Source organism: Scyliorhinus torazame, chromosome 27 (assembly GCF_047496885.1).
Source record: "Scyliorhinus torazame isolate Kashiwa2021f chromosome 27, sScyTor2.1, whole genome shotgun sequence".
NCBI classification, from domain to species: Eukaryota; Metazoa; Chordata; class Chondrichthyes; order Carcharhiniformes; family Scyliorhinidae; genus Scyliorhinus; species Scyliorhinus torazame.
Window position 1 is genome coordinate 26845511 of NC_092733.1, and position 516335 is coordinate 27361845.

The 516335-nt window shown below is 50.4% G+C and overlaps 1 long non-coding RNA gene across 1 annotated transcript; it reads left to right on the forward strand.

Moving 5' to 3' along the window:
• Positions 1–217183: 217183 nt before the first annotated feature.
• On the forward strand, positions 217184–486948 carry LOC140403400 (uncharacterized). The gene is made up of 5 exons (XR_011938300.1): positions 217184–217490; positions 235941–236036; positions 238510–238657; positions 243984–244174; positions 486525–486948. It is a non-coding gene; the product is annotated as an uncharacterized lncRNA (long non-coding RNA).
• Positions 486949–516335: the final 29387 nt, after the last annotated feature.

The window sequence follows — 516335 nt, forward strand, 5'->3', positions numbered from 1 at the left end:
TGAGGGAGGGGACTTCCTTGTCCGTGGAGGATTCCTTTTTAATTTTTTTAATGTATCGGGGTGCCCAAAATGTCAGGAGCCAAGTTCGCTGGTGGACCCAGCCCCGCCCGCATCACGTCGTGGGACCCGCCTCTTCATTTCATTTCTCTTCAAAAGAACGACGGGAAAAGTCGACAAGGAGGCTGATGGGCTGCCCTCCCCTTTTCCCGCCTGAGCCAACACTTTGAAATCAGGTCAAAAATCTCCACCCACAAGGACAAAAAGAATGATTAAATCAAGAGGAAATGGGTGTGTCAAAATAATTCGTCTGGCAAACTAACCGTTTGGAGAACACATGTACGGCCTTCACGCACATTCATGTCCAATTTTACTGATACCTATTGTTTTATTTGACTGGTTAGGATGGGGCAGTCATCACACCACTGGGTTAAGAAGGCCAGCATTCTCAATCAATCATTAAACTAGGAGACCCACGGAGATGTCTGTAGAAAGGAAATTTTTTGTCCCTTATACTTATCCCTCAACCAGCACCATTATAATAATCTTTATTGGTGTCACAAGTAGGCTTACCTTAACACTGCAATGAAGTTACTGTGAGAATCCTCAAGTGGCCACATTCCGACGCCTGTTCGGGTACACTGAGGGAGAGTTCAGAATGTCCAATTCACCAAACAGCACGTCTTTCGGGGCTTGTGGGAGGAAACCGGAGCACCCGGAGGAAACCCACGCACACACGGGGAGAACGTGCAGACTCCGCACAGACAGTGACCCAAGCCAGGAATCGAACCCGGGACCCTGGAGCTGTGAAGCAACAGTGCTAGCCACTGTGCTACTGTGCCGCCCCTCTGAGCATTATCCCGCTATTATCGTATCGGTGTTTGTGGGATCTTTCTGTGTCCAGCTTGGCTGCCGCATTTCCTCCTGTACATCAGTGGCTATGAGTAGACTAGACTTCAAACAGCATTGAGGTCATGAGCAAGGCACGCCCCCCCCCCTCCCCTTCCCCCCCTCGCTTTCGCACCCTCCCCTCCGTCTCTATCGAGGTCTGGGTAAGTGGAAGGGAGTTAGTCGGGGCCGGTATCCACCACATTACTGCGATGCCTGGCTGGCGAATGCACTGAAGACTTGGACCAGACAGGTGAACCGGTGTGTAAAATTGAGATTTATAGCTTTATCTTAAAGATAATCGAGCACTTTGGTTGAGGGAGCACTCCCTGGGTATTATGCTGACAGACCATGTATTAAAGGCAAAAGATATTTGTATGAGAGCAGTTCAGTTCGTTCACAGCTTCTTAAGGATGGATTTAACATTTCAGCATTACACATAGATCAAGTCAATCCCCATTAAGAGACCCGACAGTAATAAGCTAATCATGAAAGTTCCAAGGCTGTTGGGATCAAACATTCTGCGGGATACGTGCAGCCCATTCATTCCGATAGTCAGCTGGAGAGGCCTGCGATCCTCACCTGGTGATTTACAGTGCGGAAGGAGGCCATTCGGCCCATCGGGTCTGCACCGGCCCTCGGAAAGAGCACCCCACCTAAGCCCCCACCTCCACCCCACCCCCGTAACCCAATAACCCCGCCTAACCTTTTTGGACACTAAGGGCAATTTAGCATGGCCAATCCACCTAACCTGCACGTCTTTGGACTGTGGGAGGAAACCGGAGCACCCGGAGGAAACCCACGCAGACACGGGGAGAACGTGCAGACTCCGCACAGCGACCCAGCGGGGAATCGAACCTGGGACCCTGGGCTGCGAAGCAACTGTGCTAACCACTGTGCTACCGTGCTGCCCGAAAGATACTCAGTGGCAGAGATTCCCGGTGCAGACTCGATGGGCTGAATGGCCTCCTTCGGCACTGTAAATTCTATGATTCCACAGATCCTTTGGGGTACAGGATTCCAGAGATTTACCACCCCTTGAGTGAAGAAATTCCTCCTCATCTGAGTCCTAAACGGCCTACACCTTATTCGGTGACTGTGTCCCCTGGTTCTAGAACCCCCGTTTTCACACTGAAACTGCCACCCCCCCCCCCCCACCCCCTACCAGGATAAATATCCTTTCTGCATCAGCCCTGTCGAACCCTGTAATAATTTTGTATCCTTCAGTTGGGTCACTTCCTATTCTTTTAATCGCTTAAGAGGGTGGCACGTTGGCACAGTCTTAGCACTGCTGTCTCACAACCCCAGGGACCCGGGTTCGATGCCAGCCTTGGGTGACTGTGTGGAGTTTTCACTTCTTCCCGTCTCTGCATGGGTTTCCTCCGGGTGCTCCGGTTTCCTCCCAAAGTCCAAAGATGTGCCGGTTAGGCGGATTGGCCATGATAAATTGCCCCTTAGTGACCAGGGATGTGCACGTTAGATGGGGCTATGGGTCTATGGGGATCGGGCGGGGCAGTGGGCGGAGCAATGGGCCGAGGTAGGGTGGTCGTTCGGAGTGTTGGTGCCGAATGGCCTCCTCCTGCACTGTTGGGATTCTATGGTTTTAATATCGGCCCAATCTCCTCAATCTCTCCTCAGAGGAATCCCAATGATCGGTCTGGTGACCATCCAATGCCCTCCCCCTATGGAAAGTATATCGTTCCTTAGATAAGGAGACCCAAACTGTGCACAATACGCCAGGTGTGGTCACACCAAAGCTCTATGCAATTGCAGCACGACATCTTTGCTCCTGTGCACGAGGATCTTGGCGAGAGCTTGGATGTCGTGGTCACCGAAGACTCTATTCCTTAGGCGTCCAAAGGAGGTGCTCGCGGATTGAATACGATACTGAATATCCGCATCCATGTCAGCCTTAGAGGAGAGCTGGCGCTCCAGCGATGGGGTATGTCCCACGTTTGATAGAGTTTCTCCGTTGATCTTGCTAGCGGGAGAGACTGGAAGACAAAGGAAGCACTTCAGAGACGCCCTGACTAAGTGTCAAGTTATCATATAACTTCATCATAGATTCCAGCATTTTCTCTACTGCTGATGTCAGGCTAACAGACCTGTGGTCCCACATTTCCTCAGGCAGTTGGATTACAGTTGCTACCTCCCAATCTACAGGAATCGTTCCAGAATCGATTGAATTTTGGAAGAATGCACCATCACATCCACTTTCCCTACAGCCTCATCTTTCAACAGTCTGGGATGTGGATCATCACATTCGGGCGATTTATCAGCTTTCAATTCTGTTCAATTCTCCAGTCGTACATGTTTCACAGTTACTCCCGATACAACATTACATTTTTACAATATCCCCCGGCTCATATTACATCTTGAGCAGGGTTTACTTCCGCGGAGAGAGAGAGACACACAAAAGCAGACACAGAAAATTCTGGAGAACCTCAATAGATCTGACAACATATGTGAAGAGAGGGAACAGAGCTAACGGTTTGGGTGAACCTTTGCCAGAGCTGGAGGGAACTGGAAATAGAATGGGATTTATACTGTTGTGTGTGTGTAGGGGAAGGGCCAGCGATAGGTGGAGGCAAGGGAGAGATTGACAAAGATGCCATGGACAAAACGGGAATGTAAATGGTGGTGATCGTTGCGAAGAAGGGTCCCGATAATAATCATTGTGTAAATGGACAAAAGGGTACGTGGAGCATTCCATGTTCCCGTCCTACTCTGGCCCCCTCCCACAACTCTTTTATCGGTAAGGGTTTCGATGCTGCTTCACGTCCTTGTCCAGACTTGGGAAAAGTCATTAATTTTGCCTCCAGTTTCAATGCCTCCATCACCTTCGCATGGTCCATATCCACCACTTTCCTTCCTTGGCCTCTCTATCTCCATTTCTGAGGATCGACTGCCCACTAGTATCCAGTACAAACCCACTGACACCCACAGCTACCTCGACTACAGCTCTGCACACCCCACACCCTGAAATGAATCCATTCCCATTCTCCCAGTTCCTTCACCTCTGTCGCCTCTGGTTCCGATGACGCCAGTTTCCAAAACGGTGCTGCTGACGTGTCTTCTTTCTTCCTGAATTGTGGTTTCCCCACACATTGTGGTCGACAGGGCTCTCAACCGTGTCCGACCCATCTCCCGCACCTCTGCTCTCACCCCTTCCCCTCCCTCCCAGAACCAGGATAGGGCCCCCCTTGTCCTAACTTTTCACCCCACCAGCCTCCGCATTCAAAGAATCATCCTCCGCCAGTTCCGCCAACTCCAGCATGATGCTGCCAACAAACACCTCTTCCCCTCACTCCCCCTGTCAGCACTCCCCCTACACTCACGTCCACATGTCCGTCCTTGGCTTGTTGCAATGTTCCAGTGAAGCACAACGCAAACTGGAGCAACAGCACCTCGGGCAGGATTTACCGCAATCGGCGCGATGTCCGCCGACCGGCGCCAAAAACGGCGCAAATCAGTCTGGCATCTCACCGCCCCAAAGGTGCGGAATCCTCCGCACCTTGAGGGGCCGAGCCCTCACCTTGAGGGGCTAGGCCCGCGCCGGACTGATTTCCGCCCCGCCAGCTGGCGGGAAAGGCTTTTGGTGCCCCGCCAGCTGGCGCGAAACTGACTTTGCCGTGCGGCGCATGTGCGGGAGCGTCAGCGGCCGCTCACGGCATCCCCGCGCATGCGCAGTGGAGGGGGTCTCTTCCACCTCCGCCATAGCGGAGACCATGGCGAAGGCGGAAGAAAAGGAGTGCCCCCACGGCACAGGCCCGCCCGCGGATCGGTGGGCCCCGATCGTGGGCCAGGCCACCGTGGGGGCACCCCCCCGGGGCCAGATCGCCCCGCGCCCCGCCCCCCCAGGGCCCCGGAGCCCGCCCGCGCCGCCTTGTCCCGCCGGTAAGAGAGATGGTTTGATTCTCGCCGGCGGGACAGGCATTCCAGCAGCGGGACTTCGGCCCATCGCGGGCCGGAGAATCGCCGGGGGGGGGGTGGGGGGGCCGCCAACCGGCGCGGCGTGATTCCCACCCCCGCCGAATATCCTGTGCCGGAGAATTCGGCAACCGGCGGGGGCGGGATTCACGCCAGCCCCCGGCGATTCTCCGACCCGGCGGGGGGGTCAGAGAATCCCGCCCCTCATCTTCCGATTCGACACGTTAGTTCGACACGAGTTCAACAACGTCAGACTGTGAACTCCCTCCTCCACCTTCACCCCATTTTTATTTTGACCCATTTATTTTCATTTGTTCCATTGATTCATTTTCCCATCCCCTTTTCAGCCCGCTTTCCATCTTGTTTTTCCCTTACCGCCGTTTCCCCTCTCCCTCCCACCCCCACCCCACTTGAGCCGCCTGTTCCTAGTTGCCCTTTGACACTCTGCTGACCATTGTTCAGCCAGTCACACATTCTGACCTCTGAATGTTCCACTAGCAGCCCCTTCTGAGCCTTGATCATCCCTTTGTTTTTTGTCCATGACGTCTTTGTCAATCTGCACCCAGCCTCCACCGATTGCTGGCCCTTTGACCAGCTGACGTCCCCTCACCGCCCTCCGCCATGAAGGGCTCTGGAAGATGACGTGCAATGTTTGGGTGACCCAGCCAAGTTCATTCATTCAGTTGGTTTGCCGGCTCCTTGGGAGTCTGTGAGCTGATGGACTTGGGGGGGAGGATGTCGGGTGTCACCAAGAAAGCTCCAACGGAAAAGAACAGCAGGGGAAGCGAACACAGCAATCACCTCAGCCAGCGCCCGAGGACGGCGTAGGCCTGGTTTCCAGAACCTTCTTGGCAGCTCACCAGGAAGGCTGCCAGCAGGTCGCCGTTCCTTGTGAAATCTGAGTCACACCCAGCAAGGTGTGAACTGATCAATGAAACTAATAAAAGTGCTGCAAGATCCTGAGGGAGCGGAGGGGGGGTGGTGTGGAGATGGTGAGGCCACGACCAGTTTATAATCATCATTAAATTGAGCTGTGTTCAGCTCCGCCAAACCCCTGCTGCTGGCTGGCTGAGGCCCAGACTTCAGAAGTACTAATTTTGCTTCAGGTGGACAGAAGTGTGACCTGCAAGCAAATTCGCAAGCAAGACCTTAAAAACCAGCTGACGCAAAACCCAAATAATAAAAATTACCCTGGCACAGAATAAGATGTGCAGTTGTGCTGAGGATTAATGGCACAGGCTGCATTGCAAGTGTCAAGGCAGGGGGAAATGTAATATTTCAAAATGCGAAGTTTACAAAGCGCTCGGACCTGTGTTTACGAGCTGATGGCTCTCTTAAAGGAGATGGCAATTGTATCCAGCAGCTTCATTAAGGCATGGGAACCAAGAATTCAGGGTTTGCAGGTTATTACGATCCCGGATCAGACCCCAACAGTTGCTAGGATACCGTACAGGAACCCCAATATTTTATTTATTTGTCAGACTGTAAGGAAAGGATATCTCCCTGCAGGAGTGATTCCATGCATAAATAGGGATTTGGGATATTAAAATAAACTTAATTACCAGCACAGTATTTCTAACTTTAAAATGAAAAAGAAAATAGCTTACGATTGCCAGTTATACAATTCTTATCAATGACAATGAAACACTAATTCCTAACTGCTACCTTTTATCTCCACTCAAGCAAAACCCGTCTCAGGTCACACTCCACTTTCAACTACAGTTAGCAGACGCAAGAATACTTGCTGTAAATAGATCTCTTGGATAAACCGCTTTGAGAAAGAGAGATCCTCCAGGAACACAGCTGGCAGATTCTTGTCTGCCAAACTACTGTTTAACCTGACAGCCTTTTTTTGAGTTCAGAGGCCAAGGGTGGGATTTACCGGGCTCGCCGTGTCCGACTTGGTGACGCGACGGGGCCACTGAGAGGCCTCTCGCGAGATTCGCGATGCTGGAGACGTCGCGAGAGATTCGACCGAACCTCACGAGACATCGCAATCTGGATCTCGCTCTTGCCAGGCGAGATCCAGATCAGCATATTTAATTGAGCCATCAACCTCATTTAAATATTAATTGATTGATTGATTTGATTTATTGTCACATGTACCGAAGTACAGTGAAATGTATTTTCCTGCGACCGAGGGAACGTACACAGTACGTACATAGTAGACACAAGAATAATCAACAGAGAACATTGACAAATGGTACATCGACAAACAGTGATTGGTTACAGTGCGGAACAAGGGGCCAAACAAAGCAAATACATGAGCAAGAGCAGCATAGGGCGTCGTGAATAGTGTTCTTACAGGGAAAATGTACACTCGCCATACTCTCCTGGCACCCGGGAACTAACGCCCTTCCCGACCAGGCCTCGCCTGAACGCCATTTAGTACTGGTCCACACAAACATGGGGGGGGGGGGGGGGATCTCCCAGGCCATTGGAGACCCCCTAGTGGTTGGGGACACACTGGCATCCAAGCATCTTGGCACTGCTAGCCTGGCGCCTGGCAGTGCCAAGGTGCAAGGAGGCCACGGTGGGGTTGCTGAGGGGGATCGAAAGATCGAGGTTACCTTTGAAAGGACGCAAGCTCACCAGTGCAGGAAATGACTAAAGTGAGGCCTCAACGGGGACTTCGGCGCCAAGGCCCAAAAAACTGGCAACGTGCCGTTGAAGAGCGGGATGGTCCTCTGTGCTGCAACCACAGAGAAACTCCCCACTAATCAAGCCCATAAACAGACTCTGTTTGTTTCCTGGTGAATCGCGTCCCAAATCTTTTAACTAAGCTGCTTTGAGAGGTGAAACTAGTCTATTCACAGATGGGTGAAAACTGGATTCCAATACCCAACACTCAACTGCTTCATCCACTGGTTCCTCCCATTAATGACATCTTACTGAGCTGAACACAATGGGTGGGTTTCTCCGTCCCGCCGCACCAGATTCGGCAGCTGGACAATGGGGGTTCCCATTTTGGGGCAGCCCCAGGACGTCGGGAAACCCCTCCCCCGGGCTGCCAGCAAAACGGAGGATCCCGACGGCGGAAAATTCAGCCCCACGTCTCCAATTATCCACTCCCCTGGAAACCTTCTTCACATGAACAAAGTTCCATTAGCCCAACTTTTACAATGTTTTAATTGCACCTCTCGTAGCCTCGAAGACTGGCTGTCTCGCAAATCAGGATTTTTAAAAACACTACTGCGGCAGACACACATACCCCCACCTCCACCACCACCCCTCCCCCCCCCCCCCCCCCCACACACACACACTAACCCAGACTTTCAGCCTTCACCGCATCAAATATGTCTCAAATCCCTACATTCACCACAGGATAACATCAGGAGCCGAGGCCAGTGTTTCCAAAATCCCAACATTGTGCTGGTGTCGGAATTTAAGCGAATCATCGAAGATGCTGCAGCGAGCAACACCCAGGATGAAAGTCACTGGCTAGTGCAGGGGCCAATTGCCCCATGTTTAATTATGTGCGTCTGTTTAGTGCTGATGCTCACTGTGATTGATTGGGCGAGCATATGTGTGGATTCAGAGAGCGAGAGTTGGAAGATGGAACCAGAAGGCATTTTAAAGCACTGTGAATAAATTCCTGTTACAACACATAGAAACTAGTGGCATCTCTGCGTAGCTCCAAGATATAAACTATGCAGTAGGCACTTAAAACTGGGGGAGGGGGGGAGGGTCTGTCTCCATTTTAAAAAAAAACTTTATTGCTTAGTCCTCGCAATGTTGGGAATGGGGGAAGGGAGGGCAGTTTGACTGAAGGTCAAGAGTCACCCAGTTGGTTAATGAAGAGACTGCTTTCCAAATTGATGGGTAAAAGTGGCACAGGGCAAGGGTGGCGATGCTGGCCACCCAACACTGGGAGGCCATCAAACAAAAGGATGGCGCGCGCCGTTCACAGCCACAGAACATCCCAAACCACTTCGGGCTCACTGCTGTGATGGAGGAAACATGGCAGTCACCTTCACCACAGCAAGATCCCGCACACAGACAAGTGGCAATATTGGTTCAAACGATGCCTATCGAGCGATAAGCATTGGCCAGGGCACTGACGAAGGTGCGCCCACTCCCCTTTCAAACAGCACGAAGGAATTTACATATGCGTTGTGGAGGTGGAAACAGTATCTCTAACAGTGCGGCACTCCCTCAGTGCTGCATTGGAAGTGCCAGTCCAGGTTTCATTGTGCGACGTCTTGGTGTGGGACTCGAACCCACTCTCAGAGAAGAACCTGCCCTTCATTTCTTCTCAGGCAGTCCCTCGGGATCGCGAATGACTTGTTTCCACTGTGATGGATTCCGGGGTGGGTGATGAGTCCAACGTGCGACTCTGCCATCTGCGGAGCAGGGGGTGCTCCAAGGAATGGGTCCGTGGATTGTTTGGAATGGGTGCGCTCCCTCCGACGCCAAGGGGGGATCCATGAGTAAAGGGCAAGAAGTGGAGAAGATTGATCTCTCCACCATCTCGGTCAACAGGCTTTCTTTTGGCCTTTTTTGGGATACTGGCTAAACTGACTTTTTCTCATCTCTAATTGTCCTCGATTTGATGGCGATACCTTAGAAACTAGAATCCCTACAGTGCAAAAGGAGGCCATTCATCGTGTCTGCACCAACCCTCTGAAAGAACACCCTACCTCGGCCTGCTACACCCTCCGACCTCTCCCTGCATCCCCACCTAATCTGACATCTTTGGTCACCAAGGGGCAATTTATCACGGCCAATCCACTTAAACCTGCACATCTTTGGACTGTGGGATGAAACCGGAGCACCCGGAGGAAACCCCACGCAGGTTCACCCCTCAACCCGCTCCAAGGCCACAGGCATTGTGCCTTCCTCAAGTGACCGATACCTTATTCGAGCCCATCGAGAGCGAGGCCTTGGCCATTGCAGCAAGGGCTCAGCGGCCAACAAGACGCACACCTCCGAGCGCTTGGCACCGCCAGAGGAAGCCAGTCCAACGCGCCACGTCGGAAAGAGGTAGGCTGCGACCTTCGTGACAGTCCGGGGCAAAACTCTGCAATGTGCTGAAGAACAGCCCTCACCATATCCCATGATGTTACCTGCCAAAGCTCCCTTTGATAAGCCACCTCTGGGGGTGGTGGTGGGGGGGATTGGAGAAAGAAACTCTTCCGTCCTAAACTGCAAATACCTTGCAATTATTCGCTGTACTTGCCAGGCAGAGAGGAAAAAGAAAATTCAAATTGGCCGTTTGAAAGCCTCTCTCGTTGACATTCCTGTGACAGTTTTAATCAACTTTCGCCCCCCCCCCCCCCCCTCCTCCTTCTTTACATTTCGGAAAACCTGTCAGAAACATTCAGAGTGGTGTTCAGCTGGCACATGCAGGATGCTTGCACGTCAGCCTGTGAGCTGATGTACTGCTGAAGTGTCTGTAACTTCTGAGGTACTCTGTCACATTGCCCTCCCTGCCTCTCTCTCTCTCTCTCGGCAATCGCTGTGTGTGTGTGTGTGTGTGTGTGAGCGTTCATCTGGAGATCTCGATTTGAATCCTCTCGTTCATTGAAATGCAACAGATAAAGAGACCCCAGTCAATTTCAATGTCTCTTGACAGGGTGTTTAAACCGACGCTGCTCTGTAATTGCATGAGTTCTGCGCACCCTGGGAGCGACCAATCCTTCCTGACACGTTTCGACTTTGCTTGGATTGGAAGCGATTGAATTCCTTTCAGTAACGCGCAGCAGGTGGAGTGTTGTGTGTCCTGGACTCCCGGTCCTGCGGCATTTATCCGGATTGCAAAATCTGGGCGAAGGGTTGTCCAATGACGCGGGTTCCTCAAATCGGCACTGAGGACTTCCAGCGGATCCCGGGGATTACTCCCATGCTCCCGCCACGTGTAGCTGCCTCGGCGTTTGTGCTGTGGCGGCCCGGTCCCCAAGATTCGAACCGCGCACCAAGGACCCAACAGCGTCGGCCACAGGGAGAGTTCCGGATGTCCCACTGTGGCGAGGCACATTAAACAATGTGGCAGCAATCTACAGCGCAAAACCCTCTTCGTTCCTCGGCCTGGAGGCAGGTCCGACTCACGGGGCCGCAACCTCCAACAAAATAGCATACAAAATGATCAGGGGGTTGGATAGGGTGGACAGTGAGAGCCTTCTCCCGCGGATGGATATGGCTGGCACGAGGGGACATAACTTTAAACTGAGGGGTAATAGATATATGACAGAGGTCAGAGGTCGGTTCTTTACGCAAAGAGTAGTGAGGCCGTGGAATGCCCTACCTGCTACAGTGGTGAACTCGCCAACATTGAGGGCATTTAAAAGTTTATTGGATAAACATATGGATGATAATGGCATAGTGTAGGTTGGATGGCTTTTGTTTCGGTGCAACATCGTGGGCCGAAGGGCCTGTACTGCGCTGTATTGTTCTATGTTCTATGTTCTAAAGGTAGGGCAAGGAGAAGGGTTCTGGGTCTACCCCAGCCAGAACGGAGGGATTGAACCCCGCGCTTGTTGACACCAATCAGATTTAGCCAACTAGGACAACCGGCCCCCAAGGAGTCTGATTTGCTGCTGCAACATGTCCTCTTACAGGAACGCTGATGTCCGGAGCTATGGGTAGCGATGGTAGAGGCTCAAACATTATGACTGTAGCGCAACAATTACTCACTCAAGTCAAGAAGTGATGAGGTCAATCGATGGCTTTATTATGCAGACTTGTCCCCAGCAGCTCAGTTACAGAATGTGGCTGCTGGGAGAACCCGGGCTCTTATACTCCGCCTAACTGGGCGGAGCCAGCAGGCGGCAGATCCAACCAGGACCCAGTGCCTGTCTGCCAATAGCCTCTCGGTTTCACAGGTATCATACTACCCCTAATACATACCACCACAATGTCCACCACATGACTGACCAGGAGTCTCTCCCGCTCTTTCTCCTGCCATTGACATGTGTTTGGAGAAATTTAGCACTTTGTACTCCATCTGTTTGGACGGGGAACGAAGGCACCTTCCTTGAACATCAAGGGGTGGGACTCACAGAATCATAGAATCCCTACAGTGCCGAAGGAGGCAATTCGGCCCATCGAGACTGTGTCGAACCTCCAAAAGAACATCCCACCTCAGCCCACTCCCCTGCCTCGTAACTATGTACCCCCACCTAACTTTTGGACAATACGGGGCAATTTAAGCATGGCCAATCCACCCAACCTTTCATGGGAGGAAACCGGAGCACCCGGAGGAAAGCCAGGCGGACACGGGGAGAACGTGCAAACTCCACACAGACTCACCCAAGGCCGGGTCCCGGGCGCTGTGAGGCAGCAGTGCTAACCGCTGTGTCGCCCTGCCGCCCGGACTTGGCTTTTGGTTCCAAGGCAGGGAGGTTACCCACTGCATCACAAGACCGCCAACAGCACAAATGAAGGACAAGGAGCGCGATGACAAAGGGAAAATACAGCGAAGCGCCAGCAATGGTGTTGCAGCTGTTACGGCATCCAAACGGATCACAGCCAATGGAGTGACCCTCTTAGACTCGGGTTCGTTCAGTTCCGCGATGGCTGCCAAGTCCGTGTACTTCGCGCAGACTCCGCCACATGCCGGGTGGCGGGGGGGGGGGCTGATGGTTGAAGGGTCGGACGAATGAGGGGCGTCATTCTCCGACCCCCCAGAGGGTCGGAGAATGGCCGTTGGCCGCCGTGAATCCCGCCCCCGGCCGGTTGCCGAAGTCTCCGAAGGGAGAAAAGTCGGCCGGGCGTTAATGTCGCCGCTGCCGCGGAGAATGTCACGGGTCTGCGCAAGGCAGCCGATTTTCGGCCTGCCGATATTCTCCCTTCCGGATGGGCCGAAGTCCCGTCGACGTGATGACCGTTCACGTCGACGTAAATTAAACATTCTTTTCATCGGCGTGACCCTGTGCTCCAGGTTCACGCCGACCAGCGTGGAGGTGAGTGACGGCCTGGGGGGTTGGCTCTGGGCAGGCGATGGCGTGGCCGCAGTCTGAATGCGTGAGGAGAGGTGTGTCTCGGGTTGTGTGTGTGTGTGTGCGGCGGGGGGGGGGGGGGGGGTGGTTGGGTAGGCTGGGCTCCGGGGCAGTGCCGGGAGGGGGTCCGTGCCGGGGTGGAGGTTGGGGGGGTCCGTGCCGGGGAGGGGGATGGGGGGTCTGTGCCGGGGTGGAGGTTGGGGGGGGGGGTCTCCGTGCCGGGGTGGAGGTTGGGGGGGGTCCGTGCCGGGGAGGGGGATGGGGGGTCCGTGCCGGGGTGGAGGTTGGGGGGGGGTCCGTGCCGGGGTGGAGGTTGGGGGGGTGTCCGTGCCGGGGTGGAGGTTGGGGGGGGTCCGTGCCGGGGAGGGGGATGGGGGGTCCGTGCCGGGATGGAGGTTGGGGGGGGGGTCCGTGCCGGGGAGGGGGATGGGGGGGGGGCCGGTGCCGGGGAGGGGGATGGGGGGGGGGTCCATGCCGGGGAGGGGGATGGGGGGTCCGTGCCGGGGTGGAGGTTGGGGGGGGGGTCCGTGCCGGGGTGGAGGTTGGGGGGGGGGGGCGGTCCGTGCCGGGAAGGGGGATGGGGGGTCCGTGCCGGGGTGGAGGTTGGGGGGGGGTCCGTGACGGGGAGGGGGATGGGGGGGGTCCGTGCCGGGGAGGGGTATGGGGGGGGTACGTGCCGGGGAGGGGGATGGGGGGGGTCCGTGCCGGGGAGGGGGATGGGGGGGGTCCGTGCCAGGGAGGGGGATGGGGGGGGTCCGTGCCGGGGAGGGGGATGGGGGGGTCCGTGTCGGGGAGGGGGATGGGGGGTCCGTGCCGGCGAGGGGGATGGGGGGGTCCGTGCCGGCGAGGGGGATGGGGGGTCCGTGCCGGGGTGGAGGTTGGGGGGGGGTCCGTGCCGGGGAGGGGGTTGGGGGGTCCATGCCTGGGTGGAGGTTGGGGGGGGGGTCCGTGCCGGGGTGGTGGTTGGGGGGGGGGGTCCGTGCCGGGGAGGGTGATGGGGGGGTCCGTGCCGGGGAGGGGGATGGGGGGGGGTCCGTGCCGGGGAGGGGGATGTGAGGGCAAGTGTGTTGGTCCACCTGGCCAGGTGCCAGCCTCCAACAGTTGGACCCATGCGGTCCATGCCACCTGGCTGGGGGGAGGAGGGGATATGGGCAATGATGACATGTCGTCGTTCCCCTCCCCCCCACCAGGCCGTCATGTTTTCCGATCATCCAGCGATGTTGGCTGTCGTGGCGGCAGCCGCTCATGTCTATGTTGCCCTGGATGAGGAGGAGGAGGAGGAGCGTGCCAGAGAGGCGGCGCAGGCTGCCGCAGAGGGACAGGCGGCATCCGCCCAGACTGGAGGGACACCTGACCGACAGGACGAGGAGGGGGAGGAGGACGTCGCGGCCCCACGGCAACGGAGGCACCCGAGGGCGCCCCGTGTGTACCGGCCCCGGCAGTCAGACCAGGACCTCACGGACCGGGAATGCAGGAGGAGACTCCGGATGAGGCAGGAAACCGTGGCACACATCTGCCACCTGCTGGCGCACCTGTCACCGCGTGGCACTGGCGGGGGACACCCTCTCCCCCTGTCCGTCAAGGTTACGGTGGCCCTGAACTTTTATGCAACGGGGTCATTTCAGGCACCGAGTGGGGACCTGTCCGGCATATCGCAGACATCGGTGCATCGGTGCATCCGGGCAGTGACAGATGCCCTATATGCCATGGCGCACCGCTACATCCGCTTCCCCGTGGACCGGGCCAGCCAAGATGCCCGGGCCGTGGGCTTCTCTGCCGTGGCCGGGTTCCCCATGGTCCAGGGCACGATCGATGGGATGCACGTCGCCGTGCGGCCACCTGCAGATAACAGGGCCGTGTTCACCAATAGGAAGGGGACCTATTCGATGAACATACAGGTGGTCTGCGACCACCGCATGATGATCCTGCACGTCTGCGCCCGTTACCCAGGCAGTGTACACGACTCATACGTGTTGTCGTGGTCATCCATCCCCGGCATGTACGAGGGATGCCATCCCCGGCTGAGGGGCTGGTTGCTGGGCGACAGGGGCTACCCATTGCGATTGTGGCTGATGACGCCTATACGGAGGCCACGCAATGAGGCGGAGAACCGCTACAATGATGCCCATGTAGCGACAAGGGGAGTGATAGAGAGGTGCTTTGGCGTGCTGAAGATGCGTTTCAGGTGCCTGGACCTCTCTGGGGGCGCCCTCCAGTATCGGTCAGATAGGGTCGGCCGCATCATTGTGGTGTGCTGCGTCCTGCACAACATAGCCCAGCAGAGGGGCGATGTGCCGCAGGCAGAGGAGGGCGGAGTGGAGGAGCAGCAGGAAGAGGCACAGTCCTCCCCAGATGAGGAGGATGGGGGTAATGGTCAGGGCAGACGGGGTAGACACAAGCGGGTGGCTGTCCACCGTTACCGGCTGGCCCAGCGGGCACGGGACAGACTGATAGCCGCCCGCTTCACTGACTAGATGGGCGTGGGAATCGGGTAGTATGGCCACAGACCGCACACCATGGCAACAGCCGACCACCCACACCCCCCACCCATCCACCCACCCAGCACCCTCACCCCCCTCCCCAACCCCACCCACCCCACCCGCATGCACACCAGCCCCCCCATTGCCGATCCACCTGCGGCACAACTGGACGCGTGTCTATTGCAGGCCATGGAGGATGATGACAACCCGCCCTGCGGTGAGCTCCTGGCTCTACATCGTTGGACTATGTCTGACCCATGGCCACAGTACCACCATCCACCCGGACCATCCCTGCATGCGGCTGTGACACTGCAGCGCACGGTCCCGTCCTCTGCCCGGGGGATGTTGATGGCGGCCCAGGGGGAAGGGGGCAGACTCACCTGGGGCTGAGGTAAGACCACCCCTCACACACACACTTGCGCTCAACGTACATGACACCCCCGCACGCTTTGGACAGAGCACAAAGGCAGCTTCTGTAGGTGTAACATTGACTTTAATAACCAAACGAGTTCATGCACGTGCCCTAGCCCCTAAAACTCATCTGTGCCCTTCACCCGTGCCAACTTACTCAGTGTCTAATTGTTTGGCCTTACGGGCCCTTTGACTACGTCTACGTGGTTCGCCAGACGGTACAGCAGAACTGGAGGTGGACTCCTGTGATTCCTGCCCTCTGACACTGGATCCCTTTGGCGGCCGTTTCCTGGGGCGTCCTGGCCTAGATGGGCCAGGACGGAAGGGGGGGAGTCCGAGGTGTCGCGGTGTACCGGGACCTCCCCTACAGGGTTAGCCGGGACGGACCACACCACCTCCTCCTCCCTCGGGGTGCCCGATGGCTCCCAGGCCTCTACATGGGTGGGGGATGCGAATGGACTGGCCATCCGACCCCCCCCGACATCTGGCGCTGCCAGTCCTGGAGGCCCGTGCTGGTATCGACAGGGGTCTGCAGGTTTGCAGCCATGGAGCCCAGGGGGTTGGCAAACCCTGTCTGTGATAGTGCGACGCCAGCTCGCACATGGCCACTGGTGCCGATGCCCTCAGCGATGGCCTGCAGAGACTGGGCCATGGCCTGCTGAGACTGGGCCATGGCCTGCAGAGACTGGGCTATGGCGTTGAGCGCCTCTGCCATCTGGCGCTGGCACTGGCTCATGGCCTCCTGTGAGAGGGCAGCCATTTCCTGGGCCACAGACGCCGCCTGCACGGAAAGCCCCAGGCCTCGCAAACCGTTCCCCATGTCTAACACCGTCGCACCCATTGCCTCCACCGCGGACGCCACCCGTGCGGTGTCAGCTTGGGTGGCACGTATGACCGGCACCACTCCCAGCTCCTGGACGCGGGTGGACTCTTCCACCTGTGACTGCAGCCGCCGCAAGCCACCCGTCACCCTCTTCGCTCGTCTCCGGGTCGGTGGTTGCATCGGATCTATGTGTGGGTGTGGTAACTCCAGGAACCCGGGTTCCATCTGGGCGGCAGATGTTCGCTTGGGCTGGGCTGCCCTCCGACCGCCCGGCCCCTCTGCTGCTCCTACCTCCACCTGCTGTACCGGGACGGCTGTGTTGTGCGCACCAGTGAGTGTACCAGACGCCTCGTCACTAAAGTGCCCAACCGAGGTGAGTGTTTCTGCGATGGTGGAGGGTGTTGGTGACAGCAGTGGCGTTGTGTCGTGCTCTTCGTCCCACTCTGAGTCCATGGCACTTTGGGGTGGGGGTTCGTCTCCACCCATCCACTCTGAGTCACTGTCCAGTATTTCGACTTCCTGGGTAGTGGTGTCCCGGTTAGGGGTGTCCTGGGCAGTGCTGTCCCGGGTAGTGGTGTCCCGGGTAGTGGTGTCCCGGGTAGGGGTGTCCTGGGCAGTGCTGTCCCGGGTAGTGGTGTCCCGGGTAGTGGTGTCCCGGGTAGGGGTGTCCTGGGTAGTGGTGTCCTGGCTCGGATGTGACGGGGGCCTGTGGCTGCCCCCCTCGTCGCTGGGTGGTCGCTCCCGCACGTGACGGGGGTGTCGTCTCCCTGTTGCTCCAGGTCTCTCCGTCTCCCGTGGTGTGCGAGGGGCATCCTGCGGGCGTCGCATGCTGGAGGGTGCGGGTCTCTCCGTCTCCCGTGGTGTGCGAGGGGCATCCTGCGGGCGTCGCATGCTGGAGGGTGCGGGGTCTCTCCGTCTCCCATGGTGTGTGAGGGGCATCCTGCGGGCATCGCATGCTGGAGGGCCCAGGTCTCTCCGTCTCCCGTGGCCTCCGAGGGGCATCCTGCGGGCGTCGCATGCTGGAGGGTCCGGGTCTCTCCGTCTCCCGTGGCCTCCGAGGGGCATCCTGCGGGCGTCGCATGCTGGAGGGTCCGGGACTCTCCGTCTCCCGTGGCCTCCGAGGGGCATCCTGCGGGCAGTCTGCATCTGCGGGGATGGGTGCCTGGATGTTTGGTCCTGCGATACACAATGAAGCATGCATGGTTAGACATCAGGCAGTGATCAGGTGATATGGGGGAGGGGGATATAGGGGAGGGGGATATGGGGACAGGCTGTCGGTGGCTCACTTGCTACTACGCCCCCGACCTCTGCATCAGCAACCTCCCGGTCGTCAGGTCCGCCAGCCAGTTACAGGGCCCTTTCCTCGTGTTCGGTCAGTGGCCTCTCATCAGCGGGGCCTCCTCCAGTCCTCACATGCTCCCTATTGTTGTGTGCGCGCTTATCCTGTGGGAGGGGGGGGGTGGCAGGGGTAAAAGGCAACACTGTTAGGCAGGTATATGAATGCACGCCATCGGTTGCGCGTGCATTGCAGAGGTTAAGGTTAGGGCTGGATTCACTTGGGGATTTGGGGGATATGGGGGAGGGGGATATGGGGGAGGGGGGGATATGGGGGCTGGGGGATATGGGGGAGGGGGGATATGGGGGAGGGGGGAGAAAGGGGATATGGGGAGGGGGGATATGGGGGAGGGAGGATATGGGGGATATGGGGGAGGGGGGATATGGGGGAGGGGGGATATGGGGGAGAAATGGGGAGGGGGGATATGGGGAGGGGGGATATGGGGGAGGGGGGATATGGGGAGGGGGGATATGGGGAGGGGGGGATATGGGGAGGCTCCCCCTGCCTGCTCTGACAAGGTTGTTCACCTTCTTGTGGCACTGGGTGCCTGTCCGTGGTGTCAGGGCTGCAGCGGTGACGGCCTCTGCCACTTCCCTCCACAGACGCCGTCTGTGGCGTGGGGCAACTCTGCGGCCGTGCCCGGGATACAGGGCGTCCCTCCTCTGCTCCACCGCGTCCAGGAGCGCCTCCACATCGCGTGACTCGAACCTCGGGGCTGAGCGACGGCCAGCCATCCAGTCGGGTGTTGCGGTCGGGTGGGGGGGAGCAGCGCGGCCTTATGAGCCGTCACGCCGTGCGGCGCGTATGACGCTGCACGGCGTGAAACACTGCGCAAGCGCGGATCCCGTTACGTCGCTGCTAGCCCATTTCGGGCCGGAGACTTTCGACCCATTTTTCCGACGTGACGCAAGTCGGATTTGCGCCGTTTATTGCGCCGATCGGCGGACTTTCCGCCGATAACGGAGAATTTCGCCCGAGGTGTGTGTAGATTTTGCCCGCTCCCGCCGACACTTCGACTCCCCCCGCCCCCCCACCCCAGCCCACCACCACCACCACCACCATCTCTGCACATTCACAACAGATTCGAGGCCTTAGCTGAATAAACCTCCTCCATTTCAGTCGGTCCCAACCCAGGGACTACCAGCAGACAGTGGAAATGTTTGACCTCTCCCAGGATGCTCAAAAAGGCATCCATGAAGCATTCCCACTGTCCTCTGTTGGCATCAACGGTGACATATAAAGGTTGAGGTCAGCCTTGGAAGTTGGAAAGATTTTTCATGTTGGTACTCAAGCTGTTTGGCCGCAGAAAGAACGCACCTCCGTTGACCATCCAGCCCTGGGGTGGGCCTCGGATCTGATGCTTTGGGCTCGACGGCCTTCAGTCGCAAAGACATCAGCCCTGCCACTGAGACAACACTGAGCCTGCAGGGGCGAAATTCTCCGATCCGCCAGCCCGTCGCTTGCCGATTGGATATTCCACTGAAGACGCCCCACCTCGCCGGGAAAAATCACAGGCCAGGGTGCACTGCTGGCGGGAACTGAGAATCTCAAAGGCCGGGGAACTTCACCCACTGACACCAGTTGCTGTGGAAAGTGACAGCGAAGACGTAGGAAGAGGCTCCATGGAGACTTTTCAATTCTCCACGGTTTCAGAGAGTGGAAAGGGGAGATTATTTAATCTCTTTCAGACCCAGTGCTGAAGGTCAGTAACCGTAAAATTGTCACGAAAACTGCGAGGTGAAGAAAAATGTTTAGTGGGCGATGATGGGAACATGGAACATGCTGCGAAACAGGCTACGAGCAAAGGAAAAGAAAAAACATTATTCATTGCAGCATCATTATTTCCAGGTGAGAACAATGACGGAGATTGGAAAGAGTATGGGATGAATTTCCAATTCCCCAAATAAAGAGCTTTGTATGGGCCAATTGGAGTCCTCCTCTGATCGAAAACCCGTGGCTGCAGAAAATGAAATGAGTGTCAGCACTGAAGAGACAGTGACCACTGGGAAGACCAGTGAATGAATATACAGTGACCACTAGGTATACCAGTGAATGAATACACACTGACCACTGGGAAGACCAGTGAATGAATATACAGTGCCACTGGGGATAGCAGTGAATGAATATACACTAACCACTGTGTATACCAGTGAATAAATATACACTGACCATTGGGAATACCAGTAAATGAATATACACTGACCACTGGGTTTACCAGTGAATGAATACACACTGAACATTGGGAATACCAGTGAATGAATATACACTGAGCACTGGGAATACCAGTGAATAAATATACACTGACCATTGGGAATACGAGTGAAAGAATATACAGTGACTATTGGGAATACCAGTGAATGAATATACACTGAACATTGGGAGTGCCAGTGAATGAATATACACTGACCACTGGGAATACGAGTGAAAGAATATACAGTGACTATTGGGAATACCAGTGAATGAACATACACTGAACATTGGGAGTACCAGTGAATGAATATACAGTGACCATTGGGAGTACCAGTGAAATAATATACAGTGACCATTGGGTATACCAGTGAATGAATATACAGAGACCATTGAGAATACCAGTGAATGAATATACACTGAACATTGGGAGTGCCAGTGAATGAATATACACTGACCACTGGGAATACGAGTGAAAGAATATACAGTGACTATTGGGAATACCAGTGAATGAACATACACTGAACATTGGGAGTACCAGTGAATGAATATACAGTGACCATTGGGAGTACCAGTGAAATAATATACAGTGACCATTGGGTATACCAGTGAATGAATATACAGAGACCATTGAGAATACCAGTGAATGAATATACATTGACCATTGGGAATACCAGTGAATGAATATACAGAGAACATTGAGAATGCCAGTGAATGAATATACAGTGACATTGGGAATACCAGTGAATGAATATACAGAGACCATTGAGAATACCAGTGAATGGATATACAGTGACCATTGGGAATACCAGTGAAAGAATATACATGACCACTGGGTATGCCAGTGAATGAATATACACTGACCAGTAGGTATACCAGTGAACGAATATACACTGACCACTGGGTATACCTGTGAATGAATATACAGTGACCACTGGGTATACCAGTGAATGAATATACAGTCACCACTGGGTATACCAGTGAACGAATGTACACTGACCACTGGGTATACCAGTGAATGAATATACAGTGACCACTGGGTATACCAGTGAATTAATATACAGTCACCACCGGGTATACCAGTGAACGAATATACACTGACCACTGGGTATACCAGTGAATGAATATACAGTGACCACTGGGTATACCAGTGAATGAATACACACTGACCACTGGGTATACCAGTGAATGAATATACACTGACCACTGGGTATACCAGTGAATGAATATACAGTGACCACTGGGTATACCAGTGAATGAATATACACTGACCATTGGGAATACCAGTGAATGAATACACACTGACCACTGGGTATACCAGTGAATGAATAAACACTGAATACTGGGTATACCAGTGAATGAATATACACTGAACACTGGGTATCCCAGTGAATGAATACACACTGACCACAGGGTATACCAGTGAATGAATACACACTGACCACTGGGTATACCAGTGAATGAATACACACTGACCACTGGGTATACCAGTGCATGGATATACACTGACCACTGGGTATACCAGTGAATGAATATACACTGACCACTGGGTATACCAGTGAATGAATATACACTGACCACTGGGCATACCAGTGAATGAATATACAGTGACCACTGGGTATACCAGTGAATGAATTTACACTGACCATTGGGAATACCAGTGAATGAATACACACTGACCACTGCGAATACCAGTGAATGAATACACACTGACCACTGGGTATACCAGTGAATGAATATACACTGACGACTGGGTATGCCAGTGAATGAATATACACTGACCACTGGGTATACCAATGAATGAATATGCACTGACCACTGGGTATACTAGTGAATGAATATACACAGACCACTGGGAAAACCAGTGAATGAATACACAGTGACCACTGGGAATACCAGAGAATGCATACACACTGACCATTGGAAATATCAGTGAATGAATATACACAGACCATTGTGGATACCAGTGAATAAATATACACTGACCATTAGGAATACCAGTGAATGAATATACACTGACCACTTGGTATACCAGTGAATGGACATACAGTGAGTATACCAGTGAATGAATATACACTGACCATTGGGAATACCAGTGAATGAATACACGCTGAACACTGGGTATACCAGTGAATGAATACACACTAACCACTGGGTATACCAGTGAATGAATACACACTGACCACTGGGTATACCAGTGAATGAATACACACTGACCACTGGGTATACCAGTGAATGAATACACACTGACCACTGGGTATACCAGTGAATGAATATACACTGACCACTGGTATACCAGTGAATGAATATACACTGACCACTGGGTATACCAGAGAATGAATATACACTGACCACTGGGTATACCAGTGAATGAATATACAGTGACCACTGGGTATACCAGTGAATGAATATACACTGACCATTGGGAGTACCAGTGAATGAATACACACTGACCACTGGGTATACCAATGAATGAATATACACTGACCACTGGGTATAGCAGTGAATGAAAATACGCTGGCCACAGGGTATACCAGTTAATGAATATACACTGACCACTGGGTATACATGTGAATGAATATACAGTGACCACTGGGTATACCAGTGAATGAATATACACTGACCATTGGGTATACCAATGAATGAATATACACTGACCACTGGGTATAGCAGTGAATGAAAATACGCTGACCACTGGGTATACCAGTGAATGAATACACACTGACCACTGGGTATACCAGTGAATGAATATACACTGACCACTGGGTATACCAGTGAATGAATATACAGTGACCACTGGGTATACCAGTGAATGAATATACACTGACCATTGGGAATACCAGTAAATGAATACACACTGACCACTGGGTATACCAGTGAATGAATAAACACTGAATACTGGGTATACCAGTGAATGAATATACACTGAACACTGGGTATCCCAGTGAATGAATACACACTGACCACAGGGTATACCAGTGAATGAATACACACTGACCACTGGGTATACCAGTGAATGAATACACACTGACCACTGGGTATACCAGTGCATGAATATACACTGACCACTGGGTATACCAGTGAATGAATATACACTGACCACTGGGTATACCAGTGAATGAATATACACTGACCACTGGGCATACCAGTGAATGAATATACAGTGACCACTGGGTATACCAGTGAATGAATTTACACTGACCATTGGGAATACCAGTGAATGAATACACACTGACCACTGCGAATACCAGTGAATGAATACACACTGACCACTGGGTATACCAGTGAATGAATATACACTGACGACTGGGTATGACAGTGAATGAATATACACTGACCACTGGGTATACCAATGAATGAATATGCACTGACCACTGGGTATACTAGTGAATGAATATACACAGACCACTGGGAAAACCAGTGAATGAATACACAGTGACCACTGGGAATACCAGAGACTGCATACACACTGACCATTGGAAATATCAGTGAATGAATATACACAGACCATTGTGGATACCAGTGAATAAATATACACTGACCATTAGGAATACCAGTGAATGAATATACACTGACCACTTGGTATACCAGTGAATGGATATACAGTGAGTATACCAGTGAATGAATATACACTGACCATTGGGAATACCAGTGAATGAATACACGCTGACCACTGGGTATACCAGTGAATGAATACACACTGACCACTGGGTATACCAGTGAATGAATACACACTGACCACTGGGTATACCAGTGAATGAATACACACTGACCACTGGGTATACCAGTGAATGAATACACACTGACCACTGGGTGTACCAGTGAATGAATATACACTGACCACTGGTATACCAGTGAATGAATATACACTGACCACTGGGTATACCAGAGAATGAATATACACTGACCACTGGGTATACCAGTGAATGAATATACAGTGACCACTGGGTATACCAGTGAATGAATATACACTGACCATTGGGAGTACCAGTGAATGAATACACACTGACCACTGGGTATATCAATGAATGAATATACACTGACCACTGGGTATAGCAGTGAATGAAAATACGCTGACCACTGGGTATACCAGTTAATGAATATACACTGACCACTGGGTATACATGTGAATGAATATACACTGACCATTGGGAGTACCAGTGAATGAATATACAGTGAATACTGGGTATACCAGTGAATGAATATACAGTCACCACTGGGTATACCAGTGAACGAATGTACACTGACCACTGGGTATACCAGTGAATGAATATACAGTGACCACTGGGTATACCAGTGAATTAATATACAGTCACCACTGGGTATACCAGTGAACGAATATACACTGACCACTGGGTATACCAGTGAATGAATATACAGTGACCACTGGGTATACCAGTGAATGAATACACACTGACCACTGGGTATACCAGTGAATGAATATACACTGACCACTGGGTATACCAGTGAATGAATATACAGTGACCACTGGGTATACCAGTGAATGAATATACACTGACCATTGGGAATACCAGTGAATGAATACACACTGACCACTGGGTATACCAGTGAATGAATAAACACTGAATACTGGGTATACCAGTGAATGAATATACACTGAACACTGGGTATCCCAGTGAATGAATACACACTGACCACAGGGTATACCAGTGAATGAATACACACTGACCACTGGGTATACCAGTGAATGAATACACACTGACCACTGGGTATACCAGTGCATGAATATACACTGACCACTGGGTATACCAGTGAATGAATATACACTGACCACTGGGCATACCAGTGAATGAATATACACTGACCACTGGGCATACCAGTGAATGAATATACAGTGACCACTGGGTATACCAGTGAATGAATTTACACTGACCATTGGGAATACCAGTGAATGAATACACACTGACCACTGCGAATACCAGTGAATGAATACACACTGACCACTGGGTATACCAGTGAATGAATATACACTGACGACTGGGTATGCCAGTGAATGAATATACACTGACCACTGGGTATACCAATGAATGAATATGCACTGACCACTGGGTATACTAGTGAATGAATATACACAGACCACTGGGAAAACCAGTGAATGAATACACAGTGACCACTGGGAATACCAGAGAATGCATACACACTGACCATTGGAAATATCAGTGAATGAATATACACAGACCATTGTGGATACCAGTGAATAAATATACACTGACCATTAGGAATACCAGTGAATGAATATACACTGACCACTTGGTATACCAGTGAATGGATATACAGTGAGTATACCAGTGAATGAATATACACTGACCATTGGGAATACCAGTGAATGAATACACGCTGACCACTGGGTATACCAGTGAATGAATACACACTGACCACTGGGTATACCAGTGAATGAATACACACTGACCACTGGGTATACCAGTGAATGAATACACACTGACCACTGGGTATACCAGTGAATGAATACACACTGACCACTGGGTATACCAGTGAATGAATATACACTGACCACTGGTATACCAGTGAATGAATATACACTGACCACTGGGTATACCAGAGAATGAATATACACTGACCACTGGGTATACCAGTGAATGAATATACAGTGACCACTGGGTATACCAGTGAATGAATATACACTGACCATTGGGAGTACCAGTGAATGAATACACACTGACCACTGGGTATACCAATGAATGAATATACACTGACCACTGGGTATAGCAGTGAATGAAAATACGCTGACCACTGGGTATACCAGTTAATGAATATACACTGACCACTGGGTATACATGTGAATGAATATACAGTGACCACTGGGTATACCAGTGAATGAATATACACTGACCATTGGGTATACCAATGAATGAATATACACTGACCACTGGGTATAGCAGTGAATGAAAATACGCTGACCACTGGGTATACCAGTGAATGAATACACACTGACCACTGGGTATACCAGTGAATGAATATACACTGACCACTGGGTATACCAGTGAATGAATACACACTGACCACTGGGTATACCAGTGAATGAATAAACACTGAATACTGGGTATACCAGTGAATGAATATACACTGAACACTGGGTATCCCAGTGAATGAATACACACTGACCACAGGGTATACCAGTGAATGAATACACACTGACCACTGGGTATACCAGTGAATGAATACACACTGACCACTGGGTATACCAGTGCATGAATATACACTGACCACTGGGTATACCAGTGAATGAATATACACTGACCACTGGGTATACCAGTGAATGAATATACACTGACCACTGGGCATACCAGTGAATGAATATACAGTGACCACTGGGTATACCAGTGAATGAATTTACACTGACCATTGGGAATACCAGTGAATGAATACACACTGACCACTGCGAATACCAGTGAATGAATACACACTGACCACTGGGTATACCAGTGAATGAATATACACTGACGACTGGGTATGACAGTGAATGAATATACACTGACCATTGGGTATACCAATGAATGAATATGCACTGACCACTGGGTATACTAGTGAATGAATATACACAGACCACTGGGAAAACCAGTGAATGAATACACAGTGACCACTGGGAATACCAGAGAATGCATACACACTGACCATTGGAAATATCAGTGAATGAATATACACAGACCATTGTGGATACCAGTGAATAAATATACACTGACCATTAGGAATACCAGTGAATGAATATACACTGACCACTTGGTATACCAGTGAATGGATATACAGTGAGTATACCAGTGAATGAATATACACTGACCATTGGGAATACCAGTGAATGAATACACGCTGACCACTGGGTATACCAGTGAATGAATACACACTGACCACTGGGTATACCAGTGAATGAATACACACTGACCACTGGGTATACCAGTGAATGAATACACACTGACCACTGGGTATACCAGTGAATGAATACACACTGACCACTGGGTATACCAGTGAATGAATATACACTGACCACTGGTATACCAGTGAATGAATATACACTGACCACTGGGTATACCAGAGAATGAATATACACTGACCACTGGGTATACCAGGGAATGAATATACAGTGACCACTGGGTATACCAGTGAATGAATATACACTGACCATTGGGAGTACCAGTGAATGAATACACACTGACCACTGGGTATACCAATGAATGAATATACACTGACCACTGGGTATAGCAGTGAATGAAAATATGCTGACCACTGGGTATACCAGTTAATGAATATACACTGACCACTGGGTATACATGTGAATGAATATACAGTGACCACTGGGCATACCAGTGAATGAATATACACTGACCATTGGGTATACCAATGAATGAATATACACTGACCACTGGGTATAGCAGTGAATGAAAATACGCTGACCACTGGGTATACCAGTTAATGAATATACACTGACCACTGGGTATACATGTGAATGAATATACACTGACCATTGGGAGTACCAGTGAATGAATATACAGTGACCATTGGGAATACCAGTGAAAGAATATACAGTGACCACTGGGGATAGCAGTGAATGAATATACACTGACCATTGGGTGTACCAGTGAATGAATATACACTAACCACTGTATATACCAGTGAATAAATATACACTGACCATTGGGAATACCAGTAAATGAATATACACTGACCACTGGGTTTACCAGTGAATGAATACACACTGAACATTGGGAATACCAGTGAATGAATATACACTGAGCACTGGGAATACCAGTGAATAAATATACACTGACCATTGGGAATACGAGTGAAAGACTATACAGTGACTATTGGGAATACCAGTGAATGAATATACACTGAACATTGGGAGTACCAGTGAATGAATATACACTGACCACTGGGAATACGAGTGAAAGAATATACAGTGACTATTGGGAATACCAGTGAATGAACTTACACTGAACATTGGGAGTACCAGTGAATGAATATACAGTGACCATTGGGAGTACCAGTGAAATAATATACAGTGACCATTGGGTATACCAGTGAAGGAATATACAGAGACCATTGAGAATACCAGTGAATGAATATACATTGACCATTGGGAATACCAGTGAATGAACATACAGAGACCATTGAGAATGCCAGTGAATGAATATACAGTGACATTGGGAATACCAGTGAATGAATATACAGAGACCATTGAGAATACCAGTGAATGAATATACAGTGACCACTGGGTATACCAGTGAATGAATACACACTGGCCACTGGGTATACCAGTGAATGAATATACACTGACCACTGGGTATACCAGTGAATGAATATACAGTGACCACTGGGTATACCAGTGAATGAATATACACTGACCATTGGGAATACCAGTGAATGAATACACACTGACCACTGGGTATAGCAGTGAATGAATATACACTGAATACTGGGTATACCAGTGAATGAATACACACTGACCACTGGGTATACCAGTGAATGAATACACACTGGCCATTGTGGGTACCAGTGCATGAATATATAATGAAAACTGGGTATACCAGTGAACAAATACACACTGACCATTGGGAATACACGTGAATGAATACACACTGACCACTGGGAATACCAGTGAATGAATACACACTGACCACTGGGAATACCAGAGCATGCATACACACTGACCACTGAGTATACCAGTGAATGAATATACACTGACTATTGGGAGCACCAGTGAAGAAATATACAGTGCCCATTTAGAAAACTAGTGAAAGAACATACAGTGGCCACTGTGTATACCAGTGATTGAATATCCAGTGACCAGCGGGAATAACAGTGAATGAATACACACTGACCATTGGGAATACCAGTGAATGTATATACACTGACCACTGGGTATACCAATGAATGAATATACACTGACCACTGTGTATACCAGTGAATGAATATACAGTGACCAGTGGGAATACCAGTGAATGCATACACACTGACCATTGGGAATATCAGTGAATGTATATCCACTGACCACTGGGTATACCAGTGAATGAATATACAGTGACCAGTGGGAATACCAGTGAATGAATATACAGTGACCATTGGCAATACCAGTGAATGAATACACACTGACCATTGGGAGTACCAGTGAATGAATATACAGTGACCATTGGGATTACCAGTGAATGAAGATACACTGACCACTGTGTATAGCAGTGAATGAATATAAAGCGACCATTGGGAGTGCCAGTGAATGAATATTCACTGACCACTGGGTATACCAGTGAATGAATACACTATGACCACTGGGTATAGCAGTGAAAGAATATACACTAACTATTGGCAATACCAGTGAATGAATACACACTGACCATTGGGAGTACCAGTGAATGAATACTCACTGACCGTTGGGAGTACCAGTGAATGAAGATACAGTGACCATTGGGAGTGCCACTGAATGAATATACACTGACCACTGTGAATACCAGTGAATAAATCAACACTGACCACTGTGTATACCAGTGAATAAATCTACACTGAACATTGGGAGTGCCAGTGAATAAATATACACTGACCATTGGGAATATCAGTGAATAAATATACACCGACCATTGGGAATACCTGTTAATGAATATACACTGACCACTGGTTATACCAGTGAATGAGTATACACTGACCACTGGGAGTGCCAATGAATGAATATACACTGACCATTGGAAATACCTGTGAATAAATATACACTGACCACTGGGTATAGCAGTGAATGAATAAAAAGTGACCATTGGGAGTGCCAGTGAATGAATATTCACTGACCACTGGGTATACCAGTGAATGAATACACTATGACCTCTGGGTATAGCAGTGAAAGAATATACACTGACCATTGGCAATACCAGTGAATGAATACACACTGACCATTGGGAGTGCCAGTGAATGAATATACACTGACCATTGGGAAAACCAGTGAATAAATATACACCGACCACTGTGTATAGCAGTGAATGTATATAAAGTGACCATTGGGAGTGACAGTGAATGAATATTCACTGACCACTGGGTATACCAGTGAATGATTACACAATGACCACGGGGTAGAGCAGTGAAAGAATATACAGTGAACATTGGCAATACCAGTGAATGAATACACACTGACCATTGGGAGTACGAGTGAATGAAGATGCAGTGACCATTGCGATTGCCAGTGAATGAATATACACTGACCACTGTGTATACCAGTGAATAAATCTACACTGACCACTGTGTATACCATTGAATAAATCTACACTGACAATTGGAAGTGCCAGTGAATGAATATACACTGACCATTGGGAATACCAGTGAATGAATACACACTGACCATTGGGAGTACCAGTGAATGAATATACAGTGACCATTGGGATTACCAGTGAATGAAGATACACTGACCACTGTGTATAGCAGCGAATGAATATAAAGCGACCATTGGGAGTGCCAGTGAATGAATATTCACTGACCACTGGGTATACCAGTGAATGAATACACTATGACCACTGGGTATAGCAGTGAAAGAATATACACTGACTATTGGCAATACCAGTGAATGAATACACACTGACCATTGGGAGTACCAGTGAATGAATACTCACTGACCATTGGGAGTACCAGTGAATGAAGATACAGTGACCATTGGGAGTGCCACTGAATGAATATACACTGACCACTGTGAATACCAGTGAATAAATCAACACTGACCACTGTGTATACCAGTGAATAAATCTACACTGAACATTGGGAGTGCCAGTGAATAAATATACACTGACCATTGGGAATATCAGTGAATAAATATACACCGACCATTGGGAATACCTGTTAATGAATATACACTGACCACTGGTTATACCAGTGAATGAGTATACACTGACCACTGGGAGTGCCAATGAATGAATATACACTGACCATTGGAAATACCTGTGAATAAATATACACTTACCACTGGGTATAGCAGTGAATGAATAAAAAGTGACCATTGGGAGTGCCAGTGAATGAATATTCACTGACCACTGGGTATACCAGTGAATGAATACACTATGACCACTGGGTATAGCAGTGAAAGAATATACACTGACCATTGGCAATACCAGTGAATGAATACACACTGACCATTGGGAGTGCCAGTGAATGAATATACACTGACCATTGGGAAAACCAGTGAATAAATATACACCGACCACTGTGTATAGCAGTGAATGTATATAAAGTGACCATTGGGAGTGACAGTGAATGAATATTCACTGACCACTGGGTATACCAGTGAATGATTACACAATGACCACGGGGTAGAGCAGTGAAAGAATATACAGTGAACATTGGCAATACCAGTAAATGAATACACACTGACCATTGGGAGTACGAGTGAATGAAGATACAGTGACCATTGCGATTGCCAGTGAATGAATATACACTGACCACTGTGTATACCAGTGAATAAATCTACACTGACCACTGAGTATACCATTGAATAAATCTACACTGACAATTGGAAGTGCCAGTGAATGAATATACACTGACCATTGGGAATACCAGTGAATGAATACACACTGACCATTGGGAATATCAGTGAATAAATATACACTGACCATTGGGAATACCAGTGAATGAATATACACTGACCACTGGGTATACCAGTGAATGAGTATACACTGACCACTGGGTATACCAGTCAATGAATATACAGTGACCACCGGGTATACCAGTGAATGAATACACAGTGACCACTGGGAATACCAGTGAATGAATGCACACAGACCAGTGGGAATACCAGTGAATGCATACACACTGACCATTGGGAATATCAGTGAATGTATATCCACTGACCACTGGGTGTACCAGTGAATGAATATACAGTGACCAGTGGGAATACCAGTGAATGAATATACAGTGACCATTGGCAATACCAGTGAATGAATACACACTGACCATTGGGTGTACCAGTGAATGAATATACAGTGACCATTGGGATTACCAGTGAATGAAGATACACTGACCACTGTGTACAGCAATGAATGAATATAAAGCGACCATTGGGAGTGCCAGTGAATGAATATTCACTGACCACTGGGTATACCAGTGAATGAATACACTATGACCACTGGGTATAGCAGTGAAAGAATAAACACTGACTATTGGCAATACCAGTGAATGAATACACACTGACCATTGGGAGTACCAGTGAATGAATACTCACTGACCATTGGGAGTACCAGTGAATGAATATACACTGACCACTGTGAATACCAGTGAATAAATCTACACTGACCACTGTGTATACCAGTGAATAAATCTACACTGACCATTGGGAGTGCCAGTGAATAAATATACACTGACCATTGGGAATATCAGTGAATAAATATACACTGACCATTGGGAATACCTGTTAATGAATATACACTGACCACTGGTTATACCAGTGAATGAGTATACACTGACCACTGGGAGTGCCAGTGAATGAATATACACTGACCATTGGAAATACCTGTGAATAAATATACACTGACCACTGGGTATAGCAGTGAATGAAAAAAAGTGACCATTGGGAGTGCCAGTGAATGAATATTCACTGACCACTTGGTATACCAGTGAATGAATACACTATGACCACTGGGTATAGCAGTGAAAGAATATACACTGACCATTGGCAATACCAGTGAATGAATACACACTGACCATTGGGAGTGCCAGTGAATGAATATACACTGACCATTGGGAATACCAGTGAATAAATATACACTGACCACTGTGTATAGCAGTGAATGAATATAAAGTGACGATTGGGATTGCCAGTGAATGCATATTCACTGACCACTGGGTATACCAGTGAATGAATACACAATGACCACGGGGTAGAGCAGTGAAAGAATATACAGTGAACATTGGCAATACCAGTGAATGAATACACACTGACCATTGGGAGTACGAGTGAATGAATATACAGTGACCATTGCGAGTGCCAGTGAATGAATATACACTGACCACTGTGTATACCAGTGAATAAATCTACACTGACCACTGTGTATACCATTGAATAAATCTACACTGACAATTGGAAGTGCCAGTGAATGAATATACACTGACCATTGGGAATACCAATGAATAAATATACACTGACGATTGGGAATACCAGTGAATGAATACACACTGACCATTGGGAATATCAGTGAATAAATATACACTGACCATTGGGAATACCAGTGAATGAATATACACTGACCACTGCATATACCAGTGAATGGATAGAAACTGACCACTGGGTATACCAGTCAATGAATATACAGTGACCATTGGGAATACCAGTGAATGAATACACACTGAACATTGGGGGTACCAGTGAATGAATATACAGTAACCATTGGGAGTGCCAGTGAATGAATATACACTGACCATTGGGAATGCCAGTTAATGAATATACAGTGACCATTGGGTGTGCCAGTGAATGAATATTCACTGACCACTGGGTATACCAGTGAATTAATATACACTGACCACTGGGTAAGCCAGTCAATGAATATACAGTGACCACTGGATATACCATTGAATGAAAATGCAGTGACCACTGAGTATACCAGTGAATGAATATACACTGACCACTGGGAATACCAGTGAATGAATACACACTGACCACTGGGTATATCACTGAATGAATATACACTGACCATTGTGGATACCAGTGAATAAATATACACTGAACATTGGGAATAACAGTGAATGAATATACAATGACCATTGGGAGTGGCGATGAATGAATACACACTGACCACTGGATATACCAGTGAATGAATACAGACTCACCACTGGGTATACCAGTGAATGAATATACAGTGACCACTGGGAATACCAGTGAATGAATACACACTGACCACTGGTTATATCAGTGAATGATTACACACTGACCACTGGGTATACCAATGATTGTACAGTGACCACTGGGTATACCAGTGAATGAATACACACTGACCACTGGGTATACCAGTGAATGAATATACACTGACCACTGGGTTTACCAGTGAATGAATATACACTGACCACTGGGTATACCAGTGAATGAATATACACTGACCATTGGGAATACCAGTGAATGAATATACAGTGACCAGTGGGAGCACCAGTGAATGAATACACACTGACCATTGGGAATGTCAGTGAATAAATATACATTGACCATTTGGAATACCAGAGAATGAATATACAATGACCATTGGGAGTGCCAGTGAATGAATATACACTGACCATTGGGAATACAAGTGAAAAAATGTACAGTGACCACTACTTATACCAGTGAATGAATACACACTGACCATTGGGAGTACCAGTGAATGAATATACAGTAACCATTGGGAATACCATTGAATGAATATACACTGACCAGTGGGAGTACTAGTGAATGAATATACACTGACCCTTGGGTATACCAGTGAATGAATATACACTGACCACTGTGTATACCAGTGAATGAATATATAGTGACCAGTGGGAATACCAGTGAATGCATACACACTGACCATTGGGAATATCAGTGAATGTATATACACTGACCACTGGGTATACCAGTGAATGAATATACACTGACCACTGTGTATACCAGTGAATGAATATACAGTGACCAGTGGGAATACCAGTGAATGCATACACACTGACCATTGGGAATATCAGTGAATTTATATCCACTGACCACTGGGTATACCAGTGAATGAATATACAGTGACCAGTGGGAATACCAGTGAATGAATATACAGTAACCATTGGCAATACCAGTGAATGAATATACACTGACCATTGGGAGTACCAGTGAATGAATATACAGTGACCACTGGGATTACCAGTGAATGAAGATACACTGACCACTGGGTATAGCAGTGAATGAATATAATGCGACCATTGGCAATACCAGTGAATGAATACACACTGACCATTGGGAGTACCAGTGAATGAATACTCACTGACCATTGGGAGTATCAGTGAATGAAGATACAGTGACCATTGGGAGTGCCACTGAATGAATATACACTGACCATTGGGAATATCAGTGAATAAATATACACTGACCATTGGGAATACCTGTTAATGACTATACACTGACCACTGGGAGTGCCAGTGAATGAATATTCACTGACCACTGGGTATACCAGTGAATGAATATACTATGACCACTGGGTATAGCAGTGAAAGAATATACACTGACCATTGGCAATACCAGTGAATAAATACACACTGACCATTGGGAGTACCAGTGAATGAAGATACAGTGACCATTGGGAGTGACAGGGAATGAATATACACTGACCACTGTCTATACCAGTGAATAAACCTACACTGACCACTGTGTATACCAGTGAATAAATCTACACTGACCATTGGGAGTGCCAGTGAATAAATACACACTGACCATTGGGAATATCAGTGAATAAATATACACTGACCATTGGAAATACCAGTGAATGAATATACACTGACCACTGGGTATACCTGTGAATGAGTATACACTGACCACTGGGAGTGCCAGTGAATGAATATACACTGAGCACTGGGAGTGCCAGTGAATAAATACACACTGACCATTGGGAATACCAGTGAATGAATATACAGAGACCATTGGGAATGCCAGTGAATGAATACACACTGACGATTGCGTATACCAGTGAATGAATATACACTGACCACTGGGTATACCAGTGAATGAATACACACTGACCACTGGGAATACCAGTGAATAAATCTACACTGACCATTGGGAGTGCCAGCGAATGAATATACACTGACCATTGGGAATACCAGTGAATAAATATACACTGACCACTGGGTATAGCAGAGAATGAATAGAAAGTGACCATTGGGAGTGCCAGTGAATGAATATTCACTGACCACTGGGTATACCAGTGAATTAATGCACAATGACCACTGGGTATAGCAGTGAAAGAATATACAGTGAACATTGGCAATACCAGTGAATGAATACACACTGACCATTGGGAGTACCAGTGAATGAATATACATTGACCATTGGGAGTGCCAGCGAATGAATATACACTGACCACTGCGTATACCAGTGAATGAATACTCAAGGACCACTGGGTATACCAGTGAATGAATATACAGTGAACATTGGGAATTCCAGTGAATGAATACACACTGAACATTGGGGGTACCAGTGAATGAATATACAGTGCCATTGGGTTTTCCAGTGAATAGATATACACTGACCATTGGGAATACCAGTGAATAATATTTACAATGACCATTGGGAATACCAGTGAATGAATATACAGTGACCATTGGGTGTGCCAGTGATGGAATATACACTGACCATTGGGTATACCGGTGAATGAATATACACTGACCACTGGGTATACCAGTGAATGAATATACAGTGACCACTGGATAAAGCAGTGAACGAATATGCAGTGACCACTGGCTATTCCAGTGAATGAATATACACGGACCACTGGGTATACCAGTGAATGAATATACACTGACCACTGGGTTTACCAACTAATGTATATATACTGACCACTGGGTATTGAAGTGAATTAATATATACTGACCACTGAGAATACCAGTGAATAAATATACACTGAACATTGGGAATACCAGTGAATGAATATACAGTGACCATTGGCAATACCAGTGAATGAATACACACTGACCATTGGGAGTACCAGTGAATGAAGATACAGTGACCATTGGGAGTGCCAGTGAATGAATATACACTGACCACTGTGTATACCAGTGAATAAATCTACACTGACCACTGTGAATACCAGTGAATAAATCTACACTGACCATTCGAAGTGCCAGTGAATGAATATACACTGACCATTGGGAATACCAGTGAATAAATATACACTGACGATTGGGAATACAAGTGAATGAATACACACTGACCATCGGAAATATGAGTGAATAAATATACACTGACCATTTGGAATACCAGTGAATGAATATACACTGACCACTGGGTGTACCAGTGAATGAGTATACACTTACCACTGGGTATACCAGTGAATGAATATACAGTGACCACCGGGTATACCAGTGAATGAATACACAGTGACCACTGGGAATACCAGTGAATGAATGCACACTGGCCACTGGGTATACCAGTGAATGAATACACATAGACAATTGGGAATATCAGTGAATGAAAACACACTGACCATTGGAAATACCAGTGAAAGAATATATAGTGACCACTGGGTATACCAGTGAATGAATACACACTGACCATTGGGAGTACTAGTGCATGAATATACACTGACCACTGAGTATACCAGTGAATGAATACACACTGACATTTGGGAATCCCAGTGAATGAATATAAACTGACAACTGAGTATACCAGTGAATGAATACACACTGACATTTGGGACTACCAGTGAATAAATATACACTGACCACTGGGTATACGAGTGAATGAATACATACTGACCACTGGGAATACCAGTGAATAAATATACACTGAGCATTGGGAATACCAGTGAATGAATATACAGTGACCATTGGGAATACAAGTCAATGAATATACATTGACCATTGGGAGTGCCAGTGAATGAATATACACTGACCACTGCGTATACCAGTGAATGAATACACAAGGACCACTGGGTATACCAGTGAATGAATATACAGTGAACATTGGGAATACCAGAGAATGAATACACACTGAACATTGGGGGTACCAGTGAATGAATATACAGTGCCATTGGGTTTTCCAGTGAATAGATATACACTGACCATTGGGAATACCAGTGAATAATATTTACAATGACCATTGGGAATACCAGTGAATGAATATACAGTGACCATTGGGTGTGCCAGTGATGGAATATACACTGACCACTGGGTATACCGGTGAATGAATATACACTGACCACTGTGTATACCAGTGAATGAATATACAGTGACCACTGGATAAAGCAGTGAACGAATATGCAGTGACCACTGGCTATACCAGTGAATGAATATACACGGACCACTGGGTATACCAGTGAATGAATATACACTGACCACTGGGTTTACAAATGAATGTATATATACTGACCACTGGGTATACGAGTGAATGAATATATACTGACCACTGGGAATACCAGTGAATATATATACACGGAACATTGAGAATACCAGAGAATGAATATACAGTGACCATTGGGAATGCCAGTGAATGAATATACACTGACCACTTGGTATACCAGTGAATAGATATACACTGACCATTGGGAATACCAGTGAATAATATTTACAATGACCATTGGGAATACCAGTGAATGAATATACAGTGACCATTGGGTGTGCCAGTGAAAGAATATACACTGACCACTGGGTATACCAGTGAATGAATATACACTGACCACTGGGTATACCAGTCAATGAATACAGTGACCACAGGATATACCAGTGAACGAATATGCAGTGACCACTGGGTATACCAGTGAATGAATATACACTGACCAGTGGGTAAACCAGTGAATGAATATACACTGACCACTGGGTATACCAATGAATGTATATACACTGACAACTGGGTATACCAGTGAATGAATATACACTGACCACTGGGAATAGCAGTGAATGAATATGCTGTGACCACTGGGTACACCAGTGAATGAATATACACTGACCACTGGGTAAACCAGTGAATGAATACACACTGAGCACTAGGTATACCAGTGAATCAATACACACTGACCATTGGTTGTACCAGTGAATGAATATACACTGACCATTGGTAATATCAGTGAATAAATATACACTGACCATTGGGAATAACAGTGAATGAATATACAATGACAATTGAGAGTGGCGGTGAATGAATACACACTGACCACTGGGAATACAAGTGAATGAATATACACTGAACATTGTGGATACCAGTGAATAAATATACACTGACCATTAGGAATATCAGTAAATGAATATACAGTGACCATTGGGAGTGCCAGTGAATGAATATGCACTGACCACTTGGTGTACCAGTGAATAGATACACACTGACCATTGGGAATACCAGTGAATAATATTTACAATGACCATTGGGAATACCAGTGAATGAATATACAGTGACCATTGGGTGTGCCAGTGAATGAATATACACTGACCACTGGGTATACATGTGAATGAATATATACTGACCACTGGGTGTACCAGTCAATGAATATACAGTGACCACTGGATATACCAGTGAACGAATATGCAGTGACAACTGGGTATACCAGTGAATGAATATACACTGACCACTGAGTATACCAGTGAATGGATATAACCTGACCACTGGGTATACCAATGAATGTATATACACTGACAACTGGGTATACCAGTGAATGAATATACATTGACCACTGGGAATAGCAGAGACTGAATATGCAGTGACCACTGGGTACACCAGTGAATGAATATACACTGACCACTGGGTAAACCAGTGAATGAATACACACTGAACACTAGGTATACCAGTGAATCAATACACACTGACCATTGGTTGTACCAGTGAATGAATATACACTGACCATTGATAATATCAGTGAATAAAGATACACTGACCATTGGGAATAACAGTGAATGAATATACACTGACCATTGGGAGTGGCGGTGAATGAATACACACTGACCACTGGGAATACCAGTGAATGAATACAGACACACCACTGGGAATAACAGTGAATGAATATACACTGACCATTGTGGCTACCAGTGAATAAATATACACTGACCATTAGGAATACCAGTAAATGAATATACAGTGACCATTGGGAGTGCAAGTGAATGAATATACACTGACCACTGGGTATACCAGTGAATGAATATACAGTGACCACTGGGAATACCAGTGAATGAATACACACTGACGACTGGGTATATCAGTGAATGAATATACACTGACCACTGGGTATACCAGTGAATGAATATACACTGACCACTGGTTATACCATTGAATGAATATACACTGACCACTGGTATACCAGTGAATGAATACACACTGACCACTGGGTATACCAGTCAATGAATATACACTGACCTCTGTGTATACTAGTGAAAGAATATACACTGACCACTGGGTCTTCCAGTGAATGAATATACAGTGACCACTGGGAATACCAGTGAATGAATACACACTGACGACTGGGTATATCAGTGAATGAATATACACTGACCACTGGGTATACCAGTGAATGAATATACACTGACCACTGGTTATACCTTTGAATGAATATACACTGACCACTGGTATACCAGTGAATGAATACACACTGACCACTGGGTATACCAGTCAATGAATATACACTGACCACTGGGTATACCAGTGAATGAATATACACTGACCACTGGTTATACCATTGAATGAATATACACTGACCACTGGTATACCAGTGAATGAATATACAGTGACCAGTGGGAGCACCAGTGAATGAATACACACTGACCATTGGGAATATCAGTGAATAAATATACCCTGACCATTGGGAATACCAGTGAATGAATATACAGTGACCATTGGGAGTGCCAGTGAATGAATATACACTGACTATTGGGAATACAAGTGAAAAAATATACAGTGACCACTGGTTATACCAGTGAATGAATACACACTGACCATGGGGAGTACCAGTGAATGAATATACAGTAACCATTGGCAATACCAGTGAATGAATATACACTGACCAGTGGGTGTACTAGTGAATGAATATACACTGACCCCTGGGTATACCAGTGAATGAATATACACTGACCATTGGGGGTACCAGTGCATGAATACACACTGACCACTGGGAATACCAGAGAATGCATACACACTGACCACTGAGTATACCAGTGAATGAATATACACTGACCATTGGGGGTACCAGTGCATGAATACACACTGACCACTGGGAATACCAGAGAATGCATACACACTGACCACTGAGTATACCAGTGAATGAATATACACTGACTTTTGGGAGCACCAGTGAATAAATATACAGTGCCCAATGAGAATACTAGTGAAAGAATATACAGTGGCCACTGGGTACACCAGTGATTGAATATACAGTGACCAGCGGGAATACCAGTGACTGAATAAACACTGACCATTGGGAATACCAGTGAATGTATATACACTGACCACTTTGTATACCAGTGAATGAATATACAGTGACCAGTGGGAATACCAGTGAATGAATATACAGTGACCAGCGGGAATACAAGGGAATGAATACACACTGACGATTGGGAATATCAGTGAATGTATATACACTGACCACTGGGTATACCAGTGAATGAATATACACTGACCACTGTGTATACCAGTAAATGAATATACAGTGACCAGTGGGAACACCAGTGAATGAATATACACTGACCATTGGAATACCAGTGAATGAATATACATTGACCACTGAGTATACCAGTGAATGTATACACACTGACATTTGGGAATCCCAGTGAATGAATATACACTGACAACTGAGTATACCAGTGAATGAATACACATTGACATTTGGGAATACCAGTGAATAAATATACAATGACAAATGAGTATACCAGTGAATGAATACACACTGACATTTGGGAATTCCAGTGAATGAGAACACACTGACCACTGGGTATACGAGTGAATGAATATATACTGACCACTGGGAATACCAGTGAATAAATATACACTGACCATTGGGAATACCAGTGAATGAATATACAGTGACCATTGGGAATACCAGTGAATGAATATACATTGACCATTGGGAGTGCCAGTGTATGAATATACACTGACCACTGCGTATACCAGTGAATGAATACACAAGGACCACTGGATAAACCAATGAATGAATATACACAGAACATTGGGGGTACCAGTGAATGAATATACAGTGACCATTGGGTATACCAGTGAATAGATATACACTGACCATTGGGAATACCAGTGAATAATATTTACAATGACCATTGGGAATACCAGTGAATGAATATACAGTGACCATTGGCTGTGCCAGTGATGGAATATACACTGACCACTGGGTATACCGGTGAATGAATATACACTGACCACTGGTTATACCAGTCAATGAATATACAGTGACCACTGGATATACCAGTGAACAAATATGCAGTGACCACTGGGTATACCAGTGAATGAATATACATTGACCACTGGGTATACCAGTGAATGAATATACACTGACCACTGGGTATACCAATGAATGTATATACACTGACCACTGGGTATACGAGTGAATGAATATATACTGACCACTGGGAATACCAGTGAATAAATATACACTGACCATTGGGAATACCAGTGAATGAATATACAGTGACCATAGGGAGTGCCAGTGAATGAATATACACTGACCACTAGGTATACCAGTGAATGAATATACACTGACCACTGGGTATACCAGTCAATGAATATACAGTGACCACTGGATATACCAGCGAACGAATATGCAGTGACCACTGGGTATACCAGTGAATGAATATACACTGACCACTGGGTATACCAGTGAATAGATATACACTGACCATTGGGAATACCAGTGAATAATATTTACAATGACCAATGGGAATACCAGTGAATGAATATACAGTGACCATTGGGTGTGCCAGTCAATTAATATACACTGAACACTGGGTATACCAGTGAATGAATATACACTGACCACTGGGTATAGCAGTCAATGAATATACAGTGACCACTGCATATACCAGTGAACGAATATGCAGTGACCACTGGGTATACCAGTGAATGAATATACACTGACCACTGGGTAGACCAGTGAATGAATATACAATGACCACTGGGTATACCAGTGAATGAATATACACTGACCACTGGGAATGGCAGTGAATGAATATGCAGTGACCACTGGGTACACCAGTGAATGAATATACACTGACCACTGGGTATACCAGTGAATGAATACACACTGAGCACTAGGTATACCAGTGAATCAATACACACTGACCATTGGTTGTACCAGTGAATGAATATACACTGACCATTGGTAATATCAGTGAATAAATATACACTGACCATTGGGAATAACAGTGAATGAATATACAATGACCATTGGGAGTGGCGGTGAATGAATACACACTGACCACTGGGAATACCAGTGAATGAATACAGACTCACCACTGGGAATAACAGTGAATGAATATACACTTACCATTGTGGCTACCAGTGAATAAATATACACTGGCTATTAGGAATATCAGTAAATGAATATACAGTGACCATTGGGAGTGCCAGTGAATGAATATACACTGACCTCTGTGTATACTAGTGAAAGAATATACACTGACCACTGGGTATACCAGTGAATGAATATACAGTGACCACTGGGAATACCAGTGAATGAATACACACTGACGACTGGGTATACCAGTGAACGAATATACACTGACCACTGGTTATACCAGTGAATGAATATACACTGACCACTGGTATACCAGTGAATGAATACACACTGACCACTGGGTATACCAGTCAATGAATATACACTGACCACTGGGTATACCAGTGAATGAATATACACTGACCACTGGTTATACCATTGAATGAATATACACTGACCACTGGTATACCAGTGAATGAATATACAGAGACCAGTGGGAGCACCAGTGAATGAATACACACTGACCATTGGGAATGTCAGTGAATAAATATACCCTGACCATTGGGAATACCAGTGAATGAATATACAGTGACCATTGGGAGTGCCAGTGAATGAATATACACTGACCATTGGGAATACAAGTGAAAAAATATACAGTGACCAATGGTTATACCAGTGAATGAATACACACTGACCATTGGGAGTACCAGTGAATGAATATACAGTAACCATTGGCAATACCAGTGAATGAATATACACTGACCAGTGGGTGTACTAGTGACTGAATATACACTGACACCTGGGTATACCAGTGAATGAATATACACTGACCATTGGGGGTACCAGTGCCTTAACATATACTGACCACTGGGTATACCAGTGAATGAATACACACTGACATTGGGAATACATGTGAATGAATACACACTGACCACTGGGAATACCAGTGAATGAATACACACTGACCACTGGGAATACCAGAGAATGCATACACGCTGACCACTGAGTATACCAGTGAATGAATATACACTGACTTTTGGGAGCACCAGTGAATAAATATACAGTGCCCAATGAGAATACTAGTGAAAGAATATACAGTGGCCACTGGGTACACCAGTGATTGAATATACAGTGACCAGCGGGAATACCAGTGACTGAATACACACTGACCATTGGGAATACCAGTGAATGTATATACACTGACCACTGTGTATACCAGTGAATGAATATACAGTGACCAGTGGGAATACCAGTGAATGAATATACAGTGACCAGCGGGAATACAAGTGAATGAATACACACTGACGATTGGGAATATCAGTGAATGTATATACACTGACCACTGGGTATACCAGTGAATGAATATACACTGACCACTGCATATACCAGTAAATGAATATACAGTGACCAGTGGGAACACCAGTGAATGAATATACACTGACCAGTGGGAATACCAGTGAATGAATATACATTGACCAGTGAGAATACCAGTGAACGAATATACCTTGACCAGTGGGAATACCAGTAAACAAATATGCAGTGACCACTGTGTATACCAATGAATGAATCTACACTGACCATTGGAGTACCAGTGAATGAATCTGCAGTGACTAGTGGGAATACCAGTGAATGAATATACAGTGACCATTCGGAGTACCTGTGACTGAATATACAGTGGCCACTGGGTATACCAGTGAATGAATCCACACTGACCACTGGGTATTCCAGTGAATGTACAGTGACCACTGGGTAAACCAGTGAATGATTACACACTGACCACTGGGTATACCATTGAATGAATATACAGTGACCACTCGGTATACCAGTGAATGATTATACACTGACCACTGGGAATACCAGTGAATGAATATACAGTGACCATTGGGAGTACCAGTGAATGAATACACTCTGACCAGTGGGTATACCAGTGAATGAATCTGCAGTGACCAGTGGGAATACCAGTGAATGAATATACACTGACCAGTGGGATTGCCAGTGAACAAATATGCAGTGACCAGTGAGGATACCAGTGAATGAATATATACTGACCAGTGGGAATACCAGTGAATGAATATACAGTGACCAATGGGTATACCGGTGAATGAATATATACTGACCAGTGGAATACCAGTGAATGAATATACAGTGACCACTGGGTATACCAGTGAATGAATATACAGTGACCACTGGGTATACCAGTGAATGAATATACAGTGACCAGTAGGAATACCAGTGAATGTATATACACTGACCCCTGGGTATACCAGTGAATGAATACACACTGACCAGTAGGAATACCAGTGAATGAATATACACTGACCACTGGGTATACCACTGAATGAATATACACTGACCAGTAGGAATACCAGTGAATGAATATACACTGACCAGTGTGAATACCAGTCAATGAATACACACTGACGAGTAGGAATACCAGTGAATGAATATACACTGACCATTGTGAATACCAGTGAATGAATATACAGTGACCAGTGGAAATACCAGTGAATGAATATACAGTGACCAGTAGGAATACCAGAGTATGAATATACACTGACCACTGGTATACCAGTGAATGAATATACAGTGACCAGTGGGAGCACCAGTGGATGAATACACACTGACCATTGGGAATGTCAGTGAATAAATATACACTGACCATTGGGAATACCAGTGAATGAATATACAGTGACCATTGGGAGTGCCAGTGAATGAATATACACTGACCATTGGGAATACAAGTGAAAAAATATACAGTGACCACTGGTTATACCAGTGAATGAATACACACTGACCATTGGGAGTACCAGTGAATGAATATACAGTAACCATTGGCAATACCAGTGAATGAATATACACTGACCAGTGGGAGTACTAGTGAATGGATATACACTGACCCCTCGGTATACCAGTGAATGAATATGCACTGACCATTGTGGGTACCAGTGCATGAATATATACTGACCACTGGGTATACCAGTGAATGAATACACACTGACCATTGGGAATACATGTGAATGAATACACACTGACCACTGGGAATACCAGAGAATGCATACACACTGACCACTGAGTATACCAGTGAATGAATATACACTGACTATTGGGAGCACCAGTGAATAAATATACAGTGCCAATTGAGAATACTAGTGAAAGAATATACAGTGGCCACTGTTTATACCAGTGATTGAATATACATTGACCAGTGGGAATACCAGTGAATGAATATACACTGACCAGTGGGAATACCAGTGAATGAATATACATTGACCAGTGGGAATACCAGTGAACGAATATACAGTGAACAAATATACAGTGACCACTGGGCATACCAGTGAATGAATATACAAAGACCAGTGGGAATACCAGTAAATGAATATGCAGTGACCACTGGGTATACCAATGCATGAATATACACTGACCATTGGAGTACCAGTGAATGAATCCGCAGTGACTAGTGGGAATACCAGTGAATGAATATACACTGACCAGTGGGAATACCAGTGAATGAATATACAGTGACCATTCGGATTACCAGTGAATAAATATACAGTGGCCACTGGGTATACCAGTGAATGAATCCACACTGACCACTGGGTATACCAGTGAATGTACAGTGACCACTGGGTAAACCAGTGAATGATTACACACTGACCACTGGGCATACTATTGAATGAATATACAGTGACCACTCGGTATGCCAGTGAATGATAATACACTGACCACTGGGAATACCAGTGAATGAATATACAGTGACCATTGGGAGTACCAGTGAATGAATACACTCTGACCAGTGGGTATACCAGTGAATGAATCTGCAGTGACCAGTGGGAATACCAGTGAACAAATATACAGTGACCACTGGGTATACCAGTGAATGAATATACAGTGACCACTGGGTTTACCAGTGAATTAATATACAGTGACCATTGGGAGCACCAGTGAATGAATACACTCTGACCAGTGGGTATACCAGTGAATGAATCTGCAGTGACCAGTGGGAATACCAGTGAACGAATATACAGTGACCACTGGGTATACCAGTGAATGAATCTGCAGTGACCAGTGGGAATACCAGTGAATGAATATACAGTGGCCACTGGGTATACCAGTGAATGAATCCACACTGACCACTGGGTATACCAGTGAATGAATATACACTGACCAGTAGGAATACCAGTGAATGAATATACACTGACCACTGGGTATACCAGTGAATGAATATACACTGACCAGTAGGAATACCAGTGAATGAATATACACTGACCAGTAGGAATACCAGTGAATGAATATACAGTGACCATAGGGAGTGCCAGTGAATGAATATACACTGACCACTAGGTATACCAGTGAATGAATCCACACTGACCACTGGGTATACCAGTGAATGAATATACACTGACCAGTAGGAATACCAGTGAATGAATATACACTGACCACTGGGTATACCAGTGAATGAATATACACTGACCAGTAGGAATACCAGTGAATGAATATACACTGACCAGTGGGAATACCAGTGAATGAATATACAGTGCCCACTGGGAAAACCAGTGAACACATATATTGGTCTATAATGGCGCTGCATTTATCCTCTGGCCCTCGTAGGTCCGGCTGTCTGCACCTCCGGATGTGAATGAAGGCCCCGAGCCTGTGCTGTATTCATCCTCCGTCCCAGTGGACGTGTTTCTCGCAGGTCTGGCTGTCTCCGCTCCTGGAAGGTGAGTCAAACAACTCCCATCAGAATGCATATTCTTATTAACTGGAGGAGCTTACACGATCAAACCTGTGAGTTATGAAAGAAATGCTTTCCCCCTTGGCCACTGTGCCTCACTGCGACAGAATGAACACAGACTGACCACGCAGAATACCACACAACGGTTAAACACTCAACACTGGGAATACCAGTGAAAGAATGCACGCTGACAATCGGAAAACTGCAGAATGAGTACATATTGACAGCTGGGAATACCGCAGAATGGACATATACTGATAACTCGGAACAGTCAACGGTCACGTGTGCACACACATCATCCCGTGCACAGGAATATACATAGTCACCCACATGGGCCCATGTAAATTCGCTCAAGTACACAGGGACGCCCCCTCTATAAATCCCCTTGGACATGCCTTTACCACATGGACTGCAGCTGTTCAAGAAGGAGGCCCCAGTTATATTTTCGCAGGGTAACTGGGGATGTTTGATTGTCCCGGCCTCGTCGCTGATTTCTATATTCGGAAAACCAAACGAGAAGCATTATGTAAGGGGGTGAGGGGCAGTACTTCTTGGATTGTCAGCTTAGAGCTATTCAGTATCTTGTCATGGTGTTATCCAGCTAGTGAATGAGACTCAACAGACTGGCAGCACAGAGAAAATTAACGTAGGACCGAGGTGTGTTCTTTGTTCTTGTGATTGGAAAACAGGAGAGGAGCATGCAAATTGCTCTCCTGAACCTATTGTGCAGCCTTCAATTGCTCACACGCTCCCCGAGACAAACACAATTATGCTCCGTATTGTTTAACACAGTCAGGTCACATCACATCTGCTTTGCGGCTTTCACGCTGGTACTTCTCGCGAGCGGCGTCTTGAGGGTTATCCCGAGCGTCTCTGCAATATCGCGACTCTGGCCGATGGGATGTGGGTTTCCTGGCATAAAGACCAACGTTGTTTCAATCATCGCCGATCGGGGCGGGGGGGCGGGGGAGAGTGGATGAGCCCGAGGATTAGCGGCAATGTTTTCATCGGTCTCTCAGTCTTGCTGCTTGGAAGCTGGAACGACCCTGTCTCCTCACTGCGTCCCTTAGTGCGGTGGCGTTGCCCTTTAAGGGGGCGGGTTCTCGGGGGGGGCGGGTGTCATGTGACGCTGTCGGGCCAATCGGACTGGAGCGTGCAAATCCTGGGGTTGAGCAAAGGTTTTCCTGTTCGCTCGGATATTGGGGCCGTGGAGTGTGGTAGCCTTCATCTCACTCTCTCTGAATAGTTATTTGCCTTAACAAAACCCTTTATTTGTCAGTCTATCCTGGGGGTTGTCAGTCTTTCCCATTCCACACTTGGTCTTCGTTTGCAGCATTCCACAATAAACCAAAGGAACAGCAAGATCCCAGAGCTGACCAGGTGGCTAGCAGCACGCCGATTCGGTAGAATTCCCTACAGTGCAGAAGGAGGCCATTCGGCCCCTCCGGGTCTGCACCGACCCTCTGAAAGAGCACCCTGCCCAGCTCCACAGGGGCTGACGTCCAACATAACCCCCCCAGTAATGGCATTCTGGTTTGGTTACACCATATGATCATAAGATGTCGGAGCAGAAATAGGCCCTTCGTCCCTTCGAGCCTGCTCCACCACTCATGATGATCAAGGCTAATCATCCAACTCAATAACCTAATCCCACCTTTCCCTCTCCATATCCTTTGATGCCTTTCGCCCCAAGTGCTATATCTAACTCCTTGTTGAAAATAAATGTTTTGGGATCAGCGACTATCAGTGGTTGCAAATTCGACAGGCCGACCCTCTCTGGTTCCCTCGATTCCCTCACCGATTAAAAATCTAGTCCACCTCAGCCTTGAACATACTTAACGACCCGGCCTCGACAGCTCTCTGCGGTAAAGAATCCCACAGATTCACTCCCCTCTGAGAGAAGAACTGTCTCGACCTCCTGCGTTGTTTCCTTTTGTTCAAGTTATGATGCCAGACGAGGGGCCATTATTGTGGGGCTGTTTAGCACACTGGGCTAAATCACTGGCTTTGAAGGCAGGCCAGCAGCACAGTTCGATTCCCATAACAGCCTCCCCGAACAGGTGCTGGAATGTGGCAACTAGGGGCTTTTCACAGTAACTTCATTTGAAGCCTACTTGTGACAATAAGCATTTTTCATTTCATTTCATCCCCTGTCTCTTTTCATTTAATTTACTGATTTTTCATTGTAATCAGAAGAGTATTTCTACGTGAACCACATCACCTCCTCAAAACGTCACTCCTTCATCATAGAATCACATCATTCTGAAAACACTGACCTCTTTGCTGGTCGTTGTTCCAGCTGGAGATTGACGAGGTTATCCTCAACTCAGAGACCCAGCATTGACTGGCTTCTAGATGGGTCACACATGGCCCTTGACCCCTATTTGCATATCGTAGATTCCTACAATGTAGAAGGAGGCCATTTGGCCCATCGGGTCTGCAATGGCCCTTAGAAAGAGCACCCTACCCATTCCCCCCCCCCCCACCCCCACCCCACCCCCACCGCCCCGACACCCATGACCCCACCATCCGTTGGACACTAAGGGCAATTTATCACAGCCAATCCACCTCACCTGCACACCTTTGGACAGTGGGAGGAAACCGGACCACCCGGAGGAAACCCGCGCAGACGCGGGGAGAACGTGCAGACTCCCGCACGGACAGTCATCCGAGGCCGGAATGGAACCCGGGTCCCTGGTGCTGTGAGGCAGCAGGGCTGAACACTGTACCACCGTGCCTCCCTGACATATAGGCCAAAGGCCTCAGGCCTGGTTAAGGTGCAGCCTTGGCTGCCGGCACCTCACCCTTTACCTAGATGATAGGTGGCGCAAATCCACCTTGGAATTGGCGCCTGCATGTCACCTGAGGCGCCCGTTTTGTGGCCTGTAAATTTCTAGGCTGGAGCCTTCAGTGGAGGGAGGATTCGGGGAGAATGTGCTGGCACACGGATTACAAAACTGTTGGCATTCACGAGCAGTTGTCAGTGAGAGCCAGAGGCAGCTGAGGCATCAGAATATGATGGTGTCTTAGTGAGAATTAATGGTGATCAGCCATGCTGATTACGGAGCGAAAACAGGCTAATGGGGCCTCCCGCTGTGCGACACTTTCCCTGAACCATATATTAAATGGCCTTTGTTTTCCTCTTTGTCGGAATTTGTATCCGCCTTTCTGAGGGCTCACCTCCTCGAGGGAGAGGACAAAAGAGAAGCAGCTGGGACCGGGGCGCGGGGCTGCGAGACAGGGATAAACGGGAGGAGGTTTCATAAAGGAATGGGGAAGTAGCCATCCTGGATTCATCCTGCATAACCTGGGCTTCATTAAATATGCCATCAGTTTTCCGTGAGCTTCCTAATGCTTTTGTCTGCCTTCGGAGCCAGCAGGAAAAATCAGTAATGTGATGTTTGCTCTCACTGACTGATGGGAGTTGTGTGCGGAATATTAATCCGCTACCTTCAAGGAATTTCAGCCTCAATTACTTCTTATCAATGCGTTTTAATACACTGTACTCACGGCTAACTGAGTAACTATTGGTATGACTTCTTAGAGCAGGGTTGCAGGCTGGCGTGCTGCAAGAGGGAAGCGCAGAAGGTTTTATTATGCAAAGCTACACCGCTCCAATTGTCTCCTCTCTGTGCATCCTCCCCCCACTCTTCGCAAGTCTCTGAGAGTTGTAGTTCCGCCAGTGCCTTCAGTTTCCTGTTCCTGATTGGATCTGGGGCAGCAGGGAGGGTTGCCTTTTTACTCTCTCGTCAATGGGGGACTGCGGACCGAGGGGCCCTCGCATGTTCCCCACCTGGCAGCGTTGTCAGCCTTCAGTGGGAGACGAAGGCCAGGTACGAGGCGATGACCTCGGGCCACGCTTGCTCCTCACTGCCCGAGGAGGCAGGTGGCATTGTCGCCACGGATAGCTGTTCTGCTGTTTCCTTTATTGACTTTATTCGGGTCGCGGGGTGATTGGTCGCGGAGCTCCCGAGGTGGTCCCGATAGCGGGAGAAGCAGTCAACGGTTGCTACCGGCATTTTTATTGAGATTGGCGGATGCTTCCGCCTTTTAAACAAGGAGGAATTGAAGCTGTTTGCAGTCTTCCGGCCAGAAGCGGCAGCAGTGAGCAGGTCACGCATCCTGCGCGTACACAAGACGTCAAGCACAAGACTGCATGTACTTCCCTTTGGTGCCAAATCGCGGAGGAGAGCTTCTTCCATTTTTTTAGCTGCTAGCAAGGCAAGTGGACTCTGAAGATGAATCATTTTGTTACAACTAAAAGATGAGACACAAATGAGCAGTGTACCTACTGGCCGGCATCTCACATCCGAGTCTGTTGGAGAGAGCTGCTCAGGAGAGTCCAGGCCAGGACAGAGCTGTGCTCGTGTTAGCTCTGTACAGAGCTCCACACCCACGTTCAAATGCATCGACCCCCAAAGTCTTTCTTCCTAGTTTCCGCGAGGTGACGGAATTAATCCTGGCGGGGTTTGCACTTGCTGAGTGAAGCTTGTGCTGCGCTTATAATTTTCCTCGAAGGAACGCAAGCGAGATGCGTGAGAGGAACGAGCCAACGCTGGGAGCCTGGTGAAACAAGGACAAGGGGTGGCAACACCAATTAAAACAAAGAACTTAGGTTTATTCACAATATCGGCTTTTACACTTCCAGGTTCGTACTCCGTGAGGGCCACAGGGAAGATAATCGTTCCTACTCCCTCGGTCCCGTGCGGGATATTACATTCCTCTCCCCCAGACCCGAAGACACCTACGACGACCGATGAGCAGGAGAAGGAGGAGCAGGTGGAGAATGTCAGACTCTCTTCGGTTCCGGCAAACCGTCATGCACCTGATGCGCCAGATCAGTCGGCGTATAACCCGTCGGTGAACATCGTCCGCGGCAGGAACGCCGTGTTGTATGATGGGTAGGAGTCGGCAGACTTGTTGAATTGGCGTCTGAGGCCTCAGATGTCTGCGTCTCCATTTCAGAATCGGAAGATACAACTTGGGGCATGTCGGCGTCGAGGCAGACTGGAGCTGGAGAATCCAGGACAGGCTTCTTCCGAGAAACTTCATGAGGGACCAACCTCCATGAGCGAATGTGATCCAAATGCCACCTCACCAGTTTCCACCGGGCCTGAACTTGGTAAAGGACTGGTCCTGTTTGACGGACAACAATCCATAGAACCATAGAATAGAACCATAGAATTCCCACAGTGCAAAAGGAGGCAATTCAGCCCATCAAGTTGGCACCGACCCTCTGACAGAACACCCTACCTAGGCCCAATCCCCTGCCCTATCCCCATGACCCCATGTATCTCTCGGACACAGCATTCCCTCCCTTGTATCACTCAGACATAGCATTCCCTCCCTTGTATCACTCGGACACAGCATTCCCTCCCTTGTATCACTCAGACATAGCATTCCCTCCCTTGTATCACTTGGACACAGCAATCCCTCCCTTGTATCACTCGGACACAGCATTCCCTCCCTTGTATCACTCGGACACAGCATTCCCTCCCTTGTATCTCTCGGACATAGCATTCCCTCCCTTGTATCACTCGGACACAGCATTCCCTCCCTTGTATCTCTCGGACACAGCATTCCCTCCCTTGCATCACTCGGACACAGCATTCCCTCCCTTGTATCTCTTGGACACAGCATTCCCTCCCTTGTATCTCTCGGACACAGCGTTCCCTCCCTTGTATCTCTCGGACACAGCGTTCCCTCCCTTGTATCTCTCGGACACAGCGTTCCCTCCCTTGTATCTCTCAGACACAGCATTCCCTCCCTTGTATCTCTCAGACAAGCATTCCCCCCCTTGTATCTCTCAGTCACAGCATTCCCTCCCTTGTATCTCTCAGACACAGCGTTCCCTCCCTTGTATCTCTCGGACACAGCGTTCCCTCCCTTGTATCTCTCAGACACAGCATTCCCTCCCTTGTATCTCTCAGACAAGCATTCCCCCCCTTGTATCTCTCAGTCACAGCATTCCCTCCCTTGTATCTCTCAGACACAGCGTTCCCTCCCTTGTATCTCTCAGACACAGCGTTCCCTCCCTTCTATCTCTTGGACACAGCGTTTCCTCCCTTGTATCTCTCAGACACAGCATTCCCTCCCTTGTATCTCTCGGACACAGCATTCCCTCCCTTGTATCTCTCAGACACAGCATTCCCTCCCTTGTATCTCTCAGACACAGCATTCCCTCCCTTGTATCTCTTGGACACAGCGTTTCCTCCCTTGTATCTCTCAGACACAGCATTCCCTCCCTTGTATCTCTCGGACACAGCATTCCCTCCCTTGTATCTCTCAGACACAGCATTCCCTCCCTTGTATCTCTCAGACACAGCATTCCCTCCCTTGTATCTCTTGGACACAGCATTCCCTCCCTTGTATCTCTCAGACACAGCATTCCCTCCCTTGTATCTCTCAGACACAGCATTCCCTCCCTTGTATCTCTTGGACACAGCAATCCCTCCCTTGTATCTCTCAGACACAGCATTCCCTCCCTTGTATCTCTCGGACACAGCATTCCCTCCCTTGTATCTCTCGGACACAGCATTCCCTCCCTTGTATCTCTCAGACACAGCATTCCCTCCCTTGTATCTCTTGGACACAGCATTCCCTCCCTTGTATCTCTCAGACACAGCATTCCCTCCCTTGTATCTCTCGGACACAGCATTCCCTCCCTTGTATCTCTCGGACACAGCATTCCCTCCCTTGTATCTCTCAGACACAGCATTCCCTCCCTTGTATCTCTTGGACACAGCATTCCCTCCCTTGTATCTCTCAGACACAGCATTCCCTCCCTTGTATCTCTCAGACACAGCATTCCCTCCCTTGTATCTCTTGGACACAGCATTCCCTCCCTTGTATCTCTCAGACACAGCATTCCCTCCCTTGTATCTCTCAGACACAGCATTCCCTCCCTTGTATCTCTTGGACACAGCATTCCCTCCCTTGTATCTCTCAGTCACAGCATTCCCTCCCTTGTATCACTTGGACACAGCAATACCTCCCTTGTATCACTCGGACACAGCATTCCCTCCCTTGTATCTCTCGGACATAGCATTCCCTCCCTTGTATCACTCGGACACAGCGTTCTGTGCTTTCCCGGGACAAAGAGATCTGCAGTGCCTGCTGAAAAGTCAGGGAGGGTTCGCCCAAACCTTTTATCTGTGTTTCCATATTATTTATAGCGCCGACCAAATGATCGGGGAGCATATCCGATAAAGCAGTTCCACACTCACGAAACTCGGCTGTCTTCCGTAGCCCTGATATGAACTCAGTGTCAGTCGCACCGAGGGCATCACTCCTCCATATCAAAACAATATCTTTGAACGATCACTGACGGGGTTGAGTTAAAGTGTTGGGCAACAAATGCCATGAGTTGGTCGAACGGGTGCATATCCGGTGGCGCCAGGTACGTGACACTCTGGATCACCCCGAACGTGTACACTCCGCAGGTCATCAACAGTATGGTCGCCTGGCCCTTGTTCTCTGTGATGTTGTTGGCCCAGCAGACGTAATGGATCCTCTCTGCATATTGGTTCCAGTCTTCAACACTGGCGTCAAATGCAACTAACCGCCCAAACAAAGGCTAGGCGGAGTCATTTACTCTAACCTGAGGTGGCTCAGCAAAGTAGGCCGCAGTGTCGACAACAAACCAGTTTACTCCTCGTCGCCAGGTTAATAAGGACACGGGAGTCCACATCGAGTAAAATAAAGACTTAATTTATTTACAATAATGGTACGTACATTCCCCAGTAGATTCTTAACAGGTTCCTTCCCTGCTCAGTGTCTTACTGGTCGACCCTTCATACAAAGGTTAATGGTGTTCCCCCGCCCCTCAACGGGAGAGCTCGTACTCCGCGAGGGCCATGGGGAAGATAGTAATTCCCACCCCGTAGGTCCCCGTGATGGATATTCCACCTGAGTTCACCGCTTGTCTCTCTGCTCCGCTGGGAGCTCAGCTCCGGACCGCCGGGTGTGCAGTGCACATTCCATTAAAGTTGCTGCCTGTTTGCTGAAAGCCATCTGGGTTTCCAGTTCTGTTGTCTGGTTAGGCCGGCTGACCCTGCCCACTGCTCATCCCGCGAAGCCGCCAAGGTACAGGGTGCCAGGGAGTCCCGGAGAGCTGGGAGGTGCAGGCAGTGAGATAGACACCGAGTAGGAGGGTCAGCGTGAGAGAGAGGCAGGGATGGAGGGGGAGGGAGAAGGAACTCGGATCTTACGAAGGGGGCTTTATGGTGCAGGTTTAGCAGGGGCCCTGAGCTGGCTGAGCATTATCTTGATGGTATCTGCGGTGCAAGTCACATGTCCAGAAACTTCGGAGACTAGACCGACATGAATTGGAGAGGGACTCCAGCAAGGAGACATGAACATGATTTTTTGCTTAGGGTTCAGCCTGTGTTTAGACTGGGGGGTTCAGCTTGTGTTTAGACTGGGAGGTTCAGGCTGTGTGTAGACTGTGGGGGGGTTCAGCCTGTGTTTAGACTGGGAGATTCAGCCTGTGTTTAGACTGGGGGGTTCAGCTTGTGTTGAGCCTGGGGGGTTCAGCCTGTGTTTAGACTGGGGGGGGGGGTTCTGCCTGTGTTTAGACTGGGGGGTTCAGCCTGTGATTAGACTGGGGGGGGTTCTGCCTGTGTTTAGACTGGGGGGTTCAGCCGGTGTTTAGACTGGGAGGTTCAGGCTGTGTGTAGACTGGGAGGTTCAGCCTGTGTTTAGACTGGGGGGGGGGGGTTCAGCCTGTGTTTAGACTGGGGGATTCAGCCTGTGTTTAGACTGGGGGATTCAGCCTGTGTTTAGACTGGGGGGTTCACCCGGTGTTTAGACTGGGGGGTTCAGGTTGTGTTTAGACTGGGAGGTTCACGCTGTGTTTAAACTGGGGGGTTCAGTCTGTGTTCAGGCTGTGGGGTTCAGGTTGTGTGTAGACTGGGAGGTTCAGGCTGTGTTTAGACTGGGGGGTTCAGCCTGTGTTTAGACTGGGGGGGGGGTTCAGCCTGTGTTTAGACTGGGGGATTCAGCCTGTGTTTAGACTGGGGGGTTCACCCGGTGTTTAGACTGGGGGGTTCAGGTTGTGTTTAGACTGGGAGGTTCACGCTGTGTTTAAACTGGGGGTTCAGTCTGTGTTCAGGCTGTGGGGTTCAGGTTGTGTGTAGACTGGGAGGTTCAGGCTGTGTTTAGACTGGGGGGTTCAGCCTGTGTTTAGACTGGGGGGGTTCAGGCTGTGTTTAGTCTGGGGGGGTTCAGCCTGTGTTTAGACTGGGGGGGCTCAGGCTGTGTTTAGACTGGGGGGTCAGCCTGTGTTTAGACTGGGTGGGGGTTCAGCCTGTGTTTAGACTGGGGGTTCAGGCTGTGTTTAGACTGGGGGGTTCAGGCTGTGTTTAGACTGGGGGTTCAGGCTGTGTTTAGACTGGGGGTTCAGGCTGTGTTTAGGCTGGGGGGGTTCAACCTGTGTTTAGACCGGGGGCGGGGGTTCAGACTGTGTTTAGGCTGGGGGGGTTCAGCTTGTGTTTAGACCAGAGGGGGGGTTCAGGCTGTGTTTAGACTGGGGGTTCATCCTGTGTTTAGACTGGGGTGAAGGTGTGTTCACATTGGGGGTTCAGCCTGTGTTTAGTCTGGCGATTCAGTCTGTGTTTAGACTGGGGGTTCAGTCTGTGTTTAGTCTGGGGGTTCAGCCTGTGTTTAGACTGGGGGTTCAGGCTGTAATTGATGTGTTAGGCAGGTTGGTTCGATGTGGACTGCACTCGATGCAGGGAAGTTAGAAACAGACATCTAACACTGGAGAAGATCCAACACTGTTTCATTCAACTAGATGAACCGTTGTACGTATTCAGCTGTGGGTCGACACTATACTGATCTGACTAGTTTAATGACCTTGTAGTAGCCTGACCAGACTTACTAACTACCGCATGGTGTTTGTACTTGCTAGCTCGTGGACTCTGACTGTCTCAGTGGCTGGGTCCCGAGAGAGCGGGAAACCTAGTGCCCTCTGGCTTTATAGTGGTAGTGTCCTGTCTGGTGATTGGCTGTGCTGTGCTGTGTGCTTACTGGTCATCCTGTGTGTCAATCACTGCCTGGCTGCATCTCATTATATACATGAGTGGATATTATGACATCTCCCCCCTTTTTTTTTCAGTTAAATAAATACTGAGGTGTGTATATATATATATATATATATATATATGTATATATATATATATGCCTGACTACATACAAACGGTGATTGAACAAAGTATATACATGGGAAGGTGTCGATAGTGCAGATACATGGCAAACTAAGCAATATTTACAAGAGTTAAGTCGATGGTTCAGTCACAAAAATTTACAGAAGTTAAGTCCACAGATTCATTCTCTGTGGCGGGCGACAAATTCTTGTCGATCGCTGCAGAGGTGGATCAGGAGCTGCCTGCACGTGGAGAGGTGGGATCGCTGCCATTGTGCTGGTCGCGTTGGCCGCAGGATCGCTGGTAGATCGGTGGCCTCGTGGCAGGGTACGTCCGGAGGAAGCATGACTGTCGGCGGAGCACTGCGGTCAGGTGGTGGGCGTGGAACTCTTCGCAATGCCCATCTGTTGCGCCGTAGCAGGAAGCCATCAGCCATGCGAACAATGAAAGACCTCGGGGCAACTTGTTTGACAACAACAGCTGTGGCTGACCAACCGCCCTCAGGCAACTGGACGCGAACATGATTAGTTAGGCCCCATTTAGAATACTGTGAACAATTTTGGGCCCCACACCTCAGGAAGGACATACTGGCACTGGAGCGGGTCCAGCGGAGATTCACACGGATGATCCCAGGAATGGTAGGCCTAATATACGATGAACGTGTGAGGATCCTGGGATTATATTCATTGGAGTTTAGGAGGTTGAGGGGAGATCTAATAGAAACTTACAAGATAATGAATGGCTTACATCGGGTGGACGTAGGGAAGTTGTTTCCATTAGCTGGGGAGACTAAGACCCGGGGGCACAGCCTTAGAATAAAAGGGAGTCACTTTAGAACAGGGATGAGGAGAAACTTCTTCAGCCAGAGAGTGGTGGGTCTGTGGAATTCATTGCCACAGAGGGCAGTGGAGGCTGGGACGTTGAGTGTCTTTAAGACAGAAGTTGATAAACTCTTGATTTCTCGAGGAATTAAGGGCTATGGAGAGAGAGCGGGTAAATGGAGTTGAAATCAGCCATGATTGAATGGCGGAGTGGACTCGATGGGCCGAATGGCCTTACCTCCGCTCCTATGTCTTATGGTCTTATGATCGGCTGGAGCCAGCTCAGGTAAAACCGTGGCATGAGCATCGTGTGTGGCCTTCTGTTGGGCCCAGGACTGCTGCATTTTCTGTAAGACCGTGAGGTGGTCAAGGTCTGGAACATGGATGGCTGGAACTGTGGTCCTCAGAGTGCGATTCATGAGCATCTGCGCTGGAGACAACCCAGTGGACAGTGGGGTTGCCCTGCATGCCAGCATCGCCAGGTTGAAATCAGAGCCTGAGTTTGCAGCTTTGCACAGCAACCGTTTTACAATATGGACCCCTTTCTCGGCCTTCCCGTTTGACTGCGGGTAGTGGGGACTGGAGGTTACGTGACGGAAGTTGTAGGACTGTGCAAAATCAGACCATTCTTGGCTGTATAAGCATGGACCGTTGTCGCTCATTACCGTGAGTGGTATCCCGTGCCTGGTGAACATTTCTTTGCAGGCTTTGATTACCGCCTTTGACGTGAGATTGGACAGTTTCACCACTTCTGGGTAACTGGAGAAGTAGTCAACCAGGAGTACGTAGTCACGCCCCTTGGCGTGGAAAAGGTCCACACCTACTTTGGACCACGGAGAGGTCACAATCTCGTGCTGATGCAGTGTTTCCTTGGGTTGAGCCGGTTGAAACTTCTGACAGGTAGGGCAGTTGAGGACCGTGTCGGCAATATCCTGGTTAATGCCCGGCCAGTAAACCGCCTCCCGAGCTCTGCGTCGGTATTTCTCGACTCCAAGGTGACCCTCATGGAGTTGACCCAGCACCATAGCCTGCATGCTCTGAGGAATAACAATCCTGTCGAGTTTCAGAAGGATTCCCTCCACAACTGTCAGGTCATCTTTAACATTAAAGAATTGGGGACATTGTCCCTTCTGCCAGCCATGGATAAGGTGCTGCATCACACGCTGCAGTAAAGGATCCTTGGCCGTTTCCTCACGAATTTGGACCACCCCTTCGTCAGAGGCTGGGAGGTTGGTGGCAAACAATTGCACTTGTGCCTCTATGTGGCAGATGAAGTCACTTTGTTCACACGGTGTGGTGATGGACCAGGATAGGGCATCTGCAATGATCAGCTCTTTGCCTGGCGTGTAGACAAGTTCGAAGTCATAGCGGCGGAGTCGAAGAAGAATTCGCTGCAACCGAGGTGTCATGTTATTCAAATCCTTCTGGATTATGTGGACTAGAGGCCTGTGGTCCGTTTCCACCGTGAATTTCGGCAGGCCGTAAACGTAGTCATGAAACTTGACTATCCCTGTCAGGAGACCCAGACACTCCTTTTCGATCTGGGCATACCGTTGCTCAGTGGGCGTCATGGCCCTGGAGGCATATGCCATTGGAGCCCAGGACGAGGAGTCATCTCGCTGGAGGAGCACCGTCCCAATGCCGTCCTGGCTTGCATCAGTCGATATCTTGGTTTCCTTGGTTGGGTCGAAGAATGCTAGAACTGGGGCTGGGGTGAGCTTTGCCTTCAGCTCACGCCATTCCGCCTCGTGTGGGCAGGCACTGGAATTCCGTCGACTTCTTGACGAGATGGCGGAGGGCCGTGGTGTGGGATGCCATATTGGGAATTAATTTCCCGAGAAAGTTGACCATCCCGAGGAAGCGGAGGACCGCCTTCTTGTCCTCCGGGGTCTTCATGGCGTTGATCGCCGAGACCTTGTCAGCGTCTGGCCGCACACCCTGCCGCGAGATGTGGTCGCCTAGAAACTTTATATCAGATTGACCAAATGAGCACTTGGCCCTGTTGAGCTGGAGACCATGTTCATGGATTCTCTGGAATACCTTCTTGAGGCGAGCGATGTGTTCCTGGGGCGTTGTGGACCAGGTAATTACGTCGTCAACGTACACTCGCACCCCCGCTATGCCCTCCATCATCTGCTCCATGATGCGATGAAACACTTTAAGGCAGATATGATACCGAAAGGCATGCGGTTGTAACAGAAGCGGCCGAACGGGGTGTTGACCGAGCACAGCTTGCGACAGGACACGTCCTGCTGTATTTGCCAAAAACCCCGGGAGGCGTCTAGCTGAGTGAAGAATTTGGCATGAGCAATCTCACTGGTTAACTCTTCACGCTTCGTGATCGGGTAATGCTCCCGCATGATGTTGCGGTTTAGATCCTTGGGATCAATGCAAATGCGAAGCTCCCCTGACGGCTTCTTTACGCAGACCATGGAGCTGACCCAGTCTGTTGGCTCTGTGACCTTCGAGGTGATGCCCTGGTCTTGGAGGTCCTGTAGTTGCTTTTTCAAACGATCCTTGAGGGGCGCCGGCACCCGGCGTGGTGCATGGATAAAGGGGTGGCGTTCGGCTTGAGCAGTATTTTGTATCGGTATGGGAGCGTGCCCATTCCATCGAATACACTGTGGTACTGCGTGATAATGTCGTCTATGTCAGCTTGCAAATTTCCATCGGGCGAGGGCGTCGCCGGTGATGATGACATGGTGTGGACTCGCTGAACCAGGTTCAGGAGCTTGCAGGCTCGAGCACCGAGCAGGGACGCCCTGTCAGGCCCGACGATTTCATAGAACATAGAACATAGAACAATACAGCGCAGTACAGGCCCTTCGGCCCATGATGTTGCACCGAAACAAAAGCCATCTAACCTACACTATGCCATTATCATCCATATGCTTATCCAATAAACTTGTAAATGCCCTCAATGTTGGCGAGTTCACTACTGTTGCAGGTAGGGCATTCCACGGCCTTACCATTCTTTGCGTAAAGAACCTACCTCTGACCTCTGTCCTATATCTATTACCACTCAGTTTAAAGCTATGTCCCCTCGTGCCAGCCATTTCCATCCGCGGGAGAAGGCTCTCACTGTCCACCCTATCTAACCCCCTGATCATTTTGTATGCCTCTATTAAGTCTCCTCTTAACCTTCTTCTCTCCAACGAAAACAACCTCAAGTCCATCAGCCTTTCCTCATAAGATTTTCCCTCCATACCAGGCAACATCCTGGTAAATCTCCTCTGCACCCGCTCCAAAGCCTCCACATCCTTCCTATAATGCGGTGACCAGAACTGTACGCAATACTCCAAATGCGGCCGTAACAGAGTTTTGTACAGCTGCAACATGACCTCCTCACTCCGGAACTCAATCCCTCTACCAATAAAAGTCAACACTCCATAGGCCTTCTTCACAACCCTATCAACCTGGGTGGCAACTTTCAGGGATCTATGTACATGGACACCTAGATCCCTCTGCTCATCCACACTTCCAAGAACATTACCATTAGCCAAATATTCCGCATTCCTGTTATTCCTTCCAAAGTGAATCACCTCACACTTCTCTACATTAAACTCCATTTGCCACCTCTCAGCCCAGCTCTGCAGCTTATCTATGTCCCTCTGTAACCTGCTACATCCTTCCACACTGTCGACAACACCACCGACTTTAGTGTCGTCTGCAAATTTACTCACCCACCCTTCTGCGCCTTCCTCTAGGTCATTGATAAAAATGACAAACAGCAACGGCCCCAGAACAGATCCTTGTGGTACGCCACTTGTAACTGAACTCCAGTCTGAACATTTCCCATCAACCACCACCCTCTGTCTTCTTTCAGCTAGCCAATTTCTGATCAACATCTCTAAATCACCCTCAATCCCCAGCCTCCGTATTTTCTGCAATAGCCTACCGTGGGGAACCTTATCAAACGCTTTACTGAAATCCATATACACCACATCAACTGCTCTACCCTCGTCTACCTGTTCAGTCACCTTCTCAAAGAACTCAATAAGGTTTGTGAGGCATGACCTACCCTTTACAAAGCCATGCTGACTATCCCTGATCATATTATTCCTATCTAGATGATTATAAATCTTGTCTCTTATAATCCCCTCCAAGACTTTACCCACTACAGACGTGAGGCTCACCGGTCTATAGTTGCCGGGGTTGTCTCTGCTCCCCTTTTTGAACAAAGGGACCACATCCAGTCCTCTGGCACTATTCCTGTAGCCAATGATGACATAAAAATCAAAGCCAAAGGTCCAGCAATCTCTTCCCTGGCCTCCCAGAGAATCCTAGGATAAATCCCATCAGGCCCCGGGGACTTATCTATTTTCATCCTGTCCAGAATTGCCAACACCTCTTCCCTACGTACCTCAATGCCATCTAGTCTAATAGCCTGGGTCTCAGCATTCTCCTCCACAACATTATCTTTTTCCCGAGTGAATACTGACGAAAAATATTCATTTTGTATCTCACCTATCTCTTCAGACTCCACAGACAACTTCCCATCCCTGTCCTTGACTGGTCCTACTCTTACCCTAGTCATTCGCTTATTCCTGACATACCTATAGAAAGCTTTTTGGTTTTCCTTGATCCTACCTGCCAAATACGTCTCATGTCCCCTCCTTGCTCGTCTTAGCTCTCTCTTTAGATACTTCCTCGCTACCTTGTAACTATCCATCGCCCCAACTGAAACTTCACACCTCATCTTCACATAGGCCTCCTTCTTCCTCTTAACAAGAGATTCCACTTCTTTGGTAAACCACAGTTCCCTCGCTCTACGCCTTCCTCCCTGCCTGACCGGTCCATACTTATCAAGAACACGCAGTAGCTGATCCTTGAACAAGGTCCACTTATCCAGTGTGCCCAACACTTGCAGCCTACTTCTCCAACCTATCCCCCCCAAGTCACGTCTAATGGCATCATAATTGCCCTTCTCCCAGCTATAACTCTTGCCCTGCAGTGTATACTTATCCCTTTCCATCACTAACGTAAACGTCACCGAATTGTGGTCACTGTCCCCAAAGTGCTCTCCTACCTCCAAATCCAACACATGGCCTGGTTCATTACCCAAAACCAAATCCAACGTGGCCTCGCCTCTCGTTGGCCTGTCAACATATTGTGTCAGGAAACCCTCCTGCACACACTGTACAAAAAACGACCCATCTAATGTACTCGAACTATATCTTTTCCAGTCAATATTTGGAAAGTTAAAGTCTCCCATAATAACTACCCTGTTACTTTCGCTCTTATCCAGGATCATCCTCGCCATCCTTTCCTCTACATCCCTAGAACTATTTGGAGGCCTATAGAAAACTCCCAACAGGGTGACCTCTCCTTTCCTGTTTCTAACCTCAGCCCATACTACCTCGGAAGATGAGTCCCCATCCAGCATCCTCTCCGCCACCGTAATACTGCTCTTGACTCGCAGCGCCACACCTCCCCCTCTTTTGCCTCCTTCTCTGAGCTTACTAAAACACCTAAACCCCGGAACCTGCAACATCCATTCCTGTCCCTGCTCTATCCATGTCTCCGAAATGGCCACAACATCGAAGTCCCAGGTACCAACCCATGCTGCCAGTTCCCCTACCTTATTTCGTATACGCCTGGCATTGAAGTAGACACACTTCAAACCACCTACCTGAACACTGGCCCCCTCCTGCGACGTCAAATCTGTGCTCCTGACCTCTATACTCTCATTCTCACTTACCCTAAAACTACAATCCAGGTTCCCATGCCCCTGCTGCATTAGTTTAAACCCCCCCAAAGAGCACTAACAAATCTCCCCCCCAGGATATTTGTGCCCCTCAGGTTCAGATGTAGACCATCCTGTCTGTAGAGGTCCCACCTTCCCCAGAAAGAGCCCCAGTTATCCAGAAATCTGAATCCCTCCCGCCTGCACCATCCCTGTAGCCACGTGTTTAATTGCTCTCTCTCCCTATTCCTCATCTCATTATCACGTGGCACGGGCAACAACCCAGAGATAACAACTCTGTTTGTTCTAGTTCTGAGCTTCCATCCTAGCTCCCTGAAAGCCTGCCTGACATCCTTGTCCCCTTTCCTACCTATGTCGTTAGTGCCAATGTGGACCACGACTTGGGGCTGCTCCCCCTCCCCCTTAAGGACCCGGAAAACACGATCCGAGACATCACGTACCCTTGCACCTGGGAGGCAACATACCAAACGTGAGTCTCTCATGCTCCCACAAAATCTCCTATCTGTGCCCCTGACTATCGAGTCCCCAATTACTAATGCTCTGCTCCTCTCCCCCCTTCCCTTCTGAAGGGAATTACGATTTCAAATCGTGACGTTGCCTTGATCGCCTTGTTGGATACACCTAGTTGACATGAGCCACTGGCAGCTATGGCATTGCCATTGTAGACAAGGAGCTGGCAGGCTGGTGGAAGAATGCTTGGTCGGACCCGGATGGTGTCGAGGTCGGATTGTGAGATGAGGTTCGCAGTTTGAATCGGATGCGAGCCTTGTTAACTGTGAGGACAGCACACCACTCGTCATCGGGATCCACACTGAGCTGTATAGAACCTTAGTTAGGCCACACTTGGAGTATAGTGTTCAATTCTGGTCGCCACACTACCAGAGGAATGTGGAGGCTTTAGAGAGGGTGCAGAAGAGATTTACCAGAATGTTGCCTGGTATGGAGGGCATAAGCTATGAGGAGCGATTGAATAAACTCGGTTTATTCTCACTGGAACGAAGGAGGTTGAGGGGCGACCTGATAGAGGTATACAAAATTATGAGGGGCATAGACAGAGTGGATAGTCAGAGGCTTTTCCCCAGGGTAGAGGGGTCAATTACTAGGGGGCATAGGTTTAAGGTGAGAGGGGCAAGGTTTAGAGTAGATGTACGAGGCAAGTTTTTTACGCAGAGGGTAGTGGGTGCCTGGAACTCACTACCGGAGGAGGTAGTGGAAGCAGGGACGATAGGGACATTCAAGGGGCATCTTGACAAATATATGAATAGGATGGGAATAGAAGAATACGGACCCAGGAAGTGTAGAAGATTGTAGTTTAGGCGGGCAGTATGGTCAGCACGGGCTTGGAGGGCCGAAGGGCCTGTTCCTGTGCTGTACATTTCTTTGTTCTTTGTTTGTTTGTTTATCACAGGTGGTTCCAGCCTGTGTTTAACTGGCAAGTTCAGACAGTGTTTAACTGAGGGGGGTTCAGCCCATATTTAGACTGGGGGGAGCAGGCTGTGTTTGGACCGGGGATGCAGCCTGTGTTTAACTGAGGGTTTCAGCCTGTATTTATATTGGGACATCAGGCTGTGTATAGGCATGGTATTCAGGCTGTGTTTAATTGGGCGGGGGGGTTCAGCCTGGTGTTTAACGGAATGGGTGATGGGGTTCAGCCTGTGTTTAACGGAATGGGTGATGGGGTTCAGCCTGTGTTTAACGGAATGGGTGATGGGGTTCAGCCTGTGTTTAACGGAGTGGGTGATGGGGTTCAGCCTGTGTTTAACGGAGTGGGTGATGGGGTTCAGCCTGTGCTTAACAGAGTGGGTGACGGGGTTCAGACTGTGTAACGGAGTGGCTGATGGGGTTCAGCCTGCGTTTAACGGAATGGGTGATGAGGTTCAGGCTGTGTTTAACAGAGTGGGTGATGGGGTTCAGCCTGTGTTTAATGGAGTGGGTGATGGGGTTCGGCCTGTGTTTAATGAAGTGGGTGGTGGGGTTCAGCCTGCGTTTAACGGAATGGGTGATGAGGTTCAGGCTGTGTTTAACAGAGTGGGTGATGGGGTTCAGCCTGTGTTTAACGGAGTGGGTGATGGGGTTTGGCCTGTGTTTAATGGAGTGGGTGATGGGGTTCAGCCTTTGTTTAACGGAGTGGGTGATGGAGTTCAGCCTGTGTTTAACGGAGTGGGTGATGTGGTTCAGCCTGTGTTTAACGGAGTGTCTGATGGGGTTCAGCCTGCGTTTAACGGAATGGGTGATGAGGTTCAGGCTGTGTTTAACAGAGTGGGTGATGGGGTTCAGCCTGTGTTTAACGGAGTGGGTGATGGGGTTTGGCCTGTGTTTAATGGAGTGGGTGATGGGGTTCAGCCTTTGTTTAACGGAGTGGGTGATGGAGTTCAGCCTGTGTTTAACGGAGTGGGTGATGGGGTTCAGCCTGTGTTTAACGGAGTGGGTGATGGGGTTCAGCCTGTGTTTAACGGAGAGGGTGATGGGGTTCAGCCTGTGTTTAACGGAGTGGGTGATGGGGTTCAGCCTGTGTTTAACAGAGTGGGTGATGGGGTTCAGCCTCTGTTTAACGGAGTGGGTGATGGGGTTCAGCCTGTGTTCAACGGAGTGGGTGATGGGGTTCAGCCTGTGTTTAACAGAATGGGTGATGGGGTTCAGCCTGTGTTTAACGGAGTGGGTGATGGGGTCCAGCCTGTGTTTAATGGAGTGGGTGATGGGGTTCAGCCTGTGTTTAACGAGGTGGGTGATGGGGTTCAGCCTGTGTTTAACAGAATGGGTGATGGGGTTCAGCCTGTGTTTAACGGAGTGGGTGATGGGGTCCAGCCTGTGTTTAATGGAGTGGGTGATGGGGTTCAGCCTGTGTTTCATGGAATGGGTGATGGGGTTCAGCCTGTGTTTAACGGAGTGGGTGATGTGGTTCAGTCTGTGTTTAACGGAGTGGGTGATGGGGTTCAGCCTGTGTTTAATGGAATGGATGATGAGGTTTAGCCTTTGTTTAACGGAGTGGGTGATGTGGTTCAGTCTGTGTTTAACGGAATGGGTGATAGGGTTCAGCCTGTGTTTAACGGAGTGGGTGATGGGGTCCAGCCTGTGTTTAACGGAGTAGGTGATGGGGTTCAGCCTGTGTTTTACGGAGTGGGTGATGGGGTTCAGCCTGTGTTTAACGGAGTGGGTGATGGGGTTCAGCCAGTGTTTAATGGAGTGGGTGATATGGTTCAGTCTGTGTTTAACGGAGTGGGTGATGAGGTTCAGCCTGTGTTTAACGGAGTGGGTGATGGGGGTCAGCCTGTGTTTAACGGAGTGGGTTATGGGGTTCAGCCTGCGTTTAACGGAATGGGTGATGAGGTTCAGGCTGTGTTTAACAGAGTGGGTGATGGGGTTCAGCCTTTGTTTAATGGAATGGGTGATGGGGTTCAGCCTGTGTTTAACGGAGTGGGTGATGGGGTTCAGCCTGTGTTTAACGGAGTGGGTGATGGGGTTCAGCCTGTGTTTAACGGAGTGGCTGATGGGGTTCAGCCTTTGTTTAATGAAATGGGTGATGAGGTTCAGCCTGTGTTTAATGAAATGGGTGATGGGGTTCAGCCTGTGTTTAACGGAGTGGGTGATGGGGTTCAGCCTTTGTTTAATGAAATGGGTGATGAGGTTCAGCCTGTGTTTAACGGAGTGGGTGATGGGGTTCAGCCTGTGTTTAACGGAGTGGGTGATGGGGTTCAGCCTGTGTTTAACGGAGTGGGTGATGGGGTTCAGCCTTTGTTTAATGAAATGGGTGATGAGGTTCAGCCTGTGTTTAACGGAGTGGGTGATGGGGTTCAGCCTGTGTTTAACGGCGTGGCTGATGGGGTTCAGCCTGTGTTTAATGAAATGGGTGATGAGGTTCAGCCTGTGTTTAATGAAATGGGTGATGAGGTTCAGCCTGTGTTTAATGGAGTGGGTGATGGGGTTCAGCCTGTGTTTAATGGAGTGGGTGATGGGGTTCAGCCTGCATTTTGGGCTCCAGACAACTGGAGCCTAAACTCTCCTTTAAACACTACCTGCCAGATACTCAGTGAGCACTGCCTCCGCTGATGGATGTATCTGCGGGATACTAACCATCTTGGCGACACATCTGAGCTCCGCCTCGTCTTGTAAAGTCCCGGGGACCTGGTGCCTCTTGCTTTCTGCTCTGACAGTGAGTCAGTTTTGATTAATGTTTACTCCTGCACCTCCATCCATACGTGCAGCTAAAAAAGAAACACACGTTTGGCGTTATCCCACCGGGGAATAATTGTTTACTGTTGTTTATGGAGCTCTTCAGCTGCAGGTTTGCGGTAATTAACATCCAATATTTCAGCGCGGCATCGCTAATTGCTGAAATGTTCGTATCTAATCAGAGCAAAGGTTCAAGATGTAAAATCAGGAGCAGGACACCTAATGGTTGTGGCGGGCAACTTGTTTGTGCTTCCAGCAGGTTGAGCAGTAAACATTCCCTGCCAGGCAACAAGGGATTGATTCACAACTTACGACCTGTATTTATATCGTGCCTTTCACGCCAAAAATACATCCCAACACATTTCACAGGAGGGCAGTGTATTCATTGAATATCTTTCAGGCTGCGTTAGATTGATCCTCCGTCAACAAGGGAGTCAAGGATTATGGGATTGGTGGGTGGATGCAGACAGGAAAGTGGATTTGAGCCGGTTGGGATTCCCTGATTCCCGCCGGCAGCCTCCCCACCCCCACCCCTTCCCTCCCCTCCCGCCCGCGGTTTTCCCAGCGACGTGGGATGGCTTCAATGGGAAATCCCATTGACAAGTGGCGGGAAGAGAGAATCCGGACTCGAGATGCACGCGGCCGGCTGGGGGGGATCGGAGGTTCCCGCCCCAGATCGTCCATGATCTTATCGGACGGTGGAGCGGGCTCGAGGCTCCGAATGATCGACACCTGCGCCGAAGTTCTTGCGTTCTTGCGATGGCAGCAGGGTGGCGCAGTGGGTTAGCACCGCTGCCTCACGGCGCCGAGGTCCCAGGTTCGATCCCGGCTCTGGGTCACTGTCCGTGTGGAGTTTGCACATTCTCCCCGTGTTTGCGTGGATTTCGCCCCCACAACCCAAAGATGTGCAGGGTAGGTGGATTGGCCACGCTGAATTGCCCCTTAATTGGAAAAAATGTACTCTAAATTTATTGAACATTTCTTGTGTTCTTGAGGTCAGACACTGAGCTAAACACAGGAATATTAGGATGTGTGGAAGAGGTTTTAAGAGGTGTTTTTAAAGAGGTTTAGGATGTAATTCCAGACTGTGGGACTCAGAAGACTGCAGACACATGGCCACCAATGGCGAAAGGGCCTGGTGAGGCTAGAGTTGGATACACACGGAGGTCTTGGTGTGTTGATGAAGACAGTTACCGTACAGCCCTTGTGGGTTTTCGGGTCAGCTATGAGGCACATCGGGTAAAAGGAAATCAATCACTCCCATCTCACCCTACACAGAAGTGGGGATGTTTGCGGATGACTGCACAATGTTCAGCACCATTCGCGACTCCTCAGACACTGAAGCAGTCCGTGTCCAAATGCAGCAAGACCTGGACAATATCCAGGCTTGGGCTGACAAGTGGTAAGTTACATTTGCACCACAAAAGTAACAGGCAATGACCATCAAGAACAAGATGGAATCCAATCTATGTCCCTTGACATTCGGTGGCAATACCATCACTGAACCCCCCCCACTATCAACATCCTGGGGTTAGCATTGACCAGAAACTAAACTGGACTCACCATACAATAACTGTGGCAACAAGAGCAGGTCAGAGGCTGGGAATCCTGCGGTGAGTAACTCACCTCCTGACTCGCCGAAGCCTGTCCACCGTCTACAAGGCACAAGTCAGGAGTGTGATGGAACACTCTCCACTTGCCTGGATGAGCGCAGCTCCAACAACACTCAAGAAGCTCGACACCATCCAGGACAAAGCAGTCCCGCTTGATTGGCACCCCATCCACAAACATTCACTCCCTCCACCACCGACGCACAGTAGCAGCCGTGTGCACCGTCTACAAGACGCACTGCCGGAACTCACCGAGGCTCCTGAGGCAGCACCTGCCTAACCCATGACTGCTACCATCTAGCAGTGTACCCACACCACACGGACTGCAGTGGTTTGAGAAGGCAGCTCATCACCACCTTCTCCAGGAGCACTTAGGGGCGGGTAATAAATGCTGGCCTAGACAGCGACGCCCACGTCCCGTCAATGAATAAAGAAAAAGCTTGTGTCTGACGGAAAGGAGGAAAGAAAAGAGTCATGTTTATATATAGATATAGCACCTTTCCCATCCTCAGGCCATTCTGAAGTGGTGTACGGCCAGTGCGACATCAAACATGTTTGGGAGCTCTCCTTTCTTCCCTTTAACCCGTTTCTGTAGCAGGGGGCATGCTGGGTAATGGGCTCCTCATAAGAGCATCCTGGGTAAAGCAGGAGTGGATCTAACCATGAAAGGGATGACGAGTCAAGCCAGTGGATTAACCCCGGCAGTAAGAGGTGACGCACACGGTTGCCTCTGTTCCGCCGGTATTGGAGGTTTCCAAGGCCAATCGAAAGTAGCTCAAGAGACTGTCAAGCATGCAAGAGTTCAGCCAAGAGTCTCCGAAACCAGTGGCGCAACTGACTTAGCTGCGGAGGGTTAGCAGAGGGAGAGCTGGTGTTATTTTTGATTGATTCGCTGAGCCTGGGATTAGCAGGGAATTAGATCCATATGTGCCAAGCGGCAGTAACCCTATCATTTGCATGCTGAAGTCAGAAGTTTCAATTAAAGCAGTCAGCATATACCTGGACTGAGCTAAGCCCCAGCTAATACCCACTTAATGCTTATTTCCATACACTCGCTGAGGAATGCAGCAATTGACCCTGAATTGCCTATCAAACACTTAGGATGACGGATTTTTTTTAAACTTGGAACAATTGGGCCCCAACATCCTTTAATCAACCCCACCCACCAACCCCCTGCGCAGCTGGATCCTCAACTTCCTCACCAACAGACCGCAATCTGTCAGGAGAGGTAACAGCGCCTCCTCCACAATAGTCCTCAACACCGGGGCCCCACAACGATGTGTGCTCCGTCCTCTACTGTACTCCCTAGACACACTCGACTGTGTGGCGAGATTCAACTCCAATTCAATCTATACGTTTGCGGACGATACGACTGTGGTGGGCCGTATCTCAAACAATGACGAATCAGACTACAGAATGGAGATAGATCACTTGGTTGCACGGTGTACCGAAAACAACCTCTCTCTAAATGCTGGAAAGACCAAGGAACTGATCATTGACTTCAAGAAGCGTAGCACGACACCCCCCCCTCCCCCCCCCCCCCACCCCCACACACACACCCCCCCGTCCACATCAATGGCTCCGAAGTGGAGATGGTCGATAGCTTTAAGCTCCTGGGGGGTCACCATCACCAACAGTCTGTCCTGGTCCACTCACGTTGATGCAACAGTCAAGAAAGCCCAATAACGTCTCTACTTCCTACGGAAGCTAAAGAAATTCGGCATGTCTGCATCGACTCTCACAAACCTCTACAGATGTGCCATAGAGAGCATCCTATCCGGCTGCATCACAGCCTGGTATGGCAACTGCTCGGCCCAAGATTGCAAGAAACTGCAGAATGTGATGAACTCAGCCCAACGCATCACACAAGCTTGCCACCCCCACATTGATTCTGTCTACACCTCCCGCTGCCTCAGGAAGGCAGACAGCATTATCAGAGACCCCTCCCACCCAGGCTTTGCCCTCTTCCAGACCCTCCCATCAGGCAGAAGGTACAGAAGTCTGAAGAGCCGCACACCCAGACATAGGAACAGCTTCTTCCCCACAGCTACTAGACTCCTCAACGACTCCCTTGGACTCCCAGGGAAAGGGTGGGCCCACTGAAGGACAGGCGAGGGAATCTATGTGTGGAGCCAAAGGAAATTGGGCGAGGTACTGAATGAATACTTTGCTTCAGTATTCACCAAAGAGAAGGAATTGGTGGATGTTGAGTTTGGAGAAGGGTGTGTAGCTAGCCTGGGTTACATTTAGATCCAAAAAGACGAGGTGTTGGGCGTCTGAAAAATATTAAGGTAGATAAGTCCACAGGGCCTGATGGGATCTACCCCAGAATACTGAACGAGGAAAGAGAGGAAATTTCTGAGGCCTTGACAGAAATCTTTGGATCCTCACTATCTTCAGGTCATGTCCCAGAGGACTGGAAAATAGCCAATGTTGTTTCTTTGTTTAAGAAGGGGAGCAAGGATAATCCAAGGAACTACAGGCCGGTGAGCCTTACGTCAGTGGTAGGGAAATTACTGGAGAGAATTCTTCGAGACAGGATCTACTCACATTTGGAAGCAAATGGACGTATTAGTGAGATGCAACACGGTTTTGTGAAGGGGAGTTTGTGTCTCACCAACTTGATAGAGTTTTTCGAGGAGGTCACAAAGATGATTGATGCAAGTGGGGCAATGGATGTTGTCTATCTCGACTTAAGTAAGGCCTTTGACAAGGTCCCTCATGGCAGCCTGGTACAAAAGGTGAAGTCACACGGGATCAGGGGTGAGCTGGCAAGGTGGATACAGAACTGGCTAGGTCATAGAAGGTAGAGAGTAGTAATGGAGGGATGCTTTTCTAATTGGAGGGCTGTGACTAGTGGTGTTCCGCAGGGATCAGTGTTGGGACCTTTGCTGTTCGTAGTATACATAAATGATTTGGAGAAAAATGTAACTGGTCTGATAAGTAAGTTTGCAGACGACACAAAGGTTGATGGAATTGCGGATAGCGATGAGGACTGTCAGAGGATACAGCAGGATTTAGATTGTTTGGAGACTTGGGCGGAGAGATGGCAGATGGAGTTTAATTCAGACAAATGTGAGGTAATGCATTTTGGAAGGTCTAATGCAGGTAGGGAATATACAGTGAATGGTAGAACCCTCAAGAGTATTGACAGTCAGAGAGATCTAGGTGTACAGGTCCACAGGTCACTGAAAGGGGCAACACAGGTGGAGAAGGTAGTCAAGAAGGCATACAGCATGCTTGCCTTCATTGGCCGGGGCATTGAGTATAATAATTGGCAAGTCATGTTGCAGCTGTACAGAACCTTAGTTAGGCCACACTTGGAGTATAGTGTTCAATTCTGGTCGCCACAGTACCAGAAGGATATGGAGGTTTCAGAGAGGGTGCAGAAGAGATTTACCAGGATATTGCCTGGTATGGAGGGCATTATGTATGAGGAGAGGTTGAATAAACTCGGTTTGTTCTCACTGGAACGATAGAGATTGAGGGGCGACCTGATAGAGGCCTACAAAACTATGAGGGGCATAGACAGAGTGGATAGTCAGAGACTTTTTCCCAGAATAGAGGGGTCAATTACTGGGGGGCATAGGTTTAAGGTGCGAGGGGCAAGATTTAGAGTAGATGTACAAGACAAGTTTTTTACACAGAGGATAGCGAGTGCCTGGAACTCGCTGCCGGAGGAGGTGGTGGAAGCAGGGACGATAGTGACATTTAAGGGGCATCTTGACAAATTCATAAATAGGATGGGAATAGAGGGATACGGACCCAGGAAGTGCAGACGATTTTAATTTAGACGGACAGCATGGTCGGCGCAGACTTGGAGGGCCGAAGGGCCTGTTCCTGTGCTGTACATTCCTTTGTTCTTTGACTGATCTGTTCCCTGTAAGAACACAATTCATGACATCCTGTGCTGCTCTTGTTTGGCCCCTTGTTCCGCACTGTAACCAATCGCTGTTTGTCGGTGTACCATTTGTCAATGTTCTCTGTTGATTATTCTTTTTGTCCACTATGTACGTACTGTGCACGTTCCCTCGGTCGCAGAAAAATACTTTTCACTGTACTTCGGTTCATGTGACAATACATGTCAATCAATCAATCACTGTGGTCAAGCGGTGTACTCTGCAGGGTGTACTTACTGACTCCCGAAATCTTTTGCAATATCTACAAGGCATAAGCCGGGGGTGTGAGGGATACTTCACTTGCCAGGGTGGGTGCAGCTCCGAGAACGCTCAGTAAACTCGGCACCATCCAGGACAAAGCAGCCCCGCTTGATCAGCACTCCTTCCACCAACTGAAGCATTCGCTCCCTCCATCACCGATGCACAGTGGCAGCCGCGACACAGGGGTTAGCACTGCTGCCTCACAGCGCCAGGGAGCCGGGTTCAATTCCAACCTCGGGTGACTGTCTGTGCGGAGTCTGCACATTCTCCCCGTGACTGCGTGGGTTTCCTCCGGGTGCTCCGGTTTCCTCCCACAGTCCAAAGACCTGCAGGTTAGGTGGATTGGCCACGATAAATTGCCTCTTAGTTGTGCAGTTTAGGTTACGGGGAGTGGGTCTATGTGGTGTGCTCTGTCGGAGGGTCGGCTCAGCTTCCATGGGCCGAATGGCCTCCTTCTGCTCTGTAGGAACTCTGTGGTCTACAAGATGCACTGCAGCAACTCGTCAAGGCTCCTTCGACGACACCTTCCAAATTTGCGACCTCTACCAGCCAGAAGGACCAGGGCAGCACCCAGAGGTTCCCATCCAAGCCGCTCCCTGTAGCCATTGAGTGAAAACCCTATGACACCTAAGCACACAACACTGTGCAAGCACTTTCAGAATCCCAGAACTTGGGGCCAAGGCAGCTGAAGGCACGTCCTCTAGCGATGGATTAAAGGAAATCCAGGGGTTCGCAAAAGGCCTAAATTTGGAGGAGGGCAAGCCTCTCAGAGGGTTCCAGGCCTCTCGAAGGGTTGCAGGCTTCTCTGAGGGTTACAGGCTTCTCGAACGGTTCCAGGCCTCTTGGAGTGTTGCAGGCCTCTCGAACGGTTCCAGGCCTCTTGGAGGGTTGCAGGCCTCTCGAACGGTTCCAAGCCTCTCAGAGGGTTTCAGGCCTCTCGAACTGTTCCAGGCCTCTTGGAGGGTTGCTGGCCTCTCGAACGGTTCCAGGCCTCTTGGAGGGTTGCAGGCCTCTCGAAAAGTTCTAGGCCTCTCGGAGGGTTGCAGGCCTCTCGAGCGGTTCCAGGCCTCTTGGAGGGGTGCAGGCCTCTCGAATGGTTCCAGGCCTCTCAGAGGGTTGCAGGCCTCTCGAGCGGTTCCAGGCCTCTTGGAGGGGTTGCAGGCCCCTCGAACGGTTTTAGGCCTCTCAGAGGGTTGCAGGCCTCTCGAATGGTTCCAGGCCCCTCGGAGGGTTGCAGGCCAGGAGGAGGTTATGGAATTATGGAATGGTGAGACTATTGGAAGGAGTGCCCGGGAGGCTGACAATTTTAAATTTGTGGGGTTGCTATGCACCAGGAGGCACAGTAGTTACGTGGGACATAGAAACACATAGCACTTCGGGACAGGACTATGTCATTCAACCCTTCGAGCCTGCTCCGCCATTCAATATGGTCATGGCTGACCTGGTTGTGATCCTAATTAAACTTTGCCATCAGCGTGACCACCACCTCGCCTTCCCACAATACCCCATGACTTCCATAGGAACAGTTCCAGGAGCAGGGGGATGTACGTAGGATTCCTGAAGCTGTACAGCACAGATACATGCCAATGGGCCCATTCAGTCGATGCCAGAGCCTATGTCCCACTCGAGCTTGCCCCTGCCGCCCCTCATCTAAGTTCAGCGGCATGACCCTCTCTTCCCTTCTCCCTCACCCGGCTTCACCCTAAACGCACCGGTGCTACTCACCTCGACCACCCCGCTGTGCTTGCGAGTCCCAATTTCTCACCCCCCCCCCCGGGCAAAGAGGTTTCTTCCGAATTCCCTTGCGGATTCCTTGGTCACCGCCTGACACTGAAGGTCTCCAGCCAGGCCCTTCCCCACAAGGGGGACGTTCCCTCTGCATCCACTCCACCAAAACCTTTCCCAGTTTCAAAGCCTCGATACCCCCCAGCCTTCCTCTTTCCTGGCGTCGTGCTGAAACACCTTTTTTTCTTGCCCATTCTCCTGTGCCTCTCACTCCTTTTATATGTTCAGCACAACATTTTGTACATTTTCAGTTCCATTCTCGGGGTGACGGGGCTCGGTGTTAATCACGGCAAGTAGGCAGCAGACGTTCGGATGCACATAATTGCCAGAGGTGACGCCTCTTTGGTTAAATGGTAAAGGTATGCAGCGGATTTCTCCATCGGCAGCGCCCCCACGCCTGCGAGTTTCCCGGCGGCGTGGGGTGGCCACAATGGCAAATCCCATTGGCCGGCTGCGGGAACGGAGGGTCCCGCTCTCAAGTGGGTGTCAAAGACACAATGCTGCTATTTGAAGGAGGAGACGGAGAGGTGCTCCCTGGTGCGATGGTCAACATTCATCCCGGAACAAAAACACCACTAAAACTGGCCACATTACCACATCGCTCGCCGTGGGATCTTGCTGTGCACATTTGGCTGGTGCGTCACAACCCTTGTGTAAAGTGCTTTGGGGCATTATGAGGTGGTGGAAGGTGCTATTCAAATGCGGGCTCTTTCGGTTTCTGTCTCTTTCACAGCGTTAGGGGGGGGCTGCAAGCCCGGTCTTTGTGAGCTATGCACAAGTGGCTGGTTTAGCACACTGGGCTAAATCGCTGGCTTTGAAAGCAGACCAAGGCAGGCCAGCAGCACGGTTCAATTCCCGTACCAGCCTCCCCGAACAGGCGCCGGAATGTGGCGACTAGGGGCTTTTCACAGCAACTTCATTTGAAGCCTACTTGTGACAATAAGCGATTTTCATTTCATTTCATTTCAAGTGATCCCATTGGTCTCACCGGCGCCATCTCTTTCTGCCCCCTGCTGGTTCATGCCCGCGTCCGCGTGCTGCTGAGACTGGGCAAAAGAGCGCCCAGCGTCTCAGAATTGATATCCGACATTGCCAAGCTGCCACGACGAGGCATCACCAGAAGGAGGTGCTCTCGTATCAAGTAGATAATGCTGCTTCAGCTCTGATGGTAAAGATAGCCTGCTGTGTGCAATGTGGAGCTGCCTTCCTAGGACCCTTTTACCTCGCTCTCTCACCTGCCTGCAACCTCCCTCTCTCTGACTGAGCCACCGGTCGCCGGCCCTAACATCTCCTTCCGTTGTTTCAGTGTTAAACTGCTGTCCGGTGAGTTTTTGGGCGGGATTCTTTGACCCCCCCCCCCCCGGCCGGGTCGGAGAATCGCCGGGGGTCGAGCGTGAATCCCACCCCCGCCGTCCTCCGAATTCTCCGGCCCCCCCAAAATCGCCCCGGCGTGAATCCCGCCGCCCGCCTCGGAGAATGGCGGGGACCGGCGCGACGCAGTGGGTCCCGGGGCCGCCCGAATTCTCCGGCCCGCCATGGGCCGAAGTCCCGCCCGTTTAATGAAGGTCCCGCCGGCGTCAATCAAGGTTGGTCCCCACCGGCGGGACCCAGCTCCGTGGGTGGCCTACGGGGTTCTCGGGGGTGGGGGGGGGGGGATCTGGCCCCGGGAGGTGCCCCCACCTCCCGGGGCCCACCGATCGGGGCCCACCGATCCGCGGGTGGGCCTGTGCCGTGGGGGCACTCTATTCCTCCGCATTGGCCACTGTGGTCCTCCGCCATGGCCGATGCAGAGACGAACCCTCCCGCGCCTGCGCCGGGATGACGCCAGCAGACGCTGGCGCTCCCGCGCATGTGCCAACTCGCGCCGGCTGGCGGAGGCCCTTTGGCGCCGGTTGGCATGGCGCCAAGCTCCTTCCCCGCCGGCTGGCGGGGCGCAAACTACTCTGGGGCGGGCTTAGCCCCCGGAAGTGCCGGAGTGGTTCACTCCACTCCTCGGCGCCTGGACCCCCCGCCCCGCCGGCTAGGGGAGAATCCCGCCCTCTCTGTTTCAAAATGCGACAGAATTTGTTTTTAATTCTAATTTGTTCATGGGACGTGAGCATCTGAGACCCCTGAGGCGGGAAGTTAAGAGTCAACCACATTGCTGTGGGTCTGGAGTCACCGGGAGGCCAGGTTAGATAAGGTTGGCGGATTTCCTTCCCTGAAGGACATTAGTGAACCAGATGGGTTTTTACGACAATGGTTTCATGGCCGTCATTAGATTTGAATCCCAGATATTTTTTGAAATTCCATCAACTGCCCTGGTCGGATTCGAACCCTGGTCCCCAGAACGTTATCCTGGGTTTCTTGTCCAGCGACAATACCACTCTGCCACAGCCTCCCCTACGTTGTTCACGAGAGGAGGAGGAGGCGGGGAAAGGGTTAAACCGAGCTGGATTGTATTCCCTGTTACTGAGCCACTGCGCTACAGAATCCCCCCCCCCCCTCACGCTCCGGCAACCGCCCCTCGCACGATGCACAGAGCGATTCATCAAATTCACATCCGCAGCTTTGCTGTACCTTCTCCCAGCCAGGAAGATTTGTCAGTGCTGTGTTTCAATGGTAATATTATTCACCTCATTTGGCTTCCTCGCGCTGCAGGAGCTGACAGTAATAATATGACGGCTCTCTCTTTCTTCCCCCTTTAACAACCTCCATTAGGTGTGAAATGTTATCACACTCGGCCTTGTTTGGCTGCACGTCACTGGGCCATTCAGCCATGAGGGCTTAACCCGCTCGTGCCCTGGCGCTTTTGAGCAGGCTCGCCCAGCTGATTACGCGAGCCCAGCACTTGGCTACAATGCTACCTCCAGGGGACACTGGCCGGCTATCCTACTAGAAGGGGCATCAGAGCTGATTCGTCCCACTCAGCAACGCGCTGCATTTACACAGCGCCTTCAACATCCCTTGTCATTCATGGCAGCATTGTCAAATCCCATTCGACCCCCCGCCCCTCGCCCCCCCAGCCACTTAAGCAGATTAGAATTAGAATTAGAACATTACAGCGCAGTACAGGCCCTTCGGCCCTCGATGTTGCACCGACCTGTGAAACCACTCTAAAGCCCATCTGCACTATTCCCTTATCGTCCATATGTCTATCCAATGACCATTTAAATGCCCTTAATGTTGGCGAGTCCACTACTGTTGCAGGCAGGGCATTCCACGCCCTTACTACTCTCTGAGTAAAGAACCTACCTCTGACATCTGTCCTATATCTATCTCCCCTCAATTTAGAGCTATGTCCCCTCGTGCTAGACATCACCATCCGAGGAAATCGGCTCTCACTGTCCACCCTATCCAATCCTCTGATCATCTTGTATGCCTCTATTAAGTCACCTCTTCACCTTCTTCTCTCTAACGGAAACAGCCTCAAGTCCCTCAGCCTTTCCTCATAAGATCTTCCCTCCATACCAGGCAACATCCTGGTAAATCTCCTCTGCACCCTTTCCAATGCTTCCACATATATGACGATGGAAAATCCCGCCCAAAGACCTTTGCACAAGATCAAGAAGCCAATGCAGAGCTAAGGAAGTCATCTTAAAGTGTAGCCATTTGTTCTAAGGTCAGAAGCCCAGGAGATGACATCAGGAAGGAGATCTCAAGCTTGGTCAAAGAGGCAGGTTTGAAGGGGGTGTCTTGAAGGCGGGGTAAGGGGTGGTGAGCCGAAGAGGTCTAAGGAGGGGCTTCTAGGGTTTAGAGTCTTGTCAGCTCACAACCCGACCGTCAGTGGTGGATTGAGGGCGTCAGTGACGCTCATGGGCCGGAGTTAGACTGCGGGTGTCAGGGAGGTTACGGCAAGAAGGAGATATGAGGCCATGGAGCGATTTTACCGGAGGATTGGCAATTTGGAATTTGAGGTCTTCTCACACCGGGGCTGAGGACAGGTCAAGAAATGCTGCTGGATGATTCGGAGGTGCAAGGAAGCTTATTGTGGGCCGGAGTTCTCCTGCGGGTTTCCTGGTGCCATGGGGTGGCTTCAATGGGAATTCCCGGTCCCCGTAACCCCACCTAAGCTGCACATCCCTGGACACCAAGGGGCGATTTTTAGCATGGCCAATCCACCTAACCCGCACATCGTTGGACTGTGGGGGGGGGGGGGGGAAACCGGAGCACCCGGAGGAAACCCACGGGGAGAACGTGCAAACTCCACACAGGCAGTCACCCAAGGCCGGAATCGAACCCGGGTCCCTGGCACCGTGAGGCAGCAGTGCTAACCACTGTGCCACCGTGCCGCGTATGCTGCTCACTTCAACCCTTACTGATGTTAGTGAGACCCGCATACTCACAGCTACTCGAGAGGCTTATTCTGGATCTACCTAATGGAATTCTTGGTGCTCTCTCTTGCAGAAGGCCTCGAGTCGCTCTTCCTCAAATATTCTCCACGTGATTCTCTTGGTCAACCCAAGAGTCACACGCTGGAGTGGAGTTCTATATAGTTTTCACTTCCTTTTGCTGTCTCCAGGGCATTAATTCCAGACTTTCCTTTGTGCTTATTGATTTTATTGTTCCCCAGCACAACCCCTCCCCTCTTGGATTTGTTGGCCGCGAATCTCCAGCCACGCCCGCCTGGCGACCGGAAATTCCCACCCGTGGTCAACGGACCTTCAGATGGTCCGTGGCCTCCCACGGCGATTTGGCGGCGGGCGGGGCAGCACGGTAGCATTGTGGATAGCACTATTGCTTCACAGCTCCAGGGTCCCAGGTTCGATTCCCGGCTTGGGTCACTGTCTGTGCGGAGTCTGCAAATCCTCCCCGTGTGTGCGTGGGTTTCCTCCGGGTGCTCCGGTTTCCTCCCACAGTCCAAAGATGTGCGGGTTAGGTGGATTGGCCGTGATAAATTGCCCCTTAGTGTCCAAAATTGCCCTTAGTGTTGGGTGGGGTTACTGGGTTATGGGGATAGGGTGGAGGTGTTGACCTTGGGTAGGGTGCTCTTTCTAAGAGCCGGTGCAGACTCAATGGGCCGAATGGCCTCCTTCTGCACTGTAAATTCTATGATAATCTATGAATCCAGCCCTTTGCCTCCTTGATGCTGTCCGTGGATATTGAAAAGCCTTTCGCTCGCTGGGATTTTCCAATCCAGCCGGACAACGATGGTAGCCACCGGAGCGGCTGAAAGGCTCCGCCCAATGTAACTGCCAGCCAAAGCCAGCTCCATCTCGATTGGCTCAGCATCAATTCACCAAATTAATGCAGGGCGAAAGGAGGCCATTTGGCCCATGGAGTCAGCCCCGGCTCTCCATTGCGGCTCAGTGCACAGGGCGACAGAACTGTTTGGAACCATGTCGGGAAAACTGGCTTGGTGGGTGTGGTGGTATGTATTAGGGGTAATACGCAACACCACGTGTCGACAGGCTATTGGCGGAGGGATGCCAGGTCCTGATAGGATCTGCCACCTACTGGACTCCACCCAGAAATGCCGGTATAAGAACCCAGTTTTTCGCTCTATTTCCCTTAGCAGTTGTATTCTGTAACCACGCTGCTGGGGATAAAGTTCTGCTTAATAAAGCCTTCAATTGACATTACCGCAACCTGACTCGCATCATATTGACGGTGCTACAATGGGCACTCCCTATTCCGTACATTTCCCATCTCTTTTTTTCCCCAGGCCGCATGCTCAGTTCCCCCACCTTCTCCCGGCCTCCTTTCTCTTTCTCTCGCTCTCTCTCTCTGCTTCAATATTGCTCCCTTCCATTTCATTATCCCTCACGTTCTTTGGGAAGAGCCTGGGGATTTCTTTGCGCCGTGAAGCCGCTGCATGTTGCTGTTGTTTAGCTCGTTCCTCTGCTGTTGCCATGTGCAATCTAAATTAATCAAAGGTCCCCGCTGGGCCAAATGGATATATGAGAGGAAAATCTCCGAACATGGCACCGAATTAACACGCCACTCGAGGGAGGAAGACTGAAAACTGGCTTCACATCACTTCTGAATTTAGTCAGAGATTTGTCGTCAGCCTTTGGGCGAGACTTGTGCGCTCTTGGGTGGAAATGCGAGAGCCCACCTATTTGCACGACTGCAAAGAAGGCGTTAGAGAAGAGTTATTTTCCCCAGTTCTTAAGTTAGATTTGGGGTTTTAACCATTTAGTAGGCTGCACTTATTGTTTAATAGCCTGCATTTATTGTTTAATAGACTGCACTTTTTGTTTAATAGCCCTCACCGATATATAAAGGGGGTGCGAGGGGCACTGTGGTGTTGGGGAAGTGATTGGAGTCGAAGAAATCAAGAGCTGCTTTCTAATTCTTATTATAGATTTACCATTGGAGTTTGACAGGACAGGGGAGATCTCCCTGACTAAATGACGTCAATAAAACAGATTATCATATTGCCACGTGTGAGATCTTGCTGTGCACTAATTGGTCACCACATTCCCTCCGACACGACAACACGGGATGTGAAAAGTGTTCTCTATTAAGTTTTTTTTTTCTCTGCACCGCAGCGCATTCCATAGCTCATTTTTCACCATGATCATGATACCCTGATTCGACCTTCCCTCCCATATCCCTTGATCCCTTTAGCCCCAAGAGCTAGATAGGGTATTGCTTGAGGGCTAGATCGTGACCAGGAGACACCTCTTCCCCCACCTACCCAAAACTCCCCTCGCCCCACCCACCCCACCTCCTGTTCTTCTTGGGAATAGAACATAGAACATTACAGCGCAGTACAGGCCCTTCGGCCCTCGATGTTGAGCCGACCTGTGAAACCACTCGAAAGTCCATCTACACTATTCCCTTATCGTCCATATGTCTATCCAATGACCATTTAAATACCCTTAGTGTTGGCGAGTCCACTACTGTTGCAGGCAGGGCATTCCACACCCTTACTACTCTCTGAGTAAAGAACATACCTCTGACATCTGTCTTATATCTATCTCCCCTCAATTTCCCCTCGTGCTAGACATCACCTTCCGAGGATAAAGGCTCTCACTGTCCACCCTATCCAATCCTCTGATCATCTTGTATGCCTCAATTAATAGCATCGCAGCCTTTTCCATCTCCATGCTAGAGGGGGGAAGGGTCTTCAGACTCATCCAAAAGACCACCCCCATGGCCTCTGACAGTGCAGCACTCCCTCACCGCTGCATTGGGACATCAGCCCAGGTTTCCGACTCTGGATCCCTGGACTAGGGTAGGGGCGCAGTCCAAAGTTTGTTGCCAACACAGAGCCGTCGCTAAGGCTCTGAGGGCTGGGTAATTAAGGTCCCGAGGCAAAGTACGTAGAGCATATTGAGAGCCTCCCGAATGCGACGGTTCATGTCACCGGTGCGGCCTCTCCCTCACTCTCTCTCCTCACGATTTCTCAAAATCGAACTCTCTCCCACCAAGATGTTACTGCCAGAGAACGCCGTGGTCCGGTACAGTTCCACTGCGCTCATCCACCAATCTAAAATGGTCGCCATTTTTACAGATCCCAGTTAACTCAGTCTCTGATTTACGATTTCTGGTCTCCCAAGTGGAAGGCCCGTGGTTCCGAAGGGTCGACACCCAGTGAGATTTCACGCAGTTGACTGCCCAGGAGTTAGGTTCCTCAGGTGAGCTTTGAAGCGGGGACGGGTTACGCACTTCCTCTGCTTTGATGACTCGGAGCAAGTTTCGGAGTGCGATTCTCAGGCGGATTGATGGCCGCTGGTCCTGGAAAAACAAAGGCGACGCAGCGCTTTGCAGGTGTCTTATTTTTCAGTGGTCCTTTTTCTGCAATCTTCCCAGAGTTCCTCTGGGCATCGGAAGCCAGTTTCGGTCACATGACCAGTCTGCGCTGAAGAAGCAAAGGTCACCGGACCCCTTGGCGGCCATTTTAACAGTTCACCGGTGTAAGGCAGTTTCACAAACTGCAGTATTTGCTTGCTCCATGTGGAAAGTTATGAATATAATCTGCCTTCACCGGGAGTTGCTGCATGCACTCAAATAAAATTCTTCTAATCTTGCTCTAGTCTCGGGCCTTAGATTACTGACCTCATTAGCTGTGAAAACAGTTCCTCCTTATTTAGTCCTTCATAATGTCGAACATTTCTGTTCAGTTGCCCGTAACCTTTTGTGGGGGAAGGAAAACGACCCTTGCTTCTCTATGAAGTAACTGAAGTCCCTGTTCCTTGGTAATATTCCAGTAAATCTACTCCGAACCCTTTCCAAGGCCTTGACGTCCACAGCAGGAAATGCGCGATGGCTGTTAATTTCCCTCCTCAGCCCCCCCCCCCCCTCCCCCCCCGGAGCAGATTTCCCCAAGGCGGAGGGGCCTCGCCATTGGCCGCCGGCCGGATCTTCCTGCCCCGCCCCAATCGGCGGCAATTTCCATCGGCTCGCCCGTCCCGCCATGGGGGAATGCTTGGGGTGAGGGTGTTGGGGGCGTGCGGTGGGGGGGGGGGGGATGGGGGAGGGATGGTCGGCTTTGGCAGGACCTGATGGAAAATCCTGCCACCCCACCGCCCCCCCCCCCCCCCCCCCCCCCCACCCCCGAAAGGTTGGAAAACATCCCTCGCAAAGGATCCCGGGCCAACCGCGCGGTTTCCGGCTCCCAATGGGGCCGGTTGAATTCCCAACTTTGTTGCTCGAACTGAGAAAGATGGCTGTGTTCTCTCTTGGGTTATGACCAGGTACCTTAACCTTTGACCTCTAACTTTAGTAGAATTTACAGTGTGGAAGGAGGCCAATTGGCCCATCGAGACTGCACCGGCCCTTGGAGAGAGCACCCCACTTAAGCTCACCCCATCCCTGTAACCCAGTCACCCCACCTAACATTTTTGGACACTAAGGGGCAATTTAGACCGGCTAGTCCACCTGACCTGCACATCTTTGGACTGTGGGAGGAAACCGGAGCACCCGGAGGAAACCCACGCAGACACGGGGAGAGCAGACTCCACACAGACAGTGACCCAAGCCGGGAATCTAACCTGGGACCCTGGAGCTGTGAAGCAACTGTGCTAACCACTGTGCTACCTGTGTGTGGTAATCAGCACTGTTGGATATATTAGGAGATGTGTGGTAAGGCCCCTGTACTACAGATACGGGGGCCGTCCCTGCATGCTGGCTCCGCCCAGTAGGCGGAGTATAAATATGTGTGCTCCCTGTACAGCAGCCATTTCGCCAGCTGCTGTAGGAGGCCACACATCTTAGAGTAATAAAGCCTCAGTTGTATTCAACTCTCGTCTCTGTGCAATTGATCGTGCATCACTGTGCCCCCCCCCCCAACTTTGTTGGCTCTGTGTCAACATTTTTTGCGAGCATCAGCTCTCTCCATATCAAACATCTCCTCCTTCGTTCCTATCACTACATTCCTTCCTTCCTTTCTCATTTATCTGTTCCAATATGATAGAAGCCGTCCTGACCAGCTTGAAACTGGGTTTCTGTCAATGCTGTTAAATCTCCATCCTCCCGTGACACAATTGCTTCTAATCCCATCAGTTTATTTCCCACATGCTGTATAATGCACGCACTTTATCTGTCTTCCTTTGCCTTCAAAGATACTCAGTGGGTTTTGAATATGTTTTAATCCAAGATTGCACCTTGTTCCTTTATGTCTCCTGCCATTCTCCCCATTTACAACTGGCCGTTTTGAAATCCCTCTGGGCCACTTTTGAAATTCATGTCATAGGAAATGTCAGAAGTAGGCAATTGAGTCCCTCGAGCCTGCTCCGACATTCAATCAGATCATGGCTGATCTCTTCCTGGTCTCAAATCCACCTCCCCACCTGTTTCCCATATCCTTTTCACCCATTTTTTAAATCAGAAATATATCTATCTCCTTCTTGAAACCATTGAATGATTCGGACTCCATCGCACTGCAGAGCAGCGAGTTCCACAAATTTACCACCCTCCACGAGAAGTAGCTCCTCCTCATCTCAGTTCTAAATCTACTGCCTCTCAACCTATATCCACGACCTTTGGTAATTTTGGCCACCTGGACCGACCTTCAATTTCTCACGGTTGTTTTTGTTCCTATTCGTTCCGCAGCCGTGGGCGTCGCTGGTTCGGACAGTCCTTATTGCCCATCCCTAATTGCCCTTCTTTTCCCAGAGGACCCGTCCGATCTACAACTGAAGCCCCCTCACCCCTGGGGGGCACTCTTGTCTGGGTTGCGCCCTGATCAAAGGCGATCAGAATCTCGAAGACCTCGATCAGCAGCCACCCCCTCTGCCTTGCTCCCCACCCCCCCCCCTCGTTCATCGAGAACAGCTCCCAACGTCACTGAGTACCGGCACACGGCAAAACCTGGGAATGGAAACCAACAGATGGGAGGAAAACCTGTGGTCGCTTAATGTTGTGCCTGAAACACGTCGGGGGGGTGGGGGGGTGGGGGGGTGGGGCGGGGGGTGCGGGGAGGGGGAACCGGACAATGCCCCAATACCTTTTCAATTTGTACTGTGAGGAAAGGAGAGTTCGCTGCAGGAGCGATTCCATTGACAACCAGGAATATTTTATATCAAAACAAACTTCATTATTAATACAGCATTAACCCCATTAAAATTCAAGGAAATCGACCAATGACTTGATTCCACCACACGATGGAGCCGCGAGTTCCCCAAATTCACCACCCTCTGCGAGAAGTAGTTCCTCCCCATCTCAGATCTAAATCTACTGCCCCTCAACCTCTGTGGCTTTTCATTCTAGATTCCCCCGCTCGGGGGAACGTTTGGTCTATGTTTACTTTATCAATCCCTCTTGAGCGGCATGGCAGCACAGTGGTTAGCACTGTTGCTTCACAGCACCAGGGTCCCGGATTCGATTCCCGGCTTGGTTCACTGTCTGTGCGGAGTCTGCACGTCCTCCCCGTGTCTGCGTGGGTTTCCTCCGGGTGCTCCGGTTTCCTCCCACAAGTCCTGAAAGACGTGCTGTTAGGTAACTTGGACATTCTGAATTGCCCCTCAGTGTACCCGAACAGGCGCCGGAATGTGGCGACTAGGGGATTTTCACAGTAACTTCATTGCAGTGTTAACGTAAGCCTACTTGTGACACTAATAAAGATTATTATCATTAATATTTTGTCCATCTCGATCAGATCCGCTCTCATCCTTCTAAACTCCTGCGAGTATGAGCCCAAACTGTTTCATCTCTCTTCCTACGTCAACACTTTTCATCCCCGGAATCAATCTGGTGAACCTTCTCTGAACTGCCTCCAATGCCACCACATCCTTCCTCAAATAAGAAGACCAGTTGGAAACAATACTCCAAATGTGGTTTCACTAACATCCCATAAAATTGCAACACTTCCCTGCTTTGATACTCCAGTCGTTTTGCAATAAACATTAAAATTCCATTTGCTTTTTTTAGCTGCACTTGAATACCAACTCTCTGCGATTCATGAATCAAGGCACATTATACAAGTCTGCAATATATATATCTCTGGTACTGGTGCTTGTACTAGCATCAATGGCCAATGGAAAGTCTCCATCTAAGCATTGGAGGAACTTAAAGGTTATATCTACGATGCTGATCTGTGCAATGCATTAATTAATTATTCGAATTACGCCTCATTTCCGAATGCTAATTCCTCTAATTAGAAAATAGACTTTTTCCTTCAGTGCAAATAAACAGTCATTCTGATAAACAAGCTTAGCTGGCAGCAGTCTCCACATTAAAACTGCCACTCTGTTTTGGTGGTGGAGGAGCAAAATGAAGAGACCACTTTGCAGAACATCGTCAAGGTTGAAAAAAACTGCACCGAAGCGGTGACGTTCGACAAACGACATGTCTGAAGACACTTGAAAGACAATCGGAGGGCAGCCAAACAGAAAATGGCCAGAGGGGGAATGACTCAGAAAATGAGGGGGAGGTACCAAAAGCACGGCTGCCAACGACTGGGAGACTGTCAGTGGAAGGCTGGAGCAGGGAAAGAAGGAAAGGGTGAATGGGGGAAAGGCTAAGGGAGGAAAGACTGAGAGAAGAAAGACGGAGGAAGGGAAGGTTGAGGAAAGAAAAACTGAGGGACAGAAAATTGAGGAAAGAAAGACTGAGGGAGGGAAGATTGAGATAGAAAAGACTGAGGAAACGAAGGCTGAGGAAAGAAAGACTGAGGAAGGGAAGATTGAGGAAGAGAAGACTGGGGAAGGGAAGATCGAGTGAGGGAAGATTGAGATAAAAAGACTGAGGAAGTGAAGCCTGAGGAAAGAAAGACTGAGGAAGGGAAGATTGAGTGAGTGAACATTGAGGAAAAAATGACTGAGGAAGGGAAGACTGAGGAAGGAAAGATGGAGGAAAGAAAGACTGAGGAAGGGAAGATTGAGGAAGAGAAGACTGAGGAAGGGAAGGTTGAGGAAGGGAATACTGAGGAAGGGAAGGTTGAGGAAGGGAATACTGAGGAAGGGAAGGTTGAGGAAGGGAAGCCTGGGATGAGAAGAATGAGGAAGGAAAGATTGAGGAAGGGAAGACTGAGGAAGGGAAGGTTGAGGAAGGGAAGACTGAGGAAGGGAAGGTTGAGGAAGAGAAGACTGGGGAAGGGAAGATCGAGTGAGGGAAGATTGAGATAAAAAGACTGAGGAAGTGAAGCCTGAGGAAAGAAAGACTGAGGAAGGGAAGATTGAGTGAGTGAACATTGAGGAAAAAATGACTGAGGAAGGGAAGACTGAGGAAGGAAAGATGGAGGAAAGAAAGACTGAGGAAGGGAAGATTGAGGAAGAGAAGACTGAGGAAGGGAAGGTTGAGGAAGGGAATACTGAGGAAGGGAAGGTTGAGGAAGGGAATACTGAGGAAGGGAAGGTTGAGGAAGGGAAGCCTGGGATGGGAAGAATGAGGAAGGGAAGATTGAGGAAGGGAAGACTGAGGAAGGGAAGGTTGAGGAAGGGAAGACTGAGGAAGGGAAGGTTGAGGAAGAGAAGACTGGGGAAGGGAAGATCGAGTGAGGGAAGATTGAGATAAAAAGACTGAGGAAGTGAAGTCTGAGGAAAGAAAGACTGAGGAAGGGAAGATTGAGTGAGTGAACATTGAGGAAAAAATGACTGAGGAAGGGAAGACTGAGGAAGGAAAGATGGAGGAAAGAAAGACTGAGGAAGGGAAGATTGAGGAAGGGAAGACTGAGGAAGGGAAGGTTGAGGAAGGGAATACTGAGGAAGGGAAGGTTGAGGAAGGGAAGATTGAGGAAGGGAAGGTTGAGGAAGGGAAGCCTGGGATGGGAAGAATGAGGAAGGGAAGATTGAGGAAGGGAAGACTGAGGAAGGGAAGGTTGAGGAAGGGAAGACTGAGGAAGTGAAGGTTGAGGAAGGGAAGATTGAGGAAGGAAAGGTTGAGGAAGGGAAGCCTGGGATGGGAAGAATGAGGAAGGGAAGATTGAGGAAGGGAAGACTGAGGAAGGGAAGGTTGAGGAAGGGAAGACTGAGGAATGGAAGGTTGAGGAAGGGAATATTGAGGAAGGGAAGGTTGAGGAAGAGAAGATTAAGGAAGGGAAGGTTGAGGAAGGGAAGCCTGGGATGGGAAGAATGAGGAAGGGAAGATTGAGGAAGGGAAGACTGAGGAAGGGAAGGTTGAGGAAGGGAAGACTGAGGAAGGGAAGACTGAGGAAGGGAAGACTGAGGAAGGGACGACTGAGGAAGGGAAGACTGGGAAAGGGAAGGTTGAGGAAGGGAGGACTGAGGAAGGGCAGACTGGGATGGGAAGACTATGGAAGGGAAGATTGAGGAAGGGACGACTGAGGAAGGGAAGGTTGAGGAAGGGAAGACTGAGGAATGGAAGGTTGAGGAAGGGAATACTGAGGAAGGGAAGGTTGAGGAAGGGAAGATTGAGGAAGGGAAGGTTGAGGAAGGGAAGCCTGGGATGGGAAGAATGAGGAAGGGAAGATTGAGGAAGGGAAGACTGAGGAAGGGAAGACTGAGGAAGGGAAGACTGAGAAAGGGAAGGCTGAGGAAGGGAAGACTGAAGAAGGGAAGACTGAGGAAGGGAAGACTGAGGAAGGGAAGATTGAGGAAGGGAAGACTGAGGAAGGGAAGACTGAGGAAGGGAAGACTGAGGAAGGGAAGACTGAGGAAGGGAAAGTTGAGGAAAGGAAGACTGAGGAAGGGATGACTGAGGAAGGGAAGACTGGGAAATGGAAGGTTGAGGAAGGGAAGACTGAGGAAGGGAAGACTGGGATGGGAAGACTGTGGAAGGGAAGATTGAGGAAGGGACGACTGAGGAAGGGAAGGTTGAGGAAGGGAAGACTGAGGAATGGAAGGTTGAGGAAGGGAGGACTGAGGAAGGGAAGGTTGAGGAAGGGAAGACTGAGTAAGGGAAGACTGAGGAAGGGAAGGCTGAGGAAGGGAAGACTGGGATGGGAAGACTGAGGAAGGGAAGGTTGAGGATGGGAAGACTGAGGAAGGGAAGTCTGAGGAAGGGAAGACTGGGAAGGGAGGACTGAGGAAGGGAAGACTGAGGAAGGGAAGACTGAGGAAGGTAAGACGGAGGAAAGGAAGATTGAGGAAAGACTGAGGGACAGAAAATTGGGGAAAGAAAGACTGAGGGAGGGAAGATTGAGATAGAAAAGACTGAGGAAATGAAGACTGAAGAAAGAAAGACTGAGGAAGGGAAGATTGAGGAAGAGAAGAAGAGAAGACTGAGGGAGGGAAGGTTGAGGAAGGGAAGGTTGAGGAAGGGAATACTGAGGAAGGGAAGGTTGAGGAAGGGAAGATTGAGGAAGAGAAAACTGTGATGGGAAGACTGAAGGAGGGAAGACTGGGATGGGAAGACTGAGGGAGGGAAGGTTGAGGAAGAGAAGACTGAGGAAGGGAAGACTGGGATGGGAAGACTGAGGGAGGGAAGATTGAGGAAGACAACTGTGCGTGCCATCCTGCAGGGTTAAGAAGCCACCGCATGCCAACTTCCATATGTGTCTTAACAGAACAAAACCCTGACCCAACAGCAAAGAAACCAAGACGGTTGCGGGTTATATCTACGATGCTGATCTGTGAAATGCATTAATGAATTATTCGAATTACGCCTCATTTCCGAATGCTAATTCCTCTAATTAGAAAATAGACATTTTCCTTCAGTGCAAATAAACAGTCATTCTGATAAACAAAGCTTAGCCCGCAGCAGTCCCAGTGTTTCAACAGATCAGTCTCCACATTAAAACTGCCACTCTGTTTTGGTGGTGGAGGAGCAAAATGAAGAGACCACTTTGCAGGACATCGTCAAGGTTGAAAGAAACTGCACCGAGGCGGTGACGTTCGACAAATGACATGTCCGAAGGCACTTGAAAGACAATCGGAGGGCAGCCAAGCAGAAAATGGCCAGAGGGGGAATAACTCAGAAAATGAGGGGGAGGTACCAAAAGCACGGCTGCCAACGGCTGGGAGACTGTCAGTGGAAGGCTGGAGCAGGGAAAGAAGGAAAGGGTGAATGGGGGAAAGGCTAAGGGAGGAAGGACTGAGAGATGAAAGATGGAGGAAGGGAAGATTGAGGAAAGAAAGACTGAGGGACAGAAAATTGAGGAAAGAAAGACTGAGGGAGGGAAGATTGAGATAGAAAAGACTGAGGAACTGAAGGCTGAGGAAAGAAAGACTGAGGAAGGGAAGTTTGAGGAAGAGAAGACTGAGGAAGGGAAGATTGAGTGAGGGAAGACTGAGATGAAAAGACTGAGGATGTAAAGGCTGAGGAAGAGAAGACTGGGATGGGAAGACTGAGGAAGAGAAGATGGAGGAAAGAAAGACTGAGGAAGGGAAGGATGAGGAAGGGAAGACTGAGGAAGGGAAGACTGAGGAAGGGAAGTTTGAGGAAGGGAAGACTGAGGAAGGAAAGAAGGAGGAGCGGAAGATTGAGGAAGGGAAGGTTGAGGAAGGGAAGACTGAGGAAGGGAGGTTTGAGGAAGGGAAGACTGAGGAAGGGATGGTTGAGGAAAGGAAGACTGAGGAAGGGAAGATTGAGGAAGGGAAGACTGAGGAAGGGAAGATTGAGGAAGGGAAGACTGAGGAAGGGAAGACTGGGGAAGGGAAGGTTGAGGAAGGGAAGACTGAGGAAGGGAAGAATGAGGAAGGGAAGACAGGGGAAGGGAAGGTTGAGGAAGGGATGGTTGAGGAAGGGAAGACTGAGGAAAGGAAGACTGAGGAAGGGAAGACTGAGGAAGGGAAGACTGAGGAAGGGAAGATTGAGGAAGCGAAGACTGTAATGGGAAGACTGAGGAAGGGAAGGTTGAGGAAAGGAAGACTGAGGAAGGGAAGGTTGAGGAAGGGAAGACTGAGGAAGGGAAAGTTGTGGAAGGGAAGACTGAGGAAGGGAAGATTGAGGAAGCAAAGACTGTAATGGGAAGACTGAGGAAGGGAAGACTGAAAAGGGAAGGTTGAGGAAGGGATGGTTGAGGAAGGGAAGACTGAGGAAGGAAGGTTGAGGAAAGGAAGACTGAGGAAGGGAAGACAGAGGAAGGGAAGGTCGAGGAAGGGAAGGTTGAGGAAGGGAAGGTTGAGGAAGGGAAGGTTGAGGAAGGGAAGACTGAGGAAGGGAAGGTTGAGGAAGGGAAGACTGAGGAAGGGAAGGTTGTGGAAGGGAAGACTGAAGAAGGGAAGATTGAGGAAGCAAAGACTGTAATGGGAAGACTGAGGAAGGGAAGACTGAAAAGGGAAGGTTGAGGAAGGGATGGCTGAGGAAGGGAAGACTGAAAAGGGAAGGTTGAGGAAGGGATGGCTGAGGAAGGGAAGACTGAAAAGGGAAGGTTGAGGAAGGGATGGCTGAGGAAGGGAAGACTGAGGAAGGGAAGGTTGGGGGAGGGATGACTGAGGAAGTGAAGACTGAGGAAGGGAAGCCTGAGGAAGGGAAGATTGAGGAAGTGAAGACTGTAATGGAGAGACTGAGGGAGGGAAGACTGGGATGGGATGACTGAGAGAGGGAAGATTGAGGAAGAGAAGTCTGAGGAAGGGAAGACTGGGATGGGATGACTGAGGGAGGGAAGATTGAGGAAGACAACTGTGCGTGCCATCCTGCAGGGTTAAGAAGCCATCGCATGCCAACTTCCATATGTGTCCTAACAGAACAAAACCCTGACCCAACACCAAAGAAACCAAGACGGTTGTGGATTTGGTTCCACCTCAGCCTTCGTCGCTAAGAACGGCCATTGAGACTTTCCAGATGACACATCTTCGTCTGTCTGGTCTGTTGTTGAGGACCTGTTTGCCAGAGCCCCATTTGCTGATGATTTCCCGGCTTCCTAACAGCCCTTCATCATGACCGAAATGAAAAAGGACACAAGGCGTCCCACCACACTTCACCCTATGTTGATCAATACTTTCTTACTCATTGCCCAGGTTCTGCTGCAAGGGTAAGGAGGTGGAATTTGGAACACAACTAGAAATATAATTAAGTTACAAATCACTGGCCATACTCATGGGAAAGGTTAGGATTGATAGAAGGCCGAGACTCAGGATAAATGGGTCTTTTTCTGGTTGGCAAGATGTAACAAATGGGGTACCACAGGATTAGGTGCCCCAGCTATTTACAATACATATTTTGGGCAGCACGGTGGCACAAGTGGCTAGCACTGTGGCTTCACAGCGCCAGGGTCCCAGGTTCGATTCCCCGCTGGGTCACTGTCTGTGCGGAGTCTGCACGTTCTCCCCGTGTCTGTGTGGGTTTCCTCCGGGTGCTCCGGTTTCCTCCCACAGTCCAAAGACGTGCAGGTTAGGTTGATTGGCCAGGATAAATTACCCCTAGTGACAAAAAAAAAGGTTAAGGAGGGGTTATTGGGTTACGGGGAAGGGTGGCAGTGAGGGCTTTCGTGGGTTGGTGCAGACTCGATGGGCCGAATGGCCTCCTTCTGCACTGTATGTTCTATGTACATATGAATGACTTGGATGTAGGGATAGAAGGTACTATAGCCAAATTTGCAGATGGCACTAAAATAGATGGGATAGTAAGTTGCAATGAGGAAATAGGAAATCAACAAATGGAAATGGATCGGGCGGCACGGTGGCACAGTGTGTCAGCACTGGTGCTTCGGGTTACTGGGATACGAGGAAAGGGGGGGGGGCTTGAGTAGGGTGCTCTTTCGAAGGGACAGTGCAGACTTGATGGGCCGAACGGCCTCCTTCTGCACTGTACATTCAATGATTCAATGATAGGTTAGGTGAGTGGGCCAAAATTTGGCAGATGGAGTTGAACGTGAGGAGAAATTACTTCTCGCAAAGGGTCATGTACCTGTGGAATTCACTGTCCCAACGTGAGGTGGATGCTGGGGCATTGAGTAAATTTAAGGAGGTGATAGACAGGTTTTAGTAATGGGTTGAAGGGTTATGGAGAACGGGCGGTAAAGTGGGGTTGAGGCCGAGAGGAGATCAGCCATGATCATAAGACCATAAGACATAGTTGGGCCACTCGGCCCATCGGGTTTTCTCCGCCATTCAATCATGGCTGATATTTTTCTCACCCCCATAACCCCTGATCCCCTGATCGTATTGGATGGGGGAGCGGGCCGGAGGGCTGAATTTCCCGCTCCTAGTTCTTACGTTCCTGTGGCAGAGTGGGTAGCATCCCCACCTCTGTACCTGAAGCGCTGGGTTCACGTCCAATGCCAGGACCTGTTGGCTGCAGAAGGAGTGCTTGTAATGAGGTTCAATGGAACGGTAATCAGCTCGAGAATCCACCTGCCACGTCCATACTATACCCCAAAGGGTTAAACGTGTGTGTGCGCAAAGACGTGCTCAGAAAAAGGGAAAGATTTGTGTTCCTATAGCACCCTTTCATTTGTAAAGAGTTTTGGAGTCAATAAATTAATTTTGAAGTGCCACCCGCTAGACAACCACAACACCTATTTCGATCGCAGCCAGATCTCATTAAACAGCAGCGAGACGTATGAACAATTAATCTATTCTCGGTTGAGGGGTTAATGATGGTGAGGCCACGGAGACAGCTCTGGCGATCTGCTTCAGAGAAAGCCCCGTGGGAGCTTTTTTCAGGACGCTGAATGAACTGACGGGTGGATCCTTGCCCCGTCGCCTTATCAAGAAGGTGGTCCCCTCTGCCCCGTCTGCACCAACATGTTCGCCAAGATTATACGCAAAATTCTTCGAGTGGGACAGAATCCTACAATCTTCTGACTCAGGAACGAGACTGAGCCAAGTTGTCACATTTTATGAAATTCCTCCTGGGAATAAAATGATTTATTGCACAGTCTCGGTCTCAAAAAAGTTTTTTTTTTTTGCTTGTTAAGGACTTGGTAAAGCAGCAATCAATAGAATCTTCAAATTTATTCATCACTGCCTTCATGAATACATTGTTCGAATGCCGCCAGTGTAAAATATGACATGAATACTGTGGTTGGGAAGCAGTCAGGAGCTCCTGTGGCTGAGTGGGTAGCATCGCTACCTCTAAACTTGCTGGCTCTGGGTTCCAGTCCCACTCCAGGAGTGGATGGTCAAAGAAGGCGGGTTGGATTCTCCGCTGTCGAGATTCTCCATCGGGCCACCAGTGCACCCAAGCCCGGGGATCTCCCGACGGCCTGGGGCTGCCCACAATGGGAAACCCCATTGGCCAGCCTGCGGGACGGAGAATCCCGCCCAGTGAACCCCCAGACGGCCAAGCAAGGTGACTGTCGACCTGCAAACCTTTCCGACGCATATACCATTGGCAGACGGTAAGAGTGGGAGAGATTCCTGGTCGGCTATGCGATGGAAAGAATGTCGGAGCGTTCGTCACCACAATCCACAGCTCCAGGCTGCAACACGCTCGTGGAGAAACAAACGGGTGTGTGTCATGGTGAGCTGGATTCCCGGAGTGAAGGGTGACATGCACCCGGCAGGTGCCTATGGTGGGTGGGAGACGTCAAAAGGAAGGTTGCGATTGCTTTGACCACACTGAGGGAGGAGATGGGGATGGAGCCCACGCGAGTGGCCTATGGGGCAACTTGAATAGGTGGGATGCGAAATTCCAATTTCCTGATTCCGGGGTGAAACGCAGCAATAATGTTTGGGGCGTGTCGAGCATCACGCTGGCCTGTGGCGAGTTTGGGCCTATAATACATTTGCTCGCCGTCAATATTCAATCGCTCAAGACCTCTCAAGATGATGTCTGACTTTCAGGGTCAAGTCACCTGCCACCCGCAACCTGGTGGCTCCCATTTCGCTGCCGCTTACGGGTGGCACACACTGGCCAGCTTTGCCAAGCGGTGTGTGTGAGGTCAGCGGTCTTCCCTTGTTTCGCTCCACGGCACAGGGGCGGGGAAGCGGGAGGATGGGCTCCTGTAGAGAGAATCGGGGCTGGCAAGGGTGAGTCTGTGGTGGGGTGGGAGGCATGAAGGAGTGAAGGGGGTGTCATGGTAGAGTGAGGTGGGGTGGTGCGGACAGTCGAGGTACGAGATCCCGTGGGGCCTAAAGACTTATGTCAGCAAATGTCCCCAACCCCTGTGTAACCGTCAACGCGTGCCAATCATGAGGCCCAACACCACATTTAGCTCTCTCACTGAGCCTTGTCTCAAGAAACATTGGTCGACACAGACATAAGTGAATTGAAACCAATGCAAAGTGAATCTTTGACAAGTCAACTTACATTTTGAAAAACCTTTGGTCCTCCCAATAAGTCTTGAGTTAATGGCAATGGAGTTGGGCGGGAAAGTTATAGCCAAGGTGCAGAGTCTCCCTGTTTTACCGGAAAACTCCTTGTTTTCCAGCCCGTACCTGATGCACTGTCAGCTGACAGCAGGGTTCACCAAAGCGAAGCTGAATCGCACGTGTTTGGCACGCGTGTCGCTCGCACTTAGAATTTTAAGCGTATACACGTGAGAAATGGAGGGAAAAAAGAGAGAGCGAGTGTGGAAGTGGTCACCATGGTTCTAGTTCCAGTTTGTGATGCACTGTTGGCATACTCAACTCCCGATACACACACGGCTGCGTGGCAAAATTTGGCTCCAACTCCATCGACACGATTGCTGGTGATACGACCGTAGTGGGTCAGATCTCAAACAACGATGAGTCAGAATGCAGGAGAAAGATAGAGAACCTAGTGGCAAGGTGCACCGACAACAATCTCTCCCTCAATGTCAGCAAAACTAAGTAGCTGGTCATTGACTTCAGGAAGCAAAGTATCGTACACACCCCTGTCTGCATCAATGATGCCGAGGTGGGGATGGTTGACAACTTCAAATTCCTAGGTACACATCACCAACAATCTGTCCTGGTCCACCCACGTCGACATTACATCTAAGAAAGCACAATTTTCTCAGGAAACTAAGGAAATTCGGCTTGTCCACATTAACCCTTACCAATTCTTACAGATGCACCACAGAAAGTAGTCTATCGGGTTGCATTACAGCCTGGTATGGCAACTGCTTGGCCCAAGACCGTAAGAAACTTCAGAGAATCATGAACATCGTCCAGTCCATCGCACAAACCTGCCTCCCATCCATTGACTCTGCCACTGCTGCCTGGGGAAAGCGGGTAGCATAATCAAAGATCCCTCCCACCCGAGTTATTTTCTCTTCCAACCTCTTCCATCGGGCAGGAGATACAAAAGTCTGAGAACACGCACTAACGGACTCAAAAACAGCTTCTTCCCCGCTGTCACCAGACTCCAGCATGACCCTCTTATGGACTGAACTGATCGCTTCCCACATCTTTTCTACTGAGTGATACTACACTCTGTATGCTTCACCCTATGCCGGTGCCTATGTATTTATCATAGAATTTCACAGAATTTACAGAGCAGAAGGAGGCCATTCGGCCCATCGAGTCTGCACCGGCTCTTGGAAAGAGCACCCTACCCAAGGTCAACACCGCCACCCTATCCCCATAACCCAGTAACCCCACCCAACACTAAGGGCAATTTTGGACACTAAGGGCAATTTATCATGGCCAATCCACCTAACCTGCACATCTTTGGACTGTGGGAGGAAACCGGAGCACCCGGAGGAAACCGACGCACACACGGGGAGAACGTGCAGACTCCGCACAGACAGTGACCCAAGCCGGAATCGAACCTGGGACCCTGGAGCTGTGAAGCAATTGTGCTATCCACAAGGCTACCGTGCTGCCGTACATTGTGTATTAATCGTTATTCCTACGTTTTTCATGTACGGAATGATCTGCCTGGCCTGTACGCAGAACAATACACTTCACTCGACCTCAGCAAGTCCTGGCTCTAGTTGGTGTTATCCAGTTGATTGAGAAATGAAGCGACCAGCTCTGATTGTGAAGAGGATGCTGAGCAAACTGTTGTTGCCTGGCCAAGGTGAATGAACCCTCCTGGAACTTGCCTTAAGACACAATGCCCACCCAGCCTGGAGGCTTTCTGGTCTCCTTCCCTTTGCTTGACGCCCGGCTCTGTGAGTCTGCGTGTGGAGTAGGGTTGGCGGGAGTGGTGGCAAAGTTGCATTCATTCTCACCCCACTCCAGCTCCCCCTGGCAGGTTGGGCGAAGGATGGGCGAAGGAGGGCCTCAAGATGTCTCAAAGCACTTGGCAAGCATTGACGGTGTGGCGTCCACCCTTTAACCTGGCTTCCTGGTGCTACCTCTGAGTTACTGACATTAGTCAGGAGGCAGGGCGGGCTTCTTCAAACAGCTCAATGGGATCTTCTTTTCCGTTTTATCGCTTATGTGAGGGCAGCTGCAGTTAGTGTCGCATCCAACGGGCAAAGGAAAGCCGAGGGTTGCATCCCTCAAGACGAGTGAGGGAACCCCACTCCGCTGAGGAGGAGAGTGAGGTCGAAAGACAGTCAACAATGGTAAACTCCGCTGCCCAGAACATGGCAATAATTTGGGCAGCGGGCGACTAGCAAGGCTCCGTGTGAGGAGGGTGGCCTTGCAGAATAGGCCTCCCTCCACCAGGCGGTGCTGAGTTGCTGCTTGAGAAACGGCCGAGTAACTGCCGAACCTGTCACAAGCCCCCTTTGCGGGGGATAGACTGAGGGTTAGGTTTCGGATTAGGGTCGCCAGGTGGCATCGAGGGCGTTCTGTCGCCAGCAGTAGCCTCAAAGCAGCAACTATCTCCTGATGGTCTTTTCCCAGAGGATTCATACCCTCACCCCCCCCCCCTCCCATCTCCCCATTCCCCACCTCCCTATCCCCCACCCTCCCTCCGCAACACTCAGTCACAGCAACTCCTCAACCCCCCCTGTACAACGGAGAGGCTTTACTGGCGCAGCCAATGCCTGGGATTATTGGATGTGGATTTGTTTATTGTCACGTGTACCGAGGTACGTGAAAAATATTGTTCTGCGTGCGGTCCCGACAGTCCCGTGCACGAACAAAAGAGGAGCGGCAAACTCACGTCTGCGGCGACGCGAGGCCAGTCACCGGCTAGTTAGACGGTCTCGCTGTCATTTGTCGGAAATGCCCGTGTACCACTACAGTCAGGTTGGCAGCTGCGATGACGACTGATTATGTAAAGCGGCTTCCTTTCTGTTTAAGCAAAGAGACAAGACAAGATTGATTGCCGGGATATAGGCCCTTTTAGAAAGTTACGCAAAAGTTTTATTAGTCTGTTTATCTTGGCAGAGACCTAGTTTTGGTCTCGTTGGCTGAAAGTATTCAGTCACATAATTTACTTTCTAGTGTCTTCTGGAAGCAGTGTACTTTGGTGTGTGTGTGTGTATCTGTTTGAGTGTGTGTGTGTATCTGTTTGAGTGTGTGTGTGTATCTGTGTGAGTGGGTATCTGTTTGAGTGTGTGTGTATCTGCTTGAGTGTGTGTGTGTGTGTATCTGTGTGAGTGTGTGTCTCTGCGTGTGTGTGTATCTGTATGTGTGTCTGTGTGTATGCATATCTGTGTGTGAGTGTGTGTTTCTGTGGGTGTGTGTGTATCTGTTTGAGTGTGTGTGTGTATCTGTGTGAGTGTGTATCTGTTTGAGTGTGTGTGTATCTGTTTGAGTGTGTGTGTGTATCTGTGTGTGTATCTGTGTGAGTGTGTGTGTGTGTCTCTGCGTGTGTGTGTATCTGTATGTGTGTCTGTGTGTATGCATATCTGTGTGTGAGTGTGTGTTTCTGTGGGTGTGTGTGTATCTGTTTGAGTGTGTGTGTGTATGTATCTGTGTGAGAGTGTGTACCTGTGTGAGTGTGTGTGTGTGTGTCTCTGCGTGTGTATCTGTGTGAGTGTGTGTGTATCTGTGTGTGTATCTGTGTGAGTGTGTGTGTGTGTCTGCGTGTGTGTGTATCTGTGTGTGTCTGCATGTGTGTGTATATGTTTGAGTGTGTGTGTGTGTGTCTCTGCGTGTGTATATCTGTGTGTGAGTGTGCGTGTTTCTGTGGGCGTATGTGTTTCTGTTTGAGTGTGTGTGTGCATGTGTATCTGTTTGAGTGCGTATCTCTGCATGTGTGTGTATCTGTGTGTGTGTCTGTGTGCGTGTATATCTGTGTGTGAGTGCGTGTTTCTGTGGGTGTATGTGTATCTGTTTGAGTGTGTGTGTGTGCATCTGTTTGAGTGTGTGTGTGTATGTATCTGTGTGAGAGTGTGTATCTGTGTGAGTGTGTATCTGTTTGAGTGTGTGTGTATCTGTGTGAGTGTGTATCTGTTTGAGTGTGTGTATCTGTGTGAGTGTGTATCTGTTTGAGTGTGTGTGTGTATGTATCTGTGTGAGAGTGTGTATCTGTGTGAGTGTGTATCTGTTTGAGTGTGTGTGTACCTGTGTGAGTGTGTATCTGTTTGAGTGTGTGTGTGTATGTGTCTGTGTGAGAGTGTGTATCTGTGTGAGTGTGTATCTGTTTGAGTGTGTGTGTGTATGTATCTGTGTGAGAGTGTGTATCTGTGTGAGTGTGTATCTGTTTGAGTGTGTGTGTACCTGTGTGAGTGTGTATCTGTTTGAGTGTGTGTGTGTATGTGTCTGTGTGAGAGTGTGTATCTGTGTGAGTGTGTATCTGTTTGAGTGTGTGTGTGTATGTATCTGTGTGAGAGTGTATATCTGTGTGAGTGTGTATCTGTTTGAGTGTGTGTGTGTGTGTATCTGTGTGTGTATCTGTGTGAGTGTGTGTGTGTATCTGCATGTGTGTGTATCTGTTTGAGTGTGTGTGTGTGTATCTGTGTGTGTATCTGTGTGAGTGTTTGTGTGTTTCTGTGGGTGGGTGTTTTTCTGTTTGAGTGTGTGTGTGCATGTGTATCTGTTTGAGTGTGTGTGTGTGCCTCTGCGTGTGTGTGTATCTGTGTGTGTCTGTGTGCGTGTATATCTGTGTGTGAGTGTGCGTGTTTCTGTGGGTGTATCTGTTCGGCCACTGAACATTCGAACCTGCTAATGAGAGACGCGTTCGTTACAGGCATAGGGTCTGACTACATCTGCCAGCGCCTCTTAGAAGGGGCCACGCTAGATCTCGCGGCGACCAAGAAACTAGCGCTCTCACTCACGGTCACCTCACGCAATGTACAGGCTTATGCCCCAGACCGCACGGCCCACCCCCCCTGCGCATCGTGGACCCGATCAGCGACCGCCCTCAGCCAACACCACGCCTGCGCCGCGCGGCAGCCAATCAATCCCGGGGGACCCAAGTGCTACTTCTGCGGACAGACAAAACACCCCCGGCAGCGCTGCTCGGTGCGGAGCGCGCTCTGCAAGGCCTGTGGCAAGAAGGGACATTTCGCTGCAGTGTGCCAGGCCCGCTCAATCGCCGCTATTGTCCCGGCACCCCCCACATGCGGCCAGTGGGAGCCGGCATCTTCCTCTCCTCAGACCACGTATGCCCCGTGGGTGCCGCCATCTTGCTCTCCTCAGACCACGTACGCCCCGTGAGTGCCGCCATCTTGCTTGCCTCAGAACGAATGGGCACCGCCATCTTGCCTGCCCCAGGACACGTGCGGCCCATGGGTGCCGCCATCTTACCCGCCTCAGGACCCCTGCCCATCGGGCATCTTTTCGGGCCGCTCATCGCCTGCAACTGCCGATGACCAGCCGAGTCTCGCCTCGGTCACGATCAACCAGTCTCGACCGCCCAATCTCGCAACCGCTTCGACAAAGGTGAAGGTCGACGGGCACGAGATAGCCTGCCTTCTGGACTCCGGGAGTACTGAGAGCTTCATACACCCCGATACGGTAAGGCGCTGCTCCCTCACGGTACACCCCACTAACCAAAGAGTCTCCTTGGCCTCCGGATCCCACTCCGTGGCGATCCGGGGGTACTGCATCACCTCCCTCACCGTCCAGGGCATAGAGTTCAGCGGCTTCCGGCTCTACGTCCTCCCCAACCTCTGCGCTGCCTTGCTACTCGGCCTGGACTTCCAGTGCCACCTCCAAAGTCTAACTCTAAAATTCGGCAGACCTCAGCACCCCTCACCGTATGCGGTCAACCTACCCTCCCTGTTTGCAAACCTCACCCCGGATTGCAAGCCCATTGCCACCAGCAGCAGACGGTACAGTGCCCAGGACAGGACCTTCATCAGGTTGGAGGTCCAGCGGCTACTGCGGGAAGGCATCATCGAGGCCAGCAACAGCCCCTGGAGAGCCCAAGTCTTCCAACGGGAGATGGACCGAATGGTTGACCGGTACGGGCTGCGGGCCACTTTCCCGTACCTGGACAATGCCACCATCTGCGGCCACGACCAGCAGGACCACGACGCTAACCTTTCCAAATTTCTCCACACCGCCACACTCCTCAACCTAACTTACAACAAGTAGAAGTGTGTGTTTAACATGAACCGATTAGCCATCCTCGGCTATATGGTTCAGAACGGAGTTCTAGGGCCCGACCCCGATCGTATACGCTCCCTCATGGAACCCCCCCCCCCCCCCACTGGCCAAGGCCCTCAAACGCTGCCTGGGGTTCTTTTCGTGTTACGCCCAGTGGGTCCCAAACTATGCGGACAAGGCCTGCTCACTCATTCAATCCACCGCTTTCCCACTGTCGGCCGAGGCTCACCAGGCCTTCAACCGTATCAAGGCCGACATCGCCAAGGCCGCGATGCACGCGGTCGACGAGACGCTCCCCATCCAAGTCGAGAGCGATGCACCAGACGTCGCTCTGGCCGCCACCCTCAACCAGGCAGTCAGGCCCGTGGCATTCTTTTCACGCATCCGCCATGCCTCCGAAATTTGGCACTCCTCCGTCGAAAAGGAGGCCCAAGCGATCGTTGAAGCTGTGCGACATTGGGGGCATTACTTGGCCGGCAGGAGATTCACTCTCCTCCCTGAGCAACTCGGTAGCCTTCATGTTTAACAACACACAGCGGGGCAAGATCAAAAATGATAAAATCTTGAGGTGGGGGATCGAGCTCTCCACCTACAATTACGAGATTTTGTATCGCCCCCGTAAGCTCAACGAGCCCCCTGGTGCCCTATCCCGTGGTACATGTGCCAGAGCACAAGTGGACCGACTCCGGACTCTGCACATCAACCTCTGTCACCCAGGGGTCTCCCGCTTTTACCACGTCATTAAGGCCCGCAATCTGCCCTACTCTATCGAGGAAGTCAAGGCTATCACCAAAGACTGCCTGGTCTGTGCGGAGTGTAAACCACACTTCTACCGGCCATACCGTGCGCGCTTGGTTGAACGCCTCAGCGTGGACTTCAAAGGGCCCCTCCCCTCCACCGACCGCAACACGTACTTTCTTAATGTGGTCGACGAGTATTCCCGATTCCCCTTCGCTGTCCCATGCCCCGATATGACGTCTGCCACCATCATCAAAGCCCTCAACACCATCCGCTCTGTTCGGTTTCCCCGCCTACGTCCACAGTGACCGGGGATCCTCATTTATGAGCGATGAGCTGGGCCAGTTCCTGCTCAACAGGGGCATTGCCTCAAGCAGGACAACCAGCTACAACCCCAGGGGAAACGGGCAGGTGCAGCGGGAGAATGGGACGGTCAGGAGGGCCGTCCAGCTGGCCTTACGGTCCATAAATCTCCCAGCCTCCCGCTGGCAGGAGGTCCTCCCCGACACACTTCACTCCATTCGGTTGCTCCTGTGCACCGCGATCAACGAAACCCCCATGAACGTCTCCTTCCCTTCCCCAGGAAGTCCACCTCCGGGGTTTCGCTCCCAACGTGGCTGGCAGCTCCAGGGCCCGTTCTCCTCCGCAGACACGTGCGGCTCCACAAGGCGGACCCGTTGGTTGAGAGAGTACAGCTACTCCATGCGAACCCGCAGTACGCCTACGTAGCGTACCCCGATGGCCGCCAAGACACAGTCTCCCTCAGGGAGCTGGCACCAGTTGGGTCCCCCCCCTGCCCCTGCGCCACCCTCCCCCGGCGCACCCCACCCCAGCCCCTGCTCCAGGACAATCCGTCCTCCCCTTGCTTCCACCTGGGGCTGAAGAGGATTTTGACACGCTCCCGGAGTCACCACCGAAGACCGAACCGACGCCTGAGTCACCACCAGCACTGCGGCACTCGCAACGACAGATCAAGGCGCCCGGTCATCTAAATTTGTAACCTTCTCTGTAATTTTAAAACCAATCTGTATGTAAATAGTTTTCTACCACCCCCGCTGGACTTATTTTTAACAGGGGGTGAATGTGGTAGTCACCACTGTTGTATTATATTGTATATATGGGTATTACGGTAAGGCCCCTGTACTACAGGTACGGGGGTAGATCCCTGCCTGCTGGCTCCGCCCAGGAGGCGGAGTATAAATATGTGTGCTCTCCGAGCTGCAGCCATTTCGCCAGCTGCTGTAGGAGGCCACACATCTCAGTGTAATAAAGCCTCGATTACATTCCACTCTCGTCTCGTCAGAATTGATAGTGCATCAATCTGTTTGAGTGTGTGTGTATGTATCTGTATGTGTGCATCTGTTTGAGTGTCTGTGTATCTGTTTGAGTGTGTGTGTGTGTATCTGTGTGTGTGTGTGCATGTGGCAGCAACAACCTCAGTACAGTGGGCACTGAGACCACTGCCTCATACAACACTGGCAATGCACCCGCCGCCATTTTGAAAATTGCCAATGGGTGGCTAAGGGAAGGCCTGTTTGAAACGATAGGCTACTTTTTAACACATAATTGGAGTCTGATGGTGTATATAGGCACTTGACTGCCATTTTAGGTAGGCAGTGTCAGGGCCTGCAGGCCCCAATGCGTTCCACGGGATGTGAGGAGGCTATAATTACGTTTTCAATTAAGTTTGTGGGCTCGCAACAATAATCAGGGCCACTGCCACCTGGGACCAACACTCCCCCATTGCAGTCCCTGCTTGTTAGTTCTCTGTTGGCTGTACAAACCCACTTCCCTTTGTCGAATTCAGAAATGTGCCAGACCACAGACAGTTCGGGATGGGGGAGGAATGTGGAGGGGGGGAGGGGTGTAATGTAGCTAAGGCTAGCCTCAAAATCCACAAGGGCAAATCAACCCTTGGAGCTCTGGAGCTGCGGATGGACTCACTTTGGAGCATCCGCGATGCTGAGGACGTCGTGAATAGCACATTCAGTGAGTTGGTCACACCGCAGATTAGGTATTGGTGATGGAGACAGGGAATGGGTGAAAAAAAGGCAGAGAAAGAGCAGGAAGGCAGCGCAGGTGTCCCCTGCGGTCATCTCCCTCCAAAACAGGATTTGGAAACTGTTGGGGGATATGACTCACCAGGGGAAGGCAGTAGTAGCCAGGCTCATGGCACCGTGGCTGGCTCTGCTGCACAGAAGGGCGGGAAAAAGACTGGCAGGGCTATCGTCATCGGGGATTCAATCGTAAGGGGAGTAGACAGGTGTTTCTGTGGTCGAAAACGAGACTCCCGAATGCTATATTGCCTCCCGGGTGCACGGGTCAGGGATGTCTCAGATCGGCTGCAGGACATACTGAAGGGGGAGGGTGAACAGCCAGTTGTCGTGGTGCATATAGGCACCAACGATATAGGTAAAAAACGGGATGAGGTCTTACAATCAGAATTGAGGGAGTTAGGAGATAAGTTAAAAAGTAGGACCTCAAAGATAGTAATCTCAGGATTGCTACCAGTGCCACGAGACAGTAAGAGTAGAAATTCAAGAATAGTCAGAATGAATATGTGGCTTGGGAGATGGTGCAGGAGGGAGGGGTTCAGATTTTTGGGACATTGGAACCGGTTCTGGGGGCAGTGGGACCATTACAAATCAGACGAGCTGCACCTGGGCAGGACTGGAACCAATGTCCTAGGGGTGCTTTTGCTAACGCTGTTGGGGAGGTTTTAAACTAATGTGGCAGGAGGATGGGAACCTGATTAGGAAGTTAGACGTCAGTAAAGAGGCAGCAAACTCAATGTGACTAAGGGGAAGAGTAGACAGGGAAGAGATGATGAACGCAAAGGGACAGGTGGTCTGAGGTGCATTTGTTTCAATGCGAGAAGTGTAGCAGGTAAGGCAGATGAATTTAGGGCTTGGATTAGTACCTGGGAGTATGATGTTATTGGTGTTACAGAGACTTGGTTGAGGGAAGGGCAAGACTGGCAACTAAATATCCCAGGGTATAGATGCTTCAGGAGGGATAGAGAGGGAGGTAAAATGGGTGGAGGAGTTGCATTACTGGTCAGAGATGATATCACAGCTATGATTAAGGAGGGCACGATGGAGGATTCGAGCACTGAGACAATATGGGTAGAGCTAAGAAATAGGAAGGGTGCACTAACATTGTTGGGACTTTACTACAGGCCTCCCAAAAGCGAGCGTGAAGGAGAGGTACAAATATGTAGACAGATTATAGAAAAATGTAGGAGCAATAGGGTGGTCGTGATGGGAGATTTTAACTTCCCCAACATTGAATGGGACTCATGTAGTGTTGGAGGCGTAGATGGAGCAAAATTTGTAAGGAGCATCCAGGAGAGTTTTGAATGAAATGAAATGAAAATCGCTTATTGTCACAAGTAGACTTCAAATGAAGTTACTGTGAAAAGCCCCTAGTCGCCACATTCCGACGCCTGTTCGGGGAGGCTGTTATGGGAATTGAACCGTGCTGCTGGCCTGCGTTGGTCTGCTTTCAAAGCCAGCGATTTAGCCCTGTGCTAAACAGCCCCTTTTAGAGCAGTATGTAAATAGTCGAACTCGGGAAGGGGCCATTCTGGACCTGGTATTGGGGAATGATCCCGACCAGGTGGTTGAAGTTTCAGTCGGTGATTACTTTGGGAATAGCGATCACAATTCCGTATTTTAGAATACTCATGGACAAAGACGAGAGTGGTCCTAAAGGAAGAGTGCTAAATTGGGGAAAGGCCAAGTAGAACAAAATTCGGCAGGAGCTAGGAAATGTGGATTGGGAGCAGCTGTTTAAGGGTAAATCCACATTTGAAATGTGGGAGTCTTTTAAGGAAAGGTTGATTAGAGTGCAGGACAGACATGTCCCTGTGAAAATGAGGGATAGAAATGGCAAGATTAGGGAACCATGGATGACGGGTGGAATTGTGAGACTAGCTAAGATGAAAAAGGAAGCATACATAAGATCTAGGCGACTTAAAACTGATGAAGCTTTGGAGGAATATCGGGAAAGTAGGACAAATCTCAAACGCGCAATAAAGAGGGCTAAAAGGAGTCATGAAATATCTTTGGCTAACAGGGTTAAGGAAAATCCCAAAGCCTTTTATTCGTATATAAGGAGCAAGAGGGTAACTGGAGAAAGGATTGGCCCACTCAAAAAAAAGGGGGGAATTTATGCGTGGAGTCAGAGGAAATGGGTGAGATTCTTAATGAGTACTTTGCATCGGTATTCACCAAGGAAAGGGACATGACGGATGTTGAGGCTAGGGATGGATGTTTAAATACTCTTGGTCAAGTCGGCATAAGGAAGGGGGAAGTTTTGGGTATTCTAAAAGGCATTAAGGTGGACAAGTCCCCAGATCCGGATGGGATCTATCCCAGGTTACTGAGGGAAGCGAGGGACGAAATAGCTGGGGCCTTAACAGATATCTTTGCAGCATCCTTGAGCACGGGTGACTCCCGGAGGACTGGAGAATTGCTAATGTTGTCCCTTTGTTTAAGAAGGGTAGCAGGGATAATCCAGGGAATTATAGACCTGTGAGCTTGACGTCAGTGGTAGGCAAACCGTTGGAGAAGTTACTGAGGGATAGAATCTATTCAAATTTGGAAGAAAATAGACTTATCAGTGATAGGCAGCATGGTTTTGTGCAGGGAAGATCATGTCTTACAAACCTAATAGAATTCTTTGAGGAAGTGACAAAGTTAATTGATGAGGGAAGGGTTGTAGATGTCAAATACATGGACTTCAGTAAGGCATTTGATAAAGTTTCCCATGGCAGGTTGATGGAAAAAGTGAAGTCGTATGGGGTTCAGGGTGTACTAGCTAGATGGATAAAGAACTGGCTGGGTAACAGGAGACAGAGAGTAGTGGTGGAAGGGAGTGTCTCAAAATGGAGAAAGGTGACTAGTGGTGTTCCACAGGGATCCGTGCTTGGACCACTGTTGTTTGTGATATACATAAATGATCTGGACGAAGGTATAGGTGGTCTGATTAGCAAGTTTGCAGATGATACTAAGATTGGTGGAGTTGCAGATAGCGAGGGGGACTGTCAGAGAATACAGCAAAATATAAATAGATTGGAGAGTTGAGCAGAGAAATGGCAGATGGAGTTCAATCCAGGCAAATGCGAGGTGATGCATTTTGGAAGATCTAATTCAAGAGCGGACTATACGGTCAATGGAAGATTCCTGGGGAAAATTGATGTACCAAGAGATCTGGGAGTTCAGGTCCATTGTACCCTGAAGGTGGCAAGGCAGGTCGATAGAGTGGTCAAGAAGGCATACAGCATGCTTGCCTTCATCGGACGGGGTATTGAGTACAAGAGTCGGCAGGTCATGTTACAATTGTGTCGGATTTTGGTTAGGCCACATTTGGAATACTGCGTGCAGTTCTGGTCGCCACATTACCAGAAGGATGTGGATGCTTTAGAGAGGGTGCAGAGGAGGTTCACCAGGATGTTGCCTGGTATGGAGGGTGCTAGCTATGAAGAAAGGTTGAGTAGATTAGGATTGTTTTCGTTGGAAAGACGGAGGTTGAGGGGGGACCTGATTGAGGTCTACAAAATTATGAGAGGTATGGACAGGGTGGATAGCAACAACCTTTTTCCAAGTGTGGGGATGTCAATTATAAGGGGTCACGATTTCAAGGTGAGAGGGGGAAAGTTTAAGGGAGATGTGCGTGGAAAGTTTTTTACGCAGAGGGTGGTGGGTGCCTGGAACGTTTTGCCAGCGGAGGTGGTCATCATTAAGCCCCCTCTACAGTGTCCTCTTCAAACACTCCCAGGACAGGAACGGCGCGGGGTTATATACAGAGTAAAGCTCCCTCTGCACTGTCCCCATCAAACACTCCCAGGACAGGTACAGCACGGGGTTAGATGCAGAGTAAAGCTCCCTCTACAGAGTCCTCATTAAACACTCCCAGGACAGGAATGGCGCAGGGTTATATACAGAGTAAAGCTCCCTCTGCACTGTCCCCATCAAACACTCCCAGGACAGATAAAGCACGGGGTACAGAGTAAAGATACAGAGTCACAGAGCACGGGGTTAGATACAGAGTAAAGCTCCCTCTGCACTGTCCCCATCAAACACTCCCAGGACAGGTAAAGCACGGGGTACAGAGTAAAGATACAGAGTTACAGAGCACGGGGTTAGATACAGAGTAAAGCTCTCTCTACATTGTCCCCATCAAACTCTCCCAGGACAGGTGCAGCACAGGGTTAGATACAGAGTAAAACTCCCTCTACATTGTCCCCATTAAACACTCCCAGGACAGGTACAGCACGAGGTACAGAGTAAAGATACAGAGTTACAGAGCACAGTGTATGTACAGAGTAAAGCTCCCTCTACACTGTCCTCACCAAACACTCCCAGGCCAAGAACAGCACGGGGTTAGTTACAGAGTGTAGTGAGATGCATCACTGTACATACACAAGGGTTTAATGTAAATACACTACAACTAAGTAACCACTACAGGGAGCACCAGAGATGTCATGACATGCAGACTCGCAACCAATGGGTCATTGGAACAGGACACAACCAATGGGCAACCAGGACACCCAGAGGTGGCATTACCACAAGGGGGCACTACACGACCCATATGAAAAGGACAAGGCACACAGGTTCTGCCTCTTCCACTGGCAGAAACCAAGGGAGCAGGATAGGGTTGATTATCAGCGACATCACACCCTAGCACATGGTCGAGAGCAAGCTTGTATAGTTAGCAGAATAGACTGAGTTACGAGATTCAGATTAGTAGAGTGTCAAACTCATTTAAGAGCATTGTTATCGTTCAATAAATACGTTAAACGTATCTCCGAGTCTGGAGTATCTTTCAGCAGAGCCTACATCAAGTGGCAGCTTATGTTACCGGCAATAACATAACACAACAGAAGTGACTGCTCAATCTCCCTAGTTCAACTCAGCAGGGGTAGAGACAACCAGCCACCGAATCCAGGCACGATGGACAAGATTCAGGCTCCTCATCAATTCAGGACCACCAGTAATCTTAGTGGTAGCTGGCGTTTGTTCAAACAAAAATTCCAACTATACATGGACGCATCCGACCTGAATGGTGCGACCGATGCTCGGAAGATAGCTCTTCAACTCACCATTGCGGGTGAACATGCGATAGAGACCTTCAACTCATTTCAATACTCAGAAGGGCAGGGCAAAACGAAATACCAGACCATCCTGGACAAATTCGACAGCCACTGCGAGGTGGACACGAATAAAATCGGTAAAAATGGCGCGAATACTCACAGAGGCAGAGGTAGAGTTGAAACAGAAGAAGACGGCAGTTTTGAATGTCAGCCACCTTGCGCGTGTGCAGTCTGACCAGTCCGCACGTGCGCACTTCCCTAAAAGACGCAAACCGGTGTTTTGCGCATGCGCGAGAAGCCGCAGATGTGCAGTTGCGAAAAGAGCGCACAGTAAAGGAACCTAGGCGGGCGCAATTGAGTCCTACGCATGACGTCACGAGCGGCATGACGTCACCTCGCCCACTTAAAGGGGAAATGTCTGAAAATTAAAAAGAGTTTTAAAGACACAAAACACAATTCTTTCACCTCAAAATACAGAAAAATGCCTGAACTTCTACCAGATGTTGAAAATAACCCCTGCAGCACCCTGGAACAAGCAGTTTGCGCCACCCAAAGTGAAGAGCTCAATGACAAATCCAAAACCGAAGAAGATGATTTGTTCATTGAACAAGAAGAAAACGATGCCACACAGCGAGTACTGAATGACTCCGTTGCCATCAGGTGTGTGCAACACCAAATGCATGACTCTGATCAAGGCAGTGCTACAGATCCAGACGAGGACTACCTGGATAACGCATACCGAGTGGGCATCATCACAAAGTGCGAATACGCCACACCGGGCACATTGCAAGCCCCGCCAATCCTTGCCGTGGTTTTCGAGGATGAATGGAATGCAGTGATGGATGTCAACCGATGCCCCATCCAGTTCAAACTGCACACAGGTGCCTCCGCCAACCTGATCTCGCATTCGGACTTCACGAGAATCAAGGAGGCTCCCAAGCTCCTTCCAGCTGCCTGCAAACTCCAGGACTACACTGGCAACGCAATTAAGGCACTGGAGTCCTGCTATCTGACAGTGTCCAACCGACACATACAGACAAGCCTACACTTCAAGATTGTTCAGCCAAACAGGGCGTCCCTGCTAGGTGCGCAGGCCTGCAAGCAACTGAACCTCATCTGATGGGTCTACACCATGACGCCGTCTCATCCGGATCCCCAGGCCAGCATCAACGCCATCCTGACCCAGCACCCAGATGTCTTCAGCGGGATGGGCACACTTCTGTACGAGTACAGGATTCTACTACGGCCTGACGCCAAACCAGTGGTCCACGCACCACGAAGAGTCCCTGACTCCACACAGAGAGCGGTGAAAGACTCCGCAGAGAGAGCGATACAAGCCTCCACAGCGAGCTCGTTGACAGACTCCACAAAAGAAGCAACTCAAGCCTCCATAGCGAAGTCCATGCATGAACAAGACCATGAAGGTCTAGCATCCTTACCTGAGCAACCAGCAGCAGACTATGAACGTCTACCTAGCTCATTTAACCACCATGAAGACACTGACTGTCTACCCACTGTATGTGAGACAAGAGACGAAGAAATTACAATTCCCAGACAAGATGTGCAAGATCACAACGAGACTGACAGATCTCAGCTCGTATGTACAGAGGCACTCAACAATCAAAGTGAAACTACTCTTGAGTCCCGTGAGACCACGTCAATTAAAGCCTCATCCACTCGAGCCTATCCACAAGAAAATGAAACCTTGAAGATTTTAACTCCAGACGAGGAGCATCAAGAAACCAATGATGATTCAAGTGAACCAGAAATGACTCCAGAAGAGGAGTACCAAGGAATCAAAGAGGAATCACAACAACCACAAAGGAGTGATGTCACCAAGATCAATGCGACATCCGGTCATTCTCACAATCCTCAGGAAGAAACGCTCAATGAAGCATCAGATACGACAAAGGACACTGACACAAGTAACTTTGAGAATGACTCGAATTATCCACACGGAATGGTCATTGAGTGCGACAAGAACAACAAGAACAACAAAAACAACAACAATAAAACAACAACTTGTACGACACGGTACAACTCTGCACATGAAGGACACTGTAACAGCACAGCTCAAAACAATGGCAAGAGTACAAACATGCCATGGCATGACAACGAATCTCACCAATTCACGTTTGCTCCACTACAAACAAGCAAACCAGCTTTCAAGAAAGATGACACACAGAATCACTACCACAAGCATAGGAAAAAAAAAAAAGTCTAAATCAGACAACGAAGTGATTGGACCATTCGAACACCTCATGATGACTTCTTGGTTACTTAACCACAAGAACACTGACGACGTTCACAAAGAAATGGCAACATCAACATCACCACTTCAACAACAGAATAACAAAGCAACTCAACCGTACAAATTCATGATGTGGAGATGCTGGCGTTGGACTGGGGTGAGCACAGTAAGAAGTCTTACAACACCAGGTTAAAGTCCAACAGGTTTGGGCTTTAACCTGGTGTTGTAAGACGTCTTCCTGTACAAATTCATAAGATTGGATTCATAGATATTAATTGGTATTGTATAATCATCAATATCATCACAACTTGTACATGTCATCATTCATCTACCTGTTTTCTACAATTACTTTAACAAAGTACAGAAAATATTTAACACGCAAAAAGGGGGGATGTAGTGATATGCATCACTGTATATACACAAGGGTCAATGTAAATACACTACACCTAAGTAACCACTAGAGGGAGCACCAGAGATGTCATGACATGCAGACACCCAATCAATGGGTCATTAGAACAGGACACAACCAATGGGCAATCAGGACACCCAGAGTTGGCATTACCACAAGGGGGCACTATGCGACCCATATAAAAAGGACAAAGTACACAGGCTCTGCCTCTTCCACCGGCAGAAACCAAGAGAGGAGGACAGGGTTGATTATCAGCAACGTCACACCCTAACACATGGTCGAGAGCAAGCTTGTATAGTTAGCAGAATAGACTGAATTACTAGATTCAGATTAGTAGAGTGTCAAACTCATTTAAGAGCATTATCGCTCAACAAATACGTTAAACTTATCTCCGAGTCTGGAGTATCTTTCAGCAGAGCCTACATCAAGTGGCAGCTTATGTTACCACCAATAACATAACACAACACAGAGTAAATCTCCCTCTATACTGTCCCTATCAAATACTCCCAGGATAGGTACAGCACGAGGTTAGATACACAGTAAAGCTCCCTCTACACTGTCCCCATCAAACACTCCCAGGACAGGTACAGCACAGGGTTAGATACAGAGTAAAGCTCCCTCTACACTGTCCCCATCAAACATATGGCGTTGGGGAGAGTTATAGAACAAAGAGACCTAGGAGTACAGGTTCATAGCTCCTTGAAGGTGGAGTCGCAGGTGGACAGGGTGTTGAAGAAGGCATTCGGCATGCTTGGTTTCATTGGTCAGAACATTGAATACAGGAGTTGGGACGTCTTGTTGAAGTTGTACAAAACATTGGTACGGCCACATTTGGAATATTGTGTGCAGTTCTGGTCACCCTATTATAGAAAGGATATTATTAAACAAGAAAGAGTGCAGAAAAGATTTACTAGGATGTTACCGGGACTTGATGGTTTGAGTTATAAGGAGAGGCTGGATAGACAGGGGCTTTTTTCCCTGGAGCGTAGGAGGCCTAGGGGTGATCTTATAGAGGTCTATAAAATAATGAGGGGCATAGATAAGGTAGATAGTCAACATCTTTTCCCAAAGGTAGGGGAGTCTAAAAGTAGAGGGCATAAGTTTAATGTGAGAGGGGAGAGATTCAGAAGGGCCCAGAGGGGCAATTTCTTCACTCAGAGGGTAGTGAGTGTCTGGAATGGGCTGCCAGAGGTAGTAGTAGAGGCGGGTACAATTGTGTCTTTTAAAAAGCATTTAGATAGTTACATGGGTAAGAAGGGTATAGAGGGTGATGGGCCAAGTGCGGGCAACTGGGACTAGCTTAATGGTAAAAACTGGGCGGCATGGACTGGTTGGGCCGAAGGGCCTGTTTCCATGCTGTAAACGTCTATGATTCTATGATTCCCAGGGCAGGCACAGCATGGGGTTAGACACAGAGTAAAGCTCCCTCTAAACGGTCCCCATCAAACACTCCCAGGATCGGTACAGCACGGGGTTAGATACAGAGTAAAGCTCCCTCTACACTGTCCCCCATCAAACACTCCCAGGACAGGTACAGCACGGGGTTAGACACAGAGTAAAGCTCCCTCTACACTGTCCCCATCAAACATTCCCAGGGCAGGCACAGCACGGGGTTAGATACAGAGTAAAGCTCCCTCGACACTGTCCCCATCAAACACTCCCAGGACAGGTACAGCACGAGGTTAGATACAGAGTAAAGCTCCCTCTACACTGTCCCCATCAAACACTCCCAGGACAGGTACAGCATAGGGTTAGATACAGAGTAAAGCTCCCTCTACACTGTCCCCATCAAACACTCCCAGGACAGGTACAGCACGGGGTTAGATACAGAGTAAAGCTCCCTCTACACTGTCCCCATCAAACACTCCCAGGACAGGTACAGCACGGGGTTAGATACAGAGTAAAGCTCCCTCTACACTGTCCCCATCAAACACTCCCAGGACAGGTACAGCACGGGGTTAGATACAGAGTAAAGCTCCCTCTACACTGTCCATCAAACCTTGCAGAGTTCAGACACTGTTAGCCAGAGGGAGATGGGTTTATACTAGGGCAATTGTATTTTTAACTTGAGATCTCTTCCGATGAAGAATCTGACAGGATTAACATTTCCTCTGTTTACTGCCGACTCTAAGCACCGTTGAACTATTTGGCAGCCAGTCAATAAACATGCTAAGGCCAGCAATTCCTTCAGATTGAGCTCGAAAGCCCTTCAGGATAAGCAAACTATTCGGAACTGACACCAATTCTTTTAAATGAAGCCTGCCTGCACAGATATTTTACTTTGAGGATGCCTTCAGCAAAACTATTTCTTTCCCGTATTATTTCTCTTCATCCCCCTTTTTCCACGGCCTCTGTTACCGTGGCTCCTCATATTCGGCTAGATTGCTACAGGCTCGCGCACTCCATGTCCCCCAACCTTCATTTGGGGCAGGTGTCAGGGGGCCTTCGCTCCTTCACTACGGCAACCGATCCTTATGCTCAGCCTTTCTGCCCCAGGTGTAACTCTCCCCTCAATGGCTGGGGCAGCCGGACCAGCTGGTGCCCCAATAGAAACCTGCCACCATCTAATTGAATGGCGGAACAGGTTTGAGGGGCCGAATGGACTCCTGTTGTCCATATATTAACCCTCCCCCCCCCCCCCCACATGGTATGGCGGCACAGTGGTTAGCACCGCTGCCTCACAGCTCCAGGGTCCCAGGTTCGAATCCCGGCTTGGGTCACTGGCTGTGCGGAGTCTGCACGTTCTCCCCGTGTGTGCGTGGGTTTCCTCCGGGTGCTCCGGTTTCCTCCCACAGTCAAAAGATGTGCGGGTTAGGTGGATTGGCCGTGATAAATCGCTCTGTTTTACGTCCGAAGGTTAGATGGGGTTACGGGGATAGGGCTGGGGATTGGGCACGGGTTAGGGTTCGGGTGCTCTTTCAGACGGTCAGTGCAGACTCGACGGCCGAATGGCCTCTTTCAGCACTGTAAGGATTCTATGGAACCTCCCAACCCAGCCCACCCCCCCCACACCCAGAACCCCCCAAGCCCACCTCCCCCAAGCCTCCCCCCAACCCAGCCCCCCTCAAGCCCACATCCCCCACCCAGCCCTCCCCACCCAGCCTAACCCCCCAAACACCCAGCCCCCCCAGCCCAGCCCCACCCGCCCACCCCCACCACCCCTCCCCCGCACACCCCCCCCCCACCCATCTCCACAGGTATGGTACAGCAGAAAATGGACCAGTGGTTTTTAAAACAAAACAATGTTTATTCTATGAACTCAAGTTAACCTTTCTAATACAAACAGTGAATATCTTAGCAACCAGTAAATCAAATACACCCCCCAAATAATACAACACTAAGTAACCTGTATGCCATCCTTTTAACATCCAAAAGACTTAACAAACCTCCAAACAGAAGCACATCAGGGTTTACATGAAATGAAATGAAAATCACTTATTGTCACAAGTAGGCTTCAAATGAAGTTACTGTGAAAAGCCCCTAGTCGCCACATTCCGGCGCCTGTCCGGGGAGGCTTTTACGGGAATTGAACCGTGCTGCTGGCCTGCCTTGGTCTGCTTTCAAAGCCAGCGATTTAGCCCTGTGCTAAACAGCCCCTCAAGACTGAAAACATTTATACTTCTTCTGAGTTCACCAAATGATTAAGAGATAGTCTTTGAATGGCAGAGATCAACAGCAGTGCCGCTCACAGACACACCCAAGCTTTCTCTCAAACTGAAACTAAAAAAGCAGAAGTAGAGCTCAGCTCCACCCACACTCTGATATCACCCCAGTAACATGAGCAGCTCCATTTCTTTAAGGTACATTTCTTAAACACCCATTTCTTAAAAGGTACTCTCACATGACACTCGGAGCAATTTCATCCTGTCTTCGTGTCCTCGCTTAACCCACCTTGCTCATATATATATTTCTCGGTGCTCTTGCTACCCTTATCCTCTGTGCTCAGAGATGCGAGCTGCTCGGCTAAAGACTGAGGTGCACTCTACTTCCTTTGACTCAGCTCGCTCAGCCCGCCTTTGATCCCCGACCCTTTCTGAAAAAGACGGCAAGTTGCATTGACATAACGCCTTTAACAGAATGAAAAAACTCAAAAGGGTTCCCAAATAATGTTTGGCACTGAGCCACAGATATTCCACCAGGTGAGCAAAGGCTTGTTTGCAAACACGCAGGGCGAGATTCCCCGTCCCGCCACACCCGTTTTCAACGCGCTACTCCCCGGCCGGCAGCGGGATTCTCCGTCCCGGCAGATGGCCAATGGGGTTGAGAAGTCCGTGGGTCCGTGAGTGGGTATCAGAAACATACCTGGCGACTCAAGAGCAAAGGTGACAGAATTAGAGCAATTAAACTAAGGCTAAAACGAGCAACACCCCACCGAACACTAAGGGCAATTTTGGACACTAAGGGCAATTTAGCACAGCCAGTCCACCTAACCTGCACATCTTTGGACTGTGGGAGGAAACTGGAGCACCCGGTGGAAACCCACGCAGACACGGGGAGAACGTGCAGACTCCGCACAGACAGTGACCCAAGCCGGGAATCAAACCTGGGACCCTGGAGCCGTGAAGCAATTGTGCTATCCACAATGCTACCGTGCTGCCCCAGCTTTGCCAGTCTAAAGCCCGGGCAGTGCCAACTGGTTGCAACCATAGAAGTTCCAGGGTGCCCAAGTGGCACAGCCTGGCTGGCAAGGACACTGCCAGTGTGCCAAGTTGGCAGTGCCAAGCTGTGGAGGAGGTATCATCCCCCTTGCTGGGGATCGAGCCTCAGGATGCCTTGCCCTTATCAGTAGGGATGCAGGGGGACTTGATGGCGGAGTTGGGGTGTTGCGGGGATCCGGAAGCTGCGGAGGGGTCTACCCATGTCTGTCAGGGTTTTCACCGGGTACTCCGATTTCCTCCCACAGCCCAAAGATATGCAGGTTAGGTAGATTAGCCATGCTAAAATTGCCCCTTAGTGTTCAACGGTTAGGCGGAGTCAATCCACGGGAATTTCTTAACCACTCCAACAACTTCTGGATCTGACACTAAATCACACTCCAATTGCACTTTATACAATGGAACTGGGATGCAACTTCCACCCATTCCATTCACAAATACCCCAGCTTTCATTGAGCTCTCTGGAGGAAAGGCCAAATCCTTCTCTAGCACAAGAGTTTGAGGGCAGCACGGTAGCATGGTGGATAGCACAATTGCTTCACAGCGCCAGGGTCCCAGGTTCGATTCCCGGCTTGGGTCACTGTCTGTGCGGAGTCTGCACGTTCTCCCTGTGGCTGCGTGGGTTTCCACCGGGTGCTCCAGTTTCCTCCCACAGTCCAAAGATGTGCGGGTTAGGTGGATTGGCCGTGATAAATTGCCCTTTGTGTCCAAAATTGCCCTTAGTGTTCGGTGGGGTGTTGCTCGTTTTAGCCTTAGTTTAATTGCTCTAATTCTGTCACCTTTGCTCTTGAGTCGCCAGGTATCTTTCTGATACCGCCACATGGTTCAAGTCCGAGTAATGATTAATAATCCAACACACCGCTTAGTAAGAGTTAAATCAATGCTCATTTATTACATACAGCAATTAATACTTATACATTAATTCTACTTCTAAGCTACTTCCTACAACTAACAGGCCAATACTTAACTTTGGAAATGGCCCACCAGGTCAGGGAAACGAATGGCCTTTCGTATGGGTTCTGAGCCTGCGGGATTCAAAGCTGGTACAGGTCGATAGTCAGGAGTGTCTTATCTTGTAGCGAGCGTTGGAGTAAGACTTACGTTTCTCGCGGCTGTTGCAGAGGGTCTTGAAGGGTGCGGAGAGGAGAAGAAGGGTTGATTTGAACTTGGCCCCTATTCTTATAGTCCCCAGGGGCTTCCCGCCTCTCGGGGCGGACCTTGTACCTGGTTCCAAGTGATTGGACTTGGTCCCAATCACTTGTTTCGATATTCTCCAATGCTGGAGCGATTCCTTGATCGAGGGGTGGTCGTTTACCTCTCTTTGTGTCAGCTCCTGCTGGCGCCAAAAAGTCTGGGTCGGCTATGTGTTATTAATTTGTAGCATATTGTTCCCGGGATTGCTACTTTATATGCAGATGGCTGAGGTGTTGTGTTGATGGCTGCAGGTATCGATTCGGTCTGGCTTCCCCAGAGGTGAATACACTGTTTTACCTGGAGCTGTCTGTTTGAGTCCTGTTGGCTGATTTTCCCATCAGCCTCTTCCGTTCGCCATTTTAATCGGGGTTTGGCCATTCTAATCGGGAGATAGCCATTTTAAGCGGCTACAGGGGTTACTGGGTTATGGGGATGGGGTGGAGGTGTTGAGCTTGGGTAGGGTGCTCTTTCCAAGAGCCGGTGCAGACTCAATGGCCTCCTTCTGCACTGTAAATTCTATGAAAGCTCTGGTGCCTGGATAGCATCAGGGGTGCCAAGGTACCACCCTGCCGAGAGCCCAACCACATAGGAGCCCCCCTATCCGGAACGCCCCCTCAGAACGCCTGGTCCACATTTGTGAAAACCAGTGCTGAACGGCACCCGCTCGGGGTCTCTGAGGCGAGGCCGTTAAGCCCCAGGCGCTGGGTGTAGATCTGATGTAGACACATTCAAGCGAGACTAACTGCTCACTTGAATATGCAAATCTGGTTCCCGACCTCAGTGGCCGGGGTCCAGATCGCGACGCCTCAGGAGATCTGGCGACGCGTGAAAAGGCCGGTAAATCCCTCGGGAGGCCTGTGTTGGGCACAGCAGGGCCGATTGATCGCGCCTCCCGCCTCAGTAAAAGGCGACCATGAGAAGGAACTATCATCGATTGCTGTAAAAAAAAAACATCTGCTTCACTAATGTCCTTGAGGGAAAGAAATCTGCCATCCTTACCCGGTCTGGCCTACATGTGACTCCAGACCCCACAGAGATGTGGTTGACTCTTAACTACCTTCTGAAATGGCCGAGCATGTCTCTGAGTTCAGGGGCAATTAGGATGGGCAACAAATGTTGGTCTTGACAGCGACACTCGCAAACCTTGAAAGAAGAAAGAAGATATTTAAGAGTCATATCTTAAACTGCCGTTCATCTCTGACCACCAGGATTTGGTATGCAGTTCCATGTGCTCCAGGGAGAGAAAGGCAGTAACAGTCCGATAGGTGTGGGGTCTAAATGGCCATTTTATGGGCAGTGTTGTTCATGATTATTCTACCTGTCCATGTTGCGTGATTGGTTTGTTCCCAATGAGCAGAAGAACATAACAGTGTTGGATGAGGCCTAAAATTAAGGTCCCGTCTGCCCACACAGCTGGTGAGGGAGGGAGTTCCCCCCCCCAACCTCCTGTACAGAGCTTTACTCTGTATCTAACTCCCTCAATTGAAATCGCCAGAAGGTGACCTGGGGCTTCGCCACATTGCTGTTTGCGCATGTTTTGCTTTTCCCGAATTAGCTGGCGCACGCACTTCAGTAGCACGACATTGGCTGCAAAAGTGCTCTGGGATATCCTGTGGCCGTGAAGACGCTGTGTTCTTTATTTATGTAATGGTGTCTCCAGCTCGTTAGGGAGGTTGACAGAGCAGGGCTGACTCACATCACTTCGGAACGAGAGTCCAGGAAGGCCATCAGAATAATCGTTTGGAATAAAAAGTTTACGAGCCGAGCAAAGAAATGCCCGGGCAGCGGAAAATGGTAATGTTTCAGATTTAAAAAAAAACATATTTACGAGAGTATAATTGGCAGCTTTTAGACTAGGTCCAGGGCTTCATTAAAACTGAATGAACAAGACAGCTATTTTCTCCACGATATATGCGCCAGTTAGCAATCTTCCACAGGTTCAGAGAGGTTCAGAGTGAATATGTAACAGGGTTACTGAATATTTTAAGTACAGCATCAGTGACCTCGGCATAAGAGTCCTCAATTTTCACAGCTACCTCGGGGTTACGAGGCACATGAAAAAGAGTAGAAAAAGTAATTTTCCATTCGACCCATTCCAACTGTATAGAGGGAGCTTTGCTCTATATTTAACCCTGTGCTGTACCTGTCCTGGGAGTGTTTGATGGGACAATGTAAAGGGAGCTTTACTCTGTATCTAACCCCATGCTGTACCTGTCCTGGGAGTGTTTGATAGGACAATGTAGAGGGAGCTTTACTCTGTATCTAACCCCGTGCTGTGCCTGTCCTGGAGTGTTTGAGGGGACAGTGTAGAGGGAGCTTTACTCTGAATCTAACCCCGTGCTGTACCTGTCTTGGGAGTGTTTGTTGGGGACAGAGTAGAGGGAGCTTTACTCTGTATCGAACCCCGTGCTGTACCTGCCCTGGGAGTGTTTGATCGGGACAGTGTGGAGGGGAGTTTTCCTCTGTATCTAACCCCGTGCTGTACCTGTCCTGGGAGTGTTTGATGGGGGACAGTGTAGAGGGAGCTTTACTCGGTATCTAACCATGTGCTGTACCTGTCTGGGAGTGTTTTATGGGGACAGTGTAGAGGGAGTTTTACTCTGTGTCTAACCCCGTGCTGTTCCTGTCCTGGAGTGTTTGATGGGGTCAGTGTAGAGGGAGCTTTATTCTGTATCTAACCCCGTGCTGTACCTGTCCTGGGAGTGTTTGATGGGGTCAGTGTAGAGGGAGCTTTAGTCTGTATCTAACCCCGTGCTGTACCTGTCCTGGGAGTATTTGATGGGGACAGTGTAGAGGGAGCGTTACTCTGTATCTAACCCCGTGCTGTACCTGTCCTGGGAGTGTTTGATGGGGACAGTGTAGATGAAGCTTTGCTCGGTATCTAACCATGTGCAGTACTTGTCCTGAGAGTGTTTGATGGGGACAGTGTAGAGGGAGCTTTACCTGTATCTAACCCCTGCTGTTCCTGTCCTGGGAGTGTTTGATGGGGACAGTGTAGAGGGAGCTTTACTCAGTATCTAACCCCGTGCTGTACCTGTCCTGGGAGTGTTTGATGGGGACAGTGTAGAGAGAGCTTTACTCGGTATCTAACCATGTGCTGTACCTGTCCTGGGAGTGTTTGTTGGGGACAGTGTAGAGGGAGCTTTACTCTGTATCTAACCCCGTGCTGTACCTGTCCTTGGAGTGTTTGATGGGGACAGGTATAGAGGGAGCTTTACTCTGTATCTAACCCCGTGCTGTACCTGTCCTGGGAGTGTTTGATGGGACAGTGTAATAGAATCATAGAATGTACAGTGCAGAAGGAGGCCATTCAGCCCATCGAGTCTGCACCAGCCTCTGGAAAGAGCACCCGACTTAAGCCCACACTTCCACCCTAGCCCCCTAATCCAATAACCCAACCTAATCTTTTTGGACTACATTGATACATAGATACATAGGAGGTAGGAGCAGGAAGAGGCCTTTTGGGCCTTCGAGCCTGCTCCGCCATTCATCACCATCATAGCTGATCATCCAACTCAATAGCCTAATCCTGCTTTCTCCCCATAGCCTTTGATCCATTCTCCCCAAGTGCTATATCCAGCCGCCTCTTGAATATATTCAATATTTTAGCATCAACTAATTCCTGTGATAATGAATTCCACAGGCTCACCACTCTTTGTGTGAAGAAATGTCTCCTCATCTCTGTCTGAAATTGTCTCCCTGAATCCTCCGACCATGGCCCCTGGTTCTGGACACACCCATCATTGGTAACATCTTCCCTGCATCTTCCCTGTCTAGTCCTGTTCGAATTTTATAAGTCTCCATGAGATCCCCCCTCATTCTTCTGAACTCCAGCGAGAAAAATCCCAATGGCAATTTAGCATGGCCAATCCACCTAACCTGCACATCTTTGGACCGTGGGAGGAAAACGGAGCACCCGGAGGAAACCCACGCAGACATGGAGAGAACGTGCAGACTCCGCACAGACAGTGACCCAAGCTGGGAATCGAACCTGGGACCCTGGAGCTGTGAAGCAACAGTGCTAATCACGGAGCTAGAGTGCTGCCCTGTCAAGGGAGCTTTACTCTGTATCTAACCCTGTTCTCCATCTGTCCTGAGAGTGTTTGCTGGGGACAGTGTAGAGGGAGCTTTAATCTGTATCTAACCCCGTGCTGTACCTGCCCTGGGAGTGTTTGATGGGGACAGTGTAGAGGGAGCTTTAATCTGTGTCTAACCCCGTGCTGTACCTGTCCAGGGAGTGTTTGATGGGGACAGTGTAGAGGGAGCTTTAATCTGTATCTAACCCCATGCTGTGCCTATCCTGGGAGTGTTTGATGGGGACAGTGTGGAGGGAGCTTTACTCTGTATCCAACCCCGTGCTGTACCTGTCCTGGGAGTGTATGATGGAGACAGCGGAGAGGGAGCTTTACTCTGTATCTAACCCCGTGCAGTACCTGTCCTGGGAGTGTTTGATGGGGACAGTGTAGAGGGAGCTTTACTCTGTATCTAACCCCGTGCTGTAACTTTCCTGGGAGTGTTTGATGGGGACAGTGTAGAGGGAGCTTTACTCTGTATCTAACCCCGTGCTGTACCTTTCCTGGGAGTGTTTGATGGGGACAGTGTCGAGAGAGCTTTACTCTGTATCCAACCCCGTGCTGTGCCTGCCCTGAGAGTGTTTGATGGGGACAGTGTCGAGGGAGCTTTACTCTCTATCTAACCCCGTGCTGTACCTGTCCTGGGAGTGTTTGATGGGGACAGTGCAGAGGGAGCTTTACTCTGTATCTAACCCCGTGCTGTACCTGTCCTGGGTGTGTTTGATGGGGACAGTGCAGAGGGAGATTTACTCTGTATCTAACCCCGTGCTGTACCTGTCCTGGGAGTGTTTGATGGGGACAGTGCAGAGGGAGCTTTACTCTGTATCTTACCTCGTGCTGTGCCTGTCCTGGGAGTGTTTGATGGGGACAGTGTAGAGGGAGCTTTACTCTGTATCTTACTCCGTCCTGTGCCTGTCCTGGGAGTGTTTGATGGGGACAGTGTAGAGGGAGCTTTACCCTGTATCTAACCCTGTGCTGTACCTGTCCTGGGAGTGTTTGATGGGGACAGTGTAGAGGAAGCATTACTCTCTATCTAACCCCGTGCTGTACCTGTCCTGGGATTGTTGATGGGGACAGTGTAGAGGGAGCTTTACTCTGTATCTAAACCCGTGCTGTACCTGTCCTGGGAGTGTTTGATGGGGACAGTGTTGAGAATGTGACGATTTATTGTTGTGGTTTGGAATGCATTGCCTGAAAGGTTGATGGACACAGATTTTATCGCTACTTTCATGAAGGAAATTGAATGAATGTTCGAAAAGGATAATTTTTCTGGTGCAAAGGGAGAGAATGAGGGGAGCGCCATTTTGTCTGTAGTTACCTGAAAGTTAAAATGGCTGAATGACCTACTATGATTCTTTGTAGTAAGAAAGAATTTTGTTAAACTTAATGATTGCTGCGTAACGAGTATATCGGAGGATGAAGTCCTCGTCAGTGCTTTTGTCCCTTCGAGGTTCGAAGTCTCCAATGTGCTGTTGGATTTTTCTCGGCCTGCCTCGCTTCATCCAAAATTCTCCCACTCGCACCTATTCTCGCCCCCTCACCCGCCGCATGTTGACCACCAACTGTTCACCGGCCGCGCGTCACACTCCAAAATCTACCGCCACCCTTTGGTGCTCGCCCCGAGTTCACACAACGTGGCCAAGCAGGTTGCTTATTGGCCTGCAAATCTTCCCACTATGCCTGACAGCGGCACAGTCTGCCCTTCTGCCCAACCTGAGTTTCCCCTCAGAAGCAGAGCCAACAACTACCCTGGCCTTTCTCCTACTCTGCAGCCGCTCGCTTCACCTGGCCACGTTGCTAGCTCAGTGGAGATGGTGGAACGGAGGAACATTTCGGGGAAAAACAGACAAAGCTGCCTCACCCGATGCTGGAGTTTTTTGACTTCCGTTTCGAACGATGGGCGACATTCTCCCCCCCCCCCCCCCCTCCGGGGCGGAGAATCGCCGGGGGCTGGCGTGAATCCCGCCCCCGCCGGTTGCCAAAGTCTCCGGTACCGGATATTCGGCGGGGGCGGGGCCGGATGGGCCGAAGACCCGCCGATAAATTGCCTGTCCCGCCGGCGTAAATTGAACCACCTACCTTACGGCGGGACAAGGCGGCGCGGGGCGATCTGGCCCCGGGGGGTGCCCCCACGGTGGCCTGGCCCGCGATCGGGGCCACCGATCCGCGGGCGGGCCTGTGCCGTGGGGGCACTCTTTCCCTTCCGCCTCCGCCACGGTCTCCACCATGGAGGAGGCGGAAGAGACTCCCTCCACTGCGCATGCGTGGGAAACTGTCAGCGGCCGCTGACGCTCCCGCGCATGCGCCGCCCGGAGATGTCATTTCTACTTAGTTAGTAGTGTAATAAATTTATAGTTTTGTTTGTTAACAAAGCTTTGTATTCTTTATTCAACACTACGCACCCAAGCCATCCAGATAAAGCAAAGTAGAGAACACAACATGCTACCAGGAGTGGGCAGCTTTAAAATAGTAAAGAACGCAACACCCTCCTGTTGTTTTTGGCTCACAAAGAGTTAAACCTGATTCACTGACAACCTTGACCTAGATTGATTTATATATATAATATAACTCTATCAGGACAGTGTCGAAATGCAGTGCCGTTCATTAAAGCTTTGACATGTGAGTTTTTATTGCTGCTATTTTTCTTGGCTGGGGACATGTCAAAGGTCACCCAAGGTGCTCTGGGATGGATAGATTACTCCGCAGAAAGTGGCCAAAGCTTTTCAATCCAATTACAAAAGAACTGGAGATCATCCGAAGGCCTTTGCTCCATTGGCAGCTCAGGACAAGCTTCAATTTCCTTTGTTGCGACATAACGTCAAAGGATATTAAGGGAATATTTTGTGATGTCTTTCTCTGGATCATTTGGCAGCATAGATGGGGGGGGGGGGGGGGGGGGGGGGGTTGCAGTCTGCAGACATTTAATAGCAGCAGCAAACCATGTGACAATAACAATAACTGGGAGATCTGTAGCGTTCCTACCCCTGGGTCAGAAACTATGGGTTATCATAGAATTTACAGTGCAGGAGGAGGCCATTCAGCCCACCGGATTTGCACCGGCCCTTGGAAAGAGCACCCTACTTAAGCCCACGCCTCCACCCTATCCCTGCAACCCAGTAACCCCCACGTAATCTTTTTGGACACTAAGGGCAATTTAGCATGGCCAATCCACCTCACCTGCACATCTTTGGGATACGGGAGGAAACCGGAGCACCCGGAGGAAACCCACGCACACACGGGGAGGATGTGCAGACTCGGCACAGACAGTGTCCCAAGCCGGGAATCGAACCTGGGACCCTGGCGCTGTGAAACAACCGTGCTAATCACTGTGCTACCGTGCCTACTTCAGGACCTGATCACTGGTGGATGTTGTGGGTTTCCCAAACCACCAAGCAACAAGGGCTTTCAACAAAGTTAGATCATTCCTAAGCTCTGATGCTGTGGACAATACTTGTACCATGCCAGGGATAAATCCTGCGCTCCCATCACTTGGCCTCTCATGTAGCCACGTCATCACATTCTCGTGTGACCACTCGATCTGCAATAGCCGTGGGTAGTGTGTTCATTTTTTGTTTTTACAAATGTAGAGTACCCAATTATTTTTCCCAATTAAGGGACAATTTAGCGTGGCCAATCCACCTAACTTGCACATCTTTGGGTTGTGGGGGTGAAACCCACGCAGACACAGGGAGAATGCGCAAACTCCACACGGACAGTGACCCAGGGACGGGATTCGAACCCGGGTCCTCAGCACCGTAGGCAGCAATGCTAACCACGATACCACCGTGCTGCCCTGATAGTGTGTTCATAACGTGGCCAAGCAGGCTGCTTATTGGCTTGCAAATCTTCCCGATATGCCTGATAGCAGAAAAGTGGCTGATGGAATTTAACCCTGAAAAGTGTGAGGTCATACACTATTGAAGAAAAGATTTGACAAGGATGCATTCAATGAATGGTCTGACACTGGGAAGTTCCGAGGAACAAGGGGACCTTGGCGTGTTGGTCCATCGATCTCTCAAGGCGGAAGGGCAGGTTAATAGGGAGGTGAAAAAGGCATTTGGGACACTTCTTTATCAATCGAGGCATAGATTACACAAGCAGGGAGGTCATGTTGGAGTTGTATAGAACTTTGGTGAGGCCACAGCTGGAGTACTGTGTGCAATTCTGGTCACCACATTATTGGAAGGATGTGATTGCACTGGAGGGGGTGCAGAGGAGATTCACCGGAATGTTGCCTGGGATGGAACATTTAAGTTCTGAAGAGAGGTTGGATAGGCTTGGGTTGTTTTCGTTGGAGCAGAGGAGACTGAGGGGCGGCCTGATCGAGGTGGACAAGATTCTGAGGGGCGTGGACAGGGTGGCGAGGGAGCAGCTGTTGCCCTTCGTTGAAGGGTCAGTCACGAGGGGAACACAAGTTCAAGGTGAGGGGGCAGGAGGTTTAGAGGGGATTAAAGGGAAAACCTTTTTACCCAGAGGGGGGGTGAGGGTCGGGAACGCACGGCCTGGGAGGGGGGTAGAGGCAGGTTACCTCACATCCTTTAAAAGAGTTCCTGGATGAGCACTGGGCACGTCTTAACATTCAAGGCTGTGGGCCAAGTGCTGGTAAATGGGATTAGGTGGGCAGGCCGGGTGTTTTTCATGTGCAGAGTCGATGGACCGAAGGGCCTCCTCTGTCCTGTATTATTCTGTGACTATCTCGAGGAGTTGCAATCAAGTGTATCATTAGTGTAAATTCCATGCTGTTCCTGCTGCCAATCAACGTATCTGTTGACTGTCCAATAAATCTGACAAGTAGTTAATCATTATTGCCGCGACACTTTCGTGGAAAGGACAGGACAGCCGGGGAAATATTCGGTGAGTTGAAATGAAGCCAGAAGTGTTCCTTCCCTCAAAAGAGGACGATGAAGGGGCTGACCGAATAGACCTCTTCGAAATTAGCAAAGTGTTTGAGAGAGAGCTTGTGGGGGAAGGCGAGAACTGGGGACCAGAAGTAAAAGGTCAGCGGTTATAAATCCAATGGGGAATTCTGGAACAACTCTGCGGAGGGAGTGGTTGGACCAGTAAACTCGCAGGCACCTGGAATGCTTCAGGCGATTTGCATATGGAGAATTAAAGGGGAGCTGAATAATCAGAAGAGGGAGAAAGGGGCAGAAGGAAATGCTGATACAGTGAGAGCAAGATGCAGCATGGATCGTTTGCGGCGAGTGGCCTGCTTTTCTGCTTTGCGATCGACACTTCCCGTACAGGTACAGCACGGGGTTAGATACAGAGTAAAGCTCCCTCTACACTGTCCCCATCAAACACTCCCAGGACAGGTACAGCACGGGGTTAGATACAGAGTAAAGCTCTCTCTACACTGTCCCCATCAAACATTCCCAGGACAGGTACAGCACGGGGTTAGATAAAGAGTAAAGCTCCCTCTACACTGTCCCCATCAAACACTCCCAGGACAGGTACAGCACGGGGTTAGATACAGAGTAAAGCTCCCTCTACACTGTCCCCATCAAACACACCCAGGACAGGTACAGCACGGGGTAAGATACAGAGTAAAGCTCCCTCTGCACTGTCCTCATCAAACACTCCCAGGACAGGTACAGCACGGGGTTAGATACAGAGTGAAGCTCCCTCTACACTGTCCCCATCAAACACTCCCAGGACAGGTACAGCATGGGGTTAGATACAGAGTGAAGCTCCCTCTACACTGTCCCCATCAAACACTTCCAGGACAGGTACAGCACGGGGTTAGATACAGAGTGAAGCTCCCTCTACACTGTCCCCATCAAACACTCCCGGGACAGGTACAGCATGGAGTTAGATACAGAGTAAAGCTTCCACTTCACTGTCCCCATGAAACACTCACAGGACAGATACGGCACGGGGTTAGATACAGAGTAAAGCTCCCTCTACACTGTCCCCATCAAACACTCCCAGGACAGGTACAGCACGGGGTTAGATACAGAGTAAAGCTCCCTCTACACTGTCCCCATCAAACACTCCCAGGACAGGTACAGCACGGAGTTAGATACAGAGTGAAGCTCCCTCTACACTGTCCCCATCAAACACTCCCGGGACAGGTACAGCACGGAGTTAGATACAGAGTGAATCTCCCTCTACACTGTCCCATCAAACACTCCCAGGACAGGAACAGCACGGGGTTAGATACAGAGTGAAGCTCCCTCTACACTGTCGCCATCAAACACTCCCAGGACAGGTACAGCACGGAGTTAGATACAGAATAAAGCTTCCTCTACACTGTCCCCATGAAACACTCTCAGGACAGATACGGCACGGGGTTAGATACAGAGTAAAGCTCCCTCCACACTGTCCCCATCAAACACTCCCAGGACACCAGGACAGGTACAGCACGGGGTGAGATACAGAGTAAAGCTCCCTCTACACTGTCCTAATCAAACACTCCCAGGACAGATATAGCACGGGGTTAGATGCAGAGTAAAGCGCCCTCCACACTGTCCCCATCAAACACTCCCAGGACAGGTACAGCACAGGGTTAGATACAGAGTAAAGCTCCCTCTACATTGTCCCCATCAAACACTCCCAGAACAGGTAAAGCACGGGGTTAGATACAGAGTAAAGCTCCCTCTACACTGTCCCCATCAAACACTCCCAGGACAGGTACAGCACGGAGTTAGATACAGAGTAAAGCTTCCTCTACACTTTCCCCATGAAACACTCCCAGGACAGGTACAGCACGGGGTTAGATACAGAGTAAAGCTCCCTCTACACTGTCCCCATCAATCACTCCCAGGACAGGTACAGCACGGGGTTAGATACAGAGTAAAGCTCCCTCTACACTGTCCCCATCAAACACTCCCAGGACAGGTACAGCACGGAGTTAGATACGGACTAAAGCTTCCTCTACACTGTCCCCATGAAACACTCACAGGACAGATACGGCACGGGGTTAGATACAGAGTAAAGCTCCCTCCACACTGTCCCCATCAAACACTCCCAGGACACCAGGACAGGTACAGCACGGGGTGAGATACAGAGTAAAGCTCCCTCTACACTGTCCCAATCAAACACTCCCAGGACAGTGTAGAGGGAGCTCTACTCTGTATCTCACCCCGTGCTCTACGGGGAAGTTCGACCCGCGGACCTCTGGGAAGTTTCCCCCCCCCCAACCAATAAATTCTGGTGGAGAGGAAACCCGAGACACTACACGTGTAGTGTCTCCCACCCGCCCTCCTCCTCTAACCTAATAATAAGACCCATTGGTGTAAGGTAAGTGCCATATTATATTATTATTATATTATTAGCATTGTGCAGGTCAAGGTTCGGAGGTGGAGGAGCAGTCTCTGTCAGCGAGAGAACCTGAGAACATCTAAGACACTCAGAAGGTAAGAAGGTAAGTAAGTGATTTTTACTTATTTTTACTTTTATACCTTTTTTCAAATTGTGTGTGTCGGGGGGAAACTGAAGTGACATCACAGAAAAGCTGTGGCCAGAGTGGCTGGTTGGGATTCTACCCTAAATTTAAAAAAAATTTGAGTATTTGGTAACTAATTAAATATAATAACTGAATTATAATTTAGAGGGATATCTAAGCCAGAGATCGGAGAGTATTATAGTTAGCTATCGCATTTCTATTAGAAATCTAGTGCTAGGAAACAGATAGTTGACAGTAACTTTGAAATTTTTATTAAAATATTTTTTTTAAAAAGACAAATTTTAATTTTAATTTTAATTAATTGATGCAATGTCAGTTAGAGGGGTGCTGTGCTCTGACTGTGAGATGTGGCAGGTCCGGGAGGCTTCCAGCGTCCCGGGTGGCTTCATCTGCAGAAAGTGCACCCAACTGGAGCTCCTCACAGACCGCATGGTTCGGTTGGAGCAGCAATTGGATGCACTTAGGAGCATGCAGGTGGCGGAAAGCGTCATAGATCGCAGTTATGTAAATGTGGTCACACCCAAGGTGCAGGCAGAGAAATGGGTGACCACCAGAAAGGGCAGGCAGTCAGTGCAGGAATCCCCTGTGGTTGTCCCCCTCTCGAACAGATATACCCCTTTGGATACTGTCGGGGGGGATAGCCTATCAGGGGAAAACAGCAGCAGCCAGAGCAGTGGCACCACGGCTGGCTCTGATGTTCAGAAGGGAGGGTCAAAGCGCAGAAGAGTAATAGTAATAGGGGACTCTATAGTCAGGGGCACAGATAGGTGCTTCTGTGGACGTGAAAGAGACTCCAGGATGGTATGTTGCCTCCCTGGTGCCAGGGTCCAGGATGTCTCCGAACGGGTAGAGGGAATCCTGAAGGGGGAGGGCAAACAGGCAGAGGTCGTTGTACATATTGGTACTAACGACATAGGCAGGAAGGGGCATGAGGTCCTGCAGCAGGAGTTCAGGGAGCTAGGCAGAAAGTTAAAAGACAGGACCTCGAGGGTTGTAATCTCGGGATTACTCCCTGTGCCACGTGCCAGTGAGGCTAGAAATAGGAAGATAGAGCAGATAAACACATGGCTAAACAGCTGGTGTAGGAGGGAGGGTTTCCATTATCTGGACCACTGGGAGCTCTTCCGGGGCAGGTGTGACCTGTATAAGAAGGACGGGTTGCATCTAAACCGGAGAGGCATAAATATCCTGGCCGCGAGGTTTGCTAGTGTCACATGGGAGGGTTTAAACTAGTATGGCAGGGGGGTGGGCACGGGAGCAATAGGTCAGAAGGTGAGAGCATTGAGGGAGAACTAGGGAATAGGGACAGTGTGGCTCTGAGGCAGAGCAGACGGGGAGAAGTTGCTGAACACAGCGGGTCTGGTGGCCTGAAGTACATATGTTTTAATGCAAGGAGCATTACGGGTAAGGCAGATGAACTTAGAGCTTGGATTAGTACTTGGAACTATGATGTTGTTGCCATTACAGAGAACTGGTTGAGGGAAGGGCAGGATTGGCAGCTAAACGTTCCAGGATTTAGATGTTTCAGGCGGGATAGAGGGGGATGTAAAAGGGGAGGCGGAGTTGCGCTACTTGTTCGAGAGAATATCACAGCTGTACTGCGAGAGGACACCTCAGAGGGCAGTGAGGCTATATGGGTAGAGATCAGGAATAAGAAGGGTGCAGTCACAATGTTGGGGGTATACTACAGGCCTCCCAACAGCCAGCGGGAGATAGAGGAGCAGATAGGTAGACAGATTTTGGAAAAGAGTAAAAACAACAGGGTTGTGGTGATGGGAGACTTCAACTTCCCCAATATTGACTGGGACTCACTTAGTGCCAGGGGCTCAGACGGGGCGGAGTTTGTAAGGAGCATCCAGGAGGGCTTCTTAAAACAATATGTAGACAGTCCAACTAGGGAAGGGGCGGTACTGGGCCTGGTATTGGGGAATGAGCCCGGCCAGGTGGTAGATGTTTCAGTAGGGGAGCATTTCGGTAACAGTGACCAAAATTCAGTAAGTTTTAAAGTACTGGTGGACAAGGATAAGAGTGGTCCGAGGATGAATGTGCTAAATTGGGGGAAGGCTAATTATAACAATATTAGGCGGGAACTGAAGAACATAGATGCCATTAGACGTGACTTGGGGGGCATAAGGTGGAGAAGTAGGCTGCAAGTGTTGGGCACACTGGATAAGTGGGGCTTGTTCAAGGATCAGCTACTGCGTGTTCTTGATAAGTATGTACCGGTCAGACAGGGAGGAAGGCGTCGAGTGAGGGAACCGTGGTTTACCAGGGAAGTGGAATCTCTTGTTAAGAGGAAGAAGGAGGCCTATGTGAAGATGAAGTGTGAAGTTTCGGTTGGGGCGATGGATAGTTACAAGGTAGCGAGGAAGGATCTAAAGAGAGAGCTAAGACGAGCAAGGAGGGGACATGAGAAGTATTTGGCAGGAAGGATCAAGGAAAACCCAAAAGCTTTCTATAGGTATGTCAGGAATAAGCGAATGACTAGGGAAAGAGTAGGACCAGTCAAGGACAGGGATGGGAAATTGTGTGTGGAGTCTGAAGAGATAGGCGAGATACTAAATGAATATTTTTCGTCAGTATTCACTCAGGAAAAAGATAATGTTGTGGAGGAGAATGCTGAGCCCCAGGCTAATAGAATAGATGGCATTGAGGTACGTAGGGAAGAGGTGTTGGCAATTCTGGACAGGCTGAAAATAGATAAGTCCCCGGGACCTGATGGGATTTATCCTAGGATTCTATGGGAGGCCAGGGAAGAGATTGCTGGACCTTTGGCTTTGATTTTTATGTCATCATTGGCTACAGGAATAGTACCAGAGGACTGGAGGACAGCAAATGTGGTCCCTTTGTTCAAAAAGGGGAGCAGAGACAACCCCGGCAACTATAGACCGGTGAGCCTCACGTCTGTAGTGGGTAAAGTCTTGGAGGGGATTATAAGGGACAAGATTTATAATCATCTAGATAGGAATGATATGATCAGGGATAGTCAGCATGGCTTTGTGAAGGGTAGGTCATGCCTCACAAACCTTATTGAGTTCTTTGAGAAGGTGACTGAACAGGTAGACGAGGGTAGAGCAGTTGATGTGGTGTATATGGATTTCAGCAAAGCGTTTGATAAGGTTCCCCACGGTAGGCTATTGCAAAAAATACGGAGGCTGGGGATTAAGGGTGATTTAGAGATGTGGATCAGAAATTGGCTAGCTGAAAGAAGACAGAGGGTGGTGGTTGATGGGAAATGTTCAGAATGGAGTACAGTCACAAGTGGAGTACCACAAGGATCTGTTCTGGGGCCGTTGCTGTTTGTCATTTTTATCAATGACCTAGAGGAAGGCACAGAAGGGTGGGTGAGTAAATTTGCAGATGATACTAAAGTCGGTGGTGTTGTCGATAGTGTGGAAGGATGTAGCAGGTTACAGAGGGATATAGATAAGCTGCAGAGCTGGGCTGAGAGGTGGCAAATGGAGTTTAATGTAGAGAAGTGTGAGGTGATTCACTTTGGAAGGAATAACAGGAATGCGGAATATTTGGCTAATGGTAAAGTTCTTGAAAGTGTGGCTGAGCAGAGGGATCTAGGTGTCCATGTACATAGATCCCTGAAAGTTGCCACCCAGGTTGATAGGGTTGTGAAGAAGGCCTATGGAGTGTTGGCCTTTATTGGTAGAGGGATTGAGTTCCGGAGTCGGGAGGTCATGTTGCAGCTGTACAGAACTCTGGTCCGGCCGCATTTGGAGTATTGCGTACAGTTCTGGTCACCGCATTATAGGAAGGACGTGGAGGCTTTGGAGCGGGTGCAGAGGAGATTTACCAGGATGTTGCCTGGTATGGAGGGAAAATCTTATGAGGAAAGGCTGATGGACTTGAGGTTGTTTTCGTTGGAGAGAAGAAGGTTAAGAGGAGACTTAATAGAGGCATACAAAATGATCAGGGGGTTGGATAGGGTGGACAGTGAGAGCCTTCTCCCGCGGATGGATATGGCTGGCACGAGGGGACATAACTTTAAACTGAGGGGTAATAGATATAGGACAGAGGTCAGAGGTAGGTTCTTTACGCAAAGAGTAGTGAGGCCGTGGAATGCCCTACCTGCTACAGTAGTGAACTCGCCAACATTGAGGGCATTTAAAAGTTTATTGGATAAACATATGGATGATAATGGCATAGTGTAGGTTAGATGGCTTTTGTTTCGGTGCAACATCGTGGGCCGAAGGGCCTGTACTGCGCTGTATTGTTCTATGTTCTATGTTCTATAGATTGGGGGCGGATGTTTGAGGGCAAATCAACATCTGACATGTGGGAGGCTTTCAAGTGGCAGTTGAAAGGAATACAGGACCGGCATGTTCCTGTGAGGAAGAAAGATAAATACGGCAATTTTCGGGAACCTTGGATGACGAGTGATATTGTAGGCCTCGTCAAAAAGAAAAAGGAGGCATTTGTCAGGGCTAAAAGGCTGGGAACAGACGAAGCCTGCGTGGAATATAAGGAAAGTAGGAAGGAACTTAAGCAAGGAGTCAGGAGGGCTAGAAGGGGTCACGAAAAGTCATTGGCAAATAGGGTTAAGGAAAATCCCAAGGCTTTTTACACGTACATAAAAAGCAAGAGGGTAGCCAGGGAAAGGGTTGGCCCACTGAAGGATAGGCAAGGGAATCTATGTGTGGAGCCAGAGGAAATGGGCGAGGTACTAAATGAATACTTTGCATCAGTATTCACCAAAGAGAAGGGGGTGTAGATAGCCTGGGTCACATTGTGATCCAAAAAGACGAGGTGTTGGGTGTCTTAAAAAATGTTAAGGTAGATAAGTCCCCAGGGCCTGATGGGATCTACCCCAGAATACTGAAGGAGGCTGGAGAGGAAATTGCTGAGGCCTTGACAGAAATCTTTGGATCCTCGCTGTCTTCAGGGGATGTCCCGGAGGACTGGAGAATAGCCAATGTTGTTCCTCTGTTTAAGAAGGGTAGCAAGGATAATCCCGGGAACTACAGGCCGGTGAGCCTTACTTCAGTGGTAGGGAAATTACTGGAGAGAATTCTTCGAGACAGGATCTACTCCAATTTGGAAGCAAATGGACGTATTAGTGAGAAGCAGCACGGTTTTGTGAAGGGGAGGTCGTGTCTCACTAACTTGATAGAGTTTTTCGAGGAGGTCACTAAGATGATTGATGCAGGTAAGGCAGTAGATGTTGTCTATATGGACTTCAGTAAGGCCTTTGACAAGGTCCCTCAAGGTAGACTAGTACAAAAGGTGAAGTCACACGGGATCAGGGGTGAGCTGGCAAGGTGGATACAGAACTGGCTAGGCCATAGAAGGCAGAGAGTAGCAATGGAGGGATGCTTTTCTAATTGGAGGGCTGTGACCAGTGGTGTTCCACAGGGATCAGTGCTGGGACCTTTGCTCTTTGTAGTATATATAAATGATTTGGAGGAAAATGTATCTGGTCTGATTAGTAAGTTTGCAGACGACACAAAGGTTGGTGGAATTGCGGATAGCGATGAGGACTGTCTGAGGATACAGCAGGATTTAGATTGTCTGGAGACTTGGGCGGAGAGATGGCAGATGGAGTTTAATCCGGACAAATGTGAGGTAATGCATTTTGGAAGGTGTAATGCAGGTAGGGAATATACAGTGAATGGTAGAACCCTCAAGAGTATTGAGAGTCAAAGAGATCTAGGAGTACAGGTCCACAGGTCATTGAAAGGGGCAACACAGGTGGAGAAGGTAGTCAAGAAGGCATACGGCATGATTGCCTTCATTGGCCGGGGCATTGAGTATAAGAATTGGCAAGTCATGTTGCAGCTGTATAGAACCTTAGTTAGGCCACACTTGGAGTATAGTGTTCAATTCTGGTCGCCACACTACCAGAAGGATGTGGAGGCTTTAGAGAGGGTGCAGAAGAGATTTACCAGAATGTTGCCTGGTATGGAGGGCATTAGCTATGAGGAGCGATTGAATAAACTCGGTTTGTTCTCACTGGAACGAAGGAGGTTGAGGGGAGACCTGATAGAGGTATACAAAATTATGAGGGGCATAGACAGAGTGGATAGTCAGAGGCTTTTCCCCAGGGTAGAGGGGTCAATTACTAGGGGGCATAGGTTTAAGGTGAGAGGGGCAAGGTTTAGAGTAGATGTACGAGGCAAGTTTTTTACGCAGAGGATAGTGGGTGCCTGGAACTCGCTACCGGAGGAGGTAGTGGAAGCAGAGACGATAGGGACATTTAAGGGGCATCTTGACAAATATATGAATAGGATGAGAATAGAAGGATACGGACCCAGGAAGTGTAGAAGATTGTAGTTTAGTCGGGCAGCATGGTCGGCACGGGCTTGGAGGGCCGAAGGGCCTGTTCCTGTGCTGTACATTTCTTTGTTCTTTGACAGATATAGCACGGGGTTAGATACAGAGTAAAGCGCCCTCCACACTGTCCCCATCAAACACTCCCAGGACAGGTACAGCACAGGGTTAGATACAGAGTAAAGCTCCCTCTACATTGTCCCCATCAAACACTCCCAGAAAAGGTACAGCACGGGGTTAGATACAGAGTAAAGCTCCCTCTACACTGTCCCCATCAAACACTCCCAGGACAGGTACAGCACGGGGTTAGATACAGAGTAAAGCTCCCTCTACACTGTCCCCATCAAACACTCCCAGGACAGCTACAGCACGGAGTTAGATACAGAGTAAAGCTTCCTCTACACTGTCCCCATGAAACACTCACAGGACAGATACGGCACAGGGTTAGATACAGAGTAAAGCTCCCTCTACACTGTCCCCATCAAACACTCCCAGGACAGGTACAGCACGGGGTTAGATACAGAGTAAAGCTCCCTCTACACTGTCCCCATCAAACACTCCCAGGACAGGTACAGCACGGAGTTAGATACAGAGTGAAGCTCCCTCTACACTGTCCCCATCAAACACTCCCAGGACAGGTACAGCACGGAGTTAGATACAGAGTGAAGCTCCCTCTACACTGTCCCCATGAAACACTCACAGGACAGATACGGCGCAGGGTTAGATACAGAGTAAAGCTCCCTCTACACTGTCTCCATCAAACACTCCCAGGACAGGTACAGCACGGGGTTAGATACAGAGTAAAGCTCCCTCTACACTGTCCCCATCAAACACTCCCAGGACAGGTACAGCACGGAGTTAGATACAGAGTGAAGCTCCCTCTACACTGTCCCCATCAAACACTCCCAGGACAGGTACAGCACGGAGTTAGATACAGAGTGAAGCTCCCTCTACACTGTCCCATCAAACACTCCCAGGACAGGTACAGCACGGGGTTAGATACAGAGTGAAGCTCCCTCTACACTGTCCCCATCAAACACTCCCAGGACAGGTACAGCACGGGGTTAGATACAGAGTGAAGCTCCCTCTACACTGTCCCCATCAAACACTCCCAGGACAGGTACAGCACGGGGTTAGATACAGAGTAAAGCTCCCTCTACACTGTCCCCATCAAACACTCCCAGGACAGGTAAAGCACGGGGTTAGATACAGAGTAAAGCTCCCTCTACACTCTCCCCATCAAATACTCCCAGGACAGGTACAGCACGGAGTTAGATACAGAGTAAAGCTTCCTCTACACTGTCCCCATGAAACACTCACAGGACAGATACGGCACGGGGTTAGATACAGAGAAAAGCTCCCTCCACACTGTCCCCATCAAACACTCCCAGGACACCAGGACAGGTACACCACGTGGTGAGATACAGAGTAAAGCTCCCTCTACACTGTCCCAATCAAACACTCCCAGGACAGGTATAGCACGGGGTCAGATACAGAGTAAAGCGCCCTCCACACTGTCCCCATCAAACACTCCCAGGACAGGTACAGCACAGGGTTAGATACAGAGTAATGCTCCCTCTACACTGTCCCCATTAAACATTCCCAGGAAAGGTACAGCACGGGGTTAGATATAGAGTAAAGCTCCCTCTACACTGTCCCCATCAGACACTCCCAGGACAGGTACAGCACGGGGTTAGATATAGAGTAAAGCTCCCTCTACACTGTCCCCATCAGACACTCCCAGGACAGGTACAGCACGGGGTTAGATATAGAGTAAAGCAGAGTAAAGTAACAGAATTTGAGATTGAACTCGTTTGAAACTATTTTCCCTGGTGCACAGAACAAGGGGGCATAACCTTACAATTAGAATCAGGCTATTCAGCGAAGGCTGTCAGGAATGTCTTCACAAAAAGGGTCATGGAAATCTGAAACTCGGTTCTGCAAAAAACTGCTGACGCTTGAGCTCGAACGGACGTTCCAAACTTAAATTGACAGATTCTTGTTGGTTCATAGAACATAGAACGATACAGTGCAGTACAGGCCCTTCGGCCCACGATGTTGCACCGAAACAAAAGCCATCTAACTTACACTATGCCATTATCATCCATATTCGTATCCAATAAATCTCTAAATGCCCTCAATGTTGGCGAGTTCACTACTGTTGCAGGTAGGGCATTCCACGGCCTCACCACTCTTTGCGTAAAGAACCTACCTCTGACCTCTGTCCTATATCTATTATCCCTCAGTTTAAAGCTATGTCCCTCGTGCCAGCCATTTCCATCCGCGGGAGAAGGCTCTCACTGTCCACCCTATCTAACCCCCTGATCATTTTGTATGCCTCTATTAAGTCTCCTCTTAACCTTCTTCTCTCCAACGAAAACAACCTCAAGTCCATCAGCCTTTCCTCATAAGATTTTCCCTCCATACCAGGCAACATCCTGGTAAATCTCCTCTGCACCCGCTCCAAAGCCTCCACGTCCTTCCTATAATGCGGTGACCAGAACTGTACGCAATACTCCAAATGCGGCCGTACCAGAGTTTTGTACAGCTGCAACATGACCTCCTGACTCCGGAACTCAATCCCTCTACCAATAAAGGCCAACACTCCATAGGCCTTCTTCACAACCCTGTCAACCTGGGTGGCAACTTTCAGGGATCTATGTACATGGACACCTAGATCCCTCTGCTCATCCACACTTCCAAGAACTTTACCATTAGCCAAATATTCCGCATTCCTGTTATTCCTTCCAAAGTGAATCACCTCACACTTCTCTACATTAAACTCCATTTGCCACCTCTCAGCCCAGCTCTGCAGCTTATCTATGTCCCTCTGTAATCTGCTACATCCTTCCACACTGTCGACAACACCACCGACTTTAGTGTCGTCTGCAAATTTACTCACTCACCCTTCTGCGCCTTCCTCTAGGTCATTGATAAAATGACAAACAGCAACGGCCCCAGAACAGATCCTTGTGGTACGCCACTTGTAACTGAACTCCATTCTGAACATTTCCCATCAACCACCACCCTCTGTCTTCTTTCAGCTAGCCAATTTCTGATCAACATCTCTAAATCACCCTCAATCCCCAGCCTCCGTATTTTCTGCAATAGCCTACCGTGGGGAACCGTATCAAACGCTTTACTGAAATCCATATACACCACATCAACTGCTCTACCCTCGTCTACCTGTTCAGTCACCTTCTCAAAGAACTCGATAAGGTTTTTGAGGCATGACCTACCCTTTACAAAGCCATGCTGACTATCCCTGATCATATTATTCCTATCTAGATGATTATAAATCTTGTCTCTTATAATCCCCTCCAAGACTTTACCCACTACAGACGTGAGGCTCACTGGTCTATAGTTGCCGGGGTCGTCTCTGCTCCCCTTTTTGAACAAAGGGACCACATTTGCTATCCTCCAGTCCTCTGGCACTATTCCTGTCGCCAATGATGACATAAAAATCAAAGCCAAAGGTCCAGCAATCTCTTCCCCGACCTCCCAGAGAATCCTAGGAAAAATCCCATCAGGCCCCGGGGACTTATCTATTTTCAGCCTGTCCAGAATTGCCAACACCTCTTCCCTACGTACCTCAATGCCATCTATTCTAATAGCCTGGGTCTCAGCATTCTCCTCCACAACATTATCTTCTTCCTGAGTGAATACTGACGAAAAATATTCATTTTGTATCTCGCCTATCTCTTCAGACTCCACACACAATCCCATCCCTGTCCTTGACTGGTCCTACTCTTACCCTAGTTATTCGCTTATTCCTGACATACCTATAGAAAGCTTTTTGGTTTTCCTTGATCCTACCTGCCAAATACTTCTCATGTCCCTTCCTTGCTCGTCTTAGCTCTCTCTTTAGATCCTTCCTCGCTACCCTGTAACTATCCAGCGCCCCAACTGAAACTTCACACCTCATCTTCACATAGGCCTCCTTCTTCCTCTTAACAAGAGATTCCACTTCTTTGGTAAACCATGGTTCCCTCGCTCTCCGCCTTCCTCCCTGCCTGACCGGTACGTACTTATCAAGAACACGCAGTAGCTGATCCTTGAACAAGCTCCACTTATCCAGTGTGCCCAACACTTGCAGCCTACTTCTCCAACCTATCCCCCCCCAAGTCACGCCTAATGGCATCATAATTGCCCTTCCCCCAGCTATAACTCTTACCCTGCGGTGTATACTTATCCCTTTCCATCACTAACGTAAACGTCACCGAATTGTGGTCACTGTCCCCAAAGTGCTCTCCTACCTCCAAATCCAACACCTGGCCAGGTTCATTACCCAAAACCAAATCCAACATGGCCTCTCCTCTTGTTGGCCTGTCAACATATTGTGTCAGGAAACCCTCCTGCACACACTGTACAAAAAAACGACCCATCTAATGTACTCGAACTATATCTTTTCCAGTCAATATTTGGAAAGTTAAAGTCTCCCATAATAACTACCCTGTTACTTTCGCTCTTATCCAGGATCATCCTCGCCATCCTTTCCTCTACATCCCTAGAACTATTTGGAGGCCTATAGAAAACTCCCAACAGGTTGACCTCTCCTTTCCTGATTCTAACCTCAGCCCATACTACCTCGGAAGATGAGTCCCCATCGAGCATCCTCTCCGCCACCGTAATACTGCTCTTGACTAGCAGCGCCACACCTCCCCCTCTTTTGCCTCCTTCTCTGAGCTTACTAAAACACCTAAACCCCGGAACCTGCAACATCCATTCCTGTCCCTGCTCTATCCATGTCTCCGAAATGGCCACAACATCGAAGTCCCAGGTATCAACCCATGCTGCCAGTTCCCCTACTTTATTTTGTATACTCCTGGCATTGAAGTAGACACACTTCAAACCACCTACCTGAACACTGGCCCCCTCCTGCGATGTCAAATCTGTGCTCCTGACCTCTATACTCTCATTCTCCCGTACCCTAAAACTACAATCCAGATTCCCATGCCCCTGCTGCATTAGTTTAAACCCCCCCCCAAAGAGCACTAATAAATCTGCCCCCCAGGATATTTGTGCCCCTCAGGTTCAGATGTAGACCATCCTGTCTGTAGAGGTCCCACCTTCCCCAGAAAGAGCCCCAGTTATCCAGAAATCTGAATCCCTCCTGCCTGCACCATCCCTGTAGCCACGTGTTTAATTGCTCTCTCTCCCTATTCCTCATCTCATTATCACGTGGCACGGGCAACAACCCAGAGATAACAACTATGTTTGTTCTAGTTCTGAGCTTCCATCCTAGCTCTCTGAAAGCCTGCCTGACATCCTTGTCCCCTTTCCTACCTATGTCGTTAGTGCCAATGTGGACCACGACTTGGGGCTGCTCCCCCTCCCCCTTAAGGACCCGGAAAACACGATCCGAGACATCACGTATGCTTGCACTTGGGAGGCAACATGCCAAACGTGAGTCTCTCACGCTCCCACAAAATCTCCTATCTGTGCCCCTGACTATCGAGTCCCCAATTACTAATGCTCTGCTCCTCTCCCCCCTTCCCTTCTGAGCAACAGGTACAGACTCCGTGCCAGAGGCCCGTACCCCATGGCTTAACCCTGGTAAGTGTCCCCCCCCCCACAAGTATCCAAAGCGGTATACTTGTTTCTCAGGGGAACGACCGCAGGGGATCCCTGCACTGACTGCTTCTTCCCAGTCCCTCTTACAGTTACCCATCTATCTCCAATCTTTGGTGTAACTAATTCCCTGAAGCTGCTATCTATGACCCCCTCTGCCTCCCGAATGATCCGAAGTTCTTCCAACTCTAGCTCCAGTTCCCTAACTCGGTCTTGGAGGAGCTGGAGATGGCAGCACTTCCTGCAGGTAAAACCAGCAGGGACACTAACGGCATCCCTCACCTCAAACATCCTGCAGGAGGAACATTGCACTCCCTTCCCTGCCATCCCTCTAACTTTCAACCAAGATCTGGCTGACAACTAAATTTAAAAAAAAATAATAATAATAATACAATATGGTACTTACCTCACACCAATGGGTTTTATTATTAGGTTAGAGGAGGAGGGCGGGTGGGAGACACTACACGTGTAGTGTCTCGTGTTTCCTCTCCACCAGAATTTATTGGTGAGGGACTTCCCAGACGTCCGCGGGTCGACTTCCTGTTCCCGCCTTAAAAAAAATGTTTTTAAAAAAAAATACAACAGCAGCAAAGAGGAACAGAAACGGGACCAGGTAAGTGTTTACTTAAATACTCACCCACCAGCAGCCCCCGCACTCCGCTCCTGCTGAAACTCCAAGAGATGCTCCTGCAAGGTAAGTTATTTTAAACTTCAATACTCACCCACCAGCAGCCCCCGCACTCCGCTCCCGCTGAAACTCCAAGAGATGCTCCTGCAAGGTAAGTTATTTTAAACTTCAATACTCACCCACCAGCAGCCTCTGCACTCCGCTCCCACTGAAACTCCAAGTCAGAGTAACTAAGGGCTACAGAAGCAAGCCGGGTAAGTGGAGTGAAGGTTCAAATCAGCCATCTCGTGGAGCCGGTGACGTCGTGGCCATGTCACTGCGCCAGGAAAATCAGAAATTTTGGCAAACTTGGGGACGGGAGTTTGAATCCCACGGATTCTGGAACACGAAGCCAGTCCCCATTTGAAACTATGATTGATTGTTGTTGAAACAAAACCAACTGGTTGACTATTGCTCTTTAGGGGAAGGAAATCTTCCACCTTGCCCGGTCTGGCCTATCTGTGACTCCAGATCCACAGCAATGTGGTCGACTCTTAACGGCCCCTCTGGAATGACCTCACACACCATTCAGTTCATGGGCAGTTCGGGATGGGCGACAAATGCTGACGCAGTGACGTCCACATCCCATGAAAGATCGAAGAAAAGGAGCCATGGCCGAATTGAATGGGGTAGCAGGTTGGCCGGGCTGAATGGCTCCCTAATGTCCAGCTAACATTGTGCCGTGAGGCATGATGGTTAAAGAGGCTCGCTTGCGTGAGAAACTGCAGCTCTCTGTGGCATGAATTTCGTGGGAACAGACAGAGTGACAGTTTACAACTGGACAGTTTGCTGATAGCACTTTGTTTTGGAACAGCGAGCACAACGTGCTCTCTCGAGGACAAATGATGCCTGTGGGCCACGGGATTGTGTACATGAACGAACTATAAACTAAGAGCGAAAACCTCATAAAATAGCAGGGACTTCCGAGGTTCAGCAGAGATAACCCTGGGATCAACTTTCGCTAGGCAGGGCCCTGAGTTTGGAAGCTTACAGCGCACACCCTCCGGAGCAAGCCTGGCCAAGTTCTCTCTAGCGGGTGGTATTTTAGTTCGAGTTGTGAGTCTTGAAACTTACGTAACTCTTTAGGTAAGCACGTAACTGATGTCTCAAGTGTATCGAATAAAGTTGTATTAAATCAAATTGTTGTGAGGGCTGATTTGCACCAATAAAAGCAACATACTGTGGAGGTTGGGAATCTTAAATCGTAACGGAAAACGCCAGGAAAACCCAGCGGGTGTGGCAACATCTGTGCAGGGAGAAATGAAGTGAAGGAGAGTCTTACTGGACTTGAAATGCTAACTCTGTTTTCCTCCCTCCACTGATGCTGCCAGACCGTGCTGAGGCTTTTCCAGCATTTTCTGTTTTGATTTGGAATTTGAGGTTAGGATTATCTCTCGATGGGCCGAGCGTCCACTGCTGAAAGCCATCCAGGAGAGGGCGAGGAAACCAGAGGGATGGACAAACTGCCTATCAGCTCGGTAGGGAAGGCAGTGGCAAAGTGCGACTGCCATTGGATTAGCGCGGTGTGGGCAGCACCACAGCACAGTGGTCAGCACTGTGGCTTCACAGCTCCAGGGTCTCAGGTTCGATTCCCGGCTTGGGCCACTGTCTGTGCGGAGTCTGCACGTTCTCCCCCGTGTCTGCGTGGGTTTCCTCCGGGTGCTCCGGTTTCCTCCCACAAGTCCCGAAAGACGTGCTTGTTAGGTGAATTGGACATTCTGAATTCTCCCTCCGTGTACCCGAACAGGCGCCGGAATGTGGCAACTAGGGGCTTTTCACAGTAACTTCATTGCAGTGCTAATGTAAGCCTACTTGTGACAATAAAGATTGTTGTTAATTCAGAGAGCCAAAGTAATGCTCATGGCAAATGCTGTAATTTAAATTCAATAAAAATCTGGAATTAAAAGTCTAATGGTGACCATGAAACCTTTGTTGATTGTTGTAAAAAACCATCTGGTTCACTAATACCCCTTTCAGGGAGGAAATCTGTTGCCCTTACCCGGTTCGACCTCCATGTGGCTCCAGACCCACAGCAATGTGGTTGGCTCTTCAATACTCTTCAATAAATGCTGGCCCAGCCAAGCAATGCCCAAATCATTGAATCATGGAATCCCTACAATGAAGAAGGAGGCCATTTGCCCCAGCGAGTCTGCACCGACCCATGCCCACCTCACCCTATCCCCATAACCCCGTAATCTAACCCACACATCTTTGGACTGTGGGAGGAAACGGGAGCACCCGGAGGAAACCCACCCCGACACGGGGGGGGGGAACGTGCAAACTCCGCACAGACAGTGACCCAAGGCCGGGAATCGAACCCGGATCCCTGGTGCAGTGAGACAGCAGTGCTAACCACTGTGCCGCCCTGAATGAATTTTAAAAAATTGTTTGAAGGGGGAAGTATTCAGAATTGAAGATCCCTTTTCATTCACGGATGTGGAGCTCTGCTATCAGCTGCGTTCAGCTTTCATCCCAGTTTCTGCTGAAGCAGTTAATATCCTGGGATCACTGCTGCCTGACAGCGTGAAGACTTCCCTCAGAAGTCCATTGCTTTGGCTCCCCTCGAGGTGATTACAAACTGTGCTGTCAAGCTCTGTTTTGGAGAGACAGAGGCAGCGAATCCCCAAGATCGATAACCAGCCAACTTCCAGCATCCCCCCCGCCCCCGGCTCGCTCCACAGACAGACTTCAGAGTTCTTCACTCCAAGTCAATACGAACAGAGCTGGGAATTCCAGAAACCCCCACAGACAAAGTCAGTGGTCATGGATGATGAATAATCGGTCTGTCTATTGACCTTCCAGTGAGATTTTGACAATTATTTACTGAGCTGGATTCAGCTCAGTGACTTCCCAAGAGCAAGTCAACTTGCTCACAACGGAATTGCATTTTGGGAATACTTAAAAAAAGACTTACGGGAAGGACTGGGGGGAAATCTCCAAACATTGCACTGGCGTCAATGAAAACTAATGGGTGATGCACTATCAATTACGACAAAGACGAGAGCAGTGAATAATCGAGGCTTTATTGAGCAAAGATGTGTGGCCTGTAGCTGCTGCCAGAATGGGAGCAGTACCGGGGAGCACACACATTTATACGCCACCTACTGGGCGGAGCCAGCAGGCAGGGATTTACCCATGTACCTCTAGTATACGTGTCTTACCGTACTCCATCTAATATATATCTAATACAGTTAGTGGTGACTACCACATTCACCCCCTGTTAAAAAAAAAGAGTCTGGCGGGGTTGGTGGAATTTACAAGTTTGGTCTGTCGGGGGCCTTGATCCTCCGCTGCGATCGCCTCGGTCCTGGTGGTGATGCAGGCGCCGACTTGGTCACCTGTGACTCCAGGAGCATGTTGTCCTCGTCTTCATCGCCCCCGAGTGGAACCAGTGGGAGGACGGATCTTCCTGGGGCGGGGCTGCGGTGAGGTGCGCTGGGGGGAGGGGGAGTGGCGCAGGGGCAACCGGAGGTGGGGGGGGGTTGGGTGTTGGCTCGTGGATGGGGATCCAACGGGTGCCAGGTCCCAGAGGGAGACTGTGTCCTGGCGCCCGTCGGGGTGCGTCATAAGAACATAAAAACTAGGAGCAGGAGTAGGCCATCTGGCCCCTCGAGCCTGCTCCGCCATTCAATGAGATCATGGCGGATCTTTTGTGGACTCAGCTCCACTTTCCGGCCCGAACACCATAACCCTTAATCCCTTTATTCTTCAAAAAACTATCTATCTTTATCTTAAAAACATTTAATGAAGGAGCCATATTGTAGGGATTCCATGATTCAATGATTTGGGCATTGCTTGGCTGGGCCAGCATTTATTGAAGAGTATTGAAGAGCCAACCACATTGTACATATTGGTACGAACGACATAGGCAGGAAGGGGCATGAGGTCCTGCAGCAGGAGTTCAGGGAGCTAGGCAGAAAGTTAAAAGACAGGACCTCGAGGGTTGTAATCTCGGGATTACTCCCTGTGCCACGTGCCAGTGAGACTAGAAATAGGAAGATAGAGCAGATAAACACGTGGCTAAATAGCTGGTGTAGGAGGGAGGGTTTCCATTATCTGGACCACTGGGAGCTCTTCCGGGGCAGGTGTGACCTGTATAAGAAGGACGGGTTGCATCTAAACCGGAGAGGCATAAATATCCTGGCCGTGAGGTTTGCTAGTGTCACACGGGAGGGTTTAAACTAGTATGGCAGGGGGGTGGGCACGGGAGCAATAGGTCAGAAGATGAGAGCATTGAGGGAGAACTAGGGAATAGGGACAGTGTGGCTCTGAGGCAGAGCAGACGGGGAGAAGTTGCTGAACACAGCGGGTCTGGTGGCCTGAAGTGCATATGTTTTAATGCAAGGAGCATTACGGGTAAGGCAGATGAACTTAGAGCTTGGATTAGTACTTGGAACTATGATGTTGTTGCCATTACAGAGACCTGGTTGAGGGAAGGGCAGGATTGGCAGCTAAACGTTCCAGGATTTAGATGTTTCAGGCGGGATAGAGGGGGATGTAAAAGGGGAGGCGGAGTTGCGCTACTTGTTCGGGAGAATATCACAGCTATACTGCGAGAGGACACCTCAGAGGGCAGTGAGGCTATATGGGTAGAGATCAGGAATAAGAAGGGTGCAGTCACAATGTTGGGGGTATACTACAGGCCTCCCAACAGCCAGCGGGAGATAGAGGAGCAGATAGGTAGACAGATTTTGGAAAAGAGTAAAAACAACAGGGTTGTGGTGATGGGAGACTTCAACTTCCCCAATATTGACTGGGACTCATTAGTGCCAGGGACTTAGACGGGGCGGAGTTTGTAAGGAGCATCCAGGAGGGCTTCTTAAAACAATATGTAAACAGTCCAACTCGGGAAGGGGCGGTACTGGACCTGCTATTGGGGAATGAGCCCGGCCAGGTGGTAGATGTTTCAGTAGGGGAGCATTTCGGTAACAGTGACCACAATTCAGTAAGTTTTAAAGTACTGGTGGACAAGGATAAGAGTGGTCCGAGGATGAATGTGCTAAATTGGGGGAAGGCTAATTATAACAATATTAGGCGGGAACTGAAGAACATAGATTGGGGGCGGATGTTTGAGGGCAAATCAACATCTGACATGTGGGAGGCTTTCAAGTGTCAGTTGAAAGGAATACAGGACCGGCATGTTCCTGTGAGGAAGAAAGATAAATACGGCAATTGTCGGGAACCTTGGATGACGAGTGATATTGTAGGCCTCGTCAAAAAGAAAAAGGAGGCATTTGTCAGGGCTAAAAGGCTGGGAACAGACGAAGCCTGTGTGGCATATAAGGAAAGTAGGAAGGAACTTAAGCAAGGAGTCAGGAGGACTAGAAGGGGTCACGAAAAGTCATTGGCAAATAGGGTTAAGGAAAATCCCAAGGCTTTTTACACGTACATAAAAAGCAAGAGGGTAGCCAGGGAAAGGGTTGGCCCACTGAAGGATAGGCAAGGGAATCTATGTGTGGAGCCAGAGGAAATGGGCGAGGTACTAAATGAATACTTTGCATCAGTATTCACCAAAGAGAAGGAATTGGTAGATGTGTCTGGAGAAGGGGGTGTAGATAGCCTGGGTCACATTGTGATCCAAAAAGGCGAGGTGTTGGGTGTCTTAAAAAATATTAAGGTAGATAAGTCCCCAGGGCCTGATGGGATCTACCCCAGAATACTGAAGGAGGCTGGAGAGGAAATTGCTGAGGCCTTGACAGAAATCTTTGGATCCTCGCTGTCTTCAGGGGATGTCCCGGAGGACTGGAGAATAGCCAATGTTGTTCCTCTGTTTAAGAAGGGTAGCAAGGATAATCCCGGGAACTACAGGCCGGTGAGCCTTACTTCAGTGGTAGGGAAATTACTGGAGAGAATTCTTCGAGACAGGATCTACTCCCATTTGGAAGCAAATGGACGTATTAGTGAGAGGCAGCACGGTTTTGTGAAGGGGAGGTCGTGTCTCACTAACTTGATAGAGTTTTTCGAGGAGGTCACTAAGATGATTGATGCTGGTAGGGCAGTAGATGTTGTCTATATGGACTTCAGTAAGGCCTTTGACAAGGTCCCTCATGGTAGACTTGTACAAAAGGTGAAGTCACACGGGATCAGGGGTGAACTGGCAAGGTGGATACAGAACTGGCTAGGCCATAGAAGGCAGAGGGTAGCAATGGATGGATGCTTTTCTAATTGGAGGGCTGTGACCAGTGGTGTTCCACAGGGATCAGTGCTGGGACCTTTGCTCTTTGTAGTATATATAAATGATTTGGAGGAAAATGTAACTGGTCTGATTAGTAAGTTTGCAGACGACACAAAGGTTGGTGGAATTGCGGATAGCGATGAGGACTGTCTGAGGATACAGCAGGATTTAGATTGTCTGGAGACTTGGGCGGAGAGATGGCAGATGGAGTTTAATCCGGACAAATGTGAGGTAATGCATTTTGGAAGGTCTAATGCAGGTAGGGCATATACAGTGAATGGTAGAACCCTCAAGAGTATTTAAAGTCAAAGAGATCTAGGAGTACAGGTCTACAGGTCATTGAAAGGGGCAACACAGGTGGAGAAGGTAGTCAAGAAGGCATACGGCATGCTTGCCTTCATTGGCCGGGGCATTGAGTATAAGAATTGGCAAGTCATGTTGCAGCTGTATAGAACATTAGTTAGGCCACACTTGGAGTATAGTGTTCAATTCTGGTCGCCACACTACCAGAAGGATGTGGAGGCTTTAGAGAGGGTGCAGAAGAGATTTACCAGAATGTTGCCTGGTATGGAGGGCATAAGCTATGAGGAGCGGTTGAATAAACTCGGTTTGTTCTCACTGGAACGAAGGAGGTTGAGGGGCGACCTAATAGAGGTATACAAAATTATGAGGGGCATAGACAGAGTGGATAGTCAGAGGCTTTTCCCCAGGGTAGAGGGGTCAATTACTAGGGGGCATAGGTTTAAGGTGAGAGGGGCAAGGTTTAGAGTAGATGTACGAGGCACGTTTTTTACGCAGAGGGTAGTGGGTGCCTGGAACTCACTGCCGGAGGAGGTAGTGGAAGCAGGGACGATAGGGACATTTAAGGGGCATCTTGACAAATATATGAATAGGATGGGAATAGAAGGATACGGACCCAGGAAGTGTAGAAGATTGTAGTTTAGTCGGGCAGTATGGCCGAAGGGCCTGTTCCTGTGCTGAACATTTCTTTGTTCTTTGTTCTTTGTTGAGCCTCTACTGCTTCACTGGGCAAGGAATTCCATAGATTCACAACCCTTTGGGTGAAGAAGTTCCTCCTAAACTCAGTCCTAAATCTACTTCCCCTTATTTTGAGGCTATGCCCCCTCGTTCTGCTTTCACCCGCCAGTGGAAACAACCTGCCCGCATCTATCCTATCTATTCCCTTCATAATCTTATTTGTTTCTATAAGATCCCCCCTCATCCTTCTAAATTCCAACGAGTACAGTCCCAGTCTACTCAACCTCCCCTCGTAATCCAACCCCTTCAGCTCTGGGATTAACCTAGTGAATCTCCTCTGCACACCCTTCAGTGCCAGTACGTCCTTTCTCAAGTAAGGAGACCAAAACTGAACACAATACTCCAGGTGTGGCCTCACTAACACCTTATACAATTGCAGCATAACCTCCCTAGTCTTAAACTCCATCCCTCTAGCAATGAAGGACAAAATTCCATTTGCCTTCTTAATCACCTGTTGCACCTGTAAACCAACTTTTTGCGACTCATGCATTAGCACACCCAGGTGTCTCTGCACAGCAGCATGTTTTAATATTTTATCATTTAAATAATAATCCCTTTTGCTGTTATTCCTACCAAAATGGATAATCTCACATTTGTCAACATTGTATTCCATCTGCCAGACCCTAGCCCATTCACTTAGCCTATCCAAATCCCTCTGCAGACTTCCAGTATCCTCTGCACTTTTTGCTTTACCACTTATCTTAGTGTCGTCTGCAAACTTGGACACATTGCCCTTGGTCCCCAACTCCAAATCATCCAACCACTAGCTACTGATTGCCAACGAGAGAAACACCCATTAATCCCCACTCTTTGCTTTCTATTAATTAACCAATCCTCTATCCATGCTACTACTTTCCCCTCAATGCCATGCATCTTTATCTTATGATGTGGAGATGCTGCCGTTGGACTGGGGTGAGCACAGTACGAAGTCTTACAACACCAGGTTAAAGTCCAACAGGTTTGTTTCGATGTCACTAGCTTTCGAGCGCTGCTCCTTCCTCAGGTGAATGAAGAGGTCTGTTCCAGAAACACATATATAGACAGATTCAAAGATGCCAAACAATGCTAGGAATGCGAGCATTAGCAGGTGATTAAATCTTTACAGATCCAGAGATGGGGTAACCCCAGGTTAAAGAGGTGTGAATTGTCTCAAGCCAGGACAGTTGGTAGGATTTCGCAGGCCAGATGGTGGGGGATGAATGTAATGTGACATGAATCCCAGGTCCCGGTTGAGGCCGCACTCATGTGTGCGGAACTTGGCTATAAGTTTCTACTCGGCAATTCTGCGTTGTCGCGGGTCCTGAAGGCCGCATTGGAGAACGCTTACCCGGAGATCAGAGGCTGAATGCCCTTGACTGCTGAAGTGTTCCCCGACTGGAAGGGAACATTCCTGCCTGATGATTGTTGCGCGATGTCCGTTCATTCGTTGTCGCAGCGTCTGCATGGTCTCGCCAATGTACCACGCTTCGGGGCATCCTTTCCTGCAGCGTATGAGGTAGACAACGTTGGCCGAGTCGCACGAGTATGTACCGCGTACCTGGTGGGTGGTGTTCTCACATGTAATAGTGGTATCCATGTCGATGATCTGGCACGTCTTGCAGAGATTGCCATGACAGGGTTGTGTGGTGTCGTGGTCACTGTTCTGAAGACTGGGTAGTTTGCTGCAAACAATGGTTCGTTTGAGGTTGCGCGGTTGTTTGAAGGCAAGTAGTGGGGGTGTGGGGATGACCTTGGCAAGATGTTCATCGTCATCAATGACGTGTTGAAGGCTGTGAAGAAGATGACGTAGTTTCTCCGCTCCGGGGAAGTACTGGACGACGAAGGGTATTCTGTCGGTTGTGTCCCATGTTTGTCTTCTGAGGAGGTCGGTCCGGTTTTTCGCTGTGGCGCGTTGGAACTGTCGATCGATGAGTCGAGTGCCATATCCCGTTCGTACGAGGGCATCTTTCAACGTCTGTAGATGTCTGTTACGCTCCTCCTCGTCTGAGCAGATCCTGTGTATACGGAGAGCTTGTCCATAGGGGATGGCTTCTTTAATGTGTTTAGGGTGGAAGCTGGAGAAGTGGAGCATCATGAGGTTATCCGTGGGTTTGCGGTAAAGCGAAGTGCTGAGGTGACCGTCCTTGATGGAGACGAGTGTGTCCAAGAATGCAACTGATTTTGGAGAGTAGTCCATGGTGAGTCTGATGGTTGGATGGAACTTATTAATGTCATAGTGGAGTCGTTTCAGTGATTCTTCGCCGTTGGTCCAAAGGAAAAAAATGTCATCGATGTATCTGGTGTATAACATCGGTTGAAGGTCCTGTGCGGTGAGTAGGTCCTGTTCAAACTTGTGCATGAAGATGTTGGCGTATTGGGGTGTGAATTTGGTCCCCATGGCTGTTCCGTGCGTCTGGATGAAGAACTTGTTGTCGAAGGTGAAGACGTTGTGATCCAGAATGAAGCGGATGAGTTGCAGAATTGCGTCTGGAGATTGGCAGTTGTCGGTGTTGAGTACTGAGGCTGTTGCAGCAATGCCGTCGTCATGGGGGATGCTGGTGTAGAGTGCCGAGACGTCCATTGTGACGAGGAATGTTCCTGGTTCAACTGGTCCATGGGTGCTGAGTTTCTGTAGGAAGTCCGTCGTGTCGCGACAGAAGCTGGGTGTACCTTGTACGATGGGTTTCAAGATGCCCTCGATGTAGCTAGAGAGGTTCTCACACAGGGTCCCATTGCCTGAAACGATAGGGCGGCCTGGTGTGTTGGCCTTATGTATTTTTGGGAGGCAGTAGAGATCTCCAATGCGGGGAGTACGTGTGGTGCTCTGAAGATCTGAAATCCAATCTTGATCAGTCTGTTAAGTTGGCGGATGTGTTCCTTGGTCGGATCTGCGGGTAACTGTCTGTAGTGTTCTTGGTTGTTCAGTTGTCGGTACACTTCTTTGCAGTAGTCCGTTCTGTTCAGTACGACAGTGGCCCCCCCTTTGTCTGCTGGTTTGATGACGATGCTGTGGTTGGTCTTGAGAGCGCGGATGGCATTGCGTTGTGCTTGGGTGACGTTCGGGGCTGTCTTGTGAATGCGACTGATGAATCTGGCATTGACGCGACTCCTGACGGCTTGAGCATACATGTCGAGCATACACGGATAACCTCATGATGCTCCGCTTCTCCAGCTTCCACCCTAAACACATTAAAGAAGCCATCCTCTATGGACAAGCGCTCCGTATACACAGGATCTGCTCAGATGAGGAGGAGCGTAACAGACATCTATAGACGTTGAAAGATGCCCTCGTACGAACGGGATATGGCACTCGACTCATCGATCGACAGTTCCAACGCGCCACAGCGAAAAACCGGACCAACCTCCTCAGAAGACAAACATGGGACACAACCGACAGAATACCCTTCGTCGTCCAGTACTTCCCCGGAGCGGAGAAACTACGTCATCTTCTTCACAGCCTTCAACACGTCATTGATGACGATGAACATCTTGCCAAGGTCACCCCCACACCCCCACTACTTGCCTTCAAACAACCGCGCAACCTCAAACGAACCATTGTTTGCAGCAAACTACCCAGTCTTCAGAACAGTGACCACGACACCACACAACACTGCCCTGGCAATCTCTGCAAGACGTGCCAGATCATCAACATGGATACCACTATTACACGTGAGAACACCACCCACCAGGTACGCGGTACATACTCGTGCGACTCGGCCAACGTTGTCTACCTCATACGCTGCAGGAAAGGATGCCCCGAAGCGTGGTACATTGGCGAGACCATGCAGACGCTGCGACAACGAATGAACGGACATCGCGCAACAATCACCAGGCAGGAATGTTCCCTTCCAGTCGGGGAACACTTCAGCAGTCAAGGGCATTCAGCCTCTGATCTCCGGGTAAGCGTTCTCCAAGGCGGCCTTCAGGACCCGCGACAACGCAGAATCGCCGAGCAGAAACTTATAGCCAAGTTCCGCACACATGAGTGCGGCCTCAACCGGGACCTGGGATTCATGTCACATTACATTCATCCCCCACCATCTGGCCTGCGAAATCCTACCAACTGTCCTGGCTTGAGACAATTCACACCTCTTTAACCTGGGGTTACCCCATCTCTGGATCTGTAAAGATTTAATCACCTGCTAATGCTCGCATTCCTAGCATTGTTTGGCATCTTTGAATTTGTCTATATATGTGTTTCTGGAACAGACCTCTTCATTCACCTGAGGAAGGAGCAGCGCTCCGAAAGCTAGTGACATCGAAACAAACCTATCTTTATCTTATGCAGTAACCTTTTGTGTGGCACCTTGTCAAAGGCTTTCTGGAAATCCAGATATACCACATCCATTGGCTCCCCGTTATCTACCGCACTGTTAATGTCCTCAAAAAATTCCACTAAATTAGTTAGGCACGACCTGCCCTTTATGAACCCATGCTGCATCTGCCCAATGGGACAATTTCCATCCAGATGCCTCGCTATTTCTTCCTTGATGATAGATTCCAGCGTCTTCCCTACTACCGAAGTTAAGCTCACTGGCCTATAATTCCCCGCTTTCTGCCTACCTCCTTTTTTAAACAGTGGTGTCACGTTTGCTAATTTCCAATCTGCCGGGACCACCCCAGAGTCTAGTGAATTTTGGTAAATTATCACTAGTGCATTTGCAATTTCCCTAGCCATCTCTTTTAGCACTCTGGGATGCATTCCATCAGGTCCAGGAGACTTGTCTACCTTTAGCCCCATTAGCTTGCCCATCACTACCTCCTTGGTGATAACAATCCTCTCAAGGTCCTCACCTGTCATAGCCTCATTTCCATCAGTCACTGGCATGTTATTTGTGTCTTCCACTGTGAAGACCGACCCAAATAACCTGTTCAGTTCCTTAGCCATTTCCTCATCTCCCATTGTTAAATCTCCCTTCTCATCCTCTAAAGGACCAATATTTACCTTAGCCACTCTTTTTTGTTTTATACATTTGTAGAAAATTTTACTATATGTTTTCATATTCTGAGCAAGTTTACTCTCATAATCTATCTTACTCTTCTTTATAGCTTTTTTAGTAGCTTTCTGTTGCCCCCTCTAGTCCTCTAGTCTCCCACTGATCTTTGCTACTTTGTATGTTTTTTCCTTCAATTTGATACTCTCCCTTATTTCCTTAGATATCCACGGTCGATTTTCCCTCTTTTTAGTGTCCTTCCTTTTTGTTGGTATAAACCTTTGCTGAGCACTGTGAAAAATCACTTGGAAGGTTCTCCACTGGTCCTCAACTGTTTCACCATAAAGTCTTTGCTCCCAGTCTACCTTAGCTAGTTCCTCTCTCATCCCATTGTAATCTCCTTTGTTTAAGCACAAAACACTAGTGCTTGATTTTACCTTCTCACCCTCCATCTGTATTTTAAATTCCACCATATTGTGATCGCTCCTTCCGAGAGGATCCCTAACTATGAGATCCTGAATCAATCCTGTCTCATTACACAGGACCAGATCTAGGACCGCTTGTTCCCTCGTAGGTTCCATTACATACTGTTCTTGGAAACTATCGCGGATACATTCTATAAACTCCTCCTCAAGGCTGCCTTGACCGACCTTGTTAAACCAATCGACATGTAGATTAAAATCCCCCATGATAACTACTGTACCATTTCTACATGCATCAGTTATTTCTTTGTTTATTGCCTACCCCACCATAATGTTACTATTTGGTGGCCTATAGACTACTCCTATCAGTGATTTTTTTGCCTTACTATTCTTGATTTCCACCCAAATGGATTCAACCTTATCCTCCATAGCACCGATGTCATCCCTTACTGTTGCCCGGATGTCATCCTTAAAGAACAGAGCTACACCACCTCCCTTACCATCCACTCTGTCCTTCCGAATAGTTTGATACCCTCGGATATTTAACTGCCAGTCGTGACCATCCTTTAACCATGTTTCAGTAATGGCCACTAAATCATAGTCATTCACGATGATTAGCGCCATCAACTCATTTACCTTATTCCAAATATTACGAGCATTCAGGTAAAGTACACTTATGTTGGCTTTTTTTACCTCTGTTCTGAATCTTATCACCTCGATCAGTAACCTCTCCTAAGTTATATTTCCTCTTGACCTTTCTCCTAATTTTCCTTGTCGTTGAACCCATATCTTCCTGTAACAACCTGCCGCGTCGCTTACCATTAATGTTTTCACTTCCCGTTTTATTCCTTTTAGTATTTTTGGTCCTATTCACTGAGCTCCCCTCAGTCACTGTACCTTGTACTGTCGCCCTTTTTGATTTTTGACTGTGGCTTCTCTGCCTTACACTTTCCCCCTTACTGCCTTTTGTTTCTGTCCCTGTTTTACTACCTTCCAACTTCCTGCATCGGTTCCCATCCCCCGCCACATTAGTTTAAACTCTCCCCAACAGCTCTAGCAAACGCCCCCCCTAGGACATCGGTTCCAGTCCTGCCCAGATGCAGACCGTCCGGTTTGTACTGGTCCCACCTCCCCCAGAACCGGTTCCAATGTCCCAGGAATTTGAATCCCTCCCTCTTGCACCATCTCTCGAGCCACGCATTCATCCTATCTATCCTGACATTCCTACTCTGACTAGCTCGTGGCACTGGTAGCAATCCTGAGATTACTACCTTTGAGGTCCTACTTTTTAGTTTAACTCCTAACTCCCTAAATTCAGCTTGTAGGACCTCATCCCGTTTTTAACCTATATCGTTGGTGCCTATGTGCACCACGACAGCTGGCTGTTCACCCTCCCCCCCCCCAGAATGTCCTGCAACTGCTCCGAGACATCCTTGACCCTTGCACCAGGGAGGCAACATACCATCCTGGAGTCTCGATTGCGTCCGCAGAACCGCCTGTCTATTCCCCTTACAATTGAGTCCCCTATCACTATAGCCCTGCCATTCTTCTTCCTGCCCAGCTGCGCAGCAGAGCCAGCCATGGTGCCATGAACCTGGCTGCTGCTGCCTTCCCCTGGTGAGCCATCTCCCTCAACAGTATCCAAAGCGGTATATCTGTTTTGCAGGGAGATGACTGCAGAGGACACCTGCACTGACTTCCTACTCTTGTTCTGTCTTAGGGTCACCGATTTTCTATCTCCCTCAGTACCTTTCACCTGCGGTGTGACCAACTCGCTAAACGTGCTATCCACGACGTCCTGAGCATCGCGTAGGCGTACTGCGGGTTCGCGGTGCAGAGGAGCGATCGGATGGAGTGGAGCGCGTCGGGGAGGACATCCTGCCAGCAGGAGACCGGGCAATTCTGAGACCGTAGGGCCAGCAGGACGGCCTTCCAGACCGTCCCGTTCTCCCTCTTCACCTGTCCGTTTCCCCGGGGGTTGTAGCTGGTCGGCCTGCTCGAGGCGATGCCCTTGCTGAGCAGGAACTGACGCAGCTCATCGTTCATAAAGGAAGATCCCCGATCGCTGTGGACGTAAGCGGGGAAACCGAACAGGGCGAAGATGCTGTGGAGGGCTTTAATGACCGTGGCAGAAGTCATATCGGGGCATGGGATGGCGAAGGGAAACTGCGAGTACTCATCGACCACGTTCAGAAAATACGTGTTGCGGTCGGTGGAGGGGAGGGGTCCTTTGAAGTCCATGCTGAGGCGCTCAAAGGGGTGGGAGGCCTTCACCAGGTGCGCATGATCTGGCCGGTAGAAGTGCGGCTTGCACTCCGCGCAGACCTGGCAGCCTCTGGTGACAGTCCTGACCTCCTCAATGCAGTAGGGCAGGTTGCGGGCCTTGATGAAATGGAAGAACCGGGTGACCCCCGGGTGACAGAGGCCATCGTGTAGAGCCCGGAGTCGGTCCACTTGTGCGCTGGCACATGTACCTCGGGATAGGGCATCCGGGGGCTCGTTGAGCTTCCTGGGGCGATACAAAATCTTGTAATTATAGGTGGAGAGCTCGATCCTCCACCTCAAGATCTTGTCGTTTTTGATCTTGCCCCACTGGGACCCACTGGGCATAATAGGAGAAGAACCCAGGTATGGTTTCAGGGCCTTGGGGCAGTGGGGGAGGGGGAATTCCATGAGGGGGCGCATGCGGTCGGGGTGGAGCCCTAGAACTCCATTTCCCACAACATAGCCAAGGATGGCTAAGTGGTTGGTGCGGAACATGCACTTAACCTTATTGTACGTGAGATTGAGGAGTTTGGCGGTGTGGAGAAATTTGAGAAGGTTAGCGTCGTGGTCCTGCTGATCGTGGCCACAGATGGTGACGTTGTCTAGGTACGGGAAGGTGGCCCGCAGTCCGTAACAGTCAACCATTCGGTCCATCTCACGTTGGAAGACCGAGGCCCCGTTAGTGACGCCGAAGGGAACCCTAAGGAAGTGATAGAGGCGGACATCTGCTTTGAAAGCAGTGTATTGGCGGATGGGGAGCTGGTGGTAGGCGGACTTCAGGTCCACTGTGGAAAAGACCCGGTACTGTACAATCTGATTGACCACATCAGACATGTGTGGGAGGGGGTACGCGTCGAACTGCGTGTACCGATTGATGGTCTGACTGTAGTCAATGACCATCCTGTGATTCTCCTACTACTACCACTTGGGCTCTCCAGGGGCTGTTGCTGGTCTCGATGATGCCTTCCCGCAGCAGCCGCTGGACCTCCGACCTGATGAAGGTCCTGTCCTGGGCACTGTACCGTCTGCAGCTGGTGGCGATGGGTTTGCAATCCGGGGTGAGGTTCGCAAACAGGGAAGGTGGGTCGGCCTTAAGGTTCGTGAGGCCGCATACGGTGAGGGGTGGTAGGGGTCCGCCGAATTTTAAAGTTAAGCTTTGGAGGTGGCATTGGAAGTCCAGGCCGAGTAACAGGGCAGCGCAGAGGTTGGGGAGGACGTAGAGCTGGAAGTTGCTGAACTCTACGCCCTGGATGGTGAGGGTCGCGATGCAGAACCCCCGGATTTCCACGGAATGGGATCCAGAGGCCAGAGAGATATTCTGGGTAACGGGGTGTACCGTGAGGGAGCTGCGCCTTACTGTCGTGGGGTGGATGAAGCTTTCCGTGCTCCCGGAGTCAAAAAGGCAGGTCGCCTCGTGCCCATCGATTTTCACTGTTGTCATTGCAGTTGCGAGGTTGTGGGGCCGGGACTGGTCGCGGGTAATCAAGGCGAGCTGTGGCTGATGCTGGGAGGCCCCGGGCTGGTCAGCGTCTGGCGATGAGTGGCCAGACGAGCGCACCTGGTGAAGGCCTCCCGCCCCTTTGAGCGCCTCAGTATGGACTTCAAAGGGCCCCTCCCCTCCACCGACCGAAACACGTACTTTCTGAACGTGGTCGACGAGTACTCGCAGTTTCCCTTTGCCATCCCATGCCCCGATATGACTTCTGCCACGGTCATTAAAGCCCTCCACAGCATCTTCACCCTGTTCGGTTTCCCCGCTTACGTCCACAGCGATCGGGGGTCCTCCTTTATGAGCGATGAGCTGCGTCAGTTCCTGCTCAGCAAGAGCATTGCCTCGAGCAGAACTGGACGTTATGGAGGCCACTGTTAACGAGTTCGCGAGCTGCCTGGCTCCCGCAAGATCAAGCGTACTCCCCTCGAACAGGCGCTGGTGGATGTACGCCGACCCCATGCCCATAACCAAAGTGTCTCTGATTAAAAGTTCTGCCTGCTTGACTGCCGAAACTGCCTGGCAGTCGCAGTTCCTCGCCAGGATGTGCAAGGCACGCCAGAAATGGTCTAGGGACTCACCGGGGAGTTGCTGTCTCATGGACAGGAGGTGCCTGGGGTAGAGTTTGTTAACCGACCGAACGTAATGTCCTTTCAGGAGCTCCATTGCTTCAGAGTAAGTGAGCGCATCCCGGATGAGAGGAAAAATGTCAGGGCTCACCCGTGAATAAAGGACTTGGAGCTTTTGCGCGTCCGAGGGTTCCTCAGCGGATGTTCGGAGGTAGCTTTCGAAGCAGGCTAGCCAGTGGTCAAAAAGCGGACGTAGCGTTGGCTGCTTGAGGGCTCAGCTGCAGGCGATCAGGTTTGATGCAAAGCTCCATCGTTTTAAATCTTTGCTCAATAAATTGATGCACTATCAATTACTACAAAGACGAGAGTAGTGAATAATCGAGGCTTTATTGAGCAAACTACAGGCCTCCTGTAGTTGCTACCAGAATGGCAGCAGCACCGGCGAGCACACACATTTATACCCCGCCTACTGGGCGGAGCCAGCAGGCAGGGATTTACCCATGTACCTCTAGTACAGGAGTCTTACCGTACTACATCTAATATACATCTAATCCAGTTAGTGGTGACTACCACAATGGGTTACAATTCACGATTTGAACCAGTTTGCGATTTCCTTTCAATTTGGGTTTGGTCATCCGTCGACCTTCGTCCCGGTTCTCCTCATTGCTTCCCATTGGCTTGTTCACCTCTGACCCCGGCCTCCATTTTCTTTTTTTTTTAGCCGTGCCTGTGCGTCAGCCTGAGTGGAGGGGGCCGGAAGTCTCTTCTGATCGTACGTGGAGTCGCACCCAACCGTTGAAATGGCGGAACAGACTGGAGGGGCCGAATTACGTCCTCCGAGTCCTGCATTCCATTGCCGGACGACCAATGGGTGGGAATATGACTGACCGTTGGTGGACTATTCCGCTGTACCATTATTCCGATCGTTATTTTCTGTTCATTCTGGTAGGGAAGGATAGGATTCTGGGCCCAGCAAGCATCCCCACCTTTAGCAGCTTTACAACACAGCCAAGTGTAGGATTTGTGCGAGCGCGTGATCATTGTCCTTCCCCAAGGCCTCCAGTCGCCATCTTCATTCCGTCTCTCCCCTGAGCTCTTCAAACGTAACTGAAATCGAAACAGATATCCCGGCAGGGAAGTGAATGATAATCTCGATGAGCGGAATGTAATAATTCAGATGTACCCATGGTGGAATTAATAACGCATGCCCAGGAGAAAGTTATAGGCTTTAATTTAATCATGGGATGACGACGTTGAGTGAAATGTTAGTGGAATGCCAATACTGAAGTGTCGAGGTTCAGTCGCTCTAGAGTACAGCCCTCAGCCGCTGTTCGGGCTGCATTTCCTATGGAAGGATATCGCGGCAATGGAGTTCAGGAGAGCATCCGAACATTCAGTTCCCACTTCAGGCCGCCAGCCCAGCGAGGGCGCCGTACGTCTTCGAAGGAATCCGCACAGGCAGGGCCGGCTGGAACACATCTGTGATCCCACCCTGTTTAGCAATCCATTCCATTCGATCGGACGCAAAGCGTTCTCGCAATGAAAGCTCGCTTTGCCACAAGAGGAGCCTGAGGCACAAAGGGTGGCCATTCTCCCCACTGAGTCCATGCTAGCTCTTTTCCCCGCGATTCGATTTTGGATGCTATTAGTGAATCTGCTTCTCCCATTCTATCGGGCATTCCTGTCCAGGTCAAAGCAATCCGTGGAAAGTAAAATATTGGTGGTTCCTTCATTCGTCATCTTAAATCTCTGTCCTCTGGTTTACCAATTCTTCAGCCACTCAAAATGGTTTCCCGTTATTTTGCTCTATCACAGCCTTTCCTGATTTTATACTCCTCTAAGTCGTCTCAGTTCCAAGCCGACTGATCCCAGATTTTGTAGCCTCTCGACATAACTGGAGTTCTTCATTCCTGGTACCGTTCTTGCAAACCTCTCTTTTTTCAATTGGTTCTTTCTCGCGAGGCCAGCTTTTAATGTCCATCCCTCATCGCCCTTGAGAAGGTGGTGGGGAGCCACCTTCTATTGAACCTGCGGTCCATGTGGGGTAGATCTCAGGAAGGCAGACAGCATTATCAGAGGCCCCTCCCACCCAGGCATTGCCCTCTTAGAACATAGAACATAGAACAATACAGCGCAGTACAGGCCCTTCGGCCCACGATGTTGCACCGAAACAAAAGCCATCTAACCTACACTATACCATTATCATCCATATGTTTATCCAATAAACTTTTAAATGCCCTCAATGTTGGCGAGTTCACCACTGTAGCAGGTATAGAACATAGAAATGAATGAAAATGAAAATCGCTTATTGTCACAAGTAGGCTTCAATGAAGTTACTGTGAAAAGCCCCTAGTCGCCACATTCCGGCACCTGTTCAGGGAGGCTGGTACGGGAATTGAACCGTGCTGCTGGCCTGCCTTGGTCTGCTTTAAAAGCCAGTGATTTAGCCCAGTGAGCTTCCAGACCCTTCCATCAGGCAGAAGGTACAGAAGTCTGAAGACCCGCACATTCAGACACAGGAATAGCTTCTTCCCCACAGCTACAAGACTCCTCAACGACTCCCCCTCGGACTGATCTGTTCCCTGTAAGAACACTATTCACGACGCCCTATGCTGCTCTTGCTCATGTATTTGCTTTGTTTGGCCCCTTGTTCCGCACTGTAACCAATCACTGTTTGTCGATATACCATTTGTCAATGTTCTCTGTTGATTATTCTTTTTGTCTACTATGTACGTACTGTGCACGTTCCCTCGGTCGCAGGAAAATACTTTTCACTGTACTTCGGTACATGTGACAATAAATCAAATCGAATCAAATTGTCGCCCGCCGCGATTTTGGCATCGGAACCTATTCTCCGCCCAATCGCGATTTGCGATTTCGGCATCGGCAAACAGAGAATCCAGACCCAAAGTTTTATTGAATTCAAAATTCACCATTTGCAGTGAGTTTCTGGGTCTCTGCGGTACTGGTCCAGCGACAATACCACTGCCTCCCCTTTGCAAGCTTTAAGACAAATTCCTTGTTTTAGCACTCTATTCCTCACTTAATCAAGTCAAGTTCCCCAGATGCTCTTATAAGAGTCTTCTCAACTCGATCAACCTCCTTCAAAGACATGTGTAAGTGCACACTGGTGTTTCTGACTTCCTGCACTGCTTTTAAAATTGTACCATTTAATTCGCATTTCTCCCTCCTCAACCTTCCTACTTCTCTGGTGCTGAGTATCATTCATAGCTTCTCTGCAGTTTAAGCTGCCACGCGTCTGCCCATTTTAGACCAGAACATAAGATGTCGGATCAGAAGTAGGCCATTCGGCCCATCGAGCCTGCTCCGCCATTCAATGAGATTGTGACTGATCTGGAATGATAATCCTCAACTCCACTTTCCCGCCTTCTCCCCATAACCTTCGATTCTTTCACTGGTTTTCCAGCCGGTGACCCTGCTGGAGTTTATCCCTGCCCTCTTCGCTTCGTATAATCATCAAGTTTTGTAATTCTGTCCAAGTCTAGGTCATTAATAGGTGTCGAAAAGTACAGCGGAACCACGAGCGACTCAACGGGAGGCACCATTGTATGCCTCGCTCTCCTCGGTTGAAATAACAACCAGTTACTTCTGCTCTCTACCAGCCTGTAACCAATTTTGTATCCACCACTGCTGTGCCTGAAAACCCATGGGCTTTGCTTTTGTTAACGAGATCGCAAATTAGGTTGGTGACAATGGGCAGTTGACTCGCCGTGATGCTGGACAGGGGAGTGGATGGAGCATCAGATGGTAGACAATTGGGTATCTTTCGTCCTTGGTTCATGAATGTTTAATGTTACAGGGATATTAGCAACCAGGAGCGTTGGAAGGGATTTCACCCATTGAAATTCTAGGCATCGTGAACAAATGTGAATGATTTGGTCAGTTGTAAATTCATGCTGGACTGTGGTGTGGAAAGATCCATTGACATTGTATCCAATGGGAATGAATGGGAAAGGCTTTATTCCATTAGCTTTCAGTAACTGCCTATCTTCTCCCACATCTCCATTCCCCCAATTTTGGTTGTCAACTCTGATTGGTCTCCCTCTTGGGTGTTAATGGCATGTTAATTATAATGTAAAGTTCACGGGTGAAGGGCATTGTTAATTAAGTACCTAGAGCATGTATAAAGAGAGACCATCGCTGTGGTGGTTACATGTTGCTGTGGTTCAGACATGAGCAATGGTCAGTGACTCAGTAAAGCCCTGGGGTCATTCACGAAACTTATTCAGAGCGCACTAGCCTCCAGAACTGGATTTCTTGCAGTTGTTGCTAACTCAACTGCGCTTGTGGTAAGTTCTAACGCCGCCCTGCTTAATGAATACCGGTAACGTGTTTTTATATCCATATGGCTGGCGATGTGGGTGGCGCGGGGGGGGGCGGTGGGGGGGCTATTCATTTGCTAATGTACTACATTGCTGAGAGTTTGATTACATAGGTCTTCAAACGCAGAGCCAGCCTTTAATCCAGGGCCTGCGTGAATGGAGTGACTTTGGTGTCGGCCTGCAAATCCAGAACAGTGGGCCATGAATCCTGTCGTATGCGACTGGCACAGGGAGGTGAGTTCATCTGAATCCGCCGAGCCCCTTGTGTTGCTCATCAGCTGGGCTGGCTAATGTGGTGAGGCTGGCATTGTGGGGGAGGCTGAATTAGCCTCAGGACCCCTGGGAAGGGGAGTGCATACCTAACTCAGCAGTTCTCTATTTGGGAAACGTGCTCAGCCAGGTATCTTGTGAAGAGGAATGGGAGCCGTACTCTGGGGGGGGTATCTATTTAAAACTATGTACAAAGGTGGGTTACTGAGGTGGCACATTCCCTCGCAGAGTTTCCTCTCTGATGTACCGGGCCTCTTCGCACGTGACTAATGAAGTCACAGGTGCGTCATGGTCTGCACAGCTCATTAGCATACACATTCTATTAACCCTTTACACTACAATGTCCTTGACAGGGCAACAGCAGACACCATGCTTCAGATGTCCCTTAATGAGGGAGGTGGCATAGTGGTATTGTCCCTGGGCTAGGAATCTAGAGACCCAGGGTGAAGCTCCGGGGCTTGCAGGTTCAAACCCCACCACGGCACATGGTGAAATTTGAATTCAATTAAAATCTGGAATTAAAAGTCTAATGGTGACCATGAGACGATTGTGGTAAAACCCCCCCCCGGGCAAACCCCCCCCCCCCCCCATCTGCTTCACTAATGCCCCTTTAGGGCAGGAAATCTGCCATCCTTACCCGGTCTGGCCTAGACGTCAATCCAGACCTACAGCAAGGTGTTTGACTCTGAACTGCCCCATCTGAAATGGCCGAGCAAATCACTCCGTTCAAGGGCAATTAGGGACGGGCAACAAATACTAGCCTTGCCAGTGACGCCCACCTGATGAAACTTCGGGAAAGGCTTGGTTTTATACAGCGACACTCATTCCCTCGGGGCCATCTCAGTGATGGGCATCCGTGTCATTGAGCGTAAAAAACACAGCAGCCAACTTGCACACACCAAGCTTCCAAAGGCCACAGTGTGACAATGACCGCAGGAACACAAGACAAGAATTGGGAGCGGGCACGCCTCGAGCCCACTCCGCCATTCGGTAAGACGCCGGCTGATCTGACCGCGGCCTCAGCACCATTTCGCTCCATCGGCCTCCTCAGCAAGTGGTCACGCTGGCGCCGATCGGCACTCCTTTTGAAAAACGCCAACCTGGTGGAAGGGCCTTCTGCAGGGGAGCCAAGGAGGTGAGCAGCCATCTTGGCTCGCAGGTGAAGAGCCCGGGGGACTGGGCTTGCTGCCTCAGCGTTCGGTGGGGGGGGGGGGGGGGGGGGGGGGGGGGGGGGGGGGGGGGGAGAGGGGGGGGGGGGGGGGAGGAGGGGGGGGGTCGCCACCCCCAGCAGTGTGGGCCTCGATGCCACGCATTGCCAGCGCCATCTCCTGCGCCCGTAGCCTCTGGGACTCCTCCAATCGGCTATGGGCCTGCTAGAGTGTGGCTGACATCTCCCTCTGAAAGTCCCGGCCTGCTCCCTAATGTCTCCATCAACTCCGGGTAGCCCTGTTCCACAGGCCCAGCATCAGGCTGGGGCCCAGCTGGGTCCTGGGATCCGGCAGACCTGCGACTGATGTCTTTCCTGGGGGCTGTTGCCTCCACCCGATGCGCATCATCAACGGTGTGGTGCTCACCAGATTGTACCCCCAAAGCCTGACCACCAACATCTCCCACCGAGGCGCGTGTATCTGCGCTGCTGGAGGGTGACAGGTCGAATGTGGCATCCTCGGAACTTTTCTCCGAGGCGGTCTCATGGGAGGGGGCCACCCCAGGTAGGCCGGTGGCTGGGGAACCTGAGGGAGAATGGACACGCGTGGGGGGGGGGGGGGGGAGAGGGGGGGGAGGGGGGGTGGGGGCGGGGGTCAGCCAGTACAGCAATAACAAATCACGTGTGCCAAGTCCTCCGGGTGGGGCCCAGTGGATTCTTACCTCTACGACGTGCGCCGACCTCCGCATTGGTGACCGTTCTGTCCTCACCCCCCCCCGGTGATCGCCAGAGTCCGTTCCTCGATGGTCGTCAGGACACTTATGTCCGGCACTCCTCCCTCAGTCTGTGCCCTCTCCCGACGAGAGGCCATTGTTAGCCGCACGTGCGGTTCACAGTGGTTGGAGGGGGGGGGGGGCAAGTTGAAGGAAGGGGGGGGGTAAGGGAGGAAGGGAGGGTTGGCGGGGCTGCGACCGTGGAGACAGGAAGTCCTCGGTGGAAGGGGGGGGGGGGGGGGGTGTCAACTCACCCCTGCTGCCCTGTGTAGGTCGCTGACCTTCTTGTGGAACTGGAGGCCACGCTGCCCGAGCTGACCACTGCCCCTTCATCCCGGGTGGCACCGGCTGCCCTGTGGCTTATCCTCCGGAGAATTATCGTTTTCCTCGATGATGCTGCCGTGAAGCAAGATGGGTTGCTTAACTCCGTGGAAGGGGCTATAAAAATGTAATCTTCCGGTTGTTGGCTGGTGGCGGGATTCTCTCGCCCCACTGGCAGGGCACCCCCACTGGGATTACCCACGGCACGGAGTGGCCTCAATGGGAATTCCCGTCACTGGCGAAGAGCGCGCCGCCTCCCGGCGCCGAGAAACGGGGCAGTTGGGATGCCGGAGAATCCCGCCCAAGGTGTTGTTCCTAATTAGAGCGGCTCTTCATTGCATGTCAAGACATTTCGCAAGCCCCCTCTCGCTGAGCTTCACTAAAGGGAAGGACATCAGAACATACGAATGAGGAGGAGGCCATTCGGCCCCTCGAACCTGCTGTGCCATTCAATCAGATCATGGCTCATCTGACTGTGGTCCCAGGTTCACTTGCCAGCCTACCCCAACTCCATTATCGCTCAGGCGAGGGGTCGAATCGTGCAGCGGGTGAGAACGAGGTGAATGATGTTGCGATCCTACAGATCTTGGTCAAGCTAAAGAAAGACAAACGATTAGCGCCCAACAGTTGAATTGCAAGTGGGGGGGTTGTGGGGAGGGGGGGGGGGGGGGGGCAAATGTCTGAGGCCTTCAAAATTATATTTGATTTTCTGTCGAGTTTGGATATGGGCACGATGACAGGGGAATAACTAATTTAATACCAATTTTGAAGAGAGACAGATGCCACGGGCGTATTTATAGTTTGAGTTACCTTCTACATGTGAGAGGAAGAAATGCTGCTTTCATTAAGGATGAAATTAATATGTATCTAGGTCCAAAGAGAATATTTATCAGTGACCGGCACAGATTACAAAAGAGATGATTGTACGGGACAAATCCCGGAGAAATAATAGAATCTCTACCCTGGAGAGGGGGGGCCATTCAAGCCATCAGATGTGCACCGACACTCTGAAAGCGCTCCCTACTTCGAACCACTTCCCCGCCCTATCCCTTTGCCCCACAACCCCACCTAACCTTCGGACACTGAGGGCAATTTAGCACGGTCAATCCCACCTAACCTACACATCTTGGGAGTGTGGGAGGAAGCCGGAGCCACCCGGGGGAAACCCGCGCAGACACGGGGGAGAAAGTGTAGACTCCGCACAGACAGTGACCCGAGGCTGGAATCGAACCTGGGACCCTGGCGCTGTGAGGCAGCAGTGCTAACCCACTGTGCCACCGTGCTGCTTTCCCACCCCCCCCCCCCTCCCCCCAAATGAAGTGGTGCATTGGGAAATGTGGATAACGGGCAAAATGAATTTGGGGGCACCTTTGAATCATGAATCTGCATTATGTGATTTAGAAAAGGATAGTTTTCAGAGTGGTTTGAAGTGGGTGTGTTTTTTCAAAGGATGTGGCCATCGCTGGGCTGGGCCCCCAGCTTTTATTACTCATGCCTAATTGCCCTTGAGGAGGTGGTGGTGAGCTGCCTTCTTGAACCGCAGCAGTCCGTGTGGTGTAGGTACACCCACAGTGCTGTTAGGGAGGGAGTTCCAGAATGTTGCCCCAGCGACAGTGAAGGAACGGCCGATACATTTCCAAGTCAGGGTGGTGAGTGACTCGGAGGGGAGCCTCCAGGTGGTGAGGTTCCCAGGTATCTGCTGCTCTTGTCCTTCTCGATGGCAGTAGCCGTGGGTTTGGAAGGTGCTGTCGAAGGAGCTTGGGGCCGAACATGTTCTCTGGAACATCCTCCACCCTTACAAACTCTGCATCCCATGAATCCCACTCTCTGGCATGCTCCCGTTTTGTTTTTTCCGGAATCCTCTCCCCCAAACCTCTCCGCTTCTCCCGCTTGCGTCCTGACTCTCCTTAAATCCAAGCTTTTGGTCACATGACCTCATATCTCGGTTTGTGACTCAATGTCGCATTGTGTTTCGCAATGCTCTCCTGAAGCACCTTGGGAAATATCTGGGGCAGAGGAGCAGGAATGGGCCATTCAGCCCCTCGAACATGTGTAGCCATTCAATAAGATCAAGGCTGATGTGGTTGAGGTCTCAACTCCACTTCCTTGTCTACTCACCCCCCCCCCCACCCCCCCGTAACTCTTGACCCCTTTGTCAGTCTAAACCCTGACTAACTCCACCTTGAATAAATTCAATGACTCAGCCCCCACTGCTCTCTGGGAAGAGAATTTCGCAGACTATCAACCCTTTAAGAGAAATAGAAATGTCTCCTCACCTCAGTCTTGCTATGATCAAGGTGCTGTATAAATTGTTGGCAGTATTTTAGTTCTGGGACCATTTCTGTGCTCTGTGTATGACTTTGAAGTAGGCCCCAAGATTTGGAGGTGACACCACAGCAGGAAGTATTGGACCAAAGGAAGCTGATATTCGGTGAAGAAGTAGAAGGAATTCAATGTCAGTTCCAGTGAGAACAAACCGAGTTTATTCAATCGCTCCTCATAGCTTATGCCCTCCATACCAGGCAACATTCTGGTAAATCTCTTCTGCACCCTCTCTAAAGCCTCCACATCCTTCTGGTAGTGTGGCGACCAGAATTGAACACTATACTCCAAGTGTGGCCTAACTAAGGTTCTATACAGCTGCAACATGACTTGCCAATTCTTATACTCAATGCCCCGGCCAATGAAGGCAAGCATGCCGTATGCCTTCTTGACTACCTTCTCCACCTGTGTTGCCCCTTTCAATGACCTGTGGACCTGTACTCCTAGATCTCTTTGACTTTCAATACTCTTGAGGGTTCTACCATTCACTGTATATTCCCTACCTGCATTAGCCCTTCCAAAATGCATTACCTCACATTTGTCCGGATTAAACTCCATCTGCCATCTCTCCGCCCAAGTCTCCAGACAATCTAAATCCTGCTGTATCCTCAGACAGTCCTCATCGCTACCCGCAATTCCACCAACCTTTGTGTCGTCTGCAAACTTACTAATCAGACCAGTTACATTTTCCTCCAAATCATTTATATATACTACAAAGAGCAAAGGTCCCAGCACTGATCCCTGTGGAACACCACTGGTCACAGCCCTCCAATTAGAAAAGCATCCCTCCATTGCTACCCTCTGCCTTCTATGGCCTAGCCAGTTCTGTATCCACCTTGCCAGTTCACCCCTGATCCCGTGTGACTTCACCTTTTGTACTAGTCTACCATGAGGGACCTTGTCAAAGGCCTTACTGAAGTCCATATAGACAACATCTACTGCCCTACCTGCATCAATCATCTTAGTGACCTCCTCGAAAAACTCTATCAAGTTAGTGAGACACGACCTCCCCTTCACAAAACCGTGCTGCCTCTCACTAATAGTCCATTTGCTTCCAAATGGGAGTAGATCCTGTCTCGAAGAATTCTCTCCAGTAATTTCCCTACCACTGAAGTAAGGCTCACCGGCCTGTAGTTCCCGGGATTATCCTTGCTACCCTCCTTGGATCCTGGCATGGATCGAGGATTGGCCGACTGGCAGAAGGCAGAGAGTAGGGATAAAGGGGTCTTTTTCAGGATGGCAGCCGGTGACTAGTGGTGTACCTCAGGGGTCTGTGCTGGGACCACAACTTTTCACAATATACATTAATGATCTGGAGGAAGCAACTGAAGGCACTGTTGCTAAGTTTACAGATGATACAAAGATCTGTAAAGGGACAGGTAGTATTGAGGAAGCAAGGGGGCTGCAGAAGGATTTGGACAGACTAGGAGAGTGGGCAATGAAGTGGCAGGTGGAATACAATGTGGAAAAGTGTGAGGTTTGCACTTTGGAAGGAGAAATGGAGGCATAGACTATTTTCTAAATGGGGAGATGCTTTGGAAATCAGAAGCACAAAGGGACTTGGGAGTCCTTGTTCACGATTCTCTTAAGGTTAACGCGAGCAGTTAGGAAGGCAAATGCAATGATAGCATTCACGTCGAGAGGGCTAGAATACAAGACCAGGGATGTACTTCTGAGGCTGTATAAGAGTCTGGTCAGATCCCATTTGGAGTATTGTGAGCAGTTTTTGGCCCTGCATCTAAGGAAGAATGTGTTGGCCTTGGAAAGGGTCCAGAGGAGGTTCACAAGAATGATCCCTGGAATGAAGAACTTGTTGTATGAGGAACGGTTGAGGACTCTGGGTCTGTACTCGTTGGAGTTCAGAAGGATGAGGGGGGATCTTATTGAAACTTGCGAGGCCTGGATAGAGTGGACGTGGAGAGGATGTTTCCACTTTTCAGAAAAACTAGAAGCAGAGGACACAATCTCAGACTAAAGGGACGATCCTTTAAAACAGAGATGAGGAGGAATTTCTTCAGCCAGAGGGTGGTGAATCTGTGGAACTCTTTGCCGCAGAAGGCTGTGGGGGCCCAAATCACTGAGTGTCTTTAAGACAGATATAGATAGGTTCTTGATTAATAAGGGGATCGGGGGTTATGGGGAGAAAGCAGGAGAATGGGGAGAAGAAAATTTCAGCCATGATTGAATGGCGGAGCAGACTCGATGGGCCGAGTGGCCTAATTCTGCTCCTGTGTCTGATGGTCTTATGACAAGCTGGGCCAAAGGGCCAGTTTCCATGCTATGACTCTATAACTCTAACTCTTTAAGGTTCCTTAGACAGAACCTGCCAAACCCACAACCGCTAGAATCTAGAAGGACAAGAGCAGCAGATACCTGGGAACCCCATCACCTGGAGGTTCCACTCCAAGTCACTCACCGCCCTGATTTGGAAATATATAATAATGATAATCTTTATTGTCACAAGTAGGCTTACATTAACACGGCAATGAGGTTACTGTGAAAAGCCCCTAGTCGCCACATTCCGGCGCCTGTTCGCGTATACAGAGGGAGATTTCAAAATGTCCGAATTACCTCACAGCACGTCTTTCGGGACTTGTGGGAGGAAACCGGAGGAAACCCACGCAGACACGGGGAGAACGTGCAGACTCCACACAGACAGTGGCCCAAGCCGGGAATCGAACCTGGGACCCAGGCGCTGTGAAGCAACAGTGCTAACCACTGTGCTGCCGTGCAGCCCTGGCCATTCCTGCCTTGTCGCTGGAAGTCCCTCCCTAACAGCACAGTGGGTGTACCTACACCTCAGGAACTGCAGCGGTTGAAGAAGGCGGCTCACCACCACCTTCACAAGGGACAACTAGGGATGGGCAATAAATGCTGGCCTCGCCAGCGAAGCCCACATCCCGTGAATCAGTTTGTAAAAGCGCCAACACACGGTGCTGTGGAAATGCAGAGTTATTTAGCAATATGGCTTCACAGGACATTGAAGGCAGCATCTTCAGTTGATAAAACTTTAAAAATGTTAATGAGAAAAAGATAATTTGGTTCTCGAATTTATCCCAAGAGACACAGAACACAAAGGCCATACAGAAATTAATATGTGTTCGGTTTTTCAGTCTGCAGTACATTGGCCTCCACGCTACCCAAAGGACATTGAGGCTTTAGCAAGGGTACAAAAAAGATTGACTCGCAGCAGGAGGTAAATGGAAAGGCTTGCATTTGCGCAACACCTTTCGCAGCCTCAGGATGTCGCTAGGGAGCCGTAAAAGTGCGTCACGCGGGAAATTCAGCAGCCGTTTGGTGCACCGTAAGCTCCCAGCGAACAGCCACGCGATACGGATCTGATTTGACGCCATCGGTCGAGGCAGGAATGTTGGCCAGGACAAGCGAGAGAACTTCTCTGCTACCCTTCAAAATACGGGGGGGGGTGTATTTTTTTCTTCCCGATGGAGCCTCGGGAGTGGGACCATCTGACCCTGCTGAAGGCCAACAGGCCTTTGGCCTGGTCGCCTGACCTCCCCCGGCGGGTCCCACCAGGGCGGGGCCGGGGAAACACTTGCCTCGGTTCTAACCTCCGGGCCAAAATGTAGCACCTCTGGCAATGCGGCACTCCTTCAGCACTGCGCGGGGAGGGTGCACAAGTGTCTGGAGTAGGGCTTGAACCCAGAGGTCCAGCTTCGACTGTACTACAGCTGGAAATTTATCAGGCAATATCTGTGGCCTCCCATAGTCACATATCCTCAATCTCTGCCACCACTCCACATTGTACTCTTTCCACCTCAAAACCTTCTGCCTATTCATAAGTTGCGAGTCTCTATCTGAAGTGAGAGTCAGGCAGCAGAATGATAAGCGAGAGGGAGCTTCTCTGAACCTCGTTCACATGGAGCAGGAGATTCTATTAATAGATTAGTCTCAGTGTTCTGATTTTCTAATACTCCAGCTGACAGCTCCGATTTGAATTGTAAAAATGGCTGAAAGCAGCAAAAAGAGCTCTTGTTGCTCATTGGGCCTGAGCCAATCCCGTCAGGAATTGGGATCGTTTGAGCCAGGAATGCCAGCTCTGTCGCAATGAAAATCTGGGACGCGGTCACCTTCACCGCTGACACCGACGTGTGCCAGCGCCAAAGGGTGCTGGCATCATGACTTAATTTCTGATGAGGCTTTGCTGCCGTTGGTACTTTCGCCGAGGCCGGCCTCAACTCTGCCTCAATAGGCAGCCACTCGCCTCCGAGTCAAAATATGTGGGTTCAAGGCCTGCATCAGTTTTTTCAAAATTCACTCGCGGGTTGTGATTAGGCCCAGCATTTATTGCCCATTCCTTGTTGTCCTTCAGAAAGTGGTGGTGAGCCGCCTTCTCGTACCGCTACAGTCCTCTGGTGCAGGTACGCCCACCGTGCTGCTAGGGAGGGAGTACCAGGATTTTGCCCCAAGTGACAGTGAGGGAACGGCCGATGTGTTTCCAAGTCAGGACGGAGAGTGGCTTGTCGGGGAACCTCCAGGTGGTGGAGTTCTGAAGGGTCTGCTGCCCTTGTCCTTCTAGATGGTGGTGGTGGTGGGTTTGGAAGGTGCTGTCTCAGGAACCTTGGCGAGTTCCTGCAGTGCATCTTGTAGATGGTACACACGGCTGCCACTGTTCGTCGGTGGTGGAGGGAGTGAATGTTTGTGGAAGAGGGAGTTCGTCGGGACTGCTTTGTCCTGGATGGTGTTGAGCTTTCATAGATTTCATAGAATTTACAGTGCAGAAGGAGGCCATTCGGCCCATCGAGTCTGCACCGGCTCTTGGAAAGAGCACCCTACCGAAGCCCACACCTCCATCCTGTCCCCATAACCCAGTAACCTCACCCAACACTAAGGGCAATTTTGGACACTAAGGACAATTTAACATGGCCAATCTACCTAACCTGCACATCTTTGGACTGTGGGAGGAAACCGGAGCACCCGGAGGAAACCCACGCAGACACGGGGAGAACGTGCAGACTCCGCACAGACAGTGACCCAAGCCGGGAATCGAACCTGGGACCCTGGAGCTGTGAAGCAATTGTGCTATCCACTATGCTACCGTGCTGCCATGCTTCTTGAGTGTTGTTGGAGCCCCATTCATCCAGGCATGTGGGGAGCATTCCATCACACTCCTGACTTGTCCCTTGTAGATGGTGAACAGGCTTTGGGGAGCCAGGAGGTGAGTTGCTCACCGGAACGTTCCCAGCCTTTGTCCTGCTCGGGTAGAGAGAGTATTTCTCTGGCTAGTCCAGTGCACCTTCTTGTCAATGATAACCCCCAGGACGTTGATGAACGCCCCTCGACTTTGAATACATAATCTCGGCTGATACTTCAGTGGGGTGATGCAGGAGTGCTGCATTGTTGGGCATGCTGCCTATTGGGTGAAACTTTAAGCCATAGCTCTGATGCTCTCTCAGATACTTGTTTAACAACCCCCTGATGGGGGAAGGTCACGTGTAGCCCAGTCCGACACATAACAAAGAGCTTTGCTCTGACTCCCTTCACATGTGTGGAGTTGAGGTAACATTGGCGCATTGCTATAATCTCAGGGTCTGGGGGGTGGGAGGTGGTGGGCGGAGTCAGGCACCTCTTCCTGGCCAATTGTCATAGGCACTTGGAACAAGGTATTGAGGGAGCACACGATTTGCTTCGAGCTTTCCGCCCCTCTCGGGACTCAATGTCAGTGACAAACGTTACCTCCGTGGACAAACCCAGAGGAATGAAAGATGGTGGACGGTGGTGAATGATCAACAAGATCCCAGCTCGACACTGGAAAAATGGCCCCCTCACTCGGTATATCTTTTCTAAACATGCCATATCCCTGAATATTAGAATAATTCTCATCGTATATTTCCATCACGTCATACTAGCCTCAGGCCACAACTGGCTCTAATTCCAGCATCTTATCTCTAATGCTCCGAATATCCCTGATCGTACATCTCATTATAGCTCAGTCTTCACTCCATTCTCCCTGTTCCTGGCAGCATGGTGGCACAGCGGTTAGCATTGCTGCCTCACAGCGCCAGGGACCCGGGTTCAATTCGGAGTCTGCATGTTCTCCCCGTGTGTGCGTGGGTTTCCTCCGGGTGCTCCGGTTTCCTCCCACAGTCCAAAGGTCTGCAGGTTAGGTGGATTGGTCACGCTAACTTGTCCCTTCGTGTCCATGGACGTGACAGTTTGGTGGAGTTACGAATATAGGACAGGGGAGTGGGCCTGTGTAGGGTCCTCTTTCAGAGGGTTGGTGCAGGTTCGATGGGCCAAATGGCCTCCTTCTGCACTGTCGGAATTCTATGGTTCATTCCCTGCGCGGCCACCTCTGAGTTCATGTCGATGAACCTGTTTGCGACCAGAATCGGACGGACCCATTCAAAGTCCTTCCTTTCCATGTTGCCTCATACCTCTTGGCTTAAGTATCGGGCCCTCAAATGTCACCTCCGTTTTTGAGATAGGGCATCTTCCTGGCAAGGGCCGCCATGCTCGATCTAAACAACCAGCTTTCCCAGCTACCCTCAAACTAACGATGAATCAAATGGGGATTGAACTGTTTAGCGAGCTTGGTGGGCGGAGGAGACGGGTTTAGGATAATTGGGAAGGCGGCCAAAGGGAGAGTTTGCGAGCTGCGACTTGGAATGAAGTGGCCTGCAAGGCTATTGGAAGTAGGTTGAGCAGCGACCTTCAAAAGGGAGCTGGATAAGATATCCTTGAAAAGGACCAAGAAAAGGTGAAAGACTGTGGGGAGCAGCAGAGTCGCGGGACAGCCCTTTCAAAGAGCCAGTATGGCAATGATGGGCCGTATGGCCTCCTTCTTCATTGAACGATGCCCTCTATTCTCCCCCACCCCCCCCTTCCTATTGTCCCTCTCCGCCTTGGGCAGAAGGCCTGACACGCAGAATGACGAGCTCACGGCCTCCATTTTGATTGTGGGCCTTGTTTTTTGGCCGAGCAGCAAGTTCCTGCCCAAAGTCAGGGGGCATTTGCCGCCACGGTTCCTGCTTCAGGCAGGATCAGAGAGTTTAGGCCACAATTTCTGCTTGACTTTCCTCTTATGTTTTTTTCCCACTGCTGTCTAATTGGTTTCACTTTTTATTCCATGGGTCCTCTATTGATATTTGTTTGGTGCCCCCCCCCCCCCCCCCTCCCCTCGATGACATTTTTAGTTTTGAGTTCCTGTTGGAGTTTTGCTTCCCGTTTTATCCCACCCCGCCCCTCCCCAGGTTTTTCTATTCATTTCCCCGGGCTTCAGCTATCGGAAGGGAATGGGTTCGAATCTCGGCCTGGGAACTGCAACACACGAGTTGAGTCTGACCCTTGCCATGCCGAAGGGGCATTGTCAGGGCGGCGACGGAGGGCTGTCCGTTTTGAACCAGGTGTTAACCCTGAGGCCCTCGCGGCTGGCTGCGGAAGAGCCAGCGGTAGGAGCAAGGGTATTCGCCCCGCCTTCGGGTATCTGGGCCCAGGCTTATCCGGCCGGCCAACATATTTGGAAAGCCGGCTGACTGCCTGGTCACATTGCCGTCTGTGGGATCTTGCCATGCACGAATCGGCAGCCACTTTCCTTACGTGGCGGCGTATTTCGGAAACGTATGTCGGCACGGTGGTTAGCACTGCTGCCTCACAGCGGCAGGGTCCCAAGGTTCGATTCCCGGCCTCGGGTGACTGTCTGTGCGGAGTTTGCACTTTCTCCCCCGTGTGTGCGTGAGTTTCCTCCGGGTGCTCCGGTTTTCTCCCACAGTCCAAAGGCGTTCAGGTTAGGTGGATTGGCCGTGATAAATTGTCCCGAAGTGTCCAGGGATGTGCAGGTTAGGTTACGGGGATAGATTGGGGTGGGCGAGGCAGTGTACCTGGGTACTGTGCTCTTTCCGAGGATCGGTGCAGACACGGTAGACCAAATGGCCTCCTTCTGCACTGTGGGGATTCCGTGATCAGTTACTTTACCCAAACCTTCCCTTCAGTCTTACTTCCTCACCATTTAGTTCTTAACCTCTCACAAACTCTCCATTCAAATCAGCACTGCTCTTGGAGGAAATACTTAATCAATCTTCTTTCTAGCTCCCCACTTATTGAACTGAATGTGAAATGTTGTCCCATTGAGCAGACCTTGGAGTTGTCTGACGCTTTCAGCTTTGTGGGGGTTCCCCTGAAGCCAGGTTTCCCCAATACATCTTCTTTATTTCGAGAAGCCGACACTCATAGTTCCCAACGGAGTCTGTCGTCCTTTTAATGCGTTGCTGTCAGCTCGCCAAGCCCATTGGCAAATGTTTGATGTTTATCACACGTATTCTTCAAGGTTTTCTCGATGCTGCGCATGTCCTTCGCAGCAGCCACCTTGCTGGCAGTCAACATGGGAAGGAGGAGGAGGCCGAGGAGGAATCTTGCGGATGATCCGTGGCCTCGCCGTCCGCCCCCCCCCCCCCCCAACCCCTCCCCCTCCCTCCCCGCCCGCCTCTGTGACCGTCCTACAACCCTCCAAGGCCTCCGGGCGTCGCCAACTCTGACCTCCTGCATTTATATAGGGCCGGGATTCTCCGTTACAAGTTTGACCCGCTTCGGGCAGCAGGGTACCACAAGTGGATAGCACCATGGCTTCGGTCCCAGGTTTGATTCCCCGCTGGGTCAACGTCGTTGCGAAGTCTGCACGGTCTCCCCGTGTCTGCGTGGGTTTCCTCTGGGTGCTCCGGTTTCCTCCCACAGTCCAAAGCCGTGCAGGTTAGGTGGATTGACCACTCTAAATTGCCCCCTTAGTGTCCAAAAAGGTTAGGAGGGGGTTATTGGGTTACGAGGATATGGTGGAAGTGAGGGCTTAAGTGGGTTGGTGCAGACTCGATGGGCCGAATGGCCTCCTTCGGCACTGTATGTTCTATGTACTGCTGCTAGCCAGGACAGAGAATGTGGCTGTGCCGTTCGCTGTTGGCGGGATCACATTGAAGCCTCCAGACCCCGCCAGGATACCCACGGGCGGGGTTGCGCTGCCAATGGGGGGTCAGAGAATCCCGCCGTGAGTAAATAGCCAGAGAATTCCGTCCCTAGCGTCCCTCACAAACATGGGGCATCGAAAAACAGCCGACGGTGTGGTTTTGGACTCAGCTAGCGCGGCACCCCCTCAGCACCGCGTCACGGGACCGCCTAGATTTTGTCTTGCAGTCAAGTCGCAGGCGGGGAACTTGGAGACACAACCTTCTGACACGTGTGGGCAAGAGTTCCACCAGCTGACGTTGCGCCTCGGCAAATGCGCTACGACAATGGAAGTTGTTGTTGTATCGAGATACCCAAAGATGGCAAAATATTGCTCAGTGCGGCAAATAGGAGATTTGGATATTTACTTTGGCTGAGCGAACAGAATTTCTTAAGCTGCAAAAGGCAATGAATTTCTAGAACAGTTTCCTGTGATAATATAACGGTGAGGGGGAAAGGCCGTGTTAAATTCAATAATGAGCACCGGGACAGAATTATTCCAACTGCAACGGAACACGTTGCAAATAGCAACCGTAAACTGCTTAAATTTGATACTCGGTTTGCGAGGGAGAAGGGAGTGCGGGCCAAGGCAAAAAAAAATTAATTTCATGAAGGCAATTTTTGACTGGATGGGAATTGAATTACTACAATAAACAAAACTCCACTGCTAATGGATGAAGCGACAGCGAAACTGTGTGAAATATTCAGAGGAGCTCTCAGTACAGCGCGAAGCATGTGGTTAAGCAACCACGCTCAACAAATGAGGTGAGGAACTGTATTAAGCTGCAACGTAAAACGACAAAGAAACATTGATGGGTTAGGGAAATGGGCAAAAAAATCTGTGGCAAGTGGATTTCAGTGCAGGCGAATGTCAGGTCACCCAATTTTGGACCTCAAGAAGATAGAAGAGTATATTTGTTCATGATGCTGTCATCACCCCCAGGAGGAGCACGGGGAAACAATCATTGATCTCCCCATGCGACCTGTAGAGTACGGGCTCCCGAGGTAGGGAGAGAGGCCAACCACCCGGGGCTTGTTATGAGCAGACCCCACTCAGGGCCTCCTGAGATAGATCCTCCCAGCTAAGATTGCACTGGGAGTGAGCTGCTGTGTAGAAACATAGAAGATAGGAGCAGGAGGAGGCCATTCGGCCCTTCGAGCCTGCTCCACCATTCATTATGATCATGGCTGATCATCAAATAAAATACCCTGATCCCGCCTTCCGCACATATCCCTTTATCCCTTTAACCCCAAGAGCTATATCTAAATCCTTCTTGAAATACACAACGTTTTGGCCTCAAGTACTTTCTGTGGTAGCGAATTCCACAGATTCACCACTCTCTGGGTGAAGACATTTCTCCTCACCTCAGTCCTAAAAGGTTTACCCCTTTTCCTCAAACAAGACCCTTACTTCTGGAATCCCCCACCATCGGGAACATTAGAACATAGAACATAGAAAAATACAGCACAGAACAGGCCCTTCGGCCCACAATGTTGTGCTGAACATTTGTCCTAGATTAAGAACAAATTAATCTACACCCCATCATTCTACCGTAATCCATGTACCTATCCAATAGCCGCTTGAACGTCCCTAATGTTTCCGGCTCAACTACTTCCACAGGCAGTGCATTCCATGCCCCCACTACTGTCTGGGTAAAGAACCTACCTCTGACATCCCCCCTCTATCTTCCAACATTCTTTCTGAATCTCCCATGTCTAATCCAGTTAGAATTTTGTAGGTTTCTAAGAGATCCCCTCTCACACTTCTAAACTCCAGTGAATATAATCCTAACCGATTTAGTCTCTCCTCAAATGACAGTCCCGCCGTCCCAGGAATCAGTCTGGTAAACCTTTGCTGCACTCCCTCCATAGAAAGAACATCCTTCCTCAGAAAAGGACACCAGAACTGCACACAATACTCCAGGTGTGGCCTCACAATGCCCTTTACAGTTGCAGTAAAACATTTCTATTCCTGGACTCAAGTCCTCTCGCTATGAAGGCCAACATACCATTTGCCTTCTTTACTGCCGGCTGTACCTGTGCGCTTACTTTCAGCAACTGATGCATGGGGACACCAAGGTCGATTTCAGCGGGAGCGGAGCAGGTTAGTCAATTTCAGCGGGAGCAGTGCGGAAGTGATTTCTGGGAGGTAAGTCTCTCCTTTAAAAACACTTGTCTTTGCAGGAGCAGGCCAGTCGATTTCAGCGGGAGCGGAGCAGGTTAGTCAATTTCAGCGGGAGCTGTGCGGAAGTGATTTCTGGGAGGTAAGTCTCGCCTTTAAAAACACTTACCTGGTCCCGTTTTCGGTCCCTCTTTGCTGTTTTTTTTTTTAATTTTAGTGTTTAAGGCGGGAACAGGAAGTTCGACCCGCGGACTTCTGGGAAGACCCTCACCAATAAATTCTGGTGGAGAGGAAACCCGAAACACTACACGTGTAGTGTCTCCCACCCGCCCTCCTCCTCTAACCTAACAATAAAACCCATTGGTGTGAGGTAAGTACCATATTTTATTATTATTATTATTTTTAAAAAAAATTTAATTTAGTTGTTAGCCAGATCTTGGTAGAAAGTTAGAGGGATGGCAGGGAAGGGAGTGCAATGTTCCTCCTGCAGGATGTTTGAGGTGAGGGATGCCGTTAGTGTCCCTGCTGATTTTACCTGCAGGAAGTGCTGCCATCTCCAGCTCCTCCAAGACCGAGTTAGGGAACTGGAGCTGGAGTTGGAAGAACTTCGGATCATTCGGGAGGCAGAGGGGGTCATAGATAGCAGCTTCAGGGAATTAGTAACACCAAAGATTGGAGATAGGTGGGTAACTGTAAGAGGGACTGGGAAAAAACAGTCAGTGCAGGGATCCCCTGCGGTCGTTCCCCTGAGAAACAAGTATACCGCTTTGGATACTTGTGGGGGGGGGGACTTACCAGGGGTAAGCCATGGGGTACGGGCCTCTGGCACGGAGTCTGTCCCTGTTGCTCAGAAGGGAAGGGGGGAGAGGAGCAGAGCATTAGTAATTGGGGACTCGATAGTCAGGGGCACAGATAGGAGATTTTGTGGGAGTGTGAGAGACTCACGTTTGGTATGTTGCCTCCCAGGTGCAAGGGTGCGTGATGTCTCGGATCGTGTTTTCCGGGTCCTTAGGGAGGAGGGGGAGCAGCCCCAAGTCGTGGTCCACATTGGCACTAACGACATAGGTAGGAAAGGGGACAAGGATGTCAAGCAGGCTTTCAGGGAGCTAGGATGGAAGCTCAGAACTAGAACAAACAGAGTTGTTATCTCTGGGTTGTTGCCCGTGCCACGTGATAGTGAGATGAGGAATAGGGAGAGAGAGCAATTAAACACGTGGCTTTCTGGGGAAGGTGGGATCTCTACAGACAGGATGGTCTACATCTGAACCTGAGGGGCACAAATATCCTGGGGGGGAGATTTGTTAGTGCTCTTTGGGGGTGTTTAAACTAATGCAGCAGGGGCATGGGAACCTGGATTGTAGTTTTAGGGTAAGGGAGAATGAGAGTATAGAGGTCAGGAGCACAGCTTTGACGTCGCAGGAGGGGGCCAGTGTTCAGGTAGGTGGTTTGAAGTGTGTCTACTTCAATGCCAGGAGTATACGAAATAAGGTAGGGGAACTGGCAGCATGGGTTGGTACCTGGGACTTCGATGTTGTGGCCAATACAGAGACATGGATAGAGCAGGGACAGGAATGGATGTTGCAGGTTCCGGGGTTTAGGTGTTTTAGTAAGATCAGAGAAGGAGGCAAAAGAGGGGGAGGTGTGGCGCTGCTTGTCAAGAGCAGTATTACGGTGGCGGAGAGGATGCTAGATGGGGACTCATCTTCCGAGGTAGTATGGGCTGAGGTTAGAAACATGAAAGGAGAGGTCACACTGTTGGGAGTCTTCTATAGGCCTCCAAATAGTTCTAGGGATGTAGAGGAAAGGATGACGAGGATGATCCTGGATAAGAGCGAAAGTAACAGGGTAGTTATTATGGGAGACTTTAACTTTCCAAATATTGACTGGAAAAGATATAGTTCGAGTACATTAGATGGGTCGTTTTTTGTACAGTGTGTGCAGGAGGGTTTCCTGACACAATATGTTGACAGGCCAACAAGAGGCGAGGCCACGTTGGATTTGGTTTTGGGTAATGAACCAGGCCAGGTGTTGGATTTGGAGGTAGCAGCTTTGGGGACAGTGACCACAATTCGGTGACGTTTACGTTAATGATGGAAAGGGATAAGTATACACCGCAGGGCAAGAGTTATAGCTGGGGGAAGGGCAATTATGATGCCATCAGACGTGACTTGGGGGGGGATAAGGTGGAGAAGTAGGCTGCAAGTGTTGGGCACACTGGATAAGTGGAGCTTGTTCAAGGATCAGCTACTGCGTGTTCTTGATAAGTATGTACCGGTCAGGCAGGGAGGAAGGCGTCGAGCGAGGGAACCGTGGTTTACCAAAGAAGTGGAATCTCTTGTTAAGAGGAAGAAGGAGGCCTATGTGAAGATGAGGTGTGAAGTTTCAGTTGGGGCGATGGATAGTTACAAGGTAGCGAGGAAGGATCTAAAGAGAGAGCTAAGACGAGCAAGGAGGGGACATGAGAAGTATTTGGCAGGTAGGATCAATGGAAACCCAAAAGCTTTCTATAGGTATGTCAGGAATAAGCGAATGACTAGGGAAAGAGTAGGACCAGTCAAGGACAGGGATGGGAAATTGTGTGTGGAGTCTGAAGAGATAGGCGAGATACAAAATGAATATTTTTCGTCAGTATTCACTCAGGAAAAAGATAATGTTGTGGAGGAGAATGCTGAGACCCAGGCTATTAGATTAGATGGCATTGAGGTACGTAGGGAAGAGGTGTTGGCAATTCTAGACAGGCTGAAAATAGATAAGTCCCCGGGACCTGATGGGATTTATCCTAGGATTCTCTGGGAGGCCAGGGAAGAGATTGCTGGACCTTTGGCTTTGATTTTTATGTCATCATTGGCTACAGGAATAGTGCCAGAGGACTGGAGGATAGCAAATGTGGTCCCTTTGTTCAAAAAGGGGAGCAGAGACGACCCCGGCAACTATAGACCAGTGAGCCTCACGTCTGTAGTGGGTAAAGTCTTGGAGGGGATTATAAGAGACAAGATTTATAATCATCTAGATAGGAATAATATGATCAGGGATAGTCAGCATGGCTTTGTAAAGGGTAGGTCATGCCTCACAAACCTTATCGAGTTCTTTGAGAAGGTGACTGAACAGGTAGACGAGGGTAGAGCAGTTGATGTGGTGTATATGGATTTCAGTAAAGCGTTTGATAAGGTTCCCCACGGTAGGCTATTGCAGAAAATACGGAGGCTGGGGATTGAGGGTGATTTAGAGATGTCGATCAGAAATTGGCTAGCTGAAAGAAGACAGAGGGTGGTGGTTGATGGGAAATGTTCAGAATGGAGTTCAGTTACAAGTGGAGTACCACAAGGATCTGTTCTGGGGCCGTTGCTGTTTGTCATTTTTATCAATGACCTAGAGGAAGGCGCAGAAGGGTGGGTGAGTAAATTTGCAGACGATACTGTCGGTGGTGTTGTCGATAGTGTGGAAGGATGTAGCAGGTTACAGAGGGATATAGATAAGCTGCAGAGCTGGGCTGAGAGGTGGCAAATGGAGTTTAATGTAGAGAAGTGTGAGGTGATTCACTTTGGAAGGAATAACAGGAATGTGGAATATTTGGCTAATGGTAAAGTTCTTGAAAGTGTGGATGAGCAGAGGGATCTAGGTGTCCATGTACATAGATCCCTGAAAGTTGCCACCTAGGTTGATAGGGTTGTGAAGAAGGCCTATGGAGTGTTGGCCTTTATTGGTAGAGGGATTGAGTTCCAGAGTCAGGAGGTCATGTTGCAGCTGTACAAAACTCTGGTACGGCCGCATTTGGAGTATTGCGTACAGTTCTGGTCACCGCATTATAGGAAGGACGTGGAGGCTTTGGAGCGGGTGCAGAGGAGATTTACCAGGATGTTGCCTGGTATGGAGGGAAAATCTAATGAGGAAAGGCTGATGGACTTGAGGTTGTTTTCGTTGGAGAGAAGAAGGTTAAGAGGAGACTTAATAGAGGCATACAAAATGATCATGGGGTTGGATAGGGTGGACAGTGAGAGCCTTCTCCCGTGGATGGAAATAGCTGGCACGAGGGGACATAGCTTTAAACTGAGGGGTAATAGATATAGGACAGAGGTCAGAGGTAGGTTCTTTACGCAAAGAGTGGTGAGGCCGTGGAATGCCCTACCTGCTACAGTAGTGAACTCGCCAACATTGAGGGCATTTAAAAGTTTATTGGATAAACATATGGATGATAATGGCATAGTGTAGGTTAGATGGCTTTTGTTTCGGTGCAACATCGTGGGCCGAAGGGCCTGTACTGCGCTGTATTGTTCTATGTTCTATGTTCTATAAGGTATCCACCTCTCTCATTTTACATCAATTCAAATAGCGATCTGCAGAGTATTGTAAAATTGGGTAAATCAATCTATCTTCGCTTACGTGGGCTTACTCTGAGTTACCACAGATATAAAACTGGGAAGCAGTGCAGGTCCAAAGGAGCCTTGGAAATCTGGTGGACACATCATTAAAATGTAATGAAGAGACGCAGAATGCAATCGAGAAGGGTATTGGAATGCTGCCCCTTATAGGAGGAGACAAGCAAACAACAGGCTCGAGGTCCTGGTCCAATTATACAAATCCCTGGTGAGACCACACATGAGGTGTTTGAGAGCGACGTTCTGGCTACCATGCCTGAGGGGAAATATATTGGCCTTGGAGCGAGTACGGTCATAGAATCATAGATAGAGTCATAGATGTTTACAGCATGGAAACAGGCCCTTCGGCCCAGCTTGTCTATGCCGCCTAGTTTCTATCACCAAGTTAGTCACACTTGCCCGCATTTGGCCCATATTCCTCTAGACCCATCCTACCCATGTAATGACCTAACTGCTTTTTAAAAGACAAAATCATACCCACCTCTACCACTGCCTCTGGTAGTCCGTTCCAGATGTTCACCGCCCTCTGTGTGAAGAAATGTCCCCTCTGGTCTCTTTTGTATCTCTCCCCTTTCACCTTAAACCTCTGCCCTCTAGTTCTAGACTCCCCTGCGTTTGGGAAAAGATGTTGACTATCTACCTTATCTACGCCCCTCATTATTTTATAGACCTCTATAAGATCACCCCTAAGCCTCCTACGCTCCAGGGAAACAAAGTCCCAGCCTATCCAACCTCTCCTTATAACTCCAACCATCAAGTCCTGGTAGAATCCTGTATTCTTTTGCGGGGTTGTGGGTGTCGCTGGCAAGGTCGTCATTTGTTGCCCGTCCCTAATTGCCCTTGAACCGAATGGCTCGCTTGGCCATTTCAGAGGGCAGCTAACATTGCTGCGGACCAGGAGTCACGTGGAGTCCAGACCGGGCAAGGACGGCAGATTTCCTTCCCTGAAGTGGCATTAGCGAACCTGTTTTGGTTGGATTCCCAGAAGTATTCGGCAAACTTCCCGTTCATTAATCATTACACAGAATTTGAGAGAACCTTAGGAATGAGAAGGATAGGTGATTAGTGAGTAGGGTAAAGGGTTCCTGTTCGATTGGTGCAGTGTGACAAGTGGTAACATAGGTATCGATACTGGGATCTCAGCTTCTCTCCCTCCATACCAATGATTTGAACGATGAGTTGCTTATCCAAGTGTACTGCTATCGCTGTGACAGGAAGCACAGGAAGTTGTCTAGATGGGAGTGGCAAGTTATGAAGGGACAGAGACAGGTCGGGTGAGTGGCAGATGTTGTGCATTACGGGTATGTGCAAATGTGTCCAATTTCTTTATTGACTTCAAATCCCCCCCCAATACCCTTGGCTCTTTTTAACTTTGTAGGTCTGGATCAAAGTCAAATCAAAGAATTCCCTAATATTTGCTCCACATCTTTTGTCATCAATGAAATCCCAACAAAAACCTGCCCAATTCAACCTTGGAAATTTCACTTGTCCCTGCACCTGGAGCCTTCTGCTGGAGAGAGTTCCATCCTTCCATGACCTTGTCGCCTGATAACGTATTATGCCCCTGAGCGGCCTGGTTTTAATTTTAAGACTGTGGCCCTTTCTTCTAGACTCTCCCATTTCTGCCCTTTGATCTAGACTCCCCCGTTTGTACCTCTTTGTTCTAGACTCTCCCATTTATGTCCCCTTTGTTCCAGACTCTCCCGTTTGTGTCCATTTGTTCTAGGCTCTCCCGCTTGTGTCCATTTGTTCTAGGCTCTCCCGTTTGTGTCCATTTGTTCTAGGCTCTCCCATTTGTGCCCCTTTGTTCTAGACTCTTCTGTTTGTGTCCATTTATTCTAGGCTCTCCCGTTTGTGTCCATTTGTTCTAGGCTCTACCGTTTGTGCCCCTTTGTTCTAGACTCTCCCGTTTGTGTACATTTGTTCTGGGCTCTCCCATTTGTGCCCCTTTGTTCTAGACTCTCCCGTTTGTGCCCCTTTGTTCTAGACTCTCCCATTTGTGCTTATTTGTTCTAGGCTCTCCCATTATGCCCCCTTTGTTCTAGACTCTCCCATTTGTGCCCCTTTGTTCTAGGCTCTCCTGTTTGTGTCCCTTTGTTCTAGCCACCCCTGTTTGTGTTCCTTTGTTGTAGACTGCCCTGTTTGTGTCCATTTGTTCTAGACTTGCCCATTTGTATCCCTTTGTTCTCGACTCCGTGTTTGTGCCCCTTTGTTCAATATGCTCCTATTTGTGCCCATTGTTTCAGACTCTCCTGCCTGTGCCCATTTGTTCTCAACTTCCCTGTTTGTGCCCCTTTGATCTAGACTCACTATCATGATCTTTGTTCTGGACTCTCCCATGTTTTCCCCATTTGTCCTAGACTCCATGCGTGTGCCCCTTTGCTCTAGACTCCCCTGTTTCTGCCATTTGTTCTAGATGCTCCCATTTTTGCCTCTTTGTTCTAGACTCCCCTGCTTGTGCCCCTTTGTTCCAGACTCCCTATCTGCACCCTTTGTTCTAGACTCTCTCATGTGTGCCCCTTTGTTCTAGACTTCCTGCTTGTGCCTCTTTGCTCTCGACTCCCCTGTTTATGCCAGTTGTTCCAGACTCTCCCATTTGTGCGCCTTTGCTCTAGCCCTTATTGTTTGTGCCCATTGTCCTAGATGCCCCCTGTTTTTGCTCCTTTGCTCTAGACTCCCCATTTAAGCCCTTTGTTCTAGACTCTCACATTTTTGCCCCTTTGTTCTAGACCCCCCTGTTTCTGCCCCTTTTTTCTAGGCTCCCCCGTTTGCGCCCCTCTTTTCCATACTCCTCCGCTCTCGGGAATTGTTGCCGACATATTTTGATTTCACAGATATTTGAAAGCTCTTGATAATGAACCTGTTACTTAGAAACAAACGTCTCCTTGGCACATGGGGGAGGAGAGGGATTTTGGTGTCCGCCTACACAAACCACTAAAAGCTAGAGTATGGGTCCAAAGGGTAATCAGAAAGGATAATGAAATGCTTGCCTTTGTCTCAATAGTGCTGGAATGCAAACAGAGGAAGTGATGCTTCAGTCATAGAGAGGCTAGGTTAGACCCCAGCTGCAGTGCCGTCTTTAGCTTTCCATGCCACACCATAGGGAGGGTGTATAGGCCTCAGGGGGATTATGGTGGAGATTTGTTATCATTGTGCCAGGACTTAAGGGTTCAATTTTGTGGGCAGGTTGCAGAAACCTGCTCTGCATTCCCTTGAGTTGAGAAAGTTGAATCAGAGAATCCATGCAGTGCAGAAGAAGGCCATTCAGCCTATCAAGTCGTGCACTGACCTGCTAAAAGAGCACCCCACCTAAGGCTACTCCCCTGCCCTATCCCTGTCGCTCCACCTAGCCTTTGGACACTAAGGGCAATTTATCATGGCCAATCCACTTAACCTGCGCATCTTGGACTGTGGGAGGAAACCGGAGCACCCGGAGGAAACCCACGCAGAGAACGTGCAAACTCCACACAAAAGGATGACCTAATGTAGGTTTTTGAAGCGATAAAAGAAATTGACAGTGTAAACGGCAAGGAACTATTGACTCTATTTTTGTTGGGTAAATATAACAATAGATGTGGGTGAACAGGTCAGCAATGATCTGTTTCAATGTGTCATGTGAGAGTACCCTTTAAGAAATGGGTGTTTAAGAAATGTACCTTTAAGAAATGGAGCTGCTCGTGTTACTGGAGTGATGTCAGAGTGTGGGTGGAGCTGAGTTCTACTTCTGCTTTTTTGAGTTTCAATTTGAAAGAGCTTGGCTGTGTCCGTGACCTGCACTGCTGCCGATCTATGCCATCCAAAGACTATTTATGGATCATTTGGAGAACTCAGAATTGTAAAAAAAAAGGTCTCAGTATTGAATATAAATGAAATGTGCTCCTGTTTGAAGGTTTGTTAAGTCTTTTGGATGGTAAAAGAACAGCATACAGATTACTTAGTGTTGTATTCTTTGGGGGGTGTATTTGATGTACTGGTTGCTAAGATGTTCCCTCTTTGTTTTAGAAAGGTTAACTTGAGTTCATAGAATAAACATTGTTTTGTTTTAAAAACCGCTGGTCCATTTTCTGCTGTACCACACCTGTAGAGTGGGCCGTGTGCTCCCCATACCACAATCTATTAAAAGTTGTGGGTCAGGTGAACTCCATGATACACTTTGGGATTCTCTAAACCCTGGCCCATAACAATTGGTAGAATAATCTGATGGGCCGAATGGCCTATTCCTGCTTCTGTATTCCTGTTCACGAGAACAGACGAGATCACAGATTTGGATTAGCTCAGAGAACACTTCAGACTGAAATCAGAAAATGGTTGGTGTCAAACCCTGGAAGGTGACTCACTGGTAGTGTTGTTGAGGTTGTCATGAGGCAATGCCCCCCTCATTATGGCTGGTTTAGCACAGGGCTAAATCGCTGGCGTTGAAAGCAGACCAAGGCAGGCCAGCAGCACGGTTCAATTCCCATACCAGCCTCGCTGAAGAAGGTGCCGGAATGTGACGACTAGGGGCTTTTCACAGTAACTTAATTTGAAGCCTACTTGTGACAATAAGCGATTTTCATTTCATTTCATTTTATTGAAACTTTAACCTGAAATCATACAGAACAAACGACTTGAAATTGCAAGGTCACTGCCATCCAACCTGAACGTGAGAAAGCAAGTATCGTCCCCTCAAGGGAATGTGGAGAGAGGAGTATTTCCTACAATTCAAAGACCCATCAAAACTCAGAACTGTCAAAGCAAAATAATATTTAAAACACAAAGTGCTGGGTATTGAAATGATGGCAGTCCCAGGCAGACACACCCAAAACCTCTTGAAAATACACAATGGGTGAAGTATAACAGGCCAAGCATGAACGGCACGGTGGCACAGTGGTCAGCGCTGCTGCCTCACAACTCCAGGGACCGGGGTTCGATTCTGGCCTTGGATGACGTTCTTCCCGTGTCTGCGTGGGTTTCCTCCGGGTGCATCGGTTTCCTCCCACAGTCCAAAGATGTGCAGGTTTGGTGGATTGCCCGTGCTAAATTGCCCCTTAATGTGCAGGTTAGGTGAGGTTGCACGGTTATGCGGATAGGACGGGGGAGTGGACCTAGCTAGAGTGCACTTTCAGAGGGTCGGTGCAGACTCAATGGGCTGAATGGCCCCCTTCTGCACTGTTTTATTCAATGAAGAAACATTTCAAGAAAGATCCTTTATTTCTAGAACCTGTATGCATTTGGCATTGCGCTTGTGTTAATTTTTTATTGAGGTTAGAGGTTAATAAATTTGCTCTTTCTCGGCCTCAAGAAAACCTTGTTTGATTGGCTCCTTATTGAATGGTTCAACACATTCTGATGCGGGAGAAAAGGGCTTATCCTCATGAAAAAGAAACTCAAACCTTGGTTGTGACCAAGGGAAGGGTTTGAGGAGAGGGGGAGGTCATAGCAGGGTGCAAGCCTAGGATTAGCTTCACGAACATGTGGCTTCTACAATGGAGGGCTGGGCGGGTTTTTCTGGAGGGGCGAACAAAAATGGGCTGAATGGTGTCATCTGTAACTACCTGGCGATCCAGTAATCTCAGGCAAGATTAATGTTAAAAATAGGAATGAGGTTCAGTCAGCTGAAGATAAAACTTCCTGCCAGTCCCATCTTGATGACCATATTTGGGCTGGCTGATCAAAGCTCTTGGAGGACTTCAAGTGGAACTAATGAAATCATTGATCCTTTGAAGGATAATTGGTATTTTATTCTTGCCAACTTGAAACAGGTATCAGGGACATTTTGTTCTTAAATGCCAGGTGCTGGAAATCTGAAATAAAAACAGGAAACGCTGGAGACAGCCTAGAAGAGAGAGAAAAAGGTAGATTTTTCTCAAAAATAAATGCTGCCTATCAGCTGTTTTTGAAGTCGGTAGGGGTGGGGTGGGGGGGGAGGGTAGAGTCATAAAGAAAAGGAACAGAATGGAAAAGAAGAATGGAGTGTGATTCGGTGGAGAACTGTGTTGATTCCTGCTCAACACTCTCTATTCTATAAGTGGTGGCTAAAAGGTACCCCACGGAGCAATTATCCTTTATTCTTTTGAACCTCATCGTCAAAATCAAAAAGGCGCAGCAACATTTTCAGCCTTTCTTATTGTTTGGGCCGGCTTATGTAACTGTAAATTCAAAATTTAAACCTTTGGTGTCTCACTCTATCTTCCTCTGCTTCTGTGTTATCTTACTTTTTCAATAAACTTGAACTTTAGCCTGCACAGAACAAGCGATATTTGCTGCCTTCCAGCTTGGGACAGTGGACAGCAGTGGACATGTGGCGTGGATTCTTCAACTGTCGACAAACCTGACGGCTAATTCCCACACTGGGGTTTCCTTGAACAAAGAGACGCACTGCCAAAGCGTTTCACTTTTTGCTGCAGTCTCCATGGCAACTCCTTGACCAATCCGAATCGACTGGCCCCACCAATTGACACCCTGTCCCTCGTGCGGTTGCTCCCTTCGAAACCCGGCATTCTCGCGCCTGTTCTGATGAGTGCGGGGCGGAAAGCTTTGACAGGATGTCTCTTTTCCCGGCAACGCTCACGCTACCCAGCAGCGACCCCAATATTTGCCGGACTCTCTGATTTCCAATGATCCCCATTTCCTTCAATGTCACCTTAAGTTTCCCTCACGGATTCGAGACTGTTCATTCCCCGGTGCTGGGACCCGATAACAAAGGCAATCTCCAACTTTCTGGTGGATTTGGATTCTGGCCGCAACCATCAATGGGGCGTAGCAGTGAGTCTTGGGGAGATTAAAGGGCCCTGTTATCTCTTTCATCCTGTGGTTGATTATTCTTCCCTCTCTCTCTCGTTCCACTGAAGTGCTTGATATCTGTAAATGTTCCCTTCCTGACAATCCATCAGCATTCTCTTGCTGATTTCCAGATAGGAATGGAACAGATTTCCTCATGCCCCAATCGGGGGAGGACAGCTGTCCATATGTAGCCTCCATCTGCGGCAGACAACTCAGTTCCTTGGTGGATCATCTGAGTTATCTTATTACGACACTTTCACTACTTGATCGCGTGCCATATGTTTCTTGCCTCACATCGAGAACAGATGTCACTTATTGAGATTTACTTCAGCTCCTCAAATCCTTGTCAACCCATTGTTGGTATCCTTGGCATAAATGGTAACCACAGCAACCTCAAAACCACAGGAGATTGCGACAGCTCCCTTCATTACTCTGCCAAGAAAGCAGAAAGCCCAGTCGCTGCCAACTTCCCGGCTCGGAATTCTGCAGCACCAATTCATGCACACGCCAAGCAAGGTGGTTCCGGAGAAAGTCTCCCGCCTCTGACTCCGGAGGCCGTCACTCCGGAGACTTGACAACAAAATGGCAGCCCCCCCCCCCCCCCCCAACTCCCTCCTCTGTGACCTCCTCCCCGGCCATTACTCACCTGCGGCCTGCATCACTTGACGATTCTGGGCCCCAGGTGGGTGCATTACCGGCGGCAGCCACTGTCTCCCGGGTGGCACCGCTGAGCAACGCATGGCTGCCAGCCACTGATTGGCCGGCTGCACTCGTGGGAGTGGGATTTCTTCCCTGGCGTCCTCGATCCCGGGAAAAGTCTGCCGCTGGCCATTTGAGTGCCTGATGGGCACCGAACGCGGTGGGACTTCCCGAAAGTAGGTTTTAAGCATGACCCATGTCACCTACATTAAATTGCACCGCGGATTTCACACTTTGCTCACTCTCACCTCACAACCAGACAATCGTGACTTCAAGCTTCACTCAACATATGCATTGACAGTGGAACACTTTGAGAAGCCCTGCGGATGTGGGCGGCACTACATAAATGCAAGCTGTTTCTACCACACAAACAGGTAAAGAGCCTTTGAGGATAACGCACATAACACGCACCCACTAACCTTTTTCAGAAGAGGCGCTAGATAATAAGCTGAAATTGGAACCCAGTACTGAGGCAAGTTATGATGCTTTGCTACCAATGTGAACGTGTGTGTGTGTATGTGTGAGGGGGGGGGGGGGGGCTGCATGTGTGGGTGAGTTGTGATTAATGTAAGGATTTTAGATATATCGTATTTTATGTATTTGGTGTAGTAAGGGTTAAAAATCTTGGCTAATGTGTGCGAGACTGCTGCAATCATGTTTATTTTAAGTTTGAAAGGCAGCAAGGCTTCGTGCCTGCAAAAGGTACAATTATAGCATCGTAAAAGTGAGGGTGAATGGAATTTTGTCTGCATAAAGAAGGTTCCCTGGGGAATAGATGATTAGAGGCATTTTGTGCAGCCTTAGTAAGATGATGTACTTAACGGGAGGAGCCAGGGATAAAAGCAGATAGGGCTTTGAGGTCCGTTAAAGGTTGGGATGTGAACAGACCAATAACTTCTCTCAAAACAGTTTAGATTTTGTCTGTGAATGAGATAGCAGTTCTCAAAGGCTGACAGGTTAAGCAGTGGGCGACACAGACAATAATCCACAAGCTGGTTCCTGACGGATCTCTCTCTCTCAAAGCGATTCATCCAAAACATATTTTACAGCAAGTATTCCTGGGTTGACTAACTGTATTTAAAAATGGATTTTGACCTGATATGGAGTTTGCTTGAGTGGAGATAAAAGATAAGTGTTAGGAGTTTGTGTTTCATTTTCATTGTTAAGTATTGTTTGACTGGTAATTATAAACTGTTTTCTTGTGTGATGTTGAAGTTATTTTAATTCCATGTTGTAATAAAGTTTGTTTTAAAATACCATATCCCTATTTCTTTGTGTGTAATTACTCCTGAAGCGAGGTATCCTCATAATCTTACAAATTGTGTCCGGTCTCCTAGAAACTGTTGGGGTCTGGTCCGGGATCGTAAAAGGGTGCGTGTTTGTTTACATCTGTGCATGTGCGTGAGTGTGTGTTCACGTGTGTGCATTTATGTGTGTGCATGCACATGCATGTGTGTACACCCAATTTGCACCTGACCTAGTTTGCATTAACTATGAAAAGTGGCCCATCTACATCAGACACCTGAAGGCATATGCATCTTTGCATCACCCATAAGTCTGCATCAGTCGCCGGTGAAAATAGATTGGGAGGGATAATCCTGCGCTGTCTTTGAAATCGTCAGCACATCTGCAAGATGCACTGTAGCAACTCACCAAGCCTCCTCGGACAGCAAACCCACGGCCTCTACCATGTAGAAGGACAAGGTAAGAAGTCTCACAACACCAGGTTAAAGTCCGACAGATTTGTTTCGAATCTCTAGCTTTCCGAGTGCAGCTCCTTCCTCAGGTGAGGACAAGGACAGCAGAGTCATGGGAACACAGATGCATTAGAATGAGAGGGCACAGGATTAGGTTGAGAAAGAGTAGATTTATAACTGAGATGAGGAGGAACTACTTCTCGCAGATGGTGATGAATTTGTGGAACTTGCTGCCCCATTGTGCGGTGCAATCTGAGTCATTAAATGGGATCCATTAAATGGGTTCAAGGAGGAGATAGATATATTTCTGATTAGAAAAAACAGGTTAAAGCGATATGGGGAACTCATAATTCCTGTGTTCCTATGTAACGTTGTTGTCTTTTTATAATGATATAAAGGCATTAATAATTATAAGTGATTGTGTTAATATGTTGTGTGTTCATTTATTGAGGCTAGGCACAAAGGAACGAACACATTGGTAGAAAGTGTGGAAACATCAGCAGCAGAGCTGTGTGTACTATGTCCTGCTCACAAGTCAAAGTGAAACTGAGACCGGATCACATGACATACTTAAATCAGGTTCCTAGGCATGCCAGACATCAGCAGCACAAATTGGCCTTCCTACCTTCCTGTTGATGGACCCAAAACTCATCATTTCTGTCAGGATCTTGAGGGACAGGAAACAGATACTGAAGGGAATATTGTCGAGGGAGAGGCAGAATGCCAAGTGTTGTAGTTACTGACCTGCTTGATGGCTCCTGGTTGTTCACAGATGCATCGCTCCTTTTTCCACAGAAATGGGCTGGAAGAAGCTCAATTATAAACAGAAAACATACGATAAACCCAGCAGGTGCGGCAGCGTCTGTGGAGAGAGAGTTACCGTCTCGAGTCCGTGCGGCCCTTCTTCAGAGCTGAAGAGGGGGAGAAATGTGATGGATTATATCGCTGGAGTCTTGGTGACTCTCTTAACTCTGCTCCTCTCACACGGAATCGAAGCGTGAACCCTGCTTTTCCTCTCTCCGCGGAGGCTGTCAGGCCCGCTGGGTTCATCCAGCATTTTATTTCAGATTTCCCACATCTGGGACATTTTATTTTTATTTCTGGAGGAAGAAGCTGGCCTTTGATTGGCCAACAGCGCTTGGCAGGTGGGAGGTTTGCCTCCCGGGGTCCTCAGCCTGGAGGAAGGCCCGAGGCCAGTCCTCGATGTGGCTCTTCAAACTTGCACATATCGCTCCTTCTCGAGCCGAGCTGAGCACCTTTCTGATGCTTCTCGAAAGCCTTTGAGAGTGGTCAAGGATTGAAATATTTTTGGTCAACACGAGCAAGCCACCTTTCAGGGTAACGATGGATTTGGAGGGCTCTTTTCGAGAGGGCTTCCCAGGAGTCGATAGCATCAGGCGACTACTGACCTTGACAAAGTTTCAAAGCAAGTCTTCAGCTGGTCTGATAATTCTGATCGTACTCCAATTTCAAAATCAGGTTGAGGAATGAGTCACATTAAATTAAAAGGAAATGAAATGTCAGAATGAATTGAGTGGAAACCACGGGCAGAATGTGTTGTTCTTTGCGGACATCTTGCGCGTTGCCTGAAAAACACGACAAGGTGCCAGCGCCGACTCCGAGGAAGAAGGCCTGCCGTATCTCCTACCCATCAGGCAATTAGGTGGACCGCCTCGGGCCTTCCACCAGACTGAGGACCCCGGGAGGCAAACCTCCCGCCTGCCAAGCGCTGTTGGCCAATCAGAGGCCGGAGGCTCTGGCGACAGAGGAGCCCATGGCTGCTGCCCGGACAACGTTTCCCAGAGTCCCGGGATTGCGGAACGACCCGGGAAAGTGCTAAGTGTTGTTTGGGGGGGGGGGGGCGCGATTATGGGGAGAGGGGTCCATAAGAGTCCGCATCAAGGGAATATCTATTCCCTTCATCACCCACATATTAGTGCAGATCGAGTGGTTATTTTTTTTACACTCATTCATGGAAAAAGAATAGAATCACTACAATGCTGAAGGAGGCCCACTCCCCTGCCCTATGCCCATGACCCCAAGTAAACTTTGGACACATTAACTTAGCATGGCTAAACGTTGCACATCTTTGGACTGAGCCTCCAGTTATTACTCATCCCTAATTGGCCTCGAACCACGGCATTTAAGCATCAACCACATCGTTTGTGGGTTCAGGAGCCACGTGTGGGCCAGACGAGGTAAGGCTGGCTGATTCCCTGACCCTAAAGGGACATTAGTGAATCAGATCGCGTTTTTTTGTTTATCAGCAATCGACCTTTAATTCCAGAATGTTATTGAATTCGAATTTCACCATCTGTCATGGCGGGGTTCGAACCAGGGATCCCCAGAGCATTAACCCTGGGTCTCTGTATGACTTAGCCCAGTGGCAATAGCAGGACACCACCGCCTGCCCGCACTTGGCCACTCCGGGGTTCAAGTGGAGATGGGGCGTAAAAGTCAACCATGGGCATTCCCGGCCAGAACTTAAAGCTGGTGGAGGCTGAAGGCAGAATTCCCCATTAAAAGTGTCCAGACCTTGTGAATATTAACAGAATCTTGATATTCCAGGCACGTGTCACATTCAACTCAAATTTCACCATCACAGTTGTTAAGAATTAATGGTCTATTCTATCGACTTAACATTGGTATTGTTCAGCTCGTAACAAGACATGCAAAGGATGGTCACGAAGTCTCCTGCAACGAAGCACCCCATCAAAATTGCTTTTCGAATAAATGTTAAGTACTGATCGGTTGCCCTTATCAGCGCGAGGACGACTGGATATTTTGTTTTATGAGCCCACCAAAAACCAAAGGAAGGAAAAAAGGGGGAGGAAAATGCCAGAAGGGAGCCAAAGCAGAGGGAGAAAGGGCACCAAAAGCAAACGGGGCAATACGCGAGCCCGTTCAGGTGAGCTAATCGGCGCACGAAGCGGGGGAACTGAAGCCTCACCGCAACAAAAAGAACTGGGTCAGACAGGAGTATTTGCCCCCTGGGCCAGAGGGGAACTGGAACTGGAGGGCAACCCTTGCTGAGGCGCTGAGGGAACATCAGCAGGAAAACAAGGCAGGGACCAGAGCGGACATAGAGGCCGCAGTACAGGGCAGCAATGGCCAAGGTCCTGGGGGAGGTGCAGCTCGCCCTGGGCAGAGCAGAGGGGAAACTGGAAGCCCAAGAGGTGACCATTCAGGAGTTGGAAAAAGCCACGACTGACGTGAGCGACCGGATCACGGCCCTGGAGAAAGAGGTGGCGAGACTGGGCACGACGCCGGGAGCCTGAAGGGCAGGGGGGACGATCAGGAAAACCGCTCAAGAAGACAAAATGTCAGGATAGTGGGCCTACCAGAGGGGATCGAGGGTAGAAACCCCACGGCATACATGGCCGAGATGCTGGGCAACTTAGTGGGGAGGGAAACTTTCCCCAACCCACCAGAAATGGACAGAGCACACCGGTCGCTGTGCTTGAAGCCCAGGGCAGGGGACCACCCGAGGGGAGTTATAGCTAAACTGCACCGGTACCAAGACAGGGAAACAATCCTGCACTGGGCCAGGAAAAACAGAACCAGCAAATGGAAAGGACACTTCATTAGAGTTTACAAGGACATTGGGGCAGATAGAGCAAAAGCAGCTCTTCACAAGAACAATGTGTGTTTTGGTACGCTGTACCCAGGGAAACTCTGGGTCACATACCAAGAAAGAGAATATTTCTTCACAGCCCCCGTCGAAGCAAACAAGTTTATCGAGGAACACGGGCTGGAAAACCAACAGCGAGGGTAGAAATACAGGGCCCCTGGCAAGGGGCAACAACACGTCGATGGGGGGTGGGGGGGAAGGGGGAGGCAACGCCAGGCCCCCCCCCAACCCCCACCCCCACCATGGCGAGCGCACCCTGAATAAAAAGCAAACCACGACCCGAGGGACCGCCACAGGTGGGGGGCCAGGCCCCAGCTCGAGGGGACGAGAGTAGCGGAGAAGGGAGAGCAAGCGAGGGAAGCGCAGGGTATGATGGGGGAAGAGCGGGCAGAAAAATGCAGAGGCCGGGCAAGGGAGAAGCGAGACAGTAACTCCCGAGAGGGGGGCCACCGCACTAGCAAGAAAGCTAGCGCCGGGGACATGCAACAAAGCAGGGCCGCAGCGCGCCCCCAACAGGGGGGGGCGGCGCCAGGCAGAGGGGGGGGGGGAAACCACTGTGGTGATACACCACTGTACCTCCCTACCATTGTACATAGTATATAATAGTTGTGCGTAACGTGGCCCTGTAATACTGTGTATTGTACTGTAACTCTGCAGACGTTCGGTCACTGGTAGGTAACCCGACCTGGCCACGGAGAGCTCCGCCTTAGCCACTCCCCCGGGAGTCAGTAGAAGAACCTCTTCTGGGACAGCCCCCATTCTGTCTGGGGTCGTCTGTGTCGGGTAAGCCTCCCATGTAGTATATTAAAGCCTGAGTTAAGTCTCTCATGTCTTTGTGGTTCTTGACGCTTAGCGCATCAATTTAATATACTACAGTTATAATGGAGGCTGCTCTGAAACCCGACAAGCTCTCGCTCGACCCCCACGCTCCACGCGCGGATCACCTTTTCAACTGCTGGCTCCGGTGTTTCGAGGCCTACCTGGAAGCATCCTCCGCCTTCGCCAAAACGGACGCCGACCGACTCAATCTCCTGTGCTCACGGCTCGACTACGGGCTTTTCGACCTCATCACGGGAACAACGACCTATGCCGATGCCATCGTGAAGCTCAAAAGCCGGTATGCACGAACTGCAATTCTACAAGCCAGACAAGGCGCACCTAATCAAGGCCACCCGCCCCTTTGAACGTCTCAGCATTAACTTCAAAGGGCCCCTCCCCACCCACAACCGCAACACGTACTTCCTCAACGTCATCGACGAGTACTCGCGGTTCCCCTTCGCCATTCCCTGCCCCGACACGACCTCCGCCACCGTCATCAAAGCGTTGCACGACCTCTTCATGCTGTTCGGTTATCCCAATTACGTTCACAGTGACCGGGGCTCCTCCTTCATGAGCGAGGAGCTGCGTCGGTACCTGCTCGCCAGGGGCGTTGCCTCGAGCAGGACGACCAGCTACAACCCCCGGGGGAACGGACAGGTGGAGAGGGAGAACGCGACTGTTTGGAAGGCCGTGCTGCTAGCCCTCAAGTCCAAAGGCCTACCAGTCTCCCGTTGGCAGGAGGCCCTCCCGTCCGCACTCCACTCCATCCGGTCTCTTTTGTGTACTGCAACGAATGCTACCCCTCATGAGCGGATGTTTCTCTTCTCCAGGATATCGGCATCCGTGACATCGCTTCCATCCTGGCTCCTGTCCCCGGGAGACGTCCTGCTCCGCAAGCACGTGCGGACCTCTAAGGCGGAGCCCCGGGCGTGAGGAGACCGTCTCCATCAAGGACCTGGCCCCCTCTGGGGCCCCTGCCGCCCTCGCACCGCAACCTCCACCCCACTCCCTCTCGGCTCCCGTCGATCCCTCGGCCTGTTACTACTCCGTGCCAGCCGCTGTCATCCCGCAGTTTCGCCTCGAGCCAGCCGAAGCGGTGGGGGAAGTCATGCCGCCTCGCGAACCAGCACCACCGACCGCACGGATACCGCCGGACACTACCTCAGCGCCGCAGCTCCGACGTTCAAAGAGATCGACCAAACCCATCGTTCGTCTCGACCTTTGACGACACGGAACCTCCTGATGGACTCTGTTCACTGCTCCAAATTTTCACCCCGGACTTCCTTCTAAACAAGGGGTGAATGTGGTGATACACCACTGTACCTCCCTACCATTGTACATAGTATATAATAGTTGTGCGTAACGTGGCCCTGTAATACTGTGTATTGTACTGTAACTCTGCAGAGGTTCGGTCACTGGTAGGTAACCCGACCTGGCCACGGAGAGCTCCGCCTTAGCCACTCCCCCGGGAGTCAGTATAAGAACCTCTTCTGGGACAGCCCCCATTCTTTCTGGGGTCGTCTGTGTCGGGTAAGCCTCCCATGTAGTATATTAAAGCCTGAGTTAAAGCCTCACATGTCTTTGTGGTTCTTGACGCTTAGCGCATCAACCACTCAACAGCAAACGGGGATGGGAACGGGGAAAGAGGGACAAAGGAGGGATATACGGGAGACGGGGAAAAAGGGAGGAAAGGGAGGAACCGCGGGGCGGCACAGGAAGGGAGGGACCGGGCAGTGGGGGAGGGGGGACGGGGCGGGGGACACACACAGGGACGGAGGGACAAACAAGGCTAGAAAAGGAACAGCAATAGGGCTACAAAGTGCCACAGCCAAGGGCTCGGAACAAGGAAATGCTGCAAGCATCCACCCAGTACGGACTCTGGGCGGAGGGAGACCCCAGAGTGCAGGGGGCTACCCGCGTGGCGGTCGCACAGTGGGCGGCCATGTCGGGTGCCCCCTGAACAAAGGGAAACCCCGGAGCGCAGCGACCCGACCGCATGGAGAGAGCAGTGACAGCGGCCATTCTGGACGGCCCCCTAACAAAGGGGAACCCCGGAGGGCAGGGGCGAGTCCACCAGATGAATATGGTTAATCCCACAGGAGCGAGGGGGCAGCAGCCCCCCCCACCAGGATAGTCACCTGGAACGTAAGGGGACGCAACGTCCCAGTGAAAAGATCCAGAGTCCTCAACCACCTAAGAAACATGAAGGCCGACATATTCTTCCTCCAAGAGACGCACCTGAGAGAGCAGGACCGACTGCGGGTAAGAAAGGGCTGAGTGGGACAGACCTACCATTCCTGCTATGGGACAAGGGCCAGGGGGTGGCAATACTGATCAGCAAGAGGACGATGTTTAGGGCGACAAAGACGGTTACGGACCCAGGGGGACGGTACGTCATGGTCAGCGGGGCCCTGGAAGGGGCACCGGTAGTACTAGTTAACGTGTACGCACCCAACTGGGACGGCAGGAGCTTCATCAAGAAGACCATGGCAGAAATCCCTGACATAGCGACGCACCGGATAATCATGAGGGGGGACTTCAACTGTGTACAGGATCCAACGACTGACAGATCAAACCCCAAAACAGGGAAAACCTCAAGCATGGCAAGGGAACTCAGTCACTTTATGGAACAGATGGGAGCGGTGGATCCCTGGAGGTTCGCCCACCCGGGGGAGAAGGAGTTTTCCTTCTTCTCCCCCGTACACAACGTATACACCAGAATTGACTTCTTGGTGGTGGGGAAAACGGTGTTTCCGGGGATAGACAAGTGGAATACTCCGCAATTGTGATATCAGACCACGCTCCACACTACATGGACGTGAGGCTGGAGACGGGCAGGGCCCAACGCCCCACATGGAGGTTGGACGTTGTCCTACTAGCGGACAAGGCCTTCAACAAAAAGATATCGCGGGCCATAGCAGAGTACACAGAGAACAACCAGAACGGGGAGGTCTCAACCTCCACGTTCTGGGAAGCGCTAAAGGCCGTACTAAGAGGGGAAATCATCGCTTTCAAAGCGTGAAGAGATAGGGCGGAAAGGGCAGTTAGGCAGCAGCTGGTCGACTCCATACTGGAGGTAGACTGTAAATACTCCGAGGCCCCGACCGTAGAGCTCCTGGCGGAGAGGAAAGAGCTACAAAGGAACGTTGATCTGCTCTCCACCAGGAAAGCAGTGCACCAACTCCGCCAGGCACGTGGGACCCTATACATACACGGAGACAAAGCCAGCCACCTGTTGGCACACCAGCTGAGAAAGCAGGCAGCCACCAGAGAAATTGCACAAATCAGGGATACCAGAGGCACGCTAGAAACAGAACCAGAAAAGATCAACAAAACCTTCAAGGCCTTCTACCAAGGGCTGTACACCTCAGAGCCCCCAATGGGGGAGTCCGGGATGAAATGGTTCCTTGATGGACTGGACATACCAGTCGTGGGGGAGGGCAGAAAACGGGGCTTGGAAGCACCACTAGCACCGGGAGAGATCATGGACAGCATTAGCTCCATGCAGGCGGGGAAGGCGCCGGGACCAGATGGGTTCCTGGCGGACTTCTACAAAACATTTGTGACAGCACTGGCCCCGCACCTGCGGGAGATGTTCATCGACTCGCTAGCGAGGGGCACACTGCCACCTACACTAGCACAGGCCTCAATCTCGCTGATACCTAAGAAAGACAAAGACCCAACGGAATATGGGTCATACAGACCCATCTCACTGCTGAACGCAGATGCCAAAATACTGGCCAAGATTCGAGCCAAAAGGCTAGAAGACTGCGTGCCAAAGGTGGGCGCAGAGGACGAGACGGGCTTTGTCAAAGGTAGACGGCTTACTTCGAACATTAGGTGCCTGCTAAACGTGATAATGACCCCATCCGGGGAGAGAACACCAGAGGTGATCGTCTCCCTGGACGCAGAAAAGGCCTTCGACAGAATCGACTGGAAATACCTCAGCGAGGTACTGGAGCGGTTCGGGTTTGGAACAGGGTTCACCTCCTGGGTAAAACTCCTATACAGCACTCCCATGGTGAGCGTACGGACAAACAATACCGACTCCCGATACTTCCAGCTGCACAGGGGCACCAGACAAGGATGCCCACTGTCCCCGCTGCTGTTCGCTCTAGCGATCGAACCATTAGCAATTGCGCTCAGAGCAGCAAAAAGCTGGAGGGGGATCCAAAGGGGCGGCAGAGAGCAGAGTCTCACTCTATGCAGATGACCTGCTCCTCTACATTTCGAACCCCCAAAACAGCGTGGACGGTACCTGCAACTCAAAAACTTCCCAAAAAGGAGACAAGGACGTATCCAGAACCGCCACGACAGACATTACTGGAAGAGTTACTGGACACCAGCATACTAGATAAAGGAAACTGTAGCGACTGGTAGAAAGGGCCGACACCGTACTGGACGCAACAAGAATGAAATGGGAGGAGGACCTGGGGATCGAAAAGGGTGGGGACTGTGGAGCGAAGCACTTCTTCGAGGCAATGTCCAAAGTGGTGGGGGTGAGGGTGGAGCCATGCCCGAAAGTGGCGGTCTTCGGGGTTTCGGACCAGCCAGATCTATTCCTGGGGAGGAAGGCGGACGCCCTTGCCTTTGCCTCCCTGATGGCCCGCCGGAGAATCTTGTTTGGCTGGCGGTCAGCAGCACCACCCAAAGCTGCAGACTGGCTGGCGGTCAGCAGCACCACCCAAAGCTGCAGACTGGCTGTCCGACCTCTCAGAATCTCTCCAAATGGAGAAAATCAAATTCGCCATCCCAGGGTCTGACGACGGCTTTCACAGAACGTGGGAGCCATTCACCCAATTGTTCCGGGGTCTGTTTGTGGCCAACAAACAAGCAGAAGAATAGCCAGGTAGCCAAGAAACAGGGGAAAGTAGCCAAAGCGTGAGAGGGTGACATAGACCGGGAGAGGGAGGTGATGGAGGGGGGGAGCGGAGCGGGGACAGCTAAATCTAAGAGGAAGGAAAGGCGAACCACAGGGGTGGGGGGGGGTGGGAAGAGGGAAGAGACAGGGAACAAAAGAGTAGAGCCAGGGAGGGGGAGGGGGGAGGTAGGAAAACGTTAACAAACTTGGCATCCACAGGAACAGAGAACACGGAGAATACAGGCGAAAGACGGGAGGAACAGCTGAAGCGGAGGTGAGCGCGAGACGACAACGGCGGCGAAACCCGTCCGGGAGAAGCAAGGGACAACAGCAGCACCAGACCCATTCGAGTATTGCCCTCCGGAATTGTCTCTGCGGCATCCAAATGTATATCTGCCCCCGTCCCCTGTCTCCAACTCCTCTCCCAAACAGATGGCTACTTATGTGTGTAAATAATTTTGCCAAGTGTACCGAGTTGCTGCTGTTGAGCGGGTGCATAATACCCGACCTGTAACTTTATTAGATTTTGCATTTCTCTCGTGTTGTTTACTTTTTTTCCCCCTTTGTGATTTGTGTGTGTGTTTGATATATATATACAGCATACCCTGTGTACATAACGGCAAATATACTTTATTCAAAAACCCAGTAAAAAACATTTATTAAAAAAACCCCAAAGGAACCACCATATACAAGTTTCACATTAGCAGGTTGGAGCCAAGACCTGGTTGAAACTTAGCAAGTGGTTCAGCAACGTTGTTGAGGGGCCGTCCAATTAACTCCTCAGTTGCGCACTGGTTGCACAATCAGTCCCTCTCCACAAGGGGGCGCACAAAATGAAAACAGGCGCAGAAGACACGCAGGATGGCAGCCCTCGCTGACAGCGGGGCGGCACGGCAGCGCAGTGGATAGCACTGTTGCTTCACAATACCAGGGTCCCAGGTTCGATTCCCGGCTTGGGTGACTGTCTGTGCGGAGTCTGCTCCTTCTCCCCGTGCCTGCGTGGGATTCCTCCGGGTGCTCCGGTTTCCTTCCACAAGTCCCGAAAGACGTGCTTATTAAGTGAATTGGAAGTTCTGAATTACAGTGGGCTAAACAGCTGGTTTGTAAAGCAGAACAAGGCCAGCAGCGCGGGTTCAATTCCCGTACCGGCCTCCCCGACCAGGCGCCGGAATGTGGCGCCTAGGGTCTTTTCACAGTAACTTCATTGCAGTGTTAATGTAAGCCTACTTGTGACACGAATGAAGATTATGAATTATTCCTATTATTAAACTTTCTCCGCTGCGCCCCAGGCACCAGCAGGCAGAGGTGTTTGTCACAACACCCACCAGATATCGGTGTTCCGCAGTAATACAAGGGTGCAGGGGAACTCTGTGGTTTGGGTGGGCCACTGCTCAGCTCTATCTGTCAGATGCATGGTGCAATGAAATGCCAATTGCCAAGTGTAGTGCTCTCCCACTCTACATTCCATCCTCCACCATGCACGTCAACTTAGCACAACCCATCCATCGGCATGGCAACAAAACCCTCCCATTCACCAACTGATCAGCACGTGCACCATTCTCCCAGTATGTTGAATACAACGTTCCTGCTTTCATCTATAAATCCTTCCGTGGTCTGCCTCAGATCTAAGCCCTCAATCCACTCCCCCTGCATCCCCCCCCCCCCCCCCCCCCCCCCCACCAGCCCTCAAAGAAGTACTTTATAGTTTTCAGTAACAATTTTTGATTCCTTGCTGAATTTCATGCCATTGACTTGTTGTTGTCAGTGGCCATTTCGGACTTGGCAGGAGAGATTTCCCTAACGCGCCCACTGGATAACCAATGGCGTTGGGTCTCTGGCGTTGGGATCACTGGAGCTTCACCGAGGATCTGGGTGTTTCGGTTCCCGAATCACCAAAAATGGTCCGGTGCAGCAAATGATTGGAATGTTGTTGTTTATTGTAAAGGAAATGGAACAGAAGAGTAGAGAAGACCACCGGACCATAAGGCTTGGGAGCAGAAGTAGGCCATTCGGCCCATCGGGTCTGCTGTGCCATTCAAAGAGATCATGACGAATCTGGTATGTTAACCATCGACTCCACTTTCCCACCATAACCCAAGAACCATAGAATTCCTACAGTGCAGCAGGAGGCCATTCGGCCCATCGAGTCACCACCCACCCTGTGAAAGAGCACCCGACCCAGGCCCACTCCCCCGCCCCATCCCCGTAACCCCACCTAACCTGCACATCCCTGGGCATCAATTGATCACGGCCATTCCACCTCACCCGCACATCTTTAGACCGTGGGAGGAAACTGGAGCACCCGGAGGGAAGCCCACGCAGACACGGGGAGAGCGTGCAAACTCCACAAAGATAGTCACCCAAGGCCGGATTGAACCCTAGGTCCTTGGCGCTGTGAGGCAGCAGTGCTAACCACTGTGCATCCGTGCCACCCCAAACATGCAAGTTTTGATAATGTTGCTGCGCCTGTGCTGAAGAGAGGGTTGTTTTGTGTCTATTGAATGTGATAGCCGCCACACTACTACAGATACTGCTGAAAAAGGTTCTGCTCAGTCTGGACCGGGGACGTCGATGCCAATGTGGTGACCACTACACTACAAGGGTACCTCATTAAACCCTTTACTTGTGTATCCACAGTGGCACATCTCAGCCCTTTTGCCACAGTTGCATGCCGCATTGTTGCAGATGTTGCAGGCCACATCTGGAGCAGTGCACACAATTTTGATCTTATTTAAGAAAGAATATAACGCATTAGAAGCAGGTTCATGCGACTGGTACCTGGGGTGGTGTGGCGTTGGGGTTATCCGAAGGGAAAAGATTGGAGAGGCGGTGTTACTGAAGCAAGATTGGGATGCTCCGATACAAATTCGCCCCCCCCCCCACCCCCCCAGCGCCTCGCCAGCAGTCAAAACGGAAAACTTGGCGCTCAGCAAAAATTCCATTCGCCTCAGCGGGAGCGGAGAATCCCGCCGGCAGGAACGGATGGAGAATTCCGGCCCATAATTCTTTGCACAGGACGTGGGCATCGCTGGCTGTGGGCCCAGCATTTATTGCCCATCCCTAATTGACCCTTGACAAGCTGGTGGTGAGCCACCTTCTTGAACCCACTGCAGCCCATGCGGTGCAGGTACACCCACTGTGCTGTTAGGGAGGGAGCTCCAGTATTTTTACCCAGTGTCGGTGAAGGAAAGTATAAATCCTGAGGGGACTTTGACAGTGTTGGACACTGAAAGGATATTGCCCCATGCGGGGGTGGCTAGAATTGGCGGACAGAGTTTTAATATCAGGGGCCTCCCATTGACAACAGAGGTGAGAGGACGTCTTTTCCATCAAAGGATGGCGAGTCTTTGGAACTCTCTTCCCCGGAGAGCGTTGGGGGTAGGGCGATTGAATCATTTTATAGTAGAGGAAGATTGTTGACTCATTAGGGAGTCAAAGGTTAACGGGGGCCGAGGGTGGTGGGGGCGGGGATGGGGGGAGCGGGGGGGCGGGGGGGGGGGTTGGCGGGAATATGGAGTCGAGGCCACAGTCAGGTCAGCCCTGATCTTGGCGAATGGTGGAGCAGGTTCGAGGGGCCGAGCGGCCTACCCCTGCCCCCGAATCAGGCATTTGTGCGTATTTCGCCGCGGTCGATGGGTAGGAGAATCAGAGTGGGATATAAACCTGACATCCCATATGATGCTTCCCCAGCCCCCCACCCCACGCACACACACAAACATGATAATGCCGAGAACTGAAATATGAAGAATTTGGGACGAGTTGCTCCGGAAGAGGATCGGTCCAATTAGACAATTGAAAGGCAGCTTTGAGGGGAAAAGGCCGGGCTTAACGGCTCAGAGGAGGCTGGCGGTAAACAAACATCGATTTATTTGCACTATTTATAAAGATCTGCATATCGCAGTGCATCGTTCCCAGTAACAATCCTAGCTGGGAGGATTAATCGCACCAGGCCCTGTTTGGGGCCTGCTTTTATGGTAACTCAATAAAAAAAAAATTTTTTTTTAATGTTTTTATTCTCCATTTGCACATTTTCCTTCAAAGTTCACACCCCACCCACAGACAGTAAACGGTAACAAATACAAAATCAATCCCCTTAACAATAACAACAATCCCATCCTCCCACCACCCCAAACAACAGCCCACCTGTCAATATATGCATCCAATAAAAGAAACCCTCCCACGGTGGAAACAAAAAACAAAGGAGAAAAAGAAAAAGGAGTCCGGGACCACCCATGGTCACCATTGACCTATAGAGTCCACTCCCCCTCCCCCCCCCCACTACACTCAACGCCATCCAACCTCTGAAAGAGTACCGTCCATGATACCCAAGAGTTGTAAACAGCCCCCCGCCCCCCCTCTCCAACTCCTCCCGTCCATTGACTCTTGTAAAACTCCTCCCCCCAACCGTGGTTCCTTCCCCCCAACTTTCCACCCCGGCTAGACCACTCGGACCCTGTTCTGCCAGGCTCCGATGGCCGCAGCCCCTCCCCCCACCTCACTCCCGTTCACTGGCCCGCTTAAACCGGCCAGCGTGGAGGCCCCCGCCCGGGTCCCTTTCCCCCTTGCCCCGCCCTAGGAAAGCCCAGATATCCCCTTCTAAGCACACAAACCCCGCATATCCATCTACACCCCAAAGAGCCCTCATTTCGAGTGAAAGTCCCATTACTTCCCTTGTCCAAATATATACAACATTGGCTCCTTTAGCCCATACACCCGCTGCTTCCGCCGTTCCAAAATAAAAGTCCCTGAGCTTGTAAGTCACCCTCAGCTTCACTGGATATACAATGCCGCACCGCACCTTGCTAATGTACAGTGCCCTCTTCACCCGGTTGAAGACAGCCCGCCTCCTTGCCAGCTCCACCATAAAGTCCTGGTATACACGTATACCAGCTCCAGCCCACTGCACCACCCGCTTCTGCTTGGCCCAGCTCAGGACCTTCTCCTTCACACTGTACTTACGGAAGCACAGAGTCACTACCCTTGGCGGCTCACTCGCCATTGGTACAGGCCTCCACGACCGATGAGCCCGATCCAGTTCATATCGGGAGGGATCCACCCCCTTCCCCAATAGTTTTGCCAGCATCGCGGCAAAATACTCAGTCGGCTTCGGTCCTTCAACTCCTTCGCGCAGCCCCACGACCCTCATATTCTGTCGCCTGGATCCGTTTTCCAGGTCTTCCATGTTTCCTCGTAGATCCTTGTTAATGTCCATCACCTTCCGCATCTCCTTCCCCATCGAGGCAAGTTGATCACCGTGTTGCAATAATGTCTCCTCTACTTCCTTCAGCGCCCCCCCTTGCTCCCGCACCTCTGCGACTGCGCTCGCCACCGCCATCGTCACCGGGGAAATCGCCTCAAAACCTCCCTCATCTCCTTCCTCATTGCCTCCATGTATTTTGTGAACTTCCTTTCGAAATCTGCAGCCATCACCTCAGTTATTTCTTCAGCCGTAAGCAATGTGGCCTCCCTTGGTGCCCCAGCCTCCATTTTCCTTGGTGACCCCGCGGTGACCTTTCCACTCCCCAACGGACCTTCAGCTGTTCTTTTTACGGCTGTTCTTTTGCTCACCCTCGACATTTTCCTTTACTGTGCCTTCACTGTGCCTCCTCTGTGCCTTCTCCCTGCTTTTGCCACCTCCGTGGATCCTGGCCCGGGTTTAAAGCCCCGAAAATGCCGTTCCCTAACGGGAGCCCTCCATTGTGCGGCTGCCTCCCGCCCGCCGTCACCAGAAGTTCGTGCCTTTATGTTAACTCATGACGGGCCCAGGCGGTTGGCCTGCGCTCCCCTAACTGGGGAGCTGATACCCCACGAGCGCCACGGGGACGTCAACAATGGTCCTATGACACCTGAGATTCCAACAGAAATTATTTCCAATCAATAAAGCCACGAGAGGCGAGGGGCTGGGTGGTGGAGGACGGGGGGGTGGGGGGTGGGGTGGGGGGAGGGGGGGGGATGTGCATGATCAGGCAGCAGGAAAGCCGGGCATTTCAGAGGAAATCTGGTCGAGCTCTCCAGCTGGGCCCGACCCAAATCAGGCTGAGAGAGGCAATCTGATTGGCCGAGGCTCTGAAGCGGCAGCCGATGGTCTCCCAGCAAAAGATGAGGCCGCGCCCCCCCCCCCCTCACCCCACAAAGCCATCCCTGTGTTAATGATGTGGAAAGCACGTTACAGATTTAAATAACATTTTGATTTCCCAAACGACAGTGGGGATGAAATTGACCTAATGATTGGTAACTGTTTGTGACTTCTGTAATTACAGAATGTTCTCCTCCTGTAACCCGACATCCACCGAGCTAAGGACCCTGTCACAACTTGTTATTATTAAGGAAATGGGCTCCGTTCTCAATCATGCAAACTGCTGGGTCACTCGAGTTCTCATTTTCATCATCTTCGCTGTCTCTCTTCATGCGTATTGTGTGCATGTATGTGCATGAGCGTGTGTGTGCGTGTGTGCATGTGCGTGTATGTGTGTGCATGTGCGTGTATGTGTGTGCATGTATGTGCATGAGTGTGTGTGTGCGTGTGTGCATGTGCGTGTATGTGTGTGCATGTGCATGTATGTGTGTGCATGTATGTGCATGAGCGTGTGTGTGCGTGTGCGCATGTGCGTGTATGTGTGTGCATGTGCGTGTGTGTGTGTGTGCATGCATGTGCGTGTGTGTGTGTGCATTTATGTGTATGTTTGCATGTAATAATAATCTTTATGAGTGTCACAAGTAGGCTTACATTAACATTGCAATGAGGTTACTGTGAAAATCCCCTAGTCGCCACATTCCGGCGCCTGTTCGGGTACGCTGAGGAGATTTCAGAATGTCCAATTCACCTAACAGCACGTCTTTCGGGGCTTGTGGGAGGAAACCGGAGCACCCGGAGGAAACCCACGCTGGCACGGTGAGAATGTGCAGAGACCGCACAGACAGTGACAGCACTGTGCTGCCATGCTGCCCGTGTGTGTGTGTGCTAACCACAGAAACACCAAACAGACAAAGGTATACAACAGTATCCTAACAGTGTGTGTGAGTGCGTGTGTGTGTGTGGGTATGTTGTTACGGCGGAATCACAGAAAAGACAAAGCTTTAACAATAGTATTCTAACAGTGTGTGCATGCGCGTGTGCATGTGTGTGCACGAGTACGTTTGTGTGTGTGTGCATGAGTGTGCGTGCAAGGGCAGCACGATGGCACAGTGGCTAGCACTGTTGCCTCACGGCGCCGAGGTCCCAGGTTCGATCCCGGCTCTGGGTCACTGTCCGTGTAGAGTTTGCACATTCTCCCCGTGTCTGCGTGGGTTTCACCCCCACAACCACGCTAAATTGCCCCTTAATTGAAAAAAATGAATTGGGTACTCTAAATTTATAGGAAAAAAAATGAGTGTGTGTGCAGGCGTGTTTGCGCATGTGTTTGCACACATCCCAGTGCAGGCACTCTGTGAAGCGGTCAGAGAGCAGGTAACACCTACATCAGGCACAGAACTACCTTTTCCAAGTAGTCAATAACTTTAACAATAAAAACAACCAGTTACATTAATAGAGCACCTATAACATAATAAAACACCCTGAGGTGCTTCACAGAAGCATTATAAAACAAAATATGACTCTTCGGGGGGCGTGCTAGCCTACTGATATTGTCACTGGGCTAGTAATCCAGTAAACCACGGGCAGCATGGTGGCACGGTGGTTAGCACTGCTGCCTCACGGCACCAGGGACCCGGGTTCAATTCCGGCCTCGGCTGGCTGTTTGTGCGGAGTCTGCACGTCCTCCCTGTGTGTGCGTGGGTTTCCTCCGGGTGCACCGGTTTCCTCCCACAGTCCAAAGATGTGCAGGTGAGGTGGATTGGTCGGGATAAATTGCTAATTAGCTTGTGGAAATGGGGAGAAGAAGTAGTGTGACCGATATTCCAATTCTCAGGCACGTCCTGTAATGGCTTACCAATAAATTGTGGACCATTGTCCACAATGATCTCTCTCGGCACAGCGAGTGAATGGGAAACAGCACTCAGAGTGTGTGTGTGACTGTCCTGCTTGGGGTATTGTGCAATTGTTGGATAGTGGGCTATTCGGCAAAGACGTCGACGGTGATAATGAAGTCAGTGCTGTGGGCGTGAAAGAGGTTGGACGCTTTCCTTGACCAATGGGTGGGAACCTCGGGCTGGATTCACTGCTTTGGAGACTAAGGGCCAACTCCGGTGTGGGAACTGTGACGTTCTGTGATGGCAGAATTGGCGGCGAATCCTCACCGATTCTGCGACCGGTGAGGGGCTAGCAGCCACGCCGAGTAAAACTCCCGGCTCCCACGATATAAATGCCTGGAGAATGGCCGCGCCGTAAAACATGGCAGTGGCCGTGCGCGGACCCGACCTGCAAAATAGTGCCTCCCCCCCGACCACCCCCTGGCCACCCCTCGCCAGTCTCCCCAGCCCTCGCGGAAGCCCACCCGGCCAGCAGCACGGCTCCCGGCCAACTGTGGCACCGCTGGACACAGTCCGCGGCCGCCACAGGGCGTCCCCGACCGCTGAGATCACACGTACCCCACGCGGTCGGGAACTCGGCCCATCGGGGGGGTGGAGCATCCGGGAGGGCCTTCCGATGATGCAACAATGGCGTTCCAATGGCGTGCTGCGCGGAGGATAGAAAACCGGCGTCAAACTGGCGCCACCCCCGATTTTGGCGTTGAAAGGATTTCTCCGCCCAATCGCCGATTACGATATTGGCGTCGGGGAACGGTGAATCCTGTCTACCATGAGGAATCGGTGGTGCATTTTGCTGACTTGGCACAAGCTAATTCCATAGATTGTTACCTGTGTGAGATCACGACCTACCGGTTGACCTGCAATTGCTGGGCCTTTGGTCTCCACACTGCAGGACTTTGGCACCCAGGAGGATTGATTGCACTTGCATACCAGTTCAACGGATCCTGTGCATGGAACAGGAATCATAGAATCATAGAATTTACAGTGCAGAAGGAGACCATCCTGCCCATCGAATCTGCACCGGCCCTTGGGAAGAGCACCCTACCCAAGCCCACACCTCCACCCAATCTCCGCAACCCAGTAACCTCACCTAACCTTTTGGGGCAATTTATCATGGCCAATCCATCTAACCCGCACATCTTTGGACTGTGGGAGGAAACCGGAGCACCCGGAGGAAACCCACGCACACACGGGGGAGAACGTGCAGACTCCGCACAGACAGTGACCCAAGCCGGGAATCGAACCTGGGACCCTGGAGCAGTGAAGCAACAGTGCTAACCACTGTGTTACCGTGCTACCTGAAACTGATATCTGCTGAATGTTTCACAGTCGTAGCTTTGGCCACATTTGTGGATGTAGGTCTTTTAGAATTCACTTGTCCCGGTGTCAATCTTGGTCAATCATGTACAGTTACCAACTATCTTTGGAAGGATGACTTGAAGCTTGAAAAACATCACGCACAGTGTGAATCCACAGGATTGATAGTGTCAAGCATGTGTTCATTGCTCCTCGACTTGCCATGCATAGTGTCATGTGAGTGTGCCTTGAAGAAAGGGTTTTTTTTGTCTTATCACATGGCTTCAGTGATGTCATTGTGTGGGTGGAGCTGGGCTGTGGCTCTGGGAGTTTTTACCTTCGCTTTGAGTTTGGACTAGGTTTGTGCTGCACAGGTGGAAAGAAGTATCTCTCTATCTTCATTTTAAAAGCTGTTTCCGACTGCTTGATAACTTAAAAGAGATAATTGCTTGCTGGAAGGAATGCAAACCTGCTGTTTGGAAAGAGGAACAGAGTATTAATAACAAGTCTTATACCAGTGAGAAGGCCGTGTGCTGGGCCAAGCCTTTGAAAAGGGGTTTCTGGTTTTACTTGAATTTTGTCATTGAATTGGAACAGTTAAGAGGGAATTAATTAAGGGTTATACATAGATTACTGTGTGTGTGGGGTCTTTATGTTTGTAGTCACTGCAAATTCTTACTGTGTGTGTTTATACAAATTTTACATAGAATATACAGTGCAGAAGGAGGCCATTCGGCCCATCGATTCTGCACCGGCTCTTGGAAAGAGCACCCCACCCAAGGTCAACACCTCCACCCTATCCCCATAACCCAGTAACCCCACCCAACACTAAGGGCAATTTTGGACACTAAGGGCAATTTATCATGGCCAATCCACCTAACCCGCACATCTTTGGACTGTGGGAGGAAACCGGAGCACCCGGAGGAAACCCACGCACACCCGGGGAGGACATGCAGACTCCGCACAGACGGTGACCCAAGCCGGGAATCGAACCTGGGTCCCTGGAGCTGTGAAGCAATTGTGCTATCCACTATGCTACCGTGCTGCCCACAATGGAGTTGATACTCATTAGTCACGTTCAACATCAAGGTATTTTTTCATATGGTTCAGAATATGATTGATCTTTTCTTTCTGTTCACTATGTTTTCAATTGGTGTTTCATTGTCAAATTCAATAAAGCATCAGCATCCAGCAGTTACTTGTATTCTCTCCCAACAATGTTAACTAACTTTGTGGAATAAAGCTTGTTTTTTGCTTAAAAGCACCTATGAACTTTTGAATAACAGCTGAAAGGCAGGGTCTTGTGCTCATCGTAACCAAAATCAATCAACAATTGTAGATCAGGGGAACTCAATAATATACTTTGGAGTTTTCTAAACCTTGGCCCATAACAATAATATCATCAATTATTGGCTTGTCAATCACTTCATGCATCTGATGGGATGCGAATGGTCATTCTGGTTGCTTGAAGGTACCCATCATGTACGGTCTGCTTCGAGGAGTTCAGACTCTTCTCAGTCTTCTCTCCAGAGCATTGCCTCTGCCAGTGGCTCTTTCTGCCGCATGCCCCCCTGCAGAATTGATATAAGTTGGGCATTTCCTTGGTCCTTGCAGGAAGCCACACCTCCCACATGTCTAGAAGGACAAGAGCAGCAGATACCTGGGGACACCACCACCTGGAGGTTCCCCTCCATGTCACCCACCACCCTGACTTGGACATGTATCGGCCGCTCCTTCACTGTCGCTGGGGCAAAATCCTGGGACTCCCTCTCTAACAGCACTGTGGGTGTATCTACACCTCAGGACTGCAGCAGTTCAAGAAGGCAGCTCACCACCACCTTCTGAAGTGCAACTAGGGATGGACAATATGGGCTGGCCTACCCAGTGTAGAATTACAAGGGAACAGCGTCTTACCGTGTCCGGGTGAATAAAACTCTCCGTGCTCCCCGAGTCGATCAAACACGGCGTTTCGTGGCCGTTCACCAGCACCTTTGTCGTTGTCGTCTGGAGCGTCCGGGGCCGCGACTGGTCGAGGGTCACCGATGCCAAACATGGTTGGTGTATCAGAACCTTGTCTTCAGGCAGTGTGGAGCCACCCACGCCGGAGTCCTTGCCTGTCAGCCAAGATGGCGGCGTCCATGGATCGCACGCGGTCGGGGGTGGACAAAATGGCCGCTCCCATGGGTCGCACGCGGTCGGGGGTGGACAAAATGGCCGCTCCCATGGATCGCACGTGGCCCGTGGGTAGGAAGATGGCGGCGCCCGTCCCCCCCTCGTGGTGTCCGGGGTCCAAAATGGCGGCACCCGTTGGCCGCTCGTGAGTCGCTGGGGGGGTGGAGCCCATGGTCCCATTTGTTCCCCGGAGATAGCGGCGACCCCACGGGACTGGCACACCGCTGCGTAGTGCCCCTTTTTACCACAGCTTTTGCAGGTGGCCGAGCGGGCCGGGCAGCGCTGGCGAGGGTGTTTTGACTGCCCGCAAAAGTAGCACCGGGTGGTCTGGGATTCTGGCTGCGCACGCTTGCGGAGGGGTTGGGGTTGCCGGGGGGTCGGTCGCGGCGGGGGTCCACGGAGCCCAAGGGGCTGCAGCGCGGTCGGGGGCATAGGCACGGGCATTTTGGGAGGCCACGTCGAGGGAGGCTGCAAGGGCCCGTGCCTCTGTGAGTCCGAGAGAGTCTTTCTCTAAAAGTCTCTGGCGAATTTGCGACGATGCCAAACCTGCTACGTAAGCGTCTCTGATCAGGAGTTCCGTATGTTTGTTCGCCGTAACCGCTGGGCAGTTGCAGTTTCGTCCCAGGATCGTTAGAGCGTTGAAGAAATCGTCTAGCGATTCCCCGGGGATTTGTCGTCTCGTCGCGAGCCGGTAGCGTGCGTAGACCTGGTTGACGGGCTTAATGTAGATCTCCGTCAGCAAGTTGATCGCCTCTGGGAATTCTTCCGCGCCCTCGATGAGTGAGTAGATTTCGGGACTCACCCTGGAATGCAGGACCTGCATCTTCTAGTCTTCCGTTGGTCTGCCGGGGGCCGTTCGGAGGTATCCCTCAAAGCACGCCAGCCAGTGTTTAAACGCCGATGTTGCGTTTGCTGCATGGGGGCTGATTCGCAGGCACTCCGGGGCGATACGGAGCTCCATATTCCTTTTTAAGTCTGCTCAATAAATTGTAGCACCATTGATCACACACGAGGCGAGACGTAAAGAACTTCAATCGAGGCTTTATTGAGCAGACTTGTTCAGACATGTTCCCCAGCAGCTCAGTCACAGAATGCAGCTGCGGGGATTAAACCCAGGTTCTTATACCCCTCCTATCTGGGTGGAGCCCAGTAGGTGGAGGAGCCAATCGGGATCCAGCATCTGTCCTCCAATAGCTCCTCGGCATTCCTGGTGTACCGCATTACCCCTAATACATACCACCACACCCAGCAATACCCACATCCAGTAAACGAACATTTAAAAAAAATGTCTGGCTAGATTTAGATGTTCGAGTGAGTGCGGCAACAATTGGGGTTGGGGTTAGGACCTGTAAACTCCGTTCTCCGGTGAGAATTGCCTCGTACTTTCGTCCACCGTTGAGTAGCTTGTCACTGCTATATGCTTGCCCAGCAGATCATTCCGGAATGCTTTCCATAGGAGCGGATGCCAATCAGCAACTGAATAATTCTGTCTGCCAGCTTTGCGTTTTGAAAAATCATGCGCGGGATTCTCCGTCCCGTCGCAGCAGAATTCTGGCGCGACGCGGCCCCGGGATTCTCCGTCTCGCCTGCGGGCCAATGGGGCTTCCCATTGTGGGCAGCCGCACGCCGCCAGGAAATCCCCGGGCTCCCAAAGCAACAGAGCATCCCGGCAGCGGAGATTCCCGACAGCGGAGAATCCACATGTTCATGCATCCTTTTCTCTGCATCGGCTGATGAAACTGTGGGCGGGATTCTCCCGAATTCTCCGATGGCCCGACGGGGGCGTAAACAAATGGCGCGAACCACTCCTGCATCAGGCCAACCGAAAGTTGCAGAGTCCTCCGTACTTCCGGGGACTAGGCCGTTGGCGGGGGGCCGGCGTGAGTTAGCGCATGCGCAGATCCACCGGTGTGGTTCCGCGCATGCGCAGATCGGCCGGCGTATTCTTGCGCATGCGCAGGGGGGGTGTCTCCTCAGTGTCTCCGATCGCGGGCCAGGCCAATCCCCCCCGCACGCCCCCCGAGGACCGCACCAGGTCCCGCCGTGTGGGACCATGTCCATTTCACGCCGGCAGGACTGGCCAGAAACCGACGGCCGCTCGGCCCATATGGGCCCGGAGAATTGCCGGTGGGGGGGGGGAGGCCGTTGCCAACGGCCCCTGACCGGCGCGGCCACCCCGCCTGAAAACCGGTGCCGGAGCGGCGGGGCGGGCTTCACGCCGCCCCCCCGGGGATTCTCTGACCCTGCGGGGAGTCGGAGAATCCCGCCCAATATATTGATTCTGTCGGCTAATCTTGTGACATAGAAATCCGGCCCATCGAGTCCGCAGCAACCCTCAAATGAGCACTCTGTCTCGGCACACTCCCCTGACCTATCCCCGCAAACCACCCCCCCCCCCCCCACCCCCCCCCTACATTGATTAAGGCCCACCCACGTCACCTGAACATCTTTGGACTGTGGGAGGAAACCGGAGCACCCGGAGCAAACCCACGCAGACACGGGGGAAGAACGTGCAGACTCCGCACCGACAGTCACCCGAGGCCGGAATCGAACCCGGGTCCCCGGTGCTGTGAGGCAGCAGTGGCAACCGCCGTGCCACCCTACTGCAGGTGAACACAGAGGGCAGGGTGTAACACTCTCTCTCTCTCTCTCCTCTGCACAGCTCCGTCGCCCAGAGCCTGGAGCCCCGTCTGCAGGCAGCAACAGAGAAGCAGGAATCAGGCGACGCAGTGGGTGGAACTAAATCTCCAGCTTTATTTTCGGTGCAAATTATTCACACGCTTGTTACCTGTCAGGGCATGTTGATCAGGGTGGTGGAACCGGGGCTCTCGTCGGATCGGTCGGAGCGGAGATGGATTGTAATTTAAACACCAATGAATGATTCAGTGGGCGGCGCGGAGATTAGCAGTCAGCCTCCTGACAGATTGTTCAGGTGTACGAGCTGCTCTTTCATTACCACAGCGCTGCTAATTTTCGAGATCTCTGACTGACATGGAGAGAGGTAAAAGCAAAAATATTAATAGCGTGTGAAATTGCATTAAGTTCCGCTGTTGGGGATGGGGGAAGATGCTCTTCTCATTGTGTTTTTTCTTTTCCTCGCTTTGCGGAGAGAGGGAGGTGTACTGTTGGGGCCCCCAAACACACACACCTGCTTCGGCTTGCTGAACCCACACACTTCTCAACAAGTTCAATCCTTCACGTGCCACTTGGGTCGAGAGTCAGAGCCCAGGGTTGCGGAGGGGTGGGGGCTGCGGGTCGGAGATCATGGGGGAGGGTGATCTCGCGGATGGTGACGCCGTTTGGACCCTGGTTTTTACGCCTGGCGCCGCCGCGTATTCTGGCGTACTCAGGTCTTCGGACACGCGGCGGCTGGACGCTCCCACGGGATGGTGGCGATCCGGAGTCGCTCCCGTTCCTTCGCCGCCTCCCCGTCGAGGCGTCCACGACTCAAAAGGGCAAGTTGCCGTCCATCCAGAATGATTGGCTGCCATCTCCAGTCGCTAACGACAACACCGCCTCGCTTCGAGGAGATCTCCCCCCCTCGACGCGGCGGAAAGGCTTGCGAATTCTGACTCAATCCCTCAGCCGATGCCATAGGAAGCTGCTTGCTCCTGGCACGGCCACCCATGGCTGCATGGCACTGGGGAGTGCCAGGAAAGGGGCATCCAAAACTCCCACAACGGCCGAGCAGGCAATGGAAGACTTCATCGCTATGTTACTTAAAGTTACGATCGAAACTGTTCATTCTTATGCTTCAGTTACCATGTCTAATCGTCCAATAGAATGTACGTTCAACCCCACGGTTGATATGTTTTCAATAAGCACACAACGAGTGATGAATGTAACTGAGGCTTTAATACACTAAACAGCTAGCCTCGTGGCCTCTGGTCCCGAACTGGGGCGGAGGCGGAGACTAGCCACCTTTATACTTGAGCCCGAGGGGAGGAGCCACAGGCGGAGCCAGCCGGGACAAGCCCAGGCATGTACAACACAGCACAATGCAACACAGTGGTTTACCACAATGGTCCACCTTCCAAGTGAATGGGCGAGCGAGACGGGCAGGGAGTGAGACACCTACCCCTCTGATTATATCAGCAACCTCTTCCTTTGGCCCGTTTCATGTCCTGGCCAGTTGTCAATCATCCACTGAGGGTTTTTTTTCCCCCTCATGCCCAGATTCCCACCTCAGTGTTGCTCCTTTCACAAAGTCCCCCTGCCAGCTAGAAACCATTGTCTTTGCTGCCTGGGGGGGGGGGGGGGGGGGGGCAATCTTCAGCGAAGTCCCCTGTTGATGGCAACCCTTGCAATGAGACACACTCTGTTTCGGCACACGTGTCAACCCACCATTCCAGGTCAGGAGAGTAGGGAGAATTAATCAAACCGTGGTTAGCACTGCTGCCTCACAGTGCCAAGGACCCGGGTTTGATTCCCGCCTTATGTGGAGTTTGCACGTTCTCCCCCGTGTCTGCGTGGGTTTCCTTTGGGTGCTCCGGTTTTCTCCCACGGTCCAAAGGTGTGCAGGTTAGGTGGATTGGCCTTGATAAATTGCCCCCTTAGTGTCCAGGGATGCCGAGGTTAGGTGGGGTTACAGGCTGGGGAATGGGCCTAGTTAGGATTTTACAGAAGGCCAAATGGCTTCCTTCTGCACTGTAGAAATTCAATGGATTCTATGGATATTAGGTTCTGGGCTTTAATAATAGAGGCATAGAGTACAAACGCAAGGACGTTATGCTGAACTTATACAATGATGTGGAGATGTCAGCATTGGACTGGGGCGAGCACAGTAAGAAGTCTTGCAACACCAGCTTACAGTCCAACAGGTTTGTTTCGAATCGCTAGCTTTCAGAGCTCACCTGAGGAAGGAGCAGCGCTCCGAAAGCTAGTGATTCGAAACAAACCTGTTGGACTTTAACCTGGTGTTGTAAGGCTTCTTACTGAACTTAGTTGGACACAAGTTGGACCTCATCTGGAAGATTGTGTACAATTCCGGGCCCCACACTAATGGAAGGATTTGAACGCGTTGGAGAGAGTTCAGACGTGGTTCACAAGAATGGTTCCAGGGGTGGGAAACTTCAGTTATAAGGGTAGATTGGAGAGGTTGGGACTGTTCTCCTTGGAGAGGAGAAGGCTGAGAGGAGATTGGATAGAGATGTTCAAAATCATGCGGGGGCTGGACAGAGTAGATAGGGAGAAATCAATGGGCGGCATGATTGCACAGTGGTTAGCACTGTTGCTTCACATTGCCAGGGTCCCAGGATCGATTCCCGGCTTGGGTCACTGTCTGTGCGGAATCTGCACGTTCCCCGCGTGTCAGCGTGGGCTTCCTCCGGGTGCTCCGGTTTCCTCCTACAAGTCCCGAAAGACGTGCTTGTTAGGTGAATTGGACATTCTGAATTCTCCCTCCGTGTACCCGAACAGGCGCCGGAGTGTGGCGACAAGGGGTTTTTCACAGTAACTTCATTGTAGTGATAATGTAAGCCTTGTGACGCGAATAAAGATTATTATTAAAAGAAGCAAATGTGATGTGAGAAAAATGTTTTCACACAGCGAGTGTTTGGGGGCCTGGAGTGCGCTGTCTGGACACCCGGTGGTGGAGGCTGGTTCAATCGAGACATTCAAGAGGGCGTTGGATGATTATTTGAATCAAAGCCTTGTGGCACAGTGGGTAACGCCCCTGCTGCTGGACCAGAAGAGCTGGGTTCGAGTCCAACGCCAGGACTTGTTGGTCACAGAAAGAGCGTTCAATGTTGTTCGGTGGGCTGACAATCAGCTTGGACATCCTTCCACCACCTCTCCCCACCATTCGCCAAAGGGTTAAAAGAAAACAGGCGACTGGTGCGAATGTGCGCCAACAACAATTTGAATAGAAACAGTGTGTAGGGGGCACGGGGAAAAGGCAGGGGAATGACACAAAGTCATGGAGCTCCTTTGGCGAGCTGGCACAGACACGATGAGCCGAACGGCCTGTTTTCGTGCCGTAACATATCCATGGTGCCAAGCCATCGACCCTCCCAACCGATGGGCAAATCAGACAGGGGCGCACGCACACAATGTGCTAACTGGGCGGCACGGTGGCACAGAGGTTAGCACAGCTGTCTCACAGTGCCAGGGATCCGGGTTCAATTCCGGCCTTGGGTGACTGTGTGGAGTTTGAACGTTCTCCCCGTGTGTGCGTGGGTTTCCTCCGGGTGTTCCGGTTTTCTCCTATGGTCAGGTTAGGGGGATTCACCATACTAAATTGCCCTTTAGTGTCCAATGATGTACAGGTTAAGTTACGGGTATAGGGTGGAGTGGATGGGTGCAGGCTGAATGGGCCGAATGGCCTCCTTCTACCCTGTAAGGATTCTATGAGCTTCTGTAAGTGTGTGTGTGTGTGTGTGTGTGTGTGTGTGACATTGCCAATCTGCTTCCGAGAGAAGAGAGTGCATCATAGAAGCTGGATGGCACGGTGCCAGAGCTTGAGGGATGCCTACATCTTTACTCCCCTTTACCCCTCGATGTTCACATAGGGGGTTTGTTTGAATACCCCTTTTCTAGGGGACCTCGGGATTATAGCGTTTGGAGTGTGTTATATTATATTGCCACTCCTGGTACCATGTTGTATTATTCAGTTAAAGTAATATCTGTCATTACTGGTTGCAGATGCTCTTGAAGAATACACGAGTCTTCGATGTTACATAAACAAATTTATTAAGTCACGATAAAACCAATAAATGAGTTTGACACTCTACTGAACTTACTCTCGAAATAAAGTAATGCGAAATAACTGTATCTGAACTACACGTGGTGGCTGGGCTGTGACCTGATTCTGCTACACAACTGCTATTGAACTACTCCTGTGTGGAAAGAGCCCAAGAGCCTTTGGGAGCTTGGTTATATCGTGTGGTTTAGTGGTGCCGTCTAGTGTTGGTGTCGCAGTTAAGTGTTGTGATTAACCCTTTAGTTACATGTCTGTCTACATATCATGACAGAGTGGTCCTCCAGTATTGGAATGCTCCTCCACTCGATGCTACCTTGTCACTGGGCCAGCCGAATAATCGTCACACACACAAAGTGGAAGGAGCCCAGGTTTGCAGTGACGCTGTGTGAACCAATGTTGCGTTAATCATGCACCATCCGGATAGGTTTGCGTAACACTGCTTTCACATGTGAAGCCTTTTGAAGCCATGCTTTCCACCGTGACACACGCCGAATGGGCGCACGAGGTCAACAGTGGAAGAAGTGCAAATTTCTCCAGAGTCTTCGCACAGGTTGGTGTTGACTGGGAGAGGGTTGAAAGGCAACAAGGACTGTTCATTGGAGCCATCGCCTTGGCGACTTCTTTAAGGTGCACCACCTCCTCCTGCATCTGGAGTACGCCTGTTGCACAACCAGTCCCGTCTCCAATTGTTCATTTGCCTACGCACACTGGAGAGGTTGCAGAGGAGATTCGTCGGATGTTCCCTGGGCTGGAGTGTTTCAGCGATGAAGAGAGGCTGACTAGGCTGGGGTTGATTTCCTTCGAGCGGAGAAGGCTGAGGGGGGACCTGATCGAGGTGTGCATAATTATGAGATAGACAGGGTCGATAGGAAGGAACTTTGCCCCTTCGACGAGGGGACCAGGGACATAGATTTAAGGTAAGGGGCAGGAGATTCTGAGGGGATTTGAGGCAAAACAATTTCACCCAGAGGGGGGAGGGAGTCTGGAACTCGCTGCCTGAAAGGGTGGGAGAGGAGGGAACCCTCAAACCATTAAAATACATTTAAATGAGCATTTGAAATGCCAGGACAGACAACATTATGGGCCAAGTGCAACGCACAGTGGCAGCCGTGCGCACCATCTACTAGACGCACTGCAGGAACTCACCAAGGTTCCTTAGGCAGCACCTTCCAAACTCACGACCACTGCTATCCTGAAGGACAAGAGCAGCAGATACCTGGTACCCCCACCACCTGGAGGTTCCCCTCCGAGTCACTCACCATCCCGACTTGGAAATATATCAGCCGTTCCTTCACTGTCGCTGGGCCAACACCCTGGAACTCGCTCCCTAACAGCACAGTGGGTGTACCTACACTTCAAGAAGACAACTCAACGCCACTCTCTGAAGGGCAACTAGGAATGGGCGATAAATGCTGGGCCTAACCAGCGACGCCCACATCCCGTCAATGAATGAGACAAAGTGCTGGGAAATGGGATTAGAATAGATAGGCGCTTGATAGCCGACACAGACAGGATGGGCCGAAGATCCTCTTTCTGTGCTGTGAAACCCTATGAGACCTGTTTCTATCACAACCAGGTTCTATTCCACAGAAAATCCCAGAGGATAAGGCCGGTCTCTAACCCACAACACAGTGCTAGCACACTTCAGTGGGTCACTTAATTCAGCCGAAAAGGGTGAGCTCTTGGCTTCTCGCCCCATCGCCCCACAGCAGTGATGTCGCTTCATAATGATAATAATAATAACAATCATCATCGTCATTATTTTGATTAGCGTCACAAGCAGGCTTACATTAACACCGCAATTAAGTTACTGTGAAAACCCCCTCGTCGCCACATTCCGGCGCCTGTTCGGGTACACCGAGGGAGAATTCAGAATGTCCAATTCACCCAACAAGCACGTCTTTCGGGACTTGTGGGAGGAAACCGGAGCACCCGGAGGAAACCCACACAGACACGGGGAGAATGTGAAGACTCCGCACAGACCCAAGCCGGGAATCGAACCTGGGACCCTGGCCAGGGAAGCGGCAGTGCTAACACCTGTGCTACCGTACCGCCCTTGTTCTGCCCAATCCTTGTTCTGCCCGGACGCGTCTCACGGTCTGCCTTCCGACTTTTCAAACGCTCGGTCACAGCCTCCACACAGACCAAAAGTGTTTTCCGATATGTTTTGCTGCAAACCCAGGATTTTTAAAACCAAATATTGCCGGCTCTTTGACAAAAGCAATTGCATTATTCTCGCTGCGCTCCACCCCGCTCGTTTCCCAGAGTCCTACACATTTCCCCCCCACTTTTGAGTATCTATCCAGTTCTTCTTTTGAAAGTCACTATTGAATCTGTTCCCCTTTAGTGTGAAAATAGATAAGTCCCCTGGGCCGGATGGGATTTATCCTAGGATTCTCTGGGAAGCTAGGGAGGAGATTTCTGAGCCTTTGGCTTTGATCTTTAAGTCATCTTTGTCTACAGGAATAGTGCCAGAAGACTGGAGGATAGCAAATGTTGTTCCCTTGTTCAAGAAGGGGAGTAGAGGCAACCCCGGTAACTATAGACCAGTGAGCCTTACTTCTGTTGTGGGCAAAATCTTGGAAAGGTTTATAAGAAATAGGATGTATAATCATCTGGAAAGGAATAATTTGATTAGAGATAGTCAACACGGTTCTGTGAAGGGTAGGTCGTGCCTCACAAATCTTATTGAGTTCTTTGAGAGGGTGACCAAACAGGTGGATGAGGGTAAAGCAGTTGATGTGGTGAATATGGATTTCAGTAAAGCGTTTGATAAGGTTCCCCACGGTAGGCTACTGCAGAAAATACGGAGGCATGGGATTCAGGGAGATTTAGCAGTTTGGATCAGAAATTGGCTAGCTGGAAGAAGACAAAGGGTGGTGGTTGATGGGAAATGTTCAGACTGGAGTCCAGTTACTAGTGGTGTACCACAAGGATCTGTTTTGGGGCCACTGCTGTTTGTCATTTTTATCCTGGAGGAGGGCGTAGAAGGATGGGTGAGTAAATTTGCAGATGACACTAAGTTGTGGACAGTGCAGAAGGATGTTACAAATTACAGAGGGACATAGATAAGCTGCAGCGCTGGGCTGAGAGGTGGCAAATGGAGTTTAATGCAGAAAAGTGTGAGGTGATTCATTTTGGAAGGACTAACAGGAAGACAGAGTACTGGGCTAATGGTAAGATTCTTGGCAGTGTGGATGAACAGAGAGATCTCGGTGTCCATGTACATAGATCCCTGAAAGTTGCCAACCAGGTTGAGAGGGTTGTTAAGAAGGCGTACGGTGTGTTAGCTTTTATTGGTAAAGGGATTGAGTTTCGGAGCCATGAGGTCATGTTGCAGCTGTACAAAACTCTGGTGTGGCCGCATTTGGAGTATTGCGTGCAATTTTGGTCGCCGCATTATAGGAAGGATGTGGAAGCATTGGAAAGGGTGCAGAGGAGATTTACCAGAATGTTGCCTGGTATGGAGGGAAGATCTTATGGGGAAAGGCCGAGGGACTTGAGGCTGTTTTCGTTAGAGAGAAGAAGGTTAAGAGGTGACTTAATTGAGGCATACAAGATGATCAGAGGATTGGATAGGGTGGACAGTGAGAGCCTTTTTCCTCAGATGGCGATGTCTAGCATGAGGGGACATAGCTGTAAATTGAGGGGAGATAGATATAGGACAGATGTCAGAGGTAGGTTCTTTACTCAGAGAGTAGTAAGGGTGTGGAATGCCCTGCCTGCAACAGTAGTGGACTCGCCAACACTAAGGGCATTCAAATGGTCATTGGATAGACATATGGACGATAAGGGAATAGTGTAGATGGGCTTTAGAGTGGTTTCACAGGTCGGCGCAACATTGAGGGCCGAAGGGCCTGTACTGCGCTGGAATGATCTATGTTCTATGTTCTCTCAGGCAGCACACTCCAGAGCAAACCACTGCGTGAATAATGGTCCTCTTACCCTCCACCCTGGTGCCTCTAATAATGATCTTCAATCGATGCCACTGGTGACTGAATCTCCTGAGGGTGGAAACATTTTCTCCCAAATTGACCAATCTCTTCCTATTTTAGGCGCAGCGATTAAATCTCGCCCTTAACCTTCTGTGCTCCAAGGTCAATAGTTCCAGCTTTGTCTGGCTTCGCTGTGTCGCCAAGTACTCTCACGTCCCTCCGTCCCCGGTGCAGGTCTGGCACTACCCCTCGACACTTCCTGATGCCTTGACGCACTTCCACGCAATGCCCAACTGGAGCCACGAGCAATGATTTAGAAAGGTCCAGAGAATTAAGGTGCAATGTGGTGGGGTGGGAGAGGGCATGGCGGAGTGCATTGAGGGGAACGACCCCTCGGGAAGTATCGGCAGTGTAGAAGGAAAGTTATGTGAGGAATTATTAGTTGCTTTGGACCGCTTAGAGAATATTAATATTAGTTGCTATTATAAAAAAGCACTTTCTAAAGCTGGGATTGCTTAGCTACATTTAACACTGTTTTTAGCCATATCTTAGAATGATGGGTATTTGTAAACAACGTTTAGATTAATCCTATTGTGCTGACAAGTTGTTCTGGCCAAGGACTGCAGAATGTTATTAGTTAAGAGATAATAAACCAAGAGTGCTCCCAAGGTTGTTTAACATAAACACGGCCAGACCTGAGATTGTTTTGCACGGAAAACTATTGATTTTGGTATAAAGATATGGGGCGGGATTCTCCGCAAACCGGCGGGACTGTCCACTCCGGCGGCGAGGAGTGGCGTGAACCACTCCGGCGTCGGGCCGCCCCGAAGGTGCGTAGTCCCCCGCACCTTCAGGGGCCAGGCTGGCGCCGGAGTGTTTGGCGCCGCGACAGCTGGCACGGAATGGCTTGGCGGCACGCCAACCAGCGCCGAAGGGCCTCCGGCGCGAGTTGCCGCATGCGCGAGAGTGCCAACGTGTGCTGGCGCCATCCCAGAGCATGCGCAGGGGGGTTCTTCTCCGCGCCGGCCATGGTGGAGGTTGACAGCAGCCGGTGTGGAGGGAAAGAGTGCCCCCACGGCACAGGCCCGCCCGCGGATCGGTGGGCCCCGATCGACACCCCCCCCCCCCCGAGGACTCTGCAGGCCACCCGCGGAGCCAGGTCCCGCCGGTAAGGATCTGCTGTGATTTACGCCGGCGGGACCGGCCGAAAACGGGCGGCCACTCGTCCCATCGCGGGCCGGAGAATTACCGGGGGGGGGGGCTGCCAGCAGCCATCGACTGGCGCTCCGCGATTTCCGCCCCCGCCAAAACCCCGGCACAGGAGAATTTCGGCAGCAGGCAGGGGCGGGACTCACACCGCTCCCCCCGCCGATTCTCCGACCCGGCGGGGTGTGGGAAAATCCCGCCCATGTTCTATTTCTGCTGCAACTCAGAATGCTGATGAATGGTCATTAACCGATGCAGCCTCTCCACGATGCCGTGTTAATAAATTCCTGAAACGAAGCTCGAAGTCTCCGTCTAATATTATTTCCAGGGCAGGGCAGGAAAAGCAAAGGCAATTGAAAATGAGTGGGGGTGTGGCTGGAGTGAGAGAGAGCGCCGAGTCCCTGAGAACCACTTGTAGACAGCACCTGGGCTTCCAGCCTGATTTCTCCTCTGATAACTAAAAAAAGGAAAGTTCGGTGATTGCCTGAGGGAATTCAAATAAATTGTGACAAGCTTCTCTAAAGTGTAAGTTCTGTGAAAGGGAATCATTCGGTTTGTTTGAAGACTGCCTCTGTTACTTGTCAGTCACTTTGCTATGGGTGAGGGTGAGATTGAAGGAGCCATGTTTCAGTTCTGTGGATTGATTCCATATCACTGGAATAGTCAGCATCGGGTTTCGACTCCTGATGTTCCATAATTAATAAGCCACCTGGATTCTGGTTTTATATCGGATTTCCAGTGAGTGCGGTTGAGTTTGGGATTGTCCTTCCACTCTCATACATGCAGGAGTAGCAATATTTCCCACATTCATGCAGATAATGAGTGCGACCAATTCTCTGACAAGCAACTCGCAAGATCAGAGGTGATTGTATGGTCCGTAGCTGAATCATTGTCTTTCAACTCAAAACGTTGCTCTCCACGCAGTTGTGGTGTAAGGATCCTCCTGTTTTATCCCCATCTTCTGCCTTTTCCGCCTTTCAATTTCTGTTGTTTTGCTATTTCAATTTTTGTACAAGGGCATTTAATGTGCCTCTGCCTTGAAGATGGACTTCACCTTTATTTCGAGTGGCTGGTAAACCATAGGATTTATTTAAAGCGCAGAAGGAGGCCATCGAATCTGCACCGGCCCTCCGAAAGAGCACCCCATCCAAGCCCACACCCCCAAGGCCATCCCCGTAACCCAGTAGCCCCACCCAACCTAACCTTTTTTGGACGTTAAGGGAAATTCAGCACGGCCAATCCACCTAACCTGTACGTCTTTGGACTGTGGGAGGAAACCGGAGCACCCGGAGGAAACCCACGCAGACACGGGGAGGACGTGCAGACACCGCACAGACAGTGACCCAAGCCGCGAATCGAAGCTGGGACCCTGGAGCTGTGAAGCAACTGTGCTAACCACTGTGCTACCCCGTGCCTCCCCACTGTGCTGCCGTGACGCCCCTGACGTATGACCTCATGCAAGGCAGGTTCCAAAGAGCTGTTCACACTGCGGATCAGCAGATTCAAGGGGGATCATTGCTGACACACCGTGATGGACTTGGCTGTCGGCCAATGGACTGTTTTAAGGGCCTTATCAATGGCCCCTGCTAATTGGTCAGGATGTTCCTTCCTCTGTGTGACTGTGGGGTTTTTTCCTTTCCATTTGGTGAAGCTTGAAGGTCATAGCTTTGACCTCTTTCTCTCATTTAATGGATTATTTCTGAAGATCTAAATTAAAGACCTTTCTCTCTCCACAGCCATACTGAACTGGAGGGAAATCCAATCCAGCCCAGCTCCAGCTGAAGGCAGGGTCAGTTGTTTAAAACCCTTTTACCACCTTGTGTGGGGTACTCTGTCCTTATCTCAACAAGGCTGTTGGTCATTCTGGTGGAGTTGGAAACAAACAAGAATTGAACAGGCCTGAGGCTGTTCCTCTGAGTGAAGGCCCAGGTTGATACAAGTTAAAGTGCCTCTCCAGAGGAGAACCTCGGAGTACTGACTGAATGCAGCTGCCAGACGATCTTTGGCATCCTGGGCGGACAGCCTGCTGCAATGACTTCAACATCAGAAACAAGGACACTCATCTTTCATTTCATTTTACTTCCAATGATTATCCCCTTCTCCTTCTGCTCCCTCTGTGTGTGCCTGTCCTGCGTGCATATGGGTAGAGGGTGGGGTGGTAAAAGTGTGATCAGCTGACCGTTATTCCATTACACCTACTGCATATTTCAACTTTGTTTCTGTTATGAACAGTTATTGTGTTCAACTTCCAAACCTGGTGGCTATAACTTATTGAGCAGTCAAGGGGCCAACGATTCTGCAAACTCTATGCGTATTATTAGTTAATTCATTTATGTTGGGGCTGTGGGGTCTGTGGGGCTGAAATTGACTGCACACTAGCCCATGGTGTCATAACAGCAGGATGTGTTGTGAGGTTCAACACCGTCTTTAGTGTGTCAGCATAGTATTTGGCCACCTGATGAAGAGAGCGTTTGAATACCAGGGGCTGGATTCTCCGTCCCGCCATGCCACATTTCTGCCCCGACCCGCTGTCGGGATTCTCCGTTACGCCGGCTGGTGAATGGGGTTTGCTATTGTGGGGAAACACCCGGACGCCGGCAAAACAGAGAATCCCGCCGGCGGGGAATCCCACCCCAAAACCTCAGACTCGGCACCAGGCTCACGGTCTACAGAGCAGTAGTGATACCCACTCTAGGTAAGTAAGTTAAGTCACCACATCCCAGATGTCCCCTTTGAGAGGGGGGGGGGAAGATCTGACTGGTGGTGATTTAACCTTAGGGTCACCACATCTCAGGCGAGGGGCAAGTTTGAGCCTTCGCGGATAACCCCAGCCAGTACGGGAATTGAACCCGTGCAGTTGGCTCGCTCCGCGTCACGAGCCAACTGTCCAACCAGCTGAGCTAAACCGACTCCCAACAACATAGTCCTGGCTGATTTACCTCTAAATGTTTCTCACTCCCGGTCAAGTTGGGTTTTAAAAAAAAGCAAGATCGTAGCAAACCCAGAAGGCCGATGCTGAAGGGCAGCACGGTAGCATAGTGGATAGCACAATTGCTTCACAGCTCCAGGGTCCCAGGTTCGATTCCCGGCTTGGGTCACTGTCTGTGCGGAGTCTGCACGTTCTCCCCGTGTGTGCGTGGGTTTCCTCCGGGTGCTCCGGTTTCCTCCCACAGCCCAAAGATGTACAGGTTAGGTGGATTGGCCATGGTAAATTGCCCTTAGTGTCCAAAATTGCCCTTAGTGTTGGGTGGGGTTACTGGGTTATGGGAATAGGGTGGAGGTGTGGGCTTGGGTAGGGTGCTCTTTCCAAGAGCCGGTGCAGACTCGATGGGCCAAATTGCCTCCTTCTGCACTGTAAATTCTATGATTCTCTCCTGAAAATCCTGCACTGTGGAATTCTCTCTTTGCCAGTTCTGTTCTACCACACCACGGCAGGACTATTGGACAGGACTGCAGGTTAAATGATGTCAAGCACGTGACCTGTGCCCTGCCCATTGTAATGGCTGCTTTTCTTTTTAATGTCACACATTCTGTCCGTTCGGCTTTCATCCGAAGAAACAGACCCAGGAGACGGAATGCCAGGTCCTGATCCCGAAGCTTCAATCAGTTTCTTCAAACCCAACATAATGCGAAGTATTTTGACTTATCCCTCAGCCTTGAAATGGTGGCGTCGGTCGATGGCCTTTTGTCAGAGAAGGTTGCCAGGTTTATGTTGTTTGTCGGCTGTCAGCTTATCTGCCGCATTGGATCACGTGGAATGTACAGCACAGAGAAAGGCCATTCGGCCCCATCTGCTGCTTGCCATTGTTCGAGCTCCACGAGATCTCCCCCCGCCTTATATTGTCAAACCCCGTCCGCATTGCCGTCCGTTACTGCGGAAAAAGAGAGGCCCCATTGCTGAAGTTTTTTCTTCACCACCTGGCGGTTCTCAGGACAAATCCAAGAATGCCAAATTTCAAACCAATCCCGACAATTTGTACGACACCAGAAGAAGGTGCCGATTGGTTGGAGAGTCGGCTCCGATTGGCCGAGGGGCTGCCACGGAGAGAGTGACAGGAAATTATAAGCTCCCAGGCAATTATAAAAAGGCGCAATAGGCTTGAAAATGTTCCATGTATTTGCAGAGAATGTGTCCCTGTTTACGAATGCACTAATTATAACTTTGCCCCTCATGACTTCCAATGACTTTGATCCAAGTTAAAATTATCAGGGATGTAGCACGGTGCCGAGTTTCATTATTCCCTGTTTTATATTATTGCAGAAAAGGAAAAATTTCCCTCATTGTCTCTTTCTTAATGCAGCCTTCTGCATCATTGTTATTCAATACCCAAATGCTTGAGAACCATGACAACCTATTCAGCTGAAGGACATGACTCGTGACTGGAGGGAGCTTGTTCATTTGGGGTTTTTTTTTTTTTTCCTTTGGTGACATTTTCGGGAATCAGGTTATTAAATATCCATTTAACCCCTAATTCCCTCAGTTTGCAGACTCTGGATGCGAGCCATCAGGAAAACCGGTGGGGGCTGGCGGAGGGGGGGAGGGTTTACGAAATGGCAAGGTCATGTTCCTTCCTTGACGAGCGCTGAGCGGGCGGAGACTCGCCCGGCCTGTCCCTCCAGGCCCGAATCCGATCGCTCACAATTGCCGATCGCCCGACAGTCCAGCCCTTGTCGAATTCCCGTTCACCCAGAATTATTTTGCGCCCGACGTGTTCCGCTCGTGTGAGCGTCTCCGCTCTCCCCCCCCCCCCCCCCCCCCTCCCCCCCAAGGATCACACTTTGGTACGTCTTGGTACTTGTTGAGGTGGCGGTTGCACCACATCTTTATGACCCCACCTCTTGGTCAGTGTACAGGCATCCCACACACCACTAACCATTCCATGGCGTCATCGTCTCAAGTACGTTCTGGCCAATATTTATCCCTCAACCGATGCTGAAGACAGACTGTTGCAAATATTGTGGGGGAGCCTCAAACTAGGACTCACAGTTAAACATTTAAGGGTCCCTCCCGCAAAAGACTGAAATGAGGAGTGCAATGAATGTAGAAATGTTTCCAGATTATATTTCGTATTTGCGGCAGCAATGTTATTAAAAGCCCTGGTTTAAAACACATACAGGCAGTCCACTGGATTCTCCGCCGGCGGGAGGCCCCATTTTGCCGGCACCCCGGGGGTTTCCCGACAGCGTGGGGCTGCCCCACAATGAGAAACCCCATTGACCAGCCGGCGTAACGGAGCATCCCGCCGGCGGGGTGAAACAGAAATGTGGCGGGGCGGGACACAGAATCCAGCCCAGTGTGTCTGCTAAAGCTGTAATTAAGGAGTTGTAAAAGGTGAAGTAATTATTTATTTTAACAATTTACTTTTTTTTTACACGGATGTGGCTAATGGAATATTGTATTGATTGCTGAAGATTACCTGGAGGGTAGATCATTGATGAGGGATCTCACATAGGCCTAGCTAAACAGGTGATGGGACACCTCAGTGGGATACAATAAATGTAATTAATGGGAGGAGCCAGGTCCGTCTGTAGTTTCCAGTTTTTGCCAGATGCTGTTAGGTTGAGCTGGCAGAGCAGTCTGACAAGAAAGAAGGATTTTCAGGTTGTTCCTGAAAAGGGTCTCTCTTTCTAAAGGTCTGCACAGATACGCAAGTAATCCTGATTGTTAACTTTATTTATGTGTGACATTTGAGCTGTATTGTGTTGCTTAATTCGATTGGGGGCTCACCCGGGATCCGAACAAAAGTGGGCGCTGGTCCGGTATCCTAAATATTTTCTCTCAGGTGGTGGTTAGTCTCCTGAATTCCCTTCCTCAGTGAGCAGTGGGGCTGGGTTGTTGAAATATATTCAAGGCTGATTTCTGATCGACAAGGGGGTCAAAGGCCATGGAGGGGCGGGGGGGGGGGGTCACCCTCGCGATCACGGACCTTTACCTCAGATTGATCCCGTTGCAAATAGACGTTAGTTGGTTCATACCCAGCTGGTGAGCCACAATTATTGCAGCCATGGTCTAATCCAATGGCGGAGCAAGCTCGTGAGCCTGAGTGGCCTATTCCTGCTCCTAATTTGAATTTCCGTATGAATTTTCTTTTTTTTTCCTAATACCTAGTCTGTTCTGAAAGTTACAAAGACAATGTGCAGAGTGGGACAGGTCAAGACCTTTATCCATCTGCTTGCTTGCTCCAAAAAACAATTCAAATTCAAATTGAATCCAATTCACGGTCTCCAGAAGTGGGCAGAACGCTGGCTCACTGGTTGCAGGCGGATGCGTGCAAAAAAAAAGAGTTCAATGACTCCTCACGAGTAGTGAAGGTCAGGGACTCTATCTTCACAATCACAGTGGCAGCCCCAGCAGCCCCTGCTTTTATGTCGCCCAGCACGGTGGTTAGCACAGTTGCTTCACAGCTCCAGGGTCCCAGGTTCGATTCCCGGCTTGGGTCACTGTCTGTGCGGAGTCTGCACGTCCTCCCCGTGTCTGCGTGGGTTTCCTCCGGGTGCTCCGGTTTCCACCCACGGTCCAAAGATGTGCAGGTTAGGTGGATGATAAATTGCTCTTAGTGTCCAAAACGATGAGGTGAGATTACGGGGATAGGGTGGAGGCGTGGTTTTAAGTAGGATGCTCTTTCCAAGGACCGGTGCAGACTCAATGGGCTAAAAGTCCTCCTTCTGCACCGTAAATTCTATGATCTTGCGATTGACCGCATTGCTGTCTGTGGGAGCTTGCTATGCGCAGTTTGGCTGCTGCATTTCGGACATTGCTACTGTGGCTACACTTCAAAAGTTCAGTTCACTGGTCGCAAATGCTTCGGGTCATCTTGAGATGGCGAAAGAGGCAAACTTTTGTTCTCTCTTTGGGGGCAGATATTGAGCAGTTAGTTGGAAGGTGAAAGGATTGGGACCGGGGACCGGGGGCATCTGTTGGTGCAATATATGTTTCTCGATTACCTCAGGCAGAGTAGACTCTTGCGGTCTGAATGAAGCCTTCCGGCAACAGTGCGCCGCCACCTGTGAACTTTGAACCGCCGCGGGTGCACAGCCCCGAGAGGCTCTGTGACCGGGGCTAATCTAAGGCGCATTTATTATGTTCTCGCGAACATGGAAAAATTGGAGCCACTTTTCTTGACCCGAAACATGTACGATGTCTGCTGTGCTTTTGCAACTTGAGTGGGAGGGGGAGGGCTGGGGAGGGGATGGCCTTGCCAATGTGGTGTGAAAGGCTGAGGGGGATGGGGGGGGTCATCAGATGTCAAAACTGCTCATTCAGCCGCCCAGCCTGTGAATTGTGTTCGAGCAGCTTTGGCAGAGAGTCTGTAATGAAGTATTATAGTCCTCACCCGGTTCCACGAGAGAAAAGTGGTCCAATTTGTCAGGCGGGGCCAGAGGTCAAGTCAGGCCTTTCATCGCCTAATCCCTTGGCTTTGAGCTGGTACCCAACAATGCTGCTGCAGAATACAGATAAGTTTATAAATGACTGGAGCTTTGTCGTGACCTCAATGTGCTTTCTCCGCAGGGAGGCAGGATTTAAAGCGTGCCTGTCGATCAGGCCCACAAGGGTTTTTCGAGCCTACACAGGATGGCTCCTTCACTAGGCCTGGCTCTTGTCGGAAGCATTTTCCCACTGAATGCTTCTTCGGAATAATTACTTTTCAAAGATTAATTTGAGGGATGTGGGCGTCGCTGATTAGGCCAGCCAATTTATTGCCCATCCCTAGTTGGCCTCGAGAAGGTGGTGGTGAGCTGCCTTCTTGGACCGCTGCTGCCCCTGAGGTGTAGGTACACCCACAGTGCTGTTAGGGAGGGAGTTCCAGGATTTTGACCCAGCGACAGTGAAGGAACGGCCGATATATTTCCAAGTCAGGACGGTGGGTGACTTGGAGGGGAACATAGAGGTGTGCTCTTCCCATGTTGTATCTGCTATTCTTATCCCTCTAGATGGTAGTGGTGGTGGGCTTGGAAAGTGCTGTCTAAGGAGCCTTGGTGAGTTACTCCAATGCATCTTGTAGATGGTACACACGGCTGTTCGTCGGTGGTGGAGGGAGTGAATGTTTGTGGAAGGGGGAGCAATCGAGCGAGGCTGTTTTGTCCAGGATGGTGTTGAGCTTCTTGAGTGTTGTTGGAGCTGAGTTCATCCAGGCAAGTGAAGAGTATTCCATCACACTCCTGACTTGTGCCTAATAGGTGTGCGGGTTTTGTGGATTTGCCATGCTCAAATTGCCCCTTAGTGTCCCGGGATGTGTAGGTTAGGTTACAAGGATAGGGCGGGTTGGGGTGGGGGTATGGACCTGAGACAGTGCAGAGTCGATGAGCTGAATGGCTTCCTTATGCATTGTCCGGATACTATAGGCAGGCTTTGGGGAGTCAGGAGGGGAGTTACTCACCGCAAGATTCCCAGCCTCTGACCTATTGTTGTAGCCACAGTATTTATATGGCTGGGTCCAGTTCAGTTTCCTAATGGTAACCCCAGGATGCTGATAGTGGGGGATTCAGCGATGCTAATGCCATTGAATGCCATTGAATGTGAAGATTATCCATTTGAATACTAATTGGTCCATGACGTAACCAAGTCTGCTTCATTCAGACTAGTGCAGGTGGCTCTCTTGACTGGTTTACTCATCGTATCTTAATTAGGGTCATGATAGATATTCCGGTGGTTTGACGGACGGAACCCTGGTCTCTGATTTTGATGGTTTTGGGTTTCAATCCTCGAGAGGTTTGAGCACCGATTCTGGACAGCCAATCGCGGCGCAGTATTGAGGGAGTGCAGCCATGTTGGGAGTGCTGTCTTGTGTGTGAGATGTTAGAGTGAGGCCTTCTCTGCTCTCTGAACGAGCGCCACTATTTGACGAGATGCTGGGGTCTTTTCCTTGCTGTCACTCAATGCAGCCCTGCAAAAGTTCCTAAAGGTGGTATAATGGAAGGTAATGAATGTGGTGCATACGAAAAGGTTCAATGAAGGTGAGTTGGGTGTTTAAGATTGAAAGGAAATTGTGTGTTTAGCATTGAAAGAGGCTTGAGACTTTTAAAAAAATAAATTTAGAGTACCTAATTCATTTTTCCCAATTAAGGGGCAATTTAGCGTGGCCAATCCACCTTCCCTGCACATCTTTGGGAGCGAAACTCACGCGGACACGGGGAGAATGTGCAAACTCCACACGGACAGTGACCCAGAGCCGGGGTCGAACCGGGGACCTCGGCGCCATGAGGCAGCAGTGCTACTCACTGCGCCACTGTGCTGCCCTGAGGCTTGAGACTTTAACAGTGATGTAGCCATCCCAGCACAGATAGCAGTCATTCGGACCATCGAGTCTTCAGAACTCGGTCTTTTCTCCTGAAGGGGATTGGGGCCTTTACTACCTTTAATGGAGGACCTGGGTCTGTGATGAATGTAGGAAATGTATATGTACATTGTATTATGTGTCTGCTGCACTAATATAATTAAAGAAGTTAGGCTAAGGTATTCAGATTACTGGATTGAAGCTGTGATTAAGGGGTTAACTGCTATACAGGGGTGATGTCACTCATGGGAGGGGGCTGGGTCTGTTTTATTTAGTTTCTTTTTCAGCCCTGCCTGTCTGTTGTTTTTTAGTTTCCTTTTTTAATTCTGCTCTAGATTCTCCGGAAAGGAGTTGTGTTTCTCAGACTGACTTCTGAAAGCTTCCCTTCCAAGGACTTTGCGAATCAGAGTGGGATTCTCCGCCCAACATCTGTAAGCCACTAAGTGTTAACTTTATTGCTAAGTGGTATTTGACCTGTGTGTGCGAATTTTGCTCAATTGAAAGTTTGGAAGTAGATGGGGAAGTAAGTTCAAAGAACTTTCTTTATTTTATAAAAGCTGTTTTTTCCTTTGAATGTTAATGGGGTTAATCCTGTGTTAATAATGAAGTTTGTTTGAGTATAAAAGATCTCTGGTTGTCAGTGGAATCACTCCTGGAGTGAAGTATCGTTTCAGCGCGGTTTACAGAATGGAAAAGTAATTGGGGTCTTGTCCGGTTTCCCAAAATAAATTAGGGTGGGGTCCGGGTGCTGTAACAGGTCTATCTGTCAGTTTGCACTTTTGTTCATCTTCCCTGTGTCACAATATGTGGATATTCGATTTTGATTTGATTTGATTTGATTTATTGTCACATGTACCAAAGTACAGTGAAAAGTATTTTTCTGCGACCGAGGGAACGTACACAGTACGTACATAGTAGACACAAGAATAATCAACAGGGAACATTGACAAATGGTACATCGACAAACAGTGATTGGTTACAGTGCGGAACAAGGGGCCAAACAAAGCAAATACAGGAGCAAGAGCAGCATAGGGCGTCATGAAGAGCATTTTACAGGGAACAGATCAGTCCAAGGGGGAGTCGTTGAGGAGTCTTGTAGCTGTGGGAAAGAAGCTGTTCCTATGACTGGATGTGTTCAGACTTCTGTACCTTCTGATGGGAGGGTCTAGAAGTAGGCAATGCCTGGGTGGGAGGGGTCTCTAATAATGCTGTCTGCCTTCCTGAGGCAGCGGGAGGTGTAGACAGAATCAATGTGAGGGTGGCAAGCTTTTGTGATGCGCTGGGCTGAGTTCACCACACTCTGTTGTTTCTTGAGATCTTGGACCGAGCAGTTGCCATACCAGGCTGTGATGCAGCTGGATAGGATGCTCTCTATCACACATCTGTAGAAGTTTGTGAGAGTCGATGCAGACATGCCAAATTTATTTAGCTTCCTTTGGGAATTGAGACTTTGGATTACATATTGGATATTGTTGTATTGGATATTGTAGAGTACATAAAGGGTTAATGTAATGTTACTACACTAGTCACTAGATGGGGCTCTAGAGTGGAACTGTGGCACAGTGGTTAGCACAGTTGCTTCACAGCACCATGGTCCCAGGTTCGATTCCCAGCTTGGGTCACTGTCTGTGCGGAGTCTGCACGTTCTCCCTGTGTCTGCGTAGGTTTCCTCCGGGTGCTCCGGTTTCCTCCCACAAGTCCCGAAAGAAGTGCTTGTTAGGTGAATTGGACATTCTGAATTCTCCCTCAGTGTCGCCGAACAGGCGCCGGAGTGTGGCGACTAGGGGATTTTTACAGCAACTTCATTGCAGTGTAAATGTCAGCCTACGTGTGACAATTAAGATTATTATAATATCACATGCCTCCTTGATTTCTGGGAGAGAGCTAGAGAGAGCAAGAGAAGTAGAGACAGAGTAGATGTGAGATAGCTTAACTGATAGCATAGTTTAGTATTGTAGATGTGCAGTGTTGCCTTTACTTAACTAACTCCTCAGCAATGTGTACGAATCTAATTCAGTGTAGTGTAATAAATTAGTTTTGTTTGTTCAACACTGCTTGCTGTTCTTTGTTAACACTGCGACTGTGGTGATATACATCATTGTAAGTATACAAAGGGTTAATGTACATACACTACACCTAGCTAGACACTAGAGGGAGCACCAGAGACCTGACACACAGACAGTCAACCAATAGGTCAGCAAGATAGGACACGACCAATGGGCATTCACGATACACACAGAGGTGACACTACCACAGGAGGGCATTACACCAACCCATATAAAAGGACACATCACACATGCTCAGTCTCTTTCCAGTGGAGACTCTCAGTGAGTACAGACACAGGGTTGATTGAACATCACACCCACCATGTGGATTGTAGCAGACTGGTTCATCAGTCTGAGTAGCTATAGCAGGATTAACAGTCACGTCGAATCCAAGTAGGAGAATTATTAATAGTTTAATAAACGTGTTGAAGCTATCCCCAAGTCTGAACCTTCCTTTGTCAGAGTGCACACCAAGGAAGCAGCTTATCCTACGTTAAGAGTATAACAAAACAGAGACCTTCACCGTCCTGAAAGAACAAAAGCAAAGAACACAACACTCTGGTCCTGAAGGGGTTACACAAATAATTCCAGCTCTGCTCAACACACAGATTGTGACAGAAAGCAATTCTGTGAAATACTCACCTAAAAGGGATAACAGCATTATGTTGTACTTTGAGCAGTGGCAAAGCAATGTTTGGACTCTCACACTGTTAGATTATGTTTTGCTCAGGCTATAGATATTTAAATGCCCTTTGCTCTCCATGGCAACAAGAAGCATTTCCTGACGGGCTGACTCCAGTGAAGAGAATTTTTGCGACTTTACATCCTTTTTTGATGCTCATACCATGTTCCATTGCAGTTTTTGACACGTCGACAGCTCATTCTCAGCAGAAGGTGCACCCAGGTGCTTGCAGACGAAGGCGGAGGGGCTCGCTGGGCCATCGTCGCGGCAGCTCAGAGCCAACCGCATTGTGGCGGGGCCTGAATTCACACATAGGCCAGACCAGGTAAGGGCGGCAGATTTCCTTCCCTAAAGGCTCATTAGTGAACCAGGTGGGTTTGTACGACAATCGATCATAGTTCCGCGGTCGACACCGTTGAGACTGGCTTCCAATTCCATATTTAATTCATCGAATTTCAATTCCACCAGCTGCCGGTGTGGGATTTGAACCCGTGTCACCAGGGCATTAGCCTGGGTTTCTGGACTACGATGCCACCATTCGGCCCATCGAATCTGCACCGACTCTCTGAAAGAGAACCCTACCTAGGCTCACTCCCCCCGCCCTATTGCCGTAACCCATAAACCTACCTAACCTGCACACTGTGGTATCTCTCTCTCTCTTCTATCTCTCCCCTTCTCTCTGTCCTTTCCATTTTGTGGGTGCTTTTAATTCCCGTTACACTTTGTTCCTCTGTAGATTTTTCCTGTCATAAAGCCAAAAGCGGTGGGTGGAGGAGGGTTGGGGGGTGGAGGAGGGTTGTTGGGGGGGGGGGGGGGCAGGCCATTGCGAATGGGCCTGATTTTAACTCCTATTGCGCTCCCTTCACTAAACCTGGTTTTGCTGGTTCACAAGAAGACCGACACAAATGAGTATTTCTGCCGAGCTGAGCAAGCCCGGTCACTGGTTTATAAGAAGCAAAAGGCTGCGAGGCGACCCGATCGACTTTCATAAGTTTGTGAAGAGGCTTGTTAGGATAAACGTTGGGAAGTAGTTTCCAGGTTACCTTCATCCTGGGATGGAATATGGGCGTCGCCAGCCGGGCCAGCGTTTGTCGCCCATCCCTAATTGCCCTTTGAACTAATTGCCCTTTGAACAGAGGGGGCTGTTAAGAGCCGACCACATTTGCTGTGGGTCTGGAGTCACATGTAGACCAGACCGGGTGAGGATGGCCGATTTCCTTCCCTAAAGGGCATTAGTGAACCAGACGCGACAATCAATGGTAGTTTTGTGGTCAACACTCAGGTTTAATGAATTCAATTTAAATTCCGCCAGCTGCCATTGTGGGATTTGAACTCGTGTCCCAGGAGCATTTGTCTGGGTTTCTGGATTAAAATGTCACCATCTCCACACTTTTGGGCTAGAGCTGAACTAGGGGCGATAGATATAAGTTGGTCACTAATCAATCCCAGAGGGAATTGAGGAGAATCTTCTTTATCCAGTTAGGAATAGTGACCTGTAATATCCGGCGAGCGATGGGAAGCACGGGCCGCTGTTTTTAATAGGGAAATGTGCGCAATTACCTGTGCGCAGATGATGCGTCCAGTGCCAGGCTCCAGCGCAGCACAAGAGGAGTGTCCTGCCGCCTTATGACGCGACCAGCTTGGGAACGCCCATTGAGGGCAGGTCAGCTTGGGAACGCCCATTGAGGGCAGGTCAGCTTGGGACCGCCCATTGAGGGCAGGTCAGCTTGGGAACACCCATTGAGGACAGGCCAGCTTGGGAACGCCCAATGAGGACAGGCCAGCTTGGGAACACCCATTGAGGACAGGCCAGCTTGGGAACGCCCATTGAGGGCAGGTCAGCTTGGGAACGCCCATTGAGGGCAGGTCAGCTTGGGAACGCCCATTGAGGGCAGGTCAGCTTGGGAACGCCCATTGAGGGCAGGTCAGCTTGGGAACGCCCATTGAGGGCAGGTCAGCTTGGGAACACCCATTGAGGGCAGGTCAGCTTGGGAACACCCATTGAGGGCAGGTCAGCTTGGGAACACCCATTGAGGGCAGGTCAGCTTGGGAACACCCATTGAGGACAGGCCAGCTTGGGAACGCCCATTGAGGGCAGGCATTTAAACAGATTTGAATTGAACACAACAGGCAACGTTTTTAACAACTATTTTAAAGGCATACAGAAGTTTTTTAACAGGCTTTGTTTGCTCTTTCTTTGAAACAGGCTTATTGTTGTTGATTCTTGTAAAGTAATTTTGATATTTTTTATGACTAAAGGTGATTATTTATGAGTGAACACATGTTTGGCTATTTGTTTCAAATCTGTGAGACTATATAAATCTGCACTATATTGTTGTATAATCTTAAGTGGGGCATGCTTAAAAATGTTTGTATGTTTTAATTTAGATTACGGTCAATAGATTTTAAACATGTGCAGACACGGAGAGAACGTGCAAACACCACACAGTCACCCAAGCTGCATTGAACACGGGTCCCTGGTGTTGTGAGGCAGCAGTGCTAACCACTGTGCCGCTGTGGCACTTCTCCTGCCTTGTTTACTTCATTTATTCATTTATAATGACCTCATTAATAAACGTGTTTCGCTGTTTCAGGGAGGCATTTGTAGAAGCTTGTAAATTTTAATGGGAACATTTATTAACAAAAATAATTTTCTAAATACAAAGCTTTGAAACCAGTTTGCATTTAACTTAACGTTTAACTTTATCAGCTGAACAATGACATAACACAACCTCAACCTTTACAGATGTTTGGGAATAAAATGTATTTTCTCACTTAAACACAACGGTCAATGAAATACATGTTTCCACAAAAACACAACGGTTCTGTCTATTTGTAAAGTGGAGGGGAGCGAAGCGGGGTCAAGGGGAGAGAAGGGGGCAAGGAAACGTTTTGATTTACCAAAGTGTTAATTTAACAAGCTTAACGTCCGAAAGCAGCAGCTGCCTGGCGATCCTGAACGGCCCTCGTGTCACAAGGAGCCTGGGCTTGCAGACCTGCACCCTGAGGTAGGCCTGCATCAGGCTCCACACCACCTTCCTCCAGCCCATCCATTTCTGATGACAAGACATCTTCCGGGTGAATGCTCCGTCCGTGCTGAATGGCAAAGTAGTGCGATGCACAACACACTAACAATCTTTGAGACTGTCTCTGGTGCACATTGTAACTTGCCCCCTGACCTGCCCAGACATCGAAAACATGATTTCAAAACTCCAATTGTCCTCTCCACTACCTGACGTGCGCACAGTTGTACCATTCCTGATCTTCATTGCTGATCCTCCGGAATGGTGTCCAAAGCCACATTCTCAATAGGTATCTCTTATCACCCAGTAACCATCCTTTAATTCCTGGTGGTGTTGTCATGGGCCGGTGTAACATTGAGCTTTCAAGGATAAATAGTCATGGGCAGTTCCCCGGTTGTTTGCATTTACAGTGAGGATCCTGACTTGTGCATCACATTCTATCATCACATTAAAAAATGGAACCCCTTCCTGTTGATGAATGAAACAGTGTCACTTCTTGGTGCCTTCAATGCAATATGTGTTCCATTGACAGCCCCGATTACTGTTGAGAAACCAGCAATCCTGTAGAATGCGATGGAGCCCGCCTTCATCTTCACAGGGGATGTGTCAAAGAAAATAAGCCCCGAAGACTAACAATCAATTGCATTCATTACTTGGTGAATGCAGATCCTCGCAGCATTCGGTGAAATGTTACATATGTCACTAATGCCATGTTGAAAGGACCCGGACGCGAAACGATTCAGCTCCGTCGTGAGTTTTATTTCCACTGTTAAGCCAGAGCGGCAGTTAGAGTTCAGCTTCAGGTCTTCCTTCAACATTTCATAAAATACCATTGCTTCCTTGCTGAAGCGCAGTCTCCTGGCACACATCTCGTCTGAGACCATTTCATACGCTGTCCTTTGTACACTATTATGGGTGGGTAATTCCTCGCCAGGCAGAGATACGCCTGACTCTTCTCTCATGATCCCTGTGCCGGCGTCGACGCATCATAAGAAGTTCAAGGACTTGCGGAGGTGAAGCCTGACTACAGATTTTGAATCTGCACTGGATTCTGCAATACCTGTCAGAGAGATAGTTCATATTAGCTGACAGGAAGCTTGTGTATGTCAACTAATGCAGTGTTAGTGTTAAAGCATTTGAAGTAATCACTGAGGCTTGTAAGGATGAACATTATATCAGGGAGACTCGTAAACAATACAGCTTAAAATACATTGCAAAATCCAAATGTACTTTAACTCTGAATCAGCTGGGAGGACAAGCGTGTTAACATTAATGTCCTTGAAGGAGTCAATAGCACCAATATCAAGGCCATAATCATCCAAAACCAACTCCGCTAGGCCGCCCATATGTTTAAGCTGTCAGAGTCCTGACTGCCAAAGCAAAGCTTCTTCACCCAGCTCAAGGAAGGATCCCGAACAAGAGGATCAGGGGTTATGGGGAGAAGGCAGGAGAATGGGTATGAGAAATATATCAGCCATGATTGAATGGCGGAGCAGACTCGATGGGCCAAGTGGTCTAATTCTGCTCCTATGTCTTATAGTCTTAGGGTCTTATGGAACAAGAAAAGGACAAGGGAAGCTCTTCAAAGGCACCTTGTAGGCTTACCTCAAGAAAGGGAACATAGACGCCAATGCCTGGGAGAGCCTTGCTCAGAAGAGACCTACTTGGAGGAACCTCCTGACTGACGGAACACTATTCTTCGAGACCACCCGACGGCAAGAGGAGGCCCGGAAATGGAACCCTAAGAAAGGAATACCTGAGACTTAGCGTCCAAGGACCTATCCCACCTTTTGGATACACCTGGCAAAGTGAGTGATTGAAGATGCAGCTCTAGGATTGGCTGCATCATCCACGTGAGGACCCACAGAGCCCGTGATCAGAAACACTGAGTGTGTTCAGTGGACAATGATACTCGTTAGCGAGTGATCACCACATTCTATCCATTGTAGTTCCTTTAATGGAATAAGACCGCCTCATAACAAACCAAAGTTTAAAATAAAAATCTTCTTTTCACTTTATTTCCTTTATTGGCATGGGTTCGGGGGGTGGGGGGGGGGGGGGGAGCTTCCTGCCTCCTTCCCTCCCCTCCTCCCTTTTTCCCCCATGTTTCTCTGTGTGCCGCCCTTGGGTTCCCTACTCACCTCCTCCCTCCTTCCCCCTTTGTACCCCCTCATTGTACGCGTTCCTGTCCGCTCTCCCCCGTCTCCCCCTCTCTCCCCAGGCGCTGTTGCCCTCGAACGGGCCTTGGAACAGGCCTCCGAATGACCCCACACTTTGTGGAAGCCCTCTGCCAACCCTCGGATGGTGTACTCAATCTTCTCTCGGTCTGCCAGCCTTAAGTATATAAATAAGAATTTGTACAACATGTAAATACCAGACACATCATCCATTAAACGTACCACTCCGTAAATTTGAAAAACGTCAATAAAAACATTTTGATAAAAAAGTTGTTAAAACTGACCAAACCCGGGACTTAAGTTGCTAAACAGAGCGGAAATTAGAAGCCAATGTATAATGTTTAAGTTGAACATATATATATATATACATGAAATACATATATAGTGCAATGTTAGAAACGACAGATATTGTAGGGGCAGTATTTCTGACACACACTCCTCCATTTTCTAGATCATGATCGTCCCCCACGCAACATGGCCACCGACTACAACCAGGCCTCACACAAGATGGCCACCAGCAACCCCAGAAATAATTGGTGACCTTCAAACCAGAAGTCCGTCCACGTCAATCTGAATGGCCATAGATTGAGGGAGGGGAATGTGCAGCAACACCTGGGTGTTCTCGTACACCAGTCACTGAAAGTAAGCATGTGCGTGCAGCAGGCGGTAAAGAAGGCAAATGGTATGTTGGCCTTCATAGTGAGAGGATTCGAGTACAGGGATGTCTTGCTGCAGTTAGACAGGGCCTTGGTGAGGCCACACCTCGGGTATTCAATGGCAGGGAAGGGAGTGCAATGTTCCTCCTGCAGGATGTTTGAGGTGAGGGATGCCGTTAGTGTCCCTGCTGATTTTACCTGCAGGAAGTGCTGCCATCTCCAGCTCCTCCAAGACCGAGTTAGGGAACTGGAGCTGGAGTTGGAAGAACTTCGGATCATTCGGGAGGCAGAGGGGGTCATAGATAGCAGCTTCAGGGAATTAGTTACACCAAAGATTGGAGATAGATGGGTAACTGTAAGAGGGACGGGGAAAAAGCAGTCAGTGCAGGGATCCCCTGCGGTCGTTCCCCTGAGAAACAAGTATACCGCTTTGGATACTTGTGGGGGGGGGACTTACCAGGGGTAAGCCATGGGGTACAGACCTCTGGCACAGAGTCTGTCCCTGTTGCTCAGAAGGGAAGGGGGGAGAGGAGCAGAGCATTAGTAATTGGGGACTCTATAGTCAGGGGCACAGATAGGAGATTTTGTGGGAGCGTGAGAGACTCACGTTTGGTATGTTGCCTCCCAGGTGCAAGGGTACGTGATGTCTCGGATCGTGTTTTCCGGGTCCTTAAGGGGGAGGGGGAGCAGCCCCAAGTCGTGGTCCACATTGGCACTAACGACATAGGTAGGAAAGGGGATAAGGATGTCAGGCAGGCTTTCAGGGAGCTAGGATGGAAGCTCAGAACTAGAACAAACAGAGTTGTTATCTCTGGGTTGTTGCCCGTGCCACGTGATAGTGAGATGAGGAATAGGGAGAGAGAGCAATTAAACACGTGGCTACAGGGATGGTGCAGGCGGGAGGGATTCAGATTTCTGGATAACTGGGGCTCTTCCTGGGGAAGGTGGGACCTCTACAGACAGGATGGTCTACATCTGAACCTGCGGGGCACAAATATCCTGGGGGGGAGATTTGTTAGTGCTCTTTGGGGGGGTTTAAACTAATGCAGCAGGGGCATGGGAACCTGGATTGTAGTTTTAGGGTAAGGGAGAATGAGAGTATAGAGGTCAGGAGCTCAGATTTGACGTCGCAGGAGGGGGCCAGTGTTCAGGTAGGTGGTTTGAAGTGTGTCTACTTCAATGCCAGGAGTATACGAAATAAGGTAGGGGAACTGGCAGCATGGGTTGGTACCTGGGACTTCGATGTTGTGGCCATTTCGGAGACATGGATAGAGCAGGGACAGGAATGGATGTTGCAGGTTCCGGGGTTTAGGTGTTTTAGTAAGCTCAGAGAAGGAGGCAAAAGAGGGGGAGGTGTGGCGCTGCTAGTCAAGAGCAGTATTACGGTGGCGGAGAGGATGCTAGATGGGGACTCATCTTCCGAGGTAGTATGGGCTGAGGTTAGAAACAGGAAAGGAGAGGTCACCCTGTTGGGAGTTTTCTATAGGCCTCCAAATAGTTCTAGGGATGTAGAGGAAAGGATGGCGAGGATGATCCTGGATAAGAGCGAAAGTAATAGGGTAGTTATTATGGGAGACTTTAACTTTCCAAATATTGACTGGAAAAGATATAGTTCGAGTACATTAGATGGGTCGTTTTTTGTTCAGTGTGTGCAGGAGGGTTTCCTGACACAGTTTGTTGACAGGCCAACAAGAGGCGAGGCCACATTGGATTTGGTTTTGGGTAATGAACCAGGCCAGGTGTTGGATTTGGAGGTAGGTGAGCACTTTGGGGACAGTGACCACAATTCGGTGACGTTTACGTTAAGGATGGAAAGGGATAAGTATACACCGCAGGGCAAGAGTTATAGCTGGGGGAAGGGAAATTATGATGCCATTAGACGTGACTTGGGGGGGATAAGGTGGAGAAGTAGGCTGCAAGTTTTGGACACACTGGATAAGTGGAGCTTGTTCAAGCATCAGCTACTGCGTGTTCTTGATAAGTATGTACCGGTCAGGCAGGGAGGAAGGTGCCGAGCGAGGGAACCGTGGTTTACCAAAGAAGTGGAATCTCTTGTTAAGAGGAAGAAGGAGGCCTATGTGAAGATGAGGTGTGAAGTTTCAGTTGGGGCGATGGATAGTTACAAGGTAGCGAGGAAGGATCTAAAGAGAGAGCTAAGACGAGCAAGGAGGGGACATGAGAAGTATTTGGCAGGAAGGATCAAGGAAAACCCAAAAGCTTTCTATAGGTATGTCAGGAATAAGCGAATGACTAGGGACAGAGTAGGTCCAGTCAAGGACAGGGATGGGAAGTTGTGTGTAGAGTCTGAAGAGATAGGCGAGATACTAAATGAATATTTTTCATCAGTATTCACTCAGGAAAAAGATAATGTTGTGGAGGAGAATGCTGAGCTCCAGGTAAATAGATTAGATGGCATTGAGGTACGTAGGGAAGAGGTGTTGGCAATTCTGGACAGGCTGAAAATAGATAAGTCCCCGGGACCTGATGGGATTTATCCTAGGATTCTCTGGGAGGCCAGGGAAGAGATTGCTGGACCATTGGCTTTGATTTTTATGTCATCATTGGATACAGGAATAGTGCCAGAGGACTGGAGGATAGCAAATGTGGTCCCTTTGTTCAAAAAGGGGAGCAGAGACAACCCCGGCAACTATAGACTGGTGAGCCTCACGTCTGTAGTGGGTAAAGTCTTGGAGGGGATTATAAGAGACAAGATTTATAATCATCTAGATAGGAATAATATGATCAGGGATAGTCAGCATGGCTTTGTGAAGGGTAGGTCATGCCTCACAAACCTTATCGAGTTCTTTGAGAAGGTGACTGAACAGGTAGACGAGGGTAGAGCAGTTGATGTGGTGTATATGGATTTCAGCAAAGCGTTTGATAAGGTTCCCCACGGTAGGCTATTGCAGAAAATACGGAGGCTGGGGATTGAGGGTGATTTAGAGATGTGGATCAGAAATTGGCTAGCTGAAAGAAGACAGAGGGTGGTGGTTGATGGGAAATGTTCAGAATGGAGTTCTGTCACAAGTGGAGTACCACAAGGATCTGTTCTGGGGCCGTTGCTGTTTGTCATTTTTATCAATGACCTAGAGGAAGGCGCAGAAGGGTGGGTGAGTAAATTTGCAGACGATACTAAAGTCGGTGGTGTTGTCGATAGTGTGGAAGGAAGTAGCAGGTTACAGAGGGATATAGATAAGCTGCAGTGCTGGGCTGAGAGGTGGCAAATGGAGTTTAATGTAGAGAAGTGTGAGGTGATTCACTTTGGAAGGAAAAACAGGAATGTGGAATATTTGGCTAATGGAAAAGTTCTTGAAAGTGTGGATGAGCAGAGGGATCTAGGTGTCCATGTACATAGATCCCTGAAAGTTGCCACCCAGGTTGATAGGGTGGTGAAGAAGGCCTATGGAGTGTTGGCCTTTATTGGTAGAGGGATTGAGTTCCGGAGTCGGGAGGTCATGTTGCAGCTGTACAGAACTCTGGTACGGCCGCATTTGGAGTATTGCGTACAGTTCTGGTCACCGCATTATAGGAAGGACGTGGAGGCTTTGGAACGGGTGCAGAGGAGATTTACCAGGACGTTGCCTGGTATGGAGGGAAAATCTTATGAGGAAAGGCTGATGGACTTGAGGTTGTTTTCGTTAGAGAGAAGAAGGTTAAGAGGAGACTTAATAGAGGCATACAAAATGATCAGAGGGTTAGATAGGGTGGACAGTGAGAGCCTTCTCCCGCGGATGGAAATGGCTAGCACGAGGGGACATAGCCTTAAACTGAGGGGTAATAGATATAGGACAGAGGTCAGAGGTAGGTTCTTTACGCAAAGAGTAGTGAGGCCGTGGAATGCCCTACCTGCTACAGTAGTGAACTCACCAACATTGAGGGCATTTAAAAGTTTATTGGATAAACATATGGATGAAAATGGTATAGTGTTGGTTAGATGGCTTTTGTTTCGGTGCAACATCGTGGGCCGAAGGGCCTGTACTCGCTGTATTGTTCTATGTTCTATGTATTGTGTGCAGTTTTGGGCTCCTTATCTGAGGAAGGATGTTCTTGCTCTAGAGGGAGTGCAGCGAAGGTTTACCAGGCTGATTCCTGGGATGGCGGGACGGACGTATGAGAAGAGATTGAGTCGGTTAGGATTGTATTCACTGGAGTTCAGAAGAATGAGGGGGGATCTCATAGAAACCTATAAAATTCTAACAGGATTAGACAGGGTAGATGCAGGAAGGATGTCCCCGATGGTGGGTGTGTCCAGAACCAGGGGTCACAGTCTGAGGATACGGGGTAAACCATTTAGGACTGAGATGAGGAGGAATTTCTTCACCCAGTGAGTGGTGAATCCTTTGCACAGAAAGCAGTTGAGGTCAAAACATTGCATGTTTTCAAGACGGAGTTAGATACAGCACTTGGGGTGAAAAGGATCAAAAGATATGGGGGAAAAGTGGGAACAAATTACTGAGTTGGATGATCAGCCATGACCATAATGAATGGCGGAGCAGGCTCGAAGGGCTGAATGGCCTCCTCCTGTCCTATTTTCTATGTTTCTGTGAATGCTACATGAGTAACTCACCTCCTAACTCCCCAAAGCCTGCCCACCATCTACAAGGCACAAGTCAGGAGTGTGATGGAATACTCTCCGCTTGCCTGGACGAGTGCAGCTCCAACAACACTCAAGGAGCTCGACACCATCCAGGACAAAGCGGCTCCGCTTGATTGGCACACCTTCCACAAACCTTCACTCCCTCCACCACCGACACACAATGGCAGCCACGTGTGCCCCCTGCAAGATGCACTGCAGGAACTCGTCAATGGTCCTTCGACAACACCTTCCAACCCCATGTCCGCTGACATCTGGAAGGACAAGAGCTGAAGACACATGGGAATCCCATCACCTGGAGGTCCTCCTCCAACTCACTCGCCACCCTGACTTGGAAATATATTGGCCGTACCTTCCCTGTCGCTGGATCAAAACACTAGAACCCCCTCCCTAACAGCGCGGCGGGTGCACCTACACCTCAAAGACTGCATCGTTTCAAGAGGGCGTCTCACCACTGCCTTCTCATGGGGCAATTAGGGACGGGCAACAAATGCTGGCCGAGCCAACGATACCCACATCGCGCGAGTGACCAAAACAAAAGCACATGAAGGAGGAAGGAACTGAATGATGGGATTGTGGAGGTGGATGAAGAGGGATAGGAGGACATAAGCACCAGCATAGTATCTGTCCAGCTGAATGGCCTGGCTCTGTTCTGTAAGTCTGGATTTGCAGAAAGGGAGCCAACTTGCATCTGCCTGGTGTCAGATGGGAAATTAATTTATATAGATAGCATCTAGTTCTCGGAACTGATTCCAATCATTCATTCCATATACTCTGTTGACAGTGATGGAAGAACAAAAATAGCACCATTTGGTTCAGAATTCACAGCAATTAAGAATCAGCATCTTTGACAAGCTCAGCACAGGAGCAATCCTTCAGAGGATTATTGTCAGATCTGCGCGTGAAAGTGAAGGTAACAAAATTTATAAACGCGAATGTCACCACAACTGGTTTCTGTTTTCTCATAAGAAGATTAAGGATTGAAGAATACTTGGTTGGTGCTTATCATTTTGCACCATCAGAGTGCTCATTCCCAACGCAGCGACGATAAGTTAATCGCATTTTGTACATTATTTTCTCCACAAAACACCTTGATTTCTTCAATCCAACTTCACACACAAACCTCCACCAACAAATAGTGCCACCTGTAACCCCTTTATATTATATTGGGCCGCACGGTAGCACAGTGGATAGCACTGTGGCTTCACAGCGCCAGGGTCCCAGGTTCGATTCCCCGCTGGGTCACTGTCTGTGCAGAGTCTGCACGTTCTCCCCGTGTCTGCGTGGGTTTCCTCCAGGTGCTCCGGTTTCCTCCAAAGACATGCAGGTTAGGTGGATTGGCCGCGCTAAATTGCCCTTAGTGTCCAAAAAAGGTTAGACGGGGTTATTGGGTTACGCAGATTGGGTGGAAGTGAGGGCTTAAAGTGGGTTGGTGCAGACTCGATGGGCCAAATGGCCTCCTTCTGCACTGTATGTTCTATGTTCTCTATCTCAGTGACTTCTATTAGATAATTGACGTCAAATTAGCATTTAATTGGAAGGTCTGTTAACCCATTCCTAACAGTAGGCACAGTGCCATAGCTAAACACGCACCACACGCAGATCAAAGAGCACCTAGGCACATTGACAAAAAGACTACCATTCCTATGGAGGCAAAAACAGAGTGTGTGTGTGAGTGAGAGAGTGAGTCTGAGAGTGTGAGGGTGCGAGGGTGAGAGAGTGAGCGTGAAAGAATGAGAGAGTGAGAGAGTGTGAGAGAGTGACAGTGAGAGAAAGAGAGAGACTGCCAGCCACCCCCCCTCACCCCCCACAAGCAACCATTACTACAGACTGTGATATTCTTGGAACAGTAACTGTTATGTGTTCAGTGAGCCAGAGTCATTTTGCTTAGAGTGGTGTGAGCTGTTAAACATCCTTTATCACCTCTTCTAAGCAGACCCCCTCTGCTGGTACATGTGCGCATGGTAGCCTCAAGAGGACAAAATGCACATTTTCAAAACACAACACCGTCCACTATCGCCATCAGTACTGACTGCATATTGCCAAATATGTGACATTGGCTGGAAGGAAAAGACCAGATAGTCCATCAGGAACTGTCCCACGCAGCATAATGACTGGAGCGTTGCTGCCAGACACGTCATAGGCATTCTGAGTGACACTGATATCAGAAGGTTTCTCCCCACCTCTCTGCTAATTAAGCTTGTTAATAGAACCATAGGGACAGAGATGGGTGATTCAAAGAGAAAATAAGGTTGGGATTCTCCATTATGAGTCTGCCCCATTATCGCTACGAGCGAGGACGGAGTATCTGGCGCTGAGCCAAATCTCCCGCCCATTGCAGCAGGGCCACCTAATCCCGCTGCCGTGAATGGACGAGGAATCCCGCTGTAAAATAATCTAGCTGTCTATTCTAACCTCACCTTCCAGCGCCTGCTCTGCAGCCTTGCGGGTCACAGCACCTCGGGTGCACATCCAGGTACCATGTTAACACGGATTCCCATTTTGTTCCTGGATCAGGGTTTCCCCACCAGCGACAGCCTCTACCCATTCTAGAAACATCCTCCAAACTGATCTTTCATTATTTGAGCAGTTTCTCCCACACGGATGGTAAGAAAGAGGTGACATTGCTTTGTTCCATTAAGATGTTCCAACCAAGGCCAAGGTAGCATTCATGGGATCCCATGCTGATGAAAACTGTCTGAGGCACAAGCACACATCTTCCAGGGGCAGCCAACCCACAGGTTTTACGCATCTAATTGCTGATGAAGCCTTAGCACAGAAGGTTTTATTGCAAAATGATCTTTGAACAACCACGCTCAAAGACCTGGATGATATTGAACTTAACTTGTGTCAGTTAAATGTTTTTGTATTATTCACAAGGCACAAGTCAGGAGTGTGATGGAATACTCTCCACTTGGGTGAGTGCAGCTCCAACAGTACTCAAGAAGCTCAACACCATCCAGGACAAAGCAGTCCACTCGATCAGCACTCCATGCATCACACCACCCACCATGCATGCACGGTGGCGCCCGTGTGCACCATCTACAAGATGCACTGCAGCAACTCACCAAGTTTCCTTCAACACAACCTCTACCCTCTACAAGGGCAAGAGCAGGATACCTGGCGACAGCACCAGCTGGAGGTTCCCCTCCAAGTCACTCACCATCCTGACTTGGAAATATATCGGCCGTTCCTTCACTGTCGCTGGGTCAAAATCCTGGAACTCCCTCCCTAACAGCGCTGGGGGTGTACCTACACCTCATGGACTGCAGCGGCTCAAGAAGACAGCTCACCGCCACCTTCTCGTGGGCAACTAGGAACGGGCAATAGATTTCAGCAACACACACACAGCCCATGAATGAATAAAAAATACCAGTTTCAAAGTTGGACTACGTCTCCTATGGTTATGTTCAAGCTAAAACTCAATTTTTAGTGACAAGCAGGGCAATTTCCCCAAAGTCTGCCTTTGATAATGTACAGAATGTTTTCCTACACAAATACTCAATGAGCCTAATGGCTCATATAAATATTGTAAAAGCCCTCCTGTTGGTTTCCTCTTTATTCCTTTATCTCCTCTTTCTTTTATTTGTGCGATTAGCATTTTGTTCCATGGATGGTTAATGGACCTGTGACTTTAACGCAGCCTGTATCTTTAAGGCAGAGCAGCTTGTAGGTGGCCTGTGCCTTTAAATTCAAGTAGAGGTTTGCAGCAGTAGGGGACAGCAGTGATGACTCGCTTTGATGGACTTGTCTGGTGGGCAATAGAACATAGAACATACAGTGCAGAAGGAGGCCATTCAGCCCATCGAGTCTGCACCAACCCACTTAAACCCTCACTTCCACCCTAGTCCCCGAACCCAATAACCCCTCCTAACCTTTTTGGTCACTAAGGGCAATTTCTCATGGCCAATCTACCTAACCTGCCCGTCTTTGGACTGTGGGAGGAAACCCACGCAGACACGGGGAGAACGTGCAGACTCCGCACCGACAGTGACCCAGCGGGGAATCGAACCTGGGACCCTGGAGCTGTGAAGCCACAGTGCTATCCACTTGTGCTGCCATGCTGCCCAATGAAGTGGCTCAAATGTCTGTGCCATGCCCGGTGGCCAGTGGTGATTGATTCTAGTCCCACTGACATGTGCCTCAGAGTCGCAAGGCTGGTTTGCTCATTTCACTTCTGACTTCGGGCTGGATGGAGGAATCTAACCAACTCACCCCAATAATATCCAACTAATTCTCACCGAAACAGATTCTCTCTCTACAAAACATATGATGTGAAGCAGAGACCAGAATCTGATAGCTCTCTAAGAACAGGCTATTTTGAAGTCAGAGGCCTTTCCTGGAAAAGCTATGAGTATGATTAATTGCTGAGCTACAAGAAAGATCATTACAAGCCATAGACCAGAGACTTTAACCTCCACACATACTGTGAAGAAAGTGCACTAAAGGACTCATCATCTGAAGCAAGGACTTTTATCTTTTCACCTTAATCCTTATTATTTTTCCACCTCTTGCCTCCCTTCTGTGTTTGTCTGTCTTGTGTGCGTGGGTGGAGGGTGGGGAAATTATAGGCGAGTCAGGTATTAGCTCGACATTAAGCTGCTCTGTTTACTGCATATTTCATATTTGTTCTAGTTATAAATAAACAGTAATCGTGTTTCAACTTACAAACCTAGTGACTGTGATCATCGAGGAACCAAAGGCCAAAGACTTTGGGTATTTTCATAAAACTGGTTGGCTAATTCACTTGTGTTGTGGCACGTGGGGCTGGAATTGACCGTGTACTCGCCCAAGGTGACATAACAATATGCTGATCTGGATCTGGCCCAGAGTGCCCACCAAGAACTCTACAATGGGTCCCGCCAAGCCTGAGCTTTACTCAGGACACTAAGTTGAACTGGATCGGCTCTTGAGCAACTTTTGACTATGTGTTACTTTGGTTTACTTTCTTCCTGAACTCTTCTTAACTGTGCCTGCCCTGGGAGTGTTTGATGGAACAGTGTAGAGGGAACTTTACTCTGTGTCTAACCCCATGCTGTACCTGTCCTGGGAGTGTTTGATGGCCACAGTGTAGAGGGAGCTTTACTCTCTATCTAACCCCGTGCTGTACCTGTCCTGGGAGTGTTTGATGGGGACAGTGTAGAGGGAGCTTTACTCTGTATCTAACCACATGCTGTACCTGTCCTGGGAGTGTTTGATGGGGACAGTGTAGAGGGAACTTTACTCTGTGTCTAACCCCATGCTGTACCTGTCCTGGGAGTGTTTGATGGGGACAGTGAAGAGGGAGCTTTACTCTGTATCTAACCCTGTGCTGTACCTGTCCTGGGAGTGTTTGATGGGGACAGTGTAGAGGGAGCTTTACTCTGTATCTAGCCCCGTGTTGTGCATGTCCTGGGAGTGATTAATGGGGGCAGTGTAGCGGGAGCTTTACTCTGTATCTAACCCCGTGCTGTACCTGTCCTGGAAGTGCTTGATGGCGACAGTGTCGAGGGAGCTTTACTCTGTGTTTAACCAAGCGAGCAGCACGGTAGCATATTGGTTAGCACTGTGGCTTCACAGCGCCAGGGTCCCAGGTTCGATTCCCGGCTTGGGTCACTGTCTGTGTGGAGTCTACACGTTCGCCCCGTGTGTCCGTGTGTTTCCTCCGGGTGCTCCGGTTCCTTCCCACAGTCCAAAGATGTGCAGGTTAGGTGGATTGGCCGTGATAAATTGCCCCTTAGTGTCCACAAATGTTAGGAGGGGCTATTGGGTTCGGGGAATAGGGTGGAAGTGAGGGCTGAAGTGGGTCGGTGCAGACTCGATGGGCCGAATGGCCTCCTTCTGCACTGCATGTTCTATGTGCTGCACATGCCGTATCACCATGGCCGGTAGTATCCCAGTATATCTCCTCTTCACATTCCCCAATACCTTGTCATCCTGTCTAATATATAGTGCCCGAATTGAGTACAATGGGAAGGTTGGTGGTTTAAAACATTTATTTCTTTTTGCCTCTCCCCCCTTCCCAAATACATCAGAGCACATTTCGGCGTGTTAAACATCCTCTGCCATGTGTCTACACATTTTCTCCAGTCTGTTGATGCCCTCCTGAAATCTGTTACTATCCTCAAACTGTTTACTGCACTTCCAAAAAGGCTTAAAATATGTTTATTTATTCCACATGATGTACTTCATCCAGCAACACCTTCATAAATCACTGACTGTCTGCATGCAGTCAACACTTTCCAGTCACAAGATCTGTTATTAATGTTGATTCAACGCCAAGAAACCTCTGAAGTCTCACTGCTGATTGCTTGGCTGAAGGAGGGAGGGTTGTTATGAAGAATATGAACTATTTGTCTGGAAGGATACTACCAGCAATTTGGAGCGCCTTGTTTTGTCGCTCCCACACCATCTAAATGGACGCAAATTCCTTAGTTTGTCAGAAAGGATACCTTTCGAATTACTTAGCTCCGCAATAGGCTCCTGGACCTCGTTACGATAGCCAAACTCCGAGAGGCGTGAGGAATTTTCGAGATTTTATTTTTTCCTTCCTTCCTTGAGTTTTTTTTTTTGTTGTATAAACCTATCCCCTTTTCCGCTCGGGAGAGATCACTTGACGCTTGGGTGGGATTGGGAGGTGTGCATACCGTGGTGGAAACATAGGAAATAGGAACAGTAGGACGCCATTCGGCCCTGCTCCGCCATTCGTCATTATCGGGGCTGGGGCTGGTTTAGCACACTGGGCTAAATAGCTGGCCTTTGAAAACAGACCAATGCAGGCCAGCAGCACGGTTCAATTTCCGTACCGGCCTCCCCGAATAGGCGCCGGAATGTGGCGACTAGGGGCTTTTCACAGTAACTTCATTTGAAGCCGACTTGTGACAATAAGCGATTTTCATTTCATTTTTCATTTCATTCGTGACAGATCGCCCAACTCGGTAACTTTATCCCGCTTTCCCTCCATGTCCTTTGGTCCCTTTCATCATTTGGGGCAGCACGGTGGCATAGTGGTTAGCACAATTGCTTCACAGCTCCAGGGTCCCAGGTTCGATTCCCGGCTTGGGTCACTGTCTGTGCGGAGTCTGCACGTTCTCCCCCGTGCGTGCGTGGGTTTCCTCCGGGTGCTCCAGTTTCCTCCCACAGTACAAAGATGTGCAGGTTAGGTGGATTGGCCATGCTAAATTGCCCTTGGTGTCCAAAACTGCCCTTAGTGCTGCGTGGGGTTGCTGGGTTATGGGGATAGGGTGGAGGTGTGGGCTTGGGTAGGGTGCTCTTTCCAAAGAGCCGGTGCAGACTCGATGGGCCAAATGGCCTCCTTCTGCACTGTAAATTCTATGATCTATGGTCCCAAGAGTGATCTCTCACTACTTATTGAAAACATACAACGATTTGGCCTCAGCTACTTTCTGTGATAGCGAATTCCACAGGCCCACCACTCTCTGGGTGAAGATATTTCTCCTCATCTCTACCCTAAATGGTTTACCCCCTATCTTCAAACTGTGACCCCTGGTTCTGGACTCCCCCGCCAGCGGGAACATCCTTCCAGCATCCACCCATCCAGTCCTGTTAGAATTTTATAGGTTTCTGTGAGATCTCCCTCATTCTTCTGAACTCCAGCGAACACAATGCTAACCGGCTCATTCTCTCCTCATGCGTCAATCCCGCCACCTCAGGAATCTGTCTGGTAATCCTTCGCTACGTAGGTCTTTGCCGCCCTGTCAGACAGTTTGGGTTGGGCCAAGCGGGGTTTTCCTATCTGCCATTGGCCGTACATCAGTTAGCTACGGAGAAACCCGTTCACTCAGCTTTTCCTTCATTCTGCCTTTTTTTGACAAGTACCCCTGCTTTTCACTAATCTCTCCAGCAGGAGGCTGCAGAAATCACACGGGGAGCGATTTTTAAAAATTCTTTCGTCTAATTTCTTTCGTTTCGATCCAACATTTGTTCCGCATCCCTCACTACCCTCGAACTGAGTGGACCCAGTTAAGAGTCAACCACATTGCTGGGGGTCTGGAGTCACATGTAGGCCAGACTGGGTAAGGACGGCAGATTTCCTCCTCCAAAGGGGCAATAGTGAACCAGATGCGATTAGATAACAATTGATAGTTTTACGGTCACCATCACTGAGACTAACTTTATATACCAGATTAATTATTGTTGAATTTGAGCTCTACCAACAGCTGTGTTCGGGATTTGAACCCTTGGCACCAGGGCAAAAGCCCAGGCCTCTGGATTACTAGCCCAGTGACACGACCACCATCTTTCCCTAATTTCAACAAACGTTTGCATTTGAACATCACTTTACGGAACCCTGGGCAGCTTCAAGGTGCGTTCCGCCAATGGAGCACTTTTCACGTTCTGTCGCCAGATTTTCCACTCACCCAACCCTCACCGTGTGCTTTCTGCCGGCAGAGGTGGCTTGCCATTGGTAAGATCTTTCAGTCCCGCCGATGGGGAAGGAGCGGAGTGGGCGGGGGGGAGGGGGGGTGGGGGGGGGGGGGTGCATTTCTGCTGTTATCACCTTCGGTGGAATCACAAGATTCCATCGGAGGAGAAATCCGGCCACTGGCAACATGGGAAACAAATAAGCTCCGAACAACAGGAATGTGACGATGGCCGTATATCCTGATCTCGATTGAGGGTCGAGTGTTGGCCGGGTCTGTAATATTCTCTGTATGCACGGATGGTGAGGTCTTTAGAGTGGAAGTGATCAGAGAACATCCAGCTTTGAAAATGAACAAAACTGTTTGTTAACTAACTAAAACATGAAAGGATTTCTATTATGTCTACTAAGATTACCATGATGTGGAGATGCCGGCGTTGGACTGGGGTGAGCACAGTAAGAATTCTTACAACACCAGGTTAAAGTCCAACAGGTTTGTTTCAAACACTAGCTTTCGGAGCACTGCTCCTTCCTCAGGTGAATCTGAAGAACGTGAGGAAGGAGCTGCGCTCTGAAAGCTAGTGTTTGAAACAAATCTGTTGGACTTTAACCTGATGTTGTAAGACTTCTTACTGTACTAAGATTACAGTTGGACACAACGGCTAAATACAAACAACTATGATTAACTATTAATAATTATTGTTGACTCAGGAGCTGCTCGATCTGTCACTCTGCTTTCTGTCTAGGTTGCACCTGTGCTCAGTTCTGTGTCACGTTTGTGTTCCAGTAATGTTCTCCTGTCACCACGCCACCTGTGGTCGGATGCTAGAATACATCCTCTCTCACCATGTGGGCGTCTTCCAGTGACATTCTCCTGTCACCACGCCACCTGTGGTCGGATGGTAGAATACATCCTCTCTCACCATGTGGGCGTCTTCCAGTGACATTCTCCTGTCACCATGCCACCTGTGGCCAGATGTTACAATGCGTCCTATCTCACACGCAGCTGTGTTCCAGTAACGTTCTCCTGTCGCCACACCACCTGTGGCCGGATGCTAAAATGCATCCTGTCTCACATGCAGCTGTGTTCCAGTAATGTTCTCCTGACGCCACACCACCTGTGGTCGGAAGCTAGAATACCAATTTATACACACAGGCACAAATGTTTACCAAATAGGTTTGGCTATTATGTTATATCGATCAATGATAGTTTACATATCATCACAGGGACAAACGGGGGAAAATTCCCCCTGAACCTTCTTCGAAACAGCACCTTACTCATCCACCTGAGAGAGCAAATCAGCTTCGGATTAAAATCCCAAAGATGGCACCGCTGACAGTGTGGCTCCCACCCCCACCGGCACCTGACTGGATTTTATGTCCGGAGCGGGGCTCGGACTCACCATCCCCCGACCGCGGGAGACGAGTGGGCCCCTCACTGTGCCGCAGGAGGGGATGCCCATGCAGCAAGGGCCCGTCAGCAGATGCTCCGTCTTCCCAGCCGGGCGTCGTCCGAATTCTTTGCTTTTTTTATTTGTCGCGCCGATAAAGAAAATGTTTTGAGGGGGGAAATAAGAAGATCTTTTACTTGTTCAAATCAAAAAAAAACTTCCTCTGAAGAAAATGAGAAAGAAATAGATGATATTTGTTATTTTCCAAGCCGTTGGGTGGAGGACCCGGGCAATAACACTGGATCGAATCGCTCCGGGTTACACCAAAGAACTATTCAGATTATTATCGATTTGTAACGCTGAGTGTAGTTTGTTGGTGAGTGACCCACAGCTAATTTTAAATAACTCTATTCGAATTGATCTGGCTGTGTTCGCAGAATCGAAGAATTCCATTTGTGTTGCGTTGAAGAGCAGGTTCATGAATCATTACACATACATCACAGGAGGCTTAGAAAACTGGAGTGAGAAAATGTTTTTTAATCAGGACTCAGTAGCCAGCCTGGTGCTGAAGGTGCGATATATCATTTTAAAACACTGCACAGCTCTCAGTCTCGCTTTAGAAACGCAGTTTATCATCGTTCCCTGTGAAAATCGATTGTGTAACATCAAATCGGGAGATCTGATACTTCATTTCCTCGAATGCAGATATATATCAATTAGGAGTGGCCCGGGCAAGCAGAAAAAATAACCAATTGCAGCTCCAGGCCTCCGCAGTCTCTGGGGTTTTTTTTTTGTGTTTTGCTCCGGGTTTCCCTTCCCTCCCCCACACCACTTATCCTCCTCGGCCTATACCTTCAGGGACTGCGTTTCCGGGTGTCCCCGCTGGCAACTCACTCACGCGGGCAGTCATTGTACCACCTGGTGTGTTGGGCGTCTGGGCTGGGGATACCTGGGTTACCCATCCCCCGCCGTGAGGCCCACCCCCCAAACGAGAAGTCCACGCCGGGTTGATGGGCAACCGAGGCGGGCGAGTGGGCCGCCCGAGTGGGCCTTTGCTCACCACGGCCACGCCAGTGAGACTAAATTTGTTCAACGCCTACCGGATATTCGATAGCGAGTTATAAAAAGTGCGCGATCGCTCGCGTATTAATAGAGCTGCCGTGAACCTCAAATGGGTACAGGCTAAGGAAACGGCACGGAGGCACGCCTGGGGCCTGGGAAGCGGTCAACGAAATGTCTCGCGGGCGGCATTCAGATCCCTGGTGGAAGGACAGTTGAAAAAAAAAATGAAAATCGCTTATTGTCACAAGTAGGCTTCAAATGAAGTTACTGTGAAAAGCCCCTAGTCGCCACATTCCGGCGCCTGTTCAGGGAGGATGCTACGGGAATTGAACCGTGCTGCTGGCCTTGGTCTGCTTTCAAAGCCAGCGATTTAGCCCTGTGCTAAACAGCCCACCATTGATCTACGGTGATCCTCCCAGGGCAGGACTGAGGGAGTGCTGTACTGTTGGAAGTGTTGCCTCACCGAGCATGGCAGGAAAGTGTCCGTCTGGTCTGCCCTCCCGGGTGGCTGCGAAACCAGAGAACCATAGAATGCGTACAGTGCAGAAGGAGGCCATTTGGCCCATCGAGCCAGCGCCGACCCTCTGAAAAAACACCTGACCTAGCCCCACCACTCCCGCCCTATTACCGTAACCCCAGCTAACCGACACATCTTTGCACACTGAGGGGCAATTTAGCGTGGCCAATCCACCTAACCTGCACATCTTTGGACTGTGGGAGGAAACCAGAGCACCCGGAGGAAACCCACGCACACACGGGGGAGAACATGCAGACTCCGCACAGACAGTCGCCCGAGGCCGGAATTGAACACGGGTCCCTGGCGCTCTGATAGTTTACATATAAATTGCTGACCGCCGTGCTGCCCTACGCAGCTGCTTGGAGGGGAGCAGGGGGGGTTCCCCCTTGTCAATACGTAATGTCAGGGAAAGAGGCTATCTGGCCACCATCACGTTGCCGCAATGTGGGATCTTGGCCATGTCCAGAAAAAGGCCGCTTGAATTTTCCAGCATCACAACAGGGAATACGCTTCAACGACACTTTATTAGCTCTCGTGTGCCGGGACATCCTGAGCTTACGAAAGGTGGGAAATGGATATGCATGTCCTCACTTCTCCTTGATTAATTGCCAGCTGCCATTCCACACCTCCAACGAGTTGGCTTGTTCAGTTCCTGTTTTGGAAATGAAATCGGCATCCATCTGGAATCTGTCTGACAGTTCACCATCGACTGCGCTCCCTCCGAACAACCCCTCACTGACTCTTCCACACCCAGCGTGTCGAAAGCTGTCACCAAACCAAACATTAAGTCCCAGTCTGCCACTTAGGCAGGGATTTCCAAATGTGCTTTTCTTTTTCTACCTCTCACTTCTCTCTCTGATTAAAGACGAGGAAAAGAGGGAAACTCGAGCAAATTACTTCTGCACCGAAGTGGGGAATTTCCTGAAGTAGGCTGTTTATCTCCATTCTCATTTTCCGGCTCGAACAAAAGGGTGGAAGAATGTAACACGTGCACTCGAATCCTCCCTCAGAGAAATAACGATATTTGGCCGGTTTTATTTTTTTACACTTTTTGCCAAAACAAATTTCTAAGGTCCTCAAAATGTTTGGTGTAGCGCAGGGCCAGGCACACCTTCACCATTCAAGAGGTTTTAAAATATATCTAACCCCGTGCTGTTCCGGTCCTGGGAGTGTTTGATGGGGACAGTGTAGAGGGAGCTTTACTCTGTATCTAACCCCGTGCTGTACCTGTCCTGGGAGTGTTTGATGGGGACAGTGTAGAGGGAGCTTTACTCTGTATCTAACCCCGTGCTGTACCTGTCCTGGGAGTGTTTGATGGGGACAGTGTAGAGGGAGCTTTACTCTGTATCTAACCCCGTGCTGTACCTGTCCTGGGAGTGTTTGATGGGGACAGTGTAGAGGGAGCTTTACTCTGGATCTAATCCCCGTGCTGTACCTGTCCTGGGAGTGTTTGATGGGGACAGTATAGAGGGAGCTTTACTCTGTAACTAACCCCGTGCTGTACCTGTCCTGGGAGTGTTGATGGGGACAGTGTAGAGGGAGCTTTACTCTGTATCTAACTCCGTGCTGTACCTGTCCGGGAGTATTTGATGGGGTCAGTGTAGGGGAGCTTTACTCTGTATCTAACCCCGTGCTGTACCTGTCCTGGGAGTGTTTGATGGGGACAGTGTGGACTGAGCTTTGTTGTATTAAAGGCTCTAGAAACATAAGTTGTTGTGGTCATAACTACAAACACACAAATTAGGATCAGGAGGAGGCCACTCGGCCCCTCGAGCCCTGCTCTGCCATTCAATGAGATCATGACGGATCTGACTGTAACCTCAACCCCACATTCCCGCCACCCCCCCCCCCCCGATAACCTTTCACCCCCTCGTTAATCAAGAATCTATCTCGCTCTGCCTTAAAAATAGTCAAAGATTCTGCTCCCACAGCCTTTTGCGGAAGAGAATTCTGCAGTTACTCTGCTTGGCGGTCATCACTCCTTCCAAATTAGTATCAATATTATCAGAAATAACCCTTGATTTCAGCACAGCGAAGATGGACGAGAGGTGGAGCAGCCATTTGGATCCTGGCAGACCAGGCCTCAACACACCTCCACCCCTGTCAGGAGGAGATTGCACATATTCCTCAGTCCCAGGGGCACTGCAAAAACTATTTGCGATTCATTGGGCGGGAAGATCTGATTCTTGTTCTGGATACTCCTTCATTGAGTGAGTCACCGGCTACCTGAGACCCCAGCCCACCACATCGCAGAGCAGTCCGAGGGCAATAAGAACAAGGCAGGAGTGCTGAGGGCAACAAGACACAAATTCAGTTCTTCGGAGAGACTGACCGCGAGTTTGCCATCAGGTTACGGGCTGCCACAGTCAGCAGTCACCTGCGGAATCGTGTCCAGCTCTTCGTTGCCAAGGGACACGGGAGGCCGTCCAGCGTTGGAGGCATGAGGCAACTCACAGGACTGACGCCAGGTGTTGAAGGCCTGATTCATAAAGGAAGAGTGGAAATACACAGGCTATTCAGCTGTGAAAGGTGGCACATGAAACGTGATCCGATATGGGGATATCCATATGGCCGGCACGGTAATACAGTGGTTAGCACTGTTGCTTCACAGCACCAGGGTCTTGGGTTCGATTCCCGGCTTGGGTCACTGTCTGTGCGGAGTCTGCACGTTCTCCCCGTGTCTTCGTGGGTTTCCTCCGGGTGCTCCGGTTTCCTCCCACAAGTCCCGAAAGACGTGTTTGTTGGGTGAATTGGACATTCTGAATTCTCCCTCTGTGTACCCGAACAGGTGCCGGAGTGTGGCGACTAGGGGATTTACACAGTAACTTCATTGCAGTGTTCATGTGAGCCTACTTGTGACACTAATAAAGATTATTATTATTCGAGAAATGCAACAACAACTTGAGCTTCAGCATCATTTAAAATAATCTTTCACGGGATGTTGGCGTCTCTGGCTTGGCCGGCATTTATTGCCCATCGCTAATTGCCCCTTGAGAAGGTGGTGGTGAGCTGCCTTCTTGAACTGCTGTAGTCCACGTGGTGTAGGTACACCCACTGTGCTGTTAGGGAGGGCGTTCCAGAGTTTTGACCCAGTGACAGTGAAGGAACGGCCGATATATCGTTGAGATATATATGACTTGGAGAGGGAACCTCCAGGTGGTGGGGTTCCCAGGTATCTGCTGCTCTTGTCCATCTAGATGGTAGTGGTCGTGGGTTTGGGAGGTGCTGCCTAAGGAACCTTGGTTACTTACTGCAGAACATCTTGTAGACATGGCTGCTACTGTGGCGGAGGGTGCGAATGCTTGTGGACGGGGTGCCAATCAAGCAGGGCTGTTTTGTCCTGGATGGTGTCGAGCTTCTTGAGTGTTGTTGGAGCTGCTCTCAGCCAGACAAGTGGAGAGTATTCCATCACACTCCTGACTTGTGGAAAGCATCCGAAGATGACTTCAACATAATTTGACACTATACCATCTGTTGCTCTGTTTACTTGCTATAAATATGGCGGTCAATATGGTCGCCTTCCTTAATCCTAATTATGTTTACTTTCAGAGTCGCCAGGTATCTCTCGATACCGCCACAAGGTTCAAACCCGAATACCGATCAAAGAGCCAATACACCAGTTAGTTCGTTCAAAGTCAATACTATTTATTTACACACACAGTAAGATCTACTCATGCACAACAGTACTACAAACTAAACTATCTCTAACGCAAACGCCGATACTTAACTTCGGGTGCCCATTTAGTCAGAGGAACAATGATGGCCGTTGTTCGAATCTGAGTCTGTTGGGTTCGAAGAGATACAGGAGAACAGCAAATTTTGTCCGTCTAGTAGCACGTGTCGACCTTGAGCTTACTTGCTCCTGGTGATGCTGGTGAGGCTGGTGGATGGGTCTCTCCGCTTGAAAGCCGAATCCAAGAGAGTGAATCTCTTGTGGAGGTTCCTTCTTATACTTGGAGGGGCTTTGCGCGCTTTTAGGCGGGCCTTAAAATTGGTCCCAATCAATTGGGCAGCTTCTCGATCATTGTTATCGATCTTAACCAATAAAGGGGCGGGTGCCCTGATGGCTGGGCGTGTCTTAGGTGGCCGTTGGCCTTGCTTTGTTTGTGTCTTTCTGTTGGGTTACTGGCGCCGGGATGTCTGAGACAGTATCAACTCCCTGAGTGTTAGTCCTTTGTTCCTCGGAGATGGGCCATCAATATGTTAACCTACCCAGAGTTTCGTTTCCGCCTGGGAGCTGCTTCCCAAATATACATTCAGGCACTGTGCCTGCTTGTTGTCTAGTATTGTCCACATTTCCCTACATTCTCTGTGAGCGTCCATTTTGTGTTCTGGAAGTGGCCATCCCAGGTGGCACAGGGGGATTGGGATGAAATCTCACACCAATACTATCATTTGTTTTGTTATGCTCTTGCCGTAGCATAAGCTGCTTCCTTGATGTGCACTCTGACAAAGGAAGGTTCAGATTTGGAGATAGCTTTAACACGTTTATTAAACTATTAACAATTCTCCTACTTGGATTCGACGCTACTGTTAATCCTTCTATAGCTACTCAGACTGACTAACCAGTCTGCTACAATCCACGTGGTGGGTGTGATGTTCAATCAACCCTGTGTCTGTACTCACTGAGTGACTCCACTGGAAAGAGACTGAGCATGTGTGATGTGTCCTTTTATATGGGTTGGTGTAATGCCCTCCTGTGGTAGTGTCATCTTTGTGTGTATTGTGACTGCCCATTGGTCGTGTCCTATCTTACCGACCTATTGGTTGACTGCCTGTGTGTCATGTCTCTGGTGTTCCCTCTAGTGTCTAGCTAGACATTTCTTTGTACATTTCTTTGTTCTGTACATTTCTTTGTTCTTTTAGAAGATTGTAGTTTAGTCGGGCAGTATGGTCGGCACGGGCTTGGAGGGCCGAAGGGCCTGTTCCTGTGCTGTACATTTCTTTGTTCTTTGTTCTTTTAGGTGTAGTGTATGTCCAGTAACCCTTTGTGTACTTACAGTGATGTATATCACCACATCCCCCCTTTTTCGTGTTACATATTTTCTGTACAGTGTTAAAGAAAATTGAACAAACTTGGTAGATGAGTGATACTCTGTACAAGTTCTGATAACAGTGATCACTAAACAATAAGTCCAAATCATATGCATGAGTCCAAAGTTCATTAATTGTTATGGTCGGGTGGCTTTCTTGTTTGGTTGGTGAGTTGGTGATGTTGATGGTGGCGTTGCATTGTAAACGCCCTCAATGTCCCTGTGCTGAAGGAACCGAGAAGTGGTCAACTCACTTCGTTGTCGGATTTGGAATCTTTTTTTTCTTTCGATGCTTGTGGTGGTAATTCTTGATGGCATCTGTCCTGAAAGCCAGGTTGCCTGTTGGTAGTGCAACATATATTGTTCTACAAGCTGGGTGGCTGTGAAGGATGAGGGAAAGATTTACATTTCTATAGCGCCTTTCAGGACGTCGCAAAGTGATTTCGCAATGTAGCCACTGATGTGATATCGATGCCTGTCGTTGATTTAGGCTCAGGCGAGGAGGGCCTGATCAAGAATTGGTTGCGTGGCCCATCTTGAGGAAGAGAGTGGGAGAGTATCCAAGGAATGCTTCGTTGGGGATTGAGTGTGAGATAATACATATGGGGAGGGTAAAACAAGGCGAGGGAGTGCACAATAAACAGAAGGATGCAGAGAATTGCCAATTAACAGAGTATAATAAATGAATTGCAAGGACCCTTCCTGTTGATTCCCTTCATAAGAACATAAGAACTAGGAGCAGGAGTAGGCCATCTGGCCCCTCGAGCCTATTCTTCTATTTTACCTTTATCATTTTTGATCCATAGATCGTTAATGGAGACATGCCTTAAAGTCTTGCAGAGGAACACTGTGGCACAGCGGTTAGCACTGCTGCCTCACGACGCCAGGGACCCGGGTTCAATTCTGACTTTGGGTGATTGCCTGTGCGGAGTCTGCACGTCCTCCCCGTGTCTGCATTGGTTTCCTCCGGGTGCTGCGGTTTCCTACCACAGTCCAAAGATGTGCAGGTTAGGTGGGGTTACGGGGAGAGGGCAGGGGAGTGGGCCTAGGTAGGCTGCTCTTTCAGAGAGGCGGTGCACACTCAATGGGCCGAATTGCCTCTTTACGCACTGTAGGGATTCTATGGAAGCAAAGAACTCAAAGTGTCAAAATAGTACACTGTGTTATAAAGTTTTGTATTTTAGGCAGGAAAACCCAGACTTTATGGCACCCAAGAGATTGCAGGGGTTCATCTTGATTATTTGGCTGGTGGGCAATGGATTGGTCAGGGACTGCATTCTGCTCGGCAACAGCCAACGATTGGTTCCTGTCTGCTGGGGTTTTACGGAGACAACCCATGAGAAGTCACCGGACCCTCAAGGTGGAAGCAGCTCTCTCTCTCTGCTCTGCTGCCCACTGTCTGAATGCAGAAGGTTCTAGACACTGAAAGAAGAAGTTCTCTCTCTCTCTCGAATGCTGGCTGCTCAAAGAAAAGATATTATCCATCAGAAAGCCGAGACTGAAGAAACAAACTAACTGGAAAATGTCCACCTGAAACAAAGACTTAGGTATTTTCCCACCCTTTTTCCCCTCTGTGTTTGTTTGTCTATGTGTGTGTGTGTGTGGGGGGGGGGGGGGGGGGGCAGGTTAAAAGGGGCGAAGGTTCAGAAATTGAATAGTAGTTAACTACTTGTAATGTTTGACGGTTTAATTATAATGACTGTTAATAACAAAAGGTTAATTGTGTTTAGAGTTACAAACCTGGGGACTGAAATTATTAGGCAGCTGGAGACCTCGGATATGTTCAACTGTGTTGTGATTCCAGGTCAAGTGGGGCTGGGATTGACCCCGCACCGGCTCAGGGTGTTGTGACAGCGCAAACCCCGAAAGGGGAGGAGGGAAGCTTAAAAAGGAAACTAAGCAAATTTAAGTTGAACTAATATTTTGAGTGGAGTGATGGGCTCCTGGGGCCCCCAGCACACCTCAAGCGTCACTGGCAGATAGCAAGTGCTCCTTCTCCAGCCACTCCCAGGCCAGGTCATAGCCGCAAAAGAGAGTCCCTTTTTATGCTCTTTTGAGTTTACAGAATAAAAAGGAACAAATTAAATAATTAATAAACAAGCAACTCGAGAGCCCCTCAAAGGGACACTGTAGCAAAAAACAAAAGCTCAACAGAAATTTATTTAGATTAAGATAATGTTGCAGTCGTGCACTCCAGCACCTGGGAGCGCCTAGCTCTCAAGGTAAGCAGCCCTCTCCGAGGGCACACCGGAGCGGACATCACCACGAAACAGAATCCCTTGTCTTACAAAATTACCTTATTTAGCGAACCGCCCCTTTAAAGAAAGCAAGACTTGAATCGACTATATTCAAATGTAACTATGGGCCGAGATGATGCTCCCAGCCCTCGCAGCCCCACCTGTTCTTTGTACAAGGCCTCCAACGAACCAAAGAACACCACCATTAGGGCAGCACGGTAGCACGGTGGTTAGCACTGTGGCTTCACTGCGCCAGGGTTCCAGGTTCGATTCCCAGCTTGGGTCCCTGTCTGTGCGGAGTCTGCACGTTCTCCCCCGTGTCTGCGTGGGTTTCCTCCGGGTGCTCCGGTTACCTCCCACAGTCCAAAGACGTGCAGGTTAGGTGGATTGGCCAGGATAAATTGCCCTTAGTCTCCAAAAAAGGTTAGGAGGGGTTATCGGGTTACAGGGATAGGGTGGAAGTGAGGGCTTGAATGGGCCGATGCAGACCCGATGGGCCGAATGGCCTCCTTCTGCGCTGTATGTTCTATGTTCTCATATTCTCCCTCTGCAGACACAAACACCAACATAACCCCGAGGATCCATTCCTAAATTATTTTCACAGATTCGCAGAATTGTTACAGTGCAGCCCATCGCGTCTGCTCGGCACCACCTCTCCAAATGAACATTTCGAGCAGCAATGAAATAGAACTAAACTAAAGAACCACCTTTATACGGGTGGTGACTGAACCAATGCAAAAGCGATGCTCAACGGTCGGGGAACGGCCTCCAGCGAACCGGCGGCCATCTTGTGTTCCCTCCATGACACCGAGGCACGGTTATAGCCGTTGGCGAGGCAGCCGGTCAAACGACCCACCTCAGCAGCCCACTTGCCTGGATCTGTCAATGGCCACCTTGGCCAGGCCTGGGAAGAGACCCACGAGGAGGCCCTCCAATCTGCCTGTACCTCCATTCTGCACCAGAGGTCGGGAGGGCAGGGCTGAAGTGGAACCAGAAATTGAGAAGCAACCCCTTCAAACAATCCAAAACAAAAAGGGGGGTCAGCAACCTCGCACGGTCCGGCCAGGGGAAATACAGACGGCCTGGGAGTCCGTGATCCATCTTCACGTCGTGGACTTCAGGAAGGCCTTTGACAAGGTCCCTCATGGTAGACTGTTACAAAAGGTGAAGTCACACGGGATCAGGGGTGAGCTGGCAAGATGGATACAGAACTGGCTAGGTCATAGAAGGCAGAGAGTAGCAAGGAAGGGTGCTTTTCTGATTGGAGGGTGTTCCGCCGGGATCAGTGCTGGGACCTTTGCTGTTCGTAGTATAAATAAATGATTTGGAGGAAAATGTAACTGGTCTGATTCGTAAGTTTGCGGACGACACAAAGGTTGGTGGAATTGTGGATAGCGATGAGGACTGTCAGAGGATACAGCAGGATTTAGATCGTTTGGAGACTTGGGCGGAGAGATGGCAGATGGAGTTTAATCCGGACAAATGTGAGGTAATGCATTTTGGAATGTCTAATGCAGGTAGGGAATATACAGTGAATGGTAGAACCCTCAAGAGTATTGAAAGTCAGAGAGATCTAGGAGTACAGGTCCACAGGTCACTGAAAGGGGCAGCCACGGGTGGAGAAGGTAGTCAAGAAGGCATACGGCATGCTTGCCTTCATTGGCCGGGGCATTGAGTATAAGAATTGGCAAGTCATGTTGCAGCTGTATAGAACCCTAGTGTTATAACCTGCCTGCTTACCACAGGCTGGGGACTAATGGCAATCCCACAATCCTTTGGGAGTATGAGGATGAGGTGGGCGGATAAATCATTAGCAGATTCCCTGCATAAATAAAGCTGGTCAGTTTGGAACCGGCTAGAGGAGAGTGAGCAACAAAAGAGTTGCTGCTGCTGTTGTATATATATGTTATTGTGAATAAATGTTATTTCTTTCTATTCTTCAACTCATGCTGGATTCTTCATGGCCCTCACAAAACCTAGTTAGGCCACACTTGGAGTATAGTGTTCAATTCTGGTCGCCACACTACCAGAAGGATGTGGAGGCTCTAGAGAGTGTGCAGAAGAGATTTACCAGAATGTTGCCTGGTATGGAGGGCATTAGCTATGAGTTGCGGTTGAATAAACTCGGTTTGTTCTCACTGGAACGACGGAGGTTGAGGAGCGACCTGATAGAGGTCTACAAAATTATGAGGGGCATAGACAGACTGGATAGTCAGAGGCTTTTTCCCCGGGGTAGAGGGGCCAATTACTAGGGGACATAGGTTTAAGGTGAGAGGGGCAAGGTTTGGAGGAGATGTACGAGGCAAGTTTTTTACAGAGAGGGTAGTGGGTGCCTGGAACTCGCTGCCGGAGGAGGTGGTGGAAGCAGGGACGATAGTGACGTTTAAGGGGCATCTTGACAAATACATGAATAGGATGGGAATAGAGGGATACGGATCCAGGAAGTGTAGAAGATTGTAGTTTAGTCGGGCAGCATGGTCGGCACCGGCTTGGAGGGCCGAAGGGCCTGTTCCTGTGCGGTACTTTTCTTTGTTCATTTGTTTGTTCGTGTTGCGCGGGACTGCTGCGTGCAACACCTTCCGTGCCGCATCCCCATTGGCAAAGGGAATGATTCCCGTGCAGAGAGTCCTTTAATTGCGGGGCTCTGTAATCTCTGGGTGACAGGACGCAATGTCACAGAGTGTCCTCATGGCCAAGAAGTGCAGGAAGTGATGGGTGTGCAGAAACAGTCTGTACAGGAAACACCTCCCCGCAGAATGGAAAGGCACGGAGGGAATTTCCACCAGATGGCCCAAATTGTGGGGTTAATGATCCCGAGGGGGCCGGGGCTGCGGTTTCAGGACCTGCTACCATAGTGGAATTCCGTCTGGATGGAGGTCAGTTCAGACTGGAGACCACTGTGTGCTTGAGCTGCATCGACAGCAGGGGTGCTGTCGGGGAATCCTATTTTCATACTCTTTAAATCAACAATAATCAATAAATTCAACAAAAAGTAACGGGGCTTGATAGACTCTGGTGGGACACCACAACTAAAACAAGGGGAGTGATTCTCCGGTGCCACTGCAGTGAATGGGAGTTCATTCCTACCTCCTTTATCTCCAATCAAGCAAAACCCATCACAGGTCAAAAACCACTTGTAAATAAGGTCGCCAACTCACTGATACTTGCTGTCATCTGGATAGAGATTTCTTGGACAGACTGCTTGGAGGGAGAGAACGAAATCCTTTCAGACAACAGTTGTCAGTCTTGATGTCTTTAGGAGAATAAAGACTAACCTGCCTACTACATCATCATTATCCATTTCAGATCCCCAGGCCTACTTAGCTAAGTCTAAATACAATGTCTGAATTAATCTACTCTCCAGGGAATCTCCAGCAATCATAGCAACATTCCATTGGGCCTGAAAGCACATCTTTTGATACCTGTGGGAGTAAAAACAAAGCACCTGGAGGAAACACACGCAGACCTGGGGCGGGAATCTCCGACCCCCCGCCGGGTCGGAGAATCGCCGGGGGCTGTCGTGAATCCCGCCCCCGCCGTGTCCCGAAGTCTCCGCCACCAGAGATTCGGCGGGGGCGGGAATCGTGCCGCACCAGTCGGCGGGGGGGGGAATCGCGCCACGCCGGTCAGCGGGCCCACCCCGCCGATTCTCCGGCCCGCGATGGGCCAAAGTCCCGCTGCTGGAATGCCTGTCCCGCCAGCGTGGAGTAAACTACCTTTTGAACGGTGGGACAAGGCGGCGCGGGCAGGCTCCGGTGTCCTGGGGGGGGGGGGGGTGGGGGGCGCGGGGCGATCTGGCCCCGGGGGGTGCCCCCGCGGTGGCCTGGCCCGCGATCGGGGCCCAGTGATCCGCGGGCGGGCCTGTGCCGTGGGGGCACTCTTTTTCTTCCGCCTTCGCCACGGTCTTCACTATGGCAGAGGCGGAAGAGACCCCCTTTCCTGCGCATGCGCGGGGTTGACGTCAGCGGCCGCTGACGCTCCCGCGCATGCGTCGCCCGGCGAAGACCTTTCGGCCCCGACTGGCGTGGCGCCAAAGGCCTTTCCCGCCAGCTGGCGGAGTGCAAACCACTCAAGGGGCAGCTCGATGCCGGAGTGGTTCCCGTCACTCCTTTACGCCGGAACCCCCCGCCCCGCCGGGGAGGGGAGAATCCCGCCCCCGATCTCACTTTTGTGACATCTTCAGCAGGATTCTCCCTTCTGGGGACCAAGTCCCCCACGCCGGCGAGAGAACCGGCGCCAACCACTCCGGCGTCTACAGCCCCTGAAATTGCAGAATTCTCCGCACTTTCGGGGGCTAGGTGGACGGAGGACGGGTTCGCGCCGCTCCAGCCGGCGCCGAAGGGACGCCGCAAGTTCACGCATGCGCCGAAGGGCCGGTTTGGTCTCGCGGATGCGTGGAACCGCCGGCGTGGTTCCGCACATGTGCAGACCGGCCGGCGTATTTTGCCGCATGCTCGGAGGGTTCTGTTCTCCGCGCCGGTTGTGGCTGAGCCCGGGCGCAGAAGGAAGAAGTGCCCCCACGGAACAGGCCATCCTGCAGATCGGTGGGCCCCGACCACGGGCCAGGCCACCGTGCCCCCCCCCCCCCCCCGCCAGCGTCGGATCCCCCCCCGGACCGCCCCCGCCGAATTACCTGCCAGGTCCCACAGTGTGGGACCATGCGTAACCCACGCCGGCGGGACTGGCTAAAAACGGACGGCCTTCTCTGTCCATCGGGGCCCGGAGAATTGCCAGACAGCCGCTGCCAACGGCCCCCGACCGGCGTGGCGTGAATCCCACCACCACCCCGAAAAGCGGCGGCGGAGAATACGGCAGCCGGAATCAGGACGGCGAGGCAGGATTCGCGCTACCCCCCACGGGGATCCTCCGTCCCGGCGGGGGGAGGAGAATCCCGCCCCTTAATTTTACCTTTTGCAGACAAGAGTCTGCTTGTATGTTAAACCAGGATTTTAAAAAATATATTAATGCAACAGATATGCAATACAATCTATATTTTGAACATTCTTACATTCATCTCACAGCAACCTCGGGCAATCTAAACGTGGAACACAGACCCCCCTTGGCCGCAGAAAAGACACGCGGCCTGGGAGTCTGTGAACCGCCTTCGTCTACCATTGTACGGTACTACTGTGTGCAAAACTCCCCAACGGCTGGTCCTACGATGGAGAAAGGGAGGAGACGCACGTAGAGAGCCCTCCAACGGGGACCTCCCCCACTGCTGGGTGGTAGAACAGAACGCCAAGGCGTGTGGCGGTGCTGGGGGAAGGTAGGAAGGTGAAGGGGTTGGGGTGTGGCGAGCTGCAGTGGGCCAGGCTGCAAACCCACTTTGCACCGATGGGAGAGGCACGGAAAGATGGTTTTCAGGGTCGAGGTTTGGGGGTTGCGGCTCCCGAGGGAGGCGCTGGACCAATGTGGGATTCCGTCTGAAGGGGGGGGAATCAGTTCGGACAGGAGTCCATCGCCCGTTTGAGCTGTCGCGACAGCGTGGGTACAATTGGCCCATCCTTCTTCCACACCTGTGCAAAATACTCCATCAATCAATGCCAACCTCCTCGAAGCTTTACATTAAAAGCAACATAACATTAACATGCAGGTAGATCCACACGCATTGACAGCAACCTCCTGCCTGTGGGCGTGCAGCCAATTCTTAATCCATTGCAGTAGGATTCCTACTAATTAGGCCAGATTCTATCATGTGGACTAATGACTGTGGGCAGGAACATTGTGGAAATCCATGAAGACAATATCTGCTGAGCTAACTTGGCGACTTCATTAAAAACAAATTTCGTCAAATTATTGTGACAAACCCCTCTCTTTCCATCGGACGATCGTGGGTGGTTGCTGGCGACTACATCCTTACAAGTGTCGGTGGCACCCCTTGTGGTCCCCTCCCAGCATGTCACCCACGACTAAACTCAAACTAATGGGTCTACATTTCTCCACATCTCTGTTCTAGTTTTAAATTAAATGCCACCAAAAATGTGCGGGTTAGGAGGATTGGCCATACCACCTTGCCCCTTCGTGTCCAAAAGGTTAGGTGTGGTTTAAGGGGATAAGGTGGGGGGGGTGGGCCGATGTTCTTCCAGACGGCCAGTGCAGGCTTGATGGGCCAAATGTCTATGAGCTATTTATTACAAGGAATAAGCTAGGTACCGAGCAGAAAAAATGTGTCACCGACCATTTTGATTCCAGTTGCATATTGGCTGGGAAAATCCACGATCAGCTCCAGGATTCGCTTTCTCTGGCCCAATTGCCCGATCGGGTCATATGCACATCCCCCCCCCCCCCAACCCCTCACTGAAACCTTGCCTCCGCGCCCCCCCCCCCTCAACAGCCCCCACTTCAGCGGGCTCAGTACTACAGTCCTGGAGCCCAATTCTGTTCTTCACCATCGATTCACCCACTTCTATTTGAAACAGAATGGTATATTGAGAATGTTTTTGATGCTGATGCTTGTTGTTGATGCTTATTTTGGTTCTCGGGTTTTGTTGATAATCACATGTCAGGCTCAGGAAGACCAGATGGTCTTGCTGCCTCGAACAAAAGACGGTCCCAGATTGAGCTGGTTTGTGTATATATCAAGCGAGCTCCTGGTGCAGTGCAAAATGTGCCCTCCCCTCTCCCTGGAACACTAAACGTGACACATTTGTTCCTGGTTGTGCATAATCTCATAGACTTCCTACAGTGGAGAAGGAGGTCATTCGGCCCATCGGGTCTGCACTGATCACAGCTCCAGCCCGCGATGGACCACAGCAACTCGGACTCGCTGAGCAAACTTTAACACAGGACCGCCAAACCAACCAGTCAGCTGTCGAAACGGGTTCAACGCCCCATGTAATGGTGATTAACATGCTGTCATGTGAGAGTACCTTTCAGAAATGAATGTTTAAGCAATGTACCTTTAAGAAAACTGTGATATCAGAGAGTGGGTGGAGCTGAGCTCAGTTCAGCCATTTTGAAGTTTCAGTTTTGAGGAAAAGAGCTTGGGTGTGTGCCTGTGTTTTGCAGTGAGCTGGATCTGCTGTGATCTCTGCCATGAAAGACTATCTCTGGATCATTTGGGTGATTTAAACTCATAACCTGATGTGTTTCTGTTTAAAGGTTTAAGTCTCATGGATTTTGAAAGGGATAACTGAAGGATTATTTAGTGTTGTAATATTTTTAGGGTTATCTTTGAAGTAAGGGGTGTTAAGGGATCCAATGTTTATTTAAAAGGTTAAGTTGATTTCATAGAATAAACATTGTTTTGTGTTAAAAACCACGTGTCCATAATTGGAATATCACACCTGGGGAACAAGCCGCGTGCTTCAAAAGCAACAATCCATTAAAGGGAAGGTTGGTTGAACTCCATGATACATTTTGGGGTTCTGAAAATACCTCGTCCATAACAATTGGGGGCTCGTCCGGGATCAAAGTCTATCTATTGGATTGGCTTTTGTGAACTTAAAGACAGTGAAGGATTGTTGCTTTTCCGGTGTGTTATGTTAGTTTAAGTGGGGAGAGTGTTGTGAACAATGGCTCTTTCGGAGGCTCAGAGGTTTTTGGGTTTGGACGCAGTGACACGTGATACCTTACGGACAGAGACTAAAGACAGACTGTAAGGTTTGGCGAAAGCATTGCAGTTAACACTGCCTAGCAAAATACGAAAAGATGAGGTACCTAACGTGGTATCTGCACATTTACGTTTGCCTGTGATACATTTTGACTCATTAGATATGACAAAGCTCCAGTTGCAGATTAAGCAATTTGAATTTGAAAAAGAATTAAAGCAACTTGAACATGAAAAAGAATTAAAGTGGCTTGAATATGCAATGATAGAAAAAGAAAGAGATAGAGACAGAGAGGAAAAAGAAAAAGAGAGAAGAAAGAAACAAAGAAAGAGATAGAGAGGAAAGGGGAAAAGAGAGAGAGTTTGAACTTCGGAAAATGGCTCTGAAACATGAAAATCAGTTAAAATTGGCAGATGCAAAGGGACACGTACAGTTGGAGGAGATGGATAAGGATAATGAGACAGAGCGTCATAGTCGAAGACGTGTGGGGATCTATTTAAATATGCCCAAGCATTGCCAAGGTTTGACGAGAAGGAGGTAGAAGCCTTTTTCATTTCATTTGAGAAGGTAGCTAAACAAATGAAATGGCCACAGGACATGTGGATATTACTGATTCAAACAAAGCTGGTAGGTAGGGCTAGTGAAGTGATTGCATCACTAACGGAGGAGGTATCTGGAATATATGAGGAGGTGAAGAAATCCATCTTAAGTGCATATGAGCTAGTGCCTGGAGCTTACAGACAAAGGTTTAGAAATTTAAGGAAAGAATTTGGTCAAACATACATGGCATTTGAAAGGCTCAAACAGAGTAATTTTGATAGGTGGATAAGGGCTTTGAAAATAGGCCAAACGTATGAAGCTCTCAGAGAAATTATACTTTGGAGGATTTAAAAAATTCAATTCCTGATGTAGTGAGAACTCATGTGGAAGGACAGAGGGTTAAAACTGCGAGGTTAGCAGCAGAAATAGCAGATGATTATGAATTAGTTCATAAATCAAAGATTGGTTTCCAACATCAGTTTCAGCCGGTGAGGGATAAAAACTGGGGACATGAGAAATACTCAAGTGGTAAAGGTAAAGGTGATCTGATGGGAGACAATAAAGAGAGTGTACCTCAGATTAAAAATAAAATCCAGGAGGGTGGAAAAGAGATGAAAAGTTTCAAATGTTTTCACTGTAATAAACTAGGCCATGTAAAGTCACAGTGTTGGTGGTTGAAGAAAAGCACTGGAAAGGCTGATGTGGTAAAACAGGATAAGACAGTGGGATTTGTTAAAGTGGTAAAGGAAAGCCCAAGGGAAGCGAAGGAGGTGCAAACGATTGTACAGCCTGTTCAAGAAGTTATTGTTGAGAAGGTGCCAGATGTCTTTAAAGAATTTACTTGTGTGGGTAAAGTTTACTCATGTGTATCAGGAGGAGCAGGTAAAGAAGTCACAATTTTAAGAGATACAGGGGCTAGTCAATCTTTAATGGTAAGAGATGAGGAATTATGTAGTTTGGGAAGAATGTTGCCAGAAAAGGTGGTGATTAGTGGAATTCAGGGTGAGAGGAGTAGCGTTCCATTATATAAGGTAAGGTTGGAAAGTCCAGTGAAGAGTGGTGAAGTGGTAGTAGGAGTAATAGGTAAACTATCTTGTCCAGGAGTACAGTTTATCTTGGGTAATGATATAGCTGGATCGCAGGTGGGAGTAATGCCTACTGTAGTTGATAAGCCAGTGGAAAATCAGACAACTGAAGTGTTGAAGGACGAATATCCTGGGATTTTTCCTGATTATGTAGTAACAAGGTCGCAAAGTCACAGGTTAAGACAAGAGGAGAATCAAAGAGTGACGATGGAGTTGAAGTGCAATTATCAGAAATGATTTTTGATCAGGTGGTTGAAAAAGAACAAGAACAGGTGGAGGATGAGGCGGATATTTTTAGTTCAGGAAAATTGGCGGAGTTACAACAGAAAGATGTAGAAATAAAATGGATATATCCGAAAGCATATATGGAAGAGGAATCTGAGAGTATACCAGAGTGTTATTACCGTAAAAGTGATGTCTTGATGAGAAAATGGAGACCTGTACATATGCAGGCGGATGAAAAGTGGGCAGAAGTTCATCAAGTAGTATTGCCGGAGGGTCTAGAAAGGAGATGTTGCGAGGTGCACATGAGGTACCAGTGGGAGGTCATTTGGGAATAAGGAAAACCCAAGCTAAAATCCAGAAACATTTTTATTGGCCTGGACTACATAAAGATGTAGTTCAATTTTGTCAATCATGTCACACATGTCAAGTGATAGGGAAACCTCAAGCAGTGATAAAACCAGCGCCCTTAATACCCATTCCAGCATTTGAGGAACCTTTTACAAGGGTCCTAATTGATTGTGTAGGACCGCTTCCTAAAACAAAAAGTGGGAATCAATACCTTTTGATGATAATGGATGTGTCTATTAGATTTCCAGAGGCCATTCCAGTACGTAATATTACAGCTAAAAAGATTGTGGAGGAGTTACTTAAATTCTTTACTAGATATGGACTACCCACAGAAATACAATCGGACCAAGGATCAAATTTTACCTCAAAGTTATTTAAAGAACTTATGGATAGCTTAGGAATAAAACAATTTAAATCAACTACGTGTCATCCAGAATCGCAGGGAGCGTTAGAAAGGTGGCATCAGACATTAAAGACAATGTTGAGGGCGTATTGTCAAGATTATCCAGAGGATTGGGGATAAAGGAATTCCATTCGTATTGTTTGCAATTAGGGATGCATCTAGTGAGTCTGCCAAATTTAGTCCTTTTGAACTAATTTTTGGTCATGAGGTAAGAGGACCACTTAAATTGATTAAGGAAAAATTGGTGGGTGAAAAATCGGAAATTACACTATTGGATTACGTGTCAAATTTTAGGGAACGATTAAATAGAGAAGGTGAATTGGCTAGGCAATATTTGAAAGTTGCACAAAATGTGATGAAACGGGTAGCGGACAAGAAAGCCAAAGTTTGTAGTTTTGCCAGTGGGGATGAAGTTTTAGTGTTGTTACCAGTGGTAGGGGAGCCTTTAAATGCAAGGTTTTGTGGACCGTATCAGATTGAAAGGAAATTAAGTGAGGTGAATTATGTGGTAAACACACCAGATCGAAGGAAGACTCACCGAGTGTGTCATGTAAATATGCTGAAAAGGTACTTTGAAAGGGAAGGAGAGAAAAAGGAGGTTTTAATGATTCTAACTCAAAGTGACGAACCAAATCCAGATGACTGTGAATTTGACATACCTCAAATTAAATTGGAAAATGTGGATGTTCTTAAAAATTGGGATGAATTGTTGAGTTACCTTCCAGAGGAAAAACAAACTGACCTGAAAGAGTTATTGATATCACATAGGCAAGTTTGTAGAGATAAATTGGGAAGTACTAAAATGGCTATACATGATGTAGATGTGGAAAATGCTGTTCCTATCAAACAACATCCATATAGACTTAATCCTTTAAAATTGGCACAGGTTAACAGAGAGATTGAGAGTATGCTTAAAAATGGCATAATTGAAGTGGGTTGCAGTCAATGGAGCTCACCCATAGTGATGGTACCTAAACCAGATGGTACCCAAAGGTTGTGTGTGGACTATCAAAAGGTGAATGCAGATACAAGACCGGACTCTTACCCTATCCCACGTTTGAAGGATTGCATGGAGAAAGTGGGACAATCTGCTTTTATTTCCAACTTCCAGACATGGAAAGAACATTTAAAACATCGTATGGAGTTCTTCGATCGACTTCAGGCGGCGTGTTTGGTGATGAACCCAGCCGAAAGTGAATTTGGAGAAGCCCGAATCACTTTCCTTGAGGAGTTTCCGATACCCTCAAGGCGAAGGGAGACAATGCGATCTCTTAACATGAATGAATTTGACCGAACCTTTGTGCAAAGGTTTTGTGGTGTGATTACTCCACTGATGGACTTGCTAAAGAAACGTCAAAAACTTCAATGGACAGCGGACTTTCAACAGGCATTTGACTGCCTGAAAGCTGTGATCAGCAATGTTCCTGTATTGGAGAATTGCAAGGGACTCTGTGGTCAGATTGAACTAAAGTATCTGATTCTATAGAGAAATGCCGAGGCGTAGATGGATCATGCAGAGACTTTCTTGTTCAAAGAGACTGTCAATCAAGAAGGATTTCGGTTGGAGGAAGAAGAACGGGAAAAATGGACTTTATTATTATGCCTGTTTGCGTGTGTTGTTTTGTTTAAAAAGGAAAAGGTATATTTACTGTGTACATTTCTTAATTGATGGTGCAAAGGTGAAAAATGAAACCATCTTGAAGTTGATGGGGTTTTTTTTTCTTGGGGGGAGGTGTCATGTGAGAAATGGATGTTTAAGCAATGTACCTTTAAGAAAACAGTGATGTCAGAGAGTGGGTAGAGCTGAGCTCAGTTCAGCCATCTTGAAGTTTCAGTTTTGAGGAAAAAAGCTTGGGTGTGTGCCTGTGTTTTGCAGTGAGCTGGATCTGCTGTGATCTCTGCCATGAAAGACTATCTCTGGATCACTTGGGTGATTTAAACTCATAATAGTAAAGCCTTTAACCTGATGTGTTTCTGTTTAAAGGTGTTAAGTGTCATGGATGTTGAAAGGGATAACTGAAGGATTATTTAGTGCTGTAATATTTTCAGGGTTATCTTTGAAGTAAGGGGTGTTAAGGGATACACTGTTTATTTAAAAGGTTAAGTTGATTTCATAGAATAAACATTGTTTTGTGTTAAAACCACGTGTCCATGATATCAAACCTGGAGAACAAGCGGTGTGCTTCAAAAGCAACAATCCATTAAAGGGAGTTGTTGGTTGAACTCTATGATACATTTTGGGGTTCTGAAAACACCTCGTCCATAACAATGCATTTGTGCGTCTCTCTCCTCCACCAGGCAGTGCCTCAAAGTACTTAAAAAAACAGGTGTGGGCAGCACGGTGGCGCAAGGCCCAAGTGGTTAGCACGGTTGCCTCACGGCGCTGAGATCCCAGGTGAACTGAGCGACTGCATGATTTGCGGGGAGCTAACTTCGCTGAATATTCGCCCAGCATCTCAACAACAGGATCAGCTGAACAGCTGCCTGGATTCACTCCGTAGAGATATCGGAATCTGCCCCCCCCCCCCCCCCCCCCCCCCCCCCGCCCTCCCCCGCAGACAAAGAAAGCTCCCGGCATTTGCAACACCGTTTTGCACAATTATTAGCCCCACAGGATAAGGGCAGCATTTTTACATAAACTAAACATCAGGATACCGCTCGCTCTCCGCACAGGGCGAAAGGTTAAAGCGGCGTATTTAAAAACTCTTTTGCGGAAAATTTAAGTCCCTTATCTTGGAAATTCCGAGTGGAGTGCCGGTTTTCAGAGCAAGCCTGTTTCAGGGATTACTAAATCATCGCTTTTCCTCCCAGTGCCTGAGACGTTCTAATCCCTGCGAGGCGAGTGCAGCAGATGTGGCCGATTTCATTTCGCTTCAGTATCCTGGGTAACGGGGGAAAAAGGACGCAGCCGCCTCTTTGGGCTGAAAGGTCCGGTCAGCCGGTCCTGACTGAGAGAAGTCCTTTGCTCCACTCCCAAAGTTTCAAATGTACCCACCAGCGGTGGTCAATGGCTTTACTGATCGTCCTGTTTGCGCAGGATCGGACACCTTGAAGCTGAACTCTGGAGGTATATCACCCCCCTCCCTCCCTCCCCAACCGTGCCCCCGCACCCATCCCCAAAGAATGCGCCAGGGGACCCCCTTGGATGTCCCAAGGCGCGATAGAACGGTGATTAGCACTGTTGTTTCACGGCGCCAGGGTCCCGGGTTCGATTCCTGGCTTGGGTCACTGTCTGTGCGGAGTCTGCACGTTCTCCCCGTGTCTGCGTGGGTTTCCTCCGGGTGCTCCAGTTTCCTCCAACAGTCCAAAGATGTGCAGGCTAGGTGGCCGCGCTAAATTGTCCCTTAGTGTCCAAAGGTGTGCAGGTTAGGTGGCGTTACGGGGGATTGGGTGAGGGAGTGGGCCTGGGTAGGTTTTGCTTTTGAGAGGGTCGGTGAGGACTCTGCACTGGAGGGATTCTATGAAAAGAAACTTATCTAATGCCCGGGTAACCATACAACTGACATCGCCTGACTCCCCCTTCTGACTGCGCGCCCGCCCGACATGGCGAGGCAGCCCCCGATGGTCCTGCACGATGAGGAAGGCCTCCCAGGTGCTGCACAGTTCTGAAGGGGCTCAGCTCACTCACCTGGGCCAGGAATGGTGCTGGGTAAAATAACTCGGAGGATTGTTCCAATCCGACATTAATCGCTACTCGACAGAGGATTCAGCCTGTCGGGTCACACAATACTGGAGGAGACCCTACAGCCCATCGCACCCATGCTGGGAAATAAGCAGGCCGACTTGTTTACGTGGCAGTTGAAGTGCTACAACTATTGGAATATTATTTATCGCAGTTAGAAAGTAACCGCTCAATTCTCGATGGAGACCTGGGAAGGGATTCTCCAACCCCCGCCGGGTCGGAGAATCGCCGGGGGGGGCGGTGTGAATCCCACTCCCGCCAGCTGCCGTATTCTCCGGCACCGGGGTTTTGGCGGGGGCGGGAATCGCGCCGCGCCGGTTGGCGGCGGCTAGCAGCGCCCCCCCCGGCGATTCTCCGGCCCGCGATGGGCCGAGTGGCCGCCCGTTTTCGGCGGACCCCGCCGGCGTAAGTCACAGAAGGTCCTTACCGGCGGGACCTGGCTCCACGGGCGGCCTGCAGAGTCCTCGGGCGGTGGGGGGGGGGGGGGGGGGGGCGGCGGGGGGGGGGGGGGGGGACACGCGGTGGGCTCTGGCCCCGCCGGGGGGTGTCCCCACGGTGCCCTGGCCCGCAATCGGGGCCCACCGATCCGTGGGCAGGCCTGTGCCGTAGGGGCACTCTTTCCCTCCGCGCCGGCCGCTGTCGACCACCGCCATGGCCGGTGCGGAGAAGAACCCCCCTGCGCATGCGCTGGGATGACGGCAGCGCACACTGGCGCTCCCGCGCATGCGCCAACTCGCTCTGGACGGCGGAGGCCCTTTGGCACCAGTTGGTGTGGCGCCAAACACCTTCAGGGCGGACCGACGCCAGAGTGGTTCACGCCACACTCGGCGCCGGAGCGGATTGCCTCGCCGGTTCGCGGAGAATCCCGCCCCTGTTTGCCGGTTCAATTTTAAAAGGATTTCTTTTTGACGTGCTGAACATTTACTGACAGTTAGAAAACCTGCGCATTTGTTTATCAAGCGCTTCCTGCCTCGTCTCCCTCCAGAGGGTAACAATACCATGCTGGGTATGATCCCACAGATTTCAATTCGAATGGCCAACCCTTACGCATTTGAGCAGCATGGTAGCACAGTGGTTAGCACTGTGGCTTCACAGTGCCAGGGTCCCAGGTTCGATTCCCCGCTGGGTCACTGCTCATGCGGAGTCTGCACGTTCTCCCCCGTGTCTGCGTGGGTTTCCTCTGGGTGCTCCGGTTTCCCCCCACTGTCCAAAGACGTGCAGGTTAGATGGATTGGCCGTGATAAACTGTCCCTTAGTGTCCAAAAAAGTTAGGAGGGGTTATGGGGTTACGGGGATAGGGTGGAAGTGAGGGCTTAAGTGGGTCGGTGCAGACTCGATGGGCCAAATGGCCTCCTTCTGCACTGTGCGTTCTATGCTATGTACTTATGTAAAATCACAGGAGCACCTTCCAGCTCCCAATTGCTGAACCTATCAATACCCATCAGTGACCTCTCGACAGCAGTGACCTCTCGACAGCAGTGACCAATCGACAGCAGTGACCAATCGACAGCAGTGACCAATCACCAGCAGTGACCAAGCGACAGCAGTGACCAATCGACAGCAGTGACCAATCACCAGCAGTGACCAAGCAACAGCAGTGACCAATCGACAGCATTGACCAATCGACAGCAGTGACCTCCCGAAGGCATTGACCAATCGACAGCAGTGACCAATCGACAGCAGTGACCCCCTCGACAGCAGTGACCAATCGACAGCAGTGACCCCCTCGACAGCAGTGACCAATCGACAGCAGTGACCAATCGACAGCAGTGACCCCCTCGACAGCAGTGACCAATCGACAGCAGTGACCCCCTCGACACCAGTGACCAATCGACAGCAGTGACCAATCGACAGCAGTGACCAATCGACACCAGTGACATCTCGACAGCAGTGACCAATCGACAGCAGTGACCTCTCGACAGCAGTGACCAATCGACAGCAGTGACCTCTCGACAGCAGTGACCAATCGACAGCAGTGACCAATTGACAGCAGTGACCTCTCGACAGCAGTGACCAATCGACCGCAGTGACCAATCGACAGCTGTGACCAATCGACAGCAGTGACCACTCGACAGCAGTGACCTCTCGACAGCAGTGACCCCTCGACAACAGTGACCAATCGACAGCAGTGACCTCTCGACAGCAGTGACCAATCGACAGCAGTGACCTCTCGACAGCAGTGACCTCTCGACAGCAGTGACCAATCGACAGCAGTGACCTCTCGACAGCAGTGACCAATCACCAGCAGTGACCTCTCGACAGCAGTGACCTCTCAACAGCAGTGACCTCTCGACAGCAGTAACCAATCGACAGCAGTGACCTCTCGACAGCAGTGACCAATCGACAACAGTGACCAATCGACAGCAGTGACCAATCGACAGCAGTGACCTCTTGACAGCAGTGACCAATAGACAGCAGTGACCTCTCGACAGCAGTGACCAATCGACATCTGTGACCTCTCGACAGCAGTGACCAATCGGCTGTTGTGACTTCTCGACAGCAGTGACCAATAGAGTTCACTGAAAGTACATAGGATGCTCCAATCACCTCCAGGTTCACTGGAGTGGGTGTGTGGGTTGGGTAGGTGGAACGGGTCTGGCCAGGGGCATCGCCATCGCATCCCCCCCCACCCACGCTTGCAACCTACTCCGTGATTCCTTCCTGCCTCATTATGGGGTGCGACCCTGGATTGTTAAAATATAAAAACATGCTGCTGGTCAGAGAGACCTGGGTGTGCTAGTGCATGAGTCGCAAAAAGTTTGTTTACAGGTGCAACATGTGATTAAGAAGGCAAATGGAATTTTGTCCTTCATTGCTAGAGGAATGGAGTTTAAAACTAGGGAGGTTATGCTGCAATTGTATGAGGTGTTAGTGAGGCCACATCTGGAGTATTGTGTTCAGTTTTGGTCTCCTTACCTGAGAAAGGACGTACTGGCACTGGAGGGTGTGCAGAGGAGATTCACTAGGTTAATCCCAGAGCTGAAGGGGTTGGATTACGAGGAGAGGTTGAGTAGACTGGGACTGTACTCGTTGGAATTTAGAAGGATGAGGGGGGATCTTACAGAAACATATAAAATTATGAAGGGAATAGATAGGATAGATGCGGGCAGGTTGTTTCCACTGGCGGGTGAAAGCAGAACTAGGGGGCATAGCCTCAAAATAAGGGGAAGTAGATTTAGGACCGAGTTTAGGAGGAACTTCTTCACCCAAAGGGTTGTGAATCTATGGAATTCCTTGCCCAGTGAAGCAGTAGAGGCCCCTTCATTAAATGTTTTTAAGATAAAGATAGATAGTTTTCTGAAGAATAAAGGGATTAAGGGTTATGGTGTTCGGGCCGGAAAGTGGAGCTGAGTCCACAAAAGATCAGCCATGATCTCATTGAATGGCGGAGCAGGCTCGAGGGGCCAGATGGCCTACTCCTGGTTCTTATGTTCTTGTCAGTAACAGTGGGTCTGGCCCATGGAATGGAGGATGATGACAATCTGTGATGAGATCTGGGACTGCCCGTTGTTTGACAACGTCCTGACTGCTGCCCACGGTCGCACTTTCCACCATCCACCTGGGTGATCCCTGGATGCGAACTGGCCGTTTTTTCACTCGGCCCCATAGACTCCCCGGGTTGACATGGTCAACCGCAACTCAGCGGGCTCTCACATCCTCGCCCCATGCTGCCCTCCGCCCTGGCGACTGCACTTGCCTCGGGCCGGCCGATCACGTCCAGTGTCCTCTGCTCTGCTGCGGCGAGGGGTCGCAGGTCTGGGGGTGTCGTCCTCCAGTCCTCCCCGCGCTTGGCAGTTGTGCGCGGCCTTCTCCTGCGGTTGGGTGGGGGGGGGGGTACAGAAAAGGCAGTGTTGGACAGTCCGACGCATGCAGCCCAGGGGGTGGGTAGCTGGTGGCTTCAGTGGCCATGGCACCCGGCCATGGTGGCCGGTATGGGTGCCGGCACATGGTGCAGGGTGGGGGCACTGCTGCCCTCCGGGTGGGGGTGGTTCCGGGTGTGTGGGACGGGGATGGGGACCAGTGCTGCCTACTCACCCTTGCCACCCTGGGGAAGTGGTGCAGTTTCCTTCAGCAAGACTGACCGGTCCGTACGGTGTTGCCGACAAGGCTGACGGGCTCTGCCACCTGCGTCCAGGCCCGGCGAACGGCGGCGGCTGGCAACATCCTTCCCACCCGGGGGTACAGAGTCTCCCACCTCTCCTCCACGGCGTCCTGCAGTGTCTCCAGTTCCGTGTTGGTAAATCTTGGTGCTGCCTGCCTTGCTACCATCTTGTTGGCGGGGATGGCGTGCGTGGAGAGTGCTGTATATATACGGCTGCAGCTTGCCAGCCTCCCGAGTGTCAATCACGGACCCGGCGAATCCCGCACCGTTTCTGATTGGAATTGCTCGTGTTCCACGAGGCGTCGGTGCTAGCCCCCCCCGCAGTCGCTGAATCGGTCCAGGTGCCGCGCCAGTTTTGATGTCGTCGACCTCCAGTAATCTTGCTCCGGCGTCAACACCTGGTCTCAGGAACGGAGAACCCAGCTGAACATCCTCAAGCAACACAGGAAAAGAATAATGCTTCAGGAGAAGGGCAGTGGAGATCACAATGGTGTCCAGACCCTAGTTTGCCCCTAACCCAACATCACCGCAATCAGGTTATCCGATCACTACCACATTGCTCGCCATTACAAAATGAAATTCAGCCTCCCTGTTTATTGTATCACGTCAGTGACTCCCCTCCCAAAGTGGTTCATCGTCCACAAGATGCCCTGGGCTGTCCTGCCCTTGTAAAAGGGGCCCACACAAATGCCAGCCTCATTTCCTCACAAGGTTTCAAACCCCCGGAGTGGCTCCAGATCCTGATTGCTGAGCGCCGAGCTCCCAAGAAAGAAAAACTCTCGAGTGGGGTAAAACGTGCCAACATTCGCCATTCGGCCCTCTCTAGCCTGCTCTAGAACATAGAACAGTACAGCACAGAACAGGCCCTTCGGCCCTCGATGTTGTGCCAATGTTGTACTTCAATAAGTTCATGGGTGGTCTATTTGTGTTGAGTTCCACATTCCCTGCCTAACCCCCCCCCCCCCCCGCCACACCATTCCCCACCAATAACCTTTGACCTCCTTGCCCAACAAGAATCTATCTGCCTCCACCTTAAAGAAGTTCAGTGAACCCCTCCCCCGCCTCCCGGCCTCCAACACCTTCTGGTGCCGGGAGTTCTAAAGTCACCTGAGAGAAATAACTTCTCCTCATCTCGCTCCCAAAATGGCGGCCCCTAATTTGAAAACACCGCCGCCCCCCCCCCCAGCACTGGACTCACCCACAAGAGGAAACATCCTTTTCCCCGTCCAACTTTCCAAGGCCGTTCAGGATCTCCTATCCTTCAATCAAGTCACCCCTCACTCTCCTAAACTCCAGTTTGTCCAACCTTTCCTCATAAGACAAGCCTCTCGCTCCAATGTCAGGGTCCTTCCAGTTGATTCCTTTATTTCCTCTTTCTTTTATTTTGCCGTTTTCCTTTTTGATCCACGGGTGATTAATGGACATGTGTCTTTAAGTCAAGCAGCAAAGAGAAATGAGGAATTCAGAAGTTACGGGAGAGAACACTCTGATAGTCTCTGCTGGTTTAAACAGGAGCTTCAGACTTTTTCGCAGCAGAGAGAGTAAGAGATGGGGTTGGACTCAGTTTGATTGATTGTCTGATGGCCAATGAATGGGCCAAATGGCCGTACTCCGCAAGTTAACATAGAACATTACAGCGCAGTCCAGGCCCTTCGGCCCTCGATGTTGCGCCGACCTGTGAAACCAATCTAAAGCCCATCTACACTATTCCCTTATCGTCCATATGTTTATCCAATGACCATTTGAATGCCCTTAGTGTTGGCGAGTCCACTACTGTTGCAGGCAGGGCATTCCACGCCCTTACTATTCTCTGAGTAAAGAACCTACCTCTGACATCTGTCCTATATCTATCTCCCCTCAATTTAAAGCTATGTCCCCTCGTGCTAGACATCACCATCCGAGGGAAAAGGCTCTCACTGTCCACCCTATCCAATCCTCTGATCATCTTGTATGCCTCTATTTAGTCACCTCTTAACCTTCTTCTCTCTAACGAAAACAGCCTCAAGTCCCTCAACCTTTCCTCATAAGATCCTCCCTCCATACCAGGCAACATTCTGGTAAATCTCCTCTGCACCCTTTCCAATGCTTCCGCATCCTTCCTATAATGCGGTGACCAGAACTGTACGCAATACTCCAAATGCGGCTGCACCAGAGTTTTGTACAGCTGCAACATGACCTCATGGCTCCGAAACTCAATCCCTCTACCAATAAAAGCTAACACACCATACGCCTTCTTAACAACCCTCTCAACCTGGTTGGCAACTTTCAGGGATCTATGTACATGGACACCAAGATCTCTCTGCTCACCACACTGCCAAGAATCTTACTATTAGCCCAGTACTCAGTCTTCCTATTACTCCTTCCAAAATGAATCACCTCACACAGGCGGTGATTGGATCATATCCCAGGGAAATGATTTTCCAAGTCCTGAGGAGTTTCAGCTTGGCTCCTGACAGCACAAGGACGCGATCCTACTCTCTCTCTCCTCCGTGATTTCTCCGGAAAGGTTGTATTCCCTTAACCTGCTGAGAAACTGAATGAATGAATCTTTCGGAGTACAATAACATGCTGCACACAAAGAGAGGAACCTTCTCTCTCTCTCTCTCTCTCTCTGTCTCTCTCTCTCCAGAAAGATTGTGAGTGCTGTACATCTGAAACTAGAGAGGCCTAAATGAGTCTACAGTAAAACCTTGTCCTGAGAGCAAAAGTTGAAGAGGAATAAGGTGCTAAAGACTCTTTTTTCCCTTTCATTTATGATTTTTACCCCTTTCTACCCCTCGGTGTTTGTTTGTCCTGTTTGTGCGTATGTGTGTACAGGGAGGGGGCAACTTAAAATGGACATTAGGTATTAGTTAATAGTTAACCAGTTGTATTTGCTGCATATTTAATTGTAGTACTTGTTATAAATAAAAAGTAATTGTGTTTAAATTTACAAACCTGGTGACTGTAATTGCTGGGCAACCAAGGGCCAAAGGTTTTGGGTATTTTTCTAAGAATTATTGGTTAATGCACTTGTGTTGTGACTTTGGGACCAGTTGGGGCTGGAATTGGCCGCGCTCCTGCCCAGAGTGTCGTAACTCCTGGAATCAATCTAGGAAACTCCTCTGAACCGTCTCCATTACATTTATACCTTTCTATCTGCTGAAGTCTGGCTGAGCACCTGAAGGAATACAGTTGCCCCCCCCCCCCACATCCTCTCCACACACATATACGCACACAAGACTGACACGTTGGAACCAGGACCAGTCACGACACTCACTGGGCAGAATATAAGCAGAGTTAAGAGTGTCTGGAAGCGGTGTCAGCGTCGAGCTGAACTGTTGGTCCACATCCTGCCAGGATCGTTCCAAGGCCAGGTTCAGGACCCCATGAGCACCAGTGCACCTCATTGGTCTGGGTCACAGAGAGGGAAAGGCCTTTGATTCCTGCAGTGACCCGAAGGCTGTGAGGCGCGCCTTCTTTGCGGGCCAGTGTTAAATTCCAACGGCAAGAATGGATCCTGCCTGCCAAACACTGAGCTCCCGATGTCTGCTGAGTGGGGATTATACAGGGGAAGCCAGGCAGAGCGAAGTGTACGGTAATATTTCAAGGTGGGTTGATGAGCAGACATGACGTGGGAGCCTGCAGGGAGGTTTTCTTTGTACAGATCCAGGCACCAGTCACACATAATGGATGAGTAAACATGGTGTGGGTTCATTTATTGAGACGAGACACATGAAAATATTACTTATACAAAGGTAGAAAACTTGAAGACCTCAGCATCAGAGCTGTGTGACTGTGCGCGAGTGTGTATATGTGTGTGTGTGTATGTGTGTGAGTGGGTGCGTGAGAGTGTGTACATGTGTGAATGTGAGTGGTGAGTGTGTGTGCGTATGAGTCTAAGAATGTGAGGGTGTGTATGTGACAATGATGCGACCATCAATTCACTCGAGACAAGAGTAAGAGTAAACCGTGGCTTTAATCAACTTAGAACAGTGCCTGCCTGCGACTGATCCAATACTTGTGCCATCTACAGGTCGACTGCTCTTTATACCCCCCCTGAAGGGGAGGAGCCATGGGCGGAGCCCATACGTGTCCCAACATGTTCCCCTATGGATGATGCCATACAATGGCCCATAGTTGGGGCCCACAAGGGCAACAGCATAGCATAGATGCAAATACAAGGGCAAAGCATGGTACTGATACAATGGTGGATTATTGGTATAATACATTCACCACAGACAATATGTGGTGTGTGAGAGTGTGTATGCATGTGTATGTGTATCTGTGTGTGTCTGTATGTGTGTGTGTACGTATGTGTGTGTGTACGTATGTGTGTATGTGTGCGCGTGTGGGTTTTTGTGTGCTCCGTGTGTGTGTCAGTGCATGCGAACGTGTGTGTGGTGCGTGTGAGTATGTGTGTGAGAGTGTATTTAGAGAGTGTGTGTTCATGTGTATGTATGCAAGAGTGTGTATGGGTATGCGAGTGTGTGCATATGAGTGTGAGCATGTGAGAGCGTGTGTGTGTGAGTTAGTGTGTGAGAGCATGTGTGAGAGTGTGTGAGTAAGTATTTGCATGTGTGTGAGTGTGTTTGTATGAGTATGACGTGTTTGTGTGTATGTGTGTGTAAGTGTGTTTGGATGAGTGTGGGTGTATTTGTATGTGTGTGTGCGTATGTGTGTGAGTGTGTTTGTATGTGTGCGTGCGTGCTTGTATGTGTGTGTGCGTATGTGTGAGTGTGTTTGTATGTGTGTGTGCGTGCTTGTATGTGTGTGTGCGTATGTGTGTGTGAGTGTGTTTGTATGTGTGTGTGTGTGCTTGTATGTGTGTGTGCGTATGTGTGAGTGTGTTTGTATGAGTGTGAGCATGCTTGTATGTGTGTGTGCGTATGTGTGTGTGTGTGTTTGTATGAGTGTGAGCATGCTTGTATGTGTGTGTGCGTATGTGTGTGTGTGAGTGTGTTTGTATGAGTGTGAGCATGCTTGTATGTGTCTGTGCGTATGTGTGTGTGTGAGTGTGTTTGTATGTGTGTCTGTGCTCTGCTCAAAACCAATGGTGAAACTGAGACTGGATCACGTGGCAAACTTCCTTTCTGGTGATGTCATGCCACTATCCCTTACAGTACAGGCATACAGTACAACCATTGGATGGGGAACATACCACAATTATTGGCCGAAGCAGAGATGGTCAATGGTGCTTTGGGGGAAGCTGTAACTGGGTAGCACGTGTTAAGAAAGCTAAGAAGAACCTACTAAACCTGAAGCCACTTTGAACACATTCAGCACCGACTAGATTTTCTCCTCCTGCTCAAAATGCATTCAGCTATGAATCGGGTACAGATTGAAGAAGTACCAAATTAGAGTTTTATAGCTGAAAGAGAACACTTCCTGCCAGTGTTTAACTCCACAGGACACACAGTAAAACAATTCAAGTACGTTTCAAATGCACGGATCCGCATTACGAAGTTCCTCTGGGTGTTTTTTTGTAATTAAAATGTTTTGCTTCAGAGATTTTTTTTTTTTTTTTCCCCAGGACCCCTTCGAAGGCGCAGACAGTTTGCCAGCGCTGCTGGGGCAAGGCCTGCTCGTTTTTAATTAAAGAAAATGTTTGGAAAGACGTTGTCAGTTGTCTAGCCGGGTGGGGCGGCAGATCACAGGCCTGCATTGGAACCCCAGCAGTCAGGGTTATTCAGCTCCCCGGGTTCAGGCTGGTTTGCTCCGACTCCGCAGGCCCCATCTGTCGTCATGGGGATGAAAAAGGGTCCGGGGTTCGGTGGGGTTCCTCCTTCCTGCAGGATCCTCTCAAGCTGACCGCCTGCCGCTATTTTCTTTGTTCTTTGCTGCTTTCAGGAATGAATTTCAAAGTGGATTTTCTGACGATTGGGCAGCACGGTAGCCTTGTGGTTAGCACAATTGCTTCACAGCTCCAGGGTCCCAGGTTCGATTCCCGGCTTGGGTCACTGTCTGTGCGGAGTCTGCACGTCCTCCCCGTGTGTGCGTGGGTTTCCTCCGGGTGCTCCGGTTTCCTCCCACAGTCCAAAGATGTGCAGGTTAGGTGGATTGGCCATGATAAATTGCCCTTAGTGACCAAAATTGCCCTTAGTGTTGGGTGGGGTTACTGGGTTGTGGAGATAGGGTGGATGTGTTGACCTTGGGTGGGGTGCTCTTTCCAAGAGCCGGTGCAGACTCGATGGGCCGAATGGCCTCCTTCTGCACTGTAAGTTCTATGAAAACCCGTTTACGAAAGACGTTTATCTCCCTTGATTTTGGGATGGATCTGCAGGCCCCCCCCCCCTTTGGGAGTCCCTGGTCCCACGACACACGATTCCCATAGAACCATATCTCTAGAGTGCAGGAGGCCATTCGGCCCATCGAGTCCGCACCGGCCCTGTGAAAGAGCACCCTACCCAGGCACACTCCCCTGCCTATCCCAGTAACCCCGACTAACCTTTGGACACTAAAGGGAACAATTATCATGGGCAATCCACCTAACCTGCACGTCTTTGGACTGTGGGAGGAAACCGGAGCACCCGGAGGAAACGCACGCAGGCACGGGGAGAGCGTGCAGACGCCGCACAGACAGTGACCCAAGCCGGGAATCGAACCTGGGGACGTGGAGCTGTGAGGCAGCAGTGCTAACCACTGTGCCACTGTGCTGTCCACCCTCCCCCGCCGCCCCATGACAAAGCGTTGTAGAAATTGGTGAGGACGGGAAGATCCCATGGTCAGCGTCTTCTGCCAGTGGAAAACACGTCCCTGTTCTCGATCACTCTGTTAGGTATATCCTTTAAAGCTGGCATTTTCCCCAGTCGCTTGATCGCTGACCTAACATCCCCCTTGCGTGCCTCGTGGCCAATTGTGTCACATAATACCTCTGTGAAGTGTCTTGGGGCATTTTACTACCCTGAGGGGTAAGTTTATAGGATGAACTCTGTAACAGCTCACATTTTGTATGTGACCAATTAAACGCTCTAAAATGGCGTCCTGGACCTGCCCAAACTGACAGCAAGTGAATCATACATTATCTTGCTAAAGATGTTTACACACACACTCACACCCCTCACACCCCACACACACTCACACCCCTCACACACTCACACCCCTCACACCCCACACACACTCACACCCCTCACACACTCGCACCCCTCACACCCCTCACACACTCACACCCCACACACACTCACACCCCTTACACACTCACACCCCACACACACTCACACCCCTCACACACTCACACCCCTCACACACTCACACCCCTCACACACTCACACTCACACCCCTCACACCCCACGCACACCCACACCCCTCACACACTCACACCCCACACACACTCACACCCCTCACACACTCACACCCCTCACACACTCACACCACATGCACACACTCACCACCACACACACTCACACCCCACACACACGCCACATATACACACATACACCATACTCACCACACTCATGCCCCACACTCACACCCCACAAACACACACACTCACACTCCCCACGCACACACTCACCCCCCCCTCACACGTACTCACACCCCCCACACACACCATCACACCCCACACACACACACACCCCACAAGCACACTCACCCCCCACACGCACAGGCACACACACTCACACCCACACACTCATGCCCCACACCCACACTCACACCCCATACACACGCACACACCACACATAAACGCCCATATACCCACACTCACCCTCCCATACATATATACACACAGTCACCGCCCCCCCCCAACCCCCACAAACACACACACACACACCACCAGATTTAACCTCCACAGCTGAACACATTGCTGGAAAATGCTGTGTAAGAGTATCATGAACCTTTACAGGTTAGCTGCTGATCTATTGCATGCTGGTACAATTGCACACATTTTTATAATGTTCCATCTGTTACCTGAAGCTGCAATTGTCTCCAGCTAGTGGACTGGCCAGTGCTAAAGAATATATTCTTTTTCATTTAAAAACTTGCGCTGGCAGACATTGATGGCTGGTAAAGTCTTCCTATTGAATAGGGAATGAAGGGAGGACACACAGAGCAGGAAAGGTTGCTAGAAGAGGGAGGAGGAGACAGGCTTTCAATGGAGGGGCCATGTCCGGCCGAGGTCTTCAGGAATCCCTTCCTTCACCTCAGTTTCACTGAGGGTTAATACTTGAGTTGTCCCTGAGGTTGTTGCCAAAACACGGCAGCTCGCGTAGCTCTCTCAAAGCAGGGGAAACCTTGTTTCCTTCGTTCTGTAGCAGTCCCCTGTGCCAGATGTTGGAACCATCATGGCTAAGCAAAAGCAGGCTACCGGGTGGCGAGAGTTATCCATTCATTACATGGCACCTGCCTCCCGTCCAGGACCCAAGCACACACGTGCATTCAAAGAGAACCGAGCAGCCACAAGGGACGTTGCAGAGCTCACCGCCGGAGCCCTCGACCAATGCGCATTGCAAGAGGAGTCCTGCAGCACTGAGCTGACCCTGGTGGCCGGATCCTGCACAACTGCGCCACTGTGAGAAAGCAGTTCTTGCTGCCGAGGTGGAAGACCCCGGGGAGTAGGAGGAGGAGGCGGAAGGAAGGATACAGCCGCGACATCTCTCTCTCTCTCGACCCAAGGTACGCCGGTGAAACCATGAGTGACGCCAGCCATCTCAATCACACCCTCATCACCAAACTGTCCCGCACTCCATGGCTATCTGTTGCCTCTGACTGCCACCACACTCTCTTTCCAATAGCACAAGAACGAGACGAACACACACAAAATGCCATCCTAATCCAAATTTACAAATTCAGCCATGACGTAACACAGGCAACAATGACCTTAATCGTCTGTGCATTCCCTTAGCGCCTGTCCAAGGGCTCCGACGCCGGGCTACCCCAGCGGCTGTAACATGGCTGACGGACAGGTCCGGTATTGTAACCAATGACTCTCTGCAGAGTGTGTCACATGATTACCCGGTGACATCATCAGGGACACTTGGGCCAGTTTCCCCTCTCTTCCACTTTAGGCTGTGAGCAAGCAACACCTCTGTCTATAAATTCTGACAACTGGCTCAGTTGCCTATGTTGTGGCAACCTGGTTGTACTTTGTTTGCATTGTGAGTGTGATCACCCTCGCCAGGCTCGCGGGGACACCTCAGTTGGTCTCTCTGTGGAACCCGTGGAATACCCCACTCGGGGGCGAAGGCCGGCCCTGCCGGGGCTCATAGATCCGCCTTCTAAAAGCCGGGTCGGACTGAGGCCGGGGCGGTCGGTAGTCGGCTGTCATCCTGAGAGCAAAGGACAGGTTCATGCCCCATGGAGGAGATGCCATTCTCCCGCCTGGGAGGGCGACAAGGCTGCACTCATAATCCTTTCACAGTGCTTTCAGTGGCTGCACATTTCTTAAGATCTTACATCCAACATCTTGTCATGAATGTGGGGAATGTTTATATATCTTGTGGTATGTGTCTGTTACGGTCATGTTATTAAAAGAACTGAGGTTAATGCGTCTGCAAACCCTGTGATTAAGGGGTTAACGTTCATGGGGGAGGACTTGTTCTGTTCTTTTGGTTTCGTTTTCAGTCCTGCCCTGTGTCTATTGTTTTTAGTTTCATTTTCAGCCCTGCCCTCTGTCTGTTGTTTTTAGTTTCATTTTCAGCCCTGCCCTCTGTCTGTTGTTTTTAGTTTCATTTTCAGCCCTGCCCCGTGTCTGTTGTCTTTAGTTTCATTTTCAGCCCTGCCCTCTGTCTGTTGTTTTTAGTTTCATTTTCAACCCTGCCCTCTGTCTGTTGTTTTTAGTTTCATTTTCAGCCCTGCCCCGTGTCTGTTGTCTTTAGTTTCATTTTCAGCCCTGCCCTCTGTCTGTTGTTTTTAGTTTCATTTTCAGCCCTGCCCTCATGTCTGTTGTTTTTAGTTTCGTTTTCAGCCCTGCCCCGTGCCTGTTGTCTTTAGTTTCATTTTCAGCCCTGCCCCATGTCTGTTGTTTTTAGTTTCATTTTCAGCCCTGCCCCGTGTCGGTTGTCTTTAGTTTCATTTTCAGCCCTGCCCTCTGTCTGTTGTTTTTAGTTTCATTTTCAGCCCTGCCCCGTGTCTGTTGTCTTTAGTTTCATTTTCAGCCCTGCCCTCTGTCTGTTGTTTTTAGTTTCATTTTCAACCCTGCCTCGTGTCTGTTGTTTTTAGTTTCGTTTTCAGCCCTGCCCTCGTGTCTGTTGCTTTTAGTTTCGTTTTCAGCCCTGCCCTGTGTCTGTTGTTTTTAGTTTCATTTTCAGAGTTCTGTTCTGGGTTCTGAGGAAAGAAGTTGTGTTTCTCAGATTCATGTCCGAAAGCTTCTCTCCCTAGGACTTTGTCAATAAATCTGTAAGCTACTGAGTGTTAATGGTATTCACAAGTGGCATTTGACCTGTCTGTGTGGAGTTTGCTTAATTGAAAGTTTGGACGCAGATGGCAAATTAAGATCAAAGGCGTTTCTTTATTTTATAAGAGCTGTTTAACTGTTGATTGAAAAACAGTTTTTTCCTTGGATGGCAATGAGGTTAATCCTGTGTTAAAAATAAAGTTTGTTTGAGTGTAAAAGACCCCTATTTGTCAGTGGATTCGCTCCTAAGGGTGAAGTATTCTTTCCTCATGGTTTACAAATCCAAAAATTGTTAGGGTCTCATCCAGTCTGCTAAAATAAATTGAGGTCTGGTCTGGATAGCGGAACAATCTACACTGGGAAGAACATAAAAAAGTGCAGCACAGAACAGGCCCTTCGGCCCACGATGCTGTGCCGAACTTTTGTCCTAGATTAAGAACAAATTAATCTACACCCCATCATTTTACTGTAATCCATGTACCTATCCAATAGCTGCTTGAAGGTCCCTGATGTTTCCGACTCAACTACTTCCACAGGCAATGCATTCCATGCCCCCACTACTCTCTGGGTAAAGAACCTACCTCTGACATCCCTCCTATATCTTCCACCATTCACCTTAATGTTTCTGACTCAACTACTTCCACAGGCAGTGCATTCCATGCCCCCACTACTCTCTGGGGAAAGAACCTACCTCTGACATCTCACCTATATCTTCCACCATTCACCTTAAATCTATGTCCCCTTGTAATGGTATGTTCCACCCGGGGAAAAAGTCTCTGACTGTCTACTCGATCTATTCCCCTGATCATCTTATGAACCTCTATCAAGTCGCCCCTCATCCTTCTCCGTTCTAATGAGAAAAGGCCTCGCACCCTCAACCTTTCCTCGTAAGACCTACTCTCCATTCCAGGCAACATCCTGGTAAATCTTCTTTGCACCTTTTCCAGAGCTTCCGCATCCTTCCTAAAATGAGGCGACCAGAACTGTACACTTGAATAACAAATGCAAGGATTCCAACAGCTTTCAGGGGAAATACTTTTGTATACATGCGTGCTGTTAATGTTGAAATTGTACTGCAGTAGAATATGTTTTAAGTTGGTAAACAAGCCTAGCCATCCCTCAGAAGGGAAAGATGAGGAAATAATTGCAAGATTATATAAAGCAATTCACTCTGGGAGGAACTGGGTGAGTCTGTGACTTTGTTGTCTTGGCAATCAACCTATTTTAATGTACAGGCTGGTCTCAAACTTATTCTATCCACAAAATACAATTATTTGTTTTATTTGTTCATGGGACTGGTCGTTGCAGACTGGGCCAGTACTTATTGCCCATCCCTAATTGCCCTTGAGGGGCAGCTAAGAGTCAACCACCTTGCTGTGGGGTCTGGATTCACATGTAGGCCAGACCGGGTAAGGGCGGCAGATTTCCTTCCCTAAAGGGCATGAGTGAACCAGGTGGGTTTTTACGACAATCGACAACGGTTTCATGATCATCATTGGACCTTTTTAATTCCAGATATTTCATTGAGTTTAAATTCCACCACCTACCGTGGTGGGATTCAAACCCAGATCCCCAGTTCATTATCCTGGGTCGCCGGATTGCTAGTCCAACGACTGTACCACTAGGGCCATTGCCTCCCCTCATTCATGGGGTTCCATTCTCCTGATCAATGGGGTCTGTCCTGCCTTTTGTTTCGTCTCCCACCCATTGCCCAGCTGACTGGGCGTCAGGTGTGATGCAGGGCATTAAAATGTTCATCAAATAACAATGAACAAACTCAGAACATAATCTCTGGAATGTAAGGTGTAATGACCTCCAATTGGCATTGGTGTGGTGACGGAACCCCTGCCTCCTGTGGATCATTACAGTGGCGACGAGGTAAACAAAGAACCTTGCGGAGACCAGCTGCCGCACTCGGAGGGTAAGCCTTGCTCTTTCAAAAATGCCTCTTTTTGGGAAGTTGGATGCATTCGACCCGACTATTGAGGACTGGTCCCAGTCTGCACGTTCTCCCCCTGTCTGCGTGGGTTTCCTCCGGGTGCTCCGGTTTCCTCCCACAGTCCAAAGATGTGCAGGTTAGGTGGATTGACCATGCAAAATTGCCCTTAGTGTCCAAAATTGCCCTTAGTGTTGAGTGGGGTAACTGGGTTATGGGGATAGGGTAGAGGTGTGTGGTTGGGAAGGGTGCTCTTTCCAAGAGCCGGTGCAGACTCGATGGGCCGAATGGCCTCCTTCTGCACTGCAAATTCTATATCCCCGTAACCCCACGCATTGATGTTGCCCAATCCAAATATTGCACATCTTTGGACTGTGGGAGGAAACCGGAGCACCCGGAGGAAACCCACGCAGACACGGGGAGAACGCGCGGACTCCGCACAGATAGTCGCCCGAGGTCGGAATCGAACCCGTGACCCTGGGGCTGTGAGGCAGCAGTGCTGATCACTGTGCCATCAAAAATATTGGTCCGGCCTGTTTTTAACCTTCTGGGTTGGATTTGGAAGTGACCGGTCCTCTTCCTCCTTCTCCTGCCTGCAGTGCCCACACCTCAATGTTGTCCGATTTCTATTGTGTCCCACTCACGTTATCGCACACCTGGCGTCAGGCATAGATTCAATTCACAGCCTGCTGGATCACCAGGTGTTGCATGATGGGTGCTTAGCTCGTCCCACTGTCCGTGCGTCATCACCTCTTCCATTCTTTCCAGGAGCTGATCGGGAATCATAATTGAGGTTAACCCATGGCGTTGTCCAGTTGCGAATGCCTGCAAAACCGATGGTGAGTCAAGGTTTCGGTTAACTCATTCCTTCTGTGCATCGAGGTTAACCGTTTCACATCCTTCAAAAGTCAGATGTGGTCCCGCTTTTGGACTGCACTGACTGAACAACCCAGAGTGTGCGAAGGGTTGCATGAGCCAAATTTAAGATGATCAGTCAGGCTCCTGATGGGACTCATTTACACTTGCCATAAGCTATGGATGCTCGTACACCGGGGTCTGCAAGCAAAAGGAACAGGTCCAGGCTTTGGTCCTTTTTTGAATTAAACAAAAACCTGCTGGGGGCGGGGGGGGCGCAAAATCATTCCTGGCAATTCTCCTAGACCAATCAGCACCCTGTTCCCATGCAGCATGAGATGGTGCTCCTTTTCAAATTTGGTATTCTTTTGACTGTGCTGATGAGTGCAAGATGAAAAGATTCGACAGCTTGTCTCTTTTTTTTCACAACAATGACAAATACCGATAAAATCCCAATGTTTACGATCTTAGGGCCTTGTGTGAGCTTTGGCTGTTTATTTTTCTTCCACACCCTGCACCTTCTCCCCTTAACCGCAGGCGATGTTCGCCACGGCGCAAATAAAACCTCATCCCTCACAGTTGGCCCAATATGGGTGGCAAGGTGGCACAGTGGTTAACACTGCTTGCCTCACAGCACCAGGGCCCGGGTTCGATTCCGACCCAGGGTGGCTGTCTGTCTGGAGTTTGCACGTTCTCCCCGGGTCTGCGTGGGTTTCCTCCAGGTGCTCCGGTTTCCTCCCACCGTCCAAAGATGTGCGGGTTAGGTGGATTGGCCATGATAAAAAATACCCCTTAGTGTCCAAAAAGGTTAGGTCGGGTTACTGGGTTACAAGATTAGGGCCGGGGCATGGGCCCAGGTAGGATACTCTTTCCAATGGTCGGTGCAGACCCGATGGGCTGAATGGCCTCCTTCTGCAGTGTAGGGATCCTATGATATTGGTGTCAGTGCGAGTCCCACAGTGTGTGTATGTATATTACGAGTTACCTCTTTCAGTATAAATTAACATTAGATTTATCCACATTACAATTTCTCGGCCTACTACCGGCCCACCTGATTAATTGGCCCAGATATTCCTCTTCCCAAGTAGTTTGCGGATAACTGAAGACAAAAAAAAAGGAGTCCCCTCCAGACCAGACCCCTCCGCTGCTATGTACCTCCCAGGTACAGTCAGTCTCTCCATTTAGAATTACCTTCTGTTTCGCCCTGCCAAGGCAATTTTCAATCCTGTTAACTGAATCCAGCATGAAATCTTTCGGAGGAGTGTGGACAAGGGACTGAATCCTGCACGGTTCTGTGCTCTTTGTCGGAAAGAATGGCGACAATGCAAAGCTCATCAGGCATGAGCGTTACGTCTTGAGGCAGTGCGAATAGAAGAATTGCCTTTTGTGACGTGCGGCCTATTCAGTGTGGTAAATCGCCCCAAGACACCAGGTGGGATCTGACGTCAAATCTGTCTCGGTGGGAGCAAAGGATGGTCGGCATCGAAGCAATGCAGCCTCCTAGGGAGATTGTAGGGCCGGTGGGAATGACAGAGATAGGGATGCGGCGAGATCTTGGAGGGATTTATGGACGAGGGTGAGAGGGGTTCGCTATGTCCGGATCCAATGCACAGAGGTGGTGAGACACCACAATCAGTCGCCGTTGGTGATGAGGTTGCATTTGGAATGCGGTGCGCGATTTTGGACATTCCAAATTCCTCGTGTTGCAGGACGATTGTTTTTTGTGGGTTCAGGAGGCGGATTGTGGGTGTCGTTCCGCAATCAAAAACTTCACCCCTCTCGGATTTCCGGTCGTGGACTTGTAAAGTGCCTCCGGACGGGATTTCGCGACCCCCCGCCCACAGCAGACGGGCCTTCGGTGATTGGCGCAGTTTCCAGTCCCGCCCGCCGTGATTTCCCCGCGGTGGGCGGGTCTGGAGAATGCCACCCTTTGGCCCCATGGGCGGAATTTGGCAGCGGTGGCTGGGGCGGGAATACCGATGAGCAGCTCGCCTGCCGCAGAGCCGAGCTTTGTCTCCAGGGTCTCTGGCACTCGGCTCACAGAGGGTCCGGGGCGCAGTTTCTGCGGTCACACTGGCGGGGTGCACAGTTCGGGTCCTATTATGAAAGGGCACCCCCGACCTGCGTTAGAACGAAACTTCCCCCCCCCCCCGCCCCCTCCCCCACTACCCAAAGGCTATGATGGACTCTTCCATAAGCAACGAGGCAACCAACAACCCCCTCCCCCTACACATAAGGGGGACACCCTCTTCAATGCAATTCCTCCCCCCCCCCCCCCCCCCCCCGCAGATGGCCTGCCCCTGACACACCGCCCTGTCACTGCCAGGTTGGCACTGCCAGGGTATCACTGCCAGGGGCATTGCCAGGGTACCGCACCACCGGCTGGACATGTCTGTCTTCCCGCAGGTACTATATTTATCATTGCTCCTCCCAGTGGGTTACCCTCGACTAATTCCTGTTTTTCAATACTTGTTGGAAATTTCAGCCAAGGGAGATTTTCTTACCTGGCCAAGGTGGGTGGAGGGAGAGGGTGGGGGGGGGGGGGGGGGGGGGAGTGAATGGTGGCGCATATACGAAAGGGAAGCCCTTTAAATACTGTTAAATCTATTTAAATGCTGTTCCCGCCCATCTTGGGTAAGCCTCATTCTGTTACCAGCGAGGGGGCGGGAGAAATCGGAAACCTAAATCTCGCTGATGAGAATTCTGTTTTCCGATACCCGTGAGATTTTGCACCCGCGTCGCCGTTTGTGCTCGCCCGGCGAACGAGGGCACAAAACCGTTCCCCGTGCATGTTCCGACAATGTTGCGAGCAAAGGGTGGGGGGGGGGTTCCAGTGTGACCCCATTGACCAACATTGCCAGGGGTCAATCCAGCAGACAGGCTGGCAGCGGTGCAATGGTAGTGTCACCAGACCAGTGATCCAGCAACGCAGGGTGACCCTCTGGGGACCCGGGTTCGAATGCCCCTTTCGGGAAGGAAATCTGCCGTCCATACCTGCTGTGGCCCACATGTGACTTGCAAGGAATGTTTATATATAGTGTGTTATATGTCTGTTGTGGTCATGTTATTTAAAGAACTGAGGTTAAGGTATCCAGATTATGTGTCTGCTCAAACTGTGATTAAGGGGTTGTGATGTCACTCACGGGAGAGGCTGGTTCTGATTTTTAGTTTTGTTTTCAGCCCTGCCCCGTGTCTGTTGTTTTTAGTTTCATTTGCAGCACTGCCCCATGTCTGTTGTTTTTAGTTTCATTTTCAGCCCTGCCCCATGTCTGTTGCTTTTAGTTTCATTTTCAGCCCTACCCTCTGTCTGTTGTTTTTAGTTTCATTTTCAGCCCTGCCCCGTGTCTATTGTTTTTAGTTTCATTTTCAGCCCTGCCCCTGTGTCTGTTGTTTTTAGTTTCATTTTCAGCCCTGCCCCTGTGTCTGTTGTTTTTAGTCTCATTGTTTAGCTCTCTGCCCTGGGTTCTGAGGAAAGGAGTTGAGTTTCTCAGGCTGACTTCTGAAAGCTTCTCTCCCAAGGTCCTTGTGAATAAATCTGTGAGCCGCTGACTCGATGGGCCGACTGGCCTCCCTCTTCACTGTAGGGGTTCTATGATCATCCGGTTTTTCATTTCAATGCCGTTTGTGGGAGCTTGCTCTGCATCCGCTCACCGTTTCATTTCCCTGCCTCAGAGTCGTGACTGCAGTGGCGTCATCGATTCCGAATCACCCTGGAGCTATGAAGGATGCTTTATAAACATTAATCTCCCCCCCCCCCCCCCCCCCCCCGCCCCCCCCCTCTCCCTGCGCCTCCTCTGACAAAGCAGTCCAGGTTCTATTCCTGGACTAGCTCCGAGAGTCTAATTCGATGGGAGTTGATCAGGTGAATGTGCCAAATTCAAAGGTTTGGCTACCGGGATTTGCATTGGGGATATTTTTGTAGCAGTAAAGAGTTAAAGATTTCTCGTGAGATAAGCTCCAACCACTGGCCTTGGTGCCCTTCTGTCGCCTGTTGTCTATTTCCACACTCTTGCCTTCAGATTTTGACATTGACATTACTGCAAGTATGAAATTGACTGTAAAAAATAACTAATTTTCTGGTGTGCGTTATGCCTCGACTGTTTGCAATTATCCCTTCAGAATCTGCTTGATGGCATTATCTTTGATTGCATTCTTTATAAAAGCTTCTGTCAGAGTATCCACAAACATGTTTTCTTGCTGGAATGATGGGATGTTTTTGGCCTCTTGCCTTGCCCTCCCCCAACCGCTGTCTGAGCGGCTTTTGGCCAAGGGCACGGCCATTAGCGTTGCGATTGCTTGCACAATTTAGAAAAAGGAGGCTATTCAGCCCCTCGAACCTGTTCTAAGTCAACTCGCCACAGTCCCAGATGACCGTAGGGCTGCTGCTGCTTTTCCCCTTTGAGGGGGTAGAGCTGACCGGTGGTGATTTAACCTGAGGGTCACCGCACCTCAGGCGGGGGGCAAGGCTGAGAAGGTGGGGCCTTGGTGAATAACCTCACCTGGGACGGGGATTAAGAACCCACGCTGCTGGCCTCACTCTGCATCACGAACCAGCCGTCCGGCCAACTGAGCTAAACCGGCCCTCCAGAACGTGCCGCACCCCTTGCCAAACTGTTCCAGCCACAGCTACAACACTGGCATCTACCTGGCAATGTGGGAAACAGGTGTGTCCTCATTAATTTACTCAGCAATAACCTCCGCAAGGACGCTCCGTTTTGTGTTCCTCCAGGGTCACTCAGCTCCTGACCTCATTACAGCCTTGGTTCAAATATGGACAAAAGAGCTGAATGCCAGAGGTGAGGAGAGAGTGACTGCCCTTGACATCAAGGCAGCATTTGACCGAGTGTGGCACCTAGGAGCCCTCGCTAAACTGGAGTCAATGGGAATCAGGGGGGAAACTCTCCGCTGGTTGGAGTCCTACCTGGCACAAAGGAAGATGGTTGCGGGGATTGGTGGTCAATCATCTCAACTCCAGGACATCACTGCAGGAGTTCCTCAGGGTAGTGTCCTCGGCCCAGCCATCTTCAGCTGCCTCATCAATGACCTCCCGTCCATCATAAGGTCAGAAGTGGGGATGTTTGCGGATGATGCAATGTTCAGCACCGTTCACGCCTCATCGGATACTGAAGCAGCCCATGTCCAAATGCAGCAAAACGGATAGCATCCAGGCTTGGGCTGACAAGTGGCAAGTAAAATTCATGCCACACAAGTGCCAGGCAATGACCATCTCCAACAAGAGAGAATCTAACCACCGTCCTTTGATATTCAATGGCATTACCATTGCTGAATCCCCCACGATCAACATCCTGGGGGTTACCATTGACCAGAAACTGAACAGGAGAACCCATATAAATACTGTGGTTAAAGAGCAGGTCAGAGGTGAGGAACCCTGTAGCGGGTAACTCACCTACTGACTCCCCAAAACCCGTCCACCATCTACAAGGCACAAGTCAGGAATGTGATGGAATACTCCCCTCCTGCCCAGGCAGTAAGATTCACCTGTCGCCCAGACAGGTTTCCTCTCTGAAAGAAAGTTTATGAATCAACTGGGCCTTTATCACAACCCAGCAGGTCTCAGCGTTAATTTTACTTGTCCCTGGCGCTGATTTATTGAACTGGGGGTTTACAGTTCACCACGATAAGGTCTGAACTCAACGGCGTGACTTTTCGAAGGTACTTAATTGGCAGCAAAGTGCTTTGCGAGTCCTGAAGTTGTGAAAAATTCAACACGGAAAGCCAGTCATTGCTTTATTTTCTTCTCTTCATCTGACTCCGAGACGGCGCAGGATTGTTGGTGTGAGGAACGGAAGATTGTCTTCCCTCCTGGAGCAGTGTGCACTCGCCTGAGTCCAGGCTGGACCCCCTGGACGAAAGGTAGGCTGAATTCTACGTCTGGTTTTTCGGCTCACTCCCAGCACTACAACCCCTCTCCCTGATCTGCGCAAATTAATTATGTTGGCTTCCTCCTCTCCTTAATGAGCATTGACACAGTCCCACAGAACACTATTGAACACTTTCTATCCTGTTTCCTTGATGTTGGGGTAATTGGCCTGTGAGTGTCTAATTCACGTTTCGCCCCCTTTTCGTATTGATGTCGGTCGCATGAGTCATTCCACATTCTACAATCCCCGACTGATGGACCAAAGAATTAACCAGTTGTTATTTGCGAGATCCTTCGGTGAATTTCTTGTTTTTCTTACATCTTTCATGTGGGCCTTGCTGGCTGAGCCCAGCGTTTGTTGCCCAGCCCTAATTGCCCTTGAACTGAGTGGCTGGCTTGGCCATTGCAGAGGGGGCAAATTAAGAGTCAACCACATTGCCGTGGGGTCTGGAGTCACATGTAGGCCAGACCGGGTAAGGATGGCAGATTTCCTTCCCTATAGGTGCCTCGCGGAAACAGATGTTTTTTTTTCACGGCCATCCGATGATAATTTGGGATCACCGTCGCGGAGGTTGGCTTTCTGTTCCAGATTTTTGCCGATTGAATTTAAATTCCGCCAACACCCGTGGCGGGATTTGAACCCATGTCCCCAAAGGCATTCACCTGAGCGTCTGGACTCCTGGTCCAGCGACGGTACCGTTAGGCCGCCGTCTCCCCGCTCTCTCGCTGCGTTAAGGTTTGCTTTGTGTTTTGTGGCATGGTGGCACAGTGGTTGGAACTGTTGCCTCACAGCGCCAGGGACCGGGTTCGAGTGCTCTTTCGGAGGGTCGGCGAGGACTCGATGGGCCGAATGACCTCATTCCGCACTGTGAGGATTCTATGGAATGATGTAGGTTTCTGCCAGATTGGAATGTGGTCCAGCTCCCAACTGTTGGAGAGGACTCCGGTGTAATCTTTTGACGTTCAATATGTGCAGCCGAATATATCTTCCAGTCATGTGATTATTCGAGCTTTCATCTTTGTGGTAAAAGGCGTTAACACCATAAGGCCTTAAGGGCCACATAGATCAATGTGGATGCCTGAAACTGTTGTTAGTAATACAGGGGACATCTGCCTGTTGCCCTGGCTAATGGATAACTGATGCACGATCAATTACACTCAAGACGAAGTGATTTGATAACTGAAGGCTTTAATCTACTAGAACTTGTTCCCCAGCAGCTTCGGTACAGAAAGTGAAGGCTGCTGGGACGGCACCAGTTCTTATACTCTGCCTGTCAGGGCGGAGCTACGTATCAACAGCCAATGGTAAACTCCTAGGTTTAACCAATGGTCATCAGCCTCTTAGGTACCGCAATACCTGATAATACCACATTCACCCCCTGTTAAAAAAATGAGTCCGGCGGGGGTGGTGGCCAGTGGTAACAGTCGCCTTTAACATGGTATGATCAGCTATGGAGGTACCATGATACCTCCTTACAGGGCTGTCGAGAATATTTACAAAGTGTTCGTTGACGGGTAAAGTCACAGTGAAGCAATCAGTCGATCGGGTGGCCTGGTCGTCCTTCTGGATCGTCTGGGCTTCGGTGGTGATTCTGGTGGGGGTCCAGGTGGTTGCGACTCCGGGAGCGTGGTTTCGGCCTCCGTGGCAGCTTCGTCAACCCTAAGCGGCGCTGTTGGGGTAAACGGTTGACACGGGGGGGGGGCGCCTGTAGGGGGCGTCGGTGGGTGGGCGGGCCTAGGCAGGAGCAGTGAGAGTACGGACCCTCCCGTGAGGTGCTGTGGGGGGGGGTGGAGGTGGGGGTAATGGTTCGGGTGCGTGTGGGGTTCTGGCGGGCGCCAGGTCCCGTAGGGAGACCGAATCTTGCCGGCCGTCAGGGAGCGCCACGTAGGCGTACTGGGGGTTAGCGTGCAGCAGGTGGACCCTCTCGGCCAACGGGTCCGACTTGTGCGCCCGCACGTGCTTCCGAAGCAGGATGGGTCCGGGTGTCGCTAGCCAGGTTGGGAGCGAGGTCCCGGAGGAGGACTTCCTCGGGAAAACAAGGAGACTTTCATGAGGTGTCTGATTGGTAGTTGTACAGAGCAGCGACCGGATGGAGTGGAGGGGCATCGGGAGGACTTCTTGCCAGCGGGAGACTGGGAGATTCCTTACCCGTAGGGCCAGTAGAACGGTCTTCCAGACCGTTCCGTTCTCCCTCTCAACCTGCCCGTTTCCCCGGGGGTTGTAACTGCTTGAGGCAATGCCCTTGCTGAGCAGGAATTGACGCAGTTCGTCGCTCATGAAGGAGGACCCCCTATCACTGTGTATGTACGCGGGGAAACCGAACAGTGTAAAGATACCCTGGAGGGCCTTGATGTCGGTGGTTGCGGTCATGTCGGGGCAGGGGATGGCGAATGGGAACCGGGAGTACTCGTCAATCACGTTCAGGAAGTACGTGTTGCGGTCGGTGGAGGGGAGGGGGCCTTTGAAATCCATGCTGAGGCATTCAAAGGGACGAGAAGCCTTTATCAGGTGCGTCCTCTCTGGCCGGTAGAAGTGCGGTTTGCACTCCGCGCAGATTTGGCAGTCCCTGGTGACTGTCCTGACCTCCTCGATGGAGTAGGGCAGGTTGCGGGTCTTGATGAAGTGGAAGCAACGAGTGACCCCCGGGTGGCAGAGGTCCTCGTGGAGGGCTCGGAGGCGGTCCACTTGTGCAGTGGTGCAAGTGCCGTGGGCAGGGCATCAGGAGGCTCGTTTAGCTTCACCGGACGGTACAAGATCTCGTAGTTGAAGGTGGAGAGTTCTATCCTCCACCGCAAGATCTTGTCATTTTTAATCTTGCCCCGCTGTGCATTATCGAACATGAAAGCAACCGACCGTTGGTCCGTGTGGAGAGTGAATCTCCTGCCGGCCAGGTAACGCCTCCAATGTCTCACAGCTTCAACTAGCTTGTGCCTCTTTTTCGACCGAGGAATGGCGAATTTCGGAAGCATGGAGGGTACGGGAGAAGAAGGCCACGGGCCTGCCCGCTTGGTTGAGGGTGGCCGCCAGAGCTACGTCGGACGCATCGCTCTCGACCTGGAAGGGGAGGGACTCGTCGATGGCGCGCATCGTGGCCTTTGCAATGCCTGCTTTGATGCGGCTGAAGGCCTGGCGGGCCTCCGTCGACAGGGGGAAGGTTGTGGACTGGATTTGGGGTTGGGCTTTGTCTGCGTAGTTAGGGACCCACTGGGCGTAATAACTGAAAAACCCGAGGCAGCGCTTCAGGGCCTTGGGGCAGTGAGGGAGGGGGAACTCCATAAGGGGGCGCATGCACTCAGGGTCGGGGCCTATAACTCCATTTCGCACTACATAGACTAGAATGACTAGACGGTCGGTGCTAAACACGCATTTATCCTTATTGTACGTTAAGTTAAGGATTTTCGCGGTCTGGAGAAATTTGCGGAGGTTGGTGTCGTGGTCCTGCTGGTCATGGCCACAGATGGTGACCTTATCCAGATACGGGAACGTTGTGCGGCCAACCATTCGGTCCATCTCTCGCTGGAAGACCGAGACCCCATCCGTGACACCAAAAGGAACTCTTAAAAATTGATAGAGCCGCCCATCCGCTTCGAAGGCAGTGTACTTGTGGTCACTAGAACGGAGGGGTAGCTGGTGGTAGGCGGACTTGAGATCCACCGTGGAGAAGACCTTGTATTGCGCGATCCTGTTTACCAGGTCGGCTATACGGGGGAGAGGGTACGCGTCCAGCTGCGTAAACCTGTTGATGGTCTGGCTGTAGTCAATGACCATCCTATGCTTCTCCCCGGTCTTTACCACCACTACTTGAGCTCTCCAGGGACTGTTGCTCGCTTCGATGACCCCTTCCCTCAGCAGTTTTTGGACCTCTGACCTGATGAAGGTCCGGTCCTGGGCGCTGTACCGCCTGCTCCTGGTGACGACGGGTTTGCAATCCGGGGTGAGGTTCGCAAACAGGGAAGGCGGGTCGACCTTCAGGGTCACCAGGCCGCAGACAGTAAGGGGGGGTATAGGGCCGCCAAATTTAAAGGTCAGGCTTTGCAAGTTACATTGGAAGTCCAACCCCAGGAGGTGCGGCAGGACATAAAGGCGGAAATTGTTGAATCTCCTGCCTTGGACAGTGAGGTTCGCTAGGCAGAACCCCTTTATCTCCACCGAGTGTGACCCGGAGGACAGGGAGATCCTTTGGTTTACAGGGTGGGTTACAAGTGACCAGCGCCTTACCGTGTCGGGGTGAACAAAGCTTTCCGTGCTCCCAGAGTCAATCAGGCACAACGTCTCGTGGCCGTTGATGAAGATCGTCGTTGTTGCTGTTGCGAGTGTCCGATGTCGACTTTGGTCCAGTGTCACAGAGGCCAGATGAAGCAGTTGCGAGTTCTGATCGGGCGTCTCCCATGGGTCGCACATGGTGGCCGGGGATGGACAAGATGGCGGCACCCACCCGTCCAGCGTGGTGTCCGGGGGACAAGATGGCCGCGCCCGTGGGTCGCACGTGGCCCTAGGATAAGGGGGTGGCGATGAGCGCTGGCCGGTCGGGGCCTGAAGGGGGGGTTGCCGTGGCGGTCCGGAGTCACTAGCGACCACAGCCACGGCGCGGGCCTGGCAGACCCCCACAAAGTGGCCCTTCTTGCCGCACCCTTTGCAGGTGGCGGTGCGGGCCGGGCAGCGCGGGCAGGGATGATTCGCCTGCCCGCAGAAGAAACAGCGGGGCCCGGCGGCGTTAGCGGGCCGTCTCACCGCGCAGGCCTGCGGGGTCAGGGGGAAGGTCTGTGGGGCTGTCGCTGCGGGGTGCCACGCAGCCCAGGGGGCCGCCGCGCAGTCGGGCACATAGGGCTGCGCGTTTTGGAAGGCTACGTCCATGGACCCTGCCAGGGCCCGTGTCTCTCTAAGTCCCAGGGTGTCCTTTTCTAGGAGTCTTTGGCGGATCACTGAGGAGCTCATACCTGCTACGAAGGCATCCCTGATTAAAATGTCCGTGTGCTCGCTCCCCGAAACGTGCGGGCAGCCACAGTTTCGGCCCAACACCAGTAGCGCCCGGTAGAAATCCTCCAACGATTCCCCGGGGCTTTGCCGTCTAGTTGCAAGCAGGTGACGTGCGTAGACCTGATTTACAGGGCGGATATAATGTCCTTTTAACAGTTTGATCGTGGCATCATAGTTCTCCGCCTCCTCGATAAGGGTGTAGATCCCAGGGCTGACCCTTGAGCACAGGAGATACATTTTCTGTCCCTCTGAGGGGGTGCCTCCGGCCGTCTCGAGGTAGCCTTTAAAGCACGCCAGCCAGTGTTTAAATATTGCAGCCGAGTTCTCCGCGTGGGGGCTGAGTTGTAGGCACGCCGGTTGGATTCGGAGATCCATCCTTCCAGCTTAAGTCTAGTCGATTAAATTGATGCGCGATCAATTCCACTCAAGACAAAGTGATTTCATAACTGAAGGCTTTAATCGACTAGAACTTGTTCCCCAGCAGCTTCGGTACAGAAAGTGAAGGCGGCTGGGACGGCACCGGTTCTTATACTCCGCCTGTCAGGGCGGAGCTACGTATCAACAGCCAATGGTAAACTCCTAGGTTTAACCAATGGTCATCAGCCTCTTAGGTACCGCAATACCTGAGAATACCACAATCCTCAATCAACATCACAAAAGCCTATTTCTGGGTCATTACTGGGTGGCACGGTGACATAGTGGTTAGCACTGCTGCCTCGTAGCACCCAGGACCCGGCTTCAATTCCAACCTTGGGTATGTGAAGTCTGCACGTACTGTCCGCGTCTGCGTGGGTTTCTTCTGGGTGCTCCGGTCTCCTCCCACAGCCCAATAATGTTCAGGTTAGTTGGGGGTTAAGGTGCCGTGGGGATAGGGCAGGGGAGTGGGCCTGGGTTAGGGTGCTCTTTCAGAGGGCCGGTGCGGACCAGATGGGCCACATGGCCTCCTACTGTGATAATGTCAGACTGCCACTCATGGGATCTTGCTCTGCAGATTAGCTGCCGCATTTTCCAACGCTGCACATGGTGACCGGGCCTCAGGAATATTCCATCAGCTGTAAAGAGCTCTGGGGTGCCTGAGGGCGCGGAGGCGCGCTAGAGGTATAGGCCTTTTTCTGTATTCTCGGCGTTATATATCAGGCCTCTGTGGTGAATGTATTAGTGCTACCATTCACCATTGTATTACACTACATTACATTGTGTTATGTGGGTGCCCTTGTGGGCTCCGCCTATGGCTCCGCCCCCTCGGGAGAGGTATATAGATCAGCAGCCTGTAGGCGGCACTCAGTACAGAGCAGTAGCAGGCAGGCACAGTTCTAGCTGACTTAAACCACTGTTCACTTCAACTCTCCGTCTCGTGTGAATTGATGGTCGCATCAGCGTTTGAGCCCACGGTGCGGGGAAACTCACTCTCCAAACTCCCGGGCCCGTGAAATACAAACTCTCAAATGAGAAACATGAATGAAGATGCAATTCAGTTCGGTGGGCAGTGAGGGTTGTTGGGAAAGTGCTTGGGATACGGTGCCACAGAGAAGGCACCTCCGCGAGAAGGAACCGACCTGACTTTTAATATTCCAAATCCTTTGGCGCATCCAGTGAATTAAATCTCTGAATCCCTGACTCTCCTTGTGTTCAATCTGCATTTCTCACAGCTCTCTGAATACCCATTCCCCAGCCGAGTTAGTTGGCTTTGCGAGCCTCCCAGCCCTTGCTGGGTTGCCTTGCACTGCTTTCCTGATTGACTCTTTCAAGGGAGAATTTGCATCTCCCTCGCGCCTTTCGCAACCCCCGCCACGACCCCGAGTGCTTCTGATGGATGGGCAACGTGGGAAAGGGTGGAAACCAGCCCCGTGCAAAGTCAGGTTTCCCTGAACAGCAAAAAGGGACGGAATTCTCCGGCCGCTTGGATCCCATGGGTCCCGCCGGCAGCGCCCCCCCCCCTTCTGGGTTTTCCCGGTGGCTTCAGTGGGAAATCCCATTGAGAAACACGCGGCTGGGGAATGGGAGAACCATCCCAAGATAAATAACCCAGAAATCTCCGCGTTGGCGACGTTGGTTGATGAGCTAATGGTGAACTGTCCCAGCTCCGAGTCAAATCAGGAGAAAGGGATAGGAGAAGGCCATTCAGCCCCCTCGAGCCTGTTCCACCTTTCAGTGAGATCACAGGTAATTCGCCTCAAAACCTCCATCCAACTGCCCTGGCTCCATGTCCTTTTATACTCTCCTCAAAGAAAGTCCATCGGCCTCAGACTTAATTTGAACCTGCTGATATTTGTGGGGGACGTCTCTCAGCCATTGTGTGAAAACATATTTCCAAACCCCTCTCCTCAATGGTCTGACTCTGATATTCGATTTATGAAGCCCCTCATCTAAAACTCACCCACCAATGGAAAACCGTCTGCCGGCCCGATCACATCCTTTAAAAGATCCTAAAAAATCTCAATCAAGTCATCCCGAAACCCCTTCTATATTCCAGAGTAAAGCCCAATATTGCTGACAGAGGCACATGCTGTTGAAGTTTTCCATCTTGCCCTCATCGGGACAGGCACAAGGGGCAGGTTTCTCCGACCCCCCACGCCCCCCCCCCCCCCCCCGCCCAGTCGGAGAACCGCCGGGAGCCGGCGTGAATCCCGCCCCCGCCGGCTGCCGAATTCTCCGGCCCCCCAAGTGTCCCGCTGACGTGAAATCGCCCCCGCCCGCCTGGGAGAATGGCGAGGACCGGCGCGACGCCATGGGCCGCGGGGCCAGCCGAATCCCCCAGCCCGCGATGGGCCGGGCGGACGCCCGTTTTAGGCCTGTCCCGCCGGCGTAAATTAGAGCTGGTACTTACCGGCGGGACCTGGCTCTGCGGGCGGCCTCCGGGGTCCTCGGGCGGGGGTGGGGGCACAGGGGGATCTGGCCCCGGGGAGCGCACCCACGGTGGCCTGGCCCGCGATCGGGGCCCACCGATCCGCGGGCGGGCCTGTGCCGTGGGGGCACTTTAGTCCGCCGCGCGAAGGAGTGGTTCACGCCACTCCTTCGCAACGGACTTACACGCCCCACTGGTTTCCGAAGAATCCCGCCCAAGAATACCAAATTTCATCGGGAGCATCAATGTCCCTGCATGAGGAGTGTTAGGATCGCGGATCAGACCCCCAATGTTTGTGAGGATACCGGACAAGAACCCAAACAATTATTTTTCATTTGTAAAACTGTGAGGAAAGGATACTTCACCCCAGGGGTGATGACTCTGCCCAATAGGCATCGTAGAAACATAGGATCATGGAAACCCTGCAGTGCAGAAGGAGGCCATTCGAGACAGTCAAGTCGACAATGAAACTCAGTATCCTGGGTCAGCTGGTGAATGCTTTCTGTATTCAGACAATACAACAGCAGCGAACAGGGCAGTCACTAATTGAGGCCACAAATTCATGCTGGTGGCGACTGCAAATGAGTGTTTCAACACATTTGATGTGAGATTCTTATTTTTAGGAGAAAAGGCTGGATGGAGGGCAATTGGCGGTAGTGGGATATATTTTCTTAACATTATTGATGTTGACAATCATTCCAAGAGATTTCGTAACCGTACAAAACGGAGGCATAAGGAGGAATGGATTTTGGATTGGATTTGATTTATTGTCACGTGTTCCGAGGTACAATGAAAAGGGTTGCTCTGCGTACTGTCTAGATAGATCGTTCTGTCTATGAAACAAAAACATAGAGCATGCATAAATACACAACGTAAATACACAGACACGGACATCGGGTGAAGCAGGCGGAGTGTGGTACTACTCAGTCGAGAAGATGTTGAAGAGATCAGTTCAGCCCATAAGATATGGTAAAGGGTTTCGTCCGCTAGGTTCAGAGAGGGTTTTCAGAGACTGGAAGGTTAGAACCATGGGGCAGGATTCTCCGAGCCCCCCCCCCCCCCCCGCCGGACCGGAGAATTTCCGGGCGGCGCTGTGACTCTCGCCCCGATGCCGGCTGCTGGATTCTTCGGCGGGGGCGGGAATCACGTTGCGTCGGTCGGGAGCCGTTGGCAGTGGCTCCCCCCTCCCCCCCCCCCCCCCCCTGCCCTCCGGCGATTCTCCGCTCCGTAAAGGGCTGAATGGCGGCCCGTTATCGGCCAGTCCCGCCGGCATAAATCAAACAAGGTTCTTACCGGCGGGACTTGGCTCAGTGGGCGGCCTGCGGAGTCCTCGGGTGGGGGGGGGGGATCTGGCTTCGGGGGGGGGGGCCCGATCGGGGCCCACCGATCTGCGGGCGGGCCTGTGCCGTGGGGGCATTCTTTCCCTCCGCGCTGGCCGCTGTAACGGTCCGCCATGGGCGGCGCGGAGAGGAACCCCCTGCGCGTGCGCTGAGATCTCGCCAGAACACGCTGGCACTCCCGCACCTGCGCCAACTCGCGCCGGCCGGCGAAGGCCCTGAAGGTGCGGAGGATTCCGCACCGTCCGGGTGGCCAGCGCCGGAGTGATTCACACCCCTCCTCGGCGCCGGTACGGCCCACCACGCCGGACAGCGGAGAATCCCGGCCTATGTTCCAGAGTCTGTAGCCGGGATTTTCCCTTCTGGGGACTAAGTCCACACGGCGACGGGAGAAACGGTGCTAACCACTCCATCGTCAACAGCCCCTGAAAGTGCAGGACGCTCCAACCGGCACTGAAGGGCCAGCGTGATCTCGCGCGTGGGCGGAACTGCCGCCGTGTTTTGCCGCATGCGTAGGGGAGTTTCTGTTCTCTGCGCTGGCCATGGCGGAGCACGACAGGGGCCGGCGCGGAAGGAAGGAGTGCCCCCACGGCACAGGCCCTCCTGCAGGTCAGTGGGCCCCGATTGCGGGCCAGGTCACCTTGGGGGGGCCCCCCCGCCTGAGACGTGTCCCCCCCCCACTCCCCGAGAACCGCCCCACCCGATAGGTCCCGCCGTGTGGGACCATGCGTGACCCACGCCGGCCGGTCTGGCCAAAAACGGACGGCCGCTCGGCCCGCGGGGGCCTGGAGAATTTCCGGGAGGCCGCTGCCAACGGCCCCCGACTGGCGTGGCGTGAACCCCGCCCCTGCCCGAAAAGCGTCGCCGGAGAATATGGCAGCCGGCGTTGGGGTGGCGTGGCGGAATTTGCGCCGCCCCCCGGGGATTCTCCGACCCGGCGGGGCTTCGGAGAATCCCGCTAGGCTCCCCCATACAATGTCCACCAGCCTCTCCCATGCAATGTCCACTATTTGCTGACATTGAATTCCCACCAATCAATTGTCTGTCCCCCCAAAAGGAAGGCTCTTGAATTGATCCCCCAATGGTCCGCTGTTACTTTCGTTGTTGCTTATCTCTTCCTTTGCTCACTTGACTCAACTATTTCAGTCGCTTCGATCCTGCTACATCTCCTCACTGAGTTTCTGTCTGGTTTTATATCAAAGGCTTTGCAAAGGCTTAGTTATGTTAAATGCACTTTGTTTTTGTTGTCAGCTGACGCAGTTACCACCCTTGAAGAGCTCAGGCAGCTTTGCTAAGCATAATGTACCAGCTGTAAATGTATGTTTACCAGCCTGGACCTTTGAGTCTTCACCATTCGCTCAGGCGGGACAGTTGGTGATATTTCCTCAGCCTTGAAGCTCCATCATCCACTGCACCTTCTACCTCTGAAATATATATGGTGACACATATTTCCTTTCCTTTTCTGGCATTATTCCAACATTTCACATTTCCCTCATGATATCCAGTATTCTTAAGCCACTTAATAATAATTGTTATTGTCACAAGGAGGCCTACATTAACACTGCAATGAGGTTACTGTGAAAATTCCCTCGTCGCCACATTCCGGCGCCTGTTCGGGTACACTGAGGGAGAATTCAGAATGTCCAATTCACCCAACAAGCACGTCTTTCGGGACTTGTGGGAGGAAACCGGAGCGCCCGGAGGAAACCCACGCAGACACGGGGAGAACGTGCAGACTCCGCACAGACAGCGACCCAAGCCGGGAATCGAACCTGGGACCCTGGCGCTGTGAAGCCGTAGTGCTAACCACTATGGTACCGTGCTGCCCACTTCATCCCGTAACCTTGTTTCAGATCCTTAATTGCGGCCCTTTCCAGCTGGACCCCTTTTTGAAGTCAGTTTGTCGGAGCGCTCCTGGGATGTCAGGAAGCGCAAGGTTGAAGGCGACCTGTGCACAAGGTCACAACGGCCACACCTGTACCGCAGTGAAGGAGCGCAATGCTGATGTAGATGGGTGTGTTGTGAGGTGAATTGTTGAATCAAGGTGTTGAGGAATGCGTTTTGAGTGTGTTAATTGTTTCTCAATTAAATTGTTGGAATACACGGATGGAGGACATGTTTTAATTAAGCTCTTTGAGCACACATAAATTTGGAACCTCCATGCCCAGTGGGCACCTCAGGGTCTGGGGGGCGGGGGCTCATATCTTCCCTGCATGATATTTTGCTTCAGTTAATTAAGTTTCCTTCTGATGTTTTCTTTTTAGCTACAGTGCCACCCGTCACTCCCAGCACCAGGAGGGCGATTCCCTGAGCCCCGCGCCGGGCCGGAGAATCGGCGCAATCAGGCCCCGACGCTGGTGCGCGATTCTCCGAGGTGCGGAGAATCGCCGCCATTTGCGTTGGGGCGGCGCCGGCCGCGGACCGCTGGAATTGGCGGGGCCGCCGATTCTCCGGCCCGGATGGGCCAAGCGGCCGCGCCGATACGACAGAGTCCCGCAGGCGCCGTTCACCCCTGGTCGCTGCCGGCTTAAAATCTGCGGGATCGGTCGGGGGGGGGGGGCCGTTGGTGGGGGGATGGGGTGCTCCTTCACCGAGGGGGTCCTCCGATGGGACCTGGCCCGCGATCGGGGCCTACCAATCGGCGGGCCGGCCTCTGCCCGTCCCGGGCCTACTTCCTGGCTCAGCCGGCCCCTGAACGCCGACGCCATCTTGAGTTGGGGCCGGCGCTCTAAACAAGACCCCCGCGCATGTGCAGGTTGGCGCGGTGCCCATTTGGCGCCGCGCGAGGCGGCTGGAGCGGCGTGAACCGCTCCAGCGCCGCGGTGGTCCCCTGTGGGGGCCAGAATCTGACGTACCCGGGCCCGGTTCGCGCCGTCGTGAAACGTGACGGCATTCACGACTACCCAATATTGGAGAATCGCCCCCCCAGGTGTCCTTGGAGAGGGAGCAAGCGGTGTCTGCCCTCACACTCGAGGCCGACCATGCCCCATGAGCATCACCAGGGCTGCTGAGGTGCTTTGTTGAGCTCATCAATCACATTCTGATTTGAATGCCATAAGTTTCCTTTGTGAATCTTTTTTGTTGTTGTTGCGGAGTCCCGTTAAGGAGCTATCTCTTTAATTTTTCCCTCAATTTGTTAATTCGTTGTTTGTTCATTATTTATTTAAACGGGCATATACCTCGGGGTCAACTGAGACACTGGGTGTTAGGGGCGAGCTATCGTACTGAGCAAGGCGGTAAACTCGGCAACGAACAGCTTCGTGCCTTGGTTTTGACTTCAGCACACAGCTTGGATTCTATTAACAAAGTTGATGCGAAAGATATTTATTTGGAGTATTGTGAGTAGTTTTGGGCCCCGTCTCTAAGGAAGGATTTGCTGGCCTTTGAGAGGGTCCAGAGGGGGTTCACAAGAATGATCTCGGGAATGAAGGACTTGTCATATGTCATGTGAGAGTACCTTTAAGAAATGGGTGTTTCACTGATGTCAGAGTGTGGGTGGAGCTGGGCTGTCTGTCGGCTTTTTACTTTTGTTTTAGGCTGTTTGTGCAGGGTGTGTTTTAGTTTCGTTTTCAGAGCTGGATAGCTGCAGTCACAGCCAGAAGGTGTATTAGAGTCTCTCTCTGTAATCTGAAAACTGTAAATCGATCCTTTGGTGATTTAGAACTAATAACTGCTCTCAGTAGTGACTTTAACCTGATGTGCTTCTGTTAAAAGTTCTTCTTTAAATCTTATGGATGTTAAAAGGACAGCTTAAGGATTACTTTGTGTTGTATTCTTTAGGGGTTGTATTTGAATTAATGTTCAATTGAAATGAATGAAAATGAAAATTAAAATTGCATTTTGTCACGAGTAGGCTTCAATGAAGTTACTGTGACAAGCCCCTAGTCGCCACATTCCGGCGCCTGTTCGGGGAGGCTGGTACGGGAATTGAACCGTGCTGCTGGCCTGCCTTGGTCAGCTTTAAAAGCCAACAATTTAGCCCAGTGATGTTCACTGTATGTTTTAAAAAGGTTAACTTGAGTTCATAGAATAAACATTGTTTTGCTTTAAAAAATACTTTCCCATTTCTGCTGTCCCACCCCTGTAGAGTGGGCCGTGTGCTCCCCATACCACAATCTATTAAAAGTTGTGGGCCAGGTGAACTCCATGATACACTTTGGGGTTCTCTAAACCCTGGCCCATAACACATATGAGGAGCAGTTGAGGACTCTGGGTCTGTACTCGTTGGAGATCAGAAGGATGAGGGGGGAGGGGTCTCATTGAAACCTGCAGAATATGGAGAGGCCTGGCTAGAGTGGACGTGGAGAGGATGTTTCCACTGATAGTAGAAACTAGAACCCGAGGGCACAGCCTTAGACTGAAGGGACGATCCTTTAAAACAGATGATGAGGAATTTCGTCACCAGGGTGATGTATCTGTGGAACGCTTTGCCACAGAAGGCTGTGGAGTCCAAGTCACCGAGCGTCTTTAAGACAGAGATAGATAGATTCCAGATCAATAAAAGAACAAGGGTTATGAGGAGAAGGCGGAGAATGGAGATGAGAAACATATCAGCCATGGTTGAATGGCGGAGCAGACTCGATGGGCCGAGTGGCCTAATTCTGCCCCTATATCTTATGGTCTTATGACACCACTATACTATATTAAAGAGCAGAGTTCACCCCACAGCCATGGACAAAATGTATCTTTTAACCAGCATCATTCGGATAGGTTATGAGATCATTTGTGAGAGTGTGCCACACGTAGGTTTGCTGCTGCACTTTTCCAATGACAACTGCTTGACTCCATTTAGCCAATCGTAAGGTTGCAAAAGACCTCCTCCATGAAATCTCCTTGTTAGCCCTTGCTCCGTGTATAACTTGCCAAGTTAATACATGGGGATGTGGGCGTCGCTGTCCAGGCCAGCATCTATTGCCCATCCCCGATCTCCCCTTGGGACGGTGGTGGTGAGCTGCCTTCTTGAGCTACTGCGGCCCGTGCGGGGTAGGTACACCCACAGTGCTGTTAGGGAGGGAGTTCCAGGACTTGGACCCAGGGTCAGTGAGGGAACGACCGATTATACTTCCAAGTCGGGATGGCGAGTGGCTGGGAAGGGAACCTCCAGGCGGCGGTGTTCCCAGATATCTGCTGCTCTTGTCCTTCTAGATGGTGGTGGTCGCGGATTTGTAAGGTCCCGCCTGAGGAGATTTGGTGATTTCCCGCAGTGCATGGATGTCACAGTAATGCCATCAAAAGAGGACAACGCCCCTTACCTATGGCTTCAATGTAATTCCACCACCAAAAATCAGTAGCAATATCTTTAGCCCACAATGACGGGACATGTAAACTTAATATACAAAATTCAATTTGTATTGAATTGGAATTTAAAGGTTGCCAAAGCTCAGGAAAATCAGTGACTAAAGAGAAACGAGGGCTGATCGACCCAGGAAGCGCGTACATTTTTTAGGGCACTGCTTGTGGGCCGAGGAGGTGTGCCCCCTGGACACTTTGTAAATCTTCTATCGTGACCAGATGATCCCTACCACTATGTCCTGCTCTTTCCCTCACTCCCCCTTCATTGCCACAGTCCAAGAATCGAGCCGTCTGCTCACTGTGTTGAGAGCTCTTCTCTCCGGGACAATCCCTAGATGATCTCGTCCGAGGCTTCCTGGCAGCCAACAGGCCTCTCAATCTGTCCGGCTCCTGAGAGGGAAATGGAGCAATGCAAGGATAATGAGGAGCTGCTGCTAAATTAGGCATGGTCCCTGTGTTGCTAGCATTCACAGCCTCTCCCCTAACCCGTCCCCATTGAAATCGGGCCCAGTCTCTTTAAACACCCAAACATGTTGCTAAACCTGCTGCGGAGTGAAGTTCTGAGCCGCAGAAAATTCAAAGACGGAATCATAATTCTGCTTCCAAAATGCTTTTTTTCTGTTCAAAAGTTCCACTGGAGTTAACAGCCCATCTGTTCCTGCTTAATTAACAACTTCGAGATTCTCGCGACTATCAGCGAGCTCAGAAACGATTGAAAATTGTCGGTGCCTTTGTGGCCTTCCCAAATCTTTGAGGAAGTTTGGTTTTGTTTCCGTCTTTAGCCCCCCGTGTCGAATAAGCTGAACCATAAGTTCCACCTTTATAATCTTTATTCATGTCACAAGTAGGCTTACATTAACACTGCAACTAAGTTACTGTGAAAAGCCCCTAGTCGCCACATTCCTGCGCCTGTTCGGGGACAGAGAGGGAGAATTCAGAATGTCCAATTCACCTAACCTGCACACCCTTCGAGACTTGTGGGAGGAAACCGGAGCACCCGGAGGGGACCCGCGCAGACACGGGGGAGAACGTGCAGACTCCGCACAGACAGTGACCCGAGCCGGGAATCGAACCTTGGACCCTGGCGCTGTGAAGCAACCGTGCTAACCACTGTGCTACCGTGCCGCCCCGGTGCTGAGGCCCGCCCCCCCCCCCCAACGCGTTGGGTTAAGAGGGCTGCTGTGCCCATTGAGGAGTGCGAGACTCGCATTCCTATAGCACCCCAGGATGTCTCAAAACACTTCGCAGTCAATGTAGGGTTTTCAGTCACTGCTTCTTTTCAAGGAAAGGCAACAAATTTGAACAGGAGGGAGAGGCCATTCGGCCCCTTGAGCCTATTTGCCTTCCATGGCCAATGGGCGCCACAGGGTAGGAGAGCATAATCAACACTTTAATTTAATTTGCTAAGTTTTTTCCTGAACGTCTTGTTTTTGTCACATGGCCCCTTTAAGGCCGATCACTTAGATCATCTGTTAATTGGTTTATTTTATTCGTCCACCATGCATTTCTAAGGGCATACAAAGAGAGGACAGCTGGGCGTGAGTGGAGAGCTATCAGGCTGATCGCCAGATCATGGGTGGCCTGCATCTTAATTCCATTCTCCTGCCTTGGCTCCAGATCCCTCAACAGCCTCGACTAACAGAACCAATCTCTGATTTGCCATTATTGTTTGTGCTGGCATCCACTGCCTTTAGCGGAATAGAGTTCCACACTTCTACCACCCTTTGTGTGAGCATGTGTTTCCCAATAATTATTCTATTAATCAAGAATTAATTGTGTTCCTCAGTTCCTATATTTAGACAATACTGCTTTCTTTTATCTCCACCTAGTTTGACGAACATTAATGATTTCCGTCTCACACGGGCAGCAACTTCCTCGCGTCTCTGAGGGAAGGACAATTTAACCTTGCAAAAATGATTTCTCTTTTAACCATTGTCTTTTTCGTCTGGGCTTGCGGGACTTTGTCACCGGCAGTATCCCTGTTCGATACTGACGTTCTGTAGTACCCTCAATAACGACGCGAGAGTGTGGAACGGTAAATGAAGGCTTTCATAAGCAGAGAACTAGCCAGCTACAGAGACGTGTGCTTACTGAGTGCCGCCTACAGGGCATCGCCTTATATACGGCTCCCGGGTGGGCAGAGCCGGAGGCGGAGTCCCCCAGGGTTACAAACCCGATCTTAAAGGGGCATCACCTACATGATGTTAAGGGTACAGTAACCATTCATCACATGTTCGGTAATTTGTCATTTTAATAAGGGCCCCACTGTCTTCAGGTCATTCATGGACTTTCTGTTAGGCCTCCGTTTTGAGAAATCCATCTCACCGTAGCACAGTGGTTAGCACTGTTGCTTCACAGCTCCAGGGTCCTGTCATGATATGCAGACATGCAGATAATGATATACAGACAGGCACAGACAGGCAGCTAATGAACACAGATAACAGGACATGACCAATGAGCAGGCAGGACACTCAGGGGTGGTATCTCACTATAAAAGGCACGAGGCACTCACACTCCGCCTCTTTCCACTGATGAACATCTACAGAGTGAGTCAGGGTGTATGTACAGTATCACACCTCCCGCATGTGGCTAAGAGCTAGTCTGGTTCAGTCAGACAGAGTAACCACACTTAGGTTAGCAGAGAGTCAAACTCATAGAGAACTGTGCTACTGGTTCAATAAATCAGATTGAACTAACTTCAAGGTCTGGAGTATCTTTTGGTTAAAGCTGCACCCAGTTGCAGCCTGTGTTAACCCAGAGTACACAACACATCATGCTACCAGGAGACTGCTTAATCTAGGTGGTTTACCTCAGTCTGTTCCGTGACGACCAGCGAATGTATCCCGGCACCATGGAGATGATTCAGGCTCCTCATCATCTCAGGACCTCCGGCAATCTCTGTGCCAACTGGCGGACATTCAAGCAAAAGTTTCTGCTGTACATCGAAGCTTCAGACCTCGTGGGTGCGTCTGATGCAAGGAAGATCTCCTCTCAACCGCGGGTGATCAAGTCATCGAACTCTTCAACTCTTTTCACTTTACAAAGACCAGGACAAGACAAAGTTTCAGACCATCCTGGACAAGTTTGACAGTCACTGTGAAGTGGACACCAATGAAATCTTCGAGCGCTACATATTCAAACAGCGTCTACAAGGTAAAGATGAATCTTTCAACTCCTTAACTAACCTCCCCCTGCTTGCGCTGTCCTGCAACTTTGGTGATATTGCTGACTCCATGATCAGAGACCAAATCGGTTTTGGAGTTCACTCTGATCCTCTGAGAGAGCAGCGACTGAAAATCAAGCATATGACCCTGCCAGTCGCGATTGAAACATGTACAGTGCATGAGCACGTCAAAAATCGCTATGCCCAGTACAAATCGTCTGAAAATGAGAAACTTGCCTCCCACGGGGAAAGTATCCTTACTCAGTATCCGGATGTGTTTGACGGGATGGGCACGCTGCCAGATTGATACAAGATTCTGCTACGACCTGATGCCAAGCCAGTGGTCCACGCACCACACTGGGTCCCGGCTCCACTGAGGGAGCGCCTGAAGGCACAGCTCAAAGATCTTCAGCAACAGGGCATCATTTCCAAGGTAACCGAACCGACTGACTGGGCCAGCTCGATGGTATGTGTTAGAAAGCCTTCGGGAGACCTGCGCATCTGCATTGATCCCAAGGATCTCAATAAGAATATAATGCGTGAACACTAGTCCATCCCGAAGCGGGAGGAACTCACCAGTGAGATGGCACGTTTTTTCACTTTTCACCAAGTTAGATGCGTCACATGGATTTTGGCAAATCCAGCTGGATGAGTCCAGCAGAAGGCTCTGCACCTTCAACACACCGTTTGGCAGGTACTGCTACAATCGCATGCCGTTTGGCACTGTCTTGGCATTGGACATCTTCCATCGCATCATGGAGCAGATGATGGAAGGCATTGAAGGGGTTCGTGTGCACGTGGACGACATCATCATATGGTCCACGACCCCTGAAGAGCATGTTTCCCGTCTCCAGCAGGTATTCCGCCGTGTCCATGCCAATGGCCTGAAGCTGAACAGGTCCAAATGTTGCTTTGGCATGTTGGCACTCAAGTTCCTAGGTTACCAGATCTCTCAGCAGGGCGTGCGCCCGGACACAGACAAGGTCAAGGCCATCGAAGCCATGAAGGTCCCTGAAGATAAGCAGGTGGTGTTGCGCTTCCTGGACATGGTCAATTTTCTGGGCAAGTTCATCCCAAACCTGGCCTCACACACCACAGCCCTACGAAACCTGGTAAAAAAGTCCACTGCCTTTGAGTGGAAGGCAGCACATCAGGCAGAGTGGTTGGAGCTGAAAGCCAAGCTCACCACGGCACCCGTATTGGCATTTTTCGACCCAGACAGGGAGACGAAGATCTCGACAGATGCGAGCCAGGATGGCATCGGTGCGGTGCTGCTTCAACACGATGACACTTCATCCTGGGCACCGGTAGCCTACGCATCGAGGGCCATGATGCCCACCGAAACACGATATACGCAAATAGAGAAGGAATGTCTGGGTCTTCTCACTGGAATTCTCAAGTTTCACGACTGTGTCTACGGCCTGCCGACATTCACTGTCGAGACGGATCACAGGCCCCTGGTCCACATTATCCACAAGGACCTGAACGACATGACGCGTCGGTTGCAGCGCATCCTCCTCAAACTCAGAAGGTACGACTTTGACATAGTGTACACGCCTGGCAAGGAGCTCATCATCGCTGATGCATTGTCCCACTCCATCACATTGCCTAGTGAACCGCTGGAAATCATCCGCCAGATTGAATCACAGGTGCAGCTGTGTGCTAGCACCCTCCCGGCGTCTGATGAGAAGGTGGTTCGTATCCGCGAGGAGACAGCCAAAGAACCCCTCTTGCAGCATGTCATGCACCACCTCGCCAATGGCTGGCAGACAGGGCAGTGCCCTCAATTTTACAATGTAAAGGACGACCTGGCGGTGATTGATGGTATCCTCCTCAAGCTGGACCGGATTGTCATTCCACTCAGTCTCCAGAGCTTGGTGCTCCGCCAAATCCATGAGGGACACCTGGGCGTCGAGAAGTGCAGACGCAGAGCCAGGCAGGCTGTCCACTGGCCCGGGATCAGCCAGGACATCTCGAACATGGTCCTCAACTGTGCGACCTGTCAACGCTTCCAGCCAACACAGAGCAAGGAGACGCTCCAGCAGCATGAAATCGAGACCTCCCCGTGGCCCAAGGTTGGCATCGACCCTTCGTGCAAATGGTCGTGACTACGTGTGGATTATTGACTATTTCTCCAATTACCCTGAAGTCGTGAAGCTCTCAGACCTCACATCTCGGACCGTCATCAAGGCCTGTAAGGAGACGTTCTCCAGGCATGGTATCCCACTCACCGTCATGAGTGTCAATGGCCCGTGCTTCAGCAGCCACGAGTGGTCTCTGTTTGCCAAGTCACACCATTTCAAACATGCCACTTCCAGCCCACACTATCCGCAGTCCAGTGGGAAGGTTGAAAAAGGGGTGCACAGTGTGAAACAGCTCATCTGCAAGGCCGCGGATTCTGCGGATCTACCTCGCGCTGCTTGCGTACAGGGCAACCCCACTGTCCACTGGCATGTCGCCGGCTCAACTCCTGATGAACAGGGACCTGCGGACGACACTTCCAGCCATATACTTGCCCAACCTGGATCACCTCCCGGTGCTGCAGAAGGTGCAGCAGCTCCGAAACCAGCAAAAGCAGGGCTATGAAGCTCATGCCACCGATTTGCCCGTGTTATCCCCGGCAGACACTGTCAGGATCAAGATACCGGATGGTGGCTGGTCTGCTTCAGCTGTCGTTGTTCGACAGGCTGCGCCCCGCTCGTATGTTGTACGTGTGGCTGATGGTTCTGTTGTGCGACGAAACAGACGAGCACTGCGCAAAATTGCCCGCCCGCAACCGCTTTCTTCTTTGTTTCCTTCCGTTGTTTTGCCACCTCCTGATAACTCGAACTACGAGGCCACCAGACCGGCTTCCATCCCGCCTGTCAAGGTGCCGTCGTCCCCACCACCACCTCTCCGGCGGTCGACAAGGATCAGACGCAAGCCCCAGAGACTGGACGTATGAACATTTGTTTTGTTTGCTATGTTCTGTTTTCTTATATTAGACACATTATGTTAATATATAACGTTAGTTATAGAACCTTAGTTAGGCCACACTTGGAATATAGTGTTCAATTCTGGTCGCCACACTACCAGAAGGATGTGGAGGCTTTAGAGAGTGTGCAGAAGAGATTTACCAGAATGTTGCCTGGTATGGAGGGCATTAGCTATGAGGAGCGGTTGAATAAACTCGGTTTGTTCTCACTGGAACAAAGGAGGTTGAGGGGCGACCTGATAGAGGTCTACAAAATTATGAGGGGCATAGACAGAGTGGATAGTCAGAGGCTTTTCCCCAGGGTAGAGGGTCAATTACTAGGGGGCATAGGTTTAAGGTGAGAGGGGCAAGGTTTAGAGTAGATGTACGAGGCAAGTTTTTTACGCAGAGGGTAGTGGGTGCCTGGAACTCGCTACCGGAGGAGGTGGTGGAAGCAGGGACGATAGTGACATTTAAGGGGCATCTTGACAAATACATGAATAGGATGGAAATAGAGGGATACGGACCCAGGAAGTGTAGAAGATTGTAGTCGGGCAGCATGGTCGGCACGGGCTTGGAGGGCCGAAGGGCCTGTTCCTGTGCTGTACATTTCTTTGTTCTTTGTTGGTTCTTATATGCCACCACATGTAAGTACGTTCCATATGCCAACAAAACATTTTTAAAAAAGGGGAGATGTCATGATATGCAAACATGCAGATAATGATATACAGACAGGCAGCTAATGAACACAGAGAACAGGACATGACCAATGAGCAAGCAGGACACTCAGGGGTGGTATCTCACTATAAAAGGCAGGAGGCACTGACACTCTGCCTCTTTCCACTGATGAACATCTACAGAGTGTGTCGGGGTGTATGTACAGTTTCACACCCCCAGCACGTGGCTAAGATCTAGTCTGGTTCAGTCAGACAGAGTAACCGCACTTAGGTTAGCAGAGAGTCGATCTCACAGAGAACTGTGCTAACAGTGCTACTGGTTCAATAAATCAGATTGAACAAACTTCAAGGTCTGGAGTATCTTTTGGTTAAAGCTGCATCCGGTTGCAGCCTGTGTTATCCCAGAGTACACAACACATCAGGTCCCAGGTTCGATTCCCGGCTTGGGTCACTGTCTGTGTGGAGTCCGCACGTTCTCCCCGTGTCTGCGTGCGTTTCCTCCGGGTACTCCGGTTTCCTCCCATAAGTCCCGAAAGACATGCTTGTTAGGTGAATTGGAGAATCTTAATTCTCCCTCTGTGTACCCGAACAGGCTCCGGAATGTGGCGACGCGGGGATTTTCACAGTAACTTCATTGCAGTGTTAATGTAAGCCGACTTGTGACACTAAAGGTTACTTTACTTTAATCTAGAATGAGAAGTCAGAGTTTTAGGATCAGGGGTAGTAGTGGCTAATTTCAGTATTGAGTCAGATCGGAGGAGTTCAGCTTCACATTCATCTGTGCCATATCGGAACATAAGGGCATAGGAACGAGGAGCAGGAGTGGGCAATTCGGCTCCTCCAGCCCGCTCAGCTATTCAATACAATCAGCGGAGGGTGGCACGGCGGCGCAGTGGTTAGCACGGCTGCCTCACAGCTCCAGGGTCCCAGGTTCGATTCCCGGCTCGGGTGACTGTCTGCGCGGAGTCTGCACGTCCTCCCCCGTGTCTGCGTGGGTTTCCTCCGGGTGCTCCGGTTTCCTCCCACAGTCCAAAGATGTGCACGTTAAGTGGATTGGCCGCGCTCAATTGCCCCTTATTGTCCAAAGATTGGGTGGGAATCCGGGGATAGGGCGAGGGAGTGGGCCTGGACAGGGCGCTCTTCCGAAGGGTCGGTGCAGACTCGGTGGGTCAAATGGCCTCCTTCTGCGCTGTAGGGGTGCCTAGATTCTCCGAGAGAAAAATTGTCTGCAGCACTCACGGCTCAAATCGGTAGATTTCTGGGCTTTGCGGGAATCTCGCGGAGATTGGGCGGGAAAGTGGGATGGAGGTGACTTTGGGAGCCAAGATTTGATTGAATCAGAGAACAAGTTTGAGGGGTTGTACTCAGGCTCCTCTGGCTGGTGTCCCTTATGTTTCAAATGCTTTTTACGATAAGGTTTGGTCGGTTAGTGTTCGGAAGAATTTCTTTACAAAGTGTCTGGGGAAATGTGGAACTGTCTCCTTTAACAGTCTGGAACTGCTCAGAGTTCCAAGATTGTGGTCAACAGATATTTTACAAGGTGAAGGTATCAAAGGATGTGAAGCAGAGTGGGGTAGACAGGACAAATCTGCCACAATCAAATTGAATGACAACTGGTTCTGGGCTCTGCTCCATTCAAAATTTGCAAATGCCTTCTCCAAGCCAATAGGTGAATCACCGTTATTACCTTCAGCATCCCAGGATAGAGAGGGAAAAGGTTAACCAGGTGATGCGCTAAGCGTCAAGAACCACAAAGACATGTGAGACTTTAACTCAGGCTTTAATATACTACATGGGAGGCTTACCCGACACAGACGACCCCAGACAGAATGGGGGCTGTCCCAGAAGAGGTTCTTATACTGACTCCCGGGGGAGTGGCTAAGGCGGAGCTCTCCGTGGCCAGGTCGGGTTACCTACCAGTGACCGAACCTCTGCAGAGTTACAGTACAATACACAGTATTACAGGGCCACGTTACGCACAACTATTATATACTATGTACAATGGTAGGGAGGTACAGTGGTGTATCACCACATTCACCCCTTGTTTAGAAGGAAGTCCGGGGTGAAAATTTGGAGCAGTGAACAGAGTCCATCAGGAGGTTCCGTGTCGTCAAAGGTCGAGACGAACGATGGGTTTGGTCGATCTCTTTGAACGTCGGAGCTGCGGCGCTGAGGTAGTGTCCGGCGGTATCCGTGCGGTCGGTGGTGCTGGTTCGCGAGGCGGCATGACTTCCCCCACCGCTTCGGCTGGCTCGAGGCGAAACTGCGGGATGACAGCGGCTGGCACGGAGTAGTAACAGGCCGTGGGATTGACGGGAGCAGAGAGGGAGTGGGGTGGAGGTTGCGGGGCGAGGGCGGCAGGGGCCCCAGAGGGGGCCAGGTCCTTGATGGAGACGGTCTCCTCACGCCCGTCGGGGTACGCTATGTACGCGTACTGTGGGTTGGCGTGGAGGAGACGGACTCTCTCCACCAGGGGCTCCGCCTTAGAGGTCCGCACGTGCTTGCGGAGCAGGACGTCTCCCGGGGACAGGAGCCAGGACGGAAGCGATGTAACGGATGCCGATCTCCTGGAGAAGAGAAACATCCGCTCATGAGGGGTAGCATTCGTTGCAGTACACAAAAGAGACCGGATGGAGTGGAGTGCGGACGGGAGGGCCTCCTGCCAACGGGAGACTGGTAAGCCTCCCTTGTAGTATATTAAATTGATGCGCTAAGCGTCAAGAACCACAAAGACATGTGAGACTTTAACTCAGGCTTTAATATACTACATGGGAGGCTTACCCGACACAGACGACCCCAGACAGAATGGGGGCTGTCCCAGAAGAGGTTCTTATACTGACTCCCGGGGGAGTGGCTAAGGCGGAGCTCTCCGTGGCCAGGTCGGGTTACCTACCAGTGACCGAACCTCTGCAGAGTTACAGTACAATACACAGTATTACAGGGCCACGTTACGCACAACTATTATATACTATGTACAATGGTAGGGAGGTACAGTGGTGTATCACCACACCAGGGTTCCCGCTCCTCGAATCATAGAATTCCTACAGTGCAGAAGGCGACCATTCAGCCCATCGAGTCTGCACCACCTCTCTGAAAGAGCACCTTACCTAGGCCCACACCCCCATGCTATCCCTGTAACCCAATAACCCCACCTGGCCTTTTGGACACGAAGGGGCAATTTAGCATGAGCAATCCACCTAACCTACACGTCTTTGGACTGCCCACTATCGAGTGGCTAATGCTGGGCCGTGGGCATGGATACATCCTTACTGAGCCCAAGCAAGGGGGACCTTGCTAAGACACTCCGAATCCGAAAGGGAATTTGGATATGCGGTAAATAGGGGCCATGGAGAGGGGAGCTGAATGGGCGGTTCACTCCGAGAGCGGACAGCTTTTGGGATTGGGGGCGCCTGGGGCCGATAGCATCAGTCACTTCCTGGAGGAAGATAGCAAGGCGATTGGTGAGGAAAACCAATTGAGGGATTATGGCTGGTCAACCAGGATGTGTTTGAGCTGTGAAGCTGGCAAATGGGGTGAGGTGGTTACTTTCCTGTCCGCTCGACTTCTGTGCACGATCCATTTTAAAAAAAAAAGAGAGAGATAGGTCAATACCCCCACTCAAAGAGCAGATAAATTCATCCTGATAGATCAGGGGTGGGATTCTCCGTTCCCCAATCGTAATCGGCGATTGGGCAGGGATTCCGCTTTTACGACCGAATCAGGGGTGGGGCCTATTTTCGGATGCTCCGCCCCCTCCCAAACGACATCATCGAGAAGTACGCCGCACGCCGTTGGGACGTCCTTGGGGCGTTACCTGAAGGCCCTGCTCCGATGCTCCGCCCCCGTTGGGCCGAGTTCACGGCAGCGTGGGAGAACGTGTGGTTTCAGCGGCCGGGAACCCGGCATTGGGGCTGTGGACTGTGTCGGGGGGGGGGTGGGGGGGGCGGGGGCCGTGCCATCGGCTGGGGGGGGGGGGGGGGGCTTTGGCGAAGGCTTGGAGGGGGGTTGACCAGGGGGTGTCCAGGGTGGCATTCTCTGGCAGGCCGGGTCCACGCACGGCCGCCATATTGTACGGCGCAACCGCTGCAGGCCGTCACCGTGCGCGTGCTCGGCCAGGGTTCCGGCCTTAGCTGGCGAAGCGCCATCGAACCAACTCGCTGCTTGAGCCTCCAGTTCCCCCCCCCCCCCCCCCCCCCACTCTCCGGGGAGCCCGGAGACCTCTCGCCCCTGAGCTCCTGGGGTGGTCGTGGCAATGCTGCGGGCTGCAAGCACCACCTGCTCAGCTGCCCTTCGAAAGCGGAGGGAGAGAGAGAGAGAGAGAGCGAGACATGGAGGGCTCACTGAGCAGAAAAGAAGGCCAAATTGCAAAGCGGGAGGAGGTGAGATCAAAGACCTCTCCAGCCCTGTTGGTTCTGCGGAGAGTTGGCAGGACGCCTCCTCCTCAAAACTCTCGGCAGATTTCAATGAAATTGCAGGCCTGGTGGGTTGCCAGGCTTAAAGCACTGGGCAAGAGTACTATTGAGCAGATGAGGAGCATTTGTTATTTACCCAGCGAGTTGTTATCATCTGAAATACACTGCCTGGGAAGTGTAAAGATCCACCGGAGGAGAATTGGATAAAATATTCCTGGCGTGATTCACCCGAAAGGTTTCTCTGTCCAGGTTTGGGCGGGTTTTAGGGGGTGTTCCGCGATGCCTGCAGTGCCGAGGGACATCTTGCTCTGCATGAGGGTGACCCGGCCCCACCTCCATCCAAACTAGTCGGTGTCACGACATGCACATAATGAGATACAGACAGGCAGCTAATGAACACAGAGAACAGGACATGATCAATCAGCACGCAGAACACTTGGGGGTGGCATCTCACTATAAAAGGCACGAGGCACTCACACTCCGCCTCTTTCCACTGGGGACATCTACAGAGTGAGTCAGGGTGTATATATCACATAACACCTACAGCACGTGGCTAAGAGCTAGTCTGGTTCAGTCAGACCGAGTAACCACACTTAGGTTAGCAGAGAGTCGAACTCACAGAGAACTGTGCTAACTGTGTGACTGGTTCGATAAATCAGATTGAACTAACTTCAAGGTCTGGAGTCTATTTCAGTTATAGCTGCATCCAGTTGCTGCCTGTGTTATCTCAGTGTGCTTAACACGACAGTTGGCATTGAAACATCGCCCCCACCCACTTCCTATCGAGGCATCGCCCCCCTCCCCCCCCCGCCAACTTACAAATGGGCATACCCCGCAATGGGGCTGCTGAGGGTCCCCCACTTTCAGGCCATGCCCCATTTCACCCCCCCCCCCCCCCCCCATCACCACCCCTTTCAATGCCCCAGCCTCAGGCCCTCCTCGTCATACACCCCTTCTTTCCCCCACTTCATGCCCCTCTTCACACCCCCCCCCCCACAACTTTTATGGCGAGGCCCCCCCCCCCCCCCCCCGCCTCAGGATTCACACATCGGCAGTGCCCCATGGCAGCCTGGCACTGCCCCTGGGACCGGGCAGTGTCAACCTGGAAATGCGAAGACCCCGGCGTGGCCATCATGCCTGTTCGGTGGAGACGAGTACCGATTCACCTCAGCCTCGGGCTCCGTTTGGCGCTCGATGCGAACCCCGTCTCCGGGAATGACGGGAGGTGCGCTGGGTGCGACGTAGGGGTCAATCACCCCCAGAGGTTTTTTACAGCTTGGAAAGAGTCCCTTCGGCCCATCCTGTCTGCGCCGGCCATCGAGCACATATCTACTCAAATCACATATTCCACCACTCGGCCCGTATCCTTGTCTGCTCCGGCATTTCAGGTGCCCATCTAACTACTTCTTCAATGTTATGAGGGTTCCTGCCTCTAGAATCATCATAGCATTATAGAATCCCTGCAGTGTAGAAGGAGGCCTTTCACCCATCGTGTTCTGAAAGAGGACCCTCACTAGGCCCACTCCCCCACCCTTTACCCCCTAACCCCACCTAGGGACAATTTCGCACGGCCAATCCACCTAACCTGCACATCTTTGGACTGTGGGACGAGACCGGAGCACCCGGAGGAAACCCACGCAGACACGGGGGAGAACGTGCAGCCTCCGCACAGACAGTCGCCCGAGGCCTGAATTGAACCCAGATCTGTGGCGCTATGAGGCAGCAGTGCCGACCACCGTGCCGCCCCGCCAGGCAGTTCCGGATTCCAACCACGCGCTGGGTGCAAAGGCTTTTTCCTCAAACACCCTCTAAATCCCCTGCCCCCTGGTCATTGACCCCCTTCACCAAGGGGGAACGTTTCTTCCTATCTACCCTATCAATGACCTCGATCAGCCCCCCCCCCCCCCCCCCCGACTCTCCCACCACCCCCTCAGCCTCCTCTGCTCCACGAAGAACAACCCCAGGCTAAACAACCTCTCTCGACAGCTGAAACGCTTCAGCCCAGGCAACATCACCGGTGAATCACCTCTGCACCAGATTCCCGGGAGTCGGTGGGGTTGTTGCCCTGGTAACGCTGGTTACGCTCACGGAGGCAGTAGTTGACAGCCCTGCCGGACAGACGGGCAGACTGGTAAACTGAATTTATATATATATATATTGACCAGAGAGAAATAATGAAGGCAGATGCGGCACATTACAGCGCTGCAATATAATCAAAGGCTTCAGGCAATTTTTTCGAATCACTTTCACTCCACTGACGCAGTGTATGACAGTGCGTGAACCCACTGATTGCGTTGTAATCATATCAACAGCCAGCAGATATTCTCTCCGCACTTATTCTTTTTCAGCACGTTACTTGTGATCTTAGTTTCGCAGTCGCTTGTCAACTGCGAGTTAAAGAGACAGCTCGCCTTCGTGCGTCCAGCGCTCTGAGCTCCTCCGATGTGGGTGTGGTGAACCATGTATTGCTACTATATATATATATTTACTGTTCTTCGTTATTCGTCCTACTGTTATCCACCACTGTATATATGTTCACTGTTGTTCTTATTCACTGTTACTTGCTGTTGTTGTGTTGATGTTTCTGTTGGCTCCACCTGTGGCTCCGCCCCTCGGGGGAGGTATATAATTGGCAGACCTGTGGCCAGCTCTCAGCGCGGGAACAGCAGCAGGCTGGCATCCTTCTTAGCTTATTAAAACCAGTGTTCTCTTCTACAACTCGACTCGTGTGAATTGATGGTCCATCAGTGGGCAAATAGGGATTTCATTGCCATGGGGGCGGGGGAGTTTGTTACCACCCGGGCAAAGGATAAATGTCAAAGTGGACGGTCAGCCATTTCTGCCACCCAGGCTTGGCAAAGGGTAAATTTAATTCTTATCAGGCCCCCCTCCGCCCCCCCCCCCCCCCACCCCACACCCCACACACCCACCCTCTTCATCTTTACATAGACTTCCTCCATGCAGATCCGGCCCATCGAGTCTGCAGCGGCCCTCCGAAAGAGCACACTACCTAGGCCCAATCCCCCGCCCTATCCCCGTAACCCCACCTAACCCTCCGGACACCGAGGGGCAATTCCAGAGGACAGTGGGGACATTGAGCTCAGTGAGGACTGGGGTTGATAGATTCCTACAGCACGGTCGCACAAGTGATTAGCACTGTGGCTTCACAGCGCCAGGGTCCCAGGTTCGATTCCCCGCTGGGCCACTGTCTGTGCGGAGTCTGCACGTTCTCCCCGTGTGTGGGTGGGTTTCCTCTGGGTGCTCCGGTTTCCTCCCACAGTCCAAAGACGTGCAGGTTAGGCGGATTGGCCATTCTAAATTGCCCTTAGTGACCAAAAAGGTTAGGAGGGGTTATTGGGTTACGGGGATAGGGTGGAAGTGAGGGCTTAAGTGGGTCGGTGCAGACTCAATGGGCTGAATGGCTCCTTCTGCACTGTATGTTCTATGTACATATTAAAATCAGTCAGGGACCCGGGGATGGCGCTGGAAATGGTATTGAATTTATTGATTGTTGGACCGGCCTCGAAGAGCTGAATGGCCCACCTCGCTCCCATTTCTCACGTACTTATTTCCTCGTGTTTGTGAAACAGAATGTAACTCATGTCAAAACAGCAAGGGAAAAGGCAGCACGGTGGCGCAGTGGTTAGCAGTGCGGCCTCAGGGCGCCGAGGTCCCGGGTTCGATCCCGGCCCCGGGTCGCTGCCCGTGTGGTGTTTGCACATTCTCCCCGTGTCTGCTTGGTTTCGCCCCCCCCCCAACCACGCAAAAATGATGCGCAGGGTAGGTGGATAGGCCACGCTAAATTGCCCCTTAATTGGAAAGAAATGAATTGGGCGTTCTAAATTTGTAGAAAAAACAAATAACAAAATCAAAACCAGCAAGGGAACAAAGCTAAATGCTGCCGTTGGTCTTCCCAAGTCAGCATGAGTACATCACCTGGGCTGATAGAGGGCCACCTGAGATAACGAGCGGGAATCTGTACCTTTTGGAGAAGTGAATTGTGGGTGTGGGGGGGATGGGTGGCAGGGGGGTGTATGTCTGAGAAAACGTGGGAGGGGTTAAAGAATTTGAGTCGCCTCAAAGGCAGAGAGAGTGAGCGTAACTCTCGAAATTAGCAATACCGCTGTTTAATTGCACGAAGATTGACAGGGTTGTGAATAATCAGGTATTGATAGTCCCTGGTTATGTTATTCTGAGGAGTTCAATCCAATTTACACTCTTTTATATTCCCTGAGGCGATACCAGGACAATATGATGGCATCCAATTTGCACACCCTGATGACCCTTTAATAGCCTTTTGCAAAAATATTATCTCCCTGAAGCAATTTGACGGTGAGATGATTGCATTAAACTGTGAGGGTGATAAGATGTTTGACACCTCTTCGTAGAAACAAGTTCAGTATTGATCGCGTGTTGAATTGCAGGAATCTGATCGAACGTTGTTCCATTGGCCTGTCCAACCTTTGCACGATTGGCCCAGGAGTGGGGTGCAGGGAGGTTCCAGCCCTGCGAGGGTGGTTCCGCCTCACTGTTCACGAGCGGACTCACCCGTTTAGAGATGAAGGCCTGGGCGTGCGTCCATGAGGCCCTGCTGAAGGACGATGAATAATGCGAACCGACACAGGTTTCATGTTTTGAATGACCAGGGTGCGTTTATTCACCCTGTCGTGTCCTCCCTGGTCAAAGTCCTCAGGCCGCACCCGATCCTTCGGGTATACCCTTTCCCGCCCGATTTGCCCAGACGGCGAATACAAGCCCACGGATTGTATCGATTGGTCGCCTGGGCGAAAGCTTTGTCCGAATGAGGATTGCTCCCCCCCCCCCCCCCCCCCCCCGCCCCCCTCCCCCTCGCCCGACTGGTATTGCGGAATAATCTGGAATATGTGTGAAGTGCCTTCCAATGGGCTCCACCTTGATCACATCAGACCAGTGGATGTCACTGCCTCCCGAGACAAGGTGGAGCCCGCCATTAGGCGGGATGACGGACTCTTGTCGAGGTGGGAGTTGGATTCGGTTTGACACTCAAAAGGTTTTGCCCTCTCTGATCTTGGGACCGACGGACTGTGTTATCAAACAGGGTCCCCCTTTCCCCAAACCGGGTGTTCCCCAGCGGAAACTTGGATTTTAAAAATGGTGACCCCGGCAGGGATCAGCAACATCTTGGGCATCATACCAGCCAGGGGCGGTGGTTTTCCTGCTGCGGGCTGGAGAGGCAATGGTCCTGTGGCATTGCTACAGGACTGGTAATCGAGACACCCAGGGTTAATGCTCTGGGGAACTAGGTTCGAATCCCGCCACGGAAGGCTGTGAAATTTCAATTCTACCCATCCCTTGGCTGACGAGGAATTCCTCCCGATCGTACCCCCAAAATGGCAGTGGGCCGGAAGGATTTTGGTGCTCAACCTGTTGCGAACCTTCCTTGGACATCAAGTGGGAATTGAACCTAGAGATTCCGGTTCAAAGGCAGGGACACAAGACTGCCAAATTAATCTGGACATTAACTGCGTGTTCAATACATTGTGGAAGGCCACAATGGGAGAGGCGCAACACCTTCGTGACTGCGACAAATGAACCGAGGCCTACTTGCCTCCCAGCCCCACTGACGCGTAAAGAGAAAGAGAGAGAGGAGAGAGCAAAAAATAGCCAGATCCGTTCCAGCTGGTCTGCTCTCCTCGGCTGCCACTGGGGTGCAAGCTTCATTAATCAAGTGTTTAAAAAACCATCTGTCTGCAGGTAATGGCACAGTAACAGCCCGTTGCAAACAGCTCTCATTCCTTGAGAGAGGTGTAAATCAAGGAGCACTCCTTCAGGAAGTTCCCCTCTCCTGAAGGTTCTTGCTGCAGTGGAGTATCTGTTTACTCCATCTGATTGGGCCCTTTGCCATTGGTGAAGCTGGAGCACGAAAAGCAAGCCTCGACCAGGTCACCCAAACTAGGGTGTGAAGCAGGTGAGTTGGGGGGAGACAAAGGCAGAGAGTTCGGGGCAGCGTGGTCTTCAGGCACTGCCGAAGGGATGGCATGTGTAGGTGAGGGGAGCGGAGATCCAGAGGAGCGAGGCAACTGCTCACAATCTCTGTCACTGCAAGTGAAATCAGTACAAAGGAGAGCTGAGATTGAGGCTGTCCTGGGAGTGTTTGATGGGGACAGTGTCGAGGGAGCTTTACTCTGTATCTAACCCGATGCTGTACCTGTCCTGGGAGTGTTTGATGGGGACAGTGTAGAGGGAGCTTTACTCTGTATCTAACCCCGTGCTGTACCTGTCCTGGGAGTGTTTGATGGGGACAGTGTAGAGGGAGCTTTACCCTGTATCTAACCCCGTGCTGTACCTGTCCTGGGAGTGTTTGATGGGGACAGTGTCGAGGGAGCTTTACTCTGTATCTAACCCCGTGCTGTACCTGTCCTGGGAGTGTTTGATGGGGACAGTGTAGAGGGAGCTTTACTCTGTATCTAACCCTGTGCTGTACCTGTCCTGGGAGTGTTTGATGGGGACAGTGTAGAGGGAGCTTTACTCTGTATCTAACCCCGTGCTGTACCTGTCCTGGGAATGTTTGATGGGGACAGTGCAGAGGGAGTTTACTCTGTGTCTAACCCCGTGCTGTACCTGTCCTGGGAGTGATTGATGGGACGGTGTAGAGGGAGCTTTACTCTGTATCTAACCCCGTGCTGTACCTGTCCTGGGAGTGTTTGATGGGGACAGTGTAGAGGGAGCTTTTCTCTGTATCTAACCCCGTGCTGTACCTGTCCTGGGAGTGTTTGATGGGGACAGTGTAGAGGGAGCTTTTCTCTGTATCTAACCCCGTGCTGTACCTGTCCTGGGAGTGTTTGATGGGGACAGTGTAGAACATAGAACATAGAACGATACAGGGCAGTACAGGCCCTTCAGCCCACGATGTTGCACCGAAACAAAAGCCATCTAACCTACCCTATGCCATTATCATCCATATGCTTATCCAATAAACGTTTAAATGCCCTCGATGTTGGCGAGTTCACTACTGTTGCAGGTAGGGCATTCCACGGCCTCACCACTCTTTGCGTAAATAACCTACCTCTGACCTCTGTCCTATATCTATTACCCCTCAGTTTAAAGCTATGTCCCCTCGTGCCAGCCATTTCCATCCGCGGGAGAAGGCTCTCACTGTCCACCCTATCTAACCTCCTGGTCATTTTGTATGCCTCTATTAAGTCTCCTCTTAACCTTCTTCTCTCCAACGAAAACAACCTCAAGTCCATCAGCCTTTCCTCATTAGATTTTCCCTCCATACCAGGCAACATCCTGGTAAATCTCCTCTGCACCCGCTCCAAAGCCTCCACGTCCTTCCTATAATGCGGTGACCAGAACTGTACGCAATACTCCAAATGCGGCCGTACCAGAGTTTTGTACAGCTGCAACATGACCTCCTGACTCTGGAACTCAATCCCTCTACCAATAAAGGCCAACACTCCATCGGCCTTCTTCACAACCCTATCAACCTGGGTGGCAACTTTCAGGGATCTATGTACATGGACACCGAGATCCCTCTGCTCATCCACACTTCCAAGAACTTTACCATTAGCCAAATATTCCGCATTCCTGTTACTCCTTCCAAAGTGAATCACCTCACACTTCTCTGCATTAAACTCCATTTGCCACCTCTCAGCCCAGCTCTGCAGCTTATCTATGTCCCTCTGTAACCTGCTACATCCTTCCACACTGTCGACAACACCACCGATTTTAGTGTCGTCTGCAAATTTACTCACCCACCCTTCTGCGCCCTCCTCTAGGTCATTGATAAAAATGACAAACAGCAACGGCCCCAGAACAGATCCTCGTGGTACGCCACTTGTAACTGAACTCCATTCTGAACATTTCCCATCAACCACCACCCTCTGTCTTCTTTCAGCTAGCCAATTTCTGATCCACATCTCTAAATCACCCTCAATCCCCAGCCTCCGTATTTTCTGCAATAGCCTACCGTGGGGAACGTTATCAAATGCTTTACTGAAATCCATATACACCACATCAACTGCTCTACCCTCGTCTACCTGTTCAGTCACCTTCTCAAAGAACTCAATAAGGTTTGTGAGGCATGACCTACCCTTCACAAAGCCATGCTGACTATCCCTGATCACATTATTCCTATCTAGATGATGATAAATCTTGTCTCTTATAATCCCCTCCAAGACATTACCCACTACAGACATGAGGCTCACCGGTCTATAGTTGCCGGGGTTGTCTCTACTCCCCTTTTTGAACAAAGGGACCACATTTGCTATCCTCAGATAGAGGAAGCTTTACTCTGTATCTAACCCCGTGCTGTACCTGTCCTGGGAATCTTTGATGGGGACCCGTGCTGCACCTGTCCTGGGAGTCTTTGATGGGGACAATGTAGAGGGAGCTTTACTCTGTATCCAACCCCGTGCTGGACCTGTCCTGGGAGTGTTTGATGGGGACAGTGTAGAGGGAGCTTTACTCTGTATCTAACCCCGTGCTGTACCTGTCCTGGGAACAAACAAAGAACAAAGAAATGTACAGCACAGGAACAGGCCCTTCGGCCCTCCAAGCCCGTGCCGACCATGCTGCCCGACTAAACTACAATCTTCTACACTTCCTGGGTCCGTATCCCTCTATTCCCATCCTATTCATGTATTTGTCAAGATGCCCCTTAAATGTCACTATCGTCCCTGCTTCCACCACCTCCTCCGGTAGCGAGTTCCAGGCACCCACTACCCTCTGCGTTAAAAACTTGCCTCGTACATCTACTCTAAACCCTGCCCCTTTCACCTTAAACCTATGCCCCCTAGTAATTGACCCCTCTACCCTGGGGAAAAGCCTCTGACTATCCACTCTGTCTATGCCCCTCATAATTTTGTAGACCTCTATCAGGTCTCCCCTCAACCTCCTTCGTTCCAGTGAGAACAAACCGAGTTTATTCAACCGCTCCTCATAGCTAATGCCCTCCATTCCAGGCAACATTCTGGTAAATCTCTTCTGCACCCTCTCTAAAGCCTCCACATCCTTCTGGTAGTGTGGCGACCAGAATTGAACACTATACTCCAAGTGTGGCCTAACTAAGGTTCTATACAGCTGCAACATGACTTGCCAATTCTTATACTCAATGCCACGGCCAATGAAGGCAAGCATGCCGTATGCCTTCTTGACTACCTTCTCCACCTGTGTTGCCCCTTTCAATGACCTGTGGACCTGTACTCCTAGATCTCTTTGACTTTCAATACTCTTGAGGGTTCTACCATTCACTGTATATTCCCTACCTGCATTAGACCTTCCAAAATGCATTACCTCACATTTGTCCAGATTAAACGGCATCTGCCATCTCTCCGCCCAAGACTCCAAACAATCTAAATCCTGCTGTATCCTCCGACAGTCCTCATCGCTATCCGCAATTCCACCAACCTTTGTGTCGTCTGCAAACTTACTAATCAGACCAGTTACATTTTCCTCCAAATCATTTATATATACTACAAAGAGCAAAGGTCCCAGCACTGATCCGTGTGGAACACCACTGGTCACAGCCCTCCAATTAGAAAAGCATCCTTCCATTGCTACTCTCTGCCTTCTTTGGCCTAGCTAGTTCTGTATCCACCTTGCCTGCTCACCCCTGATCCCGTGTGACTTCACCTTTTGTACTAGTCTACCATGAGGGACCTTGTCAAAGGCCTTACTGAAGTCCATATAGACAACATCCACTGCCCTACCTGCATCAATCATCTTAGTGACCTCCTCGAAAAACTCTCTCAAGTTAGTGAGACACGACCTCCCCTTCACAAAACCGTGCTGCCTCTCACTAATACGTCCATTTGCTTCCAAATGGGAGTAGATCCTGTCTCGAAGAATTCTCTCCAGTAATTTCCCTACCACTGAAGTAAGGCTCACCGGCCTGTAGTTCCCGAGATTATCCTTGCTACCCTTCTTAAACAGAGGAATCACATTGGCTATTCTCCAGTCCTCCAGGACATCCCCTGAAGACAGCGAGGATCCAAAGATTTCTGTCAAGGCCTCAGCAATTTCCTCTCCAGCCTCCTTCAGTATTCCGGGGTAGATCCCATCAGGCCCTGGGGACTTATCTACCTTAATATTTTTTAAGACACCCAACACCTCGTCTTTTCGGATCTCAATGTGACCCAGACTATCTACACACCCTTCTCCAGACTCAACATCTACCAATTTCTTCTCTTTGGTGAATACTGATGCAAAGTATTCATTTAGTACCTCGCCCATTTCCTCTGGCTCCACACATAGATTCCCTTGCCTATCCTTCAGTGGGCCAACCCTTTCCCTGGCTACCCTCTTGCTTTTTATGTACGTGTAAAAAGCCTTGGGATTTTCCTTAACCCTATTTGCCAATGACTTTTCGTGACCCCTTCTAGCCCTCCTGACTCCTTGCTTAAGTTCCTTCCTAATTTCCTTATATTCCACGCAGGCTTCGTCTGTTCCCAGCCTTTTAGCCCTGACAAATGCCTCCTTTTTCTTTTTGACGAGGCCTACAATATCTCTCGTCATCCAAGGTTCCCGAAAATTGCCGTATTTATCCTTCTTCCTCACAGGAACATGCCGGTCCTGAATTCCTTTCAACTGCCACTTGAAAGCCTTCCACATGTCAGATGTTGATTTGCCCTCAAACATCCTCCCCCAATCTATGTTCTTCAGTTCCCGCCTCATATTGTTATAATTAGCCTTCCCCCAATTTAGCACATTCATCCTAGGACCACTCTTATCCTTGTCCACCAGTACTTTAAAACTTACTGAATTGTGGTCACTGTCACCGAAATGCTCCCCTACTGAAACATCTACCACCTGGCCGGGCTCATTCCCCAATACCAGGTCCAGTACCGCCCCTTCCCTAGTTGGACTGTATACATATTGTTTTAAGGAGCCCTCCTGGATGCTCCTTACAAACTCCGCCCCTTCTAAGCCCCTGGCACTAAGTGAGTCCCAGTCAATATTGGGGAAGTTGGGGAATTTGAAGTCTCCCATCAGCACAACCATGTTGTTTTTACTCTTTTCCAAAATCTGTCTACCTATCTGCTCCTCTATCTCCCGCTGGCTGTTGGGAGGCCTGTAGTAAACCCCCAACATTGTGACTGCACCCTTCTTATTCCTGATCTCTACCCATATAGCCTCACTGCCCTCTGAGGTATCCTCCCGCAGTACAGCTGTGATATTCTCCCGAACCAGTAGCGCAACTCCGCCTCCCCTTTTACATCCCCCTCTATCCCGCCTGAAACATCTAAATCCTGGAACGTTTAGCTGCCAATCCTGCCCTTCCCTCAACCAGCTCTCTGTAATGGCAACATCATAGTTCCAAGTACTAATCCAAGCTCTAAGTTCATCTGCCTTACCCGTAATACTTCTTGCATTAAAACATATGCACTTCAGGCCACCAGACCCGCTGTGTTCAGCAACTTCTCCCTGTCTGCTCTGCCTCAGAGCCACACTGTCCCTATTCCCTAGTTCTCCCTCAAAGCTCTCACCTTCTGACCTATTGCTCCCGCGCCCACCCCCCTGCCATACTGGTTTAAATCCTCCCGTGTGACACTAGCAAACCTCGCGGTCAGGATATTTATGCCTCTCCGGTTTAGATGCAACCCGTCCTCCTTATACAGGTCACACCTGCCCCGGAAGAGCTCCCAGTGGTCCAGATAACGGAAACCCTCCCTCCTACACCAGCTGTTTAGCCACGTGTTTAGCTGCTCTATCTTCCTATTTCTAGCCTCACTGGCACGTGGCACAGGGAGTAATCCCGAGATTACAACCCTCGAGGTCCTGTCTTTTAACTTTCTGCCTAGCTCCCTGAACTCCTGCTGCAGGACCTCATGCCCCTTCCTGCCTATGTCATTAGTACCAATATGTACAACGACCTCTGCCTGTTTGCCCTCCCCGTTCAGGATGCCCTCTACCCGTTCGGAGACATCCTGGACCCTGGCACCAGGGAGGCAACATACCATCCTGGAGTCTCTTTCACGTCCACAGAAGCGCCTCTCTGTGCCCCTGACTATAGAGTCCCCTATTACTATTACTCTTCTGCGCTTTGACCCTCCCTTCTGAACATCAGAGCCAGCCGTGGTGCCACTGCTCTGGCTGCTGCTGTTTTCCTCTGATAGGCTATCCCCCCCGACAGTATCCAAAGGGGTATACCTGTTCGAGAGGGGGACAACCACAGGGGATTCCTGCACTGACTGCCTGCCCTTTCTGGTGGTCACCCATTTCTCTGCCTGCACCTTGGGTGTGACCACATTTACATAACTGCGATCTATGACGCTTTCCGCCACCTGCATGCTCCTAAGTGCATCCAATTGCTGCTCCAACCGAACCATGCGGTCTGTGAGGAGCTCCAGTTGGGTGCACTTTCTGCAGATGAAGCCATCCGGGACGCTGGAAGCCTCCCGGACCTGCCACATCTCACAGTCAGAGCACTGCACCCCTTTAACTGACATTGTGTCAATTAATTAAAATTAAAATTAAAAAAAAATGTTTTTTAATTTTTTTTTTAATTTCAAAGTTACTGTTAACTATCTGTTTCCTAGCACTAGATTTCTAATAGAAATGCGAAAGCTAAATATAGTACTCTCCGATCTCTGGCTTAGATATCCCTCTAAATTGTAATTAAGTAATTATGTTTAATTAGTTACCAATGCTTAATTTTTTTAATTTAGTGTAGATTCCCAACCAGCCACTCAGGCCACAGCTTTTCTGTGATGTCACTTCAGTTTCCCCCCGACACACACAATTTGAAAAAGATATAAAAGTAAAAATGAGTAAAAATCACTTACTTACCTTCTTACCCTCTGAGTGTCTTAGATGTTCTCAGGTTCTCTCCCTGACAGAGACTGCTCCTCCTCCTCCGAACTGCTCCCGAAACTAGGCCACGATCTTTTAAAATCTCCGCTCCGACTCGCAGCTCCCACGCTTTTTAAATCTCCCGCGCTGTTTTCACTGTCCCGGCTCACTCAGCTCCCACGCTGTTTTCACTGTCCCGGCTCACTCAGCTCCCGCGCTGTTTTCAAAGTCCCGGCTCACTCAGCTCTCGCGCTGTTTTCAGAGTCCTGGCTCCCAAGCTCCCGCGCTGTTTTCAATGTCCCGGCTCACTCAGCTCCCGCGCTGTTTTCACTGTCCCACCTCACTTAGCTCCCGCGCTGTTTTCACTGTCCCGGCTCACTCAGCTCCCGCGCTGTTTTCAAAGTCCCGGCTCACTCAGCTCTCGCGCTGTTTTCAGAGTCCTGGCTCCCAAGCTCCCGCGCTGTTTTCAATGTCCCGGCTCACTCAGCTCCCGCGCTGTTTTCACTGTCCCGGCTCTCTCTCCTCCCGCGCTGTTTTCACTGTCCCGGCTCACTCACCTCTCGCGCTGTTTTCACTGTCCCGGCTCACTCACCTCTCGCGCTGTTTTCACTGTCCCGGCTCACTCACCTCTCGCGCTGTTTTCACTGTCCCGGCTCACTCACCTCTCGCGCTGTTTTCACTGTCCCGGCTCCCTCAGCTCCCTCGCTGTTTTCACTGTCCCGGCTCACTCACCTCTCGCGCTGTTTTCACTGTCCCGCCTCACTCAGCTCCCGCGCTGTTTTCACTGTCCCGGCTCACTCAGCTCCCGCGCTGTTTTCACTGTCCCGGCTCACTCAGCTCCCGCGCTGTTTTCACTGTCCCGACTCATTCAGCTCCCGCGCTGTTTTCACTGTCCCGGCTCACTCAGCTCCCGCGCTGTTTTCAAAGTCCCGGCTCACTCAGCTCCCGCGCTGTTTTCACTGTCCCGGCTCACTCAGCTCCCGCGCTGTTTTCACTGTCCCGGCTCACTCAGCTCCCGCGCTGTTTTCACTGTCCCGGCTCACTCTCCTCTTGCGCTGTTTTCACTGTCCCGGCTCACTCAGCTCCCGCGCTGTTTTCACTGTCCCGGCTCACTCAGCTCCCGCGCTGTTTTCGCTGTCTGGGAGTGGGAGTGTTTGATGGGGACAGTGTAGAGGGAGCTTTACTCTGTATCTAACCCCATGCTGTACCTGCCCTGGGAGTGTTTGATGGGGACAGTGTAGAGGGAGCTTTACTCTGTATCTAACCCCGTGCTGTACCTGTCCTGGCAGTGTTTGATGGGGACAGTGTAGAGGGAGCTTTACTCTGCATCTAACCCCATGCTGTACCTGTCCTGGGAGTGTTTGATGGGGACAGTGTGGAGGGAGCTTTACTCTGTATCTAACCTCGTGCTGTACCTGTCCTGGGAGTGTTTGATGGGGACAGTGTAGAGGGAGCTTTACTCTGTATCCAACCCCGTGCTATAACTGTCCTGGGAGTGTTTGATGGGGTCAGTGTAGTGGGAGCTTTACTCTGTGTCTAACCCCGTGCTGTACCTGTCTTGGGAGTGTTTGATGGAGACAGTGTAGAAGGAGCTTTACTCTGTATCTAACCCCGTGCTGTACCTGTTCTAGGAGTGTTTGATGGGGACAGGGTAGAGGGAGCTTTACTCTGTATCTAACCCCGTGCTGTCCCTGTCTTGGAGCGTTTGATGGGGACAGCGTAGAGGGAGCTTTACTCTGTATCCAACCCCGTGCTGTTCCTGTCCTGGGAGGGTTTCATGGGGACAGTGTCGTGGGAGCTTTTCTCTGTATCTAACCCCGTGCTGTGCCTGTCCTGGGAGTGTTTGATGGGGACAGTGTGGAGGGAGCTTTACTCTGGATCTAACCCTGTGCTGTACCTGTCCTGAGAGTGTTTGATGTGGACAGTGTGGAGAGAGCTTTACTCTGTATGTAACCCCGTGCTGTACCTGTCCTGGGAGTGTTTGATGGGTACAGTGTAGACGGAGCTTTGCTCTGTATCTAACCCCATGCTGTACCTGCCCTGGGAGTGTTTGATGGGGACAGTGTAGAGGGAGCTTTACTCTGTATCTAACCCCATGCTGTACCTGTCCTGGGAGTGTTTGATGGGGACAGTGTAGAGGGAGCTTTACTCTGTATCTAACCCCGTGCTGTACCTGTCCTGGGAGTGTTTGATGGGGACAGTGCAGAGGGAGCTGTAGTACCGTCAATATGACGCAAGGCAGGTTGAGGTAATGTCAATTGAAGGCTTTATTAAGCAGAACTTTATCCCCAGCAGCGTGGTTACAGAATGCAGCTGCTGAGGGAAATGGAGGGAAAAGCTGGGTTCTTATACCGGCATTTCTGGGTGGAGTCTAGTAGGTGTCAGATCCTATCAGGACCTGGCATCCCTCCACCAATAGCCTGTCGGCATGTGGTGTACCGTATTACCCCTAATACATACCACCACATTCACCCCTTGTTGAAAAAGAACCCGGCGGGATGATGGTTCGTATGGTGGTAGGGGTTTACAGAGTCGGTACTGTGCCGTAACTTTGAACAAAACACAAAATTATCGCTTCAACTTGGCCAACGGGCCAAACAGCGTCGGCATGATTCCATAACTATAACAAGACTCAATAACTGAAAACGTTGAGAATTAAAGTGATTCGATGAGCCGGATGGGTGCCCTGGTCGTCCTTTCCGATCGTCTCGGGCGTGGTGGTGATGGCGCTGGCTCGAGTCCCGTCGACTCTGGGAGCGTAGCGCTGTCCCCTGTGTCCTTACTCCTGGGCGGGTCTGGGAGGAGAACCGAACCCCCCGGGAAGGGGTGGCTGCGGGATGAGCCGGCGGGAGTGAGGAGGTGGTGATTGGCGTTGGGGGGGTGTGGGTAGCTCCGGCGGGTGCCAGGTCTCGCAGGGAGACCGTGTCCTGTCGGCCATCGGGGTACTCCACATAGGCGTATTGCGGGTTGGCGTGAAGGAGATGCACCCTTTCCACCAACGGATCTGACTTGTGCGCCCGCACATGTTTCCGGAGCAGGATGGGTCCCGGAGCAGCTAGCCAGGTGGGAAGTGGTGTTCCAGAGGAGGACTTCCGAGGAAAGAGAAGGAGGCGCTCATGAGGCGTTTGATTCGTGGTGGTGCACAGCAGGGACCGGATAGAGTGAAGGGCATCCGGGAGGACTTCCTGCCAGCGGGAAATTGGGAGACTCCTAGACCGGAGGGCCAGCAGGACGGCCTTCCAGACCGTTCCATTCTCCCTTTCTACCTGCCCGTTCCCCCGGGGGTTGTAACTGGTCGTCCTGTTTGAGGCTATGCCCTTGCTGAGCAGGAATTGACGCAGTTCGTCACTCATAAAGGAGGACCCCCTGTCGCTATGGATATAGTCGGGGAAACCGAATCGTGTAAAAATGGTACCGAGGGCTTTAATGACCGTGGATACTGTCATGTCGGGGCAGGGGATGGCGAAAGGGAAACGGGAGTATTCGTCAACGACGTTCAGGAAGTACGCGTTGCGATCGGTGGAGGGGAGGGGGCCTTTGAAATCCAAACTGAGGCGTTCAAAGGGTCAAGAGGCCTTAACCAGGTGCACCTATCTGGCCTGAAAAAGTGCGGTTTGCACTCAGCGCAGATCTGGCAGTTTCTGGTGACTGTTCGGACCTCCTGGACGGAGTAAGGGAGGTTGCGGGCCTTAAGGAAGTGGTAGAAACGAGTGACGCCCGGGTGGCAGAGGTCCTCGTGGAGGGCTTGTAGACGGTCCACTTGTACATTGGCACATGTGCCGCGAGATAGGGCATCGGATGGCTCGTTCAACTTTCCGGGATGGTACAAGATCTCATAATTGAAGGTGGAGAGTTCGATCCTCCACCGCAAGATCTTGTCGTTCTTGATCTTGCCCCGCTGTGCATTATCGAACATGAAGGCAACCGACCGTTGGTCAGTGAGGACAGTGAATCTCCTACCGGCCAGGTGATGCCTCCAGTGTCGCACAGCTTCCACTATTGCTTGTGCCTCCTTTTCCACTGAGGAGTGGCGGATTTCTGAAGCGTGGAGGGTTCAGAAGAAGAAGGCCACGGGTCTGCCCGCTTGGTTAAGGGTGGCCGCCAGAGCTACATCCGATGCGTCGCTCTCGACCTGGAAGGGGAGGGACTCGTCGATGGCGCGCATCGTGGCCTTTGCGATATCCGCTTTGATGCGGCTAAAGGCCTGGCAAGCCTCTGTCGACAGGGGAAAAGTAATGGACTGGATTAGCGCACGGGCCTTGTCGGCGTATTGTGGAACCCACTGGGCGTAATAAGAAAAGAAGCCCAGGCAACGTTTCAGGGCTTTGGCACAGTGGGGGAGAGGGAACTCCATGAGGGGGCGTATGCGTTCAGGGTCGGGGCCTATCACTCCATTACGCACTACGTATCCCAGGATGGCTAGACGATCGGTGCGGAACATGCATTTTTCTTTGTTGTAAGTGAGGTTCGGGGCGTGAGCGGTCTGGAGGAATTTTTGGAGGTTGGCGTCGTGGTCCTGCTGGTCGTGGCCGCAGATGGTGACGTTGTTGAGATACGGGAACGTGGCCCGTAAATCGTGCTGGTCAACCATTCGGTCCATCTCTCGTTGGAAGACCGAGACTCCGTTCGTGACGCCGAATGGAACCCTTAAAAAGTGGGAAACCGCCCGTCTGCTTCGAAGGCAGTATAGCTGCGGTCACCGGGACGGATGGGGAGCTGGTGGTAGGCGGACTTTAGGTCCACGGTGGAAAAGACCTTGTACTGTGCAATTCGATTGACCATGTCGGATATGCGGGGGAGAGGGTACGCATCTAGCTGCGTGTACCTGTTGATGGTCTGACTATAGTCGATGACCATCCTCTGTTTCTCCCCGGTCTTAACGACTACCACCTGGGCTCTCCAGGGACTGTTGCTGGCCTGGATGATGCCTTCCTTCAGCAGCCTCTGGACTTCGGACCGGATAAATGCTCGGTCCTGGGCGCTGTACCGTCTGCTCCTTGTGGCGACGGGTTTGCAATCCGGGGTGAGGTTCGCAAACAAGGAAGGCGGTTCAACCTTGAGGGTCGCGAGGCCGCAGACAGTCAGTGGGGGTATAGGGCCGCCAAATTTAAATATTAAACTCTGGAGGTTGCATTGGAAGTCCAGCCCTAGGAGTGTGGGCGCACAGAGATGGGGGATGACATACAGCCGGTAATTTCGGAACTCCCTCCCCTGCACCGTTAGGTTAGCGATGCAGAACCCCGTGATCTGAACGGAGTGGGATCCCGCCGCCAGGAAAATTTTCTGGGTGCTTGGCCGAATTACGAGTATTGCGCCTTACCGTGTCCGGATGGATGAAGCTCTCCATGCTCCCAGAGTCGATGAGACACGGCGTCTCGTAGCCATTCACCAGGACTGTAGTGGTTGCAGTCTGGAGCGTCCGAGGTCGCGACTGGTCGAGGGTCGTCGAAGCCAGACGTGGTTGTTGAAGTTGAGCATCGTAATCAGGCAGTATGTGGCCGTCTGTGTCGGGGTCCTTCAGCCAAGATGGCGGCGTCCACGGATCGAGCGCGGTAGGGGGTGGACAAAATGGCGGCTCCCATCTCTCCCTCGTGGCGTCCGGGGTCCAAAATGGCGACGTCCGTTGGTCGCACGTGCATCGCTGTGCGGGCTGGGTCTGTGGTCCCGTTTCTTCCCCGGAGATAGTGGCGACCCCGCGGGACTTGGCCCGAGCTTCTGTAAGTCCCAGAAATTCTTTCTCCAGAAGCCTCTGGCGGATCTGGGAAGAGGCCAAACCTGCCACATACGCATTGCGGATCAGGAGCTCTGTGTGTTCACTCGCTGTTACCGCCGGGCAGTTGCAGTTTCGACCCAGGATCTGCAGGGCGTTATAAAACTCGTCCAGCGATTCCCCGGAAATTGTCGTCGTGTAGCGAGCTGGTAGCGAGCAAAAACCTGGTTGGCGGGCCGGATGTAGATATCCTTCAGCGCGGCGATGGCACCGGTGAAACCGTCCTCGTCCTCGATAAGGGAGTAGACTTCAGGACTCACCCTGGAATAGAGGACCTGCATATTTTGTTCGTCAGTCGGTGTGCCGGGGGCCGTTCGGAGGTAGCCCTCAAAGCATGCCATCCAGTGCTTGAAGATAGAGGCCGAGTTAGCTGCTTGGGGTGCGATGCGCAGGCACGCCGGGGTGATTCGGAGCTCCATGTTCCCACGTCGTTTTCTTCAATTTAAATTCTGCTTAATAAATTGTAGCACCGTCAATATGACGCGAGGCAGGTTGAGGTAATGTCAATTGAAGGCTTTATTAAGCAGAACTTTATCCCCAGCAGCGTGGTTACAGAATGCAGCTGCTGAGGGAAATGGAGGGAAAAGCTGGGTTCTTATACCGGCATTTCTGGGTGGAGTCCAGTAGGTGGCAGATCCTATCGGGACCTGGCAACCCTCCACCAATAGCCTGTCGGGACGTGGTGTACCGTATTACCCCTAATACATACCACCACAGGAGCTTTACTCTGTATCTAACCCCGTGCTGTACCTGTCCTGGGAGTGTTTCATGGGGACAGTGTAGAGGGAGCATTACTCTGCATCTAACCCCGTGCTGTACCTGTCCTGGGAGTGTTTGACAGGGACAGTGTAGAGGGAGCTTTACTCTGTATCTAACTCCGTGCTGTACCTGTCCTGGGAGTGTTTGACAGGGACAGTGTAGAGGGAGCTTTACTCTGTATCTAACTCCGTGCTGTACCTGTCCTGGGAGTGTTTGATGGTGACAGTGTAGAGGGAGCTTTACTCTGTATCTAACCCCGTGCTGTACCTGTCCTGGGAGTGTTTGATGGGGACAGTGTAGAGGGAGCTTTACTCTGTATCTAACCCCGTGCTGTACCTGTCCTGGGAGTGTTTGATAGGGACAGTGTAGAGGGAGCTTTACTCTGTATCTAACCCCGTGCTGTACATGTCCTGGGAGTGTTTGATGGGGACAGTGTAGAGGGAGCTTTACTCTGTATCTAACCCCGTGCTGTACCTGTCCTGGGAGTGTTTGATGGGGACAGTGTAGAGGGAGCTTTACTCTGTATCTAACCCCGTGCTGTACCTGTCCTGGGAGTGTTTGATGGGGACAGTGTAGAGGGAGCTTTACTCTGTATCTAACCCCGTGCTGTACCTGTCCTGGGAGTGTTTGATGGGGACAGTGTAGAGGGAGCTTTACTCTGTATCTAACCCCGTGCTGTACCTGTCCTGGGAGTGTTTGATAGGGACAGTGTAGAAGGAGCTTTACTCTGTCTCTAACCCCGTGCTGTACCTGTTCTGGGAGTGTTTGATGGGGACAGGGGAGAGAGAGCTTTACTCTGTATCTAACCCCGTGCTGTCCCTGTCTTGGAGCGTTTGATGGGGACAGCGTAGAGGGAGTTTTACTCTGTATCCAACCCCGTGCTGTTCCTGTCCTGGGAGGGTTTCATGGGGACAGTGTCGTGGGAGCTTTTCTCTGTATCTAACCCTGTGCTGTGCCTGTCCTGGGAGTGTTTGATGGGGACAGTGTGGAGGGAGCTTTACTCTGGATCTAACCCTGTGCTGTACCTGTCCTGAGAGTGTTTGATGTGGACAGTGTGGAGAGAGCTTTACTCTGTATGTAACCCCGTGCTGTACCTGTCCTGGGAGTGTTTGATGGGTACAGTGCAGACGGAGCTTTGCTCTGTATCTAACCCCATGCTGTACCTGCCCTGGGAGTGTTTGATGGGGACAGTGTAGAGGGAGCTTTACTCTGTATCTAACCCCATGCTGTACCTGTCCTGGGAGTGTTTGATGGGGACAGTGTACAGGGAGCTTTACTCTGTATCTAACCCCGTGCTCTACCTGTCCTGGGAGTGTTTGATGGGGACAGTGCAGAGGGAGCTGTAGTACCGTCAATATGACACAAGGCAGGTTGAGGTAATGTCAATTGAAGGCTTTATTAAGCAGAACTTTATCCCCAGCAGCGTGGTTACAGAATGCAGCTGCTGAGGGAAATGGAGGGAAAAGCTGGGTTCTTATACCGGCATTTCTGGGTGGAGTCTAGTAGGTGTCAGATCCTATCAGGACCTGGCATCCCTCCACCAATAGCCTGTCGGCATGTGGTGTACCGTATTACCCCTAATACATACCACCACATTCACCCCTTGTTGAAAAAGAACCCGGCGGGATGATGGTTCGTATGGTGGTAGGGGTTTACAGAGTCGGTACTGTGCCGTAACTTTGAACAAAACACAAAATTATCGCTTCAACTTGGCAAACGGGCCAAACAGGGTCGGCATGATTCCATAACTATAACAAGACACAATAACTGAAAACGTTGAAAATTAAAGTGATTCGATGAGCCGGATGGGTGCCCTGGTCGTCCTTTCCGATCGTCTCGGGCGTGGTGGTGATGGCGCTGGCTCGAGTCCCGTCGACTCTGGGAGCGTAGCGCTCTCCCCTGTGTCCTTACTCCTGGGCGGGTCTGGGAGGAGAACCGAACCCCCCGGGAAGGGGTGGCTGCGGGATGAGCCGGCGGGAGTGAGGAGGTGGTGATTGGCGTTGGGGGGGTGTGGGTAGCTCCGGCGGGCGCCAGGTCTCGCAGGGAGACCGTGTCCTGTCGGCCATCGGGGTACTCCACACAGGCGTATTGCGAGTTGGCGTGAAGGAGATGCACCTGTTCCACCAATGGATCTGACTTGTGCGCCCGCACATGTTTCCGGAGCAGAATGGGTCCCGGAGCTGCTAGCCAGGTGGAAAGTGGCGTTCCAGCGGAGGACTTCCTAGGAAAGAGAAGGAGGCGCTCATGAGGCGTTTGATTCCTGGTGGTGCACAGCAGGGACCGGATAGAGTGAAGGGCATCCGGGAGGACTTCCTGCCAGCGGGAAATTGGGAGACTCCTAGACCGGAGGGCCAGCAGGACAGCCTTCCAGACCGTTCCATTCTCCCTTTCTACCTGCCTGTTCCCCCGGGGGTTGTAACTGGTCGTCCTGCTTGAGGCTATGCCCTTGCTGAGCAGGAATTGACGCAGTTCGTCACTCATAAAGGAGGACCCCCTGTCGCTATGGATATAGTCGGGGAAACTGAATCGTGTAAAAATGGTACCGAGGTCTTTAATGACCGTGGATACTGTCATGTCGGGGCAGGGGATGGCGAAAGGGAAACGGGAGTATTCGTCAACGACGTTCAGGAAGTACGCGTTGCGATCGGTGGAGGGGAGGGGGCCTTTGAAATCCAAACTGAGGCGTTCAAAGGGTCGAGAGGCCTTAACCAGGTGCGCTCTATCTGGCCTGAAAAAGTGCGGTTTGCACTCAGCGCAGATCTGGCAGTTTCTGGTGACTGTTCGGACCTCCTGGACGGAGTAAGGGAGGTTGCGGGCCTTAAGGAAGTGGTAGAAACGAGTGACGCCCGGGTGGCAGAGGTCCTCGTGGAGGGCTTGTAGACGGTCCACTTGTACATTGGCACATGTGCCGCGAGATAGGGCATCGGATGGCTCGTTCAGCTTTCCGGGACGGTACAAGGTCTCATAATTGAAGGTGGAGAGTTCGATCCTCCACCGCAAGATCTTGTCGTTCTTGAACTTGCCCCGCTGTGCATTATCGAACATTAAGGCAACCGACCGTTGGTCAGTGAGGAGAGTGAATCTCCTACCGGCCAGGTGATGCCTCCAGTGTCACACAGCTTCCACTATTGCTTGTGCCTCCTTTTCCACTGAGGAGTGGCGGATTTCTGAAGCGTGGAGGGTTCAGGAGAAGAAGGCCACGGGTCTGCCTGCTTGGTTGAGGGTGGCCGCCAGAGCTACATCCGATGCGTCGCTCTCGACCTGGAAGGGGAGGGACTCGTCGATGGCACGCATCGTGGCCTTTGCGATATCCGCTTTGATGCGGCTAAAGGCCTGGCATGCCTCTGTCGACAGGGGAAAAGTAGTGGACTGGATTATCGCACGGGCCTTGTCTGCGTACTGGGGGACCCACTGGGCGTAATAAGAAAAGAAGCCCAGGCAACGTTTCAGGGCTTTGGCACAGTGGGGGAGAGGGAACTCCATGAGGGGGCGCATGCGTTTGGGGTCGGGGCCTATCACTCGATTACACACTACGTAGCCCAGGATGGCTAGACGATCGGTGCGGAACACGCATTTTTCTTTGTTGTAAGTGAGGTTCAGGGCGTGAGCGGTCTGGAGGAATTTTTGGAGGTTGGCGTTGTGGTCCTGCTGATCGTGGCCGCAGATGGTGACGTTGTCGAGATACGGGAACGTGGCCCGTAAGCCGTGCTGGTCAACCATTCGGTCCATCTCTCGTTGGAAGACCGAGACTCCGTTCGTGACGCCGAATGGAACCCTTAAAAAGTGGTATAACTGCCCGTCTGCTTCGAAGGCAGTATAGTTGCGGTCACCGGGACGGATGGGGAGCTGGTGGTAGGCGGACTTGAGGTCCACGGTGGAAAAGACCTTGTACTGTGCAATCCGATTGACCATGTTGGATATGCGGGGGAGAGGGTACGCATCTAGCTGAGTGTACCTGTTGATGGTCTGACTATAGTCGATGACCATCCTCTGTTTCTCCCCAGTCTTAACGACTACCACCTGGGCTCTCCAGGGACTGTTGCTAGCCTGGATGATGCCTTCCTTCAGCAGCCTCTGGACTTCGGACCGGATAAATGCTCAGTCCTGGGCGCTGTACCGTCTGCTCCTTGTGGCGACGGGTTTGCAATCCGGGGTGAGGTTCGCAAACAAGGAAGGCGGTTCAACCTTGAGGGTCGCGAGGCCGCAGACAGTCAGTGGGGGTATAGGGCCGCCAAATTTAAATATTAAACTCTGGAGGTTGCATTGGAAGTCCAACCCTAGGAGTGTGGGCGCACAGAGATGGGGGATGACATACAGCCGGTAATTTTGGAACTCCCTCCCCTGCACCGTTAGGTTAGCGATGCAGAACCCCGTGATCTGAACGGAGTGGGATCCCGCCGCCAGGAAAATTTTCTGGGTGCTTGGCCGAATTACGAGGGAACAGCGCCTTACCGTGTCCGGATGGATGAAGCTCTCCATGCTCCCAGAGTCGATGAGACACGGCGTCTCGTAGCCATTCACCAGGACTGTAGTGGTTGCAGTCTGGAGCGTCCGGGGTCGCGACTGGTCGAGGGTCGTCGAAGCCAGACGTGGTTGTTGAAGTTGAGCATCGTAATCAGGCAGTATGTGGCCGTCTGTGTCGGGGTCCTTCAGCCAAGGTGGCGGCGTCCACGGATCGAGCGCGGTCGGGGGTGGACAAAATGGCGGCTCCCATCTCTCCCTCGTGGCGTCCGGGGTCCAAAATGGCGACGTCCGTTGGTCGCACGTGGATCGCTGGGCGGGCTGGGTCTGTGGTCCCGTTTCTTCCCCGGAGATAGCGGCGACCCCGCGGGACTTGCACGCCGTCGCGTAGTGGCCCTTCTTCCCGCAGCTTTTGCAGGTAGCCGCGCGGGCCGGGCAGCGCTGCCGAGGATGTTTCGGCTGGCCGCAAAAATTGCAGCCCCCCCGGTTGGTCTGGTGTTTTGGCCGTGCAGGTTTGCGGGGGTGGGGGGGGTGTCGGAGAGTCGACCTCAGCGGGGGTCCACGGAGCCCAAAGGGCTGTAGTGCGGTCGGGGGCATAGGCGCGGGCGTTATGCGACGCCACATCGAGGGATGCCGCCAGGGCCCGAGCTTCTGTAAGTCCCAGAGATTCTTTCTCCAGAAGCCCCTGGCGGATCTGGGAAGAGGCCAAACCTGCCACATACGCATTGCGGACCAGGAGCTCTGTGTGTTCACTTGCTGTTACCGCTGGGCAGTTGCAGTTTCGACCCAGGATCTGCAGGGCGTTATAAAACTCGTCCAGCGATTCCCCAGAAATTGTCGTCGTGTAGCGAGCTGGTAGCGAGCAAAAACCTGGTTGGCGGGCCGGATGTAGATATCCTTCAGCGCGGCGATGGCACCGGTGAAACCGTCCTCGTCCTCGATAAGGGAGTAGACTTCAGGACTCACCCTGGAATAGAGGACCTGCATCTTTTGTTCGTCAGTCGGTGTGCCGGGGGCCGTTCGGAGGTAGCCCTCAAAGCATGCCATCCAGTGCTTGAAGATATAGGTCGAGTTAGCTGCTTGGGATGTGACGCGCAGGCACTCCGGGGTGATTCGGAGCTCCATGTTCCCACGTCGTTTTCTTCAATTTAAATTCTGCTTAATAAATTGTAGCACCGTCAATATGACGCGAGGCAGGTTGAGGTAATGTCAATTGAAGGCTTTATTAAGCAGAACTTTATCCCCAGCAGCGTGGTTACAGAATGCAGCTGCTGAGGGAAATGGAGGGAAAAGCTGGGTTCTTATACCGGCATTTCTGGGTGGAGTCCAGTAGGTGGCAGATCCTATCGGGACCTGGCAACCCTCCACCAATAGCCTGTCGGCACGTGGTGTACCGTATTACCCCTAATACTTACCACCACAGGAGCTTTACTCTGTATCTAACCCCGTGCTGTACCTGTCCTGGGAGTGTTTGATGGGGACAGTGTAGAGGGAGCTTTACTCTGCATCTAACCCTGCGCTGTACCTGTCCTGGGAGTGTTTGATACGGACAGTGTAGAGGGAGCTTTACTCTGTATCTAACCCCGTGCTGTACCTGTCCTGGGAGTGTATCATGGGGACAGTGTCGAGGAAGTTTTCCTCTGTATCTAACCCCATGCTGTACCTGTCCTGGGAGTGTTTGACAGGGACAGTGTAGAGGGAGCTTTACTCTGTATCTAACTCCGTGCTGTACCTGTCCTGGGAGTGTTTGATGGTGACAGTGTAGAGGGAGCTTTACTCTGTATCTAACCCCGTGCTGTACCTATCCTGGGAGTGTTTGATGGGACAGTGTAGAGGGAGCTTTACTCTGTATCTAACCCCGTGCTGTACCTGTCCTGGGAGAGTTTGATGGGACAGTGTAGAGGGAGCTTTACTCTGTATCTAACCCCGTGCTGTACCTGTCCTGGGAGTGTTTGATAGGGACAGTGTAGAGGGAGCTTTACTCTGTATCTAACCCCGTGCTGTACATGTCCTGGGAGTGTTTGATGGGGACAGTGTAGAGGGAGCTTTACTCTGTATCTAACCCCGTGCTGTACCTGTCCTGGGAGTGTTTGATGGGGACAGTGTAGAGGGAGCTTTACTCTGTATCTAACCCCGTGCTGTACCTGTCCTGGGAGTGTTTGATGGGGACAGTGTAGAGGGAGCTTTACTCTGTATCTAACCCCGTGCTGTACATGTCCTGGGAGTGTTTGCTGGGGACAGTGTAGAGGGAGCTTTACTCTGTATCTAACCCCGTGCTGTACCTGTCCTGGGAGTGTTTGATGGGACAGTGTAGAGGCAGCTTTACTCTGCATCTAACTCCGTACTGTTCCTGTTTGGAGGATTACAAATCCCAAATGGACCAGAGTCTCATTAAAAAAATGCAATCGATTCGCTGTTTGTTTCCTCCTCATATCAGTTAAGAACCGTTAGAATTATCGACTTCTTTTCGCCTGAGGGTGAGGTTGTTGAACTGCTGACAATTTGGATTGTAACTCCGGCACAGAGCCATCTGCATGACCAGAGCCGCCGGCTCCCTCGTTGTTGGAGCCAGGGTCCAGGCCCGGGATTGACTTAAACGAGGGAGCTAACGACAGGCGGGCGATCGCTAACTGCAGCTTGTCAGATGCCCGGCTGCCTCCGGAATCCGTGTTCGATTAAATTCATTGTGACAAAACGGCCGGCTTCACTTTGATAATGTGCTGTACCTATCAGAGAGTGTCACTACGCTCTGCTCTGCATAATGCATATCGCATCCAGGGAAAGGAGAGTCTGAGTGGGATAAGCAGAGTGAGCACAGGCTGCTGATGATTTATAGTCGGAGGGCTCTACTCTGTGTTCAGTACAGTTCCATCCGCGGCTATCTCATCTGTGAGGGAGTTGATTTATTTGGCTGGAGATAATGGGCTGGATTCTCCCATTTTCAGGCTATGTCCGGAGGATCCGTGGCGTTTTATGTCAAAATAATCGGCCGCGCCCCAGCACCGATGCTTACGACCGGTGAGGGGCTAAATGCCCCGGCCTCCACGGCAAAAACGGCCGGAGAATTGCCGGGTCCGTGGCCGCACATACGCGTGGCGGCAACCTGCAGCTGTCTCACCGGACAACATGACGCCGGCCGTGGCCTGGACCAGACCCGCTCGATTGTGCCCCGCGTGGGCACCCCCTGGCCACCCCCACCAACTCCCCATAGCCCTCGCCAAAGCCCCCCCCCCCCCACTCACCCACCGAGCCAGTAGCACGGCTCCCGCCCGACTGTTGGCGGTGCTGGACACAGTCCGCAGCCGCCACGCCGGGTTCCCGACCGCTGAGACCACGAGTCCCCCGCGCGCGGTCGGGAACTCGGTCCATCGGAGGCGGAGCCTCGGGGGAGGGGAGGGACTCCGGTGACATCCTTCGGCCGTCCCACTGACATGCGCCGCGCTCCTCGATGACGCTGTTTTGCAGGGGGCGGAGCGTGCAAAAACAGGCGCCGCCCCCGATTCCATCGTAGAAAGGGATTCTCCGCCCGATCGCCGTTTATGAAATCGGTGTCGGGGAACGGAGAATCCCACCCCATATCTCTGGCCCATTCCATTCATTACATCATCGGTACCCTACAAAGATTTCCCATCACCTGCTTACCGAGGACTAAATACAATCCATCATGTCATAAATTATCTGCTCTCCGGGGAATCTCCAGCAATCAAAACAATATCACATTTGCCACCTCTCTGCAAACAAATAAATGGGTGAAATCAATAATTACCTGACCTTTTGCGACACCTTAATTGAAGCTTCAGTGGACACACTGCCTGTATGTATTTTGATCCAGGTTGTTTAATAACATCGCTGCGATAAACATAATATATAACAATTTCTACATTCATGACAGTATGTTGCAATTGGTGCTGAACTGTTAGAACATAGAACAGACAGTGCAGAAGGAGGCCGTTTGGCCCGTCGAGTCTGCACCGACCCACTTAAGCCCTCACTTCCACCCTATCCCCGTAACCCAATAACTCCTCCTAACCTTTTTGGTCACTGAGGGCAATTTATCATGGCCAATCCACCTAACCCACGTCTTTGGACTGTGGGAGGAAACCGGAGCACCCAGAGGAAACCCACCCACACACGGGGAGAACGTGCAGACTCCGCACAGACAGTGGCCCAGCGGGGGATTGAACCTGGGACCCTGGCGTTGTGAAGCCACAGTGCTAGCCACTTGCGCTATCGTGCGTTGTTCGGCTTACCTGCATTCAAAACGGAAAAGATGAAAACTAAATACAGGTTTTACATTTTTATACCGTCTTTCACCAGGTCAGCGCATCCCAAAGCGCTTGAAGGTCAATTCAATTCTTCCGAAGTGTAGCCAGTGTCCATAATCCAGGGGAAAAAATGGGCACAGCAAGCTCTCATTTGTAGCAGAAAATCTGTGTTAGTCCTGTCGATTGAGTGGTCAATATTGGTCGGGACTCTGAGGATAACTCCTCTGCTCGTCTTCAAAATAAATTCGCGGGATCTTTCTTGCACATTATTGAAGGGCAAATAGATCCTTGGTTTAGTGACTCGCCCAAATGACGGCACCTCCTGCAGTATAGCACCCCCTCAAGCTGGGCCGAAGGGCCTGTTTTCACACTGTAAACCTCTATGACTCCGTACTGTGCTAAAGTCACAGCCTGATATTTGCTTCCAATGTTCCTGGAGCAGGACTTGCACCATGACCATAAGACATAGGAGCAGAATTAGGCCACTCGGCCCATCGAGTCTGCTCCGCCATTCAATCATGGCTGATATTTTCTCATCCCCATTCTCCTGCCTTCTCCCCATAACCCCTGATCCCCTTATTAATCAAGAACCTATCTATATCTGTCTTAAAGACACTCAGCGATTTGGCCCCCACAGCCTTTTGCGGCAAAGAGTTCCACAGATTCACCACCCTCTGGCTGAAGTAATTCCTCCTCATCTCCGTTTTAAAGGATCATCCCTTTAATCTGAGATTGTGTCCTCTGGTTCTAGTTTTTCCGACAAGTGGAAACATCCTCTCCACGTCCACACTATCCAGGCCTCGCAGTATCTTGTAAGTTTCAATAAGATCGCCTCTCATCCTTCTAAACTCCAATGAGTACAGACCCAGAGTCCTCAACCGTTCCTCATACGACAAGCTCTTCATTCCAGGGATCATTCTTGTGAACCTCCTCTGGACCCTTTCCAAGGCCAGCACGTCCTTCCTTCGATACGGGGCCCAAAACTGCTCACAATACTCCAAATGGGGTCTGACCAGAGCCTTATACAGTCTCAGACGTACATCCCTGGTCTTGTATTCTAGACCTCTTGACAGGAATACTAACATTGCATTTGCCTTCTTAACTGCTGACTGAAACTGCACATTAACCTTAAGAGAATCGTGAACAAGGACTCCCAAGTCCCTTTGTGCTTCTGCTTTCTGAAGCATTTCCCCATTTAGAAAATAGTCTGTGCCTCTATTGCTCCTTCCAAAGTGCATAACCTCACACGTTTCCACATTGTATTTCATTTGCCACTTCATTGCCCACTCTCCTAGCTTGCCCAAATCCTTCTGCAGCCCGCATGCTTCCTCAATAATACCTGCCCCTCTACAGATCTTTGTATCATCTGCAAACTTAGCAACAGTGTCTTCAGTACCTTCTTCCAGATCATTAATGTATATCGTGAAAAGTTGTGGTCCCAGCACAGACCCCTGAGGCACACCACTAGTCACTGGCTGCCATCCTGAAAAAGACCCCTTTATCCCTACTCTCTGCCTTCTGCCAGTCAGCCAATCCTCTATCCATGCCAGGATCTTACCCTGAACACCATGAGCTCTTAACTTGTTTAACAGTCTCCCATGCGGCACCTTGTCAAAGGCCTTCTGGAAATCTAAATAAATCACGTCCACTGGTTCTCCTTTGTCTAACTTCCTTGTTACTTCCTCAAAGAACTCTAACAGATTTGTCAGACACGACCTCCCTTTGACAAAGCCGTGCTGACTCAGTCCTATTTTATCATGCACTTCCAAGTACTCTGCGATCTAATCTTTAATAACAGACTCTAAAATCTTGCCAATGACCGAAGTCAGGCTAACCGGCCTATAATTTCCCGTCTTCTGCCTCCCTCTCTTCTTAAACAGTGGTGTTACATTAGCCACCTTCCAGTCCTCTGGGACCCTTCCTGCCTCCAGTGACTCCTGAAAGATCATCACCAATGCCTCCACAATCTCCTCAGCTATCTCTTTTAGGACCCTGGGGTGTAGAACCCTCGACCTTCTGAGGGGCGATGAATATATAAATGTGAGCTCTTTCTTCCCTTCCTGTTGAAACGCTGGGTGGCGAACCCACTTCTGATTTCTTTGCCGCCCCGGTTGACTGCTGTGAGTAATGGGAAGAATATCACGTCAGAACAATCTTTGGGAGTGTTTCCTCTAAGCTACTCTGTAATTGTATGCACGCAAGGGTACTCCACGTGATTTGGTTCCATTGGCCGACATTTCAACTTGGAACTAAGCCATTTCTAAGTGGAGCGTGCAAAAACAGGCCATTAGGCACGCACTCGAGCCAATGCTCGAGGAGTAGCTGCCACCTGCATCCTCTAGTGAAAAATACTCTCATCATAAAATATTGTGAGGGTAATGTCACATGATCAGCAACTCTACAAGTCCCACGCTAGCCTCAGGGCTGTTCTCCCCACATCTCTTGGTGTCCAATATCTTTGCCGCCAATTATCCCACACGAGAAAGAGGCGGGAAATACAATACGGTGCCAAGGAGGAAAGGAACGGGAAAAGAAAAGCAGCAGGAAAAAGCACTAGAAATGGAGTGTATCGCTCGATCACTAGGAGGCCGCCGTAGTGGGTTAGCCTCCCTGCGTCTGGGCCAGAGGCTCCGGGTTCGCTTCCCACTCCGGGACTTGACGGCCGAGGAAGGTTCGTTCGTAACGCGGCCAAACAGGTAGGGTCTGTCAACCTGCAAATCCTTCCAAACTCAGCAATGGCTGGTGCTAAGAGCGGGAGAGACTCTTGGTCAGCTTGGTGGGAGAGTGGCGCCCCACAAGGTATGAGCCCCTGGCTACCGACGGGCGACCTGTTCCGGGGAACAACTAGCCACGGGAATGGGCGGAAGTCAGCCTCAGTGACCACCAGGTGCGAGAAGAGGGTTGGGATCACTCGATCACAGGTGCAGGAGACCATCATTTTGACACTGGGTGGAGGGGGCAGCCATGTTGCGAATCACGAAGCGCAATTGCAGCTGATGGACGGGTTTGGAAATCCAGGCATGGCGTGCTTGAAGCCCATCAGGGAGCGAATAACAAAGTGTGTTCGTAAGAGTGTCCTTGGGGCGGAGCAGTTAAATTGCCATTCGAACCCAAATGGTTCCCCTCAGAGGAAGGGGAAATGCCACCCTTGCCCATTCCTGGACTGAACGAGACTTCAATCCCACACCCACCCACCAAAGGCCCTGAACTCAATTGTTTCAAACTGTGGCATTCCTGAAGACTCACACCGCCACCTTCACTGGGCAAGGAGAGATGGACAATGCCACGGCTGTGCCAACGATACCCACTCGCTCAGAATGAATACATATTGTAGAAAGAAAACATGGCGCTGGGACGCAAACCTTTACAAACCGTCCTCCGTCATCAATCAAAATTTCACTGTGCGTCACTGTCTACATAAAATTCAAACCACACGGAATTGATGCCATTCATCATGATCACCCAGTCAATAAACATAAATTAAGTTGATTGCAGATTTGGTGAAGGAAATACTGTGATGCAATGCTAATTTACTGTCCTTCATCACTCCCCATGCGTGTAGACTTAGCATAAAGACTGTGCAGCCCATTTGAGGGATGATTTGAAAGGTTTCAGTATTTCAGTCAGCTTGGTATCGGGGAGTTGTGTGTCATCTGTTTGCAGCTATTATTTAAGAATAGATTAGAGTAAGAAGTATGTAGATGTGCACTTGTGATGCCAGGGCATACAAGGCGATGGGCCAAGTGCTGGGAAATGGGATTAGAATGGTTAGGTGGTTGTTTTTCACCGGCGCAGTTGCAATGGTCCAAAGAGCCTTTTCTGTGCCGTCAACCTCTTTTGATTCTAATAGCTTGGGTATCGGTGATGCTGCAGGCTGTTGGCCTTCACAGTGACATGCACACGCTGATACGGATCCTTGGAAAAGCCTTGGAGAACTCAACGCTCTTTCAGCCCAGGCCAACATCACCTCGGACCAGATAACTAGGCCGGACCCAGTCCCACACAAACCAGCATCAAACCTTCTTGCTCATCATCATCCATTGATGTTTGTCATATCAATGTCGCAGCATTTGCACAGGTGGTGGCATAGTGGTATTGTCACTGGACTAGTAATCCAGAGACTCGGGGTAATGCTCTGGGGGCCCGGGTTCAGATCCCACCACAGCAGATGGTGAAAATTGAATTCAATAACAATCTGAAATTAAAACCCCATCTGGTGCAGTAATGTTGCCTGAGGGAGGGAAATCTGCCGTCCTTACCTGGTCTGGCCTACATGTGACTACAAATCCACACACCATGGTTGATCCTTAAATGCCCTCTGAAATGGCCTAGCAAACCACTTAGTTGAAGGGTAATTAACGATGGACAACAAATGCTGGGCCCACCCACCAAAATTGAGACAAGGAGATTTTTTTGGATTGCAAAGTTGGGCAGCATCTTGGCAGGACTAAGGGATGTTCAGTTCCACGGGTTCCAAGGGATGCTAATTCCACGAGGTTCCTTCGATCATTAGTATCCATTGGTATCCACAATCCCGTCCCCAGTGCCAGTGGGGAAGCTGGAGTGTGTCCCACAGGGATGGAGAGGGGCATTCTGCCAACTCCTCCGCAGAGGATTTCGAAACCGGACCAGGCTGCCACCATTGGAGATGATCGCCTGGAGGTGCTGAGGGAAATCATTCCTCCATCGGACGAGGCTCACGCTACTTTGCAGCAACTATGTCCACCTCACACGGTGTGTAGAAGTGTCAGAAGAGAAGCAGAACCAACCCCATGGGGTCAAAGGTGGGCACGGGAGAGTGACCAAAGCAAGTCATGTTTTGGTAACCATTTTGCAATGCTGCTTTTTGGCGAACTGCAAGAAGCCACAGAATCATAGAATTTACAGTGCTGAAGGAGGCCATTCGGCCAATCGAGTCTGCACCATCCCTTCGAAAGAGCGCCCTACCCAAGCCAACACCTCCACCCTGGTGCACGATCAATTACACACAAGACAAAGTGATTTCATAACTGAAGGCTTTAATCTGCTAGAACTCTTCCCCAGCAGCTTTGGTACAGAAAGTGAAGGCTGCTGGGACGGCACCGTTACTTATACTCCGCCTGTCAGGGCGGAGCTACATATCAACAGCCGATGGTAAACTCCTAGGTTTAACCAATGGTCATCAGCTTCTTAGGTACCGCAATACCTGATAATACCACATTCACCCCCTGTTAAAAAAGAGTCCTGCGGGGGGGGGGGTGGCCAGTGGTAACAGTCGCCTTTAACATGGTACGATCAGGTATGGAGGTACCGTGATACCTCCTTACAGGGCTGTCGAGAATATTTACAAAGCGTTCGTTCACGGTTAAAGTCACAGCGAAGCAATCAGTCGATCGGGTGGCCTGGTCGTCCTTCTGGATCGTCTGGGCTTTGGTGGTGATTCTGGTGGGGGTCCAGGTGTTTGCGACTCCGGGAGCGTGGTTTCGGCCTCCGTGGCAGCTTCGTCACCCCTAAGCGGCGCTGTTGGGGTAAACGGTTGACACGGGGGGGGGGGTGCCTGTAGGGGGCGTTGGTGGGTGGCCGGGCCTAGGCAGGAGCGGCGGGAGTATTGACCCTCCAGTGAGGTGCAGTGGGGGAGCTGGGGGTGGGGGTAATGGTGCGGGTGCGCGTGGGGTTCTGGCGGGCGGCAGGTCCCGTAGGGAGACCGTATCTTGCCGGTCGTCAGGGAACACCACGTAGGCGTACTGGGGGTTAGCGTGCAGCAGGTGGACCCTCTTGACCAACGGGTCCGACTTGTGCGCCCGCACGTGCTTCCGAAGCAGGGTGGGTCCGGGTGTCGCTAGTCAGGTTGGGAGCGAGGTCCCGGAGGAGGACTTCCTGGGGAAACCAAGGAGACGTTCATGAGGTGTCTGATTTATGGTTGTACAGAGCAGCGACCGGATGGCGTGGAGGGCCACCGGGAGGACTTCTTGCCAGCGGGAGACTGGGAGATTCCTGGACGGTAGGGCAAGTAGAACAGTCTTCCAGACCGTTCCGTTCTCCGTCTCCACCTGTCCGTTTCCCCGGGGGTTGTAACTGGTCGTCCTGCTGGAGGCAATGCCCTTGCTGAGCAGGAATTGACGCAGTTCGTCACTCATAAAGGAGGACCCCCTATCACAGTGTATGTACGTGGGGAAACCGAACAGTGTAAAGATACCCTGGGGGGCCTTGATGACGGTGGTTGCGGTCATGTCTGGGCAGGGGATGGCGAATGGGAACCGGGAGTACTCGTCAATCACGTTCAGGAAATACGTGTTGCGGTCGGTGGAGGGGAGGGGGCCTTTGAAGTCCATACTGAGGCGTTCAAAGGGACGGGAAGCCTTTATCAGGTGCGTCCTCTCTGGCCGTAAAAGTGCGGTTTGCACTGCGCGCAGATTTGGCAGTCCCTGGTGACGGTCCTGACCTCCTCGATGGAGTAGGGCAGGTTGCGGGTCTTGATTAAGTGGAAGAAACGAGTGACCCCCGGGTGGCAGAGGTCCTCGTGGAGGGCTCGGAGGCGGTCCACTTGTGCAGTGGCACAAGTGCCGTGGGACAGGGCATCAGGAGGCTCATTTAGCTTCCCCGGACGGTACAAGATCTCGTAGTTGAAGGTGGAGAGTTCTATCCTCCACCGCAAGATCTTGTCGTTCTTAATCTTGCCCCGCTGTGCATTATCGAACATGAAGGCAGCCGACTGTTGGTCCATGAGGAGAGTGAATCTCCTGCCGGCCAGGTAATGCCTCCAATGTCACACAGCTTCTACTATGGCTTGTGCCTCTTTTTCGACCAAGGAATGGCGAAGTTCGGAAGCATGGAGGGTACGGGAGAAGAAGGCCATGGGTCTGCCCGTTTGGTTGAGGGTGGTCGCCAGAGCTACGTCGGACGCATCGCACTCGACCTGGAAGGGGAGGGACTCGTCGATGGCGTGCATCGTGGCCTTTGCAATGTCTGCTTTGATGCGGCTGAAGGCCTGGCGGGCCTCCGTCGACAGGGGGAAGGTTGTGGACTGGATTAGGGGTCTGGCTTTGTCTGCGTAGTTAGGGACCCACTGGGCGTAATAACTGAAAAACCCGAGGCAGCGCTTCAGGGCCTTGGGGCAGTGAGGGAGGGGAACTCCATAAGGGGGCGCATGCGCTCAGGGTCGGGGCCTATAACTCCATTTCGCACTACGTAGCCTAGAATGGCTAGACGGTAGGTGCTAAATACGCATTTATCCTTATTGTACGTTAAGTTAAGGATTTTCGCGGTCTGGAGAAATTTGCGGAGGTTGGTGTCGAGGTCCTGCTGGTCATGGCCACAGATGGTGACGTTATCCAGATACGGGAACATTGCGTGTAAGCCGTACCGGTCAACCATTCGGTGCATCTCTCGCTGGAAGACCGAGACCCCATCCGTGACACCAAAGGGAACTCTTAAAAATTGATAGAGCCGCCCATCTGCTTCAAAGGCAGTGTACTTGCGGTCACTATTACGGAGGGGTAGCTAGTGGTAGGCGGACTTGAGATCCACCGTGGAGAAGACATTGTATTGCGCGATCCTGTTTACCAGGTCGGCTATACGGGGGAGAGGGTACGCGTCCAGCTGCGTAAACCCGTTGATGGTCTGACTGTAGTCAATGACCATCATATGTTTCTCTATGTTTTACCACCACTACTTGAGCTCTCCAGGGACTGTTGCTCGCTTCGATGACCCCTTCCCTCAGCAGCCTTTGGACCTCTGACCTGATGAAGGTCCGGTCCTGGGCGCTGTACCGCCTGCTCCTGGTGGCGACGGGTTTGCAATCCGGGGTGAGGTTCGCAAACAGGGAAGGAGGTCGACTTTAAGGGTCACGAGGCCGCAGACAGTAAGGGGGGTATAGGGCCGCCGAATTTAAAGGTCAGGCTTTGCAAGTTACATTGGAAGTCCAGCCCCAGGAGGGTAGCCGCGCAGAGGTGCGGCAGGACATAAAGGCGGAAATTGTTGAATCTCCTGCCTTGGACAGTGAGGTTCGCTAGGCAGAACCCCTTTATCTCCACCGAGTGTGACCCGGAGGCCAGGGAGATCTTTGGTTTACAGGGTGGGTAACAAGTGAACAGCGCCTTACCGTGTCGGGGTGAACAAAGCTTTCCGTGCTCCCAGAGTCAATCAGGCAAGACATCTCGTGGCCATTGATGAAGACCGTCGTTGTTGCTGTTGCGAGTGTCCGAGGTCGACTTTGTTCCAGTGTCACAGAGGCCAGATGAAGCAGTTGCGAGTTCTGATCGGGCAGCGTGTAGTCGGCCGTGCTGGGCGCCTGGGGCCCCATCCAAGATGGCGTCTCCCATGGGTCGCACATGGTGGCCGGGGATGGACAAGGCGGCGGGGATGGACAAAATGGCGGCGCCCACCCGTCCAGCGTGGTGTCCGGGGGGGGGGGCAAGATGGCCATGCCCGTGGGTCGCACGTGGCCCTAGGACAGGGGAGTGGCGGTGAGCGCTGGCTGGTTGGGGCCTGAAGGGCGGGTTGCCGCGGCGGTCCGGAGTCGCTGGAGACCGCGGCCACGGCGCGGGCCTCGCAGACCCCCACAAAGTGGCCCTTCTTGCCGCTCCCGTTGCAGGTGGCGGTGCGGGCCAGGCAGCGCGGGCGAGGATGATTCGCCTGCCCGCAGAAGAAACAACAGGGCCCGGTGGCGTTAGCGGTGCTGTCTCGCCGCACAGGCCTGCGGGGTCAGGAGAAGGTCTGTAGGGCTGCCGCTGCAGGGTGCCACGCAGCCCAGGGGGCCGTCGCGCGGTCGGGCGCATAGGACTGCGCGTTTTGGGAGGCTACGTCCATGGACCCTGCCAGGGCCCGTGCCTCTCTAAGTCCCAGGGTGTCCTTTTCTAGGAGTCGTTGGGATCTAGGATCACTGAGGAGGTCATACCTGCTACGAAGGCATCCCTGATTAAAATTTCCGTGTGCTCGCTCCCCGAAACTTGCGGGCAGCCAATGTTTCGGCCCAGCACCAGTAGCGCCCGGTAGAAATCCTCCAACGATTTCCTCGGGCTTTGCCGTCTAGTTGCAAGCTTGTGACATGCGTAGACCTGATTTACAGGGCGGATATAATGTCCTTTTAACAGTTCGATTGTAGCATCATAATCCTCCGCCTCCTCAATAAGGGTGTAGATCCCAGGGCTGACCCTTGAGCGCAGGAGATACATTTTCTGTCCTTCTGAGGGGGTGCCTCCGGCTGTCTCGAGGTAGCCCTTAAAGCACGCCAGCCAGTGTTTAAATATTACAGCCGAGTTCTCCGCGTGGAGGCTGAGTTGTAGGCACTCCAGTTTGATTCAGAGATCCATCCTTCCAGCTTAAGTCTAGTCGATTAAATTGATGCATGATCAATTACACTCAAGATGAAGGGATTTCATAACTGAAAGCTTTAATCGACTAGAACTTGTTCCCCTGCAGCTTCGGTACAGAAAGTGAAGGCTGCTGGGACGGTACCGGTTCTTATCAACAGCCAATGGTAAACTCCTAGTTTAACAAATGGTCATCAGCCTCTTAGGTACCGCAATACCTGATAATACCACACACCCTTCCCCCGTAAGCCCACTTGCTTCTGTTCTGGACCAACGCAATGAAAAACTATCAAGTGCCTAACGTCCTGATGGTCATGCCTCTCCACAGGTGATTAGCACACGTTTAAGAGTATTCATGGTGGAGGTACCGATAGTCTAGTGTAGGCCTTTTATTGGAATTGCTGAAGATTCAAGCTGGGAGAGACAAAGCAAAGGGAATTGAAGTAAAGTTGCTGAAAGATATTTTTGTCCCCCCCTTCCAAGTGAGAAAATGGTGCAGGGCAATTGGAGAGAGCAAGAGGAAAAGTGAGACCATAGGAAACAGCAAGTGGACATTGTCATGATATCATGTTTGTGTTGTGATTCACTGACTGACCACTAGGAGTCTCATTAGTATATAAGTGAATGCTAGAGTCAGGTGACCTCAGGCTGACTGGAGGGAGCTGGAAGAGAGAGGTTGCTTGTGTGTGTTCATACTGTTATTCATCTGTTGTTTTGTCTATAGTTGACCCACAGTTAATGTTAATAAATCGGTTATAGCTTTAGCTCCAAGTGTTCTTGCAATATAAATCAGGTCATCTGACAAGAACATTACAGACATCTCATGCCAAGTGACCGCGGATGGAAGAAGAGCTATAATCTCCAAAACAATATAGATGGATTTGTGGAGTGGGCGATAAAGTGCAATTTAACACAGAAGTGCGAGGTCATGCATTTAGGGAGGTCAAACAGTTACAGGGAGCACACAATAAATGGGAATATACTAAAAGGGGTGGATGAAGTGAGAGATCTTGGCATACAATTACACAGGCCCCTAAAGGCAGCAGTTCAAGTGGACAAGGTTGTTAAGAAAGCATGTGGAATGCTCTCCTTCATTGGCAGAGGTACAGAATATAAAAGTAAGGATATAATGTTGGAATTGTATAAAACACTGGTAAGACCACAACTGTTATATTGTGGGCCGTTCTGGTCACAAATCACAGGAAGGACGTTATTGCTCTGGAGAGAGTGCAGAGGAGATTTACAAGCATGTTGTCAGGGCTGGAAAAGTGTGGCTACGAGGAGAGATTGGATAGGTTGGGGTCATTTTCCTTGGAACAAAGACGGCTGAGGGGTGGCTTAATTGAGGTGGACAACATTTTGAGGGGAAGAGATAGGGTGGACAGGATTGAGTTGTTTCCCTTGGTGGAGAATTCTGGAACCAGGGGACACAGAATCAAGATACGCGGCAGAAGGTGTAGAGGGGACATGAGGAAGAACTTTTTTACGCAGAGGGTAGTCTGGAACTTGCTGCCCGAGTTGGTGTTGGTGGCAGAGACCCTTTTAAAAAGCACCTGGATCCGCAGCTTAAGTGCTGTAAGCTACAGGGCCCTGGACTGGGTGCAGGAAGGTGGGATTGGAAAGAACACCTGGGTGTCCTCGGGCTAGCTCGGACACGATGGACCGAATGACCTCCTGTGCTCTAACTTGTCTCGGTGGAAAATTGAACAAGGAAAATGGAATTTCTGCGTCTGCCAAAACACGAAGCAAGAAGATTAGTGGCAGTAAACGCTGTTACTCATTTCGCCAGCGCAGCACCTTGCTGCTACAGATCTATGAAAAGGCATTGGCTAAGCATACGGACCAGGACCGGGATGGCACAAATGATTCTGGTCAAATTCGAAGCAAAAATATTTCATTAGACTGGCAATATGGACAAAAGTTTTTCTAACTTCCAATGTTCGAGCGAAAGTGACACGAAAGGGGCATTGAAGGCATTTGATCCCACGCTGATCGTATGACAACGAGAAGACTCACTACACTGTGCCCTTGCGTCTTTTGTTCTGGTGGAAAGAGACTGTTGCCATCTCTCATCTTTGAGAGAGGAATGACACCGACGGTTGGAATTTCGCACGGACTTCTTGCTCGCGTTCATCCGAAGGGATGATTGAACGAATTTGCATTGCGTATAAGAATTGGCAAGTCATGTTGCAGCTGTATAGAACCTTAGTTAGGCCACACTTGAAGTATAGTGTTCAATTCTGGTCGCCACACTGCCGGAAGGATGTGGAGGCTTTAGAGAGGGTGCAGAAGAGATTTACCAGGATGTTTCCTGGTATGGAGGGCATTAGCTATGAGAAGCGGTTGAATAAACTCGGTTTGTTCTCACTGGAACGACGGAGGTTGAGGGGCGACCTGATAGAGGTCTACAAAATTATGAGGGGCATAGACAGAGTGGATAGTCAGAGGCTTTTTCCCAGGGTAGAGGGGTCAATTATTAGGGAGCATAGGTTTAAGGTGCGAGGGGCAAGGTTTAGAGGTGATGTACGAGACAAGTTTTTTACACAGAGGGTAGTGGGTGCCTGGAACTCACTGCCGGAGGAGGTGGTGGAAGCAGGGACGATAGTGACATTTAAGGGGCATCTTGACAAATACATGAATAGTTTGGGAATTGAGGGATACGGACCCAGGAAGTGTAGAAGATGTTAGTTTAGACGGGTGTGGTGAACATATTGTACCAACCATTCACCATTGTATCACGCTGTTGCCCATGTGGGCTCCACCTATGGAGCATTGTACTGTACTACACGGAATGTATCATGTTGGTGCCCTTGTGGGCTCCACCCCTGGCTCCGCCCCCTTGAGGGGAGATATAAAGAGCAGCTGCCCTGTAGGCGGCTCTCGCTAGCGGAGAAGTCGCAGGCAGGCACTGTTCTAGTTGATTAAAGCCACAGTTCACTTCCAATCACTGTCTCGCGTGAATTGATGGTCGCGTCAACGGGCAGCATGGTCGGCACAGGCTTGGAGGGCCGAAGGGCCTGTCCCTGTGCTGTACTTTTCTTTGTTCTTTGTTCTTTGAAGAAGCAATCGAAGTGGGGTTGAAACGGCCTTCCGAAACGGAAATCAGCTCTCTTCGCGTGGGATCCAATCCTGGTCTCGGGTTGGGTTGCAGAGTTGAAGACCGGGCTCTCTGCGATTGCGAGCGGTGTTGACGCCGACAGGCGGGATGAAAAGCAGGCCACCATTTCGCAGGCGCGTGAGTGGGTGAGGAATTCCTGCTGCTGATCAAACACAAGAGTATAGTGACGGAATGTGCTAACAGCAACGCACTCGGTGGCAGTGAAGATGGCCAACTTCACTGCATAAAGTGACAGTTCACAAAACAACAGTGAAGACTGGGTAAATTCTCCGGTCCCACCCTCACCACGGGAATCATTGAGGCCGGGATGGAAACTTTGACGGGAATTTCTGGTCCCTAGGCAGGAGCGGCCGGAAAATCCCGCTCAATGCGTGCGGCAGCAGTGACGAGGAACATTAAAGTTTCTACAATTAGAAACACGTCATTGTCTTTACTTTGCAATGGTTAATGTTAAACTTGGCGTTGCATTGTTGGTTTTGTGCCATCGCGGTAGCACGGTAGCACAGTGGTTAGCACTGTTGCTTCACAGCGCCAGGGAAACGAGTTCGATTCCTGGCTTGGGTCACTGTCTGTGTGGAGTCTGCACGTTCTCCCCGTGTCTGCGTGGGTTTCCTCCGGGTGCTCCGGTTTCCTCCCACATGTCCCGAAAGTCGTGCTGTTAGGTGAATTGGACATTCTGAATTCTCCCTCCGTGTACCCGAACAGGCGCCGGAGTGTGGCGACTGGGGGATTTTCACAGTAACATCATTGCAGTGGTAATGCAAGCCCACTTGCGACACTAATAAAGTTTATTATTTTATTATTAAACTTGTCGCTGCATTGTTGGTTTTGTTCTATAACGCTCAATGTTAACAGTTAACCTTGGTGCTACATTGTTGAATTTGTTCAATAATAGTCAGTGTTAATGTTAAATACCCATGCGCACTGAAATCTTTTCTTGGATATTCATTCCGAAGATCTTGGTATGTTTTATGGCCCAGTGCATCTTCTAAGCCAACCAATGTGGTAGATCACTGGAATATTTGATGTGGGGCTGGCTTAGTGTTTGGATAAGTTGTGACAATGGGGAATGGCAATGAGCTGATGTTGCGACTGAAGATTAGGCTGTGATTCCGGGCTAGGAAGAACAAGAATGCTACATGGAGCACAGAGAGTTGACTGCGGGGCCTCAGATCTTCGCAAGCTGCGATCTCCCACCTAATCTGGCTCAATTCGTCCGTGAAGGATTTCCAAATGAGGCTGCTGTTCACCTGTTCCCATCGCACCGGCTCCTGTTCCTCAGGGGCATGGTCGACAACATCGGCTTAATCGGCAGGATCATCGAGAGCCGGGGTACAATGATTCAAGGTGATTGGTGCGAGAAGCAACGGTGAGACGAGGAATTTGCACCACTGCGAGTGGTCAGGATAGGGAGATGCGGGGACGAATTGAGCCTGAGAGCGTGGTGGAGGCCGTTTCCATGGCGGTCTTGAAGAATGAATTGCATAATTTTCAGAAGGAAAATGATTTGCGGGGCTGCAGAGAAGCAGGAGCATGTAAATTACTCTTGCAAACGACCAGCATGGACAAGCTGGGCTGAATGGCCTCCTTCTGCTCTGTAGCCATTGCATGATTCGATCAGCCTTTTCCTGATTGCAAAAGCTACAAAGATCATAGACAGAGGAGCGCAATTTCTAAGGTGATGCTGGCTCAAGGAACCTCGGGGTAATCCAGATTCTTTCTTTGAGATTCCCAATGGGCGGCTGGACTCTCACCTTTGTCTTCACTGATTTCCGTTGCTTCAGTTCTCCGCAGCTCTGGCTGACCAGCAGACAGCAAATGGGGACAGTTATCTTTGACACCCAGCCGCTATCCTTGCCCTTGCTTGAGGGATGGCCAAGGTGGTAGGTATTGAACAGTATAAAACCCATCACATTTCTCCCTCTCTTTAGCCCTGATGAAGAGCCAAAAGGACTCGAAACGTCAGCTCTGTCTCTCTCTCCACAGGTGCAGGCAAACCTTCTGAGTTCATCCAGCATTTTCTTTTTTAATCCATCCAGAAAGCCTCGATTGAACCTGCCTCCACCCCACTCACTGGGTGGAAAGGCCGTGGGCGGGATTCTCCGACCCCACGCCGGGTCGGAGAATCGCCGGGGGTCGGCGTGAATCCCGCCCCCGCCGGCCTCCGAATTCTCCCACCCCTCCCCAAAAGCCGGCCCGGCATGAGTCGCACCGCCCGCCTCGGAGAATGGCGGGGTCCGACGCGACTCAATGGGCCCCGGGGCCGACCGAATCCTCCGGCCCGCAATGGGCCGAAGTCCCGCCCGCCTGTAGCCGGAGCCGCCGGCGTAAATTGGAGTTGGTCCCTTACCGGCGGGACCAGGCGGTGCGGGCGGCCTCAGGGGTTATTGGGGGGTCGCGGGGGATCTGGCCTCTGGATGTGCCCCCACGGTGGCCTGGACCGCGGTCGGGGCCCACCATTCCATGGGCGGGCCTGGGCCGTGGGGGGAAATCTATTCCTTCCGCACCGGAGGCCGTGTTCATCTGCCATTCCCGCTGCAGAAGTGACTCCATGTGCGCATGCGCGGGGATGACGCCAGCAGACGCTGACGCTCCCGCGTATGCGCGGACCCGCGCTGGCCGGCGGAGTCCCTTCGGCCCCGGCTGTCGCGGTGTCAAAGGCCTTCCACGCCGGCCGGAAAGGCGCAAACCGCTCCGGCACCGTCCTAGCCCCTGAAGCTGCGGAGGATCCGCCGATTCCCGGAGAATCCCGCCCCATTTCGCCATTTCTCCTTTTTCAAATCACCGTAAATCTGTGTCCTCTCGTCCTCGATCTTTCCACCAGGGGGAGCAGTCTCTCCCTATCTTCTCTGCCCGGACCCCTCAGGATTTTGAACACCTCCATCAAATCTCCTCTTAACCATCTCTTTTCCAAGGAAAACGGTCCCAGCTTCTCCAATCTATCAAAATTCCTCCTCTCTGGAACCATTCTCGTGAGCGCATTGAGACCCCACCTTTCATAGTGTCATGTGAGAGTCCCTTTAAGAAAAGTGTGTGTTATCAAATGGCTGCAGTGATGTCATGGTGTGGGCGGAGCCGGAATGGGATTCTGCTTTCTACTTTTGTTTTGAGCTGGAAGCTCTTCTTGGCTCTGTGTTTTGGTTTTGCTTTCAGTAGGAGAGCTGCATTCAAACCAAGCAGATGTATTACTGGTCCCTGTCTGTCTGTTAAACAAGGGGCGGGATTCTCCCAAGCTGGGTCAGAGAATCCCCGGGGGGAGGCGGCGTGAATCCCACCCCGCCGCTCCGACGCCGGCTGCCGCATTCTCCGGCGCCAGTTTTCGGGCGGGGGTGGGGTTTATGCCACACCGGTCGGGGGCCGTTGGCAGCGCCCCCCCCCCCGGCAATTCTCCGAGTCCCGATGGGCCGTGCGGCTGTCAGTTTCTGGCCAGTCCCGCCGGCGTGAAATGGACATGGTCCATCCTGGCGGGACCCGGCTTGTAGGCCGTCTAGTGGAGTCCTTGGAGGGGGTGGGGGGGAGGGGCACGATCGGGGCCCACCGATCTGCGGTCGGGCCTGTACCATGGGGGCACTCCTTCCTTCCGCGCCGTCTCTGTAGTGCTCCGCCACGGTCGGCGCGGAGAGGAACCCCCCTGCGCATGCTCAGGAACACGCGCGGCCGGACTGCGCATGCGCGGAACCATGGCGGCGGTTCCGCGCTTGCGCCAACTCGCGCCGTCCCTTCGCTGCCGTTTGGCGCGGCTCCAACCCCTCCGGCGCCGGCCTAGCCCCCGGAAGTGCGGAGGATTCCGCAACTTCTGGTAGGCCTGACGCCGGAGTGGTTCGCGCCATTCTTGGCGCTGGCACAGGCGTTTAGATCACTTGATAATTTAGAAGTGATAACTGTTCTCTGCAGAGAATTCAAACCTATTGTCTTTGTTAAAAAATGTGTTTTGGTTTATGGATGTTGTTAGGAAAGTTACTAAAGGTTACCTATAGAGTACTGTATCTTTTTGGGGGATTATCAGTGTTGGTAGTTGGTAAGATGTTTACTGTGGGTTTATAAAATGTTAACTGGATTCATAGAATAAACATTGTTTTGTTTTTAAAATACTTTAGATCTCTGTTGCATCACACCTGTAAAGTGGGCCCTTGTGCTCCCCATAACCAAACTCTATTAAAGGTTGTGGTCAGGTGAGCTGCATGGTATACTTTGGTGCTCTGTAAACCCTGGCCCTTAACAATAATCAGAAGCTATCCCGAAGCACTCGAAGTTAGAGTGTGCGCGAAGCGTAGGAACTGCTGCAATGTAGGGGTGCATCACCCAGTGTTCACACAGCAATGCTCACAAACATTCATGTGATAATAAACAGAAATCTGTTTGAAGGTGTGAATTGAGGAATGGATATTGGCTAGGACAAACACATCACCTGGTCTTCTTCGAAATAGCGCCATGGTATCGTTTATGTTCAGCCACGAGGAGAATCGGTTTGACGCCTCGCCCGAAAGAGATTCTAAAACTCTAAAAATGAGACGGAGATGAGGGGAAATGTTTTCCTCTCAGAAGGACGTGAGCCTCTGGAACTCTCTTCCTCAAAAGGCAGTGGAAGCAGAGTGTGAGTATTTTTAAGGCAGAGCGAGGTCGATTCTTGATTAACGAGGGGGTGAACGGTTGTCGGCGGATAGGTGGGAATGTGCTTGATGGCTGGCACAGTATCGATGGGCCGACTGGCCTCTTTCTGTACGGGAAGACTCGAATGACTCCAAGACGATGTGGAGTTGAGGTTACAATCAGATTGTATTGAATGGTGGAGTGGGCTTGAGGGGGGGGCTGGGTGGGAATGGGGGGGGGGGAAGGGTACGAGTGGCCTACTCCTATTCCTAATTCGTACGTACGTTCAGGTGGCACCTCCGACAGGGCGGAACTCTCTCCGTACAGCTCGGGAGTTTCAGCCTTGGGCGATGTGCTTACGTTTGCTTTAGTGCGGCCATTTTGACTTCACACCAAGGGTACAGCCCACAGGGACCCACCTGAGCAATGAGGTGGAAAGTCAGAGAAGGTAAGAGTGGAGATCATTCCTGGGCAGCGCGGTGGCGCACTGGTTGGCACTGCTGCGTCACGGCGCCGAGGTCCCAGGTTCGATCCCGGCTCTGGGTCACTGTCTGTGTGAACTTTGCACATTCTCCCCGTGTTTGCGTGGGTTTCGCCCCCACAACCCAAAGATGTGCAGGCTCGGTGGATTGGCCACGCTAAATTGCCCCTTAATTGGAAAAATGAATTGGGCACTCTAAATTTATACTAATAAAGGAGTGGATATCATTCCGATACCTGCAACAAATAGATCAAGAAGAATGGCCGAGCATCTCCACCTACATTTGACAGTTTTACCTCCGACGAGAAATATCTATGGGTAGCACAGTGGGTAGAACTGTTGACTCACAGCTCCAGGGTCCCAGGTTCGATTTCCGGCTCGGGTCACTGCCTGCGCGGAGTCTGCACGTTCTCCCCGTGTCAACAAAGAACAAAGAACAAAGAAATGTACAGCACAGGAACAGGCCCTTCGGCCCTCCAAGCACGTGCCGACCATACTGCCCGACTAAACTACAATCTTCTACACTTCCTGTGTCCGTATCCTTCTATTCCCATCCTATTCATATATTTGTCAAGATGCCCCTTAAATGTCCCTATCGTCCCTGCTTCCACTACCTCCTCCGGTAGTGAGTTCCAGGCACCCACTACCCTCTGCGTAAAAAACTTGCCTCGTACATCTACTCTAAACCTTGCCCCTCTCACCTTAAACCTATGCCCCCTAGTAATTGACCCCTCTACCCTGGGGAAAAGGGTGTCTGCGTGGGTTTCCTCCGGGTGCTCCGGTTTCCTCCCACAAGTCCCGAAAGACATGCTTGTTAGGTGAATTGGACATTCTGAATTCTCCCTCTGTGTACCCGAACAGGCGCCGGAATGTGGCGACGAGGGGCTTTTCACAGTAACTTCATTGCAGTGTTAATGTAGGCCTCCTTGTGACAATAAAGATTATTATTAAAGATTATTATTAAAGATTATTATTATTAAAATACCTGATGACGAGGAAGGGAACTAACTGGCAAAAGAAGCTTTTATTTCCCCCCCCAAGGAATTTAAGATTAAGATTCCGTCCACACTTGAACCTCCCATCTTTCTGATTGATGCTAATGTGTTCTTCATCACTCACGCAAGAGATCCTCGTAAACTACACAGAAGGAATGTGATTGAGGACAGCCAGTTCTTACCCTGTCAAGTGCAGACAGTTTAATAAAAAAAAAACTCAAAAATTGAATAGAAAAAAAATTCTAGCTGTAAGCCAGCAGAAATGTGAATTTAGATTTTGGTTCAAGATACATTCACAATTTGTTTTTCAATATGGTACTAGGTTTACCATATTTTCGCTCCCCCCCCCCCCCCCCCAACATACTTTCAGCCTCCTCATCTGAATGTGATGATTTTTTGTTGGTGTTGGGGGTTCAACTTCACCTCCTCTTTGGGAAAGCAATGCTGGCGAGACGGAGAGAACGTTGAGGATAAATCCAACCCCAAACTCACCCAGCATTCTTGGAGTCACCCGACGCGTCAAGAGGCCCAAACTGAAGTAATGTGAGGTCAGAGAGGAACTGGCGGCCTCCCATGACAAATCTTTTGAGTGTTTAATCGTCCCGTGTTTGACTTTGTGAACCTGCCACTGTTGGCGCTCACTGCGCTCGGCTGAGTAAGCCGGGATGTGGACTCCGAGGAAAGTAAGCAAACCGGTGGAAAGCGCTGAGGCGCGTGGGCCTTCATTTTTCACTTGCCTGGTGCGCGCGTTCAGCAGACTCGGAAGCGGGAATGAAACGCGTTCCCGGCGGCACCGGCCCCCAAAGCGCATGTTGCCGCTGGCCGGCCAATTATCGGGCGTGCGGCATGGAAGGCACCCTGTGAAATGTTGAGCGCTGCTGGCGAAGACAGGAAGAGGGCGGGCACGGAGCCATATTTAAGAACTCAGCAACCAACTTAAATGAGTATGCCACCACCGTCACAGACTTCATCAGCAAATGTGTGGACGACTGCGTGCCAAAGAAAGCAGTACGTGCGTTCCCCAACCGGAAACCATGGCTCAATCGCGAGATTGACTCCCTACTGAAGGACAGATCTGAGGCGTTCAAGGCAGACGACCCTGACCTATACAAGAAATCCAGGTACGACCTCCGCAAAGCCATCCGGAATGCCAAGAGAGAATATCAAACCAAGCTAGAGTCACAGACAGACTCTCGGCGGTTGTGGTAAGGACTAAACAAAATAACGGGCTACAAAGCGAAGCCGAACAGTATCTCTGGCAGCAGCGCACCCCTCCCCGATGAACTCAATGCATTCTATGTTTGGTTCGAGCAGGTAACCAACAATCCCCTGTCGAGTGCCCCAGCAGCCCATAATTCACCCATACCCACCATCACAGCTTCCGAAGTCAGATTGGCCTTCCTGAAAGTGAACCCTCGGAAGGCAACGGGCCCAGACGGGATCCCTGGTCGTGCACTCAGAGCCTGCGCGGACCAGCTGGCAGAGGTATTCATGGACATCTTTAACCTGTCCCTACTCCACTCCGAGGTCCACACCTGCTTCAAGAAGACCACCATCATACCGGTACCAAAGAAGAACCAGGCAACGTGCCTCAATGACTACCGACCAGTGGCCCTGACTTCAGTCGTAATGAAGTGCTTCGAGAGGTTGATGATGAAGCTCATCACCTCCATACTCCCAGAACGCCTTGATCCACTGCAATTCGCATACCGCTGCAACCGGTCCACATCAGACACCATTTCCCTGGCCCTATACTCATCCCTAGAGCATCTCAAAAACAAGGACTCCTACATTAGACCCCTATTTATTGACTACAGCTCCGCCTTCAACACCATAATCCCAGCCAAGCTCATATCAAAGCTCCAAAACCTAGGACTTGGCTCCCCACTCTGCAACTGGATCCTCGATTTTCTGACCAACAGACCACAATCAGTAAGAATGAACAACAACACCTCCTCCACAATAGTCCTCAACACCGGCGCACCGCAAGGCTGCGTACTTAGCCCCCTACTCTACTCCCTGTACACACACGACTGCGTGGCAAAACTAGGTTTCAACTCCATCTACAAGTTTGCTGACGATACGACCAGAGTGAGCCGGATCTCGAATAACGATGAGTCCGAATACAGGAGGGAGATAGAGAACCTAGTGGAGTGGTGTAGCGACAACAATCTCTCCCTCAATGCCAGCAAAACTAAAGAGCTGGTAATTGACTTCAGGAAGCAAAGTACTGTACACACCCCTGTCAGCATCAACGGGGCCGAGGTGGAGATGGTTAGCAGTTTCAAATTCCTAGGGGTGCACATCTCCAAAAATCTGTCCTGATCCACCCACGTCGACGCTACGGGGGTGGAGGGGGGAGTGGGGGTGGGGGGGGAGGGGAGGGTGGATGGGGGAGGGGGGGTGGGGGTGGGGGGTGGTTGGGGGGTGGGAGGGGGTGGGTTCCCGTTGTGGTGTTGTTTCAGGAAGCAGCAGATCAGTAGAAAACAAAACTGCGACTGAGAAGCTGTGCAAAGAGTGCCTGGACAGCGCACTACAATGTGGACCTCAGAACCCGGGCAACCATTGTAAGTTTTGTTTCAGCCCAGACATTGCATCCCTCCAGGATCGAGGTTGAAGCTAAAACGTGAAGGCGGCTTGGCCAAGCTGGCCTGTCCGCCAACCATAAATGCAGACAGGCCATGCAAGGTCGCGTTGAATGGGCTAAATTGCCCACTTGATTTTCGGCAAGCGTGCGCGGGAATATTGCGCAATGACATCAGGAATTCCTTTTGCGAGATTTCACCGGATTCCATGTTGGCCGTGAGGGCATCTGAGTGACATAGAATTCTGGCCACGGAGCGGACATTTCAACGCCCTGTGAATTAATGTTGCTGCAGATGTGTGTCTGCGTGGGTTTCCTCCGGGCGCTCCGGTTTCCTCCCACAAGTCCCGAAAGACACGCTTGTTAGGTGAATTGGACATTCTGAATTCTCCCTCTGTGTTACCCGAGCAGGTGCCGCAATGTGGCGATGGGGGGCATTTCACAGTAACTTCACTGCAGTGTTAAATCAATCCTAGTTTTGACAATGAAGATTATTATTATTACATCGATGGCCAGTATTTTCTGGTAGTGACGCGCCCCCCCCCCCCCCCCCCCCCCCCCCCGCCCCATCCCTGGTAGGTTCGGCAGGTTATTTAAATTGCCGTCGACTTTGGCAAGGCTGTAATATCCCGAGAGGGAGCGGGGGGGGGGGCGCTAACATCCAGGCCGTAGGAATTCGTGCGAAGGGCGTGTAAATCCGGGATACAAAATATGCAACACTTGGTACAGCTGCTACCTCCTTGGCAGAGATCCGTGCAGGCCAGGAGTTTAAGACTGAGGCCTGCCTGGGCCGTACCTTTCAGTTTCACACCACCGATAATCAAGGGAGTGCTTGAGAGCAACAATGCGGCTGGGGTTAATGCATTGCCGCAACAATAGACAAAGGAGGATGTTGCAAACAATGAGGCTGTCACAAAGCGAGACAGACAGCTTTGGAGTGCGAGTGGCAGAAAATGTCCACCTCAGGCGACAAGAAAATCTTAACCACCAATTATTCAGCACTTAGGGCTCTGTCCACAATTTTCTCGACTGGCGGGAGGGAGGATTGAACTTGCCAATGGGGGAAATACTGAAAAAGAAGTTACATCTCAGGCGGGAAGGGCTGGGGGTGGGGGACACGCAACGGTTGAAGGCGTGGGCTCCATCAGAAGCTCCCTTCTGAAGTTGAGGGCCATTTCCAACCCCCCAACCCACCACCCACAAGCTCTGGTGACCTCTAGACCTTTCACCTCCCACCCCTGGACTTTCCCCAGAGGCTCCGATTGCCTCCTCCGTGCTCCTCCAGACCATCCCCATTCTCCCCGCCCTGAGGCCCCTTCAACTTGGTCGCCATTTTGAAAGCGAACAAGCGGGCTCTCCCAGTTGCCCTGAGTCTGTGCCGATTGCTTGATGGGCCGAATGGCCTACTCCCTGCTCCGGCTCCTTATGGGCTGGGCTTTGTGGGGATAGGGGGAAAGAGAGATTCGCGCTGCCCTGACCGGTCTCTGTCGCAGATATAAAGATGGCTCTCAGGACAGCTACATTGTTAACCGCTTGCAAGCTCTTCCACGCCCTCCCAATTATACTCTGATCCCACAAAGAAAATTGCCCTCGCTACGACCCCTTGGGTTAGTGCGGGGTCAATTCCAGGCCCAGTCGACCCAGAAGAAAGCATTGCAGGAAAAACTGTCATCTCAGCTTTGCTCTCAAGGTGACCCGCTAAGTTACAGTCACCTTGACATCAGAAAGATAGAAAATAAGAGCAGGAGAGGCCATTCGGCCCTTCGAGCCTGCTCTGCCATTCATTATGATCATTGCTGATCATCCAACTCAATTCCCACTTTCCCTCCATATCATTTGATCCCTCGTGCCTCAAGTGCTTTATCTAACTCCTTCTTGAACACCTGTTTTGGCCTCAACTGCTTCGTGTGGTCGCGAATTCCACAGGCTCGCCACTCTCAGGGTGAAGAAATTGCTCCTCATCTCAGTCATAAATGGTTGACTCTCTATCCTTAGATTATGACCCTTAGTTCGGGACCCTCCGCCACTCCCCCAATCCTCCCCACCGCCATCAGGAACATCCTTCCTGCATCCACCCTGTCCAGTCCTGTTCGAACTTTATAGGTTTCTATGAGATCCCCCCTCATTCTTCTAAACTACAGCGAATATAATCCCAACTGACTCAATCTCTCCTCATACGTCAGTCCTGCCACCCCAGGAATCAGTCTGGTAAACCTTCGCTTCACTCCCTCCGTAGCAAGAACATCCTTCCTCAGATAAGGAGACCAAAAGGGGCAGCACGGTAGCATTGTGGATAGCACAATTGCTTCACAGCTCCAGGGACCCAGGTTCGATTCCCGGCTTGGGTCACTGTCTGTGCGGAGTCTGCACATCCTCCCCGTGTGTGCGTGGGTTTCCTCCGGGTGCTCCGGTTTCCTCCCACAGTCCAAAGATGTGCAGGTTAGGTGGATTGGCCATGTTAAATTGCCCATAATGTCCAAAGATTGCCCTTAGTGTTGGGTGGGGTTACTGGGTTATGGGGATTAGGTGGGGTTGCTGGGTTGTGGGGATAGGGTGGAGGTGTTGGCCTTGGGTAGGGTGCTCTTTCCAAGGGCCGGTGCAGACTCGATGGGCCGGGTGGCCTCCTTCTGCCTGTAAATTCTATGTAAAACTGCACACAATACTCCAGGTGTGGCCTTACCAAGGCCCTGTACAACTGCAGCAAGACTTCCCTGCTCCTGCACTCCAATCCTTTCAGGCCAACATACCTTGTGCCTTCTTTACCGCCTGCTGTACCTGCATGACATTGTGGAGGAAGGTATGACAGGCTCTTGCTTCGGTTATTCTTTGTCCTTTTCAGCCTTCTGTGTACAATGTTGCACCCCTGATAACGTTTTCTCTGTCAACCATGGCGCCAAATCCTGACGTCCCAGGCAACAACCTAGTTTGCCTAGTGGTTGCACCGGCCCCACTTGTATCCCCATGGGATTGAAAGCTCAAATCCCACCGCAGCAGTTTGAGAATTTGAATTCTGTGGAAAAATACGGGAATGTAGGGGCTGGTTTAGCACACTGGGCTAAATCGCTGGCTTTGGAAGCAGACCAAGGCAGGCCAGCAGCATGGTTCAATTCCCGTACCAGCCTCCCCGAGCAGGCGCCGGAATGTGGCGACTAGGGGCTTTTCACAGTAACTTCATTTGAAGCCTACTCGTGACAATAAGCGATTTTCGTTTCATTTCATTTCATGTAAACGCTGGCCTCGGTACAAAAGTGCTCATAAAACTGTCAAATTAATTAACTGGGAATGGACTTTAAAATTGTTCTTCAGGGATGGGACCCTGCTGTCTTTACCAAGACTGGAATTTAGGGGACTCTGGTGCCAGACCTTTCACTGCCCGACAACATGATTTTGACAGGGTTTCTCCGTCATCCTATCAGGAAAAGTAATGATCGCAAGAAATGTTGACCTCGCCGCTGATGCCCACATCCTGAGAACTAACGCGAAGGAAACTTTTGCAACAGCATTGACGCCATCGATTAAGATTGTCCTCCCGCCCCACGATTTTGGGAACAAGCATGAGGCAACTCGAGGAGAACATGGCAAAGGCCAATCGTTTGTTACTTTTTTTTTCCCGACCTTTGTTTGCTGCTGTCAAGTCCCCAAGTGGAGGAGCAGGGAATTCATCAGCGGCTGCCGGAGACCTGAGGATACGTACCCGGCCTTTACTGGTTCCAGGGGGACAGATAGGTTAAGTGCAGTTCAGTGTCATCCGCTAGCCCGCTCAGGATTCTACCTTATGCATGAGCAATGCCACGGGAGATCTGCCGGTTGCCACAAGTTGCTTAAATCAGCATCATTTGACGTTGTCCTGCAGCTACATGATACGATGATAATGGAGTTACTGCAACAGATACTTTCGATGTGAAGTATAGCCTCTGTACAAGCGCACTGTATATAAGACTTGAATGCAGGCCCATAGACACAGGTGCTACATGGCAGTAACAACCTGAACCGAAAAGACTGCGCGGATTGGTGCAGGATAAACTAACTGATGGGCGAGCCAGAACATTTAGGATTTTTAAAGCACTCTTGTATTCTGCATCCTGACAACATTGTTAATTTTCTGACAAGCGGATTCTGAGGGAGGAAAACGGATGCCAATCTTTTACTCAACATTGGATTTATCTACAGCGCACAACCTCACACTTAGTTCATGTGTCAATCCTGTCACAATGAAGTATGCGCTCTGGTTGGGAGTGAGAGACTGTTGCCAGCCGGGGGAAAGGCTACTCTTAGGTATATCTATATTCGAGGGGCTTTGGCCGAGCCAGTGATGCCCACATCCCGGGCGGGATTTTCCGAGCCTCCACGCCGAAACCGGGCGGGGGTGGAGAATGGGCATCAAACCCAAGATCGGGTCCGACGTCGCTCCCGCTGCCACCAATTGCGCGCACGTGGTTGACGCCGTGTCGTCAGGGGGACCATCGAACGAGGCCCCCGCTGCGATTCACCGGGTGCAGCTGGCCGAGTTCCCGCCGGCGCGGTTCTCTCCTGGTCCCACCCGTCGGGAACTCGGCGTGGCGGCTGCGGACTCGGTCCGCGGCCGCCCTGGTTGGGGGGGGGGGGGGTTCATTCACCGAGGTGGGCCTCACCGACGGCCAGGCTATCGATCGGGGGCCACCAAACCGCGGGCGCGATCTCGGGGGGTGGGGGGGGGGATCTTTTTGGTGCTGCTCCGTGATGTGGGTCCACCATGTTGTGCGGGGCGGCCGACGCAGGCTGCCGCCGTGCGCATGCGCGGACCCCCGACCGGAAGTGCAGGGTCCCCGTATCGGCAGCTGGAGCTGCGAGGAGCACTCCGGGGCCCTGGTAGTCCCCTGCAAATCGGACAATCGCCCTGGACTTACTCCAGGTCAGCCCAGAGCGATTCGCCCTTATTTTCAGGCTGGAGTGGGGACCTAGCCCCATTATTGGAGAATCCTGCCCCCCATGTCAGAGAGCCCACGTGATTTTCGGCATTCCTGGTTCCCTCACCGTCTCATTCACCTGACTTGCGCCTCAGCACCTCACCGCTGACGACGGGCAGCTGCTGGTAAACGCTCCCTCACCACTCACTCCCAGTCGACGCACAAGCGTGGCAGCGCACAGGCCTGCTCCTCGCTTTGGCGATGCCGATCTGGCCTGGCTTCCCGAGGCTGTGGATGGGAGGCGGGGCATCCGGTTCCCCCGAGGCGATCTGAGGACCGTCAGGAGGGCAAGGGATGCACCCTGGGAGGCAGCGCGGGGTCTGTCAGTGCGGGGTCTGTCAGCGCGGGGTCTGTCAGTGCGGGGTCTGTCAGTGCGGGGTCTGTCAGCGCGGGGTCTGTCAGTGCGGGGTCTGTCAGCGCGGGCAGCCTGACCAGGAGGACCGCGGCACAAAGTTGGGAGAGGACCAGCGACCTCCGCTGACTGCAAGGGTACGTTACCACCTCTCCCCTGGCATCAGTTCCGCTGGTCATCCATCAACTGCCCAAAGCTCGCCGCCCACAAATCGCTGGCTAACGCCTCGCACCCTCCCCACATCCAATCTCCGTGCCAGCTCCTCAGAACCTCTTGCCACTTCATGTGTGGGTGCGGTGCCCAAACATGCCACCTGCTATAGACCCCCCAACGTATCGAGGGTGAGGCTCACAATGCCCCCCCCTTTGCCCCCACAGGAGAAGATAGCCCACACCAAGCAGGAAAGGGTCAAAATACCAAAGATCCAAGCCCTCACCCCTTATGAGGAACGGGCCCTGGAGATCGCGGGGCTGACTGAAGATAGACCAGTCACTGACCGCATGGTTGGCCTGCGCTGCACAGGTGAGGGTCCACTGCCCATTTACCCAGGTGACCTGTCTCAAGTGACCTGTTCATGTCAGCCAAAATTACCCTTCTCTCTCACTGACCACACGTCCATTGTCTCGAAGGATTTCCGCCTGATGAGGTCGGACCATCTGGAGTCGGTTCCCCCCCCCCCCCCCCCCCCCCCCGCCCCCACACCGCTACCCAAGATACCACCTCGGGGGAGAGCCCCGAGGAGACCACCATCGTGGCGTGACAGCTCTCACCCCCACCCTCCGCACACCTCAGTGGGCTAGATTAGTGGACGGGCTCCTGGGGCACAATCTGGTGGGCACCACGCAGTTGCTGATGCACATCACGTGAAGGCAGGAACATCCATGGGGAGACGGCAGTGGGGGGTCCGCTGGATCCCAGGACCCAGCTGGGTCCCAGTCGGATGCCGAGCCTCTGGAACAGGTTCTCCCAGAGTTGATGCTGGTGATAGGCCAGAGGGGGCGTAACATTCAGGAGGGGGTGTCAGCGACATTTCACCGACTATGTCACCGATTGGGGCAGTCCCAAAGTCTTTGGGAGCAGGAGATGATGCCGGGAATGCGTGGCACTGAGGCCAGCACTGCCAGGGTGGCAACCGCAATGGAAAACCTGGAGCACGGCATCTGTGCCTTGAGTGGTGGTGCCCAAGGCACGGCCCAATCTGTGGCGAACATTGGCTGAGGGCCTCGACATCATGTCCCACTCACTGAGAGGCATGTCCCAGATGCAGGTGGACATTGCCAAGGCACTGCAAAGCACGGTCCGGTCACTGAGCACCATCGCTGAGGGCGTCAACACCAAGGTGCAGACAACGGGAGCCACCAGGACTGGCAGTGCCAGGGGACTCAGAAGCCTCTGGAGCTCACTCCAGCTGCCCCTCCATCCCCGGGAGTACCCTAGGGCCCTACAGGCACCGTCGGGGGAGAGACCAACCTGGGACCTGCCACCAAGGAGAATATGGTGGTCTCCAGTTCTTCTGAAGACCTTTCCTGATACAGGTGCATCCTAAGGGCAGCGGACAAAAAAAGGTGGCTCTGTTATGCCTGTGGTGCCGGTAAGTCGGCAGGGGTCCTCTGGTTCAATGCCCGCCAGAAGACATCTGCCAAGGGCATGGCAAACAGCAAGCTGCCTCCACCTCTGATGTGCATCTTAGGGGCTGTTTAGCACAGGGCTAAATCGCTGGCTTTGAAAGCAGACCAGCAGCATGGTTCAATTCCCGTAACAGCCTCCCCGAACAGGCGCCGGAATGTGGCGACTAGGGGCTTTTCACAGTAACTTCATTGAAGCCTACTTGTGACAATAAGCGATTTTCATTTCATTGGGAGCACATCTAAAAGTAGGAGCAGACCAGGAAAGATCAAAAAGCTGGAGGAGCACTGAGTGGCTACTGGGGAGAGACTATCTGCAGCTAGATAGAGGTTTATAAGATGATCAGGGGAATAGATAGAGTAGACAGTCAGAGACTTTTTCCCCGGGTGGAACAAACCATTACAAGGGGACATAAATTTAAGGTGAAAGGTGGAAGATATAGGAGGGATATCAGAGGTAGGTTCTTTACCCAGAGAGTAGTGGGGGCATGGAATGCACTGCCTGTGGAAGTAGTTGAGTCGGAAACATTAGGGACCTTCAAGCAGCTATTGGATAGGTACATGGATTACGGTAAAATGATATAGTGTAGATTTATTTGTTCTTGAGGGCAGCACGGTAGCATTGTGGATAGCACAATTGCTTCACAGCTCCAGGGTCCCAGGTTCGATTCCGGCTTGGGTCACTGTCTGTGCGGAGTCTGCACGTCCTCCCCGTGTCTGCGTGGGTTTCCTCCGGGTGCTCCGGTTTCCTCCCACAGTCCAAAGATGTGCAGGGTAGGTGGATTGGCCATGATAAATTGCCCTTAGTGTCCAAAATTGCCCTTGGTGTTGGGTGGAGGTGTTAAGTTTGGGTAGGGTGCTCTTTCCAAGAGCCGGTGCAGACTCAGGGGGCCGAATGCCTCCTTCTGCACTGTAAATTCAATGATAATCTATGATTAATCTAGGACAAAGGTTCGGCACAACATCGTGGGCCGAAGGGCCTGTTCTGTGCTGTATGTTCTATGTTCTAAAAGGAAAGGGAATGTCAAATGTTCACTCTGAAAACATGTTACATACATGTGAAGCCTCTATCACAGCAGACCTGCCTGCGCCCTCAACCCCTGTTGCCGTCTGCTCCCTCTACTCTCTGTCCACCGGGCACAGTGGTCCAAGAACAAATGCCCCGAGCAGACCCCATCCAGAGAATTAGTTGAGTGCGTTGTCAGCAGAAAGGTAGGAGTCAGGCTTTATCAGACCCTGAGGACCATCAGAGTGTGATCATCACTCTCCTGCCTGGTATAGAGACCCACTGACAGCATCCACACAGGCCCATCACCCTGGGGTGATGTTAAGACTTTTGGAGGGGAGGGACAGGGTAGTTGGGGGGGGGGGGATAGTGGGGCCAGGGAATGGGGAGGAAGGGGGGATTTGGGGGGGAAGTAGAGAAATGGGTGGGGGAGATTGGGGAGAAGGAGGGAAATGGGGGGAGAGAAAAAGAGGGATGCGGGGTGTTTGAACTGACAGACACAGCCTCGCCCTATGGGAATCTGGTGAGGATGAGGGCCTCCCTGGCCCTCCGGGCATGCCCTTGCCGCCCGCCGCCTGTCCCCCATCCTCCGACTCCTCCCCGGGCTTGTCCTCCAGCCCTTCCTGGTCTGCCTCCTCCTCGTCCTCAGATGCGGCCGCATATTCCTCCTCCTCCTCCTCCAGCATGTCGTTCTGCTACTGGGCCAGGATTCGGTGGGCACAGCCGACCACCACAAAGTGGGAGACCCTCTGGGGGGGGGGGGGTGTACTTCAGGGCACCCCCTGAGTGCTCCAGGCATTGGAACCCCATCTTGACCAGTCCGACCCACCGCTCAATGACATCATGGGTGGCAGCATGGGCCTCATTATCTCAGGGTGTCCGCATCGGTCTGAGGCCTCCACACTGGCAACATCATCTTATCCCCAAGATCCAAGCCATCATCCTGGGGTGGTCCTCGAAGACACCAGGGATCTCCGAGTGCCTCAGGATGCAGCTGTCATGCACATTCCCTGGCACACTCGTGCATGATATGCAGGCTGTGGTCGCACCCAACCTGAACATTGAAGGAATTGAACTACTTCCTGTTAATAAAGGGCACTCCCTGATGCCCTTTTACATTCATGTGTTCCAGAACGAGGAGTTCTTAGCAGCCGCATGTTAGAGAAGTTCTGCAGCACCTTAGTGTAAGTTAGTGTTAGACCCTTACTTCCAACTGTATTAATCTTAGACATTATAGTAATCCTGTAGAGCAGTGTTAATAATAAAGTCTTGTTGCAAAGTAAAGTCTAATGTTCTTTGTTAACACTATCACATCAAGACTCAACATCAGCATAATCAAAGAATATTGCAACCGTGTGATCATGTTTTGGCTGGGATTTTACCAGCACCCTGTGGGTTTTCAAAAAAAAAAGTCCTTTATATTTTTGGAACTTGATTGATTGCAGCCAGTAAAATCACACCGGTGATCCCATCCTCCACCCATGTGGGATCGGGAACCGCTTTCCGGATGACGGGAGCTGCAGCGTCTCAAAGTGCATTGCGAGGAATAGGTAGCAGCTTTTTAAAAATATATATTTCTTATTATAAACTTAGAGTACCCAATTTTCTTTTCCAATTAAGGGGTCATTTAGCGTGGCAATTCACCTACCCACTGTGGGTTGTGGGGGGTGAGACCCACACAGTCACGGGGAGGGTGCGCAAACTCCGCACAGACAGTGACCCGGGGCCGGGATAGAACCTGGGCCCCCGGCGCCGTGAGGCAGCAGTGCTAACCCCCTGCGCCACCGAGCCGCCCCTCAGGCAGCGGCTTCTGAAGAGCAGTCATTGCTGTCGTTCAGGCAAATGGTGGGCACAGTGGTTAGCACTGCTGCGTCACAGCCCCAGGGACCAGGGTTCAATTCCAGCCTCGGGGAACAATCTACGTGTTGTTTGCCCTTCCTCCCCGTGTGTGCGTGGGTTTCCTCCGGGTGCACCGGTTTCTTCCCACAGTCCAAAGATGTGCAGGTTAGGTGGATTGGCCGTGCTAAATTGTCCCTTAGTGTCCAAAAGTTTGGGTGGGGTTACAGGGTTATGGGGATGGGGTGGAGGCGTGGGCTTAAGTAGGGTGCTCTTTCCCAGGACTGGTGCAGACCCGATGGCCCGAATGGCCTCCTTCTGCACTGTAGGGATTCTATGGGATTCAATGTGCATAAAGTGGGGGATTGGTGTTACGGTTTTCGACACACAAACAGAAACTCAACCTCTATTGTATTTCCCATCCATCACTCGGCGGCCCATCACCTGCCTTATTTCAGAGTGACCGCCGAGATTCTCGGCGAGGACGTTTACAATGTCCTGTTACCTGGGGAGCGCAGGCTGGCTTTGTAAGGGAAATTAATCTTGTTCCACTTGAAAGGAATGTAAAATTCACACGGCCAGTAATATACCCAACTCTCACGGCAGTAAATCCTGCAGAAGAACTGAATTTGCTCTTGCAATCTAATCAAGGGAATTGCAATGAAGGTGCTGCCAGCTATGAAGGGACCGTATAAATGTATGTACGAGAACTTAACTGTACTTGTGATAGTCATAAATGAAATAAAAGCAAACGTTTTCACTCCTACAGCCCTGCTTGATTGATACCCTCACCCTCTCTTCACTTCTCTACCAATCTACAGCTCACTCTCTCTTGCTGCCTGTGCTGAGTGCTCGGAATCACAACAGCCCAAGTGTTGCATTGGAATGAACTCAAAGTGCAAGCGCGCTGGGGAAAAGAGGGAAATTAACCCACCACCTCGCACAGTGAAAAGAAAAAGTCTTGCGACGACCCCCCTCTGCGGAACCATCCCATCATGAGCCCCCATTTGTTAAATTCTGAATGAGATACCCGCAAATTGTTATGCACCCCCACCCCGGGCAACGAGGAATCAACCGGCTCCCCTTCTTCATTCAAGCCCCTTGGTTGGTCGGAACAAGATGACTTCAAAAGGACCCCTTCCTTTGCGGATATCTTTACCTGGTCCCACTGTATCTGTTCTTTTAAATAAGCCAATTTAACCAGGTTTTCTTGAGTTGACTGAGGTTATTTGTTGCTGAAGTGTGAAAAAATAATAATCAACGCAGCAGACGTTCACAGAGATTAGAAATTGGAAGCGAGTCAAAAATAGAAGTTGAAAAAAATTAAATATGAATCAGTCTTTGACTTGGCTGTGAGACGTCGATGGTTAAACATTGCAGCCGTGGAGATTTGTGATTCCAGTCGTGTTGACTTCAGCAGTTGAATAGTTGGTTTTGCGACCCCAGGGTCCTGCAGTTCACCCTGCGTCCTTTCCAGCTGTGGCTTTGCTGCCTTGGTTTGCTTCAGCAGAGAGAGAATGAGTCTTATACGTTCATCTGCCTCAGAGCAGGGGCAGGAGGGTGGGTTTTGCTGTCCTTTTGTTCCTGTGTCACATGTTCTGAGACACCCAGCACTAGCCCGCACAGACCATATTTTTCAGCTGGCTCTTTATCCCAGTCTCTTGTATATTCATGGAGGGCGAGTATCCACAAACCGGTCGCGGACATTACGTACAGGACAACATTCCTGCTGAAATTACAATCAGCTTCCATTATCTCCACAGGAGATGGCTATTACTTTCTGTCTGGCTTCTGTGCCTTTGATATGTCCCTGGCTTTAAACAAGAGGTGATATTCTCCCTCTTACTGTCACCCACACGGGCGCAATTCAGACTTAATTTACATTCCCAGAATTTACATCCACAGCCATCTTTGTCTTGGTTGTCCATTTTTAAAAACACATGGCTTATTCAAAAGACCAGCATATTGTCATGCGAGAGTGCCTTTAAGAACTGGATATTTAAGCAATGTACCTTTAAGAAAACAGTGATGTCATACAGTGGGTGGAGCTCAGTTCAGGTCAGCCATTTTGCAGGTCTTTAGTTGCAGTTTAGAAAGCAGGTTGTGTGTGTCTGTGTGTGTCCAGGGAGCTGCAGGGGAAAAAAACAAGGTGCTGGAGCTGAAATCAACCAAGCTAATATATCTCTGCCATTCTACAGAAAATATATATATCCTTTAACCTGATGTGATACCGTTTAAAGGTGTTAAGTCTCTTGGTAGTTTGAAGGAACATTTTAAGGAATGATTTACTGTTCCAATATTTTCTGAGTTATCTTTGAAGTAAGGGGTGTTAAGAGATCCAATGTTTATTTAAAATGTTAAGTTGAGTTCATGGAAAAAACATTGTTTTGTGTTTAAAAACACACGTGTCCATAATTGTAATCCCACACCTCCGGAAAAAGCCGTGTGCTCGGAAAAGCAACAAATCCATTAAAGGGAGAGGTAGGTTGAACTCCAGGATACATTTTGGGGTTCTGAAAAGCCTCACCCATAACAATTGGGGGCTCGAGGGGGATAAAAGTCTATCTATTGGATTGGCTTTTGTGAACTTAAAGACAGTGAAGGATTGTTGCTTTTCCGGTGTGGTATTTTAGTTTAAGTGGGGAGAGTGTTGTGAACAATGGCTCTTTCGGAGGCTCAGAAGTTTTTGGGCATGGAGAATGTCACACATAGTACTTTATGGACAGAAACGAAAAGCAGACTGTTAGATTTGGCAAGAACATTGCAGTTAACATTACCTGACAAAATGCGAAAAGATGAGGTAATTATGGCGGTGGTTAAGCATTTAAAGTTGCCTGAGATAGAGTTTGACTCATTGGAAATGGCAAAAATTCAGTTGCAAATTAAACAAATGGAACATGAGAAAGAATTAAAGCGGCTGGAATACGAGAGTGAGAGAGAGGAAAGAGAAAGAGAGAGAGAGGAAAAAGAAAGAGAAAGAGGGAGGGAGGAAAAAGAAAGAGAAAGAGGGAGAGAGGAACGAGAAAGAGAAAGAGAGAGAGAGGAAAAAGAAAAGGAGAGAGAAGAAAGGAGAAAAGAAAGAATAGCCCTAGCAGAACAAAAAGAAAAAGAAAGGGAGATACAGATCAGGGAAAAAGATAAAGAGAGGGAGTTTGAACTTCAGAAAATGGCCATGAAACATGACAATCAGTTAAAATTGGCAGACGGAAAGGGAAACGTACAGTTGGATGATGGTGATGAGGATAGTGAGAAAGAGCGCATTGTCGAAGGCTTGGTGGGAATCTATTTAAATATGTCCAAGCATTGCCAAGGTTTGACGAGAAGGAAGTTGAAGCCTTTTTCATTTCATTTGAGAAGGTAGCTAAACAAATGAAATGGCCACAGGACATGTGGGTATTACTGATTCTAACAAAGCTGGTAGGTAGAGCTAGTGAAGTGTTTGCATCGCTACCGGAGGAGGTATCTGGAACGTATGAGGAGGTGAAGAAATCCATGTTAAGTGCATATGAGCTAGTGCCTGATACTTACAGACAAAGGTTTAGAAATTTAAGGAAAGAATTTGGTCAAACATATATTGATGCGCAATCAATTACTCTCAAGACGAAGTGATTCATAACTGAAGGCTTTAATCAGCTAGAACTCTTTCCGCAGCAGCTTCAATACAGAAAGTGAAGGCTGCTGGGATGGCTGCTGTGTACTGGCGGTCACCATTACGGAGGGGTAGCTGGTGGTAGGCAGACTTGAGATCCACCGTGGAGAAAACCTTGTATTGCGCGATCCTGTTCACCAGGTTGGCTATACGGGGGAGAGGGTACGCATCCAGCTGCGTAAACCTGTTGATGGTCTGATTGTAGTCAGTGACCATCCTCTGTTTCTCCCCGGTCTTTACCACCACTACTTGAGCTCGCCAGGGACTGTTGCTCGCTTCGATGACCCCTTCCCTCAGCAGCCTTTGGACCTCTGACCTGATAAAGGTCCAGTCCTGGGCACTGTACCGTCTGCTCCTGGTGGCGACGGGTTTGCAATCCGGGGTGAGGTTCGGAAACAGGGAAGGCGGGTCGACCTTAAGGGTCGCGAGGCCGCACACAGTAAGGGGGGGTATAGGGCTGCCAAATTTAAAAGTCAGGCTTTGCAGATGGCACTGGAAACCCAGCCCAAGTAGGGTGGCTGCGCAGAGGTGCGGCAACGTGCTACAGACGTTGAAAGATGCCCTCGTACGAACGGGATATGGCGCTCAACTCATCGATCGACAGTTCCAACGCGCCACAGCAAAAAAACACACTGACCTCCTCAGAAGACAAACATGGGACACAACCGACAGAATACCCTTCGTCGTCCAGTACTTTCCCGGAGCGGAGAAACTACGACATCTTCTTCACAGCCTTCAACACGTCATCGATGAAGATGAACATCTTGCCAAGGTCATCCCCACACCCCCACTACTTGCCTTCAAACAACCGCGCAACCTCAAACAAACCATTGTTTGCAGCAAACTACCCAGTCTTCAGAACAGTGACCATGACACCACACAACCCTGTCATGGCAATCTCTGCAAGACGTGCCAGATCATCGACATGGATACCACTATTACACGTGAGAACACCACCCACCAGGTACGCGGTACATACTCGTGCGGCTCGGCCAACGTTGTCTACCTCATACGCTGCAGGAAAGGATGTCCCGAAGCGTGGTACATTGGCGAGACCATGCAGACACTGCGACAACGAATGAACGGACATCTCGCAACAATCACCAGGCAGGAATGTTCCCTTCCAGTCGGGGAACACTTCAGCAGTCAAGGGCATTCAGCCTCTGATCTCCGGGTAAGCGTTCTCCAAGGCGGCCTTCAGGATGCGCGACAACGCAGAATCGCCGAGCAGAAACTTATAGCCAAGTTCCGCACACATGAGTGCAGCCTCAACCGGGACCTGGGATTCATGTCGCATTACATTCATCCCCCACCATCTGGCCTGCGAAATCCTACCAACTGTCCTGGCTTGACACAATTCACACCTCTTTAACCTGGGGTTACCCCATCTCTGGATCTGTAAAGATTTAATCACCTGCTAATGCTCGCATTCCAAGCATTGTCTGGCATCTTTGAATTTGTCTATATATATGTTTCTGGAACAGACCTCTTCGTTCACCTGAGGAAGGAGCAGCGCTCCGAAAGCTAGTGATATCGAAACAAACCTGTTGGACTTTAATCTGGTGTTGTCAGACTTATTTAATGGTAAGAGATGAGGAATTATATATTTTGGGAAGAATGTTGCCAGAAAAGGTGGTGGTATGTGGAATTCAGGGTGAGAGGAGTAGCGTTCCATTATATAAGGTCAGGTTGGAAAGTCCAGTGAAGAGTGGTGAAGTGGTAGTAGGAGTAATAGAGAAACTATCTTGTCCAGGAATGCAGTTTATCTTGGGTAATGATATAGCTGGATCGCAGGTGGGAGTGATGCCTACTGTGGTTGATAAGCCAGTGGAAAATCAGTCAACTGAAGGGTTGAAGGATGAATATCCTGGGATTTTTCCGGATTGTGTAGTAACAAGGTCGCAAAGTCACAGGTTAAGACAAGAGGAAAAATCAAAGAGTGAAGATGGAGTTGAAGTGCAATTGTCAGAAACGATTTTTGATCAGATGGTTGAAAAAGAACAAGAACAGGTGGAGGATGAGGCGGATATTTTTAGTTCAGGAAAATTGGCGGAGTTACAACAGAAAGATGTAGAAATAAAATGGATATATCAGAAATCATATTTGGAAGAGGAATCTAAGAGTATGCCAGAGTGTTATTACCGTAAAAGTGATGTCTTGATGAGAAAATGGAGACCTGTACATATGCAGGCGGATGAAAAGTGGGCAGAAGTTCATCAAGTTGTATTGCCGGTAGGGTATAGAAAGGAGGTGTTGCGAGTTGCACATGAGGTCATTTGGGAATAAGGAAAACTCAAACTAAAATGCAGAAACATTTTTATTGGCCTGGACTACATAAAGATGTAATCAAATTTTGTCAATCATGTCACACATGTCAAGTGATAGGGAAACCTCAAGCAGTGACAAAACCAGTGCCCTTAATACCCATTCCAGCATTTGAGGAATCTTTTACATGGGTCCTAATCGATTGTGTAGGACCGCTTCCTAAAACAAAAAGTGGGAATCATTATCTTTTGACTGTAATGGATGTGTCTACTAGGTTTCCAGAGGCCATTCCAGTGCGTAACATTACAGCTAAAATTGTGGAGGAGTTACTTAAATTCTTCACTAGATATGGACTACCCACAGAAATTCAATCGGATCAAGGATCGAATTTTACTTCAAAGTTATTCAAAGAAGTTATGGATTGCTTAGGAATAAAACAATTTAAATAAACTGCGTACCATCCAGAATCGCAGGGAGCGTTAGAAAGGTGGCATTAGACATGAAAGACAATGTTGAGGGCGTATTGTCAAGATTATCCAGAGGATTGGGATAAAGAAATCCCATTCGTATTGTTTGCAATTAGGGATGCACCTAATGAGTCTATCAAATTTAATCCTTTTGAACTACATTTTGGTCATGAGGTAAGACGACCACTTAAATTGATTAAGGAAAAATTGGTGGGTGAGAAATCGGAAATTACACTATTGGATTACGTGTCAAATTTTAGGGAACAATTAAATAGAGCAGGTGAATTGGCTAGACAACATTTGAAAGTTGCACAAAATGTGATGAAATGGGTAGCGGACAAGAAATCCAAAGTTCGTAGTTTTGCCAGTCGGGATAAAGTTTTAGTGTTGTTACCAGTGGGAGGGGAGCCTTTAAAAGCTAGGTTTTGTGGACCGTATCAGATTGAAAGGAAATTAAGTGAGGTGAATTATGTGGTAAAAACACCAGATCAAAGGAAGACTCACCGAGTGTGTCATGTGAATATGCTTAAAAGGTACTTTGAAAGGGAAGGAGAGAAAAAGGAGGTTTTAATGATTCTAACTCAAAGTGACAAACCAAATCCAGATGACTGTGAATTTGACATACCTCAAATTAAATTGGAAAATGAGGATGTTCTTAAAAATTGGGATGAATTATTAAGTTACCTTCCAGAGGAAAAACAAACTGACCTGAAAGAGTTATTGATATCACATGGGCAAATTTGTAGAGATAAATTGGGAAGTACTAAAATGGCTATACATGATGTAGATGTGGGAAATGCTGTTCCTATCAAACAACATCCATATAGACTTAACCCTTTAAAATTGGCACAGGTTAACAGAGAGATTGAGAGTATGCTGAAAAATAGCATAATTGAAGTGGGTTGCAGCCAATGGAGCTCACCCATAGTGATGGTATCTAAACCAGATGGTACCCAATGGTTGTGTGTGGACTATCGAAAGGTGAATGCAGTTACAAGAACGGACTCTTATCCTATCCCACGTTTAAAGGATTGCATTGAGAATGTGGGACAATCTGCTTTTATTTCCAACTTCCAGACATGGAAAGAACATTTAAAACATCGTATGGAGTTCTTCGATCGACTTCAGGTGGTGGGTTTGGTGATGAACCTAGCCGAAAGTGAATTTGGAGAAGCCCGAATCACTTTCCTTGTGGAGTTTCCGTTATCCTCAAAACGAAGGGAAATAAGGCAATTTCTTAGCATGAGTGGATTGGATTGAACAGCTGTACAAAGGTTTTGTGGTGTGATTACTCCACTGATGGAATTGTTGAAGAAATGTAAAAAAATTCAATGGACAGCGGACTTTCAACAGGCATTTGACTGTCTGAAAGCTGTGATCAACAATGCTCCTGTATTGGAGAATTGCAAGGGACTCTGTGGTCAGATTGAACTAAATTATCTGATTCTGAACAGAAATACCGAGGAGTAGAGGAATGGATGGATCGTGCAGAGACTTTGTTCAAAGAGATTGTCAATCGAGAAGGATTTTGGTTGGAGGAAGGAGAACAAAGAAAAATGGACTATATTATTATACCTGTTTGCATGTGTTTGTTTTTTTTTAAAACGTAAAGGTATATTTACTGTGTGCATTTCTTAATTGATGGTGCAAAGGTGAAAAATGAAACCATCTTGATGTTGATGGTGATTTTTTTTTTCTTGGGGGGAGGTGTCATGCGAGAGTGCCTTTAAGAACTGGATGTTTAAGCAATGTACCTTTAAGAAAACAGTGATGTCATAGAGTGGGTGGAGTTCAGTTCAGGTCAGCCATTTTGCAGGTCTTTAGTTGCAGTTTTAAAAGCAGGTCGTGTGTGTCTGTGTGTGTCCAGAGAGCTGCAGGGAACAAACAAGGTGCTGGAGCTGAAATCAACCAAGCTAATATATGTCTACCATTCTACAGAAAATATATATATCCTTTAACCTGATGTGATACTGTTTAAAGGTGTTCAGTCTCTTGGAAGTTTGAAGGAACATTTTAAGGAATTATTTACTGTTCCAATATTTTCTGAGTTATCTTTGAAGTAAGGGGTGTTAAGAGATCCAATGTTTATTTAAGATGTTAAGTTGAGTTCATGGAATAAACATTGTTTTGTGTTTAAAAACCCACGTGTCCATAATTGTAATCTCACACCTAGGGAAAAAGCCGCGTGCTTCAAAAGCAACAATCCATTAAAGGGAGAGGTTGGTTGAATTCCATGATACATTTTGGGGTTCTGAAAATGCCTCGCCCATAACAATATCCACACGTAATTTGTTCTTTTTTTCTCTCCATCATTGTGACAGTGGGATGTCCCAAAGGGTTTTTTCAGATGAGAAAGTTGAAATTGTAGTCACTGTTGCAACGTTGGAAATGAGGCAGTCACCTTGTGCACTCCCACATACAGGAACTAGCTAGTGGCCAGATAGGCGTGTCATGTTTGTCGCAAGGTATATGTTGGCCAATATACCGGGGATACCTCCACACCTCCCCTGTCCCGCTCAGTCCAGTGACCCTCTTCTCCTTTGTCTCGACTTTGAGCAAAGACGCTGTCAAATTCATCTGCGCTGCCTCCGCAGGTGAATAACCTGGTAAGGCTCACTGCCTGGCCCATGAAGGAAGGGCGGTAAAGCTCTCGTGCACAAAGCTGTGATCAGCTGCATGTCTGGAGAAGGAGGACAGGGTGTCAGCAGTCCAGTTCGGCTGAAAGCAGGCAGCTTTCACCATCTCCACCAGTTGAAAATCTAACCATCGAGCCCCCCTTTTTAATGCCTAAAAGATGTTGAAAGACCACTTTAGTCAATTGTCGGAAAATAGCTAATTGGTGTATAATTTGCCAATAATGAAATTGGCCTTTAGGTAATGACACACATTGTTGCACCTTTAAGATAACGTCTTCCCTTAAGCAATATGTCTCATCATGAGCTCAAACATCAACTAATAATTGGTTAACGTAACTGTCTGTCATTTATAATTGAGACACCTTGAATAAGAGCCTATTCATTCCTTCAGTGTAAGGCTCCTCCCTGTGTATTCCCTTATTTCCCTTTTCTTTTATTTTGCCATTTTTATTTTGATCTATGGATGATGAATGGACCTGTGTCTTTAAGGCAAGCAGCCGGTGTCTTTAATTCAAGGAGAAGAATGCAGAAGTTACAGGAGACCACAGACTTGTCGGCACCAGTGAGAGAGATGAGCTGGGACTCGGTTTGATTGATTGGCTGGGGGGTCAATGAATTGGTTCAAAGGGCTGTACTCTGCCTGGTAATAGGTGCCGATCGGATTCTGCCCCAGTGGAATGCTTTTCTGAATCCTAAGGAGTTTCTGTTTTGATTCTGGCAGTGCAGAGGGAAAACTGGCAATCTCACTCTTCAGACATCCTGCTGCAGGTCCTGTATTTTTCCAGAAAGCCTGTGAGTGCTATACTTCTCCGGACAGCCTGCTGCGAATGCTGTATTTCTCTAGAAAGCATGTGACTGCTATCTCTCTCCAGAATTCATATTTATGATCAAGTGTTAATTTTATACTGTATTTATAATTATGAAATAGATAAATATTTTGTGTTCCGGATTACATTATCCACCTTACCAATACATCTATTAATGAATTGCTTTTTCTGTTTTTTTTTATAAAGTTAGAGTAGCCAATTATTTTTTTCCCCAATTAAGGGGTAATTTAGCGTGGCCAATCCATCTAACCTGCACATCTTTGGGATGTGGGGTGAAACCCACGCAGACACGGGGAGAATGTGCAAACTCCGCACGGACAGTGACCCTGGGCCGGCATCGAACCGGGGTCCTCGGTGCCGTGAGGCAGCAGTGCTAACCACTGCCGCCCCTTAATGAATTACTTTTTCATTAATTTGTATCACAATTAACTGATCTGGCTGATTTCCAATAATGCAGGTTCAGTATTTTTTTTAAATGGCTTATTTCAACTTAGCACAAAAGGCTAAGTAACATATTAACTCAAACTGCAAAATGATAGTTATAGAATCCCTACAGTACAGGAAGCCATTTGGCCCATCATGTCTGAAACAACCTCTTCAAAGAATGCCCTACCTAGGTCCACTCCCCGCCCTATCCCCATAACCTTGCAACCCCACCTAACCTGCACCGGAGCACCCAGAGCAAACCCACGCAGACAAGGGGAGAAAATGTAAACTCGGCACAGTCACCCAAGGCTGGAATCGGACCCGGTCCCTGCCGCTGTGAGGCAGCAGTGCTAACCACTATGCCACCGTGACGCCCCTGCAGTTGGGGCTTCGAGAATTCTTGTGTGTGAAGATGCCAGCCCTCGTGCAGATGGGGTGCGAGGTGCTGCCTTTGCATTTCACAGCGCAGAGCCAGGGATTAATTTGTTGGAAGTGAGATGCAAATCTCTTCTGAAAGAAAAACGCATCGCAGTTCAAAATAAATGTCAATGTGAGCCAACTCCTGATGGTTTCATTCGCCACCTAGGATTGGAAATTAGACCTTGAGGTGAGGCCCAGTCTCACTGACTTAAGCTCAGCCTCAACTTCAGCCACGTCAATGGTAACTCACTGAAGGGCAGCAACCGCAGCAAGAACACTGTGTGCAGTTCTGGTCACCACACTACAGGAAGGGTGTTATTGCACTAGAAAGGATGCGGGAAACGAGAATCCCGCCGCCAGCGAACGGCGCGGCGCCGAGAAACACACGGCGTGGGGACCGGGAATGCTGCCCAACTACAAGTCCGGAGCTCAGGAATTTCAAAGGGGCTCTCCCAACTGGCAAAAACTCACTGAATGATTTAAACAGCTGGAAACATAGAACACACAGTGCAGAAGGAGGCCATTCGGCCCATCGAGTCTGCACCGACCCACTTAAGCCCTCACTTCCACCCTACCCCCGTAACGCAATAACCCCTCCTAACCTTTTTTCTTCACTAAGGGCAATTTATGAAATGAAATGAAAATCGCTTATTGTCACAAGTAGGCTTCAATGAAGTTACTGTGAAAAGCCCCTAGTCGCCACATTCCGGCGCCTGTTCGGGGAGGCTGTTACGGGTTATCATGGCCAATCCACCTAACCTGCACATCTTTGGACTGTGGGAGGAAACCGGAGCACCCGGAGGAAACCCACGCACACACGGGGAGAACGTGCAGACTCCGCACAGATAGTGACCCAGCGGGGAATCGAACCTGGGGCCCTGGCGCTGTGAAGCCAGTGTTATCCACTATGCTACCGTGCTGCTGTGAAGGAAAAAAAAAATAGACGTTACAGACCAACGGCTGAACGGAATCAGTCGAATTTTATTTTTTGGAAATGTTTTTATTCAACTTTTTACAATTTATGCAAAATTATAAAACATCCCAAGACAAGTACCTTTAACCAAACAGATACCTCCCACACTCAGCCCTGCAAGAAGTGAAACAACAAAATCAAAAATGAAACACCCCCTCCCCCACTCCCGTCCCCGTCCACCTCCCACCCCCCTCACAGCCAACAGTGACCAATTCTCTGAAATACAATATAAATGACCATCTCCGGTTGAAGCTTTCAATCAACCCTCTCACGGCACATTAACCTTCTTGAGGCACAAAAGCTACATCAAATCCCCGAGCCACGTCAAAGCACGCGGTGGTGTTGCCAACCTCCAGTCCAGTATTTCTGCACCCGATGCCTGTGCCTGTGTATTTACATTGTGTATTTTATGTTTGCCCTGTTATGTTTTTTCTTTTCGTGTACGGAACGATCTGTCTGAACTGTACGCAGAACAATACCTTTCACTGCACCTCGGTACAAGTGACAATAAACAAATCCAAACCAATAGGATCCACGCCACCAACGAGGTGAAGGCCGGGACATCTCGCCCCCCCCCCCCCACCACCACCACCCCCGCAGCACTGGCACATCCGAAACCCCCAAAAAATAACCGTCAAGGGGCAGAGTTCGAACTCTGTACTAAAGATCGGCGAGATGGTGTCAAAAAAGGATCGCCAGCAATTCACCAGCTTAGAACAGGGCCGAAACATGTGTGCGTTTGTGTGGGGGTGGGGGGTGGGGGTGGGGGTGCAGGTGCGTGCGGGGGCCCCTTAAGCAATGACTCGCACCTACCCCCTCAGAAGAACCAATGATTAAATATTCTTGGACCCATCCGGTTCACTGACACCCCCTTAGGGAACGAAATCTGCCGTCCTTACCCAGTCTGCCGGTCTGGCCTACACGTGACTCCAGACCCCACTCAGCAATGGGCCCCCCTCTGAAATGGTCCAGCCAGCCACACAAGGGAAATTAGAGATGGTGCGTAAATGCTGGCCTTGCCAATGGTGCTCACATCCCATGAATACATTGTTTAAAGATTAACAAGGAGTGATTCAAACCCCCTCCCCTCTCACACTGAACACAAATTTATTCACCAAAATCCTAATAAGTCAGGCCATCCAAACCAACAAAATAAAGGAGCCGATTCAAACGTTGTTTTCTCTGCCAGCCAGGCTTCGTGCGGTAACAGCCCAGGTAGTTCAGTTGGTCAGACACTTAATCCGAGGGATATATTCATTGAATCGTCAGAAGCACTTTTTACAGAGGGGGTTAAAAGGGGGGGGTTGTGCCAGTTTAGCTCAGTTGGCCGGACGGTTGGTTTGTGATGCAGAGCGATGCCAACAGAGTGGGTCAATTCCTGCACCGGTTGAGGTTATTCATGAAGGCCCCGCCTTCTCAACCTCGCCCCTCGCCTGAGGTGTGTTGACCTTCAGGTTAAACCACCACCAGCCAGCTTTTGGTCCTCGGGGACTGTGGCAACGTCGACAGTTGATAAATGCCAGATAAAATGGGTGGGAGAACTCGCAATTGATCGGGGACAGCGTAGGCCCCAAAAAATTGAGCTTTTTTGTCAGTCTGTGTCAAGCCAACTTGCAGTGCAACAGCCGGCACTGTAGCTGAGCATGTGCAGCAAGTGCTCCCCCTAGTGTGACAGCACTTCAGGTGCGTCCGTCTTCAATGCTGAGGGAATTTTCCCTTCCCCTCGGAGAGAGCCGGTCAGCCGGACATCTCAGTACCTCCGACGACACTGCACTCTCTCTCAGCACTGCACTGGCGATCTCCGGCGGGATTGTGGGCTGGAGAGGGGCTTGAACCCCCACGTTTGTAGCTCGGAGGCAAGAATTCCGGCAACCACAACACGGCTGGCACCTGGAGGTGTGCAAGATTATTAGGGGCCTCGGCAGGGTGGACTGAACAGCCTTCTTTCCCCCTTGCTAAGGGGTGGGGATGGGCGGCGAAATGGCTGCCCTCGTCCAGGCCGCGGGCCGAGAGGAAGATGATCGACTGGACCCGCTCGGCCTCGTAGGACCCCTGCCGTGCCGATTCGGCCGCCTGGAATTGGGAGTACCGGCTGGTCGCGTTTTCATGGAGGACGCAGGTTTCGATGGCGGTGGCTAGGGCGAGGCTCTTAATTTTGAGGAGCTGCTGGCGTAGGGTGCCCGAGGTGACCCCGAAAACTATCTGATCCAGAATCATGGAATCGGAGGTGGCCTCATAGCCGCAGGACTGCGCGAGGATACGGAGGTGTGTCAAAAAGGATTGAAAAGGCTCATCCTTACCCTGCAGGCGCTGCTGGAAGAGGTACCTCTCGAAGCTCTCATTCACCTCGACGCTGAAGTGTTGCTCAAGTTTTAGAAGGACCGACTTGTACTTCGTCTTGTCCTCGCCTTCCGCGAACACCAGGGAGTTGTAGGAGTGGATGGCGTGTTGCCCTGCCGTGGAGAGGAGGAGGCCGATTTTCCTGGTGTCCGATGCATTCTCCCTTTCTGTGGCTTCTAGGAAGAACTGGAAGCGCTGTTTAAACAGCTTCCAGTTGACGCCGAGGTTTCCAGCGATTTGGAGCGGCTGTGGCGGGCTGATGGTGTCCATGGTGCAGGATGGCGGATCGCTGAAGATGTGCAGGTAGGTCTCACAGTTGCTGGGTTCCAATCCTGGTACTATGTCATGTTGGGTGTTTCGCTATACAAACGAACCAACAAGGTTGTAGATGGTACAACTCTGTTTCGTTACTCCTGATAACAACATCTGTAAACTTATGACTGTGGTTCGTACTTTACCAGTTAACCTGTGGACCCAGCCCTTCCACTATCTTAGAGAGGCACTCAGCACATGGTGTATGTCTGAGTGGCACGCTGTGAGCTCTGTGCCCTGATCTGTCTCCTGCTGGAATGAGCGGGAACTGTGGCGTTCCCTGTTTTATAGTGCGTGTGCTCTCACTGGTGATTGGCTGTGATGTTGCGTGTGTGTTGATTGGACCGTTGATCTGTCCATCAGTGTGTGTGTGTGTTTGCACCATGATATGTTTATCTGAATATCATGACAGGCGGTGGTGTGGTAAAGGTGACTGGTAGAAGGTTGAGGGGGGGCATGAGGAAAATCGTCAGGGATTCGCTGCCTGGGTTGATGATTGAGGCAGAATCATTCAATTTATTTAACAGGTCCCTGGATCTGCATCTGAAGCGCGGGATGGAACCTGCAAGGCCACGGACCGGGCGCTGGAGAGTGGGACTAAAATGAGCGCCTCGTTTATTTTTCTCCTTTCTTGCTGGTGCCGCCACGATGGGCTGAATGGCCTCTTTCAGCACCATGCCCTTTCTCTGGTCCTATCCCCACCGAGCTCAAGCTCATTGGGATCCGTTGCCGTGGGTGGGCAGCCCGTGGGGGGGGGGGGCGTTCGGGCAATACGGCTCCATCGGCGGGCAGCTGACCGGGCCACACGCCAGGCGGCAGCTAATCGCAGCAGGGATGGGAAGGCCTAAAGAGGATCCGGGCCAAAATAATCCTGTCTCTCGCTGGGACTGACTGCCTGATTGATGTGGGTGGAGAGAGAGAGAGAGGAGTCAGCTGCCGCATTGATCGCAGCAGAGATCAGATCCTACGGCAGATGTAACAGCGGTGGCATGAGAAAGGCCACAGTCGCGTCCAAGGAGACTTGGTGACTGCTGGAGGTAAGAGGAAAACACAGAGCAGATGCTGTTTACTCAGCAAAGTCATGCAAATCTCTGTCTGTTTGTCACGTCGGCCCTGACGGAGATGCAGATTCGTGTACAGCTGCGATAAAGCTGCTGCAGAAATCTCTCACGCTGGTGCAAGGGGCGGAGAGGGTCAGGAATGCGTTGCTGCCCCCCTCGGGCAAAGTTCCCCCTCAGCTCCCCTCCCTCCACATTCACTTTCTCTCCGGCTCCACAGACTCTGAGTCGGAGGGTTGCCGGAACCCGCCACCGGTCCACCTCATTCAGGGGGCGGCACGGCGGTTAGCGCTGCTGCCTCACGGCGCCGGGGAGTCAGGTTCAATTCCAACTCTGGGTAACCGTGGGCGAGATTCTCCGTTTCCCGAGGGGGGCGACGCCAATTTTTTCCGCGTAATACCCCACGGTTCCTCCACGCTTACCCTCAGAATCGGAGAATCTGACCCCACATGTGTGGAGTTTGCACTTTCTCCCCATGTTTAGCACACTGGGCTAAATCGCTGGCTTTTAAAGCAGACCAAGGCAGGCCAGCAGCACGGTTCAATTCCCGTACCAGCCTCCCCGAACAGACGCCGGAATGTGGCGACTAGGGGCTTTTCACAGTAACTTCATTTGAAGCCTACCTGCGACAATAAGCGATTTTCATTTTCATGTCTCGGTGGGAGTTTTCCGGGTGCTCCGGTTTCCTCCCACTGTTCAAAGATGTGTGAGTTCGGTGGATTGGGGTTAGGTGGGTTGGCCAAGATCAATTGCCCCTTTGTGTCCAGGGATGTTCAGATTGGGTAGGATTGTGGGGATGGGCGGGGGAGTGGGTCCGGATAGAGTGTTCCATCAGTGGGTCGGTGCAGAGTCGATGGGCCATACCACCTCCTTCTGCAGTGTAGAAATTCTGTGATTCTAAGTATTCTCCATATCTTGTCCACCCGGAACACCGTGCCTTTTCCACCTTTTCCCGACATGTTCTGCCTTTTAAGAGCTAGCCCGGCCTTGCAACGGGTGTGGGCGCCACAATGAATATGAGCTGGGAGCATTCCCTTGCTCATCTTTAAGATAGCGCCAAATTTTCTTTGACCTCCACATGAGAGCGAAGACAGGCCGCAGCCTGACACGCAATCCAAATGATGCCAACTCTGACACCGAGAGTTCTTAAAAAATTAATCCAATACATTTTCTGTTTTCTATTGAGAAATGTATGCTGAGCCAGGAAGACGAAGCAGGGGAAGGAGTTCCCTGTGACGCATGGACACCAATATGGACCATTTGCGTCGAGTGGCCTGTTTCTCAGCTGTAGGATTTAGGTAATTAGATGTAGTCTGGTAACTCCTGGCCTCCGAGCTGCCACATTTCCTCCTAAGGGACCGTGATTAAAAGGATCAGCTTTAGATAAGTCCATGAAAATCCCACGCAACTCCTGCCAACCTGACGTCAGTCCGAGTCCACATCTGGTGGTGTAACTATTTGCAAATAAGCTGAGGGAAGAGAATTGAACACTATTAGCATTGGCCTTTCCAATAACGATTGCACCGGTCTGAAACCATTCTAAACGGACTCGGCGTTGACCGTGAAAATTGGGCCTATCCATCCTTCACTGCCTGATTATTCTTTTGTGGGGTTCGGGCAACTGTTGTACATCTCTGCTGTCGCGAAGGGAACACGTGTGGAGGGGCCCGCACTCTGGATTCCTGTAAAACACAATGAGAGGTTCATTAAGAGTTTCTCTCAATACAATCGAGATGATAATCTGCTCAAAGCCCGCGCAAGCCCTCTGCTGGTGTCACTATGCATCACGTGACGTAGAACCAATAGGATTGTATTCCCATATGCATACCACCCCTCCCCCTTTACTCTCTTAGTGGAACAACAGCAATTAACATTTATACAACAGATCCACTTATGCATTATTTCTATACATGTTAATAATTCAATAAGAAAGTCTCTCAGGTGGATGTCCATATCCTTTTGGTTGACTTTGGCGTTCTGGGACCTGGCTACTCAAGATCTTGGAAGTGGCCTCATTCTCCTCAGTAGATGGTACCTACTGGGTAGTTACTCCAGTATCTGTCACTATGGGTGTTGGAAAGTCCTCAGAATCTGTACTCGCCTCCATGTCTGGTGTCTTTTCCGAAGTATCGCTCTCTCGATTTTCCTCTTGAAAATGTTTCTACGAACTCACCTCGCGAAGCTGGTCGCTGATCAGCATGACATTGCCAAACTCTTTCATCATCCATCTGTACGGAGAACGATATTGGACTTGCCTTTGCCAGGATCACAGCTGGTTACGGTCAGCGGGAAGCACGGTAGCATAATGGTTAGCTTCAATTGCTTCGCAGCTCCAGGGTCCCAGGTTCGATTCCCGGCTTGGGTCACTGTCCGTACGGAGTCTGCACATTCACCCCACGTGTTCATGGGTTTCCTCCGGGTGCTCCGGTTTCCTCCCACAGTCGAAAGATGTGCAGTCCAAAGATGCTAAATTGCCCTTAGTGTCCAAAATTGCCCTTAGTGTTGGGTGGGGTTACTGGGTTATGGGGAAAAGGGTGGAGGTGTGGGCTTGGGTCGGGTGCTCTTTCCAAGAGCTGGTGCAGACTCGATGGGCCGAATGGCCTCCTTCTGCCTGTAAATTCTATTCTACCCGTTTTTCATTGGTGGTGTAGCTCCCAGCCAGCATGCTATCTTCCTGGTTGAATACTCACTTTTTAGAGTTTTGCTCCCTCCCAGTAATTTGCGTTTGTTATTGTTGTTTGACAATCTCAGAAATACCTGGTGGCGTTTACAAATCAAACTGTGTTCGCAATTTCCTTTTGAACAACGGCATTGCTGGTGATCTCTGTGCTTTTGCGTATCTGGTGTTCCGGTAAGACATTGGGAAATTGTTATGGTGCATACCGTCCCATTCAGTAGTCCATCATTGTATCAACCATTCCCATGGATGCAACCGTCGTAATGGTGGAACAAAGAACAATACAGCACAGGCCCTCCAAGCCTGTACCAGTCATGAAACCACTCTTGGCCAAAACCCTCTGCAGTTCCTTGTACCGTATCCTCCTACACCCTACCTATCCATGTTAATAATTATTTATATAGGGCAGCAAGGTGGCGCAGTGGTTAGCCCTGCAGCCTCACGGCGCCGAGGTCCCAGGTTCGATCCCGGCTTTGGGTCACTGTCCGTGTGGAGTTTGCACATTCTCCCCGTGTCTGCGTGGGTTTCACCCCCACAACCCAAAGATGTGCAGGGTTAGGTGGATTGGCCACACTAAATTGCCCCTTAATTGGAAAAAAATGAATTGGGTACTCTTAAATTTATTATTATTATCTGGAACGCTTGGAGGAAACCCACGCAGACACGGGGAGAACGTGCAGACTTCACACAGACAGTGACCCAAGCCGGGAATCAAACCTGTGACCCAGGCGCTGTGAAGCAACCGTGTTAACCATTGCCGTGCTGACCCGTACTTGTCACAATGCCTTTTGAACGCTGTTAATATATCTGAGTGTTCCTTTGTTTTGCGCAAGATTGTCATCTAATCCTGGCCACCCAGAAAAACTGTATTCCAATTCCTTCATCCGCACCACACCAGGATGTCCTTCATGTGGTTGGTCAAGGATACTACGACACAAGCACAGAGGACTTCAATTATAAATTATCTCAGGTGTTAACGATACTGTTGCATCCCATATCTTTTTCCAGTATAATTTCATGACCTTCGAGTTTTCGATATGCCCAAGAATGTTTTTGATCATCCTGCTTTGAGAAGATGCCGAGATTCAGCTCCTGCAGAAGCTCCTTAACTTGTCTTTTGAGTGATCTTGAACTCGAGCTTTTACAATATGGGCGGCACGGTAGTACAGTGGTTGGCGCTGATGCTTCACAGCTCCAGGGTCCCGGGTTCCCGGCTGGGATCACTGTCTGTGCGGCGTCTGCACATTCTCCCCGTGTCTGCGTGGGTTTCCTCCGGGTGCTCCGGTTTCCTCCCACAAGTCCCAAAAGACGTGCGATTAGGTAATTTGGACATTCTAAATTCTCCCTCCGTGTACCCGAACAGGCGCCGGAATGTGGTGACTAGGGGCGTTTCACAGTAACTTCATTGCAGTGTTAATGTAAGCCTACTTGTGACAATAATTAAAGATTATCATTATTATCAATTTATAGACATGGCTGGTCTGTTAAGAGGTGGGTTTTCTTCTTGCGTATTCTTGGTGGAGACAAAGAAAACCTTGGGAATTTAATGCACTTTGCAACCTGTAGAGATCATTTGTTTTTCAGCTTGGGAAGGTGAGACCTTTGCTGGGTGGAGCCAGGGAATGCAGAGAGACATTCTGAAAGGCTTTTAGAGAGGTAGCATTTTTTTGGAGAATCTTTGGAGAGAGGAATTAAATTCTGATCTGCCTGACACAGATTGAACCATTCTCCCACAGTTAGATGGATTGAGAGCTGTCTGTTTCTTTTCTTGTTGTTTAGTGGGAAATTGAGTGCTGTCGTTATTAACCCTGGGGTAACACGGACTGCAACTGGATGCAGTTGGACTGGAAAGTAGACTCCAAACTTAGACGTTGGTTCAATATGATTTATTGAACTTCTGTAACAATGCACACAGTTTGCTGTGGGTTGACACTCTACTACTCTAAATGTACTAACTCTAACTAACTAGACCAGACTAGCTCTGAGCCACGTTAAGGACAGTAGTGGGAAGTTGTGCTTGGAGTCGAGGAGATAGGAGAGGTTTTAAATGAATATTTTTCGTCAGTATTCATACAGGAAAAAGACAATGTTGTCGAGGAGAATACTGAGATATAGGCTACTAGACGAGAAGGGCTCGAGGTTCATAAGGAGAAGGTGTTAACAATTCTGGAAAGTGTGAAAATAGATAAGTCCCCTGGGCCGGATGGGATTTATCCTAGGATTCTCTGGGAAGCTAGGGAGGAGATTGCTGAGCCTATGGCTTTGATCTTTTAGTTATCTTTGTCTACAGGAATATGCCAGAAGACTGGAGGATAGCAAATGTTGTCCCCTTGTTCACGAAGGGGAGTAGAGACAACCCCGGTAACTATAGACCAGTGAGCCTTACTTCTGTTGTGGGCAAAATCTTGGAAAGGTTTATAAGAGATAGGGTGTATAATCATCTGGAAAGGAATAATTTGATTAGAGATAGTCAACACGGTTTTGTGAAGGGTAGGTCGTGCCTCACAAACCTTATTGAGTTCTTTGAGAAGGTGACCAAACAGGTGGATGAGGGTAAAGCAGTTGATGTCGTGTATATGGATTTCAGTAAAGCATTTGATAAGGTTCCCCACGGTAGGCTACTGCAGAAAATACGGAGGCATGGGATTCAGGGTGATTTAGCAGTTTGGATCAGAAATTGGCTAGCTGGAAGAAGACAAAGGGTGGTGGTTGATGGGAAGTGTTCAGACTGGAGCCCAGTTACTAGTGGTGTACCACAAGGATCTGTTTTGGGGCCACTGCTGTTTGTCATTTTTATAAATGACCTGGAGGAGGCCGTGGAAGGATGGGTGAGTATATTTGCAGACGACACTAAAGTCGGTGGAGTTGTGGGCAGTGCGGAAGGGTGTTACAAGTTACAGAGGGGCATAGATAAGCTGCAACGCTGGGCTGAGAGGTGGCAAATGGAGTTTAATGCAGAAAAGTGTGAGGTGATTCATTTTGGAAGAAATAACAGGAAGACAGAGTACTGGGCTAATGGTAAGATTCATGGCAGTGTGGATGAGCAGAGAGATCTCGGTGTCCATGTACATAGATCCTTGAAAGTTGCCACTCAGGTTGAGAGGGTTGTTAAGAAGGCGTACGGTGTGTTAGCTTTTATTGGTAGAGGGATTGAGTTTCGGAGCCATGAGGTCATGTTGCAGCTGTACAAAACTCTGGTGCGGCCGCATTTGGAGTATTGAGTGCAATTCTGGTCACCACATTATAGGAAGGATGTGGAAGCATTGGAAAGGGTGCAGAGGAGATTTACCAGAATGTTGCCTGGTATGGAGGGACGATCTTATGAGGAAAGGCCGAGGGACTTGAGGCTGTTTTCGTTAGAGAGAAGAAGGTTAAGAGGTGAGTTAATTGAGGCATACAAGATGATCAGAGGATTGGATTGGGTGGACAGTGAGAGCATTTTTCCTCGGATGGTGATGTCTAGCACGAGGGGACATAGCTTCAAATTGAGGGGAGATAGATATAGGACAGATGTGAGAGGTAGGTTCTTTACTCAGAGAGTAGTAAGGGCGTGGAATGCCCTGCCTGCAACAGTAGTGGACTCGCCAACACTAAGGGCATTCAAATGGTCATTGGAAAGACATATGGACGATAAGGGAATAGTGTAGATGGGCTTTAGCGTGGTTTCACAGGTCGGCACAACATCGAGGGCCGAAGGGCCTGTACTGCGCTGTAATGTTCTATGTTCTATGTTCTACGTGTAGAAGATGCTAAATGACATATCCACCCTGACTGTCACTACAGTTGTCACCAGTGGAAAGAGGCAGAGTGCTGATGCCTCGTGTATTTTATAGTAGGAGGCCCCCCTCTAGTGTTCTGTCTGGTGATTGGTTATGTTCTGTCCTGTATATTGATTGGCTAACCTGGCTGTCTGTCACTGCCTGTCTTTACCTCATGATGTGCATCCAATCCTTATTTCATCATGCAATCACTCCTGGAGTGAATCATTCTATCCATAGTCTTACAAATAAACTAGAATATTGGGTATCATTCCGGTATCCTAGCCACTGCTGGGATCTGGTCTGTGATCGTAACACTGCATTCCAATTGTGAGTACATTTCAAAAGTACTTCATTGTTGGTGAACCTTCTCGGGAGCGTCTGAGATCATGAAAGGTTATGCCCTGTCTTCCGGAGAGGGGGAAGATATAAAGCCACCAGGCACGTGGTCACCCTCAGTAACTTGCGTAAGGAATTGGGTCGGGAACGAAGATGCTTTTCCATGTTTGCTGGAAGCTCTCCAATGAAGTCACCCTTTGTGTCAGCTAGCTGGGAAAATTCCGTACAGGCGCAATCACTGCCCCCACCTGGCTAGGTCCATCAGGGCTGCGTTCAATCCCGGACCGACAAAACTTTTCTGCTTGGAGTTAACCCCCTTCATAGACTCAACCCTTCCCAATGTTAACCCCTCCAGCTCTAAAACCTGCTCTGAACTCTCCCTTGCTGACTTTATTCTCTTGGTATGTCTCATTCTCTCCTTCTTATAATAATAATCATCTTTTATTGTCACAAGTGGGCTTACATTAACACTGCAATGAGGTTACTGTGAAAAGCCCCTAGTCGCCACATTCCGGCGCCTGTTCGGGTACACGGAAGGAGAATTCAGAATGTCCAAATTACCGAACAGCGCGTCTTTCGGGACTTGTGGGAGGAAACCGGAGCACCCGGAAGAAACCCACGCAGACAGGGGGAGAACGTGCAGACTCCGCACAAACAGTGACCCAAGCCGGGAATCGAACCTGGGACCCTGGCGTTATGATGCCATAGTGCTAACCACTGTGCTACCGTGCTGGCCTCAACTTCTTCACCTCATCCTTGGCGGCTGGTTCCTTCTGTTACCCAGGAGCCACATGGCGGAATCCCATCACCACTCGACTCCGTTAGCCTCCCCACCTCCTCCATTCTGGAAGATGCGACCGTTTTCGCGGTCTTTTTTCCAAGCTGCCGGTGGCCTTTTCTTTCCCACGGCACTGAGAGGAGCCAATTGCCAGGGGAGATGTTGGAGTAGTGGTGATGTGACTGGGCTCGTATTCCAGGGACGTGAGTTCAAATCCCACCACGGAAGCTGGTGGAATTTGAATTCAATTAACAAGATCCGGAATTGAAAAGCTAGCCCTCGGTAACCATGACAATAATCGTCAAATTGTTGCAAAAACCCATCTGGTCCACGGATGACCCTTTAGGGAAGGAAGTCTGCCACCCTTACCTGGCCTGACCTACATGTGACTCCGGACCCCACAGAAAGGTGGATGACTCTTAATTGCCCCTCTGAAAGGGCACAGAGAGCCACTGAGTTCAAGGGCAATTAGGACTGGGCAGAGGAGAGATGGTAATGTAGTGGTATTGTCGCTGGACTAGCAATCCAGACACCCAGGGTATTGAGTCCCAGGTTCGAACCCCGCCAAGGTAGATGGTGAAATCTGAATAAAAATCTGGAATTAAAAGTCTAATGATGACCATGAAACAATTGCTGATTGATGTAAAAACCCAACTGGTTCACTAATGTCCTTCAGGGAAGGAAATCTGCCGTCCTTAACCGGTCTGGCCTACATGTGACTCCAGGCCCACACAGAGATGTGGTTGACTCTTAACTGTCCCCCCTCCGCCCATCCCGAAATGGCCAAGCAAGCCACTCAGTTCAAGGGCAATTAGGAATGGGTAACAAATACCGGCCCAGCCCAGCGACGCCCAGCAAACGGATTTATAAAGAAGGGACAATTTTGCACTGTTTTCGACATACATAGAACATAGAACATAGAACAATACAGCGCAGTACAGGCCCTTCGGCCCACGATGTTGCACCGAAACAAAAGCCATCTAACCTACACTATACCATTATCATCCATACGCGGGGCTGCCCTCTTTTTCAATCCACGGCTTCACTCGTTGGCCGCGAGTGGCTCTCGTCCCGTAATTCCAAACCAAATCTTGCGGGCGGAGGCATCGTGAGTCTCACAGTCGAGAGCGTTTCGAACGGAGAGACTTCAAGCGTCTTTTCCAGCATCGAAATGGACAAAACTGTCGGTGTGGCATTGGAGAACCACATCTTGCTTCATGTGTTTTGACTGCTGCTGTTTAGTAAGCATTAGGTCGCATCGTCAAAGCCATTAATAGAATTTAAGCTGTCAGTACTCTTGATCACTGGGCTGCCCATTGATAAAAGGACTCAGTGAAATAAATAACCACTTAATGGTGCTCTTCGATTCGCTCCCTTGAAGCAGATCGCAATCTTACCCTGGTCCGGAGCGGGTGATGTGGACGAGAGGGAGAGAGTGCGGGAGAGGAGAGTGTGTTACTTTCACATTTAATCAACAAAACAGAGAATAATAGTCAGTCACAGTTTATCTTTATTTGAACGAATGACACAGTCCCAATCTATCTTCATTGAAGTTACTCAGTGCGTTCTTCACAATGAGTAAATAATTCGCAATGTTCACGGAATGTCATGGCTAATGGACTTTTTCAGCTGCCCGTGAGGTGCATTTGCATATCATGGTGTACAATGTCAGTGCTGCGGAATCATTCTGATTTTTTTGTCAAAGGTCCCCCTGTACTGACGCAGAAGACATGGCAAGGACAGGTACAGCACAGCTTTGATACAGTGAACAGATATCTCTGAGCCGTCCTCATCACACTCCGAGGGCAGGTGCAGCACGGAGTTGGATGTAGAGTAAAGCTCCCTCTACACTGTCACAATCAAACACTCCCAGGACAGGTACAGCACGGGGTTAGATACAGAGCAAAGCTCCCTCTACACTGTCCCCATCAAACACTCCCAGGACAGGTACAGCACGGGGTTAGGTACAGAGTGAAGCTCCCTCCACACTGTCCCCCATCGAACACTCCCAGGACAGCTACAGCACGGGGTTAGGTACAGAGTAAAGCTCCCTCTACACTGTCCCCATTAAACACTCCAAGGACAGGTACAGCACGGGGTTAGATACAGAGTGAAGCTCCCTCTGCACTGTCCACATCAAACACTCCCAGGACAGGTACAGCACAGGGTTAGATACAGAGTAAAGCTCCCTCTACACTGTCCCCCATCAAACACTCCCAGGACAGCTACAGCACGGGGTTAGGTACAGGGTAAAGCTCCCTCCACACTGTCCCCATCAAACACTCCCAGGACAGGTACAGCACGGGGTTAGATACAGAGGAAAGCTCCCTCTACACTGTCCCCCATCAAACACTCCCAGGACAGCTACAGCACGGGGTTAGATACAGAGTAAAGCTCCCTCTACACTGTCCCCATCAAACACTCCCAGGACAGGTACAGCATGGGGTTAGGTACAGAGTAAAGCTCCCTCTACACTGTCCCCATCAAACGCTCCCAGGACAGGTACAGCACAGGGTTAGATACAGAGTAAAGCTCCCTCTACACTGTCCCCATCAAACACTCCCAGGACAGGTACAGCACGGGGTTAGGTACAGAGTAAATCTCCCTCTATACTGTCCCCATCAAACACTCCCAGGACAGGTACAACATGGGGTTAGGTACAGAGTAAATCTCCCTCTACACTGGCACCATCAAACACACCCAGGGCAGCTACTGCATGGGGTTAGGTACAGAGTAAAGCTCCCTCTACACTGTCCCCATCAAACACTCCCAGGACAGATACAGCACGGGGTTAGATACAGAATAAAGCTCCCTCTACACTGTCCCCACCAAACAGTCCCAGGACAGGTACAGCACGGGGTTAGATACAGAGTAAGTCTCCCTCTACACTGTCGCCATCAAACACTCCCAGGACAGCTGCACCACGGGGTTAGGTACAGAGTAAAGCTCCCTCTACACTGTCCCCATCAATCACTCCCAGGACAGGTACAGCACGGGGTTAGGTACAGAGTAAAGCTCCCTCTACACTGTCCCCATCAAACACTCCCAGGACAGGTACAGAATGGGGTTAGGTATAGAGTAAAGCTCCCTCTACACTGTCCCCATCAAATACTCCCAGGACAGCTCCAGCACAGGGTTAGGTACAGAGTAAAGCTCCCTCTACACTGTCCCCCATCGAACACTCCCAGGACAGCTACAGCACAGGGTTAGGTACAGAGTAAAGCTCCTTCTACACTGTCCCCATTAAACACTCCCAGGACAGGTACAGCACGGGGTTAGATACAGAGTGAAGCTCCCTCTGCACTGTCCCCATCAAACACTCCCAGGACAGGTCCAGCACAGGTTAGATACAGAGTAAAGCTCCCTCTACACTGTCCCCCATCAAACACTCCCAGGACAGCTACAGCACGGGGTTAGGTACAGAGTAAAGCTCCCTCCAACTTCTCCAGTGAAGGAATATACACACAGGGGCTTTGAATAGGTTACAGCAATGAATTTTTATCTTTTTAAAGCACTAGCACTGCAATTCCATCCACAGCCTTCTCACAACCAAGTTAAATTAGACACATTGGAGATTCATTGATTAGTCCACCCACAGACAGCTCCTGCACCTTAAACCATCCCCTCTCTTCGCACAACAAGCTTTTGTTTGGGTACAATCTGTTACACTGCGTACCACCGCCAACAACAAGCTGCATTTATATAGCAGCTATAATGACCTGAAGTGATTCACAACAGGATGACAAAATAAAACAACGGCACTGAGCTCACTTGCAAATATATCGGCCGTTCCTTCACTGTCGCTGGGACACAATCCTGGCGCTCCCTCCCTAACAGCACTGTGGGTGTACCTACGTCACATGGACTGCAGCGGCTCAAGAAGGCGGCTCTCCCACCACCTTCTCTAGGGCAATTAGGGATGGGCAATAAATGCTGGCTACATCCCAATGAATGTATTTTTAAAAATACACGGGTGATGGCGGGATTTGAAGACAAGGTTGAGAATTTTAAAATCAAGATGTTGCTTAAATCGCAAAGTGGTTTGTTCAAACAGCAACGGTGTAAAACCATATACAGGCACAGCAACTACTACACAGGTCTTTACTCCTTGACTCCCAGGCTCACACTCCAGGTTCCTTGCTCCTCGGACCCGCGTGCCTCCTTCCCCGTGGCAGAGGTTCACGCACTCCCAAACATCAGGCCCCGGGTGGGTCACGTAAACCGCGAACGATCGCCCCTTAAAGGGGCCACGCCACCACACCAGCCCATCGAACAGGGGTGGAAAAAAGTGCCCTTTGTAAGGTGACCAAAAATGAGATCGGAATTCCGACTGGGGTCGAATGTGAGACCGAGGGCAGCACGGTGGAACAGTGGTTAACACTGTTGGTTCACAGCTCCAGGGTCCCAGGTTCGATTCCCGGCTTGGGTCACCGCCTGCGCGGCGTCTGCACGTTCTCCCCGTGTCTGTGTGGGTTTCCTCCGGGTGCTCCGGTTTCCTCCCACAAGTCCCGAATGACATGCTGTTAGGTGAATTGGACATTCTGAATTCTCCCTCCGTGTACCCAAACAGGCGCCGGAATGTGGCGACTAGGGGATTTTCACAGTAACTTCATTACAGTGTTAATGTAAGCCTACTTGTGACAATAAAGATTATTATTATAAAGAAACCTGGCAAAATTCTCCTGATCCGAACCACTCTGGTTTCCACGTCAATCGTTTTCACTCTGAGTCCTCGTGTCTTTTTTTGCTGAGTCCAGCATTTGTTACCCTGATTTCCCCCCTTAAGACCCTCCTTAAAATCTACCTTTCTGACCTAAGCTTTAGGTCATCTGTCACCTTAATGAGGCTCTGTGTTAAGTATCCCACTGTACGCCCTGGGGATCTCTTATTACGTCTGAGGCACTATTTTGGTGCCAAGGTGATCGGGGCAACTACAGCAATCATAGAGTCTTCTCACTGGCAATGATCAACTGGCTTAGCAGTACCGCCAGGGCTAATCTGGCAGTGTGTGTCTCGCACAGGGCTTTGCCAGCATTACGAAGGTTACCAGCTTCATCCGCCAAGTGGCACCCGTGCAATAAATATGTCTTTTTTCCGTCTGCTGCCATTGCTAATGTTCACAGTGCTGCTGATCTGAGATTGCACAGCTGAGGCCTGGCTCCTCACTCGTGCCTCTGTGCCAGATCAGTGTGGCATCAGGTGCCATGGTGCTGGATATGCCACGTATTCAGCCCTCGTGGTGTATTCGCCTTGATGCAGACCCCCGCTTCTGGTGCCGGAGAGAAATCAGAGAGAGTTAGAAAGCGGAAGGAGGCTTTTAGGTGTAGCAGGCCGAAGTGTAGCACACTTCGAGTGAATTAGCCCCACTCGCGGGAAGGTGCCAGGTGCAGAGGAAAACTATGTTACACCAAGAACGAAACAAATGCTATTAACAAACGATGAAAAACTCTTAAACAGTACGGCAGAACAAGTCAGTGAGTCCAATAGTGCAAGGTTTATAAATCAAGTCTCTGAGGCGGGCGACGAATTCGGGTTGACCGCCTCGAGGGTGGTTCAGGATCCACCGGCTGAGGAATGGGCCGGGCCACGGTCGAGTGAGGAGGAGGCAGGGTATCCGGAAGCTTAACAAAGTCCATGTCCGGGACAACAGGAGGGCGTGGCACCGGTGCAGAATTCCGTAGCGAGCGTGGAACCAGACGAAGGGCACGCCAATTGCGGCGGCGAATGGAGCCATCAGGCAGACGAGCCAGAAACGAGCGGGGAGCCACCTGTCTCAGAACCTCAGCGGTTGCCGACCAGCCACCCTCCGGAAGGTGTATGCGGACATGATCTCCAGGCACCAGGGCAGGAAGATCAGTCACCCGAGCATCATGAGCCACCTTGTGTTGCTCACGCTCTTGTTGCATCCACCGAAGTACCAAAGCATGGTCGAGGTCTGGGACGTGAATGGACGGCACAGTGGTCCTGAGGGTGCGACCCATAAGCAGTTGGGCCGGTGAAAGGCCCGTGGACAGTGGGGCCGAGCGATAGGCCAGCAAGGCGAGGCAGAAGTCAGATCCTGCATCAGCAGCCTTGCAGAGGACCCTTTTTACAATGTGGACGCCCTTCTCTGCTTTGCCATTTGACTGAGGGTGCAGGGGACTGGACGTCACGTGTGCAAAGTTGTATGCACTAGCGAAGGAAGACCATTCCTGACTCGCGAAGCAGCGCCATTGTCTGACATCGCGGTGAGCGGAATGCCGTGGTGAACAAAGGTCTCCTTACAGGCCCGGATAACAGCCGATGACGTGGTGTTGTGCAGGCGTATGACCTCAGAATAGCTGGAAAAGTAGTCGATGATGATGATGTCGTCCCTGCCGAGCGCATGGAACAGGTCCACGCCCACCTTAGACCACGGGGACGTGACCAACTCATGGGGCTGAAGGGTCTCACGTGGTTGTGCCGGCTGGAACCGCTGACAGGTGGGGCAATTGAGCACAGTGTTGGCAATGTCCTCATTTATTCCCGGCCAGTATACAGCCTCTCGGGCCCTCCGTCGGCACTTCTCAACGCCGAGATGGCCTTCGTGCAGCTGTTCTAAGACAAGCCGGTGCATGCTGTGTGGGATCACCATGCGGTCCAGCTTCAGGAGGACACCATCCACGACTGCCAAGTCGTCCCGAATGTTGTAAAACTGTGGGCATTGTCCCTTGAGCCACCCGTCCGTCATGTGGTGCATCACACGTTGCAGAAGGGGGTCAGCCGCAGTCTCACGGCGAATGTGCGCCAGGCGTGCACCAGTGGCCGGCAGATTGGCAGAAGTGAAGGCTACATGTGCGTCGACTTGGCAAACGAACCCCTCTGGGTCGGACGGAGGGTCGACTGCCCTGGACAGAGCGTCTGCTATGATCAGGTCCTTACCCGGGGTGTATACAAGTTGGAAGTCGTACCTCCGGAGTTTGAGCAGAATGCGCTGGAGGCGAGGGGGTCATGTCATTAAGGTCCTTTTGGATGATGCCAACCAACGGGCGATGGTCGGTCTCCACAGTGAACTGGGGAAGGCCATACACATAGTCGTGGAACTTGTCAACGCCAGTCAACAGGCCTAGGCACTCCTTCTCAATTTGCGCAGAGCGCTGCTCTGTGGGGGTCATGGCACGTGACGCATAGGCGACAGGGGCCCATGATGAGGCATCATCTCGTTGCAGGAGGACCGTCCCAATGCCGGATTGGCTGGCGTCAGTCGAGATCTTCGTCCCCCTTGCAGGATTGAAGAACGGTAGTACCGGGGCGGTGGTGAGCTTGACCTTGAGCTCCTCCCATTCACGCTGGTGGGTGGGAAGCCACTGGAATTCAGTTGTCTTCCTGACAAGGTGCCGGAGAGCTGTGGTGTGGGAAGCGAGGTTAGGGATGAATTTTCCCAGGACGTTGACCATTCCAGAAAGCGTAGCACCGCCTTCTTGTCTGTCGGCTTCTGCATGGCCGTGATGGCTGCCACCTTGTCGGCATCCGGCCGCACACCAGCCGGGAGATGTGGTCCCCCAAGAACTTGAGCTTGGTTTGGCCAAAAGAACATTTGGCTCTGTAAGGCGCAGGCCCTGGTCCCGTATCCGTTGAAAGACGTGTTGGAGGTGACTGATATGCTCCTGCCGTGTGGTAGACCAAATAATGATATCGTCCACATAGACGCGCACGCCTTCGATGCCCTCCATCATCTGTTCCATGATGCGGTGGAAAACTTCAGAGGCCGATATGATTCCAAATGGCATCATATTGCAGCATCTGCCAAATGGAGTGTTGAAGGTGCACAGCTTCCTGCTGGACTGATCCAATTGAATCTGCCAGAAGCCCTTTGACGCATCAAGCTTGGTGAATATTTTTGCCCGAGCCATCTCGCACGTGATCTCCTCACGTTTGGGTCTGGGGTAGTGTTCCCTCATTATATTGAGATTTAAGTCTTTCGGGTCAATACAGATCCGGAGCTCGCCGGAAGGCTTCTTGACGCACACCATGGAGCTGACCCATGCAGTTGGCTCTGTCACCTGGGAAAGCACTCCTTGGTCCTGAAGGTCCTGCAGCTGCTGCTTGAGGCGATCCTTGAGGGGAGCTGGGACTCTGCGAGGTGCATGAACTACCGGGGTGGCATCCTGTTTGAGCAGGATTTTGTATGTGTAGGGCAGTGTACCCATGCCCTCGAAAGCATCCTGGTTGTGAGAGAGGATTGAGTTGAGTTGCGCCCTGAAGTCCGCATCTTGGAAGTCAGACGTGCCTTCTGGAGAGAGAGAGTGTACTCGCTGAACGAGGTGGAGGAGTTTGCACGCCTGTGCGCCGAGCAGAGTCCTTTGAAGAGTCCACAATCTCGAAGGGTAGGGAGGCTTTACGCGAGTTGTGCGTCACTTCGAGTTGGCACGACCCCATGGCGGGGATGACGTTGCCATTATAGTCGACCAGTTGACAGATGGATGGAAGAATTGCTGGTTTGACCCTCAGGGTTTGAAGTGCTGACCATGCGAGGAGATTGGCGGAGGCACCAGTGTCCAGGCGGAATGTGATCTGGGATCGGTTGGCCGTCAGGGTGGCTCGTCGTCCGGATCAATGCTGTGCAGCGACAGCAGCTGGTGCGTTCGACTCGGGGACAGCTTGTTCTTGTTGATGACAGCAATGCGGAAAGGCTCCCTGTCCTCGGTGTCACTGGTCTGTGCGATGTCAGGATCGGACTCGGTGAATGTGGGGAGAATTGCCCGAACATTTCTGCGAGGCTGGTTAAACTGTTGCGAGTTGGCAGGCTGAGGTGCTCGACAGCAGGCAGCATAGTGGCCACGCCTGCCACAGCGTAGGCATTGTCGCGCTTTGGCCTGACATTGCCGCTTTAAATGGGCGGAGCCACAGTTGCCGCACGTCATGACGTCAGTGCGTTCGTTGCGCCACCGCGCATGCGTGGTGCGGTCTTGCGTAGTGCGCGCCTGCGCATCGCGTTCCTCTGCATCAGCGTCCCCTCTTTTGGCGCGTACAAGCGCGGGAGGTCTCGGAAAGCGAGCGAAACGGCCGCCCTCCTCCGGGCCGTGGGCCGGGAGGTACTCGATCGTCTGGACCCCCTCCACCTCTTGGGGCCCCTGCCGCGCCGTTTCAGCCGCCTGGATGTGTGAGTATCGGCTGGTGGCATTCTCATGCAGGACGCAGGTCTCGGTGGCCGACGCTAGGGTGAGTTGCTTGATTTTAAGGAACTGCTGGCGCAGGGTGTCCGACATGACCCCGAAAACTATCTGGTTGCGTATCATGGAGTCAGAGGTGGGCCCATAGCCGCAGGACTGCGCGAGGATGCGGAGGTGCATTAAATAAGACTGGAAAGGCTCATCCTTACCCTGCAGGCGCTGCTGGAACAGGTACCCTTCGAAGCTTTTGTTAACTTCAATGCTGAAGTAGTCATCAAATTGTAGGAGCACCGTCTTGTATTTGGTTTTGTCCTCGCCGTCCGCGAATGTCAGGGAGTTAAAGATGTGGATGGCGTGTTGCCCTGCCGTGGAGAGAAGAAGGGCAATATTCCTGGTGTCCGATGCATTATTCCTGTCTGTGGCCTCTAGGAAGAGCTGGAAGCGCTGTTTAAAAATCTTGCAATTCACCCCGAGATTGCCAGCGATGCGTAGCGGGGGCTGCGGGTTGATGTTCTCCATGCTGCAGGATGGCGGATTGCTGATAAGTTGCAGGTAGGTCTCACAGGGGCTAGTATGTGTCCACTCCTGGTACCATGTTGTGTTGGGCGTTCTGGTCTACAAACAGGTCAACACGGCTGGAGATGGTGTAACTCTATTTTATTAACAACTCAACTGTAATAACATACTGTAAGCTTGGGTATGTGCATTACCAGCTTATCTGTGGACCCTGTCCTATCACTATCTAGGTGAGGCACTCAGCACATGGTGAATGTCTGAGAGGCAGGCTGTGAGCTCTGTGCTCCGAGCTGGCTGCTACTAGAATGAGCGGGAACTCTGGTGTCCCCTGTCCTTTATAGTGCGTGTGCTCTCTCTAGTGATTTGCTGCAATGTTGTGTATGCTGGTTGGTCCTACTGTATGTCCATCAGTGTGTCAGTGTGTGTGTGATTGCACCATGATATGCTGATGTCAAGAAACAGTCAAGAAAGCCCAACAACGTCAGTACTTACTGTGGAAGCTGAAGAAATTTGGACTGTCTGCATCGACTCTCACAAACTTCGACAGATGTGCCATAGCGAGCATCTTGCCCGGCTGCATCACAGCCTGGTGTGGCCCAAGATCGCAAGAAACAGCAGAGTGCGGTGAACTCAGCCCAGCGCATCACTCACAAGCTTGCCAGCCTCCCACTGTCTACACCTCCGGCTGCCTCAGGAAGGTAGACAGCATTATCAGAGACCCCTCCCACCCAGGCATTGCCTTCTTCCAGACCCTTCCTTCAGGCAGAAGGTACAGAAGTCTGAAGACCCGCACATCCAGACACAGGAACAGCTTCTTCCTCACAGCTACTAGACTCCTCAACGACTCCCCCTCGGACTGATCTGTTCCCTGTAAGAACACTATTCACGATGCCCTATGCTGCTCTTGCTCATGTATTTGCTTTGTTTGGCCCCTTGTTCCGCACTGTAACCAATCCCTGTTTATCAATGTACCATTTGTCAATGTTCTCTGTCGATTATTCCTTTTTTGTCGACTATGTACGTACTGTGTATGTTCCCTCGGCCGCAGAAAAATACTTTTCACTGTACTTCGGTACATGTGACAATGAATCAAATAAAATAAAATCACAGTGGATAAACTCCCACCCTTCCAAAGTTCCCAAAAGCTGTTGAAATTGTCGGACTGTAAACAGCGGCGCGATGAACCATCCCAAAACTTCTGAGCTAAGAGAAAAGATTTTTGCGGCAAGTGCCGATGTGCAGCAATTCTACTTGAAGGCTCATTGCCCTCGCCTGGGGAAAGAGAGCCATTTTGAGGCCAGGAAACAAAACCTTCCCGTATGAGGTGCACAAAATTCTGAGGGGCCGAGATAAGGACCGGGTTTCCCCGTTGCGGGTCCGTCCCGCTGCTGGCGAGGTCGGAGGATTTTGGGCACAACTGACGGCGGGATCCTCTGCCCCCGCCACTCCTGTCCATGGGATTCCCCATTGAAGGCGCCCCATGTCGGCGTGGCCAGAGAATCAGACCGCCAGCGAACGGCAGGGCAATCCCGCCCAAGGTAGACAGGAAAGCCTTGTTTCCCCCTAGCTGAGGAAGAAGGGGCCATCGATTTAGGGCGAGTAGTAGAAGGATTAGGAGAGGACATACAGAGGGCAGTGGGAGTCTGGAGTTTGCTGCCTGAGTTGATAATTGAGGCTGAAACGCTCCACTCATTTAACAGGTACCTGGATCTGGGTCTGAAGTGATGTGACCTGCAAAGCCCTGGACTGGGTACTGGAAAGTGGGATCAGAATGCACGGCTAGTTTCCTTTTTTCTCTTTTGGGTGGTGCAGATGGGCTGTATGGCCTCCTTCTGCGGCATCAACTTTCTATAATTCAATGGTTCGAACCCTGTCCTTCCTCGTTAACCCCTTCCTCGTTCATTCCTCCTCACTGTCCAGAACAGGGTAGAAACCATCCCATTGTGCCTGTCCTTGCTCCAGCCCTCAGGCCTACCTTGATCACGCAGACAGATTCCAACATGGCTGCCAGCAAGAAGAATCCAGTCCTTTCCTGTCAAGCCAGCGTGCCATTCCGGAAGGTTCTGAACTCCTCCCCCTCCCCCATTCCAGCTTTGCAGGTGCTGGCTTGCTCAGGGTTGGAGTTACCTGTCTGTTAGCAACTCCACCACCAGAGACCCTTGGTTGGCTGTTCGCTAGCTGAGAGTTTCACGCTATCACAATTCAACAGGTGCAGACCAGGGCTCGACCACCAGCCCCGTGAGTCTCAGCTGATTTAGCACCACCCTCTCCACTCCCCACGCGCCGCAGCCAGCCCCCAGTAAAACTGCTGGGCCATTCTCTCAGCGAATAATAATCTTGGAAAATTCCTGCAGCTCAGCGATACACCGTGCAGCCCATAGAGGGAGCTCAAGCACAGTTCAGAAAATATTTCAGGAAATCCCCAGCCGGGAGGGAGTCTGCAGCATTCAATTGCATTCAGTTTGATTATGTGCATCTGTTTACAATTGATGCTCACTGTGCTTGCTTGATTAAGGCTGGGTGTGGCGTCAGAGAAAAGTGAAAAGAGAATGGAAGCCTGAAGCTTGCAGTAGATATTTGAAAACCTGTTCCACACGGTAGTGTCATCTTGGCATGGCTCCGAGATGTAACATGTACAAAAAAGTCCTTCCTACCTGACTAGTTACAGGCTCCAGGCTGGGCCACTTACAAGATCTGGTTGGCCGGTTCAATTAGGATCGGAATATTGAAATTTGCATGAAATTCCCAATACAATTTGCGTCAAATTATCACAGCCGTCTGCTCTATGCATCGTACCAGTGCGTCCCAGAGACCTTTACAGTGACAAGAAGCACATTTGTAATGTAGTGACTGTTGCAGTGTAGGAAACAGGGCACGCAGCAAGATCCCACAAAGGAAATTGAGATAAACATCCAGATCTTCCTTTTTTAGTGATGTTGGCTGAGGAATTAATATTGACCAGGGCACTGAAAACAGCTCTTCTCTGAAATTTCCCACAGGGCCATGCATGTCCATTTGAGAGGTCAAGCCAACCCTCCCAGGTGTCTCTGACAGCGCAGCATTCCCTGGTGAGCCGGGATCCTGCGCTCAAAGCCTCCGAGGTGGGCCGTGGGCATGTGACCTTCTCACTCCGAGGCGAGATGGCTGCCATTGAGACAATGGTTACGCCATCACTCAGACCCCGCCCTTCAATGGGGACGGTGGGGGGCGGCGGACAAACGAGTAAGTGGGATGGAGATACAAATCCGTCTGGCCATCAGATGGCGGAGCTAACCCGAGGAATCTGCTCCTCCTCCTATTTCCTATGAACACTCGAAGTGTGTCCTGGACGCACTTTAAGGCTAGGATTCAGGCGGCACTGTGGTTAGCACTGCTGCCTCACCGCGCCAGGGACCCGGGTTCAATCCCGGCCTCGGGTGACTTGTCCGCCTGGAGTTTGCACTTTCTCCCCCGTAACAGCGTGGGTTTCCTCCGGGTGCTCCGGTTTCTTCCCGCAGTCCAAAGATGTGAAGGTTGGGTGGTTTGGCCGTGATAAATCGTCCCTTGGTGTCCAAGGGTTAGGTGGGGTAACAGGGATAGGGCGAGTGACTGGGTTTAAGTGGGGTGCTCTTTTCGAGGGTCAGTGTCGATCCGATGGGCCGAATGGACTCCCTCCGCACCGTAGGGATTCTATGATTCCCTTTCTGGTAGCTGTGGCCCATTATATAGATCCACTCCCTGGTGTTTCTACCATGTTACACGGACTTTACAGCACCGTCAATGTGTGGGGCTGAGTTAATTCAGCAGAATGATCCAGATCGTTGGCCACATATTGAATTTTTAAATTGTCTGGTACTAAAATACATTCGATTGGGTCTCAAGATTGTAATTTTGTTTTGTTATGAGTCAATCTCCTCGCAGCATTCGGACGAACCGGAGGTGGAAGTAACACAGGAGAATAGGTTACAACACGAAAGTCGCAGATTTGGCGCCGAATCGATTTTCTCCGTCACCTGATTGCATGTCGGGTGGACGCCGTTTGCGTCTCATTAGCGGGCCTGACCCGGTATTCTCCGCGGTCTCCGCCGCCTCTGATGGGCCGAGTTCCCGACGGTGCGGTCCACTTGTGCTTTTAAGAATGGTGAATCGATCCAGGTTCTGCTCCAGTTTTACTGACATGAAAGTCCACGAATCCTGCCTTGGCGTCAACACTTAGTCTCAGAAACGGAGAACCCGCCGCTTGTGTTCAGTTGGGTAAGGTGACGTCGTTATTGGGAGGAGCCGAGGGGCGAAGCAGTCAGGTGTTGAGTTCTCAGTTTCGAAATTCAGTTTTCGATTGGGATGTGGACAGACAAGCAGCCACTCCACAAACAGTGCATTTAATCTGCCTGTGGACAGGAGCAGTTTCTCAAAGGCTGGCAAGTTAAACAATAGTTTGAGACAGACAAGAATCTGCAAGCTGCTTCATGAAGGATGTCTCTTTCTCCAAGCAGAGTATACAGACATCTCTGCTAAGCAAGTGTGCCTGGGTCTGCCAACTGTGTTTAAAAGTGGGTTGTGACCTGAGGTGGGTGTTGTTTGAATGGAGGTAAAGTTAGCAGTTGGGACGTATTGTTTCATTGTATTGTTAAGCATTGTTTCACTGGTAATTGTAGGCTACTGTCTTTACGACGTTAAAGTTAGTAATACTGTGTTAATAATGAAGTTGTTTTGATATACCCTATCCATATTTATGCATGGGATCACTCCTGGGGTGAAATATCCTTTCCTCAGTCTTGCAAATTAAATAAAATATTGGGGTTTCTATCTGGTATCCTAGTAACTGTTGCAGTCTGCTGTGGGATCCTTATATTACCTAAAGGACATTGGTGAACCAGATGGATTTTTAATGACAATTGAAAATTAGACTTTTAATTTCATATATTTTATTGAATGCAATTATTCTCTGCCGTGGTGGGATTTGAACCTGGTTCCCCAAAGAACAAAAGAACAAAGAAAATTACAGCACAGGAACAGGCCCTTCGGCCCTCCCAGCCTGCACCGATCCAGATCCTTTATCTAAACCTGTCGCCTATTTTCCAAGGATCTACTTCCCTCTGTTCCCCGCCTGTTCATATATCTGTCTAGATGCATCTTAAATGATGCTATCGTGCCTGCCTCTACCACCTCCGCTGGCAAAGCGTTCCAGGCACCCACCACCCTCTGCGTAAAAAACTTTCCACGCACACCTCCCTTAAACGTTCCCCCTCTCACCTTGAAATCGTGACCCCTTGTAATTGACACACCCACTCTTGGAAAAAGCTTGTTGCTATCCACCCTGTCCATACCTCTCAAAATGTTGTAGACCTCAATCAGGTCCCCCCTCAACCTCCGTCTTTCCAACGAAAACAACCCTAATCTACTCAACCTTTCTTCATAGCTAGCACCCTCCATACCAGGCAACATCCTGGTGAACCTCCCCTGCACCCTCTCTAAAGCATCCACATCCTTCTGGTAATGTGGCGGCCAGAACTGCACGCAGTATTCCAAATGTGGCCTAACCAAAGTCCTATACAACTGTAACATGACCTGCCGACTCTTGTACTCAATACCCCGTCCGATGAAGGCAAGCATGCTGTATGCCTTCTTGACCACTCTATCGACCTGCGTTGCCACCTTCAGGGTACAATAGACCTGAACTCCTAGATCTCTCTGTACGCAGCGCATTACACTGGGTCGCTTGGTTACTATCTCGGTGGCAATACCACTACACCACTGTTTCCGCCCCCCCCCTCCCCCCCCCCCCCGCCCCACCCCCGCCACCCCCACCCCCACCGGAGCACCCGGAGGAAACCCACGCAGACCGGAATCGAACCTGGAGTCCCTGGTGCTGTGAGGCAGCAGTGCTAACCACTGTGCCGCCGTGCCAGCCAGTTTATTGTACCAACGTTGGGAGAACCCAAATGTGTTCTAATTTGCTGGCAAGTTACACATGTTTTAAAATCTTTACAGTCCATTGTGAACAGACGAGATTGAACCCGTTCCCTCGTTCCATCATCGGGTTATCAATATCTGCAGGAAGAGGGATGCCAGAGTGTGGTTAAAGCAGGGACTACCTTCTTACTTGACCTCAAGTTATCCCATCTGCAGCTACGACACATGGGACCAGTCCCAATGTAATCATCCTTGTTTGTGTCTGTTGCCGTGGGTTACGGAGTTCTTGCCTGCCCTCCCCACGGCAGTGTTTGCATATTCAGAGATTGCTAGGCTAACTGTCGGACTCCGTTTGGCGGATTCGAGCTGGACTGTGATGTGTTCAGTGTGCGCAGCCCCGTTGAGCGTGTTGTTCATTCCATGTCTGAGGCTTCGAACATCAAAACCGCGATACAAGTTAGCAAAACTGTCTGTGCCCAATGGAGAGATGCCGGCGCTCTTTGAGGTGTGTGGCTGAGATGATGATGGTGAAATGAGATGGATTAAGCGCAGGTCTAGCAACTCAAAACTGGGCGTCCATGAGGCATTGTGGGCCATCAGCAGCAGCAGAATTGTACTTGGCCGCAATCTGCAACCTTCTGGCACAGCATGCGCCCCCCCACCCCCCCGCCCACTTACCACCAAGCCAGGAGATCAACCCTCGTTTGCCGAACAGTGCAGGAGGGCTTGCCAAGAGCAAGACGAGGCATATCGACCTAGTGAAGCCGGAAGGACAGGAATGCTCAACAGCGTGAGCAGCAAGCGACTCACCGAGCTAAACGATCCCACGACCAACGCATCAGATCAAAACTCTGCAGTTCCTGTCACAGCGAGGTTGCGAATGGTGGTGGGCAATTAAACAACGAGCGGCTGGAGGAGGAGGTACCACAAATAACCCCGCCCTCAAAGTCCAGCACAGCAGAGGGTAAGGCTCAAACATTTGCAACAATCTTCAGCCAGAGGTGCCGAGTGGATGATCCATCTCGTCTCCTCCTCCGGAGGCCCCCAGCACCGCAGATGTCAGTCTTCGGCCAGTACAATTCATCTATGTGATATTGAGAAACGGTTGAAGGTGCTGGATACTGCAAAGGCTATGGGCCCTGGCAATATCCCGGCAATAGTACTGAAGGCTTGTGCTCCAGAACTGACCTCACCCCCCGAGCCAAGCTGTTCCAGTACAGCTACAACACTGGCATCTACCCGGCAATGTGGAAAATTGCCCAGGGGTGCCCCGTACACAAGAAACAGGACAAATCCAACCTGGCCAATTACTGCCCTATCAGTCTACTCTCCATCATCAGCAAAGTGATGGAAGGAGTCATCAATAGCTCTATCAAGTGGCACTAACCTGCTCACAGACGCTCGGTTTGGGTTCCTCTAGGGTCACTCAGCTCTTGACCTCAATACAGCCTTTGTTCAAACATGGACAAAAGTGCTGAACTCCAGAGGTGAGGTGAGAGTGACTGCCCTCGACATCAAGGCAGCATTTGACCGAGTGTGGCATCTAGGAGCCCGAGCTAAACTGGAGTCAATAGGAATCGGGGGGAAAACTCTCCGCTGGTTGGAGTCATACCCGGCACAAAGGGAGATTGTGGCGGTTCTTGGGAGATTAATCATCTCAGTCCCAGGACATCACTGCAGGAGCTCCTCAGGGTAGGATCCTAGGCCCAACCATCTTCAGTTTCACCGATGACCTTCCTCCCAACATAAGGTCAGAGGTGGGGATGACTGCTGATGATTACAATTTGACCATGACTCCTCAGATACTGAACAAGTCCATGTGCAAATGCAGCAAGACCTGGACAGGTTTGGCCCAACAAGTGGCAAGTAACATTCACGCCACACAAGTGCCCAGTCAATGACTATCTCCAACGAGGAAGAATCTAACCATCGCCCCTTGACCTCCAATGGCATTGCCATCGTTGAATCCCCCACTGTCAACATCAGTCCAGCCCACAACCATATGCGCCAAATTCCTTGAGAATCACATTTTTTATGAAATTGCCCCTCGCCCCCTACCCCATGCATATTTCCGACACGTAGATGACACGTTTGCTATGTTTGAATCCAAGCTGCGTGTGAGAATTTCCTTGCACACCTCCATTCTGTGCTCAAAGGATGAACGAAATGAACTCCCTTTCCTGGGATTTTCTCGTTGAGAAATCTATCAACCAATCAGCACTCTCTTCTCATGCAGTATTAATTGTTGTTCGCTTTACAATTAGGCAATCCTGCAAATCTGTCCTGGTGAGTGCAAGATGAAAAGCTTCGACAGCCTCTCTCCTGAGCAGCAAAGCTAAAGTTAAGAACGATTGCCCAAACAGGCCTGGAAGAGTGAGACGAGTTGAGTCGCCCTGCGTGGGCAGACAGGGGGAGTAGGCCAAGGAATGCAAAGTCATGGTTCTCCTGTAAATTGATTCATCCGGGCTCTCTGCCAGTTCAGACACATCCTGACGATAGCAGGATCTTCCTCGAGGCTGCCAGGGGTCAAAATGAACCCAAACCCAAAACGTCGAGACTCTGAACCACATTACTGGATTTTCACAGTAACTTTGTTGCAGTGTTAATATAAGCCTACTTGTGACAGTAATAAAGATTGTTATAATATCCAATCACCACCTGTTACTGGGCAGAGCCCAGCATTTTGGGGCCAATTAATGAGCCACCAGCCACATAAATCAAACCAAGTCCTAGCCCCTGTCTTCTCAGTGATGCCGGCCGGTCTACGACTCCAGTTTAAACCAGCACAGACTAGCACAGTGACCTCTACTGCTGCTGAAATCCTCGGCTTCAATTAAAGGCATGGGCCACTTAGCTTAAAGTCACATGTCCATCAATCATCCATAGACTAAAGATGTAAGGACAAAACAAAAGGAAGGGGAAATATGAACAAAGAAAAAAGAACAAAGAAAAGTACAGCACAGGAACAGGCCCTTCGGCCCTCCAATCCTGCGCCGACCATGCTGTCCGACTAAACTAAAATCTTCTACACTTCCTGGGTCCGTATCCCTCTATTCCCATCCTAATCATGTATTTGTCAAGACACCCCTGAAACGTCACTATCGTCCCTGCTTCCACCACCTCCCTCGGCAGCGAGTTCCAGGCTCCCACAACCCTCTGGATAAAAAAACTTCCCTCGCACATCTCCTCTAACCTTTGCCCCTCGCACCTTAAACCTACGACCCCTAGTAATTGACTCTTCCACCCTGGGATAAAGTTTCTAACTATCCATTGTGTCCATGGCCCTCATAATTCTGTAGACTTCTATCAGGTCGCCCCTCAACCTCTGTCGTTCCAGTGAGAACAAAGCGAGTTTATCCAAATTTCCTCATAGCTAATGCCCTTCATACCAGGCAACATCCTGATAAGCCTCTTCTGTACCCTCTCCAAAGCCTCCACATCCTTCTGGTAATGTGGTGACAAGAATTGAATACTATATTCCAAGTGCGGCCTAACTAAGGTTCTATACAGCTGAGATATGACTTGCCAATTTTTAAACTCAATTCCCTGTGCGATGAGGCAAGCATGCTGTATGCCTTCTTGACTACCTTCTCCACCTGTGTTGCCCCTTTCAGTGACGTATGGACCTGTACACCTAGATCTCTCTGACTGTCAATACTCTGAAGGGTTCTACCATTTACTGTATATTTCCCACCTGTATTCAGACTTCCAAAATGCATTACCTCACATTTATCCACATTAAACTCCATCTGCCATCTCTCTGCCCAAACCTCCAACCTGCTGTATCCTCTGACAGTCCTCATTGCTATCCGTAATTCCACCAACCTTTGTATCATCCACAAACTTACTAATCAGACCAGTTACATTTTCCTCCTAATCATATATATATGCTACCAACAGCAAAGGTCCCAGCACTGATTCCTGTGGAACACCATTGGTCACAGACCTCCATTCAGAAAAGCACCCTTCCATTGCTACCCTCTCTCTTCTATTACCGAGACAGTTCTGTATCTATCTTGCCAGCTCACCTCTGATCCCGTGTGACTTCAACTTCCGTACAAATCTGCCGTGTCCTTGTCAAAGGCCTTACTGAAGTCCATATAGACAACATCCACTCCCCTACCCTTATCAATCATCTTCTTCACTTCCTCCAAAAACTCAATCAAGTTAATGAGACACGACCTCCCCTTCACAAAACCATACTGCCTCTCGCTAATACGCCCACTTGCTTCCAAATGGGGGTAAATCCTGTCTTGAAGAATCCAATCCAATAATTTCCCTACCACTGACGTAAGGCTCACCGGCCTGTAATTTCCTGGATTATCCTTGCTACCCTTCTTAAACAAAGGAACAACATTGGCTATTCTCCAGTCCTCTGGGACCTCACCTGGGGTCTTATCAAACGTAATATTTTTCAAGGTGGCCAATAACTCCTCCGTTTTGATCTCAAGGTGAGCCAGACTATATACACACCCTTCCCCAGACTCATCGCCCACCAAGTCCTTCTCTTTGGTGAATACTGATGCAATGTACTCATTTAGTACCTCGCCCATTTCCTCTGGCTCCACGCATAGATTCCCTCCCCTGTCCTTGAGTGGACCAACCATTTCCCTGGCTACACTCTTGCTCTTTATATACCTATAAAAGCCTTGGGATTTTCCTTAATCCTGTTTGCCGATGACTTTTCATGACCACTTTTAGCCCTCCTGACTCCTTGTTTAAGTTCCTTCCTACTTTCTTTATATTCCTCAAGGGATTTATCTGTTCCCAGCCTTCTAGCCCTGACAAATGTTTCCTTTTTTCTTTTTGACTAGGCTCACAATATCCCTTGTTATCCAAGATTCCCGAAAATTGCGATACTTATTCTTCTTCCTCACAGGAACATGCTGGTCCTAAATTCCTATCAATGGACATTTGAAAGCCTCCCAAATGCCAGATGTTGATTTACCCTCAAATATCCTTCCCCAATCTAGATTTTTCAGTTCCTGCCTAAAATTGTTATAATTAGCCTTCCCCCAATTTAGCACCTTCACCCGAGCACTACTTTTATCTTTATCCAACAGTACCTTAAAACTTATTGAATTATGGTCACTGTTACCAAACTGCTCCCCCGCTGAAACTTCGACCACCTGGCCGGGCTCATTCCCCAATACCAGGTCCAGTATGGCAGCTTCCCTAGTTGGACTATTTCCATATTGTTTCAAGAAACCCTACTGGATGCTCCTTACAAACTCTGCCCCATCCAAGCCCCTAGCACCAAGTGAATCCCAGTCAATATAGGGAGTGTTAAAATCACCCACCACAACAATCCCTGTTTCTTTTACACCTTTCCAAAATCGGCCTATATATCTGCTCCTCCAGCCCCCTGGTTGCTGTTGGGAGGCCTGTAGTAAACGGCCAATATCTTTCCTATTCATGAGCCCTCTGAGGTGTCCTCCCGCAGTACAGCTGTGATATTCTGCTTAACCAGTAGTGCAACTCCAAATGAGGGAACAAACGGGTAAGACCCTTTACCATTTGCCAAAGGGATGGATAGCAGGCGTGAATCCACGGCATGGGGAGCTGTGAACATTTCTGTCGTTCCTCCATGGGGGTGGAAATGGGCCCCACTGGCCTACCCATATAAAGTTATTATTGATAAACGTTAATCAGCTGTGGTTGAGTAAATTGCTCCATTTGCGCCACTAAAGAGACCAGAACATTTGACAGGAAGCAGATAAGCGTGTTTAATTCACAGTACTGTCTGACAGCAAGAGCACTGTGTCACTATGTTTTATGGTGTGCTATCTGTTGGATAAGCACGCTCACAAAGGAGGCGTTAGAAAGCTATCAATCTACACAGATCTCAATAGCCAGCCTCCAGCATGCTCATGCCAAGTGCCGCAGGCTGGGGAAGGTCCCAGAGTTATCAAAGTTGTAAAGGGCATTCCCTGATGACCTTTTGGACTGATCCGTACCTCAGCACGTCTCGAGGGCCAACTAAGGGAACGCGAGGGAAGCAGGTGGAAGCTTGTCTGTCTCACGGAGCGAGCAACGGGCCGATCACAGCGGGAAAGGCCAGCGGGACCTGAGACATGTTTGCCCCAGGTCTGAATTGATCTTGCAGGCCTCAAGGTGGATCTTCGATCTGCACCATCACCAGTCATTTCCCTGGGCTTGGCTGGGGTTTTCCGACTGGGATGGCGCAGTCCGCTGACAGGACATTGGCCTGGGCTGTTGGACTGACTATCCCTTCCCCCTCCTCCTACCCCCCCCCCCCCCCTGACTACGGATGGTGGGCTGAAGGGCAGGCAGGGAGAGGGGGAGGTTTGTGAAATTGTGGGGATGGTGGGTCAGGTTAGGTCCCCACCGCGGTTCGGCTGTGCGTAGGAGGGAGGGGGGTTAGTTTTACCCAAGATAGGATTTGAATTGCACAGTGGACAGAGTTGAAGGCCCGATTAGCAGCCATTTTTACAATTTTGGGCCAAATTCACAAAGGGGGGGGGGGGGGGAAGTCACCGGCTAATTGGAGGTGAGTCCCCCCCCAGCGGGAGTCCAGTGGTTGTTGGGCCAAAGAAGGAGGTGTGGGCAGGAACGGCAGTACCCGTGTCCACAATGGCTTCCCCATAGGGATTCCCTACGCCCCACCCCCGCAATCATGGCACCACGACTTTCCGTTTCTTTTCCTGGTTTACCGAGGTTCCTGCACTCCTCAGCAGCGACCCCTTCTCCTGGAAGCCCTACTGAAGCTTCAAGGCTGCCAATGCTGGGACTGGGCCAAGGAGCCTGAGTGAACGACAAGTCTACAAACGGGCCAAAGTAGTTTGTGAGATGCGAATAGAATTTACAGTGCAGAATGAGGCCATTCGGCCCATCGAGTCTGCACCAGCCCTTGGGAAGAGGACCCTACCCAAGCCCACATCTCCACTCTATCCCCATCACCCAGTAACCCTACCTAACCTTTTGTGGACACGAAGGGGCAATTTATCATGGCTAATCCACCGAACCTGCACATGTTTGGGCTGTGGGAGGAAACCGGAGCACCCAGAAGAAACCCACACAAACATGGGGGAGAACGTGCAGACTCCGCACAGAGAGCGACCCAAGCCGGGAATCGAACCCGGGTCCCTGGCGCTGTGAGGCACCAGTGCTAACCACCTTGCTACTGTGCAGTGATTCGACCATCAATTCACTCGAAGACACGTGGAGAAGTAAACCGTGGTTTTAATCAGCTGAGAACTTAGCCTGCCTGTGACCGGTACAACACTGAAGGCGGCCCCGCAGGTCGGCAGCTCTTATACTTCCTGTAAAGGGGGTGGAGCCATGGGCGGAGCCCGTACCTGCCCCAACATATCCCCTGTGGGTGGAGCCACACAATAGCCCATAGGTAGAGCCCACAGGGTTAATAACATAACACAGTGCACGGGTGAATTATCAGTAATTATACATTCACCACATGCAGGCAGAGAGAAGAGGAGGAGGGAGAGTGGGCAGAGAGGCTCTGAATGAATGCAAAACCGTTCGGGGCACACCTCCTGAAGAGGATCCGTCTGGATACCTCCGCAAAGTCTAGTGCGCACACTCCCTGTCTACTCACCTGCCCATTCCCGGTGAAGCCAGTTGCCTTTGTGTTTGGGCAGCAAGGGTTTCCCCGGGCCCTGGGGCGTCGCACGCTGACTTTAGCAGTCTCACCACCATTGGGTGTCATTTTAACGGGCAGTCCCTTGACTGTGCGGTGAGCAGCAACTCTGAACTAAACCCCATCCCGCTCCCCACACCCCACCGTTGCCTGAGAGAAAGGAAATTCAACAGAACGGAGGCGTCCCTGGAGTCATATTGAATCGGCTGAGCCAAAAATCATAACAATTTAATAGCAATTGAGCGGTCCAATTTCTGAGAATGTTCTTGTTAAGGAAAATTCATTGATACTCATTTAAATACCTTGTGCATCGGGAATCAATAGACTCCGAGGAAGGGCACTTTCGAGATGAATGTTGCCATTATGCATGCTCCTGTAACCAATCAATCAATGCATTTCGCTCTGCACCTTCCATCGCCCCTTTTCTTTCATCTTCAGATGCTTTCTGTTGTTGCTGGTTCTTCGTCAAACCCGGGGTGATTTATCCTTTGGGTTTTCCACTTAAAGCAAACAGGACCTCTTTGCCCCTAACAGGACAGCCCAATTGATCGACGAACACCCAGTCCTCAGACCACCCGCCTGGCTCCAAGCTGCCACACCCAATACTGGGCTCTTCTCGACCATTTCCGCACTGGGCCAAGGACTTTAACCAAGAGGGGGCCTTGGCAGGGACCCCGGCCTGTAGCCGCGGTGCAGCCCAATCAATGACCCACATCATTGAAGACTGCCCCCCACTCCTCCCGACAACATTTAACGGAGAGTTCAGAGAGCTCCATTTAGCCACCGCGGGAGCTATTGTCTGTCTTGGTGTCGGCTACACAGGCTAAAATAGAAGCCCACACATGACTGTCATGATATTCAGGTCAACATCATAGCACATACATACATACATACTGATGGACAGATCAACGGACCAATCAACACACACAACACGACAGCCAATCACAGGCAAGAGCATACACAGTACAAAACAGGGAACACAACACTTCCTGGGTACTCGAGCAGGAGACGGCTCAGGGCACAGACCTCATTGCCAACCACGTGCTGAGTGCCACTACACGACAGAATTAGGAATAGGTCCACAGAATCAAGGGTCATGATCGAACCTCAGTAAACAGTTCACCAGTGTAAATAGATGTTTGAAATAAAACTGCGTTGTACCATTCGCAACCGTGTTGGTTCGTCTGTGTAGCAGAGTACCCAACACATCAACTATCTGAACCATTCACGCCCTCCGCCACTAATACCCAGTGTGCCCCAGCTACAAGATGCACCGCGGCCAACTGCCATGGCTCCTCCAATGGCACCTGCCCAATCCACAGCCTCTACGGCCTAGAAGGACAAGGGCAGCAGGCGCCTGGAAACCACACCACCTGAAAGTTCACCTCCCAGCCATAAGCCAGATAGACTTTGAAAAATATCACCGCGCCTGGGTCACAATGCTGACACTTCATATCCAACAGCACCGTGGGCGTCACTGCAAGGTCTGGGATGGTTCGAGAATGCTACCACCCCCTCAAGAGCAATTAGGGACGGCTAACGAGTGATGGCCATTGCCGTTCACCTCCCCGAACAGTTGTGAGCTGTTCCACTTTGCCCAATTGCTGGAGGATTGTCCTGACGCACAGAAGCAGCAGCACACGTGGGCGGACGCCGCTGGCTCCGTGCACGGGTTATTGAGCCTTGCCTTCTGCTTCCCTGCAGTCGCAAGGTTTGCAACCTCTCCGGGCCCCTCCTTCTCATTCCCCGCTTGGAGGGGCCACCGGCTGAGGGTTTAGCGGTGAGTCTGAGGGATTGCATGCGGACCCCGCTCTCTGGCCATCCCAGCAAGTGGACACCTTAGCCTCTGAATCCTGGGGAGGTCCGGTGGATGTTTTTGTTTGTCTCTCTTCCTGCACCAAGTGGTGCGCTCGGCTGACTTTCTTCTGTATTATATGTATTATATTATGTATTATCAATGTATTATATAGATGTACCTCTCGATCCCTCTAGTGGTTGATTTAGGTACTGCATTAACCCTTGCGGTTCTTTACGTAGTGAGGTTCTTTTTTCCTGGGACAGCTAGTCTGCCGCTGGAGGTTTAAAGATTGAGTGGCTGACCACGAGCCTCTCCCGCTCTTACCGCCAGCCACTGGCGTGTTGGGAAGGATTTTGCAGGTTGACACACCCGACCTGTTTGGGCGCCTTACGAACCTTCCTCGGCCGTCAAGCCCTGAGGTGGGACTCGATTCCGGAGCTTCCGGCTCAGAGGAAGTAACGCTAACCCACTGCACTAACTTCCCCCGCCCCGGCCTGTCGGGATGCTCGCAGCTAATTAGTCACGGCGTACCCGTCCACCTGTCAGGATTCAGGATATTTTTCAACCCACTCAGGCGAAGGCAGAGTGATGACTGTGATGTGTTGGGTGCTCTGCTACACGGACGAGCCAACACGGTTGCGAATGGTACAAATCAGTTTTATTGCTAACATTTATTTACAGTGGTAAACTGGTTACTGAGGTTCGATCATAACCCTTGAATCTGTGGACCTATTCCTAATACTATCTTCGAGTGGCACTCAGCACATGGTGGATGTCTGAGTGGCTTGCTGTGAGCTCTGTGCCCTGAGCTGTCTCCTGCTGGAATGCCCGGGAAGTGTCGTGTTCCCTGTTTTATAGTGTGTATGCGCTTGCCTGTGATTGGCTGTGGTGTTGTGTGTGTGTTGATTGGTCCGTTGATCTGTCCATCAGTATCTATGTGTGTTTGTACCATGATGTTTACCTGAATATCATGACAATGACTAGCACCAATGGGGAATCCACCTTGTTCCCGCCGCGTGCCTCAAGTATTCCACATGTGGGGCAGCCCGGTGGCGCAGTGGTTAGCCCTGTTGCCTCACGGCGCCGAGGTCCCAGGTTCGATCCCGGCTCTGGGTCACTGTCCGTGTGAAGTTTGCACGTTCTCCCTGTGTTTGCGTGGGTTTCGCCCCCACGACCCAAAGATGTGCAGGTGAGGCGGATTGGCCGCGCTAAATTGCCCCTTAATTGGAAAAATGAATTGGGTACTCTAAAATTTATTAAAAAAAACAAAAAATAGTATGCCACATGTGTGAGACATACATACACGTGTGGGGGCTTGGCCCCATGGAAAGGCCATAATGGTCGGACAATGGCCCCTGACCCCTGTCATTCCCAAGAATCTCCTCCATGCTGCAGGAAGCATTCTTCGCTCCCGAATCAACCATTGCTTTTCATTGCCTTCCGTGGGATGTCAAGGTTGACTTTGGTAAAAACCGCTTTCACAGTTGCGACTGGGAATTGTTTGCTTCAGGCTGTATTTTTACTGAGAGTAAGTGCTTTAGAATTAGGGAGACATAAGGGTATGGACTTCCATTAAAATAAGTTCCCCTCTTTATTCCAGAACAATTAGAATAGACTTCCAGCAGACTGGAATCTCTCTGGGCGGGGAATGGTCACTGAAGTATAGATTCAGCCTGAACAACTCTCAATGGTTGATGTAGCCCGAGGCTATGGCGGAATATTGCGCAAGTGGAAATATGAGGTCTCGATGTAGAGGCTGCGATTTTCTTTGCACTGACTTGCTCACACCAGAATTATAGGGCTGGATTTTATAGCTACCCCGCCTCTCCGCTGGCATCTTTAGAGGTGGGGGGGTTGTGGATCATAAGATGTCATGGAGCCTTCTGACAACCTTCCCGACCGCCCCCAACATTTCTCCCATTTTACGGGGGGCTTCAGGGGAGGCATCAGACAGCCCACCGCCTTTGGGCTTGTTTGGGCACCGTCAGGGGCTAAGCGCCGCATCTGGTCCCTCGCAGGGTGAAGGCCCACATCTGGCGGGTAGCCTGGAAGCTTTTACGTCACGGGCTGGTATTGGAGCAATAGGAGATCCCCTGTGCAAATTGGAGGCACACCTTCCACCAAGGCTGTAACCCCCCCTTCAACCCTCCCCCCCTCGCCCCCCCCCCCCCCCCCCTCCCCAATGAGGCCTCTCACATCCCCCACATCGCTGGAGTCTGCTGGTTTAACTCACTATGGGGCTGGTTTAGCTCACTGGGCTAAATCGCTGGCTTTTAAAGCAAACCAAGGCAGCACGGTTCGATTCCCATACCAGCCTCCCCGAACAGGCGCCGGAATGTGGCGACTAGGGGCTTTTCACAGTAACTTCATTTGAAGCCGACTCGTGACAATAAGCGATTTTCATTTTTTTCACTGCACCTCGGTGGCGGCTGTCCAAAGTTTTAGAGCATCCCCAAGCACATAATCCTGGGCTTTGGAATGTGCCAGTCTGCAACACTCAGTTGAGGAATAACTATTTGCACTGGAAGACCAACAAGACTTCAGGCAGACCAAAGAGTGCTCCTCACTGAGTTGATGGTCCTCCAGCAAAGATTGATGTTTGTCTCGGTGTGCATCCCTGGGAACAGCCAGTGAGGCGCAGAGTCCCTGCGTCACGGAGCTGCTCGGGATGAACCTTGCCAAAAACCAGCTCATCCCACCTCTGACCTTCACTGCAAAGACACATTACACAAGGATAATGGTCTCTTCCCCACCACAGTCAACACGAGGGCAACCTGCTGATGGGGTGAGACTCTGGGCATGTGGTAGGATCTCATAGATCAGAGAATTTACAGTGCAGAAGGGGGCCATTCGGCCCATTCAGTCTGCGTCGGCCCTTGGAAGCAGCACCCCACTTAAGCCCACCCTATCCTCGTAACCCAGTGACCCCCACCTAACCCTTTGGGACACTAAGGGGCAATTTAGCGCAGCCAAGCCGCCCTAACCTGCACAGCCCGGGACCCGGTGATTCGCCGGTCATTTTCCGCACAATCCACGGGTGTTCCACGCGCCGCCGGTCCCAGCCTCTCACCAGGCCCCGGAATCGGTGATGGGTCCGCGCCGATTTTCAAGTCATGAATCACCCGCGGATTCCCCGTTGGTGCCGGCACTAATCTGCTGGAATGGAGAATTCCGCCCTCTAAGTTTTCAAGAAGCAGTTAGATATTACACTTAGGGGCGAAGGGGATCAAAGGTCATGGGGGTGTTGAGTTGGATGATCAGCCGTGACCACAATGAACGGTGGAGCTCCTATTTTCCACCTTTCTCTGTTTCAAGACCAAAGCCAGTTATTTTGATCTCTCTTGCCTGCAACTGCTGTGGTTCTAGACGCACGGATTGGCTTGGTCACCGCTCTGTTATTCCAAGATTCATTCGCACATATCTCAAACTGAGATCAGCGCGGACACTTTGCAAGTATGAAAATATTCCGTTATTTACGGCTCATTGTATCTGTAAGTTGGATGTAACAGGGAAGAGCACAGCTGACAGCATACATCACAATCTGTCAGAGCAATTGAAACATCAGCTGCTGCTGTGAACGGGGCCAGTGACCACAGAAGTGTGAATGAGACTTTATTAACCAATATTCCTGGCACTCTCTGCAGTGGGAGCCAGCCTTGCACTGAAATAAACAGTGGCTTCACGAGAGGACGTCTGTTCATTGCTTGAACACGTTCCGTTCCCCCAGGAAGCTGCATTATGTCGCTGTTGGACCAGGACATCCATCAGCTGCCTGAGCAGCCCTGATCGTCAAGTCACGGATTTTGAATTTTATGCTGAGTTGCCGTGGAGAGCTGACCCCAGTCGCAAACTGGGTACCGGTGGGTTTGAAGTATCGACAAAAGCTATCTGAGGGCGGCACGGGTGGCACAGTGGTTAGCACTGCTGCCTCACGGCGCCAGGCACCGGGGTTCGATTCCAACCTCGGGTGACTGCCTGTGCGGAGTCTGCACGTTCCCCCCACGTGTGCGCGTGGGTTTCCCCCGGGTGCTCCGGTTTCCTCCCACAGCCCAAAGATGTGCGGGTCAGGTGGATTGGCCGTGATAAATTGCCCCCAGGTGGGGTTACGGAGATAGGGTGGGGGATTGGGCCTCAGTCGGTGGCTCAGTCAGAGGGTCGGTGCAGACTTGATGGGCAGAATGGCCGCCTTCTACACTGTAAGGATTCTATGATTCAATGAAGGATGTTGTTGCTATGGAGGGAGTGCAGCAAATGTTTACCCGGCTGATTCCTGGGATGGCGGGTCTGTCATATGAGGAGAGATAAGTCGGTCAAGATGACATTTATTGGCGTTTAGCTCTCATAGAAACTTACAAAATTCTAATAGGATTAGACAGGGTCGATTCAGAAAGAATGTTCCCGATGGTGGGGGGAGTCCAGAACTAGAACAAAGAACAAAGAAATGTACAGCACAGGAACAGGCCCTTCGGCCCTCCAAGCCCGTGCCGACCATACTGCCCGACTAAACTACAATCTTCTACACTTCCTGGGTCCGTATCCTTCTATTCCCATCCTATTCATATATTTGTCAAGATGCCCCTTAAATGTCCCTATCGTCCCTGCTTCCACTACCTCCTCCGGTAGTGAGTTCCAGGCACCCACTACCCTCTGCGTAAAAAACTTGCCTCGTACATCTACTCTAAACTTTGCCCCTCTCACCTTAAACCTATGCCCCCTAGTAATTGACCCCTCTACCCTGGGGAAAAGCCTCTGACTATCCACTCTGTCTATGCCCCTCATAATTTTGTATACCTCTATCAGGTCGCCCCTCAACCTCCTTCGTTCCAGTGAGAACAAACCGAGTTTATTCAATCGCTCCTCATAGCTTATGCCCTCCATACCAGGCAACATTCTGGTAAATCTCTTCTGCACCCTCTCTAAAGCCTCCACATCCTTCTGGTAGTGTGGCGACCAGAATTGAACACTATACTCCAAGTGTGGCCTAACTAGGGGGTCATAGTTTGAGGATAAGGGGTAACCTTTTAGAACTGAGGTGAGGAGAAAGTTCTTCACCCAGAGAGCGGTGAATCAGTGGAATTCGCTCCCACAGAAAGTAGTTGAGGCCAAAACGTTGTGTATTTCAAGAAGGAATTAGATATAGCTCTTGGTGCTAAAGGGATCAAGGGAAATGGGGGGAAAGTGGGATCAGGGTATTGAACTTGATGATCAGCCATGATCGTAACAAATGGCGGAACAGGCTCAAAGGGCCGAATGGCCTCCTCCTGCTTCTATTTTCCATGTTTGTCTGTTTCCGTCCAGCCCCCTCACGATGGCTCCAAACGGCACCCTGGGTTTGCTGACAGTATCTCTACTGGTGTCAATCCAACTCCCTCACACTGTCAATGAGTACAGCCTCACAACCAATGTCCTGTGCCCTTCCCCATCTCAGTCACCTCCTCTGGTCTGGAAGTCTCCCCCCAAGATCCATCTGCTCCCCCTGGCCTCTCCTCGACATCTATCGCTCCTCCACTGGGTGGCCATGCCCGAACCACTCAAATTCCTCATTCCCAAAACGTCTCTGCCTCTCTCACCGCCTTCCCTACTTTAAGACTCCCCAAACCCATGGAGCCAATTTTAACTGGGTGTAAATTAATGTTGTACCCTCAGTAACGACGCTTAGAGAGTAAAACGGTAAAGAAGGCTTTAATAAGCTAAGAACCAGCCTGGTGCCGAGACGGGTACTAACTGGGTACCGCCCACAAGGCGACCCCTTATATACGGCTCCCAGGTGGGCGGAGCCAGAGGTGGAGTCCCCCAGGGTTCCAAGCCCGGTCTTAAAGGGGACATCACCTTACATGATGACAAGGGTACAGTAATACAGTAACCGTTCATCACAATTAATATCTGCCCCTCTCTCTTTGATTAGGCCTCTGGACGTATGTTGAGTAGATCTTCAAGGAACAGGCCTGTGAAACACCCTGGGACATTTTACTATGTCTTATGGTCTGAAAAGTGTTATTTCAATGCAGTGGTGGTATGCTTTTGACTGCAAACCTGTTACGGTTAGCCTAGTTTCCTCACACTATCAGTGATCTCTCCCTCGGGAACCCTGGATGACTCTATTTGTTGACCTCACTCCATCATGTTGGGTTTGGAGAGTATATCGACAAATATCCCAATTGCCCTTATCAGGAGGCATTGCAGGACCTTGGCATACGTCCTTTACCTTTAGAGCTACAGAGCTCGGAAACGTTGGTAATACTCTTCAACAGAAGGAAGATAATGAAACAAAGGCCTTTGCGTACAGTGCAAGTCAGATATAGCTTCCTGTTTCGGTGATGGTAACGCCATTGAATGTCAAGGGAAATTGGTCAGATTCGCTCTTCTGGGAGATGGGGCAGCACGGTAGCACAGTGGTTAGCACTGTTGCTTCACAGCTCCAGGGTCCCAGGTTCGATTCCTGGCTTGAGTCACTGTCTGTGCGGAGTCTGCACTTTCTCCCCCGTGTGTGCGTGGGTTTCCTCCGGGTGCTCCGGTTTCCTCCCGCAGTGCAAAGATGTGCAGGTTAGGTGGATTGGCCGTGCTAAATTGCCCTTAGTATCCAAAAAGATTGGGTGGCATTACTGGGTTACGGGGATAGGGTAGAGGTGTGGGCTTAGGTAGGGTGCACTTTCCAAGGGCCGGTGTAGACTCGATGGGCTGAATGGCCTTCTTCTGCACTGTAAATTCTATGATGGTCAATGCCTGGCACACTTGATTGCTTACACTAGCATCAGCCAGACAAGATCAAAAAGACCCCAAGACACTCCATTCAGTGTCAGTATCTTTCTGTATCTTTAATTATGCCCACGAGATGCGAAGCGGTTATATCAATGCTTTATAATTACAACTAGCTAACTTGCCTGCAGTGGGTCTATGCAGCACAATCTGTGGACTGGCTAATGAGAGAGTATTGGTATCAGTTATGGCCCTTCTTTCAGCATTCAATAACGTTTATAACACATGCCCATTCATACCAGATCACCTCTTTACAGCCTGTTTAATCAGGTTGCCACATATCTATTATATTTGCATAATCTCTTCTCATGCATATTAACAAGTTAAGGTCTACACTGAGCCAGGCTTGACCTTGTACGGAGCCCAGTATACATATTTTGTGAGCTCAAGATGCCCGTTCCATCTGGTGCACCTCGCTGTGTCAATAACCCTTCCCTCTCCCACCACGTGTTACTGACTGCGAACAATATCTCCATCCATTAAGACCGACCTCCCACACTTCTACGGTATAGTCGTTCATTCCGGAATGGAATTGAAGTCAACTCATTCCCAGAGGACCGTAGGCAGCTCTCCCCTTTGAGAGAGAGAGCGCTGACTGGTGACGATTTACCCTGAGGGTCACCACACCTCAGGCGAGGGGCGATATTACGAAGGCATGGTTACCGCAGCCGGTGTGTGGGAATTGAACTCGGGCTGTTGGCGTCGCTCCGCCTCACGACCCAGCTGTCCAGCCAACTGAGCTAACCGACCTTTGGCTGTTGCCAGCTCCTTGAGACCCTTCAACACGGCTACTAACTGGGCGAGCCGGCCACGAATTATCCTTGTTTCTACCCCTAATTATCCTCGTTTCTACCCCTAGTAGGGTCTTCCATTCAGTGAGTACTAGCTCATGGGTAGAGAAAAGGGAACTTTGACTGCCTGGGATATAGCGAATTTGCAGATTGTGCGTGGCCTCCCTCACTTGTGGCGGAGTTGCGAGTTGGAAATGGGCTTCAGTAGAGGGATTTGTTAAAATCCTAAATTAGCGATTTCAGGCCTAGGGTAGCCAGCTCAGGTTCTCGTTCTAGGGTGGCACAGTGGTTAGCACTGCTGCCTCATAGCGCCAGGGACCCAGGTTCGATTCCGGCCTCGGGTGACTGACTGTGTGGAGTTTGCACATTCTCCCCCCCCCCCCCCCCCCCCCCCCCCCCGTGTTTGCGTGGGTTTCCTTCCACAGTCCAAGGTTGCGCAGGTTAGGGGGGATTGGCCACGCTAAATTGCTCCTTAGTGTCCAAAAGGTTAGATGGGGTTACAGGGATAGGGTGGGGGAGTTGGGCCTAGGTTGGGGTGCTCTTTCAGAGGGCCGGTGCAGACCCAATGGGCCGAATGGCCTCCTTCAGCACTGTGGGGATCCTATGGATACCGGAAACATACCGTTGAGCGACACGGATCGGAAAGTAAAACGTTTAATTTCCAATCTGCAGGAGATCAAAGGTCGACCTCCAAGTGGCTGGCCAGTATGGCCAGATTGGAGAGGAGAGCTCTCGAAGCTGGAGGCCTTCCAGATTCGAGGGGGAGGGGTGAGGTCACAGGCGGTGAAGGGCGAATAAGAGAGAGGGTGATTCAAGGCAAATGCGCCACAACCCCCCCACCCCCATCCCCACACCCCCTCCCCCCCCGCCAACTTTTCAAACTTTAAATAAAAACCAGAAAAAGCAGCAAAGGCAGCGACTGTGGGAATGGAAGGGATAGGGGGGGGGGCGGTCGGAGTGGGAATGGAGAGGTTGAATAAACTCGGTTTGTTCCCACTGGAACGACAGAGGTTGAGGGGCGACCTGATAGAGGTCTACAAGATTATGAGGGGCATAGACAGAGTGGATAGTCAGAGACTTTTCCCCAGGGTAGAGGGGTCAGTTACTAGGGGGCATAGGTTTAAGGTGAGAGGGGCAAGGTATAGAGGAGATGTACGAGGCAAGTTTTTTTTACACAGAGGGTAGTGGGTGCCTGGAACTCGCTGCCGGAGGAGGTGGTGGAAGCAGGGGCGATAGTGACGTTTAAGGGGCATCTTGACAAAGACATGAATAGGATGGGAATAGAGGGATACGGACCCAGGAAGTGTTGAAGATTGTAGTTTAGTCGGGCAGCATGGTCGGCGTAGGCTTGGAGGGCCGAAGGGCCTGTTCCTGTGCTGTACTTTTCTTTGTTATTTGTTCTTTTGAAGGGATAGATGAGGGTCGGAGATGAGGGGAGGGGAATGGAGGCTGGGTAAGGGGGGGGGGGGGAATCCGTCCAGTGATTCATGTTTATATCCGCAGCTCTATAAAGCTTAAACAGGCGAGCCAGCTGCAATCGCAAACTTTAACAGCCTCGCAACTGTGCTGAAACGACGGCGGTGGCAATCCTGATATGTCTGTCAGGCCTCTACAGCAGCTTGCTATTGAGATGGGCAATCTGTGTACAACAGATGTTAATTGATCAGAGTCGGGGCTGGTGCTTTTGAAAGGGAAGCCATTAGCACTGTGGTTAGCCACTTGTGCCAATTGTGTTAGTTTATGTAGAAGTGTCATGTGCCTTTATGTAAGAGACGCATGCACAGCAGGAGACTTTTCCAGTCCTCGGGCCCGATTATCTGTTGGACCTGTGGGGTTTTGACACGGCGAGCACACAATTGGAGGACACAGATTTAAGTGAACTGGTGATAGAATCATAGGGAAGTGTGGAGAATACATTTCATAAACATTTGAGTTTTCCATGGCCTGGAATGCACGGCCCGAAAGAGTGGTGGAAGAAAATGTGATCGTAACTTCCAAAAGGGGATTGGATATGTATTTGAAAAGGTGACAATTGCAGGCAGATAGCACTTCCAAAGAGCCAGTAGGGACATGATGGTGCGAACGGCCTCCTACTGTTCCAATTCCAATTCCCTTCCCGCTCCTTGTGCTGTGCTAAGGTAGACGTCTGTCTGTTTCCATAGCGAGTAATTCCTAGAATAGGTCGCTTGTTTGTCCCCAATGGCTTATAGCTTGAGGGGGCGCCACTCCACAACATGGAGGCGCTAGAGTCCCTCCCACTCTTGCTGCCTCCCAATGGCCTGTTTGGAAAGATTTTGCTGCCTGTTTGGCCGCGTTATGAAGGCACCATCCTCGTCCGTCAAGTCCAGGGGTGGGACTCGAACCCAGAGTTTCTGGTTCAGAAGCAGGGATGCTAACCCACTGCCCCACAAGGCCCCGTCCTACCGTGCTGTAAGGAGAGGAGAGATTGAGTGAACTTAGCCTTAATTCTCCAGAGTTTTGAAAAATCGTAGAATTTACAGTGCAGAAGGAGGCCACTCGGTCCATCGAGTCTGCACTGGCCCTTGGAAAGGGCAGCTTACTTAAGCCCACACCTCCACCCCATCCCCGTAACCCAATAACCTCACCTAGCTTTTTTCTTTTGTACTGCGCTGTAATGTTCTATTGTTCTATTAAGGGCAATTTATCATGGCCAATCCACCTAACCTGCACATCTTTGGACTGTGGGAGGAAACCGGAGCACCCGGGGGAAACCCGCGCACACACGGGGAGAACGTGCAGACTCCGCACAGACAGTGACCCAAGCCAGAATCGAACCTGGGACCTTGGAGCTGTGAAGCAACTGTGCTAACCACTGTACTACCGTCCTGCCCTCACTGATCTCTGAGCTGATCTCACTGATACACACTAAATTCTTACAGGGTGGATGTAGTTGGATGGTGAGTCTGGAAGTGGGGGACACAGCCTCAGAATAAAGGATAGGCCATTTAAGACTGAGATGTGGAGGAATTTCTTCACTCAGAGCGTGATTAATCTTTGGAATTCTCTACCCCGGAGCTGTGGAAGCTCGATCATTGAGCATGTTCTAAAGAGAGGTCGATAGGCTCTGGAAGACGAATGACACCAAGAGATAAGGAGACAGCGCAGGAATGTGGTGTTGAGGTAGATGATCAAGCACGATCCAATTGAATGGTGGCAAAGGCTCGACGGGCCGAATGGCCTCCGCCTGTTCCTATTGTGACAAATACAGGATTTTAGAGATATTGGATTATAAGCATTTGGCGATTTAAGGGTTAAAAGCCTGTGTCAGAGTGTGTTTGACCGCAGTGGTCATGCCTTTAAAATAATCTTGTTTTGCAAGAACAGAAGTCTTTTAGGAACCAGAGGTGAAATAGACCATCTTAAAAGCCTGGCTAATATACTGTTGTTTAACTAGGGGAAGTCCCTGGGGAGCAAATGTGTTTTCAGCCTGAGGAGTTAATTTGTTTTCAGCTTCGGGAGATGATGTAATTGCTGGGTGGAGCTAAGGTACTCAGTCACTTTGAGAAAGATTTTCATTTGATTTCTGATCTAGCTACCCCTTTTAAGCCACAACTATAGTATTTTCCTCTCACAGTAGGATAGTTTAAAAAAATATATCAATAACATTTAAAGCATGCAGACTTGTCTGAGGACAAGTGGGAAACCGAAACAAACCAGTTGAAACAACTTTTTGACAAATCCAGCCAGAGTCTGCAGAGGTTCTAACAGGAGCTACATCTGTTCTGGAAAGCAAGTTTAATCTGTGCCATTGGGATGTGGTGTGGATTGAGAGCTGTTTGTTTTTCCTTTCTTGTTGCTTAATTGCGAATCGAGATAGTAATTAAGGGTATTGTACTTACTGCGTGGAGTAGTGTTGTTTAAGGGGTAATTGTAAGATATTTTTGGGTGTGTTGTTAAAGAGTTTAATGTTAGGTTAATCATAAAGTATTGTTTTAAAATACCAAAGGCCTGTTTCTTCTTGCAATCATTTATTGAGTGAAATATTCTTTTCGCACAGTCTCACAAAATAAACTAAAATATTGGGGTTTTGATCCAATATCCGAGTGAGTGTTGGGGTCTGCTCTGGGATCGTAATACTCCCTTCCAAAGTTCATGTAGGATGTCAAAGTCATGCCCTGCAGGTATGGGCACTGCCTGTCGCCTTAACCTCCCCCCCACCTCAGGGAGCATCTTCTCGGGCACCAGTGTTGCATTCTTCTCAATAAGCGCGGCACTTGGAACCAACATCTGCGCATTTTCGCGCCTCGTGCCTTGATCGAGGATGCACCGACCTATTCCGCCCCTAACGCTCGTCGGCTGCAGGTGTGTGTGTGGGGGAGGAGGGGGGGGGAGTCTTACCCCATCGGTGCGTGCTGGGTTTTGGAAATGCAATTTTGTACCGGCTAGCTGGCTTGCCATAGTCATGCGACTCTGCTCTGGCGTACTTGGCCTCTGGAGGCAGACACAGTTCAGTGAAGACATTAAACACTGAGCACACAGTGAGGTTGACTGCTGCCCTTACAATTGAAACCGGATTATCCACCCAGACCCGATAACTGAAGGGCCGCCGTCTAAATCGGTTAACCACCCAGCTTCGTGTTTTCGTTTTCCAGCTTTATCTGTGAGAACCGGAGGCCACCGATTGAAGGCGATCGGCAAAAGGATCGCCAATACGCGCCACAAGGAAACACATTTTTTTTATGGTCGAGAAGATCAGGAGTGCACTGAGAGCATGGTGGAGGGGGACTCAATCCTGCCTTCTGAAGGAGGATCAGGTAATTATCTAACGAGAGAAGGTTTGCTGGGCTGCAAGGGAAAGGCCGGGGAACGGGATTGATTCTTGGGGAGAGACAGTATTAGACCAGGCGGGCTGAAGGGCATCCTCCCTGTGCTGTAACCATTCTGTGAGGCAGGTGGCGGGGGATGGATTCCGTCAGGCCGGGCTGTCGCACTCAAATGAGTGCCCTTCATGAGCAGTCCCAGAAGAATGCGCAGTCGCTGTTGTGGTATAGCCAATCTGCATAGCAAGATCCCAAAACTTGGGCAGCACGGTAGCATTGTGGATAGCACAATTGCTTCACAGCTCCAGGGTCCCAGGTTCGATTCCGGCCCAGGGTCACTGTCTGTGCGGAGCCTGCACATCCTCCCCGTGTGTGCGTGGGTTTCCTCCGGGTGCTCCGGTTTCCTCCCACAGTCCAAAGATGTGCAGGTTAGGTGGATTGGCCATGATAAATTGCCCTTCGTGTCCAAAATTGCCCTAGTGTTGGGTGAGGTTACTGGGTTATGGGGATAGGGTGGAGGTGTTGAACTTGGGTAGGGTGCTCTTTCCAAGAGCCGGTGCAGACTCGATGGGCTGAATGGCCTCCTTCTGCGCTGTAAATTCTATGAAAAAACAGCAATGTGATATGCGGTGTTGATTGAGGAATAAATATTGCCCACTACACCCAAGAAGAATCCCTAAAATAGTCCCAAGAGGCTTTTTTTTTACATCTAAGAGGCCATGCAGGGCCTGGGTTTAAATATCTCATACTTCCAGTAGCACAACACTCAGGGTGGAGCTAAATATGCCAAGGCCTTGGGAGTGGGGCTTAAACCCACAACCTTTATGATCCAGGACCTGATAGGCCTACTGACTGAGCTACAAATCTGATGGCAGGCCTGAGGCCTGGATATCAATTACGTATAGTCTACAAGTAAGGTGAGGGGGATGTGTATAAGTGGTATTGAGGGATATTGAGGAGAGGTGAAATTGAGGAATATTGAGGGTAGGTAGGATTGAGATACTGAGGATAGATGAGGTGAGGGATATGGCACGTAAATGGCATTGAGGGATATTGAGGATAGGTGGAAATGAGGGTCATGGTGTGGAGGTGGGATTGAGGAATATGGTGGGAAGGCGGGAATGAAGCATATTTTGGGGAGATGGAATTGAGGGATATTTTGTGGAGTTAGGATTGAGTGATATTTTGTGGAGTTAGGATTGAGTGATATTTTGTGGAGTTAGGATTCAGGGATATTTGGTGGAGTTGGGATTGAGGGATATTTGGTGGAGTTGGGATTGAGGGATATTTTGGGGAGATGGAATTGAGAGATATTTTGTGGAGTTAGGATTGAGGGATATTTGGGGGAGTTGGGATTGAGGGATATTTTGGGGAGTTGGGATAGAGGGATATTTTGTGGAGTTGGGATTGAGGGATATTTTGGAGAGATGGAATTGAGGGATATTTTGGGGAGTTAGGATTGAGGGATATTTGTGGAGTTGGGATTGAGGGATATTTTGGGGAGTTAGGATTGAGGGATATTTTGTGGAGTTGGGATTGAGGGATATTTTGTGGAGTTGGGATTGAGGGATATTTTGTGGAGTTAGGATTGAGGGATATTTTGTGGAGATGGGATTGAGGGACATTTTGGGGAGTTGGAATTGAGGGATATTTTAGGGAGTTGGGATTGAGGGATATTTTGTGGAGTTGGGATTGAGGGATATTTTAGGGAGTTGGGATTGAGGGATATTTAAGGAGTTAGGATTGAGGGATATTTTGGGGAGATGGAATTGAGGGATATTATGTGGAGTTGGGATTGAGGGACATTTTGGGGAGTTGAAATTGAGGGATATTTTAGGGAGTTGGGATTGAGGGATATTTTAGGGAGTTGGGATTGAGGGATATTTTAGGGAGTTGGAGGGATATTTTAGGGAGTTGGAATTGAGGGATATTTTAGGGAGTTGGGATTGTGGGATATTTTCGGGATTTGGGATTAAGGGGAATGATGGGGAGGTGGATTTGAGGGGTGCAGTAGAGAGGAGGGATTGCGGGCATGGTGAGTGTAGAGATGTGGGCTATGGTGAGAGGTTTGGCAGGTGGAGTTGACCTTTGAAGGTGATTGACCCTCCTGGGCCTGCCGCTATGTTCATGCACCAGCGACAAAAAAAATGTTGTGGCAACTAATTGCTGAAAATCTAAAGACTTCAGTCCGTGGCTCAAACTGTATCTTACGCTTCAAGTTCTAACCTCCCTCATCCCAGAGACAACACCAGTAAATCTCCCTCCTGGAGACTCCTGGTCCCACCACAGATGTCCCAAGCTGAGATCTAGTCATTGGGCGCAGGCACTTGTTCCCTGCTGGTCTCCTTGTGTTCCTCGTGTAGTGAAATTACTGATGCAAGAAGATTAAATCTTGCAAGATTGAGTTATTACATTACTGCGGAAAAGCAATTAAATCCCACAATATTACTCCTTTGGAAGATAAGGCTCCAATTATTTCTTGTTAAGATGCTTTGCCTATATAACGTATTGTGAAACAAAGTGGTTAGCGGTAGTTGTGAAGTAGATGTTAACCACCTTTTCGACAAGCAACAACCTCTTCCATTGGGGACAATGTGACTCGCCCCTGTGCAACTGTGGCGAGGTGCGGGCCATGGTGGTCTAATGCACAAGTGCCCCCCCCCGACCTGAGCTTCAGTGATGGTCTCCCTGCCCTCTGTTAGGCTGGTGAGGAGGCTGCCAATTGGCTGAAGAATTTCCAATTTAACATTTAACTGTTCGTCAGCGCATAACGATAACCTGTTAACCAGCGGCATGGTGGCATGGCGCTTAGCGCTGCTGCCCTCACAGCGCCGGGGTCCGAGGTTCAATTCCCGGCTTGGGTCACTGTCTGTGCGGAATTTGCACATTCTCCCCGTGTCTGTGTGGGTGTCCTCCGGGTGCTCCGGTTTCCTCCCACAGTCCAAAGATGTGCAGGTTAGGTGGATTGCCTATGCTAAATTGTCCTTTAGTGTCCAAACGTTAGGTGTGGTTACGGGGAGAGGGCGGGGGAGTGCTCTGTCGGAGGGTCAGTGCAGACTCGATGGGCTGAATGGCGAGGTAAAACCCCCAGCAAAGGAACATTTTGGGTCAGTATGTCACATTTACTGCTGGTCCAGAGTCATGTGATGTATTCCAAAATGACATCCTCTGAAAGAAAAATATTAATTTGGACAAGAAAGCAGAGGGTGCAGTACCCATCATCATTCCACCGCCATGGCACCTTGCCAGTGGCAGGGAAGCCCACAGTGGGACCACCCGCCCAGGGTTCAGTTGATCGACGGCCAATCATGAGCCTCTTCCCGTCTCCGCTGGCATCGTACCCGTGGAGGAGAAGGGGTGGGGAGTTCCTCAGCCACGCGAGGAGATCGCCCTCAAAGTCTCCCCCTGTTCTTGGAGGAGGAGGGCCCTCCTTTTCGGGCACAGTTCACGGAGGGACTCCTCGCTGGCAATCACCGCCACGTGCAGCAACGGCACGCCTCCCCTCAGAAAACAACTACCCTCTCTCGCCAAGGCCGGCCTGGCCCGCCCTGCCCACCCCCCCCTCCACCACCCCACCCTCCCAAGTGGCAGTCAATTAATATGCACCATTGAAGCGGTGATAGACTCTGCTTTTATACCCATCAATGGGATCCTCTCTGCCATCACTGGATTCAGCCCACTGTTACCACAGGTTAGCTTAAAGGTTCCCTCACCTCCAACACAAGTTGTATGCTCGGGTTCCACTGCATTGGAAAAGGAAACTGTTTGCCCTGGGTACATTCCTTCAGAATACCAAATTAATATCGCTCCCCACCTTTCCTTCTTCCAGTGAAAATATGCCCAACTTGTATGTCATTTCCTCACGCTCTGATTCCTGTAGAAGCTTAATCATTCTGGCTGTTCTCTCTCTCTCTGTTCGTTTAATCGCAAGATCCTTTTCAGACTGCGGTGAATGGTTTAATAGTTCTGTGTTTGATTGTGTCAGTCTGGCAACTGATCTCTGCTCACCGCACTTGATTGGTTAAGCCTGGGCGCTGACTCCAAGCAAAGGAAACAGTGAACCGGCGTGAAGCTGAGCTGGGATACACATGACTGTGATTTCAAAGATACATTAAATCCATGGTAAATAAACCTGTTGCACGCTTAGAAACTAGTGCCATCTCTGCGCTGCTCTGAGGAAAATCAGACGCATAAAATGCACAACTGCGAATCGATCTCTTGGATGGCTTCTTGCAGAGATTGACGTTTTGATAGGGAAGAGGTAAATGAAAATGGTGAGGCATTGGAAACGCTCGCCTGTACTCCCGACCTGACAGAATGGGGCGTTGCTGACAAAAGGCCACTCCGTAATCAGCAACTTGGAGACAGCGGCACTGATGGAGGAAATACATTGGAGGCGCGAGGCGGGTGTCGGAGAAAAATGCATCTTGGCAACAATGTCCCGTTTCGCTTTAAATAGATGCTCGCATTTCCAATTAAAATTGGACATCAGCTCTCTGCGCATTGACCGTTGACAAAGATTCAAAGGTATCACAGTTCTCATTCATTTGAATGGGGGATAGGAAGCCGCAGGCAGCTAGTCATTTGTACCCCAGCCCACGCTGTTGCTAGCTTTTGCCTTAGTTTAATTGCTCTGTTTTATCACCTTTGCTCTTGAGTCGCCAGGTATCTTTATGATACCGCCACGTGATTCAAGTCCGAGTAATGATCAATAATCCGATACACCGCTTAGTAAGATTTAAATCAAAACACATTTATTATACACAGTAATCACTACTCATGTACAAATTCTACGTCTAAGCTACTTCTACAACTAATAGGCCAATACTTAACTTGGAACTGGCCCACCAGGTCAGGGAAACGAATGGCCTTTCGTTCGGGTTCTGAGCCTGCGGGATTCGAAGTTGGTACAGATTGGTAGCTAGGAGCGTCTACCCCGTAGCGAGCGTTGAAGTAAGACTTACTGGGTAGCGGCGGCGGCTGAACCGGTCACTGACAAGGGTTGGTTCGCGTTGCTGAGTGACCCGGTCAAGAAGAACGATTTGAACTTGGGGCTTAATTCTTATAGTCCCCAGGGGGCTTCCCGCCTTTCGGGGCGGACCCTGTACCTGGTTTTTTTCGATTTTCTCCAATGCTGGAGCGGTTCCCTGATCGATGGGCGGTCTTGAGGTGGTCGTTCACCTCCCATTGTGTCGGCTTCTGCTGGCGCCGAAGAGTCTGGGTTGGCTTTATGTGTCTAAATGTTGCTCATTGTCCCCGGGGATTGCTCATTAGTATGCAGATGGCTGTTGTTTTGTTATGCTGATGGTTGCTGGTATCGATCTTGTCTGGCCTTTCCAGGTGTAAATACACAGCCAACCTGCAGCTGCTGGTTTGTGTCCTGTTGGCTGACTTTCCCATCAGCCTTTGTCGTTCGCCATTTTGAATCGGGAGTTCGCCATTTTAAGAGGTAAATTTTAAGAGGTAAAGGACCACAATCAACACTTATAACATCCAATAAATGATGGGTTCAAATTCGTTGGAGAGGGTTTCCAATGCCTCTCCATTTTTATTTACCTCTCCCCTGTCAAAACCCAAATCATTGCAAGGAATCATCAAAGAGATCGATTCACAGTCATGCATTTTATCACATCAGTATCTCAGCGTGCAACGGGCTTATTTACAGTGCTTTAAAGTATTGCTACGATCATGAAATGTCAGCCGCCATGTTTATCCCAGCTCGGATTTGAGCAGGTTCACCGTTTTCTTTGCTCTGAGTCAGCGCCCAGGCTTAACCAATCAAACGCGGTGAGCAGAGATCAGTTACCAGCCTCACACACATCAAAAGTAATTTTCTATGGTTGCATCTGGGAACAAATGTTTAATTTGGCCCTCAGAGCCAACGGACAGGACAGATCCATGATTCTGGGCTGGTATTCAACCTTGGCCCCAGATGTGAAAGGTCATCACCTATCCCAATGGTCATTGCCTAGCTCCCCCATTTAGATGGTCAATGGAGGGTGGGGGGTTAATTTTGGTTACGGATGATTGTGTAACTCAAGCAACGTAGAGTTGGATATTTATTGTACATCTCTTCTGATTCTCAATTCAGGGTAGATGTGAGAGGACATTTCTCCTTGTGGGAGAGTCTGGGACCAGAGGGCATAATCTCAGAGTAAGGGGGGTTACCCATTTTAAGACCGAGATGAGGAGGAGTTTCTTCTCTGAGAGGGTAGCGAATCTGTGGGATTCTTTACTGCAGAGAGCTGTAAAGGCTGGGTCGTTAAGTATGTTCAAGGCTGAGACAGACATATTTTTAATCAGGGAGGGAATCGAGGGTTATGGGGATAAGGTGGGAAAATGGAGTTGAGAATTGTCAGATCAGATCAGTCATGATCTTGTTGAATGGCGGAGCAGACTCGATGGGCCGAATGGCTCATTTCTGCTCCCACGTCCTATGGCCTTATCAACACCAATGGGAGGCAAGTCGGACAGCAGGTTGAATTCTATGGATCTCATTTCCGCTGTGACTCAAAGTCAAATATACCTTTATACCTTTATCCCGACTTAACAACGCTCTCCTCATGATATATCAGGCACCTTATTACTTCCCTTCATCTGTGTGAAGGCATGCTTCTGCAATGGTATCACTGACATCAATTGCTTGTTCGGAAAGCTGTATGCATTTCCACGAAAGCATTTCAGCTGATCCTTCAATTCATTCCTGGCCTTACTTAAAGCCCCTCACCAGTTAGTGAACCGCGGCTGAGCAAATAGCAGCAGAGATGCTGCAGTTGACTTCTTGTCGTAATCCGTGTTCTATCAAGCTCGGTAACCCTTCCCAGCTTACGATCTGTTAATAATTTAAAAATACATCTGCAAAAACCATGTCAAAACTAATGATTTCTTTGTAACTGTTTTGACAGGAAAAGCGATGCAGGTGGGAGAGCGAGGTTTGCACGTCAGTTAGACCGGGTTGCCCATTTATATGCCCGCCCTCTCTATCCCAGCAGCTTGGGGCAGCCGATTGCTCCCCAGGACAGAGCAAGTAGGACTAGCTGATTGCTCTCCTGAACAACCCCAGGTAAGGTATGTGGCCTAACCTCGGGTAACCTAATGCCATGGAGAACAGAGCATGGTTAGATCATCAATTAGCACAGTAGGAAAGGCTTACAACACCAGGTTAAAGTCCAACAGGTTTGTTTCGAATCACTAGCTTTCGGAGCGCTGCTCCTTCCTCAGGTGAATGAAGAGGTCTGTTCCAGAAACACATATATAGACAAATTCAAAGATGCAAGACAATGCTTGGAATGCGAGCATTAGCAGGTGATTAAATCTTTACAGATCCAGAGATGGGGTAACCCCAGGTTAAAGAGGTGTGAATTGTGTCAAGCCAGGACAGTTGGTAGGATTTCGCAGGCCAGATGGTGGGGGATGAATGTAATGCAACATGAATCCCAGGTCCCGGTTGAGGCCGCACTCATGTGTGCGGAACTTGGCTATAAGCTTCTGCTCGGCGATTCTGCGTTGTCGCGCGTCCTGAAGGCCACCTTGGAGAACGCTTACCCGGAGATCAGAGGCTGAATGCCCTTGACTGCTGAAGTGTTCCCCGACTGGAAGCGAACATTCCTGCCTGGTGATTGTCGCGCGATGTCCATTCATTCGTTGTCGCAGCGTCTGCATGGTCTCGCCAATGTACCACGCTTCGGGACATCCTTTCCTGCAGCGTATGAGGTAGACAACGTTGGCCGAGTCGCACGAGTACCGCGTACCTGGTGGGTGGTGTTCTCACGTGTAATGGTGGTATCCATGTCGATGATCTGGCACGTCTTGCAGAGATTGCCAGGGCAGTGTTGTGTGGTGTCGTGGTCACTGTTCTGAAGGCTGGGTAGTTTGCTGCAAACAATGGTTCGTTTGAGGTTGCGCGGTTGTTTGAAGGCAAGTAGTGGGGGTGTGGGGATGACCTTGGCAAGATGTTCATCTTCACCAATGATGTGTTGAAGGCTGTGAAGAAGATGTCGTAGTTTCTCCGCTCCGGGGAAGTACTGGACGACGAAGGTTATTCTGTCGGTTGTGTCCTATGTTTGTCTTCTAAGGAGGTTGGTGCGGTTTTTCGCTGTGGCGCGTTGGAACTGTTGATCGATCAGTAAGGTAGGGAACCAATTGCCATGCAGGACATAGTAAGGTAGGGAACCAATTGCCATGCAGGACATAGTAAGGTAGGGAACCAATTGCCATGCAGGACACAGTAAGGTAGGGAACCAATTGCCAAGCGGGACAGAGTAAGGTAGGGAACCAATTGCCAGGCGGGACAGAGTAAGGTAGGGAACCAATTGCCACGCAGGACAGAGTAAGGTAAGGTGACCAATTGGCATTTAGAATATAGTAGAATTGACCAGGCGTTCTTTCCTCAGAATGGAGCAGGTGAAGGAACCAGTTTTCCATCGAGGGCTGGAGACAAGGTCAGCCAAGAGAATGTTTGGGGCAGGAAAGACAATTTCCCTCCAAATCTGGTCAAAGTAGTGCAGCCAAGATGCCACGAGGGTAGTGTACGCATTGCCAATTACAACACAGGAAGGTAAGCTACTTCCCAATGCTGGCCAGCGTCAATATTGAGTTTGGCAAATTCCTAACGTCAGGTGCACGAGTTGCATATTTGATCATGGGAACCATTAAACCGATTGGTTTGCAATTCTTCCAAGAATCATAGGATCGTCGATTTCCCACAGCCCATCGGGTCTGCACCGACCCTCTGAAAGAGCACCCTACCTAGGCCTACTTCCCCACCCCATCCCCACCTAACCTTTTGGACTCTTAAGAGTCTATTTAGCTTTGCCAGTCCACCTAGCCCGCACATCTTTGGGCTGTGGGAGGAAACTGGAGCAGACGCGGGGAAAACCCACGCACACACGGGGAGAGAACGTGCAGACTCCGCACAGAAATTCACCCCTGAGGTCGGAATCGAACCTGGATCCCTGGCGCCGCGAGGCAGCAGCCACTCTGCCACAATGCCCGATTAAAGAGCTTGAATTTCAGGAACACCTTTCCCCCACCTCCAGGCGCCTCGACACGCCCGAGAGCCAAGAAGTGCTTCTGAAGGTGCCATCTCTGTTGCCAGGCAGGAGATTGGCAGCCATCTTGTGCACAGTAAGGTCCCACAGGCGCCGCTTATGATTGGCTAAATCTGCGAAGGCAAAGGCGCGTTATAAGACCGACATCCGCAGTACAAAGAACAAAGAAAAGTACAGCACAGGAACAGGCCCTTCGGCCCTCCAAGCCCGTGCCGACGAATGCCGTGCCATGCCAGTAAAAAGGTCGATGCCCAGCACTGGACAGCGAACTGGGATTCGCTGGCACGGCCTTGTCTGGTCAGGTGGGTGTGCCCATTGCATCCAGTGCAAAATGTGCTGATCGCACCGTCTGCTGTACTGAGGGCAGAGTGGAAGATTACGTGCCAGCTCTTTAAGGAAATAGCAAGGAGTCCCCAGGGTGTCCAGATCCACATTCATCCCATGGTAAACGTGCCCAAAAAACAGATTGAAGTGGTCATCATCCCTCTGCTGCTCCTGGGATCTTGCAGTGCACGAGCTAACATTTATCTTCATAATGTTCTTTCTTAGAATTTGGCAAAATCGCTGGCTTGGCTCAGCCGACATCTGTTGCCCAACCTTAATTGCACTTGAACTGAGTGTCTCGCTCAGCCTATTTCAGAGGGGCAGTTAAGTGTGAAGCACTTTGCTGTGGGTCTGGTGTCGCCTGTAGGCCAGACCGGGTAAGGACGGCAGATTTCCTTCCCTGAAGGACATTGGTGAAGCAGATGGGGCTTTCCAACAATCAATCACTATTGCCATGGTCACTATTACTGAGGCAGCTTTCAATTCCAGATTTATATTAATTCAATTTAAATTCCACCAGCTGCCGTGGTGGGATTTGAACCCGCGTCCTCCCCCAGATCATTATGAGCGACATCTCTGGACTGCTAGCCCGGTAACATGGCCACTGCTCCAACGACTCCTCGCTAACAGCCCGTGCTTTCCCGCAAGACACAACGGTGGCCCTGCTCGCCAACATCATTCAGCCGCAATTGTCACTTCTGGGGATGGCCTGCTGGACGCTAGCGGGGCTGTGCAAAGTTTATCTGCTCGTCTCACATAAGGAATTATCTCGCTAAATGAAAAGACCAAGCTGTGCCAAGCAAGCTCTCAGCATGAGCGAGTATCTTCCTGTTTGTCAAGATGCTGCGTTTCAACAGAGAACATTGCCTCTTTAATCAGCCTCTTAGCAGCCCTCGCGATTCCAAATATTAAGGCGGCCCCTCGGGAATCGTTATCTTTTCCTGTTTGCTAAACATTGGCAAATGATTTTTGATGCACATTACACAAACCCTCATGTCATTGGGTAAATGTGCCAGTCGCTCTGGTACTGTGGCCAAGACTCTTGGGTCCGATCAAGCAGCTTCTGGCGAGCCAAGTGAGGCGGGGGAGAGAACGGGGAGGGGGGAATGGGGGGGGGGATAAAAAACAATGGGCCCTGCTGGAGAGTCTAGGACCAGAGGGTATAATCTCAGAGTAAGGGGATCGTCCATTTAAGACAGAGATGAGGAGGAGTGAATCTGTGGAATTCTTTACCGCAGAGAGCTGTCGAGGCTGGGTCGTTAAGTATGTTCAAGGCGGAGATAGGCAGATTTTTAATCAGGGAGGGAATCGAGGGTTATGGGGACAAGGCGGGAAAAAGGAGTTGAGGATTATCACATCAGATCAGTTGCGATCTCATTGAATGGCGCAGCAGACTCGATGGGCCGAGTAGCCGAATTCTGCTCCCATGTCTTACGATCCTACTCTGATTCCAGATGGCGATGCAGAGAGTCGCACAGGAGAGTGGCCACCAGGTGAGGACAGGGCAAAAAACGCAATGCCATTTACAGTCGAATAGCACGTCGAAAGGTGGTGTCGGCAGAGGTGAGATTTTTGATCCTGCCGGCCAGGCCTGAATCGTAAATATGAACTGTCACAAATAAAAGCAAGCGACGGCCGACGGTTTCTCTGCCGACCACCACGGAGTTCGAGAAACTACCTTCCGCTGGCAAAGTGCAATGGTCAGAGTTCTCAGAGACCCTGCCAAAGACCATAGCACTCCAGCAGTGCCCGGCACCTTCAGGAGCAGAGGAGCTGAGGACAATGGGTTATTCTCCCTCACCCTGACCTATTCTCCTCGGGGTTAATAATCGAGCACCAGTCGAGATGGAGTGATTTGCTCCGTCGCTACTCAGAAGGCAAATACAGCAAAATGGGAGGTGACTCCGAAGACGCCGGCATCTTCCTGAGGTAACGTAGAAGAGGACTGGCGAGGGTGGCCTTCTCGGTGTCTGTGTTCAACGCATTACTTTTGGGGGTCACAAGCGGCCCTGTCTCCTGGCCACCCTTTCTGACATTCATCGTGGTAAAGATCGCTGGGTCTGGACTGTGTGTCACCTCTGCGCTAAGGTGATGTTAGAACTTGAGAACGAGGAACGCAATTCAACCCCCCTCAGCCCGCTCCGCCATTCATTACGATCATGGCCGATCTCTCGGCCTCAACTCCATGTCCCTGCCCGTTCGCCAGAACCCATCAACCCATCACTAATTAAATATCTGACAGTCTCCTTCTTAAATTTACTCAATGTCCCAGCTTCCACTGCACTCTGGGGTAATTAATTCCACACATTCACAGGGCGGCACGGTGGCACAGTGGGTTAGCACTGCTGCCTCATGGCGCCGAGGTCCCAGGTTCGATCCCGGCTCTGGGTCACTGTCCGTGTGGAGTTTGCGCATTCTCCCCGTGTCTGCGTGGGTTTTGCCCCCACAACCCAAAGATGTGCAGGGTAGGTGGATTGGCCACGCTAAATTGCCCCTTAATTGGAAAAAAATGAATTGGGTACTCTAAATTTTTTTTTATTTTTTATTCCACACATTCATGACCCTTTGAGAGAAATAATGTTTCCTCATCATTTTTAAATATGCTGCCCCATATCCTAAAACTGCAACCTCTCGTCCTAGATTGCCCCACAAGAGGAAGCATTCGCTCAATGTCTACTTTGTCAATACCTTTTATCATCTTATATACAGTTCATCTCTCATTCTTCTGAACTCGAGAGCGTCTAGGCCTAAAGTCCTCAACCTCTCTTGATAAGGCCAACCCCATATCTCTCGAATCAATCTCGTGAACCTCCTCTGAACTGCCTCGAATGCAACTACATCCCTCCTCAAATGAGGGGACCAAAACTGTACCCAGTGCTCCAAGTGCGGTCTCACCGGTGCCTTGTACAGTTAGAGCAACACTTCTCTACTTTTATACTCGATTCCTTGAGCAATAAAGGCCAAATTCCATTTGCCTTCCTTATTACCTGCTGTACCTGTACGGTAGTTTTCTGAGATTCATGCACAAGGACCCTCTGTAGGCCAGACCGGGTAAGGATGGCAGATTTCCTTCCCAAAGAGGCATTAGTGAACCAGGTGGGTTTTTATTTATTTGTTTTAATATAAATTTAGACTACCCAATTCATTTTTTCCAATTGACAGGCAATTTAGCGTGGCCAATCCACCTCGCCTGCACATCTTTGGGTTGTGGGGTCGAAACCCACGCGGACACGGGGAGAATGTGCAAACTCCACACGGACAGTGACCCAGAGCCGGGATTGAACCTGGGACCTCGGTGCCGTGAGGCAGCAGGGTTAACCCACTGCGCCACCATCTCACCAGATGGGTTTTTATGACAATTGACAATGGTTTCATGGTCATCATTGGACTTTTAATTCCAAATTGAATTCAAATTTCACCATCTGCCGTGGTGGGTTTCGAAGCTGGGCCCCCGGAGCATTACCCTGGGTCCCTCGATCACTAGTCCAATGCCATTAGGCCACTGGCTCCCCTTTGCCACCCGTGACCTCTTTGATGGAATTATTCCCTACTTTCCCGGAAGACAATTCCAGTGATGGAACCCAGCTGTTGTACTCGCCACCTTCCGATCGCAACCATCCCAGATACGACCGAAGATACAGCGAGGTGAACCGTTAAGAATGTAGGGCTTCCCGAGACAAAATATCTTCAAATTGGCACATTCGCCATTGTATGGGCATTTCCCTGGCCAATCCGCACCCTGAGATCTGATAGCCTGGCGACACAACGGGCAGTGATGGAATCCTTTGGGGGGGGGGGGGGGGGGGGGTGTTGAGGGGGAGGGTGGCGGATGGAGAACTCGGAGATTTTCTCGTCTAAAAATCAGACGCTGGTGAGCCGCGGCTCCCTGTGATAGAAATTAACCAATTTGTTTGGTGGGCTTTGACTTGGCAATGTAAGTGCGAGCAGATGTTTTAATAAGGGCCTCCTTATTAGAATTACTTGATGTTTATTTATGAAACTCTGCCTGCCAGATTGAGTGGGTCGCCCAGAGCAGGTCGCATGGATAGGATGATCATCGAAGCAGACATCAGAGAGGAAGGTCAATCAGTCTGGGGAGCTGGTGGCCTTTGATAGAGCAATCCAATTAGTCCCACTCTCCCGCACTCTTTCAATTTGGTCCTTCTTAAGCATGTATTCAATTCCCTTTTGAAAATTGCTATTTAATCTGCTTCCACCAATCTTTCAGCCATCGCATTCCAGATCGGTCACTGCGGCAAAGAAGTTCCCCGTGTCTGCCCTTTTTGTTCCTTCTATTGTCTTAACTTCGCTTCTGCCTCTTGGGCAACTGAATTCCTGCGTCACAGAGTGACAGACAACATCCACAATATTGTCATATTCTTGGTTTAACTTAAAATCGTAAGGCTGTCCTTACGAAACGCGTGCATTTCCCGGGAGTCACAGAATCACACAGTGCAGAAGGGGCACTTCGGCCCATCGAGTCTGTACCGTCACGTGAAAAACACCTGACCAGTCTCCCTAATTCCATTTACTAGGGTTTAGCCCATAATCTTGAACGTTCTGATGTGCCAAGTGCTCACCTAGGTACTTTTTAAAGGATGTGAGGCAACCCGCCTCTACCCCCCTCCCAGGCCGTGCGTTCCAGACCCGCCTCTACCCCCCTCCCAGGCAGCGCGTTCCAGACCCTCACCACCCTCTGGGTAAGATCGTTTTCCTCAAATTCCCCCTAAACCTCCTGCCCCTCACCTTGAACTTGTGTTCCCCTCGTGACTGACCCGTCAATGAAGGGCAACAGCTGCTCCCTCTCCACCCTGTCCACGCCCCTCATAATCTTGTCCACCTCGATCAGATCGTCCCTCAGTCTTCTCTGCTCCAGCGAAAACAACCCAAGCCTATCCAACCTCTCTTCATCGTTCAAATGTTCCATCCCAGGCAACATCCTGGTGAATCTCCTCTGCACCCCCTCCAGTGCAACCGCATCCTTCCTTTAATGTGGCGACCAGAATTGCACACAGTACTCCAGCTGTGGCCGCAACAAAGTTCGATACAACTCCAACACAACCTCTCTGCATTAGTAATCTGTGCCTCGATTGATAAAAGTGAGTTTCCAAGACGCCTTTTTCACCACCACAACAGCGCCTATACTTCCTCAGGAAACTAAGGAAATTCGGCATGTCCACATTAACCCTTACCAGCTTTTACAGATGCACCATAGAAAGCATCCTATCGGGCTGCATCACAGCCTGGTATGGCAACTGCTCAGCCCAGGACCGCAAGAAACTTCAGAGAGTCGTGAACACTGCCCAGTCCATCACACGAACCTGCCTCCCATCCATTGACTCCGTCTACACCTCCTGCTGTCTGGGGAAAGCGGGCAGCATAATCAAAGACCCCTCCCGCCCAGCTTACTCACTCTTCCACCTTCTTCCATCGGGCGGGAGATACAGAAGTCTGAGAACACGCACGAACAGACTCAAAACAGCTTCTTCCCCGCTGTTACCAGACTCCTAAACGACCCTCTTATGGACTGAACTGATCTCTTCACACATCTTCTCTACTGAGTGGCACTACACTCCTGTATGCTTCACCCGATGCCTGTGCCAATGTATTTATATTTTATGTTTGCCCTATTATGTATTTTCTTTTCATTGCGGAACAATCTGCCTGAACTGTACGCAGAACAATACTTTTCACTGCACGTGACAATAATCCGATTAACTTGACCTTCTGCTGTCAGAGGCCTGTGGACAAACCCGCCAAGGTCCGTTTGTCCCTCAGAACTTCCCAGTGTCAGGCCATAGGGCCTGGATTCTATTGAGAAACAGGAACATTCAGTTCATTACCGTAAGACGATACGAATTAGGAGCAGGAGGAGGCCATTCGGCCCCTCGATACTGCTCCACATTTCAAGTAGATCATGGCTGATCTGATTGTGACCTTAATTTCACTTTGGGAGGCTACCCTTATTTTTAAACTGTAGCTGCTCCCCCTCCTCCCCCCCCACCCCATTCCCCCATGAGAAGAAACTCCCTCTCAGTCTCTACCCAGTGGGCAGCACGGTAGCACAGTGATTAGCACTATGGCTTCACAGCACCAGGGTCCCAGATTCAATTGCCGGCTTGGGTCACTCTCTGTGCGGAGTCTGCACGTCCCCCCCGTGTCTGCGTGGGTTTCCTCCGGGCGCTCCGGTTTCCTCCCACAAGTCCCGAAAGACGTGCTTGTTAGGTGAATTGGACATTCTGAATTCTCCCTCTGTGTCCCCGAACAGGCGCCGGAGTGTGGCGACTAGGGGGTTTTCGCAATAACTTCATTGAAGTGTTAATGTAAGCCTACTTGTGACAATAATGATCATTATTACCCTGTCAAGCCCCCTCAGAATCATACGACCTCTCACTCTGCTAAACTCCAATCCGTATAAGTCCAACCGACTGAACCTTTCCTCATAATCTTGTGAAGGCCCACATCCCTCCTTCTATGGTTACATGCAATTGTAATCCCGTGGCAATTGTTACGCCTGACACTTCATCAAATCATAGGACCACTACAGTGCAGAAGGAGGCCATTCGGCCCATCGATTCTGCACTGACCCTCCGAAACAACTCCCACTCCCAGTCCGATCTCCGTAACATTTCCGGCTGGACTCTCCACTGTCGGGATTCTCCGTTGCGCCAGCAGCGCCCCAAACCCCGGGGATTTCCCGACGGCACCATGTTCAAGATGCCAGTGCACCATGAGCAGACCCCATTCCCCACTGCCCCGCCTCCCTTCCCTTTGAACCCCTCCCCCACCAGCAGCAGTGTGAGGAAAGGAACGTAAAGGAAACCCTGGGGCCAGCAAGGCAATGGTTTGTGCCATGGTGGTCAGCTCCTTGTTAGGCCTCTTCTGGTGGTGGCTCAGGTCCCCCCACCCCCCACCCCACCCGGCCTGACGGTCTCTGATGCATTTAGTACGGAGGACTGACAGTGGGGCCGGGAATGTCCGCGGATCGCTGGCCCCTGCTCTCTCCGAGCTCTGTTCTCGGACGGTTGAGGGTTTTTTTCCGTTTCTACCCGTCCGTCCCACCGAGGCAGCCTCCAGAGGCCTCGGCCATTGGCGACCATTTCCCAGACGGCAGTGCCCCTCACCTTCACATCTCGCTCACAGGCGCCCCTGTAACAGGGGGAGGGGGACGGGACTCCCTGCCCCGAGTCCGCCCCGCGACCGCTCGCCAGTCAGAACGGGGAATTTGCCGCTCAGCCAAACCCGATTCGCTGCATCGGGAAGCGGAGAATCCCGCCCATGGTCACCCAGGAGGTCGTGACCCAGCGGCCAATTTACCTCGCAGAAGGTCTTTGAGTTTACGGTTGTTGTCCATCCAATGTATAAGTGCAGAAGCCATTGGCAATCCGTGCAATCAGATTTATTTATTCATTTATCTATTTATTTATTCACTTACTTACTTACCATTTCGCTAGATAAGCACATTGCTGGCATGATGGACAACTTGTTGTCCATCCCTAGTTGTCTTAAGGAGTTGTTTGAATCAATAACATTGCTGTGCGTCTGGAGTCCCATGTCGGCCAGACCGGGTAAGGACAGCAGATTTCCCTCCCTGAAGAATAATAAGACATCGGAGCATAAGCAGGCCATTCAGCCCATCCAATTTGCTCCGCCGTTCAATGACGGATCTGATGTGATAATGCTCAACACTTTCCCCCTTTACCCTCGTAACCCTCGATTCCCTCACTGATTAAAAATCGGTCTCTCTCAGCCTTGAACATACTTAACGACCCGGCCCCTACAGCTCTCTGCGGTAAAGAATCCCACAGATTCACTCCCCTCTGAGGGAAGAAATTCCTCCTCATCTCTGTCTGAAATGGGCGACCCCCTTACTCTGAGATTCTGCCCTCTGGTCCCAGACTCTCCCACAAGGGGAAACAACCTCTCAGCATCTACCCAGTCAAACCCCCTGAGAATCCGATATGTCTGATAGCCAGATGTTCATTCAGCAAAAATAGATAATGGTTATCACAGTCACCATTACTGAGGCTGGTTTCCAATTCCACCAGCTGCCTAAATGGGACTTGAACCCCCTGACTTCAGAGCCGGGGCCTCTGGATTACTCGTCCAGTGACTCGACCAGCTGATGGAATTGCCCCCTCCGGGGGCCTCGGAATTGGTGGCCTCCAAGTCATCGAGCGGGATTCTCCATCAGCCGATGCTGAAATTGCGGCGGGCGGAAACGGGGTCAAAGCGCCACACGCCGCGATGCTCCGCCTCCGATGGGCCCAGTTCCTGACGGCATGGTCCACGTGCGCTCTCGCACATCGTGAGCCTGGCGTGGCGGCTGCTGGGAGAGAGCGCGGGCGCACGTACAGTGTCCAGCACCGTCATAATTCGCCGACAGCTGTGCCGCTGGCCGGGGGGGCTTCTGCCAGGGCTGGGGGTAGTAGTTGGGGAGGGGGCTGGGGGGAGTGCCCAGGAGGTGGGCTGTGGGGTCTGGGTGGACGGGTACGCAACACCATTACCGCAGCCGGCAAGGCAGCCGGGCGGCTGCGCATGCCCCCGACAGCCCGCTTGAAAGTCTGTTTACCGTTCTCCGGGTTTCCACACCCAGGTGTAACTCATCGAGCCTGGTACGCTGGGGGTCGGATAGCTGACCCCCTCTCCCCGGGGCACCCCCTGGGTAACCAATGGTGTCCCGCACGGCGCCGCCGCTAGCCCCTCACCGGTAGCGGAATCGCCGCGGGTTTGCCGCCGGTTTTTCTGACGTGGGCGTCCACAGGTTCTCCGTTGGCGTCAACACTTAGACTCCGAAACGGAGAATCCGGCCCATCGAGTTTTACAGCACAGAGAGAGGCCCTTCGGCCCACCATGTCGGCGCCGGCCGTCAAGCACCTATCCACTCTCACCCCGCCTCCCAGCACTTGGTCCGCACTCTTGTACGCTATGGTTTTTTAAGTGCTCAGCTAAATGTTTCTTGTGTTCTGCTGGCCAAGAAAAGACACGGAGGCGTCTGAGACAGCGAAGGCGGAAACTGTTCAGCCTTTGAGCAGTTTGAACCTCTATTGAATTCAGCAACCTCTTAAAAGTGGGCAAAATAGAACTGGCCGACAGTCCTGTCACTGCACAAAGTAATGGATAATAATGTGAAGCGCTCTGAGAAGTTGCTGTGAGACGTGGTAAATTGCTCTATAAATGCAAGTCTTTCACTGACTATTTCATGTCAGTTATATTTGTGAAGCCATCACTGCTGGACTTAATGCTTTTCTAACTTCCACTGTGCCACAACTCACAATACCAAGTTGATTTTGATTCCCTGATGTATGGCAAGAATCAGCAATAAGTACAGTTTCTTTCCGCAGTTACATGATTTTTTTTTCATCTAAATGTTTGTTGCTGGAAGTAAAGTGGTTGCCAATAATTGGACACTTGTTCCCAAGGAAAAATCTATTCTAAGAGGGGAAAAGCGCATACCTTCAGTGGTATTAAATTTTGGTATGTCAGCTAAATTTCTGCCGCTCGTGTCCCTGCCTCTTGAGTCAGACGGTTGTGGGTTCAATTAATCCCCCCCCTCCTGGACCTGGACACAAAACTCTAAGCTGAATCCTGATTGCAGCACTGAGGTAGTGCTGCACAGTTGGAGGCAATGTCTTCCAGTGTAGCTATAAACTGACATCTCAGGGGGATGTAAAGGACCCCTTGGCACTATTTTGAAACACCATAAAGGCATCAGGGTCAATAATAATCTCTCAATCAACATCACAATTATCTCATGGCTGTTTCTGGGAGGCTTTCTGTGTGCAAAGTGACTGCCACATTTGTAGAATTCAATTGTTCTGCATTTGATTATGTGTGTCCGTTTACTATTGACGCTCACTGTGCTTGATGAGTTAAACCTGGGTGTGAAAACTCGGAGAAAGGTAAACAGACTATAAAAGTTCCAGGAAGCAAGGAGTTGTAAGTGCAAAGGGGAACAAAGGATATGGGGGAAAGGCGGGATAATGAATGGGGTGGCACGGTGGCACAGTGCTTAACACTGCAGCCTCACAGCGTCAGAGACCCGGGTTCGATTCCGGCCTCGGGTGACTGTCCGTGTGGAATTTGTATGTTCTCCCCGTGTCTGTGTGGGTTTCCTCCGGGTGCTCCGGTTTCCTCCCAAAGTCCAACGATGTGCAGGTTAGGTGGATAGGCCACGCTAAATTGCCCCTTAGTTTCCAAAAGATTAGTGGGGTTACAGGGATAGTTTGGGGGCATGGGCCTAGGTAGGGTGCTCTTTCAGAGGGTTGGTGCAGACTCGATGGGCCGAGTGGCCTCCTTCTGCAATGTAGTGATTCGATGAATGGTAGAGCAGGCTCGATGGGCCGAATGGCCTCCTCCTGCTCCTATTTTCTATGCTTCTATGTTATGTTCAAGGCTGAGATAGACAGCTTTTTAATCAGGCGAAGGAATCAAGGGTTATGGGGATAAGGCAGGAAAGTGGAGCTGAGGATTATCACAACCCATTGAATGATGGAGCTGACTCGATTGGCCGAATGACCAAATTCACCCCCTTGTCTTATGGGCTACTATTTTGGCAATATTAATTGGCTACAAAGTGTGGCGGGGCCTTCCAGTGATGTGAAGGGTTCTGTATAAATGAAAGTTCTTATTTTTGTTGGTGTTTTTAACAAGTGATTAAGTTCCAGTCATCTTCAATGAAGCAAATGGACCACCTGATGATGCCATTGAAGAAATGCTTTTGCAGATTGCTGATGCTTTTGTTGCTGGTGTGGTGAGTGCTGCCTGTAACTGGCACGTCACCGCGGGTTAAACACGCTGGAAGTCAAACCGCACCTTGAGCGCCGGGACTATGTGGATGCCAGGCTTTGATTCCGGTGAGATTGGGCCGTGTGGGAGGCGCTGCACAGCTGCGGCCCCTGGACAGAAAATGGCACTGATACGTGGAACAAGTCACACATTGATGAACAGATCACTTCTACGGCAAAGTTCTGGACAAGGTAACACATTCTCAGGCTTATCCTCTGTTTCTGTTGAGGAACCTCAGAGGAGAAATAATAATAATCTTTATTGTCACAAGTAGGCTTACATTAACACGGCGGTGAAGTTACTGTGAAAATCTCCTAGTCGCCACACTCCGGCGCCTGTTCGGGTACACAGAGGGAGAATTCAGAATGTCCAAATTACCTAACAGCGCGTCTTTCGGGACTTGTGGGAGGAAACCGGAGCACCCGGGAGAAACCCAGGAAGTGTAGAAGATTTTAGTTTAGATGGGGCAGCACGGTAGCATTGTGGTTAGCACAATTGCTTCACAGCTCCAGGGTCCCAGGTTCGATTCCGGCTTGGGTCACTGTCTGTGCGGAGTCTGCACATCCTCCCCGTGTGTGCGTGGGTTTCCTCCGGGTGCTCCGGTTTCCTCCCACACTCCAACGATGTGCAGGTCAGGTGGATTGGCCGTGATAAATTGCCCTTAGTGTCCAAAATTGCCCTTAGTGTTGGGTGGGGTTACTGGGTTATGGGGACAGGGGGGAGGTGTTGACCTTGGGCGGGGTGCTCTTTCCAAGAGCCGGTGCAGACTCGGTGGGCCAAATGGCCTCCTTCTGCGCTGTAAATTCTATGTCTATGGGCAGCATGGTCGGCACAGGTTTGAAGGGCCTGTTCCTGTGCTGTACTTTTCTTTGTTCTTTGTTCTTTGTTCAGTCACGGGGGAGAACGTGCAGACTCCGCACAGACAGTGACCCAAGCCGGGAAACGAACCCGGGACCCCGGCGCTGTGAAGCCGCAGTGCTAACCACTGTGCTGCCGTGCTGCCCTGAGTGATACCCTTTGTTCGTTTTTTGTATGAAAATCAGCTTTGTATTGGTACCAATAGGGAACAGCGACATTTCCTTGTTGTTTAATGGCGAGTGCGGCATGTGGATTGATCGGTTGATTTTCAAATCTTTCACTTGGTTGATTTTCAAATCTTTGTTCCCGTCGTCCGTTTAATAAACAAAATAATCTCAATAAAACGCGTCCTCCCAGCTAGAGGTTACCGACAACGTACAGCGACCCCGACAAGGACTGTCAGATTGGTTTGAGAGTGCGGCAGCCGTTCGCTCCCAATCCATGATTCTGGCATTCGCAAGCCAAGACTGACTCGAGAGAGAGAGAGAGAGAGAGAGTGAGGGAGAGAGAGACTGTCAGCCTCGAACGGCGCACTGTCAGTCATTGTTCCCTCCTCCCGAGTTTGCAGGGCGCGCCAAACTTTTCCTTTTTCTTTCCAGCGAGTTTGTTTTCTGGGAGGGAAACTCCTGAGGGGAAAGACGTGAGTGGATCCGAAACGGACCACCCCCTTCGCCGGGGCTAAGTGGGGGTTGAGGAGTCGAAATGGTTTCGAGTGTCAAAAGTTGATGACTAAGCTTGAAGGATTCGCAAGCAGGAGGCTGAAAAATTACCATGTCAAAAGCTTCCCTTTAAGTGAAGGGCAAGTGCCAAGCAACACGTCCATTACCGACTTGAAGGAGGAAAGCTTAAAGCGGTGAATACTTAAGAAAAGACTGCGTCTTTCCTCAGCCGGCAATGATTTTTCAGTGTAAAAGTTAAACAGCGGATTGGGAAGAATTGAAAGATTGTTTCTCTCTCCACCCCCCCCCCCCCCTTCCCCCTCCTCCTCCCGTCCCCCCCCCCCCCCCCCCCCCCCCCGCCCCCCAGAGTTTGAAGCAGCTTGCTGTTTGTGCCCCGTCAGTCACAGTACATCTCTGTCTGATTACTCCGACAGTTAGTCCCCATGTAATGCCGTTAATTGTGGGCTCACGGTGCACTGGATTGATGTTCGCTGAGCAGATGGATCTGATCCCTCACATTTAAAGCGAGAAAAGCCTGGTAGCCTGTCACCGAGCTGCCAAACGGCAATTATCTCAGGGGGGGGTGGTGGGGGGGGGGTGCTGTTCATTCCTCGCCAGCGCGCTGGGGGCCGCAGCCGATGCGGACTCCTGCCTGAGAGCGAGAGCGGCCCGGCCCCGTCACCCCAGTCGCTGTGCGCCGCTCGCAGTCGGCAGCCCGTCACTCAGGAGGTTTCACGCGAGGAGGGAGCCACAGAGCTTTCGCAGCATGAAAAGCAGGCCCTCCAGCCCGTCTTGTCAGCCCCTGGCCATCAAGAACCGAGCCATTCTCATCCAATTCTCCTGCACTTGGTCAGTAGCCTTGTATTCTAACCCTTTCACCAGCTCAGACTCACCCCCCTCCTCCCCCCTCCCCAACAGACACACACACAGACACACTCACACACCCTGGACAGACACGCACAGACACACTCACACACCCCGGACAGACACACACAGACACACTCACACACCCCGGACAGACACACACAGACACACTCACACACCCCGGACAGACACACACAGACACACTCACACAACCCGGACAGACTCACACAGACACACTCACACACCCTGGACAGACACACACACAAAGAACAAAGAACAAAGAAATGTACAGCACAGGAACAGGCCCTTCGGCCCTCCAAGCCCGTGCCGACCATGCTGCCCGGCTAAACTACAATCTTCTACACTTCCTGGGTCCATATCCCTCTATTCCCATCCTATTCATGTATTTGTCAAGATGCCCTTAAACACACTCACACATCCCAGACACAGACACACACACGCACACACACACATCCCAGACACACATACTCATCCCAGACAGACACACACACACAACCCGGCAGACACACACACACTCACATAACCCGGACAGACAGATACACAGAGCCACACACACTCACACACCCCGGACAGGCACACACACACAGACACACACACACTCACACAACCCGGACAGACAGATACACAGAGACACACACACACTCACACAACCCGGCAGACACACACACACAGACACACACACACTCACACACCCCGGACAGGCAGATACACAGAAACACACACACACTCACACACCCCAGACAGGCAGATACACAGAGACACACACACACACTCACACACCCCGGACAGACACACACACACAGACACACACACACACTCACACACCCTGGACAGGCAGATACACAGAGACACACACACACTCACACACCCCGGACAGACACACACACACAGACACACACACACTCACACACCCCAGACAGGCAGATACACAGAGACACACACACACTCACACACCCCGGACAGACACACACACACAGACACACACACACACTCACACACCCTGGACAGGCAGATACACAGAGACACACACACACTCACACACCCCGGACAGACACACACACACAGACACACACACACTCACACACCCCGGACAGGCAGATACACAGAGACACACACACACTCACACACCCCGGACAGGCAGATACACAGAGACACACACACACACTCACACACCCCGGACAGACACACACACACAGACACACACACACACTCACACACCCCGGACAGGCAGATACACAGAGACACACACACACTCACACACCCCGGACAGGCAGATACACAGAGACACACACACACTCACACACCCCGGACAGACACACAGACACAGACACACACACACTCACAAACCCCGGACAGGCAGATACACAGAGACACACACACACTCACACGCCCCGGACAGGCAGATACACAGAGACACACACACACACTCACACACCCCGGACAGACACACTCACACAGACACACACACACTCACACACCCCGGACAGGCAAATGCACAGAAACACACACGCACTCATACACACCGGACAGGCAGATACACAGACACACACACACTCACACACCCCGGACAGGCAGATACACAGAGACACACACACACTCACACACCCCAGACAGGCAGATACACAGAGACACACACACACTCACACACCCCGGACAGGCAGATACACAGAGACACACACACACTCACACACCCCGGACAGGCAGATACACAGAGACACACACGCACTCACTCAGACCCCGTGGAGCTGTCTATGCTGGGGTCCTTGGCTATCAGCCAAGATGGTGGTGTCCATGGGCCGCACGCTGTCGGGGGTGGACAAAATGGGCACCCCCATGAATCGCACATGGCCGGGGGGGGGGGGGGGGGGTCACAAGATGGCGACGCCCATCCTCCCCTCGTGGTGTCCGGGACCCAAAATGGCGGCGCCCGCGGGCCGCACATGGATCGTTGTGGGGGCTGAGTCCGCTGTCCCCGTTCTCCCCCAGGGACTGCACCGACCCCCCGGGACTGGCACACCGCTGCGTAATGCCCCTTTTGGCCGCAGCTTTTACAAGTTGCTGAGCGGGCTGGGCAGTGCTGCCGGGGGTGTTTCGCCTGCCTGCAAAAATAGCAGCGGGCCCCACCGGGATGGTCTGGTGCTCTAGCCGCGCAGGCTTGCGGGGGGTGGGGGGGGGGGGGGGGGGGGGCGGGGTGCCGGGGAGTCGGTCGCAATGGGGTCCACGGCGCCCAAGGGGCTGCCGCGCGGTCGGGGCCGTAGGCGCAGGCGTTTTGTGAGGCCACGTCGAGGGAGGCCGCAAGGGCCCGTGCCTCTGTGAGTCCTAACGAGTCTTTCTCCAACAGTCTTTGGCGAATTTGCGTGGAAGTCATACCTGCCACAAACGGAACTCTGATTAGTAGCTCCGTGTGCTCGACCGCGCTCACCGACGGGCAGTTGCAGTTCCTCCCCAAAATCAAGAGTGCGCTGCAGAATCCGTTGAGCGATTCTCCGGGGATTTGCCATCTCGTCGCGAGTTGGTGGCGTGCGTAGACCTGGTTTATGGGCCGAATGTAGACTTATTTCAGCATGGCGAGCGCCGTCGGGAAATCCTCCGCGTCTTCGATGAGCGTGTAGATCTCCGGGCTCACCCTGGAATGCAGGGCCTGCATTTTCTGATCTTCCGTGGTCCGGCCGGGGGCCGTTCGAAGGTAACCTTCGAAGCACGCTAGCCAGTGTTTAAACACGGCCGCCGAGTTTGCTGCATGGGGGCTGATTCGCAGACACTCCGGGGCGATCAGGAGCTCCATAGTCTTTTAAGCTTGCTTAATAAATTGTAGCGCAACAATTACTCAAGTCAAGAAGTGATGAAATCAATCGAGGCTTTATTAAGCAAGACTTGTTCCCCAGCAGCTCAGTTACAGAATGCGGCTGCTGGGAGAACTCAAGCTCTTATGCTCCACCTTCAGGGCGGAGCCAGAAGGCGGCAGATCCAACCAGGACCCAGGACCTGTCAGCCAATAGCCTCTCGGCTTCACAGGTACCGTATTACCCCTAATGCATACCACCACACTTGCCCCACATTTAAATGCAGGGATGACTCAGATCCGTTACTTGACGCAATGTCAGCACCTGGCCTGAAAAGGTGAAAGTGAGACTTTCAATGTGATAATTATGATGACCCTTCCAGATATTGAATGATCAGTAAGTTTACAAAAGACACAAAAATTGGTGGCGTGGTAAATAACGAGGAAGAAAGCCTTAGATTACAGTGTGTGTGTGTGTCTGATTGTGTGTGTCTGGGATCTGTGTGAGTGTGTGCATCTGTCTGTTTAGGGTGTGTGTGAGTGTGTGTCTGTCTGTCAAATTAGGGTATGCATGAATGTGTGTCTCTGTGTGTATCTGCCTGTTTGGGGTGTGTGTAAGTGTGTGGGTGTCAATGTGTGTCTGTGTGCATCTGTCTGTCTGTGGTGTGTGTGGGACTGTGTATCTGTCTGTTTCGGGTGTGCGTGTGTGTCTGTAAATATTAGGGCATGTATGAGTGTGTGTGTGTCTGTGTGTATCTGTCTAGGGTGTGTGCGTCTGTGTGTATCTGTCTGGGGTGTGTGTGAGTGTGTGCATCTGTCTATTTAGGGTGTCTGTGTTTCTGTGTGTCTCTGTGTATCTGCCTGTTTGGGGTGTGTGTGAGTGTCTGTGCCTGTGTGTGTCTGCCTCTTTGGGCTGTTTGCCGTTGTGTGTTTCAGTGTATCTGCCTGTTTGGGGTCTTGTGAGTGTGTGTGCATCTGTCTGTTTGGGGTGTGTGTGTTAGTGTGTGTTTGTGTGTATCTGCCTGTTAGGGGTGTGTATGAGTGTGTACACCTGAGTGCAATACTGTGTATCTGCCTGTTTGGGGGGGGTTGAATGAGTATGTGTCTTTGTGTGTCTGCCTGTTTGATGTGCAGGTGAGTGTGTGTGTATCTGTCTCTTTGGGATGTGTGTATCTGTGTGTGTCTGCCTGTTTGGGGTGTGCGAGTGTGTCTGTATCTGCCTGTTTGGGGTGTGCGAGTGTGTCTGTATCTGCCTGTTTGGGGTGTGGGTGAATGTGTTTGTGTGTATCTGCCTGTTTAGTGTATGGGTGAGTGTGCGTATATCCGCCTGTATATGGCGTGTGTGCCTGTGTGTGTAGCTGCCTGTTTGGGGTGTGAGAGTGTGTATCTGCATGTTTGGGGGGGGGGGGTCTGCCTATTTGGGTGTGTGTGACTGTGTGTATATGTGCTTGTTTGGGATGTGTTTGCCTGTGTGTCTGCCTGTTTGGTGTGTGTGTGTCTGTGTGAGTGTGTGTATCTGCCTGTTTGGGGTGTGAGTGTGTGTGTATTTGTCTGTTTGGGGTGAGTGTGTATCTGCCTGTTTGGGGAGTGTGAGTGTGTGTGTATCTGCCTGTTTGGGGTGTGTGAGTGCGTGTGTATCTGATTATTGGGTGTGTGTGTGTGTGTGTATCTGTCCGTTTGGGGGGGGGTGTGTGTGTGTGTATCTGCCTGTTTGGGGGGGGGTGTGAGCGTGTGTGTATCTGCCTGTTTGGGGGGGGTGTGAGCGTGTGTGTATCTGCCTGTTTGGGGGTGGGGGTGGCGGTGTCTGTGTGTATCGCCTGTATCACACGCCTGTTTGGGGGGTGTGTACCGGACGGACTCCCCGATTAGGGTCTCTCTTGCCAGTTTACCATCCAGACTGTAGCAGCGTGGAGCCGGCCTGTAAAGCCTCACAGCAAGAAGTGGACACTCGGATGCGGCCCAGCAGGGCAGCAGGCGCCAGCCAAATGGGAGCTGAGCCGTAATCAGGGCGAGCAGGAGACCAGTGAAAACAAAAACAAAAAGGGAGCAAGCTTCCCTCGGGCTATCTCTCACTCTGGATTAGAAAACCCATTGCTGCATTTTATACCATTATTGGAACAAATTATGTCGAGTGACACATGGATCTGTGAAACTGGAAAGGTGCTAATAATTCAGAGATGGGGATTTTTGTTTTATTGCAGAGAGGTTGAATAATTCATATAAACACTTGCGTCACCGAGGCCTTTGTGTTGACAAGGCAGATAACAGCCGTGTCAGAAATCATGAAATGGGACTATCTGCGTGTCTGTCCTGTAACAGAGCTCGAAGATAAACCCATCTTCCAAAAAAAACAATTATTAAGCTGTGACTGCGGAAAGAGTGGCGAGGAAAGACATATTGGTTTTTTTTTAGCCAAAATGGAGTTAAACACTCTTCCTGTTGGCTGCTGTTATCAGAAGTTCTTAATAGTCCCAGCTCCTCACTCTATTTGCGACTCGAACCTTCAGGCCTGTCACACACACACACACACACGCACAAACCATGAATGCAAAACAAAAAAAGCTGAACAGAAGCAGGAATGCTCCACGACGCAGATCGGCTGATGGAATGAGGTCCTGATTTATCCGGGTCTCGATGAAATTGTGACAGGGCGGCCATTTCGAAGCTGATTTCTGAGGGTAGTCGCGGTCGGCTGTGCGTACCCCTGGGGGGCGGGGAGGAGGGGGGGGGGGTTTCCATTCACAGTTGCCCTTTGCCACACTGCTCACCTTTGTTCTGCCGTTCACACCTTCTAATCTCGTTCTGGGCCACTATCAGCACCCTCAGCCTTCATCACCCCCATTGGTTTTTTGCATCGCACTTGTTTCTTCCAGATCTGCAACACCCCCCGGGACAGCAGCGCGACGACTATCCACCACCCCCCCCCCCCCCCCCCGCCCACCCCCCCGAGGGAGCTGGTATGGCCACCCTCTCAGAACCCACCCTCTGCCCGGCGTCCTGGGCAGCGCTCAACACAACCCCGACACCAAGCTATCCAACAGAACAAATGGCCCTCCAGCAATGGACAAGACTTTAGCAAGTGAACGTCAGTGCACCTAAATGTGTGTTCATTGAGTTGAGTCAAAAGAGGGTGGCGCAGTGTAACTTCTGAATGGCGAGCAGTGTGGAGTACTGGCGGCGCAGAGAGACTTGGACGCGGGGCGGGCCCCACGTACAAAATCACTCCAATATCATGAACTGGGACAAAAAAAGAACAATCAAAAATGCTCACGGAATGCTAATCTGTAATTTAACAAAATCTTTATTCCTGTCACAAGTAGGCTTACATTAACAGTGCAATGAAGTTACTGTGAAAAGCCCCTCGTCGCCACATTCCGGCGCCTGTTCGGGTACACGGAGGGAGAATTCAGAATGTCCAATTCACCTAACAGCACGTCTTCCGGGACTTGGGGGAGGAAACCGGAGCACCCGGAGGAAACCCACGCAGACACGGGGAGGACGTGCAGACTCCGCGCAGACAGCGACTGTGGTAGTATGTATTGGGGGTCATGTGGGACTGGAAGCCCTAATGTCATTGCGCTACAGTGACCCAAGCCGGGAATTGAACCCGGGATCCCGGCGCTGTGAAGCGACAGTGCTAACCACTGTGCTATCGTGCTGCCCATATTTATATCTTGTGGACCAGAATGCAGGGGTGTAGGACATCTGCTTCAACTCCGCAGAGCCCCCGTTAGACCACACCTGGCGCACTGACAGCAGTTCCAGGCACCAGGTTTCAAGGAGGTTGCATTATTCTTGACGGGAGTACAGCGCTGATTTGACAGAATGAGACCCAGACAGAATAGGTTCAAATGCGAGGAGAAATTACACAAAATGGTGTTGGTTTCCTTGGCATTTTGGAGCCCTGGAGGTGATTTGATCGAAAATCTCAAGGCGTCAATGGGGGCAGACAGTTTCTGTCCATTCGCCGCCCCAGCTGCCGATCCCGGCCTGAACCCGGCGCCGCGGGGTCCGTGCATGCGCAGTTGAGCCGGCGCCAACTAACGCATGCGCAGGGGCCTTCTTCCCCGCGTCGGCCCCGACGCCAAATGGCGCAGGGCTACAGGAGCCGGCGCAGAGGGAAGGAGGACCGGGGGTAGAGAGGCCGGCTCGCCGATTGGTGGGCCCCGATTGCGGGCCAGGCCATGGCGGAAGGCCCCCCCCCCCCGCGGTGTCGGACCCCCCCTCCACAGGCTGCACCTGGACCCTTCGACGCCGAGGTCCCGTTGGCCCGCGGCAGGTTAGAACGGCCGTCGGCAGGACTCGGCTTTTTGTTGACGGCCGCTCGGCCCATCCGGCCCGGCGAATCGGCGCGCCGGCCCGGTGCCAATGGTGCCGACTCTCCGCATTGCGGAGAATTGCGTCCCGGCATCGGGACGGCGTGGCGCGATTCTCCGACCCGGCGGGAGTTTGGCGACCGACTCTGAGAAAGGCTCTCCCCGTTGCTGTATGTGCCCGAGGCTGGCTACCCCCTGACTCTGTCCTTGGTTCTCTCGTGGGATGTGGGCATCAGCATTTGCTGGCCATCCCAAATTGCCCTGAGTGGCCATTTATGAGTCAACACTGGTCATGGGCTTAGAGTCACATGGAGGCCAGACTGACAGATCTCTGTCCTTAAATAGATCCAGATTTTTTTTTTAAGGACAATCGTTGATTACTAAGACCAGTTTTACATTCCTGATTTATTAATTAATTGAATTTGAATTCCGCCAAATCCTGTGGCGGGATTTGAACTGATGTCCCCAGAGCCTGGACCTCTGGATTACTGGTCCTGTCACATTACCACTGCGCCACCTTCTCCCCCTGAAGTTATAAGTAATAAAATCATCTCCAGTCGCACTCTAATTTCCCTGCAAAATAAAAACTCCACCTCTGTTGCCACGGTGCCTGCTAACAAATTCTAATCCATTCATTAATATTCCCCCATCCACTAAACACTTCACTACCCACAGGATCCTGCTTCAGTTCACAGGAGAGCTCGGTCTGACTTTATTTGTTCAATGGGTTTAATTAACTGTGTCCGCACAAAAGTGAAAATGAGAAGTTGAGCCGAGAGGAGCCTTTTGCAATTGCCGCCGGCGCCTCATATTTTTCTTAAATCACCCCAAATTAAAATGCGCTGTTGCAAGGCGAGATCGGCAGCTGGCTCCCGAGGGTTGATGTCTGATCCCATCATCCGCAGTTAATTGCTCTCGGAATAAGAGATTCGCTGTGTGCCACTCCTGTCCCCTCTCCCCGAAACCCTGCACATTGTCCCTTTCCCGCCAACATTCCCTTTCGGATGCTTGCATTGGATTGGATTGGATTTGTTTCTTGTCACGTGTACCGAGGTACAGTGAAAAGTATTTTTCTGCGAGCAGCTCAACAGATCATTAAATACATGGGAAGAAAAGGGAAGAAAAGAAAATACATAATAGGGCAACACAACATGTACAATGTAACTACATAAGCACCGGCATCGGGTCAAGCATACAGGGTGTAGTGTTAATGAGGTCAGTCCATAAGAGGGTCATTTAAGAGTCTGGTAACAGTGGGGAAGAAGCTGTTTTTGAGTCTGTTCGTGCGTGTTCTCAGACTTCTGTATCTCCTGCCCGATGGAAGAAGGTGGAAGAGTGAGTAAGCCGGGTGGGAGGGGTCTTTGATTATGCTGCCTGCTTTCCCCAGGCAGCGGGAGGTGTAGATGGAGTCAATGGATGGGAGGCAGGATCGTGTGATGGACTGGGCGGTGTTCACGACTCTCTGAAGTTTCTTGCGGTCCTGGGCCGAGCAGTTGCCATACCAGGCTGTGATGCAGCCCGATAGGATGCTTTCTATGGTGCATCTGTAAAAGTTGGTAAGGGTTAATGTGGACATGCCGAATTTCCTTAGTTTCCTGAGGAAGTATAGGCGCTGTTGTGCTTTCTTGGTGGTAGCGTCGATGTGGGTGGACCAGGACAGATTTTTGGAGATGTGTACCCCTAGGAATTTGAAACTGCTAACCATCTCCACCTCGGCCCCGTTGATGCTGACAGGGGTGTGTACAGTACTTTGCTTCCTGAAGTCAATGACCAGCTCTTTAGTTTTGCTGGCATTGAGGGAGAGATTGTTGTCGCTACACCACTCCACTAGGTTCTCTATCTCCCTCCTGTATTCGGACTCATCGTTATTCGAGATCCGGCCCACTATGGTCATATCGTCAGCAAACTTGTCGATGGAGTTGGAATCAAGTTTTGCCACGCAGTCGTGTGTGTACAGGGAGTAGAGTAGGGGGCTAAGTATGCAGCCTTACGGGGCCCCGGTGTTGAGGACTATTGTGGAGGAGATGTTGTTGTTCATTCTTACTGATTGTGGTCTGTTAGTCAGGAAATCGAGGATCCAGTTGCAGAGTGGGGAGCCAAGTCCTAGGTTTTGGAGCTTTGATATGAGCTTGGCTGGGATTATGGTGTTGAAGGCGGAGCTGTAGTCAATAAATAGGAGTCTGATGTAGCCATCATCCCAACCTTCACCAACCTACATTGGCTCCTGCGACACCTCCATTTTAAGATTCCCACCCTGGTTTGCAAATCTCAGCATGACCTCGTCTCTCCCTATCCCTGTCATCTCCTCCAGCCCATCCAACTCTGGGATATCTGCACCCCGCCCAATTCTGGGCTCTCGTACATCCTTAGGTTTTTATTGTTGCAATATTGGCGGCCAATTGGAGGGCCTAAACATCAGAATGCTGTCCTTGAGCCTCTCCACCTCTCTGAGTTCCTTTCCACATTGAAGGCACGCCTGAAAGCTTGCTTCTTGTGACCAAGCTCTTGGTCACCTGCTCTATGTCTCCTTGAGCAACACAACGTCAAACTTTGTTTGAGAATGTGCCTGTGTGTTAATGTCCCGTCAAGTTCCATTGTTAAGGTCGGTCACTCGCGTTGCTGAAGTTCAGAGAGAGAGGATATTACTTGAGCGCATGTTAAATAGGGGACTGCTGGGACACTGGGCTGGGTGGGAGGAGACTACGAAACTGAACAAGTCCACAAACTCTCTCAATAGCGAGAAGCCCTGTTTCGCTAACCAGCTGCTAAGCGCTTTTCAATGTTCAGCGACATTCAGGTGCGATGTAAATGTCCGTTATTATTGTCGGTGCTGTTTTATAATTATTCCCGGGCGCAGTCCTGTGAGTGTCTTGGGTCAGTAACACTGCAGCAGTAATGCACACCTGGGGGCTGGGAGCAAATTGCCAGTTGCTCATCTTCGACCTTCTCCAAATGCATTTAGGGTCATTATATCCAATCGATTGTGAATGTGGCTATTAGTGAACACAGTGGGCAGGATTCTCTGATCCTGAGGCTAAGTGTTGACGCCGTCGGAAACACCGTTGCGTTTCTCGACGGCGGTAAACACGGCCTCAGGATCAGCAATTCCGGCCCCCACAGGGGGCCAGCACGGCACTGGAGCGGTTCCCGCCGCTCCAGCTGCTGATCCCAGCATCAAATGGGCGCCGCGGGATCCGCGCACGCGCAGTGGCTCCCTTCAACGCGCCAGCCTCGCCGCAACATGGCGCAGGGCTACAGGGGCCGGCGTGGAAGAAAGGAGGCCCCCAGCCAGAGAGGCCGGCCCGCCCATTGGTGGGTCCCTAGCGCTAAATCAATGATAGCAACATATTATAGACTGTTTGAGCAACTCATCATGTGTGAGGTGATCCAGTTGGAAGGTGCAGATAAACTAAATGATACAGTTTTAAAATAGGAGCGGAGACTGGGATGGGGTGTAGCGGTAGCATGGGGGAAGGGGCAGTCTTACAATATTTGGAAAACGCCGATGCGCACCGTAAGTCGTAGGTCGGGGGCTGCAGATCCCACAGAACCTCGGGCCCTCTGCATTTGTGTCAGCCGGGGAAAATGGTTTCACCCGGCGCAGTTTGTGTCCTTTGTGTTCTTCAGGCCAGGAACCAAGATTGAAACGCATTCTTGTGGCCGTCCATGTTGGAGACCATTCTAAGGTGAGAGTTTCAAATGAGGAGATTGGAGACCAACTGGGTTGGTTCACAAATTTGACAAACGCCTTGGTGAGTTTCTGAGAGATGCGAGGAACCTGATTAGGTCGCATCTGCCAAGTACAGAGGAGTGCAATGTGCTGGGGTTTAAGGTGCCGTTCAGCATAAAGGCATAGGTCTGATTAATTGTCCAGGTACAAAAATTGAAATAGCAGAATAACAGAAATGAAAAGGAAAAGAAATGGGTCAGGCAGGGATTCATAGGAGGTTCCTTACAAAAGCGCAGAATTGTTAAGGATCCCCACCTCCTTATTGGGGGAGGTCATAACTGTAAGATCCAAAGGGTAGTTAATCATCCCTACCTCTTCAGGCCCATGCAGGATAAAACACTACAGTTCCCCAGTTAACTCACTCTTATACTTACCTTGGATATTAGAATACAAGAAAGATATCGTAAATTGTTTTATCTTTCTGAACTTGTATGTGTCTGTGAAGATATTGCTGGGGTGGAGGAATGATGAATATTTTGTTTGTGTTGAGAGCTTTCCAACCTCTTTGTCTGGTGTAATATAATTCAATTTTTTCTTGACAAATAAATATTTAATTCTTTGCGTTGAAAATTCATCGGTAGACTCCTGTGAATTTGTTCAGTAACTTTCCACCGTGGTTTCTAAGAGAAAAGGTTAGGCTACGTCAAAAGTCAGGTTTCCCTCTGGGGTCTGATCTTTTCAGCTATGCCATCCGCTGTAATTAGAACACAACACAAAACTTTATCGGTAGAAAGACAATTTGAAGAGATTGTCAATCAGAGCGGGACCTTTGGTTTTATTGATAGGTGACGTAGAAGGGAGCGAAAGCCCGACATTTATACATTACCGAGCCCCACACTGTGGAGCTGCGAAGCAACTGTGCTAACCACTGTGCTACCGTGCTGCCTGATGTAAGCAACCACCGAGGTTAAAAAAAAATCCTTTATTCTTTCATGGGACGTGCGGTCGCTGTTTCGGCCCAGCATTGGCTGCCCACCCTGAATTTTGCGTTGAACTGGGAGGCTTGGTCGGCCATTTTGGATTGTGCACTGCTTGAGTGATCAGGAATCACATGTAGGCCAGAGCAGGTAAGGAAGGCAGATTTCCCAGTGAACCAAGTGTTTTTTGTTTTAAAAAAACAGCACTCACTGATGGTTTCAGGGTCACCGTTACCAAAGCTGGCTTTCAAGTCCAGTTTTTGCAAAAATGTTGAATTTCGGGCAGCACGGTGGCGCAAATGGTTAGCACTGTGGCTTCACAGCGCCAGGGTCCCAGGTTCGATTCCTCACTGGGTCACTGTCTGTGCGGAGTCTGCACATCCTCCCCGTGTCTGCGTGGGTTTCCTCCGGGTGCTCCGGTTTCCTCCCACAGTCCAAAGACGTGCGGGTTAGGCGGATTGGCCTTTCTAAATTGCCCTTAGTTTCCAAAAAAGGTTAGGAGGGGTTAATGGGTTACGGGGATAGGTGGAAGTGAGGGCTTAAGTGGGTCGGTGCAGACTCGATGGGCCGATTGGCCTCCTTCCGCACTGTTTGTTCTATGTTCTATGTTAAGTCGCAGCAGCTGCCGGGGTGGGATTTGAACCCACGGTCCGAAGAGCATTCGTCAAGCCCAGAGGGTCCCTCGCCCTGTCACATTACCACTAAACCAGCATCTCCCACAGCGCACACTGGGGGATTTGCATCCTCTCACCCCGTCACTTCTAAATTCTGCCTCTCATCTTCCCAGCATCCCTCAGTACGGGGTGCAGGAACTGGATACAGTCTCCTCATTAAAGGTCGCTCGCCCTGAGGTTACCACGTCTGATGTCCATCGAACCTCCGATGGGAATGCAAAGTCCAGTCATTAAATCTGGAATGTAATTCATTTTAGCATCCAGGCCAATTCTAGCAGGCCCCTTTGTAATCTATTGGAAGCGTGTTCTCAAAACAAGTCCTGCGAGAATACGCTTTTCACTGAGGCAAGAAAGCAGGCATGAGGTCTCAGTATTTGAAGGCTTTCTTGGCTGTCACTTGTTCAGCCCGTCCATACCCCACTGTCCCCCTCACCTTGATTGTTATGCAATGCCGGGGAAATACATACACACGCAGTTAAATTGTTAGCCCACCTGCACCACAGGGTGTCCCCGGGCACCGGTTAAGAGCGGAAGTTGGTCTTCTATCTAGGCAGCGGGAGGCCAAACGCCAGACAGCTGAGGGCCACCATCGACTGCCGAGGGGCACACACTGCGAGGAGGCCAGAGAATCCCGTTCATTGTATGTCCGTTTTGGACTAGCCACATGGAATCACAGAATTGTTACGGTGCATTAGGAGGCCATTCGGCCTATCGTGTCTGTGCTAGCTCTCCAAACGAGCATCCTGGCTTGTTCCCATTTCCCTTCCCCACCCCACCCCACCCCCGTAACCATGGACATTGTTTCTGCTCACATAATAATCTCATGACCTCCTGAATCCCTTGACTGACATTTGAGAACAGGAAAATCCTGCCTTCAATAATAATAATGTTCAGAAAGGAATAAATATTTGTGGGAGAACAACATTGCAGGGATGTGGCGATGGGGGTGGGGGGGTGGGGGCAGGGTGGGGGAGGGGGAGGGAGGGGGAGAGTAGGACGAAGGGGATTCATCTTTGGAAGGGCTGTCACAGGCTTATTGGGCAGAATGGTCGCTCTCCGGTGCTGCACCCTTTAATGTTTTGATGATCCGTTGATTTAGGGGCAGTGTTGACATAGTGGTCTTGTCGCTGGACTAATAATCTGGGGGCTTGGGTTCAAATCCTCTTCACGGCAGATGGTGAACGTGTAATGTCGATTGTTGTAAAAACCCATCTTGCTCTCCGATGTCCTTTAGGGAAGGAAATCTGTCATCCTTACCCGGTCTGGCCTACGTGAAGTGGCTGGTTTAGCACAGGGCTAAATCGCTGGCTTTGAAAGCAGACCAAGGCAGGCCAGCAGCACGGTTCAATTCCCGTACCAGACTCCCCGAACAGGTACCGGAATGTGGCGACTAGGGGCTTTTCACAGTAACTTCATTTGAAGCCTACTTGTGACAATAAGCGATTTTCATTTCATTTTCATGTGACTCCGGATCCACAGAAAAGTGGTTGACTATTTTTTAAAAGTGCAACCGGTGTTAAGTGGGCCACATCGACGGCGCCGAGGTCCCAGGTTCGACGGCGCCGAGGTCCCAGGTTCGATCCCGGTTCTGGGTCACTGTCCGTGTGGAGTTTGCACATTCTCCCCGTGTTTGTGTGGGTTTCGCCCCCACAACCCAAAGCTGTGCAGGGTAGGTGGATTGGCCACGCTAAATTGCCCCTTAATTGGAAAAAGAAAATGAATTGGGTACTCTAAATTTAAAAGAAAAGTGGGCCACATCGGAATGAGATTTTACTTTGGCCATATTGACCCTGTCGCTTAGTTAGGCCACACTTGGAGTATAGTGTTCAATTCTGGTCACCACACTACCAGAAGGATGTGGAGGCGTTAGAGAGGGTGCAGAAGAGATCATAGATTATCATAGAATTTACAGTGCAGAAGGAGACCATTCGGCCCATCGAGTCTGCACCGGCTCTTAGAAAGAGCACCCTACCCAAGGTCAACACCTCCACCCTATCCCCATAACCCAGCAACCCCACCAAACACTAAGGACAATTTTGGACACTAAGGTCAATTTATCAAGGCCAATCCACCTAACCTGCACATCTTTGGACTGTGGGAGGAAACCGGAGCACCCGGAGGAAACCCACGCACACATGGGGAGAACGTGCAGACTCCGCACAGACAGTGACCCAAGCCGGAATCGAACCTGGGACCCTGGAGCTGTGAAGCAATTGTGCTATCCACAATGCTACCATGCTGCCCACTCCAGATTTACCAGATTTATCAGGTATCTGCCGGAGGAGGTGGTGGAAGCAGGGACGATAGTGACATTAAGGGCATCTTGACAAATACATGAATAGGATGGGAATAGAGGGATACGGACCCAGGAAGTGTAGACGATTGTAGTTTAGTCGGGCAGCATGGTCGGCACGGGCTTGGAGGGCCGAAGGGCCTGTTCCTGTGCTGTACTTTTCTTTGTTCTTTGTTCTTCCCAAGCTGCTGCCGTGCTCACTGCGACCTACTCTAATTATTTTTCCAGCAGGTTGTGAGGAAGATTCACCGCTGGAGGATCAGGGAGGTCGATCATTTAGCTCAAGGTGATTGTCACCAATCTTGCCTTTGCGACGTATTGATAGCCATTCCACCTACAGAATGCGTTGTTAAACTGAGGGCCTACCTATGTTAGATCCCCAGGACATTGTCAAAGGAGAAGCGTTGGTTCGTTTTCGTGTGCCCTGGCCAACAATCTTCCCTTCAGCCAACACATTACGGAACAAAACTGGTATAAGGCTGTGGTAAACCACGTTATTGTATTATATGCACGGTGCTGTATTGTACATGCCTGGGCTTGTCCAGGCTGGCTCCGCCTGTGGCTCCTCCCCTCAGGCTTCTGTATAAAGTGGCAAGTCTCCGCCTCCGGACCCAGTTCGGGTCCAGAGGCAGGAGGCTTGCTGTTTAGTGTATTAAAGCCTCAGTTACGTTTATCACTCGTCGTCTATTATTGATGGTGTATCAAAGGCCACGAAGAATCCACACCCAGTTTGTAGAAACAAAAACCTACTTTATTTTATAACGACTAGTATATACAGCTCCAGTAGCTCCCAACCGGGTCTTCATTAGTCGGAACCTTACTGACGACTCTATTTATACATAGCCAGACATTGTTAGAGGTCCTCCAACCCTTACAGGGGCAGCTCGTGTTCTGCATGGTCCACGGTGTAGTTAATCATTCCCACCCCGTAAGACCCTTGCGGGTTGGAACAAAAACCTTGGACGTGTATTAATTGGCTGCTCGTGGGCCGTTACCACGAGCTACGATCAGCCTGTAGGTTCAGAGGTCGCCAGGGCATCCCGGAGTCCGGGATCATTGGGGTCAAGCTGCCCTCCCAGGGCTCCAGCATCTCGCCAGAGCATTCAATCTGACCCTCTACTGCATGAGTGTTTTATTTGGAGCTAGCTGTCCGTAAATGGATGCCACACTTCCCGGGTTTACGGCGGTGACTGCACGTATGAAAATTCTTCATATGCTGTGGTGGGCGGGTTGAGACGTCCTGAGGCACTCTGAGTAACAATGTTCTGGATTCAGATCCAAATCCCGTGTCTGATTCCAAAATACTAAGCCGACACGCCAGCGCAGTGCCGAGGGAGTGCCGCACTGTCCGATGTGCCATTCTTTCGGATGTGGGTCTGTCGGGCTTTTATAACTGGAACATAGGGATTAGGAGCAGAAGTCGGCAATTCAGCTCTTCGAGCCTGCTCCGTCATTCAATCAGATCATGGCTGCGTCTTCCTGGTCTCAAATCCACCTCCCTACCTGCTGCTCACATCCCTTTATCAGAAATATATCTATCTCCCTCTTGAAACCATTTAATGATTCAGACCCCACCGCACTGTGGGGCAGCGAGTTCCACAAATTCACCACCCTCTGCGAGAAGTAGTTCCTCCTCATCTCAGTTTTCATAGAATTTACAGTGCAGAAGGAGGCCATTCGGCCCATCGAATCTGCACCGGCTCTTGGAAAGAGCACCCTACCCAAGGTCCACACCTCCACCCTATCCCCATAACCCAGTAACCCCACCCAGCACTAAGGGCAATTTTGGACACTAAGGGCAATTTATCATGGCCAATCCACCTAACCTGCACATCTTTGGACTGTGGGAGGAAACCGGAGCACCCGGAGGAAATCCACGCACACACGGGGAGGATATGCAGACTCCGCACAGACAGTGACCCAAGCCGGAATCGAACCTGGGACCCTGGAGCTGTGAAGCAATTGTGCTACCCACTATGGTACCGTGCTACCCCAAATTCTAAATCTACCGCCTTTCAACCTATGTCTGTGACCTCTTGTTCATTGTGTGATAATTGTTCATTGTGGGATGATGTACTGTCCATGTGAGTGAGAACTAGGAAGACACGAGCCATTCGGAAGGAATTGCGCAAACACGTTGTGGGTCTCCATTCTCACGATGAGACGCGCAGAGTCACGGAATTGCTACGCCGCAGAAGGAGACCGTCCGGCCCATCTTGCTGCAAACATGCATCTGAGTCAGTGCCATGGCCCTGCCTCTTCTCCCAGTACCCCCGAGGCTCCATACCCCTGCTCAGGTAGGTGTAGACGAACCCGTGAAGCTATTTCAAAGAAGAGGTGGGGTGTTTCTTCCTGGCCTGTTCCTCCCCTCACCCCCAGATCACCAGACAACAAAGCTCAAGTTCTCCAAATTCCAACTCCACGTAACCCGCAGAGCGACAAGGTGGCAGACGGTGGTTCCTGCGGCGGGAGTAACGCCATTTTACTTCCCCCCCCGCCGCCCAACCGCTGCCTCCCCGCCCCCCCCCCTCCCCAATCCCCCGCTCCCCTCCCCCATCACTTTGATTCCTGGGCCCCGAGGCCCCACTCAATGGGAACACATTCCGTGGCTCAATTCTCTCGTCACCGTTGAATAATTAATCAGGATTGCCTCCCGTGTTGACAAGGCCGATAACAGCAATGCCTGAGCTTAAAAAGTGGGGACAATCTCCGTACCTCTCCTGTAAGGGGGCCAGAGATAAACCACCGCTTTAAAAAAAAAACAATTACTGGGCCACGATTCGGAAAGTCTGTCAATAAGTGGTTCTATCCGAAATTAAAGTTATTCAGCACTTTTGACAAAAATATCCTTTTATCGTTTTTTTGGTTAATAGTTTCAGCTCCTTCATTCAATGCATTCTTCGTGGCTTTGACGATACTGCAAAATCCCCAGGCTTGACAGAATTGTTTTATTTATTTTGACACCACCCAGCATTTCATTTTATTTCTGCGCACGGATATTGTATTCACAGGCCCGTTGCCGGGAGACCGATGGAATGCATTGTAAAGAGATTTCCGATGCCCACAAATGTAAGCCCTCCTCCCCCACCCCCTTCAGACCACCCATTTCCTCCCCTCAGTGTTATAAAGGTCTGAGCAGGCGCCCAATCAATTGCAGCAAGGTTGAGGAAGGCTGGCGCGGCGTCGCATGCGGTAGATCCAAACGGCGGGCGGCACGGTGCTGCCTCACAGCTCCAGGGTCCGATTCCGACCTCGGGGTCACTGTCTGTTCGGAGTTCGCACTTTCTTCCCCCGTGTCTGCGTGGGTTTCCTCCGGGTGCTCCGGTTTCCTCCCGCAGTCCAAAGATGCGCAGGTTAGGTGGGTTGACCGGGCTAAATTGCCCCTTAATGTCCAAAAGGTTAGGTGGGGGTTATTGGGAATAGAGCGAGGACTTGGGTTTCGGTGGGGTGCTCTTTCCAGGGGCTGGTGCAGACTCGATGGGCCGAGCGGCCTCCTTCTGCACTGTGGGGATTACGATGATTACTACGCTCACGGTTCTCGATTCTGGCTCGTTGGATGACCCGCGTACATCCCAGGACGTGAAGGGTTGTGGGTTCAGCTCTCACTCGGAATACCAGGGCCAATAATATATACTGTGTGCGCCCCCCCCCCCCCCCCGCCCCCCCCCCCCCCGCCGTATGGAGGGGGGGTTCCTCGGAGGTGCAGGCCATTCAGCCCGTCGAGCCTGCTTTGCCGTTTAATCAGACCAATGCTGATGGGACAATTCCCAGCTGTTAACCAACAATAACCCTTTACATTGTTGCCAATCAGACATTTATCAATCTCTTTAAACCGACACAGTAGGTGCGATTCTCCCAAGAGAACAAAGTCCTCGAGCGAGCGTGTTTCGCCACGTGTTTCCCGGCGCTCGCAGTGCTATTCAACACGATTCGCATTGTGCAATGGGCCTGAACAGGGAACGCGCGGCCCAGTCGCACATCGCCCTTTTTTGTCACCCAAGCTCCCCGTTGTAGCGAGAGAGCGGGACGCCAGCTTTAAATCTCCGAGGCCCACGGGGCAATTCCCGATCTCCGCCCCCAGCCCGAACGCAGGTCCCCGGTCCTCCACCCCCCCCCCCCCCCCACCCACGCAGGGCACCCGTCGCGCACACGTGAAAAATTCCAGCTTGGCAGTGCCCCTGACAATGCCACCTGGACACCTTGGCAGTGCCATGTTGGCACCCAGGCGGCATTGCCAGGGTGCCCAGGTGGTGCCACCCTGCCCGAGGGCTTGCAGCTGGGGGCCACCGATCCCCTGGGTGACCCCCACGAGTTCCATTCCTCCCGGTCCACGTTTGTCGGGACCAGTGCTGAACTGAGCTCGCCCGAGGTCTCCGAGGCGACGGGGATGAATCCCAAAACTTTGAAATTGTGCCCCCTGGTTCATTCGTATAAAAAATCCAGGCACCTCAGTTATATCAAGCCGCCCGAAGTGACTGTTGCTGATTTAGCACAGGGCTAAAGAGCTGGCTTTGAAAGCAGACCAAGGAAGGCCAGCAGCACGGTTCAATTCCCGTACCAGCCTCCCCGAACAGGCGCTGGAATGTGGCGACTAGGGGCTTTTCACAGTAACTTCATTTGAAGCTTACTCGTGACAATAAGCGATTTTCGTTTCATTCATTTTATTTTCCATTTCATCCAGAAAGTGTCAGCTCAACAACATTAAACCATAAGACAGAGGAGCAGGCCATCCGGCCCATTGGGTCTGCGCTGCCACTCGATCATGGCTGATACGTTTCTTTCCTGCCTTCTCTCTCTAACCCCTGATCCCCTTATTGATTAAACAATCCCCTTATTGATCAAGAACACCAGATTTGTGCTTGAGGTGTTGCTATCTGTCATAATACACACATCAGTATATGATGGTGCAGGGACACACACTGACTGACACACTGCAAGACCAATCAACACACACAACACAGCAGCCAATCACCAGTTAGGGCACGGTCACTATAAAGACAGAGGGCACTAGTTTTCCCGCACATTCGGGAGGCAGCCTCTGAGACAGACAGAGCCCGCAATCAGTAGCACAAACATCCACCATGTGCTAGCAGTATAGGCTGGTCAGGTTAGGCATAGGTCTTCAGTCAATCTAACATAGTGTCGACCCACAGTGCAAGTATGTTTAACAGCTCTTAGTTAAATAAAATAGAGCTGTACTATTGCAAGTGTTGGTAGCCTGTCTATGTTACTGCTAAGGTAAACACCGACTCCACAGATCCAGAGTACCCAACACATCATGGTACCAGTATGTGATGTTAGAGTTTAATAGACCTACCTTCAAGTGATCTGCCTTCGACCAGCAATCAGCCATCCGGTAGTATGGACAGCGTCCGCCCTCCCCGCCACTCCGCATCACCGGCAACCTCGGTGCAAACTGGAAAATCTTTAAACAATGATTCCAGCTATACCTCGAAGCTACAGACCTGGAAGCTGCCTCAGACGCCAGGAAGATTGCTCTCTTCCTTTCCACGGCCGGGGACCACGCCATCCACATCTTCAACTCTCTCACTTTCGCTGAAGGTGAAGACAAGCCCAAGTTCAAGACAGTCCTGCTCAAATTCGACAGTCACCGTGACATCGAGGTAAATGAAGGTTTTGAGCGCTATGTCTTTCAACAGCGTCTGCAGGGTAAGGATGAACCTTTTCAATCTTTCCTCACCCACCATCGTATCGTCGCGCAGTCATGTAATTACGGCTCCACCTCCGACTCGATGATCCGTGACCAGATCGGTTTCGGTGTGCAATCGGACCCCCTACGCCAGCAGCTCCTCAAGGTTAAACAGCTCACCCTTGCGATAGCCATCGAGACCTGCGTTCTGCATGACCACGCCACTAACCGATACTCGCACATTCAAGCGGCCGAAACGGCGCGGCAAAGTCCCCACGAGGCAGAGCGGGTGCAAGCCATTAAACAACTCCAGGGCCTAAGCCTGGATGAGGGCGGCCATTTTGCGCGTTTTCGCGGGCTCCCGCGCATGCGCGCACTGACCGAGGGGGCGGCGAGGCCGAAGACCGCACTGCGCAGGCGCGCACTTCATATGACCGCAGCGCGCATGCGCGGTTGCCGTACCGAACGTTCTGACGTCCCGACGTGCGGCAACTGTGGCTCCGCCCACTTAAAGCGGCAATGTTCTGCAAAATCCCGACACTGTTGTCATGATATTCAGATAAACATCATGGTGCAAACACATATACACACTGATGGACAGATCAACGGACCAATCAATACACACACAACACCACAGCCAATCACAGGCAAGAGCATACACACTATAAAACGGGGAACACGACACTTCCCGCTCATTCCAGCAGGAGACAGCTCAGGGCACAGAGCTCACACCAAGCCACTCAGACATCCACCATGTGCTGAGTGCTTCTCCAAGATAGTGTTAGGGCTAGGTCCACAGGTTAGAGGGTAACGAACGAACTACAGTTTACAGATGTTGTTATTGTTTGTAATAAAACTGAGTTGTACCATCCGCAACCGTGTTGGTTCGTCTGTGTAGCAGAGCACCCAACACGACATACCCCACTCCTGGTACCAATTAGTTAGGAGCATTCGCATACCACCGTCCATAGAACATAGAACTGTACAGCACAGTAAAGGCCCTTCGGCCCACGATGTTGTGCCCAAATAGTCTGAAACTAAGATCAAATCAACCTACTCCCAATCATTCTAGCCTATCCAATAACCGCTTGAAAGTTCCTAAAGTGTCCGACTCCACTACCATAGCTGGGAGTGCGTTCCACGTCCCAACCACCCTCTGAGTAAAGAACATACCTCTGACATCCCTCCTATATCTTCCACCATGAACCTTATAGTTATGCCCCCTTGTAACAGCTACATCCATCCGAGGAAAAAGTCGCTGAATGTCCACTCTATCCCTCTCATCATCTTATACACCTCAATTCAGTCACTTCTCGTCCTCCTTCACTCCAATGAGAAAAGCCCTAGCTCCCTCAACCTTTCCTCATAAGACCTACCCTCCAATCCAGGCAGCATCCTGGTAAATCTCCTTTGCACCCTTTCCAATGCTTCCACATCCTTCCTATAGTGAGATGACCAGAACTGCACACAATACTCCAAATGTGGTCTAACTAAGGTCTTATACAGTTGGAGCATAACCTCACCGCTCTTAAACTCAATCCCCCGGTTAATAAATGCTAATACATTGTCCTCAGGTGTTCCGAAAGCTAGTGTTTGAAACAAACATGTTGGACTTTAACCTGGTGTTGTAAGACTTCTTACTGTGCTCACCCCAGTCCAACGCCGGCATCTTCACATCATGAATATGATCATGGCTGATCTCAGCCTGGCCTCAACTCCACCATCCTGCCCGTTCTCCGTAACCCTTCAACCCATTGCCAATGAAAAATCTGTCAAACTCCCACAGATTCACGGCCCTTTGGGAGAAGTAGTTTCTCCTCATCTCTGTTTTAAACTTGGCAGCCCTTCTCCAGAGACCATGACCTCTCCTGAAGAGGTGATGGGAAAATAAATGCAGGCTGTGCCAGAGGCAATCGCACCTCTTCGGGACGAATAACTAAATGGCAACCATTTCTCTCTCCTTTGATGCTGTTTTCCTCTCCAAACAGGTTTCTCATTTTGCTGCCTTCAAGCAAAGGCATCCGCTTGTTCGCTGAGAGTTTTATTAAAGGCAATTTTGTGCATAACTCTTCCTTGGCTATTTAAACTCACTTATGTTAATATGATTCCTGCAGTAAAAAGCCAGTTGTTGACTTTATTTCCATATCAACTGGAATAAAACAAACCCCTGTGGAGCAAATATTGAATTACAGGATTCCAAAGTCGATGAATCACATTATCCTGATACTTTCACGAGGTGATTTCATTACATTTAATTATGCCATAATTGCGCTATTTCTTCCTCATGAATCATATTTTTCTTAGCAAATTCTCTTGGTCCAGTGTCTGTGTGCCGCTTCATCTTTCACAGGTAAGTATGGGCCAATAAAACGCCTCCTTTGAGCCACGTTCGTCAGTAGGCCGCAGGCTCGACCTCCGGCCTGTGAGGAGTTTCACAATCTCAGCCATAACAATGACCGAGGGGCAGGAATTCCCGTCAACAGCTGTTGGAATGTCGAGAGTGGGGAGCGGGGAGGAAGTGTTATGGGCCAGGGTTTAGAGAACCCCAAAGTGTTTCATGGAGTTCACCTGACCCACAACTTTTACTAGATTGTGGTATGGGGAGCACACGGCCCACTCTACAGGTGTGGTACAGCAGAAATGGAAAAGTTCTTTTTTAAAGCAAAACAATGTTTATTCTATGAACTCAAGTTCACCTTTTTAAAACAAACAGTGAATATTTTAGCAACCATTAATTCAAAGATAACCCCCAAAGAATACAACACTAAGTAACCTGTATGCTGTCTTTTTACACCCAAAACATTTAACAAACCTTTAAACAGAAGCACATCAGAGTTTACAGTCACTACTGAAAACATTTATAAATCTTCTGAATTCACCAAATGATCACGAGATAGTCCTTCATGGCAGAGAGCTCAACAGTACAGCTGCTTTGGCTGACTTCAGCTGCAACACACTAAAAACCGAAACCAAAAAGACAGACACACCCAAGCTTTTCTCAAAGTGAAACTAAAAAGCAGAACCAGAGCTCAGCTCCACCCACACTCTGACATCACTGCAGTAACATGAGCAGCTAACCATTTCTTAAAGCGACATTCTCATGACACCTCCCCCCAAGAAAGAATCCCCATCAACTTCAAGATGGTTTCATTTTTCACCTTTTCACCATCCTTTAAGAAATGCACCCAGTAAATATACTTCAGCGTTTCAACAAACTCACACAAACAGGTATAATAATATAGTCCATTTCCTTTTTGTTCTTCTTCCTCCAACTGAAATCCTTCACGATTGACAGTCTCTTTGAACAAGAAAGTCTCTGCACGATCCATCCATTACTCTCTGCCTCGGCATTTCTCTTTAAAGGTAGATACTTTAGTTCCATCTGATCACAGAGTCCCTTGTAATTCTCCAACAGAGGGCATTTGTTATCACAGCTTTCAGGCAGTCAAATGCCTGTTGAAAGTCCGCTGTCCACTGAATTTACGACGTTTCTTCAGCAAGTCCATCAGTGGAGCAACCACGCTACAAAACATTTTCGTCAATGTTCGATCAAATCCACTCATGCCAAGAAATCGCATTATTTCCCTTTGTCTCGAGGGTATCGAAAACTCCTCAAGGAAAGAGATTCGGGCTTTTCCAAATTCACTTTTGGCTATGTTTATCACCAAACCCGCCTCCTGAAGTCAATTGAAGAACTCCACCAGATGTTTCAAATGTCCTGTCCATGTCTGGCTGAAAATTACCAGATCGTTGATGTATACCGCACAATTGGGTAATCCTGAAACAACTTTGTTAGTTAACCGTTGAAATGTGGCTGGGCGTTTTTCATACCAAATGGCATAACTTTGAATTGTTATATACCATCTGGAGTCACAAAAGCTGAAATCTCCTTCGCCCTTTCGGATAAAGGTACCTGCCAGTAACCTTTAAGTAAATCCAGTTTGGAAATAAAAGCTGATTGTCCCACTTTCGCAATGCAATCCTCCAAACATGGGATAGGATAAGAGTCCGTTCCTGTAACTGCATTAACCTTTCTATAGTCCACACACAACCATTGGGTACCGTCTGGTTTAGGTACCATCACTATGGGTGAGCTCCATTGGCTGCAACCCACTTCAATTATGCTATTTTTAAGCATACTCTCAATCTCTTTCTTAACCTGTGCCAATTTTTAAATGGTTAAGTCTGTATGGATGTTATTTGATTGGACCAGCATTTCCCACATCTACATCATGTATAGCCATTTTAGTACTTCCCAATTTATCTCCACAAACTTGCCCATGTGATATCAATAACTCTTTAAGGTCAGTCCGATTTTCCTCTGGAAGGTAACTCAACAATTTATCCCAATTTTTAAGAACATCCTCATTTTCCAATTTAATTTGAGGTATGTCAAATTCACAGTCATCTGGATTTGGTTCGTCACTTTGAGTTAGAATCATTAAAACCTCCTCCTTTTTCTCTCCTTCCCTTTCAAAGTACCTTTTAAACATATTCACATGACACACTCGGTGAGTCTTCCTTCTATCTGGTGTGTTTACCACATAATTCACCTCACTTAATTTCCTTTCAATCTGATAAGGTCCACAAAACCTAGCTTTTAAAGGCTCCCCTCCCACTGGTAACAACACTAAAACTTTATCTCCACTGGCAAAACTACAAACATTGGATTTCTTGTCCCCGACCCGTTTCATCACATTTTGTGCAACTTTCAAATGTTGTCTAGTCAATTCACCTGCTCTATTTAATCGTTCCCTAAAATTGACATGTAATCCAATAATGTAATTTCCGATTTCTCACCCACCAATTTTTCCTTAATCAATTTAAGTGATCCTCTTACCTCATGACCAAACATTAGTTCAAAAGGATTAAATTTGATAGACTCATTAGGAGCATCCCTAATTGCAATCAGTACGAATGGAATTCCTTTATCCCAATCCTCTGGATAATCTTGACAATACGCCCTCAACATTGTCTTTAATGTCTGATGCCAGCTTTCTAACGCTCCCTGCGATTCTGGATGGTACGCAGTTGATTTAAATTGTTTTATTCCTAAGCTATCCATAAGTTCTTTGAATAACTTTGAGGTAAAATTTGATCCTTGATCCGATTGTATTTCTGTGGATAGACCATATCTAGGAAAGAATTTAAGTAACTCCTCCACAATCTTTTTAGCTGTAATATTATGTACTGGAATGGCCTCTGGAAATCTAATAGACACATCCATTATCATCAAAAGATATTGATTCCCACTTTTTGTTTTCAGAAGCGGTCCTACGCAATCAATTAGGACCCTTGTAAAAGGTTCCTCAAATGCTGGAATGGGTATTAAGGGTGCTGGTTTTATCACTGCTTGAGGTTTCCCTATCACTTGACATGTGTGACATGATTGACAAAATCTAACTACATCTTTATGTAGTCCAGGCCAATAAAAATGTTTTTGGATTTTAGCTTGAGTTTTCCTTTGCCAGTGGAGGTGGTAGAGGCGGGCACGATAGCATCATTTAAGTTGAATCTAGACAGATATATGAAAGGGCGGGGAACAGAGGGTAGTAGATCCTTGGAAAATAGAAGACAGGTTTAGATAAAGGATCTGGAAGGGCCGCAGGGCCTGTTCCTGTGCTGTAATTTTCTTTGTTTTTGTTCTCCCACATGAATTCTCACTACATCAGGAATTGAATTTTTAAACTCCTCCAAAAGTATAATTTCTCTGAGAGCTTCATACGTTTGGTCTACTTTCAAAGCCCTTATCCACCTATCAAAATTACTCTGTTTGATTCTTTAAAACTCCATGTATGTTTGACCAAATTCTTTCCTTAAATTTCTAAACCTTTGTCTGTAGGCTTCAGACACTAGCTCATATGCACCTAAGATGGATTTTTTCACCTCCTCATACGTCCCAGATACCTCCTCCGGTAGTGATGCAAACACTTCACTAGCTCTACCTACCAGCTTTGTTTGAATTAGTAATACCCACATATCCTGTTTGTTTAGCCACCTTCTCAAATTAAATGAAAAAGGCTTCTACCTCCTTCTTGTCAAACCTTGGCAATGCTTGGATATATTTAAATAGATCCCCACCAAGCCTTCGGCTTCGATGCTCTTTCTCACTTTCCTCATCACTATCATCCAACTGTACATTTCCCTTTATGCCAGCCAATTTTAACTGACTGTCATGTTTCATGGCCATTTTCTGAAGTTCAAACTCTCTCTCCTTGGGCGAGATTCTCCACTCCCGCGCCGAAATGGCCGCGCCGTCATGAACGCCGTCGAGGTTCACGACGGCACGAAACGGCCCCGGTCACGACTGATTCAGGCCCTGACAATGGGCCAGTATCGGGGCCGCGTCATCTACCCGCGCCAGGACTTGTTGCCCACGTAAAAGCGGCGCCGCATAGATGACGCGGCCGGCACCGCATACCTGGCGTCATCTGCGCATGCGTGGTTGCCGTCCTCTCTAAGTCCGCCCCGCAAGAAGATGGCAGACGGATCTTGCGGGGCCGCGGAAGGAAGGAGGTCCTCCTTCAGAGAGGACGGCCCGACGATCGGTGGGCACCGATCGTGGGCCACCCCACATCTGAGGTACCCCCAGTGCAGGATCCTCCCTCACCCCCCCCCCCCCCGCAGGCCGCCCCCCCAGCGTTCACGCACCGCTCACGTCTGCAGCGACCAGGTGTGGACGGCGCCAGGGGGAACCCGGCGTTTTGGCCTGGCTGCTCGGCCCATCCAGGCCTCATAATAGCGGGTGTGCCGGAGAATCGCCATTTTCGGTGTCTCCGGCGATTCTCCGACCTGCGAAACTCGACCGGGCCGTTCCCGCCGCTTGGGAGAATCGCATGAGGGCGTCGGACCGGCGTCCCGGGAAATTTTGGCGGCCCTGGTGATTCTCCCAACCGGCGTGGGAGTGGAGAATCGTGCCCCTTATCTTTTTCCTTGATCTGTAGCTCCCTTTCTCTTTCTTTTTCCTCTCTATCTCTTTCATATTCAAGCTGCTTTAATTCTTTCTCATGTTCCATTTGTTTAAGTTGTAACTGAATCTTTGCCATTTCCAATGAGTCAAACTGTATCTCAGGCAACTTTAAATGCTTAGCCTCTGCCATAATTATCTCATCTTTTCGCATTTTGTAAGGTAATATTAACTGCAATGTTTTTGCCAAATCTAACAGTCTGCTTTTAGTCTCTGTCCGTAAGGTACTGCATGTGACCGTCTCCACCCCCAAAACCTCTGAAGGAGCCTCTGAAAGAGCCATTGTCCACAACACATTCCCCACTTAAACTATAATACCACACCTGAAAAGCAACCACAATATGCTCACCCCTCACTGTCTTTACGTTCACTAAGCCAATCCAATAGATAGACTTTTATCCCCCTCGAGCCCCCAATTGTTATGGGTCAGAGTTTAGAGAACCCCAAAGTGTATCATGGAGTTCACCTGACCCACAACTTTTAATAGATTGTGGTATGGGGAGCACACGGCCCACTCTACAGGTGTGGTACAGCAGAAATGGAAAAGTTCTTTTTTAAAGCAAAACAATGTTTATTCTATGAACTCAAGTTAACCTTTTTAAAACAACCAGTGAATATCTTAGCAACCATTAAATCAAATACACCCCCCAAAGAATACAACACTAAGTAACCTGTATGCTGTCCTTTTACACCCAAAAGACTTAACAAACCTTTAAACAGGAGCATATCAGAATTAACAGTCACTACTGAAAACATTTATAATTCTTCTGAATTCACCAAATGATCAAGAGATAGTCCTTCATGGCAGAGAGCTCAACAGTACAGCTGCTTTGGCTGACTTCAGCTGCAACACACTGAAAAATGAAACCAAAAAGACAGACACACCCAAGCTTTTCTCAAAGTGAAACTAAAAGGCAGAACCAGAGCTCAGCTCCACCCACACTCTGACATCACTGCAGTAACATGAGCAGCCAAACATTTCTTAAAGCCACATTCTCATGACAGAAGGAATATTATTCATCGCCGACTTTCACTTTCTTGAAGCGCTTTAGCAATGCAACAAATAGCCAGGAATAGTCTCTTCCTTTTCATCTGTAAAAACAGCCACCTGGGAACTGCCACTTCCTGTAAGGAATGTTGGCAGCTCCGTGCGTGCCACACATTTGAACATAATTAAATGTGGTTAACTTGGGCATATTAAATTTATCGCTGAGTCAGTCTTTCCAAGAGTTCGTTAGTGCAGTATTTCACAACTTAAAATCAGAAAGGTAGCAGACAAGGAGCAGATCAGCGACAGGTCAAATTCGACATAAAACTAGGATGAGCAATTTAATGGCAAGCAATAAATAGAAAGACTCTCAAGAAAGGTGCAGCACGGGGTTAGATACAGAATAAAGCTCCCTCCAGACTGTCCCGGTCAAACACTCCCAGAACAGGTACAGCACCGGGTTAGGTACAGAATAAAGCTCCCTGCAGACTGTCCCCATCAAACACTCCCAGAACAGGTACAGCACCGGGTTAGGTATAGAGTAAAGCTCCCTCTACACTGTCCCCATCAAACACTCCCAGGACAGGTACAGCACGGGGTTAGATACAGAGTAAAGCTCCCTCTACACTGTCCCCATCAAACACTCCCAGGACAGGTACAGCACTGGGTTAGATACAGAGTAAATCTCCCTCTACACTGTCCCCATCAAACACTCCCAGGCCAGGAACAGCACGGGGTTAGATACAGAGTAAAGCTCCCTCTACACTGTCCCCATCAAACACTCCCAGGCCAGGAACAGCACGGGGTTAGATACAGAGTAAAGCTCCCTCTACACTGTCCCCATCAAACACTCCCAGGACAGGTACAGCACGGGGTTAGATACAGAGTAAAGCTCCCTCAACACTGTCCCCATCAAACATTCCCAGGGCAGGTACAACACGGGGTGAGATATAGATTAGAGCTCCCTCTACACCGCTCCGGTTTCCTCCCTCAGTCCAAAGATGTGCAGGTTAGGTGGATTGACCATGCTAAAATTGCCCCTTCATGCCCAAATGTTTTGCTGGGGTTCCAGGGATCAGTTGGGGGAGTGGGGTTCTCTTTCAGAGGATCTGTGCAGACCCGAGGGGCCGATTGGCCTAATTCTGCACTGCAGAGATTCTAAGACTCTATGAAATGATGTTGGTTCAGAGATTAATATTGTTCAGGCCACTGGGGGAGAAATCACCATCTGTTCTTGGAAATGGTGCGGTGAGATCTTGTCTGCCCACCCGCCACACGGAAAGAGCATTGCCGCACAGTCCCATCTGAAAGAATGTCTGACAGTGCAGCACTCCCTCTGTACTGCCCCGAGAAGGTCAGCCTAGATTTCCTGCTCGTCCCTGACTCAGACGGGAGAGTGCCGCACACTGACCCGGCCTTGCCGAGGTGCCACTCACATCCTCAAAACGATCGCCAATCGGCAGGTAACCGCCAGCAAAGAGCTCCAGGCTCTGAACTTGGAGTGGGCTGCCAGGGCCTGCACCACCTGGATCTCCGAAGTGGCTTCTTCCAAGTTTGTGAGGATTCCAAGTATTCTTGGTACACAAGCAAACATTGTGCTTGGCAATCTTATCGAAGTGCTAATGAAAAACTGATTGGGCAGGGGCCAAGTGAGAGTGTCCAACTGAGACTCGAGTCCTCGCAGGCATAGAGTGATCCCAGTCCGTGCCAGCTTTGAGTAGGCCGCAGCTCCTCTGTGGCAGAATTATTCAAGCTGGGAGACAGGCAAGTGTCCAGGTTTTCTGTTTACTGGTTGTGGAAAACCACTGTGTTCCTATATTAGGGGCTGTACGGTAGAACCTGCACTACAGGTTCACCTGGGCCCCTGCATGCTAGCTCCGCCCAGCAGCCGGGTTATAAATATGCGTGGCCTCCAGCTCGCAGCCATTTCGTCAGCTGCTGTAGGAGGCCACACTTCAGATACTAATAAAGCCTCAGTTTGAATACAACTTCGTCTCCAACCAAATTGATCGTGCCTCAATTTATTGGTATCAGGGGCGAGATTCTCCGAACACCCGCCGAGATTCGGCAGGGGCGGGAATCGCGCCACGCCGGTTGGCGCCCCCCCCCCCCCCCCGCGATTCTCCGGCCCGGATGGGCCGAAGTCCCGCTGCTAGAATGCCTGTCCCGCTGGCGTGGATTATACCACCTCTCTTACTGGTGGGACAAGGCGGCGCGGGCGGGCTCCGGGGTCCTGGGGGGGGGGGGGGGGGGGCGCGGGGCAATCTGGCCCCGGGGGGTGCCCCCACGGTGGCCTGGCCCGCGATCGGGGCCCACCGATCCGCGGGCGGGCCTGTGCCGTGGGGGCACTCTTTTCCTTCCGCCTTCACCATGGTCTCCACCATGGCAGAGGCGGAAGAGACTCCCTCCACAGCGCATGCGCGGGGATGCCGTGAACGCCCGTTAACGCTCCCGCGCATGCGCCGCCCGGCAATGCCATTTCCGCGCCAGCTGACGCGGCACCAAAGGCCTTTTCTGCCAGCTGGCGGGGCGGAAATCAGTCCCCAAGATGCGGAGTAGTCCGCACCTTTGGGGCGACGCCATGCCGGACTGATTTGCGCCGTTTTTGACGCCGGTCGGCGGACATCCCGCCGACACCGGAGAATTTTGCCCCTGATTCAGAAGATGGACCTCATGATTAAACCAGATCGCCTGCAGCAGGATCCACACGCAAGCGACGCCAGAAAGGACTTCCAGCACTGGCGAGCTTGTTTTGAAGCGTATATCAACGCGGCGCCGACCCCTGTTCCAGAGGCTCAGAAGATTCAAATCTTGTACTCCAGGCTCAGCTCTAAAATCTTCCCGCTGATCCAGGATGCACCCAATTACGCTGAGGCTATGACTCGACTCAAAGAGAATTATGAGCCGAAGACGCACACGCTCTTCGCCAGACACGCGCTCGCAACACGTACTCAACTACCTGGTAGTCAATCGAGGACTTCTGGAGGGCCCTGATCCCACTAGTTCGGGACTGTGACTGCCAGGACGTTACAGCTAAGGAGCACTCAGATCTCCTTATGGGGGACGCTTTTGTAACTGGGATTGGGTCCGATGTTATCAGGCAGCGGCTCCTAGAAAGGGCCACGCGCGACCTCGCAGAGACTAAAACACTAGCGCTTTCCATGACGGTCGCCCTGCGCAATGTACAATCCTACGCCCCCAACCTCGTGGCCCACTCCTCCTACACTTCATGGGCCCCCAGGCAGCCACCCCAGTGGGGCCCTACCCACCCAATATGCCTGCGCTACGCGCCAGCCAGTGAACTCCGGGGGGCCCCCGATGCTATTTTTGCGGCCAACAAAGACACCTCCGCCAACGCTGCCTGGCCCGCGCTGCCCTTTGTAAGGCCTGCGGGAAGACGGGCCACTACGCAGCGGTGTGCCAGGCCCGCTTAGCGGCAGCGGTCGCCCCCACCACCTCCCCCCCCCCCGGTCACGGACAGTGGGTGCCGCTACCCTCCCCTCCTCCCAGGCCATATGCGAGCAACGGCCATCTTGTCCCCCGCACAACACGAGCGTTTCATGGGCGCCGTCATCTTGCTCCACCCCCGCAACGTGCGTTCCATGGGCGCCGTCATTTTGTGACCCCCAGGAAACTACGGGCGCCACCATCTTGTCCACCCCACAGCACATGGAGGCGAACGGCGTTTCAGGACCCCGACGCAACGGCGATCTCACTACCCGACGATCAACCATGACTCGTATCCATGGTAATCGACCAATCCAGACCACACACTCTGACCAACGCATCCACCAGCATGAAAGTCAACGGCCACGTGACCTCCTGCCTAATGGAGCACCGCGAGCTTTGTACATCCAAATACGGTAAGGTGCTGCTCCCTTAAGGTACACCGTACCAATCAAAGTATCTCCCTGGTCTCCGGATCCCATCGCGTAGCGATCCGGGGGTACTGCATGGTCACACTCACAGTCCAAGCGTAGAGTTCCACCGTTTTCGCCTCTACATCCTCCCTAACCTCTGCGCTGCACTTATCCTTGGCCTGGATTTTCAGTGCAACCTCCAGAGCCTGACCCTTAAATTCGGCGGACCCTTACCACTCCTCACTGTGTGCGGCCTCGCGACCCTAAAGGTCGATCCTCCGTTCCTCTTTGCCAATCTAACTCCAGATTGCAAACCCGTTGCCACCAGGAGCAGACGGTACAGCACCCAGGATAAGGCCTTCATCAGGTCCGAGGTCCAGCGGTTGCTTCAGGAGGGAGTCATCGAGGCCAGCAACAGCCCCTGGAGAGCTCAACTGGTAGTGGTTAAGTCTGGGGAGAAAAATTGAATGGTCGTGGACGACAGCCAGACCATCAACAGGTACATGCAGCTCAACGCGTACCCCCTCCCACGCATATCTGACATGGTTAACCAGATTGCACAGTATTTGGTCTTCTCAACGGTGGACCTGAAATCCGCTTACTACCAGCTCCCCATCCGTAAATCGGACCGGCCATACACCGCCTTCGAGGCAGACGGCTGGCTATATCACTTCCTTAGGGTCCCCTTCAGCGTCACCAATGGGGTTTCGGTCTTCCAAAGGGAGATGGACGGAATGGTCAACCATTACAGCTTGCGGGCCACGTTTCCGTACCTAGACAATGTGACTATCTGCTGCCATGATCAGCAGGACCACGACGCCAACCTCGTTAAATTTCTCCGCACCGCCACTCTCCTCAACCTCACGTATAACAAGGGGAAGTTTGTGTTCCGTACAAACCGCCTAGCCATCCTCGGCTACGTGGTCCAGAACGGAGTTCTGGGGCCCAATCCCGACCGCATGCACCCCCTCATGGAGCTTCCCCTCCCCCACTGCCCCAAGGCCCTCAAACGCTGCCTGGGGTTCTTCTCGTATTACGCTCAGTGGGTCCCAAACTATGCGGACAAGGCCCGCCCACTCATACAGTCCACTCATTTCCCCCTGACGGCCGAGGCCCAACAGGCCTTCGCCCGGATCAGAGCTGATATTGCCAAAGCTAGAATGCACGCTGTAGATGAAAAGCTTCCTTTCCAAGTAGAAAGCGACGCATCGGACATCACCCTTGCCGCCACCCTCAACCAGGCAGGCAGGCCCGTGGCATTCTTTTCCCGCACCCTCCATGCCTCCGAAATTCGGCACTCATCCGTCGAAAAGGAGGCCAGACTATCGTTGAGGCTGTGCGACATTAGAGGCATTACCTGGCCGGCAGGAGATTCACTCTCCTCACTGACCAACGGTCGGTAGCCTTCATGTTCAACAACACACAGCGGGGCAAGATCAAAAATTACGAAATCTTGCGGTGGAGAATCAGCTCTCCACCTATAACTACGAGATTAATTATCGCCCTGGCAAACTCAACGAGCCCCCAGACGCCCTATCCCGAGGTACATGTGCCAGGGCACAGGTAGACCGACTCCGGACCGTCCGTCCTCCCCCTGCCCACCCCCGTTGATGAAGAGGATTTCGGCACGCTCCCGGAGTCAACTTTTACCACGACAGCACCAACATCGCCGGCTCCACTTCGTCGATCTCAGAGGACGATCAAGGCGCCGGACCGGCTGAACCTCTGACCGGCCCACCGGATGACCAGACATTTTTTTTTCACTGTTCTGTAAATATTAAAGATTGCAAATTGTACATAGTTATCCACCACCCCCGCCAGACTTAATTTTAACAGGGGGTGAATGTGGTAAACCACTGTGTTCCTATATTAAGGGTTATACGGTAGAACCTGCACTACAGGTTCACCTGGGCCCCTGCATGCTAGCTCCGCCCAGCAGCCGGGTTATAAATATGCGTGGCCTCCAGCTCGCAGCCATTTCGTCAGCTGCTGTAGGAGGCCACACTTCAGATACTAATAAAGCCTCAGTTTGAATTCAACTTCGTCTCCAACCAAATTGATCGTGCCTCAATTTATTAGTATCAGGGGCGAGATTCTCTGAACACCCGCCAGGTCGGAGAATCGCCGGGGGCTGGCGTGAATCCCGCCCCCGCCGGTTGCCGAATTCTCCGGCACCGGAGATTCGGCGGGGGCGGGAATCGCGACTGGAACGTTTGGACAGTCCCATCTCCATTCGCACCCTGCTTCTGTCTGGGGGGCTAATTACAAGGTAGCTGCCTTGTTCAAGGGCCTGTACCAAGAAGAATTGTTGGACCATTTGCTGGCAAGCCAGGCTGTGGGAGACTTGAGTATGGCAAGGCGAGGGGGGGGTGGAAACGTTAGCCTCAAGGTCAATTGTGATCTGATGCTAATTTAGTGCACGTTCGCGACAGGCTTCTCCGAATCCCCAGCCGTGTGTCGTTCGGGCTGCCGGCAGGAATAGGGAATCGCAGCAGGCACAGATTCCCAGCCTGAGTGTCAAAGATGTGTGGCTGGATTCTCCGGTCCCCGACGCCGGGATCGCATTCGGCGACTGGGCGGTGAATCCCCGCTGAAGACGAAATTGGGTACGGCGCCGCTTTCGCGACGCTCTGTCCCCTGAAAAGCGGCGAGCTCTAGGAATACACCGTGCGTCGTATCCACGGCCTCAGGACATTGCCTGAGACCTGCCACGCGATGCTCGGTCCCCAGCCGGCCACGTTCCCGACGGCGCAGGACACGTGTGGTGACTAGACGGCCAAAGGAGGGGGGGGGGGTCAATTTCTGCGGGTCAGGTCAGCGGGCTGTGTCCGATGCAGGAACCTGGAGCTGGGGGGCGAGAGGGCGGAGCTGAAAGGATTGGGCAGCAGGAAAGGCAGGCAAGTGGGACAGGGTCAGGGATTGGGAGAGAGTGGGGGAGAGGGAGAGAGTGGGGGAGAGGGGGGGAGAGAGTGGGGGAGAGGGAGGGAGAGGGAGAGAGAGTGGGGGAGAGGGTGAGAGAGAGTGGGGGAGAGGTTGAGAGCGTGCGGGAGAGGGAGGGAGAGGGAGGGAGTGGGGGAGAGGGAGAGAGAGAGCGGGAGAGGGAGAGAGAGTGGGGGAGAGGGAGAGAGAGAGCGGGAGAGGGAGAGAGAGTGGGGGAGAGGGAGAGAGAGTGGGGGAGAGGGAGGGAGAGGGAGAGAGAGTGGGGGAGAGGGTGAGAGAGAGTGGGGGAGAGGTTGAGAGAGTGCGGGAGAGGGAGGGAGAGGGAGGGAGTGGGGGAGAGGGAGAGAGAGAGCGGGAGAGGGAGAGAGAGTGGGGGAGAGGGAGAGAGAGAGCGGGAGAGGGAGAGAGAGTGGGGGAGAGGGAGAGAGAGTGGGGGAGAGGGAGGGAGAGGGAGAGAGAGTGGGGGAGAGGTTGAGAGAGTGCGGGAGAGGGAGGGAGAGGGAGGGAGTGGGGGAGAGGGAGAGAGAGAGCGGGAGAGGGAGAGAGCGTGGGGGAGAGGGAGAGAGAGTGGGGGAGAGGGAGAGAGAGTGCGGGAGAGGGAGAGAGAGTGCGGGAGAGGGAGAGAGAGTGGGGGAGAGGGAGAGAGAGTGCGGGAGAGGGAGAGAGTGTGGGGGAGAGGGAGAGAGTGGGGGAGAGGGGGAGAGGGAGTGGGGGAGAGGGAGGGAGAGAGAGTGGGGGAGAGGGAGGGAGAGAGAGTGGGGGAGAGGTTGAGAGAGTGCGGGAGAGGGAGGGAGAGGGAGGGAGTGGGGGAGAGGGAGAGAGAGTGCGGGAGAGGGAGAGAGAGTGCGGGAGAGGGAGAGAGAGTGGGGGAGAGGGAGAGAGAGTGCGGGAGAGGGAGAGAGAGTGCGGGAGAGGGAGAGAGAGTGGGGGAGAGGGAGAGAGAGTGCGGGAGAGGGAGAGAGAGTGGGGGAGAGGGAGGGAGTAGGGAGAGAGAGAGAGTGAGGGAAAGGGAGAGAGAGGGGGGAGAGAGAGTGGGGAGCGAGAGAGATTGGGGGAGAGGGAGAGAGTGGGGGAAAGGGAGAGAGAGGACCAGTGTGACAGATGGGGAGGGGGTCCTGACGACGTAACCTGAGTTGGAGGGAGGGGCGGTCACAGCAGGGGCAGACATGCCGGGGGTGAGGGGGTAGAGGTTCGAAACGAGGGCCAGAAGAGGCTCGGGTAGGTTGGAGTCTGGTTAATGAAGATTGACGGCTATAACTCCATTGTAATGTGGATTGTGTGAAGGCGTTAAGAAGTAGAAAGAGAGACTTGCTCTTTTCCAGTTCAGACTGCCATGAGGGAGTGACAGATTTTTTCCCAAATATCTTCTTCATTCGAAACATTTGTGAAAGTATGTTATGTAACGGTTTAAATTTAACATTATAAAAAGTGCCTCGGCAATTCGTTTCTTTCTCTGCTACACCTGAGGCTCTTGACGACATTCACCATTGTAGGTTATGTTTACAATACGAACATACGGACGAGTTAGAAGCAGGAATAAGCCACTTAGAATCATAGACTCATAGACAAGTTACCGCACAGAAGGAGGCCAGTCAGCCCATCTGGTCCTCGCCAGCCCGAGGACACCCAGATGCCCCTTTCTAATCCCACCTTCCTGTATCCGGTCCATGGCCCGGTAGCTTACAGTACTTAAGACGCAGATCCAAGTACGTTTTAAAAGAGTTTAGGGTCTCTGCCTCCAACACCAACTCTAGTCCCCTTCTGCCACTAATCTTGAATCTATGACCCCCTAGTTCTAGAATTTTCCACCAAGGGAAACAATTTTATCCTGTCCACCCTATCTCTTCCCCTCATAATTTTGTACACCTCAATTAATAATAATAATCGCTTATTGTCACAAGTAGGCTTCAATGAAGTTACTGTGCAAAGCCCCTAGTCGCCACATTCCGGCGCCTGTTCGGGGAGGCCGGTACGGGAATTGAGCCCGCGCTGCTCGCCTTGTTCTGCATTACAAGCCAGCTGTTTAGCCCACTGTGCTAAACCAGCCCCAATCACCCCTCAGCCTTCTTTGTTCCAAGGAAAATTACCCCAACCTCTCCAATCGCTCCACTTTTCTAGCCCTGGCAATATTCTTGTAAATCCCACTTGACCCCTCAAGCCCGCTCCGCCATTCGATCATGAACGATCTGATTATAATCCCATATTATGGGGTCTGGGCAAGAACCTCAACTATGGTTACGATCCTGGACTAGAATCCAACTATTTGCATTTGGTAAAACTGTGCGGAAATGTTTCTGCACCACAGGAGTGATAACACTGACCAGTGGACAACATTTATATTAAAACAAATTTAATTTGAACACAGAGTTAAGCACATCAACAACAAAGAAATAGCTTGACAGTTAACAGATGCAACATTTCAACTTGCTTCCTGAAACCTGCCTCTACATTCCAATTAAGCAACCCCATATATTTGAAATATCACTGATGCGTAAAGTTGACAATGAGACTTTACTTGCTTATCTTGGTGCAGAGTCCTTGGATAGAGAAACCTTTTAGAACCAAACTAAAAACATTTCCTGCTCAGCTTCCAGTCCTGCCTTTTGCATACAGACCTGGCTCCTCCCATTAGCTACACCAGCTGCATACAAAGCACACGGCATTCTTTTGCCTCTTGGTACAAGATGTGCCTTGACTTGTTTAGCCAGGCTCAAACTGTTACAACAGTACATTGGGCGAACGGGATTCCCTGCTCCTGCCGCTGTCAATGGGAAGCCACCCCATGCTGCTGGGAAACAGGCAGGTGGGACCAGGGAACGCCGCCACCAGCGAAATTCCGGCCATTAGCTCGCTATCAGTAAATAGGTAAAATGGCTTTTGATATCTATTATCTGTGTGTCCAGGGGCCTGTCGGGAAGGTGAAGTTAACTTTAAAAACTTATCTTTACAGTTGCAGGAAGTCGGCCATGGGGATTTCTGGGAAGATTTGTAGTACCTGTATATAAGTTGGGCGGTTGCTATACCTGAGACACTACACTTGTAGTGTCACCCACCTCCTCTAATCTAAGGGGTTGAGTGAATATCAGGTAAGCTCTTCATTTCTTTTTCTTGTTTTATCTAGAGGGGATGGCAGGGAAGGCAGTGCAATGTTCCTCCTGCACAATGTTTGAGGTGAGGGACGCCGCCTGTGTCCCTGCTGTGGGAAGTGCACCCATCTCCAGCTCCTCTGAAACCGTGTTAGGGAACTGGAGCTGGATGAACTTTGGATCATTCGGGAGGCAGAGGTGGTCATAGATAGAAGCTTCAGGGATGTAGTAACTCCGAAGAATAAAGATAGATGGGTGACGGTGAGGGGCTGGGAGGAAGCAGTCAGTACAGGGATCCCCTGTGGTCGTTCCCCTTAGTAACAAGTATACCGCTTTGGATACTGTTGGGGGGGTGGGGGGGGACGACTTACCAGGGGTAAGCCATGGGGTACAGGTCTCCGGCACAGAGTCTGTCCCTGTTGCTCGGAAGGGAAGGGGAGAGAGGAGCAGAGCATTAGTCATTGGAGACTCCATAGTTAGGGGGATAGATAGGAGATTCTGTGGGAATGAGAGAGACTCGCGGTTGGTGTGTTGCCTCCCAGGTGCCAGGGTCCGCTATGTCTCAGAACATGTTTTTGGGATCCTTAAGGGGGAGGGGGAGCAGCCCCAAGTCGTGGTCCACATAGGTACCAACGACATAGGTAGGAAAGGGATAGGGATGTAAGGCAAGAATTCAGGGAGCTAGGATGGAAATTTAGATCTAGGTCAAACAGAGTTATTATCTCTGGGTTGTTACCCGTGCCACGTGCTAGCGAGACGAGGAATAGGAAGAGAGAGGAGTTGAACACGTGGCTACAGGGATGGTGCAGGAGGGAGGGTTTCAGATTCCTGGATAATTGGGGCTCATTCTGGGGTAGGTGGGACCTCTACAAATGGGATGGTCTACACCTGGACCAGAGGGGTACCAATATCCTGGGGGGGAAATTTGCTAATGCTCTTCGGGAGGGTTTAAACTACTTCAGTAGAGGATTGGGAACATGAATTGTAGCTCCAGTATACAGGAGGTTGAGAGTAGTGAGGTCATGAGTAAGGTTTCAAAGTTGCAGGAGTGTACCGGCAGGCAGGAAGGTGGTTTAAAGTGTGTCTTCTTCAATGCCAGGAGCATCCGGAATAAGGTGGGTGAACTTGCGGCATGGGTTGGTACCTGGGACTTCGATGTTGTGGCCATTTCGGAGACATGGATAGAGCAGGGACAGAAATGGTTGTTGCAGGTGCCGGGGTTTAGATATTTCAGTAAGCTCGGGGAAGTTGGTAAAAGAGGGGGAGGGGTGGCATTGTTCGTCAAGGACAGTATTATGGTGGCAGAAAGGGCGTTTGATGAGGACTCGTCTACTGAGGTAGTAAGGACTGAGGTTAGAAACAGGAAAGGAGAGGTCACCCTGTTAGGGGTTTTCAATAGGCCTCCGAAAAGTTCCAGAGACGTAGAGGAAAGGATTGCAAAGATGATTCTGGATAGGAGAGAAAGTAACAGGGTAGTTGTTATGGGGGACTTTAACTTTCCAAATATTGACTGGAAACGCTATAGTTCGAGTACTTTAGATGGGTCTATTTTTGTCCAATGTGTGCAGGAGGGTTTCCTGACACAGTATGTAGATAGGCCAACGAGAGGCAAGGCCATATTGGATTTGGTACTGGGTAATGAACCAGGACAGGTGTTAGATTTGGAGGTAGGTGAGCACTTTGGTGATAGTGACCACAATTCGATTACGTTTACTTTAGTGATGGAAAGGGATAGGTATATACCGCAGGGCAAGAGTTATATCTGGGGGAAAGGCAATTATGATGCGATGAGGCAAGACTTAGGAGGCATCGGATGGAGAGGAAAACTGCAGGGGATGGGCACAATGGAAATGTGGAGCTTGTTCAAGGAACAGCTACTGCGTGTCCTTGATAAGTATGTACTTGTCTGGCAGGGAGGAAGTGGTCGAGCGAGGGAACCGTGGTTTACTAAAGCTGTTGAAACACTTGTCAAGAGGAAGAAGGAGGCTTATGTAAAGATGAGACATGAAGGTTCAGTTAGGGCGCTCGAGAGTTACAAGTTAGCTAGGAAGGACCTAAAGAGAGAGCTAAGAAGAGCCAGATGGGTGCATGAGAAGTCTTTGGCAGGTAGGATCAAGGATAAGCTTTCTATAGATATGTCAGGAATAAAAGAATGACGAGGGTAAGACTAGGGCCAGTCAGGGACAGTAGTGGGAAGTTGTGCGTGGAGTCCGAGGAGATAGGAGAGGTGCTAAATGAATATTTGTCGTCAGTATTCACACAGGAAAAAGACAATGTTGTCGAGGAGAATACTGAGATACAGGCTACTGGACTAGACGGGAGGAGGTGTTAGCAATTCTGGAAAGTGTGAAAATAGATAGGTCCCCTGGGTCGGATGGGATTTATCCTAGGATTCTCTGGGAAGCTAGGGGGGAGATTGCTGAGCCTTTGGCTTTGATCTTTAAGTCATCTTTGTCTACAGGAATAGTGCCAGAAGACTGGAGGATAGCAAATGTTGTCCCCTTGTTCAAGAAGGGGAGTAGAGACAACCCCGGTAACTATAGACCAGTGAGCCTTACTTCTGTTGTGGGCAAAGTCTTGGAAAGGTTTGTAAGAGATAGGATGTATGATCATCTGGAAAGGAATAATTTGATTGGAAATAGTCAACACGGTTTTGTGAAGGATAGATTGTGCCTCACAAACCTTATTGAGTTCTTTGACAAGGTGACCAAGCAGGTGGATGAGGGTAAAGCAGTTGATGTGGTGTATATGGATTTCAGTAAAGCGTTTGATAAGGTTCCCCACGGTAGGCTATTACAGAAAATACAGAGGAATGGGATTCAGGGTGATTTAGCAGTTTGGATCAGAAAGTGGCTAGTTGGAAGAAGACAAAGGGTGGTGGTTGATGGGAAATGTTCAGCCTGGAGTCCAGTTACTAGTGGTGTACCACAAGGATCTGTTTTGGGGCCACTGCTCTTTGTCATTTTTATAAATGACCTGGAGGAGGGTGTAGAAGGATGGGTGAGTAAATTTGCAGATGACACTAAAGTCAGTGGAGTTGTGGACTGTGCGAAAGGATGTTACAAGTTACAGAGGAACATAGATAAGCTGCAGAGCTGGGCTGAGAGGTGGCAAATGGAGTTTAATGCAGAAAAGTGTGAGGTGATTCATTTTGGAAGGAATAACAGGAAGACAGAGTATTGGGCTAATGGTAAGATTCTTGGTAGTGTGGATGAGCAGAGAGATCTCAGTGTCCATGTACATAGATCCCTGAAAGTTCCCACCCAGGTTGAGAGAGTTGTTAAGAAGGCATACGGTGTGTTAGCTTTTATTGGTAGAGGGATTGAGTTTCGGAGCCATGAGGTCATGTTGCAGCTGTACAAAACTCTGGTGCGGCAGCATTTGGAGTATTTTGCGTGCAATTCTGGTCACCGCATTATAGGAAGGATGTGGAAGCATTGGAAAGGGTGCAGAGGGGATTTACTAGAATGTTGCCTGGTATGGAGGGAAGATCTTATGGGGAAAGGCTGAGGGACTTGAGGCTGTTTTCGTTAAAGAGAAGAAGGTTAAGAGGTGACTCAATTGAGGCAAACAAGATGATCAGAGGATTAGATAGACAGTGAGAGCCTTTTTCCTCGGATGGTGATGTCGAGCACGAGGGCAGATAGCTTTAAATTGAGGGGAGATAGATATAGGACAGATGTCAGAGGTAGGTTCTTTACTCAGAGAGTAGTAAGGGCGTGGAATGTCCTGCCTGCAACAGTAGTGGACTCGCCAACACTAAGGCATTCAAATGGTCATTGGATAGACATGTGGACGATAAGGGAATAATGTACCTGGGCTTTGGAGTGGTTTCCAGGTCGGAGCAACATCGAGGGCTGAAGGGCCTGTACTGCGCTGGAATGTTCTATGTTCTATTAGAAAAACACTTCCTCTGCAAAAAGTACTGATTACCTCACTTTTAATCACAGCTTTAGCAGACGTGCTGTCTGTAAGCATTTTAACCGCGGTTTGAAAAATATTACTGCAAAAATAACATATGACAATTTCTTATATTCATCACAGCCCAACTCCACATTCTCGCCCTCCTCCGCTAATATTTCACCCCCTTGCGTATCAAAATACGCCTTTCTATTTGATGTCAAACATTCTCTGGTGCGTACAGCCCGACTTTTTCACATGGATTCCCACCCTGCCAGTGTAGGAGGGCTTTACGCACTGGCCCTTCGGTGTGTACCCTTAATGGCTGCCCCAAGCTTTAGTGCATCAGGACATAAGATGGAGGAGCAGAAGTAGCCCATTCGGCCCATCGAGTCTGCTCCGCCATTCAATGAGATCAGGAGAAATGATGACCCTCACCTCTACTTTCCCTCCTTACCCCCATAACCCCCGATTACTGATTAAAAATCTGTCTATCTCACCCTTGAACATATCTGGCACAGTGGTTAGCACTGCTGCTTCACAGCGCCAGAAACCCGGGTTCGATTCCGGCCTTGGGTAACTGTGTAGAGTTTACACGTTCTCCCGTGTCTGCGTGGGTTTCCTCCCACAGTCCAAAGGTGTGTAGGTTCAGTGGTTCGGCCATGCTAAATTGCCCCTCGGTGTTCAAAGATGTGCAGGTTAGGTGGGGATACGGAGATAGGATGGGGGAGTGGGCCTAGGTAGGATGCTCTTTCAGAGGGTGGGTGCAGACTCAATGGGCTGAATGGCCTCCTTCTGCACTGTAGGAATTCTACGCACCCAGCTTCCACAGCCCTCTGCTGTCGGAATCAGTTGGTAACACTTGGTCATCAATAGTTTTTGAAGCTAAAATACCAGTTGTAGTCGGTGCTGAGAAGGTTACCGTTTGCCTCAGGGATGCACGGCAGGGGTACATATCCATAGCACGGCAGGGACGCTAGCTCTGGGCAACCATATTCAAACACACAACTCGAGGGGTTCTACACAGTTTCTGGATCCTTGGTGTACTATGACTGAAATGTCTTCGACTGTGACCTTCCCTCACTGTGTCTCTGAGACGGCTGCCCCGAGTTTTTGTGCATCCCTCAGCACGTGGTCCTGGGCTTTGGTCTGCAACACTCGATCGAAGTCAATCCTGATGTGTTGAGTGCTCTGGATCCGTGGAACACAGGAACACAGACAGGCCACCAACACTTAATATAGTGCAACTGAGGTACCCTCAATAACGACGCTTAGAGTGTAAACGGTAAAGAAGGCTTTAATAAACTAAGAACTATGCTTGAGCCGAGACGTGTGCTAACTGCTGCACAGCCCACAAGGCAGCCCTTTATGTATGGCTCCCAGATGGGCGGAGCCAGAGACGGAGTTCCCAGGGTTCCAAACCTGGTCTTAAAGGGGACATCACCTTGCATGATGACAAGGCAGTAACCGTTCATCACATTCACCCCCTGTTTAAAAAAGAGTCCGGCGGGGGTGAAGTGCCATCATAGGTCCATCCGTCTCGGTGGCCGGATCGTCCTCATCAACCTCCTCAGTTCGGGCGGTGGTGCAGCGGGCACGGACGTACCGGTTGAGGGCACATTCGGGAGCACAGCGGTCGGAGCTTCTCTGGTTTTAGGCCTGCGTCCACCCTGATCTAGTTTAGTCTATTAAATTGAGGTACCCTCAATAACGACACCTAGAGTGTAAACGGTAAAGAAGGCTTTAATAGACTAAGAACTATGTTAGAGCCGAGACGTGTGCTAACTGCTGCACTGCCCACAAGGCAGCCCCTTATATATGGCTCACAGATGGGTGGAGCCAGAGGCGGAGTCCCTAGGGTTCAAAGCCCGGTCTTAAAGGGGACATCACCTTACATGATGACAAGGCAGTAACCGTTCATCACATCAACACTATTTTATTAAGTTAGAAATTATTGAAGATACTTTCACTGTGGGTTAACACGATGTTAGATTAAAGTAAAGACCTATGCCTGTCCGAACCAGTCTGTGCACTCAGCACATGGTGAGGATCTGTGCTGTCAGCTGTAAGCTCTGTCCTTGTAGGAGGCTGCATCCCGAATGAACGGGAACTCTGATGCCCCCTGTCTTTATAGTGAGTGTACTCTAACTGGTGATTGGCTGCAGTGTTGTGTATGTTGATTGGTCGAACTGTGTGTCCATCAGTGTGTTTCTGCACCATGATATACTGGTGTATATTATGACAAATCCTTTTCACTGGGAGACCAGCAGGTTTGAGGAACATCAAAGAGCGTCTTTCACCAAGTCAATGACCCTCCTTCCACAGTTGATGTTTGTCTTAGAGATGAGTCCCTAGAAGCTCGTGGAGTAAAGAATCTTGGGCCGCAGCACGGTTCAGCGTAAACCTCAACAAAAAACCTCTGCATCTCTCCCCAGACCTTCTTTGCACGGTTCCACAACGAGGCGAACAACGGCCTCCTCCCCACCGCAGTGGCCCTCAGAGAGAGTGAGACTGGAAGAGCACTGTGGGAAGGTTCTGATGAGACGGGTTTTTTCCAACACCAGCCGGCCTAGGCCTTGGTGCTTTGTCTGAAAGATCCGGTGATGCGGTGTTCTGCCGTAGTGTTGGTAGCCAGGGAACTATCTGAC